The sequence below is a fragment of the Chrysemys picta genome, chromosome 7, assembly GCF_011386835.1.
Source record: "Chrysemys picta bellii isolate R12L10 chromosome 7, ASM1138683v2, whole genome shotgun sequence".
In the NCBI taxonomy this organism is placed as follows: domain Eukaryota; kingdom Metazoa; phylum Chordata; order Testudines; family Emydidae; genus Chrysemys; species Chrysemys picta.
In genome coordinates this window covers 94,152,875-94,665,432 of record NC_088797.1, presented here as the reverse complement: position 1 = coordinate 94,665,432, position 512,558 = coordinate 94,152,875, and the positions used below count along the sequence as shown (strand labels likewise).

The 512,558-nt window shown below is 41.4% G+C and overlaps 8 protein-coding genes, 2 long non-coding RNA genes, 1 other non-coding gene and 1 pseudogene across 27 annotated transcripts; 3 read left to right on the top strand and 9 right to left on the bottom strand.

Moving 5' to 3' along the window:
• Positions 1 to 19,310: 19,310 nt before the first annotated feature.
• Positions 19,311 to 51,417, top strand: ANKRD22 (ankyrin repeat domain 22). Of its 2 annotated transcripts, none has more exons than XM_005292506.4 (7): positions 19,311 to 19,467; positions 21,076 to 21,291; positions 30,519 to 30,710; positions 31,930 to 32,037; positions 33,401 to 33,478; positions 34,456 to 34,554; positions 35,647 to 36,163. In XM_005292506.4, exons 2-7 carry the CDS (start codon positions 21,271 to 21,273, stop codon positions 35,722 to 35,724), a joined length of 576 nt encoding a protein of 191 aa, XP_005292563.1. In that variant the 5' UTR covers positions 19,311 to 19,467; positions 21,076 to 21,270; the 3' UTR covers positions 35,725 to 36,163. The 2 variants fall into 2 exon arrangements, with proteins under 2 accessions (XP_005292563.1, XP_065408119.1); XM_065552047.1 differs by lacking the exons at positions 19,311 to 19,467; positions 35,647 to 36,163 and adding exons at positions 41,613 to 41,682; positions 51,291 to 51,417 and having other exon boundaries at positions 21,125 to 21,291.
• Positions 38,239 to 74,162, bottom strand: LOC101948768 (lipase member M-like). 2 transcript variants are annotated; one of them, XM_024107276.3, is made up of 10 exons: positions 73,997 to 74,162; positions 62,433 to 62,574; positions 59,061 to 59,175; positions 55,013 to 55,211; positions 54,123 to 54,232; positions 51,768 to 51,904; positions 48,023 to 48,163; positions 45,294 to 45,365; positions 41,338 to 41,409; positions 38,239 to 39,700 (listed from the first exon to the last, which is right to left on the bottom strand). In XM_024107276.3, coding segments are annotated over exons 1-10 (1,224 nt in total). In that variant the 5' UTR covers positions 73,999 to 74,162; the 3' UTR covers positions 38,239 to 39,466. The 2 variants fall into 2 exon arrangements, with proteins under 2 accessions (XP_023963044.2, XP_005292611.2); XM_005292554.4 differs by having other exon boundaries at positions 62,433 to 62,530; positions 73,997 to 74,159.
• A 4,680-nt stretch (positions 74,163 to 78,842) lies between these two features.
• Positions 78,843 to 97,535, bottom strand: LOC101936343 (lipase member M-like). 2 transcript variants are annotated; one of them, XM_024107275.3, is made up of 11 exons: positions 97,398 to 97,535; positions 97,211 to 97,296; positions 93,640 to 93,754; positions 89,055 to 89,172; positions 87,963 to 88,161; positions 87,023 to 87,132; positions 85,838 to 85,974; positions 84,965 to 85,111; positions 83,763 to 83,834; positions 80,411 to 80,482; positions 78,843 to 80,199 (listed from the first exon to the last, which is right to left on the bottom strand). In XM_024107275.3, the coding sequence occupies exons 3-11, from the start codon at positions 93,745 to 93,747 to the stop codon at positions 79,966 to 79,968; spliced, it is 1,197 nt and encodes a 398-aa protein (XP_023963043.1). In that variant the 5' UTR covers positions 93,748 to 93,754; positions 97,211 to 97,296; positions 97,398 to 97,535; the 3' UTR covers positions 78,843 to 79,965. The 2 variants fall into 2 exon arrangements, with proteins under 2 accessions (XP_023963043.1, XP_005292562.1); XM_005292505.4 differs by lacking the exons at positions 97,211 to 97,296; positions 97,398 to 97,535 and having other exon boundaries at positions 93,640 to 93,903.
• Positions 97,536 to 113,754: 16,219 nt separating this feature from the next.
• LOC101948484 (lipase member M-like) lies at positions 113,755 to 129,628 on the bottom strand. The gene is made up of 11 exons (XM_005292553.3): positions 129,536 to 129,628; positions 128,316 to 128,450; positions 128,066 to 128,177; positions 125,123 to 125,240; positions 124,235 to 124,433; positions 122,624 to 122,733; positions 120,145 to 120,281; positions 119,312 to 119,458; positions 117,554 to 117,625; positions 116,187 to 116,252; positions 113,755 to 115,247 (listed from the first exon to the last, which is right to left on the bottom strand). Exons 3-11 carry the CDS (start codon positions 128,168 to 128,170, stop codon positions 115,014 to 115,016), a joined length of 1,188 nt encoding a protein of 395 aa, XP_005292610.2. The 5' UTR covers positions 128,171 to 128,177; positions 128,316 to 128,450; positions 129,536 to 129,628; the 3' UTR covers positions 113,755 to 115,013.
• Positions 129,629 to 135,437: 5,809 nt separating this feature from the next.
• Positions 135,438 to 169,662, bottom strand: LOC101948201 (lipase member M-like; annotated as a pseudogene).
• On the bottom strand, positions 150,796 to 150,877 carry TRNAS-UGA (transfer RNA serine (anticodon UGA)). The gene has a single exon. It is a non-coding gene; the product is annotated as a tRNA-Ser (tRNA).
• Positions 169,663 to 175,276: 5,614 nt separating the features above from the next.
• Positions 175,277 to 197,562, bottom strand: LOC101947934 (lipase member M-like). Its single transcript, XM_005292551.5, has 10 exons — positions 197,294 to 197,562; positions 190,438 to 190,543; positions 188,059 to 188,176; positions 186,457 to 186,655; positions 184,770 to 184,879; positions 183,778 to 183,914; positions 181,885 to 182,034; positions 179,301 to 179,372; positions 177,413 to 177,478; positions 175,277 to 175,616 (listed from the first exon to the last, which is right to left on the bottom strand). The coding sequence occupies exons 1-10, from the start codon at positions 197,395 to 197,397 to the stop codon at positions 175,383 to 175,385; spliced, it is 1,296 nt and encodes a 431-aa protein (XP_005292608.3). The 5' UTR covers positions 197,398 to 197,562; the 3' UTR covers positions 175,277 to 175,382.
• A 12,057-nt stretch (positions 197,563 to 209,619) lies between these two features.
• LOC101936083 (lysosomal acid lipase/cholesteryl ester hydrolase-like) lies at positions 209,620 to 224,738 on the bottom strand. The gene is given in 10 exon segments (XM_008170572.4): positions 209,620 to 210,558; positions 212,264 to 212,332; positions 213,519 to 213,590; positions 213,734 to 213,880; positions 214,967 to 215,103; positions 215,745 to 215,854; positions 216,534 to 216,732; positions 220,069 to 220,186; positions 220,466 to 220,581; positions 223,783 to 224,738. Coding segments are annotated over 9 exon segments (1,191 nt in total). The 5' UTR covers positions 220,571 to 220,581; positions 223,783 to 224,738; the 3' UTR covers positions 209,620 to 210,324.
• A 139-nt stretch (positions 224,739 to 224,877) lies between these two features.
• LOC101935814 (lysosomal acid lipase/cholesteryl ester hydrolase) lies at positions 224,878 to 276,976 on the bottom strand. Of its 6 annotated transcripts, none has more exons than XM_065553515.1 (11): positions 276,854 to 276,976; positions 261,232 to 261,284; positions 243,392 to 243,502; positions 243,013 to 243,130; positions 233,470 to 233,668; positions 232,648 to 232,757; positions 231,343 to 231,479; positions 229,923 to 230,069; positions 229,674 to 229,745; positions 227,408 to 227,476; positions 224,878 to 226,086 (listed from the first exon to the last, which is right to left on the bottom strand). In XM_065553515.1, the coding sequence occupies exons 3-11, from the start codon at positions 243,491 to 243,493 to the stop codon at positions 225,853 to 225,855; spliced, it is 1,188 nt and encodes a 395-aa protein (XP_065409587.1). In that variant the 5' UTR covers positions 243,494 to 243,502; positions 261,232 to 261,284; positions 276,854 to 276,976; the 3' UTR covers positions 224,878 to 225,852. The 6 variants fall into 6 exon arrangements, with proteins under 6 accessions (XP_065409587.1, XP_042712775.1, XP_065409586.1 ...); XM_042856841.2 differs by lacking the exon at positions 276,854 to 276,976 and adding an exon at positions 267,849 to 267,980; XM_065553514.1 differs by lacking the exon at positions 276,854 to 276,976 and adding an exon at positions 267,627 to 267,802.
• On the top strand, positions 267,983 to 409,208 carry RNLS (renalase, FAD dependent amine oxidase). 7 transcript variants are annotated; one of them, XM_024107271.3, is made up of 8 exons: positions 267,983 to 268,276; positions 268,883 to 268,988; positions 273,296 to 273,438; positions 275,135 to 275,296; positions 366,829 to 367,002; positions 388,670 to 388,845; positions 405,607 to 405,707; positions 407,642 to 409,208. In XM_024107271.3, exons 1-8 carry the CDS (start codon positions 268,156 to 268,158, stop codon positions 407,799 to 407,801), a joined length of 1,143 nt encoding a protein of 380 aa, XP_023963039.1. In that variant the 5' UTR covers positions 267,983 to 268,155; the 3' UTR covers positions 407,802 to 409,208. The 7 variants fall into 7 exon arrangements, with proteins under 7 accessions (XP_023963039.1, XP_005292558.1, XP_005292556.1 ...); XM_005292501.4 differs by having other exon boundaries at positions 405,607 to 405,666; positions 407,642 to 407,777; XM_065553517.1 differs by having other exon boundaries at positions 268,143 to 268,276; positions 275,138 to 275,296; positions 405,607 to 405,666.
• Positions 277,444 to 295,682, top strand: LOC122174341 (uncharacterized). 2 transcript variants are annotated; one of them, XR_006176028.2, is made up of 2 exons: positions 277,444 to 283,027; positions 285,734 to 295,682. It is a non-coding gene; the product is annotated as an uncharacterized LOC122174341 (long non-coding RNA). The 2 variants fall into 2 exon arrangements; XR_010589501.1 differs by lacking the exon at positions 277,444 to 283,027 and adding an exon at positions 283,034 to 284,733.
• A 25,851-nt stretch (positions 409,209 to 435,059) lies between the features above and the next one.
• LOC135972945 (uncharacterized) lies at positions 435,060 to 456,701 on the bottom strand. Of its 2 annotated transcripts, none has more exons than XR_010589557.1 (3): positions 456,461 to 456,701; positions 442,401 to 442,500; positions 435,060 to 435,151 (listed from the first exon to the last, which is right to left on the bottom strand). It is a non-coding gene; the product is annotated as an uncharacterized LOC135972945 (long non-coding RNA). The 2 variants fall into 2 exon arrangements; XR_010589556.1 differs by lacking the exon at positions 435,060 to 435,151 and adding an exon at positions 439,887 to 440,516 and having other exon boundaries at positions 456,461 to 456,700.
• Positions 456,702 to 512,558: the final 55,857 nt, after the last annotated feature.

Here is a 512,558-nt window from a genome sequence, read left to right as displayed (position 1 = left end):
AGCTCGCACCGAGTTCCCATCTCGTTGCCTGGCCACATCCTACCAAACCTTTTGTGGATGGACCGTCCTGATAAGAGCCTGATAAGCCTGCAGACGCTTGCACTGTGAATAACTGCGCCCAGGAGGGGTTCAGTGGGGGGACGGGGGACTCTCCTGATCAGAAGAAAAATTCAGGTTTGCAAGTATTTGCAGGATCAGAGCCCAAGGCAGGCTGGTGGGGGGCACCGGCCCTAGATAGTGTGTCTCATATGTTCCATTCGCCACCTCTGGGTTCATTGTGCTAATTCAATTAGCCAAAGATTTAATAAAATGTATTTATGGGCTGGTATGGTATGTGTTTTGTCTGCAAAATACAATGTTTTTTAAAAGGACACTATATGAACTAAAGAAATAACATGTTGAGAAATGCGTTAGGAGAAAAGGCAACACCTAGGAGGCAGTTTAATGAAAATAAACATATCCGTGTATGAATCCAGCCAGCAAGAAGATTAGCTTCAGAGGAATGAGAAAGGAAGGGACTTTGCACTCTCTCTCTGGTAATAAATTTTAAGAACCCAGATTAGACACATTGGGTAGCTGATAAAGTGCAGGTGTCCTGTGCTGTCACAGTAGCCCTAGTGTAATGTTCTCTCAATTTTTCTGGTTTACACTCGTGGCACATACTCCTCAATGTGCAGCAGCAGTCAAAAAAGCTAACAATGTTAGGAACCAGTAGGAAAGGGATAGATGAAACAGAAAAGATTATAATGCCACTATATAAATCAATAGTACCACCCACACCTTGAATACTGCAGGCAGTTCTGATCACCCCCCTCACAAAATACAGAATTGGAAAAGGCCTACAAAGGAGGGCAACACACATGATTAAGGATATGAAACAGCTTCCATATGAGGAGAAATTAACAAGACTTGGACCTTTCAGCTGGAAAAAAAAGATGACTAAGAGGAGATTATGATAGAGGTCTATAAAATTGTGATTGGTGTGGAGAAAATGAATAAGGAAGTGTTATTTACTCCTTCACATAACACAAGAAGCAGGAGTCACCCAATGAAATTGATAGGTAGCATGTTTAAAACAAAAGGAAGTATTCACACAATGCACAGTCAACCTGTAGAACTTGTTGCCAGGGGATATTGTGAAGGGTTTAAAAAAGCTAGATAAATTCATGGAGGGTAGGTCCATCAATGGCAATTAGCTAAGATGGTCAGGGATGCAACCCCATGCTCTGGGTGTCTCTAGCCTCTGACTGCCAGAAGCTGGGAATGGGTGATGGGATAAATCAGTAACTGAGTGCCTGTTCTGTTCATTCCCTCTGTAGCACCTTGCATTTGCCACTATTGGAAGACAGGATAGGGGGCTAGATATTCCATTGGTCTGACCAAGTATGGCCATTCTTATGTACTGTATTAACAAGTATGCTGTCCTCAGAAAGCCTCGGTGTCTGCCATGCTAACAGTAAAACAGAGCAGCTTATTATAATAATATCTCACCTTGATATTATTATTTAGTTAATTCCCAATATGTGCAAAGTGCTTTGCTGATGTATCAGCTGACTATAGAGTTTTCAATCTAAGGACCTGATCCTGCAAAAATTTATATGTGTGCTTAAAACCTTATGCACTATGAACAGACCTGTTGAAGTCAATGGGGCACACACCATATTTGTAACTAAGGTAGATACAAAGGGTCCAGTTGTGGCTATGTTCCTAAATTCTAATGGCTGGTGCAAAAATATGTAGAAAGGATATCATTTCCTATTACGTTCTCTAGGCGTTTCCCATAGGGGCATGAGGGTAAAGAGAAGTGCCATAGACTGGAAGAGCTCTTCCACCCTGTCTAACATAGCTCAGAAAAGTGGTGGTTCTGTCATGTCAACATTACTTTAAAAGCAGCCCAAAGAAGTTTCCCTGCCTTCTGAGGATCCATTTTTTGTGCAAACAAGTGCCATTGCAATATATTTTTTAAAGACTTTTTAATCCTATGTACTACGGAAAAATGGTTTTGATTCAGTCACTGATTTATGAGTCCATAATATTGCTTTATTTTAATTATATTTATGTTTGGATCTGGAAGCAGTATGTATATTCAATTGTGCTCTGGTGAAACATTTATCTCGTGTCCTGGGGAAAGAATGCAATGATTCCTTCAGTGGGGGAAAAAATCGGGGTTAACATCACATATAATAAATGTGGGCAAACTGGGTAATATACACAGAAAAGGAAAGGTTGGATAGTGACTGTTTTAACTAAAACTTACACAAGAGAATCAATAACCAGCAATGAATTAAAAAAAAATTATTCAGGCTTTAAAATTCTTGATAAAAAAAATATGTAATATAGCAAAGACGACAATTGCTACATTACTTATTTGAACAAAGTGTGCAAAGTACATATTACATCAGAATACCACACCTGCCAACTAGCTAGCTACAGTTTTAAAAGTGATTTCTTGGTTTGCTCTTAGAATATCAGGGTTGGAAGGGACCTCAGGTGGTCATCTAGTCCAACCCCCTGCTCAAAGCAGGACCAATCCCAAAGCAGATTTTTGCCTCAGATCCCTAAATGGCCCTCTCAAGGATTGAACTCACAACCCTGGGTTTAGGAGGCCAATGCTCAAACCACTGAGCTATCCCTGTGGAATATCATATCAAAAGCTTTGCTGAAGTCAAGATATATCACATCTACTGCTTTCCCCATATCCACAGAGCCAGTTATCTCATCATAGAAGGCAATCAGTTTGGTCAGGCATGACTTGCCCTTGGTGAATCTATATTGACTGTTCCTCATCACCTTCCTCTCCTCCAAGTGCTTCAAAATGGATTCCTTGAGGACCTGCTCCATGATTTTTCCAGGGACTGAGGTGAGGCTTGCCGTTCTGTAGTTCCCCGGATTCTCCTTCTTCTCTTTTTTTAAAGATGGGACACTATATTTGCCATTTTCCAATCATCCGGGACCTTCCCCGATTGCCACGAGTTTTCAAAGATAATGGCCAATGGCTCTGCAATCACATCAGCCAACTCCCTCAGCACACTCAGATGCATTAGATCTGGATCCATGGACTTGTACATGTCCAGCTTTTCTAAATAGTCCTTAACCTGTTCTTTCACCACAGAGGGCTCACCATCTCCCTAAAAGCCAAGATATACCACGTCTACTGCTTCCCCCTATCCACAAGGCTTGCTACCCTCTCAGAGAAAGCTATCTTCTTCTAACTTAAGAGAAAGAAATTAAAAACAAAAAAGGTTAGACCCATTGTAACTGCTATTCCATCCTTCTGCAGAGTGCATATCACAGAGCCAAATAAGATACCCATAAAATGCCACATAAACCTCTAATTGGCCAAGGCTAAGAGGAAAACGTGTTGCAACAATGAAAACTGTGTATTGACAAGAACATTAAATTACTGCATCCTGGCAAGTGAGCCAGCCAGACGCCTCCATTTGGCAGTCTCTATTGGGTTGCCTAAATATGGATTCAGGAACCTACATTTAGGCACCCAGGGTGGAAAAAATTGACCTTAGAAAATGGCTTGCCTTAAAACCTGTACTACACAGCGGTAGCTTTGTTTAGAACACACAGGAAAACAGAAGCACTTATTTCTAACTATTATATTGACTCTTCTGAAGTCAGAATTCAGGTTACACTATGACAGCTGGCTTGCAAACAGCTAATGTCCAGCATCCTACATAAGGATCAAACAACAACTACACAACTTCAACAGCTAACACTTATAGTACAGGGTGTGACAGTACCTCCCATAAGGCTTTATGGGAATACGACATAACTGGAATATGTTTTGTGCTGCCTGTGCCATGTAACATATCTCTGTAAAGGTTATGGTCTACTATATCTATTCATCCTATTTGTACATATATATCATTTTGTACTTGAGGTTAAGAATATTGGCTGTATAGTTGCTTGATTTCTAAGTAAGCTTTGTGAGACATTTGGTCAGCTTCTTTAGGAAGGAATTCACAAGGTTAAGTACCCGATTAGGAAGCACTTGGGGAACAATGCATCTTGGAATGCTCCAATCCACATAAGCAGTCTTCCTAGAGACGTACAAGATACCATGTGAACAGTGGGTTCTGCCTGTAAAGACTGTGAGTCATGCATGGACATGTGACTTGCCCAGGTGACTCCAGAACTCCATCTTGGAGCTGGACTTTGCATAGGAGTGAGGAGGGGGGTCTCCACCCACAAGAGAAAGTCTATTTAAATCCCTGGGAGACCCCTCCATTTTGTCTTCAGCTGGCTAAAGAAGGAGCCTCTCCACCCCCCAGGATACTTGGAAGAAACTGGAACAAAGGGGTGTGAGTGATTGCTGGACCCAGGCTAAAAGGAGATTAGTCTGTAAAAGGGAGCATTCTGGAACTGGTGAGGATCTTATCTGTATTCAGTTTGATTAGACATAGATTTGCACATTTTATTTTATTTTGCTTGGTGACTTACTTTGTTCCAAGTAGTAACAGACAGAACCACTTAAATCCTACTTTCTGTATCTAATAAAATCACTTTTTACTTATTCATTAACTCAGAGTATGTATTAATACCTGGGGGAGCAAACAACTGTGCATCTCTCTCTATCAGTGTTATAGAGGGCAAACAATTTATGAGTTTACCCTGTACAAGCTTTATACAGGGTAAAACGGATTTATTTGCGTTTAGACCCATTGGGAGTTGGGCAGCTGAGTGCCAAAGACAAGCACACTCCTGTGAGCTGTTTTCAGGGAAATCTGCAGCTTTGGGGCAAGTAATTCAGACCCTTGGTCTTTGTTGGAGCAGACAGGAGCGTCTGGCTCAGCAAAATAGGGTGCTGGAGTCCTGAGCTGGCAGGGGAAACAGGCGCAGAGGTAGTCTTGGCACATCAGGTGGCAGATCCCAGTTTCTGTGATCTAACCCACCACACAGGGCTGTTCTAATTTTGCAATAGCAGATAAACCAAGGTAAGACGCTGCCCTTTACATGATATTTTTCTACTACCATTAAATGGCTTAAAGAAGTTGGCAGTTTTAAAACCTTTACTCTTCAGTAGCAGCAACACTATCCTAATCAATAGCTTTCAAAAGAATTTCATGGCAAATGCATGCTGCACTCGGAACTCCAGTTCTTCTGCCTTCAAAATGAGAGAGGGCAGCCCACAAAGCACAGAGGGAGACCCATTGCCTAAGTCTATGTGGGACACACTGGTTCTTTTGCCACGACAGCTCACAGACTCCTTTCTTCACTCCATACAGCGTTCTGCAGCTAGAGGACTCCAGGCGCACTATGTCACACGTGTGCACATACACATGCCAATGGGCCCCCCAAAACGGCATGAAGTTCCACCTCATCCCCACTTACTGTTCTGCACAGCTCTGCCTGCCTATATCCCATCCCTCCCTCTGCCCACTGTTCTCCTGCTCCTCTACCCACATTCACCTCTGTGCTTTGTACATGCTGATCCCTAGGTCTTGAACAACCCCCCTTTGCCCATACTCCTAGGCTCCACACTCTTCTCCCCAATTCCGCCTTGCCCCATTAGAGCATGCCGCCCTCATCCCACCTTAAACGGCAGCTCTTCAAATATCAGAATTCAGGAGCATTTTTTACAGTATAATGCAGCCAATGCTACCTTTGCTTGTTCCAACTCTTGTGTTCCCCCCCTCTCCTCCATACCCTCCTCCACCACTACCTGTTGTTGATTTCCTGTGTCTCTGACACAGACTGCAAGATCTGCAGCGCTAGCATCACATCTCATTTTCTTTCTCTCCCTCCCTCTCTAAAGCCCTGCAAGGAGATGGCACTAGAGAAGCACTTTTCCTCCCATTCTGAGCTCTCCATTTATAAATTACATACCTCATTAAGGCTTGGACCCCAAGAACAGCCACAGAGAATGGGATGTACTGGAGAGGCCAGGTCCCAGAATCCTTAGTGTGGCTGCGCCTAGCTAAAGACAATGAACATGACACAGGAGGTAAGTATTGGAGTCACCACACCAATGACCAGACAAGTGCGGATATCATGCTGTAGTTTTAATTATGGTAGTTAGGAAACTGTACACTATTTATGGTTTTGTGGTAAAATCTGGTAAGGAAAAAATCTTCTGATGCCCATATATGTGTTATTTTTCATCTTTCACAGCTGCTGGTCTCACTTTACGGCATCAGGGACCAGTCTGACTAGAGCATATCCACACAATTGGCCTGATCCTACAGCCTTTACTCATATGAATAATCCCATTGACTTCAGTGAGACTACTAATGTGGACAAGGGCACCAGGAGTGGGCTCATTCTTAGTTCACATTTTAAAAAGTGGTAGGGCTAGATTCAGTCTGGCCTTGTGTAATTACAGTATTGCCATTTCTTAACATTCCAGAATCATAAGTCAGGGTCCAAATTATGAGACTGTCTTACAAATCATGAGATTTAAAATATTACAATTGGGTTCTTTTTATTTACCTTCTGGTTTTTGAGCCTCTTAGTACATGTCTACACTGCAGTGGGAAGTGAGTTTCCCAGCACGGTAGACAGACTTGTGCTAGCGCTAAAAATAACAGCATGGATGTTGCAGTCAGGCTTGATAACCCGAGCTCTGTCGTGAGCCGGAATGGCCACACTGCTATTTTCAGAGTGCTAGCATGAACCCCACTAACATCAGTCTGTCTGCTCAGGCAGGGAGGCTCACACCCAGCTGCAATGTAGACATCCCCTTAGGGCAGAGGTTGTCACAACAAATGTTTTGTGGCCTCAGAGTGTGGCCACCGGCAAGAGCTCTTGCTGGTGGCCGCTCTGACAATTTTTCCTAAAATTGTCAATTAATTAACTTTAGGAAAAACTATATGTGCACATATACATGTCCAAATCAATAGAATTTATTTATGTTGGTGGGGGTTTTCTGATTTTTGGAAACTCAGTCATAAAAATAATGTACAGTTGTTTCTATTCCTACTGGACCTAAAAAGAATAGAAACAAAAATAAGGTACTTGGTATGTTCTTGTCTTTTATTGTTGTTGGTTCTTTGCTTTTTTGGTTGCTTTTATTTTTTTAAACTTGCTATCTAGTAAATCTGCTACTGTGCAAAGTGATATTTGTTTGTTTGCTAATGTTTTGCAGAGAAGCAGACTTGCTAACTAGCTGGGAGGCAATGAAAAGCCATATTAACAGCAGCGGGGGCCAAGGGTGATGTAGGGAGTGGTAAGCCTGGGACAGGAGCCTGCCACCGTGTGGCTGGAGCCCAAAGTCCCATGGCCAGAGCTTGCCACCCACCACCCTAGGGTTGAAGCCTGAACCCCACTGCCCCCAGGAAGATGGGGAACTCACACTGATTGCCTGCTCCTCCAGCCGCCTGCGTTTCTGGCTCCTGAGGGGGCAGGGCCCAACCCCTGCTGATGGTCCTGGGGAAGGGGCCACTGCTCTCCCGCCCTCATTGCCCAGGTGGCTATGGCTTCAAGAAAAGCCCATGTGGCCATTGTGAGAAACACTGCCTTAGGGTCACATTTTCAAGCTTTTCTCCACAACCAGGGGGGCTAGAAATTTACTTTTTTATTTTAAGTGAAAGATGAGATCATCATATTATCACACGATTATGGGAGGTGGGGCTTTAATAAAAACCAATAACTATAATGAGAGTTGGCAACAGTGAACTTAAACAAGTGTGGGAAGAGGGTGCAAGGAACCTTCCTCCGCCATTACATCCATGAGAAGGGACCAGGCATGCTCCTACTTTTTGTGGTTAGAGAACACAGAACCTAGTTAGTGCCTAGATTGGCACTAGAAAGGAGACTGGGCAATGACCTGCCCCTCCACTCTAGCCAGCGAAACTGTTCTCACGCATAGGGTATCATAGGGGCTGTGCACCAAAGACAATGTTCTTGGAGCAAGCACAGTGCCTCCAGGAAATCCTGCTGGAGTGGTGTGCCTTCCTACTGCCCTCTACTATGGGCTATGGCATAAAGACACAGGTGTAGTAAGATGAGGCCTGAAACATAAACCCTTGGTATCAGAGGCCTGCTATGAGGCCTGAACCAAAGGAATGGTCAAGACTTTGCTAACATAAAGCAAAGTTAAGCTGTGAGCCAAAGGCAGGCCCTGCTCACAAAAGTTGGCAAGAAGAAGGCTGCTAATTGGACGTATACATATATCTAAAGGGTAACAAGCAGTAATGGGATAAACATGGACCAGGATGGCACTGGAACAGTCCAGTACAAACATATTCCACAGAAATAATGAGGAACAGGCTGACCCATCCTAAAAGACAGGGTCAAAAGGATAATATGATGGATAGACTTGTTTGTTCAAACCAACATGTACCCGGAGAGAGGCAGCACCCCAACACACAGAGAGGTTGTACCTTGATACATCAGGAGTGATGTGTAACTTGTTTGTACCTGTGTATAAAAGTGCATCCCTGAGGGGATGTTTTTGTCTGGCCTATGGGACAGTGGTAACTCCCACCACTCACTGAGTCGGTCCATTGTCAGGGGGCACATATGTACTAGCAGAACTGTAGACATTTGATCCGGGGAGCTAGAGACTGTGTTTCGTTTGGCAATAAACCTGGCCAGGTGTCTTTGTACCTTATCGGAGTCTGTGGTCATAGGGGGTTCTCTCAGGTCTGCTGTGTCAGCTATCTGCACAGAGCCAGGGTAACACACAGAGGGAGCACACGCACGCAGCCGACTGTTATCAACATTGAACAAGAGCAGAGTACCACACCAGTGACGTCTGACAACAACAGGTAAGCCTTCAAGCATAACTTTGTAAAGATCAGTAAAATATCACCTAAAAGAGTCCCCTCTTTCCGGCATGGTTAGAAGAAAGAAGATTTCAGTGCTGGTACAATGAAGTGAAGATGCAGAAGGCTACTCTAAAGCATCTCTGACTATTGTATGGCCTCGGGGCACAGATGGGGAATCCTGCCAATGGGCATGGGTGTGGAACCGCATGTACGAAACTGTTGAGCAAAATCGTAGTTGGAAGCACATTTTCTGCAACTTGTTTGCTCAATAAAGCAGTTTGCTCTCATCGGGCCATTAAGTCTCATTGACCCATGTGAGCTGGGCCCAATCCTATTAATCTTCTATCCACCGGGCTGTAGAAAGACTACCTTCTTTCTAAGTAGAAGGATAAAAAATGCAAAACGCATCACATTGTCCAAGTGAAAACAGCTCTGCTAGATAGCACTGATGAACACAATTTAGCCAGGCACACTGTGACGCTGGCTAACCAGGTGCCAGCCCTTGCAAAGGCTTTTGGCCTCAGCTGAGCATTGACAAATTCATTGCTGGAAACCAGTCTTTTCCACCTGTGTGTTAGTATGGTTAAGACGAGTATTGGATTTATAACAATGTGTTTAGACTTTATTAAATGCTCGTCAATTGCTACTAGCATTAATCTCTCATAGTATCTTTAGCACGTGCTATAAGGGAATATTTAAGTTTTTGCTTTAGAACTTTAAAAAAATGTTTGCACTGAAACTGTGAACCCATCAAAAAGGCCAGTTAACACTAAATGGGTCATTGTGGGACATCACAATACAAAGAATTTAACTGTCCCCTCACACTAATGAAGAGATTAATAATTACATGCAAAAGGGCTCGTCCTATCAGCTTGAATTCTGGAAGAAGGAAATTAAAAAAAAAAATAGCTGACAAGAACATTTTTCATCTTTTGCGGTTTTGATTCTCATAGGGCTGGAGCTACAAAACAGAAGTGGAGATCCCCAGGTCAACCTGGGTTAGCCCTAAAAGACATTCAAAGCTGACCGATCACAACAACTCTGTCACTTTTTGAAACCATAGACTAACACATTTATGTATGTATGTTTGCCGGCTTTAACCCTGTAATAACGCTTTTTGTTCAGTTAATAAATCCTTAGTTTACTATAAGATCACCTGCAAGTGTTTTTGGTGTGAGATCTAAGGTACAAATTGATCTTGGGCGAATGCTTAGTCTTGTGGGACTAGGAGCAACCTGAATATGTTGTGATCTTTGCTATATAGCAACCAACTATCACTAAGTCCAGCTTGACTGGGTGGCAAGATAGACTGGAATGCCCAAGAGGATTGTCTGCAACTCCATGGTAGGACTGCTATAGTGCTTTAGGAGTTCACACTTGTTTCTGGGTTGGTGAAATCTAATTATAGAACATACAATCAGTTTGGAGACTCTACCCTCCTTCATGATAGTCTTCCCTGAGGTTGGCACTCACAGTTGTGAGCCACTCCAAACAGTGTGACACACAGTTATTTAACTCTATAAATATATATTGATAATGTGCTTATTATTTCTCCATTATCCTCACTGCCCTTAAATCAGCTTTCAAAGGTCTAAAATATATATATATTACCAAAAGAGGAATTTGTTTTTTAAATTATGGAATTTAGAGTAAGAAAGAATTTAACAGCCAAAGCTTAAAAAGCAGCCACTGATTGTGTGCTTCAGTTTTTGGACATCCAGCTGGAGACAAATAAAGTTTGATTGTCAAGGTCTGCTTGTACAGATCCTCTTTGCATGATCATCACTATATATTGTATGCAAAATCCCCTCTCTTTATTTCCCAATAATAAATTAAGAGATGCTTATGCAAAATTGAGATTCAGTGATATCCAGGTTTGCAGAGTGTGAGAGATTTTTGTGTGTCCTATGAGAAGACGAATGCTTACCTTCTGCTGAGTCAGGATATGCAACAGTGCTTATGGAAGTGTCTTGAGTTCAAAATTTGGCATAGCCCATCTTTTGGAGATTTGACAGACATCTTCACCTGTTACAAATCTTGTAACTTTTTTTTTTAAACCAGACTGAACTACACTATTTGTTATCTGTGGTTATTGTACATTTAATTACATAGCAAGGGCCAAATCTTCTAAACATATATCAGGGTAACTTTATTCACACGAGATAGCAAAGGGACTACTCACATGAGTAAAGCGTGGGTAAGTATTTTCAGGATTGGGCCTTTTGGAGTGCAAGTGAAAAGGGGGAAAAGGAACACTTAAAATATATAGTTACACACATACAGGAGTAAACTGAACAATAAATTACAACACACAATTGTGTTATGTAATATGTATTTTTCTCACCCATGTTTTCTCAAAAAGTAATTGATGGGATTCCATCTATTTTTTTTAAAATAAATAAATACCATTTCAAATGTGGCTCTCAAAAGTATGGCAGATAACCAAAGTTTGATATTTAATTGGGAAGAATCCTTCCCGTGGTGCAGAAATATATATTATGGGCGCTGTGATTTCAGTTCTCCTTTTTGTGTTCATTTACTTGCTCTTTAGTTCTTGTTAATTTCAATGTTATTGAATCAATCTTTAATGTTAATACGGTCTTCATGAATTTTTGTGTAGAACATAGTATTTCCTCCAAATTAATGTGTTAATTTGGCAGCATAGAAGAATAAAGAAAACATCTTGATCTACTTGACACGGCCATCACTAATCAAAGTCTGATAGTTTAGCCTTCTGCATTTTGACAGCTGTCCACGCTGCCTTATGTAGTTGTCAGTAAGAAAACTGGGTGATGAATACTGTTCTATGTAACATGTGAGACTTGTCCATCTTTTGATTTAGGCCCAGAGCCTCAAAGGTATTTAAACCCCTAATTCCAATTGATTTCAATGGGAGCTAGGCACCTAACTACCTTTGAGGATCTGGGCCTTTGCCATACTAGAAGTTGCACAATTATAGAAATAGGTTATGGAACTGGATAGAAAGAACTACAAGTGAAAATTTATAATTGGAATTGATTAGATAAAGAACAGTAATTAATTAAATAATGCAGTCAATTACTTTTGCCATTACTTGTCAAATACATTGTTTGAGAAACAGCAGTTGATTAGCTATAGAGAAAGGCAAATAAAACAAAAAAATACCAGTTTAAAATGTATTCAGTGAGTAATGAAAAATTCACTGAGCATATTATTTGATTAACTATACTAACTATATGACAATTTAGGCTCTCAGTCCTGCTCCCATTGACTACACTGGAAACAGAATAGGACTCTAAGTTTAAAGATACGATTTTGTAACCAGATGTTTCAGGAGTAGTAACCAAATGATAAACTTTTGCAAGAAATTCCTAATGTGTATGTATCTGAAAGACTGACTTTTTATGGATATCAATTTTATTTTGCAACTCTTGAAAAGTAATCAAGTGGCCACATTTTCAAAAGGGTGGCTTATTTTTTTGTGGGTAGTTTATACCTGCAAATCAGGGCTTGGCTACACTTGTGAATTAGTGCGCAATAAAGGAGCTCCGGGCGCACTAGCTCACTCCCCGTCCATACTGGCAAGGTACGTAGAGCGCTCTGACTCTGCAGCTACAGCGCTGCTGGTACTCCACCTCGGCAAGTGGAATAATGTTTGATGCACCCCCGCTGGAGCGCTGCAGCGCCAATGTGGACAACCTGTCCTATTAATGCACTCTGATCAGCCAGAAGTGTCCCACAATGCCTGTTCTAGCCACTCTGGTCATCACTTTGAACTCTACATCACTTCGCCCTTAAGTGATCAACTGTCAGACCCACCCTTTAAATTCTCTGGGAATTTTGAAAATCCCCTTCCTGTTTGCTCAGCCAGGCGTGGAGTGCTCTCAGCGAATCTTTCCAGGTGACCATGCCTCCACGCACCAGGCGATCCCCAGTATGGAGCAATGGCGAGGTGCTGGACCTCATCAGTGTTTGGGGGGAGGAAGCTGTCCAGTCCCAGCTGCACTCTAGTTGTAGGAATTAAGATTCCTTCGGGCAGATATCAAGGGACATGATGGAAAGAGGCCATGACTGGGACGCACTGCAGTGCAGGATTAAAGTGAAGGAGCTGCAGAATACCTACCTCAAAGCCCACGAGGCAAACAACTGCTCTGGTGCTGCCCCCGTGACCTGCCATTTCTACAAAGAGCTGGACGCGATACTTGGGGGTGACCCCACCCCCACTCCGAGTACCACCATGGACACATCAGAGCTCAGTTCAACAAGGCAGGAGGAAAGTGGGAGCGAGGGTGCTGAGGAGGAGGAAGACACCCCAGAATCCCTAGATGCATGCAGCTAGGAGCTTTTCTCAAGCCAGGAAGAAGGTAGCCAGTCATGGCAACCGGTGCTTGGGGAAGGACAAACACCAGAGGAGGTTCCCGGTAAGCGGCTTTTATTTTGGGAAGGAAGTTATTTGGTGCGGGCTCTTGGGGCGAGGAGGATTAGGACTGCATGCATGCCTAGATAGGGCGTTTATGTGCTCTCTTACATCACGGTAATCGGCCTCAGTGATCTCTTCAAAGGTCTCATCCAGAACTTGGGCAATGCGCTTGCGCAGATTTCTCAGGAGAACCTCTGTAGTCCTTGTCCCAGTAAGGCTAACTTGTCCGCGCCACTGTGCCGTGAGGGGCGGGGGGGACCATTGCTGGACACAGGCAAGCTGCATATGGGCCAGGGTGGAAGCCACATTGTAGTAGAAGACCCTCCCTTGCTTCCCAGGTCACCCTCACCAGCGAGATATCTTCCAGGACGATCTCCTGTGGAAAATGTAGGGACAGTCTTCAGTATAGGGACCCCCTGCTGCTGTTGGCTCTCCCCAAGGCACAGAAACCCAGAGGACAGTACAGCAGTGAAACAGTCAGTCACGCTTGACCCTGTGCTTACTCACCATTTTGGGGCTCCCATGGGTTTATGTGCGCTCGCTTTGGGACGGGCAAATTATGCTATTGTGTAGACTGTGCTTGCCCTTAAGTACGGGGGAATCATTGCTCTGTCTGGTGTGAACAATGCTGCCTCTGTTAAGTGTTGCATTTTGCCTTTATAGATGCAACCTTGAGATCTCAGCCGTCTGTGTTAACACCAGCCGAAAGACTCCAAAGACTCAGGAAGAGGCCACGTAGCAGCAAGGAAGACATGTTGCATGAAGTAATGCAGCATTCATGTAATGAAAATCAAAAAGTGCAGGAGTGGCAGAAGAGTGAAAGATGGATCCATCAGCAGAATGAGGAGCGCTGGCACAAAAGCACGGTGCTCCGGCAGAAAAGCACGGATCGGCTGATAAGCATAATGGAGCGGACTCTATCCAGGTGCTCATAGCCAGGCAGGTGGAGCACTAACGCGCCCGCCTGCCCCCCCGCAGCCTTTGCACCAAAACGCTTTCTCTTGTGCCCCCATTTCACCTCAAACCCACTTTCCCCAACATCTGGGTTCTTACCGCCACCAGCTGCCTCCATCACCTGTAGCTTCACCACCCAACCCTGGAAACCACGACTCTTACCCACTGCACTCAACCCCCATCACCATGTAGTATAGCCATCCTGAAGTGCAGCACTCATTGCACAGCACTCCGACAAGACATACGCAAATCTGTGATTGTACCGTTCCCCACCCTAACCCCTTGCCCTTTCTGTTTCCCAAGCAGTTGTGTTTCATTTCAATAAATGAATTTTTTGGCTTTGAAAAAACATTCTTTTATTGCATAAAGTAAAAGATATCTTAGCCCAAGAAAGAAACAGGCACTGCAAGTCAGCATAGCAAACACAGATTCCTGCTAACATTGGAACCACTGCACTTCACTCCCGTGCAGGGCACCAGACATTACTAGTGGCTTTCAGCCTCAAATTGCTCCCTCAAGGCATCCCTAATCCTTGCAGTCCCATGCTGGGCCCCTCTAATAGCCCTGCTCTCTGGCTGTTCAAATTCAGCCTCCAGGTGTTGAATCTCCGTGTTCGATGCCTGAGTGAATCTTTCACCCTTCCCTTCACAAATGTTATGGAGGGCACAGCACGCGGATATAACTGCGGGGATGCTGTCATTGGCCAGGTCCAGCTTCCCATACAGAGAGCGCCAGCGGCCCTTTAAACGGCCAAAAGCAAACTCCACAGACATTCTGCACTAGCTCAGCTTGTTGAACTGCTCCTTGCTGCTGTCAAGGCTCCCTGTATAGGGTTTCATGAGCCATAGCATTAAAGAGTAAGTGGGGTCTCCAAGGATCACAATGGGCATTTTGACTTTCCCTACGGTGATCTTCTGGTCTGGGGAAAAAGTCCCGGCTTGTAGCTTCCTGAACAGGCCAGTGTTCCGAAATGTGTGTGTGTCATGCACCTTTCCGGGCCAGCTTGCGTTAATGTCAGTGAAACGCCCATGGTGATCCACAATCGCTTGGAGAACCATTGAGAAATACGCCTTCCAATTAACGTACTCAGAGGCTAGGTGGGCTGGTTCCAGAATTGGAGTATGCGTCCCATCTATCGCCCCTCCACAGTTTGGGTAATGTGCAGGACATTGTGGCTGGCTTTGCACAAATGGGTTTCCCCGAGTCACAGTTCTTCTGATCAGGATGCGATTAATGGCCCTGCAAACTTGCATCAACACGATTCCAACGGTTGACTTTCCCACTCCAAACTGGTTAGTGACTGATCGGTAGCTGTCTGGAGTTGCCAGCTTCCAGATTGCAATAGCCACTCGCTTCTCCTCTGTCAGGGCAGCTCTCAATCTCGTGTTCTTGCGCCGCAGGGTGGGGGCGAGTTCCTCACACAGTTCCATGAAAGTGGTTTTTTTCATCCGAAAGTTCTGCAGCCACTGTTCATCATCCCAGTCTTTCATGGCGATGTGATCCCACCATTCAGTGCTTGTTTCCCAAGCCCAAAAATGGCATTCCACGGTGGTGAACATGTCCGTGAATGCCACAAGCAAACTCGTGTCATATGCATTACTTGAGTCGATATCATTGTCTGAGCCCTCACTGTCACTTTGGATCCTAAGGAATAACTTGACTGACAAACGTGACGTGCTGGTGAGACTCGTCAGCATACTCCTCAGCAATCTGGGCTCCATTCCCGCAGACCGAAAGGGAAGACAGAGCGTGCAGTACAAAAAACGTTGAAAGATGGCACCAATTGTGGACGGAAGCACAGGGAATGCTGGGATGTGAACCGATGCATCATGGGGCGTTGGGACAGGACCCAGAATGCCCTGCACCTCCCGCCCCCTTCCGACAAGCCACAGCACCAGAAGGGAAGAGGTGCTCTGTGGGATAGCTACCCATAATGCACCGCTCCCAATGCCACTGCAAGTGCCTCAAACGTGGCCAGGCCAGTGCGCAAGCAGCTGTCAGCGTGGACAGACTGCAGCGCTTTTCCTACTGAGTTCTCTGAAGGCGGGTTTAACTCACAGTGCTCTACATCTGCAAGTGTAGCCATGCCCTCAGAGTTCCTGCCCCTCTAAGTTCCTGGTTAACAGCACAATTCAGGCAGTCTTAGGTACAAGGACTAAATTTGAGGCCATGAATTGCATGTGCAAAAAAAGGGAGGCTGGACTTCAGCTATTTGAACATATACCCTTCAACATACAGCCCATTTTGAAAAGTTAAGCATTTACAGCTGAAACTTGATATATGGATCACCATAAAATTTTTATTCTTTTCGCAGATTATTGCCTTTAACAGGTTTGTGTTTAAACAGGTTCTACACTCAAAAAACAACTTTGACTTCTTGCATCCTTTACTAACTTGACATGCCTGCTCAGGGAATCCTTTATAAGCTTTCCATTCATACTTCAAAATGTACACATACCACTTTGTCATTTTTAAGACTGGTGCACTTTTACAAACATCTCATTTTTGTTCCCAAACTGCGCACCAGGTGGTGCTGTTCATTTCTGTTCAACAGGATAATTAGCCAAAGGAACACTCAAGCAGAGCCAAAGACTTGAAGTTGAAACAGAAATACTAATGACAACGGAGCTGTTATCAGTTCAGTTTGGAGACAGCATCCACAGCTTCTCTTAGGAACTGAAAGCCAAACGCTGAACTAATTAAAGTAAAAAGTCCCCCCTGCCTCTCCTAGCCCCAGCCACTATGGTTGTTTTCCTTTTCATTTCTTTCTGAGAAATTACTGAAGACTTCTGCAATCTGGAAATGACTGGTGCAGAAAGGGGGCCATTTTATTAGATTTTTAAGACCAGAAGGGACCATTATGGTTCTCTAGTCTTATCTCCTGCATAACACATGCCACAGAATTTCATCAAGTGATTCCTGCATCAAGCCCGTCTTCTAGCTCAGCTATATCATATCTTTTAGAAAGACATCTAATTTTGATTTCAACACTTCAAGTAATGGAGAATCCATCACATCCCTAGATGTTTTTCAATGGTTAATTACCCTCACAGTTAAAAAGTTGCAACATATTGCCAATATGAATTTGTCATCTTCAGTTTCTGTCATTGATATGCCTTTGTTTCCTAGATTAAAAGGCTGTTTACTATCAAATCTTCCCATGTCAGTCCTTATGGACCATGATCAACTTATCCAACCTTTTTTTGGATAAACTAAAGGAGTTCAGTCTCTTATTAGAAAGGCAAGTTTTCCAGACCGCAAATTATTCTTTTAGCTTTTTCCTTGTAATTTTTCAGCATCCTGTTTAAAGTTTGGACACTAGAATTGAACACAATATTCCAGTAATGATCTCACTAATTGTGTATGCAGAGGTAATACTAACTCCCTACTTCTACTCCATATTCCTCTCTTTATATATCCAAAGATTATGTTAGCTCTCTTAGCCATCACATTGCACTGGGACCTAATACGTCTGTTAGTCTATAAGGTGCCACAGGACTCTTTGTTGCTTTTTACAGATCCAGACTAACATGGCTACCCCTCTGATACTTAATGTTCATATAGTTATCCACCATGACCATTAGGTATTTTTCAGAGTTTCTGCTTTTCAGAATAAAGTGCTCTGTTCTCTAAGTCTGATCTACATTCTTTGGCCCAGATCATCAAAAGCTTTTTAGTTTTCTCCTAACTTCTATTGATTTCAATACCAAATACCTCTGAGGATCTCGGTTTTTGCTCCTAGATGTATCACCTTGCAGTTGACTGTTTAAAACATATGTTGTTTGAATCATCGCAACTTACTGAATGATCTAGATTGCTCTGTATAACTGATTTATCATTATTCAACATTAGGCTAATTTTTGTGTCATCTGCAAATTTTACTAGAGACGATTTCATATTTTCTTCTAGATCATTGGTAAAGATATTGAATAGCATTGTGCCAAATACAGACCCCTGCAAAACCTCACCACAAACATCTGATTGCATAGTGCTAATTTTTTAATCAGAATGTCATGCATTAAGTCAAATACCTTACAGAAGGCTGTGTATACTATATCAACACAATTACATTTAACCAATTAAACTTGTAATTTCATAAAAATATATATATATCAAGTTTGTTAGACAAGACCTACTGTCTATGAAGCCATGTTGATGGGAATTAATATTTTACTGATTGCATATTATATCAGCCTTTCCATGATTTTGCCCAGGACTGATGGCAGACTAACTGGCCTATAAGTACCCGAGTCATCCTTTTTAAATATTGGCACAACATTAGCTTTCTTCCAGTCCTCCGGAGTTTTCCCAGTACTCTAAAATTTGTTAAAAATGAACATTAATAGTTCTGAGACATCTCCCCAGCCAATTCTTTTAAAACTATGGGAGAGTTGAATTTTAAAGCAGTTACTTATCTCAGTAGTAGTTGATCATAGATAATGGGCCTGATTTTCTTAATTGTTATGGCAAGCCTGGTTGGATCCACACAGGGTTATAATGACTAGGTTACATTTGGCGAGGGGGACCCTTCCATCTCACACAGGTACACAGTCCTTCCCAGAGAGTTAAAAATCTAGGAGCTTGTTCTCAAGCTCTTTGGCAGTGGAACAATCTGTTACATTGCATAATTTAAAGAAAGGTGGGTGTTGTTCACGGTCTGAAGGTCAAGAAACAGAATGTTTACACAGATTGATATAGATGTGACTAGTGAAACATGAACACACACGGTCATCCTACAACTCCACCCTATTTTCATGCCCCCCTCCCATATTAACACCTACACAGTGTGTCATTGCTCCAAAAGATTTACAGCAGTATGTAAAAAGGGTGAGCAACAGCCCCATATAGCAAAAAAGAGAAGTAATTCTTTCAAGGAAACAGTTATTTTAAGCTTTTAAAATAAATGGTGATTCATATTAATCTCATGGGTTCATATATTCATCTATACCTTGCACTGGAGGGGAGAACTGGGCCAGGAACTGGAGTAGGGAGGGGCACAGGGGAGTGCAACAGTAGAGGAAGAAATCAAGTATTTATTTTATTGATTTAGTTACTCATTAATTATGCCTTTTCAAACTCTAGGTGCAGTATGAAATTTACGTAACGTGTACACAAATTCTAACCACAATCTGCATTGACGCACGATATCCACTTTCCCTTTCCTAGCACATTAAAAAAAAAAAAATCAGAGAGAATTGTGCCTTCTTTTAACATGGTCAGCATCACCCATTGTTCTTATTCTCAATGGGAGTGAAGCCACAAGCTGCCCTTAGCAAAGATGGCCAGTATCTCCCATTGTTCCTAAAGGGACTGAAGCCAGGCTGCTCTCAGAGAAGATGGTGGCATCCTTTGCTGTCAAGAGGCACAGAAAAGCACTGTTTGTTTGTGGATTAGGTGAGTGTCTCATTTTATCCTGGGCATATAGAAGGGTAGATAATTTTTCAGTTTTCCTTGTTCCTGCACCAAAAATCACTGTGGCTGCTCAGTGACTAAATTTCACACCCGGGAATATAAAAAAGTTTGCAGAGATATGGGATACTTAAATTGTGAAGAATCTGGTAACTGTGAAGGACAGCGATCATTTTATTGTAAGTTCCCCAGGGCAGATTCTTTGCCTTCCCTAGTTATTGCAAAGCACTACATACAACATCATCAGTTTATAAGTGATAGTTATTGTACTGCAACCTGAAGTCCTTTTCCAGCCTTTGCTGAATGTGTGCACCTAGGTGTCATCTCTAGTCACTACTTGAGTCTTCAGCATCGCTTTTTGTATTGCAGTTTGAATTTATACTGCATTGGACAACAAATGATTTTGCTTTTCTCACCTTTTCCCCTAGAAATCTTTGTTCTGGAATACCACACGTGTTCTTTACTAGGTGTGTCACATTGTTTTATTCATGTTAAAAATATTAAGGAATGATTCAGAAAAGCAAATGGTTTGTATTGATACTAACTTATGTGCTTGTATTTTTTTATATGAAACACAAGATTCAATGCAGGCAATACGATTAGGTGATATAAAAACAATCCTGCAAACAAATACAATTATGAATGGTCCAATTGTGGTCAACAGGACTATTCATGTGTCAAGTTGCTCCCATTCATATGTTTTTTCAAGATGGGACCCAGAGGGTGCTTGGAAGTAGATTTCATATCCAAAATGATTGGAATGGGACATATTCCAGATATGAAGATTTTTTAGCTAAGTGTTTGTAATTATTCATAAACTGAGCTGTTATTAATGTCCATCAGGAAAGAACACCAGCATGAACAAATGCAAAGATTTTACAAAGAGGACAAAAACATTTCAATATTTCTTAGGGGGAAAAAAATCACTTATAATGTACAAGGTAGGCAATAATAGAATGCTTCACTGAGCCAAGCGCAGACTGTCACATATGCAATGTTCAGCAGGATGTAACAGTGGATCACTGTTTTCCCTAGAAGCATCCAGCCCAGATGACAGAATAGGCCCTTGGGGAGTTGGACCATATTAAAACTAGAAATGTAGCTTAAACTAGAAAAAAAAAAAAAAGGTACTACAGGGAAATCCCATTTTAGCAGTGGATAGACTAGGTTCATGGTTTCTGATTTCTGTGATTGTGTACTAATGGAAGCGTATTTATCTGATAAAGCAAATCTGCACTTTCCTTTCAATGGGTATGTTAACACCACTCTTGATAGCTTTAATCTCATTTTCTGCAGTCACAGCTGTTATGTTCTAGGGTCCCATTTTTTACTATTTGGGTGATAATCTCACACCTAGTTCTGCAAATTCTTGTTTTAGAAGTCTCACGTTTCTTCATTCATTTTCTTGTGCAATTTGTCTTCTCCCCTGTGGCTAGTTTAACCTTTTCCTTTTAGGGAACCTGCTATTGCAAAATACTTCTAGCTGTTGTAACTTGTACTACTTGTGTCAGCCTTGCAGTAAACCCACACTCTCACGTTTACCTCACTGGGTTGGGCTTTTGAAAACGGCATCATTTCATACTCCCTGATTAGGAAAGCACTTACAACCAGCGAAGTTTTGGAAAAGATCAGATACCTACATTGTTCATGGCTCAAATCACTCCGCCAAAAGACTCTTGAGATTAAATTTTAATCCACTTTAAACAAACTCAAGAGCAACTGAAAGTCAAGAAAATCTGCGGGTCAAGTGAGCTACAAAGGACTTCAGGCAAGCTCCAAAGAACAGACATGGGGATACTTTATTCAGAGGTATGTGGTCATTTCTTATGAGGTATGTGAAACTGTAGAAGATCTATATTCAAGAGATTTAGGTTTCCTTGACAGGCTCATATTAGGAATTGAAAACCCCATCTTGTCTAAAGTACAATACTTTACATGTGGCTAAGGGTACTTTTTGTACAAATACATACATTACATGGGTTGTTTCATTTTCAGAGAAGAAGGTGTTAGCTATGTTAAAGTATGCTACAGCTCTGCATTCAGAGCAAAGCAGTTTGGGGTTCTGTTTGACATGTTAGGCAATGCGACTGAGTGGCCACTTTGGCTTAGTTCTAACACAGTTGGTAAACTCTTGCCTTAAGGGCCAAATCCAGTGGCCATTTCTCTTTACTGAATGGAAGAGAGTGCTCTCCTCACACCCACACTTTAGCGTCGGTAATGGGAGACAGCAGGGGGGAGGGTGCCTTGATTTTAGCAAGAGTGCTGAACAACATATATGGTCAAATGCTTTCCATAGTTACAGACAAGGAGCTGAATTTCTCCTTTGCTCCCTAAACTCTGATTACAATGGATTGGCTTCTCCCGCTGGATATAGCATAGAATGTACATGCCTCTCAAAAACTAAATTTACATGTGGAAAAGCAATAAAGTTTTCATTTAAAAAAGTAAAGCACTATTTCAAATGAAAGGGAATGAGGCACTTGAATGTATATATAGTTCAGTTCCACATGTTCATAACCCAACTAACCGGTTCGACTTCATTCCACTTCAAAGGTGTAGAAGACAGACATTTACAACATCTTCCTTTTAAAGTCTTTACTACTCTGACAGAACTTTCTCATGCTTTTTACATCAAAAACTGAACGTTTAAGATGTTTAATTAGAGCAGAGTCAGTGTAATTATTTCTTTCATAAACAACTCTAAATTCATTAGTCATTTTTTCCAGTAGAATGTGTTTTTAGAGAGTAATTTTCTTTGCAAAGTAGGGCTCCTACATGACGAATATAAATGAACAGTGATGTAAATGAGTGACAAGTTATAGTTTCAGGACAGTTGGGATGCTGCCAGATTTTTCAGAAATGGTGTAAATAATTGGTTTTTTTTCCAATTATTCTCTTCAACATTGATTCTCACCTAATTTGTAGAATAGGCATGTCAACTTGAGTTAGATTTAATGCAATGGAGTTTCTGGAACACAGTATCTATGCTTTGTGGGAAGTGACTCCATTTTATAAGAGCAAATGGAAATTATGAAATACTTTTACAAATCCCATGCAACTTTGAGAGACTAGTTATCTGTACTCTGCGTCACAGTTACAAGACTAGCTGCACTGCTGTCCCCACTCTGAGTACAGGCCTCATACCCTTTCAAGCCTCATGCCCTTTCCTCAGGTGTCAGGCCCTTTCCAGCCCAGGGGAAGTATTCTCGAGTTCTCTCACTCTTAGATGAGACTCTGGGATACAGCACCCTGTGCGTCAACTGTGCTTACCCAGCAAGTCCAACTGAGCTCAGCACCTGTGACTTTTCCCTTCAGGAGTCCATGACTAGTGGTATATACAGTCATCAGATCAACCTTCTTAAATCAATGTACTTATTGATCACAGTAGGAACAAAGAATAAGGCGGGGGGAGGGAGGGGGATAATTTAAAATAAACATATCTACAGGCACATTGTTCTTACCCTTGATGGTAACCTGTACAGTACTAGCCTTCTTCAAACACCCCTGGAAGGTACATGCACACATATGGGTTGCCAGAACACCTGCCCTTTCGGAGACAGTCCATTTTTAAACGGATGAGAGATCTAAAGGACTATAGTTCCAGGCCTGTTTCTTTTAATGATATTGTCTCAGAATAACCCCCAAGTGTTTGCCAAGGGGTGGCTTATCTGCAGCCATTTTTTTGCTTCCTGCTTGTTTTTACCTGACAGCACCCTATTAGGCTAAGCCGATACATTCATGCAGTAAACATCCCAATAACCAGATCAAGATCCAGAATTCATAAGTTAGAGATCAGCTCCAGGACCACCACATTCTGATTTAACCAAATGCTTTAAGACTGATGAGCAAAATCTGTCATACTGTCATCAGTATTTTTGGTTAGAGAAGTTCAATTTGTTGAGAGCTTGATGCAATACCCAGTAAGTCCATGGACGGACTCCCGCTGACTTCAATGGCCTTTGGATCAAGCTCTTGAGGATCCATGCTCCCCTTTTTAGATTATTCCAGTTACTGTGGCAGGATCTGTGCTGACCGTTGTCTGCCTCAGCACTACCCTTACAGGTTTCCGCAACAAATGGAAGGAAGTCATACAAGTCACTGAAGACATCATAGAATCAAGGGCAGGCAGCATTCTACAGAGTGGCCTGTTCCCCACAACACACAGGCACCCCTCCCAGACATGCATCTGGATCAAATACCATGTCCTTGTGTAAGGACTTCTGCTATTTTAGAGAAAAGCATTTTCTCCTTTCTTGCCTCTCTTAGATGCAAGGGTCAGTCAACATCAGTTCTGTGGTGTACCCCTTTCAGTTCTGTGACTTTTTAGAGTGGATGAAGACCTATAGAAGGCAGAAGTAGGTGTTGGGAGAGAGGACTATGGTCCCAGAGGACTAGTTAAGGCTTGGGGGAAATCCAGGCTACTGCTTCTTTAAGGGCCTGGGACCAGGAGCCTTGTAGAGTGTCTACTCGGCGCTTCTTGGTGTGTCTCTTGAATTCATTAATGGAGCATCTCTTGTCACTGTCCAGCAATAGTCTGCAAGCATTGATGGGCTCCATTTGCCCTGATGGCGTTTCTCCACTGTTGCAATGTCCTGGTGAAATCACTCGCCGTGCTCGTCGCTCAGTGCTCCGCAGTTCGATGGAAAAAAAAATCTAGATGAGAGTGCAAAAAATGTATCTTTAGTGACATGTTGCAACCAAGGCTTTTGTATGCCTTGAGGAGGTTTTCCACCAACAACCTGTAGTTGTCTGCTTGTTGTTTCCGAGAAAATTTATTGCCACTAACTGGAAGGCTTTCCATGCTGTCTTTTCCTTGTCACGCAGTGCATGGTCAAATGCATCATCTCGAAGAAGTTCACGAATCTGAGGACCAACAAAGACACCTTCCTTTATCTTAGCTTCACTTAACCTTGGAAATTTTCCACGGAGGTCCTTGAAAGCTGCTTGTGTTTTGTCAATGGCCTTGACAAAGTTCTTCATCAGACCCAGCTTGATGTGTAAAGGTGGTAACAAAATCTTCCTTGATTCAACAAGTGGTGGATGCTGAACACTTTTCCTCCCAGGCTCCAATGACTGTCGGAGTGGCCAATCTTTCCTGATGTAGTGGGAATCTCTTGCACGACTATCCCATTCGCAGAGAAAACAGCAGTACTTGTGTATCCGGTCTGCAGACCAAGCAAGAGAGCAACAACCTTCAAATCGCCACAAAGCTGCCACGGATGTTGGTCCTAGTTTATGCACCGCAAAAGTTGTTTCATCTTGTCATAGGTTTCCTTCATATGGACTGCATGACCAACTGGAATTTGTGGCAAAACATTGCCATTATGCAGTAAAACAGCTTTAAGACTCGTCTTCAATGAATCAATGAACAGTCTCCACTCATCTGGATCGTGAACGATGTTAAGGGCTGCCATCACACCATCGATGTTGTTGCAGGCTACAAGATCACCTTCCATGAAGAAGAATGGGACAAGATCCTTTTGACGGTCACAGAACATGGAAACCCTAACATCACCTGCCAGGAGATTCCACTGCTGTAGTCTGGAGCCCAACAGCTCTGCCTTACTCTTGGGTAATTCCAAATCCCTGACAAGGTCATTCAGTTCACCTTGTGTTATGAGGTGTGGATCAGAGGAGGAGGATGGGAGAAAATGTGGGTCCTGTGACATTGATGGTTCAGGACCAGAAGTTTCATCCTCTTCCTCGTCTGACTCAAGTGAGAATGATTCTGGTGCATCAGGAACCGGCAGTCCTTCTCCGTGGGGTACTGGGCGTGTAGCTGATGGAATGTTTGGATAATGCACAGTCCACTTTTTCTTCTTTGACCTTTCCCAACTGGAGGCACCATGCAAAAGTAACAATTGCTGGTATGATCTGTTGGCTCTCTCCAAATCATTGGCACTGCAAAAGGCATAGATTTCCTTTTCCTGTTCAACCACTGGTGAAGATTTGTTGCACAAGTGTTGCAGCATATGTGTGGGGCCCACCTTGTCCTGATCTCCAATTTTGCAGCCAAAATAAAGGTGATAGACTTTCTTAACCATAGTGGTTATACTGCGCTTTTGTGATGCAAAAGTCACTTCACCACAAACACAGCAGAAGTTATCTGCACTGTTCACACAAGTACGAGGCATCTCTGCTCACTTTGGCTAAACAGAAATGTGTCCCTTTGCAAAATCAAACACTGACAAATAAGAGAGCACGACACTGTATGATTTCTAGAGCTGATATAGGGCAATTTGTTCAGCAGAGTGATGTAAGCTTCGTTATGATTGCATCATCCATGACTTCTAGGAATAACATGATGCAATTCATATCATGTATGACGCAATACCAGCTTCAGATTGCATCATTCATTGTTTTGCCTAAACAGCAAGTACTGTCCAAACCCAGTCATAGATTTATTCATAGATCCAGTCAAAGATGTATTTTAGTCATTTCTGGTTTAAATTGAGATCCCTTCCCTTTATAACTCACTTATCCTCCGCCATTCCCAAGTCAAGGGTTGTATATACTGACCCAATAGCAAATCTTGAAAACTAGAGCCAATCAACAATTTTAAGCATCATTTTCGTTCTCAGCGACCCAGAATTAGTAAAGTTTGACTACATTTATTTCAGAAGCATTTTGGCTGTAGAGCAGTGTTACCTTCTGGGCCATATTCTTCTGGGTTGCTTACTTTTCCACCTTCACCAAAGTGGCTTGTAGTTCCTCTTTCAATCGGTCAGTTGTCTTTTGAATTCTGTGATCAGAACCTGCAACTCAGCACTCTGGTCATGCAGATCGGTGCAGTTTTCCTAAAGCTTCCTGAAATTATCCCCAACACCAGCCACTGCTCTTCTTTGCAAAACAGACAGGCGTTCTCCCAGAGCTGGGATTGTGGCCTTGTGCCTGTATAGGTTCATCTTAATTTAGTACAGCTGAGAGTCGTCATACCAAGAACCCAGGAAACTGAAGTCATTTCTCCAGAGCAGCAGTAATACAAGGTTCATCATACTGTTCAACTTGTGTGCCTCAATCCGAAGGCAGATTACTCTTCTAGGTGTAAGAGGATGAAACTCTCTGCTAAGTCCCTAGCTTTTCCTCTAAGACTAATACCTGTCGTTAACTGTTATTAGTCTTGAACAGCTTGCAATTATCCCTGCTCTTTGATTTTTTCCCCCCGTTAACAGAGGACAAGATACAACCTTAAGATCAGTCACTTGCATGTCTCCAAGAGAGGTGATGGCCAGGGAGCATTCTCAGAAATTGCATCTCTCCCCCGTCTGCCTGGGATATCTCCAGGTTGAACAGTTCCCTTCCTTTACCGTGTTGTTCTCAGCAAGAGACTCTGCCCAAGCAGGCTTGTGAACTCTCTCTTCAAAGTGTTAAGTGTAACTGCTCGTTACCACATACACTTCCTATGCAAGCCTATTTTATTCTTAAGGTAAAAGCACTACAGAGAAAAACAATAAACAAAACTATACTCATGCAAATAAGCTTACCAGAGATCACCTCAACCCTAACATGGGCTCTGACAGGAGCTGTCTTTCAAAACCTCACAAAAGTGGTTTCTTTATGGTTTCAAGTTTATCACAGCTTCTGTTCAAAACAAGAACAGTGTTTTATGTGCCTTCAGTAGGCTCAGTCCCTCCAACCCTTCCCTAACAATTGGGACCCTCCTTGGAGGTCCTGTCCATTTGCTGGATCAGGAAGAAAGCCCTGAGGCTGTTTAAAACCAGGCTAATGATGCACAAATCCTTGGTTCATTGGTCCCTGGAGACTCCAGTTTGAACTAGTATATAGAATCCTCTCCAGGGGGTGGCTTCAAAGGGATGATAACCAGAGTTAGCATACCCGACATTACATACAATAACACAAACAAACAATTGCCTTTTTAATACGGTGGACCCCAAAACCATTGAATTAACTTCAGTAATGCTAATCTTAATGCCATAAGATTTGTTCAGGATATTGTCATATCTGTCACAGCACAGACCTCCCTACGCTAGGGAAATTACTTCCTTGTGGTGTTCACCTTATCTAGGGCACTCTCCATTCTTTTTCTGGAAACAGCCACAGCTGAAATTTACAAGATCCGAGACAATGTAGAAGTGGACCTTAAATAAGCCTGAAGTGTTTTATGTAGCAACATTGTAAAGCAAGAGTACCAGGAATATGTCCTGACCCTCAGAGCCTGCACTCTAACCCAGCCAGCCCCTTTTTTTGGTTTAAGTCCCTGCTCCAGTCATACCTTATTTGTCACTTTTATCTTATTTGTCCTCTTCTAAATGAGAGACTTCAACAACCCAGTTTTAAACTAGTCAAATAGCACAACAGGACAGTGTCTGAAAAAATAATTTCTCTATGATAAGTGATGATTTTTTAGGACAGCTGGCTCTCGAGCATTCAAGAGGAAAGTGTAGTCTTGAGTAAGTCTTAAACAACACACAGGAGCTAATTCAAGAAGTGACTGCAGTTAAACCACAAAATTATAGTGGCCAGGACACAATTGGGTTCAACATCTCAGAGGAGGTAGGGTACCGAAAAGTGACAACTTTAGAAAGGAAGATTTCACTAAAAGGAGAATTTTAGTCAAAGAAGTCATAAAATTAAAAGTAAAGGAAGTAAAATGCCTAGAGGTGGCATGGGTGCTGCTTATGAAAACAATAATAGAGTCTTAGAAGGCACATTGAACTGCCAAACAAAACAAACAAACAAAAAGAACAAGGCAGGCAAGGAATAAAACATTATGGCTAAATGCCCAGGTTTGAAAGGCTATTCAAGCCAAACTGAAATCTTTCTAAATTTGGAAATCTGACCCCAGTGAAGGCAATAAACAGTAGCATAAACTAGGGCAGGCAATATTAGTAGGGAAATTAGAAGGGCCTAAATGGATTTTGAAGAGTAAACAGCAAAAGGGGTAAAACAAACATATGAGATTCTTTAAGTATATCAGAAGGAAGAAAGTTGTGAAAGAACTTTAGGTCCACTGGATCACTTGATTAAAGGGAGCAGTTAAGGAAGACAAGGACATTGCTGAGAAACTAAATGACCTTTCTACATAAGTCTTCACTGTTAAGGATGTTAGGAGGATTCCTACCTAGGACCTGCTCTTTTCTGGACTACAAAAAATGAGGTACTCTCAGGGCAAGTCTACACAGAGCAGCAATGCATGCTGCAGGGATATGATTTCTGAAACACACTAATCTATTGCACACTAATAGACCTGCTGGAGCACACTAAAAGTTCCCTAGTGCACTTTAACATAGTGCCATTTCAATACCAGCATTCAGGTCTATTCATTGTATTGGGATTGCTAAAAGAAAAAAGTCCAATATATTCTGACAAGAAATTGTGTTACTTATATTTAAGCTTCTTGACCAATATTTACAGAAGTGAAGTGATCCTTTCTTGTTTTCTTTTTTTAAAAGTTTCTATTTTAACCTGAAGTGTGGTTCTATTCTGAAAAGTTACTATGTAAAAACTGTACCTTCTTACTCAGCAGTTCTGATCAATGGGATTACTCACTGTATGTGAAAGTAAGCACCTGCTTAGCTGGGTTAGTGGATTGGGGTGCAGCATTTTTCAGGATTGAACTCTTAGTGTTTACTATGGTAATTAGCTCCAATGAAGTCAATGGGCTCTTTGCATGGCTAAAGTAGTCTGTGTTTTTTTTTTTATTAAACCGGAGAAACAAAATGTCTGACATAAACAGAAGCAAAACCACCAAGAAGGGGAATTTAGAAATTGCTGAATTACAGCGATAGTTTTCAGTTCCTCCTGGAGCATCACCTTCCAGCTACATGTATAGCAATTACTAGCTCGGTTTATTACAGTATTGCCAAACCTGATGCGTTCCTCTTCTGGTCCATTAGAGCTTTACATTGAAATAGGCATATTTGCACTGTGATTTATCTCCTGGCACCATCTGGTGGAATGTAGCTATCACTGCAACATCCATCTGAATTCCTGTATAGTCTAAAGCACTACCAAGGTAGTCCATGTCTACAATACAGACCCGTAGCTATGCTGGCATAACCCTGTAGTGTGGACTCAGTTTACAGATGTGGAAGGGGTTTTTCTATCACTTCAGGAACACCACCTCCCTGCATGACAGCATGAAAGCATTCTTCTGCCAACATAGCTGCAGCTAGACCGGGGCAGGGATTAGGTTGACGTAGCTACAGTGCTCATACAAGTGTGGATTTTTCACACCCCAGAATGCCATGGCTATGCCAACCTAAGTTCTAAATGTATACCAGGCCTTAGAAATTAACCAACCCTTTTAATCTTTCTTTCTGTTCTCACTCCTGGAGAAGAAGGAGACCACCAACATACTCCCATAATGAACCAGCCAAAATTAGAGAAACCATTTAAACTAACCTCACGTGATCTCCTGGAATGCTAGCAACTTAAATGATCCTATAAAATGGCCTAATGTCCTTCAAGATGCTAAAAAGCATGGTAGTCACAGTGTGTGTGTGTGTGTGTGTGTACGTGTACGTACATACACTTAAATAAGCAATTGTACTATAGGGTCTGTTGAGGAATTTTAACCCTTTTTTTCCTGATGCAAGAGTTTACAGTGTTGATTTGCAATATTATACATTATTTCCTACTCTTTTAAATCCTGACCTCCCACTGATATGCATCTACATTAGGGGAGTGATCCAACTCCCATTGCAGCCCCTGGGAATCTTGACGCTTTCCATTCTAGGAGAGTTGAACTCGGCCCAAACTTAGTTCTCTTTCTGAATTTGTGTGTGTAAGATTTCTCCAACTATTTGTACATAAGGTTCGAGGCCATGCCATATGCATCTTAGTATCTACACTCTCTTGTTTATCAGTTAGACCTTAATCTTTCTTTCTTTTCATAGGGCCTGAGCTTGTGAGGTGCCAAGCGCTTCCCAGAAGGTGGGAATTGAGGGACCTCACATCTGCTTCAATGGGAGCTAGCAGGACTCTCATTTCACCTAGTGGGAAGTACTTGGCTCCTGGTAGGCTGAGGCCTATAATGCCTGGGTCACTAACATTTCCTCCCCTCCTTGCCTCAGCCCATTTGCCAGGCAGCTTATGATAATGACTTCAATCAAGTTCAACTGCTGCTGGAAGAGGATAGCAATTATTTAAACATTCAAGACAGCTTTGGTGGAGACACACCCCTAATCTGTGCCTGCAGACAGGGACACAACAGAATAGTCAGTTACCTTTTGAAATGGAACGCTGATGTGAACATCAGAAACAAGGTGAGTGGCAAAAAGAACAGGAGTACTTGTGGCACCTTAGAGACTAACAAATTTAGGTGAGTGGCAATAGCCAAGGGTCCCAGGAATTCCCTCTTTTCATTAGTGAGATCTGATTACAGTTTGCAATTAGGAATGGAGGAAAATGTTTGCAGTATTGCCAACCCCAAAAGTTAAAAAAAAAAAAAAAAAAACAAATCACAAGTCAGACCTAAAAAAGTGTCATGAGATTGGCCCCAAAATTGTGAGTTTTAATGTTTTTTTTTAAGCTGTCTCCTGAGTTTTGAACTCACTCACCCCCAGAGCATGTGGGACAACAAATGAGAGAAATTGGATTTTTGGTCATTGCAGCCTCATAGCAATTAATGCTGTGACCCAGCCTGCACATCAACTCCATCCACACCACAGTTCTGCACCCGCCTTGCTCCTCCTGCAGCTTTGGAGGCTCTTCACGCCCTCCCAGGCCTGGCAGGAGGGCAAGTCCAGGGGATGTTCGTGTGTATGTCTGTCTGTGTCTCTCTCCCCCCCAGGCCAGGAGGATGGCAATTCCAAGGGAGCTCTCTTCTCTCCCTTCCCAGGCCTGCTGTTGCAGCATTACAGAGGAGGAGCAGACCAATACATTTTTCACAGTCGAGGAAGAGGGAGCAGAGCTGCCAGGCTCTTACTGCTCTCCCCCACCCCATCCAGAAGCTTCTCTGCCTCCTGAGGGCCTGGGGAGCGCTCCCTGCCTCTGCAGCAGCTCTGTTTGGCTGCTTATTCCAACCCCCTCCTACCCTCACCTTCACAGCCTCACTCCACATCTGCCCCATTACCCTCGTGACTAGGGGCGAGCCAATGGGATCGCTAATGACACAGATTAAGAATTAATGGCACACTTAACAGTGGGGGCTATTCTTGCTGTTCTGCCCCCACAGGCTATAGTAACAGCCACATGGGAACTGCAGTGCACTCTTCCCCCCTACTCCCCTTAACCTGGCCCAGGACTGGAGAGGTCAATTTCAGACCCTAATCCCATGCACACTGCGTCCCTGTGAAGCTCAGGGACTGTGGCTTTGTGCAGTTGAAGTGTATTTCACTCAGTTGAGCAAGATACCCATGTCCTTGTTTCAACATTAATGAAAAAGAAATGTTCCAGATATATAACCAGTCAAAAAGTTGTGAAATACACAAGGGGAATAATTGTGCATCTAATGCTAATAACAGATATTTCTTCTCTGTTTAGAAAGATCGCACGTGTTTGCATTATGCTGTGAGAAAACGGTTTAGTTTCCTTGACTACCTGCTCATTATCATTCTAATGCCTGTTCTGCTTATTGGCTATCTTATCATGGTGAGTACAAACTAAACTAGAAAGACTTACCTTACATTTTTCCCTCCTGAGACCCACTGTAGGTACACTGACTTCCTTGCAGAGGCATAGCATCTATATATGCAAGGCATACATCACATGTCCCTAGGGTGATAGACAGCAAGTGTGAAAAATCAGGACAGTGGGTGGGGGGGTAATAGGAGCCTATATAAGAAAAATACCCCAAAATCAGGACTGTCCTTATAAAATTGGGATATCTGGTCACTCTACATGTCCTAGAAGTCACAAAAACCATGGCCTAACTGGCAGCCTGCAGGCCAATTCCATTTAGCATCCCACTGCACATTGTAGAACAAAAAAGCATCCTTTGTACAGTGTGACTTCACGTGCCCCATACATGCAAGGCCAAGCCACATGAAGGAAGCCATTTTGGACCATCTTAGGCATGCAAATGTAGAGTTACATGCCTTACTAAAAGCATCACAACCTACCACTGCTACCTGGGCTAGCTGCTGTTTCACTGTCTCCTTCTTAGACTCTCCTATAACTTTGGCATAGGCCTTCACATGTCAAGTAATATTCCTTCTTGGGATCTGGGTTTATTAATAAACTTCACAAGGAAACACAGGACCTCCCACTCTGCCTTCCTATCTGGTTTATCTTTGGTACAGGATCCTTAGTTCTGCTCCTGCTGAGGACATCCTATAGGCAGACCGACTCCCCAGCCTCCCTACATGGCTTATAGGCTTACCTCAGGCTCTCTGTTGAGAGTAAGAGGGGAGAAGGAATCTCTCTCTCTCTCTCTCTTTACTTCTCCTTGGGTTTCTATCAAGTAACAATTCCGAGGTCTATTTTCCTAGAGTCTCCCAGACCACTCCACTCTTGATTGACTTCTCTGATCGTTTGTAAGCCTCCCATGACCCTTCCCCAGCTGGATCTAATAATTGAACAGGGCCATCTGATCCCTAGCCAGTCAGGGTCAGCTGAGAGGGTAGTTGATCATCACAGGCAAGGCTGGGCTTGTCTCCCCTTAAAGGGCCAGCCAGCCTGTGACACCTACCTATCACGAATTAGCTATTGCAGGCAGGACCCTGTACTGTAGCTCATCCAGAGTTATGAATATACACAAGATAATCCTGGGTTGTGATTTTCAAATTAAGGACTGAGTAAGAACTGTAAAAATGTATAAGGACCTCAGGATTTGGCTCTGAATGTAACTGATATACTGCTGAGATAGTAGTGTCACATGTAAGTGTACTGCACAAATAGGGCATTTCCATTGTTTTGAGTAGAATGCTCATAGCTAGCCCAAATCTGCTTAGTAACATGTGTTACGTGAATTAACTTTCCAACTGGGTTGAACTTGTTTCTATGTGTTTAACAGGTATCAAAAACTAAGCAGAATGAAAACCTAATCAAGATGTTACTTCGAGCTGGCACAGATGTTAATGCTACAGACTACGTAAGTGGGTTTGTACAGCCACAGAGGTCACTCATTGGTGTGGAGTATGCAACATTCATTTAGTTAATTTAGAAAAAGTAGCTTTCAGAAGCTACTAGAAATAGTGTGATGCTTCAGGGGAAGATCAACCCGTGAAAGGTTGTTTTGATATGTTAAGCTTGTCTGGCATTGTGGCTCACTGTTGTCCCTTAGCAAATTTCACCCTAAAATTAAAAGTACACAATTTTCACCGTGTTGGCAGCTCAGCTTGGCTCTTATTCAACTCAGTTATTCTTCTTGCCTCTAGATTTTTAATTACTACTGCTCCAAACACAGCATCTAAAACAAATGTGAAATGTTAGACACACTCCCCTTATCCTGGTGTGTTACATTTGACTGTTAGCCTCTTTATTGCTGTGGTAGAGTCTTTGTCAAATGCTGGGGAACAATGAAGTGTCACATTGCCACAACACCCTTAAAGGAGTGCAAACTGCAAAGGAAACATACCTGAGTTCAGTCACCAATCAGCATTCAGTGGTGTGAACATGCTCTAATTCAGCGGAGGTGATGGAAGGATTGTGTGTGTGTAGAACTGGGACTATCAACATTGTCAGTAGGTGTGGACTGCACCAGAAAGGAGCTGACTCCCTAGGTTGGGGGTGGTTAGACTTGTGACTATTCTGAGTGATGTTGTGGTATTAGAAACTGTATGAACAGCTGGGCTAGAACCCTTTATCCATCCAAAGTCAGGGTGGGTTCAGGTTCTAGTCCTACACGTGAACCATCAACCTGGCTTCACAAACATCCATGGACTTGGTCTGGTGCAGTTTATCACATATGGCTACATATCGTCCTTTTTCAAGAAACAGACAAAACAACTTCCAACATACAAATACCATTGGCAGGTGGACTGATGAAATGACAGATGAATGTGTGTCTAAAATTTCTGCTTAAAGTGTGGTAAAAGTAAACTGTACCTGGATTCTGTTTACTTTCAGTCTGGTAGCACAGCCCTTCACTATGCCTGTGAAATGAAAAATCAGTCAGTTGTTCCTCTACTACTTGAAGCCCATGCAGACCCTTCTATAAAGAATAAGGTAAGGAGATAATAGGTGTGTCTGTGAGCACTACCCTGCTAAGCTCCCAGAAATCAGGTGGCTGGCACATGAAAATTCAGAGTGCATTGCTACCCAAGAGTGGATTCACTTCTAGGGAAGGACAAAGAAATATTTGCCCCACTGCTTTCCTGGGGAGAGAGCAGCTTTAAACTGTAAATAGTGCATGTTGGAGCTATGCAAGCTGCTTGGGGGATTTATTGAATCAATGCATCTCCTAGGGGTCTTGGCCATGCCCCTGCCAGTCCAGCACTGCTCACTTCCAGTTATGATGGCTGGTTGCAGGCCCCCTGGTGGAATGCGATATGTGGGTACCCTCCCCAGGGCTGCTGGGAGCCTTGCACACTAGGTTATGCCAGTGTAAGGAGCTGAATCAGCAACTTCCGTTCCCAAAGGAGGCTCATCCATCACTAATCAAATGTCAAAAGGAAAGAACTGATTTCTCACCACATATCAGAGACATGTAAGTATCTTGGCAACACTGCAGTCCCTTCCTTTACTATTGCTTCAACACTGAGTTCTGACATCAGCCACGTTGAATAACAGAATGGATTTTGATGTGATTGAAAGAAAGGCCCTGACCCACTGACTGATGGGGAGCAGGATCAGACTCAATTTATTTTGAGACATCTATAAGTGCTGGGGATTGTTATCAGTGTGGATCAGACAATACAAACCATATAGGTGAACACAAACTGGCTGATCTGTCCAGTGAGGCTCTCAGAGTATGTCTGTAATGTTTCAGAGGTGTGATTGAAGCCCATGTAGACATACCCAAGCTGGCTTTAATCTAGTTAGTGGGAGTACCAATAGCAACAGAGCTACGGCAGTACAGACTTCAGCATGGGCTGTACCAGCCTGCTGTGGACCCTGGGTACTTAGAGAACTAACCTGTACTGAAGTATGTGCTGATCAGCTTCACTACTACTGGGATTGGTGCTAAGTAGGTTAACGCTACCTCAGGTGTTTCTACACATGCTGCACTCCCACCTCTGATTGCAATATAGACATACTCACACTCAAGTACCTGCTTCCATGACTATCATCACGGCATGTTTTGTCTATTTCTTTCAGAATGGGGAATCTCCACTGGATATAGCGAGAAGATTAAAGTTCACCAACATTGAATATGTGTTAAAGAAGGCATCCTAGTCCTTAATGGGATGATGTTAAGGGTGTTAGGCATGGGGGAAAAAAAAAACCCTACTTATCTGGGCACTCCCTGTTGTACAGTATCAAGAATGCCATGGAGACGTTGTGGTTTTTTTTTTTAAGATTTGATGTTTTCTGCAGACATGTACTGTGTTATATCTACTGGTATGCAGTCAGTACGTACAGCATATAAAATACATAGCCCTGTGGTGTGCCTGGAAGGAGTTGTCTTATTTTTATTCTGTTGATTTATGATAATTTTCATGTATTTTCCCCAATGTATCCCCTTACTTACACTAGCAGGGAATTTTACAAAGTAAAAAAAAATTATTTGAAATTTGAGGACTATAGAAGACATGATTCACGACAGATTCAGAAAAATTTTTTATTTAAATTTCATATTGTTTTTTAATAAATTGCTGGATATATCTAACCATGAGACAGTTGTCACCAGTTGTCTGCAAGCCCAATATATTACATTTGTAGCTTTTCCTTTCTAAATTTTCATGACTAATGATGGCAGACAAAGCGTGATTCTTCAGGCATTCTGTCATGGGGAGCAAAGCTGCCACTTCAGGACACACCTCTTATGGCTAGATGTAATGATGCAGCAACTCTACCTCAGTCTCCCCCACTATCCTTTGGCCCAGTCTAGCTGTAAGAGTGACCTGGCCCTCTGGCCAGTCCACTTTGGAGTCCAGCCCGTTTCAGGGCTTCAGTCTTTTTTCAAAGTCTAACCAAAGATAAGAAAATAATCCAACCTTCAGCCTGGCTGGGGTCAGCAGGCTACCTCTCCCTCATATGTATGCCTCAGTTACTATAGTCTTTCTCCAATGACCCCTCTGTCCCGGGGCTGGCACATTCCTCCCCTCACTCAGAGGTTCAGACAGGCTGCTGCTCATCTGGTCTTCTACCTCCAGTTCTCCTGGGCAATAGCCTGTCTTCTCAGGTGAGAACCTGTCGATTTCTCAGCCTTCTTTCAGGCTGAATCCCAGAGAGGAGAATCTCCTCTCCTCTGGGGCTCCCTTTCAGTTGTGCTCATCCAGCTCTATACAGAAATCCCCAGCTCTCCCCCAATAAATAAGTTTTGCCACCTGATCTCCCTTTGATCAGAATCAGCTGTTGGGGGGCGGGGGCAGGAGTAGCTGATCCATCTCACAACAAAACTTTAACCCCCCCGCCCTCCCCCGACATGCGACAACATGGAACTCTCATTTTTGTCCCTTTGGTGCTTTTTGAAGGAGAAAATGGACAAGTAAAATCTAATCCTCCCAAGTAAAGAAATAAAGGGACAGCCTATCTCCTGTGCCAGTGAGACACAGTGCAGGAGGAGCAGAGTGGCAGCGGGGAGCTGCTTACGGCTTCCTGGTTCTCAGGTCTGGGTCAGTGCCAGTGATGCTTAAAGCTACTCCTCGGGCAGCTCCAAATTTCACCAGCCTAGGGTCCTTAATGGAAAATCAATGGAGAATTGCTTTGGCAGACTGGAGTTCTTCCACATCCCTTTCCTCCACTGCCATACCCCTTATACCTTCAGGTGAGGGCATGGAAGCATATTTTGTTTGACATATATTTGAGAAAAAGGACATTCTTGAAAGACGAGGTGGTAGTGGGAGGGGAGACCATAATGGGAGTGAATACTGGCATTACTGGGGGCCTAGAGAGGGGAATGTGATATGCGGTAAGGTTAGAAATGCAGGCCAGAGCAAGGGGGGTTAGGGCCTTACTACATGAGCAGAGGCTCTAAATACAGGTTTTGTCCATATCTGCCTGATAGGATTACCATCTGGAAGACTTAAGAGACGCAACTTCCATAGAGCAGCCTAGACGCCTCAGCTAAGAAATGTAAAAGAAAGGAAAATGTTTGCCAGCCTAACATGTTTGCATGAGAGCTGACAGGTGTGGGGCTGAGCTAGAAAAGAAGGTGGCCAAAAGGCAGACAGATACCATTTCTAATAAAGAAAGAAAAGCAGGTGATATTTGCAATTATTTTGGAAGTCCAGTGAAAATTCAAGAAAACGTGTGGATGTAATTTTCTGGCTTGTGACTATTTTCTTTTATGTTTGCAATACATGTGGAGGGCTTAATATTACTTCTGGCTGCTGCATCTGCTGTGTGTCTCCCCCTCACTCATCTTTGGTAAAAACAACCAACCAACAAAAATCTTAAAATGAAAAATCTGTCCCTTTCCATCAATTATTTCATTTAAAATCACACTTATGGAATGATGTTTTCACTATTGCCACCTCTGCATGTTCAAAAATCTCAAGTTAGACACCTGAAGGGGCATGAGATTGGCTTCAAAACCATGGGGATAAAATGTTTAATGTCATAACAGTAATCAAGGCTTTTTTAAACACCTAACTCTTGTTGAGGCTCAGATACCCCTATTGATAGAACATCCCTCCTCATCCCCACTAGTCCAGAAACTATTGGATATGCAGTAAGAGAACTTGCATTCTTATATTAGATCGAACAATTAATACTGACACAGCTAACCCAGGGACATCACCAGGAGATGATTGAGTTTTTTATTTATTAATAACAACGTCTTAAATCACAAATCATAACTCAAAGAATAAGTACACACAATGTATTGCCTTGATTATGTACCTGTTGCATGTTTTCCAAGTTAATCATACCATAACCTCCCAGTTTCTTGCTGTTAATAATATAAAAAGCCCCACCGTCTCCCTACAATGTTTTTAAGACAAGAATATATCCCAGCAGGAACAGATTTAATTTTTCAGCATCTTAAACCCACTGAAAGAATCACCTAAGGCAACAAAACAGAAGTATATGAAATTTTTAACGGAAAGAACTGAAAACAGAACCAATAACTTCACTCACTTGAAAGCACCAAACAGCTGAGTCTGCTCACAGCTTGCTTGCAGCTGCATTACTGACTAAAGGAACTCACCCCTGGTAGTTAGCCAAGCCTAAACAGTAACACATATTTCAGTTTGTGCCTATTGGTTAGTAATTACCACATCGAAACTGCTCATGGAAATAGAGTATCTGAATTTTTAGCATGACTCTTGCTATAGTGTGGATTGGCTGGAAAAGTTTATGAATACCCGGAAAGCTGAAATAAATCTTTCAATATGAGCTAATAAAACTTAGCACTTATGATCTTTTGATCCCTAAACATTACAAACATTAACAAATTAATTCTCACTACATCCCTACAAGGTAAGCTATTATTCCCATTTTGCAAATAGGAAACTTGAAAGAGAAGTTGAGTGAGGTCACCAGAGGCTATGAAGGGAATCATTCTCAAGCGCCAAAGTTAATTTTTTTTGACCTAAGAACTTTGACAATCTCTTTAAAAGCTTTCCACTAAAAAACATGTGTTTTTAAAGCGATGAAAGAAATGCTATTGTCTGGAACTGGATGATTGTCATGAATCACCCACTGATAGACTATATGACAGAGATTAAAACATTTCAAAGAAAGCGATCCCCTGCAGTATTACATGGGGTATATACATGACTGCTTTTGTAGCTTCAAAACAGATTCCTCTTGGAAATGTATCTCAGCTTCCTGAGGTAGTTCCCTATTTATTGAAATTCACCAGCAGGTTGGAAAATACAGTAGAGTTACAAATGTAGTAAAATACAAGCCAGTCACCATAAAGCCTTTATTAATCCCATGATTAATAACTTTAAGGAAAGAAAACCATCCCTATATTGCTGAGCACAAGAGAAGGATAAAATCATTCAACCTCAGGAACCACTGTGTGGCTTCAGGGATGCTTCTTCATCAGCTCAATGATTTTCACATACATGCGCTTAGCTGCATCAAGACCCCAGGTAAAATCTAGATGTTCCCATTCAGGAAAATGCTTGTGGTAAATGAGATTAGTAATTCGACCGAGTAATGCGGCCACGTCCTTTGGGTCTGCAAACAAGTCACGTCCACCACTCCAAATAGCAATGGGCATTTTCAGTTCTTCTATCTTGTATATAGGAGGGGTAGTCTGGCAAAAAGGGAAATGGATTAGAAATGAAAACCTGTAAAGCTACGTCAATTTTTTAACAAACAAATTCTGGAGAGACAGAGGCCTATTTTCTTGCTTTCACAATCTGCTAAAATAAAAATAGTAATAATAAAACCTGCTTTCTTGGTCCCTTTTTCATCCCATTAATTGCAACAACCCTATTCCTGGATTTTTGCATAATACAGGAATGAAAATTCTCCAGCAATTTGATATCTGGATTAGGGATAAACCTTAAAATTAGAGTGATCAGTTTCAAAAGATTAATAACCATGCTTATCATACAGGTGTTAAAGTACATTGGTTCATGTTATACATTTTGTAAGAAAATATAGTTGTATCATCTTAATATATCCTAACATTCTATTCACATCTTGTAGGACTGCGATGCATTGAGAAAAATACAAACCATTTTATTTCTTATGCTCCATTTGCCCATAAACCAGACTGTTGCAGCTTATTGCTAATTAAAATGGGACATTTTAGACCACTTTTTTTTAATCCATAGGCTTTTCTTTGGTACAATCACAGTACCTCACAAACCTTAATGAATTCATCTTCACAGCAATCCTATAAAGAAGTATTCTTATTAATCTCAATTTACCAATGGGAAACTGGAGCAGAGGGAGACATTAAGTGCATTGCTCAAGATCATACAGGAAATCTGTGAATTTGGGTCTCCTTAGTCTGAATCAATTGCCTTAACCACAGGATTGTCTTTCCTTCCTGTAGTTACACACACACACACACACGCACAACTCTTTTAAATTTACCTTTGGTAGCAAAGGATGTGTGCTTTACATTGCTTTGGTTTTAAATGGTATATTTAGGAAGTATCATTGCCACAGCCAAAATGGATTCTTCACTTTCTGTTAAAAGATGCAGTATGCAAGGATAGCATCAAAAGACACTTCTATCTGGCAGGGTATTACCATCTTAGAGGATGAACCTCCTCACACAACTCAGGGCATGTGATTTCTGGGGATTTCCTTCAACTGAAAGACAATTCTGTCTTATTTGTTAACAATCAAAGCAAGTCTATTACATTTATTAAAGAATTGCCAAATCAGATGGGTGTTTTGTGAGTGAATGTAGTATGTCTGAGTGTTGCTGTATGCATACTTGATGCACTAGTTTCTCCATAACAATAATCCTCTCATCTCCGGGATTTTGTTTTGTTTTTTGAACCATCCTCTAATTTTGCCTTTCCCAATGAGACACTGCCAATAGTCTAGCAGCTACTACCAGGTCAGAGATTCATTCCTTTGCCTGTGACTATTCCCACTGGAAAATCCCAGGAGAATTATCAAAGGATCATTTGGTAATAAATCTCCATCCATTTGTAATATTTGGTTATGTATCTTAACCTTTAATAATTGGACATGTCCACATATATTCATAAAATCACCTTTCTCCACAGTTTCACCCACAACTATCCAAACACAATCTATTTATATATACTTTTTAACCTCACTGATGTAAGGTACCATTGACACATCTTATAGAAATTTTCCTTTATAGTACTAAAAATTGAGGTTTCCAGTCCTCAATTTTTTTTATTTTTCTTCAAAGCTCACAGCATTTTTCAACAAGTATGTTAGTAAAGTATGTTAACCTACCTGATTGTATTTCTCCATGTTCTTTTCCTTAGAGCCATAGTCATAAGCTTGCAATTGCTTTGAATACAATACCTATTAATTATATAATATAAAGAGTTATAACTATAGTGAACGTCTGGATAGCTCAGGGGATAGAGAGCAGAATACAGCATCTTTCATCCTGTTAAAACTTTGAGCCAAATGTTGCTCTCACGTTGTTCTGGTGGATAACTACCCTCATTTTTAGAAATGTGTAGTTTACTTCTAACCCAAGTGTATCTCTCTTCAATTTCCAGCCATTGGATCATATTACACCTCTGTCCACTAGATTAAAGAGCCAACTGCTATCAGAATTCTCCTTCCCATGTAAGTATTTATAGATACTGAAGGACTTTAAGGAACCAAACAGTAGGCCAGATTGCTCCTTTGTGTGACTCCAATGACTTCAGTTGTTATACCTGAGAGAAATTTGAACCATTGATGTAAATATGGAGTAACTCCACTGACTTCAGTTACTCCAGATTTACACCTAGTGTAAGTGAGATCAGAATCAGGCCCATTGTATTTACCAGTCTTGGCTATTTTCAGTTAGTTAGATAGATATGTATGCAATCGGTATATTAACATTTATATTGCAGTAGTGCCTAGAGGCTAGCCAGGTCAGAGGCCCTTGGCGCTAAGCATTGTATAAGCATGTAGGAAGTTACAGCTGCAGTCTCCCGCAGAGGGGCATATTTTGCATCTTAATCTAGAAAGAATGCAGGAAAACAATTTTTATCCTAAGGGTGGTGAACCAGCCATTTGTGATAATTGCTTGACTATTCTGGGCTCAGTTGAAATCAAGGAGACTACTCACATAGTAAGGTACTACGACCCAATGAAATAAGGGTGGCAGAATCATGGCCTCTTTGATTAGGCAAAGTCACTAACAGTTTGTATTTCTATTTGGGAGACAAGATATGTAACACGATTTTATCAAAATTCCTTGTACTGACCCATTCAAATTCTTACTGACCTTATGGAGATTGTTTTAAAAGATTTTGCCATTTTTAAGAGAAAATTCAAGAAATTATCAGTTTGATCCTACAGCAACCTTGTTACCTCTTCCTTTTAGGTTTAAGGTTTAAATTCTGGTAATGTATATTAATGGCATTCCAGCTGACGTCAATTTTTAATGAAAACCCAAAGATCACATAAGGAGCACTGTACATTACATCTGAATTCTATTATTTGTAATAGAGGAAAACAAGGATATTTATTTGCAGTTTCAGATCAAAATCTTTAGAATGTGCCAGCTTTGTTCTATGCATAATGGGCTGGATCCTTCACCATTGATTTCCAACTGGTACACGATCAATCCCAGTCAGGTAATGGTGAGAGCAGGGGTAAAAATTTTTAAAGCACCTAAGTGACTTAGGAACCCCAAATCTCATTTTCACAAGTGATTTGGGGCCAGATTTTTACAGATATTTGAAATCAGTGGGAATTCGACACCTAGGACCTTAACACCTTCAAATTACATGGAATATGCTCTATTTCACTTATACAGCTTTCAAAAAAAAATGTTTTCAACTATAAAAAAACTAAGCGTGCAAGCTCCTGACTCTAATGTCCAATTCCTAAATGCATAATGTGTCATGAAGAAATCTCAGGGGTTAAGGCTTTTGTAAAAATTGTTGTGATAAACAACACTCTGTCTAGCAAAGTAAATGATAATTTGTGATAAGACAAGTTGGGCAAGTCTCTAAGGCCTGGATCCACAAAGAAACTTGGGTGATGTAATGCCTAACTGTTAAGTTCCTAGAAAATCACTTGGCCAACACCATGAACCACGTAGCCTGAGTTACGTGTCTTCTGCTCCTATGCAAGGAATGTGAGGAGCAGGCTTCTAAGAATGTGATCTACAAAAGCCAGTACATTAGCCAGGGAGCCGCCTAAGTTAGCCAATGGAAGATGCTGATGGAAGAAATATGTTCTAAGCCGGGCTCCTCTCTCAGAGATAGACACCTAAATCCAGCCTATCTCTGCCTGCGATTCACAGCTGGGAAGCTACTGCCTGGAATCAGGTAGCTTAGGTGCCTAAGTCATTTCTTGTGAGAATGTTAGATGCCTGCTTTGTTCCACACCAAACCTAGCAGGTGGTGGTGCCCACTGTATAACTTTGGATAGGCGACTCACTTGCAATGTGGGAGCCCCAGGTTCAGTTCCCCACTCTGCCTGTGGGGGCAGGAGACTTTCAATGGGGTCTCCTACCTCTCAGGAGGGTTCTCTAACCTCTGAGTTATAGGATATCTAATGGGGGCTCCCTCAGTCTCTCCTGTTGAAGCTGTTCCACTATGGATAACTACTTAAAGACAGAGAGAGTCCTGTGGCACCTTTAAGATTAACAGATGTAGTGGAGCATAAGCTTTCATGGGTGAATACCCACTTCGTCAGACGCATGTAATGGAAATTTCCAGAGGCAGGTATAAATATGCAGGCAAGAATCAGTCTGGAGATAACGAGGTTAGTTCAATCAACCCACCAACCTTAAGCATATTCTCACCAGCAACCACACACCGCACCATAATAACTCTAACTCAGGAACCAATCCATGCAACAAACCTCGATGCCAACTCTGCCCATACATCTACACCAGCAATACCATCACAGGACCTAACCAGATCAGCTACAACATCACCGGTTCATTCACCTGCACGTCCACTAATGTTATATATGCCATCATGTGCCAGGAATGCCCCTCTGCTATGTACATTGGCCAAACTGGACAGTCACTACGTAAAAGGATAAATGGACACAAGTCAGATATCAGGAATGGCAATATACAAAAACCTGTAGGAGAACACTTCAACCTCCCTGGACACACAATAGCAGATGTAAAGGTAGCCATCTTACAGCAAAAAAACTTCAGGACCAGACTCCAAAGAGAAACTGCTGAGCTTCAGTTCATTTGCAAATTTGACACCATCAGATCAGGATTAAACAAAGACTGTGAATGGCTAGCCAACTACAAAAGCAGTTTCTCCTCCCTTGGTGTTCACACCTCAACTGCTAGCAGAAGATCTTACCCTTCCTGATTGAACTAACCTCGTTATCTCCAGACTGATTCTTGCCTGCATATTTATACCTTCCTCTGGAAATTTCCATTACATTGCGTCTGACGAAGTGGGTATTCACCCACGAAAGCTTATGCTCCAATACATCTGTTAGTCTTAAAGGTGCCACAGGACTCTCTGTTGCTTTTTAAAGATCCAGACTAACATGGCTACCCCTCTGATACTTAAAGACAGGCACAAAGAGAGTGAGAATAACTCTGTAGCCTGCTGGTTAGAGCAAGCAGCTGTGGGGTGGGAGACCGAGGATCCACTCCTCCTGCTCCAATGACTTTCATGGGAAGAACTTCAACAGGAGAGATTGAGAGAGACCCACATCAGACTATCCCATTGCCCAGCTGTTACAGCACTCTTCTGTTTAAAACCTTTCCCCCCCGATCAGGCCTGAGTGAATGTTCCAACCACTGAATTAGAAGGTGGGCTCTACCTCTTCACCCAGTTTTGGAACAGAATCTGATCCAACAGGCAGCCTCTGAGCTTGTCCACTGGATCAGGCCCTGCAGGCAAGACAGGTAGGTGAACATCTTCCCCATTTGTGGCTCACTCTGGAGCTTATATGGGAGATAGGCATCCGGGACCTAGAATGAGGAAGCTGCACGCATACCCAGAGACAGCAACATACGTACACAGGGAACTTTCACACTGAAGACTTAGGTGCTGAGTGAGTTTAGACACCTACAGAGTCAGGCAGCAGCTAAGCAGGCATTCTGTGGATCACAGAGGAGCCTAACATTGGGTCTTAGGCACCTACATACCTTTATGGATCTAGGCCTAGCACAGTAGCCCTGACTTTGTTTCAGAGTATCAAGTACACTTATACTACATACAATACACAGCAGTTACAAGTGAAAAGCTGAGAAATACCTGGCGCCAATGTAAGATATTCTGTACAGATGTCCCAGCAGGCGAATGTCCAACGTACATAGCTAACCGACTCTGAAAAGAAAACATTTACTAAACATTTACTACTTCTTGCATCTGAAGAAGTGAGGTTCTTACCCACGAAAGCTTATGCTCCCAATACTTCTGTTAGTCTCAAAGGTGCCACAGGACCCTCTGTTGCTTTTTACAGATTCAGACTAACATGGCTACCCCTCTGATACCATTTACTAATTGTTATCAATGTGGGATCCATTTGGTTAGACTCAGACTCATAGACTTTAAGGCCAAAAGGGACCATCATGATCATCTCGTCTGACCTCCTGCATGTTATTGGCTACAGAACCTCACCCACCCCACTCCTGTAATAGACCCAGAACCTCTGGCTCAGTTTCTGAAGTCCTCAAATCAGGGTTTAAAGACTTCAAGTTACAAGAGAATCCACCCACATTTACTCTAAGGGTTTGTCTATACTACCCGCCGGATCGGCAGGCAGCGATTGACCCAGCAGGGGTCGATTTATCGCGTCTAGACTAGACACAATAAATCAACCCGCGAGCACTCTCCCATTGACTCCTGTACTCCACCAGCGTGAGAGGCGCAGGCAGAGTCGACGGGGGAGTGGCAGCAGTCGACTCACCGCAGTGAAGACACCGCGGTGAGTAGATCTAAGTACGTCGATTTCAGCTACATTATTCCCGTAGCTGAAGTTGCATAACTTAGATTGATCCCTCTCCCCCTACCCCCAGGGTGTAGACCAGGGCTAATTTATACCAGCAAGTGACCCATGCCACATGCTGCATTAAGAAGTCAAACCCCCACTCCCAGGTTTCTAAAGCTAGAAAGCACCAGTTTCACCACTGAATGAAAAAAGATGAGAACACGTTACCCTTAAAATATAAAAACAGGGAACTTATGAACAAGTCTACAAAATAATTGACTTAATGCTAAGAATTTACAGGTGGCATTTTGGCCACTAGAGGGAATCCCTGTTATGTGAAGTCACTATTACTGAATAAACACAAACAACAAGGAGTCTGGTGGCACCTTAAAGACTAACAGATTTATTTGGGCATAAGCTTTCGTGAGTAAAAACCTCACTTCTTCGGATGCATAGAGTGAAAGTTACAGATGCAGGCATTATATACTGACACATGGAGAGCAGGGAGTTACTTCACTTGTGTCAGTATATAATGCCTGCATCTGTAACTTTCACTCTATGCATCCGAAGAAGTGAGGTTTTTACTCACGAAAGCTTATGCCCAAATAAATCTGTTAGTCTTTAAGGTGCCACCAGACTCCTTGTTGTTTTTGTAGATACAGACTAACACGGCTACCCCCTGATACTTGAATAAACACAGTTTCTGTGATACAAATAATTTTAAATGAATATAAAAACTAGAGTTTTCAAAACAGGTACATGCCCGACCTCATAAAAAATCCCATATACATATATATTTAATAACAAAGACTTAATTAACTATGTGTTTTCCTTTTTCCACGAATAAGGAAGAAAAATAATTTTATGTATATATATATATTTTCTAGCTATATTAGTATACTCAAAGACAATTACTTACTATTGTGAGACAATAACTTATATTTTCCATCAAATTTGGTTCTGGATTGAGAGTCACATTACTGACATACCCAATGTCAGAAAAAGAATTAATTGTTTAACTTCACCATTTAGAAAGGCTAGCCCTTTCCTGATATGGCTGTTTTAAATCGCTATAACATCTTTCTGTGGTTAATTTTTTACATTGAACTTATGAAATGTTTTAGGTCAGAGACAGACCTTGGTAGGGTTTATTTTATAATTTTGGCTTTAAGACACTACCGTGATTCTAATTATTAGCCTTATGGCGAGAGAAAATTGTTCCATTCTTTACATGAGTTTAGTTACAGTAAACTTTGGAGAGGCTCAGTTTCTTCCTGCTTCCTTCAGAGCACAGTACATTTGCCCTCTCCCTGCCCCCATACAGCTCAGCTGGCTGGTATATGCAGGGATGGAGCATGGAACTATGGTTCCACCCACTCCGCACACTTCCTTAACTTCTAGCTCACGAAGGGAAGAAAGCATTGGGCATGCAGGCCCAGACACCTTCTTCTTACCCTTGTACCTTACACACATGATCCAGGCAAGACTAAGATGCCACACGAGCAGAAGGGGATGGAGTGCTTCTTCCCCCCTCCTCCTCCTGCATGGCCACGTAGCCTGAGGGCAAGAATGAGCCCACGGATAGACAGGATAACGGTAAAATGAATCTTAGATTAAGAAAAGAGAGCAAGTATTATGGACATGTCATTTACAGGTTAAAATTAGAGAATGGCCCAGTTGCCAAATTGGCTCTGGATCTTTAACCTTTGCAGTTGGGTAAGTGGTGTTCAGACCCAGGGGCTTGTATCAACCAGATAGGGACATTTGTGAAATCTGGATCCAGGATTGGATTCAGACTCTCACCCCAACTTGCTTTGGTAGGTTTGAACCTAGTGTTCTGGTTGATCCCATCACTAGTTAAAAGCCACCTTGGCATTGGCCAAAGTCACCAAGAAGTTCTTATTCCCTCAGAACATCACTGAGTTAGGCCAAGTACTAGGAATATATTTCCCACATGAAAGTAGCTATGTGCCATACACACAGGGCACAAACACTATTTAACTCAGAAATTATTTGAGCATTATTTGTTTTAAATAGTCTGGTCCATACTTACCATATTTAAGTTTTGCTCATTATGCCCAGCCACAAAAGAAAGGAAACATGCACAAAACTTATCCAGCTTGGTACACAATAGGGTAAAAGACTTTTTCAGATGTTCATTCTGACGAAAGAATCCTTTAGTTCCTAATACAGTCTGAAAAGAAAATTATTCAGTAGCTGTCTCATTACAGTTCCATTTCATACAGATGTGTTGCCACCTTACTCTCGAATATGAGCTAAGTATTCAGAGCTTGATGAAACCCTCTGCCATTCTGTAATACTTCAGCCCTAATCCTGACCTTTCTTAGTTTACAGAGTGATAATCATGAAGGAAATTCTCTATCCATTCCCAAGTCAATGACCTCTGTTTCAGAATATATTTCAGTTGGTTGTAAGCCTGATTACAGAATATAGCAGTCTTCTTCATTGCCACTAACACTCACCATATACAAGCAAGCAAAGTATTACTCTGTATTCTCTCATTGCTCTAGTTCTAAAGGAGCATGTGAGACAGAGAGCCCTGGAGTCTGATGTTCTTTAGCCTCAGAACAGATACAGCACAAACCGTATACAAGCTTCTCTACTCTGCCCTAACCATATCATTAATCAGATAGAATTCCCAGAAAAAAATTATACTAAACTGGAGTTAAGGCTGAGAGCAATAATTTAAAAGTAAAAACATTTCAGAGATATCATAATTATCTCCCAAACAAGATTTTCAAGTCTAGGAAATTCAGAATTCAGGCTACACTTTAGAGAAATCCAAACATGTTAAGGTATAGCAATGCAAATGTAAGGCACACAAAGTGCTCTGCCATGTAGTGATGCCACGCAATAACTATGTACACCTCTACCCCGATATAACGAGACCTGATATAACACGAATTTGGATATAACAAATATAACGGTAAAGCAGTGCTCCGGGGGGGCGGGGCTGTGCAGTCCGGCAGATCAAAGCAAGTTCAATGTAACACGGTTTCACCTATAACGCGGTAAGATTTTTTGGCTCCCAAGGACAAAGTTATATCGGGGTAGAGGTGTATTTATAGTTTGTCCATAATAGTGTTTGTTTTCCCAGATTAGATTATATTGATTTTTAAGACACATTGTACAATTTTTGGGGTGGAGAGGTGGAGGGAATGGGATTTATAGTTTGTAAAGCTTGTTTATGGGATAATTACAGTATCCTTATAATGTTTTTACCTTAAGCTACTGATATGTCCTCTCAACATAGCTCCAGTTTAACAAGTTTTTATCTAGGAATTTCCTTTGTTTTTTAAGTTGTTAAATATTTCACACATAAACACACAGAGAAGAAAACCAAAGAAAATGTTATGATGTACATTTCTACCAATTTGAAGAATGAAGTATCAACCATAAATCTTTATTTTAACATTTAGGGCCAGATTCATTGATAGCCTCTAACTGCTTTTTCTCTGGAGCAGCAGAAAGCAGCCAGGGCATAATGGCCATTGTCATCCACACTGAGTTATCTACGTTCCTCTGTATGCACACACCCACACTATTTCCCCTCCTCCTTTTGCTCCTCCTTCCCCCCCCCCCCCCATTCCTCTGCACACATACATCCCAGCTTCGTGTCATGATGTGAAGTAGAAAATTAGTCAGCCTCTGCTAAAGGAGAAACTTTCAGTTAGGATGAATTATGGCAAAAAATGACTGATTATCCTAAAAAAAGGTCTTCAAATGTAGCCAGTGTAGGGGATTTCAATAATTTTAACTATATGAGAAGTCTGAAGAGTTTGCATTATTCTGTTATTAAGATCATTTGGAAGAAAAGCAACCTGATTCAAATGCTACATTTCTTAAAGGACCACACAACCCCTTTTGATCCAAGTGGTTAGCAAAAATTTGGGAGGAGAAATTTATGATACAGTCGAGGAACTTTGATGCAATCTAGTTTATTTACAAAGAATATGAAAAGTTCTGTTTCTCTGAACACAAGAGAACCAAAACAGCAGGAGATAGTCTCCTTGCTCACAGCTGCAAGCCCCTCTTTGCCCATCACCCTCTCCAAAAACTCTTTCTAGACTTCTCTTGGGGCCACATGCTAGGCTGTGTCTGGAGCTTCCTTCTCTATTTGTTTCTATGTGCGTCTCTGCTTCTCTCTCTCTCACAGACACATACACAAATTCAGACAATATCTGGCAACTTCAAATTCCTGAGTGGCTTTGGGTGTGTTTTGGGTAGAGCTCACTATTACTTCACAACAGAACTTAACTGTTTCTATCATCTTAAATGATGCGGGGGACAGGGGACACTGTAGCCACCAGCTTCAATGAGGTTATGAGATTTCAGTGATTTTTTAACTATCTGGGAAGTCTGAAGTGTCTGCATTATTCTATTAAGAACATTTGGGACAAAAAAATTAATTTTAAACTCAAAATTAAAGGATTTACTTTTAAATTCTCAGAAAATTCATACTGTACTCAAAAAATAAGAGCTGTCATTTTGAGGATGATACTCTGCAGTCGTCATCTGTAGCAAAGTGGTTGAATTCCAGCTTTAAATTTAAATCTCAACTCAGTCTTAACTACAGAACCACAACCAGTATTTCCATGATAGTCTTCAAGCCCACACCAGCGTTGTGATAGTGATTCCTTTGAAATCACTTCCAATCTGATAATTCTCAGGTTTGCTTTAAAAATATAGAACACTAGTATCCATTGAGTTAATATGTATGTACATGCTGGCCAAAGGGGGCAGTTCTCATGGGGCCCCAGGAAAAGCCGTTCCTGTGTAACTTTTACCTCCCCCCATAAACAGAGAAATAGAATTCTAAATTGTCATGGCTGTAGGACTAGCTGCACCTCTGTCCCATGTCTGGTCTCTCTGGGTGCACCTTTCAGGTTTCAGGCCTCATGACTTTTTTCTGTTATGGGACATAATTTTATAATTCTCCCACTCTTAGACTTGGCCCTGGGCTACAGTCCTCTGCATCTCAAACATGGGTCTCCAGTGGTTCTGACTGGATTTGGGCACCTGCAATTCTTCCCTTCAGGAGTCTGTGATTAGTGATGTACAGTGACCAGCCTTCTTAGACAGAAGGATTTATTTATTTTGCAGTAGGAACAAGGCTTTTAGAGAAAAAATGATTTTAAAACCATCTATAAGCATATCTATCTTACGTATAGACTTGCCATCCTGCGATGATAAGTAGGCAGGCCAGTGTCCCAGGGTCCTGTGTCCCAGGGTCCCAGTAAGGTCCTTGTTCCCCTACCACTTCTCTCTTTAAAACTATTATAGTTCTTTTGTTCTTCTAGGCTCAGAAGGTGATCGAAGTAAAATCCTCAGAGGCAATAGGATTGCAACTGTCTCCTAACAACTCTTGAGTATTTGTTGAGGCGTGAATTGTCTTGAGCCATTCTTTTCTTTCCTGCCTGTTTTTCCACACAGACTCTTGTTGAGTTAAACCAATATAGTCATTCAGAAAACACCCCAATAAACAGGACAACATGCAATATTCATAAATCATTGTAGAGCAGCTCCAAGTCCATCATAGAAATATTTGAATAATCAAATATTCAGGGCCAGATTTTCAGCTGTGCTGAGTTTACTTCCCAGTTCCACCTAACTCTTCTAGCCCCTGACATGTCCCCCAGTAGAAAGGGAGCACGGGGTACACAGCTGTGCACCACCCAAGGATTCCCGGAGGAATTCTTGGCTATTCTTTTCAGGCAGAGCAGATCAGGTGGAGTTGAAGCCAACAATCTGTCCCTATAGGTGGAGGAATGACATACCTTGAGAAGTGTTTCAGGAAGACAGGCAAACTTTATCGCAGGGCTTTTGGCAAATGTAATTGTGGCTACCGGCCCCAAAGCAAAGAACATTTTTATTCTTTGAGCCAAGTCTGGCCTAATGGAAAATGCTACAAAACCTGAGAAAATACAAATTATTTTGTATTACTGCAAAGCTATCATCCATAATTAAAATAAACCGTTACCATGCAGCAAACTGAAGGTTAAAAATTATAAGTAGCCTTTTATCTATTCAAATGCCATATAATCATTCTCCAGGCCCACTGAAGTAGGACAAAAAGTAACGGGCTGAATCTGAAGCAATGGAGATTTAGGTTTGATATTAGGAAAAACTTCCTAACTATAAGGGTTGTTGAGCTCTGGAATAGGGTTCCTAGGGAGCTTGTGGAATATCTCCATCATTGGAAGTTCATAAGAACTGGTTGAACAAATACCTGTCAGGGATGATCTAGGTTTACTTGGTTCTGCCTCAGTGTAGGGGGCTGGACTTGATGACTTCTCGAGGTCCCTTACAGCCCTGTGATTCTAGATTATCACAGCAAAATGTTCATCCTAAATCTCCATTTAGTCTTCATTGGGAAAAATTAAGTTTTGGGATATTGTTCAGATGGATTCAGGTGGCCATGAGTCAGGTTATAGTTTCAACTCATTTTGATGTAGAACCAAATTTTCTATTAACCAGATTTCTTGATGATTCCAGAATCTTTCCTATCAAGTTTCCAAAATTCCCATAAAATATTTTCTGAGTTTTATGATGCTCGGTTTCTAAAGCACTATGCATAGGGTTGTAAATTTACAATAGTACTGTAATATAATTCTCAGGAGGTTTGGATTTGCATTTGATTTCTTTTACATTTAACCCTTAGAGCAGAGACCCTACCTATATAACATATAACTTGCCTATTATTTAATTGTTCACAAACAAAACTATCTTTAAAAGACTATTAAAACTGTGACTTAAATTCACAAGGGCAGGCAAATGTTCAGATAAAAAAGAAACACACTATACTGTGAGTACTCAAACAATTCCACAGTGTTTTAAAGAGCAATTAAAATGGCCTTAACAATGCCTATGTATAGAAGATGTATAATACCATTTGTATTCTAAGGCTGGGATTTTCAAAGGTGCCTAGAATCATACAATATCAGGGTTGGAAGGGACCTCAGGAGGTCATCTAGTCCAACCCCCCTGCTCAAAGCAGGATCAATCCCCAAATTTTTATCCCTGTTCCCTAAACAGCCCCCTCAAGGACTGAATTCACAACCCTGGGTTTAGCAAGCCAATGCTCAAACCACTGAGCTATCCTTCTGCCTAGGGAAGTTAAGCACCCAACTCCTGTTTATGCCATTGAAAATCCCAGCCTAAATGTATGTTTTATCATTTTTGTCTTAAGATCCTAAGAATGTTCTTACTGGAGGAGGAAAAGGGGAAAGGGATATTATGCAAAGAAGTGGTAACACACTTCCTACTCCCAACCACCATTTTTTTTTGTCTTTTCCCCAACTATTTTCCTTTTTTCAAATGGCAATGGTGCAACATGGCATACAAGCCTATATCCCCCATCCCACTGTCACCAATAGATCCTATGGGTAAACCAGGAACCCTCAAGCGACTGTAAATGAATCAAGTCCCTCATTGCATTCATACACTAGGGACTGAGTTGACTTTCTGTACTGATGGTATGCACAGTAAACAATTTGTAAATATTGATATAGTGGCTATAGTACCAGCAATTTCTTTTTAAATAGCAGACCAAGCACACAAAATCCTGCATCAGGCCCCACTAAAATAAAAAGATTGGCTTGAAATTAAATAATGTTTAGGTTCTTTTTATTTGCCTTCTGTTGTTTGAGCCGCAAGAGGTTGTGTTTTTGATCCTTTCTCCAAAACATGCGGGTTAGAAAAGTACTTATTTTTTTTTAAATCATGAAATCTGAGCTTCTCGTGTAATAGCATTGACTCCAGGAGCTGGCAACAAATATTGTGAGACTAGTGATAAATTCGCAGGAGCTGGCAAAATTAGAATAAGCAAAGACACCAGGCAAGCTTTCACAGTGACCACCTGCTAAATAATACGTTTTGATATCAACAAACCTTACCAAGGAAGTCTAAAAGGATGTCAGGAACCAATTTGTTTGCTTAGTTCAGACAAACAAAAATTGTTCTGAGAAAAGTTATCCAAACATTGACAATTTCAGTTTAGAAAATATTTCTACCTTTAACTTTTAAGCTAGGGAGAAAGGAAGTTAATAACCGAAGTCCACATCCTGCTTTCACTATCCTGTGGGGATGTAAATAGGATGCTATGGTACACCAGCTTGCATTCCTTCACGTACCTAACGTTGTGCCTTCTGAATGGCCAACATAGTACAGCTCCTTTTGTCCTGTTTTATTCATGGCAAAGTAGAGAACTGCTGGAATGTCATATTTACCCATCTCATCAAAACTACAGAGAGGAAATACAAAAGGCTTACATGCATTAATTACAATAGTCCCAACTACATTAGAATGCGCATTAGTAAATCTCAAGTTTTGTTAGCTAAGTAAAACAGGAACTGTTCAATTATTAAGTCAAACCATTTAGAAGTTTGGGTTCTTTGCCTCACTTCAGAAAGTAAGGCAGCTCTGTCTCCAGAGATCAAGGCAGAAGCATGTCTGCTCAGGAGACCTAAGATTAGTGGGATGTGCCACAGCACAAAGCCCTGGGCCTTTCCCCATGGCCATGAGGAGCTACAGACAGGAAAACCCTTCAGTCTCATAGCAGTTCTGATACTTGGACTCTGAATAGGTGTTTTTTCCCCTCATTTGCTGCATTGCCATTGGTTGCCCATGCCACTTTATCCTGACTCTCTCCTATCACTGCAGCCCTTCAGCTGCCCAATCTCACTATCACTGTCCAGTATGCTTATCTTCCTTTTCGTCCTCCTCCCCTAACTCACTTCAGTATCCACCTCCCTTTAACCACACCCTTCCCTTACTCCTTCAATCCCTCCCCACCATTTGTCTCCCACACTTCAGCCCCTGGGCATTTTTATCATCTTGTCCACCCTGCTTATCATTGTAGGCCACCTCCCACCCCTTGGGTCACTACCAATCTGGGCTAGGTATGAACTAATAATGTGAAATGGAAAGACATTCCTATCTCATTATCTAACCCCCCCAGCCCAGCCAGTCTCCAAGGAACCAGCCAGTTCCATTTTTGGTAGTTCTCAATAATTCACTCTACCTGAACTCCCAGAACTTCTGTTGGTCAGGTTTAAGTGTCTTGTGTTTTATAGACCAAGTGTTCCCTCTGCTGTTTCCCATCCAAACATCAAAGCCAGCATCTGCTAGCACGAAGCCCAGGCTGTTGTTGTCCAGGTTTGAAATCCAGTGGGTAGCATCTCCTAGGAGTGGATGTTGCAAAAACACTACTGGCTTTTGCCCTGAAAAGGAAGAACATTTTATTAGGGCACGGCAGTAGCTACACAGAGGTGAAGGTTGTGTTACAGCGTTTGCTTTAACAGGTTGTTAAAGTCTCATTGAAATGGCAAAAACCAAAACATAGACTAGAAATGGAGCATGACTGGGTTTTTCATGCTGTTTTGATGAAAAGTGAATCGATAGAGAAAGAATAAGAGCTCAACATCACCTCTTTTGGCAATTCCCCACTGGACTGTGCCTCTTTTTATACCCCTTTTGCAAGAAATCTAAAGCCCTGGGATCTGCTCTTTGCCCACATTGTTACTCCTCATGTGCTCCAAGAATAGGAGTTATACATCAGTACTTTCTGTCTATGGATATTTTAGAGCTTTTGAATCAGAATGGCAATGTGTGTGTTTGAGTGACTTACAGAGAGGCAACAAAACAAATGCAAGAGCCTCTCCCCAAATATACCTGTATATCTAGGGGAAAGGTCCTTGAGCGGGGCAAGAGGAGACCTGGGGTTCAAATCTCATCTATTCATAGTAATGTAGAACTGGAAGGGACCTTGAAAGGTCATTGAGTCCAGTCCCCTGCCTTCACAGCAAGACCAAGTACCATCCCTGGCAGATTATTTTGCCCCAGATCCCTAAATGGCCCCCTCAAGGATTGAACTCACTACCCTGGGTTTAGCAGGCTAATGCTCAAACCACTGAGCTATTCCTCCTCCCCCCAAGTGTGGGCAAAATTCCTGTGTGTCACTGGGTGGCTGGCTCCTATAAATGAGCTATGCTGGAACTTCTGGTTCAGAGCAATTTCATGTTGTTTGTGTAACAAACCAGCTCCCAGGAGGTGCTATTGAGGCAAGAGAGCCTGTCATGGAGCTCTTGGGGTATCTGAAAGGAGAAACTGAGGCAGGCTGACCTGGATTGCTGCAGGGCACACGAAGTAGGGCTGCCCTTTCACACTATGCCACAAATCCCAAATTAGAAGACTGTTAGGAAGGAGTCTAGAGATCTAGAACCCAGATCTCTAATTAACGTGACAAACCCAACTACATCACACTGTCACTCAGAGTGACTAAACCAGTTTGGATTATCTTTTCGCCAACTTCTGTAAACCACAGACCTTTTCCCAAAGCCAGGGATAGAACACAGGAGGCTACGGCTGACTAGTAAATAGTTATGTAAATCATTGGGAAAGTGTGTGTCAAGTCCTCCTCCACTGGCTGGTCTCCAAAAGGTGGGGCAGTTACTGCTGGAGCTCAACAGTAAAGGTGTAAAATAGGGATTGGAAGGCCTAGCCCTTCAGACCCTGCTGCTGATCTATGTGGGAGGATGGCATTGTTGCATGTAAATCACACAGCGAAAAGATCTCTTTAAAATAGATCTTTGTACTGGGAAATGTGAGTAATCTGTAAATTAAAGCGTGACTCACCAACTGAAATGTGTATGTTGTCACATACTTTGCTTGTGCAACCCATTGCTCAGAGTGTCCTCTGTGACTCTCTGGACCCAATCCATAGAGCAGTGGTCACCAATCTGTCGATTGTGATCTCCGACGGCACAGCGGGGCTACCACTAAGGCAAGCTCTATGCCTGCCCGGGCCCCACACTGCTCCTGGAAGCAGCCAGCACGGACCTGGGGGCATGGGTCTCCCTCCGCGCGCTGCTCCTGCCTGCAAGCATCGCTCCCGCAGCTCCCATTGGCCACGAACGAGGAGCTGTGGCCAATGGGAGCTGGGGGGGGCAGTGCTTGCAAAGAGGGGCAGCATGTGGAGTCAGGTGCTGCCCGCACCCAGCCCCCCCGAGGGCCGCAGGGGCGCGTTGGCCCCTTCCGGGAGTGGCATGGGGCTGGCGTAGGCCGGGAGCCTGCCTTAGCAGCAGTCATGCTGCACCACCAACCAGGAGCCACAGAGGTAAGTGCTGCCCAGCAGGAGGCTGCACCCCAAGCCCCAGCCCTGAGCTTCCTCTCCAGAGCCAGCACCCTGAACCCTCTCCTGCACTCCAAGCCCCAGCCCTGAGCCCCCTCCCCAGAGCCAATACCCCATACCCCCCCTGAATCCCAAACCCTCTCCAGCACCCCAAGCCCCAGCCCTGAACCCCCTCCCAGACCCAGCACCCCACCCCCTCCGGCACCCCAACACTCTGCCCCAGCCTGGAGCCCCCTTCTGCACCCAAACTTCTTTCCAGAGCTTGCACCCCTCACCCCCTCCTGCATCCCAACCCTCTGCCTGAGGCTCTGCCCAAAGCTCCCTCTCACACTGTGAACCCCTTGGCCCCAGCCCAAAGCCCATACACCCTACCCCAGCCTGGTGAAAGTGAGTGAGGGTGGGGGAAAGTGAGTGATGGCGGGTGGGGGATGGAGTGAGTGGGGCAGGACTTTGGGGAAAGGACAGAGTAGATCCTAGGTTGCCTTTAAATTGAAAAAGTAATCTCGGGCATAAAAAGGTTGGAGACCACTGCCATAGAGAATGCAAGTCTGTGCTAGCTCTCAGCTTTACTCTTTAGTACAAGCTAAAGACTCATGCTTTTAGGCCATCAGTTCTATCGCAAGTGCTGGTCAAGATGGTGTCTATATCCCTTTTTAGCATGTTTGAAGGTTGAAAAATATGCTTTGTGGTGGCAAAGAAATGAGCAGACCCGCTGCTGCAGCTACTTGTGGCTGTGTCCAATTTCCGGAAGTCCAAGAGAGATTATGGAGTATTTTGGGAATTGAGTGATGAGAGACTTCTTCACTGAGGCTCCTTCCAGCTGACAGGTTATTTCATCACTGCTAAACATGGAGGCTTATTCTTGGTGTACTTATGCTGAGTGACCTTGGCAGCATTCAGGCAGAATAACTTTCCAGTTGCATGGAATGTGTGACTGAACTGCTGATATAAAAGCACACGAGATGACCATTAAGATTTTGTGCTTGAGGAAGCTGGGGGATGTTGTAATTTTTGGAATCTGTTGGAGAAGGAAGTGAAAGCCTCATGGAGTGCTGGAGTCTGTTACACACATGGTAGGCAATAGGAAGGTGAAAAGCAATGTATGTGCATTTCCCTTCCTATTTCCATTCTTGAGAAGTTTTCGGTCGAAGGAGTGTGTTCTACTGCAACCTTAACTGCCACTAAACAGAATTTTTGTTTGCAAATTTAACTAGAGCTTAAGTAACCTTAACTGCCACTAAACAGAATTTTAACTAGTGCAAATTTAACTAGAGCTTAAGTAACATGGCAGGTGTTACCTGGTGATGCTGACTCTTGGCTAGACATGCAGTGTTGTTTTTAGTTTTGGTTATGTATAATTTTTGTGTCGCAAGTAGAGCTAGTCAAAAACCGGAATTTCCATTCCGTGCAAAATTCTGAACAAATTTCATTCTATTTCAGAACGAAAAAACAGAATTTCCAAATCTTCTGAAAGTAAATCTGAAAAAAAAATGTTTTAAAATAATCCAGATATTTTTGAAAGAAATTGAGCTTGCAAGCCCAATCTCCAAGACTCTTGGCTCAGCCATGGCTCTCAGGGCTTCTAGGCTCCCTAGTACTCCCTAGTCTTGCTTGGGCTTCCACGCTCCCAACTCCACAGCAGAGAACCTGAAAGATCTGAGAGCCTCCACCTCCATGGCAAGGAACCAGGGCTCCCAAGTTTCCAATTATGTGGCAGGGAGCCTGAAAGCCCTGGGATATTCCACATAGCCAGAATGACCCAGAGCCATGGAACCTGGACAACCAGGCTCTCCAGAAGCTCACCACATGAATCCAGTACAGTTTGCCGTAATTGAAAACCATGAAACATGCAGCTGCATATACTCGAGTGCAAATTAGGGGACTGTTTTTAGAAACTTGGCCCACCAACCCTTCCTTACTTCATACAAGTAAATCATACCTGTGTTCCCACGGTTCTTCCCACCAGGAATTCTGTTAAGGCTAAGGATATATCCATCTTCTGTTGTAACCTCATATTCCTCACTGGGGTATCCATGGTACCTGATAATTTCAGTCTGCAGGGAGCCAAATAAAGGCTTGTTTATATATATATCCATTTTTCACATCGTGTGCACTGAGGTCTCTTGGAGGAAACATTGGTCCCAATCCACATGTCCACTCGAGCTGTTGCTCAACACAGAAGGGACAGGGAGAAAGTGCCACCTTTTTGCTCTTCCAGTTCTCAGGGCTGCTGGGGACTAGTTAATTTCCCCAGGGTTCTAATTATGCTAGCTGGTAACGGCCCAAAAACGATCACTGAAGCACAGCAAAGCTTGGAGCCCTCCCTTTAACCGTGGGGGAAAGAGATGGCAAGGAAGGGCTGTTGATGCAATATGCCGTAACACCACAATAGAAGGGCACCTGTGATTCACCTGGGTAGTGCAGCCTCTACATCAGTGGTCACCAACCGATCGATCGCAATCGACTGGTCGATCCTAGAGGATCTCCCAGTCGATCACGATCTCCAGTGGTACAGCAGGGCTGCTGCTAAAGCAGACTCCCTGTCTGTTCCGGCCCCACACTGATCCTGGAAGTGGCCAGAGTGGCCCTACAGCCCCGGGGACAGGGTGGTGGGGGCAGGAGTCTCCCTCCGTGCGCTGCTCCTGCCTGCAAGCATTGCCCCCCACAGCTCCCATTGGCTGGAAACGGGGAGCTGTGGCCAATGGGAGCTGGGGGGGGGTGTCAGTGCTTGCAGAGAGGGGCAGCGTGCAGAGCCACATGCCACCCGCCCCGTCCCCCCGGGGCCACAGGGATGCATTGGCCCCTTCTGGGAGCGGCATGGGACCGGGGTAGGCAGGGAGCCTGCCTTAGCAGCAGCCACGCTGCACCACCAACCGGGAGCCACCAGAGGTAAGTGCTGCCTGGCAGGAGGCCGCATCCAAACCCCCAGCCCTGAGCCCCCTCCCTGAGCACCCCAAACCCCCTCCTGCAACCCAAGCCCCAGCCCTGAGCCCCCTCCTGGAGCCAGGACTCTGTACCCCCTCCTGCACCCCAACACTCTGCCCCAGCCCAGAGCCCCCTCCTGCACCCAAACTCCTTCCCAGAGCTGCACCCCTCACCCCCTCTTGCACCTAAACCCCCTGCCCCAGGCTCAGCCCAGAGCCCCCTCCCATACTGCAAACCCATCAGCCACAGCCCAGAGCCCACACCCCCTCCCAAACCCCAAACCCCTACCCCAGCCCGGTGAAAGTGAGTGGTGGGGAGGAGAGCGAGTGACGGAGAGAGGGGGGGATGGAGTGGGTGGGGCGGGGCTTTGGGGAAGGGGGGACCTCAGGGAAGAGGCGGGGTAGATCCTGGCTTGCCCTTAAATTCAAAAAGTGATCTTGGGCGTAAAAAATTGGAGACCACTGCTCTAGACTACATAGAGTCAGATTTCAATGCTGCATCCCTAAAAATTACGAAGAATTACAATCCGTTCTACACTTAATATCTAGGATTAGACCATCAGTTAAATTCAAACATTGAAATCAAGAAAATATTGATTATATGTATCTACTGTATTTTAGATTTTTCAGGAGTAGTCATCACCGTAGCGCTGGTATCTAAGTACTAAATGGATTAGGGAGTTGGCTAAGGATTAAACGATACAGCTGGTTGAATCGAATTGGATTAATATGTTCTTTTCTGATTAATTTCACCCTTTTGGACATCTGAATAGTTGAATCCTTTTTGTGGTATTTGCTCAGCGCCAGAGATGGTCCAATACTAGTCTCTAATATATTTCGATTATTTTTGAAATTGGTCAAGTGATATATTCACCAGATACTTTTTTCTACTATTTGCTGAATATTCAATAGATACAGTCAATCTATTAGCTGAAATGCTTTTCAGTACCGGGCTTATTTTCAAACAATGCCATGTTAGCTGGATTTGGAAAAGAGCCAAGAAAATGTATAGTAAAAAAAAGTGAATAGGGCAATAGCCTGACTCGTAGACAATTCATTCCCTCTTCATTCATAACCCTCTTGAAAAATGAGAGAAGATCAGTTTCCCTGGATGCTGGGAAGCAACATCCTACTTTTAAAATGAGACAAGCAGCACAACATGGATATATTTGTCTTTTATACAAGCTTTCTATATAGCTTTAGGAGCTTAGTGTTAAAGACGCTCCCTTAATGCTACAGTGCATAATAATACTTTTGCAAGAAATGCATGGGCTTTTAACTTGAAAAATAATGTAACAACTTACTCATAAAACTGTTCCCTTTAACCTGGAACAATTTAAAAATGATCCAGACAGCAGGTTTGTAGTTGAAGGTAGCCTGTATTGTCAGAACCCAGTTTTTGAGGGAAGATATTTAACTTCCTAGATGCTGTAGTGAGCATCCATGTTGTTACAGGGGAAGGGTTTAATTTATTTTAGATTGGAAAATAGTCTTCACTGGGGATCTGGCTGTCTGGCAGTCAAAATCCCCAAGGCCAAGTATGGAGGTCCTGAAATTCCTTTCCTGTCCCAGTGTACCAGGCATCTCCTCTCATTCAAATCCCTTCTCAGCCCCCTGCAATTCCCACAAATACCAACCCTTGTCAGAGGAAGCTATCATCACCACCAGGACCGGCTTTAGGACCTGTGGGGCCCGATTTGAATACCAGGCGGCAGTCCGGGTCTTCGGCAGCACTTCGGCGGTGGAGGTTCCTTCACTCGGCTCCAGGTCTTCTGTGGCACTGAAGGACCCCCAGCTGCTGAAATGCCACTGAAGACCCGGAGCGGACCGCTGCCGGGTGAGTAAAAAAAAATTAAAAAGGCACCTAAGGCGCGGGGCACTCTTAGGCGCAGGTGTGGGGCCCTCTTAGGTGCGGGGCCCGATTCCAGGGAATCGGCCTAAAGCCAGCTCTGATCACCACAGTATTAACACCCTCTAAATAACTCTGACGGTGGCTTACAGCAGCATATATTTGTTCATATACATGGAGAGACTCCCAGTGATTTCAGTAGGAACTGGATCAGGCCTTAAGCGCACTGCTCATAGACAATGTGAATCAGTGGCAGAGCTGGGTACAGAATTCAGGAGTCTTGACTCCCAGTGCCCTAAAGCAACTACTTACCTGTCTTTTCAGCCAAAGGTGAGGTGGTAGCAGCACCAATCTAACATGCTGTCTTATTATGTGATTTTATGCAAGGTACATCTACTGGACACATGACCATAGTTTGTATTCATTGTGAACTGGACTCGAATAAAATTAATTTGGCACGCAGACCATTATCAGTGATGTTGTATTATAGTAATAATGCAATCCATACTTTAAATAGAGAGAAAATTACATAACTTACAACATTCATAAAGCATTCTGGATCCACAGTAATCTTCTTTAGCATTTCTTCTCCATGTTTAATATTCCATCTTATGAGTTCTTCTGAATATCTAATTCCTTGGAACAAATATGCCAACATAATAAAGAGCTGCATCTTAGACCTGTGTGAAACAATTCATTTATCGATTAATAGGAATTCTATGAACATACTGTATCTCTCTGCTTTAAAAAAATGGTACTATTTACTTTTATAGCAAGAAAAAAGCCAAGAGTCTGATCTAGAAGTAAATACCCGAGCCCTAACCCAACTTCCTGCCCTGCCCAGTGCAGAATTTGAACAAGTGAAAAAACCTAATTGCCCACTGCTTACCTGTGGGAATGCTCTGAAGGGCTCTGGCCCAGGTAGACAGGGATCCATGCCTCCTGGCCATCTATTGCTCAGCCTCTACCGCCCAGTCCCGCTTAGCTGGCCCTGGCCCTGAGGACAGGACAGTATAGGGTGCCTGTTGCCACAAGTGATCCAGCCCTCCCTGCAGCACACGGACTGACTGCACACATAGCATAAGGTTGGCTGGCCTACCTGCGTCTTTGTCTAGCCCTCCCACCTCCTACTTTGAAAAGGGATGATGGAGTGGGGCCCTGCTCCCCCCCCTTCTGGCAACTTGCTCTAGCATCACACAGTGGGAGGAGGAGTTGTCTAATAAAGTCCCAAACTGAAATTCTCCTGTGATCCAGGAGGAGTGCATACTGCATGAATGAAGCATAAAGGTTTTGGAATGGTAAAAAACACTTTGCAAAATCGCACTTCTAAGCACTTTCCATCTGATGACCTCAAAGAACCTAACCAAAACCAATGAATTTATACAAACTCCCGTGAGGCAGGCAAGTATTATTATCCCCGTTTTTCGGATGGAGAAACTGAGGCATGTGATAATTAAGTCCCCATCCGCTGTCTTTTTAAATCAATGGAAAGACTCCCCTTGAGATGAAGTCTTAAATGATGGGTGCAATGTCATATTGCAAGTCTGTGACAGGGAGGCCATTAATAGAACCCCAAATCTTCACATTTCTAGCTCTGCTTTCAACACCAAGCCATGCTCTTCCCTTAAATTTTACTTTCCATTTCTTTCATCTGGAAAACAAATGAGTCTCTTTGAAGGGACTCTTAATTGATTACTGAACAGGCTGTGCATGTAGGTAGTTGTATTTGTGGTACAGTAGAGTTCATAGAGGAATCATCCAACAACTCTGATTTCAATGTGATTCCTTGTTTCACACAGAAATTATGTGTGATGAGTTCTATATGACTTGTATCCTTTTAGAGAGACAAGGTGGTTCCCCCTGGACTATTATACCTGCCACCCATGAAGGTGGGTGAGGCAACAATATCTTTTATTGGATCAACTTCTGTTGGTGAGAGAGGCAAGCTTTCCAAAAGCCCACCCTCTTTTAAAAGTGATCTGCCCTCGCCCCCAGTTCCGGCGCCTTAGCTGAGTTGCTCCAGCATCAGCACAGCAGGAGGAATCCCACAGCTAGGCTAGCCAGTGAAAACCAGAACCACTTTTCAAACTGATGGGGCCCTTCACCTCCCACACCCTCCTATTGTATAATGCAAAGCACAAAAAGCATCAACATGTTAAACTGAGCAACAGGGGTAGGGCAAGCGAGGGAGGGGGAATGTGGATGAAACTGGAGAGCAGTGAGGGGGAGGGCTGAGTGAATGGGGAGCGGGGGACTGTAATGAGTGAATGGCAGGAGGCCAAACACGAGCAGGAAGAGGAGAGGAGGAGGAACCCGGGGAGCAGGTGGGCAGGGGGGATGAGGAGGAAACCCCACACAGAGCAAGCAGGAGGGAGGCTGAGCAGAGACAGGGGGATTCACTGGCTGGGGCCAACCGAGCAGGGAGAGGGCGGCGGAGGAGGAGGAGCAGCGGGGAAGGAGAGGGAAGGAGGAAGCCTACTTAGCCTACCCAAGGAGCAGGGAGGGGGTCTAGATGGGGTGAGGGGCCAAGCAAGGAGGGAGCCGAGTGGGCAGAAGGGGAAGGAACCCCAAAGCAAGCAGCAGCACAGCAAGCTGGGATCTCTGGAGAGGAGGGTTGGTGGCATTGGTGGTGTGCTGGAGAAAACTGCAGCAGCGGGGAAAGCATGAGTGACTGAAATTTGAGCTCATATATGTTCCATGCAGGTTCAGGGGCAGCTGAGCAGGCTATCTGCTACTCAGCCTGCTCAGCTGTCCCAGAACCTGCGTGAACCATAATAAAGAAAAACATGGTAGCGTGGAAGGCAGGGAGGGGAAGAGGCAGGGCCACCAGGGCCCCAGCATTCGGCGACACGTCTGGGGCACCTGTGTGGGAAGGCGATGCCTTCCCGTGCCTATTATATGCTCTGCCCATGTGTGAAAGTGAAGAAAGCACTATTTAAAAATGCCAGTAATTATGACTGGTTTCAGAGTAGCAGCCGTGTTAGTCTGTATCTGCAAAAAGAAGAGGCATACTTGTGGCACCTTAGAGACTAACAAATTTGTTTGAGCATAAGCTTTCCTGGGCTACAGCCCACTTCATCGGATGCAACCAATGAAGTGGGCTGTAGCCCACAAAAGCTTATGCTCAAATAAATTTGTTAGTATCTAAGGTGCAACAAGTACTCCATTTCTTTTTGAGTAATTATGACTGTGCCCTTCACAGGGGGCAAGTGACCTCTGATTGTCAAGGTGGTGAGCAGTGACTCCCATTGAAATACTTCTAAATACCCAAGCAGTAGCAATGACCATAAACACCTTTTTCTATCTTCATATAGGCATAGGACTGTGTCCCTTCTTCTCAGGCTAGGTCTACACTACCCGCCTGAATCGGCGGGTAGAAATCGACCTCTCGGGGATCGATTTATCGCGTCCTGTCGGGACGCGACAATCGATCCCCGAATCGACGCTCTTACTCCACCAGCGGAGGTGGGAGTAAGCGCCGTCGACAGGAAGCCGCAGAAGTCGATTTTGCCGCGGTCCTCACAGCGGGGTAAGTCGGCTGCGATACGTTGATTTCAGCTACGCTATTCACATAGCTGAATTTGCGTATCTTAAATCGACTCCCCCCTGTAGTGTAGATGTACCCTCAGAAATGGACTTTCCCCATAGTAATCCATGCCTTTGTCAACTAGAGATTAGACTACTGCAGTGTGCTCTACCCTGGGTTGACTGTGAAGGCCACAGAGAAGCTTTTCTCCTTGTAAGTGGCACAAAGCAATAAGAGCATACAACACCAAGGCTCTGGTCCCCATGCTGCTCCACATACAATAACTGATTCATTTCACGGTTCTAGTCTTCATCATCAAAGAATCCATTGGGCTAGGGCCTAGTTATCTGCAGGAATCCTGAATGCTTCCAATATTGGGATCAACAATGACGCTTCGGCTGAAAACACCTGGTGAAGTTTGGGGACTTAGACCAGGATTTGCTTGTTAGAGGGCTTCTGGACTTGGTAATCCCTGACTGCAGACCAGAGTGAATAAAAGTATTGTATAATTCAGTTCACAACATAAGACTCAGTGCTTTGCAGAGTTTTCCTGACTAAATGTAGCTACCAAATGTCCTGATAGCCCTTCTCTCTTTCCTACATAAAGAAGGTCAGAAAATAACTTTATAGAAAATGTGATTTGTCAGTGGGACCAAGGACCCGGACATAACTAAACAGCCATTGTGTTTCTAGTACTTTTTGTATCTGATGCCAACATCAGATGACTGATGACTGGCACATCGAAGTGATTGGAAGAGTAAGACATAATAAAAAAAGAAAAGAGCAGCATTTTTTCAGCTGAATAAAGTTTGCAGGCGAAGACATACATAAAATATAATCCTATATGCAATACAATGATACATCAATCATTACAAACTCCTCTCATCAAGGCTTGTTGTGTGTTTCCAGGTTGTTCAGGTCCCCTTTACTGCTTCCCAAAACACTCATTAAAGGCTGGATTGTGGCTTGTATTACATTTTTTTTAAGTGTTACGAAATTTTTCATAAAAAAATTAAAAGAAAACTCAAGATAAGTTTTTGTGTGAACATTTGTGTTTTTGTCCAAAAAATTTATTTTCCATTGAAAGAAGTGTCAACCTGCTCTTGATTCATGTTTTCAAGCTTTTCTCCACAACCATGAAGGGTAGAAAATTCCCTTTTTTACACCAAAGATGGGATTCTTATGCAATCTTTTGATTCAAGAAGCAAAACACCAAATATTGCAATACTCATGAGAGTTGGGAACACTTGACAAAGCCACTCCCAGTGGGAAGTCAGTCTAGTAAGATATGGAGTGGGCTTGGGGAGGAGATGTGCAACACAGTTTCCACATAAGCTAATCTTTAAAAGACACTCTCAGGTGTATCAGGATAACTTTCCGAATGTGCTGAGGCAGCAATATCTTCCTGAGCCACCAAGCAGCTGGACTGGAATAAAAGAGCTGTAAAACAGCAACGGCCCAACCCTTGGCACCAGCAAATATCCCAAGCTGCCATGTGAGTTCCTCCAAGATTGGAAAGGAATCTCATGTAGACCACTGTTCTATGAGCAAAGAATACACAAGTGCTATCTCAACCCTGCAGCCCCACTCCTTCTGCTTACTTCAGAGACAACATTGGGCAATTTAAATAAATAAATAAAAACCCTTACTAATCCATGACTATATTATTTCTTTGGATTTATACACGCCTAGTGCAGGGTGTCTATATATGCAGTTGGGGGCACTTTCGACTTCAAGATGTATAACAGGAAACAGCTCCACCATCATATTTATTATATAATCAATAAAGTGTGTCAGAAAAAATAATTCTGATTTGCAAAAAAAAAAAAAAAAAAAAGAGGTTTCAGAATTTGTTTTCATTCCACATTGGAATAATAAAAAAAAAAAAAAAAAAAAAAAAGAGAGAGAGAGAGACCTGAAACTTTTTGCTAAAAAACAGAGGGAAAGAGACACACCTTAGACAGCCAATATCCCAGTGGTTTGGGTGATTCCCTGGTCAAAAAGGGACACTGGTGGCTCCAGTCAGCACTGCTGACCGGGATGTTAAAAGTCTGCTTTGCGGCGCAGTGGGTCTAGCAGGCTCCCTGCCCAGCTATGCACAGCTCTCGGGAAGGAGCCAGCATATCCCTCCAGCTCCTAGGTCCCTTCAATATTGCTCCTAGGTGGAGGGGCGGCCGTGGGGGCTCCACACTGAGCGCTGGCCCTGCAGCTCCCATTGGCCGGGAACCATGGCCAATGGGAGTTGCAGGGGTGGCACCTGCGGGGGTGGGAAGCACGCAGACCCCCAGGCCACCCCTCTGCCTAGGAGCAGAGGGACATGTCTCCGCTTCCCAGGAACCGCCTGAGGTCAGCGCCACCCAGATCCTACAGCCTGAACTCCCTCACACACCCCAAACCCCTTCCCCAGTTTGGAATCTCCTTCTGCACCCAAACTCCCTCCTGGAACCTGCACTCTGCACCCCCTCCTACGCCCCAAGCCCATGCCACAGCCCTGAGCCCTCTTCCACACTCCAAACCCCTTGTCCCCAGCCCCAAGCCTCCTCCTGCACCCCAAACTCCTCATGCCCAGCTCCACCCCAAAACCCAGACCCCCAGCCAGAGCCCTCACCTCCTCCCACACCCCAACCACCTGCCCCAGCCCTGAGCCCCCTCTCGGACTCCAAATCCCTGCCCCATCCTGGTGAAAATGAGTGAGCATGGTTGGGAGAAAGTGAGCGATGGAGGGAGGGGGGATGAAGTGAGCGGGGGCAGGGCCTTGGAGAAGGGATGGGGTAGGGATGGGGCCTCAGGGAACGGGAAAGGCAATTAGAAAGTTGGCAATCCTATTAGGAAACAGTTTCAAGTCCCTGTTCTGAATCAGGCAGCAATGTCTCCTACAGCTGAAATGAGTGTCCAAACCACCAGGCTATTCGCTATTCTGGGGTCTCTCTCTTGACGTGACAAAGTTTCAGACAAAAATATTTAATCAAAAAATTCCCAATCAGCTCTAATAATCACTCCACACTAGCATAACCAGCAAAGATATAATAGCAGAATTCTGTAATGGGGGCTCATACTGTTAACTCTTCAGTGCTCTTTTAGCTTATTTATACAGTGATTTCTGAGGGGCAAACCCTGTTTCCTTCTCTATGGGAGTGGAGTGTCCTCCGGTAGCAGAACTTGTGAGGTTCTGCTGATTTCCAAGCTTGTTTCTGCCTAGCTGGAGAGACTGAGGAGGCTGAATTACTCCTTCCCCACAGGCAGAGATTTTCCTTAATGCTCATCCTATCACTGTTTGGCTTTGCTAACTTGCTGAAATCCTCAATACACTTGTCTTGATTGCCTTTTAAATCAGATACACAGTATTGAAGGGACTAACCTGCCATTGTCCTGCCAGTTGCAGGAACAAAGACTCAACAATATGAGTCTGGAAGCTCACATGAATGAATGAATCAATCAATCAATCAATCAAGGTGGCCTCCTTACAACACCCTACTACTAATGCCCTCATTAAATGAAATAATTCTATCTGGGTCTGGCTCTGCCATTCGCCTGGTTCATATTTTGCTAAAAGTTGATAGAAATTATAATTACATTTGCACAATAATAATGTAAACTGATATTACTTGGGCCCTTGGCATATAGCAGAGATTTCTTTAACCAAGCACACACAGGATCAGCAAGAATCACCTTAATAATCCAACAAGAACACCCAGAATTTTATTTGTAAGGCACACAGGGCATTGACTGAAACAAGTTATATTAAAAATCAAACAAAAGACCACCAGCTCTGCACAGCTCTCGGGAAGCAGCTAGCATATCCCTCCAGCTCCAGGGAGAGACCACACAGGGAGAGACCACTCCTAAAGTTTGGAAATAAAACCCACCATATGGCCAGCCTTGGGACAGCTCTCCTCCATCTTCTGGGTAAAACCTAGAAGGTGCTTTCTAGGAACTCGTAAGACAGTCCAGTCAAGATAGGGTGTGCATACATGTACTCAGTGAGAACACCAACCAGCACACTAGTACCGGCTCAGCGAATAAAGCTGTGAAGAACCCCATAAAATCTGTTTACACACCAGCAAAACTGTAAGTGTTAGTCCTAATCCAGAGGCAAAAGGAATGGGCACATTCTGAAATAAACTAAATTGTGGCTGAGCATCCCATGTCCTGCAAGGTGGATGGAAATAGGGTGGTTGGGAAACAAGATTCCATTTTGTGAAAAAATCTGAGGTTTTGAAATTTGTTTCCATTACAACAAGGAATGAAACCAAGACCTTTCTTGATACCTTAAATAACTGCTTCTTGGAGCAGCTAGTCCTGGAATCCACAAGAGGAGAAGCAATTCTTGATTTAGTCCTAAGTGGAGCACAGGATCTGGTCCAATAAGTGATTATAACTGGACTGCTTGGTAATAATGACCATAATATAATTAAATTTAACATCTCTGTGGTGGGGAAAACACCACAGCAGCCCAACACTGTAGCATTTAATTTCAAAAAGGGGGAATACACAAAAATGAGGAAGTTAGTTAAACAGAAATTAAAAGGTACAGTACCAAAAGTGAAATCCCCATCCCTGTATGGAAACTTTTTAAAGACACCATAATAGAGGTTCAATTTAATTGTATACCCCAAATTAAAGAACATTGTAAGAAAACCGAAAAAGTGCCACCGTGGCTAAACAATAAAGTAAAAGAAGCAGTGAGAGGCAAAAAGGCATCCTTTAAAAAGTGGAAGTTAAACCCTACTAAGGAATATAGAAAGGAGCATAAACTCTAGCAAATGAAGGGTAAAATATAATTAGGAAAACCAAAAAAGTACGTCAGAAGTAGGAAGCCTACTAAACAACCAGTGGGGCCACTGGACGATTGAAATGCTAAAGGAGCACTCAAGGATGATAAGGCCATTGTGGAGAAACTGGATGAATTCTTTGCATCGGTCTTCAAGGCTGAGGATGTGAGGGAGATTCCCAAATCTGAGCCATTCTTTCTAGGTGACAAATCTGAGGAACTGTACCAGATTAAGGTGTCATTACAGGAGGTTTTGGAACAAATTGATAAACTAAACAGTAATAAGTCACCAGGACAAGAAGGTATTCACCCAAGAGTTCTGAAGAAACACAAATGTGAAATTGCAGAACTACTAACTGTAGTCTGTAACCTATCATTTAAATCAGCTTCTGTAGCTAATGAAGGATAGCTAATGTGATGTCAATTTTAAAAAGGGCTCCAGAGGTGATCCTGGCAATTACAGGCCGGTAAGCCTGACTTCAGTACCGGGAAACTGGTTGAAACTATAGTAAGAACAAAATTGCCAGATACATAGATGGACATAATTTGTTGGGGAAGAGTCAACATGTTTTCTGTAAAGGGAAATCATGCCTCACCAATCTACTAGAATTCTTTGAGGGGATGAACAAGCATGTGCACAAGGGGGATCCAGTGGATCTAGTGTACTTAGATTTTCAGAAAGCCTTTGACAAGGTCCCTCACCAAAGACTCTTTAGCAAAGTAAGCTGTCATGGGATAAGAGGAAAGGTCCTCTCACGGATTGGTAACGGATTAAAAGATAGGAAACAAAGGGTAGGAATAAATGGTAAATTGTCAGAATGGACAGGGGTAACTAGTGGTGTTTCCCAAGGGTCAGTCCTAGGACCAATCCTATTCAACTTATTCATAAATGATCTGGAGAAAGGGGTAAACAGTGAGGTGGCAAAGTTTGCAGATGATACTAAACTGCTCAAGATAGTGAAGACCAAAGCAGACTGTGAAGAACTTAAAAAAACTCTCTAAAAACTAAGTGATTGGGCAACAAAATGGCAAATGAAATTTAATGTGGATAAATGTAAAGTAATGCACACTGGAAAAAAATAACCCCAACTATACATACAATATGATGGGGGCTAATTTAGCTACAACTAATCAGGAAAGAAATCTTGGTGTCATCGTGGATAGTTCCCTGAAGATGTCCACGCAGTGTGCAGCGGCAGTCAAAAAAGCAAACAGGATGTTTGGAATCATTAAAAATGGGATAGAGAATAAGACAGAGAATATCTTATTGCCCTTATATAAATCCATGGTACGCCCACCTCTTGAATACTGTGTACAGGTATGGTCTCCTCATCTCAAAAAAGATATACTGGCATTAGAAAAGGTTCAGAGAAGGACAACTAAAATGATTAGGGGTTTGGAACGGGTCCCATATGAGGAGAGATTAAAGATACTAGGACTTTTCAACTTGGAAAAGAAGAGACTAAGGGGGCATATGATAGAGTATATAAAATCATGAGTGGTGTGGAGAAAGTGAATAAGAAAAAGATATTATGGGAACAAGTAAATAAAAGAACGAGGGGCCACCAAATGAAATTAATGGGCAGCAGGTTTAAAACAAATAAAAGGAAGTTCTTCACACAGCACGCAGTCAACCTGTGGAACTCCTTGCCTGAGGAGGTTGTGAAGGCTAGGACTATAATAGGATTTAAAAGAGAACTAGATAAATTCATGGAGGTTAAGTCCATTAATGGCTATTAGCCAGGATGGGTAAGGAATGGTGTCCCTAGTCTCTGTTTGTCAGAGTGTGGAGATGGATGGCAGGAGAGAGATCACTTGATCATTACCTGTTAGGTTCACTCCCTCTGGGACATCTGGCATTGGTCACTATCAGTAGACAGAACACTGGGCTGGACTGACCTTTGGTATGGCCATTCTTAATGTGCAGTGGCAGTCAAAAAAGCAAACAGAATGTTGGGAATCATTAAGAAAGGGATAGATAATAAGACAGAAAATATCACATTGCCTCTATATAAATCCATGGTACACCCACATCTTGAATACTGCATGTAGATGTGGTCACCCCATCTCAAAAAAGATATATTGGAATTGGAAAAGATTCAGAAAAGACCAACGAAAATGATTAGGTGTATGGAATGGCTTCCGTATGAGGAGAGATTGATAAGACAGACTTTTCAGCTTGAAAAAGAGACAAGAGGAGATCTGATTGAGGTCTGTAAAATCATGACTGGTGTGGAGGAAGTAAGTAAGTAAGTAAGTGTTATTTACTCCTTCTCATTACACATGAACTAGGGGTCACCAAATTAAATTAATAGTCAGCAGTTTTAAAACAAACAAAAGGAAGTATTTTTTCACACAATGCAGAGTCAGTCTGTGGAACTCCTTGCCAGAGGATGTTGTGAAGGCCAAGACTATAACAGGGTTCAAAAAAGAACTAGGTAAGTTCATGGAGGATAGGTCCATCAATGGCTTTTAGCCAGGATGGGTAGGGATGGTGTCCTTAGCCTCTGTTTACCAGAAGCTGGGAACGGGTGACAGGGGATGGATCACTTGATGATTACCTGTTCTGTTCATTCCCTCTGGGGCACCTGACATTGGCCACTGTCAGTAGACAGGATACTAGGCTAGGTGGACCTTTGGTCTGACCCAGTATGGCCATTCTTATGTATGTTCTTATGATCTGTTGATTTTTTTTTTTTTTTTTTTTTTTGCGTGGGAAAAAACAGAATACCTTGTGCTTAGGGCATTAACCTGGGATGTAGGAGATCTGGATTCAATTGTCTGGCCTGAATCAGGGAGATCAGGGAATTGAACCTCAGTCACTCACACTCCCATTACACTATTTTGGGGTGGGGAGTGTAGAGCTGCCTGCGCAGCAATTCCATCCTGGACATGAAAAAACTCCTGCTCAAAAAAGGTACATTTCTGCAGAAAGTTTTGGTGTTGATGAATTGGCATTTTCTGACAAAGAAAAAGTTACTTCAAAAATTCCCAAGCAACTCTAAGTGAAGCACCAGAGCTACTCCTTCATTCTACAGGAGGTGATGGGTCAGTGAGTATCTAAGCAGAACCAGTTCTGGGCCCATGCCACCACTTACCTAGTTCTGAGAGATGCATGCACTATCCGGGTGACTGACTGACAGAATCATTAAGGTTCTTAGCTCCATTCACAAGCGGAACTGTCATTACTCAGCCATTAAAACCCATGCTGTAGGGATCTAAAAGACCCTTACTATCCAGGCTACACGAGTATTTCTTAATAAGAGCCCCCCCAAAGAAAATTGCAGAAGAAGCCTGAAGCAAGGCATTTTCTACAGATTACTGACCAAATCTCCCATCCTATAATCTCTTTATATGGTAAGGTTCCCAAAAAACCCACCACAAAAAAAAGACACAAAAGCCATTAGACTGCTTGCATAGTCACAAAAACTGGACATGCTGACCCTCTTTACAGTACATCTTCCACTTGTTACCACAAAAGCACCTTTACCAATGTTAAATTGTGTGTCCAATTTTTGCCAGTTTAGCTGCACCCTGAGAGATCAGGGATTTGCACTTCTTAATCCTCAGGGTTTAAAAAGAAAAAAAAAAGTAAAGGAAGATGAAATTTTTGATCTCTCTGACCGCTTTCAAGCAGGAGAAGCAGCAATTCACACACACACACATATCCCCTCTGCCGGTATCACCAAGCAGAGAGCTCTTATTACACACTCACAATAAGCATCAGAAACAAAGACACTATGCATTCCCTGCAGATTATTCTTATTCATAAATAGGTGACAAAGCAAAGAAACCACAAACTCACATATACAAGAAACTTAGCTTTGCTTCAGTTCTCTCAGTCCTTCCTTCTGTCTCTAGCTCTCAGGCTGACTCCACATCAACTGATTCATTGCGGGAAGCATACAACAGTTACAGGTAATCAAAATGCACTCATTACTTAAGAGCAGCGATTACAATTGCTGTGTGTTGTCAGCACACGTAGCAGGGTGTGTTTAAGGCAGGGGCGGGCAAACTTTTTGGCCTGAGGGCTGCATCGGGTTTTGAAAATTGTATGGAGGGCCGGTTAGGGGAGAGGGTCGTGGCCCGCCCCCCCTCATCCGCTCCCCCCTGGGACCCCGCCCCATCCACCACCACCCCGTTCCCTATCCCCTGACTGCCCCCGGAACCCCTGACTGTCCCCCACTGCCCATCCAACACCTCCTCTCATTCCTGACTGCCCCCCCCCCGGGATCCCTGCTCCCATTCAACCCCCCTGTTCCCCGCCCTCTGACCGCCCTGACCCCTATCCACACCCCCGCCTCCTGACCACCACCCTGAACTCCCCTGCCCTCTATCCACCCCCCCCCCCCCCGCTCCCTGCCCCCTTACCGCGCTGCCTGGAGCACTGGTGGCTGGCGGTGCTACAGCCGTGCTGCCCGGCTGGAGCCAGCCACACCATTGCCACCGCGCAGCACAGAGACTGGGTCAGGCCGGGCTCTGCAGCTGCGCTGCCCCAGGAGCTCGCAGCCCCACCGCCCAGAGCATTGTGCCGGCGACGCAGTGAGCTGAGGCTGCAGGGGAGGGGGAACAAAGGGGAAAGGGTCAGGGCGAGCCTCCCGAGCCAGGAGCTCAGGGGCCAGGCAGGAGGGTCCTGCGGGCCGGATGTGGCCCGTGAGCTGTAGTTTGCCCACCTGTGGTTTAAGGTCATATTAGATAGTAATGTAAAAGTAAAAACAAAATGATAATGAAATTTGTTTTTCCTTCAGCTCATTGGGAGTGTGGAGAGGGGAATACAGTCTGTCCTCTCTTAGCTCCGATTCTTATCAGGCTGACTGCATCAATCTGTTGGGATTTCATATTGTATATTTTCATATACACCTCGACCCCGAAATAACGCTGTCCCCGGGAGACAAAAAATCTTACCGTGTTATAGGTGAAACCGCGTTATATAGAACTTGATTTGATCTGCCGGACTGTGCAGCCCCGCCCCCCCCGGAGCACTGCTTGACCATGTTATATCCAAATTCGTGTTATATCAGGTCTCGTTATATTGGGGTAGAGGTGTACATAGTTATTGCGTGGCATCACTACATGGGAGAGCAGTTTGTGTGCCTTACATTTGCATTGCTATACCTTAACATGTTTGGATTACTCTAAAGTGTAGCCTGAATTCTGAATTTCCTAGACTTGAAAATCTTGTTTGGGGGATAATTACGACATCTCTGAAATGTTTTTACCTTTAAATTATTGCTCTCAGCCTTAACTCCAGTTTAGTATAATTTTTTTCTGGGAATTCTATCTGATTAATTATATGGTTAGGGCAGAGTAGAGAAGCTTGTATACGGTTTGTGCTGTATCTGTTCTGAGGCTAAAGAACATCAGACTCCAGGGCTCTCTGTCTCACATGCTCCTTTAGAACTAGAGCAATGAGAGGATACAGAGTAATACTTTGCTTGCTTGTATATGGTGAGTGTTAGTGGCAATGAAGAAGACTGCTATATTCTGTAATCAGGCTTACAACCAACTGAAATATATTCTGAAACAGAGGTCATTGACTTGGGAATGGATAGAGAATTTCCTTCATGATTATCACTCCATAAACTAAGAAAGGTCAGGATTAGGGCTGAAGTATTACAGAATGGCAGAGGGTTTCATCAAGCTCTGAATACGCATTATATCGGGGTAGAGGTGTACTGACTTTTGTGATTATTTAAAAAAAACCTTTTCTGATTATTTTTTATGGATTTTACAAAACATTCACTAAGAAATTATGATGTAATTAAAACAATGAAAATGTGATATGGTCTCAGAAGCAAACTTTTTCAAATTATGATTTTGAAAGTAGCATACAGAGATAAGTGATAAAATATGTAATTATAGAGCGATATAAAATTATTCCATAAAAAGATACAGGGTATGAAATTGTGGCTCTGTCTATTAAAAGCAATTGCAAAATGCCTATTGACTTCAGTGGAGCCAGGATTCCATACATGGTATTAGGATAATGATATACAGCAACAATTTCTGAGGCGGCCAGGTAGCATTATAATGATTATTTTGATTCCTTTGGGTAGTAAGAATGTGCCATATTTTAATTAACCAAGTATTCATAGAAGGAGCATAGGAATTATGATCCTGAACAGCATTGGAATGTCTTGCAGCTATCAGAAAAAAACAGAGAAGATGAACTACCTCCTCTTAGGAATGACATTGTCAACAAGACCATGGATATTTTTAGTTGTATGGGAAAATCCATCCGCATATTTGCTCACTTTTTACCAAATTTGTATGGAACTACAATCTCACAATATTTTTAAAGGATCTATTAGCAGACTTACAGGAACGGTGTCTCTCTGATTCAGTTCAGCTCAGTCATGTAATGTAGGTGGAGGCAAGTAGGTTCTCTGAGTAATGGCTTGCATTTGGTGTTCACGTGGTTAGTACATAAAGATGATTTAGAATTGTCTTGAGATGTTTCCTCAGGATTTAAAATTAAATTCACCAAGGATATTAATATCCAATTCCTGAATATCTATATTGCCTTCATGCTGGGGGTTCTGAGCTTTCAAAAGAGTTGTGTAGATCTTAGAAGAGCTACTACTATCATTAGCTATATTAACTGGTATTATGTCAAAGCCTGCTAGGCACCTGATCATTAATCAATTGTTGACCTGTAAAAATATGAAAGTTTGGAAGCATGGAAATAAAGGTGTATCTCTGAAATTCTATTGTGTCCTTAAATTGGCCAAATAAATTATATTTGACATTCTATCAAGAAGTCTAGTAAAACCACCAAGATCCCAACCTTCATACAAGGATTCACAGTCTCCCAAGAATATCAAGGAGGTTATTGAATAAGGGGGACAAGACGACTCTCCCTTGAGGGTCCCAGAGCCCGGGCTCCAGCCTGAGCCTGAACATCTGCATTGCAACTTTATAGCCCCACAGCCTGAGCCTGAGACGGCTGACATGGGTCAGCTGAGTGTGTTTTATTGCAATATAGACATACCCTTGGGCAAGGCCTAAAGAAAGAGCCTCTGTCTTAGAGTAATTAATTCTAAAACCAGATAATTTCCTGAAGAGTCTACACTGCTTCAATGTATTGGGAAAGGATGTTCTGAGGTTCATGGAGAAAAGAAATGTATTAACTTATCACCCGATCTATCTTCAACTTCTCACAGTACAAAGCTGTGGTGAGAAAGAACATGCTGCCAAGGTCTGTCATATGGAGAAAAAGAATGCACTGAGAAGTCATCATTCATGTTTACAGAATAGACAATTTCCCTGTATCTTAACAAGCTAACCCACTATAACTGAGAATCTTCCAGTTCCCAGTAACCTCAAAAAATGAGCCCTGGAGGAAGAGGGGAAAGGAAGCAACTCAGCCAATTCTCCAAGGTCCTTTACTGCCATCATAAGCTACCATGAATCATGTGCTGGATTCAGTGGGAAAATTAACAATAAAAATGTGTTATTAATAGATTCTTTTTGACTTTCTACATCTGCTTTCAGTGAAATCCTAGTTAACAAGGTCAAACTTTTTAGTTTTGTTTTTCTGCACTTGTGCTACTCAATTTAAAAAAAATAACAACCAACCCCCCTCTTCCCTCCCCCCCAAAAAACTTCACACACACACACACACACACACACACACACACACATGATAGGAAACAAGCATCAGCAAAATGGTTTGGGTTGAGCATATCATCCTTCTAACAGATCCCTAAAAACCAATGATTCCCCCCACTTCCCCTCGATTCCTTAAGGTGATTAACCTGTAGACAAGCAGTTACAATGCTTATTGTGCAAGTCTTGCTTAAACCTAACTTCTTATGTAATCTAAAATGATTAATCAAAACCTATATTTAAATGGTTGCTGTTCCAACATGTTTTTTGGAGATGCCTTCACACATTCTTTACAACACACTAATGAAATATTGCTTCTGGGGGAAAACTCTGATGCAAATCATTATCAAAATGACACATTCATCACAGAAATAATACTCGCCTGCAAAACAAAGATGCATACTCTTGGATAGACAAAGAGTTCAGTTTCTTAAGCGAGGTGAGTTGGATCTGGACAAACATCTCAAGTGTCCCATATTGTCATTCACAGTCTCCCTGGGCAGCCAGGGCATTTACATATAACAGCCTCTGTGCTCTCTGTTCCATCTACTATCCACATCATAAAAGTCAGTAGCTGTACATGTACAGAACTCACATTTGTCAACTTAACAGCATGTTCACCAGCAGCAATAAAATTCAGCACTTTCTGTTTCAATAAACACAGACTGCTTTCAACAAAGCTAGAGGAGAATCTCCCTTGTCTGTAAGAATTATATCTCCCTAAACTAGCTGCTAGATGGCAAACAATCTAAAATGTTTGAATATTCCTGAGTAGAGCTGCTGGAGCATCATTCCTCCTGGAAATCCGTCACCTGATTTTCAGAGATGCTGAGCATCTAATTTCAACTGGAGATGTGGGCACTCAGCATCTCTGAAAATCAGCAACAAAAATCTTATTCATCATAGGAAACAGCCTAAAAAAGAGAGAAATAGACTTCTGATCCCTTAATGATATTGTTGTCCCTTTTCAACCCTGAGCAGCTAGTCAAGCTTTGGGCCCCAGGGATGTCCCAGTTAGAAGTAGTAATTGATGGAGTCTAGTATTTGCTTTGATGCAGTTCTTTTTTATTTACAATGTATGTACAAAGTTCTGTGTCTCTGAGCGCAGGGGGAATCAAATAGCAGGAAACCGCTTCTTTTGCTCACCACACCAAAAGCACTCTTAGCCGTTAGCCCAGACACCTCTTCCCAGGGTTCTTCCAGGACCAGCCACCATGTTTTCAGCTGTCTTGTCAAGCTGTGTTCCCCTTTCCATCTGTTCTTGACTGGTCTCTCTTACACTCAAACACACATACAGAAACAGAAACACACAAAAAATACTCATCCAAAATCTCCCAGGCAGGTTCACAAATCCCTTTTGTCTTCGGTGGGGCTTATGCTTATAGTTATGTTAACTGAAGGGTGAGTTCATAGCTATTAATCTCAATGAGGTTTTACCTCAGTCCAAAATATAATTGATTTTTCCTAATGTACACAGAGCACACCTATGTACCTCAGTAATGAGCAATTTAGAAATGCTGATTCTATTGGGAGTTAGGGGCCTAAATGCCAGTGTGGATCTAGGCCAAAGAGATTAGATTGAATATAATTATATATTCAATCAATGCAGCAAAAAGACACAAACCCGTGCAAAACAAAGGGTGGCCTGGGAGTAGGGTCTGGGGAACAGACATATCCTGCAGAGGAGCCAGGTGGTAGAAAATCAGTACTTTTAAAAATACACTCAAGACCAGTGTAAGCAGTGAAGAGCTAGCATTGTTTCATCCCAATGATAGCTGGGTGTGAAAGCAGGAGCGCTTCTGCTATTTCTGAACAACGGATAGATAGGGTACTGCTCAGCACTTCTACACACACACACACACACACACACACACTCGGCACTGGACTCTCTTCTGCCTTCCATAGCAGGAGAGACGTTAAAGTGATTCTTCGAGAAATGTAGCTTTGTTTCCTGAGGTGATACTGTAGTTACTGAAAATCACCAGCAGGATAGAAAATATGACAACAACAAATGTAGTGAAAATACAGCCAATCATAGTAAATAATGGAGTCAGTAGAGGGTTAACTTTTTTATAAAAAGGAAAATAGGCCTCTTTCCATACACAGAGAAAACAGGCTTCATCAGAGAATCCATTATTAACCTAAAGCATGGCTACTTTGTGTGGTTTATGGATGCTTCTCCATTAGGTCAACGATTTCATTGTACATGCGCAGCGGTGCATCCAGCCCCCAGATGAAATCCAGATGTGCCCATTCAGGAATGTTTTTGTAATGAACAAGATTAATAATTTGCGGGCGTAAAACATTAGCATCCTTTAAGTCTGCAAGCAAGTCTTGTCCACCAGTCCATATTGCAGTTGGCACTGTCATATCTTTTATCTTGTATAAAGGAGGGGTGGCCTGGAAAACAGTGAATAGTGTAGAAATGAAAACCTGTGAAGTCACAGCAAATTTTACACACATCCATTCAGTAAACGATGAGAGAAGCTGCTCTTCAATCAAAACCAGGAAGAAAAATGCCCCTTACTACCCCCACTCTTGGGCTCTCTTCCCAATTGTTTTATTTTTCCAAAGATGATGGCACTGTTACACAAAAAAATCATAATCCTACCTGACCAAATTTCGCCATATTCTTGGTTTGACTGCGCCAGTTATAAGCTTGGAATTCCCCTGAATTAAGTATCTTATATGAAAAGCAAGAGAGAGAAAAAGTTACAATTGTAATATACAAATCAGTTGATCAGGGGATAAAAAGTAAGTCATGGAATCTTTCACCTCAAAGCCTTTGGTTGGATTCCACCTTACACTATGCTGACAGCAATTAAACTTAATCCCATTTCAAGGCTATGTGGAAGCCTACACTAAATTAGTTAGGGGTCTCAGAGACAAGTGGATAGGTGTCTCTGTCAGCGTCCAAGAAATTACCAATAGTCGGTAACCTTGTCAGCACAATGGGGTCCTGGTCCGCGAGTAGGGCTCCTAGGCACTTTGGTAATACAAATAATAAATAGTAATTAGGACTAACTGGGCTTGGGAGACCAAATTACAGCACCTTCATATTTGCCAACTGGTAGACAGACACTAGTATAGAATGAAATCATTTGCAGTGTTCCCCATTTCATTTTTTCCCCCTTGAGCCTCTATAAAAGATTAAAATATATGCTCTAGTTCAAAAGGAATTATTTGGGGAAATTCTATGGCCTATGTTATTCAGGAGGTCAGACTAGATGACCACAATGGATCCTCTGGCTTTGGAAGGTCTGAATCTGTATTTATTTCTTTACAGATACAGGTCACACACATAAAAAGTAGGGCTGTCAAGCAATTAAAAAAATGAATCACTATTAATTGTGCTGTTAAACAATAATAGAATACCATTTATTTAAATATTTTTGGATGTTTTCTACATTTTCAAATATATTATTTCAGTTACAATACAGAATACAAAGTGTACAGTGCTCACCTGATATTTATTTCTGATTACAAATATCTGCACTGTAAAAAACTAAAGAAATAGTATTTTTCAATTCACCTAATACAAGTACAGTAGTGCAATCTCGTTATCATGAAAGTTGAATTTACAAATGTAGATTTATGTACAAAATATAACTGAATTCAAAAATAAAACAATGTAAAACTTTAGAGCCTACAAGTCCATTCACTCCTACTTCTTGTTAACCAATTCTGTAGACAAACAAGTTTGTTTACATTTGCAGGAGATAATGCTGCCTGCTTCTTATTTACAATGTCACCTGAAAGTGAGAACAGGCATTCTTATGGCACTGTTGTAGCCAGCATTGCAAGATATTTATGTGCCAGATGCACTAAAGATTCATATGTCCCTTCATGCTTCAACCACTGTTCCAGAGGACATGTGTCCGTGCTGACGACAGGTTCTGCTCAGTAACGGTCCAAACCAGTGTGGACCAATTGCACTAGTTGTATGAGGTGAATTGAAAAATACTATTTCTTTTATCATTTTTACAGTACAAATATTTGTCATCAAAAATAATAATGTAAAGTGAGCACTGTACACTTCGTATTCTGTGTTGTACTTGAAATAGATATATTTGAAAATGTAGAAAAACATCCAAAATATTTAATGAATTTCAATTGATATTCTATTAACAGTGCGATTGAAACTGCGATTAATCATGACTTTTTTAGTCACAATTAATATTTTTGAGTTAATCACATGAGTTAACTGTGATTCATCGACAGCCCTAATAAAAAGTATAATCAGGACAAATTTCCCAAATGCTTACACATCCAAAATATGTATTTTGCCACCCCTTTGTAACTTTGCAGTCTGCTTTGGATTTAACTATCTTGAGTAATTTTGTATCTGCAAACTTTTCTACCTCACTGTTTACCTCTTTTTCCAAATCATTTATGAATATATTGAACAGCACTTATCCCAGTATAGATCCTTGGGGGACCCTGCTATTTACTTCTCTCCATTGTGAAAACTGACAATTTATTCTTACCATTTGTTTCTGTCTTTTAACCAGTTACTGATTCATGAAAGGACCTTCCTTCTTATCCCATGACTGCCTACTTTGCTTAAGACTTTTGGTGTGAGACTCTGTCAAAGGCTTTCTGAAAGTCCAAGTACACTATATCCACTGGATCACCCTTGTCCACTTGCTTGTTGACACACTGAAAGAATTCTAATAGATTGGTGAGGCATGATTTCCCTTTACAAAAACCTTGTTGACTCTTCCCCTACAAATCATGTTTATCTATGTGTCTGATAATTCTGTTATATATTATAGTTTCAACCAATTTGCCTGGTACTGAATTTAGGTTCACTGGCCTGTAATTGCCAGGATTGCCTCTGGAGCCTTTTTTAAAAAATGGAACTATATTAGTTATCCTCCAGTCATCTGGTACAGAGGCTGATTTAAGCAATAGGTTACATACCACAGTTAGTAGATGTGCAATTTCATATTTGAATTCCTTCCGAACTCTTGGGTGAATACCATCTGGTCCTGGTAATTATTAATTTATCAGTTTTTAATTTTATCACCTCAATCTGTGATAGTTCCTCAGATTTGTCACCTAAAAAAATGACTGGTGTGGGAAGCTCTCTGACATCTTCTGCAGTGAAGACTGATTGAAAGATTTTATTTAGCTTCTCTGCAATGGCCTTGTCTTCTTTGAGTACTCCTTTAGCAACTTAATCATTCAGTGGCCCCACTGATTGTTTGGCAGGGATTTCACTCTTGTGACTGTTCCCTTTAATTTCTGTTTAATTAGCCTCCTCATTTTTGTGTGGTTCCTCTTTTTGAAGTGCTGCTGTGGTGCGTTTCTTTGGTATTTTCCCTCCTGTTCAAGTGTTTGTGGTTGCAACGGCCATATATGCATATTTGCAAGTGCACTGTACTTGGAAGTGTTTCCTTCTCTGTCCCCCATCCTGCAGTATTGGCAGAGTAGAGTACTTATCTTAGTATAAGAATGTCTTATCTTATTCTGACCACAAAAACAAAAATTCAGCAACCCTGTCATACAAGATTTCCTTTTCCTAGAATATGCTATCACACAAGAAAAGATAGTAAACCTACTGACTAGAAGAATTATTGTCTGTAGTTCTAATACTGCCTCTGAATTGATAGGTTGTATAGAAAAAAGGATGTAATAAGAGCTGTTATAAGGAGTAATTAATTAAAGTAAGGGCCTGAGCCTTTTCGTTTGCTGTACTGTATATATATTAGTAAGACTACTTGCCGCATTACCCTTCCCTTTGATTTCCAAATGTGCTTGTCTTTCCTGGAGGAATTTCAATACCTGTTGTTAAATGTCAATAAAAAGTACTGGTTTTGTTGAGATTTCAGTTGTAAACCACAAATTAGGTGAGTTCCCAACCCATTATGTGTAACTTCACTTGAGAATATTAAATGCACCCAATTGGTATGACGTACAGTGGCTAGCACCGACTTTGCAACCCAAAAGCTGAACAGTACCTGGCTCCAGTGGATTACATTTTGTACAGATGTTCCTGCTGGGGCTCGGGCTACGTATACGTTAACACGACTCTGAAAGAAAACATTCCGTGAGGGACCAGTTCCACCCCTTTTCTCACAGAGTAGTACCTTTTCACTAGCGTACTTCTGGTAATGGTAGTGGAACTACTCATGGAGTAAGGTACTCCATATGAGTAAAGGTGGCAGGATCAGCCCTTACCAAGTACTTCAAATGTGGCCATGCATTGGATACAGAAAAAAATTATGCAGAATTTTTAACGGAGTTATAGTCTCAAAGGATATGAAGTCAACCATTTTGATAAGTCGGGAGATTTATCGAAGAGACAACAGAGTGTTTATTTAGTTCACACTTGTAGGGATTAATAGGTAGGATTTGGGATATGAGGGGGAGCCCTTAATGGTCCAGGAACGTGCTAACTACCACAAACATATACAGCTAAATCCTGAGTCACGTCCTTAAGAAGCTGTTACACAGTCCATGATTCAACAAGTCTAATTCAAAAATCAAAGGGGATTTTGCTTGAAAAAAGTGCAAGTAAAAACTTGAGGGGCAGACTATTTTGCCTAAAATTGAATGAAAAAGGGATCCTCAAGTGTCAATCTCCCTGTTCATTCATGTCTTTCATTCTTGGACCCATGGAGAGACCTCTGCAGTGTTGAGGATCCACGTGATAGGAGGAGTTAGATGAGGGGGGTGGGTTTGCTACCAAGCATTGTTCCTCTCTCCCTTCCGACCTTAGAGGGAATCTGCTGAAAATGGGATACAGCCTGAGGCTTAATAACCTTTTCTGTGGAGCCCCAGTGCACTGTGAAAGCTCAATTATAAACAACAGTTCCATCGGCAGCAGCATAAGCTTTTTCACCATGGGCGTGAGAGAGAACTCCAGCATATTTTCCTAAACCCTTGTGAGTCTTGGGACATCTGTGGATTCTGGGGACTGAACTGCCTGCATTTCTGACAGGTGGAGCAAAGTTCTCCTCCAACACGGTCATATAGCCCTCTGAGAGCTTTCCTCTCTCTCAAACCATGCCTGTGGACTTTTCCAGGGAAGGACATGATTTGGCCCTGACTAAGGACTTCAAGATTCAAATCACAGAGTTTCAAGTTAAAAATGAATACAACTTGAATACAGGGGCTAGAAATCTCCCCACAGAACTATAGATAGCTGTGCTGTACATACCATATTTATGTTATTCACATTGTAGCCTCCCAGAATGAAGAAGACATTTCCACAAAGCTTAGCAAAAATGCTGCGGCCACAAAAGGAAACAATGAGCTTTCTCAGCCATTCACTTTGGTGAAATAATTCCCTTCTGCCAAGCAAGACCTGGAAAAACACAAAGGTATTGCTCACTTACTGAATTGTTCTATGCATTTTTCTTTTTTCAACACCACCCTCTTTATACTCTATTTCCCCCCCTTCCTTAATGATTACACCCCTATTTTTCCTCCTCCCACTAACCTGCTGGCTACATACTGCTTGAGGAGGGGGGGCATGTGGGAAAGAAGTCGTTTGTTTATCCATCAAACAGGCGTAGCACAGGCATTGCCCAATCAATGTGGTTGTGCTTCAGATTTTTTTGCTTGTTTAATGATAGACTCACTTTCAAGTTAACTCCAGTTCTGCTTTTGCTCCTGCACCTGCAAATACTTATGCACATGAGCAGTTTTGCACAAATAAGTAGCCCCATTGACATCAATGGGATTACTTACACTTGCGTAACACTTATGCATGTGATTTAGTGTCTGTAAGACTGGAGCCACAGCGATTCTTCTGGAGTTACTGTAAATATAGGTAAGTATGTTTTTTAAGTCATGAACTTAACTTTGTGGAATGCAATATTCTCCTTTTGTATTTCTGGACATAAGTACGAGAAAAACGTAAGTAGGTCAATTAATTCTTCCAGTGTTGTGGGCAGAGCTGAACATCTTTAACCACAGACATGAACAGACCCATAAATTTCTAGTTAAATATATGGTTTTCAGTTCGTCCATTCTAAAAGTCAAATAAATATTTAGACAATCAAATATTTTAAGTAGAAGTATCACATACCCTGAGAAACTTTTCAGGAAGATACAGGAGTTTTACTGCAGGGCTTCTGGCATATTTAACTGTAGTTACAGGGGCTAAGGCAAAATACAGTTTGATTCTTTTAGCCAGCTGGGGCATTGTTGAAAATGTAATGAAAGCTGAGAAAATTCAAGAGAGAAATTAACTAGAGCAACTTTCATAAACTAAAATATCAGTATTTACCATACTCCATCCTTCAGTTTCAAACTTGCAGGCAATCCTATAGCTAGTCAAATAGTGATTTATTACTGAAGTAAGTGTTCTTCCTAGATTTCATTTGAAACTCCCTGTCCTACATGCTTGCAAATTATTATATTACATTCTCCTCCTACACTAATACTCCATCCCACGTATATATGCTATTTAGTTCTGAAGAGACATGCATTGCTGTCCCAAACAACTGCCTCATCATATTGCCTTTGTTTTTATCCTCCACTCCACCCAACCCCTCTGTCTGCGGCCATCTCCACATTTTGCTTGTCTTAACATAAGCCCTGATCCCCCAGTTAGATCCAAAACCCCTTAACCCATGAACCCAATGCAACTATTGGGCCATATTAAACTCCAATGTAAGTCCAAATCATTGGAGTTACAGCAGGAATACATTTGGCCCATTTTGTTTTGTTATCTTTCATATAAATAAAAATTGGCTTCATTAAAGTTTCCTGCATTTTACAACTGTCAGTTTAGGAAGTGTTTTTACATCTGAATTTTAAGACACTCATAAAAGGTGATAGAGAGATCCAAACACAGTTTTCACTACTGTATAGCGGTGCAGACATGATTCCATAACTAGGGCCCTACCAAATTCATGGTCCATTTTGGTCAATTTCACGGTCATAGGATTTTAAAAATAATAAATTTCATGATATCAGCTGAAATTTCACAGTGTTGTAATTGTAGGGGTCCTGACCCAAAAAGGAGCAGAAGTAAGGGTGGCAATACTATGACCCCCCTAAAATAACTTTGTGACCCCCTTTGTGACCCCCTGCAACTCCCTTTTGGGTCAGGACCCCCAATGTGAGAAATGCTGGTCTCCCCTGTGAAATCTGTATAGTAGAGGGTAAAAGCGCACAAAAGACCAGATTTCATGGGGGGAGATGAGATTTCCTGAGATAGGGCCCTATCCATAACACATCAGTCTGCATTCCTTGTAACATTGCATACCTATAGTGGCACCCTGTGAATAGCCAACATAGTACAACCGCTCTTGTCCAGTTTTCCGCATAATGAAGTTTAGCACTGCTGGAAGGTCAAACTTAGCCATCTCATCAAAACTGCCAAGAGAAAGGATGAAAAACATGCATGCATAAATTAAATCCCAGATGAGTTAGCATTGGATAAGGGAAATCTAGGTTTGTCAGATAAGAAAAAACAAACTGTTCTGTGAATAATTCTACTATTTTGAGTCCTAGGTCTTTGTGGCACCTGGTGTCAAAGAGACTGTTCACTAATTTCCGAGGTGCTTTCTGCTCATACCTTAGGGATTGATTCAGACCCCATTGAAGTCAATGGACAGACTCCTTTTAATTAGCGTGGCTTTAGGATCAAACCATGAGTGCCTAATCTTCCTATGTAGAAGGAACAATTAATTACACAGTAATGGAACCACTTTCATGGAGACACAGGATCATATAATGTACCACTACAGTCTAGTCTTCAAACATTCATTAAAATAAAAGTGCACTGGAAGCCCTAGTGATTGAAGTTTTCTGTTTGCCTTCAGGCAACTGCAATCTTCCCTACAAGCACTGCAATCTTCCCTGAGTCACCCTGTTGTTGAAACTCAGCAGTGTCTAATAAGCCAATGAGGACTCCAATTAGTGCCAGCTATGGTAATATTTTTACAGTGTGGACAGACCACAGCCAGCTCATTATCCAGCACCAGCTTCTAAGCCATCAGATGTCAACAATTTTCACTCATTGTCAACCTGCATTGAGTTTAAACCAATGATCCAGATGCACTCTGACACCAGAGTGATGGGTGCTTTATAAAAATCTAGATAGATGAGCAGATAGATACAAATGAAAGATTTCAATATCCCATTAACAATAACCCAAGTCCCTCCAAATGCTATTTCCAACAGTGCTCAATAATTCAGTCTACCTGAAAGACCAGAACTCATCTTGCTCAACAGAAAGATTGAGGTGTCTTCTAGACCAGGTGTTCCCTCTGCTGTTTCCCATCCAAACGTCATAGCCAGCATCTGCTAGTATGAAGCCCAGGCTATTGTTGGCCAAGTTTGTGACCCAGTTGCTAGCATCTCCTAGTAATCCATGTTGGAGAAACACAGCAGGCTTTACGACTGAAAGAAAAAAACCACTTTACTGAGCTGCTGGATTAATATGGTAATACAATGATACTCCTGTCCAGTACTCAAAACTGTGATTCCCAGTCCTGTGCTGGATTAAAGGCAGACTCCTATGGATTTTTTTTAATGTGTGTATCCCTTTTTCAATTTGTTATGCGATAGAATGAATGCCTGGACTTTTAAAAAGTTGATTTCCTGTTTATCTTAGGAATACCAGAATGTAAAGTCTAGTCTCGCTGGTTTTACTGAAGAAGTTCTGGCGGAACTGAGAGATGAGCTTCTAAATACCTTAATTTAAGTAGTAAAGGCATGGAATATTGAATAAAGGCTTTCTTTATTCAAAATGTTAATTCATCACTGAGATTAAACAGGTGTGAACAAAAGCAACCACAACACAAACCGTGAGATCCAAGGAAGAAACTGGGCTTTCCTGAAAGTGGGTGTTTGGGGTAGATTGCAGACTTCAAGCTTTTTTTTTTTTTTTTAAACTTCTACTTATCAAATGCTACATCCCTCATGATCAGTGTACAAGCTTCGGTTCATTCAAGGCCAGATTTTCAAAACCAGACCATTAGAACATGGGTGCTGGAACTACGGGTGCAAGAGCACCCCCTGCTTGAGGTGGTTTCCATCATATACAAGGTTTACAGTTTTGTTCAATGGCTTTCAACACCCCCTCTATACAAATGGTTCCAATGCCACTGATTTAGCACCAAATTCTGCTCACCTTACTCACAAAAACATTTCCATCAACTTCAGTGTGACTACTCACATAAGGCAAGCAGGACTTGAGTCCAAACATATGCAGATTGGCAAAACAATTTAGACACCTGTTTTTCAAAATGTGTCCTGTTAAGTCTTTGTTGCTTTACAGAAATAAATCATACCTGTATTCCCCTGATTTTCTATTCCATAAGGGATTCTGTTAATGCTAAGGATATAGCCATCTTCTGTCACCACTTCATACTCCTCACTGGGGTACCCTCTATAGGTAATGAGCTCGCTCTGCAAGAGAAAACACAAATGCTTTTGCTTCAGATGGCTTATGGGTGTCCATTTTCTACACAGCATGTATATGGAAGGATCTCTGTGATGAGAAAACATTGTGGACTAGATCCAGCTGAGGATCGGTCCCTTAGTTATTAAGTATCCAGAATAAAAAGAAAATATATTTTAATGACACATCCCTCAAAACTACCCCTCTTTTCTTTCATACTGCACAATACATTCTGGAACGTTTTAGCAGGAATGTTGTAAGCAAGACATGAAAAGTAATTCGTCCACTCTACTCAGCACTGATAAGGTCTCAGTTGGAGTACTGTGTCCAGTTCTGGGTATCACACTCTGGGAAAGAGGTGGACAAATTAGAGAAAGTCCAGAAGAGAGCAACCAAAATTATTAAAAGTCTAGAAAACATGACCTACATGGAAAGATAGACAAAAATGTGTTTGTTTAGTCTAGAGGAGAGAAGACTGAGTCTTAAAGTACGTAAAAAGTTGTTATAAAAAGGAGGGTGATACATTGTTCTCCTTATCCACTGTGGACGGGACAAGAAGCAGTGGGATAAAATTGCAGCCTGGGAGATTTAGGTTAGACATTAGGAAGAACTTCCTAACTGTAAGAGTAGTTAAGCACTGGAACAAATTACTGTACCTAGGGAGGTTGTGGAAACTCCATTATTGGAGGTTTTTAAGAACTGGTTAGACAAACACCTGTGAGGAATGACCTAGATAATACTAAGTCCTGCCTCCATGCAGGGGACTGGACTAGATGATTTATTGAGGTCCCTTACAGCCCTACACTTCTACGATTCTATGTTTTAAACCTCAGCTCTAGAATTCTGCCACCTAGTCAAACGAAGACAGAAATCTCGAAAAGACTTAAAATATGGAGATTAAAAGAGAAGGATTAATCATTGAGAAACCTATTAGTAGCTAGACATTTCAGTAAGAGTCTATTTTGAAGGATGCCAAGTTAGCTTGTGTAATTCACATATTGTACAAATGTATATTGAAGGAGATGAATGGTGTTACGTGTATATGTATGAAGTTTATGAAGGAGAAGTGACAGTCTGTCTGAGTTAAGGTTGGACCCAGAGTTACATTTTAAAGCTACTCCAACTGCAACAATAACATTGATCACATTCTCAAAAGATTCCCTGAAAGTTAACCTTTTAGAAGATCAGAGAACTTTTCCAGGAAATTGAAAAGAAATTGAGTAAGTTATTTTTGTGATTAAAACCCCTTAAAGTCGGCTCCTTTTTGATATGTTTGCCAGTTACATAACCCTCCTTTGTCTCCAGTGAAATCAACTAACACTACAAAATTTGAAACATAGGTAGATATTGACATTCACTCATGCAAGGAGCACTTTTCAAGGGCAGGAACAGTAAAATGATTATGAGTTTAAGATGTAAAATGCTGACATTTTTTAGAGTGCAAAATGTGGTGGGATGGAGAAGACTTAGGTCTATGGGCTCTGTGTGGTGGCTTGGTGAGATGATGAATCATTGGTTCCTATGCAGCAGCTAGGGCGTGCCAGAGAAGACAGAGCATGTGAAATATGTTGGAAATGTAAGCTGGGGGTAGAAGGGAATAGGGGAAAAGGAGTGATCTCAGGTAGTGTTAAAGTCAGTTTTTGAACTTTTCTGATACTGAATTTCCAGCTTTTTAGAATGGAAATATTATGAAACCACCTTAACTTTCAGTTAAAAACTGCCTCTGAACTACGCAAGCCTCACAACAGCCCCATAATATAATGTTATCTCCATTTTATAGCGGGCTACGTGATGGCTCAGAAAGGTTAAGTGACTAAATATACCCCTGTATTCACATCCTACAAATTGTTGTAATAATCTTTGTACAAAGTATGCCTTGTAAGGTATCATTTGAAAACTCAATTTGCTGATCATTGTTGTCCTGGTAAAATGTGATGGCAACATTGTATGTGAAGTTATAAGATTTTCCTATATGATGTTATTAACACATACAATCATAGAACTGGAAGGGACCTTGAGAGGTCATCTAGTCCAGTCTCCTGCTCTAGTGGCAGGACTAATTATCTAGACCATTCATGACAGGTGTTTGCCTAACCTGCTCTTAAAAATCTCCAATGATGGAGATTCCACAACCTCCCTAGGCAATTTATTCCAGTGCTTAACCATCCTCACAGTTAGGAACTTTTTCCTAATGTCCAAGCTAAATCCCCCTTGTTGCAATTTAAGCCTTGCTTCTTGTCCTGTCCTCAGAGGTTAAGAAAAACAAATTTTCTTCCTCCTCCTTGTAACAACCTTTTACATACTTGAAAACTGTTATCATGTCCTCTCTCAGTCTTCTCTTTTCCAGACTAAACAATCCCAATTTTTTCAATCTTCCCTTATAGGTCATGTTTTCTAGACCTTTAATAATTTTTGTTACTCTTCTCTGAACTCTCTCCAATTTGTCCACATCATTCCTGAAATGTGGCGCCCAGAACTGTGCACAATACTCCAGTTGAGGCCTAATCAGAGCGGAGTAGAGTCGAAGAATTACTTCTCGTGTCTTGCTTACAACACTCCTGCTAATACATCCCAGAATGATATTCACTTTTTTTGCAACAGTGTTAAACTGTTTAATCATATTTAGCTTGTGGTCCACTATGGCCCCCAGATCCCTTTCTGCAGTACTCCTTCCTAGTCCCAGTCATTTCCCATTTTGTATATGGGCAACTCGTTCTTCCTTCCTAAATGGAGTACTTTGCATTTGTCCTTATTGAATTTCATCCTATTTACTTCAGACCATTTCTCCAGTTTGTCCAGATCATTTTGAATTTTAATCCTATCCTCTAAAGCACTTGGAACCCCTCCCACGTTGGTATCATCTGCAAACTGTATAAGTGTATTCTCTATGCCATTATCTAAATCATTGATTAAGATATTGAACAGAACCGGACCCAGAACTGATCCCTGCGGGACCCCATTCATTATGCCCTTCCAGCATTTTCCAAAACCCACAGCTCTGCCCAAACTGAGGTTGGCAAACAGGTCTGTCCTAAACAAAGGAATGTGTGCTCTGCTTAATTTGCATGTAAGCAGTAAACAGAGGCATCAAGCAGGAAGTGAAAGAAAGGAAGCTGAATCAGGTGAGAAAAAGGCAGCAGGGTACATCCTTCCACATAGACTTTTTGTCTCTTGGTGCCCATCTGAAAATGTTGAATCTGAACCAGAGAAGGGGTCTGGACCTACAGGGTTTGGTCAGAAAGACTGCTGAAAATACATGGTGAGAAACTGCTTGAATCTGATATAGTTTGTTAAGTTAGGTATTAGTAAATGTTTTATCTTTATTTTTCCTGTAATCATGTCTGACTTATGCTTCATTACTTGTGCTCACTTAAAACCTCCCTCTTCGTAGTTAGTACACTTGTTTTATTGATTGATCTAATCCAGTGTGTCTAAATTGAAGTGTCTGGTAAACTCCATTTGGGATGCACATATTATTTATTTTAAAGAAATAACGGACCTAATATAACTTGTGTTGTCCAGAAGAGGGCTGGGCTGTATGGGACATACATTTCTGGGAGAAAATCTAAGACTGGGGGTGTGTTGGGGTCACCCGGCAGTATAACCGAGGCTGGTGAGAGCCAGCGTGTAATCCAAGTGTGGCTGGCAGAGTCAGTCACACACAAACACTCAGGGTGTGGCTTGCATGCTGGAAGGCTGTTTGTGAGCTGCCCAGGTGGGAGCTACTTCAGCAAGACATTGTATGGCACCCAAGGTTTCATGGCAAGGGTGACACAGCTGTTCATGAGCCGGGATTGGACCCTGGTATGTCACAGTGACTTGTCCAGGGTCACACAGGAAGTGAGCAGAGCCAGCTCATTGCTCTGAAACCACCACTGTCCCAGAGCTTTAAGGTTCCACATTTGCTGCTGGAAGGCAGGGTCGTTTTACAGATACTCAGCATTCTTTAGTGGCCTTTACACTGCAGGGCAGTAGGATCAAGATTTTTTTAAAGAAACTAGTGATTTAAAGGGGCTTGATTTTCAGGGAGTGGGCGCTCAGCACTTTTTGAAAATCAGCCCCTTTACTATGTCTGATGCTGAGTGCCACCCCAAAATGGAGACATCCAAAAATCACAAATTACTTCCAAAAATATCGGCAGAGGAAGTCTGTAGTTCCAGAACCTTCATTGATTGCCTTTTTCAGCTGGAAGGCTGGTGCAACAATCCAGTATTCAAAGGGGAAATTTTACTATGCCACTTTAGTAAAGAAAAATACAACTTGTTGTAGTTTCTACCCCTCAGAAGCTGGACTCCGATACATGTAGATAGGAAGGAACATCTGGCAAAACAGAATGACAGTAAGTGCTTGAGAAGAGGTGAAATGTTCGCTAAGTGCATTTCACCTGCACCTGTTAACGCAGACAATTGTAAACAATTCTGTGCTTTCAGCAATGCATTCCATTCATTTTACATTAAGTCCAATAAATAACTTACAATGTTCATATGTGCTTCAGGATCCACATGATTTCTCTTCATTCTTATGAGTTTCTCTGAAGATACAGTTCCTTGGAACAAATATGCCACTGTAATGAATAGCCACATCTTGGTTCTGTGTAAAACAGTACATTCATCTGTTAACAACATTGCTCTCTCTGCACGTACAATACAATGCAGACATGGCACTATGAGAGGTGAATTGCTGAAAGATGAAGTTGTGCCTGGTACCGCAGTGAGCCACCTGGCACAGCCCCTGATTGCTTATGCAGTGGAAGCAGCAAAAACTGGAAGCAAAAAGCAAAGGGAGCTTGGCAGCAGCCTGGATTCTCTGTTAAGTTCATCCAATACTGGATGAAGCCATCAGTAAACACCAGGAGGGGAGCAGTACTTGGAGAAAGGGCCCTCCAAGTATAAGTGTAAGTATTCTCACACTTCTTATCAAACTGTCTGTACTGAGCTATCTTGAATATCACTTCAAAAGTTTTTTTTCTATTATTTAATTGGCCTCTCAGAGTTGGTAAGACAACTCCCGCCTGTTCATGCTATCTGTATGTGTGTATATATATCTCCTCAATATATGTTTCACTCTTTATGCATCCGAAGAAGTGGGCTGTAGCCCACGAAAGTTGATGCTCTAATAAATTTGTTAGTCTCTAAGGTGCCACAAGTACTCCTGTTCTTTTTGCGGATACAGACTAACATGGCTGCTACTCTGAAACCTGTCATAGTTTTGCATGTTCGTTGTAGGTTACTTATGTCAAATTAGCAGCTGCCTCTGCTTGGTTATGCTAAGGGAAGGGGTGACGGGGTCCATTTCTTTGTAATGCACCCACCCAAGAGTCAGGCACATTACTAACTCAGGACTCCCTTGCCCTCCTGTCTTGCAGAAGCTGAGCAAGTGTGTGATACTTTTTTTTCCAAAAGCAGGAGTAAGGAGAATTGTATGGCATGCTGTCCCTTGGCCCCTCAGGTTACTGGGGCATTCTGCCTGCCTCTACCTCACAGAGGTAGAATGCCTCAAAGCATCTCTGCTCAGAAGCTGCATCTTTATATGCTCACACACACACACATATACACACACACACACTCATGGGGACTGGCTTCAGAGAGGAACAAGGCAACAATTTAGTTCGCAGACTCGAAAAGGTTTTGACAGATCTGTGGAAATAACAAGGATACAGTTGCAGTAATATTTTAAAATTTGACAATACTAGTATTAAGACGTGGAAAGGCAGGAAGGGCACATGCAAAGTGACATGTATTGTATGATTGACACTGTTGAAGATTTCAGTCTGCTTTTTATCAACATGTTTCATTCTGAAAGTGTAAGAAACTGAATTCTCTGAAGGACTGAAATGAAACCCGGGGCCTGACTGTCCAAGCCTGGCACCTTGTGTCCTTATCTGTACCCTGTGCAAAGTGAACGCAAAGCCCTACTGTATGGTTTTGTCCCCACCTTGCACAGGTGTGCATGACTACACAAAGGTACAAGGCAGTGAGGGGTCAGGCCCAATGGACTTACTCAGAAGAATAAAGGGACTATTAGATTTATAGAATTGGGCTCTAAATAAAGACTAGATTGACCTCAACACTAATTTTAGTGAGCAAAAACAACGAGGAGTCCTTGTGGCACCTTAGAGACTAACAAATTTATTGACTCCTCGTTGTTTTTGCTGATACAGATTAACACGGCTACCACTCTGAATTTTAATTAGGTTACTCTAAAACTTTTTTTGTTATTTATTTTAAAAATGTCCATGGCACACATGGCATATCTCAGGGGAAAATTATTCATACCTGTACATAGCTCTCCAATGAGAATGAGGCAGAGAAAAAACCTAGTTCAGAGAGCTATTAAAATTGAATTAATTAGCCCTAGTAAACCTCCATAACAAAGGCACTAGACATTTGGTGGCAGGGGACTAATTTCAGGATCAACATAAGCAATGTCATTGTCACCTGTATAAACAATACTGATTCTTGGCATATCTGAATTAACTGAGTCCCTGGACCCAGCTTCATATAATATTTTTGTGTTTTTATCTTTTGTGTTCCACCCGGCTGCCTGGGAATGGGTGTTAGGCGCTGTCTAATTAAACAGACAAAGAAGAGGCGAGCCAGAAACCAAAACTGTTCAGAGAAAGAGTTGGTTTCCACAAACCTCCCCATCTGAAAAAAATTAGAAGAAAAAGTTTTGGGTTTTGGTTCAACTTTTCTTTGGTTCTGAAATGTTAGTTCATTTATACTTAAATAAAGGTTAAAAAATGTTAAAAGGTCAAAATGCCTAAAGTGACCCAAACCCATTTTTTTCTAGGTCATCGGTTCTCAAAAATGTTCAAAATTTTTTGTTCCAATTCAAGATGGAAACAATTTTCAATATCGCAAAAATTCTTGCAGAATGGGAAAACCATTTCCCATGTAGCTCTAATAATGATCGTCCATTCAGTCTCTGATTCCTTACATGTAACTCTTTTTCCTCTTTGGTACCCAGCCTAAAAGATTAAGGGGACCAGGAATAGGTAGCTAGAAGATTAAATTAATGATGAGGTTTTAGTTCCCTCACTACCTGATCCTATTGCTTAATCTCTTAGGATGGATATCAAAGAATTACACATAAGGAGTCAGCAAAAGCTCTGATTGGGTAATCAGTATGCTATGCAATAGGGACGACTATCAACAGAAGCAAGAATTGCACAGCTGCTGTGTAGTAAGCACTTCTGAAAATCAGGTGACTTATGTAGCAACCAACTAAAGACTTCAGATCCTAAATGTAGGCACCCATTTTTTTTAAATCTTGGCCAGAATTTGTAATTTATACAAGCTACCTAAATGTCAAAGTTCCTCTACTTAACGGGGTATGGAGGTGGGCCTTGACAAATTCAGTTGAGTGCAGCAAAGTCCAGCTGCACCATGGGAAGAAGAATGTACGTGGATGAGGACAGGACAAAGGTGAGAGGGTATTTATGAAATGTGTCTTTGGTCTGTGAATATCTCTGAATCGTTTTGTAGATTTCAGAGAACCAGTAATGTACATCTAAGCTCAGCAGATTTCATTGGCAAACACACTGCAGTTGCTGCTCCTCAGGCCAATAAGCATCTGTGGTAGTCTTTTCAGAAAAGTTGACATAAATAAAGGGTTTATTTTTCCTCTTAGAACAAAAGTTACACATATAGATACACAAAGATATACACACTGTATACACAAGGTCCCTTTTTAAACAATATTAGCTGTTTAGAAAAGTTCACTTATTTTATAATGAAAAGGATAAATGCATTTTAAAGTACTTTCAGATCAACTCATCCTCCCTACTCATTCTCTCACCTCTCTTCCGCTACTGAAAAGATTTACAGACCAGAACAGAATGAGTTGTACAGTCACCCTTTATCGGAAGGCACCTTTCAGCAAGCAGCAATTCTTTTGTCCATGTAATTTTAAACAACAAGAACAAGCCTTGGAAAGGTTACTTCTCAACAGCACATGCTAAACCATTATTTAGTTTTGTCTCTTGCAACCCCAAGAAAACCATCACACAATTCTGGGTCAGAGTGAAGTGAAAGTATTACCAACCTTGTGCTCGAGTTTGCTTGTTCCACTCAAAGATTCCGATGCAGGAGTGATGGCAGCTCTGATGGCCCCAGTGTTTAACAGCAGCACTAGGTAAAGGAGATAAACAATGTGACATAAATAGCACAATTTTTTCCCAATAATAATGGCAATGAGCACTGATTTCTCTCCACTTCCTTCTTCCTTTTACCTGGCAAGTTAGCAGCACTTCAAGTTATTCATATTAAAGGGAGTGCACTGCTCTAGTGCTACTTATAGGAGCTGACTGCTTTGACTCTCACAGAATGCCGTAGTTTTAAAGGGAATACTGAGCCCCTTGAAGTGGAACAGCCTCGTCAGGAATTTCAAATACAAACACATTCACAGAGGTGTCATGCCAATAAAACCCGGAAGATTTCCCCTTTTTACTGCTAGCCTGCCAGGCCAGTTATATTCTTATTCTATGGAGGGGATGGAAGGTAACCTCATTCGTTGATGCCGTGATAAATATGAATTTTACAGCACAAAAATGTTTTTATCCTCTTTTATGCACATGCTACCATTCCATATTGCTAAAGTGATGCAGAAGCAGCTAAGGGGATTTCCCTATTCTGATTACACATGCATACTCTCAGTGTGAATTCCATGCATACAATAATGAATATACAATCCCCTTCGGTGTGCAATTATAACTATCAAGGTATTATGTAATATAACAGTCAGTGTGGAAGCAAGCCCTAAAAAGCATTACTTGCTTAAATGACTTGTGGTGAACTGTCCATCACATTCTCAAAAAGAACAGGAGTACTTGTGGCACCACATTCTCAGTGTCCTCAACTGCAGTGGGAGCTGTTGGGCCCAGCCTCTGGCAGACGTGGACCCAAGTATAGATTTATGACATAGTGGCATAACATTGGGCATACCGTTCAGTGACATACCATTCAGGTAACGTGCACTGTTCTTTATGTCCCAGATTAGAAATTGTAAAAAGCTAAAGCAGACTATCACAGCTGTTAAAAAATGGTGTTTGTATTCAAGCTTAACCTGAAATAAATACTAAACAGCTTCAAAATTCAAAAGGATTTTCCCCAGCATAGTTGGGGCTGAACTGGTTCCAAAGCTGTTTATTTGCTTCCCAGAGCAAATATAGATTGGAAGCTTTTTGGAAGAACCATCCCTTTGGTCTGGGTTTGTACAGCACCTAACACAGTGGGACCCTGATCCATGATAGGGGCTCCGAGGAACACCCAGACTACAAATTATAAATAGTTATAAGAAATGTGGTCAAAGCTAATTTCTTTATAATGTGAGTATAGCAACAGCTACTGTTCTTTATACTATGTCCACTTCAATTTGGTATTTTTAAATCTTGAAATGAATCATTCCTCATTAGAGAGTTTGGTTTTATGGCATTTAAGTTTCTTATCAGACACTGTTCTCCTGGACAAGACTAAAAATAAGTCAACTGACTCAAAGCTTTGTCTGTATGTTTGGCTGAATCTCTTTCAAGGTTTTGAATAATTCTATTTATTTTTATTATTAATTCATGCAACTCCCCCCCGGCAGGTCTGATTAGGACCAGATGTATTTGAAATACTATAAGAAAGATTTGGTTCTGGTTAGGACCAGATTTATTTGAAATACCATAAGAAAGATTGTTCTTCTGGTATTTCCATCCCAGGCAGAAATTAGAAGGAAAGTTTTAGGAGAGAGTCTGATCCCATGAGATTTGCTGTCACAGAGCCCTGAACTCAGGTCCTGGCTGGAAAGTAAAAGAGGAAATAATTAACAAATATCTCGTGTTAAAAATGTACTTATAAATGTTATGTCTATCCCTGGATTTTGGCTGGGATTTTAAGCCTTTTTTGGGTATTTGTTCATAAAGAATTTCAGCTTGCCTCTAAGAAAACCATATTTCCTCCTTTCAGCATGAGCTCCAAGTCCCTTTATCTTTGAAGAACAACATGAATTTCCAGAATGGACTGTTCAAGTATGTGCTTATCTTTGAATGCCTCACATCATTCAAATTCATTAAGGTGTGGTGTTAACTGGTTCTGAAGAAAGCCTGATTCATTCTTCTGGGGAAAGATCTTATGGAAAAATATGGAATTCACAACAAAATGACATGATTGGTAGAATCAAACAACTCCATAAATGTCAACGTATTGGCTTACTGACTATTGCGGGGCATAGTCCCTTGAGCTCAATGGGACTACAGATGTAGTAAATGCTTGGTTTAGTAGTAACTAATTCGTGGTGCCCTAACTACCCAAACCATAATCCTAGCCCTGGGGAGTCCTACCCTTCACAGCCCTAAACCTACTTTTGGGGAGCCCTCCCCTACAGCACCTTAACTGCTGGCTGGGAAGTCCTACCTTGCACAACCCTAATCCTAACCCAAATTGCTCTCCCCATCCCACTCCCAACGGTAGCTTGGGAACCCTACCCCCCACAATCCTAGCTCATGGAGCCCATACCACCCCAGCTGTAGCCCCATGGAGCCCTAGCCTCCATTACCCTAAACCTGTAAAGCCCAATCACTACCCTAATCCTAACCCCAGGGAGCCCTCTGAGCCCCAACCTGAAATCCTAACTCCAGGTGAACTTCTGTAGAAACTTTTTAGCTAAAAACAAAACACAGGCTCTGCAGGAGGCAGGATCAAAGATAAGATCAACCTCTAATGGAAACTGTAAACTAGGTCGTAGTCGGAGCTGCTATTCTGGCCAATGCCAATCAGGAATAGCTTCTTATTGTTAAAGGTTCTACACAACTACCCATGTGTAACTTTACAGCTAATAGCCTCAAATAAATACATTGATAGCTAATGCCAAAATCCACCCTTACGTTTTTAAAGACGTGATACTGTAATTGTAACAAGATTTTTTTTTAAGTAAGCTGAACAAGTTAACCGTGAAGAAGCACAGCAAGGCATCACCCTGCAGTTTGACAGCTATTTCTTCATCAGGTGAAGGATTGTACTCTAAACATGCAGAGATGCTTTGAGTCCCCACATGAAATCCAGATGGTTCCAATCAGGATTATGCTTGTGCTAAATGCGATTTCTTATTTTAGGATGCAACATGGCAACATCCTTTGGGACAGCAAGCCAGTTATGTCCACCACTCCAAATCACAATTGGCACCTTCATAACGGTGTCATTGTACACTGCAGGAGTGCTCTGCAAAAAGGGCGACCTTCACAAAAGAAACCGTGCCTAGAAAGCAAACCAGAAATAATTCTTTAAGTAAATCTTCAAATTGTAGAAGGAATATCTTGAGCAAATAAATGTTGGATGAATTAGTCCTAGAAAGAAGACATCTTACAAATATGGGTTTTTTTGTTACTTCTGTGAATAATCAGAATTGACCTGTTTAAATTACTACTTTGACAAGCAAGATTTCAAACAAGATAGACCAGTGGTTTGATCCATTTCTGATGCGGTAAAGAACTATTTTAATGAATGGTCTGAGAAATCACACAAACCTTATTTAAAAAAAAACGCCTTTCACTATCCTTATTAGCTACAGTAGAAAACTGCTGCATAATACCTATCATTCTATACTTCTACATTTGTACGAGACAGAAGATGACTTGTAAGCCTGTTGAGACAGGTCTTCACATAAGTTTTAGTTTGGGTGTCTTGATTCACACCTCATTCTTTGACTCTCTTTTGGCCCTTTTCATGATGGAGCACTGGACTGGAATTCAGGACACTTGGTTTCTAGCCCCACTCTGCCACTGGCAGAAGCAGTCACTTGCCTTCCTGTGAATAAATGCTTCTAGTGCTGTCTGTCAGGCACTTCACTTCAGCTCTGAATTCATTAGAGAACACTTTGCCAGTAAAGTAAGGGTATGTCTATAGGTACAGTGCTGCAGTGGCTGCTGCAGTGGGTCTAGCGAAGATGCTCTATGCCAACGGGAGAGCATGCCCCCTCCATAAGTGGCAGAAGCTATGTCGTCAGGAGCTTCTTCTGCGGCCATAGCGCTGTGCACATGAATGCTTATGTAACTTATGGCACTCAGAGGATGGAATATTCACACCCCTGAGTGACATAAGTTTTGCCAACATAGTGTAGACATAGCCTGAGACCTGACATAAAGCAGCTATCTTCCTCAGAACTGCTGCTGTCATTAGAACTGATTTTTATTTATTTTTTATGTTTACAGAAGTTAAAGAGCACCCAATGACAGACTGTAAGCTTTTGATAAGTTATTCGTGTTTAATGGCAAAGAATCAGGAGATTCTGAAATGGTCACTCTGGCCATGGATTTAATCACACGTCCAGGTAAAGCCCTATCATACTGCATCTCCAAAGCTTACCCAGCTAAGGGATCTTTGATTTTGAACTTTAATATTAACACTATTTTCTCTTTGCTTGCACTTTAGTGACAAGATTTCCTTCAAATTTGAAATCTGCTACTAATTATCCTGAATTTGCTGAGTTTCATGAGCTATAAAGCAAAAACCCAGGTGAATACTGTTATGGCAACAGATTATAATGTCCCTCACTTGCTTGATAAAATTCTAGTGGTAATTAGATAAAAGGTTCTATAAGAGATGGCTGAAATTTCTCAAAGTATGTATCATTTCAAATTGAGAAACAGGAGAAAATTCATAAATGAATTAAAAATGTGACCTATAAAAGTCTTTCTAGTTTTTGTCAATTAAATTTTCCAGGACACATTTTTTAGTTTTAAGTATCAAATAGATTAAAGGCCTGAAGACTACTTGCTCTGGAGTCAAAGACAAAACTCCCATTTCTGTTATGTGTGTAAGGGAGCCAGCCTGCCTTATACTGACTACTCTTAAACATCTGATTTTACTGGCTGAATCCCACTTTGCCTATAAAGAGCGTTATTTATAAATGGCAAAGTGCTTCCTTTTTCTTTGTATGCGGTGTTGTAGCCATGCCGGTCCCAGGATGTTAGAGAGACAAGATGGGTGAGGTAATATCTTTTATTGGACCAACTTCTGTTGGTGAGAGAGACAATCTTTTGAGCCTCCTTTTTCCTTTGTGCTTTTTGAGCTAGAGCCTCAGCTGATGTAAACTATCACAGCTGTATTAAATTCAATGCCGCTCTGATGATTTACACCAGCTGAAAATCTTGTCATTTGTCTTTGAAATACTGTAATAGTTTCCTTTAAGTGTAGATTACCTGATTGTAGTGAACTATATTCTTTGGCAAGCTTGGTGTTTCCCAGATTAACTGCCTACCATAAAAATAGAAATAAAGTTATAAAATCAGAGAAAAACCTAAATAGTAATAAATAGTTTGCCTTTAAGCAATAGCAAGGTATTTATTCCGGCAAGTAAAATCAGAAATCTAGAAATGTTTGCTATCTTAACTACAGAAATATCAAAAATTACACTGAAAATGAAGTTACATAGCAAATTCAGTTCATGATTTAGTTGGAAACTTTCTTTTATACAGAGCAAAAGCTATTGCTAACCAGCTACGAGCTCTTCAAAGTGAAACAACTTCAAGACCAAGTAAATTGTCTTTACAGCACATTCTTTCCTATCTTTGTCTAAGTACTCCATTCCAAATTTGTTTATTTTGCTACATAAAAAATGGTCCACCACCCGGGAGATTCTAATGCTCTGATTTAATACTACCACAAAGTCTCACAATATCATAGAAAAATAGACCAATATGCAAATTGCTGAACTCTAATAAACATTGCCTCATGGAACAGTAGCCAGTGGACACTAAATCCTGCCATGAGACACGTAGGGTTACTAAAGGTTCTACCTATCTTGTAAGACAACAAAGGTACGTCTCCTACTAACACTCAGGTATGCCACTGATCTTTTATTTCTATTTGGATTATCTTTTTCCATGGAAAAACCTCAGGGAAGGGCCTTAAAGGAAGAAGCCTTTGATGACTCCTTTGCAGAGGTTTTTCACGCTGGGGAAAAAGGTGTAGAGCCCACCTGAAGTATGGCAGATTCCCCAGGGAGCCACAGGAAGCTAGATCTGGCCCTGCACATGGAGGCCCTGAGCTTCCACTCCAGCTCCTGGCAGCATAGCTCACTGTGAGAAGAGAAATACTCAGTTTTCTTCTTTGCAAAGAATACCAATAGTCAGAATTTAACACTGCCTTGCTGAAGGGAAGATAAATTCTCTAAAGTGGCAACACTGTAACTTGAATTTTAAGTTTATTCTGATCAGGTCAAAAGTATGCCTTCTGAAGTTTACTACTAGTGTTCTAGATTGTTTCTGGAGTATCTTTTTTATAAAGGACTGTACAATGGGATAAATGAAATGAGTTTCTAGCCATTGACCCTAGCATCATTTTCAAAGGTAGAATACAATTATTTTGAGTAATTCAGGCACTTTTGATTTTAGAAACTCTGCCCGACTCCTGTGGATAATATTTTGTACAGAAGTTCTAGCTAGTGCATGTAGTGTGGATGCATCTACTTGACCCAGAGAAAACATTTATATTTCATAGCACAGATCTATTCAGGAAGTACAAACGAGTTATCCTCATTACAGTTTGTAAAACTCAGTCTGGAACAATTTCAAATGCAGGTCGGCCAAAATCAGAGAACCATTTATCCACGATCTCTTGAATTTTGTGTGTTTAGTTAAAATGGAACCCAGTTCCGAATCACCTGTGGTTTTGCTCCTCTTCAGCTTGAAGAATGGAGCCAAGGCAACATATAGTTTAACTCTCTTAGCCACCTTTGGCATAGTTAAAAATATAATCAAAGCCAAGAACAAGAGATAAGTTATGAGGACAATCTTGATTAAAGAGCTAAAATGAACCAAAGTTTAATATACTGTTATTTATAAACCACTTCAAAACTTACTATTAATCTTGAATTTTTAAAAAAAAAATTTGGCTTAAAAAGTAATAATGCTCATCTTGAATTTCTATTTTTATTCAGTTAAAGCCTATCTGATCTATTACATATAAACTAAAGGTAATGGCAAACTTGATTTTTTTTTTCATTTTTTATTCAACATTCCCCAATAGACCTATTGTGATAGTAATTACTAGGAAATCATCAAAATCAATATCTGCAGCAGGATTTCTTGCCTCTTACTTTGAATGATCTGGTACTCGACACTGTTAAAAACAGGAGACAGGACTAGATGGACAATTTTGTCACTGGGTCTGGCAATTTCTATGTTCTTAAAGTTTGTTCTTTGCTGAAAACTCTTCATTTCAGCTCAGCTTAAATTCTGGCAATCAGGACCCTTGTTGTCATTTGTGTAATGAGGCAAAGAATATTCATCAAATATACACGTTAGGGAATTAAGTCACTTGCATAACATGTCCAGATTTCTGGAACACACTTGCCAGATTTGGGTTGTCAGCAAAGATTTCTGCCTCTCGGAAAGAATCTGCAGGAACATTAAAGAGGCTTGGATATGCAAAGGTTTCCTTTCTGTCTCGTTTTCACAGATCTTTTGTAGCCCTATTTATTAACATGCACACACTTTATTAGCTTCAAGTGACAGCTGAATAGGGTGACCAGACGTCCCGATTTTATCGGGACCGTCCCGATATTTCCTTGTTTGTCCCGCGTCCCGACTGACATGCGGTCGGGACAACCGGACAAACAAGGAAATGCCCCGAGCCTCGAGCCCGGAAGTGCTCGCGCCCCCCCCCCCCCGCCCCGACTCCGCCCCCTCCTCCCCCGATTGGCTCCCTCCCCGAATCCCCGCCTCTTCCCCGGGCTCACCATTCCCCCTCCCTCCGCAAGTGCTGGAGGGAGGCCCGGGAGACGCAGGGGAAGCGCGGGGCCGGGGTGAGTAAGAGTCCGGCCTGGCCCAGTGCAGGCAGGACTCGGGTGGTTGGGAGAGGAGGGGGGCGACCCGCGGGGCCAGGCGACGGGGGAGGAAGCGGCCATGGCGCTCGGCGGCTCTGGCGCCCCCGAACCCCCCGAGCCGGGGCCTGTAGCAGCACGTACGCTGGGCCCAGCCCCTGGCTAGGCACGTCTGGGCTGCCCAGCTGGTGCTATCCCGCGGCGGCCCCGGGGTGGAGGCATCGGCCGCCCAGCCCCGTTCGTTCCCCTGCGGGACGGGGGGGCTGGGGCCTGCTGCCCCCGCTCTGGGGCCGCCGCGGGATAGCACCAGCTGGGCAGCAGCCCAGACGCGCCTGGCCAGGGGCTGGGCCCAGCGTACGCGCTGCTGGGTCCCCGCAGCAGGCCCCGGCTCGGGGGGTTCGGGGGCGCCAGAGCCGCAGCCGCCGAGCGCCATGGCCGCTTCCTCCCCCGCGGCAGTGGGAGCTGCAGCAGCGGCTGCTCCCGAGTCCCGCTGCCCGGGGGTGAGAACAGCCGCCGCCTGGCCCCGCGGGCCGCCCCCCTCCTCGCCCTACCGCCCAACTGAGTCCTGCCTGCAAGGGACCAGGCCGGACTGTTACTCACCCCGGCCCCGTGCTTCCCCTGAGTCTCCCGGGCCTCCCTCCAGCACTTGCGGAGGAAGTTTTTTTTTTTTTTTTGGCCCCGCCCCCCCCACACGTCACCCTCCCCCCCCCGCGTCCCGATATTTGTCTTTGGTGATCTGGTCACCCTACAGCTGAAATTGGGCTGGAGATGGCAATGTCTTCCTACTCATAGCAGCATGAAAGTACAATCTCAGCCTTAATTACAGCTGTTCTGATGGTGTGCTATTTTCAGGCCCATAACTTTCTAAAAAAGTAACTTGTACAAAAGTAGGATTTTAGTGATGGTTTATCACAGATTGAGATGTGTTAGAGAGTTTTATGCAAGATCACATCTCTTTTCTTGTTTTTTTCCTTCCGGTTGAGCACACATGCAAGCAGGGGTGCTGGAACAATCTGTATAGTGGGGGTGTTGAGAGCCATTGAATCAAACTGCAAACCCTGTATATGATGGAAACCACTTCAAGCCAGGGAATGTAGTAGCACCCCCAGCACCCCTACTTCCAGCACCTATGTGTGAAGCCATCAAATTCAACTAAAGTCCAGATTGTGAACTCCCTACTCCCAGTAGTGAGCAATTACTCACCCTGGGACAGCTTGAATGAGTAACTTAACTAATAAGAGTAAGACATTCACGACAGGGAACTAAACCTTTTTCTTTACTTTTGTTAAAATCCTACATGACAAGACTCTTGAGATGAGCTCCATTGTAACCATGTAGGATGGGAGCATCAGTGTTCCGGTGTATTTTGCTTCAGAGTGAACCATCTTTGCATTAGCTATAACCACCAAAAAGAAGTAGTCCTTTGCCAAATGCACTGCTAGCTGGTCACAGGACCACAGTCAGAATCTGGTAAATCTCTGTGTGAGGTGAGCGAGACATTAAGCCTCAGTAAGAGAACTGCATGTACCAAGCAATAGTGGAGAAGCTGGTAGTGTTGGTTTTGAATTCAGTAAGAAAGTTTGTTACCATCATCTCAACAGAGCAGTGACCAATGCAGAAAAGGGATCAAGTAACTCAGGAGCTACTATTGGAAAAGCTTGGGATGGGAACTGCACCTCTGGGAGTTTCCTGACATCCTGCATAATTTATAAGGACTTTAACCTGGTTCTGGAAACTACCCTGAGCTCTGAGCCCAGATAGGTTCATGATAAGCTGGTGAGCCTGGATGGTGGCCTTCTGACCCCCCCCCCCCCCTCCGAATCTAATATAGCCATCTGCAAACTTTTCCTGTAGTAGGAACTTAAGATGGATAGTCACATTTCAGGGAAGAGGGACATTCTGGGTCCTCCTTTATAGGTCACCAGCCTACTCCACTCAAAGCTGTGTTGTTCATTCACCATACGCTCAGAAACCTCTTCAGCTCTCATGGCTGGCTTGCCCCTGGGCGCCTGGAATAGAATATCCCTTTGAAATTCAGGAACCTCCAGAATGATGTCCACAAGACATGATGTTGAATGCCTGAAAGGAATGTGAAACCATATGTAATATACTATGGCAGGTGGCGCAAGTCTTCCTTCCCCAAAAATTGAAATGGTCTCCCATTTTTAAAAATATCATTTGTAAATTTCACCTTACCATTGTGTGTGAAGGCTTCATACTCTAACTTTCAGCTGCATCCAAGAAGCATCTGAGAACTTAACTGTAGCACTCAGCATGTACTGAAGCAGAGTTTTACAAAGCATCATGTTTTGGCCTTGAGATTGCGAAGGCCCTTCAGCTGATGTAGTGAATCCTGTAATTCTGGCAGGATAAGACTGATCCTATCAAAATAGTCCAAATAATTGTTTCCATGCATAAGGTTATGTTCTAAAGCAGTGGTTCTCAAACTTTTTTTTTCATGGGCCACTTGAAAATTTCTGAGTGTCTCAGCAGACCACTTAATGATCTTTCCAAATGTTTGTACCATTAGCTAACTATTGTAAAGCACTTTGGATAAAAGCGCTATATATAAAAACGATAATTATTTTTTTTGTTCTACAAACAAAGCACATGACTCATATTTTAATATCAGTAGTCTTACCTTTCTAATGCAATGGATGTGCCCTCTCTCCCCCACTGTGGCAGCCCCCGAGCTGGGGCTGGGAAGGAGGGGGTCTCTTCCCCCCACAGCAGCCACAGAGCTGAGGCTGGGAAGGAAGGCCATCTCTCCCCGGCAACTGCAGCCCTGGAGATGGTGAAAGTCACCTCTTTCTCTGGCCACCGCAGCCCTGCATGTCCCAAATTCCCCCCACCCCCTCTTCTCACCCCACTATCCCCTCCCACCTACCCCCTATTCCCCCCAAAGGCCACCACCTCACCTTACATGTGCGTCTTCTCCAGGTCCAGGCTCCTAATTAGAGGAGCCATGCCTATGTGGCTCTACTAATTAGGTGAGTGGCCCTTCATTTTTTCATGTGCGGCTGCCCAGGTGCGCACCTTAGAAGGAACTATCTAATGGATGTCCTGAATGAAACTCGCAGACCACAGTTTGAGAACCTCTGTTCTAAAGAATAAAGAACTGTGCAGCCACAAGTGGGAGTCATGTAACCTCTGTATTAAGTAGCGCTCCATCAAAATACTGACCGATGCATATTAGTCATCATTTAAATCATTTGTTGCAAAGCAAAAGGTGCATTGTTCATGTCCGAAGATTATAAATATGGTGATTAATGAAAAGGGGGAAACTAAAATGTTATGAGACAGTTTATCAGGCTGCTCTTGCTTTTATGCTGAGTGCAGCGTTGCCAACCCCAACCATTCAAAACTCATGAGTCAGGCCCCAAAAGACGAGACAGGCTTACAAATTACAATATTTATAAAGATAATACATTTGGGGTCTTTTTATTTGCCCTCTGGGTTTGAGCTTCTAGGATTCATGCTTTTCAACTTTTCCCCATAAATATAAGGGCTGCTAACTTAGATTTTGTTTTGTTTTGTTTTGTTAATGAAAGCTGAGATTCTCACATAATCACATGACGCCAGGAGCTTTTTTTTTTTAAGAGAAACTTCAACAACAGCAGACTTTCTATAAAAATCTCTGTTGTACTCTCTGTACTTAGGGAAGTTTACTGATATAATGGTCTGTTAATTGTTCTATGTCTTTTACTAGTTACTGAAGGAATATTTACAAATAGGGAGTATTATTGTGGACAATTAGAATTTGACATTAATCTTGAACTTCAGAATCCAGGATAAGTATTGCTTATCCAGTTCTTTAATGTAGTGCGGGTTAAAGTGATAATCTAATGGGAGCCAGTCATATTGACACCTACCACCAGAGAGATTTAGATTTACATGAACGCCATATATTTAAGCAGTAGTGTCTCACTTTGCAAATCCCTCTGGCCCTCCCAACCTGTTTACCTGGAATACATCGCCCATGATTTTCTGGACAGTTACTGAAGACAGAACTGTAGTGAAAAACACAACCTCAACAGGAGAAGGTGCTGTGCCACATTTTCCCTTCAAGTCCCCATAATCTGTCGCATTTTCCCTCCTTTTCCAGTATCCTACCTTTCACAGTTTCCTTCTCTACCCCTCCTTAGTCTCTTCTCCCCATCATTCTCTTCCTTCAGACCTTCAGCCTTCAGTGCCCCCTATTTCCTCTTGAACCTCTTCATTGCCCTACTGCACCAGACATTCCTGCCTCCTCATAATTCCTTGTATAGACCCTTAACGAATTTCACTTCAAATAATGGGAATTGGTGGCCAGCTTTACTATGGACAGCCTTACTTCCACATGTAAATACTGTTAGGAAATGATGGAGAATTTGGAGTTGGGGCGGTGTGGCATCAACCCCATTGAAAATAAGCCATTTCGAATAAGGGAATATTCATAAAATACAGTGTCCCTGGATGGGCAGGTAATATGAATAAGCAGAGGCAAAATGCTCAAAGAACCACAGTTAGGGATTGTCTACACTACGAAATTAGGGCAAATTTATTAAAGTTGACATGTAGCCTCCGATTTTACAAAATCGATGCTGTATGTCCCCACTATGCACATTCCTTCGGCGGAATGCATCCCCACTACCCTGGATAGCATCAACTCATGGAGCGATGCACTGTGGGCAACTATCCCATAGTTCCTTTTGCCAGTTGGAATTCTGGGTTAGGTTCCCAATGCCTGATGGGACAAAAACATTTTCATGAGGTGTTTTGGGTATATACCGTCAGCCTCCTATAATGCACTTGGTGCCCCTCCCTCCCTCCCTCCCTGAAAGCAACGACAAACAATAATTTTCATGCTTAAGCCTGGGTTACTCATGCAGACGCCATAGCACAGCAAGAATGTGATGCCATGCTGGAAGCCATGGAATGGAGCAATTCGCACATGCTGGCAGCAGTAGCCGGGCTTGTTGACACAGTGGAATGCCACCTCTGGGCCCGGGAAACAAACATAGACTAGTGGGATCGCATCATTATGCAGGTATGAGATGAGGAGCAGTGGCTGCATAACTTTCAAATGCGTAAAGTCACTTTCATGGAACTTTTTGAATTGCTTTCCCCAGCCCTGAAGCGCAGAAATACCAAATGAGGCCTGCTCTGACAATTGAGAAACGAGTGGCGATAGCTCTGTGGAAGCTTGTAACGCCAGATTGCTACCGGTCAGTTGGGAATCACTTTGGAGTGGGTAACTCTACCGTGGGGCTGCTGTGATCCAAGAAGCCGGGGCAATCAATTCACTTCTGCTAAGAAGGGTAGTGACTCTGGGAAACGTGCAGGACATAATGGATGGCTTTGCTGTGATGGGGTTCCGTAACTGTGGTGGGGCAATAGACAGAACGCACATCCCTATCTTGGTACCAGACCACCTGGAAGGGCTACTTCTCAATGGTGTTGCAAGCGCTAGTGGATCACAGGGGCCATTTCACCGACATCAACGTGGGATGGTCGGAAAAGGTACATGACATACATCTTTAGGAAATCCGATCCCTTCAGAAAGATGCAAGAAGGAACTTTCTTCCCAGACCGGAAAATTACCGTTGGTGACGTTGAAATGCCAATAGTTATCCTTGGGGACCCAGCCTACCCCTTGCTCCCATGGCTCATGAAGCTGTACACGGGCAGCCTGGACAGCAGTAAGGATCAGTTCAACCATAGGCTGAGCAAGTGCAGAATGATGACAGAGTATGCCTTTGGATGTCTAAAGGGGCGCTGTCATAGTTTACTGACTAGGTTAGACCTCAGCAAAAGCAATATTCCCATTGTTGTTGCTGCTTGCTGTGTTCTACATAATATATGTGAAAGTAATGTGGGCGGGGGGAGTTTCTGGCAGGGTGGAGGGGTGGGGCAGATCACCTGGCTGCCAATTATGAGCAGCCAGACACCAAGGCAATAAGAGGAGCACATCAAGGTGCACTGTGTCGCCGAGAGGCTTTGAAAACCAGTTTCATGAATGATCCAACACTGATGTGACAATTCTGTGCGTTGTTCCTTACCAACCTGCCCCCTTTTCTGCATGTACTGCCCTGTAAACTAAACCCCCACCAACCAGTGTGCACAGTGAATAAAGAGCCTCTTGTCCTCAATTCATGCATTTTTATTATGCTAACAAACACTGAACAGAGATAACAATGAATAGCAATGATAACCAGATCAGAGCCTGATAACACAGGGCGGGAGGGGCAAGAACACATAGCTTATTACAATTGCACTGTCTAGCAATCAAAGCCGTGGGAATGGGAACTTTCTGTTCTATGAATCATCCCCTGGAGTTGAGCTCAAGGGATAACAGAGTCCACCCCCCACATTCTAGGACATCTGGGAGAGGAGGATATGGAACTGGGTGAGGAGGGCAGCTGGTTCATCATTGGGTGCAGTGAGACTCTAAGGTCCAGCTTAGATTCCAAGCAGATTGCTAAAAGGTGGCTTTTCTGAAGACGATCGTTCTGATATTGGGGATATTGTGTGGATATGCAAGTGAAAGTATCTTACCTGGAATCAAATGCCACAAATAACACTACTCTACAGCCAAAATGCTTCTGAAATAAATGTAGTCAAACTTTACTAATTCTGGGTCACTGAGAACGAAAATGATGCTTAAAATTGTTGATTGTCTCTAGTTTTCAAGATATGCTATTGGGTCAGTAATACGACCCTTGACTTGGGAATGGCGGAGGATATGTGAGTTATAAAGGGAAGGGATCTCAATTTAAACCAGAAATGACTAAAATACATCTTTGACTGGATCTATGACTAAATCTATGACTGGGTTTGGACAGTACTTGCTTTTTAGGCAAAACAATGAATGATGTAATCTGAAACTGGTATTGCGTCATACATGATATGAATTGCATCATGCTATTCCTAGAAGTCATGGATGATGCAATCATAATGAAGCTTACATTACTCTGCTGAACAAATTGCCCTATATCAGCTCTAGAAATCATACAGTGTCATGCTCTCTTATTTATCACTGTCTGATTTTGCAAAGGGACACATTTCTGTTTAGCCAAAGTGACCAGAGATGCCTTGTACTTGTGTGAACAGTGCAGATAACTTCTGCTATGTTTGTCGTGAAGTGACTTTTGCATCACAAAAGCGCAGCATAACCACTATGGTTAAGAAAGCCTATCACCTTTATTTTGGCTGCAAAATTGGAGATCAGGACAAGAGGTGGGCCCCACACATATGCTGCAACACTTGTGCAACAAATCTTCGCCAGTGGTTGAGCAGGAAAAGGAAATCTATGCCTTTTGCAGTGCCAATGATTTGGAGAGAGTCAACAGATCATGCCAGCAATTGTTACTTCTGCATGGTGCCTCCAGTTGGGAAAGGTGTGTCAAAGAAGAAAAAGTGGACTGTGCATTATCCAAACATTCCATCAGCTATACGCCCAGTACCCCACAGAGAAGGACTGCCGGTTCCTGATGCACCAGAATCATTCTCACTTGAGTCAGACGAGGAAGAGGAAGAATATGAAACTTCTGGTCCTGAACCATCAATGTCACAGGACCCTCATTTTCTCCCATCCTCCTCCTCTGAACCACACCTCATAACACAAGGTGAACTGAATGACCTTGTCAGGGATTTGGAACTACCCAAGAGTAAGGCAAAGCTCTTGGGCTTCAGACTACAGCAGTGGAATCTCCTGGCAGGTGATGTTAGGGTTTCCATGTTCTGTGACCGTCAAAAGGATCTTGTCCCATTCTTCTTCATGGAAGGTGATCTTGTAGCCTGCAACAACATCGATGGTGTGATGGCAGCCCTCAACATCGTTCACGATCCAGATGAGTGGAGACTGTTCATTGATTCATCGAAGACGAGTCTTAAAGCTGTTTTACTGCATAATGGCAATGTTTTGCCATCAATTCCAGTTGGTCATGCAGTCCATATGAAGGAAACCTATGACAAGATGAAACAACTTTTGAGGTGCATAAACTATGACCAACATCAGTGGCAGCTTTGTGGCGATTTGAAGGTTGTTGCTCTCTTGCTTGGTCTGCAGACTGGATACACAAAGTACTGCTGTTTTCTCTGCGAATGGGATAGTCGTGCAAGAGATTCCCATTACATCAAGAAAGATTGGCCACTCCGACAGTCATTGGAGCCTGGGAGGAAAAGTGTTCAGCATCCACCACTTGTTGAATCAAGGAAGATTTTGTTACCACCCTTACACATCAAGCTGGGTCTGATGAAGAACTTTGTCAAGGCCATTGACAAAACACAAGCAGCTTTCAAGTACCTCCGTGGAAAATTTCCAAGGTTAAGTGAAGCTAAGATAAAGGAAGGTGTCTTTGTTGGTCCTCAGATTCGTGAACTTCTTCGAGATGATGCATTTGACCATGCACTGTGTGGCAAGGAAAAGACAGCATGGAAAGCCTTCCAGTTAGTGGCAATAAATGTTCTCGGAAACAACAAGGCAGACAACTACAGGTTGTTGGTGGAAAACCTCCTCGAGGCATACAAAAGCCTTGGTTGCAACATGTCACTAAAGATACATTTTTTGCACTCTCATCTAGATTTTTTTCCACCGAACTGCAGAGCAGTGAGCGACGAGCACGGCAAGTGATTTCACCAGGACATTGCAACAATGGAGAAACGCTATCAGGGCAAATGGAGCCCATCAATGCTTGCAGACTATTGCTGGACAGTGACAAGAGATGCTCCATTTAATGAATACAAGAGACAAGCCAAGAAGCACCGAGTAGACACTGAATAGGACTAAACTATGTAGATAATAGTTTTTTGCCTTTTGTTTCAGAATTAATTTTATTTATATAGCCCTTTTGCTGATTTTTAAAGTGTTACATAAGCAGGACAGGTGAAATATTATCATGTAAAGCAACCATAAACACATGAAAAGACCTAGGTTTACAATTTATGATTAAAACTCTACTATCTACACAATATACATAGACATAAAATGTAAAAACTTAAATATCTTAGAAACAGTAGCCAATCAGTTGTTTTAATTGTCATATTTGAATTCAGCACATCAAAATACATAATAAATAGCACATTTTATCTCTGAAGCAGACGACTTCTCAAAAATTGTAGACCAGAGTAATGGAACTAGTTGGGGGAAGAGCAGTACCTCAGTTAATCCATTTAATGCCCTTACTGAAATTAAGAACCTCTCACAATCGAAAGAACTAGATTGCATTAGCTATATTCTCTGTAACAAGGTTGTCACCATATGGATGATGGAATCCATATTGACCAATATCAGAAGACTGATTTCAGTGTAAAGGAGAAATAGCTGGTTATGTGGAGCTGATAGTCTGAGAGCTTTGTGACCTGGCAAAATGTTGGGAGGTGTGGGAGCAATTTTTGGAAGTAAAAAAATAATTTACATGAGAAAAGGGCATAAGGTTATATTTCTAATTGTATACAAATGTTTTAGATTCCAAACATTGATTTTCCCCCCCATTCATCTCTTCCTAGTGTGATTCTCTTTATCTTTTTTTACAAGCATTTCAATTCAAGGACATCCTTTGATGTGTGTATTTTTCCTGTCATGCTTTTGCTGTCTTATCATTATTATTGTATATATTCATGTGTATCTATACAAAATAAATGGTCAAAGTAAAACTAACATAGACTGTCTTAACTATATATGAAAGGCTGCATTTATTTTTAATATGTAACATGGGAAAGTTCTCTAGTATTTTAACTGGACCAGAGATATGTCCTCATTAGTTTAACATCTAATGATGTACTGTGCTGAAAGATTTAAGGCATGCACATGGATTCTGGCTCACAGCTGTAATGTGCATTATAGGATTTTAGTTTTGGTTTCAGAAGTGTTTCCTTTGAGAAATATAATTCAGTTTTCTGAGTAACAGAATCCTGGTTGCTGAATTTCAGCAGGAAGATGGGGAAAAATTGATACCATGACCAAAAGAAAAATAAAGTAAATATTAAATCCTTTCACAGTAACCCCCCCTTCCATTTACAAGCTCAAATTAACTAATTAATTCTCAAATAATGCTGTGTGGTTTTATGGATACTTTCCCATCAGTGCAATAATTTCACTGTATAAACGCTTGGCTGCATCAAGACCCCAGGTGAAATCCCAGTGGTTCCAGTCAGAAATATGCTTGTGGTAAACTAGGTTAGTAATGCGAGGGAGTAACATGTCAATATCCTCTGTGTCTACCATCCAGTCCTCTCCACCGGACCATACTGCAGTGGGCACAGTCATATCTTCTATCTTATAGAAGGGAGGGACAGACTGAAAGACAAAAATGCAAGTCTCAGATGCTGTCTTAATTTTTAAACAAAAATAATTGATTAACCATTTGACTGCTGTGCAAAATTGCCAGATTCATCTGAGATGATCAGTGTTTTGGGACTGTAGTTCTCAAACCGTGGTTGATAGTCTACACAGCACCTGCTGCTGCTCCATAAAGAGCTGCCTTCTACACGTGTCCCAATTCATGTTTGTAACATAGCGTCTGGGTGCCAGGATAAGCCTGCCTAGTTTCCTAGGGATCAGTGCTACATGGGAGTAGTAGGAGGAAAAGGAACTGTTCTCAGAGACTTGCTGCTGGAAAGGAGTTCCTGGTTTGAGAAGACCCAAGACCCATCCAGCTGGAGACAAACATCCAGCAGAGAAGGGAAACAGGCAGTATGCAGAGAAGATCAGAGGAGAAGGTGAACACATGGCAAAGAACCAGGATCAGGAGAACGTGCAAGAAGGGAACTGGAACATATACAAGAGAATGGGGAAGAAAGGAAGCTGGAGGCTGTGCAGCGAGAGAGGAAGACCTGGAAGCGGCAGAGCACGTGCAGGAGGAGACAGGGCCAAGTAACAATGACCTTGTGCATGGGAGGTGAGGACAAAGCAGCAGTGAACACAGGGCAGGAAAGTGAAGGAGAAGGCGACCGGATGGCAGATGAGCAGGTGCAGAGAAGCCTGGGGAAAGAGAGGAAATGAACAAATGATAGAGGAGATTACATGAGGAGCAAAAGGAGACAGTATGATTAAGTTTTTCAAATGGATGAAACCCATATTAAATACACCCCAAAAGTCCATAAACTAATGCTAATTTTCCTGTAGTCAAACGCTGTAACAGATTGGGGATGTGTTGTACTTGAGCGTGGGAAGACAGGAGATCATTCTTATTTTTAAAAGATAACTTAGTTTTCAATAAAAGTCATTTTTCCCTACCTGGTTGTACTTAGCCTGGTTCTCACTGCCATAGTCAAAATATTTGAATTCTCCTGATTTAACTGCCTAGCAAAATGAAGAAAAGAAAGTGTAAAATTAGACCGAATTGTCCACATGCCTTTGCATATCAGTGTGCTGTTCTGCCTTAAACTATCATGAAACAATGATATTATAGTATGCAGGACTTAAATTAGACATTTTGGATGAAATTTTGGCAAAACACACATTGACTTCAATAGGATCAGAATTTAGCCCTTTGCACCTACAACAGCATATTTTGAGCATAAAAAAAATAAAAAAATTACATGCACTTCTTCAAAATCACTTCTCACTTTTCATTGCTGGTGAGTAATTTTTAATCTGTATCTGCTAACAAACAAGTTTTTCTTTTTGTTAACTTCATCATTAACATTGTGCACCAGGGGTGCTTTTTGAGAACTTTGTATTGACAGATTTTGGTATTACATAGTCCATGATTTTTTCCATCTTTCTCTTTCTTGAGACAATAGTCTTAAAATACATCTCTACCCCGATATAACCAGACCCGATATAACACAAATTCGAATATAACATGGTAAAGCAGTGCTCTGGGGGCAGGGGGGGCTGCGCACTCCGGCAGATCAAAGCAAGTTCGATATAACGCGGTTTCACCTATAACGCGGTAAGATTTTTTGGCTCCCGAGGACAGCGTTATATCAGGGTAGAGGTGTATATAAACAATTAAAAGAATTATAATTTCCCTTTTCCTTTTCAGGACTGCTTTCTATACTGGTGTTCTTCACCGAGGGATTATAGGGTGACACAGGCAGCAATCCCTATAGTTAGATCATCTTTTCATTATAAGAGCCTGTTTTCAGTTTGCCAAACTTTAATAATTTAGGCTGAAATTTTTCAGCTTATCTCAGGCTAAATTCTTTTGGCAAATTTCAGTAAAACCAGTTCAGTCATTTGTTAGAAAATGTCTAGTTTCCCTGAGCCACGTCCATCCTGTGCACTGAATGAGGCAGGGCCCGGTGGAAAAAAATAGTGTGTGATCATGTAATTAAAGATTGTATCATAATACCTATGCACAAGGGGGCTTAATTAAGGTTGCATGAGCAAACTTTATTCTGGAATTTTCTAACTTTTGAGTGTGTAACTTTACAATCTTTATAGTCATAGCTTTCCTACATGCCCGTCCTTTCACACTGAAAACTCTCAGTAACCAATAACGTCAAAGATGGAACTCAAAGGATTATGTCACTATATTAAAATCTCGTTGATAAATAAATGCCTGTCTGTTCTGAATAAATCAGGTTTTAACTATAATCAGAGAGCGTAAGGGAGAGTATAAATAGCAGAATATTGAAAGATTTCAGAAGCTCTACCTGGGCCCAGTGCAGTATGTTTTTAATAGATGTTTCATCTGGAAAGCGGCCTGTGTACACATCCATTCGACTCTGCAAAAAAAAAAACATTTTTAGGATATCATTTGTTTTCTGAATGAAATGGGAGAAAGGCAGGATTCTACATAAACAAAACACCATTCAGTTCAGTAACTACAGCATTACAAATCATCCAAAATTGAGCAAGTTGGATAGCCAGAAAAACTGGAATATTTTCAGAAATCTAATTCCTCTCATATCTGTTAATTTTTAAATCAATTACTTAATGATAGTTCTGCCAAAAGTAGTAAGAAAACATCTAAAATATTAAGCTCTCCTTGAACCTATTGTAAGGTTTAATTTAATTCTGTCTGAGTTACAGTTCTGAGTGCTAGATAAAAACAGGCTTGCAATATTTGCCTAAACTACCTCATGCTTTTACCATGTGTAGATCCTGGGGGAAAGCTAGGTGGATACTATTGACTCATTGAGCTAGGTGGATTGTCAGACCATCTGAATATACAGGAAGTGGGAGTTGCTCTCTGTAAACAAAGGAGTCAGGGGTGTTGCTTAAGCAACCTCATGTAGGAACAGCCAAGTTTGAGTAGAAAGCTGGGCTGAACTTTGTTTCCTGTCGTTAATTTCTGTCCTAATAGAGCCAACCGCCGGCTCCCCGAAGGGTTCAAGTCTTTGACTCTATGTATTGCATGGGACTTTGTTTCAGAGCAGGTTGAGCAAGGTACCAGCTCACACGAGGCATAATTTCCTTTTCATTTTTTATTCAGAGAACTCCAGTTTGCCATGTAAATGACACCTCTGGCAAATGGACTCTCAACATTTCCCCCAGAGACGAGATTAAATATTCCTGACAACATATGTTTTCAAAGTGTGTCTGTGTGACAGTGGGTACCTTGCAGTGCTGCCAGGAGACATTACTTTAATCTTTGGCTGACTGGTGCCTGTTAAGCCGACAGACAATTTAATAATATTATTGATAAATATCAGTTGGCAACTGGTGCCTGTTAGTTCGGGAACTGCAGACTTTCCTTATCTGGGCTGCATTCTAGTGTAGGGGAGGTTAGGTTGAGGAATGGAATTCTCACACACCACCTCCTCAAATGGACAGATAGGCATTAGGACTATAGCATAACCCATCTATGGCCGCTAAGCCACTATACTGTGCTACAATATGTTCTTCTGAGTAATGTTCTGGGGGCAGTGGATTCAACAGCCTCTCTCCTGCCCACCTGTCCCACTGGAAACCAATGCAGATGGCCTACCCCAGCACTGAAAAGCGAGCATTGTGACTCTCCCTGCACAACTGCTCTGGACACAGCATGCACCTGCACCCACCCACCCTGGGACTTATGTGACACTGGTGTTGTGTAAGTCAGGGCCTGGGACTGCAGGCTGTAAACTCCAAATTTGACTGTGATATTTTAATGCCATGTTAAACATTTACACTGCTTTATTGAGAAAAAGACAGGTAACACATTAGCCAAACCACTAAGCCAACTGTAGGCTACAGAAATTCCCAGTTAAATTGCTTAGCACCACCTGCATTATTGAGGCATTTGCTTTCTGCATTCTCATCATGTTTGAAAGTCCCTAGCAAAACTCTACAACAATTAAAGCACCCTGATTTACTCATTCCAAATTAAATAATTGCACACTTGGCACAAATGCTGTTGAACTGAAAAAGTTAGCTTGATTTTAATCATCACTAAAAAAAATAGGGCTGATATAGATATACACACATACCATATTTATGTTTTTCTCATTGAATCCACCCGCAAAGAAAAATGCATTGGCACAAAGTCTATTAGGTAATTCATAGCAGCATATTTTGGCAACGATCTCTCTCATAGTATTACCCCACCAACGGAAGTCTTTTTTGCCAAGAAAATCCTGTGAAAATGCAAAGGGTATTACTTACAGTGAACGTTCAAAGTGTATTTTGTATAGTTCCCTTATCACACTACAGGCCTGATCCAGGTCATACCCTTAACTGACTTCCTTTAGGTTCTCATTTAGCTACTAGGACCACAACTGTGTTCCATCAACTGTGTATTCCACAGTTAATACATGCATACCTCATGGGATTTTCATTCATTCAAGGCAAGAAGGGGATTTCCCACCCTCTACCCTGACTTGTACAGATACCTCAAAGACATATGCATCAGAATGGTATCAATACGGTAAGCTGACCATGAAGTTGGAAAATTCACATTCAGATACCTTCTCCCCCCATTTTTTTTCAAAATTAATTAAAAAAAATACTTGAATACAGCATTAAAATGGTTAATTTAAACATACTGAAGCCAGGAATTCAACAGTTAAGACTCCGAACAGGGATGTTAATTCTGACACCTTGCACATACTGTGAGAGGCATATGTTTAACAAAACAAACAACCACAAACACTACGGAACATACATGCACTGTGACTGAATTAATATTTCAGTGGTGATCTAAACTGTTTACAGTATATTACCTCTTGTATTATCTGGTAGCATGGGACTCCTGCTCAGGGACAATGCCTCTTTTTAAAGACCAGTACTCAGTAGCGTAATAAAATACAGAGAAATCTCATACCTGCAATGCTCCTTCAGGCATTAACAACATTTTCACCAGAGGGCTTTTGGTGTGTCCAACGGTGACAGCAGGAGCCAAGGCAAAAAACATTTTGACTTTCTGTGCCAGCTGTGGCATGGAAGAAAATGCTATGAACGCTGAGAAAGTAGAAGAGAATAATTACGGAAATCTTGCAAAGAATAACTGAATACTTACAGGTTTCAGAGTGGTAGCCTTGTTAGTCTGTATCAGCAAAAAGAACGAGGAGTACTTGTGGCACCTTAGAGCAGTGTTTCTCAAACTTGGGCTGCTGCTTGTTCAGGGAAAGCCCCTGGCGGGCTGGGCCGGTTTGTTTACCTGCTGCGTCTGCAGGTTCAGCCAAATGGGGGCTGCAGGAAGCGGCGCAGGCCAAGGGATGTATATCTTCCTATTGTATTTTCCACTGCATGCATCCGATGAAGTGGGTTTTAGCCCATGAAAGCTTATGCCCAAATAAATTTGTTAGTCTCTAAGGTGCCACAAGTACTTCTCGTTCTTTTTGCTGAATACTTACAGGCATTTGTATGAAACTCCATCAGAGGGTTCATCAGGACCCAGCATGTAGATTTGGTTTAGAAGAAATCAGCTTTCATGCAGAATGAAGGAATTTGCATGAAGTTTAGGATGGTCCTTGACTATGAATCAAGACAGGCAATGACATAAAATAGTTTAGCCAGGGACTGACATAAGAGTGCTGTGGCTGTGCTGAATGATGCAACTTATCCCAGAATAAGAACAGGCAGAAATGGAAACTGTACCAAGGTCATCATAATTGCAGAGGAGTTAGCATGGATATTTGTTCATGACCTTTCTGTTTAACTTTTATATCACTTTCACAGCAGAAATGTTAAAAGGAGATTATTTCTTTATTTCTGTGGTCAAATATAGTCCTGATATGAACCTCTTTAGTGCCTATTGCCAAGAAGCAGATCTCTCGATTATCAGTTATTGAGACTAAAAGGATTGTATTTTGTCCCTATTACTAACAGAGAATATGATAACTTGATAAGCCTGAGTTGGAACAATAAGCTCATTTTCACACTTGGGCTAGACTATCCATTAGTATGGAAGAAGGGTGCACCATGCGTTTCACCTGAAAACAAAAGCCATTAATTTTTGTGCAGCATCCCTGGGTTAATTTTAGAGGGTATCCTTGTCCCTTCAGCAATGAAAGATTTTTCAGGCTGAAGTATAGTCAAAAATTCTATTTGTGACAGCAAGATGAAGTTTAGCAAGAGAGGAACCTTTGGTGGTCACCAAAACCTCTCTGGTTGTTCTAGGAATCTGTTGGCTGCCCCTGATTATATCACAGGCTCCATGGCTTCAGTGGGACTTTTACCTGAGCCAGCTCTGACTGAAAACTGAGAAAGGAATCCTGGACTTAGCTCTATATAAAGTACTGGCACAATGTTACACAAAAGTGGGAATTGTCTCTGCAATTTTCTGCTTATAAACATATGAAAGAGTGATCGGGCAACAAAATGGCAAATGAAATTTCATGTGGATAAATGTAAAGTAATGCACATTGGAAAAAATAACCCCAACTATACATACAATATGATGGGGGCTAATTTAGCTACAACAAGTCAGGAAAAAGATCTTGGAGTCATCGTGGATAGTTCTCTGAAAATGTCCACGCAGTGTGCAGAGGCGGTCAAAAAAGCAAACAGGATGTTAGGAATCATTAAAAAGGGGATAGAGAATAAGACTGAGAATATATTATTGCCCTTATATAAATCGATGGTACGCCCTCATCTCGAATACTGCATACAGATGTGGTCTCCTCATCTCAAAAAAGATATACTGGCACTAGAAAAGGTTCAGAAAAGGGCAACTAAAATTATTAAGGGTTTGGAACGGGTCCCATATGAGGAGAGATTAAAGAGGCTAGGACTCTTCAGCTTGGAAAAGTGGAGACTAAGAGGGGATATGATAGAGGTATATAAAATCATGAGTGATGTGGAGAAAGTGGATAAGGAAAAGTTATTTACTTATTCCCATAATACAAGAACTAGGGGTCATCAAATGAAATTAATAGGCAGCAGGTTTAAAACAAATAAAAGGAAGTTCTTCTTCACGCAGCGCACAGTCAACTTGTGGAACTCCATACCTGAGAAGGTTGTGAAGGCTAGGACTGTAACAGAGTTTAAAAGAGAACTGGATAAATTCATGGTGGTTAAGTCCATTAAGGGCAATTAGCCAGGACGGGTAAGGAATGGTGTCCCTAGCCTCTGTCTGTCAGAGGATGGAGATGGATGGCAGGAGAGAGATCACTTGATCATTGCCTGTTAGGTTCACTCCCTCTGGGGCACCTGGCATTGGCCACTGTTGGTAGACAGGATACTGGGCTAGATGGACCTTTGGTCTGACCCGGTACGGCCTTTCTAATAGCCCAGAGAAAGCCTTTCATACTTAGAGAGAGAAAAGTACAATGCAAATGCACCAAATTCTGCTAGCATACCCATAGTGCCGCCCTGAGAGTAGCCAACATAATACAGTTGCTTCTGTCCAGTTTTCTGCAGAATAAAGTTAATCATAGCTTGAAGGTCATATTTGCCCATTTCATGAAAACTGCAATATAAAAATATGAAGTTAGCCACATAATGAAGTTATAGGGCCAGATTCTCAAGTAAGTTATGGCTCCTATGCACCACTAAGGTGACATTAAGGGGCTGGAATTTGGGGATAAATTTCCAGGAGAAAATTCCCATTGTGTAGGGAAGCTCTCTGCTGAGTGCAACTGCATGGGACTTGGGGCTGTGCTTCTGGCTACTACCCCATCCTTCCCTCAACCACTTCACTGGTAAAGGGTCCATTAAAGACCCTATATGAGTGCTGCAGCTTTCAGCAGCTCAGCAGCATCTGAAAATTGGCAAGACTTGCTCTTAGAATCAGGGAGCTGTAACCAGCTTTGCAGGGAGCGGAGCTCTGGCTATGGAGAGAATCTGGCCGGCAAATCCTGCCCATATACATTTGAATGCAGCACTGATGAACTATGGGTCTATCAGATAACAGCTCAAACTCTTCAGGGATCCAGCCCAGCCTAAGTTTGCCAGCCTAGAGTTTGAGTCTTTGTCTCTCTACATAATACAGATGCTTTATTTATTTTTCAATATTGAGTGTATGTACAAGCCTAGGAAATATAATGCTCTGTTGGCCAAGACATGATGTGTGAATTAATGTTAGCCCAATGCTCTTTTAATTCTGCTTCTGTGCTAAAGGAAAATGGCAATGTGCTTTAGAGGGTATTCTAATAACTAGACCCAGTTCCAGTTAATCACTAACAAGCTTGTTAGAAATGGCTCAGCAATAGTTAAATAATGCCCAAAGGGGAGGCAGCAGCCAATTGGAAAGCTTGATAACATTGCCTGAAACCTGTATTCCATGCATTTTATGCCTGAGCTTCCCCATGTGAAAGAAAATGTGCAGCTGCACCTTTAGCATGGTGCTGCCTCCTCCCCATCGTTCACCTTGCCCACTCTGGACTGGTGCAAATGGAAGAGGGCAGGGCCTGTTCCATGCTCCTCCTTACCCTCTTTGGGGCAAACACTATGCCCAAGGTGAGAGCAATCCCCGTTCTGTTTTATGCTCAGGGACTGACTGCCCTTGGCCACTGGATAGGATTGCAGTGAGGGAAAGTTTCCTTGTGATATTTAATGAACTAAACCTATCTAACAGCACAATATATTTCTGTAGGTGAGTAATGGCCCTGACAATGACGCGTTTCAATGCAAAGGTTTCTACCACACAGAGGGTTCTGTTTAGCTCTGTGCTACATCTTTCAATCCTACTGCTACTGAAATCAGTGGCATTAATGATGTGAGTACGGGGTGCAGGAGGAGGTTCTCTGCTGATTTAAACTGATGGCCTCCCAAGGCCATGACAATGGAGCCAAATGGAAATTCATACAAAATTACAGGATCTAAATCCTATCTGATCACCATTGCTGTGCACAAACCACACAAATTGATGTTCACATGAATTAAGAGAAACATAGATCACTGCACATACAGAATTGCCAACATGCAAAACAGTTTGCCATTTTCACTAGTTTTTCTCCAGTTCAGCCTACCTGAAATCCCAAAATTCCTCTTGGGCAATTGAAAATTTCTGATGTCTTTGAGACCAGGTTGTCCCTCTGCTATTTCCTATCCAAACATCATAGCCAGCATCTGCTAGCATGAAGCCCAGGCTGTTGTTGGCCAAATTTTCGATCCAGTTGCTACCTTGACCAAACAATCCATGCTGGAGAAGCACAGCTGGCTTTGGACCTAAATAAATGGAATACTTTACCAAACATGTAGTTCTGTAACATGGCAAAGTGACATACTGTATTTCACTCATCCCAAACACATGCTGATAAAACCTTTATATCAGAGCACACCCACAAGTATGATACCCCATGGCAAATAATTAGCTATAGTTAAAAGCAAGTGTAAAGAGGGGTTTAGAATGGAAATGTTTAGGGAAGTTTAGCTATGGCTGTCATTAGTATTCTATACATATACACATATAATTAGCTTTAATGCTGCTAACAGCTGTAGTTAAGATTTCCTAAGTATTTCCATACTAAATCCCTGCTTTTGGTTGCTCATAACTAAGGCTGGTTGCTTGACATAACAACAACCAAACAGAACAAAATATACAGAAGTCACAAATTTATAAGAAAAAATCACGGTGCAACTCAGCCAACAGGCATCCAGCCTCTCCTGTTCTCAAATTTATGTTATTGCTAATGTCAAAAACCATAACCTAATCATTCTCAATTTTCCTCACCCTGTTTTTGTAAAGACTTGATTGATTGGTTTTCAGTCTGAAATTTGGGTTCAGGATTTTGCCACAGATATTAAACATGTCTCCAATATATCTTTTTTTACCTGGATTGGTGGGTTGGTTGTTTATTTTTATTTTGGATGAGTGTTATTTGGGGTTTTGTGCATCAAGCAAAATGGAGCCATACCTCTGTCTGTAGGTTTTTCTCTGCCATAAGGAATTCTGTTTATTTTCAAGTAATAGCCATCCTCTGTCAGAACTTCATACTCCTTACTGGGATATCCTTCATAGCAGATCAACTGACTCTGAGGGAATTAAAATAAATGTCTAAGATTGTTTACATGTATCAGATTTTTCATTATCTGTTGCAAGGAAGAGAGCATTTCCCACTAGGAAGTGTTAGTGTGAGTGTTTAAATTTTATGAGTTCCTGCACTTAACTGGTTTCAACAGGGATATGGAACAAAGCCTAAAATAGTGAGAGAATTGTATTCCTAACCTGTCCCAAACCAGAAAGTATTGAAAATATTCCCAGAGAGCCTGTTCTCCTGAGATTTCCAGCCCAATTACTTGAACAAGGAGGTGCCAAGAAGGCTGGATTAGCTGTGGAAAAGCTTAGAAAATTTCTCCACAAAGAATGTAAACATTTCCATGTTCTTCCTTCGCACATCCAAAAGTAATGGCATTAGTCAGAAGAGAATAAATATTCAGGAATCTATTATTTGAAAATAGTTTTCATTGGAATAGTCATTTCAAGAAATCCTCAATAAGTTAAGCATTTTAGATGCAAAAAAAGGGTCAATGATTAATAAATGAGAAAAATATAGTAAAAAGTAACTTTTGATCTGTGATGATTTGCGGAATTTGTCTAAGTACAATTTAAGAATTCTGGTTGATTTTATGAAATTGCTGAAATTGAATGTGTACAATTCACCATCAGCTGTCAGGATTGTCGCCTGTCTCTCTGATCAGGGACAACGGTAGGCCACTCAACTTTGATGAGCCTCCATTCAAATGGAGCACCTTTAGCAAAGAGATGATTGCTGCCCAGAGCAAACCAGTTTTTCACATCTGAACTCCAAGGAGGAGGTAACTAAACAATAGATCATGTGGTGGGACTCTGGTCACCTGATGAGCCTGATCACTGACGAAGAGGAACTCAAAGAATGACACAAAGGGCATTTGGCCAGGAAAGAGGAACAGAGGGACATGCTGTCATAGTAAAAGAGTTCTATTTAACTGCAGGACTGGCTGAGGAATAAGGAAACTGTGTGCAGAGAAGAGGAGAGACTCCATGATTTGGAGGGAAAGCCATGTACAGGAGATGGTATCCTGGACTCCTTAGTGTACTCTGCCCTAAGCTCAAAGAATGCTCAAGAGTGCTGAGGAAACTGAGACAGGAAAATGTGTACAGGTATCTTATAGTTTTGTCTAGTTCTGTCTTCCTTGTGCTAGCTAAAGTAAAGAGTGATTGGGTTTTGGAATCTTTTGAGAAATCCCTGCATCTGTTTCCTTCACTATAAACACAGAGTTCCCACAAACTAGGAGCTCAGGGATAGGGTGATCTTAAATTATGGGGGAATCTGGGTATTGGCACTGGTGGGGGCCTACCGTGGTGGGCCACGAGGCCCTATCTCAGTGACGGGGTAACAAACAAGGAGCCTGTGCCCAGGAAGCATGCCAGAGAGGCCAAGAAAAGAGACAGTGTTACAGACTACTCAGACTAGGGATGCTTAAAGCACGTGGGCCCAGTATATGAGGCCCAAACACAGCAGCTTAGTGAGTGTCCAGCTGGGGGAGCTTTGCCAGGACTGTGACATGAACCCAAACAGAAAGGTAATTAAGCACATGGAGGGGAGATAGGTCTGGGTCCCAGAGCCTCAGTATTTGATAATATAAACACTTCATCCTAGTATGTGAGAAGTAGGTTTGTGCAGAGCATTCTGGAAAATGCCAGCTTTAGGAACTCGTAAGAACCAGAAGATTATAAGCAATGGGGTCTGCTGACAGCTCAACTGAACATTGGTAGCAAAATTGACATGCTAAATCTTTCTCAGGGACAATTTACAACTGCAGATAGTGATCATAACATACCTGAGCCAAAACAAGGTAGGTGAACTCCATCTTGCCTAACCTGAAGGGCCAGCACTGCAGGAATCCTGCATGCTCTTGTGTAATTCTCTGACAGCTCTAGCTATTAAAATCCACTCCAATGGGGAGTTTCCATTAAACCAAACTTTAGACTATTTTAGATTTGCTTTGTCCTATAATAATTATGTATCTTTACATCTCAGAAAATAGTTGGCTCCATGATAGAAAGAACTTTATTATGAATCCTCTTATAAAAGTAAGGGTATAAACTACCCCAAATATAATACAATACCACAGAAACACGCCAAACACCAAGCATCCTTTCTGTGCTCATTTCACTCCCTCCTTGAAACCCACTCCCTCTGCAAAGTCTCCATCTATTCAGCTCCACATTTTCTTACAATTTATCTCCTGTAAAGATCCATCTTATGCTTCATACTTTAAATCATAATCATCGATTTAATAATCCCTTAATGTACATACATCAAGCAATTACTTCTCGAAGGGTTGTCAAAAAAGTGTTTGAGCATAACTATTATGTAGACGCATTATTGCTGGCTCAGATCCTCCCTCAAAATAGGGACCCATGACATATGAGAAGAGAAGAGAAGAGAGGTGTGAAGAATTTTCTGTCCGGGAACAAGGAAATGCATGGAACTGAATATAAGAGATCACTCCCATTTATAACTGACTTACTCATATGCACACTTATACTTCCCCTGATCTATCCTTAAATTGGAAGGCCCTTTTGGAAAAACAGTAAGTGTTGCTGTAGTGGGGGAAGGGAAAGAGTTAAAGAGAAAACTTGTTAATGAAACATTATCAATATTAAATATGGACCTAAACTTGGATCCAAAGTTTGCAATTAGGTGACTTGGTAGATGTCTTTAATGAGCTTTTCTAAATCCCAAAACAAGACACTCCCAAACGTTGTAGTTGAAAATTTGAAATGCAGCCCTCAACCTGAATCTGAATTTTCAGGCCTATGTCTAATTATTATGTTCCATTATAGTTAAGATTTTCACAAATACTTGACTTACAATATTCATAAACGTTTCAGGATTCAGGTTTCTTTTCTTCTTGATGAGTTCTTCTGAGCTTGTAATGGCTTGTATTAGACAGACTACTGCAATAAACCACCACATCTTGTTTCTGTGAAAAAAAATGTGTCTATTAATAATATTTCTACCAACATACATCTTGGCTTTGTAACGTTTATGCCAACTCTCTTCTATATCTAAAGAGTGTGAAATACACGCTGGAAAATGGAAAAAAAAATCACCAGCTTACCTGCCAATTCTTACTCACAAGCACAGTAATATTGAATTCAATCGGGGACAGGCCCTACTTCAGTCTCTGTCGTGATTCTGTTGTATTTATGGCCATATCCAACTCTTATTGAACTTACTGAAACACTCCCTTTGCCTGCAATAGAAGATGGATTAGGTCCTATGTGAAGCACTGTTATACCTTGAGCACTACAAAGCAGTTAAATTGCTTCATACCCAGGACCGGTGTTATGTAAGTTACTGTCTTACGTTTTGTTAAACACAGAAACACAATAAAAATAGGGATCAAAAATATGTCAAGGAATACATTCATGCCAGTCAGGTAATGGCCATGTCTAGACATTTGTTATTTTATTATTACTTAATAATATATTGTGGATCAGGAGTCTATTTTATTGGACGTTGACCAAACACATAGGAAGACATGGTCCCTGCTACAAAGAGTTTATAATCTAACGTACTGCTATAAACCATTCTTTCCAGGATTATAAATTTCTCAGACTATTTTTTTAAAATAAATTTGTCAAGAATACATCATAAAACCTCAATACTACTTGACCCATATAGTAATCACATATCCCAAGTAAAGACATATTTATAATATGACTGGAATGGCAATTGTGCTTAAAAAACATGACTTTAATATAGCCTGCAAGCACTCTCCCTGGTTCTGTGCAGTGATACCAATCCCTCACTTTGTTAAAATAAAATTGCTAGACCCAAGTCAGGAGACTGAAAGTTAGGTTTGATTGAAAACAGCACAAAAAGAACCCACTATTGAATGCTGTATTAAGAACACAAAAAATACTCGCCTATATCAATTTAAAGTATCATGCTCAATTCTGATGAATATTCTTTTGGGCCATGCACTTTTTGAAAAGTACTGTAAATAGTACATTTTACAATAACTTTTAAGTAATGTCTCAATCTCTGAAAAAGAACAGATCTACCCTTAGGAGACTTTCTGTCTATTGTCCCTCATTCCAACAATCTTTTCTCCCCACAAAATATATAGACCAGAGGAGTTGCAGTGTCAATTCTCCTCACTCCTTCTGAGAAATGTTACAAGCATTCACCATAACTCCATCTAAGGACCTGTCAAAAACCACATACAAATGTGACACAAACCAAGTGACTGAGGTACAGGTTATTAGTTATTTTACCCCCAAAAGAGCATCTAAAATGTAAACCTGAGTTCAGGAAGGAAAAGATATTACCAACCAGAGTCCACTCACGGCATCAGATGGGATTTGGAGGCTTGAATGACAGCAGTTCAGTCAACACCAGTGTTAAGAGAAGTACGAAGTGACAGACATGCAGTACTTATTATGTGACACAATTAAAGTAGGTGCATATTAGTAAACACCAGTGATGACTAAAACCATGTTTATTGTGCAATTAAATGCCTTCATTCCCCTCCACCTGCAGGCATGTGATGTCATTTCATGTATTTCCTCAGTTGTTCAGTAAGGCATGGATCCTCCACTCACTTATGCACGAGCTTAACTTTAGATTATTATATTATATGTTGGCTGGATACAAACTCATTTAAATTTAATCTTCTCTTATCACGTTCACACAAAGGAGCTGCTGATCTGCGTGAGTTGTGAAGAGTGTTAATCAGTGCCATATGTCCATATAAAATATATTAATTACAGGTGTATGTGTAGTAACCTGTAATTTTCTAACATCAGCAGTCACTGATAAAATACAACAGCACATGTGTGCATAGTCTTAGGGTACATCTACACTACAGCGGGGAGTCGATTTAAGATACGCAAATTCAGCTACGTGAATAGCGTAGCTGAATTTGACGTATTGCAGCCGACTTACCCCGTTGTGAGGACGGCGGCAAAATCGACTTCTGCCGCTTTTTGTCGGCGGCGCTTACTACCACCTCCGCTGGTGGAGTTAGAGCGCCGATTCGGGGATCGATTGTCGCGTCCCAATGGGACGCGATAAATCGATCCCCGAGAGGTCGATTTCTACCCACCGATTCAGGCGGGTAGTATAGACCAGACCTTAGTTACAAAGGATTTGGTTAGCTTCTTATCTAGTTCATTCAACTATCTCTTTGCCAAAGAGCTGATGAGGGCTTTTGTAAATCTATTCCCACTGTTGTGTTGACAAAAATCCCAACACATATAAAATAAACCAAGAACAAATATTTGTATATCGAAACTAAAATTTACTTTCCATGATCATTAGCACGACTACAACTGGATCATGCCAATGTCTGTATTAAACAAATTAAAAAAAGGGCCAAAGCTGAGCAGGGCAAAATCATATTCATGGTAGCATTATTTACAGAAAATGTTTCATGGTATGTGCCCAGTTCCAGTCATTAAAGCACCTAATTATTTTATGTCTAATATGGACTTTTTTCAAAAGAATTATTTATTGAATAAATGAGCATATCAGTAATTGTATCTAGTAGAGCATGTTTTTTGCCAAAAAATAAATGAGAGCAAAATTTAGCCCACAAACTCTTCACTACAGTTATTCTCAGGTTTCAAAAAACAAAATCATACTTCTGCACATGTATGAGTGCGGTATTCTATCAATAATAAAATGTTTTATCTCCATTTTACATTCTCCATTGAATGTGCATCAGAGCAAGATATAATCCTACAGAAAGCCAGAGCCCCCATAGCAAAAGTGTAATCGTTCAATCCTATCCTCTGTGATCTCTCTGCTCAAAAGAAGCCAAGCCACTCGTGGGTGACTCCTACTCTCTTCACACATCTCCAGCAACAAAGGTCCACAATTTCTCAGATAAGGGGGACAAAAATCATAAACTTCTCAAGCGATCAATCTAATATTTCGCTTTAGAGGATAAATCATTTATTCGCTCCTCCCTTATTGCTGAAAGGAGGAGCAAAATGAAAACTATCACAGAGGCTAATGACTCAACAAATATAATAGTGTTAATGGTTCCAAATATTAGCTGATCAGTCTGACAAAATCAAAGTGGCCACCTGATCTTCATCCATCACTAGCACAACATTAACCAACCCAACTAGTGCACTGTCCATATCATACTCAGGTCCGAACTCAGATTCATTATGGACACAGAAACACGAAGTATGCAGATATTATAGAATTGTCTCACCACAATCTTCTCAAAATGTATTCCCAGGAAGGGCCTTTATGGGAGCTGCTGGATGTTTGGCATCTTTAAGTACTTACATTCTGGTTTGTAAATGTTGACAAATTATTTTTCTTGTCTCTGTGTTAGTGTAAGCTTCCTGCATAGCATTAGTCTAACCCCCCTTCTGAGCCACCACCTGTTTTGATTAAATATCATCTGACATCTGTGATGATGGTCTGCAGGTCTTCCTTGGTCAGTTTAAATTGCCCTCTAAATGGCCCCAAAGCATTCGTTAGAGTGTGAAGTGTGCTTCCCCTATGGTCTCACCAGCTTCTCTAGCCATCAGCATTGATGTTGCTGTCATTGGGTCCTAATAACTGAAGTGTAAAGTAATTGTATGGTTCCCCCGCCCCCACACACACTTCTTAACCATCCTCAGAGGACTGGGAGCAGTTCAGGAGCATTTCTGAGCAATGAAGGTTGGAGTGATATTTAATGCCAATATTTAGAATCATAGACCCATAGGGTTAGAAGGGTCCACAAAGGTCATCTAGTCTAAGCCCCTGCCAAGATGCGGGATTTGTTGTGTCTAAACCATCCAAGACAGATGGTTATCCAGCCTCCTTTTGAAAACCTCCAGGGAAGAAGCTTCCACGCCTGCCCTAGGCAGTCTTACCGTTCACACAGTTAGAAAGTTTTCCCTGAGATTTCCATGGAAACCCCCTGCCCCCCTGCCACACTCCTGCCCTGCCTGCAACCTCCCCGCCCAGCCTACAGCACGAGGACTCCAGCAGGGGCTTCCCCGCTGGCTGGAGATGCATGTGCCCCAGTCCATTACCTCCTATTTGGGCAGTGGGTCCCCAGATACAGGCAGATTTGTGAGGCTGCAGCCAAAGAAGAAAGTGCTAAACCCAGGATGTGCTAAGCCCGGGCCACCAATACCAGGGCAGGACGAGCAGGGAGAGGTGAAAAGTTGTTGATAAGCGGCATGCCTGTTGCCAGTATCCAAATCTCATTAACATTAATGTCAATGGGATGGACTCGGCTCCTGACATAATGTCGCTATTAACCGAAAGTTGTTAATCTCTGGCTTGCTAGTAACTTCATCCGCTATAAGTATAAAGGGACTATTCATATCCCCTCCCAGTGTTTGTTAATAGGAGTAATCTCTCCCCTAAAACACCAGACTGGGATGTGATGTCTCCAAAAGTTATAATCATGCAAAGTTTGTGAAGAATTTAATAATTATATAAAATAGATTGTACTTTACAGACTGCATATATTATTTCCTATCACATTCATAGATTTGTTCATCATTCTACAATAATATATATTGATTAAGCTGATTAAACTGAAGGATAAATCTAGCTTGAGTTTAACATTATAGTTTGAGTGAACATAACTGGGAAATGGGGACTGATTGTTAATCCTATGATATTCCTTCCTGTGACTAGATCGCTGTGTGGGCCAAATTCTGCACTCATTTACAGCCATGCAGTGCCATGGAAGGCAATAGGGTAACTGGCAGAGAACACCACTTCTACTAAATATGTGCCCAGTGCTTTGACATTTGTTGATATGCTGGTGTATGCAATAAAATCATTCTTTTTTAAAACATGCAGTTTAAGCATAGAAGTGTTTGGCTTATTAATGGCTAGAGCTGGGGGCATACCATAAAGTGTTTTCTGCAACTAACGTACACTACAGATTCACTTTGGCCATGCTCTCTTGTCCACTTTTGTATTTGTTTAACATAGACACTGGAGTGAGCTAAAATTTACTCATGCAAAGTCCATTTTAAGTTTGTGTATTTACTTGTGGTTTAGCTATGCCACAGAAAAAGCCCTTACCAGCTCCCAGGCACAGTGGCAACTAACTGAGTTGGACAAGGATCTGACTAAACCCTTCATAGCTAAGTCTTCGTGTTTGTGCTGTTGGTTTATGTCAAAAACTGTGGTGATTACAGACCATTACACATAATGCAAGTAATATATTTTATATGGGTTGAGACACAGCTTAGCACCCTTTACAACTTGCACACTGCACACAGATCAGCAATTGCTTTGCATGAACATGACAAGAGAAAATTAAATTTAAATTAGTTTGCATCCAGCCAACATGTAACACAGTAGACAAAGTTAAGTACATGCATACGTGACTGAACAATTGATCATAGAAACATAGAAGATTAGGGCTGGAAGAGACCTCAGGAGGTCATCTAGTCCAACCCCCTGCTCAAAGCAGAACCAAGCTCAACTAAATCATCCCAGCCAGGGCTTTGTCAAGCCAGACCTTAAAAACCTCAGAGGATGGAGATTTCACCACTTCCCTAGGTAACCCATTCCAGTGCTTCACCACCCTTCTAGTGAAATAGTTTTTCCTAATATCCAACCTAGATCCCCCACACTGCAACTTGAGACCATTGCTCCTTGTTCTGTCATCTGCCACCACTGAGAACAGCCAAGCTCCATCCTCTTTGGAACCCCCCTTCAGGCAGTTGAAGGCTGCTATCAAATCCCCCCCTCATTCTTTTCTTCTGCAGACTAAATTAGCCTCTCCTCCTAAGTCATGTGCCCTAGCCCCCTAATGCCCCCCTGATCCCTTAGGTTGATACTGAATCACTGCAGAAATGCGTAAGAGATGGCATCCCATGTCTGAAGTAGAGTCATTTTCATTCTTTCTCTGGCCCAATGACTATTCAATAATTTCATACAAAGTGAAGCACTTCTACAGGAGAGACAGAGTGCTGCACTGACAGATATCCTCTAGCCCAGTAGTTAGGGCACTCACCTGGGAGGGGAGATACCTGGATTCAACTCTCTAATCCAAAGTGGGGATTAAAACTGGCCTCTCCTATATGCCCGATAAATACCTTAACCACCAGGCTGCAGGCAGCACACCACCACCCCCGTACCCCCATTTTGTGAATAGTTTCTAAATCCCTTTTTGAATCTAACCTGAAAAAATTCTTTTGACTAAAACTATTCAGCAGCTTTGTGTCAAATTTGCAAATAGTTTCAGGTTACTCAAACCAGCATTTTTCAGTGAATAATCTAGTCTGAAAACATCACACAGAGCTAAACCGTAGGGATAAAGACCGAGAAGGGGGGGATGAGAAAGGAAGTATTTGTATTCCCATTTTACAGTGGGGAATTGAGGCACTGAGAGATTAAGTCTTTGGCATAATAAGGGATTTGCAGGATTGGAGCTGGTAGTGATGTGATATAATATAGGGCCAGATTGATGTGGCCTTCACGTGAGTGCTTGAGGAGGATACAAGGAGACCATACAACTCAGTCTCTGAGCTCCCTGATCACAGGGACAATTCCCCTATCAACCCTGAGGGGTATACACTGATCACAAAGTTGTGAGGTGGAGGTGAGGTCAATTCCATCTCCCCCAATAGGAAGAAGGATCCCCCTTCATTCCAGGAAACTTGGGGAGGGGATTGTGCCTCCCTGAGCTCCCCTTGAGGAGGTGCATAGCCCCATCATCTCCAACGTTGGGCTGTGTCTAAATGGCACCATTTAGCAATGGCAACTTAGGAATTGCCCTGCCGGATCAAATGCAAGGTACAGCTAGCTCAGTGTCCCCATCTCCAACAGTGCCCAAAACCAGCAGCTTCAGAGGATGGTATAAGAACCTCACAGAAGCCAGATGTGGGATAACCCTTCACAGGCTTCCTGCTTCTGATATAGTTAAAGAATCTCAGGTTTGTTTTTTTCACCTTTTGCTGTTTTCTCCATTTTGGCCCTTCTAATTTCTCTCTAATTATTTAATGAATGAGTGAAGCATGCAAAGTGGTAAAACCCAATAAGTTAAATAAAATCTCTCCCCTCTAAGAAATGAAATTCAGATCCTTGAGGAGGTCCCCGAATTACCAGCAGGATAGAATATGATAATGACAAGTAGTGCAAATCCAAGGAATCATAGCAAATACCTTTGTAAACCCTACAATTAGTTCAGATACAAAGCTTATTTCAAAGGACTCCTTCTAAATCTTGCTTAATTCTAAAACACTAATATGCAATTCTATGGATGTTTCTTCATCAGATCAATGATTTCACTGTATACTCGCTCAGGAGCATCAAGACCCTAAAGGAAATTAAAATGGGCCCAATCAGGAATATACTTTTCATACTGTAGATTAGTGATTTGTGGGAGTAATATTTTTATATCCTCCAGGTCCACACGCCAGTCCTCTCCACCATACCACAATGCAGTTGGAACTTTCATATCTTCTAACCTATACAAGGGGGCTTCAGTCTGGAAAACAAATTGAACAGCTTTAAAAGTGAAAGCCTAGGAAGTAGTAAGTTTTAAACACAAAATATTCATCTGTGGCTTGATATCTGCCTGAACTTTTGGGTGCATCCAGAAAGAATGCAACTACTTCATTGTTAGATGTAGCGAGAACATCCTTAAGTTTCATGGATTTCACTGGAAACTCAATAGAATAACAGCTGGACAGGGACAGTGGACAGACAACAGAGAATTTGCAGTGGTGAAAATATTTTGAGCAGAGTATTAAATAATTCAAATAAATCAACTAAGATATTTCCACCACAATCAGACAGGAATCCAGATCTCCATGCAGCTAATATACTTTATTCCCTCATTAGAAATATTCTTGCTGTAGTATTCTGTTTATTTTTACTTTTAAGAGATCACGGCTTTTTCTTACCTGGTTGTATTTAACTTCATTTTCCTCACTGCCATAATCAAAATATCTGAATTCTCCTGTTTTAAATGTCTAAGAAAGAAAAAAATATACCTATTTTAATATCTTTTATTATTTGTTCTGTCCCAAAGTATCCTGAAATGATCAAAATGAATAGTGGCTTTTAAAAGAAACATTAGAAATTAATTAGACATTGTTTCTATTTAAAAAGGAAACAGTAGGCAGCTTTTCAGAATGGAGACTGATATCATAATCTTGTTAAAATACTTGCTTGCTTCATTGTCAAAATGTAATTCCAGACTGATAAGGCAACCAACCAGAAGGGCTTTTAAAAGCCATGCAGCCCTAAGCTTCAGTGAATCATTTCAGTACTCGTCCAGAGTTCGCATTCTATGTTCATTCTTACATTGATCAGAATTATATTCTTTCTGATATGCTATGCCCACTGATTTACTGGTGCCAGAAGGTGTTTGCACTAAAGCAAAGAACCAAATAATTCTTTAATATCATACAGGGAAATCCATTAGAATTTTGTCCATCGATTGACAGAATTTGAAAAACTACTCCACATCCATGAAACACAAAGGCTTACTTTCCACTCTATACAAAGTAATCACTGTAACTTACAGCAAATAACTATGTTCATGAAACGATAGAAAATTGACATAGGCATAGATACTAAAATTGAGAAATGGGCAAATATACGGGGTGATCTCCACTCCTCAATAAACACTTTATTAAAAGAAAATTACATTAAAATTCTTTATCAATTTTCTCACTCCCCTTAAAATTAAACATATTTATGGTACAGGGATAGAGCAAATGCCGAAGAGAATGGAATGAAGTAGGATGATTTCTCCATATATGGTGTAAGAGGCCAAAAATTAAAACATTTTGGAAAACTATAAGGGAGATCAGGACGTCAGCTGTCAGATAGCCCAAGTACTTTTATTAAGTTGTCCTGAAAACTGCATCTTATAAAAGCCATAAAAAAACCTGATCACTCATCTTCTAGTTGCCACTAGAATTACTATAGCAAGATGGTGGAAGAGGACAGACTGTCCTGAAACTACTGACTTGTATCAAAAAGTGTGGGGAATTCTGGTACTAGAAAAACTAACTCATCAGTCAGAGCTCTACAAGGGAGAAGATACAAAGATGGTTACTTAGAAATCTAATGGAACTTTTTGGAATATGCTGGAACAGGGTCATTCCCAGCCACCAAACCTGATAGTTTAAGAACTTAAAAAAATACTAAGGGGAGGAGAAACCCTTTCAACTATATCACAGAGTTTTGATACAACAGGTAAAACAGGTTACACATCTAAATGTAAGAAAAACAGAAGTTTGGACCTAAGTATATGGTAATGAAAGACTTTAACGGATATGGAAGACAAAGAGTAGAAAAGCATCAACCACAACATGTGATCAATACTACAAGCTGAAGAAAGCGATCAGTAGCAAATCTTGTTAATACAGTTTTAGGGACTTCCAAAGGTCAATTCATAATTGTGTATTTGTGTACATAATAAGTTTATTTAAGCTGTAAACAAGTTTTATAAGATTTCTGTTATAAAAGAATGGATGTGTTAATAATAAGGAAAGGAAAGGAAAGGAAAGGAAATTTAGTCCATTGGAATGAAATTACTGTTTTAATCTTATTATCTATATTCTATACATATATTTTGTTTTCATATTGTAACAGTGAGTGTGCATGGTATTTTGTTTTAACCAAATAATTTATTCCAGTATTTTGATAAATGTTTCTGTTAAAGTTTGTAATAACTTATTTTAGACCTTATTCTCCTCTCTCGCTGGTTTTCAGACTAATATGAAACCAGTTCATGCAACTCTGATTCATGTGTGAGGGCATCCTCCCTGTATGGCTCTCTCAAGGAAGATCCAGCCATCTCTATGTCACTGTTTCCCTTCCTCTCCCTATAGAGGCCCCTCCATGCGTTGTTTGTAGAGGATGCTGGAAGGACTGGGCAAAGGAGTGGGTAGCCCAGCACCAAGGTAAGATACATATCATCTCTCCTTCATTCCCAGGGAGTATCCTCTGAAAAAGTGATATAGGCACAGGCTGTATTCACTTTTTTGCAGAGTCATTCCCTGATATGGTCAATGTGAGTCCCTGAGAGCATGGTTATAATGAAGTCAAATTACAAAGGGGCTGAGGGGAAAGGGAAAGTGCTCTACTGGGCACTGGAGGCCAGAACACAGGATGGAGACAGGTTTGGGGGTGGCCAAGTAGCCTTTTCTGGGGAGCAGGGCAAGCCTTGACTCCTGCACCGATCCCCCTGCTTCTCCCCATGGGAGGATAGAGGAAGGATCTCCAGGAAAAATTCTTGCAGAGGTTTCATCCCCAAACAGCCAATGCTTTCAACAGTTCCAGCTCCCACCTCTCTATCTCCTTCTCTCAGACCCCAACTAAATGGCCTTTCATTCAGCTTCCTACAGTCAGTGGCTCTTCAAGGCAGCACAGCCGCTTCCCTGGGGCAGCTGACTGTAGAGGCTGGGCTAGGAAGGGAAGCACTCTTCTACCTTTGATAGACTGTTGCTATCACTCCTGTTCCAGAGAGACATCATAGGGAAGAAGCTGCTTTCCCCCCGCCCCCGCACAGGGCAGCTACAGCATTCAGTTGTGCAAGAGAAAACAGGTGTGATGCTTTGAGCAGCCTCCGGCTATAGGAAGCTGCATCAAAGCTCTTATGTCCATATCCTGACTGAAGAGGCTATGGCCCCAATTCAGCAAAGCACGTAAGTATGTGCTTAATTTTAAGCACATGAATAGTTCTACTGAAGTAAAGACACACCCACACCCACTTTTTAAAAATCATATTCTTTTACCAAGGACTGCCTTTCCTAGAGTAAAGATATGTTATGTAATTCACCAATCCATCACCCCTTCTCCTCATTCATATCTCAATGACTCACTCTGCCATGAAGTCTATGGAATGTGATCTGATTTGTGTACTAAAGTAAAACTTAAGGAGGAGTCCTGCTCACTAAGGTGACCACATTAACTAACTGAGGCTCCAATCCTACAAACAGTTATACAGGAATACGAGTCTCCACATGATTTAATTTATGTAACCTGGTCCAAATCCACCTGCTCCTTTTGTTTGTTATGTGATGTATAAACTGAAGATGGGAAATGTCTTGCAGCAGAGACCCATCTAGTTATCTGTTTGCAAGGTACCCACTTCACCTTCAGGTATGTTACAAGTAAGAAAAATAAGCCATACCATTGTGTAGAGCAGGTGGCTACTGGTGCACTTCTTGCATAGATGAAGGCATAAGGCTGAAGATCTCATGCTTCATAACATACCCAAGATGTGTAATCTACTGCACATGTGGCAACAAATTACTCATGCACATCCTGTTGTAGTTTCTTGCTATGTTAGTATCCTGTTCTGAGTCATACAGTTCTGCCCAGGCACTCTACTGGACAGAGGGTTTGGGGCTCATCCCTTGTGCTTGTGAAAATTCTATGGGAAACCTCATTGCGAGGCCCTGGGGTGAGGGGCAGGAGGGGGGAAGAAAGAGGGAGAGTAAAAGAAAATGTGCATGTAGGAAAAATAAAACAATCGAGTTCACTGTGTTCTCTAACAACTGTCATGAAGTATCAGTACCCCAAGATTGAAGAGTAGATAATTAATGTTCTTAGTCACTTAGTGCGGGTGGATCTAATTAAGCAGCAATCATCACAGGATCTTTTGCTGTTTCCCAGGTTACGTGTAAGGATGAATATTATTATGACCCAGTATAACATGATATTGCTGAATATATTTATTTTATTAATCTCATTTTAGTTTTCTTCTAACATTAAAAAGAGGCTACTTACAGAGACTGCAGTTTTTAAGGAGTAAAGATTGTTCAGAAGCTTAAGATGCTTCTAGGATATACTGAAGTGGCACCTTTAAAGAGTAAATTTACTTAAGACCTCCAGAACAGGTATCCTCTCATGTTCTTAGTCAATGTCTTCCATAGATGCATATTCATCAAGATACAATTCCAAAAAGTGGTCTTATTGACCTTTACACTCCAAGCCTGAGTGATCCCAGCAATTCTACTCTTAACCCTTACTCTAGCACGTAAACATTTCTTGTTTTACATAGTTTGGTTTCCTCTGGGCTCCCTACAAGCTCCAAAAATATCAAATGTCCTTTTGAGACACAAACAATGTCCAAGGCCAGAAGTCTCTTTATTGCTGTGTCTACACTAGCATTTTATGTCAAGTTACTCACCAGTGAAGCCACACAAGTGGTAGCCATGGTGGAAAATTTAGTATTTTGATCTTTGCACATTTTTTTTCAAATTCTAATGAAAGACAACATTAAGTTTAAGGGGGTGGTTTACATTGTGTATGATGATAGTGATTTATGATTATACGGCAATGATATCTGAACTCAGTGTCAGAGTTAATAAAATTGCACATTATTTTGCATGAATAAATCTCAACACCAGTGCCCGGGCAAAACAAAAGAAGGATCTGAGATGTAAAGTTTCAGATAGTTCTCACTCTTTCATGAATAAATCCAAATTCAAGTATGATCAGCCAGAATTGGTTGTATAATATTTAAATATAAGCAGTGAATTAAAGCCATTTTATATTTCAGAAACTCTACCTGGCCCCAATGGAGCATAGTTTTTACAGACGTTCAATCTGGAAAGTGTGACAGGTAGATATCAATGCGACTCAGAAAATAAATGTCTAAAATGTTTTCTTGCAAACAGAAATGGATGAAGTTAAATTTGTCTTAAACTAAATACCATTCAGTTCAATAACTACAGAAGGTGAAAATATCTGTTCTCTAGAAAGACTTACTGAAAGGGACTGGGAATACTGTCACTAACATACAAAAACTGGATTCATTTCCAAGAACCAAGCTAGCTTTTTTAAATGAACATTTTCAACTTAGTTCTACAAAAATGTAACTATATCCAACACTGTTCAGATATATGTAATGAACTCCACTATGACAGAAGTTTTGCAAACCATTTAGTGAGACTGACAATTTTCAAGTACATCTGAACCAAGTTATGGATCCATGTGGTTTTCTAACCAGAAAAAAACATAGTAACTTCAGCTCAGTTTTCCTCTGAGTAAGGTTGTTCCTTTATGTTTGTAACAACACTTTGACTTTCATGACAAAACCATGACTTAAGATTTCTATAACAAATCCTGGCCTTTGGAATCCTGGCCGACCTTCTGTTTAGCAATACTCTTCCATAATTTGTTACAAATTTTAGTCCAATTCTGCCCCATTTGCTCACACTGAGTAGACCCTTGCCCTGTGGGTAGTCTCATGAAGTACTCTGCAGTTAAAATAAGGGTGGCAGAATCTGGCTGTGTATGTTCAGTGCTGTGGAATATGGCAAGTGATCAGAGGGTTTTAGAGGGTTTAAAGTGCTCATTTTTACTGGCATACTTTGAATAACTTTTACTGCAAAATCAAGGACATTTTGCTTAAAATAATGTGATCCTGTGAGACTTCATTTTGTCTTTGTGACTTTTGCAGGGTTTTCCAGAGCCATTTCTTTTCCAAGCTTTTGCCATGCCATACAACCAATATTAACTTTTTCAACCTCATAATCCATATGAAATGAAAACCTCAGGTTCCAATTAGACCCATTTACCCAAACTCCAGTCATGCAAAGTATTTCAAACTGACAAGTCAGTAACACCTCTGTGAAACTGGTGATCAGGGCATTTCTAGAGATTTAGGTAAAGTACGGATTACAGATGGGTGACACTAAGTGTAGACTCTCATGTCTACACTAGAGAGCTTACAGAGGTGCTGCTGTAAGGTCTCCCCTATAGAGGCTCTATGCTGACAGGAGAGAGCTCTCCCGTCAACATAATTAAATCGCCCTGAACAAGCGGTGGTAGCTATATCTGCGGGAGAGTGTCTCCTACTAATACAGCACTGTCCACACCGGCGCGTCTGTCAGTGTAACTTATGTTGCTGTGGTGGGGTGGCTGCCCAACACAGGCAGAAGAAGGGTTAAGGCAGCCTTGGAGAGGCTCCGCAGAACCCCACCAATCAGGAAAGGGTTTATTGGGAGAGCCAATTGAGAGAAGGCTTTCTGGAGCAGCCCATAGATAAAGGGCTGCTCAGCAGAGCAAGGGGCAGTCTCTTCCTGAAGGGCAAAGGGGAAGGACTGTCTGCTGAGGTGCACCGGAGATACTGCAGTGCTGGGCGGGATAGCGGAGCAATAAGGGAGCTCTTGGCTGACCATGGCCAGACTGAGACCCAGAAGCAAGGGCAGGGAAGGTGCTAGAGCTATGGGGGAAGTGGCCTAGGGAAAGTAGGCAGCGGGAACAGGAGGAGGTGTACGGGGAGATTTTGGCAAACCAGTAAAGTGCCTAAAACCACTATGGCTTATTGTTGAAAAGCAACCTAGTCAGCAAGCTGTTAAAAGCAAGACTCAGCTTGACCAAGGCAGGGCGGGGGGTGGGGTGGTTTAGGGTGCCACAGAAAGGGCAGCTTGACCCTGCATCCTTCCTGATAAGAATTGTGTTGAAGTTGCTGATACATGCATTTTAAAAGAGCAGGATGTACCCTCAGGAATGTCTATTGGGGTCTCAAGGCTGCAGACTCTGGAAAAACCCACACCTGATTAATCAATCAGAAGGAGTCTCTTGCTTGCCCTTTGGACCTGTTTGTTGACAAGTTTTCTTTAAGGGACATGTCATTCTATTACTAATGTATAAATAAGGTGAAAAAGCTTGAGATGGGGGGACTCTTCGGGACTGGTCTCTCCCTCTGGATGCCTCTTGTGTTCCCCACTGGCAGATAGGCTGCCACTGGGCCACTCGAGAGCCCCACTCAGCTTTGGTAATTATCAAGGGTTGGGGGTGTTTTACTAATCTTGTTGCGGACGTGTGTAAGTGCTTGAGACTAAGTAAAGTGTAGCTTTAAGTGAAAGCACTCTTGTGTTGTTCTGTTTGTGCCAGCCATCTATCGGTCGGACGGCCGTGTCTCCCCTGATTTATTTCCTGGCACTTCCTTACACAGAGTAAAAGTTACCAAGAGCTTTGGGTTGAAAGAACCCCGGGTAACAGAGGGGCAGTAAGTCTCTCCACCCTTTACCCTACTTGCCAATGAAGAGAGTGGCCTAAATCCAGACTGCAGTTTGCCCCTGAAGCCATGGGCTAGACTAGAGACTGCAGTTGGCCATTGAGGCAAGTGGAAAGACTGAGGACCGCCTGTCCCCAGAAAGGGGGGAGACAGCGGGCTAGGGCACAGCCAGAGGGCCGTGTCCCAAAGAGGACATTGCAGTCCGGGAGTGCTGCGGGTCCAGATGGTGGAGATGGTGGAGGAAGTGGAAGTAACCGCGAGTGACACACTGCTAGTAAAAGATGCCTTGGTGGCCCAAGAAAGCTAATTCCCAGCACAACCAGCAGGAGGCACTGACGCGGTGGGTCTGCACTGCTACAGTCGCTCGGGGGGGGGGTGTTTTTTCACTCCTGAGTAACATAAGTTATACCGACAAAAGTGCTAGTGTAGACAGAGTTTGCAACTAGAACCTCTTAAACTATCACTTGGGTTCACGGAGCTTTTATGGGGGGATAGGGGGAGGGCAGATCTTATTAATATCACTTGTTTAGTAAGGGTGATTTAATTAAAACAAATAGTCTAGCTAAAGGGAAAAGGGCAGCTAGTGTTGTGTGTTAGAGAAGTATCTCATCTCAGCCTCTATGATACTCAAAGCTAGGGTAGCACAAGCTTGTGTCCTACCTACAGCTGCATTTTTCATCCACCTCATCACTGTTCTATCTAGGTATCCTATCAAGAGGAAAAAGCAATCATTCTGTTTGAAATGTCGCCAGTCAACATTCCTCCCTGGCTGACACTGCATTGGTAAGTGATAATTATACTTCAGTTTGTCTGTAGGAGAGGAAATGCTGGGCTCTTCTTCAGCCACATTTATTCCGGAAATACTTGTGCAAAGAGATTGGCTTTACACAGATGCCTCAGGTCTTCCCTACAACAGAGAGATTTGTACATGTTAACATGGGGTAATTTGTGGCATTAGTCATAACCCTGAGACAGGAATACTTCACCAGCTGCACTATCCCCACAGGCATTGTGATTTGGCGGCCTGGTCTACACTAGGGGGTGTATGTCGATGTAAGATACGCAACTTGAGCTACAGGAATACCGTAGCTGAAGTCGACATATCTTATTCCGACTTACCTCCTGTCCTCACAGCACTGGATTGACAGCCGCGGCTCCCCCATCGACTCAGCTACCGCCACTCGCTCCAGAGGAGTTCTGGAGTCGATGGGGAGCGCGTTCGGGGATCGATATATCACGTCTTAACGAGACACGATATATCGATCCCTGATAAATCGATCGCTATCCGCCGATACGATGGGTAGTCTGGACGTACCCGGAGACACAGCTCTCAGTCCTAATTCCTTCCCTGCTTCCTCTTTGCTCTTGGGGGTGGGGGAGGAGGGAAGAATGGGAGTTAGCTGCTAGCCTATATCATCATTAGAAATAGATAATTTTCATATCATAGAAAAGGCTTGTGAACTCTACTCTAACTCAGTGAGATTTGTAAAGATGTGAACTAGGACTTTGAAATAGACCTAGAATTAGACAGGAAGTCAGTGGAAGTTGCATCTACACTAGAATTTTTTGTATCTCTCGCCAGCTAGCAACATTAACGAGAATGGTAGCGTAGACAGGGTACTGGTATTTTTCCCCAATGAGTCTGCCAAACCTGTTCAAAGTAGGTCTAGATGACAGAACTAAAAATGCTTCAGTGAAATGCAACAGTTATGCTCACGTTCTTTTGCAGGTTGGCTGCTATGTACTATTGTGTGTGTTTGTTTTTAAAGAGCTATATGGCTATACATTGGGTGTACGTTGTACTTAGATTATTTTTTCTTTCCCCTCTCTATTTTTCCTGATGCCCTCGCAGTTGTTTTCAGCTGGAACGGGAACCCAATAATGTCAGAGTTCAAAAAGAACTTTCAAACCTATAAAGTTCAAGTGGTTTCAGAATAACAAAGCGATTCTGCCTACATTCAGTAAAAGATTTCTGACTGAGGATTATTGCATTATGTCCACACAGTGCATTTGAATTCAGAGACTAATACTTCAAGATATTAATGGCCTCATTTTCCACTGCCTTGTGCTTAGTGAAATCATTTATTCCTGCCTGAAGTGAGGGCAAACAAATGGACATAAATCTTAGGAGGCAGTGTCAACATGTTAGCCTACACAGGGATCCAACTGGTAATGAAAAGAGGCCAATTTTGTTGTTTAGAAATTAATTATCAATGCATATGTGGCCAAACAACACGTTAGTTCATTTAAGAATCACTAAACACATACTATATTTAGGTTCTTTTCATTAAAACCCCTGATGACAGAAAAGACCAAGGAACAAAGCTTCTGAAATACTCTGTAGTGGCACACCTGAACAGTAAATTTGCTCAGTATCTCTCCCTTCACAGAAAACTCTTTCTGGCCAAGTATAGTCCGTAAAAATGCAAAGACATTACTCACTGTGACGAAGTGTGTGTGTGTGGGGGGGGGGGTTCTTGTTTTTTTCAATAGTTTGCATGCAGTGGGGGTGGGATGCAGTTTCCCTGGGTGTTCCTGGTTTAAAGAGGTGATGGAAGATGGAGTTTGTTGTTACAGAGGACCTGCAATGGAACTTGGGATCCAGGCCAATGGGTTGGAGAATGGATATCGCAGTGACTGGTGACCAGGAGGCCCAGCTCAGGAGTCACAGCTGGTTCTGGCCAGTGGGAGGACAATGGGCTGTGAAGAGAGGACTCCAGTGACCTGACCAGCCGGTTCCAGCAAGAGGGGGATAGAGGAGGGTGGAGAGGAGAGAAGGCCCAGGCGACCCTGTTTACCTGGACAGAAGACAATGGACAGAGGCGAGGCGAGGCTTGGAGGAGGTGATATCAAATGCCCAGCTGGGAAGCAGGGGGGCTCGGGTCTGGAGAGAGGGAGAAGGCAGAGCCCACCTGGATGCAGGGGAGACTTAGATGTGCTGTGCTGAGGGAGGCAGTGAGTCTGTGACACTCACTATGGTTTATATACTCCTAGTACTCGTCTAAGGGGGGTGGGGGGGAGGGGATGCTCAGTGGTGTGGAGGAGCATGGCTTCATGTGCAGGAAAGCACAATGCTACAGATTCCAGGATTGTGGATTTTCCCCTTAGCTCCTTCCTCCCTGGCAGTTTACTAACAAAATACTCTGTCAGGAGTTGCAGCAGTAGGGGACTGATAAAATCCATGGAGTGGGAGGTAATGCTGAAGGGAATTTTTAAAAGGCATCAGCGATGGATGGAAATAAACAATTGTATTTCTTTCATACTCAGAGTACATAGATCTTTAAATCTCCTTTTGAGTCATCAATTTTAGTTAATTCATTTTAAAATACTCCAAGAGATTTCTCCTCTCTCGAGGCTCATCTCAAAAATGAAGTTATTCTATGAAGCCTCTAAGACCAACCCACCCTGACAGATGACAATGACAATGACAGCGTTGCATTCTTCTCACACTGAATAAGGAAGTTTATTAGAAATAAGGGAAATGGTATCATTCCTAAATCTTCTCTCTCCTGCTCTATATCCTTCACTGTAGAACCTCTGCTAAAATCTTTCCAAGCCCCCTCCTGCCCTGTTTCCTGTTACAGATTTAAAGAAACAGTACACGTCTTCCACAATCTATGATGAGTAAAATATAAAACAAAACAAAAAGTTCAAGATCTGCCAAAAATGATTAATTACGGCTTTTGTTTTCATACCTTCCTGGCATCTTTTGTTTCTACTTTGTCTACACAGAAGAAAGCTCCTCAGTGAAGAGACTTTGCTTTTGTAATTGTCTATAAAACAAACAAATACACGCTTGGTATTATATACATAAAATAATCAGGAGCATCATATAGCAGAATATCACACATTATTTATTCCTTCAGGTAAGAAGAACAGTTTTACCAGTGGGCTTTTGGAATGCTTAAGTGTGATTATAGGAGCTAATGCAAAAAATATTTTGATTTTTTGAGCCAGCTCTGGCATGGATGAAAATGCAACGAAATCTGAGAAAGCACAAGAAATAGACCAGAGCAATCTTGAAAAACAAACAAAAACAAACCTTGCTCTATACAACTTTAAAACAAATCCCCTGTTGCCAACTATTGCAATTTTAAAGTGTATCACAGTGTCTGGAGTTAAATATAAAGCTTCAGCTCCTTGACACAACTGATCATACGAGAATCTTAGATTTCATTTAAAAAGAGGAAGTTTCTAGCCTTCATTGTTATGGACAAGGATTTAAAAATGTGGCTAAGTGCACTGTAGAAGCTCAAAATCCAGATGGCAAATAAAAAGATCTCCCCTCCTCCCGAGCTGTTACTTTTTAAAAATCTTATAGTTGTTACACCAATTTCATGATCTTTGGGGGGCCTGATTCATGAGTTTTGAATGTTTGGGGTGAGGAATAATTCTGTATTGGTTCATACACTTAATCTGATGTAAGGATACGTTCATCCTGAACCATAATTTAGAGATTTTAGGCAAAATTCTTTCCTGGCATAACACCATTAACGTCACGTCAGTTTTGTCAGCAGAGAATTTGGGTTTTGTTTGTAAGAAATCTGATGTAAAACAGAAAGAAAGCTAAACATTAGCTAGATTGAGTACACACTCAGGATTGCACATATTGGCATTGGTATATGGCAGGAAGGCAATTCACATCTGCATCAAAATATACTGGAAATCAAAAACTTTCAAATCATACATTTCTGTGGGGCATGGAATTTTTCTTACACATTTCCAAATGTCCCAAAGAAAGGAATTAGGGCTACTAACGGCAGAAATCTTGTCAATATCAGTGCCCTTCTGCCTGCCTGCTCACTGGGACTAAGATGCCAGAGACTGGGTGGATGAGGGTTGGAATTATGACAGGCTCACCTGGATTAAGACTAGGTACGTGGGAAGCATTTTGGAACCAACGGAAGAGAATCATGGTCTTTATAAGAACTATCACCTCCCAATCCAGGTCAGAATGTCATTCCACTCTCATTCGTGGTGTATTTGCAGCCATGTTGGTTCTAGGATATGAGAGAGACAAGTTGGGTGAGGTAGTATCTTTTATTGGACCAATTTCTGCTGGTGAAAGAGGCAAGCTTGCAAGCTACAGAGAGCAAAAGATCTTCTTCAGGTCTGGGAAAGGTAACCTGACCTGACTTGAAGAAGAGCTCTGCATAGCTTCATTTGCACTTCAATGCACTTTCAACACAGCAGCCTTAATAATCAATTATAAAGAGAGAGGTGAAGATGTTCATTCTCTACCCTAAACAAGGATTATGGAAACTCGATGGTCATGACCTTGAATAAGTTATCATATTTTCATATTTGTTCTTGACTGAAAATGTGAGGATCATAGGTCCCCCGGGAAATTAAGAACCCTTAAGGGAATTCTCGTATTACTAGATACTTAAGTGCTAACTTGGTGTCACTAGCAATTAAAGCTTTACAAGCTAAAGTGCACACAAACACAGCGCTTCCCCCTTTCAAATCTTACCATGCCTCACCCACTGGTTGTGATACCCCTACAGAAAACTGCCATCTGCAAGGCAGATAACTAGTTGATATCATTGTTATTTATTAGTGCTAGTGCATCTAATTACATCTATGAATGGTACACAGAAGTAGGATAGCTAAAACGTTGTTGTCACCCGATTCTCTTTCCCTCATCACTTGTTTGTTTCATCCTCCTGTTACATCTTATCTTGTAAGTTAGAAGCTTTTGGGGAAGGAATTGTCACTTACTATATACAGCAGATAATACAGTAAGACTCTAATTTTGATGATAACAATTTGATATCTCTTACTGTACCTAAGGTGGTGCCCTGAGAATAGCCAATGTAATACAGTTGCACTTGCCCCGTTTTCTGCAGAATAAAGTTTATGATGGCAGGAAGGTCATGTATGGCATGTTGTGAAAACTGCAACATAAAATGAAATTGGATACATTATGAAGTTATAATTGCTGCCCATGGGTGCAGAATACAGCATTTTTGAATCACAGACACAGCAAATCTCACTGATCATTTCTGCCACCAGGGGATTTAAATCTCTGTCTCTTTATGTAGTAAAGACACCTTTTTATTTTTACTTTTAAAACTAACATATTTGGGCTTGTCTTCATTAAGAAAATATGGTGTGATCTTAGCAGGTGTTAAAATCATACTGAAGACAAGGCAGTTGTAGTTTTAACCTGTGTCATCAAGTCAAGGTAAGCCCTAGGCTTGAGTAATGCTTGGACATAAGGAGAGCTGGTTGGGAAGGAGTATGATGTTCACTGGGTTTAACAATTGGTTGGGGTGTTGCGTATGCTGTTTACAATGGCATTCTAGCAAGATTAGATTACTTTTGGAATTGGTTTGGGGGAGGATCCACAAAGGGACTGAAACATAACATTGCTCAGCATCACACCATCTAAGTTTTAGGCGCCTAAAAAAACACTGCAATTCACAAAGTCAAGTTAGGTATCAAGGCTCTCTATACAATGAATGGGGAGAGATATCTAAGAATGCAATCCACAACAACCAGCACGGTAGGTGGGGGGCCTGCCTCAGGTAGACAATGGGAGACACCACTGACAGGAGTGTGTGCTAAGCTCGGCTCCTCTCTTGGAGATAGGTGCATAAATCCAGGATGCAGGGAAGTGCCTCTCTCTGCTTAGTGAGCCACAAACTTTAATTCACTGCCTGGATTTAAATGGCTTAGGCGCCCAAGGCATTTCTTGAGGGAATGAAAAAGGATTCCTGCCTCACACCACAAAAAAACAGCCAGAAGAGAAGGTGATAGTGCTGTCCACATTATAATTTTTAGCCTAGTGGTTAGAACCTGGGATATGGTTAGGGTGAGGATCTGCTATTCATCTCCAATGTCTTTAGTATTTTAAGCTTAGTTTACTAGCAATTTAACAAATTTAACAAAACATGCAATCTGCTTTGAACTGTTTGCTATCCCTTATAATCACTTAAAATCTATCTTCTGTACTTAATAAACTCGTTTTTGCTTTATCTAAAACCAGTGTGTATTGGAGCCATAACTCGGGGCAGAGGGAGGGGGAGAATTTCATGAGTTTTGCTGTACAGTTCCCTGTGCAGCACAAGACAGTATAATTTTGGGCTTACACTCCTGAGGGGGGGTGCATGACTGTAGACCACCTGTAAAGGAAGAAGAGCTGAATGAGGTTCATACAAATCATACAAAACTCAGGATTTGGTGGTGATGGGGGACATCAGCTATCCAGGCATTGGTTGGGGAAAATAATACAGCAGGGTGCAGATTATCCAACAAGTTCTTGGAATGCACTGAAGACCACTTTTTTATTACAGAAGGTGGAGAAAGCAACTAGGGGAGAGGCTGCTCTAGATTTGATTCTGACAAACAGGGAAAAACTGGTTGAGAATTTGAAGATGGAAGACAGTTTGGGTGAAAGTGATCATAGAATCATAGACTATCTGGGTTGGAAGGGAACTCCGGAGATCATCTAGTCCAATCCCCTGCTCAAAGCAGGGCCAATCCCCAGTCAGATTTTTGCCCCAGATCCCTAAGTGGCCCCCTCAAGGATTGAACTCACAACCCTGAGTTTAGCAGGCCAATGCTCAAACCACTGAGCTATCCCTCCCCCCCAAGAAAATTTTGATCCCTTTGGTTTTACAACGAGCAGGGTTCAAACCTGCACAGGGAGACCCCATTGGATTTCAAGTCCAACACCTTAACCACTCGGCCACCACTGCTATGATGAGTTCATGATTCCAAGGAATGGTAGGAAGGAAAACAGCAGAATAAAGATTATGAACTTCAAGAAGGCAGATTGTAGCAAACTCAGAGAACTGGCAGGCAAGATCCGGTGGGAAGCAAATCTAAGGGGGGGGGGGAGGTCAGGAGTGTTGGCAGTTTTTAAAAAAGAAACATTATTACAGGCACAAAAGCAAAATTATGTCAATGTGCAGAAAAGATTACAATCATAGAACCATAGAATATTAGAGTTAGAAGAGACCTCAGGAGGTCATCTTGTCCAATCCCCTGTTCAAAGGAGGACCAACACAAACTAAATCCTCCCTTTTTAAGCCAGGCCTTAAAAACCTCTAAGGATGGAGATTCCAGCACCTCCCTAGGTAACCCATTCCAGTGCTTCCCCACCCTCTTGAGACCATTGCTTCTTTTTCTGTCATCTGCCACCACTGAGAAGAGCCGAGCTCCATCCTCTTTGGAACCCCCCCTTCTGGTAGTTGAAGGCTGCTATCAAATCCCCCCTCACTCTTCTCTTCTGCAGACTAAATAACCCCAGTTCCCTCAGCCTCTCCTCATAAATCATGTGCTTCAGCCCTCTAATCATTTTTGTTGCCCTCTGCTGGACTCTCTCCAATTTGTCCACATCACTTCTGTAGGGGGGGGGGACCAAAACTGGACACAATACTCCAGGTGTGGCCTCACCAGTGCCGAATAGAGGGGAATAATCCCTTCCCTCGATCTGCTTGCAGTGCTCCTACTAATACAGCCCAATATGCCATTGGCCTTCTTGGCAAGAAGGGCACACTGCTGACTCATATCCACTGTAATCCCCAGGTCCTTTTCTGCAGAATTGCTGCTTAGCCAGTTGGTCCCCAGCCTGTAGCAGTGCATGGGATTCTTCCTTCCTAAGTGCAGAACTCTGCACTTGTCCTTGGTGAACCTCATCAGATTTCTTTTGGCCAAATCCTCCAATTTGTCTAGGTCACTCTGGACCCTATTCCTACCCTCCAGTGTATCTATCTCTCCCCACAGCTTAGTGTCATCTGCGAACTTGCTGAGGATGCAATTTAATCCCATCATTCAGATCATTGATAAAGTTGTTGAACAAAACCAGCCCCAGGACCAGAACCATGGTAAGATCTCCATGGCTTAACCAGGAGATCTTCAGTGACCTGAAACTCTAGGAGTCCTACAAAAAGTGGAAACTAAGTCAAATGATAAAGAATGAATAAAATAAACCATCACAAGCATATAGGGACAAAATTAGAAAGACCAAGGCAAAAAATGAGATTAAAACTAGCTAGGGACATAAAAGGTAACAAGAAAACATTTTACAAATACATGAGAAGCAAGAAGACAACCAAAGACAGGGTAGGCCCATTACTCAGGGAGGAGGGAAAGACAATAAGAGAACGCAGCAATGACGGAAGTGTTAATGCCTTTTTTATTTCAGTTTTCACCAGAAAAAGTTAGCAGTGTTTGGACGACTAACATAGTGAACATCAGTGTAAATGGGATAGAATCTGAGGCTAAAATAGGAAAAGAACATGTTAAGAATTTCTTAGACAAATTAGATGTCTTCATGTTGGCAGGGCCTGATGAAATACATTCCTAGACTACTTCAGGAACTGGCTGAAGAGATCTTTAAACCATTAGCAATAATCTTTGAGAACTTGTGGATAACAGAAGACTGGAAAAGGGAAAATATAGTACATATCTATAAAAAGGACAACCCAGGCAATTATAGACCAGTCAGTTTAACTTCAGTACCAAGAAATGTAATGGAGCAAATAATCATACAATCAATTTGTAAGCACCTAGAAGATAATAAGATGATAAGCACCAGTCAACATGGATTTGTCAATAACAAATCATGTCAAACCAACCGAATATCTTTTTTTGACAGGGTAACAAGACTTGTGGATATGGGGAAACTGTAGATGAAATATGTCTTGACTGTATTAACTTTTTTTTTTTTTTTTAGAAAACTGTACTTGGAGAGTAGTTATCAATGGTTCAGAGTGAAGCTGAAAGGGCATTATGACATTACACTCCACATTCGTAATGGTAATATTATGATAATAGCATAATCATGATGCATTTTGTACATTGGAAAAGTTATGATTTACTGAATATAATTAACCTATTTGTATGCATGTATCATTTTTGTATCTGAAGTTATAAATATTGACTATGGATCTGCATTTCAAATGGGCTTACTCTGGCTCTTACCACAGCCAGCCTTTCAGGTACAACAATGAAGAAGCCAGATTGTTGATGAGCCATTAGCACTAAGACAATGGGCTGTGGAATAGCTTAACCTTCCTGTGGACATTTCAGCCAGCCTGTAAGTAATGGCGGCTATGACTCTGCAAGGGCATGTGACCAGGCCACATGACTCTGAACTCCATTTTGGGATGTCAGTATTTTTCCACAAACTGGTCTGGGAACCAAGTTTGAAACAAAGGGCTCCTGCCCTATGCAAAAGCTATATAAGACAGGAAGTAATATCATCCGTTGTTCTTGATTCCCCCACAACGCAACACCAGAGAAGCTCCGAAAGAAAAAGACTTGGAACGGGGAAAGGGATCCCAAGCTGCAAAGCAAATGCAGCTTGTCCCTTAAGAATCTGCAAGCCTGTTTGTATTATAATACATATAATATAATAATTATCAGCACCAGGGTGAGAATCTGCTAATTCAGATCTTATCTTTCTAGTATTTTAGGCTTAGTTTGTGGTTTTGTTTATTTACAAGGTAAACTGCTTTGATCTGTTTGCTATCACTTATAATCACTTAAAATCTATCTTTTTGTAGTTAAACTTATTTCATATTTTAACCTAAATCAGTGCAACTTTAAGTGAAGTGTCTGGGGAAAAATCTCAGCTTGGTTACCACAAGTGTGCATATTCCTCTCCACATAGAGGGAGGGGCAGACATATTAATGAGCTTACACTGTACAAATCCCTGTGCAATGCAAGATGATATAATTTGGGGTTTATACTCCAGAGAGGGGAGAGGGGATGTGCCTGGGAGCTGGGAAACTGGCTGGGGGTCTGCTGTTTGTACTTGGGTGGCTTAGGTAAAGCACTTTCAGGTAGCTCAGGTTGGGTGTGTGGCACCATCTGCTGTCGTGTTGGGTGATAACAGGGCCTCGGTAAGTCTGGCTGTGTCTCCAACCAAGGAAGCAGTGTGAGCAGGGCCAGTCCAACTGAGTGGTTAGAGAGGTGCAGCGGTTTCTTGTGGCTCCCAGACTGCACCCTAGGGGTGACAACCCATCACAGACATATCGAGTGAGGTCCTGCAGGGATCTGTCCTGGGTCCAGTTCTATTCAATCTGTGCATAAATTATTTGGATAACGGGCATCGAGAGTTCACTTATAAAGTTTGTGGAGGATACCAAGCTGCGAGAGGTTGCAAGCACTTTGGAGGACAGGAGTAGAATTCAAAATGATCTTGACAAACTAGAGAAATGATCTGAAATAAATAGGATTAAATTAAATAAAGACAAAGGCAAAGTACTACATTTTGGAAGAAATAATCAATTGCACAAAAGCAAAATGAGAAATGACTGCCTAGGAAGGAGCACTGCGGAAAGGGATCTGGGAGGGATAGTGGATCACAAACTAAATAACAGTTAACAATGTAATACTGTTGCAAAAACGGCAATCACCATTCTGAGATGTATTAGCAGGAGTGTTGTAAACAAGACATGAGAAATAATTCTTCCACTCTACTCGGCATCAACTGGAGTACTGTGTACAGTTCTGGGCAACAAAAATGATTTAAGAACAAGAAAACATGACCTAGGACAGAGTTGGGGAACCCTTTTTCTATCAAGGGCCATTGACCTACAGAAAAAAAATCAATTGCGGGCCACACACAGGTCTGCGGGGGCGGGAGGGGGGAAGGAGGGGAGATACTGAGGCTTGGGGCTTCTGGCCTGCAGCACCGAGACTTGCCATGGGCCAGGTGAAATTAAACAATGGGCCGGATCCGGCCTGCGGGTTCCCCACCCCTGAGCCAGGAGGAAAGATTGATAAAACTGGGTTTGTTTAGTCTGGAGAAGAGAAGACTAAAGGGGGACAGGACAACAGTCTTCAAGTATGTAAAGGGTTGTTATAAAGAGAAGGGCGATAAATTGTTCTCCTTAATCACTGAAAACAGGACAAGAAGCAATGGACTTGTATTACAGCAAGGGAGATTTAAGTTAGACATTAGAAAATCTTCCTAATTAGAAGAGTAGTTAGCACTGGAACATATTACCTGGGGAGTCTGTGGAATCTCCATCATTGGAGGCTTCTAAAAACAGGTTACACAAATATCTAACAGATAATACTTAGTCCTGCCTCAGTGCAGGGGACTGGATTAGAAGACCTATCAAGGTCCCTTCCAGTTCTACACTTCTGTGAGTCTAACCACTGGCCTACAGAGTCATTCCCACTCTCTCCTTCTCTGATCTAATGACTGTTCCACTGTGGATAAATTGTTAAACAGTCACTGGGCCCAAAAGAGATCAAGGGAGCCAGAATGGGAATGATTCTGTAGGACAGTTGTTAGTTCCAGTTCCAGTATCCCTGTTACAATTATTCTCGCATTATTTATCCACAGTGGAACAGTTTCAACAGGAGAAACTGAAAGCTCCCACATCAGAATATCCCATCATTCAGTGATTAGAGAATGTTCCCAGGAGGCTGGAGACCACTGTTCAAATCCTTTCTCCTCTAGCATCAAGGGAAAAACTGAACCTGGGTCTCTCACAACCCAGGAGAGTGCTCTAACCCCTGGGCTAAAAGCTATGACAAAGAGCAAAAGCTCCTCTTCTTGTGGGATTTTGAATGGGACCTGATATGGCAGGTGGCCTCTGAGCCCCCCTACAGGATTGGGCCCTGCACGTAACTTTGGCAGCCATATGCCTGAGGTGTTTCACTGGTTCATGAATCACTCTGGGGTGGGAGATAGGGTCTCTGGGCGCTTAGAGGGAGGCTGCAGTGTGCATGGCCAGAGGCAGAAACTTAGGTGCCGAGGGATATTTTACTCTGAAAAACGTTGGTGCTGAGTGAGTCTAGCCTTCAATGGGAGTTTTGAGGATCACAGGAGCCAAAACTGGGACTTAGGTGCCTAAGTACCTTTCTGGATCCCACACTTGAACACCAGCAAATGCGCGCAGTAGAGTAAATGGTTAATGTTAATTAAGTCTGAGTGGTATAAGCACGTCAGCCGATGTAAATTACTGACATACTGGTAGAGACCATCATCAGCCCATTACAATGCTTTTGTGACTATGTTATGTCATAAAGAGAGCAGTGCAAAGAAGCCGGAATGTATCAGTGAATCGGGCCCATTTGTTTATAAATATAAAAATCACTAAAATATAAAATAGTAAGATTTTAAAAGTTTCTCTGCCATTAATTTTAAGGTACCTGTTATCTGAAAATTCCTCCTGGTCAGCTGTAAGGTTGTAGTGTTTTCTTGCCCAGTAGTTATTCCCTCTGTTATTTCCAATCCAAACATCATAGCCAGAATCTGCTAGTATGAAGCCCAGGCTGCTGTTGGCCATATTTGCAACCCAGGTGGTTCCCTCTAAAACTAAGCCATGCTGCAGAAGAACAGGATTGAGGCCTGAGAAAGAAAGAGGGATTATTTTACAAAAGTAGAATCTCTTTAATAGGATAATAAAATAATACTTGACTCCTCTCCTTTGATTTCTTTCAAAATGGCACATATATTGGAGATTTGCTACTAGCAGTCCCATATTAGTTATATGTCATTGTAGACAGTCTCATCATACCATACTCTCCATAATCTTATCAAGCTGAATCTTGAAGTAAGTGAGGTTTTTTTGTCCCCACTGCTCCCCTTGGAATGCTGTTCCAAAACTTCCTAAACTTATTGATGGCCAGTTTATATCCATTTGTTCTTGTATCACCGTTGGTGCTTAACTTAAATAGGTCTTCCCCCTCCTTGATATTTATCCATCTAATGTATTTATAGAGAGCAATCATATAGAGTGACTAGATAGCAAGTGTGAAAAATCACGACAGCGGGTGGTGGGCAATAGGCGCCTATATAAGGCAAAACCCTGAATAATGGGACTGTCCCTATAAAATCAGGACATCTGGCCACCTTACAATTATATCTCCCATCAGCCTTCTTTTGGTTAGGATAAACAAGCCAAGCTCTTTTATCCTCTCATAAAGTAGGTTTTCCATTCCTCGGCTAATCCTAGTAGCCCTTCTCTGAACCTGTTCCAGTTTGAATTCATCTTCCTTAAACACAGGAGACCAGAATTGCACACAATATTCCAGATGAGGTCTCACCGGTGCATGTAAAATGGGACTAACACTTGCCTTTCTCCACTGGAAATACCGCACCTGATGTATCCTTGGACTGCATTAGCCTTTTTCACAGCCACATCACATTGGTAGCTCGTAGTCATCCTGTGATCAACCAATACACCCGGATCTTTCGCCTCCTCTATGGCTGCCAACTGATAAGTCCCCAGTTTATAGCAAAAATTCTTGTTGTTCATCTCTAAGTGCATGACCTTGCCCTTTGTACTATTAAATTTCATTCCATTTCTATTACTTCAGTTTTCAAGATCCTCCAGATCTTCTTGTATGATTTTCCGGTCCTCCTCTGTATTGGCAATACCTCCCAACTTTGTGTCAACCACAGATTTCATTAGCGCACTCCCACTTTTTGTGCCAAGGCATTAACAAAAATGTTAAATAAGATTGGTCCCAAGACTGATCCTTGAGGAACTCCACTAGTAACTTCCCTCTAGCCTGACAGTTCATCTTTCAACATGATCCATTGTAGTCTCCCCTTTAACCAGTTCCTTACCCACCTTTCAGTTCTCATATTAATCTCCATCTTCTCCACTTTAACTAATAATTTCCCATGTGGAAGTGTATCAAATGCCTTACTAAAATCCAGATAGATTAGATCTACTGCATTTACTTTGTCTAAAAAATCTGTTATCTTCTCAAAGAAGGAAATCAGGTAGGTCTGGCACAATTTATCTTTTGTAAAACCATGTTGTATTTTATCCCAGTTACTTTTTATTTCTATGTCCTTAACAACTTTCTCTTTCAAAATTTGTTCCAAGATTTTGCATACAATTGAGGTCAAACTAACAGGCCTGTAATTTCCCAGATCACTTTTTATTTCTTTCTTAAAAATAGGTACTCTATTAACAATTCTACAGCCAGAGGATACAATCTCCAAGTTTACAGATTCATTAAAAATCCTTGCTTTTGGTTTTGCACTTTCATGTGCCAGTTCCTGTAATATTCTTGGATGGAGATTATCTGGGGCCCCCGATTTAGTAAAATAGAGCCATACCTGAGTTCTTACCATTTCCTATGCCAAAGGGAATTCTGTTGATGCTAAGATAATAGGAATTGTCTGTCATAATTTCATACTCCTCACTAAGATATCCTCTATAGCGAATGATCTCACTCTGCAGGAAACAAAAAAGATGTTTTCTAGAATTGTTTGCACTTCTGAACTTTTGACATTATCTGGGGCAATTATCAGGGAGTCTCTCACATGGAAGTACACCTCTACCCCGATATAACGTGACCCGATATAACACGAATTCGGTTATAACGCGGTAAAGCAGTGCTCCGGGGGGGGGGGGAAGGGCTGCGCACTCTGGTGGATCAAAGCAAGTTTGATATAACGCGGTTTCACCTATAACACGGTAATATTTTTTGGCTCCAGAGGACAGCATTATATTGAGGTAGAGGTGTATCTAGAAAGACTTATTTCTGTTTAATTTTCATAATCTTCTAGTTTCCAGGTTTCAGACAAGCCAGTAAACAAATCGGTGTACATGCAACCTGTCCCTAACAAGGAAGTACTGAAACTAGGACAGCTCATTTTTCACTACTTGTCTTATACCATAGGAATATTTCCATTAAGACGGAATCAGGTTTTTTGGAAAGGTCTTGGCTAACCTTCAAAAAAATATGGAGGCAGAAGCTGATTTAAATAAATCTCTAAAGGATGAGAAGTGAAACATAGAAGAAAATAGAGGGATTGGCTCTGGGTTGCTGAATGCACTCCTCTTAGCAGACAAAGTTAAAAGGAATGAACTATTGCCCCATTCTCAGGCAGAGTGCATCTGGGGAGTCTAGAGGTATGCGGTCTCTGGACAGTAACAAGCAGTAGATTCATAGATTTTGAAATCTGTATAAGGAAAAGAAGGGGGACACAAGAAGATAAATGAGTAGGAGAGGCCACCACTTGCAGAACTCCTTGCCTGAAAGCTGTATTAGCGAAGGACAAGAGATCCACTTTATAATAATGTCTAGTGACTGTGGGTATGGTAGCACAGGGGGCAGCTCAGCTTTACAGAGTTCCTAATAAAATAATGTTTTGTTTTTTTACTGAGAGAAAAAAAATGACTTCAGTTTTCCAAAGGCACACATATAAACATTGGGACAGTTACTTGTCAAGTGCCCCCAAAATGTGAATGGCTACAGCAGATAACCATAATGCTAAGCCACCAATGTCATCATAAATTCAGAACAAATGAGGAGGCATGGGGTGGGATGAGGGAGGATGGAAGAATGAAAGGAAAAGTGAGTGAGTGATTGGGAGGGGATGATAACAAAAGTGGGGTATAGAATGATTAAGGCAAGAGTGAGTCTAAAGTCCTACCAAGTCAGAAAGGCAACAATTTACACCACTTCACAGAGGTATAAATTACAATGCAAGGTGCAAGGCAGCAGAGAAGCCATTCTGTTGGTTTGAATTGAGTTCTTTGCCTGAATTTGGTGCTTTAGTGCTTTGCCTATGAGGCCAAGAGGAAGAGAGCTCAGATGGCTCAGAATCTGAGGGGAAGGTATAGATGATTCAGACAAGAGTGAGGTAGGGGAGTGTTGAAAGCTGTGGTAGGAAGAAAATGACCAGGCAGCAAAGGATTCCCCTGGCTAACATGTGCAGATATAATATCATCTCAGGTATGAAACTGAGAAGTACTGAGTCACCCATAGAAGTGCCTGTTTTGGAGAAAGGGATAGAGGGGTAAGCTGCAACTTCCGATAGGTTCTGATGAAAGGAAGGGAGCCTGCACTGGTCTAAACTAGGGACGGTAGTCCAGGGAAACATCTGGCTGAATAGGGAGAGAACCTTCTGTTTCTCATTTTTGCTGCACTTAATGGTCTTGACCTTGACTTTTGTCTGCCACTGGAAAATGTTGCACAAGCAGGGAGGCATACACAGTATTAAGCTAAGCACTCTGGATCCCCACTGAAAAGATGCACTCACTAGGACAGATGGCTTGATCTGGACTGTTAAGTATCACTCAGGTCCAGAGTCTCAGCTCAGACAGGAGCTGAACAGGCTTAGCTGTGGAGGCAGCAGAAAGGAAGGACAAAAATAAATTAAAATAGAAATAGTAGTAAGAATAAAAAGGAATGTGAGGTTTTAAAGGAGCATTCATGGAAGGCTGCTATACAGAACTGACTGCATTCCCATTGGATGCTCTAGACTAGATCTCATGTCTGGGCTCACCCCTTTCCAGTTTACTCTATACTCAGCAGCAAAGTTCCATCATGCTATGTCTGTATTTTCTCAAAAGTGGGTGGGCCATCCCAGAGATCCTGAATCGCATCCACCAATCTGGATTCACCTGGGAATCTTCCCAAAGGGCTTGCTTTCCTAAGATTTCCAGCCAAACAAGATTCTAAAAAGGTCAAGCAAGCTATGGAAAAGCCTCAGACTACTTAGAAACCTGCCACATTGGATTTGCAAGCTCTTTTAGATACTGAAGGCACAAACCCAGGAATGAAGTTGCAAACTAATGCCAGAGTGGCCGTGTCAGAAGGAAATATGCATTTCAAAGTCTACTATTAATAACAATAATAATACCTAGCTCTTAGATAGCACTTTTCATCAAGCAAGCTTCACTTCAGTAAAATTTTAATGCGAAGAAATCTCTATTCCCTTAGCGGTTTAGATTCAGGAAAATAAATGCCAGTGAATAATACACAAGACAGACATAATAAAATAGGGATAGGGTGAGTTTTGAACCTGAACAAAAGGCAACTAAGTGGATGGAGGGGGAAATATGGCTCCCAAATATAAAACACTCCATTCCAGTGTGATCAGTAGGTCTGTCTAGTGCACTCTGGAGAGAGGTTGCTTTAGAAACTCTGAAGCGAATAAAGGCTTGCACAGAGCTTCTTAAAAGCAGAGTTAAATCAGATTGGCAAAGGCCAACTACTGCCTACATGAGCAGTAAACACTTGAGGTATTTGGAAAGCTTGAGCAGGGCTTTGCAGCACTGGAAGTTCGCAGAATGCCTCAGAGTACAGGAGAAGCACCTGCCAGAGTAGGAGCTACACTAACTTTTGAAAAGAGTTCAGCCTGAGTTAGTGGTTGGTGCTAAGCTCCCATGATTCTTCCACTACAGGAAACGCTCCTTCACGCTTTCTAAAGCCAGGACCCAGCCCTCCTCAACCATTGTGGAGTACTAGCTCAGAGCAGTGCTCACACTCAAGGAGAGCAGTGTGTGCAAGTGTAGCATCCTGTGTGGAGGCCCAAGGGAAGGGGATCTGTGAATAATTTCACTGGGTTTACCTGTTACTATTAAATTTACTTCGTGCAGTTCAGCCTTGGACATCATTGGGATAATTATTATTGTACTCTCATTTTGGTCTCCATTTCAATCCTCTTCCTTAGCCTCCTTAGAATGAGCAGGTAACCGGACAGAAAAGATGGCATGTGCTTCTGCCCGCCAAGTGCCTCCAAACCCCGTGCAGCAAGGAGATAGCAAGGGCTGACCCCACAAATCAGTCATCACAATCTTTTTTTTTTAAACTTCTCTTTCCTTTTCTGTGTTCTTTTGCTGTATGTCTGTGTCCCTCTACCCATGTACATTACCGTTCTTTGTGAATATGGCATTGAACGTGATCCAGGTGCCAATATGTTGTTTGTACATTTAATTCATTTTAGTTCATTCATTTAAAATTTACAAGAGGTCATTTCATATGGACCCAGCCCATACTCTGGACTCTTTACATACATTTCATTTCAGAATGGTGAGATATTCCTGTATCATGTAACGGACTGCTCATAATTAAGCCTCCAAAAGAAACTAAGAAAGGTACTTGTGAGTTAGTCTTTTGCCGGTAAAGAACTAAAACAAACATATAAAACATGCTCAGAAAGAAAACTTGCAATTTATATTAAGCTGGGATGTAATGGAGCATTGTGGAATGATAAATAACCAATATACCATATATGCTAAACTAGGCTGGATAATATATTCAGTTATTGCCTCAACTAAGAAACAGAATGTAGTAAACTTTAAAACTGTCTTGCTCTGGTTACTCAGATCTTTCTTCAAGCCAAATCTGTTCTCTTCGTATTAGAACACATGTAACCATAAGGGATAACAATGTCTCAGGATAATCGTAGGGAAGGAACAGTGGCTTCACCGAAATGTGGCTTCCCCCCTGCTCCCAGAGGATAGTAATCTACTGCTGGCCTATATCAGCAGTAAATTAATACACCTTCCACCTCATGCTACCTCTCCTGCGCTGTCCAGTGAGTAGGAGGTGATGTTAAGGCTCCAGTCCTCTCCTCTACCCTGCTTGCTCCAGGAAGGGAGTAAGCAGGTGAACAGCTCCATTTACTCCTGTATACCTGGACACAAAATGAAGGTAGCCTGTGTAAGGGGGAGTCTTATGCCCTTTTAGTCCCCTGCACAGACATATAACCCAAGTTACAATCCAGCCTTTAATACTCCCATGAAAATATTACATTTCTTTTTAAATTGACAGCTATTACTTTGATTAAAAAAACAACATAAATGCACCATTCACTTTACCTGCCTCTTCCACCAGTAGGACTATACCAAAAACAAAACGCTGCTCTCTCTAATAAAAACATAGCCAAGGTCTCACTTATTAGTCTAATATAGCCTTCAGCAAAGGAACACTCCAGGGGCCCATTTGAAAAAAAAAAAAAAAAAAAAAAAGTAGTGTGAGAAAATAATTGCTAGATTGGGAAAAGAAGTTGATTAAAAGGACACTCTGTTAATGAAGAAATTAGTTTGGATGTTATCAATTCGTAATACACATCCCTACTCCCAGCCTTTTCTCCAATAATAATATGCAACTCACAATACTCATGAATGCTTCAGGATTCACATCCATTCTCCTGAACTCTCAATTCCATGTGTCAAACTCGCTACCATAATAAACAGCCACATCTTGGTTCTGTGTAAAACAATGCACCTATTAATAACATGGATATAAACACATATCTTGGCTTTGAAAAATTGCAATACATAGATGCAGAAGATAGTATTATAGGTACTCAAAACAGGAAACAAATATTAGGGATAGTGTTTCAGTTGTTTGGCCTCATCCTTATATAAGGCCTTTCATTTAACACATCAAAGTGATCATGATCAGATGAGTAACAGCATTGCATTATTTTTAAATACTGAATCTTTCAGTTTGCCCAAGTTGTCCTTTTTCCCAGACAGATCTTTCCTTTGTGTGGGAAAACTAACAGACAAAGCAGGAAACTCCACTTAGTTCCACCCACACAGAATTTTCATCAGATTGGGGAAGATAATTTACTCACACATGTGCAGACTGGTTTTAAGAGACTATTCATTTGAACTAAGTTTCATGCAACACCAACCCTGATTCTCATTAGCCTAACTTTTGTTCACATCACAAGTTGAACACTCCAGTTTTCTGTTTATAATTTGGTTGGGACTACGGTTACTCATGAAAGTGGGTGTTTATTACTATGGCATAGAACCCAGCCAGAGAACCAGAAACATTTAAGCTCCTTTTAGAAAATTAAACCAAAACAATTAATCCAATATTCCAGTCATGAGATGCTATTGCATAGTGCTTGGTCAGCGTGCCAGAATCACATGCTTTGTGGCATGTTCCCTTGGCAAATTTCAATTTCTGAAATTTCATTGGTTTGGCACAATCCTGTAAAATTAAGATTTAGCAGAAGTAATCACAACCATAAATTAATCAGCTTAAATGCACTGCTTATATTAATATATTTAGGTGTAAAAAATTATGTTAAAGTTAGGAAATGTCAGTTTCCAGTATAACGTGAATTCATCCCCCCGTGTGTCCATGCACAAACAAGAAGGGAAATGGCCATTGTTAACAGTTTATATCTCAGCAAAAGATGAATGGAATTTCATGAGACAGAGGAAAAGCACTTCTGTAGTCTGAGGGCATTCCCCCTGCTGAATTCCTCCTGTGCATTTGAACTGATTTATGGTTATACATATGTTATAAACCCAAGATTGTGTCAATCACATTAAATATAAAACATTGCAATTGCAAAGGGAACATAATAAATCCTCTATTATCTGGCACCCCTGTTCTCAGGAGATTCATGAAGTATCCTCTGGATGGAGCTCAAAGTACCATGCATATCCTAATGTTCAGTTCAGTAGAATAAATCTTCTGAAAACCGCGGCTGGAGCATGCACCTTCTGAGAGCCACAAAGGAGTTAAATCTACTAGGTACTTACTGCGCTATCATGTTTTCTGATCTTTATGTCATTTTTCCATTAAGTAAAGATAGATGTATCCTCAGCAGACTCCCCCATCTCCCCCCCCCCCCAGTTCTCTCCTTCCCCATTAAAAACTAGTACAGACCTCCTCATTCCTTCAGAAGGAATCTGACAGGGAGCAACAACATCTCTATCTATGGAACTGTCAAAATGCTCTACAGATTTGTTCTGATGCAATAACCAAGAAATTCAGAGACAATTTATTAATCAGTCTATCTCCAGAAAGGTAACCAAAACACAGTTTTGATTCAGAGAAAAAGAAGAGATTACCAGAGATCACTTGCTGCACCAGACGGGAATCAGATGTCTTAATGGTTGCAGTGTTGCTGGCCCTAATTTAGATGAAGCAGGAGAGAGAAGAGAGAATAAATCACACAGAACTTTTCTCCCCTGCTAGTTATTACATCAGTATGTTATTATTAAAGAGTGTGCACAGCAGCATCTCTGTTGCCTTCCTTTATTATTAATAAGCATAATTTTGCAGGCTGTGATATGCTTTCTAAGGAAACACTCATACCTTGCAGCTGAAAGGCTGATTTATGGTTAGGAATTTCAGCTATGAATACATTCACCTATACATGCTCACACTTGAATGTTATGTTTAATGTGTTTTTTATTACCATATATTAACAAATCATTCCCCACTTACAGCAACAGCTATCAATACATGTTTGTTCCATGTCTGTATTTTTAATTAACTGAAAAGTCTAATCAAGATTTTCTGTTAATTTTATTTTACATTAAATTGTACCTTACAAATCTCATAGCAGATTATTAACTTTTAAAATTGAACTGCAATTTGGCCAGTAAAAACATTATCGGCAAATACTTTCCAACAACATCTGCATATTCTTATTAACAAGACCATTTGTAGACAGTTAAAAAGTAAATACTGTAACTCATTAAATTATTCTATAGTGTTAGCCAAAATTATTTAGCCAATATTAGGTAGTTCTAAAGGATTTATACTTATGGTAAAAGAACCAGTTTCCTAGCATGCTTTGTACTGAAAGATATTAAACTGATGCATATACTACTATAACTGTTGCAAAGTAAAGTAACTGGGTGCAGAATTCCAGTAGCCTGGACAGCAGGAGCAAAATGCTTGGGAAAGGAAAAATTAGAGTCCACCATTTGAGGAATTTCCAGCCTATGGTAACAGACTGATTAGGTAAATGTTAACCTCAAACCTCAGTGTATACTTTGTTTATAAGAAATCAGACCTGATGCAGAAAGAAAACTGAAGATCATTCAGGGTAAACACAAGTTAAGATCTGTGCCATTAGCTGGAACTACAGGTATCTGATAATAAATTAAGGGCAATCTTTGCTAACTATAGGGAATCTTTTCTCCATGTCTGCCTCAGAATATGCTGGATAAAAGCACTTTCCACAGTGTACATTTTGGAGGACTCTTGGATTTCTTTTCCACATCGCCAATTTTTTTTTAATAAAATGAAAACAAAAAATCCAGTTAATACTGTGTTCTCTCCCTGTTTATAAGGTCGTTTCAGTTACAAGTAGTGGAAAGAAGGTTTGAGATAACATGAGGGTCCCAAGAACATACTCAGAATTTAACCATAACAAGAGGAGGAGAACAGCCTTAACATGACTATTATTTGTGTATCCAGTTCCAGTACTGAGATCTATAATCTCAATTCCATCCAACTGCTTTTCTGTCCACTCAGCTCCCTACTCAAAATTTTGGTCTCCTCTCTATCTCCTTCCCAAGATTATGCGCTCTCATTCATGCACACCTGACTGGAAGTAGAGAGCAGCAATGCACTCATTTTGACCAACCTCTTGTTATAAATGTATGTGAATAATATTCACAGTGAAATTACAGGCCCAATCAAACCTTAACTATGAAATAGGAACAAAAAGACAAAACAGATTTAATCATCTTCTTCTGAACGTACCTATGGTCCAGAGAATACCCAATGTAATATAGGTTCTGTTGTCCAGTTTTCTGCAGAATGAAGTCTATCAATGCTGGAAGGTCATATAATGGCCATTTCATGAAAACTGCAACACAAAAAGAGAAAGTTGCTTGCATTACTGAGTTGTAATTCTTGCTCCTATGCAGCATTTAATAGCAATTACTGAACCACACATCTGTCCATTAATAAAAAATAAAGTAGTTTTGGATGTGAATTGTTTCTTTAGATATTTTTGTGTGTGTTTATTTTGTTCTGAGTTGTTAATTAAGAGAAAAATGAGTTTTTATATAAAGTGAGGCATAAGAGTCCTGGGCTGAGGTAGGTACAATGGAAGCTGGTTTCTTTCTGTTATTATTTTGTATATGTCTATTATATCCCCTCTTCTTTCTCCTCTCTAATCCAATAGTCTCAGTCTTTTCTGCTTTCTCTTCGTTGGGAAGTCTCCCCATGCATATAACCCGAGACCTCCATTTCTGCTATATCCTTTTTAAGATAGCATGACCATATTCAACACAGTATTCTAGGTATGGACATTGACTTGTATTGTTGCCCCTACTGTTCTCATCTCAGTCTTGCTCCTCTGCTGAACAATAGCATTCAAAGGTCTGGCAGTTTGGTTTCTGGTGCAAGAAAAATCAGTGACTGAATCCGGGTATATTTTAAGTGTAACTTGATTTATTTACATGTGTACACCAACCCTGACATGAGATGGTCAAACAGCATACGGCTCAATCCCTTCTTCCAGGAATTGCAGCTCAACATCAGAGGCTGGTGCTGAGAAAGTAACCTACCTATGCCTGACCCTAGTCAAAAGCTCAGGGCAGAGATCAAACACTTCTGTTCAGACTCCATCTCTCCCCAAGCTGCCTCTACACAAAACAGCCTTGCATAGCTAACACTAACAATAATACTGCATTTCTTTCCAAAAGCAAAAACTTTTTCTCATGCTAAGAAAAAGAACTTTGAAGACTCTGTGTAACAGTGCTTACGGGGGGATGGCTGCCATAATAATATATCAGTATATTTTCAGTATTTTTCATACCATTCATTATGCATCCTAACATTCTGGCTGCCTTTTTTTTTTTTTAAATAGTGCTGAAAATTGAGCAGAGGTTTTATCTGAGCTGCCCTTAGAACTCAGCAATGTGTCAGCATAATTCACATTATTCCTTCTTATCTGCATTAGCTAGCGTTTGTTATTCTCTATGCATTTTCCTCGCCTATCATGCAGATGCAGTGCAGTGAGACAGTGGTATAGCAGATTGGGCACCAGCTTGGGAGTCAGAAGATCTGGATTCTATTCCCAGCTTGGCCAATGACCTGCTGCGTGACATTATGCAAGTTAATTGACACCATTGTACTTGGTTTGCTCACCACTCTGTCTACCTTATATATTAGGTACTTAACTCTTCTAGTTACAGACTGTGTCTTACTATTAGAACTGGCTGAAAAGTTTTTCATTGGAAAATTTGCCAAAATAGATGTTCCAAGGGAATTTGACAAATTGTCAATTAGAAATATCCACTGTGAAAAGTCAAAATTTGGAATTTATCACAACATGAAATATTCAGAAATATTGTATAAAGTCATTGCAACACTGTGGCACCCACCTCTCATAAGGGCCCCCTTCTGGTCGGGTGTGTCTGCAGTTTTTAAACAGTCTCAGCCCTAGTATCCAGCCATAACCCTAGGGCTTCCTCCCTATCTGGACCCTTCTGGCCCCAGCTCTCCAACTGGGCCACTAAGTAGTTCAGCTCCCCTTCTGGGAGTATATTTCTGTCCAATTGCATACCACTTCTCCAATGGCCTATGGGGCGGGGTGGAGGAGGGCAGGCCCACTCACTACTCCAGGTCCCAACCCTAGGACCTTAAGGATAGCAGCCACGTGCTGTCATATCCCATTAACAACTGCTTTCGATTCCCCGGATTACTTCCCCATGGCCCCGCCTTCTCCAATGTTTCACCATTACTTCAAAGCTCTTCTAAGTTTAGGCCCAGCAGCCAGCCAGGAGCACGTTCTTGCTCCCACAGGCTAGGTCTACACTACCCGCCTGAATTGGCGGGTAGAAATCGACCTCTCGGGGATTGATTTATCGCGTCCCGTCGGGATGCAACAATCGATCCCCGAATCGACACTCTTACTCCACCAGCGAAGGTGGGAGTAAGCGCCGTCGACGGGAAGCCGCAGCGGTCAATTTTGCTACCGTCCCTACAGCGGGGTAAGTCGGCTGCAATACATCGAATTCAGCTACGCTATTCGCGTAGCTGAATTTGCGTATCTTAAATCGACACCCCCCCCCCCCCCCCCGCAGTGAAGACCTGCCCACAGTCTCTGTCAGCATTGAGCTGTCCATGGTGCTGCAGGTCCCTTTGACCAGCCAGGAGCACTAGCTGCACTCCTCTAGCTCCAGCAAGGAAATCACTGTCTCTGGCTTTGCAACTCCTTTTGTACTAGCCTGCAACCCTCTGACCGGCCCTTTAAGAAAGTTAAAAGGAAATGATTCAACTTTATTGGAACGAAGCTGACACATTCCTTTGGAATGTTTCAACTGTGTTCAATCAGTATTTCCTGATGGAAAACTGATCCATCAGATCCCCCCCCCCCCCCATCCCATGTACATTGGCCAAACCGGACAGTCTCTAGTGTCTCAGTGACAGACTTGAAGGTGGCAATTTTCAACAAAAAAGCTTCAAAAACAGACTCCAAAGAGAGACTGCTGAACTTGAATTAATATGCAAATTAGATACTAGTAACTTAGGTTTGAACAGAGACTGGGAATGGTTGGGTCATTACATTAATTGAATCTATTTCCCCATGTTAAGTATCCTCACACCTTCTATGGGCCTCCTTGATTATCACTTCAAATGTTTTTTTTCTCCTGATGATGATAGCTCATCTCAATTGATTGTCCTCTTACAGTTGGTATGGCTACTTCTATCTTTTCATGTTCTCTGTTTGTATAAATATCTTCTTGCTGTATGTTCCATTCTATGCATCCGAAGAAGTGGGCTGTAGCTCATGAAAGCTTATGCTCAAATAAATGTGTTTGTCTCTAAGGTGCCTCAAATACTCCTATTCTTTTTGCGGATACAGACTAATACGGCTGCTACTCTGAAATAAATAACGGTGAACACATTCCATTATTTCCAAACTTTCTCCAATAAGAAACTTACAATATTCATAAATGCCTCAGGATTCCCATGTCCTCTTCTTATGAGTTCTGAATCTGCAGTTGCTTGTGTCAGATATGTCACCAGAATGAACAGCCACATCTTGGCCCTGTACAAAATAATTTATCCATCAATAGTTTTGGTAGGAATGCATTCATAAAAATACACAAGCCAAAATATAGAAAATATAGAATGAAGAGATTAAAGAATATATAGTTAAGTTAAAAGTAGGGCTGTCAATTAATCGCACTCACATGATTAACTCAAAAAAATTAATTGCGATTAAAAAAATTAATTGTGATTAATCGCACAGTTAAACAATAGACTACCAACTGAAATTTATTAAATATTTTTGGAGGTTTTCTACATTTTCAAATATATCGATTTCAATTACAACATAGAATTCAAAGTGTACAGGGCTCACTTTATATTATTTTTATTACAAATATTTGCACTGTAAAAATCATAAACAAAATCATAGAATATCAGGGTTGAAAGGGACCAACTTTCCAACCCCCTGCTCAAAGCAGGACCAATCCCCAACTAAATGCCTGACCTTAAAAACCTCTAAGGAAGGAGATTCCACCCCCCGCCAGGTAACCCATTCCAGTGCTTCACCACCCCCCTAGTGAAAAAGTTTTTCCTAATATCCAACCTAAACCTCCACCACTGCAACTTGAGACCATTACTCCTTGTTCTGTCATCTGCTACCACTGAGAACAGTCTAGTTCCATCCTCTTTGGAACCCCCTTTCAGGTAGTTGAAAGCAGCTATCAAATCCCCCCTCATTCTTCTCTTCTGCAAATGAAACAATCCCAGTTCCCTCAGTCTCTCCTCATAAGTCATGTGCTCCAGCCCCCTAATCATTTTTGTTGCCCTCTGCTGGACTCTCCAATTTTTCCACCAAGCCCCAGGAACCTAGGTAAGCTCCTTCGGGGTTACACTAAAAAGAAAATGAAAAAAAATCATCTGAAGCTTTCTGAGAAAAACGATTGAAGTTGCTCCCAATATTATACATGGGCTGATAGCTCAAGTTCTTCAATACTTTCCATTTAAACACTATATTTTCAGTGGAGTATGGCTTTGCCAAACTGTCTCCAATTAAATTTACATGCTGAATTATTTTGGGAAGTATCATCTAAAAGTGTTCAGCTATTTTTGAGAATGAGATTAATGAAAAATTTATTGTTTTGTCCATATTCCATTTTTCGTGTGGAATAAAGTAAAGGTGTAATTAAAGACTGTATCATAATGCATACATGCTTGGGAACTGAATTAAGGTTGCACTGTCAACCAGAAGTCTGGCATTTACAAAATGTTGAATGCTTGGCTTGGCAACCTTATTTTTCTTATGTAGTTATTTGGAGGTAACATTTAATGTACTCAGAGATTGTTGTTCTAATCAGGTTTAGATGTGTGGCTTCAGCTAAAAAAGCTGTAAAATAAAAGCTGTGGCGAGAAAAAATCTGCAGTAGTTCATTTGTGATGGACAAGATGGCGAGAGAATTGGGAAGTGAGCTTTATATGAAGATGCGTTTTAAGTCCTAATGGAACACTTCCTTTGCTTGAAGTGTACACATCTTAAAAAACTTTATTCATTCTACCTGCTGAGGTCCCTAATTCACAGCCCTGCTGCAGATGCCTTGACATATCATTTTGTTTTCTGTCCTTCCCCACCGCATGCTCTGTACCAGGAGCTGCTGCAGAAGCAGTACAAGTAGGTCATATGACAACAATGAATCTGGCCCCCATCTCAAAAGTTTCAGCATCAACCCATAACATAGGATTTAGCTAGATGCTGAAATCTAGTCCTTAATGCGAAATGATTTATTATCCACTTTTGAAAACAATGAAAGGTGTAACCCGCCTTGTTCTGAACATAATTCTGGAGTTTCTGATGATTTTCAGGAAGCTCAACCTCAGTACACATCTCCAGTATACCCTCCTCCCTCAGAGAAAAAGCAACCAGAAATACCTCATTCCAAATACAAGCAAAGAGTTGATCCCTCCCAACCCCTTCTGAGGGAGTCTCACAGGCAGCAGCAATTCTGCCATCTATGGAAATGCAAAGTTATCTACAAATTTGTTTTGAGACACAAATCAAGTCACAGAGAGGAGAATGATCCCCCAGCCTGTCCCAGGAAAATCTGAGTCAGAGTTAAATGAAGAGAAGGAGTTACCCACCACAGTCCTGCTGCTGTACCAAGTGGATTCAGATGTCTGAGCAGTGGTAACTCTTATGGCATCAGTGTTAAAAAGCAACATGAGAGGACTGATACCAGCCATATCATTATTTCTCATACTTCTTGCTCTCCAATCAGGAGCAGCCTTGAAGTGTCACTTACCAATTCTACCCCTCCCCCTTCTCTCTTTGGACTGATTTTTAGCATTGGATATATTTACTTGGACTTATACTTCCCTTAGAGGAGCACCCATTCAAAGCTCTAGGCTCCCTGGAAAGTTAAAGGTACATATGACAAAGTAAACAAACAGACTCTGGCAATTATGTTAACAGTAAAGGAAATGCATGGCAATTATATCTCTGCTCTTTACTAACAGAGACATAATACTGACTGGTTGTGATCTGCTGTCTTAAAAAAAATCACTCTAAACTTGAAAGTAAAATGTAGACTTGGAATCAGGAATTGTCAGTAAATTCAGGTATGAAATATTCACCCAAATTCTGTATTCATCAATCACATAGAATCACTTAAATTGTTGGTAACAGGGGATTAGCCTATAACATTAATCCACAACTTGGCTCATTGTCAGTCCCTAAGGCCTGAACTGTAGAGGATTAGTTCACCCAAGAGTTTTTGTTTTTGTTACATAGGGATTAATCTTTCCTCATCACAGCCTTTACACATCAAGACGGTATAAAGAAAAACTGACTAAGCTCTTGTTTCAAACACCTTGAGTCTTTTGTTGCTGCCACATAGTCCTGCCAAGGTAGAAATCCCTGCTTGGAAACCCCTTTGATGCAGTTCCTTCCTGTGGCAGGAATCAGGCAATAGGCAAGGTTCATCAGTGTGCTCATGGTGCGGGTGGGTTATTTCCAGTGGCCCACTAAACCTCCACCCAGCTCCTACGCAGAAGGCATTGCCCTCTACATCCCAAGTGCACAGGATGAGCTGTGAGTCTAGAAGCTGTGGCGAGAGACCAGCAATCCGGGATGATAATAGCAATTTCTTGTATTCCTAACAGCCTCTGTATTGCATGGTGACACAGAGATACCCTTAGCTTGGGGGATGGACCAGAAAACAGGTGGATGCTGGCAACTGGATACTCCGATACATCACCTTGCAGCTAGTTATTTCATTTCTTAGTTGCCTTCGTCTTGGTCCAAACTCAGAAATTCTTTATTACTTGTTAAACGCCAGTGATGTCCTCAGAGAATTTGAATGGTTCACTAAGCCCCCAGTCTCACAATGAAGTAAACCTAGGCCATCCCTGATAGGTGTTTGTCCAACCTGCTCTTAAAAACCTCCAATGAATGGGATTCCACAATTTCCTTTGGCAGCGTATTCCAGAGTTTAACTACCCTTATAGTAAGAAGGTTTTTCCTAATTTTATATATATATATATATATGTACACTCAATCTCCCTTGCTGCAGATTAAGCCCATTACTTCTTGTCCTACCTTCAGTGGACATGGAGAACAATTGATCACCATCCTCTCCTCTTTATAAAGCCCTTAACATATCTGAAGTGTGTGATCAGGTTGTTCATCTTGAGCTTTCTTTTCCCAACTCTAAACATGCCCAGTTTTGTTAAACTTTCTTCAGAGGTCAGGTTGTCTAAAACTTTCATCATGTTTTGCTGCTCTCCTCCAGACTCTCTCCGATTTGTCCACATCTTTCTAAAGTGTTGGCTCAGTACTCCAGTTGAGACCTCATCGAGGCTGAGCAGAATGGGACAATTACCCCCATGTTTTACATATGACACTCCTGTTAGTGCACCCCTGAATGATATTAGTTTTTTTTGCAATTGCATTACATCATTGATTCTTATTCAATGAGAGTGGGGCCTGAAACTGGGAACGACTGATGAGACCAGTTCCATTCAATGTCTAAGTGACACACTGTGGCAAATTGCCTGCACTACTATAATGGATCCCACGCTTTCTCTTCTTGTGGGGGTGTTCAGGGCACCGTTTCTCGCCCCTGATCTGGGGTATTAACTGTCCCACTAATATGCCAGAGAAGGGGAGTGGAGAGGGAGGGACCCGGGCCCGCCCTCTACTCCGGGTCCCAGCCCAGGGGCCCTAGGGATAGCGGTGAACCACTTGAACTAGCGATTCCTTCTCCTGGGCTACTTCCCTCTCTGGCCCTTTAGCTTCGGGGGCTTCCTGCCCTCTCTCTGCTTGGGCAAGGTTTCTCCCAATCCCTTGTACCTGTGGAGTCCCTCTGCTCTGTACAAGCTGGGTTTCCCTTTACCTAGGGTCTTGGTCTTCTGACCTGCCACAGCACTTTTCCAAAGTGTCTTCTGTTTCCCTCCAAACTGCTCTCCTCCAAACTACTCTCTGCTCCAACACCAAACTATTCTGCTTCAACTCCTTCAACTGTCTGATTGAAGCAGGGGGGGTTGATCAGTTGACTGGCTTCAGGTGCTCTAATTGGCTTAATTGGCTTCTGGTGCTCTAATTAATATGTAGCAGCCTCTCTTCCCTCTACAGGGAATAAGGCTCTCATCACCCTGGGGCTTACATATCTCTCATCTATCACTCTCCTGCTGCCTTGTGGCCATGCTATATCACACACACAGAGACCAATTTTCTCTCAGTACCTGACTCCAAAATGCCCGAGAAGAACTGAACATCCACTATGCACTCCAAATAAAAGATCTGTGGAAACAGCTCTCTCCCCTCTCAGAATTATGTAGATTCGGGTTGAAAACAGCTCTTTTCCTTAATTAAATGTTCCGAGTGAAACTAACTGATAACTCACTCTGTAAATAACTGCTAATGATGCAGCCATAATGGAAGGCCAGGGTTACAGTTTCCTGTCTCCTGTCCCTTTAAGGGTTAGAAGAGATCAAGGGGGACACAGCTGGTAACAGGGTGTGGTCCGAGGAGAGTTCAGTGTGCTTCAGAGACACTCAGCAGCACTGGGGCTTGTATAAGGCTGCATTGATGAGAGCTAATTTTCTAATAAATCCTGTTTGTTCTTGCAGTTTAAGAAGTGAGAACTTTGACTGGAGGCCAAAGTGCTGAAACGAAGGGATTAGAAGCAAGCAGAGATTTATGGATTATGCATTGGAAACAAAGAGGATGAAATCCCAGCCCCATAAAGCTCCATAGCACAACTCCCATTGCCTTCAGTAGGGCCAGGATTTCACCCAGTAGTACAGGAAAAGCTGGTCAAATAACGAGGGTGGGAGCAATTATTCAATAAAAAATGCCAAACAAAGAAAGAAAACATTTGTAACAGAATGATTAATCAACACTAGTTGCAGAACAGGATTCTTTATCTTCTAATCCATTCCAGGCAGGGATTACCTCTATTTGTGGAGTAGCCAGCACAATATCAACTGGGGCCTTTTGGTGCTACCATAACACATATGTACTATAATGACCACTCCAGAATTGTTTATTGAGCGAATTTGTTCCATCTAAGAAATGTAGCTCAGCTTGCTGAGATGGTGGCCTACCCACTGAAACTCACCAGTAGGATGGAAAAATTGGTGCAGAGACAAAAAAGGCATAAAACCAAACCAGTCACATGAGGCCATTTTTATTTAGATGAGTGCAGTAGCACGCATGTCCACATACGAGACTCAAACATTTTTCATAAGTAGACCAAATCCTTAAGTGCTCTGTGGTTTTATGGATGCTTCTCCATCAATTCAAGGATTTCATCATACATACGCTGGGTTGCATCAAGACCCCAGATGAAATCAACATGGGTCCAATCAGGAAAATACTTATAGAAAACTAGATTTGTAAGTCGAGGGAGTAAGACTGCAGTCGCCTGTGGGCTTGTAACCAAGTCACGTCCACCATTCCATAATGCTGTTGGCACGGTCATATCTTCTACCTTATAAAATGGAGGGGTGGTCTGTGGGAGGGAGGAGGCAAATAAAAATAAATCGGACAAATGAAAGTCTGCAGCCTCAATGATTTTTAATCCAAATATGTGTTAGCCTTGCATTAACATAGGAGTTGCCATAGCAGTCCAGACCAGTGGTCTTTAATTATTAATTATTATTATTAGTCATTTGTATCACCATGGTATCTAGGAGCCCTAGTCATGGCCCAAGAGTGGTTTGTGCAGGCATACACAGGAAAAAAAAGATAATCTTTACCCCAAATCTATTGCTTTTAATCAACCCACAGTTACCCCATTATCAGGTAGGGCCCCGACAGTACATCAGACATAACCTTTCTAAGCAATGGTGGCAACAGGTGGCTTGGGAGTATATTTTGAATTGAAGGCACATTTCTTGGGAGATAAACTCCTCAGATTAGCATCCCCTAGTCTCTCTGGATCAGCTCTCGCATGACCCTCAGAATATCTGAGCCTAGAGATCCTTCTTGGTAACAACAGGATATCTAGTGGTCATGGGTGGTTTATCTTAAACTTTTACTGTTGGCGATTGTGGAGCTCCCCATCCTGTCCCTGTGAGTTCAAGAACAAACAGTGTGCCATCTGCTTATGGGCTGCCCACTTTATCATCATGATGGTGGATAAATGAGTTTGATGTCTCCAGACAATGCTCTGTGAGAGAGGCTACATCACTTACTCAACATCTAATTCATTATTTGGGCCATCAGAAGGCATATGCCAAAAGAAGAATGGTTGTAAAGAAGGTGCAAGGAGCCATACCTTGGATAACTATGAAAAACATGCTCACACTAGAAGTTTTGTCCTAACCCCACCACTGAGAGTTTGGCCTGTGCCCTTAAGGGAGAAAGTTGATGTCCCATCTAGTTTTTTGTTTTAATTTTCTCTGAGATAACTGGGATGTTGATGTCTGATCTTTAAACCTACTGAGACTTTGCACCAAGATTTTCAAAACCAGGAGCCAAAGTTTTGCTTGAAAATCCTGATTTAGGCTTCTATGTAAGTAGCCTGATTTTGGAAAGTGTCCAGCGCCCAACATCTCCCACTGACTTCAATCTGAACAGACCTAACTTAAATAATTATACAAAGGGAAGGAAAAGAGGGATTGTCATGATCCCCACAGGAAAAAAAGGAAACTGAGGCAGAAGCAGATTAAGTGACTTGTTCATGATCACATAGAAAGTCTGTGACAGAGCTGGGAGTTGAAGCCAGATCTCCTGATGGCCACTCCTATGCTTTAATGCAAGGCCACCTTTCCTTCTGTGCCTTCAGGCTCCCTTTTCTGCGTAGGCATATTCAGACCCCCCCTCTCCCTGACTCTATTACAGGATGCCTAAATAACCTCCAGGTACACTAAGGATTTTCTTCCTTACTTCTGACTCCGACTCTAGACTCTGAGGCACAAGCTTCCTCAGTTTTTGAAATCCTTATTTCTAAAGCTTAGTATCGCAGGGCTTGGTTTTGTTAAAATTCTTTTCCCCAGGGTGTTAAACTTAATTCTATTGTGGTCACTATTTCTTATTGGCTCACACACCGTTGTTTCTTGAATCAGCTCTTGTGTTTTGTTTAAGATTAAGTCACAAATAGCCTCTCAGTTGTGCAACCTATACCACCCGTTCCAAAAAAGAGGTCATTTAGGATGTTCAGTATGACAGCTCTGACCATAATCAGATTGGCACCCAGGTCACCAGAGATGAAAAAGCTAATGCACAAACCACTGTGCCATCTTGATCCCTGCAGGTACGTATTCTTAACTTCCAAAATAAAAAACATAAATCACTTTTCCCTACCTGATTATATTTATCTTTGTTCTTACAGCCATAATCAAAATATTTAAATTCTCCAGATTTAGATAACTAAAAAGAAAATACAAGGGTGTAAAATACAAAACACAACTGAATGATCTTAATTTGTTTTTCTGCTTTAAAGTGTCATAAAATGCCCAAACTAAAGAATAACACTAAGATGCAAAGTTCAACAGAGTTTCTATAAACAAGAATACATAGCTGTGCAATATAAAAGATAAGCTGATTTCATAACATTCTTTAAAATCATTCTCTCTATTTACTCTTAAAGAATATTTTCATTTAAAATTATATATTCAAGACTCAATAATACACAAATGTATTTTTTAAAAATATCAGGTATCAGGGAGAAATGAATAGGGGCAGGGACTCATTGCAGCTCGGGTACTGTGTATATAGAGAAATTCCCATACTACAGTGGGACAAATCCCCTCTTACACTTTGCTGAAGTATAGTTTGGAGCCCCAATCCAGTAAAAAAGCACATAAACCAGTACTAGTCTTTAAGTACATGAATAATCCCTTTGAAATTAATGGGACTACACATATTCTTAATGCTTTGCTGGACTGGGTGGGACCTTTTTGTGAGCTTCTTTGAAGAACTCACTCAATGTGGTCTTGCCTCAGTTGTAAAGATTTCACCTGTAACTAACTAGGCCTCCAGTCCCTTAGGTAAATTCCATGGGGTGTCCTGCAAATTATGAACTCTATTGCCCCAGGAACAGCAATTGCATCTGGAGGTAATGGACCTGCCAGTACTTGAAGGGGAAAAAATCAGTCAGCTGGAGTTACTGGCATGGGAGTATGTGATTATCTACCAGACGAGGGCATTTCTTTTGCCACACTTTTCAAGAGTATGTGCACTGAATTGAAGAAAATCTTTCCCCACAAATTATTCACCTTTCATCCTCTTCAAATAAATTTCAGCAACATCTGGATGATGTCAACATAGATCAGGAATTCCTTCGTAAAAATAATATGGAGGACTAAAGCTTGTTCTCCGAAGACATTTATAGAAACTCCCATTGGGTATAATATGTATCTTTGTGGGGAAAATGAAAACCTGGAAAGTATATCATGTAATACAGTATCTTAAAGACCCAATATGTTGCAGTGCTCACTCCACAACTTCCCCTGCAGAAATGCCTTGCAAGATCAGATTGTATGTGATTTGCCTAAATTAGACAGGAATTCTGTGGAGAACCCAGCTTTCCTGTCTCTCACATTTAACTATCCGTCCAGCATTGTTAACCACAAAATCAATCATATTAGCATCTTTGAGTGTATTAAAACATTGATCCAGAGAGGAATTGAGTACTTGCAACTTCTATTCACCTCAGGATCCAGTTCTGAGTCACTGAGGCCATGCATATACTAAGAAAAAATTGTCTGCTCAGCTCACTGAGGTTTTGAGAAATGTTTGTATAACTTAGTTAATTTTTCTCCGTCTTCCCTTCTCCTTCATTGAGGACATATAGCAGAAGGAGGATATTTATTATACTAGAAATATTTTTCCTCTCTGCTTGTATGGATAATTCTTTCCTTATTTTGGATCATCAGAATTCTTCTCTTTACTGAAAAATTTCTAAACTAAACTAAAATAAAACAAACAGATAATACCTAAACAGTGAGCAGATTCTGAATGACCCTGTTAAATGTAATACAAAACCACACTCTCTGCTACCAAAGAGAGATGATTATTTCATTGATAAATAGCTGATTTTCTCCTATACAAATTTTTAACTGAATAAGTGTGATACATAATACATAATGAAGTGTGAAAGGAAGAATTTTTAAACACCATCCATTAGCGCAGTATATTTATTTTTAAAGAAGACATGGTTAAACAGTGCAATAAATATCAGAAATCCTACCTGGCCCCAGTGGATTATATTTTTTACAGATGTATAATCTGGAAAACTTGCTAAATACACATCTGCCCGGCTCTGCAAGAAAAAAATATTGTTACACAATATTCATTTTCTAAGTGAAGTTATCACAGACAAAATTCTTCTTTCACTTAACATTCAACTTAGTTACACCTATTCAAGATCTAGGCACAGGACACAATTTAAAATAGAATTTTTTTCACAGTAAATCAAATAAACTTTACAAGAAACCCAGGGGAAAATGTGGAAGCCTAAAAACTGTACCCACTCCAAACACAGCCCCTTTCCCATCCCCTGCCCCTAGGAAAAGCCTGAGAGAACAGTTGGGGCTTACTTCAAGTCCGAAAAGTTGTAATTTCCAGGCATTAAAATAGGTTTTAACCAACTGCATGACTGTAACTCTACAAAAGGCAAGTGTAGTGGGAGCTAAGCCCACATTTTGTAGTGGATACGTCATTACACAGCAAAATTTCATGAGTTCAATTGGTTTGGAGCATATTTAAGTCATGCTCTGAGTGAACCAGAGATTTATGGTAGCTGAAGAAAATCACATGACACTCGGTCACACTGCATAGCTTCCACTCAAAGAGAGAGAAATGGGTGTTTTGACTGCTACTTACTGTGATGAGGTGTATCTACCCTAGACTGGCTCAGCTAGGATTGACCACATCCTGTGGGCTGAAGAGGCCAAGCCTCCTTACCCCCGTTAGACATGCTCTAACTGGAAGTAGGACATAAAATGGAGCAGCCCAGCTCAGTCTGGGTGACTGAGGAGGAAAGCAGACATACGCTGCCAGCTCCTGCCAGAGAGCTGCTGGAGCTCCAGACTGTTGAGTCCGAAGACGTGGAATCCAAGCTGGAACTCCCCTCAACCACAAAGGACAAGAGAGATGGGAGGTCACTATCCCCAATGGAACAGATGGAGCAGGAATCAAGAGTTGGAAATGAACCAAGAAATGTGAAGATTGAAATAGGAAACCAAGTCTGAATCCAGGACTACTGGTTTCACAGGCTCTGGATCAGGACCTGGTGGCGTAGGGTGGGCCCGGGTCCTCCTACCCCACCCTGCAGCTGCTGCTGGGTGAGGGCACCACCTGTAGGGTGGACACGACTGCCCAAGGGAAGCTCCAAGGATTCTGGCTGCTTGGCTGCGCTGCCCTGAGAGCAAGAGTGGCTCTAAGGACTCTGTCCGCTGGGTCCCAATATCTTAAAGACAGGGGATACCCTGGTGACTCTCACTGATTGAGCCATAGCTACCCCTTTCATTGTCTGCCTTGACCCAATACCTCACAATGCTTTGTATCTACCCTTTGACACTTACATTCAGTGTTTTGATTCATTCTAGTCTTACACTCAAAGATCCTCCCCATAGCCATGTGAAGGGAGAAACCAGCCAGAGACAGATGCTAGCAGGAGCAGTTGCAGAAACAGTTTAAGCAAGGATTGCTGTATTAGGCAGAAAAGAGGGTAAAATGAAGCCCACCCAATACCCAAAACTGTGCAGATGAGAATCCCCTCCACTTACCCCATTCCTATTACCATTCCTTTCACATTCAATTTGGGCTTGAAGAAAGAAACTTCAGGGAGGTCCAGCGAGACTGGAGCCAGCAGAGCAACTGAAGAAGCAGTTTAAGCAGGGACCGACTGACTGATAATTTAATTGTTTAATCTGATTGTTTAATCTAATCCCATTCCATTCCCTGCATCAGTCTCTGCATTTTAGAATCACTGTCCCTCCCACCTTCCTCCATTCCCGCTTCTCACCTGTTCTGTCCCCCTGATTGCTCCACCTTGCTTTTCTTTCCATTTAGCTAATGCTTTCCTAACAGAAATCATGTTTAAAAAATCCCTGAACTAACATGACAATTGATACTAGCACATTGTTCTCTCTGCTTATGTGTTCTATCCCTTTTCTTACCCTACTGTGTGTTTCTTGTCTATTTAGATTGTGAGGTCTTCCAGGCAAGACTGTCTACTATACTGTGTCTGTATAGTGCCTAGAACAATGGGGCCTGATCTTGACTGATGCTAGAAACTATCATAATAAGTAAGAGTCATAATTAGAAAAGCAAAACTTGCACACAAACCCATGTGAATGTAAACCAGCACTACTACTGATCCGAGTCACCCAAATTATTTTGGAAATCCATTGTATTCAAAATTCTTCTCATTGACATAGCAATAGGAAAGGGATGAGCACTGACATTTGCAGAAAGAAAAAAAACGCAATTTTTTTCTGAGATGGAGTAAAAAAAGAAAGAAGCGCTTCAGCAGCAAAGACGAGGAACAGATGAACCAAATGTAAAGGCCACCGTTAATTCTAGATACTTATGACACACACAAAAGCCTTCCCAAACTCTGCAACAGTCTAAAGACCTAGTTCTCTTATTGCAGGTTAGATATTCTACGTTTCTATAGCACCCAGCACTGTGGGACCGCAATCCCCACTGAGGATTTGGGGCACTAATATATACATTGTTGTATATGATGATGGCATGTTGCACAAACACTGTGGAACTCAGAAGCTGTTTTATGCAGATTAATTAACTAGGATTGTTACTATACGTACCACATTTAAGTTTTTCTCATTAAATCCACCTAAAATAAAAAAGAGGGTTTGGATGCAAAGTCGGTCTACTAGTGCAGTTCCGCACACCTTGGCAGTAAGTGATTTCAGTCTCGCGCTTAACAGACAGAATTCTTTCTTGCCAAATACAATCTGAGAAAATATAAAGATGTTGTTCACCATGACTCTTAAATGCATTGTTTACTATTGTTCTCTCTCAGAAAGACTGAGGTAAAGAGTTAAATTTGTAGGAACAGCTTTACCCAAGCCAAGAATTCTTCCATATAAAATTAGTGAATGACAGATGCACTTCAGTACTAGTAAAATGTCACAGCCTGTCCTCTTTTGTTCACCTAAGGAGAGGGATCACCATTCTTGGCCGAGCTGTGACAATCTCTCCATTTTCTCCTACTTTTCCTTCACAAAATACATGCACCCCTTGGAGAGACCATGGGTGAACTCATGATTCCATAGAAGCCAATGGAATCCCATGAGGCACCACGGTGGCTTGGCCACAGAGAAAAGGCCACATGGCATCATCTGGTCCATAAACATGGCTCATAGATGATGATAAGGGCATGGAGCAGTAGTTCCCAACCAGGGGTACGCGTTCCCTTTGGGATACTCAGAGGTCTTCCAGAGGGTATATCAACTCATCTAGATATTTACCTAGTTTTACAGCAGGCTACATAACAAGCACATGCCAAGTCAGTACAAACTAAAATGTCAAGCAGACAATGACTTGTTTATACTGGTCTATATATTATACACTGAAATGTAAGAACAATATTTATAGTCCAATTGATTTATTTTATAATTATATGATAAAAATAAGAAAGTAAGCATTTTTTCAGTAATAGCATACTGTGACACTTTTGTATTTTTATGTCTGATTTTGTAAGCAACTGTTTTTTAAGTGAGGTGTAACGTGGGGATACATAGGATAAATCAGACTCCTGAAAGGGGTACAGTAGTCCAGAAGGGTTGAGAGCCACTGGCATGGAGGACCCAGAGGTACAACTGCCAGAAGGGACCTGAGTGGCTCCAATAGAGGAAGAGATTATGGACCTGAAATGAAGCATTTCATTTTGATTTTTGTGACAGAAAAGTCATCCAAAAATTATCTTTCCTTGTAGAATATTTTGATTTCAACGAAAACCATTTTCTAACGGGAAACCAGGTTACTTAATTTTTTCAACGAGCGCTATAATTTTCGATGGTATTAATTAAATTCATCTAGATAATTTGATCTAACATCACACCTTTTAATCCTGGCCTAGATGAGACCTTTCTGTTTAAGGAGCAGTAGGATCTCTGAGCCAAAATTTCCCAATCTTTAAAGTGAGGGTCATGAGACAGACCTACTACTGAAAAAATATTTGCAGAGTGCTGTATACGTTTGAGAAAAGCTCAAGAATTGCTGGCTCTCCATTCCTATTTCTGGGGGAATCTCTCCTTCTTCTTTCCTCAAACTTTATGGTCCTTGAAAGAACATGCCATTTCTCATGCCTGACTCTTTGTCCAAAGTGGGGGCTTTTCAGGCTTTTGACTGTTTGTCTGTGAAAAGCTTTCAGGCTTGATATTTCCAGAAAAAATCAAAATTCAGACATGCATACATCAAGTGGAATAAGTTGGTGAAAAAGTTTTTAGTTTACACACACACACACAAAATCCCCAGTTTCCCCTAACCCTTGTCTCAATACATTTATCACACTATTGTTGCATGATGCATGATAAACTTATTTCTATACATAATGTTCTGCACTGCTGCATGGGAAATGTACATATAACACTCCAGTGTGCATACAGGCCACAGATCCTAAATTTCCATTTACAACTTTTTCATATAACAACATTTATTCATGAGAGTAATGAAATATGGAGGATTCTACATACCCTTAATAAATCAGTAGGAAGAAATATCAGTTGTGTCAGAGGGGCTTTGCTTTTGTTTAACATGTATGCAGGAGCCAAGGCAAAAAATATTTTGATTTTTTGAGCCAATTGAGGCATGGCTGAAAATGCAATAAAAGCTGAGAAAGCAAAAGAGATTAATTACAGCACTCTTAGAAACAAGTTACAACATACAACAAGCCAGTATAAACAGGCAGAGATGGATTTGATTAAGGTAAATGTTAATCTCCAACCTCAATGTATCTTTTGTTTGTAAAAAAAATCAGAGCTGATGCAGAAAAAAAAATTGAAGATATCGCAGGGTAAACACAAGCTAAGATCTGTGCCCATTAGCTGGAACTACAGGTATCTGATATTAAATTAAGGACAATCTTTGCTAACTATATAGGCATCTTTTCTCCGTGTCTGCCTCAGAATATGCTGGAGAACAACAATTTCAATAGTATACATTTTGGAGGACTCTTGGATTTCTCTTCTGCATCGCCAATTTTTTTTAAATAAAATGAAAACAAAAAAACTGTTAATACTGTGTTCCCTCCCTGTTTATAAGGCTGTTTCAGTTACAAGTTGTGGAAAGAAGGTTTGAGATAATATGAGGGTCCCAAGAACATACTCAGAATTTAACAACAAGAGGAGAACAGCCTTAACATGACTATCATTTGTGTCTCCCGTTCCAATAATGAGATCTATAATCTCAATTCCATCCATCTGCTTTTCTGTCCACTCAGCTCCCTACTCAAAATTTTGGTCTCCCCTCTATCTCCTTCCCAAGATTATGCATAGTTGGGAATTGCTCTCTCATTCATGCACATCTGAATGGAAGTAGACAGCAGCGATGCACTCATTTTGACCAGTCTCTTGTTATAAGAGCATGTGAATAATATTCACAGTGAAATTACAGTCCCAATCAAACCTTAACTATGAAATAGGGACAAAAAGACAAAACAAATTTAATGGTCTTCTTCTGAACATACCTATGGTACAGCCCTGAGAATACCCAATGTAATACAAGTTCTGTTGTCCAGTTTTCTGCAGAATGAAGTCTATCAATGCTGGAAGGTCATACATAGCCATTTCATGAAAACTGCAACACAAAAAGAGAAAGTTGCTTGTGTAACTGAGTTGTAATTCCTGCTCCTATATAGCATTTAAAAGCAATTATTGAACCACACATCTGTCCATTAATAAAAATAAAGTATAGTTTTGGATGTGAATTGTTTCTTTAGATATTTGTTTTGTGTTTATTTTGTTCTGGGTTGTTAATTAAGAGAAAAAGGAGGTTTTTTTATATAAAGTGAGGCATAAGAGTCGTAGGTTGACGTAAGTACTATGCAAGCAGGATTCTTTATATTATTATTTTGTGTATGTCTATCATATCCCCTCTTCTTTCTCATCTCTAAACCAATAGTCTCAGTCTTTTCTGCTTTCTCTTTGTAGGGAAGTCTCCCTACATATAACTCAAGACCTCTATTTCTGCTATTTGCTTTTCAAAGTAGCATGACCATAATCAAATGCAGTATTCCAGGTATGGACATTGATTTGTATTGTTGCCCCTACACCAATGCCTGTTCTCATTTCAGTCTTGCTCCTCTGCTGAATAGTAGAATTCAAGGGCCTGGCAGGGTCGTTTCCAGTGCAGAAGAAATCAGTGATGAATCTGGGTATATTTGAAGTGTAACTTGATTTATTTAACATGTGTATACCAGCCCTGACATGAGATGGCCAAAGAGCATGCGGCTTCTTCCAGGAATTTCAACTCAACAGTGGCTGGTGCTCAGAAAGCAAGCCCTAGCTACACCTAACCCAAGTCAAGAGCCCAGGTTCATATTCCATCTCCCCCAAAGCTGCCTCTACACAAAACAACCTGGCATAGCTAACACTAACAACAACACAGCATGTCTTTATTCTCATACTAAGAAAAAAGAACATTGAAGTTTGTGTATAAACAGTGCTATGTGTGGATGGCTGCCATAATAATACATCGGTATATTTTAAGTATTTTCCTTACCATTCATTATGCATCCTAACATTTTGTTTGCTTTTTTATGATTGTTGCTGAAAATTGAGCAGAGGTTTTATCTGACCCATCCACTATGAGACACAGTTCCCTTTACAACTTAGAACTCAGCAGTGTGTCAGCATAATTCACATGATTCCTTCTTATCTCCAGTAGCTAGCACTCCTCATTCTCTATGCACCTTCCTCACCTATCGTGCAGTTGCAGTGCAGTCAGAGAGGTAGCATGGTATTGCAGATTGGGCACCAGTTTGGGAATCAGAAAAATCAGGATTTTATTCCCATCTTGGCCAATGACCTGCTGCGTGACATTAAGCAAGTTCATTGATATCATTGTACTTGTTTTGCTGATCACTCTGTTTTATCTATTAGATGCTTAACTCCTTGGGTTACAGACTGTCTCTTACTGTTAGAACTGGCTGAAAATTTTCCACCAGGACAGTTTATATTAGAAAATTTTCCAAAATAGATGCCCTAAGGGAATTTGACAAAATGTCATTTAAAAAATCAGCAGTCAAACATTTATAAGTTGTAATATAAAATAAAAAAGTTGAAATCTAAAAAATTGGACTGACCTGAAACAAAAATAAAAACAACAACTTTATTTCTTGTCCACTTCAGTAGTTTCTCTCCAGTTCAGCCTACCTGAAATCCCAAAATTCCTCTTGGTCAATTGAAAGGTTCTGGTGTTTTCTAGACCAGGTGTTCCCTCTGCTATTTCCTATCCAAACATCATAGCCTGCATCTGCTAGTATGAAGCCCAGGCTATTATTGGGCAAATTGGCAACCCAGTTGCTACCGTCTAAAAGAAGGCCATGCAGAAGTAATGCAGCGAGCTTTGGGCCTGGAAAATAACAAAATGGAATATTTCACAAAAACAGAACTTCTATAACATGGTAATGATGTAACATGAACTTCTCTTCCAGCCCAGATCTAGAAGAGGAGGCAAATATTCACTGACTTTTTTATTACAGCAAACCATTGTAATACATTGTTTTAATATTCCATTATATAGGTCAGGGAACTGACTGAGAAAAGCAAAGTAACTTCCTTAACTTTACAAAGCCAGAATAACCTAAAACACCTCTTGATTCCCAATGCTATGCTTATTCCTGCAGGCCACACTGTCTTACTACCAGAGTTTCTGAACATCAAGGTCTCCCACTGATCCCAGTCCCATTCAATTGCAGTTGTCAATGTTTGGTAATTCTAATAACCAGGATCTAGGTGTCTCAAATTGGGCATCCAGAAAATGAGAACACAGTTAGTTGCGACATGTGAAAATTATGGTCTAATTGTCTTTCCCACAATCACATAGTAATATTTCTCTGTGGTGTAACTAGGGATAGAAACGAGCTCTTCTGGACAGTACAGAACTGCCTTACTCATTTGAGTACACAATCCAGCATCGTCCAAAAATTTTATTTCAGTCTTTCTAGATCTCTGTAGCATAAGTCTGAGTAGTGTTACGCTCAGACTGTACATCCCAGCAACAGCAATGTGCACAGAATAATTTTGGACCCTTCTCAGTTTACATCACAAGTTTGAGAATTACTCCTACACTGAGCTGATCATTAGGGCTCAGTTCTGGGCTCTGGACACAGAAATTCCTGCAGTAAATTCCTCTTCTTAGATTTGGCCATTTCCATTGCTGAAATGATTTACCTTGAAACAGATGATGTTTCCCAGAGTATTTGACTTGCTAAGAAACAAGAACTTACAGTTCATAATCAAGCTCAACCAACACGCACTTCTTTGCCATTGTGTTCTCCATCATCTGTCCCTCACAGGGAAAAGTTCCAACTCCCAGAGGATATGGGAGAGACCACAACTGCTTACCAAGAGCTCTTCAGTGAGCATTTCTTCTCAGGAATAAAGCATTTTCCCAATATGAGGAAGAGGAAAGTTTTACGTCACATCAAGAGACTGATTCATTCTCCACTGGAGAAGGGGGTGAGAATGCAACCTCCCTGAACCAACGGGACTGGCTTGACTATTAATGCATTTACTTTAAGCATGAAAAGGCAGGGTTTCACCATAGAAAAGCTTTTTTAATTGGCAACTGGGGTCCCTGGGAGCCCCACCAGAGCAGGCTGCCACTGAGATGAGAAGAACTAGCACATTCCCAGAAAGCCCTGGCTAGACCCTCTTCCTGCCATAGCACCTTTAAGGCAGATCTTCCACCAGCATCTCTCAGGACCAAAACAAGATGCAAGAACTTCTTAGTCTCTCTGAAAGGAGCCATACCTGTGTCCCTACGATTTCCTTTGCCATGAGGAATTCTGTTCATGCTAAGGTAATAGCCATCAGCTGTCAGCACTTCATACTCTTCACTCGGGTATCCTTTGTACAGGATCTTCTCACTCTATGGAATGAAAACAAAGGGTTTTGCCTAATTTTGTTTATGTATGTCCCTTTAATCCACTATCTCATGCAGCTATGAAGGAAATCAACAAATCAGTTTGATTTTGGTTTCATTTCCATGTGCTCCTGCATTTTCCTGATTTGTTCAAGTGATGTCAATCAAAGCCCAAATGCTGCAAGAGTTAGTCTCTTTCACTGTATTTCTAACGTGAACCAATCCAGGAAGCCCTGGAAATCTTCCCAGAGAGTATAAGCTGTTGGTTTCCATCTCAGTTCCCAGAACATGGAAGTTCAGAGAAGGCTGAATTCAAAATTCTAAACATTCAGATGCTTTTCTATCTTAATTTTATCCATAAAATATTTGCACATTCTCCCTTCACTTATCCATATACTAATCCCAATGAGGAAGCGTTAGTGAGAATAAACATTCAGAAATCTATTGGTGGAAGCAGCTTTTAGTGAAATTCTAAGGTCAAGAATAAGAAATGTGAACCATAAATTGAAAATAAGGAAATATTTAACTTTTGAGTCTAATCAAAAGAGGAAATAAGTTTGTTGAGTGGAAATAAGTCTGGGTGCCAATGTTTCACTTTTTCACAACACAAATACTCCAATCCAAAGCAATAAATTAGATGCTCGGATCTCTGATGAATACTGAGAAAAACCACCTTTCGAATCTCTGAAGAGCCCAGTGATAAGAAGCAGAGAAGACAGCTGACATCTGAAAGCTGTTATCAAACCTGCCAAATATAGGCTTGCTCAGGAGTCGTTTTAAAGAAACCAGGAAGATCTAACTGTACATGAGTCAATGTATGACACACATTGCCCAGCTGCCCTGGCCTTATGAGCCTCTACTGATAATCAGCAAAATGAGGCACTAGGAATGCTGAACCCGTCCCTCTACCACTTCCTACAGCCCCCTGTTACTACAGCCCTGACCAGCAGCTGCCTGCTATCCATTCTGAAGTGTAAACCATATAGTTCAAACATAATAATGTAACTTAATTACCCATAAAAATTATCCATCTAAACCATTTGGTGAATAGTTGGTCTAATTAATACATTTGAGGGATCAGGAACACCATGTGAGTGATTCACTAATGGAAAAAAGAGTTCTAAATTCATTAGAATATTTATTCGCTCATAAATAATCTAACCAGCTCTATTTTTACACACTTCAAGAGTACTAAGTCCTGTCAGACCACAGAAGGTCCAAAAAGCAGAGGAAAGACCAGGTCTCTTCCTCAGCTGGGAATGGTGTGGTGCAGGTTTGGGGTGAAGAAATAGAAATGCCTTACAGCTGGACTCTTCAGCATCCTCAACAGTGAGAAGTTGAGTTCTGTGAAACTCCCCACATTCAGTGCAACATGCCTCTCTCCCAGGGAATGCAGAAGGGTGTTTGTAGCCAGAGCCTTTCTACTTATCCAATCACAGGCCAGAAATAACCAGCTAACACTTGTAAAGTAAAATTAACTGTGCTGGGCTAGGGAGAGAGAGGGAGCAACTTTGATTCTGATCCTGCAAGTAGCTGAGCCCTGCACCTCATATGATCAGGCACTTTGTGGATTATTTTATATATGATCCACAGGCATTTTGTCTAGGTTAAAATGAAAAGGTACTAACTCATGATCAGTGGTTAAGCTGGATGTGAATTCTCATAGATGGGAATACCAGATTAGATCCTTAAACAGGAAACAAATACTTTTAGGAGAGAGTGAGCGTGAGTACCAGAACTCACCCTTTTAAGAACTTTTTATCAAGCTTACAAGATATAAAAGCATCCCTGATTCATTAATACTATTATGCAATATCAAGTTTATGTTTTTAATTAGCAGTATTAAATTAATCAAGCGGTGTAGCTTTGATAGTGAAATCACTATTTACTGTCTCCCAATTCAGTTCTTGTACTAGTGGGAGAAAAGCTCAGAAGGGAAGAGCACAAAAGTTGTTCTACTTTATGTTCGCTATATTTTTAATAAAACTGGACCCAATTCAGAGCAGTGGTGAAACTTCACAGGCCACAGATGAGTTCAGTATAACAGAAACCAGACCCAATAGCCAGTACCCCTCATGATCTCTGCTTTAGCCAAGGCAGATTAGATTGTACCCTTCTGGAAAAATGGAGAGTGCCAGTAGGTGCTGGAGACCTGGGAGGCATTTGTTTAAAGGACATATCTGTTAGTATAGAAATTATAAATAAATAACATAAGTAACAGTGAACACATTCCATTATTTCCAAACTTTCTCCAATAAGAAACTTACAATATTCATAAATGCCTCAGGATTTCCATGTCCTCTTCTTATGAGTTCTGAATCTGCAGTTGCTTGTGTCAGATATGTCATTAGAATGAACAGCCACATCTTGGACCTGTGCAAAATAATTTATCCATCAATAGTTTTGGTAGGAACATATTCATAAAAATGACACTGCTCAATGATGACACAAGTCAGGGTAAAAAAAAAAAGCAAGGAGTTTCTCAGGAAGACAATATTAAACATACAACTGCCAACTATCCTTATGTGAAGGAAAGATAGGAAGAATCATAAGCGGCAAATATGGAGTGGTATAATGACCTTAAAATCAAAAAGGAATCCTACAAAGAATGGAAATATCGATACATTGATAAAAAGTAGTAGAAAAGTTTAGCAGAAGCATGTAGGAACAAAATTAGAAAGGCTAAGGTACATACTGAGTTACACCTAGCAAGTGACATAAAAGATAATGAGGTTCTTTAAGTACATTAGGAGCAGGAGAAATATGAAGGAATGTGTAGATCCTCCACTTATCAGGGAAAGACAGCTAATAACACAGGATATGAAGAAGTCTGAGGTGTTTAATGCTTATTTTGCTTCAGTCTTCCTTAAAAGGAAGAATGGTGACCAGATACTCAACACAATTAATATTAACAATGGGGGAAGTGGGAGAGAAACAAGCCAAAAACAGGGAATAAACAGGTTAAAGAATATTTAGTTAAGTTAAATGCATTGAAAATGGCACGGCCTGACAAAGTTAATACTAGGGTACTTAAGTAATTAAGTGAGCAATCTTAATACCATTAGCAATTATCTTCAAGAACTCATGGAGAATGGGTGAGGTCCCAGAGGGCTGGAGAAGGGCAAACACAGTACAGTAAAAAGCTGCTTTATCTGGCACTTCACCAACTGGAAAGCTCTATAAGCTCTGATCTTCATTGAAATGCCAGTTTATAGTCTGGTTGGCATGGGGCCGGCAGGGGGTTGGGGTGTGGGAGGGGATAAGGAACGTGGGCTCTGGGAGGGAGTTTGGGTGCAGGGGTGGGGGCAGAGTGCCGGATCGGGGCCACTCACTTCAGGTGGCTCCCCATAAGTGGCGACCTGTCATTGGCTCCAGCTCCAGCTACTCCTAGACGGAGGCATGGCAGGCTTCTCTGTACTCTGCCTACCCCCGCCCCCACCAGGAGTGCCATCTGTGCAGCTCCCATTGGCTGGGAATCAAAGGGAATCCCATCACTGGAAGTTATTAAGAACAGGTTGGATAAAGACCTCTCAAGATGGTCAAGGTTTATTTTGTCCTGCCTCAGTGTAGGGGATATGATGATCTCTTGCCGTCCCTTGCAGTCCTACATTTCTAGGATTCTATGAAAAATGAACAAAGCTATGTGGCTTTAAACTTTTAACATCATTGATGCAGATGGTTGAATTCAAGATCTCTGTCATTATCTTTAAGGCCTTCATTGAAGAAGAAACCTAAAAGATCGCCTGAAGCTCTGGGATAAGATTTGTTGTTAACTCCACCCCTTGGGTACAATGGAGCTGTCCTCAGCAAAGGTAAAACTTGTTTGTGCAGGAGACAGAATTCTCTCTAAGGCAGTAGAATTAATTCCCACATGATCTAATAACTACTTCAGCCATTACCATTTTCCATTCGAAATACAAGATGAATGTCTTTGAGTTTGTCTTCAATAATGAACACACAAGCTGTCAGGTGACTGGGACTTGGGCAATATAGGCTAGTGGTCAAAGCAGGAATCATGCCTAGTGGTTGGAGCAGATGTCAGGAACCAAGTGTCGGAACCAGAGGCTAGAGTCAGAGTCAGTAGTCAGGAGCCAGAGGTCTGGATCAAACTGGAGGTCAAGATCTGGATACAAGAGCTGAGTGTCAAAGCCAGAGTCAGAAGCGGGAGTGAGGGTTGAACTGGAATTACCTGATACAGACAAGGTAACAGGCCAAGGAGGGGCTCAGCAGGGCTGAGACAAGGCTGAGCGCAAGACAGGAGCAGCAGGAAGAAGGCAACACAGGAGGAGTCACACTGACAGGTGTGAGCATTGAGAAGCTAGCAAGCTGCTGCGGGCTTAAGAGCCTACCTGGTGGCCTTTCCAGCCAATCAGGTGGTGTAGCCAGTCAGGCAACCTGCTTCGGGACAGCTGTGCTTCTTAAGTTGCCTAGAAACTAGCTCTGCTACAGGCTGTGATTCCTGACAGAGCAGGGGAGGCATGCAGTAAATAAATAAAAAATACCAAACCAAAAAAATTACTCATGAAATTTTCTCACTCAGGAGAAAAGAATCACACATAAGAGGTGCTAGTCACGGTGCTTAACACATTCCTGAGACACATGCAGATACTGAGGGTGGTATAAGAACCAGAACAGAAGAGAATAGAAAAGTCTGGAGGATCAATAAAATGTAAATAATATTAAATACTTGCCAACTGAATACTCTTACAGTACTCATCTTGTTGTTTACTGTTATTTAAGGGTATGCAGCAGGGCTGACCAGAAAACAAACAGTCCATTTTGTGATCAAATGAAATCTCAAAAAAAAAAAAAAAAAAAATTCTAGATAGAAACAGAACGGGGACCCTTTGAAACTGAATGAGAACACAAGGAAGATATTGGGCCAGAATAGTTAGTAGCCCAGAGGTTAGGGCACACACACCAAGGAGGTGAGAGACCCAGCTTCAGCTATCTATTCTGCCTGATTTTGGGATAAGAGGTCTCCATAAGACGGCCATATTGGTCCATTTAGTCCAGTATCCTGTCCTCTACACAGTGCCCAATGCCAGGTGCCCCAGAGGGAGTGAAGTGATTGATTCCGTCGCCTATTCCCAGCTCCTGGCAAACAGAGGCTCGGGACACCATCCTTGCCCATCCTGCCTAATAGCTAGGGCCCTACCAAATTCACAGCCATGAAAAACACATCACAGACCATGAAATCTGATCTCCCCCCCGCCCGTGAAATGTGGTCTTTTGTGTGCTTTTACCCTATACTATAGGGATTTCACAGGGGGAGACCAGCGTTTCTCAATTTGGGGGTCCTGACCCAAAAGACAGTTGCGGAAGGGTCACAAGGTTATTTTAGGAGGTGAAGGTATTACCACCCTTACTTCTGTGCTGACTTCAGAGCTGGGTGGCAGACCATACCATGCTACCCTTACTTCTGTACTGGTGCTGGCTGGTGGCTCTGCCTTCAGAGCTGGGCTCCCAGCCAGTAGTCGCCACTCTTCAGCTGCTTAGCTCCGAAGGCAGCACTACTGCCAGTGGCAGCACAGAAGTAAGAGTAGCAGTACCAATCTCCACCCCTATAATAACCTTGCCTGCCCCCCCCCACACAACTCCTTTATGGCTCAGGATCCCTGCAATTACAATACCATGAAATTTCAGATTTAATATCTGAAATCATGAAATTTACCCTTTTTTAAATCTTCTGACTGTGAAATTGACCAAAATGGACCATGAATTTGAAAGGGCCCTACCAATAGCCATTGATGGACTTATCTTCCATGAGTTTATCTAGTTCTATTTTGAACCCTGTTATAGTCTTAACCTTCCCAACATCCTTACTCTGCCTATTGAAATTCCATCCTGGACCCTGGAAACTGCCCTGATAAAATTTCCACACAACTGATATTTCTGCAAAATGTTTCATTTGTGACAAATTGGCATTTTCCTACGAAAAAACATTTTGTTGAAACATACCCATTCTAGAATAGCTAGATTCACTCGCTTAACAGTAGTTTCATTGAATGTCTTTTTCATCAACAACAGCTGCATATTCCACACACTGCTTAATTCATAATGAAAGAAGTGCCAGGGCTCAAGCAATTGGTTGCCAGAACACAAGCAATTTTTCTATTTTCATAACTGATGCATCAAGCCCAGAGGAGCCGGGGCTATGACTTGCCAAGCCTGGAGTTGCCAGGGCTCAGCTAGCACAAAGTAAGCACTGATTCCACATCTTTGTGTAGGTCTGTATTAATGCTGATATGTTGCAACTACATATTGGTTTTTGCAAGTAATAAAATAACTAAGAAGAAAAAAAAAATCAAGTGAACTTTTCAATTTACCCTAAACTTTGTCAATTGTTTATAAAAGCCTAGATAAGACAGTGAGGCGTAAATCAGGATTAATTTGGCACAAAGATGAAATGCAAATATTTTAAACCACTCCAATGTTCAGTCTCTCCAATCCTTTGCTCTAATCCAACCATATAGACTAAGATAGAAGGGAATGAAAATTTCAGGAAGGCACCGCCCTATCAAACGTCTTTTTTAAGATGGTCAAAGATACAATATTTAGAATCATCTGAAGCTTCCCAAGGAAAACAATTGAAGTTATTCCCAATATTATACATGGAGCTGATAATGCTGCCTGTAGCTAAAGTTCTCTGATACCTTCCATTTTAAGAGCTTGTTTTGAATTGTGTATGCCTTTGCCAAACTTTAAAAATAAAAACAACCCAGGTAACTACAGACCAGTTAGTTTAACTTCTGTGCCAGGGAAGATAATGGAGCAAGTAATTAAGGAAATCATCTGCAAACACTTGGAAGGTGGTAAGGTGATAGGGAACAGCCAGCATGGATTTGTGAAGAACAAATCATGTCAAACCAATCTGATAGCTTTCTTTGATAGGATAACGAGTCTTGTGGATAAGGGTGAAGCGGTGGATGTGGTATACCTAGACTTTAGTAAGGCATTTGATACGGTCTCGCATGATATTCTTATCGATAAACTAGGCAAATACAAATTAGATGGGGCTACTATAAGGTGGGTGCATAACTGGCTGGATAACCGTACTCAGAGAGTTGTTGTTAATGGTTCCCAATCCTGCTGGAAAGGCGTAACGAGTGGGGTACCGCAGGGGTCTGTTTTGGGACCGGCTCTGTTCAATATCTTCATCAACGACTTAGATATTGGCATAGAAAGTATGCTTATTAAGTTTGCGGATGATACCAAACTGGGAGGGCTTGCAACTACTTTGGAGGACAGGGTCATAATTCAAAATGATCTGGACAAATTGGAGAAATGGTCTGAGTTAAACAGGATGAAGTTTAACAAAGACAAATGCAAAGTGCTCCACTTAGGAAGGAAAAATCAATTTCACACATACAGAATGGGAAAAGACTGTCTAGGAAGGAGTACGGCAGAAAGGGATCTAGGGGTTATAGTGGACCACAAGCTAAATATGAGTCAACAGTGTGATGCTGTTGCAAAAAAAGCAAACATGATTCTGGGATGCATTAACAGGTGTGTTGTGAGCAAGACACGAGAAGTCATTCTTCCGCTCTACTCTGCTCTGGTTAGGCCTCAGCTGGAGTATTGTGTCCAGTTCTGGGCGCCGCATTTTAAAAAAGATGTGGAGAAATTGGAAAGGGTCCAAAGAAGAGCAACAAGAATGATTAAAGGTCTTGAGAACATGACCTATGAAAGAACTGGGTTTGTTTAGTTTGGAAAAGAGAAGACTGAGAGGGGACATGATAGCAGTTTTCAGGTATCTAAAAGGGTGTCATAAGGAGGAGGGAGAGAACTTATTCACCTTATCCTCTAAGGATAGAACCAGAAACAATGGGTTTAAACTGCAGCAAGGGAGGTCTAGGTTGGACATTAGGAAAAAGTTCCTAACTGTCAGGGTGGTTAAACACTGGAACAAATTGCCTAGGGAGGTTGTGGAATCTCCATCTCTGGAGATATTTAAGAGTAGGTTAGATAAATGTCTATCAGGGATGGTCTAGACAGTATTTGGTCCTGCCATGCGGGCAGGGGACTGGACTCGATGACCTCTCGAGGTCCCTTCCAGTCCTATAATCTATGAATCTATGAATCTATGAAAACTTTAACTGTCTCCAATTAAATTTACCATGCCACACATCTGCCTCATGTTGACATCTAAAACTGTCCAGCTATTCCTGAGAATGAGATTAAGGAAAAATAAATTGCTTTGTCCATATTCCACTTTTCTTGTGGAACAAATCACGTGAATGTGTAAATTATTGACTGTGTAATACATATATGCTATGGAGCTGAATTGAGGTTGCACAGGCAACCTGAAGTCTGGTATTTCCAAAGTTATAAATGCTTGACTTTGCAACCTTATTTTTTTATATAGTTATTTGGAGGTAACATTTAATGTGCTCAGAGATTGTAGTTCTAGTCAGTTTCAGAGATGTGGCTTCAGAGATTCTGCACAGCAATAAATGCAGTAAAACAATACTTGAGAGACCAGAGAAAAAATCGGCGGTATTTCATTTGTGTTAGAAACATGGCTAGAGAATTGTGAAGTGAACTTTATATGATGATTCATTTTAATTCCCAAAGAAACACTTCCTTCAAGTGTACACGTCTTAAGAACTTTATTTATTCTACCCGCTAAGGTCCCTAATTCACAGCCCTGCTGCAAATGCCTTTATGTATCCCTTTGTTTTCTGTCCTCCTGTTTCTGTCCCCATATAACAACAATGAATCTGGTTCCCATCTCAAAAGTTTCTGTATCACCCCATAACATGGGATCTGGCTTAATGCTGAAATATAGACCTTAATGTGAAATGATTTATTAGATACACTCCAGAAAGATTCTCCCCTAAGGCAGTTCAAAGTACCCGATCTGAATGGGTCTTCCAAGCAAATTAATATTCTATAAAAAGTCACTCCTGGACCATGCACTTTTGAAAACAATGAAAGGTTTAACCCACCTTGTACTGACCATAATTATGGATTTTCTGATGATTTTCAGGAAGCTTAACCTCAGTAGACATCTCCTGTATACCCTCCTCACTCAGAGAAAAAGCAACCAAAATACTTCATTACGAAAGTAGTTAAATGCAAATCTTAGTCAGAGTTAAATTAAGAAAAAGAGTTACTCACTGGAGTCCTTCTGCTGCACCAAGTGGATTCAGATCTCTGAACAGTGGCAACTCTGATGGCCCCAGTGTTAAAAAGCAGCGTGAGGGGGCAGATACTCGCCACATCAGAATATCTCATACTTCTTGCTCTCCAATCAGAAGTAGCCTTGAAGTGTCATTTACCAATTCCACCTCTCCCCCTTCTCTCTTTGGACTGATTTTTAGCATTGGATATATTTACTCAGACTTATACTTTCCTTAGAGGAGCACCCGTCCCAAGCTCTAGGTGTCCTGGAAAGTTAAACGTCCATATCACAAAGGAGATAGACTCTGGCAATTACGTTAACAGTAAAGGAAATGCATGGCAATTATATCTCTGCTCTTTACTAACACAGACATAATACTGACTGGTTGTGATCTGCTGTCTTAAAAAAAAGTCACCCTAAACTTGAAAGTAAAATGTAGACTTGAAGTCAGGAATTGTCAGCAAATTCAGTATGAAATATTCACCTAAATTCTGTATTCAATCAATCATATAGAATCACTTAAATTGTTGGTAACAGGGCATTAGCCTATAACATTAATACACAATATATTAGATAGCATGGTTTAATCCTTTGCTGGGTTGGTAATTTATTAGGCTATGATATTTTTCTTTGTTCTGCCTGTGTGTGCAGGTGATAGATAACATCTCAATAATATTTTTGCAGGGAGGCAGTAGAAATCTGAAAGTGCAATTCAATATTACTAATTGTCATTTTCATTCCCTATCAGCTTTGGTTGATAAATTAAACCCTTGCCATGCTGAACTATTCTTATCACCAGCAACATTGTCAGAATCACGGGTTCACAAAAAAGACACTTTGGGAGAGACTTCAGGTTCTCCTGGATGATGGCCTCTGATGTGTTATTCTCACTTTTACTCCCAACTAACATCCAAGGAATTTCTTTCAAACATTCCTCCTCACTCAACCCATCCATCAGAATACTGTGGTAAAGCTGCATCCTTGCAGAATTTGGTTGACTGCCCCACTGGACATTTGCTGGTGCAGGTACATTCCCAAATGCCAATATACTCATGAAAAAACCTGGAATGCATTTATGATCAGACAGTGTTTGGAAATTTCTTCCAAGATCATTTGGAAATAAGATGTTCACGGAAACCTTGATTGTACTCCACATTTTTGCCACTACAATTTTCGTACAGCTTGACAAAGAGAAGTCACATGGTATACATGGAGGACATTAAACCAGAAAAAAAATCTATGACTTTTCTGAATTAATTTTATATCCAGAAAAACCAACAGAGTCCTGTAGAGTCTGCAGAAGGGGATAGAGAGTTGGTGAGATGATAGGAACAGCACAATGCCATCAGCTTGAAGTGTGATTTCAACCTTCCAGTGGTGTCACCCCACCCCTGGGTTATTCTGGGTTAGCTGGTCCACAGATTCAGTTGCATAGGAAAACAATACAGATGATAGGTGGCACTTAAAGATGTTCCTTTTCTAAAAACAAAGCTGACTAAGTCAAAAGCTTTTGGTGTGTCAGATGAAAAACAAAGAACCCAAACCTCCAAATCAATTTGCAGAAATTGGCTAATTGTCAGACCCTAAGGCCTCAACTGCAGAGAATTAGTTCACTCAGGAGTTTTCATCTTTGCTACATAGGGATTAGTCTTTCCTCATCACAGCCTTTACATGCCAAGCAGGTATACATTTAAAAAAATGGTCACTTACCTTTTGTAACTGTTGTTCTTTAAGATGTGTTGCTCATGTCCATTCCAATGTAGGTGTGTGTGCCCATGTGTACAGTTGTTGGAGCTTTCTGCCTTAGCGGTATCTGTAGGGCCGGCTGTGGTGCCCTCTGGAGTGGTGCGCTCATGCAGCGGTATATCAGGTGCCGCCGCTCCACACCCTTTCAGTTCCTTCTTGCCAGCAACTCTAACAGAGGGGCAGGAGGGTGGGTAATGGAACGGACACAAGCAACACATCTAGAAGAACAACAGTTATGAAAAGGTAGGTAACCGTTTTTTCTTCTTTGAGTGCTTGCTCGTGTTGATTCTGTTTTAGGTGACTCATATCTAGGGAGGTGGGCTCAGAGTTCACAGCTTGCAGTACTGCCCTATGAAAGCCAGCATCGTTCCGGGCCTGCTGGGTAAATGCATAGCGGGACGTAAAGGTATGGACAGATGACCAAGTGGCCGCCCTACAGATGTCCTGGATAGGCACTTGGGCCAGAAAGGCAGCCGAAGAGGTCTGCGCCCTGGTAGAGTGGGCGGTGACAATCGCCAGGGGTGGCACCTTCGCTTGATCATAGCAGAAGTGAATGCAGGCTGTGATCCAAGAGGAAATCCTTTGAGCAGATACAGGACGATGTTTCATCCTGTCAGCCACAGTGACAAAGAACTGCGTGGACTTACGAAACAGCTTGGTCCTGTCAATGTAGAAGGCCAAAGCCCTCCTCCGATGCTCTCCCTCCGACTTATGCAGCTTTGGAAAGACCTGTGAGTAAATGTCTTGGCTCGAATGAAACTGAGAAAACTACTTTGGGGAGAAAGCCCAGGTGCAGTCTTAGCTGGACTTTTTCCCTGTAGAAGACCATGTAAGGCAGTTCCTAGGTGAGAGCCCAAATTTCAGACTCTTGGTGAGCCAACATCGCCACTACCAAGAGCGCGAACTTCCAGGAGAGGAGAAGGAGAGATCAGGAAGCCAGTGGCTCAAAGGGGGGACCTGTGAGCCATGACAGGCCTGGGATCCCTGACATGCGGATAGAGGCACTACAGGCTCTTAAGGAATCTGGCCATGATATTCTGAGCGAAAACTGACCTGTCACAGAATGGCAGGTGGAAAGCCAAGATGGCCACTAGATGGACCTTGATTGAAGAGAGGGACAAGCCCTGGAGATTGAGATGCAGGAGGTAATCTAAAATGAGCTACAATGAAGCTCCCTTGGGATGGACCCTCTTATTCGCAATCCAGCAGGTGAACCGCTTCCATTTAGCCATATAGTTCACTCTGGTGGAGGGCTTTCTACTACCCAACAGGACTCACTGAACCTCAGCCGAACACCACTGGTCCTGTGCGCTCAGTCACGCAGCAGCCAAGCTGTCAGATGTAATGCCACCAGGTTCGGGTGCAGAAGACTGCAATGGTTCTGGGACAACAGGTCCGACCTGTGCAGCCGCCGGAACGGGGTCGCCATCGAAAGGTGCAGCAGAGTGCTGAACCAGTGCTGGTGCAGCCAGGCCAGTGCTATGAAGATGACTTTCAGCATGTCCTGCTTGATCTTCATCAGGACCCTGAGCAACAACAGCACCAGAGGAAAGGCATACATCAGGCCCCCCCACCCCCCAACCATGGGAGCAGAAAGGAGTCCGACAGGGATCCTCTCGCCATGCCCCGAATCGAGCAGAAAACGTGACTTTTCTGTTCTGCCTGGAGGCAAACAGGTCCACCCCTGAAGTTCTCCACTTGTGGAAGATGAAGTTGACCACCCCGGATGAAGGGACCACTCATGGCGAGACGAGAATGTCCTACTGAGGCGATCCGCCAACGTGTTCTTGGTCCTTGGAAGGTGAGCAGCGACGAGGTGGATATCGTGCTGCAGACAGAAGTTCCAGAGCCAGAGGGCTTCCTGGAAGAGGGCAAACGACCTGGCTCTGCCCTGCCTGTTGATATAGAAGACTGTAGCCGTGTTGTCCGGCAGGACCTGAACCACCATGCCTTGTAAATGAGGTAGAAACTCTTGACAGGCTTGGTGAACTGCCCTGAGTTCCCTGATATTGATATGCAGGGAAAGATCATGATTGGACCAACCACCTTGAGTATTGAAATTGCCCAGGTGGGCTCCCCATCCCAGGTCCAAAGTGTAACCGACGAGACCGGGGCTGCGAAGAAAACTCATTCCAGCACTGATGCAGGATGCTGCCAGGTGAGTGATGACAGAGCATTGTCCGGAATCCTGACTACCTGGTGCATGCTGTGCTCAATGGGAACAAAGACCGATGCCAGCCACGCCTGTAGAGGCCTGAGGTGGAGCTGTGCATGCCTGACCACGTAAGTGCATGCCACCATGTGACCCAACAGTCTCAAGCACATATGGACGCTGGTGAGTGGGTGCTCTCACAGGCTCGAGATGAAGTCTCCCATGGCCTGGAACCAAGCCTCAAGGAGGAAGGCTCTGGCCCGATGAGTCAAGAACCGCTCCAATGAACTCTATGCATTGCGCTGGGGTCAGGGTTGACTTTTCCTCATTTATGATCAGCCCCAGCTCACAGCTGGTGGAACAGACCAGATCGAGATGCCTCCTCACCTGATCCAGGGACTGGCCCCATATCAACCAGTCATTGAGGTATAGGTAGATCTGACCTCCCCGGCATCGTAGGTAAGCGGCCACTGGCACTATACACTTTGTGAACACATTCTAGGCCAATGAAAGGTCAAAGGGCATTGCCGTGAACTGGAAGTGGCGCCGGCCCAACATAAAATGGAGGAAGCACTGGTGCCCAGGGAAAATGGAAATATATGTCTTTTAAATCAAGGGCAGCGTACCAGTCTCCCGTTCACTGCAGACACCACCAGTGATGCCACAGGGGGATGGGTATACAAATACTCAAAGTCCTTTGCAGGGACATAATATTTCTTTTCCATCTTCTTGGACATCAGCGGAATAGAAGAGGGAGTTTGCCATAAAGCCTTGACAATCTTGAGGACGCCCAGGTGGATGGACAATGCGACCCATGCTGGGGTAGTGGCCAATATGACATTGAAGAGGTCCTCAGTCTCCTCGGCGACCTCCTCAATTTGCAGGCCAAAGTTCTCAGCCACCCGTTTAAGGAGGGTCTGGTGCTTCTTAAAGTTGTCGGGGGGGGCTACTAGGATGGGATGGCCCAGCCACCGTCTCATCCGGGGATGATGATGAGGACTGCACCACCTGCAGAAGGGTGTCATCCCCTTCTTTGATGAAGGAGGGCTCCCTCGGTGCCAGGCTGCAGTGCACCACCTCGGCCTCACCTCCGGTACCGCGCGCTGATTGTGGTGCTGCAGCCGGCTTGTCCGATGCGGCCAGGGAGGGCTGGGAGTATTGAACTGGCATCACTGGTACCCCCCATGGGTTCCAGGGTGGCCAATGGGGGGGCTACTGACCCTGCTGCACCGGTACCATGGCCGGTGCCACCTTGGTCTCCCTTCTTGGCAGCAGACTGAAATCGCAGTCCGACCCCCAAACACTGTCCCTCCAGAGACCATTGCAGGCCATTGAGGCCTGGGTCTGTTTGCTAATCCTGGTCGTCGAGTGGTGGGGTGACAGGGAGTAGTGCCGCCTACCCGAGGAACAGTACTGGGGCAAACGAGACCAATGTAGAGATCCCGAACGACCCCTCCAGGATGGCAACCGGCATCTCGGTGACTGCCTGGGAGAAGGTGACTGGTGTCTCAGCAACCTGCAGTCAGACTACCAGCAGTATGGGGAACGGTGCCTCGAGTCCCATGCCTAGTAAGTGGGGATCTTGCTGGTGATCTAGGTTTCCTGGCCGGAGAGCTGGGGTGTGGTGCCAGGGTCCAAGGTTGCAGCAACAGGGACTGGCACCTGTGGTCCGGCGACCAGGGGAGTTCAGCCAGTCTATGCTATTGCCTCCCAGTGGGCATGCCCTTCGGTGACGGAGCCACTTCAGCCACCTGGCCTGGGACCTGTGGAGCCGGCCAGCTCTGCTCTTTAGCCACTGGGACTGCATCAGGCACTGAAGGCCCCACAATAGGCTGGGAGCCCCTGTCACTGCCCAGAGTGGAAGGTGGATCCCGAGCCAGCCTGGGAGGTCTGACCTCTGTGATACCCCCATGAAGCCCCGAAGCAGGTGCATGTCCTGACACGGGTCCTTTGCCCGTGGGCCCTCTGTCCTTCAGTACCAAGGGACTCCACTTCTTCTGCCGCTTCCTTGATACCAGCGAAAGGGAGCAGTGCCAGGCCAAGTCCGGTGTCGGCGGTGCACTGCACACCGAGGCTGATGTACACGGCATGGGTTCTGCGGTGGAGGGCTCCGACTCGGGATGAAGAGCAGCCTCCATCAGGAGGTCCCTCAAGGGAATATCTCGCTCCTTCTGAGTCTGAGGGAGAAAGTTTTTACAGATGTGGCACTGGTCTTTTCTGTGGCTTTCCCCCAGATACTTGAGACAATTGTCATACGGATCATTTATCGGCATCAGCCTGCTGCATGCCAAACACGACTTGAAACTGGGAGAGTGAGGCATGCCTCATTCAGGGCAAAATCCCAAACAGGACTCTATAACTAACTTAACACTATCAATTAACTAATCTGAACTATATACAACAACCAGCAGAATGAAGTCTATGAAGAAACTGCTAGTGGTCTTGCGAGACAAGGCAAGGTGCTTCAACCAACCGTCACAGGTGGTAAGAAGGAACTGAGAGGGCCTGGGGCTGGTGGCGCCTGATATTCCACCTCATGAGTGCGCTATTCCAGAGGGCACAAAAGCCGACCCTACGGATACTACTAAGACAAAAATCTCTGACAACTGTGCACCTGGGCGCACACACACCTAAAATGGAATTGACATGAGCAAGCACTCTAAGAAGAACTGACTAAGCTCTTGTTTCAAAAACCTTGAGTTCTTTATTGCTTCCACATAATCCTGCCAGGATAGAAATCCCTGCCTGGAAACCCCTTTGATGCAGTTCCTTCCTGTGGCAGGAATCAGGCAATAGGCAAGGTTCATGAGTGTGCTCATGGAGTGATCCCCACAGAGATGGGGTGTATTATTTCCAGTGGCCCAAGAAACTTACACCCAGCTCCTACACAGAAGGCATTGCCCTCTGCATCCCAAATGCACAGGATGAGCTGTGAGTCTAGGAGTTGTGGTGAGGGACCAGCAATCCAGGATGATAATAGCAGCTTCTTGTATTCCTAACAGCCTCTGCATTGCATAGCGACACAGAGGTACCCTTAGCTTGGGGGATGGGCCAGGAAACAGGTGGATGCTGGCAACTGGATACTCTGATACATCACATTGCAGCTAGTTATTTAATTTCTTAGTTGCTTTCTTCTTGGTCCAAACTCAGAAAGTCTATTATTTGTTAAGCACCAGTGATGTCCTCAGAGCATTTGAATATTTCACTAAGGCCCCAATCCCACAATGAGCTCCATGCAGGTGGGTTGAACTCAATGGGGCTCAGTGTGTGGGATGAACTCCATTCAGGATCATAGACTCAGAAATGTAGGGCTGGAAGGAACTTTGGGATGTCAAAGTCTACCCCACCTGTACTGAGGTAAGACAAACTAAACCTAGACCATCCCTGACAGACATTTGTCCAACCTGTTCCTAAAAATCTCCAATGGGGATTCCACAACTTCCTTTGGAAGCCTATTCCAGAGCTTAGCTACCCTTATAGTAAGGAGGTTTTTCCAATATCTCTCCTAAATCTCCCTTGCTTCAGATTAAGTCTGTTACATCTTCTCCTCCCTTCAGTGGGCATGAAGAACAATTGATCACCATCCTCTTTATAATAACCCTTAACATATCTGAAGAGTGTTATCAGCAGGGCCGGCACTTCCACTAGGCAACCCTAGGCGGTCACCTAGGGCGGCAAGATTTGGGGGGCAGCATTTTGCCATCCTTGGCGGAAATTTGGCACCGGGAGGTCCTTCCGCTCTAGGTCTTTGGCGGAAATTCGGCTGCGGGTCCTTCACTTGCTCCGGGACCCACCGCCAAAGTGCTCCGAAGACACGGAGCGGAAGGACCCCCGCCCCGAATGCTCAGAGGAGGAGCACTGCCGCCTAGGGCGGCAAAAACCCTGGCACCACTCCTGGTTATCAGGTCATCCACCCTCAGTTTTCTTTTCCCAAATTAAACATGCCCAGTTTTGTTAAACTTTCTTCAGAGGTCAGTTTATCTAAGACTTTCATCATGTTTTGTTGCTCTGCTCCAGACTCTCTCCAATTTGTCCACATCTTTCCTAAAGTGCGGTGCCCAGAACTGGAACAGTACTCCAGCACAGGCCTCACCAGGGCCGAGCAGACTGGCACAATTACCCCCCCCCCCATGTCTTACATATGACGTTCATGTTAATACACCCCTGAATGATATTAGCCTTATTCAGTGGGATTGGGGCCTGAAACGGCTGATGAAACCAGTTCCTTTCAAAGTATGTCAGTGACACACAGACAAATTTTCTCTCGGTATTTGACTCCAAACTGCCCAAGGAGAACTGAACATCCACTTTGCACCTCAAATAAAAGATTTTTTTAGGAACATCTCTTTCCCCTCTCAGAATTCCTTAGATTGGTCTGAAAACAGCTCTTTTGCTTAATTAAATGTTCCAAGTGAAACTAACAGATAACTCAGACTCACTTTGTAAATAACTGCTAATGTTGCAGTCATAACAGAACACTGGAGTTATAGTTACCTGTGTCCTGTCCCTTTAAGGAGGTCTGCTAAAGAGGCCAAGGGGGACACAGCTGGTAACAGGGTGTGGTCCTAGGAGAGGTTGGTGCTCCAGAGAGACTCAGCAGCACTGGGGCTTGTGCAAGCTGTGTTTGCTTGTTTCATAAACCCTTCAGGTTTAAAACCATGCCTGGTCTGTGAGTGTAACACTGACAGGCAGATACATGTGAAGGCTGCATTAATGAGAGCTAATTTTCTAATAAATCCTGTTTGTTCTTTCAGTTTAAAAAGTGAGAACTTTGACTGGAGGCCAAAGAGCTGAAACGAAGGGATTGGAAGTAAGCAGCGATTTATGGATTATGCATTGGGAAACAAAGGGGATGAAATCCCAGCCCCATAAAGCTCCATAGCACAACTCCCATTGATTTCAGTAGGGCATAATAAAATCTAGAAGTTTCTTGTCTGGGACCTTGAAGTACAATTTTGGGACTAATCCATAGTGCAAACTATTATATGCTGATGAAAGGTCAACTAAGATTTTTTTGTGCTTGAGTCACTCAATGGTTTTAAATTGAAAGTAAAATATGCTATCTATATCTATCTATATAGAGAGAGCATGATGTAGTCTTGAACAAGATCTAGCAATTTAGAAGACATGTCATGTATCACAAAAACAAAGTGAATAGTTCACTATAGATTGAAATTTGGCTGCACAAACTACTTGGTGAATAAATTAAACAAAAACTCAATTCATTGGATAATTAAATTACATGAAGAATTTGACCAGCTCAATTGGGAAGGCTTTGGGCAACTTTATTCATATCTGTATAATCCACTGAAATAAAGTTATTAACATGCATGAGTGCTGGCAGGATTGGAACCTTAACCTACATCAAACTGTATTCATCAACATACAGTAGAGGTGCCCTATGAATGGCCAACATGATACAATCACTCTTGTCCAGTTTTCTGCACAATAAAATTTATCCATGCTGGAAGGTCGTATTTAGCCATGTCATCAAAGCTATAAATGGAAAGTCATCTTTAACTGGATGTAAAATACAGTTATATTTCTATATTTAAATACATGTATTTGAATGTATCACGCTGAGGTCCAGAGTTAGCAGCTGAAATAACTGAAATACTTGGGTGATTAATTAAGTAGCTGTGATTTAGGGTCTTGTCTAACCACTGCTCAATTGCTTTAGACTGTGATATGTTGTTACTATCAACAATACTTTTATTTTTTTTGTTAACAGTTAAATTAATTTTTGGTATTTGTGAAAAGCACTGGATTGACATTGACACTGAATGTGGAGTCCTCTTGCTGCCCGCAAAACACGTATGTTATGTACCACAGTGCTATGACTTCTCCACATCTCACCAGTTCTGTTTTTGTCCCACTCACACTGATTCAGGAAAAGAGTTAAAGAATTGTATTAAACTGCTGTCTAAGCAATTCTAACAGACAGTTATTGGTTTAGTTGTAACTACGTTGAAAACGAGTTTCATCCCTGAATAATGCCTCTATCAATTATAATGTCCGGTGACAGCACAGAATTGTAACAAGTGTTGAATTATTTGTCCTTTTCACAAATTCACATAATGTAGTCAAATGTAAGTCATCTGATGTCAAATATATATCCCATAATATCTATATTTGTGTGTAAGTGCTCATAACTGTTTGACTCCAATTGTGTAGAAAATATGAGAAACATGCTAATTCTTTATTCTTGGTTCATCTTTTCACTGAGTGGGGGCAGTGATTTCACAGCCCCTACTCTGTAAGGGACCTGATTGGTTTGCTAATGATTAGGCAATTAAATACTTAATATTTTGAAAAAACCTTGAAGTCTGAAAAATTATGCAAATAGCAAATATACATAACGTGATATTCCTATTACTGCTACCCTCTGCTTTCCTTCTCTGCTCATCTACCCACCTGTTATGCCTTTTCTTTACTTAGCTAGTAAATTCTTTGAGGCAGGCACTGTCTTTTATTATGTCTGCACCCAGTACAATGGGGCCCCGATCCTGACTGGCATTCACAGAGCACTACAATAACAGAAATAAATAGTAATAATACCTGAAAACCCCGTGTTTTTCTTGGCTCACTGAAAGGGTCACATCTTCTAGATGATATTGTTCCTCTACTATCGAAACATCATAGCCAGCATCTGTTAGCAGCTAGAATGAAGTCCAGGCTGTTTGTGGCCAGATTAATGATCCAACTGGTACCATCTGTAAGAAAACAATGCTGCAGAAACCCAACAGGCTTGGTACCCGAGAGAGAGATGCATTGAATATATATATATAACAAAAACACATCTTTTGTGACTCTGGTAAAGTGACACCCATACAGTTAGACACTGTGTGTCTCAGACTTCCAGTCTAGCATCAAGTGCTAAAAATAATGAATTTGTATTGACAGTAGCCATTTACCGGTAACTGAGTTTTCAGAACCTAAAAAGAACTTCTCTTCCTCATCTCTTGTGTTAGTGTCTGTAATATAATAAGTAACAAATGTTTGTAGAATAACATTACTGAAATGCTATAAGCTCTCTATTTTGAAAGTTTCAAAGAAAATGTCTTACCATGTGTGTGGCTGAATACAAACCAGTATTACTCCTACTGCATTTGACATTTCTAAGGTGCAAATTATTAAGATGCAAATTATAAATACATGGAGAGATGTACATCAATTTACCAAGTGTCCTGCCAAATAGAGGCATCGAGGCATTCACTTTATCCTCCTCTACTTGACATTGGCCTTCTTGTGCAACAGCATTATGGACTTCCTGAATAGGCTTGTTATTTTCAGGATGTTCAGCTCATGTAGTTAGTAAGTGGTGGCATACAATCATTTGACAACAGAGAATTTTACAGAAAGGCATGAATGACCTGGCACATAAATAGAGATGGAGTAACAACTGATCACCAATCTCAGATCACTTCTAGGAGCTCCCTGTGCCCATTTCACGGACATACGCCTACACAGAGGGTTTAAACTTGGCCGCATTGTAGACAATGGAAAAACTGCCACTGACTTCAGTGAGGCCATAATTCCACCCACAGAGTCAAGATTGTCCTCGTTTCACTGACATACACCTACAAAGAGTGTCCAGTTTGTTGTATCTTGAAAGAATGAGTTTTTAAACACAAACTGCCTTCAGGAAAGTTTCTTTGTGATCTTATCAAAACCAAACTTAACTGGCCATTAGCCTCTGTGATAGGGTCCTCAGGGAGCTAGGTAGTGTAGTGGTTAGTGCACCTGTCCTCCGCTGTGTCTCTTTCTCTCTCAGAGGCAGATGGAGTTTCAGAAGTGGTGCCTGGTCCCTGACCCCAGATTGAGACTGTTAGGGCCTTCCTCCTGCATCTGGGCTTTTGCCCTAAAATGGGGTATGGTAAGGGGAACAATGCACTCCCACTCCACCAGCTCCCAGCCCAGGGCCCTGTGAAAAGTAATACTGGCAAGTTCCTCTCTGTAGAGAATGCAAGTCTGCCACCCTGGATTCCTGGGAGTTTAGTCTGAGAAATATGAACTCCAGAGTTAGAAAATGAAGAGTTAAGATTGAACTAATCAGCCCTACCACCACACTCTATGGACATATACCTAAAAATATAGGCCACATGTTAATATTCTAAATCTCTTTTCACATTGAATTAAGAATTAGATAGTAAAATCTTGTAACTGTCAGATTGTCTTTCCTATATCTACAAAAACGAGGAGTCCGGTGGCCACCAACTCCTCATTGTTTTTGTGGATACAGACTAACACGGCTACCCCTGATACTTTCCTATATCTGTATTTCCAGATTCATTGTATCAGATTCTTCCTTTTTGATCCTCTATTTAAAAAAAAAAGAACATATCTAGAATTTGAATACTTAAGCTCTATTTGTGTTGAATGCAAAGGTCTGTAAACAGAAATAACATACAACAGATATGGAGATTTGTTTCACATTTATTTATTTTGCATATGTAGAACAAGCCTCAAAATAACCCAACCTTTTCCCTGCATGCTCGTTCAACAAACATATGACACCTCTTTGTGGTCTGTATTAGTAATCATTAAGGTCAGTTCATGACCTCAGCCCTGTGACAGCAGTAAGGACTGACCCTGGTCAGATGATTGGGGTGATAAAATAAAATCTCTAGTCTAGATCATTGGCTGCATTAGGTCAGTATAGCTCCACTAATGTCAATGGAATGATGCACGTACTCAAAGTAAACCAAGTGTGAACTGGGACCATTGTGATGTCCTGTCTAGCCATATTTATCAGTTGTCTCCCATGCCCTCAATTAAATTTTATAGAAAAGGCATCTAGACACCAGCACAAAAAAATTATCTTGGAACCAGAACTTCATGCCTATCCATGATATGCTTTATTTCTAAAGCTTGACACGTTAGAAAAACAAAGGATTTACATTTTTATAGCATAGCATATGCATTGTATATTGCAACTCAATATTTCCCTTCTTTGGATACATTCATGCTGCTCCCCTAATACTGAAGTTCATTAAAGAGAATTTTATTAAAGTAAAGTAAATTCATCAAGTATAGATTGTTACATAAAGAGTTTTGTAATTCATTAAAAACCAAATAAGACAGGTATCAACAGAAATTAATATTATCCTTGATCCCAAAGCCACATTTTTATGTATTCTTCCTCATCAAGTCGAGGATTTCATTATACATGCGCTCAGGTGCATTGAGGCCCCAGATGAAATCCAGATGGTTCCAGTCAGGAATCACCTTGTGGTAAACCAGATTAGTGACTTGTGGGAGCAAAAGGTCAACATCGATAGGGTCAGCAAGCCAGTCATTTCCACCACTCCACATCGCAGTTGGGACTTGCATGTCTGTCACATTGTATATGGGCGGAGTATCCTTTAAAAAAATTTTTTTCACAAAAGAAAACAAGTTTGGATTGGAATGCAATGAACAATCAGTTACACATTACTAGAAGACTATTTTAAACAAAGAACTTTATAATGATTTACTGTAGTTCTTGAAAGAAGAGAAATTACTAATTCAAATTAAACATGAGGTAATAATTGTAACTTAAATATCACAATTTTGATGACAATATAGAGAACTCAAAATGAGTTCTCTCACACAAGTTTCATCAATTTTTGGCTCTGAAAGAATGCATTCTTCAATGTGTTACAGAATTTTAATGACCTCAGAAGTTACACCTAAACCTTACACTGAAACCTCCACTATCCCAGGCTACTGCCACATATAGAGGACATTTTCAAAGGCACAATCATACAGCAGATGAGAGACTTCAGGATACTCAGACAAGATAAAAACAAAACAAAAAACCCAAAACTACACAGAGCAATAATGCAGATGTTCACAGTGTGATTTCTAAAGTGTTGCTCATTAATTGGCCCATGTAAACCATGCAGGTGTGAACTAAAAGTTCCCTAGTGAACTGAGAACTTTTAGTTCACACCAGCAAGATCTACGTGGACCAATTAATCTGCTACTTGTTAGTGTGCTTTAGAAATCACACCTGTGTAGTCCACTTTACTGCTCCATGTAGACAAGCCTTCTTTACATTTTACCTGAACACCTCTTTTCCTCTCATCTTATGGTTGTAAAATGTTTGGAAGTAAGAATGAGATATTCAAGTAATATATATTTAGAGTATCTAGAGGGCTACATTGATTCATCACCACAATATTTTTCCATCAGATGAGTCTTCAGAGCACAACCGCTGAACTTCCAGGCAACGTCTCAACTGCATTTCTTCCAGTTAAAAACTCAGCTCTCTCTGAAGAGGTGCTATGCCTCTTGCTAGTGGAAGCCAAAGACTTGCTTTTGAATCTTATCATGCTTCAAATATCCTACTCCTCCACACAGCCCCCAGTGACCCAGCAGACAAAACTACAATTCCTCCAACGTACAGGTCTCCAGCCTTTTCTGACTGATACGCACCCAGTAGTTTTTTAGCAATAATATAAGGGTGTTAGCAATGACTTCATTTATATTTCTGTACTCTATCAGAACTAGAATTTACAACAAGATTGAGGACAATGAGAGTTGTGGACCACAAATTTCAACTTTCCAGATATTTTCATTTGAATTTTCAACCAGGAAATTGGGTGCATCATTTTTGTAACTGAGTTTCCTAGTTCTTTTAAAGAAGCCAACAGTAACTGATCAGACAAGAACACAACAGCTTTTATATTTGAGATTATAGATTCAAATTGGATGGAAAAGTAAGAAAATTCTAACTAGTTTTTTCTGCTTTGAAATAAATTAGACCTTATTTTAAAATACTCTCTATTCTAACCATAGGCACAGAGATACAAATGTATACTGGTGACTTACTACATAAATATTTTTAACGTGTGCTTTTTTTAAAATAGAGGACAATAAATTCAGTGGAATTTCTCTCGATTTATACTGGTATAAATGAGAACATAATTTGGCCCCTAATATGGAATTATTTTTAAACTATAGCTTTTGCTTGGCTACCATAGCTTTTGCTGTCAAATGGGATAGTATGATGCCCACTCTTTTTTTTTTACAGTTTTTTTTTAAGTAAAAATTCTGAAATGTTTTCACATCAGAATTACCTTACCTGATCATAGTGGACTTTGTTAGATGGTATTCCCCAGTCATAAGCTTTCAGTTTACCACTTTTAATCACCTAGAGTAAGAATTAAAATCAAACGTACATGTTTTAACTAAAACAAGGTAAAAATAATTACTGCATTTGCCCCTCCAAAGTTAGCCTTTGAAACTAGTCCCCGCAGAGATTTGCATAATCTAGTTCAAACTGGATTCTCCAGGGTCTAACAAAGAAAGGATTTTAGGATAAATAAGCTGGGATTAGACTGACTCGGGACATTCTCCCTGATCCAACAAATTAACAGGATCGCTGGCCTATGGAAGGCCCCAGTCCTTAGGGGAGGGTTGGAAGGACTTGGCCTATTGAGGTCTCGTAAGACTGAGTGTTTGTTCTAAGCTTAAACTGAGATGAATTTGTGACCACAAGGAATCTCCTGGGTGGGGCTGAAGGACTGCTTCTGCAGAATCCACATTAGGGTGATGTTTGGTAAGTTTATTAGCATGTGTGTAGGTTCTTTTATTGTTTTCTATGTAGTGTTTTTACCTTAAGACTAAAGTAGGCTTGCATAGGAAGTGCTATGTGGTACCTTATAACTGTAGCAATTACACCTGTTAATCGTTTCTGAAGAGAAAGCAAGCAGGTGTCTTTGGGCAGTCTACCTCTGCTGGGAATAACACAGTGAAGGCAGGGAACTGTGCAGCCTGGACATACCCAGGTCAGAAGGGAGTGACCATGTGGATTTCCACTCAAGAAAGCCAACGGCTGGTGAGCTGGAAACCTAAGAGTGGGTGCTCTTGCTGGACCACTGAGGGGGAATACAGGTGCTGCTACCCTGAACTGCGACAATGGCATGTCTACTCTACCATTCCTTTATAGAGACAAAAAAAGGATATTTTGTTGATTATATTTCCATGTATCCTGGGTGGGGACTGGCACCGAGTACTAACTTGCAAGCTAATTTGTACATTATGCATGGAAAAAAGAAACTAGCAGTGCTGCCCTGTGAGGTTGCTCTGTAATTAGCTATGTTCATGCCTCTGCCAAGTTCTCTGCTTGCAGAATATACTAAGCCAGGGTAGACACAAGCATGATTAAGGGAGGATTAGTTCTTTCAATGTGGCAATGCCAGCTTGATTGCTAAATTGTTGGCACTGAGAATAAATTAGGACAATAGAATAGGAGACTGGCCCTAAATCAATTTTCAAACATCACACACGATTGTTACATAATGATTACAGGGCACTTTATATTTCAGAAGTTCTACCTGTTTCCAGTGAATTATGTTTTGTACAGAGGTTCCAGCTGGGGCATGTGTAATATACACATATATTCGGCTCTAAAAGGAAACATTTATATTACATAACAAGTTTCATCTCACGAAATGGATCTACTTATTTATCATAAATCAATGCAGGCAATTTCAAGGATAAATCTGTTTTGCAAAAAATATCTGAGGAACAATTGTAGATTTAGACGTACCATATTTAAGTTCTTCTCATTAAATCCACACAGCTCAAACATGAGGTTGCCACAAAACTCTGATAACATGCCCTGGCTGCAAAATTCAGCAGCAAACAAGTCAGCAAAAAAATTCTGTCGTATGAATTCTTTTGTACCAACTACAGTCTGTAAAATTACAAAGATTCATATTTAATAAAATTACAGATATTGGAGATAAAACCTGCCCTCCCTTCCTTCTATCTGCCAATCAAATAATGTCTCCTACAGTATATTCGAGTTCTGTGTTCAATACACATTTAAATAAATCAGGTGATTAGGAAGGGGAAGACTATTCGCCATTCCAATTGTCCTTACAGTGAAGAATTTTTCCTTCAGATTTTCGAATCCTTAATTATTTCCTTCTACTTACACCTCTTGGATAGACTTAAGTAATTCCTCTCCCTCCTTGGTATTTACAACCTTCAGATACAGCTAAACTACCACACTCTCCCTCCATCTTTTGGCCTAGCTACAGGAACATAGGCATTACTATATCAGATCAGACCACTGGTTCAACCAGTACAATTACTGGACTCTGCAGTACCACATACTTCATAGGGAGATACTAGAATCCTTATAATAGAGAATCATGGAACAACATGCCAGTCAGGGAAGACACCTCCAATTCCTGGCAGCTCAAGGTTGTTTTATATCCTGAAGCAATAAGGCGAAAATCCCTTGTTTTGTACCTTACCTAGTATAGCTGGATGTACTCATTAACCATATAAATGCCTAATCCTCCTTTGAACCCTGCTAAGCTTTTTTCCTTTTAGAGTATTAGATTTGTTGCCCTTCAGTTTTACTGAACGCTACCCTTTTCTTGTATTAGGAGAAGGGGTAAGTGGCAGCTTTGTTACTACCACGACACCATTTTCTATTTTATAAACCTCTCATGTCTCCTTTTATTCTACTCTCTAAATAGTCCAAGATTTTTTCATTCCCCCATGACATTGAAGTCTGCCCATCCCTCTAATTGGTTTCCTAATTCTGCTATAACATACTTTATGGGTAAATTTTGGCACAGTGAACATAGATTATGGATTAAGGTATGTGACTAGCTTTAACATTTGTACAAATTGCAAAGTAAAATCTCTGGAAATTCTAGAATGTCTCACTTCATTTTAACTGTTCTGTCTTAATTGGTTTTAGAATCCCCACCAAAAAGTCCAACTAACTTTGGTTAACAGATATTCTCTCTAAAAAATCACATACCTTGATCACTGCATCGGGAAGTAATGCAAGCTTTGTCAACAGGCTTTGGGCATATTTAAGTGTGGCTACAGGAGCTAAAGCAAAATACATTTTGATTCTTTGAGCCAGCTGGGGCATGGTTGAAAATGTTATAAAAGCTGAAAATGAAGAGAGATGTACAAGTTACTATTGCAAGGAGATCAAGCACAATGTTTAGATTTTGTGAAAACTATTTTTTACTCATTAGCACTGCAGAAACCAAATAACTATTGTAACGCTGAGTGGGCTCCTACTGTGGTTCATGCATCAACAAAATTGTTAACTGAATTTCTATAAGGTTGTCTACCGTAGGATAAAATGGTTTATTTTACTACATGGCAGCTATGCAATTCTAAACCTAGAGAAGACAGGGCAATGGTATTTTAAAATGTAATCTGCTTGTGGACATGTTAGTTCACATGTTTTAACAATACACTTTCTTTCTAGTGTGGACAAGCCCAAGAGCACAATCTGCACTTCATGGTATACACCTTAATTTCACTTTAACCACACATTCCTGTTGAATCAGTGTTATTGGTGATGGTGATGTGCAAGTCAAAAAACAGAACATAGCGTTCAGATGACACAGCTACCAGAACATGATATTGCCCTAAAAAGTTCCCCTCTGGTCACATGTGATATCTCCAGCACAGCAGAAATTGGGATGTGTGTTGGGGGGGTGGAAGGGGAAGAGATCTAGACTTCAAAGGACAGATAGTTCCATTGTTAACAACAGACACTGCATTCCCCTCAAACTTACCTGTCGTGGTGCCTTCTGAATGTCCAACATAATACAGTTTCTCTTGTCCAGTTTTCTACACAATAAAATCTATCACTGCTGGATGGTCATATTTAGCCATTTCATCATAGCTACAAAAGGAAGGGTGGTCATCTTTATGTTAGCTGTGTAATGGTCTGCATTTGAACACCAAAAGCCTTAGAACTGAAAAACAGTCATAGCACTACAAGCTTCTCCATATTATTCTCCCAAGCACCTCAAATGTTTTTAGCCCCCTCTGCACTGGGCCAGGAACTGACATAAGGAACTATATTTAAACTCTGTTCCGGCTACACCAATCAATATAGATCATAGGCACTAACTGTGTTTAAAAATAAGAACACATTGTTTTAGATACAGGGCTACATAATTGTTGCAGGATTGTGCAGAACTGTTTTACTCCTTTGGTAAATCCACACAATACAGTCAACTATTTGATTTAACAATTTATCATGTACCATAATAATTTTAGTGTTCATCCCTAGAGAATTCCAAATACTGTATCGACAGAGAAAGACAATAAGACCAAATTTTTTGTGTGTCCACTAATTCTGGAGGCGCAGTCCGACATCTCAAGGCCTGATTTTTGTAGATGCTTAGCAACTACAACTCCAATTGACTTCAACTCTGAAAATCCAGCTATAAATTGTGAAATTAGAAATTAGTGTTTTGGCCTAATTCTTACTTTATTAGGACAATGGATTCCCAGCATCACTTTACAAAACAAAATAAACTGGTCGTGTCATAGTTTTCCCCAAAATTATAGTCTACCTGAAAGCCCAGAATTCCTCTTGGTGCACTGAAAGGTTTACGTGTCGTCTGGACCAAGTGTTCCCTCTACTATTTCCTATCCAAACATCATAGCCAGCATCTGCTAGAATGAAGCCCAGGCTGTTTGTGGCCAGATTAATGATCCAACTGGAACCATCTGCAAGTAAACCATGCTGCAGAAACACAACAGGCTTTGGACCTGAAAGAGAGATACACCGAATATTCCATACAAGCAAAACTTCTGTGACACTGATAATAAAACAGCACTCAGTCTTCATAGTCAAATTCCTAAATCCAGCATTAACTTCTGGAGAGAGATTTAGTTGAATTGCCAAGGACTGTATTTTAAAGGATTTTAATTGAAAAAGACAAAGTAGGAAGACTGTATAGAACCCTTCTTTCATTTTTTGTGCAAGTGGGTCTAAACCCAAGAAAAGTGTCAGGGGAAAATGGTGTTTCTCAAATGCATCACTACTAAATATAGAAATCTTTAGAGAAGATTTAAGGGAATGGCTTATTATTACCATAAGCTACATGCAAACAGAGAGTGTCTTTCAGTATTAGTCCTATTGTACTTGATTTTCAAATGACTTGATTTTGATATGTAGTTTAGGCTCCAAGCAGCACATGTCTGGTTGTATCTTAGGTTAGTGAGCATCAATCTGATTATTGGATCCAGGATTTCACTGTCTATTGGAGAGAATGCAAGCAATTGGGCTCAGTTTCCTCAGGTACTCCACACCTGTTCCCACAATATCTGTATCTCACTGAGTCAGTTTCTCTTGCTCTCCCACACACTCAGTGTCCACATTTATTCCCCATTCAGTAGCTTCTGATAACATTTGGTTTTAAATGTCATGTAGTGAGTGCCAGTGCACCTTATATCACTGTATTTCAGATCATTTCCTTTTCAGAGTCATTACTTTTCCCCACTCCCTGAACTCATATATATGCACAGTTCTGTGTAAATGACCGAGAATAAGTAAGTATCTTACGATCATCCCAGCTTGATCTCAGTTGTGAACACTTGTCCCAGAGAGCTGGTATTTGGAGTACACTAGTAGGTAAAGAAGGCTTCCTCTCCACATCAGGAAAGCAACTATCAGCTCAAGCCCGGAAGGGGAATCACTGCAGAGAAAGTGGTTCCAGGGACCAAGGGGGTTTGAATGGCTAGGAGGGGATGCCGCTACCAAAGAGCATTTCTAGTCTTCCCCAGAGTCTTGACTAAGTTGACCACCAAACTCTCAGTCCCCTTCCCCTCCAAACCAAACAACCACTCACTCCCGCTCTGAAACCTACCAGCCACAGTCTTCCCACCATTAGAGGCCCATCTCTCCCCCCTTCCTTTCCAAAAATTGCTGTGATAGAAACATTTCACCAGCCAGGGTACTTCAACAAGCAGTTTAAAAATGACAACATAGCTCATGTCCTTAGCATACATATGGTCTACTATATAAAATTAAAGCTCTGTAGATCTAACAGCCAAAAGGCCTATTTACAACTGAGGCTAGTTAAATGATTTCTTTACAAAATTAATACAGCTGGCACAGAAAGGTATTTCATTTTGCAGAGGATTTCACTATTTTGAAATATGGTTTCATTTCAATTTGGAACAAATCCTCAACATTTCAAATGTATCCACAAAAGGGAATAGAGTCCTGGCTTCAGAGCAGTCCACCTGGTAGGCTGCCCTGGAGCTGTGTGCCCTGGAAACCTGGGCTTCAGGGGAGCCAAGGTAGGCAAGGAGACAGGAAACTAAGCATGTGTCCATTGGAAACCTGGCTGGTTTCCAGAGGATCTCCATGGAACATTTAAATATCATTCAGTTGGCAAATTCTGACAAAAAAATTGCATCTGCAGTGATTCAAAATTAAGTGTGCAAAAAATAAATTGATAGAAGGAAAAGCTTTATATTATTTCAAAAGAAACTATCTCAGAAGAGCACTATGAAGAGGATGAACAGTGGATGCCAAGGAAGAGATCGGTTTTCACATTACGTAGGCAAACATTAAACTAAAACAGTAACCGAAATTTACACAGCATTCAGACAAACGTATGAAGCTTTTATATGAATGATGTTCATGTGTGTCTATAATACTACTGAGTGCTTAGTGGTTTATATTTGAAATTGATACAGAAAATTAGCAAAAACCTAACAGATTTTCCTTAATCCAAATTATGTATTTTCAGACTTATAAATGACAGTTAGGAGTTAATCAAAATCATCATAAATTTGGCAGACTGCACCAATAAAAATTGACATCAAACTCAATACCGGTCTCACTGGAGAGAACAGAAGTTTACAAAAACACAATATCAGCATGAACTGAATATACTTTATCTATTACTTCTACAGTTACTGTTCCCATACTATAAAGGTTCCCCCTTGAGCCCATGCTGAACAGCAACAAAGCCTACAGACTGATGGTCTCTGTTTTAGATTTGTGGCTCGTGCATCTTTTGGACAAGAGATAATGTTGCTCAAGGCAGAATAACTGACTTAGACCTCAACATTTAGATTGCAGCAGTGGCACTTCAGACATCCTAGACTCTTTTTCACACCCATAAAGGTTCATACCAGGATTCAGTTTTCCATCCACACAGGCAAAAGCCTTTCATCACATCAGCCTTCAGTTTGTCTCCCAATTTTGCTTACTCCCTCCTCTTTTCCTGCCGTCTATGTTGTACTCCCATGTTTCCTCTTGTCCTCCCTACCCACCCAGTACTCCTTCCCTTGTCCTCTGACTTTTAGGAGACCTTTACCTGCACCTTTATTCTCCCAGATTCTCATATACACTTCATGGTCCTCTAGCAGCTTTTAGAGTGTTTCTCTGCAGCATTTTCTGTCATACCATAAAGACAATTTGCATTGGTGATGTGTTCTCTATGGGGACTAAGAGGAAAGCAGAGTATGGACATGTTTGAGGGTCCTTGCAGGGACACTGTTTAACTCCTGCGAGGCTGAAGCTACAGATGGACTTTTCCACAGCTGGAGGCCAGGACAGGAATGTCACTGCAGAAAAACTAGCATTCAGGTAACTCGGGGAAACTCTTCTCCATTCTGTACAAAATTGTCACGCACATTCATGCAGAGCAGACAGAATGCCTGCTGAAATGCTTAGGAAGAACAGTAGTATAAGGGATGGGAATACAAGATGGTTCAGTTGATGTAGAAGGAACTTTTGTTCATTGTCACAGTCAGTAAACTGACATGAAATGAAGACTAGTATGTCTGTCAGCAAACACAATCGAAAACTTCTAGGTTTAATTTTTATAACCACAAATCCTTTCTTCCATGCATATTATAGAAATTAAAATATATATTATACACCACAAACATCCTCATAAAGTTAAAACTACAGAGAAAAATACTGACGCCCAGTAACAATCGTAGAACCCCATCTTTAGATTTGCAGAATTTGCTAAGATCCCTGTAAACCTCCTGTATGTATTGCTGTAATCTAGGTCATATTTAAGACAGGAAGGAATTTAAGGTTACAACAAGTTTCCTATTTAATACGGACATAAATTTTACCTGCGTTGTCAGCATTTACTTTCCCATGAGGAATTCTGTTAACACTGAGGATATAGCCGTCTGCTGTCACAACATCATACTCCTCACTGGGGTATCCTCTGTATTGAATTATTTCACTCTGCAGGAAGAAAAAAAATCAAAGGCTCTGATCTCAGACTGCCAACAGGTTTTCAATTTTTGAAGGCTTTCCTAGGCCATGTATTTGCTATTAGGGGGTTTTACTGGAAGTACTTTCTGGTGGGATATTTTCAAGGAATCTGAACTGTGGGGCATTATCTGTTATAGCCTCTGTTGGTTTATGCCACAAAATAAGGTGAATTAATAATGTATATTTCATTGTTTCTCAGAGATTCCCACCCCACCCCCAACCCAACTCTCTCTTTAACACATTACTTACAATATTCATATGCATTTCAGGATTGTCATTTGACCTGCTGTCAGAGAGTCCTTGCACCAAAATAATTCCATGGATCAAACATGTTACAGCTACAGAATGCCACATCTTGGGTCAGCCTAGAATAATACATGTTACATATTAGTGCTATCTGAATCATGCATAAGTCTTCCAAGCAGAAAGCTCCTCACCAGTTATGGCCAAGTAGCTTAATGATCCATATAGTCTGCATAAGAAAACAAGATATATTGGGCCTGCAAAACTCAGGAACTATGCTACGTATTCTTGAGCACCATCTTGTCCATTAACACATAACTTTTATAAGCTGAATAATGCAGGACTGAGTCCTGTTTTCCTGTTGCTTATTTTACTGGTTGTCATATACTATGTTGGGCACAAAATATTCAGCCCTGGCTATGTGAAGCTCTAGGCTGCATTGTTTATGCTGTATTTGGTCTCAGTTCTGTAAAACAGCAGCACCACACAGTGTCAGAGACTCAGTAGATGTGGTGTAAAGAGCCATAATTACTTTATACCTTAATATCCGGTTCATTACAGATACTAGAGATGGGTCTGCGATTTGAAGTTCAGATTCAAAATTAATCAAATATAATTAATGGCTCAACCATTAAGGAAATAGGAGTTAGGTGCAAAGCTTCGATCAATTTTTCCAGGGTAAGAAAGAAAAACATTTTCTATTCCCTTCTAATTAAGCCAGTTCCTTCAGCAAAGAAGAAAATAACCAACAATGCAATTTAGAAAGACAGTCCTCCACTGCAATCTCTTCTGTATTGTCCTGTCCATCTTTTTCCTCTTCTTCCTGGGGAGCAACCTGTCCCTCCAGTAGTTCTTTGTAAACCATCCACATCTTCATAGGAATCAAATAATTATCTGCCTTTTCTGGAGCATTAACGAATCTAGCTTTTTCACCATTTAGGATCTTTTTTTAGCTGGACACCATAGTGCAAAAAACTTTAATCTAGCATTGAGACTCCATTTCTACATCCGTAGCTGTAAGCTGTTTATCTTGAAATATTCTTACCAAATACAGTCCAAGTCTCTAGCAAGCCTCAGATCTTCCTATAGATGCTGGAGACAAAAAGTTCTCTTATAAATACTGGGGGCATGCTCTCAACAGGGTTTGAAGTGCAAACTGCGATGTGCCCTATCTCTAAATCAAATCCTGTATCTTCAATTGCAATGATATGCAAGTCAGAAGGAAGTCAACATGCTGTTCTCCTGGCTCCCTTTTAATGATTTTAGTCACTCCTTCATTTGATTCAAGTTCTGCCAGCAGGCAGTTGATTCACGATCTGCCAGTAGGCAGGCTTTCTTATCTTACACCAGTGGGCAGCATTTCAAATTCATTGTGCACTTTCGTGATCCTTCAGGATACCCATTCTCTGCTCCACTTCAGTGAGCCTCTCTTTAAAACCATCTAGGATAGTCTAAAGCAGTGGTCTACAAAGTGGGGTGCGCACGACGATCCTCTGGGGGCGTGGCAAGAGGAGTGCTGTTGGAGCAAAAGGGCGGCGTGGCAGGAGTACCATTAATAAACAAAATATTTTTTTTTAAATACTGTTTATTTCATCTTTATCTCAGCCTTTTTTAATTTCTATTTTGTGTATGCTTGATAATGTACATAATATATTAGTACAGTAGTACACGTATATAATCTATACATAAATAAATATACATATATTGGGGATGCATGCTCAAAAAAATTTTTACTGATAGGGGTGTGCGATCAAAAAAGTTTGGAGACCACTGGTCTAAAGGATTTGAGGGTGGCTGGTAAAGTTATGACATGTTCAAAGAGATATTTTTTATCACCACTTGCAGGGCCGGCTCTAGGTTTTTTGCTGCCCCAAGCAAAAAATTTTTTGGCTGCCTCCCACCCCAGTCCTGGGCTCTCTCCCTCCCAACTGCACCCTCCTGCTGCCCCAGCCCTGGGTCACTGGTAACTCGCTCCCAGGGCGGGTCATTCAGCAGGAATTTTGGATGTGCACAGAACACAGACAGGATTGGTTCCCATATGGTTACAGAACTGCAGTAAAGTGGAACAATTTTCAGCTTGTGTGACTGGAGGATATCTGGATGCACATTATAAGACTGTCCTACATAAATGAGGAAAAGTTGAGGTGCCTTTATTATTCTTTTGTTCAATTCTTTGTTTCTATGGGGAATGCACTATCACGGTCTTTCTTTTAAACAAATAAAACTAAAACTTAAAAAAAAAAAAGCAATGGCTGTTGAAAATAGCAATTCCAGTCCTAATAACCACTGGGAAGCATTTCTTGCTCAATTTATTCTACTTTTTCTACAGCAAGTTACAGTGGATCAGTATATTTGATTTGGGGGAAATGAAGTAACAGCTGTGCAAATTGAGCTTGAGCACTCCTGAATTTTGAGGGTGTTCAAATCTGTAAGGCAGGTGATAGATTCCCTTTCTGAATATTAGCTATATCTGGAGAGGAAAAGTCAATTTCTGCAATCCTCCTAAGTGTCTGGTACTGTATCTAAGGGCAGGTCTTCACTACGGGGGGGCGGGGGGGGAGTCAATTTAAGATACACAAATTCAGCTACGCGAATAGCGTAGCTGAATTCGACGTATCGCAGCGGGAGGTCCCGAGAGGTCGATTTCTACCCCGCCGATTCAGGCTCAAGCTGCCCAGGTGCAGAGCCTCCCCTCCCTTACTTTTCATTTTAAATTCTAGTGGGATCCACATACCTCCCTTGCTAGGCTTCAGATAGAGAAGTGCACCGTCCATTTAGTCCCCCCAATTCCTTCTTTGGGGGAGAGCCCAGGGCTGGGGCAGCAGGAGGTGCGGGTGGGGTGGGGGGGAGAAGAGCCCAGGGCTAAGGCGGCAGGGGGTGCGGGTGGGGGCCAGAGCTGGGGTGGCAGGGGTGCGGGGGGGGAGGGGAAGAGCCCAGGGCTGGGGGAGCAGGGGAGTGCAGGTGGGGGCCAGAGCTGGGGCTGCAGGGGGTGTGGGTGGGGGAGAGCCCAGGGCTGGGGCGGCAGGGGGTGCGGGTGGGGGCCAGAGCTGGGGCGGCCGGGATGGGGGGGGGGGGGAAAACAGCCCAGGGCTGGGGTGGCAGGGGGTGTGGGCGGGGGAGAGCCCAAGGCTGGAGCAGCAGGAGGGTGCAGGTGGGGACCAGAGCTGGGGTGGCAGGGGGTGTGGGCGGGGGGAGCCCAAGGCTGGAGCAGCAGGAGGGTGCAGGTGGGGGCCAGAGCTGGGGCGGCAGGGGGTGTGGGCGGGGGGAGCCCAGGATCGGAGGGGGGGGGCGGGCAAAAATCCTAGAGCTGGCTCTGTTCCTACCGTTCACAGCAAGCTGCAGATTTCAGTTCCATACTCCTTTCCCACACGCCTTCCTCTTGCTAGTGGCCAAGGGAATGCTGGGAAATGTAGTTCTTTCCCTGCTCCAGGGCTGGCTCTATAGGCAGGGAGCTAACCAAGGAACTACAACTCCCAGGGGCCCCGTTGGTTCTTAGCTCCCATGCTGGATTCTTGCGCCCCTTGCAAATCTGCCGCCCCAAGCAACTGCTTGCTTTGCTCCTGCCTAGAGCCGGCCCTGACCACTTGTACTCTTTGAAAAATGTGTTTTCAATTCCCACGCTTCATCTCTTCCATTCATTATTAGCTACAGAGTTTGCCAGCAGCAACACTGGAAACTAATTTAAAATTAAAAATTAATATTACAGCCATCCCTAAGATGCTTTTGATAGTGAAGAGTGTTTTTTCTATTTAAAAGTATTTTCTACTCTGAGACTTCACGTAAGCAGTAGTAAACAATATAACTAAGACTGAAATGTAGCTTCTAACCCTTGCTAACTCTGAGACACATTTGTTTTGTGCTAGAATTTGTTTTAGAATTCAGAAACACCATTTTTAGTTCTCTATGCATGTACATGGCAATAGGAGGAGAGAAATGCTCTCAGACTCCTATGCATGCACAAATGTGCTGATTGCTTTAAAAGGTGGACATAGTTTTGTTCAAATTTAGCAGGTCTCTTGGGTTTTAATAAACATGATTTAAGCCACTTATCTCTTTAAAACTACTGAAGAAGTTTTTGACTAATGAGAACCAGGATGCAGAGTCTCAAGAAGTTCACAGTTTAAACAATAATGAGCAGGATTCTCCTTTTGATTCTGCAGTCTGTTTGGGGTGTTGTGATAGAGTAAAAGAAACTTATGTCTTTGAATTAAGTTTTTGGCAAAAAAATAATATTGATTCAATGTTAATATCGGCTACATGTTAATAGTGTGTCTTTTCTCATTGAATTGAGCATTAGATATTAGAATCTTGTAACCGTCGCATTAGCTTGCTATTTATCATTCAAGATTGTTCTATCAGATTCTTCCTTTCTGCTCCTCTAATTATGAAACAAAAGAATACACTTCAGAATCAGAACATTTAAAGAACTTTACTTTTATTGAATTCAAAAGTTATGTAAATAGAGATAGAATACAATTATAGAGATTTATTTTTAGTTAATGGCATACATCCGCTCATACCAGGGCCAGCTCTAGGCACCAGCATTCCAAGCATGTGCTTAGAGTGGAACTTCTCAAGGGGCGACATTCCGGCCCTTTGGGGGTGGCTCTTTTCAAGGGGTGGCACTCTTTTTTTTTTTTTGCTTGGGGGGGCAAAAAAAACTGGAGCCGGCCCTGGCTCATACATATATAGAACAATCTCCTTATAATAGTCTTTTTCCACTACCTTCTTCTTCAAGGGGACAATAAAAAGACATGCCTATTGGATCTCTTCATGGTCTGTATTGATAATCACTGGGATTAGTGCAGAATGACTTTTGGTGATGTGACAGGAGTACTGATCCTGACCCTAGGTGGGTGACTGGGACCATAAAATAAAGTCTGGGCCAGATCCTCAACTGCATTAAAATCAGTGTAGTTCCAGTGACATCAAAGGAATTACATATTTAAAAGTAAGAAACAGCTTGGGTGCTTTTCTGAATTTGGGCATTGTGATTGCGTGTCTAGTCTAGCCACATGTATCAGTTGTGCCCTATGCATTCAATTCACCTTATAGAAAAGGTCATCCAGACATGAGCTAAGAAAAATCATCTTGGAAGCAGCTCTATCCTCCTATCCATGATGTATTTAATTTATGACACATACTTTAGAAAGCAGAAGACTTGTGTGTGGTGCTTTAAAAATGTACTTTGCTAGTTTAATTACTTTTTTGGATACATATGTGCTGCTGACCTAATATCATTAAAGAAAATCTTATTAAAGTAAATATAGTGAATATAGACCATTATGTGCAAATAGTTTTGTAGTTCACTAAAAATCAAGAAAAACAGATATAAACAGAAATTAATCAAATCCTTGATCCTACAGCCACATTATTTTTATGGATCATTATTTTCATGGGTTTTTCCTCATCAAGTCGAGGAGTTCATTATACATGCGCTTAGGTGCATCGAGGCCCCAGATGAAATCCAGATGGTTCCAATCAGGAATCGCCTTGTGGTAAACCAAATTAGTGACTTGTTGGCGCAAAAGGGCAACATCCCTAGGGTCAGCGAGCAAGTCATTTCCAGCACTCCACATTGCAGTTGGAACTTGCATGTTCTTCACATTGTATAAGGGAGGAGTATCCTTTAAAAAGGGGGTTTTATAAAAGAAAAAAAAGAGTTTCATGTCACTAGAGGATTATTTAAAACAAAGAACAACTTCATAATGATTTATTGTAGTTCTGGAAAGGATAGCAATGAGGACAAGGGAGTTGTGAATCAGAAGTTTTGGATTTCCTGACAGTTCGTATTTGAATTTTCAACCGGGAAATTCATTGCATCATTTTTGGAACTAAATTTTCCTAATTTCTTTAAAGAAACAGTAACAGATGATCCCTCACTCTCACAGATCTTGGGAGACAGACCTATCCTCGCTTACAGACAACCCCCCAACCTGAAGCAAATACTCACCAGCAACCACACATCACTGAACAAAAACACTGACCCAGGAACCTATCCTTGCAACAAAGCCCGATGCCAACTCTGCCCACATATCTATTCAAGTGATATCATCATAGGACCTAATCACATCAGCCATGCCATCAGGGGGTTGTTCACCTGCACATCTACCAATGTGATATATGCCATCATGTGCCAGCAATGCCCCTCTGCCATGTACATTGGCCAAACCGGACAGTCTCTACGCAAAAGAATTAATGGACACAAATCTGACATCAGGAATCATAACATTCAAAAACCAGTGGGAGAACACTTTAACCTGTCTGGTCACTCAATGACAGACCTGCGGGTGGCAATTTTGCAACAAAAAAGCTTCAAAAACAGACTCCAACGAGAAACTGCTGAGCTTGAATTGATATGCAAATTAGATACAATCAACATAGGCTTAAATAGAGACTGGGAATGGCTGAGCCATTACAAACATTGAATCTCTCTCTCCATGTAAGTACACTCACACTTCTTATCAAACTGTCTGTACTGGGCTATCTTGATTATCACTTCAAAAGGTTTTTTTCCCCCCCTCTTACTTAATTGGCCTCTCAGAGTTGGTAAGACAACTCCCACCTTTTCATGCTCTCTATACGTGTATATATATATCTCCTCAATATATGTTCCATTCTGTGCATCCGAAGAAGTGGGCTGTAGCCCACGAAAGCTTATGCTCAAATAAATTTGTTAGTTTCTAAGGTGCCACAAGTACTCCTGTTCTTTTCGCGGATACAGACTAACACGGCTGCTACTCTGAAACCGGTAACAGAACAGAAACATATGTTTTAATATGCAAGGTTAGACATTCCAACGGGAAGAAAAGACCAACTAACTGATTCTATTTTGAAATACATTTTGAATTTGGTTCCTAACCTTTGCGATCTCTCCCCCCCCCCCCCCTTTTTTTTTTTTTTTTTAATAAGAGAAAGACAAATATTTCCCCATTTGAAGAGGTTTACCTGATTATAGTGCAAACGGTTGAACTGGATTCCCCAGTCATAAGCTTTAAGTTCACCAGTTTCAATTGCCTAGAGTAAAAGATTAAAATCAAATTTATATATATATTAGTAAACATAATTGTGATCATTGTGAGAAAAAGATAGGTTCATTACTTCATACATTTGCAGATTTTTCACATGTAGAGGTTAATAATTCCCTCTGCCTTAAAACCTGAGGGAGTGAAATACAGACAGACAGCAGTTGAAGGAAAACTGGGTTGTCATATATACCCCAAGGCAACTGGAATGGATGTAGCAGAGCCAATCTGGTGCTTCTAAACAGATATATGGCCACAAGTGGAAAGTATTTAAAATATATGGTGACACCATGTTTACTCTGCTATATCTATCTATAATGTAAATAGCATGACAGAAAAAAATTGATATTTTGTTTACTGCAGTCTCATGTATTCTGGTGTGGGTTGGCAGTCAATATCAATTTGCAAGATAATTAACATTTTACTCAAGGGAAAAAAAACCTAAGGTTTTGTCTACACTACTGTGATAAGTCAACCTAAATTACGCTACTCTAGCTACGTGAATAACATAACTGGAGTCAACATAGCTTAGGTCGACTTACTGCAGTGTCTACACCACGCTGCATCGATGGGAGATACTCTCCCATTGACTTACCGTACTCTTCTCGTTCCAGTAGAGTTTTAAGTCGACCAGAGAGTGTTCTGTTGTTGATTTAGCGGGTCTTCAACAGACCTGCTAAATTGACCCCCGCTGCATCGATCACAGCAGCGTCGATCGCCAGTAAGTGTACATGGCCTTAATAGCAGTGCTGCCCTATAAGATTTCTATGCATTTAAGGTATTTTCATGACACTGCCAACGGTCTGTTTTGCAAAATATACTATGCTAGGCCATTAAGGGAGAGGCAATGCCATCTGGATTGATAATTTATTCAGAATGACAACATTTCCTGACAGAATAGTATGGGAGACTGGCCATAAATCAATTTTCAAATACAACGTATAATTGTTACTGTGACGTTGTGCAGTCTATATGGTTTTATAAAAACTTGATAATAAGAAGTCAATATAATGTAACTGAGATAGTTTTAGAGAAAATACGGTAATAAGTGAATGTAAGTAACTGGGATATGCCTCATGCAAAAGGTCTCTTGTAAGGTATCATTACAAAGCTTATAATCTACTGAGTGTGATCATCTGATCTGTATAAATGTACCACTCTTGTATCTAAAACTAGAAATATAAAATGTAACTCTGAGGGCCTATTGTAATTGTGTAAAGTGTGGACCATTAATGATGGTTTGGAATCTTGATGACTCCCATTGTCTGCAGATGGCTGTATTTACCTGTGAGTCTTCCTGTATATGTGTGTGCTGGCAAGTGAGTAATGAAGTCTTGCAGTGACATGTGATCATGTCACCTGAACTGGAATCCATCTTTAACCTGGTGCTTTTCCAGTGAGGGGGGGTGGAAACCCAGAGAGACAAAGAGTTCCCGCCTTATGCAAAAGATATATAAAGGGGGGGAAGAGAACAGAGAAAGGGGGAAGCCATCATGAAGAATCCCCTAGCTACCACCTGAGCTGCAACAAGAGCTGTACCAGGGGAAAGAATTGTGCCCAGGCCTGGAAGGTGTCCAGTCTGAGAAAAACTTACTGAAACATCTCTGAGGGTGAGATTATCTGTATTTAGTTTGATTAGGCATAGATTTGCGCATTTTATTTTATTTTGCTTGGTGACTTACTTTGTTCTGTCTGTTACTACTTTGAACCACTTAAATCCTACTGTCTGTATTTAATAAAATCACTTTTTATTTAGTAATTTACTCAGAGTATGTATTAATACCTGGGGGAGCAAACAACTGTGCATATCTCTCTATCAGTGTTATAGAGGGCGAACAATTTATGAGTTTGCCCTGCATAAGCTTTATGCAGGGTAAAACGGATTTATCTGGGTTTAGACCCCATTGGGAGTTGGGCATCTGAGTGCTAAAGACAAGCGCACTTCTGTAAGCTGTTTTTAGGTAACCTGCAGCTTTGGGACAGGAGATTCAGACCCTGGATCTGTGTCTGGAGCCAGACGGGAGTGTCTCGCTCAGCAAGACAGGGTGCTGGAGTCCTGAGCTGGCAGGGAAAGCAGAAGCAGGGGTAGTCTTTGCACATCGGGTGGCAGCTCCCAAGGGGGTTTCTGTGATCCAACCCGTCACAGTTACATTATGATTGAAGGGCACTTTAGGTTTCAGAAATTCTACCTGTTTCCAATGAATCATATTTTGTACAGATGTTCCTGCTGGGGCATGTGCTGTATACACATGTACTCGGCTCTGAAAAGAAACATTTAAATTTCACAAGAAGTTTCATTCAGAAAGTGGCTCCATTTATTTATTTATCACAAATCAATGAAGACAAATTTCAAGGATTAAATCAATCTTTCAAAAAACAAAACAAAAACAAAACAAAACAAAAAAAACCATGAGGAACGGCTGTAGATTTATACATACCATATTTAAGTTCTTCTCATTAAATCCACACAGCACAAACAGGATATTACCACAAATCTTTGATAATATCTCATGTCTGCAAAATTCAACAGCAACCACCTCACCAAAGTAAGTGTGGGGTAAGAAATCTTTATTCCCAAATAAAATCTGTAAAATTACAAAGATTTATATTTATTACAATTACAGATATTGGAGAGGAAATCTTCCCTTCCCTTCCCTCTATTAATGCTAGAACTCAGATGTAATATAGGGGACATTCTATGTTCAATGTATATTTAAATAACTCAGGTGAGGATGGTTCCACCACTTGGAAGACAACTCCCTATTCTAAAAATCTCACTTAAGAATTCTTCCTTTAGATCTCGATTACTATTTTCTAATCCTTAATTCTTCCTAGTTTTACTCTTTGGATAGTCCTAAATAAATCCTCTCCTTCTTTGGTATTTGCAACCTTCAGGGCCTACTAAGCTATCGCTTAGTCTTTTGGCAAAAGTAATTGGCATTACCATGCCAGATCAGGCTAGTGGTCCAACTAGTCCAGTTACTTCTCTCTGCAGTAACACATGCTTCAGAGGAAGATACTAAAATCCTTATAATGGAAAATCATGCCAGTTGGGGGGAAGTAACTTCCAAACTCATGGCAGTTCATGATTAGTTTATACCCTGAAGCAATAAGTTTGATATCCCTTATTTTGTATCCTACCTAGTATAGCTGAATATCCTCATTACCCATAAAAATATCTAACCCGCCTTTGAATCCTGCTAAGCTTCTTCCTTTTAGAGTTTTAGATTTGTTGCCCTTCAGTTTTACGGAATGCTACCCTTTTCTTGTATTAGGAAAAAGGGTAAGGTAGAGTGGCAATGCTTTGTTACCACCTCTACACCAGTTACTATTTTATACACCTCTCCTATCTCCCTTTAACTCATGCACTCTCTGAATAATCCAAGATTTTTTCCACTCTCCCATGAAACTGAAGTCTGCCCATGCCTCTAATCAGTTTTCTAATTCTGCTATACCATACTTTAAGGGTAAATTTTGGCACCATAAACACAGATTATGGACTAATGTATGTGACTAGCTTTAACACTGGTGCAGATTGCACACTAAAAAAAAAAAAAAAAAAAAATCACTGGATATTCTACAAAAAACAACAAGGAGTCTGGTGGCACCTTAAAGACTAACAGATTTATTTGGGCATAAGCTTTCGTGAGTAAAAACCTCAAAGTGAAAGCTTATGCCCAAATAAATCTGTTAGTCTTTAAGGTGCCACCAGACTCCTTGTTGTTTTTGTAAATACAGACTAACACGGCTACCCCCTGATACTGGATATTCTACAGTGTCTCAACTCATTTTAGAATCCCCACCCAAAGGTCCTACTAACTTTGGCCAATAGATATTCTGTGTGAAGAAATTGCATACCTTGATCATTGAATTGGAAAGTAATGCAAGCTTTGTCAATGGGGATTTGGCATATTTCACTGTGGCTACAGGAGCTAAGGCAAAGTACATTTTGATTCTCTGAGCCAGCTGGGGCATGGTTGAAAATGCTATGAAAGCTGAAAATGAAGAAAGAAGCGTACAAGTTACTATTGTGGAGTTCAGGCACAATGTTCAGTTTTTGTAAAAACTATTTTACAAACTGCAATGAGAACAGAAGAATTTTCAAAGGGTCAATTGTAAACAGAGGCTGTTTATAATGTAAACATTCTCTAGCTGCATTTGTGGCCCACACCTTGAAGTGCTGTTCTAGGTCGCAATTTTCAAAAGTCTCAAGTACTAGGAAGTTCCCATTGAAGTTTGAGGATGATATGATGACACTTGAAGTCTGAAACTTTCTTTCAGGTGAACTTAGCTGGAATGTAATTTAGTGCCTTTGCATTAGCTTAATGAAATGCTGTGTTAAAACAAGGTTTTGACTATTTGCAAGTAGAGTCCTGAGTGTGCACGTCAGATTTCCCATAAAGTGTGATTATAGTCAGAAAAACAACTGTCAGAATGGCACATTCCTACCCAGATGTCCTTCCTCTGTATTGCCAGGCTCAGATTTACTTATGTGAGCAAATGAAGTAAGTATTTATTACTCCTGTTAGCACTGCAGAACCCAAATAGCCATTGTAATGCTGAGTGGGCTCCTACCGTGGTTCATACATCAAAATAACTGTTAACTGAATTTCTCTGAGTCCACCCTAGTATAAAATGGTTTATTTTTCTATAAGGCGGCTATTATGCAATTCTAAACCCTAGAGAAAACAGGGCAATGGTGTTCTAAAAAGTTAGTTGGCCAAGGTGGGAACCACAGGTGTTCAAATACAATGTTCCTGCTCTCTGTTAGGATTTTATAATGTGCTAGTTGAAACATGTTGTTAACTCACATGTTCTAGCAATACACTTTCTTCCTAAAGTGGGCAAGCCCAAGATAAAAATCTGTACTTCATGGTGTGCACCTTAACTACACACTCCAGTTGCATCTGGGTTATGGAATGATTATGTGCAAGTCTGAAAAGAACAGAACATGACTTTCAGATGACAGAGCAACCAGGACATGACATTGTCCTAAAAATTCTCTTCTGGTTGCCTGTGGTATTTGCAGCAGAAACAAAGGGAAATGGAACAGGGTGCATGTGTGCATGGGAGGTGGGTGTGTAGCAAAGGATGGAAGAGATCTAGCTTATAATGGACCGTTATTTCCATAACTAACGATACACAGTATTCCCCTTAACTTACCTATAGTGGTGCCTTGTGAATGGCCAACATAATACAACTGCTGTTGTCCAGTTTTCTGCACAATAAAATCAATCACTGCTGGAAGGTCATATTTAGCCATTTCATCAAAGCTACAAAAGGAAAAAGTACCACCTTTAAGTGTAATAGAATTAGATATATACTTTTAAAAGCAAAATGTCTTTGAACCATAGAATAGGCATAGCACATGCACTGCAAGCCTCTCATACTGTTCCCCCAAAGTGCCTCAAATGTTTATAGCCCCATCCCCACTGGGCCAGAAACTGAGGTAAGGAATCATGTTTAAACCCTTTTCCACTATATCAGTCAGAATGATTCACTGGTCCAAACTGTGTTTGAGATACAGCTCTCTCATATCCCTGTTAGTTGCAACTATGTTTAAAGAGAGTCTCTAATGGCAATTTCTGACAATGACTGTCAGATACTGTAGCAAGGCTTTTGAACTTTTTTGTCCTTTGGTAAATTCATATTACAGTTAAAAGGCATTTGATTTCACTGAATTTATCCTGTACTCATAATAAATTTAGTAATTCCTAAAGAACTGCAAGCAGGATACAGAGAAATAGACAATAACAACACCTACATATTTAAATTTGTCCACTAATTCTGGGGGTGCAGGCTGAGAAATCGAGTGCCTGATTATCTGAGATGCTCATCATGGGCATTCAAAATTACTGGACGCATTTTAGTGTTTTAGCCTAATTCTTTATTAGTTTCTCACTGAATTAGTGAAAGCTTTCACACACCACTTTATAAAACAAAATAAATTGGTCACATCATTGTTTTTCCCAAATTATAGTCTACCTGAAAGCCCAGAATTTCGCTTGGTGCACTGAAAGGGTTTCATGTCGTCTAGACCAGGTGTTCCCTCTGCTGTTTCCTATCCAAACATCATAGCCTGCATCTGCCAGAATGAAGCCCAGGCTGTTTTTAGCCACATTGGTGAGCCAGGTGCTACCATCTGTAAGTAAACCATGCTGCAGAAACACAACAGGCTTTGGACCTGAAAGAGAGAGAAAGAGACACTGCATATTCCACACAACCAAAACTTCTGTGACATTGATAATAAAATGACACTCATGCCCCAACAGCCAAACTCCTGACTCCAACACCTAGTTCTAGCTGTAGCGGGATTAAGTTGAATTGCCAGAGACTAATGTGGAATTCCTTAAAGACACTTCTTACAACCGGAAAACTACATATAAGTATTCTCTCACTTGTACTACTGGGTGTTAGACAAAGAACAATTTTATGGAAAAATTATGTTTCTCAAATGCTATAAACACTAAATATGGAAAACTTCGGAGAAGATTTAAGGGAATGGCTTATAATTACCATGGCTAAATGCATACTGAAGGTGTACTTCAATATTAGTCCTATTATATTTGATTATCAGAAAATATATTTGTTGTGTAGTTCAGGCTCCAAGCAGTACATGCCTGGAAAGTTTCATCCTGAATACTGGATCTACACCCTCTCTCAGCCTCTTCACATAGTTCATACTAATTCCCATAATAACTGTATCTTGGTGCGGCAGTTTCTCATGATCTACTTCCACCATCATGTGGCTATGTTCAGACCCCTCCTAATCATTGCTACAATACTGTGATTCCAGAGTCGGTCCCTGGAGCCAGAACCAGCACACACTGGAACAGCGTTCCGTCTCTTTTGCCATGTGGAAGATGCCATTTTGTTCTCAAAATGGCATCCTCTGCAAAGTGTGACCTCTGACGCACTATGCATGCCGGGTCACGCTGGAGGGGGCGTTCCGGTAGTATCAGAAATGAAAAAGGTACAGGACACTTAGTAAGATGCCAAAGAGTTCCTTGGGGAAAAAAGTTTGGGAACCATTGCAATAATATTAACTGTTTTTTTAAAGTATCATGAAGTCAGTGCCATAGCACCTTATACCACTGCATTTCAGACCTTTTTCCTTAAAAAGCCCTGACATGAATCCCTTTCACTGCACTTACAACCATGGACACCATAATTAGCAGTTATTCCAGTTTGATCTATGCTGTGATAAGTTGACCTGGGGACCTGGTGTCCAGAGTACACTGCAGGTATAGGAGCCTTCCCTGTCCCCTCCTGAAAACAACTGGCAGCTCAAGCCCAGCAAGGAAATGTGTTTTACTGCACAGGAAGTGGTGCCAGAGAACACAGAGATTTGAACTGCTTGAAGGGGATGATGCTACCTAAGAGGTTTTTTTTGCCTTCACTGGGGTCTTGACCAAACTGGGACCAGCACCACTCACCTTCCTGCCTTTGAACCTATAAGTTGCCCACCTCTCCTTCTTCCCCCTCCCTAACACCATCGCAACAGTTTATGGAAACATTTAACCAACCCATGGAACTCCCACAAAGTAGTTAAAATAGACAACATAGCTCAAGTCCTTAACATAATTAGCTAAAACTAAAGATCTGAGATCTAAACAGCGAGGAAGTATATTAACAATTGACACTAGTTAAATGATTTCTTTGCAAATTAATGCAGTTATTCAAAATTAAGTATGCAAAAATGAAATTGATGGAAGGAGAGAAGTTTTATACAAAATTAAAAATACAGTAAACCATCAATCACCAGAACAGGCCAAAAAACAGATTTAAAACCTTTTTAAAAAATACTCTATTGTTCCCAGACACAATGTTGTTGTAGCCATGTTGGTTCCAGTATATTAGAGAGACAAGGAGAGTGAGGTAATATCTTTTATTGGACCAACTTCTATTGGTGAGAGAGACAAGCTTTCGAGCTACCCAGAGCTCTTCCCCAGGTCTGGGAAGTGTACTTAGAGTGTCACCGCTAAATACCAGATTGAACAGATAGTTTAGCGTAAGTAGGTAGCACATATTCCAAGTGGCTACTTCACCTTGAGTGTATCTGAAGTTATGAATATTGGCGATGTACTTGTATCTTATACATGTCTTGTATTCCTCAGTGTCACCCCCTCTAGATAAATTTAGTTCAGGGCTAGCTGATGTGTTGATCAGTGGTGCAAGTAAGCCAGTGTGATCAGGTACGCCATGCCATCAAGACATTTATTGTTGCCGGAAGAGCCCTGCAGTTCCACGGATACCAATTTCTAGCCGTGGACATAAATTTGTATCCATGCAGGGCTCTAGTCACGGAACATTTTTTGTGAGGGAGGGTTGGAGTCGGGGGGGGGGGGGGGGAAGATGCCATACTGGTAAGAGTTAAAAATCTACTTGCATCACTGGTGTTGATGGCCCATTAAGGACACTCAGCGTCCACAATGGGCCATTGAAGAAACTCATCCCACCCAGAAGGTCTTCCTGCAGATGCCTCAGACAGTAAGAAGCTGATGGCAAACCATGCAAGGACATGTGATATGCTCATGTGACCCTGGACTCCATCTTGGGCCAGTAACTTTCCATACAAAGGAGCATTGGGCTTTATTTGGGATAGTGAACTTCCATGCACATGGCAGAGGATATAAATTGCAGTTGGAACATCTCCATTCTGTCTTCATTTCCTGCTTCATTTCTCCAGACTGGATTTCTATCAAGGAAGCTTTTTTTTTTTTTTTTTTTTTTTGAACAAGGACTAATGACTCCCAATCTATTTGGGTGATTCCAGAGAGGCTTTTTACAAGTTAGCAGACTATTCCATCACTACTACAAACCTGACATAAGCACTTGGCAATCATTTATATGTATACGATCTATTAACCATTTTAACTCTAAAGACTTGTTGTTAAAAGAAAAGAAGTTAGTTTACTAAGGATTGGCTGACAGTGGGGTTTTCGGGTAAGATCTGAGATACAGATTGACCTGGGATAAGTGTCTGATCCCTTGGGAATAGAAGAACCTCACATATAGTGAAATGTGTTTTCAGTAACACCTCACTCTATTAGACCAATTTGTATGGATGGGAACCAAGGGCTGGAATGCCTAAAGGGGACTGTGTTTGACTTCTTGTTAACCAGTTTGGTGATACAGAAGTTCTTTGTTACTGGCTTGGTGAATATAATTATAGAATAAATCACCAGTGTTTGGAGGATTGTCTGCCCCATTTCTTGGTATCTGCCCTAAGCGTGGCATTCTGAGTGTGTTCCATCCCAGGCACCCAGTCATGATGGGTTTTCACATTACATAGGCAAGTGTTCAACTACAACAATAACCCAAACTTGCACTGAATTCAGACACTGGTATGAAGCTTTTATATGACTGATAGATTGTTGAAACCCATCATAGACTTTCTGTACTTCTTCCTCAACCCCTTATCATTGCCGATTATCACCTCAATAACAACCTCATTTTCAATCCAATAGCTCCCCCTGATGGATTCATTTAGCCATGCCATCACTCAGCATACAATGGAAAAAACAACAAAATCCTCAAAAATAAATATGCATTGGTAACATTCATTTATTTAGATTTTAAAATATAAAGAGATGTTCAGCCATGGCTCTAGATGCCCTATCATCATCATCAACAACAACATGACAAATAAATTTAGAGCAGTATTAAATAATCACTTTACACTAACGCAACAGACACCTACTAAGAATGCTTTAGAGTAGCAGCCGTGTTAGTCTGTATCCGCAAAAAGAAGAACAGGAGGACTTGTGGCACCTTAGAGACTAACAAATTTATTAGAGCATAAGCTTTCGTGGACTACAGCCCACTTCTTCGGATGCATATAGAATGGAACATATATTGAGGAGATATATATACACACAGACAGAGAGCATAAACAGGTGGGAGTTGTCTTACCACCTCTGAGAGGCCAATTAATTAAGAGAAAACAAACTTTTGAAGTGATAATCAAGCTAGCTCAGTACAGACAGTTAGATAACAAGTGTGAGAATACTTACAAGGAGAGATAGATTCAATGTTTGTAATGGCTCAGCCATTCCCAGTCTTTATTCAAACCGGAGTTGATTGTGTCTAGTTTGCATATCAATTCTAGCTCAGCAGTTTCTCGTTGGAGTCTGTTTTTGAAGTTTTTCTGTTGTAATATAGCCACCCGCAGGTCTGTCACTGAATGACCAGACAGGTTAAAGTGTTCTCCCACTGGTTTTTGAGTATTTTGATTCCTGATGTCAGATTTGTGTCCATTAATTCTTTTGCGTAGAGACTGTCCGGTTTGGCCAATGTACATGGCAGAGGGGCATTGCTGGCACATGATGGCATATATCACATTGGTAGATGTGCAGGTGAACGAGCCCCTGATGGTATGGCTGATGTGATTAGATCCTATGATGATGTCACTGGAATAGATATGTGGACAGAGTTGGCATCGGGGTTTGTTACAAGGATAGGTTCCTGGGTTAGTGGTTTTGTTCAGTGATGTGTGGTTGCTGGTGAGTATTTGCTTTAGGTTCGGGGGTTGTCTGTAAGCGAGGACAGGTCTGTCTCCCAAGATCTGTGAGAGTAAAGGATCATCTTTCAGGATAGGTTGTAGATCTCTGATGATGCGCTGGAGAGGTTTTAGTTGGGGGCTGAAGGTGACGGCTAGTGGTGTTCTGTTATTTTCTTTGTTGGGCCTGTCTTGTAGGAGGTGACTTCTGGGTACTCGTCTGGCTCTGTCAATCTGTTTTTTCACTTCAGCAGGTGGGTATTGTAGTTTTAAGAATGCTTGATAGAGATCTTGTAGGTGCTTGTCTCTATCCGAGGGATTGGAGCAAATGCGGTTATATCTTAGAGCTTGGCTGTAGACAATGGATCGTGTGGTGTGTCCTGGATGGAAGCTGGAGGCATGTAGGTAAGTGTAGCGGTCAGTAGGTTTCCGATATAGGGTGGTATTTATGTGACCATCGCTTATTAGCACAGTAGTGTCCAGGAAATGGACCGCTTGTGTGGATTGATCTAGGCTGAGGTTGATGGTGGGATGGAAATTATTGAAATCATGGTGAAATTCCTCAAGGGCTTCTTTTCCATGGGTCCAGATGATGAAGATGTCATCAATGTAGCGCAAGTAGAGTAGGGGCGTTAGGGGACGAGAGCTAAGGAAGCGTTGTTCTAAGTCAGCCATAAAAATGTTGGCATATTGTGGGGCCATGCGGGTACCCATAGCAGTGCCGCTGACTTGAAGGTATATATTGTCCCCAAATGTGAAATAGTTGTGGGTGAGGACAAAATCACAAAGTTCAGCCACCAGGTTAGCTGTGACATTATCAGGGATACTGTTCCTGATAGCTTGTAGTCCATCTTTGTGTGGAATATTGGTGTAGAGGGCTTCTACGTCCATAGTGGCCAGGATGGTGTCCTTTTGTCCCTCCAGACCCATGAATATGATACAGTTCTGCGGTGACCTAGAATCCTACTTTCGACGTCTCCGACTCAAAGAATATTTCCAACATACCTCTGAACAGCATACTAACCCACAGAATCCTCCCTACCAGCACTACAAAAAAAAGGATTCTGCGTGGACTCCTCCGGACGGTCGAAACAACAGACTGGATTTCTACATAGATTGCTTCCGTCGACGTGCAAAGGCTGAAATTGTGGAAAAGCAACATCACTTGCCACATAACCTCAGCCATGCAGAACACAACGCCATCTACAGCCTCAGAAACAACCCTGACATCATAATCAAAAAGGCTGACAAAGGAGGTGCTGTCGTCATCATGAATAAATTGGAATATGACCAGGAGGCTGCTAGACAGCTCTCTAACACCACATTCTACAGGCCATTATCCTCTGATCCCACTGAGGATTACCTAAAGAAACTACACCATCTGCTAAAAAAACTCCCTGACAAAGCACAGGAACAAATCTGTACAGACACATGCCTAGAACCCCGACCAGGGATATTCTATTTGCTACCCAAGATCCATAAACCTGGATATCCTGGACGCCCCATCATCTCAGGCATTGGCACCCTAACATCAGGCTTGTCTGGTTATGTAGACTCTCTCCTCAGACCCTACGCTACCAGCACTCCCAGCTATCTTCGAGACACCACTGACTTCCTGAGGAAACTACAATCCATCGGTGATCTTCCAGAAAACACCATCCTGGCCACTATGGACGTAGAAGCCCTCTACACCAATATTCCACACAAAGATGGACTACAAGCTATCAGGAACAGTATCCCTGATAATGTCACAGCTAACCTGGTGGCTGAACTTTGTGATTTTGTCCTCACCCACAACTATTTCACATTTGGGGACAATATATACCTTCAAGTCAGCGGCACTGCTATGGGTACCCGCATGGCCCCACAATATGCCAACATTTTTATGGCTGACTTAGAACAACGCTTCCTTAGCTCTCGTCCCCTAACGCCCCTACTCTACTTGCGCTACATTGATGACATCTTCATCATCTGGACCCATGGAAAAGAAGCCCTTGAGGAATTTCACCATGATTTCAATAATTTCCATCCCACCATCAACCTCAGCCTAGATCAATCCACACAAGCGGTCCATTTCCTGGACACTACTGTGCTAATAAGCGATGGTCACATAAATACCACCCTATATCGGAAACCTACTGACCGCTACACTTACCTACATGCCTCCAGCTTCCATCCAGGACACACCACACGATCCATTGTCTACAGCCAAGCTCTAAGATATAACCGCATTTGCTCCAATCCCTCGGATAGAGACAAGCACCTACAAGATCTCTATCAAGCATTCTTAAAACTACAATACCCACCTGCTGAAGTGAAAAAACAGATTGACAGAGCCAGACGAGTACCCAGAAGTCACCTCCTACAAGACAGGCCCAACAAAGAAAATAACAGAACACCACTAGCCGTCACCTTCAGCCCCCAACTAAAACCTCTCCAGCGCATCATCAGAGATCTACAACCTATCCTGAAAGATGATCCTTTACTCTCACAGATCTTGGGAGACAGACCTGTCCTCGCTTACAGACAACCCCCGAACCTAAAGCAAATACTCACCAGCAACCACACATCACTGAACAAAACCACTAACCCAGGAACCTATCCTTGTAACAAACCCCGATGCCAACTCTGTCCACATATCTATTCCAGTGACATCATCATAGGATCTAATCACATCAGCCATACCATCAGGGGCTCGTTCACCTGCACATCTACCAATGTGATATATGCCATCATGTGCCAGCAATGCCCCTCTGCCATGTACATTGGCCAAACCGGACAGTCTCTACGCAAAAGAATTAATGGACACAAATCTGACATCAGGAATCAAAATACTCAAAAACCAGTGGGAGAACACTTTAACCTGTCTGGTCATTCAGTGACAGACCTGCGGGTGGCTATATTACAACAGAAAAACTTCAAAAACAGACTCCAACGAGAAACTGCTGAGCTAGAATTGATATGCAAACTAGACACAATCAACTCCGGTTTGAATAAAGACTGGGAATGGCTGAGCCATTACAAACATTGAATCTATCTCTCCTTGTAAGTATTCTCACACTTGTTATCTAACTGTCTGTACTGAGCTAGCTTGATTATCACTTCAAAAGTTTGTTTTCTCTTAATTAATTGGCCTCTCAGAGGTGGTAAGACAACTCCCACCTGTTTATGCTCTCTGTCTGTGTGTATATATATCTCCTCAATATATGTTCCATTCTATATGCATCCGAAGAAGTGGGCTGTAGTCCACGAAAGCTTATGCTCTAATAAATTTGTTAGTCTCTAAGGTGCCACAAGTCCTCCTGTTCTTCTTTTTAAGAATGCTTTGCATCTCTTGATCATCTTAGCTGTGCGCCATACCCTTTTCCATTAGCCCTGCACAATGACACTTCCCAGGCTCTAAAGATTTTCCCTTAAGCACATGCTGAAAGGCAAAGCAAAAACAAAACAAAAAACTCCTCCAGACTTGTGGTCTCTGTTTTAGGTTTGTGACTGGTGATTCTTCTGGATAAGCAATAATGTTGCTCTCTGCAGGGCAACTGATTTAGATCTCAACATCTGGATTGCAGCAGTGGCACTCTAGTCATCCTGGCTTCTTCTTCATGCCCAACACGGTTTATACTAACAAGCGAAGTTTTCCATACCCACAGGCAGAAACCTTTCCTACCTTCAGTTTCTCTGTCAATTTTGTTTACTCCCTCCCCATCATCTCTCCATTCCCCATTATTTTGCTTGTATTTTTCCTCTTCCCTCCCACTTCCTCTCTCCTCACCTCCCACCCCACTCAGTACTCCTTCCCTTGTCCTCTCACTATGCTGAGATCCTCACCTGCATCTTTAGTTTCAGTTCCTCATACACACCTCACTGTCCTCTCATGACTTTTAAACTGCACTTTGCTGCAGAATTTTCTTCCCATTTTTATACAGACAGTTAGCACTGTTTAGCTATTCTAGGGATTAGCAGGGGAAAACAGACTACCTGTGCATTTGTACACTTTGCAAGGACAGTGCTTAACCCCTGCAAGGTTGCTTGCAGATGCAGAGTGGATAGGCTTAGTTTAGCATAAGATTCAAACATCACATATAAAGACTTTTCTCCTCTTGACCATTTTCATATTAATTTTTTTGAGCCATTGCATTTGGTTATTTGTCTTCAAAAAAACAACAGAGGAATCTCTTATTCCAAAAGAGTTCCCATTAGACAACCATACAGCCCACCTAGAGTCAAATGGCAATATAAATATTGATTTTCCCCATAACAAAAAAGTTTTGGTTTATAAATTTTAAAGAAACAAGTGATCACATACTTTCGGTGTTTCAATACTGAATTTATGCAAGAGATTAGAAACCTAACCATAGTAAATGAGATAACATTCAGTTATTTGTTGTATATGCTTTAGTTTATGCCATGGGATCACAGATAAAACAGATGACTAAGTGAGAGACCGGTTACCCATTTTAAGACTGACGAACAAAAAAAGCAGGAAATAAGCACTTCTCTAACAAGGGCCAAGACCACCCCTCTCTGCTCCTAGTATCATGGGGAAGGCTGAGATCCAGTGGCTCCCCTAGGGTACAAGCGCAGGGGTGGTGTTGTGACTATTCAGTAACACTCATCCCCCACTGTCAGTGCCCTGTAGAAGCTCCACTATAGAAGCTCTAGCAGAACTAGAACATAACTTTGTTCTCTGTGCAACCTACTACACAGGTACAGAAGGCCTCTGCCAATGGCAGTATGGCTTCTGCAGGACCAGTGCTGCCAGTTGGGGATCATGGGGGCTAGGAGTGGAGCAGAGCTGCAGGGTAGAGTAGGCTGTGGGAGGAAAACCCTTTCAGGGCACTACAGGGAAGGGCCTTCTCCATAAATCTCCCTTTATTGGATGAAAACTCCATAAAACCAAACTCATGGGATTTTCTGGGACCCCTGTAAGCCTCTTGAACATATGTCTATGTTCTAGGTTAAAGTCCTTCCTGACCTAATCATAAGGATACAGCAAGTGTCCTGTTTAATATGGACATCAATTTTACCTGTGTTGTCAGCATGTACTTTTCCATGGGGTATTCTGTTAACACTAAGTATATAGCCATCCACTGTCACAACATCATACTCTTCACTGGGGTATCCCCAGTAGGTGATGATCTCACTCTGTAGGAAGAAAAATCAAAGGCTTTGGTCTTAGACTGCCAACAGGTTTTCAATTTTTAAAGGCTTTCCTAGGCCATGTATGCACTCAGGATTTTAACTGGAAGGAGTTTCTAGTGGGATCATCGAGGAATACTGAACTTTTGGGCATTATCTATTGTAGGCTCTGAAAGTTTAATCCACAGACTTACATATTTAACTACTAGCAATGTACATTTCATTGTTTTACAGAGATTTCCCCCCACCCTTGGACACTGTACTTACAATATTCATAAATGTTTCAGGATTAAAAGGTGTGTTATCGCCAACAAGTCCTTGCGATACAGTTCCATGGATCAAACATGTCACAACTACAGCCAGCCACATCTTGGGTCACTTAGAAAAAAAATGTGTACTGTGTTAGTGCCATCAGAATCAAGGGTAACTTACACAAACCGTACTAGTTATGACTTAATGTAGTTTACTATTATTCATGTTTCTGCATTGTTATACTCTAGGAAAAATATTATAAAGTCCCGCTTTCTGCATGGTTATTATACTGGTCATTAATTGCTAAGACACTAACCTCAAACAAACAGCAACATCACTCACATAGTTCAAGACTCAGCAGATGCAGAAGCAAAGGGTAGATAACACTTGCACTATACATTGTTAATACATGGTCTACAATAACAACTAGAGATGGGCTTGAGCTGGAAAGCAACTAGAGCTGGGTCAAAACTTATCCAGCATTTGATTGCTTTGGATCCCCAGGTTTTGGTTTGTCCCCCGTGTCTAACAGCAATAACTGAGTCCAGCATTTCCTTACAGTTGATATCAAGCTGATTTAAAGCCTTCCCATCCATATACAAGGGCTGCATGATCAAGTGCTAATCTCTATGTTAAGCTAAGTGGAAAAGAGTTCCGGAAATAACTAGTAGCTAATGTAAGGACAATAATTCTCTATCAGTGCCCTGCACATATCATCTGAAATTGCAAAGTGTATTAAAATAAATTGACATATGCCTGATTTTTAATTTCTATTTTCATTGTATAATATATCTCAAGTCAAATTCCTTCTATCTGGTCATTAAGCCCAGAAAGTGCCCTGTGTTTCCAATCTATTGCTTAAGTAATACTGACCTGAGAGACGCCTCTTTGGACTAAACACTTGGTATTTGGCGGGGGGGGGGGGGAAAAATCAGATGCAAGGAAGATAGACTCATAGACTTTAAGGTCAGAAGGGACCATTATGATCATCTAGTCTGACCTCCTGCACAACGCAGGCCACAGAATCTCACCCACCCACTCCAGTAACAAGCCCCTAACCTATGTCTGAGTTATTGAAGTCCTCAAATCATGGTTTAAAAACCTCAAGGTGCAGAGAATCCTCTAGCAAGTGACCCGGGCCCCATGCTGCAGAGGAAGGCGAAAAACCTCCAGGGCCTCTGCCAATCTGCCCTGGAGGAAAATTCCTTCCCGACCCCAAATATGGTGATCAATTAAACCCTGAGCATGTGGGCAAGACTCACCAGCCAGCACCCAGGAAAGAATTCTCTGTAGTAACTCAGATCCCACCCCATCTAACATCCCATCACAGACAATTGGGCACATTTACCTGCTAATAATCAAAGATCAATTAATTGCCAAAATTAGGCTATCCCATCATACCATCCCCTCCATAAACTTATCAAGCTTAGTCTTGAAGCCAGATATGTCTTTTGCCCCCACTGCTCCCCTTGGAAGGCTGTTCCAGCACTTCACTCCTCTAATGGTTAGAAACCTTCGTCTAATTTCAAGTCTAAACTTCCTAATGTCCAGTTTATATCACTCTCAACAATATCTGTTGGATGAAAGATTTAAATGTCTTTGTAGACCACTCTAATAAGACAGACACCTGCTAATTTTCTTACAGGTTATGTATTACAATTTGGTGGCTACATGTATTTTTATTAGTAAATAAATCTAGGAGTTTACTCAGTTTGCTACATAGCCTAGCCATTAGGAGTTCCAGTCCTGCAAACGCTTACACTTGCAGTAGTCCCTTTGAAGCCAATGGTGCCATTAATGTGAGCAAGTCAAACAGGACTTGGCTTGTGATGTTGAACAATGCTAAATATTGGAGTGAATAACAGCATCCAGTGTAGGGTTACCATTCGTCCGGATTTACCCGGACATGTCCTCCTTTTTGTGCTAAAAATAGCGTCCGGGGGGAATTTGTAAAGCACTCACAATGTCCGGGATTTCCCCCCTCCCCCGGCAGAGCAGAGCGAGCGGCTGGGAGGGCTGCAGGAAAGTCCCGGGCTGGACTCCGGAGCAGCTGTAGAGGAGCCGGATCCGCCCTGCATTCTGAGCAAGTGTATCAGCACAAAGTGCAGCCCTCCCCTTTTACAACTGGGAGCGGTTTCTGCCATGCAGCGTAGCAAAACGGGAGCGAGAGCACTTTGTGCTGATACAAGGGCAGCTCTCCCCTGCAGCCCAGTCCGGCAGCACTGTGCATGGTTTACTGCACTTTGTGTCTCTCACTAGCCAGACCTTCCTAGTATTTTAACTGTGGCCAGGGAGGCAGGGAGAGAAAGAAAGAGAGATAACTCCTCCATCACACTGTTACACATGTAGGTTATCTGCCAGGGACCGGGTTTTGTTGTGCTGGGGAGCTTAGCCACGTGTCCGGCTCGCACAGAGCCCAACACCCTGTTCTGAGCAGCAGGGTAAGGGGGCCAGGGGGCAGGAGAAGGGGCAGGGAGGTTCTGGAGGGGGCAGTCAAGAAACGGGGGGGGGCTTTTTGGGGGAGTGGAGAAAGTTTTGGGCAGTCAGGGTACAGGTAGGGGGTAGGGTCCTGGGGGGCAGTTGGGGGGGTCTTAGGAGGGGGCAGTTAGGGGACAAGGAACAGGGAGTCTTAGGTAGGGGGTGGGGTTCTGGAGGGCAGTTAGGAGCAGGGGTCCCAGGAGGGGGCAGTCAGGGGACAAGGAGCGGGGGGGTGGGGGACTGGGAGTTCTGGGGGGGAGCTGTCAGGGGGCAGGAGTGGGGAGAGGGATCGGAGCAGTCAGGGGACAGGGAGCAGAGGGGTTTAGATGGGTTGGGAGTTCTGGGGGGGGCTGTCAGGGGGCAGGAGTGCGGAGAGGGATCGGAGCAGTCAGGGGACAGGGAGCAGAGGGGTTTAGATGGGTTGGGAGTTCTGGGGGGGGGCTGTCAGGGGGTGGGGAGTGGTTGGATGGGGTGTGGGAGTCCCAGGGGTCTGTCTGGGGGTGGGGGTGTGGATAAGGGTTGGGGCAGTCAGGGGACAAGAGGCAGGGAGGCTTAGATAGGGAGTGGAATCCTGGGGGGGCAGTTAGGGGCAGGGGTCCCAGGAGGGGGCAGTCAGGGGACAAGGAACGGGGGGAGGGTTGGGGGTTCTGTGGGGGGCGGGAAGTGGGAGGGGCAGGGGCGGGGCTCCTCCCGTCCTCTTTTTTGCTTGCTGAAATATGGTAACCCTAATCCAGTGCAGCCTGATGTGCCAGGATGGCCTACTTACCGCTGCACACAATCCAACAGCAGAGAAAGGGATATGCCACCTTTTTGTAGTTAGAGTGTGTCTGTGTTACATTTCTCTTGCACTAATCAGATCATAAAGTGGTCTGTCTCCCATCAATGCACAGAAGAGTAGGTGTACATTTTCCACTGGCATTAAGTGACAGAATAGCTCCCTTAAAGGTCAATCTGACCTGCCTCTTCCCCTCTCTAGATAGTACTGTTATGATAGTATGGAAGAGTATGTACTCATCCAAGGGGAAATTTTGCAGGCATCAGTATACTGTATGCACAAATATTTCCGTTAATACAGCTAAACAAATCTACCCAGCAGTTTGTCGTCCTTTTTGTCTCTATCGGATTCCAAACAATTCAATATACACGGTAAGAGCCCAAACAAAAGAAGTGCTTTATATCTAGGCTTGGAAGGCTTACATTTATATTGGTAACTGTCAATAAACATTACTTTCACCATAGACATACAAACAGACAAAATATTTCCATTGATAAAAGAAATTTATACATAGGCAAGAAAAACTGCTGTTTGAGAACTTATTAGGGGTGATTTAAGGATATTTAATTTTCATGTTCTGACATGTGATGTTGACAATTTGTGTTTTAATTGTTATAAAGTTTTAACATTTGAATCTCAACTTCTACTGTCATTAAGTATTGTCTGACTCCAACCCATAGTTTTCAACTGTGAAAATTTAAATAATTAAAAACTGAAAAAATGCATAAACCCCATAATTGTGCAACTGTGCAAAATTTAAATTGATAAAAAATTAAAAATCCTGTAAAATAAATGTTGACATTACCTGTCAAAATCACTTAAAAAAAAATTCTGCCAAGTCTATTTACTAAAAAAAAAAGGGAAAAGACATTGGTTAAAAGAGTTGCTTTGTCTATCTTAGGCTTTTCTATAGTGCTCATGATCATAGTGAAAGTGATTCAAGAATTTACTACAATAATTTATAATACATTATCTATAAATATAGATGTAAGCATAAATCACACCATAGTATACTGGATTAACACACCCTACAAAAGGTGTGTTGATCAGAACAAGTACCACACACACATTCTATTGTTTTGTGAACTGCCCATCTCTAAATTATTTTTCCCGGTACTAGACCTACCACCTAAAAAGCACAGGCTACCAGCTTCATGTAGATACAGGAGGAGGACAGCTTCTTTGGAGGGATTCAAAGACAGGATTCAGAGCACCTGTGATGGACACAGTGCTAAAACAATGTCAGGTTGCGGGATGTCAGAGGAGAAGGAACAGTGACCGTATATGGCACCAGGGAGACTAGACTTCACCCGCAACTAGCATGGTTTACTGCACTTTGTGTCTCTCACTAGCCAGACCTTCCTAGTATTTTAACTGTGGCCAGGGAGGCAGGGAGAGAAAGAAAGAGAGATAACTCCTCCATCACACTGTTACACATGTAGGTTATCTGCCACGCTAAAAATCTAGCTGAAGTCAGAATGCTGGCTCGAACAGGTTCTACTAAATTCTATTTTACCCTTCTGCAAATATTTATGAATGTTTTAACAGGATTTTCTTTAGTGAGATGCTTGATATTTTAACAGGCCCTAATTACATTGGCTTCCAGTTAGCTTATTTGTCAAGAACACTATCTTTGTTAGAGTCTCCATTTATTATAGGAGAAAGCAGTAACTTACTACAAAAGAAGTGTTCCACTCATGAATGCTTTTGAAAATCTTTAATAAAAGAAGATATAACTAGGAGTTAAATGGGTTTCCCACAAAATGGAGTAGAAACAAGAATGCTGGCCAAAACATATTAGTTGGGGAAAATCAATAATTAGGCCTTTTAGTCTGTATCTTTAACTGCAAACATACTTCTAGAGCCAAAAATCTATTTCTCCAGAGCAGTGAAGTGCTGGAAGGAGCTTTGGGACCATTCATTATAAAATATATACAGACACTGTGACAGCATATGAACATTATGCTTGAAATATCCTTTTCTTTTAAAATTACAGCACATGCAACAACATTAATAGATCTGTCTAACCTCACAGTTGTCATTAATAAAAGTCTAAGTACTAAAATACAGAGTTTTGGTGTAAGTTTTGTAGACTTTAAGGAAGACAGGTCTCATGTTTAAGGCACTGGGCTAGGATTCAGTACATGTAGATTTGTTACTGGCTCTACTATAGACATTCTGTGTGACCTTGGCCAAGCCACTCAGGCTACATTTTTCAGACGTGGGTAAGTGGGTGCAACCTGTGAGCCCTCAGGGGAACATGGGTGACATCCACAACTCTTAGCCCACTTTCCTTCAGTGCTTTCTGATAGAATGCCCACAGTGTGGAGTTGAGTGGTTCTGCCCATGGGCTAGATGATATAATCAGGTGCCCTCCTCACTATGGCATGCCAGAAGTCCTCAAGGCAGTAAACTGAGATATGGTAGCAGTTTTCCCTATAGACCTGTAGATGACCAGGCCAGTGTGCCCAGAGCAGCAGTGATCCTGAGAAGGGCAAAGCATACATGGCAATTTTGTGACCCTCTCCAGGTCCTCCCTCAGCTCACCTCTCAGATAGGATAACCCCAGATCACCACTGTGACCTGGGGTTATCCTGACTAAACCTGTTAAGGAAATATGCAAGTTGGCCGCCCTGATAATATCCAGCACTCCTGCTTTTTTATGCAATCCCCCTTTCAGCGCTGGCTGAGTAATTGTATGATATGTTAACAGGAGAGAGGTCACGCACAGTTTATGGACAGTTCCAACATTGCTGTTGCTTGGGCTCGTTTCACAGTGCCCTCTCCTTGTACTGGTGTGCTTAAAGAATAGAGCTACTTAGCTTGGCCTTCAGTGAGACAAGAAGGTGTTAAACACACTTAGGGCTAGTCTACACCAGAAGCACTACAATGGCACAGCTGTGCCAATGCAGCCATGCCGCTGTAGCGCATCTGGTGAAGACGCTCCATGACGATGGGAGAGAGCTCTCCAGTCAGCATAATAAAACCACCTCTGTGAGCAGTGGCAGCTATGTTGGCAGGAGACTGTCTTAGGTCAGTGCAACTTACATCACTCCGGAGGGTTGCTTATTTACACCTCTGAGAGACATAACTTATACCGACAGAACCTCTAGCGTAGAGGAACCCTAAAGCAGGGGGCTACCGCGCTTGAACTAAAAAATAATCCAAACTCACACAAACAAGTTAAAAACAATTACTATAAACTGTATAAACAACTAGAAGGCTTTGTGGCACCTTAGAGACAAACAAATTTATTTGGGCATAAGCTTTCATGGGCTAAAACCCACTTCATCAGATGCATGGAGTGGAAAATACAGTAGAGAGGTACAGTACAGAGTGCTAACGAGCCAATTCAATTAAGGTGGAAGTGGGCTATTCTCAACAGTTGACAAGAAGGGGTGGAAATCACTTTTGTAGTGCTAATGAGGCCAGTGTACCTTGTCAACTGTTGAGAATAGCCCACTTCCACCTTAATTGAATTGGCCCATTAGCACTGACCCCCCACTTGGTAAGACAACTCCCATCTTTTCATATGCTGTGTATTTATACCTCTCTACTGTATTTTCCACTCCATGCATCCGATAAAGTGGGTTTGAGCCCACGAAAGCTTATGCCCAAATAAATGTGTTAGTCTCTAAGGTGCCACACAGACTCCTCGTTGTTTTTGCTGATACAGACTAACATGGCTACCACTCTGAAACCTATAAACTACGTTACAATTTGATTAAAGACAAATATACAATCAATAAAAATATTAAATGATTGAAATGATTAGAGATATTAATAATGCTCTTTAATTACTAATGGCTATGCTGGCAAGTACACTAGGGCATCTGACCACACACTCCCTAATGTTCCTACCAAAAGTGTCTCCTCCTTCAGTCCCCCACATTTCAGGTACCCGTGTGGTACATGTGGAGGCATGCTGCAGGCCTGTAAGGAGATGCTCTTAGAAACACACTTTATTATACTGGGAATTGGTAGTGCAGATCTTCATGATCTAGGCAGATTAAAACCCTTTCACAGATAGAATGTGCCTTAGTGGTATAAGATTAAACCTTAACTACCTATCTAGCTGTAATACAGGATACTCACTCTGGGTTCCCTTTCTGGCTGAGCACTCAGAAGACTGGTGCAGGCATGCAGGTTCTTCCTGGGGATTACTGGAGAGGAACTAAAACATCCACACTCTTCTGGAACCGTGCCGACAGACTTTAAAGCTTGGAATCCGCAGGTTCAGATGCAAGCAGGTCAGGTCTCAGGATCCAAAATCCCAGATCCGGTATGGGCTGGCTGCAGGGCAAACAGGCTGCAGATGGTGGCAGGCAAGCAAGGCTGTCTCCTTCTGTTGCTGGCAGGTGGGGGCAGGAGAAGCAGATTGTACCCTCGTGAGGCTTTTCTGCTGGCTGAGGTTACAGATAGGTCAGTTGCTGGGCCTGGCAGTGCTATGCTGGCCGGCTACAGGGAGACCTTCTTTCTGCTTCACTCCCAGATAGTCTTGCCATGTGGAGGAAAGCAGGGCTATTCGTAGCCTCCCTCCTGCTTTCCCAGGCATCCGGGGCTGTGCCCAGGGTCAGAAACTGCTTGCAGTGCTGCGTGGCTGTCTTGTGCCCTCTAACTGGCAGCTGATGACTTCAGTTGTCTCTCCTCTTCCCATTGGAGGAGGGTTGCCAGGGTGATTGGGGGGGTGGGTGTTGTGTCCCCTTCCTCTTCCCTACTGCTGCCAAGGTGGACACTAATGCAGGACTCTGTTGTGGACCCCAAGCCCCCAAGGTGCATCTCTTCTCTTGGGACACAGCCCCCTTGCTAAAATCAACTTTAGCACCAAAATATGAATTAAAAAAAAAAAAAAAATCACAGAAACCTAGGGCTGGAAGGAACTATGGGAGATCATCTAGTCCTGCCCCCTGCACTGAGGCAGGACCAAGTAAACCTAGACCATTCCTGACAGGTGTTTGTCCAACCTGTTCTTAAAAACCTCCAGTGATGAGGATTCCACAAGCTCTGGTATAGGCTTCCAAGGAAGGTTAACTACCCTTAGTTGGCAAGTTTTTCCTAATATCTATCCTACATCTAGCTCCCTTGCTGCAGCTTAAACTCGTTATTTCTTGTCCTACCTTCAGTGGAGATGGAGAACAACTGATCACTATCCTCTTTATGACAGGTTTCAGAGTAGCAGCTGTGTTAGTCTGTATCCGCAAAAAGAACAGGAGTACTTGTGGCACCTTAGAGACTAACAAATTTATTTAAGGTGCCACAAGTACTCCTGTTCTTTATCCTCTTTATGACAGCCTTTGCATATTGGAAGACTTATCCGGTCCCACCTTGGTATTCTTTTTGCAAAACTAAACATGCCCAGTTTTTTTAACCTTTCCTTACAGGTTAGGTTTTCTAAACCTTTTATGATTCTTGCTACTCTCCTCTGGACTCCTTCTGATGGTGAATTTGTGGTCTCTCTAAACAGACATGCTAGTCACAAGCAGAGAGTATAAAAAAATAAATAAGGTTACCACATATCTACTCTGCCACTCCCTTACAGCAGTATGGTACAAAGACAAAAAAGGGACATTTAATTTACTATATTCTGATCAGGGCCGGCTCCAGGTTTTCTGCTGCCTCAAGCAGAAAAAAAAAAGCCGCGGCAGCGCAATCGCGCCGCTCCACTCTTCGGCGGCAATTTGGCGGCTGGTTCTTTGCTCCGAGAGGGACTGAGGGACCCGCCGCCAAATTGCCGCTGAAGACCCAGACGTGCTGCCCCAATAGCGGCCGGAGTGCCGTCCCTTAGTATTGGCCGCCCCAAGCACCTGCTTCTTTAGCTGGTGCCTGGAGCCGGCCCTGATTCTGATGTATCCTGAGTGTGGACTGGCATACAGTACTAACATGCAAGCTAAGTGGCACCTTATGTAGAGAGAGGAGAGAGAGAGAAAAGAGACTAGTAGTACTGCCCTATTAGTTTGCTGTGCACTTAAGATATTTTCATGCCACTGCACAAGCACGATTAAGGGAGGATTATTTCTTTCAATGTGGCAATGCCATTCAGATTGATAATTTATTCTGAATGCCAACATTTTAGGACAGAATAATATGGCAGACTGACCATAACTCACCCAGGTTTTTTTAGCCTTTCCTCAGGATAAAAAGTTTCGAAAACCTGCCCTATTTTTGTTCTTCCCCTCTGGACCCTCTCCAATTTGTCCACACCTGTCTTAAAGTGTGGCACCCAGAACTGGACACAATATTCCAGCTGAGGCCTCACAAATGCCAAGTAGAGCAGAATAATTACCTCCTGTCTTAACTCCTGTTAATACACCCCCTGAATGATATTAGCCTTTTTCACAACTGCATAATATGATTGACTGATTCAATTTGTGGTCCACTATAGTCTCCAGATCGTTTTCAGCTTTAGCCAGTTGTTCCCCATTTTGTAGTTGTGCGTTTGTAGTTTGTTGTGCATTTTGTAGTTCCAGCATTTAGTACTTTCCACTTGTTTTTATTGAATTTCATCTTGTTGATTTCTGACCCATTCTTTCATTTATCAATGTCATTTTGAATTCTAACCCTGTCCTCCAAAGTGCCACCTTGGTATCATCTGCAAATTTTATAAGCGTACTCTCCACTCCATCAATTGAGTTGTTAATGAAAATATTGAACAGTACCAGACCCAGGACAGACCTTTGCAGTACCTCACTAGATACATGTCGTCCCCCCCAGTTCGACAGTAAACTATTAGTAACTACCCTGAATGCAGTCTTTCAACCAATTGTGCATCCACCTTATAGTAATTTCATCTAGAACACATCTCCTTAGTTTACCTATGAGAATATCATGTGGGAATGTGTCAAAAGCCTTATAAAATCAAGATACATCACATCTATAGCTTTTTCCTATCCATTAGGCTAATATCGCTGTCAAAGAAGGAAATTAGGTTGGTTTGGCATTATTTGTTCTTGATAAATCCTTATAACCCTATTATCCTCCAGGTGTTTACAAACTGATTGTTTCATAATTTGTTCCAGTATCTTTCCAGGTATCAAAGTTAGGCTGATTGATCTATAATTCTCCAGGCCCTCTTTATTCTTGTTGAACGGTACTATGTTTGCCCTTCTCCAGTCCTTTGGGACCACACCGATCCTCCATGAGTGTCAGAAACCAGCTGAACATAGAGAGATTTTCCTTCTAATCTTTTGCTTCCAAACTCTCATTGATGTCTGTATTCACATTTAATAAACTCACCTTCTGTAAAAACATCAACAGGAACTCTAAATACCAGTCTTATTTTTTCTGAGATTTCACTTGTACTCATAGCTTTCTGACTGCTTTAGATGCCTACCTCTAAACCCAGAACCACTTTTTCCAGCTGACCCACTTCTACTTGATTTTAACTAGAATAGCTCACCAAGGAAAATCCACCAGTCCCAGGAGAACCAATCATGTTTCTCTATAAAATATACTGATGAATAGTAGGTATAGCACATTTACTAATCATACACCAAACTCTTTGGTAAAATAAACCACTCCCAAAACAAAAACAATTCAGTGACATGAAAAGTTATGATTCATAAAGGAAAAGGTATATCTAGCAATAGAACACTACTCAACTCATTGCAAAATTAACTTCTATGGGGCCTGAAAAGTCTTCCAGAAGACAACTGTAAAATGGGATTCAAAACAGAAAAGGAATCACTTTAAACTACATTGAGCCCCAGTCATTGTAATGCATGGAATGTCTGAACTGGAGATGTGAGAAAATGGTTACCACCTCTGTTACAAATAGAAGTGTTACTGGCCTGTTGCCATCTCAAGCTTGAGTTTTCTTGAATATGAGAATTCCAGCTAGTTAATGGAGGTATATAAGAAGCCTTTACATTTTTCTAAAATCAGATAATTATATTCAGAAGTAAAGCCATTATCTACCCCAGTTGAGAAAATAATCTAGATCTCTATAATTTGCCTCAAACTTAGTAATGAGCTCAGTTTCCAACTGATAAAAACATTTTCTACTGAAAATGTATGGGGTTTGAATAGCCCCCCATTTTAGCCTGATCACTTTTTATAGTATGATAGGTAGGATTTTGCCAGCAGCAAACACTAGAAATACTAGAGTGTTGCAGTCTACAAGGGACTGAGTTATGTCGACACTAGAGACCTTAGAGCAGCACAGCTGTACTGATGCAGCTGTGCACTGTAAGATCTCTCATGTACCAGCTCTATGCTGATGGAAGAGAGCTCTCCTGTCTACATAATTAAACCACCCCCAACAAGCAGCGGTTGCTATGTCAGTGGGAGAAGCTCTCCTGACAACATAGTGCTGTCCACACCACCACTTATGCCAGCTAAATTTATATTGCTCAGGGGTGTGTTTTTCACACCCCTGAGTGACATAAGTATTGCCAACATAAATGGTAGCGTAGACATGACCTTAGAAACAAGAAGTAGAACTGGAAGGACAGGGAGCCAGATGTGGCATGATTTGTAGTGCAGGGCCCTTTGGTTGGACTGGATATGGTCCACAGTGAGCTTTAATTCACCACTAGATATGATGTAAATCGTTGCATTAAGAATCACACAATTCATTTAAAAACAGCACAGTGCACTGTGAGATGTTTGGAACAAGGGCTGTCTCTTTTGGAATATCTGGAAGGCGTCCAGTTCATTGTAGATGTTATCAGGGCTCTGGCTCTGGCTTTTTGGCCGCCCCAAGCAAAAAAAAAAAAAAGCCGGGGCGCGGGTGCAGGGGAACCGACTAGAAGGAGGGAGCAGGCGGGGGAGAGAGAGAGAAAGGGGGGCGGCCAGGGCTACAGCGGGGCACTGCCACGCGGCCCCTCCCGCTGCGCTGCGCCGTGCCGCCTGCCGGGAGGGCTCCGCTCTGGTCGGCGGGGAGGGAAGGATGAGGACTGCCCTGCCGGGCTTGCTGCAGGGCATTCCTGTCCTCCGCACCGCCGCCCCCTACAGGGCGGCCGGAGCAGAAAAAAAAGACAGGACAACGTGGAAGATGTATACATTAAGGTGGACAAGCCATTAAGAATTCATGGTGGGATTGCAGGGGATGCAACTGATTTCATTTTCCTAAGGGTTTAGTTTACAGAAGTTTTGGAAACACTGTAAAGGAAAATGATAAATATGGTGACCACACTACGTATATTTTCAAAATACATGTTTTGGTATAATGCCCACAGATATAAAGACTCAAAAGGTTACATTTATTAAGCTAGTTAACAGCAGGTTGAACAGATTTTTCTATTCTGAATTCGACAACCCATTTATTAAAGGAGTTATAGGCAGCTGGGCAGGGAATGGAATAGTTTTGAGGTAATGTGTTGTCTCGTCCCTAGAAGAAGGATGAACTAAAAGAAAGACAAAGAATAGAACAAGTATACTAAAAATACCCACTACTTTAACAATGCTCAAAATCTTGGAGCCAGATAAAGATTACAAACTTCTCAAAAGTAACCCACGGGAGCTTCAAGTTCTTGGCATCTCTGAAAAAAATCAGGCTTTAAAGTCCAAATCCTCAAAAGTATTTAGTAGCCTAATACCTCATATTCCATCCTCTTACCAGACTCCTATAACCCCTGTAATAAATGGTATGTTGAAGTCAGAAGAGAAAAATCTATTCAACCTGCCGTTAACTAGCTTAATAAATCTAACCTTTAGAGTCTTCATAGCTGTGGACATTTAGAGCATTATGACTTTAGGAGCCTAAATAACTTGGGGATCTGACCCTAGGTGCCTCAGATTGGTACCCAGAAGCTGACACACCCAAAATAAATGGTTACTTCTGAAAATTCAGTATATCCTATGTCTCCTACTTTTATCTTCTGAGGTGCATGATCCTCAACTGAGGCCAGAATTTGGTCCTATGAGATACAGGTTATCAAATAAAACATTGAAATATATGTTGATAAAGGCTCTTTAGAATACCTACTGAATAAACTATTACAGCAAGAACACTGGAAACAGTGAAAGTTAACAGCATGAACTACAGGAAGTTTTCCACCTTGCCACACAGTGACTTTTTTTGTGGTGGTTGTTATTTCTAACCCACTTCCCAGTTTCTGCAACGGTTGGCATAACCGTTGACTGTCATTTCCTAATAAAACATCATATAGAAAAACTGAGATCTAACCTTAGACTTGGCCTTGGGTTTCCTATCTGCTGGCCTATGCCTGGTCACACATTACAGTGGTGTTTTGCTCACTCTTGATTAAAACCTAGACATTGCCATACAAGGTACCATGTACAAATAGCAAAAGAGGCATGTGCCCAGCCTCTGGACTGGAAGAAAGCCATAACTCTGTAGTTGCTATTAAAAAAAAAAAAGGAAGACTGCAATACTTTGTAGAGTCAAATAATTAAAACAGTAAAGGAAGAGAGACGTTCAGAGTTACAGGTTTCAGATGAGACTGGAATAAAGCTAGTCAGTAAGGAGGAGAAATATGGGGTGGGGAGGGAAATGAGAAAATTAAAGGGGAAGATACGGAACTGGCATGGTGGGGACCCTTGTCTATGGAGTGAGTCAGATGTGGAGAATCTGAAATGCTAGTCATAGGTTGATGCTTGCAGAAGGTACTGACATTATTCTCTAGAAAATGTCATTAATACTGTATTCAAAGTGCAGAATTCTTTGTGATGAAGCACTTCATTTTTTGTTTTAATCTAAATGCACAGCAAGGAAAAGTGTGTGATGGGGGAGGGTATGCTCCCTCCCCCTCCCCCCCGTTCAGTGTTTGTTCTCTCTCTTTTTTTGCCTCCAGTGAAAGAGGAAAATAAAATAAATCCCCTTTGCCTGTTTCTTATGCTAGTATTTAAAAGATTTACAAGAGTTAGAGGGTTCAGAGTTTAAAATGCTGCTGGCTGTTTAGGGGTTATGTTGCAATATGTGGTATAGCTTGAAAGTCCTTCCTGAAAGAATATGGGGAAGGACAGAAAGACAGTCTTTTCTTAAGTGCTTTAGATACAATTGAGTGTTTTTCTTACTCTGCTGTTCATAAGAACACAAAAAAAAATGGGATGAAAAAAAAGGGGGGGGGGGAATAGTGGAAAATCACAGACCCTCTGCCTCATTCAGATTCTGCTTCATCCAGAATAGGATGGATGGTATTCTTCAATATTTTGTTTTAGCCTCATTGTTCAGTGTGTGGCCCCAGGCCTTATTTACTGCATACTGTTCAAACCTTGCTTTTAATACAGAATTATTAATTTCCTCCCGGGTGCTTCTATGAGGTTCAACAGCATACTGTCAGAGTTCTTCACAAACATGAATATATTTATTTTCACAACATCCTTGTGAAGTGAGGTGGTGGTTGTGATGCTGGCAGTTTAGGTGCCAGTTCATGCCAAGGCCCATAGGTCTCACCGAACAATGACATAGCTGAAAATCAGTCTGGCTCACCTGTGTGTTAGTTTTGTTAAAATAGGTATTAGATTTATAGAGATGTGTTTAGACGTTATGAAATGCTTGAGAGTTGCTGCATTTATCAATATCACTTATAACATCTGTATCCAATGTTATAAAGTGATTGCTTTAACTATGAAAGTGTTTGCTACGAAACTGGAAACTCTCACAGTCAGGAAAGAAGTTTTACCAAGAGTGAAATACTAGTTTATTACAAGAGGTGTTATCTCCTGCCCAACAAAAGAAGGCATATAGACACCAGATGAACCATTGTGGAACATCAGTGAACAAAAGACTGTTGATTGCTCCCCCACACTCATGAAAAGGGGACATGCAAAAACCCCTCACGGTTTGAACTGTCTGTGACGTTATGAGTGTAATATAATATTTTATTGGAAGGTGACAGGGCCAGAAAGAGTTAATTAACTCAGACTGACTTGACACATGGGTAAACCTTAAGGACTGGTTAGGAAGATATGTAAATAAATAGAGCTTTAAAATGCAAGTCTGCATTGTTAAATATCTCATGGGTAAATGTATGCTCAGGTCTTGTGATGTAAGCAAACAAGTCTTGTCTATTGCTATAACTTTAATTCAAAGATCAAAAAAGAAATATTAACATTTATGATAATACTTGAGTGAAATAGTATTATTGTCTATATGTCTCTTTGAAGGTTGTGGTAACCTGTATCTGAACTGTTTAATGGATAAATTACCCTGTGCTAATTGCCAGGATGTTTGGAAGGAGAGTTAAGCCTATTGTTTTCTCAGGCCGAAAGGCTGCTGGAAATGTATAAGAACTCTAAAACATGATCCTACTTCATCTCAGATCTGCTCTGGGTTTCAAGAGGGGAAACCTTAAGCCACAAGAATTGAGATCCCCAGTCATTGACTGGAGCCACCCTGAATATGGACATTGGACTATAACCTATGGACTATATCTAAAAGAACTTTTGGCAACTACAAGCTCACCTCTGCTATGCATCTGAACCTCAAAAATTGAATTCAAGTCTGTATGTATATTAATCTTTTAACCAACATTCTCTCTCTTTTCTTTTTTAATAAATTTTAGTTTAGTTAATGAAAATTGGCTATAAGCGTGTATTTTGGGTAAAATCTAAGTTATAATTAAATCTGGGTATGTGGCTGATCCTTTGGGATTGGAAAAACCTTTTCTTTTATATGATGAGATAAGATTTTCAATCATCATCATCATCATATCTGACAGGTGTGTCTGGATGGAAGCCTGAGGCTGGGTACTTTAAGGGAACTGTGTTGTTTGGACTTCTAAGTAACCAGTGAAGTACTATAGAAGCTGTTTTGTGCTGGCTTGGTAAATCTGAGTATTGGAATATCCACCAGCTTTGGGGGTTTGTCTGCCCAGTTTGGTTTGCAGTTCAACCTAATTGGACAAATTGGAGAAATGGTCTGAGTTAAACGAAGTGATGAAGTTTAACGAAGACAAATGCAAAGTGCTCCACTTAGGGGAAAAAAATCAGTTTCACACATACAGAATGGGAAGAGACTGTCTAGGAAGGAGTACGGCAGAAAGGGATCTAGGGGTTATAGTGGACCACAAGCTAAATATGAGTCAACAGTGTGATGCTGTTGCAAAAAAAGCAAACATGATTCTGGGATGTATTAACAGGTGTGTTGTGAGCAAGACACGAGAAGTCATTCTTCCACTCTACTCTGCTCTGGTTAGGCCTCAACTGGAGTATTGTGTCCAGTTCTGGGCACCGCATTTCAAGAAAGATGTGGAGAAACTGGAAAGGGTCCAGAGAAGAGCAACAAGAATGATTTAAGGTCTTGAGAACATGACCTATGAAGGAAGGCTGAAAGAATTGGGTTTGTTTAGTTTTGAAAAGAGAAGACTGAGAGGGGACATGATAGCAGTTTTCAGGTATCTAAAAGGGTGTCATAAGGAGGAGGGAGAAAACTTGTTCACCTTAGCCTTTAAGGATAGAACAAGAAGCAATGGGCTTAAACTGCAGCAAGGGAGGTCTAGGTTGGACATTAGGAAAAAGTTCCTAACTGTCAGGGTGGTTAAACACTGGAATAAATTGCCTAGGGAGGTTGTGGAATCTCCATCTCTGGAGATATTTAAGAGTAGGTTAGATAAATGTCTATCAGGGATGGTCTAGACAGTATTTGGTCCTGCCATGTGGGGGACTGGACTCGATGACCTCTCAAGGTCCCTTCCAGTCCTAGAATCTATGAATCTATGAATAATTAAGTAACCTCAGCTGACTCCCATGGGCAGCACCGTCACACTGTCCCATTGAAGTTTGAACTCTGGGGGAAGGGGATAAACATCCCTGACCAGAAGGAATTCTATCATTATGCTGCTTGGAATTTGGAGAGGTCAATATTTCTTAAGCTTAAGCAAGGGATCCCAAAGCTGCTTAGTCTTAAAGTGCATACAGAGCTTGCATAATACAGCAGCTTCTGTTACCAACTATAACTCATTTGTGTGTGTATGTTTACCCGCTTTAACCTTGTAAATAACTTATTTCCTTTTCCTAGTTAATACATTTGTTTTCGCTTATAGCCAATCCTATATAAACTTTGTCTTTAGTGAAAGATCTAAGATGCAACTGACTTGGGGTAAGTGACTGGCCCTTTGGGACTGGGAGTAACCTAAATATTGTTATGATTTTTGGTATAAGGGACAATCTATCACAAAGGCAGGATTGCCTGGATAGCAAGATAGACCGGAGTGCCCAAGGGGACTCTCTGTGACTTCATGTTAAGGCTGTTATAGTGCTTGAGGAGTTCACATTTGATACTTGGTTGGTGAAATCTATTTACAGAGCACACAACCAATTTGGGGGTTGTATTCTGCTTTGTAGCAGTCTGCCCTGAGTTTAACACTCATGGTCATGAGCCACTCCAGACAGCTTGGCAGTGGTCTTATCCCTAGTTTGCAAATGGGCAACTAAAGCATAGAGGAAATAAAGGTCAAAAGTGACCATTAATTTGGGTGCCCAATTTGAATTGGCTAGGGCCTGATTTTTCATAGTACTTTATATGTTCAAAGAACCTCATTTGCAACTGTGAATGCTTAGCACTTCAGACATTAGGCTCCAGTGTCTGAAGTTGGACATTCAAAATTCCCATAGTTCTCTGCCTCATTTACTATACATTTTCCAACTTCTACAACAAATGAGGCAAGGTTGTACAGACAACGCCTCCCTCACTACATACCTTGATTCATCCTCAAAGCTGGTTCATCCTGGGCACTGAATGAGCCAGGGGTCCTGTGGAAAAATGTGTGATAATGCAATTAACAATTATATCACAATGCATATGCACAAGGGGACTTAATTAAGTTTGCATGGGTACCTTAATTCTAGCATTTCTTAACATGGCTGTTTTGTGTGTAATTTCCTAGATTTTTAAAAACGGAAACAGAAAAAACAGAAATTGCATCAGGTGGAATCATTTTGACACCCACATTCTTCATAAACAGGGTTGGAACCTTTAGATCCACTGCACAGATCTCTGTCACTAGAGCTAATGAGTAACTGATTGCAATAATAGGTAGTCATACTCTACATGGACCAGCACTAGAGAGGGATGAGACACACACTTTGCTTGTGGGTTTCACAACTATTTGCAGACAGCAAAGGAATGCTGAGACTTAGGAATCATGGGTTCCATTCTTTGTTCTGGAATGGAGTATACTCTAGTGGGAACAGACCTTTCTGCTCATTTCCCCCAAACCTGACACTTTCTTCTCCATCCCTCCAACCTGTTCTTTTCCCCAGTCTCAGTTTCCGCTTCCAGCTCCCCAGTCTTTCCTGCCACCCCAGCCTCTCATCTCAGTTCCTGTCTCTTTGTCCAGCCAATCCTAGTCTTCCCCCTCAGGGCTCCCCATCTGAGTCCCATTCTTCCCCTATCCCCCCTCACAGTCCCAGTCCTCTCCCAGGCTCCTTGACTCAGTCTGTTTGCCCAGCCAATCAAATCTCCCATTGCCTCCCTAAATACAGGATCCTCATTCAATCTGTTTTCCACCTCCCTCCAGCTTCTTATACCAGTTGCCTCACCTAGCCAGTCCCAGTTCCGACCCCTCATGCTCCCCATCCTAGTCCCATTCTTCTTGCTGAGGCAGTCTTAGTCTCGCATTGGGGTTCCCCATCCATGTTGCAGTCTTCCCTCCATGACCACTCCCAGTCTCCTGCCTGGCTCCTTTACCCAGTCCCTTTGCCCACCTAGTCTTAGTCCTCCATTTCTTTCCTACTCCCCCTGCTCTGGTTCCTGTCTTATCTGCATTTGACTCGACTCAGGCTGTTTCCTCCCTCTTTCACACTGCCTGGGTGCCAGTAGGGAGCACTGAGAGAAAGCCCAAGTGAGACTCTGAGTTCCAGTGCCCAGCATTACACAACCTCTAGTGACCAAGAGAAGGACCCCTCCCTTCCCCCCGGAAAGTCCTGCTCAGCTCTTAAAGCCTAAAGATGAAGCATGTTCAGTGCAGGGGGAATCTTCAGAGAATTTAGCTGCCAAATTCTAACAAATCTCTACTGAGCACATGAAAACAAGATTTTTCAAAGGCTTATAAATTGCCAAGTTTGGGCCTTTTCTTCTCCTTTCCTCTCCCCTCCCCGCCACCCCCCCAAACAGCAAAAGGCAAATTCACGAAACCAGGGCAATCTCTCTGCTAAAATTCAAGTCTCTGCTCCAAAGCATGGAGGAACAAGAGTTTCTCAATTAAAAGGTTGTAAGAATTTTTTTATCATGGGCAAAACCAACATATTTCTCTCTAAATCTCATTTTTGGAAACAACCAAATGATTTTTGCTGCAACCCTGCACCTGGCATGGCAAATTTCAGCGCAGTTACAATTTGACAATGGTATAAGTAACCAAAAACAGAGCTGTATAATAGGAAGCATCAGGCAACCTTAAATATAGACAGCACTACCAGCACAGCCTATAACAACTTTACCATTTATACTGTCCCAACTGGGAGTTAAAATTAATGTTTTTGGGGGGATTATTCAGACCTTTGCTGTCATTTAGATGTTAGCTCAGCCATGTAGAAAACTACAAATTACATTGTGAGTGTTATCAAAATGGAATAAGCCTGAAACATGATGGCTCAGATGGCTATAAAGGAGAGAGAGAGAGAGAGAAAAAGGCAGAATGCACTACATGCTTTCACCATTTTTTTTTTCAGAAGTGAATAGGAGAGCAGATCCCCAACCATTGCATGCACTGATAGCACCCATCACTGTGACTGGGGCATTTACTGTAGGGGTTATGTTGTCGACTGTTCAAGCATTCTGAAGCAAGAGTGTATTGTAAATTGTGCACACCTGGATATTTCAGTGGTTACAGTTTGTAATAAATAATATCATTTTGCTGTTGCAAATAGCTATACATTCTCATTTTTGGTCCTGTCTACACGCAGGTGGGGGACCTAGAGTTGACCATGATTAACCAGCATGTTTTAAAGGTGTGCACACTGCTAATTGATATTTAAAAACATAGCTATTGCCTGCTAACACTAAAAGGAGGGCATCTAAAACATGGCTGAGGCACAATCTGAAGCACTCATATGATGATACATTAGTGGAGATAATTGTCAGGAACAGTAGTGAGTACACAGTGGTTAGGATACTAGTGTGCAAGTTACATCATTGTGCAAAATTAATGGAGCTTAAACTGGGCCCCTTCACCCCGGCACAGTGAGCAGGTGTAGATGAGATAGAATGCAGAGACTAGATTCACAGTGTTCAACATCAGTCACTCCGGTCTCACCATCATTAGGGAGCCTTGTCTTGACTGGCAGAAACCCAGTTCTCTGTTATACGCTGTTAACAGCAAATTCAGTGGATAATAAAGTCACTACTATCCATGAATGAGGCCCCTGATTTTACTTGTATAACAAAATTGAATGGAAGACACCGCAAGATTATTATTAACCTAGATGGGTCTGGTCAGATATCAGCATGAGTTTTGTGATAATTGGGGAGTCTGTGGTCATGTATCTGATATCAAATTCAGACCTCTGTACCAAAACTAGCTGCACGTATGTATATAGAATACTGCATAGCCTGTTGTAGTCAGGGGAAGGCTTTCTGCATACTTCAGTGTTTATATTTAGTCGTCTTTAGTAATCCCTCTTATTCCTATAGAGCAGGGAAGGGCAAACTACGGCCCACGGGCCGGATCCTGTCCATCAGGGCTTTGGATCCGGCCTGCGGGATTGCCACCCCCATGGTACCGCGGGCCCCATGCCGCTCCCAGAAGCGGCCAGCACCATGTCCCTGTGGCCCCTGGGGAAAGGGGGGGGAGCAAGAGGACTCCATGTGCTGCCCTCGCCTGCAGGCACCGCCCCCCGCAGCTCCCATTGGCCGGAAACGTGAAACCACGGCCAATGGGAGCTTCGGGGGAGGTACCCACAGGTGGGGGCAGCACGTGGAACCTTCAGCTCCACGCCCTACCCCCCGGGGCCGCAGGGACGTGGTGCCGGCCTGTGACGTTACGAGTATAATATAATATCTCATTGAAAGGTGACAGGGCCAGAAATAGTTAATTAACTCACAGACTGCCCTGACCTATGGCTGAATTGTAGAAACTGGTTAGGAAGATATGTAAATGAATAGAGCTTTGAAATGTAAGTCTGCATTGTTAGAGGTAAAAGGGTAGATGTTTGCTCAGGGCTTGTGATGTAAGCAAACAAGTCTTGTCTATTGCTATAGTTTTAATTCAAAGATCAAAAAAGGAATATTAACATTTATAATGACACTTAAGTGAAATAGTATTAGTCTATATGTCTCTTTGAAGGTTGTGGTAACCTGTATCTGAACTGTTTAATGGATAAGTTACCCTGTGCTAATTGCCAGGCTGTTTGGAAGAAGGAGAGTTAGACCTATTGTTTTCTCAGGCCGAAAGGCTGCTGGAAATGTATAAGAACCCTAAAACATGATCCTACTTCATCTCAGATCTGCTTTGGGTTTCAAGAGGGGGGGAACCTTAAGCCACAAGGATTGAGATCCCCAGTCATTGACTGGAGCCACCCTGAATATGGACATTGGACTATAACCTATGGACTATTTCTAAAAGGACTTTTGGCAACTACAAGCTCACCTCTGCTATGCATCTGAACCTCAAGAATTGAATTCAAGTCTGTATGTCTATTGATCTTTTAACCAACATTCTCTCTCTTTTCTTTTTTTAATAAATTTTAGTTTAGTTAATAAAAATTGGCTATAAGCGTGTATTTTGGGTAAAATCTAAGTTATAATTAAACCTGGGTATGTGGCTGATCCTTTGGGATTGGAAGAACCTTTTATTTTATATGATGAGATAAGATTTTCAATCATCATCATCATCATCATCATATCTGACAGGTGTGTCTGGATGGAGGCCTGAGGCTGGGTACTTTAAGGGAACTGCGTTGTTTGGACTTCTAAGTAACCAGTGAGGTACTATAGAAGTTGTTTTGTGCTGGCTTGGTAAATCTAAGTATTGGAATATCCACCAGCTTTTGGGGTTTGTCTGCCCCGTTCTGTTTGCAGTTCAACCTAATTGAGTGACCTCAGCTGGCTCCTACGGGCAGCACCGTCACACGGCCACTTCCGGAAGCGGCACAGAGCCATGGCAGGCAGGGAGCCTGACCTGGGCCTGGTGGGCGCTGCTGCCACTCTGAAGCCACTCCGGGTAAGCAGTGCTGGGCCGGAGCCTGCACCCCTCCTAAACCCCAACTCCCTGATCTGACCCCCTTGCCGCACCCTGCCTGCACCCAACCCCCTGCCCTGAGCCCCCTGCCACACCCCGCACCCCAACCCCTTGCACTGAGCCCCTTCCTGCACACCGCACCCCAACCTCCTGCCCCAGCCCTACATTCATGGCCCTGCATGCAATTTCCCCACCCAGATGTGGCCCTCGGGCCAAAAAGTTTGGCCACCCCTGGTATAGAGAGTGTTAGGTTAAGCTAATAAAGGCAACTACAACCTCTTAAATCCATGAGGCTTACAGTGGTTCTGAGGAATCCCTAAATAATGATCTTTATATTGGACTTCTTGAAGGGAAGCTTGGCACGTAACACTCATGAAGATACAATTCAATATATCATATCCTAAGAAGCCATGTCAGATTGCATAAGACTGTAATTACAATAAGTCTTCATTTAATATTTGTAGGCTAAATAACATTACTTACCAATGTACTGTGTACAGCACAATCAGATGACATAATAATAAGTACACATAATATACAAATGACAAGTATTATAAATGGAAACAGCATGAGAAAGAATAATGTTGCGCTTGATGTTACTAATTCAAATAGAATTTTAATTAAAAATTTACACAGTTTTAGCAGTGGGGGTAAGAAGTTGAAATTTGGCTGGGAAAGGGTCCTTGTTGAGGAAAAGGACCTTCAAATGCTCTGGTGAAAACTGGTTTTGATTTGCCTGAGTTATATGTGATGGAACAGTGTACATTGTAAATCTGCAGTTCAATCTGTAGGATTATTTATGTATAGCTGCAGTGCTGAAAGCAAAGATTGGCTGTGTTGTAGGACTTACTCTCAGTGCTTCTTTTATGCGGTTCGTTAAGCCCTGCCTCATCCCTGTTCATCTTTTAAGAATTCAGCCTTGCAAAACAGATACGGATATTTACTTACATGTCTCTAATATAAAGGATTGATCATAATAAAATGGAAAGTTATTCTACATGCCTAAGAAAAGAATTCATCTGTCCAGGATCAAGTAAATATTGTGTGCAAGATACAAATTTCCATCTGTTGTGTACTGAATGAGGCGGAGCTCATAGCAGCCCACCTCATTTGTGGCATATCTTGTCAGGCATATCAAGCAGCCTGTGTGTACCTTGCAGTGCACAAATATTCAGACAAGCTCCCCTAGTAAGACGTATGAGACTGGATGCTCTCATGAGGTCTGACTTTTGTCTTTTTTCTAATTTATTTTTTTATATATAACAACATTTAAGGTTGCACAGTTAAGCACTCAAGTAAACACAGTTAACCCCATTTTGATCAGGCCCCAATCCAGCAAAGCATTTCAGCATGTGCATAATCTCAATCATGTGATTAGTTCCACTGAAATCAATTAGACTATATGTACACTAAAGGTTAAACACTTGCTGAAGTGCTTTGCCAGACTAAGGCCTCACTATATGTCACAAGATGTGACTTACAAGGTTGTATGAAACAATTGTATGATATTCTATAGTACACTTGCATTTCCTAACATTACTGTGCTTAATCATTCGACTTTAACAACATTTTAACATTATTTTAATAGTATAGAAATTAATTTGAGGAGAAATATTTTAAGGCAATTAAAAGGGTTCATTGAAATGTATATATAAATGGAGACAGTACTTTCCTGAGTTTATGCAATTCAAAAGAATTTTAGTATAATAATTATTGGTGGCCTTCTATTAAGGAAGAAATTAAATATCTGACCTTTTGTTGCTCTAAATTCTGAATTTCATTTAAATGTTGAAAATTATAGATTGCTGTTGGGAGTACCCAGTTAGATCCCAGTCCTGCAAGTGACCCCACATGGTTGGACCCATCCCTGCATGGGGAGTTTCTTCGTGCAGAATCACTTGCAGGATTCGGCATTTACCTGAGCTGTCGTTTGACTCCTGTACAGGGAGTGGAGCCGGGGGAGGAAGATATGTATGTGGCGTGTGTACGGATCGTGCTGGGAAGGGATTTGTTTATGTACGGCCTCGTGCGGGAGACATATGTGATTTGTGCGTGCCCCTGTCTCTCGTGTGCGCACGTGACAGACAGAGCTCTGTCATGGATACAAAGCAACCCCCCATTGTGAAAGCTCGTCCCCCACCTGAGCCCCGGCAGCCGGGAGAGGCGGCGCTACTGCGCGGCGCTCTGGGGGCCGGCTCCGACAGGGGGCGCCCGGTGCCGGGCTGTCACTGCGGGCCAGAGGCCCGGCTGCTCCCCCTGCAGGCGAGCGGGGCTGGGGCAGGCTCCGCCGGGCAAGGCGCTGGTTGGGCCCGCAGCAGCAGCGGGAGGAGCCCGGGGCCGCCGCCCGAGCGCAGGCTCACTGACGGTGTCCGGGGACAGGCTCTGTGGGAGAGCCGGTCTCCTAGCCACAGCTCCGTGTTCTTTCGTGTAAGCCAATCACCGCCGCCATGGCGCGGGTGCTGATCGTGGGCGCCGGGCCGACCGGCAGCCTGTGCGCTGCGCTGCTGCGGAGAGAGCTGCCCCAGCGCCCGCTGCGCATCGTGCTGTGGGACAAAGCCCGAGGAGCAGGTGAGGCCCTGCCGCGGGCACAGCGACCTCTGCCGGGACTTACAACACCCCCCGCCCCGCCCCAGCCCACGCACGGGGACCGGCCGGGGAGCGCGGGCAGCAGGGGTCAGCCCCGGGCACGGGCGCACAAGCACGGGGTCTGGGGAGGGGATGGCACCCCAGCTCGGAGCTAGGCATCAGCCCGGGTAAGCGCACGACCCGGGTGTTTGCATGCCGTAGGGGGGACGTGGGCAGTGCCCCACGGAGACACTGCACAGCACAGCCTTCCGGACGTGACGGGGAGCAACGCTGCCAGCAGGGCCTGACCACAGGAGCGGATAGAGGGATTTTCCTCCCCGGCCTAGTGAGCGGGGCTGGGGCGCCAGCATGTGCCGGAGCGAGAGCGAACAGCTGTGCAGGAAGGAGGCCAGCCGAGGGCTCTGGGGGCTTCGCCTGGAGGACTCGAGAACCGAGGCGCTGACCGCCCTCGGGCGCCAGAACCAGGCAAACAAACATCCCGATGGAAAGTCATTTTTGTAACCCCCACATGTTAGGCGCTAACTTTGCCCGGGGACAGTATATGTGGGAGAGCCTGGCCGTCTTTTAGTCTCATCTCCGTGTTCCCAGGAGGAAGAATGACTACAAGCAGGAGCCCACATAACCCTCGCTGTACAGCGGATCTGGGAGCACAGTACATAACGCTTAGACCCGCCTATGCCCTAAAGCATCAAAGGTGAGAAGGTGAATGAAAAGCTGTTGTAGTTGTAAAAGGATTAGAAAAAGGAACAGGCCAGCGCTATTTTTTTAATCATTCATGTTGCACTACCCAGCTTAGGATACAAATGGACAGGGTGATGACAAAGTGATCCTTTAAAAATAATTTTCAGCTGTCAAAGGGTGGTTATTATAGAGTTTTCTTACATATGTTACTAACAACAACCTGTTACTAAAGTGAAGAAATGACAAGACTCCTCATCTTTATGGGATTTGTTTATTTTCGGCAGTTTTCTCAGCTTGGACAATAAAAAGAATCTATGAGGTCAGTTTTGTTTGTGTTTTAGTAAGTTTCACTTTTAGGGTCTTTGCTCTTGAGATTTCAGACATCTGAGAGGAGGGTTTATTTGTCTTAAAACAGTTGTTCAAGAGGACTTTGTTTAGAAGTGGAAATATATAGATATAGATCAGGGGTAGGCAACCTATGGCACGTGGCATGCGAGCTGATTTTCAGTGGCACTCACACTGCCCGGGTACTGGCCACTGGTCTGGGGGGCTCTGCATTTTAATTTAATTTTAAATGAAGCTTCTTAAACGTTTTAAAAACCTTATTTACTTTACATACAACAGTAGTTTAGTTATATAATGTAGACTTAGAGAGACCTTATAAAAATGTTAAAATGCATGACTGGCACGCGAAACCTTAAATTAGAGTGAATAAATGAAGATTCGGCACACCACTTCTGAAAGGTTGCTGACCCCGATATAGATATATATATATTGGTTTAAAAAAATTGAATTCACAATATTTAAATTTCATGCTGCACATAAATTGACAGTGTACTTTTTATATTTGATATGATTTTAATATTACTGTTAAAGTAATTGTACTATTGAATTTAAGAGACAGTTTTAGCCATCATTTTTAGTGCATTCTGTAGGTAAGTGGAATGAAGATCAGACTCAAATTAAAATAATGAGACTGACATTTTTAAATTAGCAGATTTACAAGTATGTGGCATAGATATTGAGTTAGATATAGTAGCACTTGTCAGATGTGAACAGCCCATGCTAGTTTTTAAGTATCAAAATGTCATCAAATGAAAGCATGTGTGTTAGAGGCACAAATTTCTTAAATGGATCCAACAAGCTATAAGGACCAGGACCGTATTGTGATTGTCTTATTCACGCACATACACCTCTACCCCGATATAACGTGACCCGATATAACATGAATTTGGATATAACACAGTAAAGCAGTGCTCTGGGGGGGCATGGCTGCACACCCCCTATGGATCAAAGCAAGTTCGATATAACGTTTCACCTATAACGCAGTAAGATTTTTTGGCTCCCGAGGACAGCGTTATATCAGTGTAGAGGTGTAGTTGACATTAATAGGACCGCTTATGTTAAAGGCTGTTGTAGTTTGGCCTTGGGTAAGTAACAAATAATCAAACTGCCTGTGCTCCTCAGCAGTGTCCTCACTAGACAAAGATGCAAAACTGTAGTAAGAAAGCAGTTAATTTTCACGAAGCGTGTCCTTTTGCCTGCATACTGAACTCGTGGAATGCACAGCAAACTTCTGCCATTCTTACTCATGCTGAGTGGTAATTTACTAGTCTACCAGTATTTCTACCAATCTCAGTGAAAGTACTCAAGGAATGAGGTACCACTTGGTTTGAACAAGGGTGACAGAACTGGGCCTACCTAAGTAGTACAATTAAGGGAATAGTTTTGGACTAGGCAAAAAAGTCCCCCGCCCTCTCCACCCCCCCAGCGCAGCAGGGGAGGGCGGCGAGCCCGGCCCTGGGCCCGCAATCCCCGACCGGCCGGAGCGCCAGAGGGAGGGCGGCGAGCCCGGCCGGCCGGGGCTCTCCGCTCTCCCCGACCGGCCGGGGCTCTCCGCTCTCCCCGACCGGCCGGGGCGCCGGGGGGAGGGCGGCGAGCCCGGCCGGGGCTCTCCACGGCAGAGAGCCCCCAGTGGCCAGAGCGCCAGGAGGAGGGCGGAGAGCCCGGCCGGCCGGGGCTCTCCGCTCTCCCCGGCCGGCCGGGGCGAGGGCGGCGAGCCCGGCCGGGGCTCTCCGCTCTCCCCGGCCGGCTGGGAGGTGGAGGTGGCCAGCAGGAGCGAGGAGGAGACGAGCTGAACCGAGCAGGTGGGTTTGTTTTCCAACCAGATCTGGATCCGACATGTCTCCCATTGAGTTTGGCTCGGATTACAGGGTTCTAAGCCAAATTCTGCCTTCGGTTACTTTACATACTGTCTGTATCCTAATTGGAATCAGAGGCATTAAAGTGTGTGGGGGGGGGGGGCGGAAGAAATAAAAAAATGTTTGGAATTTGTCCAGTTTTCCTTCTAGGGCAGTGGTCTCCAAAGTGGGGTGTGCAAGAGGATCCTTCAGGGTGTGCAGGAGCAACGCTGCTTCTCCCCCCCCCTTTGGCAGTTCAGCTAGGAGTCAGAGCGGCTTTTTTTTTTTTTTTTTTGCTTTGATAGTTGCGTACTCAAGTTTTTTTACTGATGGGGTACACAATCAAAAGAGTTTGGAGACCACTGTTCTAGGGTACTGAAAATTAAAAACAAAACCTCAGAGTTAGAGGGTACTGTGCCATCAAACTAGCAGAATTTTTCAGTGAATAAGCTATTGCGGGTTTTATAAAATGTTACTTCCCATCTTTAAAATTTTTTTTTATCATGTCAGGTGTCTCATTAACATGGTTTTACACCGCTTTCCAAATGATAACTTAAATATATTAGACAAGCTATGTTTCTCTCTCATTTGGAGGTATTCATCTTATTGATTATCTTGGGGACCTGCTTGACTTGACACCTTGCCTAAGTCGCAAAGATATAAATTGTGAAAAATGCCTTTTCACTCTGTCCTCCCAGGTGAGGGTCTGGCCACAGAGATCCATCCAGGCTAACGTAACTCACTGTATCTGAAGATAGCAACGGTGCAGAGACACCAGCCTGGATAAAATACTGTAGTGTTTGCATTGTTAGTGGGCCAGACTGCCATGAGTACATCATCTCTCTGCCTGTGCTACCTCTGCTAACTCCTCATCTGCTTCCATTACCAATTCAAGGCCTTGGGTTTGATCTTTCTTGCTGTCAATGGTTCAAGGTCCAGGTTCTCTGTCCAAGACTTCCTTAACGACTGGAAAAAATGTAGCTCAGAAAGCTCAGGGCAAAGCAAGCATGTCACAACCAGATACAAATCATTTGCAAAGAGAGGGGTTCAGTTGTGGAGCAAGCTTCACAGAAGACCAGAAGAGGTCAGGCTAATCCAGAGTTTGACTGCTTTTAGCACACACTGCAAAGCCTCTTTAACAAGATCTTCCACCATGCCATATTTAGGGGTGAGAGGTGAAAGGGGAAAAACCACACACAAATGTCTATCCTAAAACAGAGCTGACTACCAGGCAGGGCGAAGAACAGAAGTCTCAGTCTACTAGGAACCTTTCCATGAAGACCTGACGTACCTGGGAAGTACTTAGATATTACAGTGATAGATGCTGTGGAAAACTAAGGCAGATAGAGGCTGGGTCCAGTTGGAAAGGTGGATTTCCACCTTCATTGATTTCCAGTGCGGGAAACTTATTTCTTGACTTATGGAACTGTGAAATATCAGACTTTAAAGATATGATGCCTTTACAGCTTAAAAAAAAAAGTTTTCATTGGGCTAGGGTAATATTTTGGAGAGGGGGAGGAAACATGCAATAACTTTTTTAAAATAGGGGTGACTGTTTGAAGCTGCTCATTGGTTTGGAATATTACAATAAATCCTTAGGAACTGGATTAGTGGGACGACAATCTAATGATAATTGATGATAAACTGTATAGGATATCTTTTGTAAATACCAGAGGAAGCAAAGTTGCACCTGTTAGAAGATACTCAAAGCCCAGCTGTGACATCATCTAGAACTTTCACAAGAGAAGAAAAGTGGTCAGTCAGTTAAATACTTTTAGCTCCAGACACCATCATTTATCTTCTTGCCATAGTAAGTCAGAATTTCCAGCCGATATGAACTTTCCAACAGGATTGCAATGGGGAGAGCTAGGTGGGTATATTGTCTTTCCCTTGTAAAAGACCAATCCTTATGACATAGTGAAAAAGTAAACAGAAGGTCATTTTTATTTATGTAATTATTAGGAATACATTAATACTAAACATATATAGTTCAGTTTCAAACTCCAGTTAAGTATGTTATGGAAGACAAAGGTTATATAATTTTTGTGTTATGCCAGTCTTTAATTGCTATGGGTAACAATTAATGCTGCTGTTACTGTTCTTGCAGATAGTTAGCATGTATATTTTGTTTGATTTTTAGCTTCTACGAGGACCTTTTGGCCCATGGTGTGTTGAAGCCATTGACTGCCCCTGTGGAAGGAATGGTGATGGAAGAAGGATCTCACAATTTTGTGACGCCTCAGGGAATCTCTTCAATTGTCAAGCATTATTTAACAGAGTCAGGTAGTCTTTAGACATCTTTTGCAATTAACAACTCTTTGATAATGATCCTTACTTTGATCAACAAGGAGTGGCTCAAGCTCCCACCCACCTCTTGAAACTACTGTCACTTGAAAGCGATAGGAAGTTTTCCTTTGTAGCCAGGCTCAGTATACCCTCTAGAAAAGGGTCTGAATGCAGTGACACTGCACTGCTCCCATGCCTTTTGGCCAAGGAAGTTTGGTAGCTGAGCGTAGGATTTGTTCATGTGAGACCTCGCATGATGGATTAGAAAGCATGCCTCAGAGATGGACTCCAGGAACTCAATTTGTTTAGCTTAACTGAGTGAAGATTAAGGGGTGACTTGATCAGTATAAGGACCTACATGGGGGACAAGTATTTGACAATGGGTTATTTATAACAAGAGCCAGCAGCTAGAAGTTGAAGCTAGACAAATTCAGATGGGAAACAAAGTAGCGAAGGTAACTAACCATTGGAACAGTGTCCAAGGTTTTGGTGGATTCTCTTATCACTGATCCAATTTTGACTTCAAAATTGCATGTTTTTTCTAAAAGATATGGTCTAGTTCAAACAGGGCTTATTTGGAGGGAGTTCTGTGGCCTGGGTTATGCAGACTAGATTATCACAGTTGTCCCTTCTGGCCTTAGAATCTATAAATCTGTCATGGAACACTATCATTTTGAATTGATATGGCTTGATACACTCTATTTGAAGCTGAAAAAGAATCTAGTCTTTTTCATAAAAATGTTTCATGCTGACATCTTGAAGTTGTTTAAATGGGTAACATGTCTAATTTGCAAAAATGTAAAAACCAAGGTCCTAGTCTTCTAAGCATTTGCTCACAAATAACTTCAGCTGAGTGAGCAATCCTGTTAACGTCAATGGGACTGCTGGCATGTGTATATTTATGCATATATTTAGGTGTTTGCAGGATCAGAGGCCAAAGTTATATTTGCACTCTCTGCTTTATAGTCCAGATCCTTTAGGATAATGATAATTTTGCCATTTAATTCTGCAGGACTAGGATCATACCTTGAGTGAATAGAGGTTTGGGGGAAATTTGAGTCACATAAATCTTGACTAACTGCATCTGACCAGAATTTGGCATTTTTAAACTAATATATAGTATTGGTTTAAACAGTGTTCATTTGATGATCCATCAACTGACTGGGAAGCATGGTGCTGAAAGGAAAGATTTATTAACCGTTACACAACATGTTCCTGTGATATAAAGCTGTACTATATTTAGAATTGTTTACAAAAGACTAAGGAGCAGATAACCAAGTGACAGATCAATGCTGCTATGACAGTTTCTGTTCTTCTTTGAAAAGCAGTGGAATTTGAGTGTTTTGTTACAGTATTTAGTGTTTATTCTACCTCTCCATGTTGAGATAGTTATTAATATTAACAACACTTTTGTATTTTTTCAACTGTTGATGTTGCAAATCTATTCTTGTGATTATAATTCATTAAGAATTTATGCCCCAGTCCTGCTAACACTTAGGCATGTATTTTAATCATGTGAGTAGTTCCACTGATGGAAATGGGACAGATTAGGTGCTTAAAGTTAAGCACATGCTTAACATGTTTGCAGGATCAGGACCTTAGTTTTGATTACTAATGGAAGTTATTCTGATATTATGCATGTTCTCTACTGTCTGATACAGAATTGTATGTATTAAACTATTCTTTTTTGAAGCAGGTGCAGATGTCTTCTATGAACACCATGTAACACAGATCTACCTCAGAGGAGGGAAATGGGAGGTCTGCAAGAAAACAGGATCCCCAGAACAGTTTGACATAGTTGTTCTCACAATACCTGTTCCACAGATTCTTCAACTTCAAGGTGACATTGTGAACAGTAAGTCTTCCTTCAATAAGTATTTAACACAGAATAATAATTTATAGTATGCTATAGCAAAGAACCTCTGAGTTTGTGACCAGTTCTCATTTGCAGAAAGGAGGAAATATTTTGTGGATGCTGTAAATCAAGTAGGTGTGCATTGTCCAATAAACATAAGATATTACTTGTATAAAACAATCTGAACTGAAATCCAATTTTCAGAAGAGAAAAATTGTTTTTTTATGGAAAATGAGAATTCTGATCTGTAATTTTTATATTCATAGTAAAAACAGGGCCAGATCTGTAATAACTAGAATTTTTTGTTTGGCCTGGGGGGGAAGGGGAGATTATTAGATCCCAAAATATAAATAGGCCCTCAGCAGTCCCTCAAGTGGCTGTTTACTGGCTTACTGCCTCCTTCAAGGCCTCTGGTTACAGGAGTAAATGAGCAGGCCTTCTAACTAATTGAGAAGCTTGTTGGGGAGAGCAATGAATACAATTTTAGTAACATCTGCAGTTTCAGGAAAAATTTATGCTGCAATTAAACAACTGCAGATGGCCCATGTCAGCTGACTCAGGCTAGGGCTATAGGGCTGTTTCATTGCAGGGTAGACATTCAGGTTCTGGGATCCTGCAAGCCCAAGACAGCTGACACCGGCTAGCCGTGGATGTTTAATTGCAGTGAAGACATACCCTCAGAGACTTGAAATCACAACCAATGGTGGCCTATTGATTGACCAGGACTAGCCACTGAGTCCTCAGTTGACTCCCTGTTCACTATTCTATGCTGATCTTTAATGTACATAGCTGATGAGGACCAGGCTACCTTAGAGTCTCCCTCTCCTTTCACTGCCTACAGAACAGTGAATATCAGAGACATAAGCTACCTGTCTCCAGGGTGAAACAGTAGGAGCAAAGGGTGCAGTTACTGTTAGGCTGTGGAATACAGCAGGGCAGAAATTTTTGGCAAATAGTAAATTTCCTGGGGGGCAGGAACCTTTTGCTGGTTTCATGTGTTGAATTCAATGAATAGCTTCAGCTGGAAAAAAAAAATCTGAAAACAAGAATTTCAGAAATGTTGAAACTGATCATTTAAAAACATGCATTTCTAAATGAGAAAGTCAAATCAATTCAACATTTGCAAAACCCCCAAAACCTGTTTCAGTAAGTAAACAGAACAACAACAACAACAACAAAAAAGTCAGTTTAGGTTTGAAGCCAACAACTATTTTTTGGTTTGGCCACCAAACCGAAATAAATCAACTATTTGCTCAGCTCTACTGTGCAATACCCTGTCAGAGAATATTAGCATGAGCTCTAGTCTGACTGTTTTCATAGTCCTACATAAAGCTTATCCACAATAACAGAAGCTAATGAACAAAGAGGAGAGGAATATAAGGAAAGAGTGAAGGACAAAATCTCAAGTATAAGCACCATGTCTAGAATAACAAAAGTAGAGTCGTTGTCTGATGACTGGAGGTAAAGGAAAAGATTTTCATTCCAGTCTAATTCCAAGTGCCATTCCTTTGCTATGGGACGAATAGTGCCTTAGTGACTATGGAAGAGTCTACTCACCATAAGAGTGTCCCTCGTAGCCAGGTGACATAAAAGCCTCTTCTTTGGTACCCCCTGCCAACAGCCACTCCAATACCGTAACAGAATGCCTCTTCCTTTGACTTGGCACTCCGGGCAGGTCACTTTTAATCCTAGCCCTTCTAGAGTAAACCAAGTCCAACACACCAATAGTCTGGCTGCATTGAACCAGAACTTTAGCACATTTTGGGATTTGTGGGCCATACAGCCCTTGGCTCCAGCAACTTCACACCACACCGTAGGGTGTGTCATTAGGGAACTCAGGCCCACCGTCTACTTTGGGTTCCAGCTCAGGGATCCTGTATGAAGCAAATAAGGTCTGTTTGCTCAGATCCTCTGCTGTATCCCTGGTCTGCTTTTTACTAGTCCTATCTCATTAGTCTCTTCTTCAGATCCCCAAAAAGGGGAACCAAACTAGTTATGATGTTCAAAAGGTCCAAGACCAGGCCTAGCTGCCCCAAAGAGGCATTGATCTTAGTCAGGCCTTCCTTCACAAGCCTAACTCAAGAAGTGCATTCCCTCTGCCAGTCACATTTTACTGAGCTGAGCCTTTCCTCTTTATCTCCTTCCTCCAGGCTTGATGCCTTACACAGGTGTAATGGGGTGGGGCTGATTGGGCTCACAGGCTCTCATTATTAACCCTTTTTGGTCAGTGTGAGGTCTGTGTACCCCATCTTAGTGCCCTTCTCTGCCATTCATGACTTTATATACTTTCTCATAATTCCTCTTACCATACATAATTCCCATTTACCATACTAAATAATCCCATTCTCCTTAACTCTCCTTATTTGGAAGAGATCACTTCTTATTGTTAACATAAACAACATCATACTTCTAATAATTTTTGTAGCCCACCTGTAGATCTCTTGTTTTATTAAATACAGTTGTTTTGTTTGAATATTTAGGTTTGAATGTGGTTTTTTTTTAATACAAGGGTATACTGATGGTAGTTAAAACAACAACAAAAAACCTGGCTAAGACTAATCACTAACCTAACCATGGACTTTAGGAGTTTACTGAAAAGAGTACAGTGATATTTTAATAATTTGGAGTAGATCAGTTAGAGGAAGAAGGACTTTGTCTATATAATAATATCACTATAGAGAAATACAATAAAGTGACTCTTTGTCTAGAGAGAAAGGAAAGGTGAGATATCAAAAATTTGGAGTAAATTGGTTGGGAGGCCAAAATTCCCAAGAGAATGCTCCATGTCATGGTATTTTCTGCGTAATTAAGAAGAAAGAGTTGTGGAAAGTGTGTGTGAAGATTGTCAGTCATCTGTAGTGGATGAACTGATATATGGCCAAAAACAGTTCTGCTGTCAAACTGCTGGCTGTATTTGGAAACAGTGTTTTCACAATAAGTCAAGTTATTTTTTTTTAACTGAAGGAATATCTCAGGTGGAGAGAAAAATAAGGGGAGCAGAAAGGGTGTGTAAGATAAACATGAACATCGCTAGTATATATTTATCAGGACTAGGCATGCAATCCAATACTGGTTTAACATTGGGTTTGAAGAGTGCTGGGTGATGAACCAGGGTTCATGGGCATTAAGTAGCATATAAGTGATAACTGCTATCTACTGGTTATAGTTGAAATGGTTTTTCAAAGTAAATTGAGCTGGTGTTCAATTTTACATGGACAGAATATCTGGTAAAAGAATATAAAAATAAAGAATCAAAGTCCATTTTCTGTACTAACACACAAGTCGTTTATGTAGACTCGTCTAACTGGATAGGACACTATACTCATATCTCTTAGTTGGATGAGTTGTAAATGTCCAATTCACAGTTTTTTGAGTATAAGTGAATGTGTGTTTGGGGTGGTTTCAACAATATGTTTAGTGACCTCAGCGTGACCTTGGTTTTCTGTCTAATCAGCAGAAGAAGGCACTTTGTACTTGTCCTTGCAGCAATTAGTTGAGCCAAACCAATGTCAGGGCAGCTATGGCTGCACCAAATCTGCCTGAGTAGCCGAAGAAAAGTAAAATCTAGCACCATCAACTGAAGCTGTCAGCTGGTTTGCTCTTGCAATGCTTATACTGCAGCAGCAGCAAATGTGCAGCTATAGGTGTCCTTGAGAGAGGCAGAAGTGAATGGAGGCCCACCTCACTCAAGGTTAGCAGTCTCTTTTGAGGCCACCTACTGGTTCACCGGCCATAACAATTAGTTTAGCTGTGGTGGTATGTGTGGCGGCATTGTGCTGAATTACCCATTTTTCCCTGCACAACTGTACGAATGAGGTGGGTTTTTTTGTTTTTGTTTTTTGGGGTGGGATGGGGTAGCAAGAGACATTATTTTGTCTTTGTCATTGAAGTGTAGTATCTGTTTGTTTAAAAAAGAAGAGAAAAAAATCTGAAAAAAACATATCAGTGCTCATAAAGCATATCAGATAGACACCGTAGGACACTGAAGATCCCTATTTATGTATAAAGCCATGCACCTCAACCCTATTTTGAAAGGATTACCATCTCTAGGTTTGGAAAGTGATCACTAACCAGGAACACAATTTTGTCAGGCCTTGATAAGTGGAATCTACTTTACCTTAGCAGACCATTTCACTTGCTCCTAAAGTATTGAGACTTCTGTCTGGCTGAGCTTCAGGTGGTTTTTTGTTGTTCTTATCATTGGTCTCTAAAGCCAGGATTACATTAGGATGTCTTCTGGCGCAGCAAGGTGTAGGGGTGACAGGGTGTGATCCCTGACTGACATAGCTGTGGTGGAAGAAGCCTAAAGTACAGCTTCACCTGTACCAGCAAAGCTGTACTTTTATGGGTATAACTTGTTCCACTTGTGGGGGGTGGTTTTGCTATACTTGAACAAAACAGCTTTGCCAGAATAGCTGCGTCCATAGTAGGAGTGCTGTTCTGGTATTGCACTGCACTCCGATTCTAATGCACTCCTAGTGTAGACATGGCTTAATCCTCTTTATCTTTGCAGGATTAACTTTATTAGAGAGAACTCTGTAAGGGGTTTTGTCTTCCCCTTTTCCTTGCTCCTTTTTAGAGCATTGTGTTGACTTATAAGTTAAACTTGTTTCATTGCCCACCTAACCCAGTGTTAAGCCAATAGGTAATTCCTCACTAATAGCTAATTTAAACCAACATTGCTCATTTCCTATCTCATGTATTCTCCTAGGACTTGTAACATTCATATTCTTCATTGTTCTACTGTTAGTCTTTCTAGTGTTTTATATACAGATGGGTGAAGAGACAGTATAGGGATGCTGAATTTAAGGGAAATTTTCAAAGGCACAAATGGGGGGTAGGTTCGCAACTCCCATTGACTTACAATGGGAGTTGGGCATCTGAAAGCATTTTGTGCCTTTGACAGTAAACCTCTTAATCAGTTGTGTGACTGGAAGTTCCAATTGGATTTTAAATTATGGGTGTGTCTGGTGACTTCATCGTCAAGGTTGTGTTGTATTTAAAACAGGACTAAAATCCCTAATTCACACTTCTCTGAACTTAGTCTCCACATTTGGTTCAATAATTCTTAATAGTACAAATGAATTTTCCAGTATGTTTTGTTTTTTTCAACAATCAATACACCTCTGCCCCGATATAACACTGTCCTCGGGAGCCAAAAAATCTTGCCGCATTATAGGTGAAACCACATTATATTGAACTTGCTTTGATCTGCTGGAGCGCAGAGCCCCGCCCCCCCGGAGCGCTGCTTTACTGCATTATATCTGAATTTGTGTTATATCGGGTCGCGTTACATCGGGGTAGAGGTGTATTTATTATTTCTAGTAACGCAGTGCCTAGGAGCTCTGGTCCAGGATCAGTACCCCATTGTGCTAAGTGATGTACAAACAGAACAAAAGACAGTCGCTGCCCCAAAGACATTGCAGTCTAAGTATCTGTTATTAGAACTGAGATTGCATGTTTTGCACAGAGTGGGGGCATGTGTGTGTCAGCAGTGGTTGTGGAAGAGGTAACAGAGGAAGTGAAATCATAGTTGTGAATTGCAAGAGAAGAGCTTAGGATGAACCTAGTGTGTTGCTGAGATATTTAGGGCTATGCTGGTGGTGTATGTACCCAAGTATTAACTGGTTTCAGTGAGGCTTTTTGTTTTAGTAGATTTAAGTTGTATAATTGTATAAGTGCGAGGCAGATGTTTTGAAGAAAAGGAATGGTTTAGAACTAAGGCTTGAGATGCCCTTAGTTTAATTGCTCACATCTCAGGACTTTGATACACCACAAGTCAGAAACTGAAGCAAAGAGACAAAGAGAAGGCTCAGTGGCATTGTAACGTTGTTACCATGATAAATATAGAACTACTTAAAGAAGAAATGTGTGATAACTGCAATGAGGGAAGGGGAGGTGTGGCATTAAAGGGAAATAAGTTACCTGTCCTCAAATCCACAGAGAGCCCTAATCATGCTGTTAGCCCCCACATTCAGCAATACATTCCTTTGCCTTCTGATGTATCATCATCCATCTTTTGACAAACTCTTAATGAAATTAAAATATATAGGCTCTAGACTGACTGCCCAGCTGCTGGCCTTTCACCAGGTGTAGTGTTCTCCCTCTCTGCTGTCACTCTGGCCTAGAGGTCCTCAGTTAGGTCCTCCCTGCACTGTGCTAGCAATGGTTTTCCTTTCTTGGCCAGAATGAACCAGGATTTTGTTCTGAAAACCTTTGCTCACAAACAGTGAGGCTCTAGCATTGCTGCAAGAATTCCTATCCATGCCAACTGTGTAAATTATGCTAGACCCAACTGTGTTTAAACATGTTTGTGGCTATCACCCTACTGAATGGCTTTTGATAAGATATTGTTTGTACAAACCTGTAGGTGAGGATTGTGAAATGAAAGTGGTGCTAGAGACCTTGGAGGTTTAGATCTGTTAGTGTGTGCCAGTGTTTACATCAAAAGTTAAGAAGCTATTAAAGTGTTCATTGATCTTGAAGGCAGCAAATTGCTAATCAGATGTATCTGACAAGTCATTCCTTTCAGCACTAATCTGACTTGTTCCTTCTGTCTCCTTTAATATGGAAATTCTCTGTTCTTACTGTACTTTTTCCCCAGCTTAGAATAACTAACTGCCTGAATATTGTACTTTAATTCCTTATTCCATATTATTTCTGACTGAAAACCACTAAACATATACACCTCTATCTCGATATAACTTGAACTGATATAACGTGGTAAAGCAGTGCTCCGGGAGGGCGGGGCTGCGCACTCCAGTGGATCAAAGCAAGTTCAATATAACGCGGTTTTCAACATTTTCACAGTTGTTTGTTTCTCTCAGGCTCCAACATCTATGTTTAGGTACCTGAATAAAAGTGGCCAGATTTTATTCAACATGACTAACACCTGCTGCTCCCAGTAACTTTGTTAGGGTTTGTGGATGCTCAGGACTTCTGTTAATCAGCCTTAATTTAAGTGCCTAAATATCAATTAAGAAGCCTAACTTTAGGCTTTGAAATGTTGACCTGTTTCCTTAGAGATAATTTTAGAGTTTAATTTGCAAGTTTGACAGATTAATAAAATCAGGCTGATCAATTAGAAAAGGGCCAGGAACTTCTCTTTTATGGGCTGACCCATTTGTTTATTTCCCCTCTCCCCTCCCCCCCCAACAGAAGTGAGGTGTCTGTCAGTTGGCCAGCTTGAAGCTCTTTGTTTTAAAACAATGTACATTTACTTACCAAATTTTCAGATTAAAACATCAGACTATACAACAGTGAGAGACATTTGAAAAAAAAAAAAGTTTAATTTGCCTGGGCAAAGGTTTTCATCTGAAAAACTTAAAGTTTAACAAAGTGAACTAATGAACCACGCTAAAGAGCTGTAAGACCTCTATTACACTGGCACATATTCTCTCTTTCTGGCCTCTGCCCTCTCAGTTGATATTTAATAACAATTCCAGGGATAGACTAAAGTGAGAATTTAGACCCCTTTGTGTGCATTTGGGGGGGGGGCATGCAAAGGAAGGAGATGGCCATAAATTAGCTGCTTCTTGGCTTCCATTCCAGAACTATTATTTGTGATGGTTGGTGTTATGGCTGTCTGCTCCAGAGTTGCTCCTCTTTTGGGGCCTGCTTCAAAGGTCATTCTAGACAATTAGCACTATTTCTATTTAGCTGTGTCCTTTCAGTGAGGCATTTTGTCATCTTTTCTTCCTTGAAGAGTCCAGAAGGAGAGGGTACGGAAGGGTATGTAACTGAACTTCTGTACTTGTTTTGTTGTAGTAGCTGAGGAAAAAAGGAATAATCAACACTAATGGATCCCATAAGATGTTGATCTCTATTATATTTTTAATAGTGTGAATGGAAAAGAAGTTCTTATGTAACCAATTATATTGATTTCTCTTGAAATTATCCTTCAGTGTCTTTGCTTTAGCTGGTATTCACAAATAAATTCTATGAATACAGTGTTTCCTTTCAGCTAGAGTGGAGTTACCAAAACAGTGACTAAAAATAGACTAATTTTTCTCGTTGAAAAGCCTTTGGCAGTTGAAGAGTTAGAAACTTTCTGAACCTGGAAGTATTCTGAATTCAGTACCGGAATTGTCTTGTGGCACATTAGGAAATTCTGTTTAGTTTGTTGCAACATCTTTAAAAGAACAGTAGGTGGCAGTGGTTAAATCTTTGTGACAGCTAAATCTGTAGGCCTAAACAATTTCAAGTAGGTTTGTGCATAGATTTTAACTGTAGCCTGTGATTGTATTTGGGCTTTGTATCTTTCATTAGCAATTCCTGAAATTCTGCAGAACAATATAAGGAAAATAATTGGCACTTTTCTGATTTTTACAAGGTCTCTCATAAGTGCAGAAAAATAAAAATAAAAATCAACAGGAATTGTAAATTAAAGGATTCAACTCTACAAAACATACATTATTTAATGAATATTTTAGAGATGCTAAGCAGCTGGAATCACTATTGAAATCAATATTTTTTGAAGAATTATAGATATGAGTATACATTTGTGAGTGGGATTATCAAGCAACTACTCTTATTTTTTGTATTTACAAATTTGATAAGCTTTTGTCTTTCAAGTCTGTTTTAGAGAATAAGCAATTTTTACATTGTAAATCTGAAACATTTAGTAAATGATTAATGCAACAAATTAGGGTAAGTTTCATTTGTTAAAATATTAAAGGAGTCATTTTGCTCCAAGGCAGAAGTTACACTTTTGAATTGAGTAATCTATTTTTTTTATTTTTATTTCCCCTTACATATTGATTTTTCACATGCTATATGAATATAATTAGTATAATTCAGCAAGGAGACATGGCAATATAAATCATAAGAGCAAAGATCATGTCTTTTCACCAGTCCCCAAGTCTGTCTAACATTATTGCATATATTTTTATAGAAAAATAGAATGTTTATATTTGATCATATTCCAGGAAGGCACAGCAGGGCTTGTCCAAACTTAAATTAAGAATCAGGTTCACTCACATTACATAACATGACTGAAGTGTACTGTAGGCAGGGACAATACTGTAGTTTCAGCTGTTTGTCAAGCACTGAGTGTTATGATATAATACCATTTGTGCTTTTTTAAAACTACATGCAAACATTTAAAGGTTATTAGCTTTAATGTGACAAATTTGATATCAATATGGCATTTTCAAAACATGAAATGTAAATGAATATTTCAGATAGAAGCATTCTGATAATAAATGTTTGATGTTTTGAGAATAAGCCACTTGAACTGATGTCACCAGAACCACATTTAGACTCTAATAGGGGTGACAAACATTTAGAGAGGGCCAAATTCCAATTTTAAGTGTGGTTGGTAGGCCAGGGTATAAATATAGATCTCTCAATTCAGAGCAAGACCCCTAGTGATGCCAAAGGGAGTTTTGCATGAAGATCAGGATTAACAGAATGTGTCTCTTGGTAATAATTAAAAGGTTAGTTATATTTTTTATTATCTGCTGAGTACCTAATTGTCATATTCAGCATTGCTCAGTGGGATAACAGGCTTTTCTTTAGGAACACTGATATTTCTGCCCTTTGTTTCTTTTACTTCCCATCCTTCTTTCTCTGTTTCTCTCCCTCTCCTTTTCTTTGTGTGTCACCTTTGTTCTTCCCTCTGCATTTCCTTTGCTGTAGCAACTCCTAATTTCCATCCTCTTCCCTGTTCTATTTGCTAAGATAGTCAGCAGTGAAGTACTTAATGTTGACATTTAGATGAATTTTAAAACTGACTTGCAGATTAGGTTAAGAGGGGGCAGTGGAGTTCACAACTCAGAGTAGTTGTTTCAGGCTCTCTGGGAGGGGTTTACCTTTGTTTCACATTTAGTTTTCTTCACCACCATGAGAGCTAGAAAGTTACTGCTTGTTGTGTTTAATAACTTAAATTCTGAACATTTGGAACATAATCATACAGGACACATACATCCAACAAGTAGGATGTATTTGGCTGGCAGACTGTTTGACCCTTCTGGATTTTTTTTTTTAAATGTCTGCTTACCTAGTATGCTTATTTTGGACCTGCTCCTATAGCTATTAATTAAGCACGTGAGAAGTCCTGTCAAAGTCATATGAGTAGTCACATTGACTTCAATGGGACTTTTCATATGAGTAAGGGCTAGAGGATCAAGCCAGCTGTGGGAGTGTATGTGTATACAAAATATCAGGAGAATAAAACAGGATACATGCAGGAAATTGGGTCCAGTTTGTATTTAGACCTAATACCAAATACTGCCTACCCTTGTCAGCTGAAAAACGGAGTCCCTGTCCTGATAGTTCAGAGTTTTTAGCCAGACTGAAACATTACAAGTAAAACACAAAGCTGGAAAATATAATAGTGTCTCACATGTACATATTTGGCTATATGGAGAAGTACAAGACTAGAGGCTTATTTGTGGGGGTTTCAAAGGGATCGATTCTCTCTCTGGTCCTTTTCAGCATCTACATACAACCACTAGCTGAACTGGTCAACCAAGACGGAGTCAAGTGCCACACAGAGCTCTACCTGTCCTTCATTACCTACAGACCACACCACTCCCACCCAGATGGCCCAGTGTTTGGATGAGATCAGATCATGGATGAAATACAGCTGGCTGAATCTGAGGAAACCCAAGGTGATGTTGGTGGGCAGAGGAAAGTATTTTGAGCTGTTTGCAGCCATGGTGCAGTCTCCTTTGCTTGAAGGTTCATGTCCACCATTAGCTAATTCAGTCCATACTCTTGGATTCCTCCCTCTAGGAGTACTTCTGGATTCCTCACTGATGCTGAGCTCTCACATTGCAATGGCCACAAGTAATGCTTTCTGCCATCTCCGGTTGACTAGAAGACTTCATCCCATCCTGTTGGACGAAGACCTGTCCCCAGTTATTCATGCCTTCATCATCTCTCAGCTGGATTGTTGCAATGCCATGTACTTGAGCAAGAAATTTTCTGCATTCAGGTATCTCTACCTAGCATAAAATGCTGCAGCAGCACATCTCCTGAGCAACACAGGCTGCTGTGACCACATCACATCTATCCTCTGCTGTCTACACTGGCCTCCCATACAATTTTGAACTAAGTTGAAGATAACGACTATCTTGAAAGCACTCTGGGACCTGGGTCCAGGATACCCAAAAGACCATCTAAAGCGCCAGGACAAAGACTGTGGTTAACAACTAAGCTCCTTTGGCATGAAGGAACTCTCAATGATAGGAGTGAAGTTCATCAGTGCAGGAGACAGAACCTTCTCCAGGTGTGGTCCGAGACTGTGGAATGAACTCCCCCAGGAACGATAGACCATCACAAACCTCATCACTTGCCACCCCAAGTGCAAGGCATATTTCTTTCATTTGCCTTTTCTAACAGAAGTACACAACAATATATTTAATAATAATACATAATAAACTACCAAAACAAGTCCACACAGATTTTTGTACCAGTTTAACTAAATCAGTTTAAAAATCACATCTGGCATTAACATGGTGCAACTTTTCTGTTTAGACAAGCACATCTTGCTTGGGGCCATTTTGGCAACCCAGAATTGCTGAAGCATAGACATGCTCCAGCCACACTCTACATTAAGTGCTGTGAAGGTTGGTGGAACAGAGTTTCTCCATGACCTGGGGATGCCCTTGATGCAGGATAACTCCCAGCTGGCCAGATCCATCTGTTTTTAAAGCCCCTTTGTGCTGTTGGAGTAGCAAAAAGGGGCCCTGTCAGAACAGAGACTGTGTTCAGGCCTGCTAAGCTTGGGTTCCATTTTTTCAGGTGATGTAGAAGATGATTTATTGGCAGACAATATCTGTATTCAAATATAGTATTTAAACATAGAAATATTAGCCTCAGTAGAGCAAAGCATACCAAATAAATGCTTTCAATTTTGCTCATCTCACTACTAAACAGATACATTTCCATTATCCCAGCAGTCTGTTCCCCCTTTCCCTTCCAAAAACAAACAATCTTTCTATACATCAGGTTTTGATTGATGCAGATGGGCCTTAGAGGCTTAACATTGGATTTAACATGTGTACCTTCCCAAAAAACGTAAAGCTGAATAATTCTGAAATTTGCTCCCTCTTGGGACAAATGTTTAGTGAGCAATATGCTTTCCATATAGCCTAGAAGGCTTGGAAGCAGTGATGGGTCTTTGTTTTACAGTAACTTCTAGATCATGGTGCTAAACTTGACCTTTCAGCCTCTGGATGCAGAAGTACCTTAATGTCTGACCTCAGAAATACCAATAATCTACATTTTAGCCTCCTTCCTACACCCCGTCCCCCATTGATAAAATTTGTCTTTACTAATTTTATATTATACCTTTTTGCTGAAGAATTGTAAAACTTCCTTGAAAAATGTTTTTCCCCACACAACTGAAGTATGTGCAGTTGACCATAGGATGAGTTGTGGGATTTTTTTTTATGTTGTGTTTTTTTAGACTTAGGCTGAAATAAAATGTAAGCTTAACTACATTCCTATGGTGAAATCACATTAATTCTATTGCTTTTAAAAGGATAGATTTGAAAACTTGCTTTAAAATTCTGATTCAGATTCACAAACACTGATCAAATTACTTTTAAAGATTTTACCAGCAATATCAGACAAGGGTCAAACATTTTATTTTATATGGCATGTATATGTTAAACTGGACCTTTAACTCAAACAGTTCTTGGTTAAAATTTTATATCCATCATTAAAAAGAAGTTAACTATACACAATGCTGTAACTGAAGTTTTCCTTGTATAGCTCATCTTCCATCACTATCCACTTTCCGAGAATAATTGTGTAAACTAAGAAAGGGAATTTGGGGTAAAGAAAGAAGGCAACATTTGCTTTAGATCTACAGTGAAATCCTGGCTCTATTGATGTCAAATGCAAAACTCCCATTGACTTCAGTAGGGACCGGGTTTCACTACGTATCATAACTTCTAAGAGTATATGGAATGTTAATCTTATTAAAATACAGGAATAACTCTCTCAAAGAATGGGTCTGAGGATACGCTCTGCAACACCTGTTCCAGTGCTACCAGATGGTATGGTGATACGTGGGCACATAAGAAATTACATAGCTAGACAGACACTAAGGCTAAAACAGGAAGCTAGAGACCTTCAGTATTTGCAAACGTGCTGCACTATCCATGGCTTTTTATATTAAGATGTTTAAAATTAATCAAGATAATGGAAAGCAGATTTGACATAAGTTTGCAAGGCAATATGGCAGCATAAAATGTCCCTGCAATTTACAGAGATGTCATATCCCAGAGTAAGGTTGTCATACGGGAGTTGGGATGCACCGGGCATATTACTTTTGTTTGGATGCTTCATTGTAAGAAGAAGAGTGACACCCTTGGTTCCAATTATTAATGTTTTACAAATGAGTTGACTGCCTCAATAACTTGCATGTTGATTAGGAGAACTTTAGCTCTTATCAGCTAGAAGAAATACCTATAATTATTGTAAAAATGCCAGAGTGAGGTTTGGTTTAATGTAGAAGAAGCTAAATTACTTGTTTGTATTTTTGAACATTGTTAAAAGTTAGGAATAAAACATACTTATTCTCTGAATGAGAACTAAAACCAAAATCGGTAAAGATTAACAAACAGGAAGGTATTCAAAGAACAGAATTAAGTGATCAGAAGAATTGATATTTAAGGAAAGACTTTAAAAAAATAGAAGTATTGAAAGCATCAATGACCTGATCCTGTTCTGACTGAAATGAATGGCTGAATTCCCATAGAAATCAACAGGAACACAATCAGGTCACGCAGAAGAAAATAAGTTATTTGGTTGCTATTAGGAGTAAGGGATTCACTGGAGGTAGGACAAGAACTAATTGGCTTAATCCACAGCAAGGGAGATTTAGGTTAGATAGTAGGAAAACCTTCTAACTAGAAGGATAGTTAAGCTCTGGAATAGGCTTCCAAGGAAGGTTGTGCAATTCTTATCATTGGAGAGTATTAAGAATAGGTTAGACAATGATAGAGACATTATTTTACAGAAATCACTTTAAGCACTGGGGGTCCTAAGGATTTTTACCTCTTTATTCTGTTGAACCGCAGTTTTTTTCTTGACTCTCCCCTTTTGAGATTGATGATCACAGCACCCTTCCTTTTGGTCACATATTCCTTTTTCACAGGAAGTAGCTTGGGAGGAGCAGAAGTGTGGCATAAGATTCATAAAACGGAAGCATAGTAAATTGATACTACGCAGACTGTTTTGTGTGGAAACCATGTTGTAGCAAACTACAGAGAGCACGGCTGAGAAAACTCTTTTGCAAGCTCCACAATTTATGGCTATCTTGTTGGGATGATGAATAGCACTCAGCTCTTATGCATGTGCCTGGACATGTTATAGCATGCTAGGACATTGGAAACTATGTAACAAGCATTTCCAGGCAACTTACCCAGGCCACATATCAAAACCATTTTAAAATTCCTCCCAAATCCTCTCTCAGGTTAAATATATATCACTAAGATGCACATGGCTACAAACTACAAGATACATGGTAATTTGGGTTTCTCTCTCATTTACCCCCATGCATCGGCAGATCATAAGTGCTGTTGTTTTGCTTTTGAGGGGCATTGGGATGATACCAATATTTTGTTGTAATTTGGTGTGGCGCCATGCCATGCCATGTATCAGATATTGTAGTATGTGGATTAGCTTTGAGATTTCTGAGGCTGAGTTGTAGCAGCTGTCTATGCTTTCCTTTACTCTGTGCAGCATACACCCATGGAAGCATATGGGGTTTTTAAAGCTGCTTATCATCATTTCATGAGGTCAAGTTTTTGCTGCTTATGATTTCATTTTATGTACATTAGAACCTTAGAGTTACAAACACCAAAGTTACGAACTGACCAGTCAACCACATACCTCATTTGGAACAGGAAGTACACAGTCAGGCAGCAGAAATGACAAAAAAAAAAAAAGAGCCAATACAGTACAGTACTGTGTCAAACATAAGCTATTAAAAAGCGGGGGCAGGGAGTTTAACAAAATTTGACAAGCTAAGGAAATTGTTTCTGTACTTATTTCATTTAAATTAAGATGGTTAAAAGCAGCATTTTTCTTCTGCATAGTAAAGTTTCAAAGCTGTATTAAGTTAATGACTTCAGTTGTAAACTTTTGAAAGAACAACCATAATGTTTTGTTCAGAGTTATGAACAACTCCCATTACTGAGGTGTTCGGAACTCTGAACTTCTACTGTAGTGAGCAGCTACCACATGTACCCTCAGGAAGAACATACCAAAGAGTAACTTTGTCTTTTGAGCAGCAATATTTGTTACAGCGTATTGACAGGAGGTGATGCTTGTTTCCATTCTGTCTGGTTCCTCTCATACTCTCATCTATTGGCAGGTCAGCAGCAAAGTATAAGTTTTAAGAATTCCTATGTCTGTAATGCTCTGACTCCTCCCAGACCTCTGTTCCAGTGCAGTATTTGTGGATTTCCTGATTCCAAGTATAGAGAGACACCGAGAACCAGATTTTCAGTCTAGGCACACAATTAAATGCCCAAAGTGTGTGTACAGTTTCAGGCCTAATTTGCACACACAGTTATTCAAATTGCCTATGAAAATTGGATAATTTTGTACACAGATGGCTACTTGAGTGTGATTACCTGATTAATATGCACAGTGACACTTGTATATGCAATGTGCATAAACAGTTGCATACCTAATCTCTTTGGAAAAATCTGGTTGGAGAGAGGTCACAGAAAGAGAGGCGTTACAAAATGAAGAATAAATACAAGGATGATAGGAGAGAGATCCCCAATATGTGATATTGTTGAGGCAATATGAAATCATTCACTAACTTCATGAGTTAAGTCTATTTTTTCCTCCTTAAAATAGATCTCTCAATCTGTGCTTTCCATTAATGGCTATATTTTACCTTGGACATATAGATATTTGAGATGGGGGCACACAACAGTGAATTCTCTGCTAGTATACTCACTTCACATTGCTATTTACATCTCTGGGTTAATTCTAGAGTGCCACTGAACTGTGGGGATACCGATCTTGGGAGCCCACACTACAAGAAGTACTGCTCATTGGGATCATCATTCGATACAAAACTTTTTGCATGCTATCAGTTAAAGAATAAAGAAATACTCTGGGGAAAGGATTTTTGGTTTTATCTGTCTTTTATGTTAACAGCAAGTGGTGTCATCTGAGCATAGCACTGGGAGGAAGAAACTCCTGAGTTGTAATTGTGGTTCTCACATAATCTTCTGTGGCTTTAGGGAAGGCACTTAACCTTTTTGCCTCAGCTTCTCAGTTGTTAAAAATGGGGATCATACCTACAACACAGGTATGCTATGAGAATAAATTGGTAGGACTTGATTATGAATGGACTAAAATTTCTGATTCTAATACTCTTCACCTCTCAGAATCATGTCCACCTCTCCATTTGTACAGTGCTAGGTAACTGAGAAGTATTAAGTAGTATACTATGACTGTAAAGAATACCTAACTCTGATATAGTGCTTTCCATCACTAGATCTCAAAAGTACTTCACAATGTTAAATATATTTGTTCTTACAAAATCTGTGAGGCTATATATAATTTGTTTTATTTTAGACTTATAATGTGAACTGACGTACTATAGTAATACACCCTGTAGAGGAGCAGACCCACCCCTGCGGCACCTCCTGCTGGTCATCCAGGGAATTAGCTCACCAGCCTCTGGAGCGCCCTCTGCAGGCCAGTGATCCGCCTTGTCCTCTGGCACCCATGTCCCTCCCAGGACCCAGTGCCCCTATTACTGGGATGCTGCCCCCCCAGCAGTACCCCACAGATCTGGGTCTCCCCTCCCTGGGGAAACCCCACCCACTATCCCCACCTTGCCTCAGCACTAGGCCACTGCCAGTCACCAACTAGCCCCCACTCCCTGGGGAAGACTGCAGTATAGGCCACTCATCACTGGCAAGGGTGGTTTGGACCTGCTGCCTTGGACTAGCCCTGGGCTGCCCTCTGCAACCCCCAGTACCCCTTAGCCTTCCACTAGGCCACAGCCTGGCACTATCCAGGCTGGAGCTCCCCAGCTCCTCAGCCTTTCCCCAGCTCTGCTCCACTACAGGTACCCAGTCTAGCTCCCTGCAGCCAAGTCCTTCTCCCTCTGAAAGTAGAGAGAGACTGCTGAGCTCCTGGCTCCCAGCCTTTTTATACAGGCCAGCAGAAGCCTGATTGGGGCGTGGCACAGCTGTGGCTACTTCCCCAATCAGCCCAGTAGCTTTTCCCTTTGCCCCAGCCCTCTGCCAGGGCTGTTTTAAACCCCTCAGGCAGGAGCAGGGTAACCACCCCGCTACACACCCCTTTCAGTATTGCCTACAATACACAGTGAACCGGTTTATCATTCCAATGCAGTCTTGCGGGCTCCTCAGCTTCTCTCCCTGACACCAACTAACTCACTTTCTTAATATAACTTTACCTTTGCTGCAGTAGCTGTGCTGTTCAAACAATACATGACAAAATTAGATTATATTGTATAAGGGCTTTGATTTATGGGGGAAAAAGTGACTTTTTTTTTAACTGATTTTTAAACTTGTCTTTTGAGTTGGGCATTGCAGAGGCAGATCTAACAGAAGGTAGAGTTGTGAAATGCAAGGAATTGTAGGGGTGATATATAGGTATATAGCCTGCACACACACAAAAAATCCACCCGAGGCCAGGGAATCTCCAGTGTTTGCTCAGAGAAGAGATCACCACATGTCCAGTACTGGAAATTACACATCCTTATTGAAAGAATTACTGGCACTTCTCGGCTGGTGCATTCCAGACCACCAAATAAAGTCATGACAGAGAACTGAGACATTTTAGCTTTCTTTTACGTCCTCCACATTAGTCTCTTTCCCTCGTTATCAAAGCATTTTTTAAAAGTAGAAAATAAGGAAAGAAAATATGGTTTCATTTAAAGGAAAGCTGATTTGTTACTCAACTGGCATTAAAGTGACGACTATTGTCACATGTCAGCAGCATGTTTTACAAACTATTTTATAAAAAAGTTTAGTAGTAATTCTGAGGAAGATTATGCTCCACATTAGTTAAATTTTTAATTTAAATGTAAAGTTGTGGAATTTTTCCATCCAAGTTAAATGAAATTGGTATTAACTCACATGGGTTGTTTTTAGTATACAAAGGACTCAATATCTGGTATACAGTGCCAAGGAATGGGCACCTCATAAGCCCTTAAACGGGTCAGCCAACTTAAAAAAGACAAACAACAGAAGGACCAGTACAAATGAGTATTTTACACCAATTCACTACTGTTAAACTCAGGAAGTTGGAGAGGAAAATGGTTTGTATAATAAATGTGAGCATGACGTGCTGTGCAGTTACTCTGGACATTGCTAGAGAAATTATTTTATTATTTAGCAATATAAACCATTTTTTTCACCACACCCCCACGAACATGATGCCGCTCAGTATATTCTCTCATGAAATATACCAAGAATGGGAGGAGCAAGCATTTCTTCTAGCAGCATAAAACTTTATTTAAAACTTTTCACAATAAAATGTCTAATTTATAAACAGGTGCTGACTTGTGTACCTATGCTTCCACACATACCAACCACTTATCTGTAGAGGACTACTCGGGCCTAATTTTAAAGGCCCATCCCAAACTTGACCTGGGCACATCCAACCTGAACCCATCTTTTTCAGACCCGGTCCAGACTTAACATTTCCCCCTGAACTGTATCATTGCCCCCATCTCATCCTTGGCACTAGGTCTGGTGGGGATTTCCTGTTTTTTATGCCTGCAATCCACCTCTGGCCGCTTTCTGCCCATGTGGTGGCAGCTGCATTTCCTGCTCCTGCCAGCTGTTTTTGCTTCACTGCGCAAGAGGTGCCACTGCTGCTCAAACCCCACAAGTAGGAGGTGGTGATCAGAGATGATCTGACCCAACCCAAGGTCAAGAGGGTCGGCTTGTTTTCGGACCTGACTCAAACCCAACCGTTGGAATAAAGTCCCATCAGGTTCAGGTTGGGTTTCAAGACTGTGCGCGCACACACACACCCCTCAGGTCTCCAGTTTGTGCGTGCATGTGATTGTATAGGTGTTTTTATAGGCACATGCAAAAAAAGTTCACTTGCACCTATGCACTCATAAGAATGAAAGTAGACATGGATTTGGGGCCTCATTTTCTGTATGGTCCATATGTTTTTGTTCACTCAGATGACAAACAATTTTAAATAAGATATTTTAAAATTATTTTTTCACCTGAAATTCTGTGTCTTTGTGCTAGAAAATAATTTCTCATGGCTTCCCTTATGCAGAATATTATTGTACTCTATCAGTAGCCTCATTGGGACTACTTGGGAAGTAAAGTGCTACCTACCATGAGAAAGGGTATCTGAATCTGGTCTAGAGAGAGATACTGAAATACTGATCTAGAGTGAAATACTGAAATAAAATGTGCTGTTTTCTGCTCAACCTCATAAGCGTCTAAGAATTTCCTGCAGTCTCCTTGCCTGACTGTATCCAAGCAATTCATCTAATCCCAACATACTTCTAAAACTACTTTTAAATCCTGTTTTGATTCTAGGGTCCTACAACTCCCACCCCGGGCCAGTTCCAGAATTTATGTGTATGGCTAAAAGAAGGAATTGTTTAATACAAACATTTCAAATATGGTTGCAGAGTCTTCTCTGAGATCAATACATGCATTTTGCTAACATTGTCCATGCTGATTGCAGTGCAAATCATACACTATCAGTTATGTTGATAATCAGTAGTGAAGGCATACACCCCATGTGTCAGAAAATTCTCTATTTTCATACTTAAATAGCGATACCAAAAAAAACCCTATGTATCATGAAAATTCCAACATGTTTGATCTTGGGCAAGTCACTTAACATCTCTGTATGTACTCCTCTGTAGAGTGGATTTAATACTTGCAGTCTCTCAGCAGACATGGTGAGACTTATGGCCTGATCTGTTCCCGTTGAAATCAATCACAAAACTCACATTAGCAAAACTGATAGGAAAAAATAAATTCCATTTACTAATGTATGAATACCTACTTAATTTTTTAAAAATGCATGTCATTTACTCAATTCTTGATCTTTTATGATTTATTATGACAGGTCATGCTTACATTCTTTGTGTGTTTTTTTCCATGTATATGATTAGTCAATACCATGGACCAAGTTTTCCATGGCTCCCATCTACAATCCATGGAATTTTGGCCTTATACCTCAGAATAGAACTGGCTACTTTCTGTGCAATATGTACTTTGAACCATACATAAAAGATACTTGGTAGAATTTCTAAGCTAAGACAAAAGCCTTTGTTTTGCTGAGTCACATCCTTGAAGAATAGATAGCTATCAGAAACTTTGGATTTTGTGTCCAACTCCCATTTACTTTGAATTGAAGTTCTTCCTTACATGTGCTTACTTTTTTTTTTTTTTTTTTTTTTAAGAAAAAAGAGAACTGTATGATTTAGCATATACAGCCTTGCACATTTTCTCTGAGCCCTATTATCTCAGTTCTCCCTTTTCTTTTGCAGTAATATTGTTAACCATCTGCAGCTTGCAGGGTTGCTCTACATTTCTTAAGAATATTCTGAGAAAAGGGACAGTAATCAAAATCTGCTCATATCAGTTTTCATAGGTTCAGAACATAACATGTTCAAAGAGGAACAGTAATAGTAGTTTGTACTTATAATTAGAAGTGAGGTGCCTAAATACAGAAGAACTGTTCATTCAACTCTTTTTAAAGTGCAATTGACATCTCATGGCAACATCTTTGAAAGACATACTGTTTTGCTGCTGGTATCCATGGTAGAATATTATTCCAGAGGAAACAATTATTCCTTATATCCTTGCATTTTTAAACAAGCAGCAGGAGAAAGAGCTTCCGTTGAATAGCTTTAACGTAGAGGAAAATGAAGAAGCATGTAGTGAAGTAAAAATCCAAATTAGGTCTTGTCTGAATATAGTCCAATTTGAGTGAAATTGATCAAAACTGCAAGTTAGTCCCATACCCTTATTCCCATAGGGAATCTTGAATGTTTTATTCATTACTGTTTGGAACCTTTGGCTATTTTATTTTATTTTTTTGTTACGATTAAGACTGTTAATGGCAACTATATGCCATAAATTGGCCAAATCTAAGAAAATATTAATATTGTTGTCCCAAGAGTTGTTTCTTTAGGTTCATTACAGAAATTTTTTAATGAGAATGATTTGCTTTGGAATAGTAACACAAACTGCTATGTTACTGCTCTTCTAAACCCTGAGAATTAAAAGAAAAAAAAAAAAAAAAGAGTGTCATGTAAAACCAATGGAGAAATAAGGTGTGCATGCATGTGAGAAGGGATTTTGAGCTTCTGCTTTCAATTTACCACTTCCATACCCTTTATAGCACGTACTTTACTGAAGAAATGCACCACTAAATTATGAAATTACTCCTTTATCTGTAATGTGGGTAGATGCCATTGGTTTTGGCCAAAACAATTTTTAAAAAAAGAAAAGAGACTATGTGCTGCATTCATTGATGAGAGAGGCTGTAAAGATCACATTGGTGAGAAAGGTCATTGCTGGAATAACCATGAGTTTGTGGTTTGAGGTGATTGAAGAGTGGGTTCAGAAAATGAGTGACAAGATTGAGGAACTGTCTGCAGAAAAAGAGGAATTGCAGCACATAATCTCTGACCTCAAGAATGAACAGAAGAAATGAGAAGTGGGCAGCAGAAGAAACTCCAGTTATAAAACTAACTGAAAAAGGCTGCAGATCTGGAAAAGCAGGGGCTTACCCGAGAGTGGAGGGGACAAGTATCTTGTCATGGTTTTTCAAAAAATGGGTCCTTGAAAAGGTGCAAATGGAAGTTGAAATTTACAGTTAAAACAGAACTGCCACAGATTCAGCAGCAACAAGGGCATTTATGTTGGGCTCCACAATTTTAAGGACTAAGGGTGAAATCCTGACCTATTTTAAGTTAATGGCAAAACTCCCATTTATTTTATTGGGGCCAAAATTTCACCCTAATAGTGCCCTTTGCAAGTATCAAGAGCCACCAGAGACCCTGAAGAACACAGTTGCCAGTTCTTTTTCCAGGACAAGTTGATGAGGAGCCAAAAGTGAAGACATGAATTTTCTAAGTAAGGAAATAACTCCATTCACCGCTGCTTGAGAATGTGAAGAGTATAAATAAATCTTTTGTAGAGGGGAAAATAAAAAGATGGTTTCTTTGGGGGGGGGAGGGAAAGTAAAAAATTAATAAATTACAGTTTAAAGACTGTTTTTGGTTTTGTTTGTGATCTGACTGAATAAATGTGGCTGAGATTTTCAAAGTGATCTAGGGGATTTAGACACCTCGTGTATTATGGAAGTTTGTGTCTAAACTCCCTAGGTAGTTTTGAAAATCTCTGCTGCATTTTGTAGCCAGAACAAACAAAATTAAAAATGAGACTGGGTATGATGCCTCATTTCCCAAGAATGAAGTTGTAATTTATGACGTACATTTGAATGAGACTCCTTGATTAGAAACATTAAGAAATGCATTCCTGCCTTACAGAAAGATAGGTTGCTATGCAGGGAGAACTATGTACAAATGAAACCCTTATTACGCTGGCTAACATTTATACGCTGCGCTTCACAAAAGAAGTTAGTGTGAAACACTCTGATATAGCGCAGACAATTGGAAATCTCATACAGAATAAAATATGGGTCGGGTATTTCAATAACTTTACTAGTATAAAAGATTACACCCCTTGACACAAGTAAACAAGAGCCCTAAACCAAAGTTATTTTAGAGGAGGGTTAGTCTGACCAGTCATACCTCCACTTCTGTGACAGGCATTTCGACTTCAGGTCTTATTACAATTGTAAATTAAATCAAATGCTGAATTGACTGCTTCTTGATGATTGCCCTACCTAGTTCTTCCTCCACCTCAATAAACATTATTGCCTTGTTGGATTGTGCTGATGGTCTTGGGAATTCTCTTTCAAGTGCATCTTGCTCACATTCTAACTGATCTCCACATTTGGGGTCAGGAAGAAATTTTCCCTCAGGTCAGATTGGTAGTGACTGTGTGGGTTTTTACCTTCCTCTGCAGCATGAGGTGGAGGTACACTTGCTAGGACCATCTGTGTATCTCTCACTTAATCAGTTCTCGTTGTTTCAGGGGCCTCGAGCAATGGTGCACCTTGGTCACTCCTGTTCTCAGCCTTTCACGTATTTACTAGTTTAGTCTCCCAAGAGCTGTAATACTGTGGTCTAATTCTGGTTGTTGGCATGATATGAGGATGGCTGGGTGTTGTTTAATAGCCTGTGATGTACAGAAGATCAGATTAGATGAACTGCTGGTCTCTTCTGGCCTTAAACACTATGATTCTATGCTGTCCCAACAGCGACTAACCTTAGAGATTTAATAATCACTTGCTAAGATAATTATCAAATCTCTAAGGTGATCACCACCCACTTCTGACTAAGAAATACCTGCACTGTTAATAGGACCTCGACAGAGGTATCTATTGGTGCAGTCTTATAACTGTTCTGAAAGGACAAACTCCTATGCAGAGAATAAGAAAAAAGCCATTTTAGCAACCCAGATGAAAGTAGCAAAAAATGCAGCACAATTGTAAATTGATTGCCATAACCTCTACCAAAACCAAAACACATTCACCAAAACTCAGGCTACTTACTAAAATCAGGGAATCTTTTAATACCTTAGTCACAATAAAATCCCAAATAACCTACTGTATATATGAAATATTACAAAAACTGTTATAAAAATAAGAATGTGCAGCAACTTTATAACAAGAGGTTTATTTTTAAATCAAATACTCCTATGGAGTCTCAGGTTCTTAGTCTAAAAGAATAAGTGAATTCAAGAAATTCTGCATTGACGTGTACAAATGATCCATTGTTGATCAGAATCCCGATAAATTATAAATATTTAATTAAAGACTATTTAGCAAATATCAAACTGCTGATAGTTGTGGATTCACTGAAGATTGAGGGATTTATCACAGAAGAGGAAATTGAGCAACCAATTGGAAAGTGTGGTACCTAGGACCTTAATTTCTCTAAAACTTATCAAGACATTTGATATTTTTAAGAAAGTACAAGGATGAAGAAAAACATAGTCATTTCTAGACCCTGGAAAAGTTTATAAATCTTTGCTTTCTACAGGGCAGTTTCCCTGATCAAATGACACAAAAATTCTGATACACATCTTTGTCTCCATACTAAATGAATTCCTTCTAAAACTCATTAACTCAAACCAAACCAACTTTATCCTAAACTACAAGTCATTGGTAATTTACAAAACATTTTGAATATGCTGATCACCTCCCTACAGATCACCTCTGTATATTGTGAGAAGTCCTTTGTGTAGAGTGGCCTCTTTTCGTCCCGATCATAGCTATCTTTGGGCCAGATGAACATTTTGATTCCTGGATAAAGACATGCCACGTGATTCCACAAACCATGCGGAGGTTTCCTCTCACTTTTTCAAGTCCTGTGGAATCCAAGAGTAGGGTGCTCTTCGTCCTAGTTATTATTTGACATTAGAGTAGATTCTTGGCAGAGGCAATTAGGAACTAGCCAATGTTTAAAAGTCTCCAAGTAGGCCAAAATGGCACTTTTTGCTCTGTGGTTTCTGTTACATAAGTTAAACAGGCAGTCTTCAAACATTTAACTACAATTGACAACTTTAGCCAATTAGGCTACAAACTAAATCTTACCAAAATGGAGACCCCAATATCATGATACAGTTTGCCATTACAATATCTCCTGGATCAGTGAAATACGTGTGTGAAGGTACCACTAACTTCAAGGACATAGTAGGGCTACACATCTCTATTACACCTCCACCGCCACAAGGAAAAAAAGAAAAGGAAAAAAAAAAGACGACATGGGCAGAAAAACAAACTTTCTCATAGCAATGGGAGGTACAAGAGCTCTGTTACAGATTAACACTTTTCCATGTTTGTTATACCAATTCTTGAGGTTCCCATATTATCTAAAAGCTTTGTTCTCTTGCCACAGTTGGCAAAAGTTAAAGAATGAGAGTTCCCTTTATGTCTGTGTGGGAACACAGAAGCCCATGAGGCCTTAATGTCTGAATTTAAAATTCTATTTCTGGGGGCAGCATAAATAGTATATCTAGTGGAATAAACATTTTCTATAAAAACTTACTTTTGTCAAAATTGCATTTGAAACTAAAATAACAGAGAGGCTCATGCAAGACTGAAACAGAATTGGTACAGATATCCAAGGATTTTGCTGAATTTTGTCGTGAATAACATAGCAAATAAGAGTACTTTTAAAAAAATGTTTTTTCCCCATATTATGTTTAGTCTGTTTGTAATAAAATGGAGCTCTGTGTACAGGTCAGCAGGTTTATGCACAATGAATTTAGAATGGTTTCCCAGATGTTCATGTTTAACTAACAACCATATTCCTGAAAGGAGTAATGCTTTCAAAGGTTATCTCTCTGATCAATGGCTTTCACTGTTCTCAGCTTAGTGATTTTATAGTCTGTCAGGAAAATTAACCATGTAGCCGCAGCTCGGTTCTTTGGCTCTTTAGATACAGGAGGGATGTATTGGTAGAGAAGATACAGTTGCCATCTTCATTTGAAATAAGATCCAGGCATTATTTGGTCTAACATGCTAACATTCATGTTGCTTGTCAGTAAGATCTGGAAAAAGGAGGGAGAAATGGGCAAGATTATGCTCAATGGACATCGTTTATGTTGTGTTTTGCTGTGGATTGCTCTGCATTTCATCGAGAGCCAGCCGATGTAGTGCTGGGGTTAAAGCACATCACTATAGAGCTCTAGTCTAGGAGGGTTTTGGATCTTTTCTCATGTTAGAAATTTAGTCTAATGTGGCTAAGTTTAAAAGTACTCTAAGGCATACAAATAGAAAACCTCTGCTACAAAATAAGCCATTGACAATGCCAATAACTTTTGTGGAGAGAAATGTAATGATCCTGCTATATACTCAAACACTGAGCCTACTCCACAGAAACAACCCAATGCTTGCTAAATTTTACAACTCTATCACATTACCCCACAAGATTCCACGTAATATTATATTTTTGTTTACCCTTCATTAAACCCACAAACTTCTCATCTCCCACGTGACAATCCACATGACAAGATCCTGCCATGCACCCCTACTGACAATCTACAGAACTCAGTACAGAAATGAGACATATTGGATCTCTGAAGATACACATGATCATACATGGGGACAGGGCAGGGAGAGGGGCTGAGACCCATTCCCAAGGGGCGGGGCCCTCCAGGTTGCCTCATATCACAACTGCGCCAAGCTTCTCCACCTAATCCCTCCACCAGTCAGTACAGCTACACGTAAGACAATGAATGCAGCGGGCATGCAGCTAATTATCAGTGGCTATTGCCAGCTCCAATGGGGCAGAGGTAATTGTTGAGATGTGCCATAACTATGTAGTTCATGGTTTTCAGAGATTTGAGTTTTGCTGAACTCGATCTTCTGGAAGGGTATGAGATACCACTGGGCAATCTTTAACTGTGTATTAGTGATTTTTTTCATCAGTGAATATACCGTAATTAACATGCCAATCAAACATACAATGTTTTATAGACAATTCTTGAAAACTGAAGACACCGTTCAGAGATTGTTTATCATGGTCATAGTGGAAAAAGCAGGTTGTTGGAAGTTTAGTCATTTTTCACTCTTTAAAAGCATATTTTAAGGTGGGACAGGGACTGACCAAGAAAATAAGGATGGAGGTAGACTTGAAGTAGAGCCCATTAATCAAAAATGTCTGCAGTAATTATTTAAAACTACTTTAAACACACATGAGCAGAAAGCAAAGTACAGAAGAACTTTTATGACATCATTTACTATGTCTTTACGGTGCCTAGCACAACGAGGTCTCAACCTTATTGAAGCCTGTAGGTGCTACTGCAAAATAAGGCCAACCTTATAGTGCAGGCTGCTCCCACAATTGTCAGCCAAATCCTAAGTAGTCCCTGTCCAATAGGCCCTGTGTGAAAAAGAAATGGGTAATACAGCACCCTTTGAGGAAGTAAAAGAGGGACAGGTTGAGCATCCCAGTGAGATCTATGAAGATCCCCAAAGTCCTTGGAATAATCTGCATTTGCTTGCTTGATGCAGCACTGGGTGAGCACTTGGCTCCCCAGTGCTGCTGGGGATGATGGTACTGTCTGTTAAGTTCTCTCTACTTATGCTTCAAAAAAATCAGGTTTCTATCCAGCATCCCTCTGTTGCAAGCAACAAAATTCAGGAACTCAAGGTGAAGGGAAAGAATTTTGAAATCTGGCAGTGGGAATGGGATAGAAGGATGGAATATTTGTCATAGAGGAGGACTGGGTATGGGTGGCACAGATGGTCTTCCAGTGCCCTCAAAGGTGGCTCTCGATGTGTATGCAGGTTTCACCTGTCTGTATTAAAGAACAGAGTAAGAAATTTTGTAACAAAGCAAAATGGTACTCCATACGTACAACAGAGGCAGTTTACTATATATATATATATATAGCCTAACAGTCCTTAATTTTGAACTTTTTTTTAATCAGCTGCACAATAATTAAATATTCATTATCTTTAGAAGTTTACATTGGACTATACTTCAAAAACTATCAGCACATCAACTTAAAATATACAACTTATCTTTTGAAAAAATATCTGATAGTTGTAATTCCTTTGAGATGCACTTCTTACAATTCGTTCATCGGTGCAGATGTTAGCTCACATGGGACAGCTAAAAATGTCTTTTCATAAAAGCTGATAAGAAAGTCAGCTGTAAATCATATGCTCGAAATAAAGGAGTCTGTATTTTCCTGCAGATAGCAGGGATTTCTCAAGACCAAGTCATTATAAAATGAAAGTTTTAATTCTCAGTTTAATATTATTCAAGTGTTTCTTTTATTGATTCTTTGTGCAGAAGAGTGGACACCTCCCCTTGGATTCTCATTAGTAAACTACCGACAGAAACAAATCTTTAGATGTGGATAAGTTTGTATTTTCTAAGATAGGGAATACTGCCAATCCATACACTTTCAGTTCGATTTAATATCTCATACCTTCAGGATCTTGACTGATGGCTAACAGTAAACATGCATAATTATTCTTTCATGCAACTTAGCCATTGGCAGTGATTTTGATGGCAGTAATTTCCCCTGCTGAGACTGCAAGTCACGATTCATCAGTTTTATTGGGATTATGAACCTTACCCAAGACTTTAAAAGCTTGTGGTTGATGATATTATTAACTCTTTAAGTATGTTCAGAATTAAGAAACACACACTGTATGGTCATCAGCAAGAGGCTGGAAACAAGTGCAAAATTAAATTTCTAGTTTGCAGTTTCTCAGCCATATGCTCATTTTTATGATCGTTTATAGTTGTGGTACATTTATGTCATCAAAGCATAATGTTTATATCAGATGACTGACGCCAGGTGCCACAGAAAAATGGAGAAAGGCTATTGAGATACATCATATCAGCACACAAAAGGGCTTTGCTAGTATCATCCTAGCCATTTTGGACATTCCTTGAGCCCCCTTAATGAGAATGATAAACTTCCCCACTGTGTGGGTAGAAAGGTGCTCCATGAAGCTTTTGCCTCGTGAGGTTTGCTGTTTATGCTGTTGGCAGCCAGGCAAACAGAGCATTAGTAGCAATGATTGCAGGATAGAAAAAAATGTTTAAGAGGGAACCCTGTGTTTCTCCTATAGCTCTGCCTTCCACAGAAAGTACTGTGAGTCAGCTGATTAGCAGAGCAGACTGTGCTGTTTCTTAAGTGCCAGGCCTGAACCCCAAAGACTGAGCGGGGAGTGTACTGAAGGAATGTGGTTGAACCCGGTTACTTTGGCCATACTTCAGGAGACTCTAAAGACCCCTTCTAGAGTACAAAATATTTGTTACCTTGAGCCATCCATTAATACCACCAAATATTGATGCTTGGCTCAGTGACATGGCTGATCTCGCAGCTAATGAATGACCGGCATTCCACAGAAAGGGAATGCCTGAAAAATTCAAAGCAATTAGGGCTGATGTTTTAGAGGTCTATGATTAACATAGACCCAGAAGATAGATAGATATGTCACTTCCCCTTCCCTTGTCCTAACCCTCTTACTTTACTTTGTGCATTATGATGAATCTTGTATTTTGATGTCACCTGGATCACTTGGTCTTCAGCTGTCATTAAGACTGCGCCGATCACAACATGTCCGCCATTCTTCTCACACTCTTGCCTTTCGATTTTGATGTATTTGGAAAAATTAACTAAAAATTATAAGTATAAAAATCTATGTCCAGAATAACCAAGTAATGGTGAATTTCTCAATGCTTGCCTACATGTTTGTCATATTCTGCGTTTATCCACTGTGACAAAGTTCCTCCTCTATCTTGGTGGGTCCTGCGCTTATTGGCGGATTTTCTTGCCTCAGAGATTCACCATATGGGTTGGGGAACAGCCCAGAGACCTTCCCCTCTGGAAGAACCCACAGTCCAGGTCAATTGGGAGGTTTGGGGGGAACCTGGGCCCGCCCTCTACTCCAGGTTCCAGCCCAGGGCCCTGTGGACTGCAGCTGTCTATAGTGCCTCCTGTAACAGCTGCATGACAGCTACAACTCCCTGGGCTACTTCCCCATGGCCTCCTCCAAACACCTTCCTTATTCTCACCACAGGACCTTCCTCCTGGTGTCTGATAACGCTTGTGCTCCTCAGTCCTCCAGCAGCACACCCTCTCACTCTCAGCTCCTTGCGCCTCTTGCTCCCAGCTCCTCACACTCTCAACACAAACTGAAGTGAGCTCCTTTTAAAACCCAGGTGCCCTGATTAGCCTGCCTTAATTGATTCTAGCAGCTTCTTCTTTATTGGCTCCAGGTGTCCTAATTAGCCTTCCTGCCTTAACTGGTTCTAGCAGGTTCCTGATTACTCTAGTGCAGCCCCTGCTCTTGTCACTCAGGGAACAGAAAACTACTCATCCAGTGACCAGTATATTTGCCCTCTACCAGACTCCTGTACCCCATTGGTCTGGGTCTGTCACATATCCCTCCCCCCTGCTCAACGCCAAGGGGTTGGGCAGCTTGGGACGCCAGACAGTGCACACGTGACAAACCATCAGCGTTGTCATGACGGCTCCCTGCTCTGTGTTGCACATGGAACTGGAAAGGTTGGAGGGATAAGAACCATCTGGTCACCCTTGTGTTCTTCTCCTTGTTCCGCTGCATCCATTGAAGAGGGGCATGGTCAGTGACGAGGACAAATCTGCGCCCGAGCAGGTAGTAGCACAATGTTTCCATGGCTCATTTTACAGCGAGGCATTCTCTCTCCACCACTGCATATTTTTGTTCCCTTGGAAGGAGTTTCCGACTGAGGTATAGAATTGGGTGTTCCTCCTCCCCGACCATCTGTAGGCCCCCAACCCTACTTCCGATGCATCCATTTGCAGGATAAACTCCTTGGTGAAATCAAGGGCTATCAGTACGGGGTTACTGCAGAGGGCAGTCCGTAGGTCTGTGAATGCTTCCTCTGCTGCGTCAGACCATTTCACCAGATCAGGTCCACAGGCTTTCACTAGGTCTGTCAGGGGGCTTGCCCCTGTGGCAGAGTGGGGGATAAATCGTCGGTACTACCCCACCACACCTAGGAACGCCCGGACTTGTTTCTTGCGACTTGGTCGGGGCCAATTTTGGATGGCCTCTAACTTGCTCACTTGGGGTTTTACCAGACCTTTTCCCACAATGTAGCCAAGATATTTGGCCTCTGTAAACCCTACAGCGCACTTGGCAGGGTTTGCTGTAAGTCCAGCTCGCCTGAAGGTATCGAGGACTGCCTCCACCTTCTCCAGGTGGGTTTCCCAGTCTAGGGTATGAATGACCACATCGTCCAAGTAGGCAGCAGCATAACTGTTATGCGGGCGTAATAGCTTGTCCATGAGGCTCTGGAAGGTAGCTGGGGCCCCATGTAGTCCAAAAGGGAGGACAGTATATTGAAAAAGACCCTCTGGTATAGAGAACGCAGTCTTTTCCTCTGCATCTTCTGCAAGGGGAATCTGCCAGTACCCCATTGTCAAATCTCGGGTAGTCAAGTACCGGGCATTACCCAGACGGTCCACTAGCTCATCTATGCGAGCTATGGGGTACACGTCGAACTGGGATACTTCATTTAGTCGCCGGAAGTCGTTGCAAAATCTTGTGGTGCCATCAGGTTTGGGCACCAGCACGATTGGGCTGGACCACTGACTGTGGGATTCTTCGATGATCCCCAACTCCAGCATTTTTTTTACTCTGCTTTTATTTCCTCCCTTTTTGCCGCTGGCACCCGATAGGGCCTCATTGTTACTCTGGCCCCAGGGTTCGTGACGATGTGGTGATGTGTCTTTGTTGTTCGACCCGGTTTTGTCGAGAACACATCTTGGTTCCGGAAGATCATCTCAGACACCTCATTCTTCTGGTCAGGTGTTAAATCGGGAGACACTCTCACCTGTCTGGAAGGCTTGTTTTCCTGGGTTAGGTCTTTTTGGACTGTTGTGCATGCCTCTTGTGCATGCCAGGGTTTCAGAAGGTTTACGTGATAAATCTGTTCTTGTTTTCTGCGTCCTGGCTGCCACACCTTGTAGGTTACTTTCCCCACGGGTTCAACCACCTCATAGGGCCCCTGCCATTGGGCCAGAAGCTTGCTTTCTGCCGTGGGTACCAACACCATAACCCGATCCCCTGGTTGGAACTGTCGCACTTTTGCCTGGCGATTGTAATGGGTTCGCCGGGCCTCCTGTGCCTTCTCCAAATGTTCCCGTACAATAGGGGTAATCCGGGCTATCCGGTCTCGCATCTGCATTACATGCTGTATTATATTTCTCCCCTCATTGGGTTCCTCTTCCCAGATCTCTTTGGCGATATCTAGTATGCCACGGGGGTGACGCCCGTATAATAACTCGAAGGGGGAAAACCCAGTTGAGGCCTGAGGTACCTCCAGGATAGCGAACATAAGGTAGGGTAGTAGGGTGTCCCAATCCTTCCCGTCCCAACTTACCACCTTCCTTATCATAGCCTTGAGGCTTCGGTTAAACCTTTCTACCAACCCATCAGTCTGCGGATGGTAGACCGAAGTTCTCAGGGTATGTATATGGAGCAGCGTACAGAGGTCCTTCATTAGCTTCGACATAAATGGGGTTCCTTGGTCGGTTAATATCTCCTTCGGTAGCCCCATTCGGGCAAAGATCCCCACCAGCTCTTTGGCTATAGTTTTAGAGGCCGTGTTCCGCAGGGGGACGACTTCTGGGTAGCGAGTAGCATAGTCCAAAACAACAAGTATATATTGGTGGCCCCAAGCCGTCTTCTCCAGGGGTCCCACTAGGTCCATGGCTATTCACTTGAAGGGGACCTCTATGATGGGAAGGGGTACTAAAGGTGCCCTCAAGTGGGGACGGGGACTGTGCAGCTGACACTCCAGGCAGGAGGCACAGTACCTCCGCACTTCTTCATATACTCCGGGCCAGAAGAACCGTCGTAGGATTCGTGCCAGGGTCTTCTCTACCCCAAATGCCCCCCAAAAAGATGACTATGAGCAAGACTTAATACAACGTTCTGGTGTTTTTGAGATACTAAGATCTGCTGTTCCTTCTGCCCCTGTACTGGTGCAACCTGGTATAAGAGATCCTTCTTCATTATGAAGTAGGGTCCTGGTCCCTGGGTTTTCCCTTCCATGGGGACCCTATCTATTTCAGTCACCTCCTTCCTAATGTTGTCATACCTTGGGTCTTCTGCCTGGTCCCGTCCAAAATTTCCTCTCCTGGGGCTAATCTGCCCAAGATCTAGGTTCCCAGTCTCTGTTGCCTCTACTGGTTCAGAAGCATTAGGGGGGGTCAGACTCAGGTGCTTCTCCCTCCTGCGTGGCCTCCTTTTCAGCTGCGCGGGTCTGCCTACCTACGAGAGCGACCCTCTGGCTTTGGGTCAGTATTCGGGTTCCCAAGGCGTTAGCTGCCCTTCTTTCCCTTTTTGTCTTTCTACCCTGTCTGGGAGTGGAGAACAAATCTGGGGATATTTCAGAGAAGATTGGGGGTTGACAGTCTGCTGTGAATGCCTCACCAATTTTAGGGTCCCCATCTTTCTCCAATCCCCCTACCGGGAGTAAGGTTTCCAAACCCTGGGAAGTCCCTCCCTATGAGCACCGGGTATGGGAGTTTAGGGACTACACCTGCTGCTACCTCAGTAGTGTTCCCTTGGATCTCGATTTTTACTGGGATGGTGGCTTAATAACTAACTGTCCCATGGACACATGTTATCCCTGTACGTTTAGCCTGCAGCAGCTGACTACGCTTCACGAGCTTCCCTGAGATAAGCGTGATAGCACTCCCCGAATCAACCAGTGCCGTGGTCCCTACCCCATTTAGTTTCACTGGTCTGGTATACATATGTGGGATTAGTGAGACCCCCATAAGGTGGATTAGGGAGCATGGGTCTGCCCAGTTCCCCAGGTTACACTGCATAGGCTCCTCAGCATTGGGACACTGTGCAGCTATGTGTCCCCACTCCCCGCAGGCATAACATCTGTATGGAGCCCTAGGTGTTCCCCGGTCTCTTGGTTTGGGCAGTCTAACATCACGATCCTCTTCTCTCTCAGTGCTCCGACTCTTTGTGGCCTCTGATGCGCCTTCAGCCTCTCTCTTTTTCCACCTGGGCCCTCCTGGTGGCCCAGTCACCCGAACTTTAGGGCTTGGTGCCGCTAGTTTAACCTGGGGTGCCTCTTCCTTAACTGGTTGGGTCAGCTCCCTCGCTGTCCTTCGCCTCTCTAGCAGGGCGACAACCTTGTCATAGGTGGAGGGTTCGTTCTGGCTTACCCAGGCACGAAGGTCTGGTGGTAGTCCCCTCATGTATCAGTCGATGACCAGAACCACTAGTATCTCTTCCGGACTCCGGGACTCTGTTTGCAACCACTTTCGTGCGAGATGGATGAGGTCATACAATTGGGACCACGGGGTTTTGTCTCCCTGGTACCTCCAACCGTGATACTGCTGGGCCCGCACTGCTGTTGTTACCCCAGATCTGGCCAGGATCTCTGCTTTCAGCTGGGGGTAGTCTCCCGCAGCCTCTTCAGGCAGATCATGGTAGCCTTCTGGGCCTCCCCACACAGGAATGGGGCAAGGATGCCAGACCACTGATCTCGAGGCCAGGCCTCTCGTAGGGCTGTCCTCTCAAACGCCAGAAGGTATGCCTCTATATCATCCTCCCATGCCATTTTCTGCAGCCAATGGCTAGCCCGTATGAGCCGCGTCCCATCATGGCCACGATTCAGCTCTGTAAGGGACTTTACCTGGTTTACCAGTTCCCGCAACATAGCTTGGTCTTGAGCAGCCTGGTCCATCAGCAGGCAATTAGTCTCTTGCTGCAGCCGCACTGCCTCCTGTTGGGCGGCTGCCTGGACACGGGTAGCCTCCTGCTGGGCCGCCGTAGCTTGTATCAGTGCCCTCACTACATCATCCATTGTGGTGAAAAAAATAAACCCTCTCCTTTTTTTTTTTTTTTAAATCACCCTCCTTCTTCCGCCACGCTGTGCACCCCAAGATCCCACACCTGACACCAGTGTGACAAAGTTCCTCCTCTATCTTGGTGGGTCCTGCGCTTATTGGTGGATTGTCTTGCCTCAGAGATTCACCATGTGGGTTGGGGAACAGCCCAGAGACCTTCCCCTCTGGAAGAACCCACAGTCCAGGTCAATTGGGAGGTTTGGGGGGAACCCGGGCCCGCCCTCTACTCCAGGTTCCAGCCCAGGGCCCTGTGGACTGCAGCTGTCTATAGTGCCTCCTGTAACAGCTGCATGACAGCTACAACTCCCTGGGCTACTTCCCCATGGCCTCCTCCAAACACCTTCCTTATTCTCACCACAGGACCTTCCTCCTGGTGTCTGATAACGCTTGTGCTCCTCAGTCCTCCAGCAGCACACCCTCTCACTCTCAGCTCCTTGCGCCTCTTGCTCCCAGCTCCTCACACTCTCAACACAAACTGAAGTGAGCTCCTTTTAAAACCCAGGTGCCCTGATTAGCCTGCCTTAATTGATTCTAGCAGCTTCTTCTTTATTGGCTCCAGGTGTCCTAATTAGCCTGCCTGCCTTAACTGGTTCTAGCAGGTTCCTGATTACTCTAGTGCAGCCCCTGCTCTGGTCACTCAGGGAACAGAAAACTACTCATCCAGTGACCAGTATATTTGCCCTCTATCAGACTCCTGTACCCCATTGGTCTGGGTCTGTCACACCACTAATCACACAGTGTTAGAATTTTGGATTCATAACTAAACTTTTTAATTGGAATCCTATCCTGAGAGCTCATAATAGTTCATTACTTCTTATAGGTTTCTGACTGGCCATCTTATACAACCATCATTTCTTCTCCCAATTCCTTATCTATGAAAATGTTAGCCATTGTGTTTCTAGTCTGCTTCAATCGATTCTACTCTATCTTTCACCTTTTCAGTGATTCTGCTGAGAGGAAAAAAGCAGGTGAACGTTGTCCAGGAAGGATTAAAGGACACCATTAAGAGCAGGGCACAATGGGAAATGTCTCCAGGATATAAAATAGAGAGTTATCAGGAAGAGTTTAACCTTGTGAAGGGACGATTAAAGCAACCTAGGCTCTAATCACAGCAGAAATCAAGGTCAGTTGGAACACTTTTTTTTTCTAATTTTTTTTTTAATGAAGTAGGATTATGTGGAACATTTTATAGTTAAGAGTTGGACTGTGCTGATCCAAATCCCAGAACTTATTTGAGGTGATTTCTTCCTTTGTTTAATATGTGGCCTGTTTATATCTTTTTTTGTGACTGTGGCTTTACATTTTTTTGCCTTCAAATAAAAGGAGTTGTTTTTGTTAAAATGCCTTTGAGTTGATTTTCTGTAATGCAGGTAAATTAGATATTGGATATTGCAACCCAGATCAAAATACCTAGGTAAAATCTTATCTAAAATCCACCTTCCATTACACTGGAGCAACCCTGGTGACCCCAGTTGGGGTAGCACAGAGCGAACAAAGGAAAGAATTTGACTCAGCAGTGTGCAGGTAATATTAGCTAGTGATTTCAGTTTGGGGTTGGGTTTTTATAGTTTTATTGTTATTTTACTTGAGTTGGTGAGTATGAATCCAAGTTAGAATGGAAATTAAATTTGATTACAGCAAGTTCTAACATGGCTAATTTTCAGTAGAGAGCCTGAGATTTTGGAGAGAATCCATTAGAACTGGGTGAACAATTCAGTGATCAGATCTCGTCAGGACAGAGAGAGGATAATCTCAGTTCAGAAAGAACAAACCACACTATATAGATTAGGATCAGATTCGTTCATGCAGCCTTGAAATATATTGTACTTGTTTGGGCAAGTAAAAAAACCCTTTTGACTGTCCTCTGGATTGTAAGTGTGCACCTCCTTACCAACTCAAACGCTGCCTGTGATGCATATGATCTTTCATATAAAACACTTCCAGTTTCACCGGATTAAAATGAATGTATTTTTTGTTTAAACTATACCAGAAGTTGAGGTACAGCCCTGACACATGAGAATAGAACCCTTAAACTTCATTTTCTGTTAGTTAAAATAGCATCAACTGTAGGCAAAGCACTGTTTGAAGAAGCCTGTGGGGGTATTTCAAGTAACCTGAATCAGTTTCCTAGTTCATAGTCAGTTTTTTTAACTTGTACAGTCCTGTTCAGTGTCTGTTCTGTGGAAACCACAAAATAGGTGTCTTAAATTGAGCCATTACAAAACCCTTGTTTCAGAAATCACAAAGAATTAGTCTGCTTTAAGAGCTATCTACCTGTTCATTTGCCAGAACTAAGTCTTCCTTTGGCTATAAGTTAACATAAGTACATAGGAAACAAAGAATTCTTTTTCTAGCCTCCTAAATGTAAAAATGACAACATTATTAAAATTGTGTCCAGACTGTCAACTGTTCAGCGAAATGTAAAGCCAGTACAATTTAAAACGGACCCTCAAAACTGAATATTTTATTAAACTCACAGATTTTTCAGTCTGGTTTGTCACTCGTATATTTTTTACAGGCTAACTTAAATATTCCCCTCTTTACGCGAAACTGGAAAAAAAAATCAAACTGCTTTGCTTAGAAAGCAGTCAAATAAGAGGGGATTTGGTAGAGACAGAGTCAATCAGCTGCTCCTAGTTACTTTTTCTCATAGTAAAAGAAAAATTGGGCATTCAGTTGTATTGAAAGACAAGAACATAACTGATAAAAATATTTTAACAGAACCTAAATAAGGTGTAGAACTCACTGCCACAAGACATCATTGAGGGTAGCAGCTCTGCTACATAGGCAGCTTCTCCCTCTGGTGAGCTTGGGGCTTGTCATAGGGAACACCCATTCAGATGAGCTTTAGCAGGCCTACCAGACTAGGACTCTTGCTGTAGAAACTAATGAGTCCTAAAGGGGTTTGGGGAGGGGGTAGTACTGGCACAGGCTTACCCAAATAAAGAAGTGTAGATACTACTTTTACAGCCAGTTCTCTAATATTGCAAGAAGAGTTGCTAAATTAAAGCTCAATGACTGAGTAAGATGATGTCTAAAAAGGAAACAGGCTAATAGTTTGTGATAAGGAGGTAGCCATCACTGGGATACCATAGTCCAGGGAAACAGGGGATGTGTCCAAGCCATATGTCTTAATAGTGGCAGTATATTGACTCTTTTCCATTTTATTGGTTGCCCTAGAGAATTTTCAGCACTTTAAAACTAGTAAAATTGTTTTTAGTGGATGATTTATAAAATTAACTAGTTTCTGTTTTCTCCTTTGGGAATTTATACATTTCATCTGAGAATTGGTAACCATAATGGTCATCCTTAAGAGCTCAGATTTATAGGTGTTGCTGCATGCTTTGTAGCCTTTTTCATTAAGAACATGCTCAAGTGTTTTGATGATTATATTGTATATTAGAAAGTATTTCTAATCTTGATATTTCTGGAAGCACAGAAAAGAAACTCACTATTTTCGCTGGATATGGGCCCAGGCATACATGTGAGTCATCCTATGCAAGGTATGAGTAAAAGTTGCAGGATTGGACCCTACATTAGCTGTTGCTTCATCCCTTTTCTTTCCCATCCCCTTGGGTTCTGCAAATGAAGAGGACATTATGCCTGGACCTTTCTCTTCCTTGGCAAGTTTGGGGAGAAGCAGCCTGTTTAGCATTCCCCCACTTCTAAATGCACCCTACCCCCAAAAAGAGTGATTTACAGGACCAGCAATTACACAGAAAGGAGGGAGTCAAATGGTGTGAGATGGGACCATGAGAAGAATGATGCTTTGTACATCATTCTTAGATACCACAAATGTGAATGTAGTATAAGTGCCGAGCCTGAGAAATCTTCCTTTGGCAACCAGCAGGGAATCCTCTTAAAAGTTCATCATCAACTTTTCAGTTTAGGCTATGCTAACTGTTGAACCCCTACCCTCTGGGGATGTTTCCAGGGTACCATTTCCTGGCAGAGAAGTTCCTTTGCAGCCAGGCTGCCAGAAACAGGATGGTGGGGGTCCCAGAGCTGGTTTGTAGGCACAGGGTTCAGGACCTCCAGTGTGATGCTGTGGCCAAAAGGACTAATGCAGTCCTGCGATGCATATAGGGAATCCGTGAGTAGGAGTAAAAAGGTTAAATAACCTATGTATTTGGCAATAATGTGACCACTGCTGGAATCCTGTCTCCAGTTCTGGTGTCCCCAATTCAAGAAGGATGTTGATAAATTGGAGAAGATTCAGAGAAGAATGATTAAAAGATTAGAAAATCATGCCTTACAGCAATGGTCTTCAAACTGCTTTGTGGAGGAACATTGTGGGCAGGCAGGACATGCGGTGTGGTCCAGGACAGCCCCCACGGGGAGTGGGGAGGGAGCGACACCAAGCCCCACTCTGCCCCCAGCCAGCTCTGGCCCCAGCCGCAGCTCTGCCCTCATTCCCTCTCCGCCCCCAGGGCCAGCTCCACCTCCAGCCCCTGCTCCTCCTCCAACCACAGTTCTGCCCCCAGCTCTGCCTTCAACCGAAGCACTTCTGCTGAGGAAGCCTGGGCAGTAATGGAGGAGGGAAGGGGGCGGACGGATTCTATTACTGGTAAGGGTGGGTACAACAATTTGGGCACCACTGCCTTATAGCGATATACTGAAGGACCTGAATTTATTTAGCTTAACAAAGAGAAGGTGAAGGGGTAATTGGATTACAGTCTGTAAAAACCTACATGGGGAAAACATTTGACAATGGTCTCTTCCGTCTAGCAGTGAATGATATAACACAATCCAATGGCTGGAGGTTAAAGCTAGACAAATTCAGACTGGAAATAAGGCATAAATTTTAAGAGAGAGTAATTAACCATTTGAACAATTTACCTAGGGTCATGGTGGATTCTCCATCACTGACAATATTGAAATCAAGTTTGGGTATTTTTCTACAGGATCTGCTCTGGGAATTATTTTGGGGAAGTTCTATGGCCTGTATTTTACAGGAGGTCAGACTAGATGATCACTGCAGTCCCTTCTTGCCTGGGAATCTGTGAATCATGTTATGAATCATCCTTTTTTTATTTTTCCTCCCCCCAGTGGGGAATTACTTGAGTTGGGACTTCTAATTTACTGAGAACTAGTGCAGATGAAATTTGGTGCGATCAAAATTCTTAAACCATAACTATATTACAAGAGTTGTGGAAACTTACCAACTGCAATATGATCCCGCCACAAAAAAGTCAGAATTTTTCTCAGTTCCTACTGTGCTTACCCAAATGAGGAGAAATTACTGTGAAAAAGAGGACATTGCAGTGAATTAATGCTTCTGATTTTACTTTGAAGTTCAAATGTATCTTGCGGGAGAAATGACTTGCATGTTTTGTTTTTAGTTCAGCTCTTTAACCTTAATAGTTTTTATGTTAAAAGGAAGTTTGTAGCTTATGGGAATCCCAGAATGAATGAGCAAAGAGTGGGAATTATCATATGATCTAAGAGCTGTGTGAGTCTTAAAGCTCAGATGCAGAAATATGCAAGAGACATCTTAGAGATAGGCATTTATTGCAGTTGCACTCTGTCAGGCTATTCCTCTGAAATCTTAAAAGTATGACTGGCATAGGATGTATGTTTTCTGTATGTTAAAAATAAATGCGACCTTTGAACTTTAAAGAATATTAAACAAGTATTTGCTGTACTATTGATCTGATCTCATTCAGTTTTTTATTGTTTGTTTGGCTGCTAATGTGCTTTTGTGTGGTCATTGTTCTTTCATGTTCATTTTAAAGGAGCTCTCACTCATTCTTATAAAGTTCCGATATTACCAAATTAAAATAATGTCTTCCTGTCCAAAATGTTGCAATACAAAATTTAATGTAATTATATGAGCAACTTTTGTAGTATGAGAATTGGCTGTTCAATATTTAACAAACAGATCTCCCTATCACCATTTAAAAAAAAAAGTGGGAGAATGCTGATTTTAAAACATTACAAAACATTTAATTTACTTTCAGAAAATGAAAAATTAAAGTTTTATTACAAATTGTAAAAAAATGGTATTACTCATCTTAAAACAATATATTTTAAGGACACTGAAATATACAGCTAAACATATTTTACACCTTTTTTTTTCCTGCAGGAGATCTGCGAAAACAGCCAAATATTCACACCCTCCATTCCTTTTTTTTTTTAATAAAATGAATAGTTTTACAAATGAATTTGCCCATTTCTCTTTTATACAATTTTCTGTTGAACTAACAGTTTTTCAGTTCAGTTAAACTTTTTTCCTCTCATTGAAGACATTCTTTTTGAGCAACCATACACAAAGAATTCGTTATCGGGAAGTCTTGGAGAGTTAGAAAGATACTCTCTTAGTTGATGATCCAATATTTGGACCCTCCTCAAAAAACGTGTGTGTCTGTATCAGAGGGATTTTTTTAGTTTTCCAAAATGAAGGTGCAAAAAAATCTAAAATCACCTCTGATGAACCAAACCCAGGAGTTTGTTGAGATCACAAACAGGTTGTAATGCTGGAGTAGTGTAAACGCTCTCCAACTATTTCCATTCTAATGAAGCTACAAGGTAAAATGTAACTTTAAATGCATGTTTCTCATCGATTTCAATCTACATCTCATTTTACTCATGAAAATGGAGTTGTCAGAGAGAAAGTGAAGCCTGTATTTTTTGTGTCACGTATGCTCTTATCTATGTCAGTAAACCCAGTACTTTGGATTTGTGTTTTATTCCAGACATCAGGTGGGCTTTCAGGGGATTTGCAGCCCTTGTTATGAAAAATGCTAATGTATTTCTTTTTATAATAGAGGAAATATGAAAATGAAACAAACATACTATATAGTGGGTGGAAGAAGGAGCCATCTTTAAAATGTCAAGCATGACAATAACTTTTTTAAGAGATTTATTTAAACATTTTATGATACATCTTTCAAAAATCTACCTTTGACTCCTTTACATGCCTGTTACCATGTGACCTGTGTTAATAGCATGAATTAACTACATTAAATATATTACAATGCATATTACATATATATTATATTTAAATTATATATATTAGCCTGCCCCCAGCAGGTGGCACAAACAGTCTCCTTGTACCATCCCAGCCAAACTTAATAAATAAGTATGATGTTCTGTTGTCACATTGTGGGTAGAAAGTAAGAAAACAGATTTTAAGAGAACATCAGCTGCATGGATTTTTACTTTATTTCCAATCCATAGTGTGTATATCCTGGGAATGCCAATAAATGTTAGCTGATCTGTGGCGTCATAGAACCGTAGAATTGTAGGGCTAGAAGGGACCTCAAGAGATCATGTAGTTCACACACCCATACCTCTCCTCATGCTGAGGCAGGATTAAGTATATCCAGATCATCTCTAACAGGTGTTTGTTCAACCTGTTCTTAAAATGACGGGGATTCCACAACCTCTCTAGGTAAGCTGTTGCAGTGCTTAACTATCCCTATGGTTAGAAAGTTTTTCCTAACATCTAATCTGAATTTCCCCTTGCTGCAAACTAACTTCTTGTCCTGTCCTCGGTGGATGTGGAGAACAATTGATCAAATATGTCAAGGTTGTTATAAAGAGGACAATGAAGACTTATATCCCCCTTCAGCTCTCCTGTATGTTAAACATAACAAATTCTTTCAGTCTTTCCTCATAGGTCATGTTTTCCAAACCCCTTATCATTCTTGTTGCTCTTCTCTGGACTCTATCCAATTTGTCCACATCTTTCCTAAAGCATGGCACCCAGAACTGGGCACAGTATTCCAGCTGAGGACTCACCAGTGCTGAGTAAAGCGGGACAATTACCTCCAGTGTCTTACAACACTCCTATTAACACACCACAGAATGATATTAGCATTTTTCGGTACTGAACACTGTTGGCTCATATTCAAGTTGCGATCCACTATAATCCCCAGATCCTTTTCAGCAGTAGTACTGCCTACCCAGTTATTCCCCATTTTGTATTTGGGCATTTGATTTTTTTTAATTGAATTTCATCTCGTTGATTTCAGTCCAATTCTCCCATTTATCAAGATCATTTTGAATTCTAATCCTGTCCTCCAAAGTGCTTGCAGCCCTTCCAAGCTTGGTATCATCTGCAAATTTTGTAAGCTTACTCTCCACTCCATCATCCATGTAGTTAATGAAAATATTGAATAGTACCAGACCTAGAACAGACTCTTCAGGACCCCACTTGATAAGTCCTTCAAGTTTGACACCAAACCCTTGATAACTACTCTTTGAAAATGGTCTTTCAACAAGTTATACATCTACCTTATAGATGAAATTACTAGACTATTGCCCTAGTTTGCTTATGAGAATACCATGTGGCCCGGCATCAAAAGCCTTATTGAAGTCCAGATATACCATGTCTACTTCTTTCCCTCTTATCCACAGTTACCCTGTCAAAGAAGGAGATTAGATTAGTTGTCAACCAATCTCAACCCACGCTCCTCTGGCACAATAAGAGGAAAGCTCATCTGTGTGAGAGACAGAACTTTCTGTGGGTGCCATCAGATTGTGAAATGAACTCATGCAAGAGCTAAGGGTCATTACATACCACACCACTTTTCTCTCCAATTGCAAGACATTTCTTTCACCTTGCTATGTGTTCGTTAGTAAAGGGAACAGGTATATTTATTTTAAAACAAAACAAAAAAACCCACCAAAACACAACTCTCCACTGCATATGCGTCCGTCCCTGGGGAGAGGATGCAGAAACAAAAGAAAAACATGCTACAGATGTATAGTCACATTGCTTAATGCACTACTGAAAGGCGCTCAAATACTACAGTGAGGAGCACTGTATAAGAATGTAGATAGAATAGACTAGAAATAGACATGATTTGTTCTTGACAAATCTGTGTTGGTTATTACTTATCACCTTATTCTCTAGGTTTGAACAAATCAATCATGGATAACAAAAAGAAGTTTCCCCTAAAGTAGACAAATCCTAAACCATATAGCCTATTTAGATTATAACTAACACTTTGAACTACTGAATGAAATCCTGAATGCTTCCCCCCGCCCCCTGAAGCCAGTGGGAGTTTTGCCACTAATTTCAATGGACCCAGGATTTCACCTACAGCACCTAACATTATTTCAAGAAACAAAATTTAAACTTTTAATAGAGTGATTCATGAATCTGTCAGTAGGTAAGGAAAATGGAATGAGAACTAGGCCATCATGATTTAGTTTACTAAATATCTGAGTTTTTCAGACAAAGTTCTGAGTACATTATACTTTTGGCTGAGTAATAGTCTTTACAGATGCTATGTCTGGAATAGGCTCACCCAAACAGGGAAAAAACCTTTAGATTTAGAGTAGGAGCTTACTAGATCTCATATCTTAACAGCTTGGGCATTGCAAATTGTATGTATGTATGTATGAATAAATGGAAAAAAATAGTGTTCTCTAGTGATAAACGTAAAATACCAAACACTAAAGCCAGGAAATTCCAGATTGCTCTAACAATACTATATAGGGATCACTTCATATACTACATTCTGTTCCTGTTTTTCGTATTAAATGTAAACTTTAAGGTATTGTTTATATTTCTGTGTCTCATGAAAACATAAGGTGTATAGCCTGGCTGTTAATTTTAGTGGAAAAACCTTAAATGTTGGAATTGTTGAGCTCTTGAGTACTTGGTCTTATAACTTGTTTAATTGCCAATATTTAATTTTGCATTAACCTCTTACTTACATAATATAAAGTAATAAAAGATGTGCATCATTTCATATTTCTGTTTTGCTGGAGAAAAGAGTGTAGAATTCAGCAATAATACTTTTCACTTTATGTGGTGCCTAAGCAGATAACGTCTTGGGGCTTTAAATATTACTTAAGTAAGCAACACTAAGAGTTCTGTGTGGCTTGAAAGCTTGTCTCTCTCACCCACAGAAGTTGGTCCTATAAAAGATATTACCTCATGCACTTTGTCTCTCTAATAGAGTGGAAACAGATGGTGAGTAACCTACAAGGATAGGATGTGCACACTTATTCGTATGAGTGTCTGGAAAAATGAAATGACATCTTTCATGTAGGCTCTCTTTCCTATATTGAAGGTGATCTCCCAAAGTGTTGAGTTGAGCAGGTATCAGGAACTGTGAACCATTTTGCATGCTATTGTGCTTGGCAGCAGCATAGTGGAAGGTAAAAAGTATGCAGTGTTTTATTTTTGGATGTTCCCCTTTTGAAATAGTGGAGTGTGAATGAAAATGCTAGTCTCGTTATTTACTTGACTAGTCAGTGGGAAGAAAGGATATTACATTATGAAGTGATTTCCAAGAATGAACTGGTGGCTTTAACATACTGTAAAATTAGGCCCACTTTTTAAGCACTTTACAGAAACCAAAGAATAGGTATAATTCAGACAGTAGAAATACAAGGTTCTCTGTGCTGTCCAGAAACCCTTGTCTAAAAGGGCCTGCTCTGTGTCCTTATAGTAATCTCCATGGCCCATTCAATCCTTGGCCTGTTTGTGGAGGCTGACAACAAGGGAATCAACTGTGATGATTACTTCTGCTTCGTGGAGAACTACATTATATACTGAGAATCAGAAAATGACAGTATGGTCACTTCCTAAAGCATGCCTGCCCATGTGGCATTGAAGGTACAACTCAGGACCCTCTGCTCCAAAAACACTGACCCCCGCACTCCCAAGTTGATCTGAAGAATAGTTTTTAGTTGTAGCAGTATGAAAAGTTTGCATCTTCTATGGGTCTGATAGAGGATGATAGTTATACATGTTTGAACTGGTCTGATTTTTTTAATACATATATTTAAATAATCAATACTTTGTAGATGATCCAAAGTTGCTGCTTAGATAGCTCTCTTTGAGCTGCAGGTTCAGTTCTAAGGTTTCTTTTGCTTTGTGTGGACATTAAAGTTTCCAGACCCATGTTTTGTAAAAGTAGCAGTTTGCGTTCATGGTTTAAAATTGCTGTCATTGATGTTAGCCACAGTTTAATCTCTTCTTCTTCATCTCTGTCTACTGTGCCATGGGTCACACAGTGGAATAAACAAATTATCTGATTCGGGGAACCTTATTTACTATTTTTGTTCAGAATGATGGGATGCAATGATGGGAATCCAGTGGTAAAAGAAACATTTAATTCAGAGGATGCCCAGTGTTCTTTGCAAAATCCATTTGTTGTGTAATGGCTGTACTGTAGTGGCGCCTACTTTAATTAAGGCTCTGACAGTATTTCCATTATAAACTATGTTTTAAGAGGTTTATTACTCAACTGTAAAAATGTGCTCCAGGCTGAGACTTGATCATAGAAAGTCTCAGCATAAAAGCATTTTCTTAAATTTTGAAAAATAAATTAGCTTTAAGTTACACAAGTACGGTTTCAAAGACCCTATTCTTCAGCTGTGCAACTAAAACAGCTTTTATTTATGAAAAGAAAAAAAAAAGTCTTCTACTCACTTTTGTAAACAAGAGGGGTGAATTTAAAAAGGCCAACATCAAATGTTTAATTAAGGACACAGTTGATAGTGAAATGTGCATTTTAAATTGTTACACAATTTCAATTTTAGTTTCAGTATTTAAAGTATCATTATTACTATTAAATATTTATATTATGGTAACACCAAAGGCCCCAGTGGAGTTTGGGGTCCCATTGCACTCCATGTGCTACAAACATAGAAAAGAGACAGTCCATGTGCTGGAGGGTTTATAATCTAACAGAAGGGAAAAGATAGGAATGTAACCCATAAGCTAATATGTATGGTGACACGCAAACAACTCTGTTGGTTACATATGGTGCAGATGGTGTTTTTCCGTTGCAGCAGAGGTAGGAAATTAAATTTTAGTGTGGAAGCAGGTTTATGCGTGAGCTGGTAAAAGGTAGAACATCTGTTAAGCTTTGTGACCTGTTTGTGCTTCATTTATTGGCCTTTTTTCTTTGGCGAGTTTTTTGGGGGGTTGGCCTCCTGGTTAGCTAGATGAGTTTCTATGCTATTTGATGAATTACTCTGCTGTAGGACAGACAATTTAAAGCCTAGTGTTGCAACTTCAATAAGAAAGGCTTACTTTCTCAACAGTGCTTTTGATGAAGATTGACAGAAAGCTGGAACTCCTTTCGGCAAGAAATTGGAATGTGTGCGTCTGGCCTTGGGAGTTCTCTAGTGCATTACTCAGTATTAGAATTCTAGGTGTGCTTTCATGAAAAACTGAATGTTCGCAAGGAAATTACTTTGTATTTCCTTTTCTTGTGTATAAAACGGCTCTACTGTTTCTCAGTAGCCAATGCAGATTGGTGGAAACTTGGTGCACACCCTAAGATTATATTTTTCTTTTTGACATCTTGTTTGAAAAACTTGTTTAAGGAAGGGATCTGTGTAGCCTTTAGGGGTCTTGGGTAAAAGAGGCAGAGTGGTCCAAGGTTACAACCAGGCTGCATTGGGTTTTTATTTCCTTAAGAGGTTTTTACTGTTACTGGGGAGTTCGTTTCAGTAGAAATGCATAACTATCCCAGCTATGTGTATTGTATACAATCGCCCAAACCTCCTTTAGCTGCTGATTATGGTATTAATTACCAGCACAGCTGTCCTGTTAACATAAATTAGTAATAGAGCAGAAGTATCAAGCTCCCCGTGCAGATGCAGATAATTTTTGAAACATTCATTCTGCACTAAGTGTCTAGTCATTATGGTTCAAAGTTACCCTTCCCGCTGTGACTGAACTATTCACCTCAAGGTAGTGTTAACTATGAAATCTAAAGTTACCATCTTAACAACCAAGTCTTCAAATAATTCAGCACACATTGGTAGTTATACAATTCAGTCCAGATAACTGTGTGCACAAAGGGGAAAGTAATCAAAGGGCTGAATTAACTATTATCCTAGAAATCCTTATGATCATCTTTTCCATCTGAGTGATACTGAATGGAACAATAACTCCACTATCCACAGGTTTGCTTGGACCATGTTTTATTCCCCAACTTCAAACAAACTTTCTGTTGTCATCAGTGGGATTTCCACTGTTGATGAAAGATGATTGATAGTCCTTACTTTATAGTGCCACCACTGAGCCATGCACCTAATTGAAAATGTAATTCTACCCTTTACAGTATGAGTTTAATTCTGTTGGTGTAGAGATGTTTGCTCTAATTCTGTATCATAAGTTCTGGATCAGTTTTTCCTCACATTCTTTTTCTGAGGGACTTAGGTCTGTCAGACAGCCTCATTGATGAAAACCATGAAGAGTATCAAAAGAAACATATCTGAGACCTTGTAAGAGATTTTTGAAGTGTCAGTGGTGCACTTTAAGTAGCTAGTCTATGAGATATATACAGGTTTTGTATACATGTATACAGTATATGTAATAGGGTTGCATCTACAGTGTGGTCATTTCACAGTTTACTGCAAGTCTCACAATACTTGGTGTTTTCTTAAAGCTCTAGTTTCTTGAGTTATGATTATCAGAGAATCTTACTTTTCATTTTTAAAAATGAAGTTTGTAGGCTGGATGGTTGTAGAGAGACGCTTTAAAACATGAAACTGTGAAGGCTCAAAAACTAGGAGGAAAAAAAAATTGGGTTCTTTTTATAAGTCATGATTTTTGGAGGCCTGACTCATGATTTTTGAATGGTTGGGTTTGGAAATACTATATTCATATAAAGTAGTTTTAAAAGTGGTTTGTCTTTCAGGACTGTTTCTGGCTCACTATTCATACAATATAATAGAAGCTGTAGAAACACTCTTCTCATTCTTTTCACTGCTGTTCCACTCTAGTGCACCAGGTGGCAGTGCTATCATCATTTCATGAACGGGCATGTCCCTCTGAACAAATCCGGACATCCTGTGTTTCAAATGCAAATGATGCCATCTCTGTGTGTTTTTATAGTCCCTTGAGCCTGTCATCCATGTAAACTTGGCTACAAGCTAGGAGAACCACCATGCAAATAGTTTCGGTTGGAAGGGAGGGAACACTACTTTTTTCAGGCTGAGCTGGCCACAGCAAAGCCCACTGAGGTGCAGGGGGAAGCTCACAGCAAACAGAGGCCAGTTTATGGTCACTTTGTCTCTTCACAGCCTGGGTTGACACCAAGAAACAACTTCCATATTCTGTTTTATTTTCTTCTTATTAGCTGCAAATCACTTTGGGATACTTTTTTAATTCTTCTGTAATTGATACTAATTCTTCTGTTTTTGGTCTTGTTTTTATGACCCCTTTGTCACTATGGCTCTGTTGCCAAAATGAGAGCCCTTCTTGAAACAGCTGTCCCTTAAAATGGATTATCCAATAAAACTATCTAGACAGTTGCTATCTTCAAACTGGGCACCTGCTTGTTACTGTCCTAGGCAGGAGCTTTATTTATGGGGGCTTGCTGCCAATCATTGATACAGTTTAGTCTTTTTTCTGATGTCAAGTCACACTCAGCATGAATAGCCAGAGTCCTCCTTCAGTCAAGAACATTATGATGCAAGAAATCATTAGTTTTTCAGATATATTTATATTTTGCCTGCAAAACGCAGGACAGAGGGCTGTATGACCCAGCACACGGGGAAAACAAAAGGCAGACTTGCTCTGTGTAACTCACTCTACTAATGCAGTAGGAACTATAGAGATTGGCCTAACCACTCCTGATCCACAGAGCTTGTTTCTCATGGTGCACCCTTAAAGCAACTTTAATGTGCTCAAGAGTCAGTGCAGCAAGACACCTCTGCATCGCCTCTGGCCCAAATTCATTAAATATGGATTCCCGCTGCTTGCAAAAAACAAACAAACAAAAAAACACACACAGGGTATATTTTAGCCAGTGTACCTAAAGTGGGTGTTTATAACCTCAACCTAATAAAATAATCCTTATGGAAGGAAGGAAGAGGTATGAATAAACCTCCCATGAGTTTCTTTCTTCCCTAGATAAGCGGAAAAGGAACATCTAGATAAACAGGGACCACAGATGTTCTTTTTCAGCTATCACTGAAATCTTTAGACTGCACAGTGGTATCAGAGTATTTATTCTGAAATTAGTTATTAAAATGTGCAGCATTCATGGAGTTTAAGGCAAGGCAGGACCATTAGGGCTTGTCCACACTAACATTTAATTCATGGCAAGCTGGTGTATAAATCTACCCTGTTCTAGCCTGCCATGCACTAAGTATCCCTGTAGACCCTGCTGACACGTGCTAACAGTTCTTTAGTGTGCTGTGAACTACCCCACTTTTGAAACAGGAGCTTGCCACAAACTAAATGATCATGTTGACAAGCTCTAAAATAATCTAATCTGACCTCCTACATATCATAGGCCATTAAATTCCATGTAGTTGTCCCTGTATTGAGCTGATAACTTGTGTCTGACTACAGCATAGCTTCTGTTTGCCTAACGCAGATCTTCCAGAAGGGCATCCAGTTTTAATGTGAAGACTTCCCTTGGTAGTCTTTTCCAACTGTTAATTATCTCCACTATTAAAAATGTATGTCTTATTTCCAATTTGAATTTGTCTGACTTCAGTTTCCAGCTATTGGTTCTTGTTATGCCTTTCTCTACAAGATTGAAGAGCCCAGCATGTTCTACCCATATCGTAGTTAAGCCATCTCTAACTCTTGGATAAGCTAAATACGCAGAGCTAAGTCTCTTTTCTTTGTAAGGCATTTTCTCCAGTTTTCAAATCAGTTTTGTAACTTTTATATGCACCGTCTCCAACATTCTTTTTTAAAATGTGGAAACTTAGGGTTACCATACGTCCGGTTTTTCCCGGACATGTCCGGCTTTTCGGCAATCAAACCCCCGTCCGGGGGGAATTGCCAAAAAGCTGAACATGTCCGGGAAAATGCCGGCCGGGCACTTCCCCTCCCGCGGCTGCTCTGCTCCCCCCCTGACCCTTTGCTCTGTTTAAGAGCCAAGCTGCCCGAGCGCTATGGGCTTCAGGCAGTCCCCTTGCCTCCGGACCCCAGCCGCCGGCCGGGCACTTCCCCTCCCAGGCTCCGGTGGCGCAGGGTCCGGAGGCATGGGAGCTGCCCGAAGCCGGTAGCGCTCGGGCAGCTCGGCTCTTAAACAGAGCCGAAGAGTCAGGGGAGGAGCAGAGCCTCCGGCTGCGGCAGCTCTGCTCCTCCCCTGACTCTTCGGCTCTGTTTAAGAGCCGAGCGCTACGAGCTTTGGGCAGCCCCCATGCCTCCGGACCCTGCGCCGCCGGAGCCCGGGAGGGGATGTGCCCGGCCGGGGGCGCAGGGTCTGGAGGCATAGGGGCTGCCCGAGCCCAAGCGCTACTGGCTTCATGGTTTGCCGGGCAGCCTCCAGACCCTGCGCCCCAGGCTGGGCGTTTCCCCGCCCGGGCTCCAGCTGCGCTGGGGAAGCACCAGCTAGGGGCACAGGTTCTGGGGGCTGCCTGGCAAACCGTGAAGCCGGTAGCGCTCGGGCAGCCCTTTTCGCGTGGCTGGGAGTGGGAGGGAGGAGGGGGTGGGGTTGGGGCAGGGAAGGGGTGGGGTTGGGGTGGGGCTGGGGTTGGGAAATGGGCGGGGCCAGGGCCCGTGGAGGGTCCTCTTTTGTTATTTGTTAAATATGGTAACCCTAGGAAACTAGAACTATATACAGCATCAGTCTCACCAACGCTGCATGCAGAGGTTAAATCACCTCCCTTCTACTCACTACTCCCCTTATTTATTCATTCATCAAAGGATCACATTAGCCTTTTTTGCCACATCATCTCACTGGGTACTCATGTTCAATTGCTTGTCCACTATGATCCCTAAATTCTTTGCAGAGTCAGTGCTTTCCAGGATATAGTCCCTTATTCTGAAGGTATAACCTGCATTCCTTGTTCCTAGATGTATAATTTTGCACTTGGCTATGTTAAAAATGCATTGTTTGAATGGACACAGCTTAAGAAGCACACCAGATTTGTCTATGTGGCTGCCCTGTCCTCATAATTATTTACCACTCCCATCTTCACGTCATCTGCAAATTTTATCAGCAGTGATTTTATACTTACTACCAGATAATTGATAAAACATTCTAGTATGCACCTAGTACTGATCCCTCAGAGCCTTACTAGAAGCACCTGCATTTGATGAGGATTCCCCATAGGCTATCTAGCCAGTTCTTAATCCCTTCATTGATATTGCATAGTGTTAATTTTTTAATCAGAATATTGTGGGGGGCTGCCTTAGAAAAGGAACTACCATATTTACTCATTCATAAGCCGAGTATTTTTGGTAAAAAAGTGATGCATCGAAGAGCGGGGGTCGGCTTATAAACAGGTCTACACCATAATCTGATATTTTAAACTCTATGGAGTCATTGAATTGACTATCTAATACATTGTCGTTTTGTTTACCTGGAGCATCTGCAGGCACGGAGCCCCTCCCTCGGCTCCATGTGGCTGCAGTTCGCTGTTCCTGCAGCCACAGGGAGCTGAGGGGCTCCATGCCTGCAGACGCTCCGAGTAAACAAAATATCCCAACCTGCCAGCGGCTTACCCTGACATGCCGGGAGCCAAAGTTTTCCAACCCCTGAAATATAGGGTTGGCTTATGAAAGGATCATACATTTTTTGCTATTTTTACCTATCCATTTTGGGGGGGGGTCGGCTTATAAACAAACAGGCTAATGAACAAGTATATACGGTATATTGCATCTGCAGTTATCTTTATCAATCAAACCTGTACTTTCATCAAAGAATAAAATCAGGTTTGTTTGATAAGACATTTTCCATAAGACATGTTGACTGGCATTATATTCCTATGCTTTAATTCTTTATCAGTTGAATCCTTTATCAGCTTTTCCACTATTTTGCTTGGGATTGATCTCAGGCTAGCCAGCCTATAGTTACCTGGATCACCCCACGTGCCCTTTTAGATTATCACAACACTAACACTCTTCCAGTCTTTTGGAATTTCCCCAGTATTCCAGGATTTATTAAAAATTATCAGCAGGCCAGATATTTTTTCAGCCAACTGTTTTAGGACTGTTGGATTCAATGTTATCTTGGCCTGCTGATTTTAAAATATTCATACCTCATAGATAATGTTTAACATCCTCCTTCATTATTAATAGACTCAAAAGTATGGATCAGGACCTTCTTTCCTGTCTGGGAGAAAACCTGTTTTCTCCCTTTGTCTTTAAAGCATACTATCAGTAATTATCCATAGTTGCTCTTATAGTGTTCATACATACATATCACAATGATATTAATCACCAGTGTGTCTTGTAAAAGACCTTACTCAATACAACAGTATTTTATAGTACAATAATAATATTGTATATAATCAGTTGATTCAATTGCTTATTCTTTGGAGTTCAAGCCCCTATTCTCTCCTGGGTGTCTGCACCCTAATTGTCACAAATGCAGACCAGAAATATTTATTAAACACTAGTGCCTTTTCTGCATCATCATTAAGTTTTACCATCTAAGTAATAGTGGGACTATGCCATTATGAGGATTTCTTTTGTTCCTAATGTACTTTTGAAAACTCCTTATTGTCCTTAGCCAAAGGTGCACAGAGTAGTGGTGATGATGCCACTGCTGTCGCTGTTCAGTACAGTGAACAGCAACAAATTGCTCTAGGTGGTTGAGAATTCTGCTTCTTGGCCTTGGTTCTGCAGTTTCCAATAAAAGTTTGCTTAATTTTATGCTCTCAGGAGAAAGGTAATTCTCAAGATTTTCACATGTTCGGTTACAATAGAAATCAGGGAATTTTGGTAAAATCTGCTGGGGATTTCCTAAAACCTGCAGAATTTCTGCAATAGTTTCATTCACACTTCCTACTCTGCCACTTTAATTTATTAATACCAGATATTTGGATATAAGCAGAGTCCTTTAATATCTTAACATGATACTAAAGTGAGATGTCTGTTACGCATAGTTTATGTTTCTCTAGAATACCCACAGTTCCACCACAGGAAGCCAGCACTTTGCAGAAGTTAAAACAATTACCACCACTGTAACCCTACATTTTAAAGGCCATAGCAAGTGTCAATCAGTTGAGTAACCCAGGCTGGACTTGTGACCTTGTGGTTAGCACACTGTGGGTGAAACCCTCCCGTGTGTTAGAGGGCCACTACACGGCCTATGACTAAAGTGCTGCATAGTCTTTGTCCTGGCCCTGTGCATTGGCATGAATTTCACCATGTGAAAGATGGGTTTGATTCCCAGCCCAGTCTCTCTCCCCCCTAGTCGACTGGGGTCTGAGTCATCACAATGTGAAACAAACTAGCAAGATGTGGGGAAAAAAGCCAAATCTCCATTCAAAGATGAGTAACAAGGAAAACAGACAAAATGTATATGACCATAGAAAACTTCCGACTTCAGTATTTTCAGTATGAAATGAGTGACACTTGTATTTAGCAATTAACCTTTTATACAAAAGATGCACATGCATGATTGGGCAGTCAGAGGTGAGAGGCTGGGAAATGAATTTATTTTCTCAAATAAGAATTGCAGTCAGCAGTAACTGTTTAAAAGAAGGAGGGCAGGGCTGTTTGCCAAACAAGCTTATGTTAAGTGCACTTGATGGAGTGCTTAATACAGCACTTCATTTCTTAGGGTTATGTGGAGTATATTGGAAACAGAGCTTGGTGTTTAAACAGAGTCATTTGCAGAAGTTGGGTGGAAGCTATGCTCTTGTAAGGGGGCTGTGGCATTCTTGTCTGAGAACCTTTCTAAAATACCTGCTCCTATTTGGTGCAATCGGATATATTCCAGTTATAAAACAATTGCTCTTTGGAAGTATCTTTAAAAGCTGGGGATATGTTAACAGTGTCCAAAGAAGACTGTTTACTACACCAAATGCCGAAAAATTTGCTTCATCCCCCATTTCCATTTTAATGCTTTCTAATATAGCATGAAGCCACAGTAGAAGGAAGAGCCTGTATCCCTGCCTGGAATAAGTCTAGGCTTGACGAAAATAAGCAGACCCTCAACTTGGCATTTGCCCTAAAACATAGAAAACGAGGACAGAGAAGGTGACAAAATTTTGAGACAAAATAATCCTACACAAAACTGTAGTCACACAGGCAACAATGGCCACTCTGGAGATATTAAAATTTGATCTAGGCTAACCCTAATTATTTAACCACAGCATCTAGATACCCAGCAATACTGCCATGACAAAATAATTCATCCCATCACCTCCCCATGGCTTACAGAGAAATGGGATGTCTGCCATGGAAATGCACAAAAGTATAGGAAGATAAATCTCTCTCTTTTGGCATCTCTAAATTATTCTGTTTCTTTCTTCCTTTTCCTCACCATCTCATTTTAGCCCCATATCTGTTATCATTTGTATTCCATTTTCTTTTCTGTCTAGGGTATCTCTAAGAATTCTGTCTCCTTTGTCTCATCCGTTAGTGTCTGCATCTCTTTTCCTTCCACTCTCTCTTTTAAAAATTATCATTCTGTATCCTGTTCCTAATTCCTTCCTCTTTACTGCCTCATATCTCTTGCTCCCCTACTGTTGTCTCTGTCCCCTTGTTTCTTCATTCTCATCTGTCCATATTCTGCCCCTCCCCCCCCCATGTTCTCCCCTCTGCAGTCCATTGTCAGTCCCAAATTGACCCCTCTCTCTAGTCCTTGCCCTCTTCCCTTACCACTCTGGATCAGATTATGTTATCTGTTATTATGATCAGATTATATTACCTTGTGTAAATCTGAAATAACTAAAGTCAGTGGAGGGGTAATTTTTCTTCTAATTCAGTGGCAGCAGCATGCACATAATTCAAAGATGCTCAATGGGAAAATAAGAGTATTAGTTTTCTTATATATTTTATAGACTGTCCGTTACAGTTCTCACCTCTGTGCTTCTTGAGGCAGCTAAGGGAAAATACCTTTGAGTATTGAGACTGTGCCTAATTCAACCACTTCAAAAAGGAAATCTAGCTGTATTCTAATTGATTACAGCATTTTTTCTTGCATGTTTCAGCCATTGAAAATATTGCTCTGAAAAACTTATGTAGTTCTGTGTGTGAACAAAAATGTTTGTCAAATGACATTTTCACTTCTCCCTGCCCAAAAATTATCTGTTTGCCCAGTGAACTAGTTGTGAAGTCTTCCTACTTCAAGCTTTTTGTAAGTATAAACAATATGTAATACAGAGGACTATTTTAGCCAGCTAGAGAGTAAAAGAAAGCTAACTATAAAAGAGATTTGAATCAGATTTCAAAGCCCTTAAAGGCTTCTCAAATAAAAACAAAGCTTTTTTTTTTAATAGTATGTACAGTACATTGTGAGGATGAATTTTCACCCAAGTCTGGACTTGTAAATTATACATTAGCTTTCTAACTGCTGAGAGCATCACCTCTATTATTTAATAGTGTGCCTCATCAATAAATTATAACATTTCAATATTATGCAAATTTATTTTATTTGTGTTCTTGAAACTACACACCCTAAACTCTTAAATTATACATTACAAAGTAGGTAGCTTCTACAAATAGATTGTATCACTGGACACTACAGATTATAACAGAGTTCCATAAAGTTCCATTTTTCTTTCTAGAAGAGTAAGTAAAATTTTTATGATTTTCATTTTTAGTTGGAAATCAAATTAAACAGTTAACAGTAACACAGGTGAACTGTGTGTTATTTTAAAAAGGCATTATGGGATATTACAGTGAAATGAATGTTTCAGAAAGATGTGCGAGTATGAATAGGAGTGTTCAATAGATATGTATGCAACCCTGTATCCAAAGTCTGGATCACTTTTTTTTCATATTTGTAAATAGTTTTTTTCCAGTAGTGCATATTGAAACAAGACTATAACAAAAAGAGTACTACAACAATAGCAGAAAGAAAATATGTTCCTTGTGAAACACAACCAGGCCTCAGAAATCTTTGGGTATTAATTAGGCAATACATAGAAAAGGAAGGCATTTAATCAATGAAGAAATACTTCTATAAATTGATACGTAGTGATTCCCCAAACAAAACAGTATAATATGTAGTATATTGTAAGAGTGACTCACCCCAACCACCCTCTCATGACTACACAGAGCATTGGAGGGCCTTCCCCTCGGTCACCTCTGTCAAACAGCTGTTTAGTCCTGCAGGTGGTCCACTTGTCCTTGTGATTTGGACCTCTGACAGGGTCACATAGTCCCATAACTTCCAGGGTAAACCAAGAGTCCAGCAAACCATGTTCCAATGCCTCACATTAGGTCTTCAGCCCGACTCTGGAGTCAGTAGTCTTTACCCCTTGTTTCAGTGGGGTTTCAACACCACCTTACTCACTGGGAATCCAAAACCTCCCTCTCCTTTGGGTTCCAGTGCAGGGACCCATTAATAAGCAGCCAAGGCTTGTCTGTACAGACCACTTCCTACCTACTCCAGTCTTGGCATTTTCCTGGTCTCCTCCAGGGCTCATTGTCCATTGGCATCTCTCTCCCTTGACCTCTTCCCCAGGTTCACTGGGAAGCCTCTTAGCACTTTCTGCCACCCAGCTGCTTCTGCTGCAGGAGAATTTCTTTATTGCCCTACCAGGGCAGTCCCTGACCTTGCAGGAGTCTTCCTGCTCCCTACAGGCCTCTCCACCAGCACAAAGAAACCTGGGCAGACCTACTTCCTCCAGCTTTCCTTCACAGCTGCCTTGGGCTCTCTGTTGCTGGCCTACCTTCCTTCAGGGAGATTATCTGCCTCCAGCTCAGTGAGATGCAGAAATCTGCTCTCCTTCCCATTGAGCCCCAAACTGAGCCAGCTTCAGACCTTTTAACAGCTTGAGGCCTACTGCAGGTGTAGTTGGGAGGGGCTGATTGATACAGGCACTTACTAACCCCTTCCGGCCCAGTGTGGGGTTTTTACACCCACATCACACATCGAAAAGTTTAAATAACCAACTTTCAATATTATTTGAATTCTAATAAAATTTAAAAACTTTAATGGAAACATTTTCATATTGCTTATTTGGGGCCAGAATTATTGCTATTGCCTATGTTAATACTGTTACTGAATTCAAAGCTATTCATATGGAAACTGTAGTAAGCTGGATAGCTCGTTTTCACTATCTAACACACTTTTGCCTTTATCTTTACTAATGAGCTATATGGAGAGGAAACCCTTAGCGTCATCAAAATAAAAATAAAATAAAAAATCCCATCACTACTAATGTAAAGTTTGGATGGAAATAAAACCCAGGCCATGAAACCCAAAGTCATATGTTGTTGTGTGTCCAGGAATTAGATAGTTTGGGGAGGAAATTATTAAAAATTTATCTTATGACAAAATACTGGGCTTCCTAGAGGTCTCCGATCTGCTTACTTAATGCTACAGTAAAGCACCTACACTTCTAAACAGACTGACAAATTAATTTTTTTTTTGTTAGCAGCTCGGCTTTGTCTTGCACATTTCCCTCTCCTCCTCTGGAAAAGTAAATATGGACTGTCTTTATAATGGAAAAGCTTTCATACCAAAGTATGTACATACACAAGAGAGCACCAAGACAAAGATAGGTATTTAAAAATTTGGTCACCCTTTCAAGGGTGAAGAGGAGGGCTCCCTAGTCAGCAAGCAGAAGCTTTAACCTGATCCCGAAGAAGTAATATACAATCTAATATGTTAATATTTTATTGTAATTTTCCCTTAATAAGGGCATTAATTCTTTTCTCTGGGGGTGGTGGGTTTTGATATGTCAAGGAATATGTGAACATTTTTAATTTTAAAAAATGCTACCTTTTCCTCCACACCAATTATGTTAACATTTCATGGGGAAAATGCAGTATGAAATAAAGTATAAGAGCATAGTAGGATTGGGCACATATGGATAATTACCTCAGGGCAGGGGTGGAAGGAACAAGAGTTTGAAGGATAAAATACTGGCATAAGCCAGTTTCCAAGTGAATGGATTACCAGAAACTTCTCCTATACACAGGTTATTCCATAACTGACCACTTCAGGGTTTCTTGCCCCTATCTGTGAAGCCTCTGGCCCATAGGTCAGTGCTTCCTCCCTTTCCCTCCTATAACTGCTGCTTTCCCAATCCTAAGAACTAGTTGAAGATTGAGTAACACTACCCACCCCTCAACAGCAGTGAGGCAGAGGAGGTATGTCCCTATGCCTAATTCAGGCCTGGTATAAGCAGGTGCAACTCCGGTGACTTCAATGTAGTTGCACAAGCTTATGCCAGGTCTGAATTTGGCCTATTGACTCTAAATTTGACATGCCCATAGTGGATCCTGCACCTGACATTGTTTACGCAGCAGTCTGAAATGGATGGAAAAAATTATTTTAACATTTTCTATTAAACTAAACATTAAGACCCTGAATTTTAGGGCAGCTTCAACTCAGCCTCATTTCTGATATCTGCAAATCATTCCAGATGTAATTTTGCTGGTGTCTTTTATGCATTTGGAAATCTAGCTGCCTCACTACACCAGCTCATCAACTAGACAGACATCGAAGTGTTAGAAAAATGTGACAGTAATTATCTGAAGGTGCAATATCTTAAACGCCTCCTGAGACTCAGTACCTAACTTATGAACATGCTCAACACTGAAATGAGGAAAGGTTGGGCAGGAAACACTGGGTTCTGAGTCTGTGTGGGTAAAAGGAGATATTGTGAGCCAAGGGAGGGAGCAGGTTCTGAACTTGGAAAGGTCAGGTGAGGGGAGAGGGTTGAGCTTTATGGGACCGCTGATGGGAGGAGGTCAAAGGAACTTGAGGAGTTCTGACTTGAGGGGCATAATGTTGTGTTGGCAGCGTGGACTGTTAATGGGCAGGGGGTGTACTGATGAATGTGAGGGTGGTGTACATTAGTGAGAGGACATGGGTGGAGGAGGTAGAAGGATAAGAGCTAAAATGAAGGTGGGGAGAGAAAGTGGCTGAGAATGAAGAGATGGGGGTGCGGGGAAAACAATGAAAGGGTCACAGACTAATACATATTGTTTTCTCTCTTCCTGCCAAATCCTTTACTGTAATGAAACTCTGGGACACAATCTGAAAGTAGGGTTACAGAAGAGTGAGCATCCTTTCCACAATCTCCCTCTTTTCCCACCAAAACCCTCCTCCATAACAAACCCGCACCAGCATCCAAAGTTTAGGCTGCGGATATGTGGTCAATCTGCGGAGGAAAGGTAGGAGGCAGGAGGAACTTTGTTACTTGCAGCGCCCACCTGTATCAGTCTGCTCACATTATTATTTCTTCTATTTCGTACACCAACACTGGGTTTTTCATGTATTGTCTACTGAAGCAATATTTTGTGGTGTGCTTCCTACCAAATATTTTACTATTGTACAACAATACTATACTGTTGTTTATTGCCCCAAAGCTAGGCATTTCTTCTGTTTATTATAGTGGATATATAAATTGTTATGTATTATTTGTTCTTTTATTATAATTTGAGGGGAAGATACTAGTTTCAGAAAGTAAAAGAATGTATGCTTTCATTAGATAACATTATTATACTATTTTATTATTGGGTTTAGGATGTTCAATTTCTATACACATTTAATGTTAATAAAGTGAATTTTTAAAAGAGTGAAACAATACACGTCAGTGCTGATAAGTTGTTACAAGCACTGAAATGCAAGAAATCAGCCAAAATGCATCCTATAACTTACATTATACAATATAATGAAATCAGTATTAATAAATCAATTCTAATAGTGGAGAGATTTAAGTAAAGTAGATAAAGTCTGTTTTATTAGTTAAGAAGCTTGGAGTTACTGTCACTAATTATTGTTATTCATTATTTATTTAGTCCCAATGTACTTGACACTGTCTAGTTAGTGTACAAAAATAAGGAGATCCTATCCCAAAGATCAAATAAAAAAAACTGGGAAATCCAGATAACTTAGGGGTTTTGTTTTCTTACTTTCCATTCCTAAGCATTTGCTCTCCACAATAACTGTGTGAATGTTCGTGTCTCTTTCTCCCTCTGCAGCCATTTATAGAGGGGAGATCAAGTTCCAGATTTTGTGTGAGTGTGTTAGAAGCAGGCATTTATTTTTTAGCTAGAAGTTAGGTAATATACTTAAGTTTTAAGGCTAACTGGCATTTTATTGAATGCCTGGGTAGTGCTTACACTTCAGAGCTGGCAATCTGTGTATACTAGTCATCAGGATTCCAAAATTGTATAAATGGCCTGAATACAGAGGGAGGAAGTCGGCTCCTGTTCTTTCTTAATTTTGGGGTCTGTCCTCCCTCAAAGTCTGGTCATAAATATCACCAGGTTCCAGACTGGCTTCTTTGGGAATTAAAGGCTTGCAAAGCTCCTTTGGGTTCATGGGCAATTCTCTCTGCTATGCTAAGATGGTGCATATAAAGATAATGCCTAGCTCTTGTTGACTCACACTGACGGTTGATTGTTTCCTGCTGGAATCAGGTGAGAAATTCTGAACCTCTTTACTTTATATTGTCTGCGCTTTTCTGACTATAGTTATTTCACACTTTCTATCTTACTCTCTTCCTGTCTATCTTTTGAAACTTCCATTGTTTCCTCACTACTTAGCATGTTGCTAGACTTATCTACAAAGTTAAGTGCAGCTTCTGATGCTTTTTCTTTGGAGGGATTGTCATAGGGCAAGGCTCCCCCCTCCCCCCAAGCACACACTGCCAGGCCCAGTTTCCTCTAAGGCAGCATATTTTCTTAAAACAGGCAAGTAAAGAAACAGAAAAACAGTCTTTTAACTCACTCCTTTGTCTCAGGCATCAGAAGAGTTATCTGAACCCCCTACTCCTGGCAGCTTCCCAATTTTAGCCCAGCTCCCTTTAATTTGCTGGATTGGGCTCCCTTGCTCTGACTCAGGGGAGCTGGGCCCAGCTCTGCTCATAGGGACCAGGTACCTTGTGATAGAGATATAAATGAAACAGTTTTCTAGGACATCTCTTTTGTCCTTCTGAAAGACATTAACTGTATCGGCTTTTAGCAGGAGTCTCAGGGAGCAGCTCCAAGGCAGAGGGCAGGAGCAGCACACTGCAGTTGAGGGAGGGACAGCTGAACTGCCGGCAATTGATAGCCTGCTGGTCAGCTGCTGCACAGGGAAATTAGGGGAGCGAGGAGCTCATAGGGGGGCTGCTGGTCTACCCAGGTTCCAAGCCCCCCGCCAGCTAGCTGCAACGGGCTGCTCTTCCTGCAAGCAGTGGCAGCCACCTGCTTTGTCCAAACAAAAGGGAGCATTGCACAACTTTAAATGAACATGTTCTCTAATTGATCAGCAACGTAACAATGAAACAACGTTAACCGGGACGACTAAGAGAGGAGTTACTGTATAATTCAGTGTGCCCTTGATGGCAAGAAGGCTAACGGCATGTTGGGCTGCATTAGTAGGAGCATTGCCAGCAGATTGAGGGAAGTGATTATTCCCCTCTATTTGGCACTGGTGAGGCCACAGCTGGAGTATTGTGTCCAGTTTGGAGGCCCCCACTACAGAAAGGATGTGGACAAATTGGTGAGAGTTCAGTGGAGGGTAACGAAAATGATTAGGAGGCTGGGGCACATGACTTACAAGGAAAGGCTGCGGAAACTGGGCTTATTTATTCTGCAGAAGAGAAGAGTGGGGGGAGATTTAATAGCAGCCTTCAACTACCTGAAGGGGGGTTCCCGAAGAGGATGGAGCTAGGCTGTTCTCAGTGGTGGGAGATGACAGAACAAGGAGCAATGGTCTCAAGTTGCAGTGTGGGAGGTCTAGGTTAGATATTAGGAAGATGGTGAAGCACTGGAATGGGTTACCTAGGGAGGTGGTGGAATCTCCATCCTTAGAGGTTTTTAAGGCCTGGCTTGACAGAGCCCTGGCTGGGATGATTTAGTTGGAGTTGGTCCTGCTTTGAGCAGGGGGCTGGACTAGATCCAACCTTAATCTTCCATGAAATACTCTACAGTACTGTGTTAAATGTAAAAACTACTAAAAAATAAAGGGAAAGTTTAAAAAAAAAAAGTTGACAAGGTAAGGAAATTGTTTCTGTTCTTGTTTCATTTAAATTAAGATGGTTAAAAGAAGCATTTTTCTTCTGCATAGTAAAGTTTCAAAGCTGTATTAAGTCAATGTTCCATTGTAAACTTTCAAAAGAACAGCCATAACATTTTGTATGAACATTTCAGAGTTACGAACAATCTCCATTCCCAAGGTGTTCATAACTAAGGTTCTATTGTATTTGGTTATAAACCCAAATCTTGGTCTGTGGGTAGAACTCACCATAGTCTTTTTTCCCCAGTGGTGAGAGCAAAACTAGGTAAATAGGTTAAAACAAACATTAAGGGTCTGATTTAACATAAAAGCAGTGACGTTAAAGATAAAACATGCGGGTATGGGTAATCTCACATACATTATGCAGTATGGTTCAGGGCCTAATTCTCAACACGAAGGTATGAGTGAAGCATGGAGTGTCAGCATTCAGTCTGCATTGTCCTTACTTCTGTACCTTCTGACCCTTTTAACATTTCAACATTTACCTCAAGCTTTGTGGGTTTGGTTGAATGTTATTGATAGACTCTCTTGAACTTAAAAAACAAAACAAAAAACCCACATTGAGACATTCTTCATTATTTATTGGCAGGATTAAAAGCATGTGAAACTTTTCTCAATGCCTCAATATTCACTAACAAGTTAAAATATATTAATGAACTGTTAATTTTTCCCTGAAATGAAAGTTCAGAATCAAGCATGAAAAACCAAGCCAGTTTCCCTTCAGTTCTTGCTCTTCTCTCCCATCCCAAGTTTTCAGAAATGTAGTATTAATTATGGTTATTCACTTCTGCAGCAGTATTGTGACATACAGAGCAACATGTAGGAGTATTTTTGTTCCTGCAATAAGGAACAATGAAGTCCAAAGCAATACTGTGCAGTAAAAGATAAAGCAGATTGCTTAAAGTTCAAGCAAATTTTTTATGTATTTTCTTCTGATTGAGTGAACTTTTGCAAATAGAGTGAGGAAATATAAATCATCTTTGAGTAGTGTCCCTATTGATGTTCCTTTCTAGGTGTGCTTGCGTCCCTGTACTACTGATTGGAGAACTTCAGTAGCAGTGTCCATTAGGCCCACACATGCACTGTCTCTCCTCATGCTGTGCCACAAGGCTAGCCAGCACGCGCTGGCTAACCCCCTCAGTTCCTTCTCAACCACCCCTAGCCAGAGACAGAGCTCCTCGCAGTCCATTAGGATCATCACTCTATTCACAGTTAGATACTTAGTTGTCCTCTTAACTTAGTGTAGTTGTAGTTTATTCTTTATCCCTTTTTTCTTTCTCCTAGAAAAAAAAATTCTTTTTTCCTGCTTCTTCTTCCTCATTGGGGACCCTCTCCCCCCAAAGAGGTATGCCCAGTTCACCGGGGTTCAAGGAGTGCTTCACTTGCAAGGAGGCAATCCCGATTGCAGACAAGCACTCCCACTGCACTTGCTGCCTTGGGGCAGGCCGCATCCAACAAAAGTGTGAATCTCGTAAGGACAGAGAGCTCCAACAGAAGATCATCTTCATAGAGGCAGCTTTGAGATCCTCCCAGGACCTGCGCCACCAGTCACCTGGCAGACATGAGTCTTCAATCCACAGTCCTTAAATATAGAGGGCCTTGGGGAAGAAACCAATTGCTGACTCCTCTCACAAGTCATCTAAGAAGAGAGCGTGAAATCCTCATAGTGAGCCCCAAGATACCCGTAAGCAGTCTCCATCTCACTTGGTATCTTTGGCACAGAGACAATCTAGGTCCGACATCCATGGCTCATGGAGACCCAGAGCAGCCGGTATCACTGACATACCCACGGGTCCGATGGAGATGGGCACCAAGTCATCTACACCAAGAGACAAGAGGAAGCACTCCACTTAGGTGCTGCTGCTGTGCAAGTCTGCATCGGTACTGTCACCGACGCCTTATCCAGCACCAGAGTGACTGGTACGGGCAAGATCCCCGTTCTCCCTGGCACTGACACTGGGACGATCGGTACCAGCAGAATCCCACCATGTCAGGGACTTCCGTACATCAGACATACCAGAGTCCCTGTGCTGGCTAGCCTCATGGCGCAGCACGAGGAGAGACAGCACATGTGCAGGCCCTATCTGACACTGCTATCGAAGTTCTCCGATCAGCAGCGCACCTACAGTGGAGTACCCACAGGGGCACACATCATTACTGCACAAGGTGAGTAACTTGTTGCCTACCATTAAGGTGTAAATACTGAACATGCTGATCACAGGGCCTTCATTCTGGGAGCACTAGGACAATGTCTTGGGTACTGATCTTTATTTTTCTGCCACAGTTGCTAACAGCATCTGGTCCTGTGCTTCTCTCTGCCCTGACTTCTCACAGATATTTGCTAACATGTCAATATTGCAATTACATGTTCTCAGTGCCGTTCCCTCACTTATCACAGATAGCTTTCTTATTATCAAAATTTGACTTTGCTTTCACATTTAAAGTAAGGTTTGTTGTATATTCTTCTTTGTAGGTGTTGGAAAGTATGGTATGTTATGTGATGATATATAATCTCTATCTCATGGGAGTCTCAGATAATCTGACAGATCATAAGGCCATGTTGCCTGACAAAATTTGTCGAACTGGGAAGCCAATTGCTTGAGACTCATCTCTCTCTCTTGCCCCTTGTGTCTTTATGACCGGGCTAGCCAGCCAGTGTCCAACCTTGGAGTTCGTATCACTCCTGTTTGACTCTACTGGGGTTGGCACCACTCTGCTTCTCTCTTTTCTCCTGGTCCCAGCTCCCCATGGTACAAGCAGTGAAAGCTTGTCATGCTAGCTTCCTTCCCCACTGCAGAGTGAGTTATTCTTTGTATATTAACCACACTACACACTAAAACCATATTCATAGTTATGTAGTTATAACTATACAACTAGCCCTGTAAGTATGTGACCTAAATATTTTGTAGTAAGTAGTTGCCATATCTACTTAGGGTATTGTAAAAGCCATAAACGCAATATGGTTCACGTTTTTCAATAAATAGTTCACACAGTCTTTATGACTTCAGCTGTGACTTGTCATATGCTGAGTGATTAACTGTAACAGTGTCAGTGTTCTCTCTCAGTCCAGTTCAACAAAATTAGCATCCAAGGAAGTATATGGCGGATCGTCATGCCAAGAATGTATTAGTCTTGTCTTCGGTGCTAATAAATAGAGCCAAGTTTACTGCAGCATAAGAGATTTAGAAAAAGTGGTTCTAATAAATGGTACAGCAAGAGTGAGACAATGTAGAGTCAGACTCAGTCAAAACTAAACTAGAGGAACAGTGAAACAAAGCTCTTTACGTACATCATTGTACCATGCAATTTAATTCTACCCAAAACGTTAAGAAAAAAATGACCTATTCTTCTTAGATGGCTAAAGCAACCTACTAATATTCCTATTATTATGCAGTGAACCAGCATCCATTTAACATGATTTCACCTCATGACTAAAATATAGATATAATTTACAGCTGTTTTACTACATGAACAAAGGAAGGTGGAAACCTCTCCCTGACTAGGTCCTCTGCTTTAATGTTCTAGGAGTTGTTGACCGTACCTGTGACCTCTTTAATAAAAAAGACCTACAGTAACTCCCCACTTAATGTCCTCTCGCTTAACGTTGTTTCGATCCTGTTCAATTAAAGAACATGCTCCATTTAAAGTTGTGCAATGCTTCGCTATAACATCGTTTGGCTGCCTGCTTTGTCCACAGCTGGCAGCCCCACTACCAGTTCCCTATGCCCCCCCAGTACCTCCCACCTGCAGACCCCGCGAATCAGCGCCTTCCCCCTCCTCCCCCCACCTGCGGCCCGTGGCAATCAGCTGGCTTGCGGCATTCAGGAGGGAGGGGGGAGGAACAAGGACTCAGCGCACAGACTCCTCCTCCCTCCCCAGCCGATTGCTGCGGGCAGGCGGGGAAGGAGGAGGGAGCCTGCGCGCCGAGTCCTCACTCCTCCTCCCTTCCTCCTGCCCTCTGAATGTCACAAGCCAGCTGATTGCCGTGGGCAGGAGAGGGAGGGGAGAGGAGCGAGGACGCGGCGTGCAGAGTAAAGGGGGAGGAGGAAAGGGGTAAGATGAGGCGGGTTAAGGGTGGGGGCTTGAGGGAAGGGGTGGAATGGGCGGGCCGAGGGTTGAGGCTCCTGCGCCTAGTGCTTGCAGAGTAGGGGAAGCTGCCACTGCGCAATGTGCTTCTCCTAGCCTACAGCACCTTCAGCCTCCTTGCCTGCCTCATTGTCTCCAGTGCCAGTGGTTTATGCCTGTGTGGGGTAAGACAGGGACATCTCCCAACTCGGCCTTCTGGCTAAGAGAGGTGAAAACATTATCTACTGTCTGTACTATATGGCAAAAAAAATTTCCCTGGAACCTAACTCTCCCCCCCCCCCCATTTGCATTCATTCTTATGGGGAAATTGGATTCGCTTAACATTGTTTCACATTGTTTCATAGCCAATGTTGGCATCAGAAAGAACTAGCTTGTGCCAGTTATAAACAGAATAAAAATGAATACTTAGGCAATAAAGTCAGATAAAGGCTCCAAAATAAAATGTCATTTAATACTTCCATCTGATCCCAGATATTTCCCTTGCCTAATGCCAGTTATTCCATCAGACTGTAATGGTTTCAACTCAACACCGTGGCACCTCCTGCTGGTCGTTCTGGGAATTAGCTCAGTCTTTTCACAGGGCACCCCCCTCCAGTGGTGTCTCACCACCGTCACTTCTGCTCCGGACCCACGTCACCTCAACGATCACGGCATCCTTTCAAGACACAGCCCTCCAGCCATGCCCCATTCTGGTCTCCCCCACTTCCAGGGGGAACAGCAGTCCTCTGTCCAGCCACTCACCTCCATGGCCAACTGCAGCCTCAACGGCAAACTGCAGACCTTCACTGGGCACTCCCTTCAATGGCAAGTGGGGATGAGGGGCAAGGAGACTCCAAGTCCTGACCAAGGGACCCTCTAGGTGCTAGCCATGCGCTGCATCTCCTTCAACCCCTGCCATCTGTTTCCTAGCACCTCTGCTCCTGTGTCAGGGCTTCAGTCTTCCAGCCAGTCAGGCTGGACTCCCTCTTGCTCCCCTGACCCAGCCCAGCACTGCTCTGTCCAGGGTGCTGGTGGTTCCCTCAGCCCTTCAGGGACCCAGTCCTTTCTCCCTTAGCTCCCAAGAGAGAACTGCCACCTCTGTCCTGCAGCTCTCTTTATATATGGGCTTGCTCTGCTCTGATTGGCTGCTGATTGCAGCCCCTCTCTGATTAGCTGTCTTCTGTGCAGCCTCCTGAGGGCTGCTTTTAACCCTTTCTCCACCAGTGTGGGGCAGACGCCCCATCACATAGACCTATACTGGATAGCTTGCTTTACCAATCAAAGTGTGTGTGTGGGAGGGACAGATTTCATTTCCCAAGGACTGCCCTCTTGGCCATTAGGGGCTTGTCTACACAGGGGTCTTAAACCAGATTAAATCAAATTAATCCTGTTTGATAACATTTGCATACACTCATTACCGTGCACTAACACTGCATTTATCAGGAACTCTGGAATCTTGTTGCAAAGTCGACTAGGTTTGCTTTCAATTGAATTAGTTTGGTCGTTGGCTCATGTGCACACAATTGCTGTCCCCCACTATTTGCATACTTCCGACAGCTATCTCACAGTGCTCTGCAGGTTGACTGTTACTGACCTGTCCATTTAGTTTATGCCCTCCTTGCTCTGGTATCAAGTTTCCAGGATAGCTCTTCTCCCTGTTTAAAAGGTGGCACAGAACCAGGTCTTGCCCATTTGCTCCTGGATCCCAGTCTATCATTATTCTGGCAGTACAACAACAATTGCAATCCAGAAGCCCCCCCAACATACCTTCTGCTGCTATATGGAGCCATGTCAAAACCCTGGATCTCATCGCCATCTGGGGAGAAGTGTTGGTATAAGAAGGTCTTGTGGCAAGCCACAGGAATAAGGACCCTTTAGTGGACTTTGCCATGGGGTCATCACCAGGATGCTGACCAGTGCGAGATAAAGAGCAAGCAGCTCAGGAGAAAGTACATTGAAATGAGGGATAAAAGGAAACAAGCCGGTAGTGGACATGGGGTCTTTCCATTTTTTTGATTAACTGGACATGATTCTTCACAATTACAGTACAACCCATCCCAGACAGCGTCGAAGCATGCTGCCTATAGTCTCTCGCCCACTGAAGATCAGCTAGACCCATCCGAGGATGATCAGGAGGATGCTGGAAAGGAGCTGTCCCACAAGAGACAGAATCTTTTTGGGACTCAGGAACCTGACCACAACCAAGCTGCAAAGCCAGCCCCAGTCCTGCCCTGATACAGTAGACCCCTATTCCTACTCTACATCGGCTGAGCCTGACTCCCAGCCAGAAACCCAAGCCAGGACCAAAGAGTCAGATCCTCTGGAGAGAACTTTGACATGTAAGTACCTATGTTCATAATTTATTATCTATTATGATTGAAGGTGGATGTGAGCTAGGAGCTCCCGCCTCCCTCCCACTCACCCTTTTTGCTATTTCAAAATGGCACTGCTAACATGGCGCAGTCACAGTCAGTGCCCCACCTGACCCCTCCCCAGCAGATTCTAATAATGAAAGCATTCATCTGTGCAAAATTCAACTGTTAATTGAGACAGTGCTTACAGGAAACGAAATTTGATTAGTTTTCGTAGTTTACATGAGGTATACATGTACATTCCATGCCAGTCAAGACCACACACAATACTGCTTGATTTAGTCTTAAATGGGGCACAGGATCAGGTCCAAGAAGTGAATATAGATTAACAACTCTGCAATAGTGACCATAATCTAATTAAATGTAACATCATTGTAAGGAGAAAAATGCCAAAGGAACACACCATAGTAGCATTTAATTTCAAAAATGGGAACTGCACAAAAATGAGGCGGCTAGTTAAATGGAAATTAAAAGGAACAGTCACAAGGGTGAAATGCCTGCAAACTGCATGGAAGCTGTTTAAAACACCATAATAGAGGCTCAAACTAAATGTATACCCCAAGTATAAAAAACCAGCCATAAGAAGACCAAAAAAAAAATGCCTCCATTGCTAAACAACAGAGTAAAAGAGGTGGTTAAAGAAAAAAAATAAAACATCCTTTAGAAAACTGGAAGTCAAATCCTATTGAAGAAACTAGAAAGGAGCATAAACTATGGCAAATCAAGTGTAAAAGTATAATAAGGCAGGCCAAGAAAGAATTCAAAGAACAACTACATAAAGACACAAAAATTGACAGCAATTTTTAAAAAAATACTTCAGAAGCAGGAAGCCTGCCAAACAGTCAGTGGAGCCACTGGATGATAAAGGTGCTAAAGGAGCACTCAAGGAAGACACGGCCATTGCAGAGAAGCTAAATGAATTCTTAGCATCAGGTTTCACTGCAGAGCTTATGGGGGAGATCCCCACATCTGAGTCATTCTTTTTAGGTGGCAGATCTGAGGAAAAAAGAACAGGAGAACTTGTGGCACCTTAGAGACTAACAAATTTATTTGAACATAAGCTTTCTTGGGCTACAGCCCACTTCATCGGATCTGAGGAAATGTCTCAGATTCAGGTGTCAATAGAGGAGCTTTTGGAACAAATTGATAAATTTAATAATAATAAGTCACGAGGACCAGATGGTATTCACCCAAGAGTTCTGTGGGAATTCAGATATATACCACAGTTAGCAGTTCTGCAATTTCATAACTTATTGCTTAAATCAGCCTCTGTACCAGATGACTGGAGGATACTTAATGTAACACCTATTTTGAAAAAAGGCTTCAGAGGCAATCCTGGCAAATACATCTCAGTAACCCTAACTTCAGCACCAGGTAAATTGATTGAAACTATAGTAAAGATCAAAGTATTCAGGCACATATATATAAACACAAGATGTTGGGGAAGAGTCAACATGGCTTTTGTAAAGGGAAATCATGTTTCACCAACTCATTAGAATCCTTTGAGGGAATCAACAAGTATGTGGACAAGGGTGATCCAGTCAATAGTGTACTTGTACTTTTGACAAGGTCACTCACCAGAGGCTCTTAAGCAAAGTAAGGAGTCATGGAATAAGAGGAACAGTCCTGTCATGGATTGGTAATTGGTTAAAAGATAGGAAGGGTAGGAATAAAGGGTAGGAATAAACGGTCAGTTTTCACAATGGAGAGAGGTAAATAGCAGGGTCCCCCAAGAATCTGTACTGGGACCTATGCTGTTCAGCATATTTATAAATGACCTGGAAAAGGGGGTGAACAGTGAGATGACAACACTTGCAGACAATACAAAATTACTCAAGATAGTTAAGTCCAAAGCTGACTATGAAAAGTTACAAAGGGATCTCACTAAACTGGTTGACTGGGTGACAAAATGGCAGATGAAATTAAATGCTGATAAATGCAAAATAATCCAGCTATACATACAAAATGATGGGGTCAAAATTAGCTGTTACCATTCAAGAAAGATCTTGGAGTCATTATGGGTAGTTTCCTGAAAACATCCACTGAACATGCAGCGGCAGTCAAAAAAGCTAATAGAATGTTAGGAACCATTAGGAAAGGGACAGAGAATAAGACAGAAAATATCATAATGCCACTATCCTTAGTGTGCCCTCAACTTGAATACTGCAAGCAGTTCTGGTCACCTCATCTCAGAAAAGATATATTAGAATTGGAAAATGTACAGAGAAGGGCAACAAAAATGATTAGTATCAGAGGGGTAGCCGTGTTAGTCTGAATCTGTAAAAAGCAACAGAGGGTCCTGTGGCACCTTTGAGACTAACAGAAGTACTGGGAGCATAAGCTTTCGTGGGTAAGAACCTCACTTCTTCAGATGCATCTGAAGAAGTGAGGTTCTTACCCACGAAAGCTTATGCTCCCAGTACTTCTGTTAGTCTCAAAGGTGCCACAGGACCCTCTGTTGCTTTTTAAAAATGATTAGGGATATGAAACAGCTTTCATACGAGGAGAGATTAAACAGCCTGGGATTGTTCAATTTAGAAGAGAGACAAGTAAGGGGTGATATGATAGGGGTCTATAAAATCATGAATGGTATGGAGGAAGTGAATAAGAAAGCATTATTTATCCCTTTCACATAACACAAGAACTAGGTTCTTCACCCAGTGAAGTTAAAAGGCAGTAGGTTTAAAACAAATATAAGGCAGTTCTTCACACAACACACAGTCAACCTGGGAACTCGTTGCCATGGAATGTTGTGAAGGCCAAAACAGGTTAAAAAAACTAGGTTCAAAAAAGAGTTAGAGAAATTCATGGAGGATAGGTCCATCAGTAGCTGTTAGCCAAAATGATTAGGAATGCAACCTCTTGCTCCAGGTATTCCTAATCTCCAACTGCCAAAAACTGGGACTGGACTACAGGGGATGGATCACTCAACATTGCCCTGTTCTGTTCATTGTCTCTGAAGCATCTGATGCTTCGCGCTGTCAGAAACAGGGAGGTAAAGTATACCTATACATACTAAAAAAAAAAAAAACCCACATACTATCTGGGATATGAACAAACAAACAACATTTTCCCTCTACTCCCACAGTACCTACAACAGCCAGACCTTCAAGGACATGGCCTCTATATACTTCTGACAGGCTGGCCAACGTGAGGGCGGGAGAAAAAGGGAGACTCATGATAAGATGTTTGCAGAACTCATGGCAGAGTCACAGAGGAGAACCAGACTCGCTGAGAGGTGGAGGCTGTACATGAAGACCCAAGGGATAAAGAAATGCAGCTCTCCCAGGAGATAGTGACAGTGGCTAAGGACAGTGTCACAGTGGCCAGGGAAAGCATAGTTGTGGCCAAGGACAGCATCACCATTCAAAGGGGAGTATGGAAAAAGATAGAGGGATGCAGAGGCAATTCATGGATGCTATCCTGAGCCAGAATGCCCTCTTGCTAAACATGTTCCTGTTATGCCAGCAAACTCTGCATTCCCATAATTTGGGACCCAGCCATGTCCTTCAGCTCCTGCACAACACTAGCTATTGGGACCAGCAGCAACTCATAATTTATGCATCCCTGCAGCACTGCTCCCAGTGGTTCCTATTCATCTGTCAGATCCAGGCCGAGATGCAAGAACATTTGCACCTGGGAGTCTTAGCTCTTTTGAACCTTGCAACACCCAAGAACCCACGCAGGCAAGAAGATCCAGAGGAAAGATGGATACTTGCCTTTAATTTAATGCACCTGCCCCATCCTAAATTGTTCTATTTGAAGTATTTTACTGTTGCATTTTGAGTTTTGTTTGCTCTGTTGCAGAAATTAAAAGGTTTGTGTTGGTTACTTAAGAAGATTGGTTAGTTATATGCATTTCCAGATACAAAGGTATTATTTTCCAGTAGTTTCATTTAAAACTTTATCATTGTTTTTTACTGTCCTTACATAATAAAACCATTTACAATAAATGTGATGATGACTCATAATAGATGTAACACAAACTCCTGTGGACAAAGCTGAAATAATTGATAGAGTTTTACAAAAAGCACATAAGGAATGTTAAACTTCAACCACCCACACACACTAGACAATGCTTGCAATGACTGCATCCCAAGACACACTCCACAAGCTAACATGTTCAGGCAGGAGACTCAAAATATGAACAATAAACACCCCGACAGCATTCCCGAGTGTTTGTGTTTTCTATAGGATGCCTTGTTGGCTGGTTGAAACTCCGAGCAAGTCTCTGCACCTCAGCCTCTCATCCATCAGTAAGGCTTTCCTGCTTGTTCTCACAAATGTTGTGTAAAGCACAGCATAGAGCTATAATGGTTGGGACTTTTTTTCTGCTATTTCAGAAGCAGATCTATCTGAACCATTGTTGTCCAAGGTCATTCATGCCTGTACAGCCTAGGAGGCCATAGTTTTATAAGTAATTTCATATATCGGTGCTTTACCCCATTAGACTAACTATTTAGGTGGATCTGCTATCCCAGGGACTGTGCTAGGAACAGAATCCAGTGAGTCCTGAATTTAGTCACATGGCTGGCTGAATGGAAAATACTGAGAAACATAAGAAACTCTAAATAAGTTCTTTGTACCTTTGTGGTATTTATATTGTCATCCATACCCCTTTATTTTCTTCTCTTCTGTCTATATCCTATGAGTCCTATAAAAAGGCATTTTCTGTGATCGATCCATCCATCCTCTCCTAATTTGCATATGTACTCTCTACAGTAGTTATTTGTTTAATCTGACATTTTTATAGTGCTAGTTACAGCTCAATCTGAAGGTTATAATTCCATGGTGTCACAGGGTAGCACTGGCCCTTTAAGAGGGAAGAAGCCAGTGAACCTGTGACTCATCAGCAGCTTCCTAATTGGGCCATATAAATGACATACTTGGTGAGTTGGAGTCAGTCAAAAAAAGGGAAGCGAGAGCTCCCTGGGTTAGTTAGGAAAAGGGCAGATGACATCTGCCTGGGAATGAGATATTGGCAGGTCAGAAGTGCCAGAGGCAAGAAGACTAGAGGAGGTCCCTGAAGGAAGCTGTAGGAGGTTCCTCGGTGAAGACTGAAGGCAAGAGCAGCTAGAGGGATTTGCTGGCTGATCACTGCAAGCCAGAGAGTCAGGGCCAGAGGCCAAAGAGCACCAAAGGGAGTTGCCTGCTGCCTTCAAAGCCAGAGAGCCAAGGGCCAGAGAGGGCTGAAAGCAGGGGAGCAGTGGAGGGACTTGCCCTCTGACATCTCCATGCTGGATAACTGGAACCAGAGGGCTGAGAGCCAGAGAGAGTGAGGAATGCTCCTCTGATGAAGATGAACTCCCAGCAGAGAAGCTGTGGTGGCGGGGGTGGGGCGGGGGTGGGGAGGGTGCCTGCTGGCAGGAATGGGATTGCACTCCAGCTGGAAGGTGGTTGTCTTGGTAAAAGGACAGATGCGGGCTGAAGAAAAGCCCATGTGTGGCAGCAGGCCCTGGAGCATGGTATGTGCTATGTCAACAGATTAGAGCATGTGGGACTTTAAGGACTAGATACACTGGTGGTGAGAAATAGACTATGTTTGGGTACTTTTGTTATGGCTTCTTTGAATTATGTTTTTGTAATAAACTGTCCCCAAGGGGGGAGGGGTATTACTGAGTCAAGAGAAAGCCTGGATGGAGTTACTGGGGACCAGAAGAAAGGGAAACTGAGGCAGGTGCACCTGTTCTGCTACAGGATGGAATTCTAGGCAAGGTTCCCCATGACACGGGCATATGTTACTAGCACTGTAGTATGACGTGCAATATACCAAGTTGTTGTTAACAATAAAAAAAGCTTGGGAAGATCTTATTCTGAAGAGAGAACCTATGGGCAGGCCTCCAAGTGGCCCATCTTCTACACTGTACCTTCAGGTGCCTCGATCACAACAACCAGTGAGGATTTGCAACTCATAAATCAGGATTATCAGTAATATCTTATCAGAGACAAAAAAGTGCCCGATAAGCCAACATTTTTCTATTTCTGGCTTTGAAAGGCTGTCAGGGCCATTTCTACTGGCGTCACGTCATGCCTGAAAAAAACTCATTTTGTTGTTTGGCTTGAGTCACGCTACAGTAGATGTAAAAGTAATTTGCTAAGCATTTTATAATTAAGATTATATAAGTAATGTGCTTTCACATCTTAGCATGAACGGTGAAAAGATTCAGACCTAGAGCTGTCCACTTTGAGATAGGAAATAAAAGTGGCCCAAGTTGATACAAAAAGTGCATAGTATGAATTGGGAGTAATTAATATGTCCATGGAGGGAAAAGGTGACATTATTATTATTAATCAACATTTCCAAACCTAAATGCCTACAGTTAGGCTCTTAAGTCCACATTTAGGCACCAAGGGCTGGTCTACACTGTGGGGGGTGGGGGGAAGATCGACCCAAGATACGCAACTTCAGCTACGCGAATAGAGAAGTGGTCTGGCTTTCAAAGGTGCTGAGCACTTGCAGCTCCCATTTATTTCAATGGGAACTAAGGTTATAAATTATAAACAAGTGAAAACAGGGTTTTATGATGGAAAGGGTAAGGCAACCTTAACTACAGGTGTCATTACACGCCGTGCCTACAGTAAGATAATAACCATACAAAGTAATCAGAGTTATGAAAAGCAAGTCTTGTATGTTGCCTGTCATTTACAAAATTATATATGAAGTATCCTCAGCTGGCCTTTTACCTAGCATTGATTAGTCAGCCAGTTTCTTGGGGCTCTGTGTATCTCTCTACCCTCCATGGCCTGAGAGCTACTGAAAACCCCTTTAGATCTGAGGAATCAGCGGGATTGGTGAGTCCTACTCCTGTCTGCTCTGCAAGGAAACAAGCCTCCCACAACCCAGAAAATCTGATGGAAACTACCATGTTAAATCACCCCTCCATGTTTTTTTCCTCCCCTGTGTAGATGATGATGCAACCGTAAGGAAATGTTTGCAGTGGCCCTTGCAAAGTGGATCATATAGCCTGCTTCTTCAGATTTATAAACTTCAGATTCCATTGATCCAATGGGCCTGCTTCTCTGTGAACTCCCATTCTAAACTAAGATTTACTTAATTTTGAACGATAGTGATTTCCAAAAAGAGCTTAAACCTGCAGATATGCTAAACTACAGGAAAATTCTCATTCAGAGTATGGTACATTACAGTGTACCTAACACACACAAAATATAGTGTACCTAAAATGGTGTAGAAGGCTCTGGCACAGATCCTTAGCTCTTAACTATTATAGCTCCATTGACTAATGGAACTATGGACAGTTGACATGACCCAAGGATCTCCTCCTTTGTGCAGGGGTCAGCAATACCATAGTAAAAATTTTGAGGTCTGTGGTAATTTTTCAAAAAACGTTGAACAACTGAATGACATAACCCCCCCAATGTTCGTCACTAAGTACGGTAATTTTGTCAAGTGTCCATCGCGCAACATGATGGTGCCGACTCCAGCTTTGTCTCAGAGCCCTTTGCACTGGACTGAATTTCACCCATAAAGCAGTAATCCACAGTGAGTGTGCCAGTCATAGCGTGGTTCTATTCCTTTTGGGTTTTCAGCACCTATAGAACACAGTATGACTCTCAGCTGGTTTAGATTCATTTAAAATATACAGATACCAATTAACCTGACTAAATATTACAATGTTAATTCAAATATCATCCGGCCATATTTTTATTACGATTTAACAAAGGTGAGTTAAGTCTTTAAATAAAACCCTGCCTTTAAATATGAAATCTAATACCTAAAGTCCTTGTTTCAGTTCCTCAATAACATGCCAAGAATTAAAATAATTTCCACTGAACAGCATTAGGCTACATGCTGATTTATGCAGCATATATTAAAGCCAAATACTGCAAATTATATTCAGTTTTTATTAAAGAAAAAAATTGTTGTTAGACATTTTAACATTATAGAATGGATTAAAGGATTTAGGATATACACAAGGGAAGGGTTCAATTATGTGAATGAGCAGACTTTTTATGAAAATCTTTAAAAAAGAAACTCTTAAAGGCTTTTTTTAATGAGACATAAACCAAATTTGAAATCAGGGTATAACATTATATTGCATGGCTGCTAAAAAACACTTTCAAGTTAGCCAAGGACACGATTGTTCTCACCTAAACGAGTACCAGATTTCTGTATCTAATATAAGTGTAGACAATAGCCCTACAAAGATTAAATATTGGCTATATACCCAGACTGAAGAGACTGGAATGGTGTCTCTCAACTTTGCATCACACAGAATGCAACTCTAAAATACTGTTTTGAAATTTTGTAGGTGTTTGTGAAATTCAAACCAAAAAAAATCTCCAAATATGTTATTTCTTTAAAAAGACAGAAAAGCTGAAGACATATTCATCTCATTATTGGAGAAAGTAAGTGCTATATATTTCCCTGTATGGTGTGACAGGGAGCAGCAATTCTTTGTTAGCTTTACAATTGGGGTGGGGCAGAGAATGGGAGAAAAAAGTAGTGTGCTTCCCCACTCTCATAGCTCCCAGCTGCCTCTCTGTAACAACAACAACAAAAAATGTGAGCAGAGCTCCAGCTGAATTTTGGGGGAGGAGTGGGGAGGACCTGGCCTAGAGAGTGGAGTCTCGGAGGCACATGCTCCAACAGAAACCCATTGTCACTTAGTGGGAAACAGCTGCTTACGTTTCTATTAGCAGGGTCAACATTAACTTGCTCTACAGCTTCATCCTCCATCGGATGGGACAGAATTGTATAAAAGCCACCAGAAGGGCTACTAGCAGCATAGGAACTGAGCAAACTATATTGCTCAGTGTTGGGAAATGGTATGGGGAGCACTTTCTGTGTAAGGCAAAGATCCATTAGATTCAGACCATACTTCCCCAAGGATTTCCAGCCTATGGGATTGACAGACCATCTTCCGATCTCTTCCACACTATCACCTGCCCTTCCTCCAGGAGGAGGCAGTATGGCATATTTTCAGTCTGCAGAGTTTTCAGTGTAAGGTTTCCCTTTCTGCCAAACAGAAACAAAACAGTTTTAAAAGTGTAGCAGTTTCATCTCCTTTACAGTAAAGATTGATTATAGCAGATCATGTTATGTTGTAGCCAGGTAATGTACATTCTTTTATGAAAAAGTACTGGAGTGTCTTATAGTAACAGAGTGAACATGTATTACATTTGTCAATAGGATGTATGGAATGTGTATACAAACCTAGTACCTTTCAAAACCCACTAGGAACATCATAAAACTCATTGTATTGGCATTCTTTTTAATATCTTTTCCCCCTATTTGAGTATATAACTTAATAAATACGCCTTTTTCAAATCTTTCACGTATCGCAAACTTTAGGTAATAAAGTTTATAGCAAACGATTCTGGGCTGCAGTGATTTAGAAATTGCACTCACTAATAGTAAATTGTCATCCTGTATCTAAATATTATGTTGCAGTCTTAAATATATTACCCAAATGGAAACTCTGCATATTAAAAATATGCCTATATTAGGGCATATAATATTTTAAATGGCCATTACTTTGGAAACGTTAATGCAGCTACATTTAACTACAGTGCTGCCTTTCAAACCCTGAAGACATTTGATAAGGAAATATAACTAGCAAATGATGTCTTTCTCATAACCTTTGCTACCACCTACGCAAGTAGAGAAACAGTAAAACAGTCTGCAGCTTGAAATGGTCAGTGCAGTGGCAGGAGGCCAGCATCATTTCGCAGCGTCAGCTTAAAAAATCTTAATGATTAACAAATGGGTTGTTGCCTGAAGAGTCTGTCCTTTATGACCACCAAACTGGTGGTCTCTTAAAAACTAGCTTTTAATTGTTCTGTAGAGAAACATAAAATGCCTGTAAAAATTCACAAAGGAAGAAATTGTTGTCATCCAAGCTGACTTCATTGTATGGATGTTGCAATAATGTGCCATTTTGAATAACTGATGTCCCAAATAAAGGTACAGTAGCATTTGGTGAGGAAATGTAAGACTATATATGGCATGTCCAAGTACTAAGCAGAGCTGCATATACCACTGGTTCTGTTTTGTTCAAATCTGTTAACCATGTTAACATGATCCTCATGCTAAAAATACCTATGTTACCGTTTAACCACAGTTTCCTTTTGAAATTAAAATAGCAATCAGCAGCAGCTTAAAAATATTGCCGCTAGGCCAGGCAATTTGTGTCTAATTGACTAGTTTAGATTCATTGCCACTGTACAGTTAAGTCAGACACTGCAAATAAAATCTTCTTAAACCAATCTGTTGAAGAAAAACAAAAAATCTGCATGTTTTGTTGGCTGAATAAGCATCAGGAAAGTATACAGCTTCAGAAATAAAACGTTACATATGAGTTCTCATTCGTTCAAACCTGTGCTCCTTAATGGGATGTCCCAATCCAGTCTTTGGGAACTCTAATTGGCACCAAGGCACATCAATTACTTTTTTACATTCCTGATTAGCCCATCCAAGTGCAGGACATGCAACATCACATTAAAATCAGTTAAAAACTGGACACATTTTCCTAAACCCAGGTCTATAACAGCATTTCCCAAATGCCCCTCAGGGGTTAGTTGTGAAGGACTAGCTGGGGGGTGGGGGCAGCACAGAACAGTGGCAGTGCAAGTTTGCTCCCGCTGCCCTGCTAACGTGGTGGGATCAAAGATGAGCATGATTGGTTTCATTTTCCTGAAGGAGGAGCCGAGGAGTCAAAAAATTAGAAAACGCTGCTCTGTTATTTGACAAAAGGACATCAGATTGTTCTCTGGCTCGGGGTGGCCCGTGCTGTCCCATTTCCTCCTTCAGAATAAATTCATCTCCAAACAGCTTTGCTCAGTTTCCAACTGAGCCTTCTAAGAGATAACAGTTTCAGTTTCTTTTCTGAATAGTTTGAGGTAGGAATTAATACAGACATACTAAAGAAGCCACATTAGAAATCATGGACAAATTCTCAGCTGCATCAGAATTCTGCTGATTGCAGCTTGGGGGATCATTGGAGCTGTCAGGGATTGGCTCATCCCCAATATAAATTAGAGCAGCCCTCGGGATGCTCTAACTTCATCTACTTGTAACAGCCCCTGGGGCTGCTATGCTGACCAGCGACCACCAGAGCACACTCTGGCCATGTCTCCAACATACTTATGCAACATCAGCAAGGAAGGGGTGGCTTAGAACTGGCATAGTACCATCTAGGCCTTCACCCCATGCTAGGAGAATCCGCAGCTGTTCCATTGGGGTAGTTTTGGCACTGCCAAAGCAGCACCAAGGGTCCCAAGCAAGGCCAGTATCTAACAGCACTCCCATCAGAATTAAATCAGATAGTCATTGAGTGCAAAGCATCCAGTAGAACAGATACAAATCGAGAAGAGTGATATTTTCATAACAAAACCCCCTAGATATAAAAAAAAAACCCAATATCCTAACACTATATCACTACTCAAAATTGTCGTTTTGAACTATAACTTAGACTCAACGTGTCGGTCAGGCTCAATGCCTTCCATCCCAGCCCTGGCTCTGCCCCCCCAGAAACCTTGCGTACAAGGGCTCACTCCTGGTTTCTGCCCTAGCCCCAGTGAGTCTAACACCAGCCTTGCAGGTTATATAGCTCCATAGCCTACTGGATATAAAGGAACTATTTCAGTGGGTGCAGAACAAGTTACACAGCACAGAGGAAATTGTTGTAAGCGTAAACAATAAATATCAGAGATGGATAACTTTTTAATTTGACCATCAGCTTCAAAACAACAAAGCCCACAGAGCAATGATACCAAACTTCCTTCAAGTTCAACCATTGAAAGGGCTGAAGAACACCAAGAAGGTGATGTGAGTAAGGAACAAAGCCCTTATTAACCTATCAAAATTTTGGAAATATGAAGACAGCTATTTGAATTTTGGCTTTATTTGTTCTGGAAGTGGAGATATACCTCAAATGCAGTGTGTAATTTGTGCACAAGTACTGTCCAATGAAACCCTCCAAATTACAGAGACATTCAGTTACAAGCATGAAATCTATAAGGATAAGCACCATTTATTTTTTTGAGTGAAAGGCCAAGGAACTGCTTGGTACTAAAGCAGTAATGAAATCCACAACTCCTGCCGATAAAAAGTTTTTGAGTTCATCCTACATAGTGGCACAGAAAATTGCTAAAACAAAAAAATTGCATACCATTGCTGAGACTTTATAATGGCGTGTGCTATTGAAATAACAAAGGAAGTGTTTGGAGAGGAGAAGGCCAAGGTACTGACAAAAATACTGATATCAAATGACACTGTCACACGACGGATCACTTCTATGTCAGAAGACATAGTTTCAGAGTGTATTGATCGGCTGCATGACAATGATTTTGCTATACAACTAGATGAATCCACAGACATTTTGAAAATGTCCCATTTACTTGCCTAAGTTTGGTATGTGTGGAATAAGGAAATAAAGGAAGAGTTTTTGTTTTTCAGAGAGCTCAAGACAACAACAAAGTCACGACATTTTCAAACTGTTAGATGATTTTAGGATTTCAGAAGAAATCAGCTGGACTAATTGCATCGGGGTCTGCACTGCTGGAGCTGCAGCAGTGACTGGAAAGCATTCTGGTGTGCAAAAAATAAAAGATGTTGCACCTCGCACTATTTGGACGCACTGCTTTTTACACCAAGAGGGCTTGCTGCAAAAGATATTGAACCAGGTCTTTACAGTGTTCTGAACACAGTGGTAACATTTGTTAATTTTATTAAATCCAGAGCAACAAACTCCAGGTGTTTTGCTGCACCTTGTGAGGAAGTTGGTGCAGAGCACCATTTCTTGTTCATGCATACAAAGGTGAGATGGCTATCTCGAGGCAGAATGCTTGCCCATACATTTCATCTCAAGGAAGAGTTCCGTACTTTCTTAGCTGATAAGAAACCTGAACTTGCCGAAGTGCTGAAAGATGATGTGTGGTTGACAAAACTCACAGACATATTCAGGTAAATGAATAAGGTGAATAAAACTGTGCAAAGTGGGAACACTAATTTTATTGCCCAGCATGAAAGAATTGTGGCATTCAAAAGAAAACTACAGCTCTGGAAAGTTCTGAGGGGGCACTACTGATATATTTGAGCTCTTACATTCTTTCATTCAGGAATGAAACATTGACTTTGACATAATTAAACCTCAGCTAGCAGCGCATCTGTGTGGTCTGCTTAACAAATTTAATAGTTATTTTCCCAAACTCTTAACAGAACGAGCTGCTACACACATGTGGACTACAAACCCCTTTAGTGAGAAAATTGAAGCTAAATGAACACCCAATGTCCCATCAAAACTGTTAGAAGGGCTCATTGACATTCATCAGACAGATCCCTCAGAATCAGGTTCAGCTGGAGACATTTTGGTGTGAGTGTTCAAATGAATACATCACTGCTTCTTCTGCAGCACTGAAAGTTTTGATCCCCTTTAGTACCACCTACTTATGCGAAGCCGGATTTTCAGCCATGACATCACTGAAAACAAAGTGCTGAACCAGGATGAACACTGACCATGACATGCACATGTGCTTGTCAAACATACCCCCATATCTTGACAGAATTGTTGATCAGCACCAGCAACAAGTTTCACACTGAGTAAAAAAAAAAGAAAAAAATCAGGTTTTTTATATTTGTATCTATATTGTCCTTTATTAATATATTTTGTGTGTGTGTGTTTAACTGTGTAACTATCCATTTAATACAACTTTTAATCTACTGGATATGCAAAAAAAACTGTCTTAAATGAGCTATCTTGATTATCACTACAAAAGTTTTTTTCTCCTGCTGACAACAGTTCATCTTAATTAATTAGCCTCTTAGAGTTGGTAGGGCAACTCCCACCTTTTCATGTTCTCTGTGTGTATATATATCTCCTCACTATATGTTCCATTCTATGCGTCCGATGAAGTGGACTGTAGCCCATGAAAGCTTATGCTCAAATAAATTTGTTAGTCTCTAAGGTGCCACAAGTACTCCTGTTCTTTTTGCGGATACAGACCAACACGGCTGCTACTCTGAAACCAGAAAAACAGTTGTGGCACAAGTGGGCCATGGAGTTTTTATAGCATTTTGTGGGGGAGGAGGTCTCAGAAAGAAAAAAGGTTGAGAACCCCTGATCTAGTCTAATCCTCTGCCAAGATGCAGGATTTGTTGTGTCTAAACCAGGGGTTTGCAACCTTCAGCACTCGGCCCATCAGGGCAATCCACTGGCGGGCCGCGAGACATTTTGTTTACGTTAACCATCTGCAGGCACGGCCCACTGCTTCTCCTTTTCCCCCTTTTAAAGCTGAGCACTACATTAGCCCTCTTTAGTCTTCTGGAACCTCTGAGATTTCTTCAGCTAATTCCATCAGTGCCCTCAGGTGAATAGTATCCAGTCCCGCTGATTTGAGTTCATTCAAATTGGTCAGAAGATCTCTGACATGTTCTTTACTTATCCCAGTCTGCATCCCTTCCCCTTTATTTCTGTGGTAACTTTGCTAGTTGTCTGGTCACACGTTATTTTTTGTGAGAAGACTGAAGCAAAGTAAGCATTGAGCAGCTCTGCTTTCCTATCATCTTCCATTACCAGTTCACCTTCTCCATTGAGCAGTGGATCCACACCATCCTTGATTTTTCTTGTTTTTCTGACGTATTTGAAGAACCCCTTTTTGTCTCTAATATGCCTTGCCGGCTGTGACTCATCTTAAAACAGCGCTGCAATTTATTTGTTCTTTTAATAGGTAAATAGTAAATGGCTTTTAGATTCTAAATTATCATGGTTTATAGAAAAGATTTTCAAAATTATACAGTAACTCCTCATTTACTGTCCTCCTGCTTAACGTTGTTTCAAAGTTACGTCGGTGCTCCATTAGGGAACATACTCGTTTAAAGTTGTGCAATGCTCCCTTATAATGTCATTTGGCTGACTTTACAAGGGAGCACTGCAAAAGTTCCTCTTCTCTGCCTCCTCCTCCTCCCTTCCCTCCACCCTCCCAGGACTTCCCCCGCCACCAAACAGCTGTTTGACGGCGCTTAGGACTTTCTGGGAGGGAGGGAGGGAGGGAGGGAGGGAGCGAGGAAGCTGCCCCCCCCCCCCGCCACCCGGGCCGCAGGGGCTTTTGGGACTGGGCTAAGGGGGCCCCGGGGCCCTGGCCTGCAGCTCTAAAGCCCCTTTCAGAATGCGGCTCTGTGAGCACAGGCCAGAGAACTCAGGAGTAGCAGGGGCAGCCGCGCAGCCAGCGGCCAGAGAGAAGTGGTGCTTTCCCCTTCAAAGCCAGCCAGAGAGAAGCCACCTCCCCACCACAGTACAGTACTGTACTGTACAGTATATAATGCCTTTTGTCTGCCCCAAAAAAATGTCCTTGGAACCTAACCCCCCGCATTTACATTAAATCTTATGGGAAAATTGGATTCGTTTAACATCGTTTCACTTAAAGTTGCATTTTTCAGGAACTTAACTACAACGTTAAGTGAGGAGTTACTGTACAGCAATTGTCACTGTAATTATAACACAAACTATAATATTTACATATCAGAGTTAAGGCTTTTACTCTGTATTTAACTTATCCAATTTAACATAGCTATTGCAAGGATCTCATAAGAGTGTCTGATTTTATATCTCATAGAGTATGTTCTTTTATATTGAGGACAACAGATTGAACTAAGGACAGGGTAAGCTTTGAATTTCCTTACTTATATTGGTTTAAATCAGAACCGGATTGTTGTTTTAATGTTGTTTCTGAACCATAACATAACTAATAATTTTCACATTCTAACAAAATGGTTAAGATGATTTTAATAACATTTTGAAAAAAAAAACTCACACCCTTGCTTTCAGACCATGACCTTGTACCGGGTACAAGATTCAGCTTCTAGAGATTTTTTTTAAAGCAACTTTTATTAAGTCCTGGAAATCAAGATTTGCAATGGAAAATACTACAAGACCTTAACTACAGCAACACTAGTGGATGCCATTATAATCAATATACTCTACTAATTAAATTACATCAAAGCAAGGAAGTATGTGCACTCCATTTGTTTCTTCATCAGACCCTGACAGAGGACTGGTTTATTACTTATTTATAACATTCAATAAATACATGGGCTTTTTATTTGCTGTTCCAATGCTGTAATGTTCATCTCATTCCCTTTGTGGCGTTGGGGGTGGGGACAAGAATCTAGGGATCCCACCAGGGCCAAAAGAAAAGCAGGAAAGCCAAGTGTCTAGCTGTCAGTCAAGGATCTCAGGAGTGAGTCCAGTTACCATCTTAGAAATCAGGGAAGCAAAAAGGGAGGCCAAGAGTCAGTCTGGAAGTTTAGCTTCTGTCCAAAGAGACAGGGAGGCCAGAATCCCAGCCACAGGCTATAGAGATTACCTGGAACCTCAGCTGCCCATAAGCAGGAGCCAGGAAGCTGTGCAGCTCAGCCGTCAGCCCGGCACAGAGTTCAGGGGCTGTGGCAGGATGGAGTAGGATTTGCAATTTTGAGTGTGTGGAGAAGTAAAGAGGTCCCTCTGAAATTGTATGTGGAACCCATCTGCTATACTGTTCTGTAGCACATTTTTAAAAGAGACACAGAGAAGGGATACATTCTGCCTGTCTGAGGGGCCAGCGACAGAAATATTACTTGAACACAAGAGGTTCAAGGGATCTTAGCTGTTCTTCAGTCTGACTGGGACTAAGAACATTGCTGAGAACAACTTCACTTTCCAGAAAGGATTGAGCAGACAGCACCTCTGTTGTGGATACTACAGTGTTGCATAAGAATATTCAGCTAAGTAATAGTGAAATAAAAAAAATGCTAATGGTGTACTAGGCAGTTAGAAGAAAGGACTGGAATGGTGCAAAGGCTGGACTAGAAATCTCCAAAATGACAGGATGGGTAAAAGACACAAGACCCCATACAGACCGTCCTACTATCAAAATTTCTGCCACAGTGTAATATGAGCCTCCTTATACACCATTTTGTAAATCTACAAGTATTGGTCAGGGCTAGGGGAAGTAAGAGACGACCATGTTTAGAAAGCAAGGAAAAAAGGTGCTGAGATAAAATAGTACTTTTTGTGGAAAGTTTTGTGGCCCCTAATTTTGCACTTGTAAAAATTGTGTGAATTCCTGTCTGCATAGCAAATCTGCACACAATCTACCCAGTCTGTGTGTGCAAATGCAGTTCTTTCCATGTACCGAAAAATATATGGGCAAATTTGTGTGTAGATGTTGATCTGAGATCATTTGAAAATTTGTCCCTTTCCAGGGGTGAGTGGGAAAGTATTACAGTTTTGTTTGACTATCATGTGTGAGAGTCAGGTGTTTTCCAAGTTGTTGGGCATAATATCTCTAGCACTGACTTTAATGGAATTGTATTTAGATTTAAAAATTAGAGTGAGGATAACAGAGATACAATTAATGAATGGCACAAAGAAGGTGAATTGGACTCATTTCCCCTTTATCATAATACAAGAAAAAGAAGACATTCAATTAAACTGAAAGGCAACAAATTTAAAAATGATAAAAGGAAATATTTTTCAACAATGCACAGTTAGAACACATTGCCACTACATCAGTAGCATTCAAAATAGGATTGAACATTTATATGGATATTGAGGACATCCACAGTTGTGTTAGATAGGATTAAAACAATTGGGAGGAACCTATACCCTTATGCTTCAGGACATCTGCCAACCTCTCACATCCAGGGCTAAGGAAGAAACTTCCCTTATGAGAGTATCACAGTTATCAGGCTAACTACACCACTGATCCCTCCTGGTCTTTGCTAGACAAAGAGAGCTTTATGTGGGTGAAGCACCTGGGTGTGGAGGGGACACAAAGAATAGTCATGGGAAAACCAGCAATTAATAAATTAACAAATTCTGTGTGTTAAGACTTCCAGCCTTAGGGTGTCTTCACAGTAGTTCCAGCCTCAGACTTCCACCTGCATTTCTGAATAGCTAATGCATTCTAGCCACTTTCCTCCTTCCTAGTTCCCCACTCACAGTTTGTTGTTCTGGGCCAGAGACATCCCAGGATTCTGGCAGGTCAGTGCTGCCTGGACTGCTCTGGGCTGATGCCTCACCCAGCTAAAGTGATTTCAGCTTCAGTTGCTGGCTAGGGAGGTCCACACCATGGATAGGCTGCTGATATTTCTGCAGTTTCAGCTCATGTATCATCTTAAAGCCATCTCAACTCTGTGTCTTTCACTATTTTGTAGCTGTTCCAACTCAGCTCTTTAGAGAGTGCTTAGAGGTATCCAGAACCCTTCACAAAATTCTTCCTGTCAGAGAAAAACTCCCAGCAGAAAATCAGTGTCTCTTACCACTTCAAAAGTTATTTTTCCTCCCTTGGTATCCTGCTGTTAAGTGAATTGTCTCCTTAGACTGACCTCAGACTTGGTAAGGCAACTCCCATCCTTTCATGTATTTATACCTGCTCCTGTATTTTCCACTTCATGCATCTGATGAAGTGGGTTCTAGCCCACGAAAGCTTATGCCCAAATAAATTTGTTAATCTCTAAGGTGCCATAAGGACTCCTCGTTGTTTTTCCCTTCCTAGTCACTGTTTACAGGGGTTCAGGGTCCCATAACCAACTGTGCCTGACTGTAGTGTCGGTCATGGTAGTCACAGGCACAGTTAGTGTCAGGGTTTTTTTTCATTTCCCAACAGAGTCAATAGCATTTTATTGCCCCCAAGCTCAAAACTTAACCAGAATACCCCAAACTGTTGCTTAACCAAAATGCAAATGAGGCCCAGCCCATTCAGTCATTTCCCCCTGTTCACCAGCAGATGCCAGCAGAGAGCTCACATCTGGAGTTCTCAAGCAGCTGTGAGCCGAAGTCCTGTTTCACCAACAGGCGTCAGTAGTAACCATTGTACAGTCTAGGGCATCAGGCCACAGGGCTCATAACATTATTATTCATAGGGTTTCTTTATATTACTGCCTAGGGACCAGCCAAGAATGGAACCCTATTGTGTTAAGCTCAGTACAAAGAGAGAGAATGGCTTCACATGCAGTTGAGAGGGGGATGAGATTCCCAGCTCTTGTAGACATACTCATGCTAGCTTCATTGAGCTAACGTACTAAAAATAGTAGCATAGCCAGGGTAGCACAGGCAATGGTGGCATAAATTAGCTATGCTGAGTCCAAGCCCGTGGCTATATACTCAGTACAGCAAGTCCATGCCACTGCTCGCCGTTGCCTGGATCCACTACAATTTTTAATGCGCTAATTCAGTTAGAGCTATCATACATATGTCAATGTAAGCTGGGAATAACACTCCTGATTGCAAGTGTAGACTACTTCCAGAGTGGTAGAAAGTCCCTGCTCTGAGGAGTGATAGAATACACAAGCAGAGTGAACAATGTGATGGTAGCAAATGTCATGTTAGTTCCGTGAGCTTGTTTTTGTTAGGAGAGGATTAGCTAAATGGAAAGACAAAGGAAGGGAGAGCAATGAGAGGGCCAAAGCAGGTGAGAAGTGGAAGGGGAGGAAGGAGGAATAAGAAGGGAAGCTGTGAAATGTGTCTGAGGTGAATAGATTGGAAGGGAGTGGGAGGAAGAGGTTGGAGCTAACAGTGAATCTACACTGGTCAGAAAATGTCCAGTTAAAAAAAATGTAGAAAATACTCTGAGGACATCAGCAGCATCTGTTGGTCCCTGTATAAGCTGATTCTGCAGCTGCTTCTGCCAGCTTTGGTCTCTGACTGGCTCCTCCTCACTGTTTCTTTCCCCAAGGCCACAGGGTGGTATTGGGAGGGTAGACACTGCCTGGATCCCAGCTTTGGGTCCTGAGGGTGCTTGAGTAGGGGTATCTCTTTCATTGTAAAGACTAACAACAATGGTAATGCTGGACAAGTGCAATCTCTTTTTGCTCTGGAGTGAGCATTTAGCAGAAGCTGCTCTATCTTTGTTCCAACCAGGTGCTGCACGAACAGCTACTAGAAATTGTACTGGTAACAATGGTTTCTGAAAACATTGATACTTATTGCAAGCAGGTTTGTACAGGCTGCTTACCCTACAGAGATCACACAAATTGCAGTGGTTTTAAGCATAGTGGTTTGTGGGGATAACTCCCAACTGTCTCTTTAGAGAAGAAATGATATCTTATATTGATGTCTGCTTTGCCTACCTTTATCTTTTGAGCCTAGAAAGAAAAGGTACTTGACACAACTATCTTAAAAATTCCCAGACTTACTACTACTATATTATAAATTATAAATTATTAATTATTATTATTATTATTTGTATAATGGTAGCACCACAAGGTTCCAGTCAGTATCCAAGGTCCCAGTGGGTTTGGTGCTATACAAACACATAAAGTTCTAAAAGATAGCCCTTGCCCCAAAGAGTTATAACCGAATTACAGAGTGGACAGGCGAGAGGGAGAAGAAGATGAGGGTAACAGTAATGGAAACACACGGTAACATGGACTGGTAGTGTGCATAATTTGCAGGTTTCGGGTTTATTTAGTAAGAATTGTACACATTGGGAATTGTTGCACATAGATGGGAGAAGTGATCAACCAAGCTGAGCAAGTTTAGAATGTGCATCAGCTTCTGAAATTCTGTCCTGACATTACTGGATTCCAGCTCCTGACAGACATTGCCTGATTCAAGAGTTCCTGAATGAAATCACCAGATTCACAAATCCTGATTTATAATCCTGGATCCTACAGTTGTTGCCTCATCCCAATAAAGTGTCAGTTCATAGAGAGAGAATATGTGATGGTCTGGTGTGTTATAAATTTTGTATTGCTAGGAGTTTGGGACAGCACCATTACTCACAAGTGGCAGGGCCAGCCACATCATCATTTTTCCATTTGATGTATGTTAATTACTACAGGAGGAAGATTGCTTTGGTAGGAGTATGACACTAACAAGAACAGAATGAAATCAATCTTTTCCCTCTTGCTGAAATGTCACTAATTATCCAGTTGCTTTGCTGCTGCTTAGGTATGTGTTATACTATAAGAACTATACTTGGATACAAGTATTCAGTATGCCTAATAATTCCTTAATAAAAATTGCTAATCATTTTGCTTTTGATGTAATTCAGTGTAAAGTTAGGTGTTTTGAGAGTTGGTCTTTTGTCTCTCCTAGACTTGTTTCTTGTCTCTTTTATGATATTGAGTCTGTAAAACATGATAATGGAAGGAGAAACTTCACATATGACAGGAGACTTCTGATATCCTATAATTGTACTTCATCTTTATTATCTACTAACTTCAGGTCTCAAAGACCTTGTTGACCATGTACTTTAGTGGTACAAAAATCTGTACCCTGCCTTTGTCACAGAAAATAGTGTAACTGTTGCTGTTTGCTCAGATGAAACAGTAAGTTTTGAAGTTTGTCATCTGCTGCTACAAAAATTGTCTCCATTTTATAAAGATTACAAAATTATGAAAATCAATCAAAATTAATAAAGATGAAAAAAGAGAAGAGTTGGTAAGGAAAAATTGATTTAGAATTGGTCTAAAAGCTTCCAAATAAGCTTAAAATACACGCAGCTAAAAGAATTACATTTTATTTTCAATTCCTTCAGATATTTTTCTTGGCAGTAGCTTAAATCTTGACTTTTGCACAAAGTACACTTACTGCTAAATAGTAAAAAACTATTTCAGTTGTTTCTCTTTATTCTCCCTTGCTCATCAAGTTGTTTATCATTGTATGCTTGAATAGAGCTCAAGATTATAATAAAGAGTTAAAATAGGACAAGGACAGAAGACACTGAACTAGATGGATTAAGAGCAATTCCTTTGTTTTAGGGTTTGCAGTTCTTCCTATTGCTCACCATGAATTGTGCTTGAGTGTGCTTTGGTGTCCCTAGCCTCTGTTTATCAGAGGGTGGAGATGGATGGCAGGAGAGAGATCACTTGATCATTACCTGTTAGGTTCACTCCCTCTGGGACATCTGGCATTGGCCACTGTCGGTAGATACTGGGCTCGATGGACCTTTGGTCTGATCCAGTACAGCCGTTCTTATGCACTTGGAAGAGATAAAGCATTCGCAGCCATGAGCACCAGGCACTGACAAAAATGCTTCCCATTGTTCCCCTAAAACATAATCTTCCTCAGCCAGTGAAGATCAGTGCTTCATGCTGGGTGCTGGACCCAGTGTTCTTGCAGGCCCATCACCTGGCAGTAGCCATTCTTCCCAGTTTATTTCACCTTATGGGTCATAAGTAACAAAGCACCATGCTCAGTTGCTCTATCAGTGTTTCAGTGCACTTTTCATCTACCCCCTTTAAGACTGAGCCCTAAAGCCTAATTCAGTAAAGCACTTAAGCACATGCTTAATTTTAAGTGTATGCTTTAAATCCCATTGAAGTCAGTAATAATTAACACTGATATCAGTAGGATGTAAGCCAATCCCTAAAATTAATCCTAAACTTAATTTCTTTATTGAAATGGGATAGACTGCAGAATCAGGACCTAAATCGCTATTTTTTTCAAAGTTTCAAGGGTTCCTAGATAAAGAGTTTGTTAATATGCACAACCATTTTGTTTAGGCAATCACATAACCAATAGTGTATTGACTACTTTAATTTTCTCACATGAGCAGTCCCACTGAGTACACCAGGACTAAGGGCTCCACAATCAGGCTCCTCTCATAAAAGCTTTAAATCAGTGTCTGCTACTGAATAAATAGGATATAAACCACTAACAAAAAGTGAGTGTATCTAGGATGCACTTAATACCGTACCTCTAAAATGTTTGGATAAATCACGCAGAAAGTAATAAGAAGCTTTTAATATTAAATGATAAACAGACTTTGAGCATCCCAGTCCTGTTTTAGGAAAAAATTAATCAGCTTAGCTATCGTATTCACAAGTTTAATGCTCTGAGAGAAAAGTGATTGTCTAATTTTTTTTTCCACAGTAATTAAGGAAAGTCAAAAGCAGCAACTGGAATCTGTGAGCTACTCCTCTCGTTACGCTCTGGGACTCTTTTATGAAGCTGGCACATGGATTGATGTTCCCTGGGCTGCACAGTACATCACCAATAATCCCTGCATACGCTTCATCTCCATCGATAATAAGAAGCGCAATATAGGTCAGTGCTCCTATTATTTCCCTTAAATAGTAACAATAGAGGGTGTAGATCATGAAAAATGCTGTTTAATTGAGTGTTGCTATTCTGAACAGAGCAAGTATTTAACTCCAAGCCACAGGGGATAAAATTTAATGTCACATTTGGGCTGCAATAAAAATGCACTATGAAACCAGGGAAGTTTTCAGAAAATTATCACCCAGCACATGGTTTGTATTACTGAGTTTATGAAAACAGTGTCAGAGGATTTAAAACATCAAAATGTTACTATTCCAAGAAATAGTCTTCATTCTATTATTTAAACATTAATTCATGCACATGCCAGTTTATCTACCATCATCTATTATTTTACAACTCTTGATCTTTCCATTGAGAATGCTTGGAACTGTTAATGAATTATATAATCAAGCCTGATCAGTCTAATTCAGTGTTAACTAGTTTGTTATTTCATCATGGAAAATCTTTGATATTACAGTATGTACAGTATTACTTCACCAGACTACTTTGCAGAGTGCTGCTTAAGAGCTTAGCAAGCATTCTGTGAGGCTTACACTTCTCATCTCTTCGTTGAAGATGTCATAAAAACAGATAGTATACTGTACTTATTAACCATCGTTAGCAAGAATCCCATGGGAAAACTACAACTCTTGAATCATGTTAAAAGTAACTATGGGCAACTTTCTAATGTGAATTTTTTGTGAACCATTAATCTTTTTTGGGGGGGAAGGGGAGTGCTGGGTTTGGTTTTTGTTTTGTTTTTTTATTGGTGGGGAGGGCAGAATGTGAATCCTATATTGCTGAAATTCTTGGAAAATAAAAATTGGCATAAATTTGTTATCACTAAATTGTAGTGAAGTGAGGTTCTATCTACCTTGGTTAAATCTCTTGCACTTATATTTGATGGCGTTTCTTAGAACATCCCAACTACACAACTATTTCAAAAATCTAACTGGGACATCCATAGTCTAGTAGATTAAGCATGGGGCTAGGATTAAGGAGATCTGAATTTCTCTTACCAGCTCTGCCACTGGCTCACTGTGATCTTGACAAGTCAGTTAACTTCTGTTACTTCATCTGTGAAATGGGAATAATAATCTATCCATTTTTGCAAAACACATGGAGATTTGTGCTAAAATGTGCTGTGAACTACTGAACAACATGAGCGAGTAAGGATTTTCAGAATTAGGCTCTATATAAATACAAGGTAGTATTAATTAACTAAACTGAAGCATGGTTTTATATGCAAGCAATGAACCTAGAAATATTTCTTTTTAATTTATCTTGTTCAGTCTGGACTGATTGAGTTTAAATTCATACTTCGTATATGCACTGATCAGCATCTATCTATGAAAGTACTCAGGTGTGCCCATCACTAGGGTTTCCCAAACATCAGCAAAATTATATAAAGCAATCATATTGGAAAGACTGAATTCATTTTTACTTGTATTATGCCAAATACATGGAATTTTAAAACTATTACTATATTAGTTACCATCTTTAGGAAGTAAGGCAAGCCATTATTTAACATTATTATTGTGGGAAAGCTGTGGCAATGAGATGATCTCATATTTCCCTCAGGCAGCAAGAAAACCTGAGGTTGTTCTACTTACTGGTGTAAGGGTACAGCTATGGGCCAGCTGCCTGGAACGGCTTGCCTCCTGCTTATATAGTTTTCACCCTGTTTTCTAACTCCAGCATCCCCAAATAATACAGCTGTCAAGTAGGTCTCAGAGAGAGAGAGGCCATTCCTGAGATATCCCAGGGGCAGCTCATGTGAGGTTATTAAAGATCACCATCTGGACCTTGACCTGAATCCAGTAATGAACAAGGAGCCAGTGTAACATAACAAGTTACAAAGTGATATGCTTATGTCTTGCTGTGCTGCTGTTGCATGCTCAAACTTCCTGCTTTTCTCTTCCATCCTCACATTTACAGTAGCTAATTGTGGTAGTCAGGCTTGGAGATGAGAAACTTCTGTATTGATGTGGCCAGGTCCCCACTTGGCCACTGGGGATGATCACAGGCATTTCTTGTTACTGTTGCATCACCTTGATGATCAGAGGGTGCATGTCCCCAAACTGAGGGTGATGATGTAGTTTGGGCCATCATTTCTAAGTATTTCACTTTTCCAACCAAAATCACCTGGCGTCTGTTTCAGGTTTTATTTTAGCTAGTGACTCATACTGCCCAGGCATACTGACTGATGGTGCTGTTTATTGATGGCACAATTAACGAGCTGCGTAGCAAGTGTTTTGGACATATTAATATGTTACTAAAGATTATGAAAATGTATATATTCAAGATGACACACACTTCCCACCTAATAGTGTAGGCTCCAAAATATCATGATGATAAATTCTCTAGGAAAGTGCAATTTCTCAAGAGGAATGAACTGCCTAGCAGTTGCAGGGTTTGAACAAGTTGAGGACCAGCAATTGCAGATGAACTGCCTCCCACAAGGCCTCATTACAACATATAAACAGCCAGCCAGCCTTCTCCTTTGTACTCTGTTCCTTGTTAACTTGAATTTTAGACATTTCAACTTTGTTCCAAGAAAACTAGTAGTGGAGTGGGAGAATAATGCATGTTAGCAAGGAAAGAGAAATATTTCTGATGGTGGGAGCTCGTGCATAGCATGGGAGGTTTGAAAGACGTGCCCTTGCTCTGTTTATTAAGTATATTTTAATAAATAAAAATATAAATATCTGAATAGCGCACATAAATTGTCAAGGAGAGATTCTCGTTTCTTTATACACAACTCCTAATGTTACGGGAACATGTATAATTATACACACACACGTAGCATTCAATGTGTAGTTTACTTATATTAACGGTATAGTAACTGAAACACTGTTTTACAAAGTTTTCTTTGATTTGTTTTAGTGTATATATATAAATAGTTTACACTTTCATTTTTCTCTTATTGCACCCTTGATAGGTGTACATTGTGTTTAAGAAAGAAATAGTTGCTTATGCACACAAGCACACAGAAGGTGGCAAATATTAAGATACAAACAAAACATGGTGGGGGGAACAGTGCCCCACTACTTTTATGTACGATAATGTATACATAATAAGGTAAGCAAAGATTTTATATTATCTGGGTTTTACACTGCTGATGAAAACTTATTGGCAAACAACATGGAACTGCAGCCTTGAAGAGCACTACAGCCTTCTGTTATGGGAAGCTCAGTTATTTTTCAAAGTAATAGATGTTTCTAAAATAGATATATGCATACACTGTCTGCACAAAGACAAGATTATTTATAGCTGTTAAATTCTATTGCTCTTTACAGAAGTACCAACTTTTTTTGTTGTTTACACAAGACTTGGTAATTATCACTTTGACTCATTTAGCAAATGACAGAAGATAAGGAACAAGAAATAAATAGCACTTTATAGTGGTGGTTTGACTTTTTATTGGTGAAATTTACAAATAAAAGTGAACAATTTACTGTTACTAAAATCATGATAGGATGCAGTTTGTTATCAAAGTTGTCTCAGATTGGCAGATGAGAGGTAAGCCAAGAAATAATACAGGAATAGTAATTTTGTTCATTTTAAGGAATATGATGTTCGCTTACCGCATTACTGTGCTTTCACATAGGCATTGCTTACCACTCTCTATTGATCAGGTAAACAATTTTTTTATGTTGTATTTACTGTACAGAAGTTGCAAGCCATTAAAGTGTATCATTGCTAGGAGACCCACTAGCTGTATAAAACAATGTACAGTATCCTTATAACTACACCTTGATATCCTGAGAGGTGCTGCTCAAGAGTCCCCACTCTGAGTTACATTATAAGACTTGATCCTGCAAAGGGATCTGCATAGCTAACCCTTGACTTCACTGTGTGCTGGGGATCTTCACAGGGGACAAGTGGGGAAGGAATCCTCCACTGGAGCAGCTCTGAAGCTGCTATAGTGGCCCAGAGGTAATAAACTCAATGGCTAGTGTATTCCCTCTCTGCAAAGGAGAGCTGCTCTTGCTTTGGTTCCCCAAATCCCTATTCCTAAAGGGTAGGGGGAATCTGCTAACAAAGAGGAGGGAGCAGAGTCTGTCCCATCACACTTATAGTATGTCATTGAGAGAGAAATTCCAACCATTGCCCTCAAGGAAAACATTCCCTATGAATCTACTACACACAGCCACTATAGACCAAACTCTCACAGCCATGCAACTTTGTTGGCATCAGTTGGTTGTGCAAGTACATAGGTGAGGGCAGAACTTGGCTGTGTAAATAGAGACTAACTGATACAGTTTGAATACTCCGATTCAGGAGCAAAATGAAAGGCTCTGGATTTCTGTGATGGTAAATTATTCTGTGCAGGTTTCAGTGTTGGCCTAGAGGAACCCTGTGGCCTAGTAATAGCAAGTCTGCTCTGATGGAGGATACATCAACACAAGCTGACTCCAACTCCTACTCTGGTGGGTCAGAAGATGGCAAGCACAACCCACAGTGGGCTGAGTCAGACAGGGAGTGGGTAGGCCATGGCATCCAGGTGGTGCACTGATTCTGTGGTTTCCATGGGCAGCCTCCACCATAAAGGCCCTAGGGACTCAGAGGTTGCAAACTAAATCCTGTGGCGCCTGCAGGGCTGTACCAAGCCCTGCATTTGTAAAATCTGTACAGGGTTTTAAAATTCAACTGTTATATATCCTCACTCTCATCTGAGGATTCTAGCTCCTGAACAACCACAGTATCAGTTACTTCAGCTGTCTCACCTTCCTGATTTATATTATAAAACAGAAAAATCAATAGTAAAGATTATTCATTGATTGCGCCATTCCCAGTATCTACATGGAGTATGCTCAGCCAGTAACCTCAATGGAGTCACACCTATATACACCAGCTGAGGAGCTGACCCACTGTTTTTTAATGAGGCTTGCATCTGCAGATGTAGTGTTCTTGAACATTGCATCATGAAAAGATCCTACTTCTATTGTATATTAACTTCTCTGCATAGTATGTATGCATATTAAAGAGTTAGACAATAGGCTGTTTTAAAAATCCCATCAGTATTTATAAAGGACAGTGGGAATTCTTCAGCAAAATTATTCCAAAAATCATATTTGTAAGACTGCAGAATCTTGACATTCTATAAGAATAAACACAGATGACATACAAAAAGGTAGCAAGTTCCCTTCTCTTATTTATTCTCTTATCCTCGGCTATGCCATTATATAATTTAAAAGCAAGAGAAGACACATTTTCATGTTTTCAGACTCAGCATAATTCTTAAGTATCCTTTTTACATTGTAAAGGGAAGACTCCTTTATCCCTCAGTACTGATGGAGCAGTTTTAGGAATAGGCAACAGCTAAAGCTTTGTCTCATGGAAGAGTCTACATCTTGTTACATGTGGATTTCCTTGATAATCTCATGCCTAGTCTCCTGCTGATTATGAAACCAATCAGAAACTATCCATGAGAATAAAGAAATACTAGATCAAAAATCTAATACTGCTCATACTCCCCTTAAATGAGTTCTTCTAAAACATAGTACATACATTACAGTGATACCATGCAGAATAAAAGAACCTCTGCAAACCATGGGAATTTTTAAGAGACATTCAAGATCAGTCTGTTCTTTTACCAACCAATAAAATAGATTCCATTAACACTGACATTTTGGAGGAAATTCTATGTATTTTTTCTGTTTCTTTCTAGGGTCTAGAATTTTATTAGTTATTTTTAGTTCAGATGTAATTTTATTAAATCTAGATCCTGACCTCTCTTCTAGTCTGAGGAATTGGACTGTTCTTCCCTTCTTGCAAATAGTGAGGCAGCTCAGCCTTATCCACAAGGTTTCAGGAACAAGTGAGGCCATTCCCCTTTAGCCCCAGATTCTCTGCTGCTATTGGTGCAGAGCGGCATTTATGCTCTCCTTTGTCAGTTGCCTGCCTAGTTTTAATAGCTTATTTTGCCTAACAGAAAGCAAAATCCCGCCCCCAACTCTTCACAATCAAATTGGATTTTTTGGATAATGTAAGAAAGTACCCCATGCCTCACATTAACTGCCATCCAAATCTACCCACCAGGAAACAATATCTTTCCTTTTTAAATCTCTCTCTTCTAATTCCAGGTTTTGTGACACTGGTATCCTCCACTTCTCAGGAACATGAGGGGGGAAAAAAACTGGTAGATTTTCCTCTGTGAAAGATGACACTGGTCTTGTGGCAGCCTTATAAATAAATAAGTTCCATTTGCAAATTGAGTTGCAAACTGAGGTTTATAAGTCCCTTTAGCTACTGATGTGAGGGAGAGACTTACCAAAAAATTCACAGCAACCCCTGTTAATAATGGTGGGATTCCCAATATATAGTTCTCTGGTGACCAGAACAGTTTTTGCCACTGATTTACTAAACCTGCTGGGAAGCAGATACTGTATAACCAAACAAGTGGTGAAAATGGGCCTCACTTCCCAGGCTGCAGTGTTGTTCCTTCTAGTTGTAGTATTATTCAGCTGAACCAGTGGGACTATTTTTCTGGACTTTCGTATTGTTGGACACCTTTAGTAATTACATGGAAGTAATTTCTCCTGTTTTGCTAAAGCCAGAAGCTAGGGTGTGGCTATTAGTTGTTTCAGAGTTCACAGTGGCTTTTGTTTTGTTGAAAGTTACTGAGTCTTCTCTCTAAACCACAAAGCAGATATAGCAAACACAGGCTGTTGTACAAGTTTTCTCACACTCCCCACAAACGTGCTTCAGTCAGGAGCCAGCGCAACCACTTCTAAGAGTGAGGATGTTCATTCTCTGTACATTCAGTCCTTGGCGCCTCTGTAGAGGCAGAACAAGGGTGTTAATGTGGTAATGTTTTGTCGGTGTCGGATCTTTTTAGCATAGGAACTGAATAGTGATCACCAGTTTAGGCCAAGCACATAACATTCTCTCAGGGCGTATAATTATCTTTGGACAAATACATCTGGCTTTTATTTTATTTTTTCAGAAACTTTGGCCTCTTCTCTGTGAGGACTGCCCAATACTCATTTCAAGAGCTGTTTGAAACGACCATAGGGTCCTTCACACAGGGCCAAATCCTGACCTTGTCTTACAGAGGACTAAAGAGTACAGATGTTCCTTATTCTTTTGCATGGAAACTCAGCACTAACCTGATCAAGTTTCAGAATAGAGAGGAAAGGGATGCAAGATGTTCACCAAATAGTCTCTTGTATAATTAAAACAGCTCACAAACTAGAATATCTCACTGTTTTTAGGCCTTTGTCTTCTGAACCTGCTGCTGTTTTTTAAATCTACCATTTTCTATTTCTTCCTTCTCTTCATAAAGGTATAGTTTTCAGCTTCACTGATCCCAAGACTTAGGGATGCCAGGCATCCCAGAATCAGAGGTAAATTCTCAGGTCACAAAATATATAGAGACTGACCCTGAGCCAAGCAACGTTGTAACGTAGTCAGATTATTTACCATCTGCCAATGGAGCACTAAACTTTGAATATTCCTGAACTCAGCTTTTTAGCTGAGCTAACGATACAGTTTGCCAGAAGCGTCTCATTGTTTACATCAATTACACAGAAGTTTTCGGGCACATCTGGTAACAAACATCACCACACTGATCACAGATTGCTGCTATGTTGAAAGCTCTAAATTTTCTTCTAAATTGAATGGTTACACAGCCTGACTTGATAGAATTTCTGGACCAATATTCTTTGTTTTATTTTTAAAGATAACTGAAGCTTTTACAATCTACAAGAGAGAAAATTCTTATGAACAAATGAACCACTGTATGCTCTGCATGAGAGCCTGTGTGGTTCAGTTTGATCCATTCAAAGTCTCCTTCCCCCTTTCAAACTAGTGGAGATGACTAAGCAAACAAAACCTCACTTTTTGCCTCCTCTTTAGTGGAAGCGGAGATTTCATTATTTTATATGCAGAGCCACTAATGAGCCTTGCAAAGCTATATACTTGACTAATAGAAGTGATGGAGTTTTTAAGCTGTTAATATTGTGTGCTATATTATACCAAAGTTTCTTTAAAACCTTAAGGGCTATATCTTGACACCTTTTCCTCGGTTTGAGTAGTACCTTATTCTGTAAGTAGCCTCACTGAAATCAGTAGCAGTACTTGAAGAGTAAAGTATTACTCAACATGAAGAGTTGTCAGAATACAGCACGAAAACAAATTGAAAAATGAAAGAACTTAATTCTCCAAGCTCTGCTAGGATGCTGGGTGGAGGCAATATTGAGCCAGTTGCAGCTCCCTAATCATGTGCCAGTTAGCCCTTACAGAAGTTGGAGCAGTTAAGAGCCTGCTCTAACTTATGCCAGTGGAAGATAGGTGTAGGGAAGCTCTGCTCTGATACAACCGCTTCCTGATCTTAGCATGCCTCATTCCTTCCCCTTCACCAAAAGTTAGGGGGTGGCTGCCACAGCATCTGCCTTTGCCATCCACACCCCTGCAAAGATTTCCTCTGCACAAAGGGAATTCTCTGCTGACCAGCTCCAGCCAGGATCTATTCACTTTGTGCCTGTTCAGTAGCGCAAAGCAAAGAGAACAGAACTGACACAAAGAGCCCAAAATATTTTTCCAGATTTTATTCACTATTTAAACACAGAAGTCATTTTTCAGCTAAGACTCTGGTGCTAGAGACTTGATGAGTTGCTTCATCATGGATATGGTATTGTATCTTTAATTAAGATTCTTTTGAGCTAGAAGTTTAAAATATACCTGTCAAACTTGAGTGAATAAAACTGAGTTTCCTAGAAGAAAGGCTTATAGAAAAGTCAGGAATTTCTGAAGGGCATTAAAAAGGAGTGAACAATAATAATTTGCTTAAGTGCTTTAAACCACAAAATTAATGAAAGTGAATGCTATCCAAGCCAAATACAAATAAGCACATTTCATGAAGCTCTCCCATTCAGAATCTCATAATCTCCTTTCCTGATTCTCTTCCCTGCCAAATTGTGTGTTTTGCAAGATATAAATATATGAAAAGACCACTTTCCTTTTCTGCTTCTTTACAGGTTTTGGAAAAGAATCCATTGAGATAATACTCCAAACACAACATAATATATTATTATTTTCTGTATACCTGAAAGTAAAATGAATCCTCAAAGGGATGGATTTAATCTCTGAATTTTTCACCTCTAATCAAGTATTGCCTTTTGTCAATATTTTGTGACATGGTAAACAAGAAAAACAACTCAATTTATGACTATGTCCTTCATAATTCATAAGAAACTCAGTGTATGAACTTATATGAAGTTAGTTTTCTGCCTTTGCAGTATATGGTGGTGTTATTGAAAATAAAGACATTGGTCATCTGGAGAAAAACACCTGTTTCAGATATGCCTTTTAGTGAATTCTTGTTAACACAGATGTCTGTCAATAGGTCCAATATTTTTCAAGGATCATTTCTCTCTTGTCCCTTGTGATCTGAACAGCCAGATGCTAAACTGAATTATTGGCATTGAGCCAGTGGGTTTGAGAGGAGTTACCAGTGTCAGGAGCTTGATAAAGATGCCCAGAGGCTAAAGGACAGAATCCACCTTTAAAAAAGTATATTTGCTGTAGATCCTGAAGTCAAAGGAGGCTGAAACATCAAGAAAAAAAATGCAGGAAGAAGTTACTTCCCTTGCACTTGTCACAGTTAAATTATCTAAAAGAAGGTCAGGAGACTGAGGCCTTCTTATGTGGGTTAAATAGCTATGGATATGTCTACACAGCAGTGTAAATCCAGCTCTGTGGGACTCGAGCCCACAAGCATGGTGTTTATAAGCCCAGGTTTGAGCATCCACACTGAATATTAACCCTGGGTTTAGAATTTCTGGACCCACGTCTCACACCCACGCTCATGCATCTATACTGCACTATGCAGAGCTGAGCCAAACCAGACTTTCCCAGGCTTCCTAGCATCCTCCCCAGCTGTAGCATCTCTAGTCCTTAGTTTGTGGTACACTATGGGAAAACTTGACTGTTCATCCAATGGCACTTTACAGGAACTTGTTGCAGCCTGCCAGCCCTTCCTGCCGAGCGGTCTTTTGGGGCTACATGCTCCTGGCAACAGCAGTCTGAAACATGGAGGAGTTACCATTTGAAGATGCCTTGCTTGCAATTTCACACCTGTGTCAGGAAATGGGCAGAGCAGCTGGTGGACATTTCAGTGGCATTTTCTGATCTACCAAAGGCACTTTTGGAAGAGGACGACAACGATACAGACATGGCAGACTCAAGCTGGCTGATGCTGCTCACAATGCTCAGTGTAGTTGCTGATGCTATGTAGTGTAGATTGGTGCTTCTAGAGCAGGACCACAAGCACAGACTGGTGGGATCACATAGCCATGCAGAGCTGGGAAGACCAGCAATGGCTGCAGAACTTTTGCATGAAGAAAGCTGCATTTCTGGAGATTTGCAAGCAGCTTGCTCCAACCCTCCACCATCAATGCACATGCATGAGGGCTGCCATCCCTGCCAAGAAGCAGGTTGCTATAATCATCTGGAAGCTGGCTACCTCAGCCTGCTACAGGTCCATTGCTGAACAGTTTGGTGTTGGAAAGTCATCTGTGGGGGCTGTTGTGGCAGAACTTTTTGAGGCAATCAGGCATGTGATTTACCCACAGGCAGTTGGCTTAAACAATGTCCCTGCAGTAACTGCTCGGTTGAGAGAACAGGGTTTCCAAACTGTGCCAGGGCCATTGATAGGACTCATTCGCCCATAGTTTGCCCTTCTCAGGGAGCAGGAGAGTACATAAACTGCAAGGGGTAGTACTTCACTGTTTTGCAGGCTCTTGTCAACCACAGAGGCTGATTTGTGGATGCCAATGTGGGCTGCATAGGAAAAGTTCAGGATGCCTGGGTTTGCACCAATAAGGAGTCTGTCTACCTTCCTGGACAGACCAAGATGCTATTCCTACCAAATGACATTGTCATAAATAGAGTTACTCTCCACTGTTATTCTCTGGAGGACCCTACATACTCCCTTTTGCCTTAGGCTATAAAACTGTGTGTTTAATTACACTTTCAGTAGTTGTAGGATGGTGGTTGAATGTGCGTTTGGCAGATGGTAAACAGCACCAGCAGGATTTCAGACTGTGGCAGGACCCACTTGCTCCTGCCTCTGCTTAAGTCCACAAACAGCTGAGAGACCTTTTTGCTGGTAAAACACCCTGTGCAATTGATTTACAGTATTAGTTTCTACCACCCTTATATTCTATCTTGCCTCAGTCCTAGGGAGCCTTTAGTTCCTGAGGCAAGCAGGAAAGAGAAATCTCTTTCTCCCTGTCTCTTTCTGCTTCCCCCTTTCCCACTTCCTTCCTGTGCCTTTTGTATCACCTGCCTAAAGGCCTAATTAGCCTCTTAAGTTCTCCTCAGACCATCAGTTAGGCACAGCTCTTCTTAATGAGGTCTGCTCTGGAGTAATTAATTAGAGTTGCAGTGACCAGAGTGCTGACTAAAGTGCTGTTACCCAGCACTCTGTCACCCAGCCTTGTTTGGATTCCAGTGTCATCTGCTCTCAGCATTATTGTGGCTTGCTGCTGTGCTCGTCACAATCTTTGTAATCAAAGGTGAGCCATTTGCCTGAGTGGACCTGTAACAGCAATGAATTGCTGAACAGGTGCACTCAGCAAGAAAGTGCACCTGTCACAGGTGCACATGGGCAACAGAAATCAGAGATGCTTTGTGCACCCACATTGTGCTTACATGGACCAATGGAAGAGGGGGAATAGTTTGTTTATGCATGTATTTGTAAAGCAATGTTAACTGTAAATAAAGTACTGTCGCTGTACTCTAACAATGGGATGGGGGATGTGAGTGTCATGAATTTCTATTTAATGATGAGAAGACTCCTTATACAAAGTGAGGGTAGGAACAGTGGTTGTGTGAGACAGGAACTGTGGCTTTTCATTATGGACTGATCTGAAAAGATGTATTGAGAAATTGTATTTGGATACAACTTTCTAGTTGTGCGTTCTTCAAAATCACTCATTATATGATGTGATGCCGTGATGGTAATAAACTTCCTTAAGGAAATAAAAGCCTCTATTTGTTAACATGGCTATATTACAAAAATACCACAATAGTTCAGAATTGTCAGGCAAGCCAGCTGCCATTTATTAAAACACCAAAACCAGTCATAAAATGAAGTGCATAACGCAAATGTTGAACAGTGCAAAATGATGAAATCAGTGCAAATAAATAAATCCCCTACTTCTGCCTGTCCCCTTTCCTCCTGTTCTCCTTTCCCTTTCTAGTGTGGTTAGCACACACATGGCACTGCTGCATGGAAGTGGAGGACTAGAGGACTGCAGGGAGTACATTTGTCCTGTGCAACTAGGGTTCAGTCCCATTCCATAGGCCACCCAGCCATATTATTGTCCAGTGCATTCCTGGTCTGCAGGACTTACTACTATGAATGGGACTCGGGACATGGTGCAGTTGGAACCTGAGCCTGAACTTTCATGGCCATTAGCCCAAGAAGCCTCTCAAACAAACCTTTCTGCTGCAGTTAGTTTTCCTCCTTCAAGCGACATTGCTTCTCCAGAAACTGCACTGCAAGTCTATCCGCTCATGCTGCAATTCTCTCCTTATGCTTTGCAGCCTGTCTGTGCCTTCCCACTTGCCATGGATTTTTCCCTTTGGTATTGTACCTGCTTGTTGGCTCTGACCAGGATGTTCTTCATAAGTTCGTCACTGACACATTTCCTCTTTGAGCACTCCATGACAGTTTGAAATCCCGGGTTTCTGCTGTACTGTGGCTAGGCTACAGAGGTGGGAGGGCCTGAAAACAGCTATCAAACAGTACATTATTGTCTCAGTATTTCAAAAAGGATCAGCGCATCCTCAGACAAACGTGCCTCTGGAATCGCAAGGCCAAAACTGATACTTTGTAAAACTCACCTTTGCTGTATTCTCAGAAGAACATTTAAGTTCCCAGATGCTCTGTGGACACAGAATTAATCAGAGTGAAAGGTCTGCATTCAGAATGTTAAGGTGAAATGTACAGTGCCGTATGTTTAAAAATTGCAGATGATAGTGGCCTTGAGGAGTGGGGTGCCGTGGTTTACTACAATCCTTACAAGCTTTCCACATTCTGGAGGACATAACAATGCTGGAGGTTCCTGAATGGCAAAGGGACATTCTGTTCCAAGCTACTGGTGGCAAACCAGCTGCGTATACCTCATAGGTTTCCAAGCTTATGGTGACTAAGCAATATATCTAAGCAAATTGAGAGAGGTAACTGCAAGTATTACTTCCATGACAACTGAGCTGTCACTCATACCCCCTTGCAACAGCGTTAAGGTAGTTAGGTGTGGTGGCTGAGCTATTCCTCCCCACCACCCTCTGGAGCGTTTGGGAAAATCTCTTTAGAACTATTCTCTTGGCCAGTACTTCTGTGGAGTAAAGGCTTGAGGCTAAACTGGATCCTTACAGTTTGCATATTTCAAAACTACTTTACTCTGACTCAATGGACTCTGGAAAATCTCCAAACTGAGCAGTATGGAGGAGGAATTAAAAACTCAACTGACTGTTTTCTGAAGTTTGGTATGTACATGCTATAGAGGAGATGAGAGATTTTAAAGAACCAGCTCCGATCTCGAAATCTCTGGCTACTAAGCACAGCAACAAGTCACAGCAGGTTAGGAATATTTATTTCATTAAAATATTTAGTGATCTTTCAGCTAAGCCCCCTCTCTGTATGCATGTGCAAGAACTTGTAAAGATATGATACATGCAACAACAAAACCCAAAGTAACAAAAATATTCTTCCACTTTAAAAAAAGAATCTTCTAATAGTTCCCCCCACCCCAAGCAAAAGTCAGCTTGTGAATGGCTACTGTGCTGATGGGGAAAGCAAAAGGAGTCTTTCCCCTTTGTGCCTCTGGTGCAGGGACAGTGCACTGTTTGTGTCTCAACATGCATGATCAACCCCAAAGTGAGGAGGACATGCTAGGCCCTGACTCCTTACTGGCCAGCAGAGATAGTTGATGTGCAGAGGGGAGCATGCTGCATCCTCCTAAATGTTGGTGAAATGGGTGTAGCGCACCCAGGAGCTTTGTGGGGAGTGGTATTAAGCCATAACTGAGCCCTAAGAAAACAGGCAAACTCCAAAGGTTGACAAATTAAGGCTCTGTCAAATCAAGAGGAAAAGCCATTGACAAAACCCTGTCCCTAGTCCCCCAGACATTTTGAGTCTGGTCACTGTGAGCAAAAGCTATATGGCTAACCTCAGCTCAAGCTCAGGGGAAAAGGTGGTCTTTTAGTTACCTGGTTCCCAAGTCATATCAAGCATTCTAGATCAAAATCAACAACTTGAATTGCAATAGAGAGCAAACTGGAAGCTACTGTCAACTTTAGAAATATAGTAGGATCTCAAAGTTATGAAAACCAGAGTTACAAACTGACTGGTCAACCACACACCTCATTTAGAACCAAAAGTATGCAATCAGGCAAAAAAAAGCAAATACTGTAAAGCAGAGTACTGTATTAAACGTAAACTACTAAAAAAAGGGAAAGTTTAAAAAAAAGATTTAACAAGGTAAGGATATTTTCTGTGCTTGTTTCATTTAAATTAAGATGGTTAAAAGCAGCATTTTTCTTCTGCATAGTAAAGTTTCAAAGCTGTTCAGTTCAGTTGTAAACTTTTGAAAGAATCATAACATTTTGTTCAAAGTTATGAACATGTCAAACTTATGAACAACCTCCATTCCCGAGGTCTTCATAACTCCGAGGTTCTACTACAGGGGTAATATGCTGTCAAACAGTAGTACTTCTCATCTAACTGGCAGCCATAATTCTGCACTAGCTCAACGGTGGCTTGGTCCACATCTGAGAAAAAAGATTACAAGCATTAACCAGACAGATGACTAGGTGCTGACACGATGCAAGAATCCAGATGTGACCAAGAATCTCAAGTACTATCTGTGAACTGCTTTGAGAGAAACTTTTTCATTAATGCAAATAGACACTTACCCTGCCACTCACTCTAAGACCATGTCTGCACTACAAACTTTGGTCAACACAAGTTACCTCAGCGCACAGCCAACAAAGTTTGCATAGTGCTCAGGCGCATGCATGCTTGGCTGTTTGCATCAGCATTGCATGTACTCACCAGGAGTTCTTGTGTCGATGCAAAGTGTGGCCCACCAAGAGTAGGTATCCCAGTGTGCTATGCATGACTGTCCAGGGAAATGCCTTTGGGGAATTTTTGCAATGTGTTATGGGATAGAAGTGAGTCACTCAGGGATCTCTGGAAGTTAAGGGTCAAGTTCCCAGAATGCAGCTTTCTCCATGCCATAATGCCATCCCTATCCCATAATTTTCATGTTTTTTTAAATCCCACAAGCCCACATGACACTTTTCAACATCTGCCATCTCTGACAGAAGTATCGAGCCCAAAGAGCTCTGCACTATTCTCATGAACATTGCAAATACAGGATGCACAATTCTCCTGTATTTGCAGACCTGGTTTCTTTCCCAACCAGTGGATTACCACTGGCAATATTGAAATGTCAGTAATGATTCTGGGGGACCCAGCCTATCCCTTGTCCCCCTAGCTCAGCCCAAAGTAAAGATTCAACTACCAGCTCTGCACGTGCAGAATGACAGCAGAGTGTGCTTTTGGTAGATTGATGGGACACTGGTGGTGTTTACTCACCGGATTGGATCTTAGTGAGAAAAATATCCCAATAGTTATAGCTGCCTCGTGTGCCCTGCATAATATCTGTGAGGTAAAGGGGGCAAAGCTGCCGCCAAGGTGGAGGTGGAGCAGCTGTCTGCTGGCACTGTACAGCCAGGCACAAGGGCCGTTGCAAGAGCTCAGCATGGAGTTATGTGGTTGAGAGAGGCTTTGAAAGAGCACCCCAAAAGTCAGCCACAGTAGTGCTCTGTGTTGGAGTGTTTTCTGGGGGCCTAGAGCTTTGAGAGTTGTTAGGAATTGTGTAGTGCTTGCTGAATATTTATAAATATGAGACTTTTCCTGAACCTATGAGTTCTGTAGTGCTGTACATTTATAAGCACTGGATTCTTTGAGTACGGCTATGATGCCTGCAATATATTTTGTGAAATAGTAAATATATTTTATTTTCAAAAATATAGAAATTTATTGAGTGACAAAAACAGTGCAGAAAATCAGTGTGCAAAAAGCTAGGCAATGCAATAGAAACTTTTAATATAGATTAAAAGTTAAAATTGGAAAGACACTAAACATTTCTGTCCATTTCTTTGTAGTCCATTGCGGCTACACATACACCAGCTGTGGTTTTCCTTGCTGTCCTCTGGCATGGAATGGCAAGGGTAAGGATGTGGCATGTGATGCCACATAGTACTTGGGGGACATAGAGAGTTGCTACAATGGAGTTCTCTAAGGACTGCAGAGAGTGGGGAGTCCAGAATTTTTGGACCTTAGGTCAACCAGGATCTGCACTATCTGGATCTGCTACCTCTCTCTCTCATTTTCCTGCTGTGACTTTCTCCTCTTCACTGGGTAGGTCTACACTTACTTCCTGGTTCGGCGCAGGCAATCGATCTTCTGGGATCGATTTACCGCATCTTGTCTAGACGTGATAAATCGATCCCGGATCGATCCCGGAAGTGCTCGCCGTTGACGCTGGTACTCCAGCTCGGCGAGAGGAGTACGCGGCATCGACGGGGGAGCCTGCCTGCCGCGTCTAGACCCGCGGTAAGTTCGGACTAAGATACTTCGAATTCAGCTACGTTATTAATGTAGCTGAATTTGCGTACCTTAGTCCGAAGTGGAGGGTTGGTGTGGACCAACTCTTTCCTTCTACATGTCCATGGCAATTTCTTTAGACTTATCAGCAGTTTACAGTATCATTGATCATGAGCTTTTGGTGGCTCAGGTGTGGACCTGGGTTTGGGCAGACTAGTTCACATTTTATTCGTTCTGTTTTTTCAGGACAGGAGAATCCAAGGGGTGCCCCGAAGGTTCTCTTGTCTGATTCTACAAGGCTGTATGCTAATGCCACTTCTGTTCAACATGTATGTAAAAAGCCACTGGGGGAGATAGTGAGATGGTAAGTGCAATGGACTGTGTTGTGCTGCCATCAGCATGTGGATGGCACACACTTCTAAGGCCTTGGCTACACTTACCCGCTAGTTCGGCGGCTGGCAATCGAACTTCTGGGTTCGACTTATCGCGTCTAGTCTGGACGCGATAAGTCGAACCCGGAAGTGCTCGCCGTCGACTGCGGTACTCCAGCTCGGCGAGAGGAGTACCGCGGCGTCGACGGGGGAGCCTGCCTGCCGAGTGTGGACCAAGGTAAGTTGGAACTAAGGTACTTCGACTTCAGCTACGTTATTCACGTAGCTGAAGTTGCGTACCTTAGTTTGAATTAGGGGGGTAGTGTAGACCAAGCCTAAGTCTTTTCATCTGAATTGGATGGCTCAGTCTAATATGCCATTTTATAGATGGGACAGGGGATGGGATGGATGGAAGTGAGCTGGCTGAGACTCAATCCAAACAAGAGAGAGGTGATACTGCTTGTTAAGAACATGCATTTTATAAGAGATTAATTCCCAGGCAGGAGTGCTTTATCTCACTAACTACATCTGCTTTTTGTATCATTATTATTATTAAAGCAAAGAGAATGTAAGTATTTTCTTTATTCCAGCACTTCAACTATGCAAATAATTTTTGGATGCCAAGTATATGGTCAGTCAAAACTATGACGATCAATTGGATTATTCCAATGATAATTTAATAAAACCAAAACAAACAAAAAAACAGGTTTTGGTCTGAAATTTATATTTACCTTAAAATTAATTTTCTGAGTCTTCCTAATCTTATCATGATAATTCAAGTCTCATATTGCTCCAGAGGCTGTTCTTTTGGAGCAACCTGAAATATGATTGCTGTGTGCCATGAACAATTTTCTGTTGTTTATGAAGGATTATTTCTTGTATGTACTTAAACCTACATGTGTCTATGATTAATTTTTATAGAAAACCCTGTGCCACTCCTTGAACTTTTACATTGGTTCTGATTTCGTTGGTAGACATGTTTGCAATTTCTGTGTTTGTTTTCTCTTTATGTCTTGGGACATGACATATATTAATTTGCATTGCAAGATGTATAGGAGGAAAGATAGGTTATAATAAAACTAAACCTGCAGCTGACACATCCCATCGCAAGATGGAGTTTCACACCCTTGGTTAGCAGTTCATAACAGTAAAGGAGCTGCTGTTGAAATGAAATGCCTGCTGACAGAAAGGTATTTTGCACAATCACACATGCAGCCTAGATGAGTGACATCTCCCCCAGTCTCTGTGCACATCGAACAGCAGGTGCAGGCTGTGTGCTTCCCTGGAAGGCCATGGCACTTCTCTCCCACCCAGCCACAAGCAGCACTTCCCTTTCCCTTCACTTGCCAGCAGCTCCTACACCTCTCCATCCTTTGCCAAGTAACAGCAGCTCCTTCCCAGTCCCCCTTTCTCTGACTCACTACCCACTGCTGGACATGGGAAGGGGAAAAGGGCAATGGGTGAAATGAAGGGAGAGGAAGGCAAACCAGAGAAGAAAATAGTCCATGGTAGAAACAGGAAGAGGAAAGAGAACATCATGAAAGGAAGAGAGAGAGAGTTGTATGAGAAAAGGAAAGTAAAATGTTATGAGAGAATGAAAAAGATGGACTAAAAAGAAAAAAAAAGTCAATTTTAAGGTTTGTAGGCTGTGTTTTTAAATGCACCGGGGGGAATATAAATTGACAGAATTCATATATATTTATATAAACATGTAAGCAAATTAGTTATGATCCTCAGGCTCTTAGAACACTTGGTAGTACATCACATCACCATGCAGTTCTTCAACAGTCCAGATCTGAAAGAGGAAGTGCTTCCCCCTCTTGACTCATACTTTCATACTCTAGCTGTCATGGGTGTGGCTGCTTGTCTGGGTCAGTTTTGGATGTTATTTGTTCAATTTACACTTGGCATTTGCTTCTGTGTTTCAGAGAGTTCTAAAAGGATGAAAGCAGCAATAGGAGGAGTCCTGGTTGTTGACAGATAATCACAATCCCCTTGAGCTACAATAGGCCAGTGTGTTTTACATTTTACTATGACCTGCCCTCCAGAACATTAGAATAGTCATACAGAAGAAAAGTGGAGTCATGCCAAATGGTTGGCACTTGTTTATATTTTGGCAGCAGAGTGGAGCTAGAACGTAGGCAAATTTGAATTTCATAATGAAAAATGAATTGTGTGATTGCAATCAGCTAAAGTTAACTTGAGCAAAAAAGCAGCACTAAATCCAACACATACTGGAAGAGCTGTAACAGACAAACTTATCTGATAGTATAATTTTACTTTTGTGAGCTAACATGCTCTACCACACTACTGTGTTTACAGAACTACAATGAAGTTGGCCAAGATCTTGGCCATTTTTTAAGACTCTGATTTGCTCTGTTTGTGTTTTTGAACTTTAGCATCCAAGAATAACCCTTAATTTTAAAAAACGCCCTTCATCCAATAACCACTGTTTTAAGTTCATAGCTGTTTAAGTTTCAGCCAAAATTACAGGAAGTTCTGCTGTTCCCAACAATAACACATCTCTTGATTGCTGTTCCTCATTGCTTTGTGATATGGTGACATGCTGAGTCTTCTCACTTTAGCTAATAGGAGCCTTTCCCTTTTTACTGTTCTCCTTTTCTGCCTGGGAAGCGTCATGATTTATTCTTTGTATTTGGTGGCCAGTGTAAACACATAGATCGCTGGAAGTAGGCTGCCTCAAAGCCCATGCCACTTAACTCTTAGCACCTAAGGTGAGTATATTTACTATGCTGTGCTGAGGATGCGTATGCTTCTCAGGCAACTTGCTTCCCACGTCCCCAAAATGTGGCATGCTCTCCTTTATAGCACAGTTCCATCCCTTTTCGTTCCCTCTATACAATAAATCCTCCTCTAGCTTCCCAGCTTCTGCTTTTAAAGTCTTATGAAAAGGGCTGTCCTCCCACAAATATGCTCCATACAAGGAAGTCACTGTGACAGTTAGGGAATATATCTGTGTTCTGAAAGAATCCTGTCTGATTTCCTTCTAGTTTGTCCGCATGGCTTCATGGCAGCCTGCCTGCCAGACGGCCTCTGAGCTGGGGATCCCATAGCTTCCAGGGTCTATGGCTCTGGGGCAGCCCGCCAAGCAGCCCACCTCTGAGGCAGGGACCCCAGGGCCCGCAGCTCAGGGGCAGCACTGCCTCCTTGGATTGGAACCAAACCCAGGGATTCACAAAAGGGGGGGAGGGGGAGGAGACTGGGGGAGGAGCAGTGCATTCAAGAGATTTGTTTTGTTTTATGTAGATCTGTAATGTTCTTGTGCTTTTCAAGAGTAAAGTAAGTGTGTGTGTGTGTGTGTGTGTGTGTGTGTGTGTGTGTGTGTGTGTGTGTGTGTGTAAAAATTCATTTGCTAAGCCTATGTTTCCTTGCTTTACTGCCACATGGACCCTGAAGGCTGTAACTAGGGGAACCAGAACTCTCCAGTCATGGGGTCTCTGAAGGGATGTGTCCAAGCAACTGGGGGCCTCAGGAGGTCTGTGACACTGATTCTGTGGACTAGGCAGACTGTAGCCAAGAGCGATGTCAGACATGGTTCTGCACCTGGGGGAATGCACCTGTGAGACCCAGATCTCAACAGGCTGGTATCTGTCAAGGGAGCAGGACTGCAGCAGGTTGTTACAGTCCCCACCATCAACTTCTATTGTAGACACTTGCTGCCTCCCTCCTATTATTTCTTAGGCTGAAATAGAATTAGACCCAGCATCAGGGGAAAGCTGATCTCAATGAGTAGTCTTGCAAGGGAGAGGGGTATTACTGGGCAGGGGAGTTGGACTCAGTCAAGATTCACTGCATGTAGGATTCCTGACCCACTCCTCCCTCCCAATGGGCTCACGTCCTCCTTCCTCCCCACAACAGCAATCCCTAAGGGACCCGATCAAATCCCTGGAAATTAGCCAGTCCCAAATTACATCCACTAGGGAATGTGATAGGTTCCCCATGAGCTTCACATTCTCCTGTAGGACAAAACATCCAACTTCTTATTTACTCAAATCCATTTTTTATTTTCATTTTCTGATACACATTTGTGCATAATTCAGAACGAGCTGCAAATAACTTGACATCTCTGCAGAGATGAGAACCCAGGCTCAAACTGTATATCTATCAAACTAAGTCATGGTGTTAAACCCTAATAAAGAAGAACATTCTGCACTAACTAGTGAAGTTGTTAGTATTGCTGTCCTGATTTAGTTCATGGTCCGCTTAACTTAAAGACCTCCGTTTCAGTTCCCTCTGTAGTAAATGGATATCTACATCATAAATGGTACCTTACCTACATATATCTGCTCAATAAAGGCACAAAATCTTGGGGGAGAGGTTGTCACAAAAAACCTTGGGTGAACAAGAGTGTGCATCCAATAACTTGAGGGAACAACTGAAGCCACTTTGAAAATGTAGCCTTAAGTGTCTAAGTCTCTCCTAAAGATATATTGAGTAACTTTTAGTAGTAAGGATGGTGACTGGTACCTGCAAGGTATTCTGTTTAGTTTCATTTAAGGCAGACTGACGTCCGTGACATCCACTATCAATTTCCACAACTAAGTTTTTAGATTTAGGAGCAGTGTAAGCAATCCTTAGTTCAGTTGATTCAGTGAAAGTTTTGGGGTTATTTTTGAAAGCAGTTGTCTTTCCTTCTATGTCACCCACACAGAGTCTTCCGAATTTGGGCCATCTGTTGTTGTGCACACCAGTGTACCATTTGGAACTGCACATCTAGAATGGGATAAGGAAAAGGTGCAGCCGATAATCCTGGATCATCTGGAAAATATTATGCCAGGTCTGCCTAAACCAACTAGCATCAAGTGCCAGAAGTGGAGATACTCTCAGGTAATTATCTATCAAAAAAGAATGATGTGTGAGTAATAGAGAGGCCATCATATTACAGCTTACTCTGAAGAAAATGGTGTAATAATATTGAGCTCTTGTATATCTGTACAATCAATTTGTAGAATGCTTTACAATCAATCAGTCTGGATGAAAGCTACTATATGGATATATAGGCAGTGCCATTTTACCTGCATACTATATCCAAGGTATGCAGGACACTTAAAGCTAAGTGTATTATCAACTATCCACAGGTTTACAGAGAATAAGTAGGTGAAAATCTGATTATGAAGGATAATCAGTATCCATAATGCATTCATCCATAGTTAAACTTCTACATAAAGAATACAGCAAAATAATTTTCACTAGCTGTGTGTGGGGAGTGAACTATTGAACATTTTTAGCATTTTTTTATCCCTTTTGTACAAAGAATAAAGTTACCCAGATTTCACTATACCTGAAAGTAGGACATGTTGTAAGGAGTACAGCAAGGAAATAATTCAGCAGCCCTTTTCTCATGGACCCATGTCTTTCAACGAGATTTTTGCTGTATTATTTCATATAGTAACTCAACCTGCCTTTTCCAGGTGTTGGTGAATAGGTGATAGTATTAGCAAAATTCCCAACCTATTGCTGAGAAGCAAACACTCCCATACTAATTGTTCTCAGTGTATTTGGCCCAGTTCTGTTTGCCAGTACATGAAAATTAAACTTAAAGTAAGTTACCTATGGGGAAATCACAGCAAAATTTGGATATTTTAAATGTCTCAAAAAAATCAAAGGAAATGGTTAGTAATAGGGTTACCATATTTTGTGCCTCCTAATGGAGGACACTCCCGGGGGCCCCGCCCCCAGCCCCGCCCCAACTCCGCCCCCTCCCAAAGTCTCCGCCCCCTCCCCTGCTTCCCGCGAACATTTAATTCGCGGGAAGCCTGAAGCAGGTAAGGGGGGGGAGGAGGCGCGGCCCCGGCCGACCCCGGCCCGGCTCCCCGGCCCCGGCTCCCCGAGCCCGGCTCCCAGCCCCGCGGGCCCGGCTCCCCGACCCCGGCCCGGCTCCCAGCCCCGCGGGCCCGGCTCCCCGACCCCGGCCCGGCTCCCAGCCCCGCGGGCCCGGCTCCCCGACCCCGGCCCGGCTCCCGGCCCCGCGGGACCGGACCGGCCCCGCGGGACCGGCCCGGCACTGCGACCCTGGCCCGGCCTGGCCCCCGGCCCGGCACCGCGCGCCCGGCCCGGCACCATGCCTCCGGCCCCGCGACCCCGGCCCCGCACAAAGAGGCCCCGGCCGAGCCTCCCGATTTTCCCGGACATGCCCGGCTTTTGGGGATTTCCCCCCGGACGGGGATTTGAGCCCCCAAAAGCCGGACATGTCCGGGAAAATCCGGACGTATGGTAACCCTAGTTAGTAATTTCCTAAAGCATTGAAATATATGTCGATGTTTACTCAGAACCTCTTAAGTTAAATTACATTGGCAAAATTAAACATGGACATTCATGCAAAATGTTTACTTAAAGTAGTTAGTCACGTCAAAGATTTTTATTTTTTATGAAATCTGCAAAAGTGATTGTAAAGTACTGGTTGTAAATTCTGTTCATGATACATTGGCTTACAACCAAGTTTAAGAATCTGGCCTAGTTGGTAAAGTCTTTTCATTTGCTATAAACTATATATACATATACATATTTTCCAAGTCAGCTCCCTGTTCACAATATTTTTAAAAATAAATTGTGTAACTAGGAACTTAACATAGTTTCATATTTTACTTGAAAATCATTTGTTACTTTTATTTAGAAACGTCGTGTTTTATTTCTTTTTGTTTGCTTTTTTGTGTTAATAAAAATCTCTCAATATTTTTAAAATAAAAACATTCAGGATATCCAAACCCTAGGACAAATCTTTGTTATATGGATTCAAATTCCTGAAAAACCATTTACACTGAAAATACGCATGTAGTTCTCTGATTAGTAATAATTTAATATTATTTTATTAATTCCCATAGAGCCTGTCATTATGGCAGCTAAGTAATTTAATTACAAGATAACACCATGTTTATTCTTATCATTGATTATTCCTATTACAATAACACCAAACATGCCAATTGCATGCTACATGCTTTAAGTCAGAAGCAGGATCCCTGTCCCAGAGAGTGCAGAGAGACCTTGATTGTGCAGTAAGCGCTGTGCAGGCTTCTGGATCCTGCTTACATGAATCCCACTACAGAATCAAGACCAGAAGAGATAGTGCCTGGACAAAGGCGCTAAAAACAGGGGTTGAGGACTGACTTTAGCACACATGTTGTTAATAGATTCATAGATTTTTAAGACAGAAGGGACTATTAGAGCATCTAGTCTGACCTCTTGTATAACATGGGCCATTCACCAAGCATTTTCAAAACTACGATACCCGCATGAGGAAATAAGGAAACAGATCAACAGAGCCAGACGTGTACCCAGAAGCCTCCTACTGCAAGACAAGCCCAAGAAAGAAACCAACAGAACCCCACAGGCCATCACATGCAGTCCCCAGCTAAAACCTCTCCAATGTATCATCAGTGATCTACAATCCATCCTGGACAACGATCCCTCACTTTCACAGGCCTTGGGTGGCAGGCCAGTCCTCACCCACAGACAACCCACCAACCTGAAGCATATTCTCACCAGTAGCTACATACCGTACCATAGTAACTCTAACTCAGGAACCAATCCATGCAACAAACCTCGATGCCAACTCTGCCCACATATCTACTTAGTCCCCAGCTAAAACCTCTCCAATGTATCAACAGTGATCTACAATCCATCCTGGACAACGATCCCTCACTTTCACAGGCCTTGGGTGGCAGGCCAGTCCTCACCCACAGACAACCCACCAACCTGAAGCATATTCTCACCAGCAGCTACACACCGTACCATAGTAACTCTAACTCAGGAACCAATCCATGCAACAAACCTCAATGCCAACTCTGCCCACATATCTACACCAGCGACACCATCACAGGACCTAACCAGATCAGCCACACCATCACCGGTTCATTCACCTGTACGTCCACCAATGTAATATACTTCATCATATGCCAGCAATGCCCCTTTGCTATGTACATCGGCCAAACTGGACAGTCCCTACGTAAAAGGATAAATGGACACAAATCAGATATTAGGAATGGCAATATACAAAAACCTGTAAGAGAACACTTCAACCTCCCTGGACACACAATAGCAGATTTAAAAGTAGCCATCCTGCAACAAAAAAACTTCAGGACCAGACTTCAAAGAGAAACTGCTGAGCTTCAGTTCATCTGCAAATTTGACACCATCAGCTCAGGATTAAACAAAGACTGTGAATGGCTAGCCAACTACAAAAGCAGTTTCTCCTCCCTTGGTGTTCACACCTCAATTGCTAGAAGAGGGCTTCATCCTCCCTGACTGAACTAACCTCATTATCTCTAGCCTGACTCACTCTTGCTTGCATATTTATACCTGCCTCTGGAAATTTCCACTACATGCATCCGAAGAAGTGGGTATTCACCCACAAAAGCTCATGCTCCAATACATCTGTTAGTCTATACGGCGCCACAGGACTCTCATGGGCCATTCAGTTTCACTCCTTTGCCCCTGCATTGAGTCCAGTAACTTCTGTTTGACTAACTCCAGAAAGGCATCCAGTCTTGATTTGAAAACATCAAGACATGGAGAATCTACCACTTCTCTTGGTACTTTTGTCCAATGGTTAGTCACCCTCACAGTTAAAATGTATGCCTTATTTCTCAGGCTTTAATGTCCAGCCACTGGTTCTTGTTCAGCCTTTCTCTGCTAGATTAAATAGCTTTTACTGCCTGGTATTTTCTCCCTGTGAAGATACTCATAGATTTTAATTGTTCCCTTTCAGTCTTCTTTTTGATAAAGATTAAGCTCTTTAAGTCTCTCTCTGTAAGGCATTTTCTCCAGCCCTAGAATCATTTTTTCTGGCTCTTTTCTTCACTCTCTCCAGTTTTTCAACATCTTTTTTAAAATGTAGACACAAGAACTGGGTACAGTATTCCAGTATCGGTCTCACAAATGCTGTATACAAAGGTAAAATCATCTCCATACTCCTGTGTCCTCCTCTCCTGTTTATACATCCTCATTAGCCTTTTCCCCACAGCATCACACTGGGAGCTCACGTTGAGTTGCTTGTCCGCTATAATCCTTAATATAATTAATAATTTATTTTAGATAAGTATAATAAATTAGATAACACTTTAATAATCTAATTTTATTTAGAATCTTCTCTTCTACATTATCTGATGTCTATCTAGTTCACACTTCGAGTGGAGGGGTATGGTTTGGGGGCTATTTAGATTAGGTGTGCTTTAAAGAGAGGCAGGTGGAGACCTGGTGACTGGATCAAGGAAGAGCTCACAAAACAAAACCAGCTGTTGAGCTAAACAAAATAAGTCCATCTTCCATTGCATTATTACAATAGAATGCTATTGGAGCATATTTTGCAAACTTCATTTAATTGTGTTCATACATCACAGTGCTCTTAATTGTAACATTCAATTTAACTGCTATATGATGGAGTTTTATCATGGGGCTGTTGGTGGTATAGATCCATATGTATTGTATATGGTATAATTCTGGTTTATTTCACCATGAGAATGTATATTAAGTAAAGGACTTTTAAAAGGCAGTTAATTTCATGGTACTGAATAGAATTAACCAAGTACATTCTCCAAGATAATTTATACCTTGTGAACCCTTGCAAAATGAGTTTTCCCTGATGGTCAGACTTTTTTTTTTTTTTTGGTAAATCCATACAAATTGCTAAATATTTTAAATAGAATGAAACAATAACAATTACTTTATAATAATGGACCTTATTTTGCATAATGGTTCTTTTTTTCATCTTTCTAAAATACTGTATTTTGCCATTATCTTTACGATGTCCTGGAATTTGTCCATTTTTCAGTAATTACAAAATTAAAGCGCAACATAAATGCTATTGGATGCTCTGCCCATTTTTTAGAAGTTGCTAGATTCTAAGATACCAAGTCCCTAAACAATTTACAGCTCAACCCACTCCCCTCTCAACATCCAGTGACAGATGGTTTCACTCACTAGCCACAGCCTTCTCTCCGATCACCAATGATTTCAGCCGTTCCCTTTCTCATTTTATATAGTTCAATCATTTTTGTATTGTTTCCCTGTAAATTTAATAGATATAACAAGAACTCTGATATTCTCACGACTTCTCTTTTAGCTTTCTAGAATAGTTAAGTTTGCCTAGGTCAGCCTAAGTCATTCTTAGGCTGAAATTGGAGTCTAGTGTTTCTGGTATCAAATTTTTTTTTAAATACATGTTTTGTTCTTGTAAATGCTGCAGAGTGACACAGAATTTTTTTTAAAAAAATGAAAAAAGGCTCACTGGGTTGGATTTTCTGGATGAGACAAGCGTTTTAATCTTCTATAAAACAAAAGGTGTGTCATTAAAACTAAGGGACTATATCAAGCATACCCACTTTCAGGCATGTTTTTGACCTTGGCAACTGAAATACTCAACATAAGTTTCAGAGAAGATATAAACAGGACCAGTACCAAACAAACTCATTTATTTCAACAGCCATTCCACAGGAAAAATTATCATGAGACTTTAACATACTAGGAGAATGTAGAGAACTCTCTGATTTGAAAATAATGTTGTCATAAAACTGAGTTATTATCTTGATAAAACTCCATACCTATATCAGAAGGAGGGCCCCGTACAAATAAGAACTACCCAAATTAAATACCTGAGTACAGAACTCACTAATTCCCTTAAAATTATCTTTATTTTAAATTATGATAAGCTGTTGGCACTGAAGCAAAAGGAAATAGAAAGATGTATGGGTCTTCCCCCTGACTCTTTTAGGCAGGATTTGTCCTGCTTGTTAATTAAATACAGCAGTTATGTCTTTCATATGGGCCAAATACAATCCAGGATTAAAATGAAGACATTACAATTACCCGTAGAGGATGAGGGATTAGTGCTTCCAAACTTTGACTGATACTACTTAGCAGCACAGCTGCACTTCTGTATCCCATGGTTTAATTATGATAAGACTATATTAGCATCTAGAATCAAAGACTTCCCTACCCAGGATGTCTCATTGATCGAGTTGCTTTATATGATGGGTGCGGGGGTGGGGAGAATAGCCTACGCCAGTGGTTCCCAAACTTGTTCCGCCGCTTCAGCAGGGAAAGCCCCTGGCGAGCCAGGATGGTTTGTGTACCTGCCGCATCCGCAGGTTCGGCCAATCGTGGGTCCCAGCTTCCAGCAACTCCAGCTTAGCCCGCACCACTTCCAGCAACTCCCATTGGCCTGGAGCAGCGAACCGCGGCCACTGGGAGCCACGATACGAACCTGCGGACGCAGCAGGTACACAAACCGGCCTGGCCCACCAGGGGCTTTCCCTGCACAAGCGGCGGAACAAGTTTGGGAACCACTGGCCTAGGCAATATGGCTAGAGGATGGCTTTGATGACTACTTTCTGGGCAGTATCTTTTAAAAAAGGCCAGAAATGTCCAGTATTGACTCCCCATTGTTACATGCAGAATGGGGTGGCTTACAAATATGGACCTCAAATACACTGTTTTGATTAAAATATACAGATTCAAACATGATCACCTTGTCTCATTCGATCAGTGCAAAGACATATTTAAGGTTGACTGCTCACCATTCTCTCATCATTTACAAATTGGAAACAATTAAAAAAAATTCAGAAGGGGAAAATGAAAGATTGAATGAGCAACATACAAAGACTGTTCCCCTACTAGCCCTTCCGCCATTGTTTATGCTTGATAACATTGACCAATTATAAAAACTTAGAAATAAATTGTCTACTGACCTGAATAGAAACGTGATCTCTGGCAGGATATACAGTACACCGATAGACTAAATTATTTCTCGTGTTTAATATTAGATGATGGATTATAATTTGCTGCAAATTCCCCTCAAAGAGTTGCCTCCTGAAAGGAAGGTGCATTTCTAACCTGCTAATAATGTAAAACACAAAAGGATGGGGTTTTCTTTTGTAGTTGGTCCAGACTGGAAAATACTGGAGGTATTCTATGCCATAAGGTGTTTAGATAACAGTGTTGGATGGATGCATTATAAATGCAGCCCATACCCATCATCATATTCTTTTCGGTGTCTATGAATAATTGATCTTGTTAGTGCTTTTTTAAATGCCTCCTAATTGGTTGCAATGGGGGGAAAAAAGTTACCCAATAGTGAGATATTCTTTACTTTTTTAATTGTTTAGATATTTTACTTTTATATTCTTTTTGCATTAAGAGCATGTTAATACTGTTGACTATATTACTTAATATTGTTGGTCTTTTGTCCCCAGTAAGCCCATGATTTGGTCATCCAACTTTGATCCTTAATTTGACCCCATACCATTCTACATAGGCGTGATTACTATGTACATTTTCTCTCCCCTTCCCCTTTTTCTATTTGCTCAGTTAAGACATGTCCAATGAGAATTATTTTCTGCAGAGTATTCATTTCTCTTTCTGTTAATTACTGAGCTAGTATATGTGACCTTCTGTTGTCAGTGGCAAATAAAAAAACATAAGGGGTGAAGTTCTGGTCACACTGAAGTCAAAGAGCAAAGATCCCATTGATTTCAGTGGGGCCAGGATTTCACCAATAGACTGGAATTTACAATTGTACTCCAAGGTAACCTGGATCAACCAAAACACATTTTTGATCTAAGAGAATCTAGACAGTCAAGGAATGATGGAGGGGAAAATTGCATTTTCCACTTTTTTTCTCCTTAATCTCCAACATTGTTTTCCTCATTTCTACCCTGTTCTCTCCCAAACCTCTGTTGTTCTTTGTTTTTCTTTTATTTGTCTCTCTCTGGATTATTTTCTTTTTCAAGTTCTCCCGTCTTATTTTTCCTTCCCTCCCTCCTTCCTCCGGCTACTTTTTTTCCCACGCTCCTCCTCTGTCTGTTTCTGTCATCAACTTCCAACACAGTTCTTATCTTCTTTATCCCCTCTCCCTTCTCTTCCGGCTTGATTTCACTTATTTTAAGTCCACGCTGCCACTCCTGCATTAGCTTTTACAGTGCTGAATAACTGCTATCAGCTGCTTTGAGAAGTAATGATTTCATACAATACGGACATTCAATCTTGTTACATACAATAGAAATGTGTTAGAACAAGGTGTGAAAATGTGAAGCATGGTAAAAAAAAACCATCATAGTCTTTTACTATATTGTTTATACCATTAGTCAAGTTTTCCTGGCATAAAATACATTACCAAAAATAAACCCTCACCCCCCATGAATTCCAAGTACCTTGAAATTAATAGACACCGACTAAATGAAATTTTAAAAACATTTTATTTAAGTGTTGGCATCATCTGGATTCTCCCATTGACATGTTCATTTTAAATTGGATTTTCCCTGCAAGGTTGCCAATTTTAAACTCCCCCAAAATTCTATTGAGTTATTTTTTTAACAGTTGGTATATTATATAGGATTGGGTCAAGAGGTTTATGGGTTTCTATTTCTGGGATACTGAGGAGAAGCTGCACAGATATGATATTATCAGTGGAGGAAACTGGGCAATGATTGAACCAATGCTCTGCAGCTATACCCTATTTGGTGTTTCAATGTTACAGACATTTCCTGTTTCACAAGCTTTGCCATCTGAACTCTTAAATGTTATAGTACGTTTATGTGAAGACTGATTAAGTCATTTTTTAGTTAACGCTTTTTGTGGCACATCTCCCATCATGCACCGCATCTCATCTTTTGAAGGGATTTCCCCTTGTCTTCTACAGTAAAGCCTTGGGAGAAGTAAACGGATGTTTAGATGCCTATGGGTACTAACTATAGTCTATACGGAATGGGAATTGGACACCTACCTGCCCTTTGTGCCTTTGAAATTTTCCCCCAAAGATATTTTGTGGTATCACTGACATCATTTAAACATTTGTGCTATTGGAACCTTTTTAAAAGCTGAGAGTATTGGCTATGCATGGGATTTTTTTTTTAAAACTGCTCCCTTGAATATACTCTACTGCATCTCAGTGAATAGTTATATCTTCTTCCTTGTGTTTTCATTATAGAGGAAACTAAGATGCCTACTCTTCTCTCCATGTACTAGAATTTCCACTAGAATTAACTGGAGTAACCTGTGTATGTAAGGGCAGAATTGGACCCTACAATTTCTAGCCTTTCATACATGGGCATGGTGGTATGCCGAGACACTGAAATCAAAGGGAGTTGTAGTTCTGCACATACAGGTAGAATTGGGGCTTTAGTGAGAAACGTATTAGATGATTTTTTTACCAAAGCATTCACTTCTGCAATTTTGTGCTCTTTTAATCATGTTCTGATAGTTAAATGACAGAAGTACCGTAATACACGTTTAGAAAAAAGTAGCCATCCCAGTGTTAAAGAAGGCAGATGTGTTTTGCTATAAAAGGATGCTTTAAAAAGAAGAAACAAGCAACCCAATCTAGATTTAAAGACTGCAGGTTGAGTATGCAAAATTTGGTACTTAGAAAAAAACATCTTTTTATTTGATCTGCAAGTCACTGAGACACAATGAATCTGCGATCTCATAATGCCATTTTTATAGTCACTTTTCAGAGTAGAACCACAATTTCCACTAGCTAAGCTATATTTATTTCATGGACAGTAAACTAAGGGGCTGAAATTGTGGCTTTTCAAATAAAGCTTTCAGAAGCCCTTTTGTGTCAGAGTTTTCCCTCCCCACTTTGATAACTGTACCAAGACACACTATACCAGCATAAACACCTTTATGCTGATATACCTGCCTTCACGAGGAGGTTGCACCTATTTCACAAATTCAAGTATTTTACTGATTTCGTTAAATCAATGCAAAAACTATATGGATCCTTTGTATGGACAGTTATTTGCCCTTCAAAGCAGTTGCTAATCAAAATAAATTGTAAGCCACTTCTATATGGCTAGGAATGATCAGCGTGGCTTGGTGACTAGAGGATTAGACTGGGACTAAGGTGATCTGAGTTCTATTCCTAGTGCTGTTGAGTGACTACGGGCAAGTCACATCACCTTGGGTTGCCTCTGTTTTCCCATCTATAAAATGGGATAATGAAACTGAACTCCTTTGTAAAGGTCTTTGAGACCTACCGATGAAAAGTGCTGCATAAGAGCTACATATTATTATATTTATTACCTATAAATTCTGTGTCAGTTTCCTTGACCTCTTCACTCCTTATATTGTTCTTTTCCTTCAGTACCTCCCAACTAGAGAAAGTTACCATATGATCCAGTGATAGATGGTTACCATATATATAAATATATTCTGGTATTTATATTCTATTTTGGATTTCTGCTTTGTGAGAGAAGACAGGTTATTGGGACATAGATGATATCTTATCCTTCTTTGTTTGCATAACTTGGCATGATGCTTGTCTTAAAGCATTTCATTGTGCTGCAGTAGTTTGTGGTTTGTTTTGCCTTATGGTATTTGTTGAAGTTTACATTTTTATTAATTTTTAATTAAAAACAATATATAGTACCAGAACTGTCAATCATGAGTCCCCAATGTGATGAATACAGTATAGTGACAGATGGTGAAGATTGTTGCAGGCACTCTATAGGGATAGTGGAAAATCTGCATCTAATATCTCTACCTAGAGTGGACTTCCAACAGATTGGAGCCCATCGTGTGGGTTATAAATATATAATTAACAATATCTCTTTCTTGCTCCTCTTTCCGCAATGACAGTTAACCGAACCTGCTCAGTGAAAATAACAGTTCAGCTTATTTTAGTTTAATATTTGGCTAGTGAAAGACTGAGCAGGTTCATTAATCTACTTTTTGTAAGAAGATATTGATGAGTACAGAAAGCTTTAGAAACAGTTCTATAATGCCAACAGAAACTACTATATGCAGAAATGCTCCAATAGAATGACAAGCATGGAGCCATCTTATTGGTGTGGGGTGATACAGTGAGCTGCAATTTAGGAAACCTAGGTTCAAGAATATGCTTGGGCTCCGAGATTGTAGGCAGCAGAGATGAAAGTTCATAGAAGTGTCTCATTTGATTTGCAGTGTACTGCTCTGGGGAATGAGAAGGGCAATTCGGATATATTCTAGAGCACATGACAAAAACATACACTGGATATTTATTAAGGATCTGCCTTCTAAACCTCAGGCACTAAAGAATTAAGGCTGCCACGCTGTCCATAATCTGCTGTACTGGGCTATATATTAAAGAGATTGCAAGCAAGTCATTTTTCCTGAATAATATGCCTATCAGACATCCAGCTGTGTGTGAGTGACCCTTCTTGATAATGTAAGAAGCCATGCCTAGCCCTCTCCCACGAGAGGATTGGTTATTGTAATGCACAGTTTCTGAGGGAGGGACTAAAAACGAGGAAGGACTGAACAGAGAAAGGAGAGATTCTGTGGGAACAAGAGTGGTTCCTAGGAGTCCAGCTCCCATCTTTGCTCTCAGGGGACAGCAAACAAACCTGACTCAGCCCATTTGGGTAGATGCCATCCTATTAATAATGGCAACAAGAAGGATTTTATAATACCTCCCAGGTAGGGCCCCAGGCCATAGTTCTGAATTGAAAGTATTACATATATGAGCACAAAATCATAATTTTCTTTCTCAAAATGGTGACGGATTCTAGCCACTCATGGGATACATAAAGCAGGGCCTATAAAGAAGAGACTGGGTGAGCCCACCCTATCTTCACATTCCTTAAATCCCACACCTTGCATTGTCGGAGCCTGGACTAAGGGAGAAAATGTTGATGCATTGATTGGTGGAGGCAACCCAAAAAGGTACAGGTGAGGCAGGCTTTCTGCGCTGACTGGTGGTCTGGGCACAGACTTTTTATTTACTTAATCCTGGCAATATGCTCAGCACTGAACAAGGCACAAAGCTAAAGACTGTTGCTGTCCTGGTATGCTGTGCATCTGAAATACAAACACTAGGAAGGAAAGATGCACTGGGCAGACCAGAGAAGGGAATAACTTAGCTTGGTGATTATTATTATGGGAGTACAACACACAGCACCTTGTGTGCAGTCCCCAGCATCCCTGGGAACATTCTGCCTCTCTGCCTGCAGAGACTGCAGTGCTCCTCTGCATACCCCTTGAGCAGCTGTGGCTTTAAAATCAACAATCTGGCCTTACATTACGGTTCAGGGCAAAGCAAATTTTTTCAGCCAAGTTCGCCCATCAGTATGGGGTTTTTTAACAGTCTTACAGATCCCTAACTACACTGGCAATAGCAGATGTCACTATAATACAGTGCATGATTCATTATCTACTGTATTCTTTGCCATCCAGAGAGGCTGCTTTTATATGGGCTTGCTTTTCGTAGGTTGGGGGGGGAGGGGTTAAGGGATGGAATGGAGTGAAATCAACTGGCTATAGGATGTTGTGTCTTAAAATAGTTTCATAAAAGCAGATTCCTTCCATTATTACAAAGCTAAAGCTGCTGCATGGCCCATATTCTGTAAGTGATTTGTAGCGTACTGTACACCATGGTTTGTTTGAACCATAGCCCATGAAAGGAAAATAACCCATACTAATGCAGAGGAAAGCCCTACTGAGAATTCACCAATTTACCACATCACCAGTTCTCAGCTGTGGGTCATCATTAAAGGTGGATTACTAGAGTCTGGCAAGGGATTTCAGTCAAAATTCTCACATTTAAAACAAATGTCAGGCTGCTTCATATTATGCTGAGAGACATGGAATGTGAAAAATCACTCCCTCCTCCTACTGCTGCTCTCATCGCTCCTCCCAACCCATGCCATGAGGAGAAAAGCAGGCTGCAGGTACCATTTAAGGATAGTACAGGCTGCCTGGGCACCAAAGAAGCTGACGCACATAACAATCAGTTGGCTCCACACCATCCTTAAATAGTGCCACCTCTCCAACCAGAACACAGGGAGAGAGATTAGTACTCCTGTATGCAGCACCCATTAGCACCTCAACCCAGCTTTTCTTACAGCCACCCCCTATTATCTCTGATCGATCCAATCAATCACTCCTCTGTAAGTATTTCACTGTCCTACACATGTAGGAGACAAATACTATTATAGAGTTTGAGCCAAATCCCATTGAAAGATTCCCATAGATTTCAATGGGCTTTGACTCAGGCCTACAGACTTCAGTCATTTTCACAGCAAATAAGTATTACCAATACTTTGTGTCCATGTGCCTATACTGCAAATGATCATTTCCCCCCATACCAATTTTATAATAAAAAATATGTAAAGGTAATGAAACACTACAGAGAGAGAGCACTGTGTAGACAAAAAAGAACAACATTCACTGACTATCACAAGACATTGAACATTTAGAATCCTGTGCAGGATTGTAATATCACAATTTTACAAATTATGATGATTGAGGAGAGCGCAAACAAAAAGAGAAGGAATGTGGGTGATGGGAATTGAGAGCAAATTCTATAAAACAGGTAAAAGCAATGCCATATGTTAACATTATTTTGAAGTATTATAAATTATAGTAAAATATATACAGTGTGATAGAGAGATCTATATAATGTAAAATTTATTCAGTTTTTTGTCACTGATGCATTCCATTTAATATGCAAAACTATTGCTCTCTAATTTTGCCAGAAAGTGTATATAGAAGTGTCATTCTTAAATTAGAATTACATTGCTGTTTCAGACATGCAAATATCAGATGGATCATTATGAAGGAATGTGCCATCTCTCTCATGGATAGCGTTGATCAGAAAATTGTGATGAAAAATAAATTTCAGTGAAAACTTGAAACAAAAATTTTCATAGTCAGAAAATAGGGGGAGAACGGAATCTATCTGTACTCATGGCATTCCCCTCCCCCACTGCTTCATCCCCAGTATTTTCCAATGTGTGACACTTCAGTTGTGCATCATTTTTACATTTATGATACAAATGCTGGTATTAATTCTTTGTTAATCTGTCATATTATATACATTTTTACAAAAATAAAAAGTGTAAAGTTTTTTATGTTTGCCAGTCTTTGTGATAAGAAAATATAAAATAATGCAGCATCACAAGTAATAAGTAGTATCTTCATCTGTAACTGATGTTAAGAAAAATGTGTCCTATGAGATCTGTGTGTTTTCCCAACAGCATCCTTGTCTGGTATCCCATTTTTCACCTGTTGCCAGAATAGCAGTTGGTTTACATTATGTACAGTACAACTTCGTGGTTGTTTGAAGCTGCTGTCATTTATAAGTGACACCTCTGCTTACCTCAGGGATGGTTTTGTATACTCCAGAGAGAGTTTGCATCCAACTCTCCTCAGTTAGAAAAGAGTTTAGTCCAATGCAGATGAGGGAAGTAAAAAAGTTGAAAGTGCCATGGAGATCCTCATGTATATTATTATTTATTGCTCAGTACCATAAAAATGCACAACACTTTATGATGCAGATGAAGAAAGATTGTACATAAGCATGTTTAAGGTTTCTGAGGCAGAAAAAGTCAACTAGTTGGACATGAGAAAGTGAGATGAAGATGCCCTTTTAATAATTCAGTGTTTTCTTTTATCTGTGCTGGAAGTTTGTTAAATGCTAGACAGAATGTTTGAACTGTTGACATAGATCTGTGGTTCTAGCCTTTTCAAGAGACTGGACAAATTCCATATCTATAAACATGTAAACAGTTATTACCATTTGCATCAGTGTTTGTGCCGGTCTCTGCTCTGTTTGTTTATATTACTCTGTGTTTCTGTAAACAGGCCTATAGATGCTAAAATAAGTACCTTGGGAATTCCATAGAGCAGCCTTTTCCCAAAAAAGAACACACAATGAACAAGTTAGAAACACATGTGAGCCACATTCCACCCTAGGTTACATGCACATGACTCCTCACTATTTACAAAGTTCTCAGGTCCATCCTGACTTGCCCAGGTCAAAGCACAACTATAGAACCAATTTTTTATCTCGGATACACATGGGGAGTTAAAGGGAGATTCATGCACGTCTCTGACATAGAGTATTTTGCCCATTTATGTCAAATTGGTAGATTCTGGGTTGGCAGTGTGTAAAGAAGCCTACATCAGCCCCGGTGCTGAAATGGCTTATACCACAAACATTCGTTCATACCAAAGGTCTTAGAAATGTGACTAGACTCTTTGACATGCTATACCGATAGCAAAAAAGATGCTTTAATTCTTTTGTGTTCTTTTAGAGCTATGAACAAATCATTTTTTTTAAATATAGAAGATTACAGATACAAAACTCGCTGTCACACTCCAGCTGCTTTGCACTGATTTAGTAAGGTGAAGCAGCTGTAAACTGAGCTTAACTGACCAGTTATGTGAGGCTTATGGCTGCTTTGCATTGCTGGAGCAGGGGAAAGCAGCCAGAACAAACCAGTGAGCCTGGCCCAGTATGTGTATTTCCTATTGAATTAAAAAGGACAATGAAAGACTGGGAAGTCAATGAAGCAAAGTAACTTTAAATAGTTTTTTTTATTAAAACTTTTCTTCCTTGTTTATTTAAAAATAACGTGCTCGGCCTCAAATTAAGCACACATCTAACTAATTGTCTAGTATTCTCTTTGCAGTTTTCAGAAAATTAGTCTGTACATTCTATTGCAGATCCAAAAAGTCTTCCTTTTCTCTTGAATTGATTTTACAATTCTTTGAAGAGTGAGATATTTGTATTCTTGATACTTAGTGCAGTTCTATCTTTGAAGACCACACACACACACACACACACACACACACACACACACACACACACACACACACACACACACACACCCTCCTAAGTGTAGTATTTATTTGGCTGAAAGTACATTGGCATTTTCTAAATAAAGGGCTTGTATGGAATTATAGCAGTACCTGCTCATGCCCAGGACACAAAAGTCCAGAGGATGTCTTGGTTACAAATTTCTATTTGTAGTGGTGTTAGTAAGTGGCCATGAAAATTTGCTGCAGGTAGGAAACTAGCATGCAAGGATTCAGCCTAACTAGGGCAGAATTGTTTATGGGTTTTGAAATATACAGTTTACTTTCTTTCTTTCTTTTTTTTTTTTTAAGAGAAGCCTATAAGAATCTCTTACTTTAAAAAAATTAAGTGAATGTTCATGCATTTTGGAGTCATATTACAGAATAATCTTTAGCATATTTACCCATTAGTCTACAAATCATAGCTCTTGTGTTTCACTTGTAGATCTCAAAGCGCTTTACAAAGGCATGGTCAATTTTTGTAGTTGAAGAGAAAATGTAGTTTGTTTCTCACAATCAATTATTTGTCTTTTTCATGCATGATACAACCTCCATGGATCATTCACAAGGCCTCTAGCCTGTCCATATTTAAATCCCTCTTGTAGACCCACTTCAGCTGCACTTACTAACAGTGAATCAGGTTGACATCTATGTAAATTGCTCACTGTCATAACCCTAATTTGTGTCTAATTGTCTCTGTCCTTTGAGCTCCTCTGAGCCAGGACCATCCCTCTTGATTATTTGGAAACCCCATAGCACATAATAAGCATAACCATAAATCATAAATATTATAATAATGTGGGGAGGTGTATGTGAATTATCTAAGGTCATAGCTAAGTGCTTCCTAAGGGCCAAGCGGTCAGTGGCACTACTTATGAGAATAAGGTGATCTTATAGTTTGGCTATATTTTCATGAGCAAAATCAAAATGTCAACATTTTATGTGATATTTTGGCCCTTATTGCCAGAATCAGATACAGCATGCAGAGTAATAAATATTTGCTTATCCTTCTTCCCATATATTTTTCTTTTGCAGGTTACAAAAGCCATCCCCAGTTGTCCAGGACAAATGACTCTTCACATCAAACCTCTCCTGGTGTGTGGGGGCGATGGATTTACTCATTCCAACTTTGACGGGTGCATAGATTCTGCCATATGTATTGTCGAGGCTTTAAAGACTAATTTATAAAGCGGTCTACATATAGTTTTAGTTCTATGGTGAAATTTATGGCCTACATTTTACATTAGAAAAAAACATCAAAAATTGCTTATATCTGTTTGAATGGAAATAAATGTGGGGACCCTGGTACGTATTTTGCTATTCTACTATAAAGGAAACTCTTCTGATGGCCTGATTCCACTATCTTTTTGCCCATTGATTTCATCTGGTATTACAAGCTGAAAGGGTAAAAGATGCTTTTGAAATGTCATATGGGGCAATGCAGTACCTTTAAAAAGGCCCCTAGGTATGTCTGAAAATTTTACCCTAGGAATACACACTATTGTCAGCTCTTGATCTTTGCCCAAAACTCTCAATGAGATCCATCGGCATAGATGCTGGAACTGGGGGTGCTGCAACAACTCCTGGCGTGACATGGTTTCCATTATAAACAGGGATTACAGTTTGGTTCAATGGCTCTCAGCACCCCCACTATACAAATTGTTCCAGCATCTCTCTTAGTGGGAACCCAGCACACAGAACCAGTATAACAAGTGGCTGTAACAGTTACAAGTACACTTTTCAGATGTGGTTGCCAAAAGTTGGCCTGCTAAATCCATAGTTAGGTATCTAAATAAGTGTCCTTTTTTCCCCAGAGGTACTGAGTACCCAGCAGCCCCCAGTGAAGGCAGCAAGACTCCTGGGTGCTCAGTATTTTTGAAAAATCAGGCCATTTATTAAAATTGATTATTAAAATCTGATTATAAAAACTGATTATTAAAATCAGTGCCTAAGCTGACTTGGGAGCCTAACTTTAGACACCCATGTTTGAAAATCTTGGCCTACATCAAGAAGTTCTTCAGGAGCTATATAGTACATATTCAGAATAAAATCCTGTCCTTACTCTCTGAAGTCATGGAGGTGACAGAGTAGAATAATATCACCACCTAGTATGTCCCCCAGATTAACCAATGTGAACCAGGCCCCCTCTCCCACATCTCAGAGGGACCCTACTACCATCAGGGGAGGGAGGGAACACACACACCCTACAACAACTACAAACCATCCAGCACCAAGAAGGGGGTGGGGCATTACATGGGCATGATCCTGCCTGCATGCTGTGGCAAGAGCCAACACGTTAGATTGGGACCCAGGCCAGCCTGCAGGACAGGAGTTGCTGTGGGGTGAACATGGAGGAGGCTCACTCTCCAACACCTCCCAGGGGCAGGACCTGACATTCCACACCCCACTGGGGGAACACACACAGCTCCAGTTGCCATACTGCATAGGGCCCCAAAGTTCTTTCACCCAGCACTGCCCCCAACCATCCAACGTACATTTGATAGGTCCTTCTGGTGCAGAGTGGAATGGGTAAGGTTGATCATTGGGGCTCTGGAGAACATGGGGTGGGCCACATCTTACTGCTCTTCTAAAAAGAAGCAGAATGTACTCACTGCCTAGAGCCAGCTGCATTACCCACTGGGCTAGTCAAGGTTCTGACTGTGTTTCCAAGACAAAAGATCAGGTCTGTGGGGCTATAGTGTGCCAGCCAGGGTAGTTACTGCCTGCACGTCCCCATCACTGTTCCCGTCCCTGTCCCCCACACTGTCTTACGTTGCAGTCCTACCATGCAAGCAAACAGTGGCTCCCTCTCCCCTCACTACCACACTTGTGCAGCACAGGGTTGGGCCCAAATGTAATAGAAAATCCAATATCCACTGCAAGATGACTGGTAACATTATTTACTTAATTAGATCATAATCTGTGCTCTGGGGTAATCTGTTTTTTGTATTTCTTAGGTGGTATATTTAGCTTTATTTATTACTAGTCAAGTAACGCTGGCTTTAAATTCAGAAGATGTTACTGACAGCTTTCTGCAAGCTCAGAGAAGGATTTATTTCTTTACTTCTAGAGATGAAGTACCAATAAAATGTGCTGCCTATCCTAAAAGTGGTGCAACCAGAAATAAACAGCCTGTACCTGTGAAAGGAAGAAAGAAGAGAGTGCTAGAAAGAATACAGGTGGACATACAAATGTATATATCTCATGTCACTAGATTTGTTATCTCATAGTATTTTCTAATATGTACTTTTGCATCTGGGCTGTAACACTAAGTTGTAACACTAAGTTAACGTCAGTGAATTTAACTAACACACCCACCCCATTACTGGACCAGAAAATAGATGCACTTAAAATAGTTCAATATTTGCCAGATTAGTGGTTCAGCGAATAATGCATCATCCCTCAGTTCTTTGACCCTTTGCTGCCTGAAGAGAAATTGATCCTTCGCCTCTTAAACAGAGTGCACTCTAGCGACTATAGAAAAGGTACAGGAGAATCAACTATAGAAGAATGTGCCATTGCTTGAGTGGATAACAAATGCAAAGAAAAAGTGTATAAAAGGACTTCACATGAGCATAATTACATAACTGTGTAATAACAGGAATAAAACTGGTGATGGCTTTCCAGGTTCAGAGTTACAGTAGCTACACTAAAAACATTAAAACTAGGGCTGTCAAGCGATTAAAAAAATTAGTGTGTGATTAATCACATGATTAAAAAATTAATCATGCGATTAATCACACGTTTAAACAATAATAGAATTCCATTTAAATATTTTTGGATATTTTCTACATTTTCAAATATATTGATTTCAATTACAACACAGAATACAAAGTGTACAGTGCTCACTTTATATTTATTTTTGATTACAAGTATTTGAACTGTAAAAAATCAAAAGAAATTGTATTTTTCAATTCACCTAATACTGTAGTGCAATCTCTTTATCATGAAAGTTGAACTTACAAATGTAGAATTATGTACAAAAAAACCTGCATTCAAAAATAAAACAATGTAACATTTTAGAGCAGAGGTGGGCAAACTACGGCCCACTATTTTTCATTTTTACAGTGAAAATATTTGTAATAAAAAATAATATACTTTGATTTAAATTACAACACAGAATACAATATAACTGGTGGACAAAATAAGGAGGAGATGGGAGATTCCACCCACCACTCCCTTTTGGGGTCCTTAAAAACAAGGAAGAAAAAAAGAGATATGGGGGCGGGGGCAAAAATATGAAAGTACAGTTGGAGACTACTGGAGAAACTTTGCCGTCATGGCTGCTATCCCCACCGTCTCCTGGGACCCAGGATCAGGATAATGAAAGCCTAAAAGGTGTCTTGACTAGACTGAGCCAGAGAAATGGACCCAGATGACATCTCCACCTCTACCAGCTACAGCTGAATCCCAACCACCAGCTGGGATGAAATAGGATTGGGCTTTACAAAAGCAGCAGCAACTAACTTTTTCTCATGATAGTTTATTACCATCAAAGAGACTGTCAAACCAGGATGTTTTTCCTTCCAAAACTTTCTCCAGCTAAACGAAAAGAGAACAAGGGATGCTGTTAAAATGAAAGCCTTATTCAATGTTTTATTTTCCAAATATTTTTCCTTCTTTTATCATTAATAAAAGATTAAAATAATGTATCAATGGTGCCTTTTCCATGGTGATAAGTAGGCTGAGGTCTCTGTATGCCAAACCCCACACCTTGTTTAGCACTGTTTAATGCTGGACAGTGATAGGATCACGTTAACACCTTTGGCCCATATATTAAATCTACATTAATACAACAGACATTCCCTACTGAATTTAGACACCTATTTTAAAATTTTATTTTAATTAGCCCCTCTACTAAGGCTATGTCTACACTACACTTGCGTCGGTAAAACTTTTATCGGTCAAGGGTGTGAAAAAAACCACAGCCCTGACCAACAAAAGTTTTACCGATGAAAAACACCAGTGTGGACAGCACTTTGTCAGCGGGAGACACTGTCCTGCTGACAAAGCTACCGTCCCTCGGTGGGAGTGGTTTGGGAGTGGTCTCTCCTGCCAACAAAGAGCGGCTACACTGCATACCTTACAGTGGTGCATAAGTCATATTTAGCAATTTGGAAGTATTAGGTATTCTTCTGGCTTGCAGCCAGGAAAAAAATGTCACTCTGAGAGCAGACAAGGTGGGTGAGGTAATATCGTTTATTGCACCAACTTCTGTTGGTGATACAGACAAGCTTTTGAGCCACATAGAGCTCTTCTCCAAGTCTAGGAAAGGCACTCCGAGTGTCACGGCAAGGTGGAATAGATTGTTTAGCATATTGTAAGGGATCATTCAAGATAGAGTGGCCTTTTAACACCTCTGCAGTCATAGGACAGTTGGTGGGTGGAGACTCCACATCTATATATAAGTAGTTAGTATATATTCTAAGAGGCCACTCTTCTTACTGTTATTACCTCACCCATCTTGTCTCTCAAATATCCTGGGCCCGACACCACTACAATTGCACTGCATACTCTCAAGCCAAGCCTATACTATAAACTTACATCGGTATAATGACGTTGCTCAGGGGTGTGAAAACTCCACATCGCTGAGTGACACTGTTATACCGACCTAAACCCAGGTGTAGACAGTGCTATGTCGACAGGAGGTCTTCTCCCGTTGACCTAGCTACTGCCTCTCAGGGAGGTGGATTAACTACACCGACGGGAGAAGCTCTCCCATCAGCATAGTAGTGTCTACACTGAAGCACTACACCAGCACTGGCACAGCTGTGCCACTGCTGTGTTTTAAGTGTAGACCTGCCCTCAGATATTACATATCTCACATATTAGCCATGTGTCCAAGAAGTTACTACCACTCAGACTGCTTTTTCTTAATAAAACCCTGCATCTTTTGGGGGTATCTGAAAGCTCTGACAAGAAGCCAAAATCTAATACTCACAACAGTGTCCATTATTAATGTTACATTTTAAGTTACACTAAACAAACATTTTCTTAAACTTTAGGTTTTATGAAGTACCTAAATATGCTTCATAGCACTTCTGCTTTTAATGTCAAATTCTTTCTATTAGGTATATCTATTTAAACAAACAAAAACCTGTACATGTGCAGCGCTGTACAAATCACAAAGGAAGCCAGACTTCAAATGGTCCATGTTGTTTAAAAGACCATTGAGACCAAGCTATGGAACTGTCTCATGAAACCCGTTGCCAGGAATAGTGGAAAGTGTTATAAATGTGCCCATGTCACTCTTGGAGGAGCAATGCATGGACACAATACTTCCAATTCCAAACAAGAACTTAAAAAAAAATAATCAGAGCAGCTGCAAAACACTGATCACGTTTGAAATAAATGTATTCAAGTGAGAAATGGATTTAGTTGTTGCTTGATTTAATACATACTGGCTAGTAAGCACTGTCTTAGTTGAAATGAACCTTTGTGATGCAGCATTGAAGAAGCTTTATTAATAAACTGTCTCCTCACAGGTCCTGCTCAGGGGCAGAGGATGATAAATTATAATAATTGAGCAGTATTTTTTACCTTTGATATTTCTGAAGGGAGAAAAGTCTTGGAAAAAATAGGAAGAGTTTTACCAATGTATTGTGTCTATTGAAAAATAGTACATCATTGAGATCCTTATTCTGATACCTCAGTGTAAATCCAGATTAACTTCACTAAATGCAATGGAGAATATCAAAATCAATTAAATTACTCAAGATTTACACTCATGTCACTCGTATCAGAATCTGTCCTGCTGTCTCTTATGTACCGTGCAGCCAGGCTTCACATTCTGTCTGTTGGAGTTAGTGGTAGACTTTCAACTTAAACAGCTGCCTCCTGTCAAAATAAGAGCTGCAATTCAACAGCCATGGATTCAGTGAATCAGAAAAAGATACACAAAAATCAGTATTCTTACTTCATTCATCCATGCTCCTCGTATTGACTTCTGAGAATTCACAAACTTAATGGGGTGTCTTTCTGCAGACTTGCCTGGAGCAAAGTCTCTCAGAGCTGTGATTCAGATTTCTGTAATTTACACCCTTCCAGTTCTTTTGTCCTTCTCATGGGGCAAATACTGTGACAAGCAACTATGCCCTGCAGGGCAATGAAACCAGCCTGGAAATACTGTTCTGTGATTCAGTCAGGGTACATTCTCTCTTCAGAACAGGAATTCCTTAGAATTTATTTTCTCCATTAGACTATGATATCACCAGAAATCAAGAGCAATATAACATGGTTGTTAAAATTGACTTTGATTGAAATATACGAATGGCTTATTTGAAGTCCAATTTCTTTAAAAGCTGAGAGATTTTGTATTGGATGGTTTTAACTGGGGAAGAAAATCACTATCTCAAGAAGGAATATAAATCCATTCACCTTTCACTTTTTTTTTAAACATAATTTGTCATATCAACTTTAATTACCAAAGCCATTTGTTTTAACGAGGGCTTTTCTCCCTCACAGCCCATCTACTTTTTCATCCTGTATTGAAGCCACATAATGCTGAATTTGTGACCTGTCAATAGTTTCCTCTGCAACAGACCATGGAGTCATAAACACAAGATAATGACTTCACTGCAGATTCAAGCAGAAAGAGAAACTGGCCTGCAAGGGGAAATGCCCTAATTAGGAAGCACATCTTTCATAGTAGTAAAGGGAATGCAGGAAAAGTAAGTGCCCCACTCTGAGTTCCTTGAGCACCCAGATCTCCAGTTGAATTTATAAGGAGCTTGGGTGAGCAAAGAATCCAGGATGCCTCATGTACCAGTAAGCTTGTTCTCACTCAACTATGCTGTCCTTTCAATTTTGCTTTATGCAAGCCCCTTTTTAAAGGAATCTTTGTGAAGAATGTTATGGAGTGAATGCAGTTACTCAGAATTTGATTGAGTAAACCGCCTACATTTATATATTTAGAACCAGTTGTGTCATTAAATCTCCAATAAGGAAATTTAAATACCAAAATCAAGGCCCTGCTGCTTGGAAGAAAGAGAGAGAGAGCTATATTTATATTGTATCACCATAAAATAATTTAGGTATTTTCCCTTCCGTTATAAAATTGTTTGCCCTAGAATTCTTGTGAGAGTCAGCAGACATTTCTGACTAGGATCAGCTGTACGTGTATCAGTTACATGTAGCTGGCAAGCAAAAATTTTGCACTGTTGAAGGAAGATGGTTGCTGTATAAAGCTGTTCTTAGAAATTAAGCAACAGAGAAAGTGCTGAGAACAGGAATATCCTCAGACAACAGTATTGTGTGGAATTGCCAGGTAAGCAATGACGCATGACGAGGACTGGGTTGAAATCTGATAACTGCATACCTCTGGTGTGTTGTATGACAAGGCCACATACCTCCGGGACTTGGTAAAGTGTAGTTGTCATAGTTTAGGAGAGGGGGGAAAGTCTATTTTGGTGGGGAAAGGTATTTTTTATTATTATGTATAAACAAAAAGAAACAAAGTAATTGTATCTATAGGTCAGGGGTAGGCAACCTATGGCACATATGCCGAAGGCGGCACGCGAGCTGATTTTCAGTGGCACTCGCACTGCCCAGGTCCTGGCCACCAGTCCAGGGGGTTCTGCATTTTAATTTAATTTTAAATGAAGCTTCTTAAACATTTTAAAAACATTATTTACTTTACATACAACAATAGTTTAGTTATATATCATAGACTTATAGAAAGAGACCTTCTAAAAACGTTAAAATGTATTACTGGCACGCGAAACCTTAAATTAGAGTGAATAAATGAAGACTCGGCACATCACTTCTGTAAGGTTGCCAACTTCTGCAAGATTGCCGACCCCTGCTATAGGTAATTGTCATTAACGGTAGTGTTCATTCTAGTCAGTTTAGTTAATGAAATTTAAAGTCTTTGGCCCATCTAAGATCCTAAAGCTCAGGTAGCTTTTATCACAATGTGTAAATCAAAGTAAGACCTCAATCATGCAGAGATTTATATACATGCTTAACTTTACATGTGTGTAGACGTCAGTGAATCTACTCACGCGTACAGGTCTTCGCAGGACTGTGACCTATGTTACCACTCAGGCTGTTCAAGTAGTCTGTGTTGCAGCATCTGCTTAGTGGTGTCTCAAATTACATGATCATACCACATTGCAGTAAGATGGTAGCTCTTACCAAGAGCCACCAACATGTACTGTTACAGGCATATTGAAAACCACAACAACCTGAAAACAGTCCTGAACATGAATTTTGAATATACAGCATGTCTTTGAATCTTGTACTCCTCTGCACGTGTAAAACTGAGGAAGCACAGAGCCACAGAACTGCTCTTCCCTTTCTGAGTCATTGTTTTGGCCTCTTTGGGAGACAGGGCCAGTGCCAAAGCAGAACAGCCAGGCATCATGAGAGGTACTTCTAATAGAAGGCTGAGATTGGCAGGAACATCAGGGGCAATTCAGACAGCTGGACCTGTCTGCACTTCCCTCCTCTCCAGAGCCTACACTGACTGCACTGAATTCTCATTTCTTGTCTCTGCTACATAGCCATTGGTTGACCATGCCTTCTTACATGGTAAGTTTTACTGCTGCCTGTAGGGAAAATACCATGTAAAGTCACATGTTGCAAGAGACACCTCTACCTTGTCTCTTGCAATGTACCCACAACAATGCAGCTATTGTGTAGAGACCACAAAGAGTAAGTGTGGCTATACTATAGAGGAAGGATACTACCACATAGTTGTCTTTCCCCTCTTTGTAACCCTTAGCCCCTTTCTGATGTCTGCTTCCATCCCCTCTGTGCAATGGAGAGGAGCAGATGGCTATCATTTAGTAAATACATTTTTAAGAAGCTAAAAACCAAATTCTGATGTCATACAGCCATTCACAACTCCTGTTGACTTCAGTGACTCAAAGGTATGAGTGGCTTTTCAATAAAATATTTTCAATAAAATTGAAAATCCTGAAATTCAACATTTTTGCATGTTGTTAAGAACTGTAAAACAGGCTAATTTTTGTGGGAAATTTTGCTATGATAGGCACATTTCTTAGCAAAAAGGGAAGTGTTTCCTGGTGCAAATGGTACCCTTTGTCCAAGTGAGGATGGATTTGAAGAGACAGGCTTTTTAACATTTGCTTTTTCACTTATTTTTTATTGGAAAAGAGCCATCTCATTGAAACTGCAACTAAAGCCAAATCTGAAACTGTTAAATGCAGAACATTTTGTACAAAATCCTGGAAACCAGAAACTGAGAAGATAATACAGCTCTGACTGCAACTATTGTGGTTTTTCCTTTGTGAGAGTGAGACCTAGTATTTTGAAAATCTCAACTATAAAGAGTAAATCTAAAAGCTTCTCCACATCAAATAATTAAGATTAAGATTGCTAATTGTGGTAGCAATGCCTTGTATCAGAGACAGACTAGAATACCACAAGCCAAAGACAGATAAGAGGAAATGAGTATGACCCCATCCTTCCAGCAATCCAATGACTATGGTCATTATTAGACCTCAAAACATCTGATAATATAAAAGACAGATTTTTTTAAGGCCAGAAGGGATTATTCTAATGGGCTAGTCTGACCTTCCGTCATGACTGGTCCCATGTTCTGACTTGCAATCTCATGACTGTTCACCAGTTAGCTTACAAATTGACAAATGCCCACTCTAGAACTAGAATAAATCCATCTTTTTTTACAAAAAATAAAGCCACGGGAATGGGAAAATGGACAAAATATTTAATATATCTTTTAAATATTTTAACTCATTATTCCTTGAGATAAAAGGTCCCATAAAAGATATTATCTCACCCACCTTGTCTCTCAAATAAACCAAACACCAAGACTCAGTCTCCTTTGAGCAATTTAACCATTAAGTTTAGGGGAAATTGGAAACCTTTCTGAAGGGTTTTTCTTTTTAATTTGCTCCCTAGATTGTAACTGAGAGGGACATGACAGACGTTCTAGGGGATTTGAATCCTCAATATTTTGTACTCTAGTCTCACATCATTATTATCCTCACTCTACAGAGGAGAAAAAACGAGTCACAAAGAGATTGACTTCCCCACAGGAAGGCCAGTACTTGGTGCTGATACTTCAGAGGCCACTAGCTGTAGTTGAAAGGAGAGTGGCAGGATCTTTCAAGGGTGCTGAAGAGACGAGTCAGATAAATTTCCTGCACTTTTGCCTGGTTAGGCATAACCTTCAGTTTATGAGACAGGTAAGTCAGGTATAACCTGTATCTCCTGGCTCCCAGTATGGTACCTCAAGGCTACCCTTCCTCACTAAATGCAGCAGTTAAGATGCAGCCTTTGCATCTTTCCCTCCCCCCAACATATACCTCCAATGCAGAAACTCCATAGGACTTAGAGACTTAAGGAACAGATACTACTCAGTATTGTTAGCACAAGATCATGGCATTCAGAGTGGGCCTAGCAGGCCATTTGGTTAGATAGCTGTGTGAGCTCAGGAGCTGGATTGGGTGACGTCACACTTGCCTGATGGGCAGGTACTATTTCCTGGAGTCTGCCATTTTGTGCTCCAGAATATAATCTTTCACTTTAAAGGTCCTTATGCTTGCAAAGAAAATCTTCAAAAGAAGTGATGTCTGCCTAGTCTGCAGACACCCTGAAATGATAGCACAGAGACGAGTGTACTGACCCATTTAACCTCACAGCATGTTGACTCTGGAACCCAATGGTGCTGATTTAAATATTGACATTGTTAGGAGGATGATCACATTATGAACATCTTCACAATCTACTCTGAGTAGTGTCTCTTTTTGGCATCACAGATAGAACGTGGGTAAGTAGGTCAAGGGCCTAGTCCCTCTGTAGCACCCCCTCAGGTCATGGCAGGGCCATGGACTTACTCAGGCTACAGCGACCCAGGTTTGGGCAGTTAGCATTATCAGCCCAAGATCAGAAACCCAGCTCTCCAGATGAGTTTCTTGGGGGTTTACCTTTTCCAGAGTTGAGAGGTAACAACAACAAAAAGTCTTAAAGAAGCTTTCACTTTTCCTTCCGGGGAGCCAGGGCAAGCCACATTCCAGCTTAACATTCTCTCATCAAGCATCAGGGAGCACCTGGTGGTAGTTGTTTATAGTGCAGCTCACCTTCCTCTGAGGGAGCTCAGACAGTCCGTAGGCATGGCAGCAGACTCTACCCTCTCTCCATGCCCTCCCTTATGAGCTGGAATGATCAGAAATTTACCATCCTCCCAGAGCTACCTACTGTGGGTTGGGCATCTCCCCGCTTTGAACTCTTCCTCCAGTCCTGACATGCTTGCAGGTGTGGTAGGGCAGGCCCACTCAAGCCCATAGCAACTCTTTAACCCTTTAACCCTTTCCTGCCTGCTGCAGGATTATACTCCACTTATTTCTTTCTGATCACTGTGTGCACCAGTATCAGGGCATCCTGTTCAGGATCCTGTGGATGCTGAAAGGTTCCTAGTCTGAGTTGTAAATAAAACCTTGTGACCAGCTGATAAGACAGGCAAAAGTACAGGCTACAAAGCAGACAAGCTTATGTTCCCTCTGAGAATTCCCCATCCTCCTCTCGGCTACAGCCACCTACTTTGACAGTGAATAGCCACTTCCTCTTTGAAGTATCAGCACCCCCAACCCAATGACAACAATCTCTACCAGTCTCCCCACATAGGAAGAGCAGCACAACCAACACTCACACTGAGCTCTCAAGAACAGCATTTAAGGCATGAGAAAGATGGCTCGGCATCAGGGCACGGGCTGGGAAACCAGGAGATGTGGGTTCAGCTGCTGGTTCTACCTCAGACTAGCTGTGTGACCTGAGATAAGTCACTTAATCTATCTGTACCTCAGCACCCGCTGCTTAATTGGGAATAATACTCTCTCAGCATAAACTCTCTGGTGTTTGTGAGTTGCTCAGATTCTAGGTGATGGTGCCACGTAAGTACTGTACATAGACAGATGGGGACAATGGGGTGGGTGTCTACCTGCACTGGCTAGAGTAGAAGGAAAGAAGTTTGGTTGCCTGCCAGAAGTGGGGTCAGACATCTTCCTTGTAGAGGTGAATGGTTTGAGGCCATGATGGGGGGGAGGGAGGAATTTGGAGAGGAGGGTGGTTAGGAGTTTTCACCGGGGAGTGACATGTGATTGTAACTTAGCACCAAGGCATGAACTCAATCAGTCTGCTCCTAGTCCATATACACCATGTAAATTTGTTGAAGATCATATCATCTGGTAGATCTTGGAGGTTAATTCCTACATCTTACAATCCCCACTAACTACACCAGGGGTGGGCAAACCACAGCCCACAGACCGCGTCCAGCCCCTCAGACCTTTTAATCTGGCCCCTGAGGAGTGGGGCCGGGGGCTTGCCCCGCTCCAGTGCTCCCATGTGTTCAGGACCTGCATGAGGGCATGCATGTTACTGCGGCTGCACAACCCAAATATGCCTCACGCGCCATGAGAGCCTGGAACGTGCAAACTCACATGCCTGCTACTTGTTGGCTTAGGTGACTCTGCTGTTTTAGTAGTGTTAATTTTCCATTGTTGAGGATAAATCAAAGAGTAGTTGGCCAAGGAGTGCCAGCTGCATTGGTCACATTAATCAAAGAGGGTGTGGAAAGGGGGTAAGTTTGGTTTAATTATTGTAATATGTTATGTATGTATATTTGTATGTATATTTATAATAGTAAGTAAGGTTTAATGTTTATTTCCACTAAAATGTATCTTTAAAAAAATAATTTGAATATCTCTGAATTGTTAATTTTGTGAACATTCATGGCCCGCCATACAATTTCCATACCCAGATGTGTCCCTCAGGCCAAAAACTTTGCCCATCCCTGCATTACACTCATTGTCTGCTTGTAAAATTTCAGCAACATGGTCTTGTGCATGCTTTCTCACTTTACTTAAAAAAAACTAAGACCAAACCCCAGACTGAGTTGAGTCGCTGTTCAGTGGACAGGTAGCATTTCTGAAATTTATAGGCTGCACAATTTTTCTATTAAAGGCTAAATAAATCATAATGTTTTCAGATGGGTTTAAAAAACACACCTTAGGTCTTTAGAGTAATGCTTATAAATTTTGTATCAGCATTGCATCAACATGTCACCATAAATCTGCTCATCCATAAGAAATGTTCAGGGATCGGGGAGAGGGGTGCGGAGGGGGAAGAAGCAAAAACTGGCAAGGAGGAGAGCAGGGAAGAAGGGGAAAAAAGACCAGACTTTAAACTACAGGTCTCGAGTATGTCATTGATGATAAAATAAAAGCAAAAAGGAGACAAATCATATTTTTCTTTGTGAGAACTCTAACTCCTGTTCTATAAGCCTGGTTGAAAGAAAATAATTTCACCACTTTAAAAAGAAACAAAATTAGAGAGCGGAACCCCGGGACTTCTGTGTGCATCCATCATGCTGTGCTAACCAGGAGGAGGAAAAGGCCTTAATTTTGCCAGGAAAGCAGAAGAGGTATTTTTGGAGACAGCACTTAATGGCCCACGCACTGGAAAGTGTGCTCCTTCCTTTAATATCCGTCTTTCACACTTAATTTTTCTCTGTCTTCTCCCACAGCCCCCTTCCATACTGGTCAGCTGCTACGATGGCATTTGCTTTCAGCAGGCAGGACATATGACCTTGTCAAAATAAGGAACCTTATTCTGATCTCATTCACACCAATGCAAATCTGGTATAGCGCTGCTGAAGTCAGCCAAGTTCCACCAGTGATCTCAGAACCAAACACAAAATCAGTGTCAACACCTCTCTATGGCCTAGCCTATAGGATCTAGCACTATATTTATATATATATAAAATCAGTGCTAGAGCTGAAAAGTCAATTGCTTGCTGCCGTGAACGTGCCAGTGTAACACCGACAGACCCCAGTTGTTGGCTGGCAGGATCGAACATGGAACCCCTGGATCTAAATGCACGAGCCTCTGCTGCATGAGGTAAAAGCACCACACCAAGCAGGTATGGGTTATACCAGGTTCCCACAAATTCAGAGGGGAGCGGCAACTGATTAACCTGATTCTTTTTAATCACATTGTAGAGAACTCCCCCCGCACCATTCCTTCAGAAGGCCCAAATCACTGTAGTCTCCTTGACAGCAAGTTAGGGTATGCTGGTGCTCATCTCATTCTGGGCAAAGGGGAGCATAGTGGCCACTGCCCAGCATCAAAGGGGTTAAAGGATGAACTGATAGACAGGACTGGCTCCAGGTTTTCTGCCGCCCCAAGCGGCGGGGGGGAAGGGGTGGGGGGAAAGCCGATCAGCGGCAGCTCAATCACGCCGCTCCATTCTTCAGCGGCAGTTTGGCAGCGGGTCCTTCACTCCCTCTCTTCCTCTTTGGCGGCACTTCGGTGGCAGCTCAAAGAGGAAGAAAGGGACTGAGGGACCCACTGCCCCAATAGCGGACAGAGTGCCGCCCCTTTGTATTGGCCGCCCCAAGCACCTGCTTCCTTTCATGCTTACGCCCATTCCTAATAAGGAACTTTTCACCATCACAACTAGTTCTTTCATGGGCTTGAGCTCCTGAGAGACTGCGCAGCACTCTTCCCCCTAGGAGGTTCCTCTCCAGCTCTGTGCTGTGCCACACTGGTTGTGTGTGAGGGATGTCTGCAGTAGTGCTGCTTGTGCTGTCCCTGGCTCTGGCATTTGATATGGGCATTGTTAGCAGATTGCTGTGCTTGTCCAAAATCTCATTCAAATAAACAAAGAATTTAGATGTGTTGTTTTTTTAAAATTTAAAATGAAGCTTAATAATTTAGGCCTATAGGATTTCATCAGAGCCACAATGCCTGTCTCCAAAATGTGGCTTTAATTATGTGTTTAAAGAGCTCACAGCTTCTTCTACACCCACTTGAAGACCTGCAGCTCCAAAAGGACAGATCTGCATGTCTACTTAGTGTGAGCTGGCAGATCCTCCCAACTCCCCCAAGAAGGGGATGTGGTTTGAGCAGACAGCACTAAATACTAATCACAGTCAAAAAGAGGCAGTTCTGGGGAGAAAATGTTCAGTTCAACTTAATGTCAACCTTATCTGAAATAACTTGCACTCTTCGGCATCTACATCTGTGTAGTCACTAGTGGACTGCTTGGTTACAAGTGTATTTACACATCCGTCAGCTGAGTCAGTGACCCAGTGCAAAGTGTAGCACTCAGAAACATTATGTGGATTTGTTATGCTCCCTGGAGGGCTATGGATTCATAAACTAAGATATCAACCAGACAGAGACATAGGAATTCGGTTAATATTAATTTTGCTACAATAGTACTCAGTTTATGCAAAGGAAAACTCTGCCTATTCTGCTGAGATCAGCACAGTGACATGGCAAAGCTTAAATGTGCCTTATTACACAAACATCCCAGAGATGATCACAGATCAAAAGGACCTGCCCCTATCTCCAGCTGTCTCATCTATGCCTCTCAGGGCCCACCCATTTATTTTACTCCTGCCTCAGACCTTCTTTCCAGTGTCCCCAGGCCTAGCCCAGAGATTGAGTCAGTGGTGTCTTCCTGAGTCTGAGGACAGCCTAGAGCAATGAGTCTGAGTGGCATGAACTGCTCCGTCTATCTCAGGACTTGTCTACATACAGTATTTCTTAGAATTGAACTATATTTCTAAACCCATTTACTGAGCTAAACAAGCTACACTGATCTAAGCACTTGTCTATCAAACTGTGTCCACACTAGGGGGTTGCACCAATTCAATCATGTTGGTTTAGAATACAGTTATGTACACCAGTGGTTAATGGGCTGTTAACTCCGAGACCGGTTGCTCTCTGAGGATACCCCAACAAACAGCACCACAGAGGACTCTGTGGGAAAGATCCTTGCTGATGCCACTCTATCATGGAGTAGTGTCAGCAGAAGTCTCCCAAACATAGAACCCTGTGTCCGGTGGGAGAGGTTTTCTAGGCTAGACCCCACCCCAAAGGAAGGCAGGGAGCAATGTTGTGAAGAAAGGGGAGTCCTTAGCCTACCCAAACAGGAGTGGCAGGGCAGCCCATGACGGAGACTCCCCAGAAAGCATCAGACATTTATATGGATAACAATAACATCCAGAGTTACAATAGTAAGGACTGAAAATACAAGAGTTTTGGAAGAGATATAAACACTCCGGCTTCAGGGTTTAAGACTCCAATTAATGTGCGGTAGAAAAAACTTCCCTGAGGGCAAATTATTCTATAAATGCCTTCAGCAGAGCTTCTTGCACCTTCCTCTGAAGAATCTCTTACTTGTTTCAGCTGGCAGCTCTTGTGGACAGTGTGACAGGTTGAACCCCTTAAGGTGCCACCTGATGTGCTGAGATACCACTGAGCTCGCCTGTTCTGCCATCCACGGCACCTTTTTTTACCTGTCTTGCTGAGCCAGGCTATTAAGCCTCCTCCAACACATACACAGGCAGGGCCACAGCCAACTGCAGAACAACACAGACACTGAGATTAGCTCTGGGAAGCCTCCGTTTAAGGGACTTGCCCCAGCACTCAGGTGACCACCTCCCTTGGAGTGCAGACCCAAAGGTATATTATGAAATCCGCCTCCTCCCTCAATGTAGAGGAAGGTATGCACAGCCTCTTTACCCCCAACTCCCAAGTATGAATTGCACAAATGGGGTTATATTATAAATAAGAAATAAATTTAACAACTACAAAAGGTGAATTTTAAGTGGTTAAAGGGGTAGCAAACAGAACAAAGCAGATTACTAAGCAAATAAAACAAAACACGCAAACTAAGCTTGTTTCACTAAAGAAATTGGTTACAAATAATACTTTCTCACCCTAAATCACAGGTCGATTACAGAAAGTCTTGAAAGGCAGCTGCACTGGCCTGCAGCTTGAGACTCCAGGTATTTCCACTCTCAGGCTGGATGCCCTCCCTTTGGGCGGGGGGGGGGGCAGAGGAGAACCATGGTGATGTCACTCCCCTGCCTTATATAGCTCTTGTGTAAGGCAGGAACCCTTTGTCTCCCAGTGGAAGAACACTGACATTCCAAAAGGTGGGGCCAGGACTAGGTGATGCAGACCCATGTCTCTGCCGGGCTGGGACAGCCATTATTCGTAGGCTGTCTGGAACGTCCACAGGAGGACCAACCTCTTTCAGTCCATTGTCTTTGCTAATGGGCCATTAGCCCTGTCTGGATTTTCCACTGTTGTACCTAAAGGACTAGTTGGGGGTGACACCCAAAGTAACACATTTGAAATACAGATAAGTAGTTAATATTCCTAACTTCAGATACAGAAATGGTACAGGCATACAGATTGGATAATCACATTCAGTAAATCATAACCTTTCCAATGATATCTTACATGAGCCATCTTGCATAAAGCATATCGCCATTATGTCATATCCATATCATAAGCATATTTTCATAAAGAATATGGAGTGAAATGTCACAAGGGGGACCTGTCACCTCCAACCCAAGCAGAGGCAGGGCCATAGTGCAGTGTGAGGCCACAGTGCTGGAGCAGTACCACACAGGTTTCCATGTGAGGTATGCCTAGAGATCTGGATTACTTTGACCTGGCCTTGTCTGTCTGTTTGAAATATCTCTCACATAGCTGGTAGGTATTTCTAATTGCCCTGGGCTGGGAGACTTGAACATAGCTGGTTTTGGTTCACAGCAGCTCACCCACTCAGGAGGCATGTAGCCACACACTGTGCCTGTTGGAGCTTCTAGCTCACCTTACAGCAGACAAGTGAAAGGTGACCAAGGTGAAAGTGACTTTTACAGAACCTGCATTAGACAAGAATGACGACAGGTACTATGGACCTCTACTACTATTTGAATCAAGGAGCAGCAGTGAATCCAATGGGACTCATTATTGTAAAAGCTGGACATATACTTCAGCTGAGGGGCAGACACAGCCTTTGGGCATTCCTTTACCTGTCCCACCCTGCCAATCAGATTCATTTCCTTCTTAATCAGATTGAATCTAAGCTATTTTAAAAAAGAAACAACAACAAAACTCTACGAAGGAAGAACAGTCTCTGGCTAGGGAAGGAGGAGGAGGATCCAGGGAACTACAGGCCAGTCAGCCTCACCTCAGTCCCTGGAAAAATCATGGAGCAGGTCCTCAAGGAATCAATTTTGAAGCACTTTGAGGAGAGGAAAGTGATCAGGAACAGTCAGCATGGATTCACAAAGGGTAAGTCTTGCCTGACTAACCTAACTGCCTTCTATGATGAGATAACTGGCTCTGTGGATGAGGGGAAAGCAGTGGACGTGTTATTCCTTGACCTTAGTAAAGCTTTTGATACGGTCTCGCACAGTATTCTTGCCAGCAAGTTAAAGAAGTATGGGCTGGATGAATGGTGGATAGAAGGTGGATAGAAAGCTGGCTATGTCATCGGGCTCAACGGGTGCTGATCAATGGCTCCAGTGTCCCTTTGGGCGGGGAGGCAGTTGGCAGCTGGTATCAAGAGGCATGCCCCAAGGGTCAGTCCTGGGGCCGGTTTTGTTCAATATCTTCATTAATGATCTGGACGATGGCATGGATTGTACCCTCAGCAAGTTGGCAGATGACACTAAACTGGGAGGAGTGGCAGATACTCTGGAGGATAGGGATAGGATACAGAGGGACCTAGACAAATTAGAGGATTGGGCCAAAAGAAATCTGATGAGGTTCAACAAGGACAAGTGCAGAGTCCTGCACTTAGGCCGGAAGAATCCAATGCACTGCTACAGACTAGGGACCGAGTGGCTAGGCAGCAGTTCTGCAGAAAAGGACCTACGGGTTACAGTGGACGAGAAGCTGGATATGAGTCAACAGTGTGCCCTTGTTGCCAAGAAAGGCTAACAGCATTTGGGGCTGTATAAGTAGGAGCATTGCCAGCAAATTGAGGGACATGATCATTCCCCTCTATTCAGCATTGATGAGGCCTCATCTTGAGTACTGTGTCCAATTTTGGGCCTCATAATACAAGAAGGATGTTGAAAAAATTGGAAAGAGTCCAGCAGAAGGCAACAAAAATGGTTAGGGGGCTGGAGCACATGATTATGAGGAGAGGCTGGGGGAACTGGGATTATTTATTCTTCAGAAGAGTGAGGGGGTATTTGATAGCAGCTCCAACTACCTGAAGGGGGGTTCCAAAGAGGATGGAGCTAGGCTCTCAGTGGTGGCAGATGACAGTACAAGGAGCAATGGTTTCAGGTTGCAGTGGGGGAAATTTAGGTTGGATATTAGGAAAAACTTTTTCACTAGGTGAAGCACTGGAATGGGTTACCTAGGGAGGTGGTGGAATCTCCTTCTTTAGAGGTTTTTATGGTCAGGCTTGACAAATCCCTGGCTGGGATGATTTAGTTGGGGATTAGTCCTGCTTCGAGCAGGAGGTCGGACTAGATGACCTCCTGAGGTCCCTTCCAACTCTGATATTCTATAATTCTAAACATGCTTGCTTCCCAGTCTATGTTCCCTTTAGCTTCCTAGAGTTGGATTGAAATTAAATATTGCTTGGATCAAACATCTGGGGCCCAATATTAGGAGAGGAGGGTGTTCAGCACCTCTTAGGACCAGTTCCTATGTCAACTATATCAGCATCTGTATTCCCTAGAATGGAATAACTTTGGATTTTATTAAAGAACGTCTCTACTCTTTGTCTAGTTGCCTTTTCTATTAACTGTTTCCATATGTATTCTAGTTGCTTTACAAAATCTCTCCATAATTGTACTCTCCCATTTATTCTAATGGTGCTAGTTACATATCATATATGTTACAAGAAGCCCTGTGGTGAAGACCTAAAACATCCTGGAGGGCATTCAACCCCCTGATTTTCCTCCCCCATCTTTCTTCACTAATGGCTTTCCTCATTAATGAGCAAAAATTCTCTGCCCTCATAATTCCTAAGATCAGTTTTAGAGCTGCATTTCAGTGATTCTATGGGTTTGATTCCCTGTAGAAAGACAATTCTGTGATGAAAACCACAAATGTCAGTTCAGTGGGCCAAACTGTTAAGTCTGTCTTTTTCCAGTGTGTGGATCTGCTGCATCAGCTGAGAGAGAGAGAGAGAAATTATACCTCCATACTTCTGTTATACAATGATAGAGCAACAGTTTGAAGACACACACACATTTCTGAACAGTTGCACCAAAATTGCAAATCATTGTGACTGACAAGTTCCTGTTTGAAAAATGCAGAAATAGTAGCTGAATCGACATAGCATGAACTGTGCAATTATTTTTAAGCATCACATCACGGAGCAACATTTTTTTTTCAGGATTTAACTTATGCTAAATGACTTTGAAGTGAAATAATGAGCTGTGAGGCTCATAACATGTTATTAAGAGTTTGAGATTGGGTTTGGCAATTGGGATTGGGTTTGGCAATTCAAATGATCTCTAAGGGAAGAAGGGATATTTCTGAGCTGTTGCACTCTGAATATTTTGAGCTACTGAGAAGATATTTATGAGAAGTGAGGGCTGTTTTTGTCTTTAATCCAGGTTCTGACTCTGATGTGCAGTTTGTAAGCTGCTTTGCACTGCAGAGTTGAAATCCTGAAATATCAATGATGTCACCTTCTGCTGCTGTTCTGTATATGCTACTGCACAGACTCAGTATCAGTTTGTTAATTCTATCATTTGGGTTACAGTTTCAGCCAAAGCAACATGGATCAGAGATGATACAACTGCACCATTCTGAAACATGCCTGAAGCTTCCTGAGACTGAGGTGTTTTGAAAAATGCACAGCACTAAAAACAAGACGTCAGTGTCAATTTTCAGGAAAATGGATCAATAAAGTGGAGCTCTCGGCATGGCTCTTTATAGGAGGATTGGTGCGGTCTGTCTTATGCCTTTTGTAAAATATTTCAGTGAAACCTTCAAATGATGTGCTTTTTTGGTCTTGACTTCATTTCTGAATTTTTTGAACTATATTTATCATCTAAAAATGTAAAGAGAGTGTTAACAACGTCCCATTTGATACACTGTTCAGTGATCTCACTAAGTTAGAAATGAAGTCTATTTAATCATAAAAGAGAACTGAAGTGTATTAAAACTACTTACCCACCCCAGCACAGGAAGAATTAGTGGTAAAAGCTATTTCTGCCATCACAGATGACGCTTTAACCCTTTGAGTTCAACACCTCATGCTAAGCCTTTTAATGCTGTCCTGTTTCCACTGAGATACAGCGTAGGTCAGTCAAAAGCCAAATGATTGACCCATTGAGGAGTGTTAAATGTCTAGGGAGCACAGATCATTAAGGGACAAGAAAGTGAATATCTCTGAGTTCTGTGGGACCTTTCTTTTTCTCTGAGCCCAGCTTTGTGGCAGAAAGGAGAGCATTTAAAGCTCTTGTGCCTTACTGCTCTATGGGAGTGTGCACAGAATGAACGTACTAAAAGGCTGTATATGGTTATAAAATAATAGAATGAGAGAAAGGGTTACGCCAATGAAATTAAAAACAGCGTTTTTCAACAGGTCTGTTGAGGTATAAGTCACAAGGGTGAGAAAAAAATTCTAAGCTTTTCTGCAGCCAAGATCTGAAATGTAAAAATGATTTCCTCCTTTATGCAAGGGTTTGTGTGAGTGTGTCTCTACTGTGGGAAAATGAACTTTTTTCAGTCACCCCTGACATCTGACCGCTCAGCTGATCACGAGAACATTGTGGTAAACCACAGCTCAACTTGAAATTATCTTTTTTAGAACACAGTTCCTGTCGAATTGGATGGCACCTCCTGCATCACCTGCTCTTCAGCTGAAAAGCCCTTCCTTTCTTATCTCAATCTTTTGCTCAAATCTGTATTAGATTGTGCATTTCAAAATCTTTAAAAGCAAAATGCATCAATCTTTAAGGGCCAAATTCTACAGCCCACTGGGACTACCTGTGTGATTAAGCGCAATTCAGCATGAGTAAGGGTGCCAGAATTTTGCCCAAAATAGGCAAAAGACATTTAAAGAATGTTCAAAAAAGGTACACATGGCACCCATTTTGCAATTTGAGCTTGATTTTAAAATGTGATGTATGGAAGCATTAAGGAACCCGCAAGCCAAAACAAACACATCTTTTGAATGTTCCCCAGAAGAGAGATCAAGCAAGGCTGTGTATATACAATATTCCTGCTGTTGTAACACCCTTTGACAGTTATGATATCTTACTTTATGCCTAAGTAAGGGCAGACAGATGTACTTAAAGTGAAAATCTGGGAGGAAACCATTGTAAGTACAGTAGAACCTCGTAGTTACGAACACCAGAGTTACAAACTGACCAGTCAACCACAGACCTCATTTGGAACCAAAAGTATGCAATCAGGCAGCAGCAGAGAGGGAGAAAAATAGCTAATACAGTATAATATTGTGTTAAACGTAAACTACTTAAAAAATAAAGTGAAAAGAACATTTTTTCTTCTGCATAATGAAGTTTCAATGCTGTATTAAGTAAATGTTCAGTTGTTAACTTTTGAAAGAACTATAATGTTTTGTTCAGAGTTATGAACATTTCAGAGTTACAAACAACCTCTGTTCCCAAGGTCTTTGTAACTCTGAGTTTCTACTGTAAACAAACGCCATCTTGTTTCTTACCTTCCTTTTTTTAGGGAATGTATATACGCTGTGGCTGTGTTTTAGCCATGGGATTCTAGCCCTCTTGTGAGCTGCCTTACAGCATTGCCCTGGTAGTGCGTCACACAACCCGCTCGAGAGTGCTGAAATGTTGGACACCTAGAGGCCCAGTGCACAGAGCTGGCTGTACTCCTCAATTTCCAGTCTGGCTGGAAAGGGTTCTGGCCAATAATGCCCTGCTCAATTCTAGTGCATGTCACTGGAATATAGGTCAGCTTTTACTGGCCTCTACTCCAAGCAAGCATGGGTCACTTGGGTCATAGCCTATTCCCAGCACATTTTTTTAGCTCCAAGAGAGAGACAAATAAAAAGGAGAAAGGGACAGATTAGGAAGGGAAAACAATAAGATGGAAGAAGGAGAGAGGATCGTTCTTCGTCATTTTCTGTCTAGCACATTTAATTTAAATTCCCAAACTTTCTTGACCTTTTTCCTCAGTCACCAAGCTAAATAAAATGTCTCAGTCCTGCAGCCAGGCCAGCAGGCTGAAGGTCAGCATGCGAGGCAGAACACAGCTGCCAATTATTTTTGCTATAGGCAATGACTTTTCCTTAACACTTGATTCCACTACTGAAGTGAGCGGATAATGTGTGTAGCTGTCTCAGATCGTTGGAGAAAACAAATGACTTTCAATTACTGAACAGTTCAGATACAAAGAGATGGACCTGCAGATGTTCTTTTTCCAGCAGGTTAGTGATGTGTCACCATAATAGCTACTAGCCTTGTGAAATTATTACCTCTTTATTGGGACACTGTGTGGCAGTTTAAGTCCAAAACTCAGGTTTTCAGTATTGCCAACTTTTGCCATTTTCTATGTAGCTCTTTCTTTAAAGTCCCAGTTCCTGGAGTCATGTTGTTATGTGCAAATCTCAGCTTTCTTTTTTTTTTTTTTTAAAGAAAATTTTCAGTCCTCATAATTTGGGAGAAAGGTTTGAAACATGCACCCTACAGGCTCAAAAACCAGAAGGCAAATAAAAAGAATCACAAATTTATTACATTTTTAATCTCTTGATTTTTAAGCCAATCTCTCAGCTTTGGGAGGCCTGAGTCAGGATTTTTTTAATACCTGCTCTTGGCAGCACCGTGTTTTGCAAAAGTTAAATAAGCCTGATTTCCTTCCCCCCCCCCCAAAAAAGGGGGGGTTATAAAACATAATAGGAATGGAAATATTTTCAGGGTATTTTGTTAGTCAAAATCATTTGTTTTCTTTAAATATTCCCCCATGGTGTTTCTAACCCCACCCTGGCAAGGCTTGGGTAGTTAGTTGGAACCAGGAAGTGAAACAGAAAATGAAACTGACCAGCCTGTGGCACTCACACTGTCCTGGCCACCGATCTGGGGGGGCTCTGCATTTTAATTTAATTTTAAATGACGCTTCTTAAACATTTAAAAAATCTTATTTACTTTACATACAACAATAGTTTAGTTATATATTATAGACTTATAGAAAGAGACCTTCTAAAAACATTAAAAAAATGTATGACTGGCATGCAAAACCTTAAATTAGAGTGAATAAATGAAGACTCAGCATACCTCTTCTGAAAGGTTGCCGACCCCTGAGCTAGTGTGTCCTATAACAACAATGAATTGTGTTTTGTTTTTAAGTTTTAATTGGAAAGGGTAGGACTAACTACTGTGCTTCAGACCCCTGCTGTGGATTTCCTAGATAACCATGTACAAGTTTCCTTGCATTTGCCCAGCTCTGTCTTCTTTCCTCAGTGGGAGGAGCCAAATACACAGTATTTCATTCCATGCACATTAGGGCACTTCTATGGTCCTTTCTCGTGAAAAACAACTACCACTTGTCCCAAACTGGGCTTCATGCAGCCCTGGGATGTCACAAATTCCACTAGTATAACCCATAGCTGAGAGCCCTGGTAGCAGAAATTACACATAGAAATGATTTTCAGTAGCTTAATGTCTCCTTTGGAGAGTTGGTTGTGAATGGCTGGTGCTGGCTGGGAATAAGGCATAGCCTGAGCATCTGAGTGATGCACTCATTATCTGCCCACCATTGGACAGCAGCCATTGGAAAGACACCTGTGCCTTGTTACCCTTTAAAGCTACTCTCCCAAGGAGAACACTCAAGGATGGGAGCAGTGCAAATATCCACCTGTCTGCCCCTATGAAATTAATTCCCCCATCCACCACACACACAGAAGGTAGGGATTGTCCACCTCCCTCTCGCTGGTCTGGGGCCAGCTGAGAGTCAATCCACTCCCTAGAGAGCAGCCACAGGGCTGTTCTAAACTGGATTTTGCTGATTTGGCCCCAAAGGCAACAGTCCACTGCAAGAGATAGCCAGAATGCAGAGGTGTTCTAGTCATGCCCCTTCTCCATGGCCATGCCCCCGACACACTTCCTACACTGGAGCCAGTTGCCTTCAGGCTGACTATACCAGCTGTATGCCAGCCAAGGATTCTCCTATGCCACAGGGCTCCCCCTGTAGCCAGTGGAGAACGTTTTAATAATTTACCTTTATGTTGCTCAAACAGTACACTCCCTGACATCTAGTTGCACACATTTACTGACATGTTACTTACAAGCTGGCATTACTTGCACATTAGTAAGTGGGTGCAGGTCGATGTCAGGGAGTGTAACACATATTGCCATATCCATCACCTCTGAAGTTTGCCCTAGGTGTACAGGTTAACTACATAAAACGTGCTGCCTATAAATAAATTATTTTCTGCACAGGTGTATGAACAAATTGTTCTTTTGCATTGCAGCAAACTGGAGTCTTTTTCCCACACAGGTTTACACTTGGAGTTTATAATGTGCTCTGGGTATTCTTCAGTGTGGTGGGGAAACATGGAAAGTAGAAGAGCTGTTTTTCCTTCTGCAGAGGAAAAGGGGGAATAGTCATCTCTCTCCGGTGAAAGCTTTGCCTTCATTGTCCTTGCAATGGAAGAAGCAGTCCAATCCCTGTCTAAAGAAGAGGGAGCAAATCTGGCTATAAATGGAGTGCATCAGCAGTACAGTGAATTGCTCAGAAAGTGGTGGGAATTCGCAGAAAACTAATGCTCTAACTAGAATGAGACAACTTTCCAGACATCATGAAAACAACAAGAATAGCAAGCAATAATTGCGAGGGCTCAGAGAAGGGATGACATCACTCAACTGCAGTTGGAGTAATGCACGCAGGAGCAGAGTGTACTGCCGAGATGTCTGCTCTACAGCTGCAATTTTAGGAGCTGCTTCAGATCTGCTGTGATTCTGCTGCAGTGTTTAACTAAAGTCTACATTTTATTCAGTTTAGAATAGAAGTACAGATTTATGAAAACAGCCAGGGAAAAGAAAGACGAGACTAGACCCCTTTATTAGTCAGAAGAGATTGCCTGCTGCTTCAGTGACAGTGACAGTATCCACTGTAGGGCAGAAAATTTTTCTCAAGTGACTTGAAAAGATTTTAGCTCTACTGTGGTTAACCCATCAGAGGCCTCTTCCTGTAGCTCAGAGGACAGCAAGATTCAACATGTGCTGGCCATTTGGGGAACAGATTCATAATGAACAGATATAAGATTTCAGGAGGCCACAGAGACTTAAAAAAAGTATCCTTCTGACACTAATTTAGCAATTTTTTCCCCTTCTCGTTTTATACATGGCAAAAGTATTTTATACCAAATATTAATGAGCTTGGAGAGCTCTTACGTCTCACTGATTTGATTTTAAAATGCTTTATGTCAAAGTAGTAATTTATCTAGTTGATTTGTAAGATCCTTAGAGAGCAGCTCTATGCTGAAAAAGGGCTATATAAAAATGGCACCTTCTTACTCAATAGATCTCTTCATGGTGTATTCAGGATCATATCTGCTTACTTTAGTGACAAAAGTACGTTGTTGCTTCTTTTTACTCCAGTTAGCACTACAGACCCAAATAGCTCTGGAAGAGTGAGCTGGAGTCCTTTCTGGCTCTCACACTGTTGACAAACTTGTACGATAAGTTCCAGGGCCAGCTTTACCTACAAACAAGGACTTTTCACAAGTATAACTGAGGACAGAGTTGGACATCTAGATTTGTTATGACACCTTTATTATGATGCATGAGCACACTCCACAGACTATCACACCCCATAATGAGCCCTTATTCTCTATTCCTGCCAAGCTACAGTCAGCAAAGGAATGGAATGCAGGTAGAAGCTGGATTTACTTTGCCCCTCTTTATATTGTGGGGCCATTCTGGGTTCTGTCTCGCCCCTGGCATAAGTTAATACAGCCTAAGGACTGGCACTGGTCTGTAGGGGCTGTTGCAGTAGCCACCCCTCAGATGCCCCTTTCCCCACAGCCATGCCTTGATATGCCTCTTATTCTAGTGGTTACAAGGTGTTTAGCGTAGAGCCAAGGATGCTAGCTTCACATGCTCCAAGGAAGTGCCTACATTAGAGGTATTGTTTCAGCCCTTTTACATTACTGGAGCAGCATAAAGGAGAAATGGAGACTCAGGCCCAACATCCTGAAATTCACTTTGGTAGTCACTGAGGGAAATAAAGATACTCATGAGACCATTTCCAGACCCTTTACAGAGCAGGGCCATACTCTAAGGAGAAGAAGCTCCTCAGCCAAGCCAACCAGAAAGAGACTGTATGCAGGGCTGTCTGGTGTGTGTGTGGGGGGGGCAAGTGGGGCAATTTGCCCCAGGCCCCGCGAGCCCTGGCCCGGCGGCGGTCTGGGTCTTCGGCGGCGGGGGGCCCTTCAGTCGCTCCTGGTCTTCAGCAGCATTTCAGCGGCGGGTCCTTCAGTGCTGCCGAAGACGCGGAGCAACTGAAGGGCCCCCGCCGCCGAAATGCCACCGAAGACCCGGACCGCTGCCGGGTGAGTACAAGCGCTGCAGCTCCCCCGCTTTGCCCCAGGCTCCCTGAATCCTCTGGGCGGCCCTGACTGTCTGTGACTTATTACAAGTACTTGACAGCCAACTGGCTCTTTTCTTACATGTAAAAGGTCAACAAAGAGAATCTCACAATATTATTTATAAGACATTAAAAACTGTCTACAGCTATTGTACATTTTGTTAAACCTTTTATACAGCTGGCAACCTGTATTCGCCTAAATCTATATTCTCTGGTGCTCTGAAGCTCTCCTGTTTTCCATTACATGTGTCTGACGAAGTGGGTATTCACGAAAGGTTATGCTCCAATACATCTGTTAGTCTTCAAGGTGCCACAGGACTCTCTGTTGCTTTTTACAGATCCAGACTAACACGGCTACCCCTCTGATATCTGTTTTGCTATTACTGCTGACATTTTCTTGACTCAAACTGTTCTGGAACCCACGGGGTAGCTCTTGGAACACCCCCCACTTCAGGAGTTACCTACTAACACTCTGAATAAAGTTGAATATGTACCTCTTAATACTTAAGTAATAATGCTCCCAGCAGGCCTTTTAACTGTGGATGCCCCAAACATTAATAAATTAAAGCTCACAGCATCCTTGTGAGGTAGGTATTATTATTCTCTTTTGGCAGATGGGGAAATAGAAGCAGAGATATTAACAAAATTACACAACAAGCCTATGGCAGACCCAGGAATATAGCTCAGTATAGTCTGTCTCCCTAATCTCTGCTTTAATTGCCCATTTTGTAGTTATAGTAGTAGTATTTAACGTGTATATTGCTGTAGCATCTAAGGGCTGCAACCAGGTTAGAGCCCCATCACAGTAGACTATGCACACACACATAATAAATGGCAGTCTCAGCTCCTTCCTCTCTTGAAGACTTTAAACAAAAATCACCGAGTGATGAAATTCTAGAGCCAAATACTATTCTCGGCTGGATGTCTTCATGGGCCTGATGCACACATACAAGAATGTGAGCTCTCAGTGACTGTCTTTTTGTTCTGTTTCTACAGCACCTAGTACAATGGGACCCTAGGTGCTACAGTAATACAAATAATAGCAAAATGTGCCCTTTTCTGTGTATGGGGTCATAGCCTGCTCTCCTTTGGATACCGGTACCACTCATCTTTTCTTTTTGATTCTGATGCTTAGACTACTCAAGAAATTGCTTCTGCCTGCTAAGATGTCTGTATTTAGAGCTAAGCCAACCTTCTGAATTACACTAGGCACAATTTTTTAAATTCAAAGTTAGGATATTTTGACAAATTCTGAACCATTTCACCCACAATGTAAAATCAAGCAAAGGGAATTTAGTCCCAATTCATACTGTTAAAAAACTGGGAGGCATTAAAGTCCAGCTCATAGCTTTTTAGCCCCAGCTGGCACCAGAGGGATAAGCTGGAGGCATGCTGCAACAGGAGCCCCAGGAAGGATTCCTGCTGCTGACTCAGTCAGAATTCCTCCCAAGGGAGCATGCCACCCTTCCGTGATTTTATTTGCTTTTGGAAATGGTCCCATGTGTACTCCCTACCATACCAGGCAAACTCAGTCAGGGGCTATGGAGGAGGAATGAGATCATAGCCCAACTGTTGCTCCATCTCTCTTTCCTTCTTCTCAAAAGTTTAACTTAACACTGCCAGCAGGCCTAGTCAAGAGCAGAGCATGCATTCCCCCGTGGGATGGTTTCTAGGCACTGTGCATAGTGGGAAAAGGGCAGTAGTCTACCTTGCATCCTCTCAACCACCCATGGAAGGCCAAACACAAACTACCCATAAGCTAAGAACCTTAACTTGTCTTGGGGAGCATTTCTAATCCCCTTTGGAGCTCTTTTGCCACCTTTCCCATATAGCCTCTACTTCACTATACTCTCAACTGCTGCATTGCCCTCCTAGTATAGGATGACAATATAGTCCAGTCAGGCTCTAAGGCTGAGTCTCAAAGGTATTTAGGTGCTTAACCCCCTCTGAAAGCAAGCGGACTGAAGTAGTGACTAAAATACCTTTGAGTGTGTGGGCCTAAGTCCCTACAAGTTATGCAGGTCTTTGAGACTGAAGTTTGTAAGACCAATTTCACTAAAGTTTTGTTCTTTATATTGAAAATAAACCTTATTGAAACTTTTACTTAAGCAATATTGTAGGGCATGTGAGAAAGAAACATTAGCAACACTCACACGGTGAAGTCTTGGCCTCATTGAGATCAACAGGAGTTTTGTCATTGACTTCAATAGAACAGGCATTTCACCCAGAATATTTTATATTTTTCCTGTAACAGAAATAAAGCATAGTTCATGGAGGGTGGGTGGTGTTTTATTCTCCATAAGAATGTTAGGTGTGGAGTATATTTTTTGCATGGCTCTAATTGATTGATGAAGTGCACAAAGTAACAGAGATTGTTGAAGGGAGAAGAGGTTGAAAAAACAAGGAGTAGATTTTCCAGAACCATTGGCTTTTACTTTTGAATACTGTTATGTTCAACACCCTTTTGGTCCATCCTCGTGTTTCAGGCCTGTAAAGGAAGCTCAGGCACCATGGAGTTGAATGAGTAAGTATTGTATGCAAAGGTCCACCAACCAAAGCTTCTTTATAGTCACAAACTTGGACTATGTATAAATTCAAACCCTGAGTTTTCTCTGAGGCATCTACTCAATATCATCTAAAAGCAACTAGGAAAAGGAGCTTTCTCATAGGATTTATCCATCCATTCCTCCCTTGTTCTTCTGCAAGTGGTGGTTCCCGCTTAGTCCACAGAGGGAGAAAAAAGCCAATGAACTTTTTATATTCTGTTGCATGCTGTATGTTCTAGAGAGCTGGATTTCTTTGGTGTTAATTGTTTACAGACAAAAACCCGAAGTGGCATTCATTGATTTATTGTCAACTCAAAGGACTCCATTTTAGCCAGCCAAGTTTGTGCCTAGTAAAAGTAGTAATTTTAGAAAGGGACATCTGTTTAAAATGAATGTCTATACCTATCACAAAAGCTGGAGAGCAATACTGTGTATTACACCCATGCAGCTTTCTTGCATGGCCATATGCACACAACACTGTTTCTTCTAATGAAAATAGTACACATTTAAATACCAAGAGGACAAAAAGAAATCCCCACAAGGAATGCTCAGAGAGGGTTAATTTTATCCCCAGCCCCCTTTTTTTCTTTTTTTTTAAATAATGAAATTAGTTGTTCCATAGTCACTTGAAGGGCCAACCTCGGTCTTCTTACAGAACAATACATGCTGTGCTCTCTATGTGAATGCACTTATGGTGAACTTTGAGCTACACATCTGCTACAGAGAAGTAACTCTGATTCCCAATTGGCCATTACTAGCAGAAGACGCAGGGTTCATCCATGCTTTAGCATATTTTTATTAGATATACTTCAGCCTTACAGGCATAATAGATTGGTAGTTACTATTTATACACCTCATTAAAATGCACCCTCAAGTTTTATTATTTCCATTTGGTGAATGAAAGCAGAAGCTCTCTATTACAAAAGGTAGTGACTATTTGACTAATATATAGCGTATTAACAGCATAATCCTCTTTTTATTTTTCAACTCCTAACTCACAGCCACAGAAGTGTAAATGAGACTGAACTAGGAATTTCCTCGGGCGATTTTTCTTTTCTGTGTGAATTAACATGAAAGGTCTGGGTGAAGTGATTGCTGAAAATTATTGATCACAATCCATCTTTAGGGAATAGCTTTTCCCTTCTGAGCTCTGATTTTTCTGGCTTCTTTCAAATGTTATCCCTTGAACTTTGATTAAATGAAATGATGGAGAGGGAGAAGAGAGGGTTAAGCACAAGAGTTTGAATGAGATAGTGCCGCTTATCTGCAAACAGCACTTCTCTCTCTCTCAAACTGATTTACACATACTCTGAGCTGATTGTAAGTGATTTATAGAAAAACTGATTCCATGGCCTGTGTTCAAAAGATCAGAGGTTAAATTCATATTTGATGGGTTCTGTAAAACCCTCTCTAACTGGCAGCAAAAATGCCTCAGCTCATTACGTTGACTTTGTAAACAAGATGTTTGCCTTAGCGGACTGTCTGGTAAAATATTTTAGATAAATATTACTCCGTGCTTTTATCACATTGACCTTCGTCTTCTGGCACCATGAGTTACAATCTCAGGTATAGATTTAACCTCATGATAAGGTTTAGGGTTGCTGATCTATTCCTCATTAGCTCTCTTAAGTCCCCAAATTTCTGGAGCCGGTGGTTGAGTGGGATGGGAGTGAGCATATTCAGAGTCTGGTCATCTACCAGATATAACTCCATCCCACTGCTGAATGAAATTAACAAATAGCACCCACAGCAAAACACTTTGTAGGTCTAAGAATACCTACAGGAGTCGGTAAATGTTACAGAGTAGACATTAAGGGTCTGTCTGATCCTTGCAATGCTTACTCCTATGGGTAGTACTTAATTATGCAAACAGTCCCAAGAATTCAATGGCACTAATTTTGTAAGGAAGGATTTCAGGATCAGTGCCTATACAAGGTAAAGGCAATGAGTATATATCTAGTTGTAGAGAGATATGTACTAGATAAATTAGGCTTTTTTCAGTTTTTGCCCATAATGAAATGCATTTGATATTTTCAGAAACATTAGAACGTGTTTATCACAGCATAAAATCAGGAACAAATATACCTCTACCCCAATATAACGCTGTCCTCGGGAGCCAAAAAAAAATCGTATTGCGTTATAGGTGAAACCGCGTTGTATTGAACATGCTTTGATCTGCTGGAGCACGCAGCCTCCCCCCCCCCCCCCCCCCCCAGCGCTGCTTTACCGCGTTATATCCAAATTCGTGTTATATCGGGTTGCGTTATATCGGGGTAGAAATGTATCGACATTTGTTACTTTAAAAACTTTTGGTGGCTCACATAATTGAAAAAAATTATGAAATTAAATTACCACAGTATTACTATACAATGGTACTAATACGATAGTTATTTACACAGCAGAAGTGAGGGCTCTTTGGGTCACAGCCAGCAATATAAACTGAAAAGGCACTAGATGACTGAATAATGTCTGTTACTTAGACTAAACCCAGTATCTGCTAGGACAATGGAGGCACAACACTTGGCACTGCAAGCAGATGAAGGATCTCAGAGAGACCCAAGAGCTCTCCAGATTGGGCACAGAAAATGTATCTGGGGCCCTTCTATTATTTTAAACAGATTTTATTACAAGTAGCAGTATGATGACAGATGGTTACACAGACTGCTATAACAAAACCACGTGAGCAGTGTTGTTATGCTGATGATCACCTCTTAGACACTACTGAGTCTTCAGATGCTACACATTTTGCTATGTATGTGCTGTGGTTAAAAAACAAAGGAAATTAACATACACAAAACCATATTTGATTACACCTGGGAGCAACAAAACCTACCCAAAGCCATGAAACTCCTAACAGGAGCGGACACACGGATTGCTGTGCAGCTAGGTCTATGGGTCGCCTGTGGCTTTGCAAAGCATTTTTAAGGCAATTGCAGGATTTTTCAAAGCAGCTACAGAGAGTTATTTTTTGGCTGTTTTTGTAAGCTACTTCTCTCAACTCAGAAGTCCTAGAAGTTTAAAAATTGTTTAGTCAAGAACGTTTCTGGGGCCTACAGGGTAAAATGAGGGAAAAGGACCTAGCTGTGAAAGCCAGTGGTGGTACTCATTTACTTTAAGAAATCCTATTAGTTATCCTAGTTCCTGTCTAGATACTAGGTCATTTTTCAGCTGTTTTAAGGTAATTTTGGATGTTTCATCTGAAAACACTATACATATCTTATTAATTTTGGCCATGACATCAAAGGGTTTCCATATCAGTGGGGACATGTATATTATCTGTAACATGCATAGGGAATGTATGCATTATATATAGTGTATGTTTGCGTACTGAGATGAATGAAGGGTACTAGGACCCATATTTGATGTAACTGTTTCTTTATTTAGTATCTATAATTTTTTATCCTGGAAATAGCTTCAGTGTTTCCCCCTGCCCCCTGGAAAATGAAATGCCAACAACCCAGCAGTCAGGAGTAAGACTATACAATAGCACACCAGTATGCTATCCAGATGGAAAGGGGGGATAGACAGGGAAAGGGGAGATTTTAAATTATACACCAAAAATCCATTGTCTTTGTAATCTTAAAGATTTTTTTCTACCTGTATTTGTTATCAGTATGTCAAGAGCTAGTTTTCTATTTGTACAAAGGGCTGCCCCGGGGGGGCAAGTGGGGCAATTTGTCCCAGGCGCTGGGCCCCACTGGGGCCCCCACGAGAATATAGTATTCTATAGTATTGCAACTTTTTTTATGGAAGGGGGCCCCGAAATTGCTTTGCCCCAGACCCCCTTAATCCTCTGGGCGGCCCTGTTTGTACATACTATAAATATATGTTACTCACATTATTTATGTAAGGCTATTTTGTGCCATTAGATTTCATGCATGTCCTCTGGGTAATGCCCAAGTAAAGGGATTTTGGGAGGGGAAACATCACTGACATGGAGAAACGGAATCCTTTTCTCCAACCCAGACAGGGCCTGGGGCATATGTGCAGCAGCAACAAATTTGTTGCCACAGTAGTCATGGGCTTTTGGTCTACATTCTCCACTCCTCCCTCCCAGCCTCTCATGCTCTTCAGGCAGTTACAGGGTTTGTGGTAAATGGACCTGTGCAGCTTTTTCATTAGGAGCCTGATCCAAATCCCACTAAAGTCAATAGAAAGTCTCCTATGTGGTTTGATGGGCTCTGATCAGGCCCTTACCAGCTGGCAGTTGAGTGCTGTGTGGGAATGACATTTTTCCTTTTCCTCAGATGTCCTCTCTGTACTTGTTCACCCATATGATTGTCATGGACAGACAGGATCAACAGATTGCTTATATCTCACAGCATTATATCTCTGACCCTTAGACTGACTTTCAAAGGCATCAGTGAGCAGCAGGGTTTTAGTGTCATGAGCTAGCTAAACTGTGCTCAAATTATGTGAGCATCTGCAAGAGAACCTGGGATGAAATTCAAAGTTGGTGTTTCACAAAATTTAAATCAAACTTTTACCATTCTATTTGACAGGATTTGCTCCTCCAACTCCCAACCCTACTCCCCAAATTTTCCATTTTGTGAAATATTAGTAAAATGGCAGTTTTTACAATAAAATATGCAGCAAAAATATATTTCTACTTGTATTGTATAGTCACTTTTGATGAGATTATCCCCTTTTCACCTTAACATGGACCATGGAATTTGTCTGGCTTCAACTTCCATCCATTGGTTCTTATTACAGCTCTCTCTGCTAGATGAAGCACTATTTTCTCCCCATAAAGGTACATATACACTGTAATTGAGTTCTCTCTCAAACTTCTTTTTGATAAAGTAAACAGACTGACAGTCCAGTTCTGTTTATCCTGGAAGACGTGAGGGTGGAAGCCAGACACTTCTTTGCAGTAGCAGAATGTTGCATTGAGGATTTTTATATTCTTCTGATTTGTACATTATGGGCTATCTTCTGCTCTCAGTTACACCAGTGTCTATCTTCAGTATCTACATTGAAGTCAATGGAGTTTTTCCAGATTCACACCAATGTAACAAAGCAGACTTTGTCCCCAAGCATCTCTGGCACTGGTTAGTTCTGCTTCTACAGGATAAACATCAGGAACTGTTTAAAAAAAACTTTATGGGATTAACTCAGCACACTACACATTATAGTATCAGTGGTTTGGTTCCCTAGTGTAATGAGCCTGCCAAACCTAGAAGGGGAACAATTCCACCTGGAAAACAGATGAAACTGTTTTAATACCTTATCCTTATTTAGGAATAGTGAAGTTAGGTACAGTGTATTTGGGAGAAAAGCTGTTTTGGCTCATTACAATGGCATTTGATTACTCTGTGTATAATCTAATGATGTTCTGAAACACACAAGACATAGAAGAGAACATCATTTTAAAGGCTTAAATTAGTAACTAAGTACAACACCACCACAAGTGAAAAAGAGTATAAGCCACTGGTTCCCATCCTATCATATAAAAGCCACTGATGCTTGCTACATTAGCAGAGTTTAGTCTTTGATAGCAAAAATGGTTTGAAGCTGAGAGAAATAGAAGCTGCAGTATCATTAAATACAGAAATGCTTCTTTCCCTATTGACTAATATTTGGGGTGTTTTTTTTTTATTAGGCTCAAACCTGGGTCTAGTCTAAGAGCCACACACAGCACTGATTCCCTGCTCTCATCTATGCTGCTCTAACAGCATATTTCTCTTACACACACAAGGGAACTAGGGCTCTGAAGGTCACATTGATGGTTTGTAAATAATTGTTTCCATATGTGGTAGGCCATATTTCTCTGATATGTATAAGGAGCATAAAGGAAACTTTACAGTAAAATGAAAGGGACATGCTTCCAAAATCCAGAAAGCATGCTATTTGTGGGAGTCACACAACATCAAGCTAGATCCTCGTGCCACCTAAAGTCAGTGCTGATCTGGGGTTCTCACTGGAAAACAAATAGAATATTACAATTGTTCTATTATGATGTGTGTGTTTACAGCTGTGCCAGCCTGAGGGGGAGGGACAGAATAGCCAGCCAGTTTGCAAGTACTGAAAGGTCAAAGTGGTATGGCCAGCTGCCATAATTCTTAGAGTATATCCGGAATTAAAAGTTCTAGTGACTTGGCCCAATGATTACTTACATATAGTTTAGATTAGAACATTGAACTGAGACATAGAATCTATATCTTAATAGTGATTATAATAAAGTGAAAATAGCACTTCTCACTCTTTGACCCCAAGGTAATTCATTATAATTATTTTTATTGATTAGTTATAAAATATAATATCAGTTATGAACAAAAGAGCCTGTTCCTCCCCTTCCCCCACTAACTTACACAATGTGCAGTTATTTACCCCTGAATTGAAAATGCTAATTGATGAGAATTCTTTACTCACTTTTGTACTTACTTTGTACATATCTAAATCACCCATGATGCAAAGCAGCGGAGAACAAAGCACAACACTTTTCTGGGAGAAGAAGTTAGAGTTAATCAGCTTTTGGAAAAGCTGTGTTTTAAGGAGAGACTTGAAAGAAGAAAAGGTAGAGTCACCGCATATTGGTTCAATGAGGGGTTCCAAGCATTGGAGGCTGCATTGAAGAAATCCCACAGAAGAAAGTAATAAAATCCTTGGCAATGTGAAAACAGGTTGAGATCAAATTGAAAATGATTTAAGCCTTTTCCCAAAATTCCAGTCAAACCCCAAACCTGGAACTCTCAACTGTTTTTGCCTCTGCATTTCCTGGTGCCCCATAAGAGGGACTGTTCCTGTTGGTTTTGGTCCAGATGAAACCAGGAAGGGATGGAAATCTTACATGAGGGCCCAGATTTCCAGACAATGAAAGTTAGATAAGGTTGGACAAGTATTCAAACTTTGTACTCATAGAAGCCAAAGGGCAATTTATTGAAAATATTTTTCTTGCAGAATTGTAACTGTACAGTCATAACTATCTAATGTGTATGTCAGACTCACCTTAAACATCAGCTATGGCTTCCACATACTCTGTTGCAATGTTTCACATGTACACTCTGTGGCTTCTAGATGCACTTAAGATGGCCCATTCTAAGTATATCTGAAAAGCAGAAGAGAAAGTCATGTGAATGTAAAGGATAGGACAGGTCTGTTAAAATCAGAGCAATGTTATGAACTACGGGTCAGATCAAGGTTCTGACATGTCTGCACATAGTGCAAGTCGGGTGTATTTGACAAGTGGTGTAATGCTCACCTATGCACTTCCCAGTTCCTGCTGCACTGGGTTACAGCAGTTTGAGGTACATAGGCAGGAATAGGTTTTGGGGAGAAGTAGCCTGGCCACACCCCACCAGCAATGATAAGCTTAAGAGACCCTCTGCCCCCTCAGCAGCACCTGAAGTTTATCCCAGTGCCAGGGTTATCTGCCCTGGGCCAGTTACGCCAGCTTTAGGGGCTGTTTACATTGATGGTGCTCATTCTGTGTGTTCAGCGGGGAGACTCATTAGTTATACCCTTATCCAAATTTTAAAAAATGCCCCTGATAATTACATGTAGCCCCTTTCTGGGGCACCCCTTTCTGGCCTCCGTGCATGGTAGATTCCTCCCTCCTAAATGGTTCTGTGGCCCACCAAAAGACCAGTGGGTCCTGGCCATCCTTCCATCTGCAGCAATAAAGGGCCCACTTCTCCTATGGCTGGAACAAGGTCCCTGCAGCTGAGTCACTCCCCCCAAACACTGTGCAGGTCTATGTTCTGTGTACATGAGTGGGAAGTCCCAGCCACAGGCAAGCTCTCCCGGGCCTGCATGGCAGTTGATTGCCATCCTATGTTAACCAGATTCCTGACCTAGTAACTACTTCTCCCACACCCAGGCCTGGCCCCCAGAGGCTCTCAGCACTTAGGTTAGACAGACATTGGTGTTCATAAGGGTTCTTCTCCTAATAGGCTCCCTGATAAGTGCTGCCAAACATGTTCCTCGGCCATTTATTCCAGCTGCTGCTTCCAAGGAGCTGTGGGAGCCGGTTCCCTTAGGCCCCCAAAATAGCAGGAGGAGGAAGGGGAAGAGCTTCTGCAAAATCTGCTGGTTTAAATTCACTCAAATTTCTGCAAAACCTTCTCAGCATATTCCCTTTTCACTCACAAGGAAGTTCACTCTAAATCTGGGTTTGCTCTAAACCTGGAGCACAGAAATGACATGAAGCAAATCCAATTCAATGGATCATTTTGCTGCTGTCTCCCTCCAACCAGCCCTTCTCTTCTAAAAGTAACCAAATAAAAACAGGCCAGCTCCCCACTAGCCTTCAGTTGCCTTCTGGAAGACATAGGACTTGTTTGCATTCTACACCTTCTGCCCTCCAGGATCTTTAGGGTTAACAGCCTGCCCCCCTACTTCCTCTCCATCAGCTCTTCACAAACCAGCCATTTGACTCACTTCCCTCAACCTTCTTCCTCACATGGAGAAAGAAAGCTGCCTCCCTCCTTAAATCTTCATGGGAGACAGCCACAAAAGCTTTTCCAATCCTGCTGCTCCCTGCTACACTGCTATCTATAAAACGGTGTGACTGCAAAGCCGCCAATAGGCTACTGGGGAAACCACACTCTCAGGGATTCCAGGTTTCCTTATCTGCCTAGGTATTTCTACCACATGCATCACTCTAAGAGTGAGATTTTAAGGTATTTAGGCATCAAAACATGCAGATAGGTACCTTATGGAATTTTCAAACGTGCTTAGCTGTCTAGCTCCCATTACTGTGTCCCTTTGAAAAAAGGCCACTTGGCTCTTATCTGCATCGTTAGGCACCTAAATATGTTCAAAAATCTGTCCCTAAGTGTCTTCCAGAGATTGCATAAGTAAATAAGCAGATCCTTGAAATTTTTGCACAGCTCTACAGCCACTGAGACATAGCAAATACTTAAAAATGATCATGTTGGTACAAGAAAGCAAAATATAAAATATTAATTGAACATAAAGGGTTAGGAAATAAACAATCCTGAACTCCTATATTTTGTTACCACTAACCACAGCACACATCCAAGGGTTTTTCCAGGCTATCTTTTTCATAGCAGGTAATGGTTCACATCAAAAAGACACAATAAAGGAACACAAAGGTTTTACATGTAGATGACGTGCCCTTTGAAGATATCAGAATATGTTCCTGAAATGGGGAAAACCTCGTCAGCAGAATGCAAAGTCATGTGGATTAAATAAATCATGGTTTGTCTTTAGTGAGTGTGGTCTGGGTTTCCGTTGAGCCCAGAAGGAAAGATCAACACAAATCTCAAAAGTAACATGAACTTTACTTGGTCTCTGCTCAGCCATAGCTAATACCAGTAATGGTACCCAGACTGTGCAGTCATTCCATTATTCAATAACTAATTTAAAGGTAACCAGGAACACCCAAGTAAAAACTCTAAGCCAGAAATATAGTTGGTAGATATTTTAGTAAAACATTGTCTTCCAGCCAACAAGTGCTCAAGCCAGAAAGTTTGTATCCAGATCTAACTTCCTAAAGGAATGGGGACTTTGGACCCATTCCTAATATTCAGGATTAAGGATTCCATGAAAAGAAAGTCCTTTGGGTCCCCAATGACCTCCCCAAAAATGTGTGTCTACAACTAGCTTAACTATTGGTACCTCTCTGATTAAATTCCCCAGAAGATGCATCATTCTCTGAACATGAAAATCGCACCGGCTCTGGCAGGATTGTGACTTTTCATCAGTCACTGAAAGAGATCATTCTGACATTGTCAGATGTGAAAAGCTTCCCTTGATTTATATGCACATGTATATGTATTTTTCTATTGCAGATTCTGTATATTTTCTTTTAAAAATAAAAAATTAAAGTGATTCTACAAAATATATAATTTTCCTGCTGTTTCTCAGGCAATTTACATTAAGTGTAGGATACTAATATACTGAAATTAAACATTGTGCTGAGTCGAGACATTTGTAGCAAAGTGAGTAAAGTAAAGCAAAGCACAGAATCTGCCCCATTATCCATACCCAGTGCTGTGAATTGGCTCTGAATGTAACTGTATGTCATTTTTAGATCGCGCTAGCCTCTTTCTCTCGTTACAAATGAAATTTTAGTAACTGTTTTTATTTTAAAACCTGGCTCAGATTGGGCCAGTAGGTCTCTAAAATTGCTGTCTTCTTTACTAGAATCTCAACTTTTTTTTTTTTAATTAAGTCTCTAGAGAAGAAACTTGCATCACATTTTTTGATGTTAAAGTGACTGCCTGAGTCTGGAACAATAACTCAAGAGGTGTAAACTGCCCTATATATATACATAGCACAGCTGAGGGGTAACTCAGATGCCCAGTGATGATCATTTAAATGTCAACATTGTTAATTATTTCATTCTTCACATATGAAAGCAGCAGGAGGGTGGCAGATTTGTAGTTTTCAGTGAGTGGTGTCTCATTTTGCTGTCACTGGTCAGTAGCAGTTATTCACAAGAAAGGGTCAGTTTCTACAAGATATTTGGTTTAAAAAGTGTTTGGAATTTTTTTAAATGGTTGAAATGTTCCGTTTTGACATTTTCTACATGAAAAATTCTGGGTCCCCCTCCCGCAATTTGGAAATGGGTTTGCTTTAAAATGTAAGCAAATTATAGTAAAATAATAAACAAACAAATAAATAAAAAGGTCAAAATGAAAAAAATGTTTCAAAACATTGAAATGACACATTTTGTTTGTTTGAACTGAAATTTCTTTTTTGACTGTTGGTTCTTGAATATTTTCAGTTTTTGACCAAATTCAGAATGGGAAAAAAGTTTTCAAAAAAAATCTCAAAACGTTTCCTGAAATAAGATAACGGTTTCTTGCCTACCTCTCGAAGATACTGATACTTAGTTTTGTTAGTCAAGGCAATCCTAATTCCAGGAGCCGAGGGGAGTCCCAGGCGTATTTGAGTCCCACCCAGGGAAGCTAAGCTCCAGGCAGCAGCATTTCCCTTTCACATGGGCAGAGTTTATTTTAGGGCTGGGACTTGAAAGAATATCACTTTTTTTCATTCCAATTCAACCCATTTTGGAAGCATGCTCTGCCCCCCTTTCACGATACTCTGACTTCTCTCTCTTGCTGGCTGATGTCAAGTGTGCATTTGTGAGCACTGCAGCAGAAAGCTCTACAAAGCTTCTATTAAAAACACGTAGGACCATTAATGTGGTTTCAGTGGGTCTACATCTTTTCTGTACTAGTCTACTCAGTTTCTATACTGCACACATCACCATGCTATCTGAATGCCTTTCAGCAGTGGATAAAACAATATGAGTATCTTGTGTTAGGTCAGAATTTGATCCTTATTGTCAAAACCATGACCCAAGTTTTCTTGTCTAGCACTGAAGAGGATTCTGACATGATGTTACATTTGGCTTAATTCATTTAAGAGACACTGATGAGCGAAGCATTGAGAAGACAACGAATTCCTGCATTTTGAGGACTCTGAGTGCAGCCCTATTGACAGGTTTCAGTAGGATGGCTAAAGTGTAAGTGAGAGACAATATGACCCATTCAGCTTGGCTAATTTAGAATATGAAATTTTAGGGCTCAATTCTCCCCAGATCAAACTTTCAGCAAGTGGTGTTGGAAGATAATCCCTTCCCTCCCAAAGCTTGGCTCCCACTGAGCCTACTCCTAATTCCAAAGGCAGAATTGCCCCTTGGCTATACCATGTCTACCGAATATCATCTCTAGGCTATTCCTTCTTCTCCTTTATTGCCTAGACTGATCCTCTGCTTCCTCCTGCCCCAATAATCTCAGGAGAATAAAGCTGTGCAAACAAATGCCTGCCGCATATAAAAATTGGTTGGGGGAGGGGGAAAAGAGATTTAAAAAAACTCAACCTTTCGCCACTTTTACTAAAGCACAAATCCTGTCTCCAGCTTCCAGCACAATCCACTGGATGTTGGGAAATTCTGCACCCTTCCTGCAGGCGTTGGAATGGCAGCAGGCCATTCAATGTCTATTACACCAGGCTAAGGTTAGAGTAGCTTCCAGAGTGGGGAAGGGATCAGATGATCCTCAGAAGAGGAGCTCCTCCTGCACTGCCTCTCCGCATGTCTGCCTCACCACAGGTGGCAGAACAAGAAGCCTTTGCAAGACAGGACTCCACACTGGAAGGCATCTCCTGCCCTGATGTCCCCAATCTATTTCCCTTTATGAAAAGTCCTGCACTGGATTTGCACATATATACACCAAACATATTACAATTGCACTCCCAGCTTGGATCTTATTCCACAAAAAATATATTGGCTTTCACTCCACTAGACCAGAGATTCATAGACAAGGTAGAATCCAAAAAAGGCTTTTCCAACTTAGCTTTTGTGCACCTAGGCCTGAACTATTAAGCCTCATCTCAGTGTAGTTTTTGCTTTTCTAGCTGACAAACAGAATGAAGTTGGTTGGAATGTCAACATTTTAACCATGCAATTAATGGTTATTTTTATTACCATTGTGCCTAAGAGCACCAGTCATGAATCAGAACGCCATTATGCTAGGCTCTGTACAAACAGAACAAAAAAGTTGTTCCCTGCTACTGAAACGGTATGTGTGCGGGGCGGGGGGAGGGGGGAGAGAATCGTGTGACAGTCAATGAAAATTGCACTTCACACACTGGTAAAAAATTGTGAAATGCAAAAATTAGGACTTTCATCAAATGGCGGGAGAACACTTCAAAGTCTTCTATCTGTTGGTCAGGCAGAAAGTTAAAACAGCACCGATGGTTACAAAAGCAAACTGCAACCAAGGATTGTTGAATTAGAACAGAGGAGAGATTTCATTGTCCCACGCTTGGATAATGCCAAGGATTTTGTTAGTTTGTTTTTAAGGAGTGTTTTGCAGTCATCTAGACAAGGACATATGCTCAGCTGGGAAGCCTTTGGTTCAGCCTCCAAAATTTCATTATGCTGGAACATAGAACCAATTCTTTCCCCCCCATTAATTCTCCAACCCACTCATGGTTGTCCACATATCTCACTTACAGAACTGGGTGAAAGCGGTCCTAAAACGTAGAGACAAACTGGCTGCTGCTCAGCTTGATGGGGAGCAGAAGCCAGGACCACAACCTTCTGTGGGTTTACACAATTCACTGGACAAAAGACTTTTGTGGTTAACAGAACCCAGAACAGTTATAAAATAATTGCAGTTATGAATAAGATAGTGTTAATGACTAGATCTGTGGCTGCCTTTATATGTTTATAATAGGCAGTGTCTTTATCTTTTAATCTCTGTTGTAAAACTTCCAGTTTTTTGTGGGGGAGGGAGAGGTTTGTTTTTTTAAACACACTTTTGGACTGAAATTATTTCTCTTTTTAAGAGTTCACTGGAATTTTTCAATGTTGTCTATTGACGTCATTCAGAAAATGGGTCAGATTTGAGAAACTTTCATAGTTTAATCTAATTCTATTCCAGTTCTTTGGAATATAAATACAGTGGGATTAAGTTTTAATGATCATCTTCTTTCATTTCTCTATATGGACCAAATATTAGGCTCCAATCTTGCATTGCAAATCACCTGATCAGATCACTGTACCTCTATGGAGCCCAGATGATTTCTCAATCCAGGGTTGTAGTCTGGCTTTCTTAAAGCTATTTTCCTTTTGTGCTGATGTATTTGCCCACTCATTCACAGTGAGGATTTGGGCCCCATCTTGCAAAGATTTACATCATGAATAACTTTCAACACAAGAAATCCCATCTAACTCAACAGGACTACTTGTTCTTAAAGGATAACACATGCATAAGTCTTTGCAGCATTGGGATCTTGGTTTTATTGTCTAAATCAGAAGTGCATCATCAACCTTTCAGAATCCCATTTGGTTTTAAAGAATACATTATATGGATGAATGCTAATTACTGTCCATTATAATTTGATTTATTGGCTATGGCACTACAATTTCTCGATGATCTCATTTTGTCCTGGCACAATAAAAATTTTGCTCCTTTTCTTAAGAAATTTATAGAATCATAGAAACGTAGGGCTGGAAGGGACCTCAAGAGGTCACGTATTCCAGATGAGGCAGGACCAAGTCAACCTAAAATGTCCCTGGCAGGTATTTGTCCAACCTGTTCTTAAAAAGCTCAAATGATGGGATTCCACAACCTCCCTTGGAAGCCTAATCCAGTACTTACTACCCTTACAGTTAGAAAGGGTTTCTTTGTTTTGTGGCTCTTCATAAAATGATCATCTGCCTAGAATGATCAAAATGGGGGTTCTACACACGGATCCTGGGAATATGATTCCAGTGCATTAGTAAAGCCAAAACAATCATAGCAAGTTAAAACTGAGACAGTGGTTCTGATTGTGCAATTCAGTCCAGGCTCTTTATGCAATTCAAGTGGTATAAATGGTCCAAAACCCAGGCAGCTCTCCCCAGCAGGGAATTCCTATGGTACAAAGCAGTTCCCATGGTAGACTGCAACAGCCTTATGCCACACCCTGCTGTGGGAATATGTTGGGGTAGGGCTGAGGGCAGTTCGGAATCCAGCCCAACGCTCTTTCTCACAATGCTGATACTGTGTTACTTAACCATGAATAAACTGATGGACTAACTTGCAAACTTCATTATTTTTGCTTGAAATCTTGGAAAACCATGGGGCCAGCTTGTCAGAAGTGCTCAGCTCCCATTTCAGCAACAAAATAAGTGGCCAGATTTTCAAGAGTGTCCACAATTGGCAGCTTCCATTGAGTCAATGCTGGAAGCAGAGCATTTTGAAACTCAGGATACTTTGTTTCAGTGCCTGCCCAGGAGCTGGGCTCTTCTGAAAGTCTAGCCCATTATTTACATTCCTAAATGGGAGCTGTTGGTTGCTGAGCTCAGTTGAAAGTCTGACCCATAACATACACTTAAATCAGGAGGGAAGAAATGTGTTTTAAGTTAACTTTACATATAATTTTATATGGCTAACATTACTTTTCCTAATTTTCTGATTCCATAACCTTTGGGTAGAGATGCTTTAATCCAATTCTTATCTACACGTAAGGTAAATGCAGGAACACTTTCACAAGAGACAATCATTTCCACATTGACATCAGTTTTTAGTGCGACTGCCAGTTTCACTAGCTTTGGATCTGACTGTGTTTCTCTCATGTCCTTGAATATTTCTGGATGAAGTTAGTGTTAAGTCTCTCCAGAAATGTACTTTCCTGTTGTCAATGGAAACTAAGTTCAAAATAATCATTGCTGAGCCTGTAGTTATAACTCTATACCTGTTTATATTTGTAGTAACTTGAGTTAATAAAAAATATCTTCAGCGGGGGGAAATGGTAACTGGTTGAGAAGTGAACAAAAGCAGGACTTGAGTCATCCCAGCACTAAGAACTCAAAGAGGAAGTGAGGTTCCTCAAACATCCAGGGGATATTGAGAGAAAACACTCCCTTGCAATGTCTTCTCTTCATATATTGATGTGAAAAGAGCAACTTCCAGCAAAGATAAGTTTAGCACAACTTCATTACCTTGGCTCACTTAGGTGAGCTGTTGCTTTAGTTGCTGCTTGCGCTGACTATGAGGTTCCAGGTAGGAGTTTCAGCTGAAGTAACACACAAGACATACTCACATACTCCAAGGGCACCTACACTGGCATTTTTACCCACTGTGTTTGTCTGGCACCAGCAGAATGGTGAAAAAAAATTCTAGTGTGGACTCCAGCCTTGAGATGGAGATGGAGGTTGTGATGGGTTTGGTCACAGAGACCCCCTTCGAATTGTCACCTGACATGCTGGAATTACCTCTGAGCCCATTTTCCCTGCCAGCTTGGGACTCCAGAACTCTGCCTTGTTGAGCCAGACATGCCAGCCTGCTTCAACACAGACCCAGGTCTGGTCCACGCCCCCAAAACTGCAGACTTTAGCATCCGAAGAAGTGGGCTGTAGTCCACGAAAGTTTATGCTCTAATAAATTGGTTAGTCTCTAAGGTGCCACAAGTACTCCTGTTCTTTTTGTGGATACAGACTAACACGGCTGCTACTCTGAAACCTAGCTCTTTTCAGTTTACAGGTTACCTCTCCAGCACCCAGACACTCAATTCCCAATGGGATCCAAACCCCAAATAAATCTGTTTTATTTAATTTAATTTATTTTATTGTTATAAGCTTTATACAGGGTAAACTCAAATTGTCCACCCTCTATAACACAGAGAAATATGCACAGCTGTTTGCTCCCCCAGTATTAATCACTTACTCTGGATTCATTAATAAACAAAAGTGAGTTTATAAAGTATAAAAAGTAGGATTTAAGTAGTTTCAAGTAATAACAGACCAAACAAAGTACATCACCAAGCAAAATAAAGAAAAAAACACGCAAGTCTAAGCCTAACATGTTAAGACTTGTATAAGTAGGGGCATTGCCAGCAGATTGAGGGATGTGATCATTCCCCTCTATTTGGCATTGGTGAGGCCTCATCTGGAGCACTGTGTCCAGTTTTGGGCCCCACACTACAAGGAGGATGCGGAAAAATTGGAAAGAGTCCAGCGGAGGGCAACAAAAATTATTAGGGGGATGGAGCACATGACTTATGAGGAGAGGCTGAGGGAAACTGGGATTGTTTAGTCTGCAGAAGAGAAGAATGAGGGGGAATTTGATAGCTGCTTTCAACTACCTGAAAGGGGGTTCCAAAGAGGATGGATCTAGACTGTTCTCAGAGGTACCAGATGACAGAACAAGGAATAATGGTCTCAAGCTGCAGTGGGGGAGGTTTAGGTTGGATATTAGGAAAAACTTTTTCACTAGGAGGGTGGTGAAGCACTGGACTGGGTTACCTAGGGAGGTGGTGGAATCTCTTTCCTTAGAGGTTTTTAAGGTTAGACTTGACAAAGCCCTGGCTGGGATGATTTAGTTGGGGATTGGTCCTTCTTTGAGCAGGGAGTTGGACTAGATGACCTCCTGAGGTCCCTTCCAACCCTGATATTTTATTGAACTGATTACAGGTAACATCTCACCCTCAGAGATGTTCCAATAAGCTTCTTTCACAGACTAGACTCCTTCTTAGTCTGGACCCTCCAATCCTTTCCCCTGGTACAGTCCTTGTTTGTTCCAGCAGCCATCTTAGCTGGTAAGCAGGGGTTTTCTCATGACTGGAAGCCCTCTCTGGCCTGCTCCACTCCCTTTGATAGCTTTGGCACAAAGTGGGAATATTTTGTCTCTCTGGGTCCCCATCTCTCCTTCTGAATGGAAAAGTACCAGATTTAAGATGGATTTCATTAGCAGGTGACATGGTCACATGTCCCCTGAGACCTCATTCTTCATTACCCACGGGCTGGCCCACATGTACACAGGAAGGCTTTCAGGTAAATAAACCATTTACAACCAATTGTCCTAGTCAATGGGAGCCATCAAGATTCTAAACCACCGTTAATGGCCCACACTTTGCATAATTACAATAGGACCTCAGAGTTATATTTCAGTTACAAGAATGATACATGCATACAAATAGGATGAACACACTCAGTAGATTATAAGCTTTATAATGATACCTTACATGAGACCTTTTGCATAAAGCATATTCCAGTTACATTATATTCACATTCATAAGCATATTTTCATAAAGCACATGGAGTGCAATGTCACAGAGGGAATCCACTAATAAGTTAAGCAAACAGGAGACCAAGTGGCATAAAGGATGCTTAACAAAAGCTGGCCAGGTCTAAGATTCAACAGGCTTGGAAAATGAAGACTGGACCTTCTCCTCAGCTACTAACAACATTGCAGAGCTCCTGGAATAAAGTAACCCTTTGATCTTTGTAAGCAGATTGAATTGGAGAGCAGCTCAGTCCTGAGCCATCTCTGTAGCTTCACTCATCCAAGCCCATGGCAGTTCCCCCTCCCCTTCTGAAGCAGGCAGGCCAGGCTGCTCCTTCTTCCCCAGCACACTCCCACATCAGCCTCAGGGGCAGGTCAGAGTGCCATGCGTGCGTAGAGTAGTTCAGGAAAGGCTTAGTAGGTATATGGTGTGTGTGTGTTGTGGTGTTGGAGAAGCAGGAGTCAGAGAATGAAAGGCAAGGGAGAGAGGTCAGAAAGGAAAAGTAAGGATAGAAGGAAGAAATGGATTGATCTGTAGGGGAGAAAAATGAATAGGGAAAAGAGAGAAGGCAGGGGACAGAAAACAGCCATCCAGGTAGCAAATGTAAATGATGAGGAAGCAAACTCAGGCCTCCTGCAAGGCAGTGCAGAGCTCTACTACTAGTTTTCTGGAGTAGCCCATTTTGTAAGCCTTCTAAAGCATGAATTCTCTCCAGGAATCTGGTTCAGATAATAAGCCAACCTACTCGATTTACTAGCCCGTGATTAACATCCCTCCTTCCATCTTCCTGGCCATCTGCTAAGATGCCCTAACTGTGTGAATTAGCTTCTGTCTGGGAGCTGACCTGGGATATATTTTATGTATTTTACAAAACTCTTCCTTGTCCTTGCAGATGTCACTGAATCTTTGATGTGCAGCACAGTGCACGCTGGGTTCTCTGCACATCATCAGGGTGCCTAGGAGCCCCACTCATGGCCCAATTCCTGTAGGAGTCAAATGTAAACAATTTTTTAAAATCCCAAAATATTCTGAGGAAGGGACTTCCTCAATAAGAGTTAGGTGCCTAAATACCTCTGAGGAGCTGGGCCTGGGGCTTTCAAGATAGTGGTGCTAGGCAGAAAAAAAAACCCCAATAATTTGCCTGGCTGTCTAATTATTTCCTTTAGAAATATTTTAGGTGTATGGTGTTCTCTCTTGAGTTCTAATTTCAGCAAAAGCATTGTATTTATGGATGAGGAAATGCAATTTTCAGAATAAACGGAACATTCACATTGAAGTGTTCAATAGCACACAAAGCTAGTTTCCAATCAGAGCAGCTACAGATGTCACAGGCTCATAAAAATAATGATTAGAAAGAGTAAAAATGTACAGTGGAACAAATCTCTATACAGTTAGAGCTACTGGATACATTAACTTTTTTCCCTTTGAATAGGTGAAACTTTGAGAGGGGAACAGTAGCTTAGCATAGTATTATGGCCCTGATTGCTCAAACACAGTAGAGAGTAGCAGTGCAGGGATCCGTTTCTGATCCCTCATTCAGGGCTGCCTGAGCCTGGTACAAGTTAATAGCATAGGTGAGGGATGCCCCTGTGCAGCCCTGTCATAAGGTCCCCTAGAGATTTAACTTAGCTCTGCGCCACATCCCCTCACCTCCCTATCCCACCCACACCCCAGTTCTAGAACACTCCCAACATACCCCACTCCTTACGCTTACACCCTGGAGTGGGGAAGCAGGTGGCTCTGGCAAAACATACAAGAGAAATTCTCTACTGGCTCTCACCAGAAGCTTTAAGGCCACTTTAAGCTACTTCAGTGATACAGAGTGGCCCTAGTTGATTGGAGAATGCAGCCCTATATATTTACATTGGCAGCAATAAAAACCCAGTTAAAACTTTAAAGTACAGTGCAGAAACTATTTTTGTTGTGTATTAGCAATGTGTGAACATGTTTGGATAAAATAAAATCTAGCACAAAACTTGAACCAAACCTTAACTTTTGAGGTTTGAAAAGGTTTTCAGCTTTCATTTTTAAAACGTCATACATCTCTGTACTCTCTGGGTTCAGCAGGGACAGGCAGCAGCCATAGTCTCTTGCATGATATTTGAGTATCACCACAAGATTTACAACTATTTCTAGACAAATAGGTTTGGATGTTATCTCTGCACTGGAGCTGGACAGGCTATTTTCAGTAAGCAATTTATTCAACAAACAGACTCCTTTTCTGTTAGAGAATTATCAGCAGATAGGTCGTGATTTACACATTTGTTCAGTATTCAGAATTATTTAACACATTTTTATGTGAGCAAATTTCAGCTTGTAGATTACTACTGTTTCAACTGTTTGCTATTTGGGCTGTCACCTCAGGTTTTTCAGCTCAGTGATTGGAAAAAAATATTTGTGAATATGTTATTTATTCAAGCCCTTCTCCTGTTTACAAGAGTTTCACTTATCCAGTTTTTAACCTGTCCCACTCTGAATTTTGAGTTTCATCAATAGTATTATAGTGAAACAGTTTAAAACAAGTAGGGCTTGTAGATGGGCTACAGAAGCCTAGTTTCATCATTGAACATTTTTTCTTTTTCCCCTCCAGGCTAATGTTTGGCTCTCTCTTTTTGAAGGTTACCTGAAAACACAAAAGCTTAAGAAGCATGTTCTTAGAGAGCAAAATCCTATCCCCATTGAAATCAGTGGGAGTTTTGCCATTGACTTTAAATGAGCCAAGATGTCCGCTTTATTTTTATTAATGGCCAAATGTTAAAATGACTTCTTACTAGAACAATTTGTTCGGCTGCTGAAATTGAAGGGTTTAAACTATTACATAAAATAATTACAACATTGTAATCTTTGGGGGGCAGAGTTTGTCTTTCTATTATGTTTGTAGAGTGTTTAGCAGAACGTAGTCCTGCCACGGTAAGCTTCTAAGTGCTACCACAGTACCATAAATTGTTCGGGGTAGTCAGGTTGGGGACAAATATGTAAGTTGAGTGCCTAAAATGGGAAGTGGGTACTGAGCTCTTGAGTATCTGGCCCCTGAACTCCAAAGTGCTTACATTAGTGACTTTTCTTCAGGATGTCAGGCAAGATCCATATGCACAGGCTTTGGCTTGTTTCCTAAACCTTCATAAAGAAATATAGCATATGACTCAGTGAGGTAGGTTTTTTTTTATTTGTAAAACCTACAAATGGTCTCTGACCTACCATCACCATCTTGGAACACTTCCTCATGCATACAGTGGCCCTGTAATGCAGCCCACCTTCAGTTCCCTGTCTCAGGGCTCCTCACAAATATTTCTCCAACACTCTCATAGGCTAATAACATCCATAGCACAGAGATACTTATTAATATGGATACTTCAAATCACAAGCATTAAATACCATAACTCAAAAGGTTCTAGCTCCACCACCTTCTGTGAGTGCAGCTTCCCCATTAGTCTCAATCTTCCCTCAGATTGGAGCACTCTCAAGCTTCCCTCCACAGTCCCCTACTAGACTTAAAAACTCAAAAGAAGCAACAACATAAACAATAGCCAGCCACCTACCCTAGGCTTAATAAGAGTCTCAGAGGCCTCCTGAGTTCCTGCCAGCTCCCTGCCACTTACTCAGGACAGGGATCATAAGGGTACGCCTACAGGCCTTCCTCTGGATCCAGCATTCCCACTTCCAGCTAGTCAGACCTATGTCCCGTCCCGTCCCATCCCATCTGAGGAAGGAGCTACAGAACTTTACACAGTTTTGCTCTAACAACCCAGGGCTCTTCCTTTTAAGCCTCTCCCTGGAAGCTTACCACCAGCTCCAGGTGTCTCAGTTTGGGCTGAGTAACATTCCTCCTTCCTGATTCCCAAGCTTCATTATCTCCTGAATCCAGGTGTTACCCCATCCCTAACAGAGTGCACCTGTTCAGTCACAGGAGCTCTGAGACCTTCTGCCTTAAAGGGGCTCTTTCAGCCCCATCAGCATAATATCTGAGCACCTCACCAACAGTAATTAAGTTAGCCTTCCAGCAGCCCCTAAAGTGGAAGAATCAGTATTGCCAAGTCCAAGAATTCAAAAATCATGAGTCAGACCTCCAAAAATAATGAGATTTTTAAAATAATAAATTGGTGACTCTTTTTTGTTTATCTTCTGGTTTCTGAGCCTGCAGATTCATGTTTGCTGCTCTGCAACTGTGAGGGTTAGACATTCACTTTAGAAAAACCCCTGAGATTCTCACACACTCACCTGATTCCAGGATCTGGGCCTTAGGGACAAAGCACCAAGAACTGTGAGACACACGATACAGTCAGAGCTGGCAATGCTGAATGCTCATATTATAGATGGGGAACCTGCTGCACTAATGGATCTGGACATTGACCAGCATGTACTGATTCTGGTTTGGTTTAAGCCACCAGCCACAAAAAAGTGCATGGGTTTTGTGTTTGCATCACACAAGATCTGAGCTATGATTTCTCATTTCCTAAAGCCCCAATCCCACAATTGAATCTACCAGTTCAGAGCCCTGTCCTTCTGAAGAGCCCCGCTGAAGTCATTAGGACAGTGCCTGGCCTGAGGGGTCCACTCTAGCAGATATGATTGCAGGATCACAGCCCTATTTACTAACACCTCATTCCTGCAGCATTCAGCTTGCAACTGTAGCGGCCACACTGCAAGTCAAAATAGGGCAGATTTTTTTAAATGGTAACTAGCGTATGATTTTAAAAGAAGCCCTCTAGTTTTACTTCACCATAAATGTTGAAACTAAAGGTGAAATCCTGGCCATACAGAAGTCAATGGGGCCAGGATTTTACCTTAAGTCTTTAAAATATGGGAACAAATTAAAACCTACATATGGTTCAGTGTCCCTGCTTAGTACAATAACTATATATATTACGCTCATAAACACAGTTTAGACAGCCTCCTATAAAGGACTGATGAGACTACAAAATTGAGGATACATCAATTCAATGAGATTGGGCCCATATTGTACAGCTCATATTGCAATGTGGATGTGTTTTAGAATCAATTAATGGACTGCAATATTTACACTATATTACATTGGTTTAGAAGCTCTGTTATTGTGCTTCTTGGAAGATCGCCTGGGAGTATGCTGTAGTACTGCAAACAGAAACTGTAATCATGGGGCTTTTTATTTATTAGCAGCTCTACATTTTCTGTCATTTTCCACTGGTAACTGTTTAATTGCAATTGGGAAGCACTAAAGTCTTGTGCTGCATTTCTGGAAGAGCATCTTGAGATATATCCTGATAATAATAAATCTTATCTATTTCCACCACTTCATGCTTAATCAAGGACAATTTAATTTAATTTTCCAATAGTCTTCTTTAATTCCCAGGCAAAGAAAGTCCTTTTGAAAAAAATAGGAGAAGCTGTCCATTTTTAGTAAGGGCAAAAATTATGAGCGATCCCAACTTTCCCTGCTATCATGAATGGTTTGAACAAATGCACACCTAAAATGATGAGATTAAATAAATAAAACAAACGCTGGCATCTCTGTTGATAGATTTATAGGCAACATGGCTTCCTGGATGAAGAAAACCAGAGTTCCAATCCTGGCCCTATGTCACGGACGCACAGATCGAGCCCACTCTTGGCCCCGTGCAGTCCGTGGGGGGTGCCCCTTTCAGTGAGACAGCCCTTCTCCTGGGGGTCCACTCTCTCTCGGGATTAACCCCTCCACCTCCTGGAGCTGCTCCTCTCTAAGCATTAGCACACCTGTTTCTCGCCGTGGGCCCCCTCAGGGAGTCCACTCGCTCTGGACCCCCGGGGTCTCCATCCCCCGAAGGGGATGATGCAACCCTGTTCTCTAGACCAGAGTGACTCTCAGCCAGCATAAAACAGGGGGATTTATTGACCATTGAACACAGCACAGGAAACTCTCAGGGCTTCAGGCCTGGCCTCCCTCAGCACAGCACATCCAAGTCTCCCTTGCATCCAGGCGGGCTCTGCCTGCTCCGCCCTCCAGTCCCAAGCCCCCCTGCTTCCCAGCTGGGCATCTGATATCACCGGCCCCAAGCCCCGCCTCTGTCCATTGTCTTCTCCAGGTAAACAGGGTCACCTGGGCCTCCTCTCCTCTCTTTGTAGCCCATTGTCCTCCCACTGGCCTGAACTGGCTGCGATTCCTGAGCTGGACCTCCGGGTCACCAGTCACTGGGGTCTCCATTCTCCAAACCAGTGGTTGGGGTCCCAAGTTCCCTTGCCGGTCCTCTGTAATAACAACCTCCCTTTCCCATCACCTTGTTAAACCCGTAGCACCTAGGGAAACTGAGTCCTACCCCCTCTGCATGCAAACCATAGGAAAACCAAGAAAATCCCCCATAGGAAACAAAGAAAAACAAGAAACTCCCCCACTTCATCACACCTATCATTAACTTGCTCTGTGGCTTTGTCTCTGCCTCAGTTTCCCTATCCATAAAATGTAGAAAATGACCCCAATTACACCTGTGCAGCACTTCAGTGGGTTTGTTCAGGTGTAACTGAGGGCAAAATTTTGCCCAACAATTTGTACTTACTTACCTCAAAGGGCTATTGTGAGGATTAGCTAATTAACATTGGTGTGGCTCTTCAAAATATAAAACAACATACAAATGCCAAGAATATTCCTCCTTTACCATCAGCTGGTTTGCAGAAGATATTGTTTCTTTGCATGTTTGACCATACAGACTGGGTTAATAATTTGGCATCAGAAATTTTTAAAGTTTCTTTTACCTTTCACTGAAGGCAGATTTAAGGATCACTTCTATATTCACCCTGCCATAGATGAGAAAGAGCCTGGTCGTAGCTATAGTAATATGCTTAGCATCTCAACGGGCAAAACCAAAGCCTGAGTCTCTTTAAAACCCAGCCCCCTTGGAACACTAGAACATGACGCCAATAGCCCTTCTCTCACAGATCTCCTTGGGATACGAATTGGCTAGTGTATCTTAGGTCATCCTGCTATTGTCAACAGGCCAGTGCAGTACAGACGGCTGGATGGCAGCCTTCTCATGAGGCAGAAGGTACCTGAAATGGAATGTAGTAGCAGTAGCCTCTGAACAGGGTAGGAGATTGCTGTTGACAAAGATCACTGGATGCCCTATGAAGATATAGGCCTCAATTTTCAGAAGAACCCATTAATTCTGGGTTCCTCTGTTTTTTGGGTGCCCAACAAGATCTCTTGGTATTTATAAGTCTAAGTTTGACTATACACAACTTTAATTACACCAGGTCATCTTAGTCTGCCAAGCAAATGAGATCTAACATGGCCCACTACCAGAGCAAGCCTATCAAATCAGTACATTTTCTCAAGCCTGGGAGCTTCAAATCTACACAACAATCCAAAAAAGGTATTTAGGCACCTAACCACTGAGCCTAACGTAGTGTGGGGCTTCCCCAGTCTCTACAGTTGAAGATGCTCCACTGTGGCTAACTAAGAAAAGAACAATGGGAGCAGAGGAACTGTCTCCTGGGTCTCCCATTTCCCAGGGAGGCACCCTAACCACAAGGCTACAGAGTCATTTGCATGCTTGTTCTCTCTGGCCCAATGACTATTTAAGTATTTCTCCATGGTGGATTAGTCACTGGGCCAGAGAGAGAGAGAGAGAACAAATGAATGAATTGCTCTATAGCCTGGTGGATTGGTCCCCCTGCTCTAATCACTCTTTCATTATTTATCCACTGTGGAACTGCTTTAACAGGAGAGAGTAAGGAACCCCCTCCTCCCCTCTCAAACTAGCCCTTTTGCTCAGTGGTTGGAGCACACTACTAAGAGGTAGGATTTGAACAGGGATCCTCTTTCTCCCCCTCAAGCAGAGACATGGGGAGCTCGACATGGATCTTCCACATCCTAGGAGAGTGTGCTAACCAGTGGGATAAAAGTTACAAGATGGGCACTGACTCCTCTGGCCACTTTGTGTGGAGTGAGGCAGGAGCCTAATTCATTCCTGCAAAAAACAAAGTTGGTGCCTAAGCCGCCTGACGTCAAGAGGCAGGTTCCCATATGTGGATCACTCAACAGAGACAGGCACCTCCCTAAAGCCCAGACTTAGGCACTCAGGCCTGAGAAGGGGTGGGGCTTATAATCCACTCCTCTCATTGGCATCTCCCATTGGCTAGCTTAGGCAACACCCCACCTAGCATGCTGGCTTTTGTGGATCCCATTCTAAGGCACCTACCTCTCTCCATTCATTGTGCAGGTGCCTTACTCAGGCTTTGTGGATACCAGTGTTGTTCCTATGATTTTCTAGCACCTAATAGTGCAATGCTGTGATGCTGAGTATTGCAATGCCTAAGTCCTTTTGTAGATCCAGACCCCTAGTGTCCTTCTGCCAACTAATTCCACCAACAGCTTGGATCCAGCCCAGCAGTGACATCTGTTGCCAACCCTTCCTCACACCCAGGGCTGTTTTAGCTGCTGTAATTTTTATTCCTTCCTTTAACTCAAATCACGCAGGGCTAGATTCATAAAGGGAATGAGGTTCAGCATTGCAAGGCCTAACTTTAGGCATCTCGAACCTGAGTTAGGCACACAGACTCCTTATACAATGCAGGCTGAGAGCTAGAGGCCTAAGAATGGGATCCCAGGTGAACTCACTAAACGCTAGACTAGAGAGCCACTCACTCTCTCTTGCTGGCCCAGTGAATATTTAAGTACACAAAATAGCAGTTTCTACAGGAGAGATTGAGAGGACCTCACCTCAGAATACCACGTAGCCCAGTGGTTAGGGCACTTATCTGGGAAGTGGGAGACCTGGCTTCAAGTCACTGCTTTAATCAGGCAGAGCAGGGAGTCAAACAAAAACCACAAGGAGTCCGGTGGCACCTTAAAGACTAACAGATTTATTTGGGCATAAGCTTTCGTGGGTAAAAAACCTCACTTCTTCAAATGTTGCAGGTTTTTTACCCACGAAAGCTTATGCTCAAATAAATCTGCTAGTCTTTAAGGTGCCACCGGACTCCTTGTTGTTTTTGTGGATACAGTCTAACACGGCTACCCCCTGATACTAGGGACTCAAATGTCTGTTTCCTATATGCTAGGTGAGTGTTCAAACCAGTAGCATAAAGGAATGGTACCACCCTCCATTTTAGGCAGCCTCTGAGAACACCTAGTGCATCAGGCAAGATAGGAAGGGGAATGCCTAGCTGGAAGATACCACAGGCATTTAGGTTTAGAGCGGTTTGGTGGTATCAGAATTTAGGCAGCTTTGGGCGTGCCCACTGGGAGAAATTTAGGTACCTTGTGAATTTAAGTAACTGCAGGATTAGGCAGCAGCTAAGTGGGCGAGGGGAGGGGGAATTGAGAAGCTAAATTTTTAATGTCACTTTGTCACTTTGAATGTCATATGTCACTTTTAGAAGTAAAACACCAGAGGGGATAATTGTGTTAATTCTATACATGTTGTAAATTAAATGGATTTTTATCCTTCTGTGAGGCAGTTCACAGCATAGCATGCTGTCATTTATCTCCACCAATGCCTAGCTATCAGGTTCACCTGACAGATCAGTAGTGAGAGGAATTTGTCTGGCTGGGTCTTGAAATGAACCTTCCGGAATCCTTAAGCAACTGCTCTAGTAATGGCCTGCCATTGCCCTGCTCTTCAGTGCTTAATTTGTAATGAAAGAGGTGCTGAGGCTCAAGCATTTAGGTGCCATGGCGCAAGCAATTTTTTTTACTTTCATAACTGACACAGCAAGCCCAGAGGTCCCAGGGCTCAATGAACTGCCAAGTCTTAAGGGGCCAGGGCTCAATCCTGGGAAACCGTGACACAAATTAAGCACTGCTGCCTTTAAAGGAAGAGAATGAAGGAGATTTTGACCTTCCTCTCCTCAAAGCTCTATGTTTAGATCTTTGGTGTCATAATTATTTTCATTTTATTTTTGTCAGCAATGATTGGGCCATCCAATTAGCTGTGTGATTATAAATGGGTAAATCCTGCTGGTGTATAGCAAAGTATTCTTTAGGCAGTCAATATTGCTAACTCTCTTTCCCTCCCCTCCCCTCCCCCCCCATCCCACCACCAAAAAGTCTATAATATTGGCTAAAAAACCATGAGATTTTAAAAAAAAATAAGTACCTTTTTATTTGCCTTCTTGGTTTTGAGCCATTAGGCGGTCGCATTTTCAAGCTTCTCTATACAACCACGAGGGCCAGAAACTTACTCTGATTTAAATGTAAGTAGAGATTCTCAAGTAATCACATGACTAGGAGCTGGGGATTTCAAAATAACACCAAATATTGTGAGAGTTTGGAGCACTTGTTGTGAGCTTCTGCCAGACAATGCTTTTATGCCTTATTCCTTTTCTACTATTTTCAGAGAATTCATCATTATATAAAAACAGTTAGATACAGTCAAATATTTTACTTCTAAGATTTCTAAAGGAGGAGAGCACTAAGTGGAGCTTATTGGTCTGTCTCCTACCTCTCCCTAATTCCCCATTTGCTTTTGCTATTCGCAGTGCTACTGTTTTGGTGGGGAAAAAAAAACCCTATCTGCTTCATCCTTGCTAAAGATTTATCACAGCCTACCTGAGGCAATACTACCTCCATTTCAGGCCCTTCAGTCATACTCACTTATAACAACACCTAGCTCCTATATAGCTCTTTATATTAGTCTTTCACAAGCTTTAACATATTTATCAACACAAATGCCCCTGTGAAACAGGGAAATATTATTATCCCATTTTACTAATGGGAATGGAGGCACAGAGACTTATCTGAGCTAAAGCAAGCTTTAATAACTATTAACATTGATTTTTTCAGAAGAATGGATGGTAAGATAAATTTGCTATATGATGGTGAAAATGAAAAATCTCTTACTAGAGTTCTTACAAAGCGACTGTTTGAGGCCACCCCAAAACAGAAACTCTGTAGAAACATTATTCAATCATGCAATGTTGGTATATTAGGCTTGCCAGAAAGTGTTGACAACCCTGACTCATTTAGGCCCTGGTTCTGCTGCCCTTGTTCATATTCAGCAGCATGTCACCATATGAGTACTGCCATGGAAGGGATTAGTCAATAAGGCCCTCAGGTCTGCACAGAGCCTGTAGCCATGCAAAGGCCTAGTGGCCTTAAATTTAAATTTTGTGATTAAAAATGCATATTTTCCCAGTGCTGCAAAGTCTTCTAAACTAAGACAAATTATATCTAGTTTAACTTTCAGATTATGCAGTTTTTAGTTATCCAGGTGCTACCAAAAAAAAAAAAACCACCCAAACCACAGAATGGAGATATTGTAGAGGTTTCTAATGAGTCACTTTCATATTCTCTTTCTGCTTCATTGGGCTTCTTGGATATTATCTCTGGTGGTGTTTAAGATGTCAATGTTATATTATTCAGACTGAATAAAGATAATATATATGTTTTTGATGATTCATCCTCAGATTCTGGTCAAGCTTTTTTGGATATGATGTGTGGTATTGTCTTTGTTGTTCTTCCCTGAGATAACATTTAAACTTCCTTCCTTTTCATATTAACGCATATCAAGATTGAATTCTTTGTACGCTGTCGGAAGTGATTTGTGGGTTTCATGTTCGTCAGCCCCAACCCGGCAAGCATATGTGACAGGTGCTTAAAAATAAGCATGTGCTTAAGTGCTTTGCTGGATTTGGGCCTATGTCAATAAGTTTCTTCTGAAGTAAACAACTTTGAACACATAAATTAGTCTTGTACTAAAAACTGTCAGTCTTAGTTAATGCATTTGCCCTTTCCTTATTTTCCATTCCTGTTAAAATACTGTACCATATACAGAGGATCCCATAACATACATCATGCAACAATGAATTTTATTAAGGTACAATGCTTGCAGATTCACCTACACGGAGTGTTGTGGTTATCAGGTACATGCTTTGTTATTTGAAATACATATAATAAAGCCAGACAAACATCTACAATGCTATATTGTTTAAAAAACACTTTGATCATTCCCTTTCTGAAATGTCTCCTGTGGCAAGTATATTTTGTGTCAATCAGAGAATATCCCTATTTGTTAATGCCTGTTTGTCTTTCCATTTAGCTCATATACCTGTGTATACTCTGGATTTAGAAAGCATAGAGGATAATATATAGGGGACCTTGGGGCTTTACCCCAATCATCTGAAAATACATAGTCCTAAACCTGTTCCCCTGGAACCTGTTGGGTTATTAGAAGGGTATTTTACCTTACCAACCTGCCTGTGAGAAAGGAAAGAGTTAGCACAGTTCTTCCAATGTTTGCCCAGACCTCAAAGATCCTTCAGCTGTTCTCCTTCCTTGTTCCAGGGGAAATGAAACTTGAACACCCATTGAAATAGTGTACAAATTTCAAAAATGTACCATTAACTATAGGGTCCAACAAGCAGCCCTGTATACTTAGTAGGCCTTAGTAGAACTTACGGGTTCTCGTTTGAGCCTAGCTGTGCACGTGTACAGGGGAGTAAGGCAATAAGGCGTCCCTTTACTCCCCTGTGTGGATTACCTGCATTACCAGACTTGGTGCGGTAGGGAACTCAGTCATTGGGCTGCTACTTCCCAATCTGCACCAGTGGGAAGCAAGAGTAGGTAGCGGGCTCTGCCCCATCCCCCTCCTTCAGTGTCCCAGCTATTACAGCTGAGCCAGAATGGAGGAGCTATGTGAGCTTTGCAAGGAAGAAGGATGGTGCAAGTTACCTCTCATATGGAGGAAGCAGGGATCAGAGTCACTAGCTCTGCCTTGATACTTGGACAGCACTGCCACAGGCTGCCCCATACTTAGACTGAATTGCAGGGTGTCAACCCAGTTCCTGTGACTAAAGACAACAACATTAAACCCATGGGGCCATACACATGTTGCCCATGGTGTGCATGTAGATCAAGTCTAGTTTATAGCTCACAATCAATATTCTGCTATTTATTTCCTGAGGAAAGGACATGAGTATTCCAAAAAGAGGAGAATAAGGGATTTTTTTTTAGTTGATTGTTTATAGAGGAGCTAATTTTTTCTCATTGAATATGAATTTTGTTACTGACTTCAGAAGGTGTCTAACGCATTTTACTGCCATTTGCTTTGATTTTCACAATAAATGAAATAGCTATTTCTTATTTAGCTGCTTCAGAATTCAAAATTGTTCTAGTGATTAGAATGACTATATTTCTATAATACCTCACAATTAAATTTTGGAATCCTGACTCTTTGGTTGTGATGTCATAATTTACATTTGTAGCAATGCATGTCATTAAGATATGACCTCATTTGTGAAGATGTGCTAGGACTGACATTAGTGAAGGTGTCAGACTTAGCAGATTTGAAAAGAGAATCTCTGTTATTAGTATAGACAAATGTTTTCAAAGACACAGTATGAGGGCTGAATTTTATAATAAAAGGTAAAGAACAAAATTTGCTGAAGATGAAGCTGATTTTTGGGGGGAAAAGGCCATAAGTGAGTGAAACTTACCTAAGATTAAATAAGAAATCTTTCTTTAGCTTCTATGCTGCAGCTTCCAAGCTTGTAAACTCTTATTTGGAAGCCAGACTGAAATTTAAAAAATCTGCAACCCTACAGAGTTACATAAAAGACATAGCAGAGACTTTAGAGAGTAACAGAAGCGGCAGTAAAAAGTGCAATCTTCTACTTTCAGTTACTGCACAGGACAGTTCTGCCCAGTTGTAAAACAGGGTCCACGCTACAGCTGCCATGTATAGAGGGAATCAAATAACCAGGACCAAATTCAGCCTTCCATTGCAACACATCAAAGTGCTTAGCATGGTAGTCATATAAATGATTGAAGATCTGGCAGCAACTTCTTTACTTAACTTACAACCTATCTTCCAAAGAGTGCTGATTTCCAGACTAACCCATGTCTGCAACCTGCCTTCTCCTGCCCCCAAAACATCATCTCCCTGAAAAATGACACACTTCATTTCCTGTGTCCGGGTTACCTTTGGGCTGATAGATACGCTGTTTGCATGTAGACATAAACCAACATTTTTAAGTGTCCACTAATTTTGAGTGTTTCTGTTATTGGGTGGCCAACTTCAGACACTTCTGGCCTCATTTCAGAAGTGCTGAGCATCCACAACTCTAGTGGATTTCAGTGGGAGCAGTAAGAGATGAGAACCTCTGAAAATCCATCCCTACGTCTCTCTCATACAGGACTGCAGGTGTGAGGAAGCAAACGAAACACCCAAAAGATTCTCATTGTACATGAGAAGTTTAACATTTCCAGGATGTACCTTTGTGATAATAAGCCCTGTCATAGTGTGAGCTGCTGTGTAAACAGGGCAAAGGAGCATGGTAGCTCTTTCTCACCACACTGTGGCATGAGGCAGGTTCCTGCCAGAGATCTGGAGAGATTTGTCATAGGTGTTCAGAAACTTGCAGGGCTGACAATTGAATGCACCCCACATACCTACAGTGCATGCACTGCCTCTGCTGAGAAGAGGAGCAAAACGTGTTGTATAACATGTAGCACTGATTGGCTCTGCACAATCCTTCCCTTCAATGGCAGGATTCCTAGGCCACACCTTTGAGCTGCCTTCCTGTCTTAGCAAGAGAAATTTAGTGTTGTCTTTTTGCACACATTTGCATACATTTGCACACATTTGCATACATATGAAATATACCTTCATGTGTACGTACTAAACAAGACACAACATTAATATTGACACAGATGACAACAGTTGTACTCCTCCATTTTTGTAAAGATTAATTTCAGGAGCTGTTTAGCATATTCTGTACAAAAGTATAACTCCAACAGACATAAGGAGTGCTTCACACTAGTAATATACACTGGGCTAAAATGTGTATCTTCTTATCATCTGCTTGGCCTATCTAATTTCTTAAACTCATGAGTCAGTTCAGCTCTTTCAGTGTGGTAGATCTATTTTTTTTTTCCACTGCTATAGCAGGTACCTTCCCTGAGGATAGGTTTTGTACAGCAAATACTTTTGAAGTATGAATGGTGTTAAAAAATTTTAAAAAGATTGTATCAAATTTCACTGAGGTACAACTCCACAACCCCTTTTTTAGGCCCAGGAAAAGTTCTTGTTTATTTTAATATGATGGCCTAAGGTTTATAAGCACTACCAGAACACTTCTAATAAATAATAATAATAAAATAATAAGTTTTCAACTCCACAGATGTTCACGTCTGGCCTTGTCAAATAACAGACTACAGAACCACTTATCCATGACAAATCTGAGCCAAGGAAGCACATAAAATATTCTGGCCCAGATGCTCACCTGCTGTAAATTGGAATAGGTCTTCAATGAGTTATGCTGATTTACACCAGCTGATGATCTGGCCCTCACCATGTAAATGTTTTAAAAATTAGCACAACAAAATCAACATTATAAGAATAGGAAATAACAAAAGACATTTTCTACTCCAGTGAATTTCAGTGTCACTATTTACAGTGTCACATTTCATTGGGGCAGAGACAGAAAGGGTTATTGCAGAACTGTACATCTTGAATTCCATGGTTAGATTCTTCTGCCACTGTGTTCTCACATTTCATCAGCTGACTTTCTTGGAAGACTTTGCAGTTAGTTTCTTATCTCCTGTGTTCTTTGTATGATTTGCACTATGTCTATGTTAAAGATGGAGAATTGAGCAATACTTTCCAGAAGTTTTATGAGCTGTTTCCTAGAAATGTTAACCACCTCTCTGTAAGAAAATGTTTTGCTGATAAAACTGATTAACAAGATCAGGGTAATAAAATAGCAGATATATTTTGTGAATGATTTTGTGTGTTATCTGAGTATAAGAGCAGGGTTCCCCAAAACTGTGACTTTACCTCCAAGGCAGCTGGTTACAGAAGAATACTGGTGTGTCATGGAAAATTACGCAAAAACTGTTAAATTTAGCCAACAAAATCATTTGATAAAATTTTAAATGACAAATAAATGGAAACACAACCTAAGCCTAGTCATGGTGTGTCATTTTTGTTGACTAAATGCCCTTGCTAGTGGTTCACAAGGATGATGATCTACTTTCCTTTCCATTAGCAATGAACATCTATTCGAAATAACCTCTTTGAATAGCATATGCTGGGCCTGCTGATTAAATCAATAAAGAATTAAAGGATAGATATATAATTAAATGCCAGTCAATGTGGTTTTATGGAAAATAGGTCTTTTTAGAAAAAACTAACTTTATTATTTGATGAGATTACAAATTTGGCTGATAAAGGTAATGCCTAGATGTAACATACTTAGGGCTTGTCTATACAGACATTTAGATTGCAGCAAGCTGGGTGTGTATCTACCCCACACTAGCCTGCTAGGGACTGTCTCTGCGGACTCTGCTGACACACATTCACAGTGCCTCAATGTGCTTTGATCTAATCCTCTTTGAAATGGGACTAGATCAAAGCGCATTAACGAAGTGGCTGACGTGCAGTAGGTTCACATCCCAGCTTGCTAGGAACTAATTGTTCATATAGACAAGCCCTTAGATTTTTGTAAGACATTTGACTTAGAACTGTACACTATTCTGATTTTTAAAATAGCATGATACCACCTTAATAAAGCACATATTAAATGGATCAAGACCTGGCTAGCTGACAGATCTCCAAAAGTAGTTGTCAATATGGATCATCATTAAATGAACATGTTTCTAGTGGGGTTTCACAGGGATCAGTTCTAGGCCCGATACTATTCAATATTTGTATCAATGATCTGGAAGTAAAAATAAAATCTTTGCTGATAAAATTAAAGGATGATGAGACAGACTGACATTGTGGGAAATAATGTTAAGGACAGAGCAGTCATACAGAGCAATCTGGATTGCTTGATAGGCTGGGCCCATTCAAACAAAACATGTTATGGTATGGCCAAATATAAGGTCAGACATCTAGGAAAAAAGAATGCAGGCCATACTTACAAAATGGGGAATTGTACCCTAGAAAACAGTGATTCTGACAGGGATTTAAAAATCATAGCGGCAAGAAAGGGTAATGTGATTCTTGGATGTATAAATAGGGCCTTAATAAATAGGATCAGGGAGGTGATTTTTACCTCTATATATGGCTTTTGGCTTTTGCATATAGTTCTGGTGTCCACATTTGTAAAAGGACATTCAAAAACTGAAGAGGGTGCAAGGAAGAGCCACAAAAATAATTTAAGAGCTAGAAAATGCATCTCCCAGTGAGAGATTTAAGGGGCTCAATCTGTTTAATTTATCAAAAAGATCAAGAGGTGCCTTGATTACAATGTATAAGTACCTTCACAGGGAGAAAATCCCAGCTATCAAAAAGCTGTTCAATCTAGCAGAGAAAGGCATAGCAAGAACCAATGGCTAGGATTTTAAAACAGAAAAATTCAAATTAGAAATAAGGCACAAATTTTTAAGAATGAGAGTGGATTCTCCATCTCTTGATGTCTTCAGATCAAGACTGGATGCCATTCTGGAAAGCATATTTTAGTCAAACAAGTTATTGGGCTCAATACATGAGTAACTGGGTGAGATTCTCTGGCCTGCGTTATACAGGAGGCCAGAGTAGATGATCTAATGGGACCTTCTGTCCTTAAAATCTATTAATGTAGGCTAGTGAAGAATGTGAGTGTATTCAGCATGCATTCGACTAGAATGTCTGCAAATAAAATAGCATTGTGTGTGTGCGCACACATCTGGATTTACCTGGTTATATATAACAGTAGAAACTCAATTAAAGCACATTGTTACATGCAACATAAAACATGACAAAATAAGATGTCATGGACCTGGAACCCTGGTCTGGTGGCTGTAACTGTAAAAGCCTAAGGGCACTGGGATGTGTCCCATGACTACAAACATTGTTCAGTTTTTAAGTTCAGTTCTGGTCGGGGCGGTGGGAAAGATTTCATGAAAAGGATAGTGACAAGCTGTTACAATGACAGTTCAGAGAGAAAAAAGAAATTGTGGAAATAGGATGACAAATGACACATGGTTTTAAATTGATTTGGAACAATGTGATCTGAAGTGCCGACAACTGAGAATACCCCCTTTTGAAAGGTGCTACAACATTTGGAAACCAAATTTCAGCTCACTGAAAAACAAACCTGGGGACTGGGGGAGGGAGCCGGGGGGCTTGAAGATTTTAATATCCACAAGGCTTGATTACTCAGGCTTCCAGTGTCAACATAAATGCTCTTCAGCATCTTACTTGAAATTTTTACCAATCACATACATGAATGAGGTGCACATCCTTACAGAAAAATCTCCCCTTTCCCTGCACAGAAAACATCATTCAAAAAGCTAGAGGAGCCAGAAGCAGCTTCCAAAATGAAAACACTGCCTGTCAACTAAAAGTCTCATTGCCATGCAAGTGACAGGGCTGAGGCTGTCTGACAGCAACTCTCCTTTTAGAGATCTCTAAATAAATTGAAAATAATATCAAGGAAACTTGCCCTTGGCCTAATATAATCAAATACAAATATACCTGAATGTGATTCATACCTTTCCTAATTTAAGTGAAGCCACGTCACTGCAATCTGACTTCACTCTGTCATGTAGTGTTCTTTATAATGGCATAGATCAGCCAATCCAGCTGAAGAGAGCTTATTGCAAAACTCGATTGTGGGGTATAGATGCCTTTAATCCACCTTTGTGATCCTTTGATCCTGAAGCCAGTGTGTGCACGCCTAGACTCCACCACACATTAAAGTAACTGAGGGCTGCTCTAACTTGTATCACCTGCCCCATGGAGCAATTCCAGCCAGATTCCTGGCTTCAGTTCAGCTATTTTGCACCACTCCATTGGTACAAAGCATCTCTACAGCTGGTTTAACCTGCTCCTTAAGGATTCCCACTGTGTTGTAGAATCCTTAGTTGGCTTAGCCATACCCCAGTCATATCTCCTTTGTCAGAGGCTGGGAAGGGAGAGCATAGGAGCGTGGCTGTATGCCAGCTGAGGAATCCACAACACAGTGGGAATCTTCAAAGCACTGGAGCAGTGCAAAAGAGTTGAAGTGAAACTAGAAATCTAGCCCGATATTCCTGTGTTAACTTTGCCCCTATACTAAATTTCACATGCTGAAAAAGTTAATGTTTTTCCAATAAAATACTAGCAAAGCTTTTTTTATTTACAAATTATTATAAACAGAGCAATCAGCTGCATAAATGGAACAGAGCTTATGTGACTCCTGTATGTAGGCTCTCACTTTGACAGTTTACTCTAAGTTCCAACTGTGTGTTTTCACTAAGAACACATTGTATACAAAAGTCTTCCTGAGTTTATTTCAGCTGGTCCAATTCATAAAAATCATTTGACTTATTTCCATGTGATTCTTCCGTACTTTACTGAAGGAAATGTGTTTTTCGTCAGCAATTACTCTTGTTTTATGGTCATGAAATCCCAGATTCTCTTTTGTATGTGGCATCCTCACTGACATATAAGAGGCTTGTGGTTAGAACATCCAGAAGATATCATTTAATTCTAGAGGGGTCCTGAGTTCAGTCTATCAAAGGCAATTTCTTAATGCATCAGACATCCCTTTTGGACACATCCTGGACTGAAACTATATTTATATTTATGGAAAACAAGATAAGGTGAAGTTTCCTGAATGCCAGAACAAGTAATGTGACAAGAAGCTTAAAGAATATCCGGGAAAAAAGGCAACAACACCAGTTGCATAAGTGAATAAAGTTGAGGAAAGAGAACATTGACACTGGAGATCAATGAACGCATGTGCCAACAATGAAAATAGGAAGGCTTTAGACTCATGGGGCTTTGGGATGCTTTCTGAGAGATACAAACTATTTAGATTGAAGCTACCAGAACTTGCAAGGCATTTTTTTAAACTAGGCAATACAGAAGTGCTGTGATGAACAAAGGCAAAAACTGAAGGTGAATCATTTATAGACCTGCAGGACTATAGGAAGTTGGAAATGGAAAAAAAAAAGGCCTCTCAGGAAGAAGGGGTATGGTTAGGTTTGGAGTAGACAGGATGTGTTAGCTCACCGGTGCCTGCTGATCCTAATTCTTGATCAATTATTGAGGAGTTTGAAACAGTGGGCTATTCTAGTCACAACAGACTTTACCCAGTGACACAAACTATACAGGTCAATATTGGTTAATGAAATACATAAATTACTGGGCCGAATCCAAACCCTATTGAAGACAATGGCAAGCATCCCATTAACTTCAGTGGACAGGAGACCAGGCCCATGGAGAAGAACTGTATAATCCAAAAGGAAGATAATCCAACCAAAATAAAAATCCATCTATTTGCTGAACAACTGAGTCAAAGGATATTTTGAAAGGTGGCCAGCCTTCCCGAGGAACTTGTTGGGATGTCAAAGGCATTCTAGGTGAGGTCTCACCACCTTCCACTTCTGCAGTGATGCAGAGCTATTAAACAGCTGCCACTGAAAAAAATCCCTACATCAGCAACAGATTCTGTACTGACATACCTACCCATAGCATTTCCAGTGTGGGAGTGCAAGACTGAACCCAACCTCACATTTAGAGGCTCCACAAGGCAGTGAATTGTACTGCCACTATTTGGTTTATAGAATACTTTAACCTAACCCTTCCTTCCCCAGACAAAGCAAAGAGTGTATAATTGGTAGGATTTTATTTCTTATCATATGGCTATATAACAGTAGAGCTTCTAAAGCTAATCACAAGCTCCCATATCTCACCAAAAGTATTCTGTTTTTTGATCTATATATCTTTCTTCCACATGCAGCTGAATTAGATATTGACATCCACTGTGTTTCAGAAGACAGGAATTCATCTTCTCTTTTGTTTAACTGATGTTAATACAGTAGTATCTTTATCCACATTTTAGGCCCAGTTTTGCAGTTTCTATTCAGGCAGAAGTCCCAGTGAAATAAAGGAGAGTATTAAGAGCATAAGGCCTACAGAATCTTCAGTCTGCATTTGTTCTGGAAATACCTTGGGCATGGGAGGGATTATTTAACATGCACAAACTACATCCGGCTAATATCCTCATACTTAGAATGTTTTCCATCTCTCTTATTTTGTCACCAAAATTATGTTCTGTATCTTTCACTACAATCCCTACAGCTAGTGCAGAAATTTCTGATATTATGTGCACATCTTGGCATTTGCATAAGTATCTTGGCATACCCCCTCTCCCCAGGCACAGTAAATTTAACTCTGTGTAGTAGTGACGTTGATAGAGCTGGTTACATGTTTTAGTTGTCAGCCTCAGTCTTTATTCTTCTATGAGTTTTTGTGAGAATTGCACTGAAGCGCCTTTTAATAAGTTGAACTTTAATGTTTTGCTCTTATAGAATGAAGTGATTGCCTCATATGGTCAAGAAAAAGAGAATCCACATGCCCATGTTTAAATACTGCATATAATTTCTGCTCGCTATAACTCTGTCCAGATGCTGGTACTCTGTGTGCCCATGGAAATTAGACAGTTTTCTTTCTTTTCAGTCTCTCCAAGAATCTCTGCTCTGGCTCACACAGAAAAAAGAATGGAAGGAATGTGAGGCAACTGCATACAGTACATAGTATTTTGTGAGTACAGGATCTATTGAAATGGAAATCAGAGCCTTGACACTTCAAACAGTAAGATATTGAAAGTTGCTGAAATTTTATTTCTCAGTTAACAAATTTTAGGCTTAGCTGGCCCTCCCTCTGAGAAGACAGATGCCTCTTCATTAATTTCTGGTTCAGGTTTTATATCTCCTTATATAGAAAAAAGATTGGTTAGTTTTCTCAAACTTGCTGCTACGACTCTTTGCCAAGGGAATATTATTTTGACATCAAAGGTAACACCTCTTTGCAGAGCCTACAGCAATTCCATTTTATCTCTGTACAAGGACCTGATCCTGTACTCTTTTGAAAGCCACAGGCTAGAAAAATCCTATGAATAGTCATAAGCCCCAACTCTACTCCGCATCCTAATGTTAAAGCCATATTCACAGATGTGTATCTGCTTGATGTGGGGAGGGATGGCTCCGCATAAAAAGGGCTTGAGCACTTCTTCTGTAATGTGATCTGTTCAATGTACCACTCGCAACCCCAAATTGGGTAGGGCTAAACATGCACGCAGGGCGATATCTAAATGTTGTTGTTGTCTGGGTTTAGATGTTAAGTTGTGTTCTCTTACTCCAGCATTTGGTTACCAAATAATAAATAATAATAATAATAATAATTAATAATACCCAAATGCTGGAAAGTACACCTGCAACACACGTCAGCTAAACTCCAAACCCCATAGAATGAATTCAAAACCCTATGCTGCAGGGCTGCTTGGGACAAGCTGCCAAGTTTGCAGCTGTAATGAATACATGAAGGCCCTGTTTTCTGTTTGCTCCTAGAGCCCACTGGTTTTAATCTAAAACTTGGATATTTTGTCAAATATCATTTGTTCAGAAGAGCAATCTTCTTGTGTGGGAGAGATCACAGATCCAAACAGTGATCATTTTGCCAAATTAAAGTAAAAATAAGGCTGGAACGGAAAACTTCTTTAAACCACAAGCTTCCATGGATTTGGGTGAGTGGCAATTGCCAGGACTGCAAGCCACATGTAACGTGCGACATTTTCTTACCAGAACAGATGCGTGAAAGGCATGTTGGGATTAATAGTGGCCAGAAGAAATCTATTTCAAGCAACAATGGCTTTTTGTAGGCCATCCTATCTCAAGCTCTATATTCCAAGTTTATTGCTCCCCACAGGTGTACTGAAGAAGCAACAAAGACACAGCGAAATGGGTTCACAAACATTTAGCATCCATTGAAGAAAACTCCTCTCACAGCAAAACACTGACCTATTGCTGGGAACTCAAGTTAAGAAATTTGAGAACCAACTCCATACCTGCAGGGGGCAGGTGCTCTGTACAAAGCTCTTAGCCCTCATGCTTGTATGGAATAAAACTGAACCCTTAAGAGAACCATAATTATTTACACAAAATGCTATTGTATCAGTGAGTAAATTGAGCTACAGCTGGATAATCTAGAGCTCCATTTATAGTGTCTTTCTCAGATATCAAGAAAGGATTCTGAGGGCAACGAGGTTAAAAAAACAGGACATACTATGGGAGGGTAAGAAAAGATGTGTTTTTCTGGACTTTGATTCCAGCCACGAAAAAGAGTGGAAAGGAATTTCTACCCAGGAAAGCAGCGGTTGGATGAAGGGATGGAGGCATTTTTATTGCTCCTTTCCAATTATGGGCCTTTTATGCCTTTTTCTTGGGGGGGGGGGCATTAATTCAATTAACCAGATATTTTGGAGGTTAAGGTAGAAGAATAAAGCTGCTAATACCAGGGAGGAGGGTGAATTTGATGAAGATCCAGAGGCGATCTGAAACTGAATCCCTTCAGCTCTGCATTGATAACCAAGCAATATTAGTGATATATTAGAACAATGGCCATTTTTCCACATTTGAATTTATAATGATGCTTTCCTTTCTTTCATAACCTTGCTTGAAAATGCTACCACTATCTCTTGAGAGTTAGCAACCTGTGACCATCTGCAATTGCTCTCGGATCCTTTTCTCCCAACCCAAATGAGGGCCATACTGTATTTAATGATGAGATTGAACATATGGCTGCTTAAAGGCTTAAGACCATATCAATTCCTCCTGGTTAAAACCTGTGGGAAGAGTTTTTTGGAAGGAAGAATCTCAAGTTGATTCCCCACAAGGCTTGTTACCCTGTCAAAGAAAGCTATCAGGTTGGTTTGACACGATTTGTTCTTGACAAATCCATTCTGACTATTATTTATCATCTCATTATCATCTAAAGATGTTTGCAAATTGATTGCTTAATTGTTTGCTCCATTATCTTTCAGGGTACAGAAGTTAAGGTGACTCGTCTTTAATTCCCTGGGTTGTCCTTATTTTGCTTTTTATAGATGGGCACTATATTTGCCTTTTTCCAGTCTTCTGGAATGTCTCCCTCCTTTCATGACTTTTCAAAGATCATTGCTAATGGCTCAGATATCTCCTCAGTCAGCTCCTTGAGTATCCTAGGATGCATTTCATCAGGCCCTGCTGATTTGAAGACATTTAACTTGTCTATGTAATTTTTGATTTGCTCTTTCTCTATTTTAGACACCTCATTTTCGCTGGCATTGACTATTTTAGATGGCCCATCGCTACCAACTTTCTTGGTGAAAACCGAAACAAAGAAGTCACTAAGCACCTCTGCTATTTCCGCATTTTATCTAATTGTCTTTTCCCCCTCATTGAGTAATGGGCCTACTCTGTCCTTGTTCTTCCTCTTGCTTCTAATCTATTTGTAGAATGTTTTCTTGTTTCCTTTTATGTCCCTAGCTAGTTTGATCTCGTTTTGTGCCTTGGCTTTTCTAATTTTGTCCCTACATACTTGTGTTATTTGTTTATATTCATCCTTTGTAGTTTGACTGAGTTTCCACTTTTTGTAAGACTCTTTTTTGAATTTTAGATCATTGAAGATCTCCTGGCTAAGCCAGGGTGATCTCTTGCCATACTTCCTATCTTTTCTATGCAGTGGGATAGGTTGTTCTTGTGCCCTTAATAATGTCTCTTTGAAAAACTGTCAACTGTCTTCAATTGTTTTTCCCCTTAGACTTGCTTCCCATGGGATTTTACCTACCAACTCCCTGAGTTTGCTAAAGTCTGTCACCTTGAAATCCATTGTCTTTATTGTGCTGTTCTCCCTCCTACCATTCCTTAGAATCGTGAACTCTACCATTTCACGATCACTTTCACCCAAGTTACCTTCCACTTTCAAATTCTCAACTAGTTCTTCCCTATTTGTCAAAATCAAACCTAGAACAGCCTCCCCTCTAGTAGCTTTGTCCACCTTCTGAAATAAAAAACTGTCTCCAATACATTCCAAGAACTTGTTGGATAACCTGTGCCCTGCTATGTTATTTTCCCAACAGATGTCTGGGTAGTTGATGTCCCCCGTCACTACCAAGTCTTGTGCTTTGGAGGATTTTGTTAGCTCTTTAAAAAAAACCTCATCCACCTCTTCTTCCTGGTTTGGTGGTCTGTAGTCTCCCATGACATTACCCTTGTTTTTTACCCCTTTTATCCTTACTCAGAGACTTTCAACAAGTCTGTCTCTTATTTCTATCTAAACCTCAGTCCAAGTGTACACATTTTTAATATATAAGGCAAGACCTCCTCCCTTTTTTTCCTGCCTGTCCTTCCTGAGCAAGTTGTACCCTTTTATACCAATATTCCAGTCTTATCCCACCAAGTCTCCGTGATGCCAACTATGTCATTGTTGTGTTTATTTACTAGAATTTCAAGTTCTTCCTGCTTATTCCCCATACTTCTCGCATTAGTATATAGACATCAAAGATACTGATTTGATTTCCCCCCCTCCATTTCAGTCTTGTCTCTCCCTTATTTCTGCTATAACAGCCCATGCTCCCCTCAGATTCCAACCCTTCTCCTGTGGGCTTTGGTCACCTGCCCCCGTCAAACCTAGTTTAAAGCTTTGGTCACCTGCCCCCGTCGAACCTAGTTTAACGCCCTCCTCATTAGGTTAGCAAGTCTGTAGCCAAATATGTCTTCCCCTTCCTTGATAGGTGGACCCCATCTCTGTTTAGCAGTCCTTCATAAATCCATCATAGTCCATCATAACGGACTATAAGTAGCAGAGAAATCAAGGAGCAAATGAACATAGAGATTAAGCTATCTTCTGCCCCTGAGAGGTCATCTGTCCACAACAGGTGTAAAAGAAATTGGTGGAATAGTGCGGGGAGGCTGGTATTGAGGCAACCGGTGCATTCTTTATCCTGTGACAGAAAGCTCATCTTCCAGGCTGCACTCAGCACTATTCAGGAGAACTAAACACGCTATTAAAAAAAATTAAAATAAAGCATGCAACAATTCTTTTCAAGCAAATGAAGAAACCACAGGCCTATATTCTTTGCCGAGACATTTATGAATAGTTTAGCATCCGTGAACCTGCAGTGTACTAAGCTTTTGTTGATAAAAGCACTGTGAATGTGAGAGTATCTTTTTGTTAGACATGTCCCATGCTGATAACAGTCAAACAAAAATGCTCTAGGCAGGCAGCAGAGAGATTACAGAAGCAAGCAGAGTAGAAAAGATGTGCTTTTACTAAGCTCCCTTTGGGTTGTGGGAGGGGGTGGATTCTTAGTGCTTTATTTTGAGTCTGCATTTTAATAAAGAAATAATCTTAGAGTCAAGTATATTGTTCAGAGGCAAACAGGGGAAAAAACTAAACAGGATAGCCATGATTTATTCATGGTAAATGGAGCCCATTGAAGTTCCTGGCTACAGCCTCCATATCAGAAGTAGGCTGACAGGTTATTACCTCTGCCCTATCTAGAACCATAGTCAAAGTAACTATTTACTAATGGGCAAATTTCATTTTTAACAGTGGTAACCTCTTTGGAGTTATAACCCTTAGTTATAAACATTGAGAATCAGGCCATGTGCATCAGAAAGGAACAAACAGAATTCCAAGATGGATCAGCTGCCCAAGAAGCAAATAAGGATCTATCCTATTGTCTGAAGAGACTAGGAAATGGGACGATTAGGATTCCTTTTGGGTTTCTGGACAGAGAAGATCTTTTTGATCTTGACATGCTTCCTCCACTGACTTTATGGGGAGTTATAAACTTATCTAAAAGCAAAATATGTCCCTAATGAAAAGGTTTTAAAACTCCACCTGTGCTAAAATAGGGTAATAGATCTGGGTTAAGCCCAGCAAAGACAAGTGTGCCATACTACAGGCTGAAGTTCAGTACTTCCCTCACTCAATACAGGTAGATACAATTTATATAGTTCTTTGTCACCTCAAAAATTAATGGGTGACCTTGCAAACACTGCCCATATGCACTCCTAATGTAAACACAACAAAGACAGTGGAATTACACCAAGGATTAATTTGGCCAAATGAGTCTTTAATACAGCAAAAAGTCAGTGGATGGTTTGCCTGACTGGGCTCCATGACAACTTTTATATTGAGGGTAAAAAGAGGGAGTTAGAACACGGTTTCATTGGTAATTTGGGTGAGTTTGTCCCCAGGACCTTTGGAATGGTATTTAGTACTTTTCTGTGCTTTTAACACTATTAACAATGGGCTTCTTTGCTGGAATCTTTGACATTTCCAAAGGCTTTGTTCCAATATGGTGTTTTATTGCATGATTAGAACTATGTAACACTTTTTGTGAACTTTCCTACAGGCACTGACAAGTTGTAAGCCACGGTTGAATTGTGTTTGTTTTACAATTATACATTTCAAAGCAAAGTAGGAGAAATGTCCTTGCATTTTGGAAAACAGTACTATTAAGTCATAAATTTGTTTTCACAGCCTTTTTCAATACCAAAATATTTCCCCCTTTCCTTCATCCATATCCAATGTCTACTCATGTTTTCTATTCAGTCTTCTATGCACTCGCTCTCATTTTCAAGTATGTTTTCATAACTATAAGAGCATAAAGAAAATGTGCTTATTAAAAGGGTATCTTAAGTGCAGCTCTTTAAGGAATTAGATATTCAAACATTATTGTAAATAAGGGCTACATATCTAGGTCCTATCCACACAAAGGAAATTCATGCTAGTGTAGCTACATTGATGTAGTTATACCAGTGAAAATCTTTAATGTAGGCCTGCTGCCCCAGTGCCAAGTAGGGCGTATACTGGTGCGGTTTATTTCTGTATGTAACCAGATTAACAGATCAATGTAATTATACAAGGTTGTGCCAATTTTCTTAACGTAGACAGGACCCAAGTTCTCCATGCAGCTGGCTGAAATGTACTCCAAAATTACACAGCATGTACCAGCAGTAAAGAAATGTTACAAAATTATTGCAAAAACTACAGCATGAAGTGTTCCTGTAACGTCATCTGTTTTCTGTGGTTCTGACTAGCAGGGATGTTAAGCAATTACTAATCTCTATATGGAAGCAGAAGTGCTGAATGAAATCTAAAAGGAACTACAAAATGCAACATATTTTGAGATGAGACAGCTGAGACTTGGAGCTACAGCCCAAGAAATGTTTCAGAGTCGCAGCCATGTTAGTCTGTACCCGCAAAAAGAACAGGAGTACTTTTGCTCTACGCAAAAGAATAAATGGACACAAATCTGACATCAGGAATCATAACATTCAAAAACCAGTAGGAGAACACTTCACCCTCTCTGGCCACTCAGTAACAGATTTAAAGGTGGCAATTGTGGAATAGAAAAGCTTCAAAAACAGACTCCAATGAGAAACTGCTGGACTTGAATTAATATGCAAACTAGATACTATCAATTTAGGCTTAAATAGAGACTGGGAATGGCTGAACCATTACCCACATTGAATCTATTTCCCCATGGTAAGTATCCTCACACCTTCTTGTCAAACTGTCTTAAATGGGCTATCTTGATTATCACTACAAAAGTGTTTTTTCTCCTGCTGATAATAGCTCATCTTAATTAATTAGCCTCTTAGAGTTGGTAGGAGAACTCCCACCTTTTCATGTTCTCTGTATGTATATATATCTCCTCACTATATGTTCCATTCTATGCATCCGATGAAGTGGGCTGTAGCCCATGAAAGCTTATGCTCAAATAAATTTGTTAGTATGTAAGGTGCCACAAGTACTCCAAGCCCAAGAAATGAAGCACTAGTTCTGATATGACTATAAAAATAAAAATGAACTATACTTACCTTCTCTTTACTAACACTGGAAATACAGTGTAAGGTATAATACCAAGACTTGGATTTCTACATTGTCAGTGAATATGGCTGTTAAATTCTTTACATGTGCATTGATTTGTCAAGCTCTGGCTGCTAAAGGAAACATCTGGCTTCCAACCTTCAGCCATAACTTTCAGTCCATAAACATCCCAATATACGATAAAACACATTTTAAAATGCAGCGTTTGGGGTTTTCTTTTTCTTGTTTGTTTAATAATAATTTACTGAAGAAATAGGCTACGTGTATCCTTTAGCATCCATTTCCCATCCAACAATGAGCTCACCACAGCCAGACTCCTACACCTCCATGAAACTCCACTGACATCAATAGGACTCCCCACAGTACGTGAATGGCAGTTTGCAGGATCAGGGCTTGCGTCTCCTGAAACAAACTTCCACAGCAGCAGTGTCTGTCCAGAGATGCTGCAACAATAGATACAAAGAGTGAAATCCTGGCCCCATTGAGGTCAGTGGGAGTTTTGCCATTGACTTCAATTGAGCCAGACTTTAATCCCAACGTCTTTCTGCTATTGTATTTTTCCTGCTTATTTTAGCATGCTTGGTGACTCTCTTAGTTCAAGATCCCCAATTCGGGTTAAATCAGTGAATGACACAGAATCAGCCTATCCTCTTTCAAATGGCACTTTTTACTCATTGTCTGCCTTCGACTGGTATAACGTGCATGTAATGTTCTGTAGCTTTGGGGCGTGTTTAACTGGCAAATCCATCACTTTCTCAAGTCAAATTAAGTGGTTCTTTTTACAGAAAAACTTTGGGGGTTTAGGATGTATTAGTAGTTTACAACTAGTTTGTGTGACTAGTGGCAAAAATCAATAGTTACCCACAAACTAAGTGACAGAGGCTGAATGCCAGACTAGCTTGTGTATCCACAGAAAGAAACATTTAGTAGTGTGGGTGTAAAGTAAAAACCTCCTTTACAACAAAAGACACTGTAGCATTGTTGACTTTATTGCATGTAGGTACATGTGAAAGCATGTCCAGGAGAAAGTCTGCAATTATATACATAGGCATAAATCCAGAGGTACTCCAGGAGAGCAGGATTTGACCCAGTAACTCTAGCACAGAAGATCTTGTTGCAATTATATGGTTATGCTAGGCTGGAACTCTCAGCCATAGAAAAATCACTGGTCCTCCTGTATGAAAACTTCATCAGGCCTTTAGAAACAGTACAACAGAAATCCAGATCGATAGGCTTGAAGCTGCCATTGAACATATGGATATCATATTTACAAAGCTACCACGACCACCATGAACATAGTATTTCTGCTTTGACTCTATTGTTTCCTAGGGTTAAAAAATGCTGGCCATTCAAGGCAATGATGTCCAAAGAATCTGCTAGACAATTACACGGGAATTGAGGGAGGCGGAAAAGCAGAGTGCTCTACATCAGTGGTTGCCCCTAATACTACGTTTAAATACCATCAAATCACAACATGACAGAGCATAGGCCTTTTAACAAAGCTCTTAACCACCAGGCCCCCCGTCTCTCCAGATATATTGCTCTTGGCGCAAATACTGTTCTCATTGTCCTGCAGCACTGTACGTGCAGAATGTGGGTTTTCCACAAAGAACTTAATCAGAACAAGCCCATGCACATAAAGGGCATGTCTACACTGCAGTTAAAAACCCACTGACCAGGGCTCAGGCTAAGGAGCTGTTTAATTGCAGTGTAGACTTTTGGGCTCAGGCTGGAGGAGGTTGGGGGGATCAAGCCCAAGTCAGCTGGCACAGACCAGCCACGGGTGCTTGATTGCATTGTAGACATACTCAAAGGTAGCAAAGCCCACTGCAGGACTTGATGCAGACACAAGTGAATAGTTTAAGTTTAGATGATTTTCACACTGTCAGATTATTCTCTACTGGCTTGAAGAGGGACCAGAAACAAAACATAGTCACAGACGCACCAACAGAGTTTGATCCTCACTTAAAGGGGAACCCCTAAGGAGCCAGGTGTGGATCCCTGATCCTGTAGCAAATTCCACGCCAGCCCCAACCCCAGTCCTGATGTGTTTTAGTACAGAGTATAGGGTAACACACACACACTCTCCCCACCAAAGGGATGTTTGCCAGTTGGGTGTTGCCAGACAACAGCACACTCCAGCACTCCCTGCCTGCAATAGATCCCCCCGTGTAGCAGAATCTCCAGTAAATTAAATCCATCTACTTTCTGGCCCCTTTGCACTACCAGAACAGTGCAAACAGGGTGGCTCACAGCTCAGGAGTTGGCCCACAGTTAAGCACTAAATTGCAATAGCAGGCAACATGAGGGGTGTGCCAGATAGATTCTATTCTGTATGATCAGAATGAGATTTCAAACCAGACGGGCATTATTATCCATAGTATTATTTAATCAGATTTTTATCTGAGTTTGAAGTAAATTATTACATAGTCTGAGTTCTGACTCATTCTCAGACTGAAAGTGGCCATGACATTTTACATCATTGTCCCAAACCCTTTGTGAGGGTCAGGAGCATGCCAGGGCAGGATGGTGCATAGTAAAAGTGTTCTGCATTTAAGGTCCTGAGGCTGCTCTAAATTACATTTGTCACCAAACTGACCTCAAGGATTGGGGGAATGCAAATATGGCTCAGTCACTTTTCTCACCCTCTTGCTGTGCTGAGTAGAGCTCTGTGGCAATTTAGGATCTGGCTCAAGATTTTCTGAATAATGCATAGGTTGGTGTTGATGGATATTTTAGACTGGTGCCCAACTCCCAAAGAAAGTCTGTGGGAGCTGGTGCCTAACTCCCTTAGGCCCCAGGAAAATCCCAACCATGCTTATTTCTTTTTTAATTTTGTCCTGGACTTGCATTGCATGTCTGCTTCTGGGTAGTCTCCCTCAGTCACTAGGGCTCTCCAGACTGTGGCACAGCAACACAAACAATATAGTCCACTCCATTCTATATGGAATAGGTGCTCCTTGGGCCTAAGCTGGAGTATTGTGTCCTGTTCTGTAGGGCACATTTGAGGAAAGATGTGGACAAGTTGGAGAAAGTCCAGAGAAGAGCAACAAAAATGATTAGAGGTCTAGAAAACATGAGCTATGAGAGAAGATTGAAAAAATTGGGTTTGTTTAGTCTGGAGAAGAGAAGACTGAGTGGGGACATGATAACAGTTTTCAAGTACATAAAAGGTTGTTACAAGGAGGAGGGAGAAAATTGTTCTTCTTAACCTCTGAGGATAGGACAAGAAGCAATGGGTTTAAATTGTAGCAAGGGCAGTTTAGGTTGGACATTAGGAAAAACTTCCTAACTGTCAGAGTGGTTAAGCACTGGAATAAATTGCCTAGGGAGGTGGTGGAATCTCCATCAGTGGGCATTTTTAAGAGCAGGTTGGACAAACACCTGTCAGGAATCGTCTAGATAATACTTAGTCCTGCCTTGAGTGCAGGGGATTGGACTAGATGACCTCTCAAGGTTCCTTCCAGTTCTATGATTCTATGATTATGGATTTTCTAATGTAGATACTTGTTCTCTAGGAATTGTTCAGCAATGTCCAATTCACCACATACAAGGCATCAAACGGCCATTGGATAGTAATGGCTTTTGGTTACTGCTTCCCTTGGTTGGATTAAAAAATGGCGACCTAGAGGCACAGGTCTTGTATCCTTGTATCTTGTAGCCACTTCCCTCAGACTCTATTTCTCACTTCCCTTCTCAAGTCTGAAATCTCTTTAAAATGTTCTTTGAGCTTTGTAGTATAGACAACAGAGCATTAGATGCTGGTTGTGGTCAAGGGGGTTAAAATCACAAGATCTACTGAACCCGCTGCTGCACTTGCCATTTCTATCTCATAACTCTAACAGGGTCTGATCCAAAGCCCCTTGGAGTCATTGAGAGTCTTTCCATTGACTTTAATGCATTGGGCTCAGGCCCGTACTTTCTATTATTTGGATTAGAGATGGACCAGAGCTACAAAGTTCAGATCCAAACATTCACAGTTCCAGGGGTTTTAGTTGGGCCCATTACAGAACAGGGATAAGTGCAAATCTTGGATCTAGGTTTGGATTTGAGCTTTGCTTAAATTCTGGGATCTTCACAGGCTGGATGTCAGTTCAGGCCCATCTTTGCTTTGCTTCAACCTTCTGGAATTGGCAACTCTCATTCCAGAGCAATATACATGATGAATAGCCCTAAATATTTTGGAAACAAAAGAATACAACCGTATTAATCTACCCTATCTTAAGGGCAAATCATCATAACATTGGTGAATTTCCTGGATGAAGCCATAGGAAATACTTGCATTGAAGCATGAAAACTTTATTTCCTGAACAGTTCATAAAGACTAACAAACATGGGTTAGTTTGTGATTTTGTGTTAAATACAAATTCTCAGTTTCAACAATGTTATGAGGTGAAACTTCACAGTTTCATCTTAGTTTTGTTTTGAATTACTGGCTCATTTGAACCCAAAACTCAGGAGGAAAATGAAGTAAACATTTTTATCAATCGCTGCATAATGGGAAAAGTGCTTTATTAGGTTGGGTAAATACACACACACACACGCCTCTATCCAAACTATATATAAGTGGCTGGGGCCTCTCCTAGCAAAACCAGAATGTTTAGTCTTTTAGACCTATAGTACAGCTAAAATGTATCAGAGGTCAACATCACAGAATGATCAATAATTAAAACAACTTAATATAGTAGCTTGAGTAAGCAGGAATTCATATATAACTAGCACCTCCGTTAGGGAAGGATCAATTGTTCTGCAACTGAAATGGAAACATAGAGAATGTCTAGTGTTGCTCACTGTGTGGTGTAAGGATATTTTTTCATACAGTTGAAGAATCAGGAAGCTATTTTAAACTTACAGTAGGTAAGTTAGAATTTTCATAGAGGAAGCATATATAATACCAGCAAACACTTGAGGCCTGATCATCCTCTCGCTTACCAGTGCCAATCAGGAGTAACTCCAAGGCAGTGTAAGACTGGTGTGGGCAGAACCACATTCCTTCTTTCCTCTTTCTTTCTCCAGAGTAATAGGCACAAATAGCTCAATTATAGCTGCTTGGATTTTATAATTCATTCTCACTCTCATAACTAAATAACGTGTTGGTTTCTCTATCTTCCAATGACTAAAGTTACAGATTTATATTGGTGTGAGATAAGCAGCAGATCTTCAGCTGGTGTAAATCAGCATAGCCCTGTTGACTTCAACGTAGCTATGTCAGTTTACAGCAGCTGAGGATTTTGCCCACACTTTCTTAATGATCAGAGCAAATAAGCTGAAAGTCAGTGTGAAATAAACAGAGAAAAGATATTATTCACCGAAGGATGGTTGAGGAAGAGTCTGAATGAATGACAGCAAGAGAGGATGATACATAGAGAGACAAATGATACATTGCTGCTGGACCTACAATGTAACCTTCTATAAATGAACGTTTCCATTAAGGGCAAAATTTAGCTCCAAGATGCACATTATGGATAGTTGTTTTATCATCTCATTCCTCATGTGGAATTCTTGTTAATACCAACAGAGGATTTGTGTGGGAAGTAGAGAGTATCAACAGAAAACTGCACATCAAATAAGAAATGCACAATGAATATCCAAGAGCAGAATTTTGCTCTAGAAAAGAAAAAGTGAAATGAAAAAAATCAGCACAATGTTCTTCCTATATTGTTTAAGGGAAAGAAAATAATAAAGAGCCCGATTCTGAAAGGTGCTGAGCACTATAAATGCACCGATGTGAGAAGCACCACTCTGGAGCAGGGCTATCTAATGTGCATATGAATATAAAGCAGTGGAAATGTCTTTGTAACATGAACTTGTGGACCCCAGTCATCTTTCACACAAGCAGTGCAAGAAGATAAACGATACAGTACTGTACTAGTGCATATAGCATCAAGCAAGCTTTAAAAAATGAGCATGACCATCACAGAAGATGAAACAAATCATTTCTGTTTATTAAAGATTTCAAAGGAAAAACAACGGAGAGAGACAGCCTTCGAATTTCAGAAGTTAATCCAAACACCAGATGAGCTTTTCTGTTTGTTTTGCCGGGTTGCATTTAACGCTGGTTTACTGAAGTGGCGTCTGCTGTATACATAGTTTGAGTCCATAAGCAGTAATAATCATAAAAAGTGTACTCAGAAAAGCCTTTGAATATAGTCCAAGTATGATTTACTCCAAACTCCTCATGCATCACTTGTAACCCTTCAGTATACACTCCTGCAAGGAAAAGTAAATATATATATTTTCTGAACCAAAAATGGAAAGAATGATAATATTTTATTCTAAACTTATGTTACTGCTTCATCTATAGTATGTTGCCCCTATTAACTGGCTATATGCTAGGAAATAATGCAGCTGTCCTCTGCTCTTATTTATAGTATATCATTATAGGTTCATTTCTGTCTTTCTTGGATTATGTACTTATTTCACTGTAGCACTTTTCATGTCAGCATAAATGCTATTCTACAGACTACATGTAGGTTAAAATTCTAACTCTCTGTTTTTAGTCGTTCATAACTTTCTGAAATATTCACTATTCAGGCTGAAATTTTTGCACCTTGGTCTCTGACCAAATGTTCTGTATTCATTTTTTAAGATTAATCAAAAATGGGTCAGCTTTTTGGGAGTATAATAAGGAAAGTGAAAAAAAATCCGCACTTTAAAGAGTTGGGACGTATTACAGTATTTTATTTAAACAGTTCTACACACTCATTCAATCACTGAAAGTTAAAATTTGGCATGGAAATAAAAGTGCCTTGGAGTGTTCTGGTGAAGTTTGGTGTTGACTGAAATGACTTATGAGCCTTTGGAAATCACATACCAAGCACCCGGAGTACATTTTGTACAAGATTTTTGATAGACTCATAAAGCAATCTGCTAGGAAAGGCTGCAGCACACATGTCTGGCCAACTTAGCTGCATACTGAGAAGTTTAGGGCAAGCAAATATGGGCCGAGGCATGGGCTCCTGGGGCTCTTTGTAAACATCTGTGCAAGGAATATTGTTCACAATGTTTTTGGACAGGGGAAGTGCGGTAAATATGTATTCACACAACTATTTGCACCAGAAGTTCTTGCACAGACATCCTGAAGCCTCCTTATGGGTTTTAGAGCCATACAACAGGGAGCAGAAATATTATGTGAACTAGCAACAGTTATGGCAAATAGTTTCCAGGCAACACAGAGGTTTTCATAAACTATTTCTTAAATACTTTCTGACAATGAACAAATTTATTTTTAAAATGCCTGTTTACAGTTAATTCATGAATAGAAATAGGACCCCATTCATCAAATCATTTGTTCAGTGTATATAATTCACCCAGATCTATTCACAACTCAACCCCTTGTGTGCTTCATTTTACAATTAAGTCATAAGTGTGGGTTATTTATGACATCACAGTCTCTTTCCATAGGTCACAAAGTCAGCATTCTGACTTCACTCCACAATCGAGCAATGGAAAAGATCTTTTGGGAGAAAGCCATTATTTCACCAATAAATTCCTTTGATCGTTGATAAAATAGCACAAAAAGACTAGGAAAAATGCATTCAAAAGTGAGTGTTTTTAAATCTAATATATGCCACTACTGTGAAATGGAAAACAACTTTCCCCATATGGGAGTTCATTACTAAAGAAATAAAACTTGGCTTTGACATTAACTTTTGCTTCTGCACAATATAAGAGGAGAGTGATTGTCCATCAAAAGAAATACATAGTTCTGCCAAAACATACACCTTGTTACAGATCCCCAGCTGCAGCTGAGAGGGGAGGGGACAAAGGTAGCTTTTAAGTCACCTTTGCAGCTCCCTGTACCTGTAAGGAAGCGTCTACATTGTGTCCAGCTGCCTATGACTCCACGAGGCCATTCCAGCAGCTGAGATCACCAAGGTGCAGCAACGCTCTGGCCACTGCCCCGTTCCCTGGCTACGCTGAGGGGGTGACAAAGAACCTCTGTGGTGGCTTTATGCCACCAGGGGATTCCATCTCATTTGTGGGGAATGCCCAGGAGGTCAGATCCACCACGTTTCTGGCTGCTTTTGTACAGAAATTACACAGAACATTTTTAACTCAAAGTTCAGTTTTAAAAAGTGAACTTCATTCAAAATTCTAGCCTTTTGCTTCCTGCTACTTTGAACATAAGAAAACCACAGAAAACAGATTATCAAAAGATAAATATTGGTATAATGAGTGAATAAATTTAAACCTCTTCCAGCCATGACTGCTGACCTTGCTGAAACTAACTAGTCCCATTGATTTCAGAGTGGTAGCCATGTTAGTTTGTATCAGCAAAAAAAACAAGGAGTACTTAAAATAAATAAATATATATAGGTATATCTCCATATATAGGTATATCTCATAGAACTGGAAGGGACCCTGAAAGGTCATTTAGTCCAGCTCGCTGCCTTCACTAGCAGGACCAAGTACTGATTTTGCCCCAGATCCCTAGGTGGCCCTCTTAAGGATTGGACTCATAACCGTGAGTTTAGCAGGCCAATGCTCAAACCACTGAGCTGTCCCTCCCCCACTTGTAGGTAAGGGTTACAGGATGAGGACTAGAATTTGAAATAATGTTGTCAGAGTGATCTTTAGTGCAATTTCTTGCCCCCGCCTACCATATGGTAGATTATGGAAGATAAGTAAAAACTGGCATTGGGGACAAAATTCACATCATCCTTGACTGGTTTGCTACATGTAAATCATAGGAACTTGACTGGTCAAAACAGATTGTACATTATCATTAGTATGAATTCAAGTTGCTTCATGGTTCCTCTGCTAGTTGGAACATATTTTTAATCCCAATCTCAAAACCTGTCAGAATTAGTTTTGTTAAAGCTAACAGAACGATACAGGTCAGATCAATTATGAAAAATTTAATTAAGACAGACCCATATGAAGCACTATAAAAAGAATGCAGCTGCAGATATGCCTACAAAGAAATGAAAGCACTTAACTGTATGAACATCCATGACATCATAATGTCCTTTAGTCCTTCATCTCTTTGCATGTGGGCTACACTGAAGGGAGGAAAAATCTGCCTCCTCTTGTCCTCTTTAGAAAACGGTGATATTTTTTCATACATTTTTCCTAAGTACACAAATTATCCCCCAACATAAAACTTTCCAGGAGAGTTTAGAATTACTTTCAGAAGCTACAACAAACACTATCACTGATATGCTTAGTGCTCATAAAACACTTTTTTTCTTAAATTCGGAGAATATTTCCACTAGTTAAGTTATATTTGCCAACATAGGATGCTACAAACAAATTTTCCACAATTTCAGCAACTTCCGTATTTCAGCAAAGTCATTTTTTTTATTTGTTCATCATGCTTTTGAAAATACTAAAATTTAAAAGAAGATAAATGTATAAAAGACAAATTTGCAATAATGAGTTAAGTTCACAAACATCTTCACTAGAGGGACACAACTTGAATCTTTTAAAACTAATCCTTTTGGGAAAAAAACAAACCTCTGATAGACTCTATTTTTAAAAGCATGTCCTGACATTCCAATTTAAATTCCATTTCTTTAAAATAAGAGAATTTTCTGCTTTCTTGTTTATGCTCCAGGCCCCAGCTCTGCAAATTCTTATGCATGTGCTTAACTCTCTCCACAGGAGTAGTGCCATAGACGAGGAGTGAAGAAGTGGTTTGGTGAGGTACCATGAGATTACTCACATAAGTAAAGTCAAACACATCCGAGTGTTTGCAGGATCAGGAACTTTGAGGGTCCTTTCAACAAGCAAGAGGGAGCCAAGCTGAGGTACTCCTATAAACATGTTTGGGCCTGCTCCTCTCAGCAAACTTCTGCCAGCCTCAGCAGCAGCTACACTGCGGTAAAGCCTCCTAGCCTCCCAACTCCTGTCTGAAACTTGCAGAGGAATCTTATGGAATGCAGAACTCCCCCTGAGCTCCCTTTGGGTCATAGCCCTATGGAGGGATCTGAGAAGGGATCCCAGGTGTCTGTTGCTCCCTGGCTTGATGCACTTGGGGAGTGAAGAAGGGAGCTCCCATTTTTACCCCCAAACACTTGGCTCCCATTGCTCTCAGTCTCGCACTGAGGCGCAAAGAAGTGGTTTGATGGAGCAATAGACCACTCTTTCGTCTCCTGTCATGCCCCAATTTCATGCAGAGGCCAAAAAGAACAAATAATTTCTGCCCCCAACCTCAGAAACAGCAGCAACTCTGCTGCCAGCATTAATGGTAAAAATACATAGGCTGCCAGGCCTAAAGGAGAGCATGCATGAGACAGGAAGTGTAACTAACAATCAACAAAACAGCGAAACCAACAAGACATAAACTGCTATCAAAGTCACCAAGGAAACAAATGGAAAAAGAAAAAAAAAGCCTTTTCTCATGCACTCCTTTCTGTCACGGTGATAGTCATAACAAAAGGTCAGACATTTTTAGACATAAATGCTGTTCACATGTAAAAGTGCCCTTTGCCACTACTACAAAACAGGAAGGAAATGATCATTACCGTAAAGTGAAATATTCCAGGTAGCTCATATTAATTGAGCTAGGCAACTAGTGGAGTCGAAACATTAAGAAGTATGTCTGATCTATTGCATTTGCTGGCATAGAATCTTTCAAATGTATACATAATGCCAAAAGCATAAATCCAGTGACCAACATGTAAATGTGTGTCAAAGGGTGCATTTATATTCTTTTAGTAGAAATATATTTTATAACTCAAATGCCCATACCCTATACATATGGAAATGAATGTCAATTTCAGAGTGGTCCCCTTTTTACTAATTTTTTTAAGTTGTCTGCTGGAGGCACAAGGAAACCAAATGATTTCTCCAGTGTGAGCTAGTCAAAATGTTTCTAAGTTTCTAAATTTTCTGATAAAAAGGAAACATTTTGTTACAAAAATCCCCCCACCCCATCCTAATTTTTAACCAGTTGCACTTAGAGAATGATTTAGCTGGAATTTAAATTAAAATCCTTATGGGTCCACGTGCTTTACTGTAACCACTAGATCATATTGTCTCCTTTTTTTTTTTAAAGAACATTTTCACTAAGTCCAGGTGAACTTTCATGTATTTGCTATCTCCCATCTTCAGTATTTGCAATAAAATGGGATTGTCTTTGGGAGTTTGTAAATCATAAACTTATTTCTTACACCAAATTTAGCATTTAAAAAAAAATAGGATCTCTCACTAATCCCAATTTTTTTTCTTGATCTAAAACTTTGTTAAAATGATTAGACACCCTATTTCAGCAAACCACAACCGATTTTTCAAGACCTATCCCACTATGGTACCAAATGACTTCAATAAGATTACTCAATTGTTTAAGAATTTGGCTAGATCAAAGCATAGGATAAAGATCCTTTACCAGTGTTTTGAAAGACATGGGCATGTCTACACTATGGGTGCTACAGTGATGCACTGAAGCTATACTGCTGTAGCATCATAACATAGACGCTTCCGACATCGACAGAAGGGGTTTTTCCACTGACTTAGGTAATCCACCTCCCTGGGTCAATGGAAGAATTCCACGCCTACACTAGGGATTAGATTGGTTTAACTACAGCAGTCAAGGATGTGAGTTTTTCACATCCCTGAGCAACTCAGCTAGCTCAATCTAAATTTTAAGCATAGACTAGTGTGACCATAGTGTCTGGAGGGGCCTCACTGAGATTGCTCAGTCAGGGCAAACTGCAAAGAATGGGGCAGACAATCACCAAAACTGGTGGTTATTCCAATAATTAGATTCACCAAGCCAGCAACAAAACAGCTTCTACAATACTGTACTAGTTATCAAGAAGCTAAAATATAGCTCCCCTAAACAATCCCCTGGGCTCCCATCCAGACAGCCAAGTCAAATATGGTGAGGATTATTTAAAATCTTATTCGCAGTATATAAAATTCTATCAATGCCAAGAGATTGGACACATTACCCACCAGGTCAATAAATATTTCAGACAGGCAACTATAATTAGTATTTACTTATAATTCTCTACAATACAGGTTTGCATTTTAAACACTCTGGCCTATCTATCATGGCCTTGATAACTATCTATAAGAAATGGCCTTGTTCAACATTTCAATTCTTCTCTAATATTTTTTTTAAGGTTGATCTTGGGTTACTTATCCTGCTGGTTGCTTAACCCTTTCTGGCTCAGTGTCACAACCAGCATTAAGCATTCATCTGGTTGCTTTCCCAAATTCCTCCCCACATTTCAAATGATGGGCCCAGACAAGCAATTCTTACATCTCCCACAGCAACTGAAACCTCTGCCAGTGTTTCTTGTTCTGTTATGAATTATGATGCCGGGAACTATGCCTCCATAAAGGCCAAATTAGAACAATTCATCAAGATGTTACTGGACAGGCATTACATCAGCTAAGCTTTCAGGTGGAGATGGAAGGGCAGCCAGACAATGCAAGTTCTAAGTATGATACATTTTGATCTCTATCTATCAGCACTAAGAATTTTTGTATTAATCTTATGTAATGCTGAATATCCCCAGCTCCCACTGAAGTCAACAGTTGAGAGACAGAGGTCCGTACATAAACTTATCTTCTCTCCTGCTTTGGTGGAACTGCTTTTCCTACCTTGTAAAAAAAAAAAAAAGGGGGGGGGGAGAGAATAAATGTAACCACTTGGTTTATAAAAGACTGTCCATTCCAGAGCTGACAGGAAATATGTTTCCAATGTCCAAAGGGAAGAGTGTACAAAAGAAACTGGAACAAACAACGGCATTCCAACAAAGGTGAGTATGTTCACTAGTCCTGAAAATATAACCCCCCCTTTCCACACTTTGGGGTTCATATTAAAGAGCATTAATATAGCCCTCTGTAATACACCCCAGTTAATCAAACAGAAGACACTAAGCAGTACCTCAAAAATCAAAACGCTTTTTTTTTCATTACTTCTTTTCAAACATTGCATGACCTGCAGTGGCATTTAAAACTAAAACAGACCTTCCTTTGGCTGAATTAATTTGGCTGACCTGTGCAGCAGAATGAGTCATGAGAAGAACGCAATGTGCTATCTAACCCTAATAGCAAATGCAAAGGGAATATTGCTCAAATTCTGCTTCTCTTTACCTGCCTCAATGGAACCCAGCAAGAAGAAATATTTACCTCATATGGATCGTATAGTTGAATTATAATATTTTAGGGCCATGAACTCGCATTGTCTTTCTTTGTCTTAGGTTTTCCAAAGAAGCCTATCTCTTTGGTATCTAAGTGCTAAGAATACAAGTAAATTGTACATGACACACCAGAATTCGTAACCCGGTGTTGCCAACTCTCACAATTTTATCACAAGTCTTGTGATAGTTGATGTTTTACTTGAGGTCCCAGCTTCTGGAAACAACTGGCTATGTAAGAAGTTCAATTTTCATTGTTTTAAAAAGTACATTTCTAGCCCTTCTGGTTGCAGAGAAAAGCTTGAAAACATGATATAAGTGAATCTTAAAGCAGGGTTGACTGATCTAAATTTAAGTGATTTAAATTACTGATTTTAATCATGATTTAAATCAGCAAGCAGGAAATCTTGATTTAAATCATCATTTTTAATTTTGATTGCATTTGTACTTGAGTTATTTTCCTAAAGAAAGGTTGATTCTCATTAGGTGGTTACAATCAAAACATGTTGATTTACAACTAGATATACAATGATTCAGTGCTTCTTTCTGCTAATCAGGAAGCTAAACTATACCTATACACATTTATTTAGGTAATTATATCGCTTAACTTACATTTATTCAGATTCTTAAATTTTACATTTTTATTTATGTTAGAATATAGTGAATGATGAATTTCTTATTTACTAGATAGTGATTAATTTTATATGTATGATTTGTGTCAAGCTCCATTTGGATGGAAATTAAAATTCAATTTTAGATGCAAAAAACAGCATTTCAAAAAAATAATTAGTTAAATAAAACTAATTTAAATGTGTTGGATATATAATAAAAATATATCAAAAGTTTATCAAAATGTGTTTTATTTTTAAAACTAAGTGATTTATTAAACATAGGAAGTGTTATCTATAGCTGAATTCAAGTAATTGTTCCTGGTCACTATGGCCTTCAAGATTTTAAAATCAGTAGATCTCATCCTCTCGCACCTAGTTTTTATTCATAGATTGGAAGAGGAAAACAAGATTTCTTGCTTTTTCAAATCCCAATTGTTTTCTTAACTTTGAAAGAACTAGTCATGAACTGAATGAGGTGAATAAATTAAAATGAAGAAAATATTTTCTCTGCACTAACAGAAAAGGCTACCACTGTCAACACGCTCTGGTTCTATGTGCTTAACCAGTGACTTCCACACTTCAGTGGTGAGGCTTTCTTTAAAACTTGGAAGCAAATGTACTGCTTAATATTTTTAAATTAATTTAAATTATTTTAATAGGATTATAAAACTTTAAGCCTTAACATAGGTTGTCAATTTCAAATTTACATAAGAACATAAGAATGGCCATACTGGGTCACACGAAAGGTCCATCAAGCCCAGTATCCTGTCCTCTGACAGTGGCCAATGGCAGGTCCCCCAAAGGGAATGAACAGACAGGTTATCATCAAGTGATCCATGCCTTGTCACCCAATCCCAGCTTCTGGCAAACAGAGGCTAGGAACACCATTCCTGCCCATCCTGGCTAATAGCCATTGATGGACCTATCTTCCATGGATCTATCTAGCTCCCTTTTAAACCCCATTATAGTATTGGCCTTCACAATACCCTCTGGCAAGGAGTTCCAGAAGTTGACATTGCGTTGCATGAAAAAATACTTTCTTGTGCTTGTTTTAAACCTGCTACCTATTAATTTCATTTGGTGACCCCTTGTTCTTGTATTATGAGAAGGAGTAAATAACACTTCCTTATTTACTTTCCCTATACCACTCATGATTTTATAGACCTCTATCATATCACCCCTTAGCTGCCTCTTTTCCAAGCTGAAAAGTCCTAGTCTTATTAATCTCTCCTCATGCAGAAGCCATTCTATACCTCTAATCATTTTTCAGAGTGGTAGTCGTGTTGGTCTGTATCAGCAAAAAGAACGAGGAGTACTTGTGAAACCTTAGAGACTAACAAATTTATTTGAGCATAAGCTTTCGTGGGCTAAAACCCACTTCATCAGATGCATGCAGTGGAAAATACAGTAGGAAGATATATATACACAGAGGACATGAAAAATGGGTGTTGCCATACTAACTATAACGAGAGTAATCAGTTAAGGTGGGCTATTATCAGCAGGATTAAAAAAAACTTTTGTAGTGATAATCAGGATGGCCCATTTCCAACAGTTGACAAGAAGGTGTGAGTAACTGTAGGGGGAAAAAATTTGCATGGGGAAATCCACTCCCAGTCTTTATTCAAGCCTAATTTAATGGTGTCCAGTTTTCTGCTCAGAAGGTCCAGCAAGGATAAGCCCCGCCCCCACCTCAGAGTCACCTGCCATGGGAGTTTTTTTGTTGGAGTATTGCGACTTTGAGATCTGTAATTGAGAGACCAGCGAGATGCCATCATGTGCCAGCAATGCCCCTCTGCCATGTACATTGGCCAAAACGGACAGTCTCTACGCAAAAGAGTAAATGGACACAAATCAGATGTCAAGAATTATAACATTCAAAAACGAGTCAGAGAACACTTCAACCTCCCTGGTCACTCGATTACAGACCTCAAAGTCACAATACTCCAACAAAAAAACTTAATAAACAGGCTCTAACGAGAAACTGCAGAATTGAAATTAATTTGCAGACTGGTGCCACAAGTACTCCTCATTCTTTTTGCTAATCATTTTTGTTGCCCTTTTCTGAACCTTTTCGAATTCCAATATATCTTTTTTGAGATGTAGCGACCACATCTGCATGCAGTATTCAAGGTGTGTGCGTACCATGGATTTATATAGAGGCAATATGATATTTTCTGTCTTATTATCTATCCCTTTCTTGATGATTCCCAAAATTCTGTTCGTTTTTTTGACTGCTGCTGCACATTGAATGGATGATTTCAGAGAACTATCCTCAATGACTCCAAGATCTCTTTCTTGAGTGGTAACCTCTAATTTATACATCATTGTATATGTACAGTTAGGATTATGTTTTCCAAGGTGCATTACTTTGCATTTATCAACATTATATTTCATCTGCCATTTTGTTGCCCAGTCACCCAGTTTTGTGAGATCCTTTTGTAGCTCTTCACAATCTGCCTGGGACTTAACTATCCTGAGTAGTTTTGTATCATCTGCAAATTTTGCCATCTCACTATTTACCCGTTTTCCAGATCGTTTATGAATATGTTAAATAGGACTGGTCCCAGTACAGATCCCTGGGGACCACACTATTTACTTCTCTCCATTCTGAAAACTGACCATTTATTCCCACCCTTTGTTTCCTATCTTTTAACCAGTTACCAATCCATGAGAGAACCTTCCCTCTTATCCCATGACTGCTTATTTTGCTTAATAGCCTTTGGTGAGGGACCTTGTCAAAGGCTTTCTGAAAATCTAAATACACTATATCCTCTGGATCTCCTTTGTCCACATGCTTGTTCACCCCCTCAGAGAATTCTAGTAGATTGGTGAGGCATGATTTCCCTTTACAAAAACCATGTTGACTATTTCCCAACAAATTATGTTCATCTATGTGTCTGACAATTTTGTTCTTTATGATCGTTTCTACCAATTTGCCCGGTACTGAAGTGAGGCTTACAGGCTTGTAGTTGCCAGGGTCACCTCTGGAGCCCTTTTTAAAAATTAGCTATCCTCCAGTCATTTGGTACAGAAGCTGATTTAAATGATAGGTTACAGATGACAGTTAGTAGTCCTGCAATTTCACATTTGAGTATTTAGTTTATCAATTTGTTCCAAAACCTTCTCTAATGCCACCTCAATTTGGAACAGTTCCTCAGATCTGTCACCCAAAAAAAATGGCTCAGGTTGGGGAAACTCTTTCACATCCTCAACAGTGAAGAAAGCATTTAGTTTCTCCGCAAGGACCTTATCATCTTTGAGTGCTCCTTTAGCATCTCAATCGTCCAGTGGCCCCCACTGGTTGCTTAACAGGCTTTCTGCTTCTGATGTATTTAAAAAAGAATGCTGTTACTTTTGGAGTCTTTGGCTAGCTCTTCTTCAAATTCTTTTTTGGTCTTTCTAATTATATTTTTACACTTCATTTGCCAGAGTTTATCTTCCACTTTTTAAAGGATGCCTTTTTGCCTCTCACTGCTTCTTTTACATTGTTGTTTAACCATGATGGCTCTTTTTTGGTTCTCTTACTATGTTTTTTAAATTGGGATATACATTTAAGTTGAGCCTGTATTATGGTGTCTTTAAAACATTTCCACGCAGCTTGCAGGGATTTTACTTTTTGCGCTGTACCTTCTAATTTCTGTTTCACTAACCTCCTCATTTTTGTGTAGTCCCCCTTTCTGAAATTAAATGCTACAGTGTTGGGCCACTGTGGAGTTTTCCCCGCCACTGGGATGTTAAATTTAATTATATTATGGTCACTATTACCAAGCGGTCCAGCTATATTCACCTCTTGGACCTGATCCTGTGCTCCACTTAGGAGTAAATCAAGAATTGCCTCTCCTCTTGTGGGTTCCAGGACTAGCTGCTCCAAGAAGCAGTCATTTAAGGTGTCAAGAAACTTTATCTCAGCATCCTGTCCTGAGGTGACATGCTGCATTGGGTGCAGTAAACTGGTTAGCTCCCACTCTGTTGCTGGACTTCTGCCTGCATTCTCTTTTTACTCCCAAAGCTTGTTCCCTTGATGGTGCTTTGTTTTTAATCAAGCAGTGTTTTGACCTTTAAGTGCAAAGAATATTAGGTGTATCTAGCCCCTGCTCACACTCCCCCTGTAAACTCCCTCGCCAAATTCCCCTGTTAGCCATTCTGGTCACTTAGGAGCAGCTTTTTAAAGCCCTGCTCTGCCTGAGTAGCCCCACTCTCTGGTTAAGGGTTGATTGGATGCCTCGTCAAGAAGCTCCTAGCTCTCAGCCTTGCCTAGCAGGCCGCTAGGCTCAGCACACACACAGTCGGCACACGGTCCCCTAAACAAACAGACCACACGGTATATTTCAGTCAAGCAGCAAGCACACCACAAACACAAACACTACAGACAACAAACTTACCCCAACGGTCCCGCAATCGCTCCTCCTTCACCTGGAGAAGTCCCTCGCCAAACTCCCCTGTTAGCTGCTCCTGTTCGCTAGCTCCGTTTAAATGTTTATTTTAAAAAAAAATAAAGCTGTATTTGTATTAAATCAAAAATACAATTTAAATAAAAAATATGATCTTGGTATTTTAAAAAAATCATTGTTTTTTTTAATCCATCCTGCCTGCAAGACCCAAAAAGCCAAAAGGCAAATAAATACTCAACTTTTTTTAAAAAAATCTCATTAATTTAAAGCCAATCTCAATTTTTTGGCTTGACTAATGATTTTTAAACACTTGCAATTGCTAATACTGGGTAATAAGTATGATATACTGAATTAATAGGACAAACTGGCAGCCAGCCTTCAAGGAAACAAGTCACATGAGACCACATGAAACTGAAATAATACATATTGAAGTTGCATATGTGATCCATTAGATGATAGAGTGAAATGAATGAGGAATCGATATCTGTGCCTCTTTCAAACATGAATTATGTCTATTCCTACTCTTGCTCTGTATAAATTTCAAATAATTATTCTACTTAAGGAAGGTTTATCCATTTTACAACCATAGGATTAAATTAAACAAGATTAAAGGAAAACATTCCAATATTATTGATGATTGATATAGCAGTGGAGTAGGTTTACCACCCAACCCATGGGCTGTAGGCTAATCCATATTTCAGCAGAACTCTGGCTTTCAGCATATGGAAGAATCATACATTTGAATAGCATTTATTATTATTATTGATCGATTTTAACATACTTTGAGCAGAGAAAGAAATAAGTAAGCATAAGAATAAGTAATACAGTACATTTTAAAGGAAAAAATATATCACGGTCCTTATTCTGCCTCTATTTACTCCCCACATATCTTCCTCTTTGTGTAACTGGAATGAGGAAAGTGTCTTTCTTGTTTTATTCCACAAAACTGGTTTCCTGCCTTGTTACAGGTCCCATACAGCTCGGGCTACGTCCAAGAATGGAGTTCGGGATCCAACAAAAGGCAGACTCTCTAGAACTTGCTCAAACAGGCAACTTTCAAATACAGTCTTTTCCCATAGCTTAAAAAGTGTTGCCAAAAAAACTCCAGATATGCAAATTAGATTCAAAATTCAAGAATGGGGATTAAATGCGTTTTTTATTAAACCAAGCCAAGTTAATTACTCATATTTAAAGTCGGTCCAAGCCACCAAAATCAAATCTAGATTTCAAACCCAAAAGAGGAACGTGCAAAGCATTTAATCCAAAGGAATCTAGAACTATAATGAAATGTCTTTCCACCGCTACGTTTATCATGTAGTCAGCATGGAGACACTGTATTAGTGCATGTTGTTCCTCACTAAATTTAGGTAGGTCCATTTACTTCATTTTCAAGCAACAATCTTGATATTTTTTCAATTTTGGAATTCAAAGGCTATTCAAGATTTTGTTCAGACAAATCAATTGTATTCAAGCATGTTCAGATTTAGAAGTCGACATTTGAATGTGAAATTAGCTATTTGTTAAATGCTCAAGAAATGTGTTATGCCGGGGTAGTGGACTGGCATAGAAAAAAATTGCAAATATTGTGAAATGTTGTGATTAGGAGGAGTAGGCGGGGGTAGGGGAAGTCATTTTCTCTTTCCATTAGTTATAGGAATGAGTTGGAACTAGATACCTGCGTAGATCATTTATACAATTCTCATTCTGGGCCATATCACATGTTTCAGGGCTTGAGTACTAAAGCAAAAAGAAAACCATAGTAACTTACAGAAGCACCTGCCTCCAAAGGCCAGGTCTGAGTCAAAACATCACACTAGGTGTGATGCCAACTTCTACCAATAACACAGAAGTAGTCAACTGAAGACAAACCTGAAAACATGGACAGGAAACACAACTGAAGATGTGGCCTATTGCAAGAGTCACACAACAGATAAATTAATTATGATACCCTGGAAGAATAATATCTATAGGGGAAAAAAGTATGTTTTTTTATTGCCCTGGGCAGCAATAGTTTTCTATCATCTTATTGTTAGATGTTGTTTTTCCTCATCTAATTTGTTTTTCTTCCATTATGGGTGGGATACAGATTTTGTTATGGTAGGATTACTCATTAATGCTGGACAATTAGAGTGCATAGACTGAATTATTCATTTTTAGAAAAACAATCTTGGAGCATTGATTCTTGGGTGGGAAAAGACCCTCCATAATTTATGAACTTTTCAAATAGGTTAGAAAATGAGTAGCTCAGTTTTTTAACCTATTAACCCTGAATGGGGGAATCCCTGTAAAAATCCTTAGCTGGTGATTTCAGCAACGGTAATGTATTATTTCACAGATTTACATTGCCCTAAGTTTATCAAAAAATTTTAAAGACTTCTCACTATACATCGGAAAGAATTCTGTTATCAATAGACTAGAACTGATCCAACAATAATGAGAAAACTGACCTATATACCCTACTTGGGAATCCCAGAGGAAACGTAGCCTGGCGACTTAAAATCCATGAGATGAAATCTTGGTTCTATTGAAGTCAATTGGAGTTTTGCCATTGACTTCAAAAGAGCCTAGGTCCAAAATCATGAGACTCTTGAAGAATCTAGTAAATGCAGATGGATGTAGTGTTTAACAGTAAGAGTTACAGAAGCATATTCTTTCTACCTCCATCTGCATGGTAGAAAGTTTTCCCAAAAAGTTCATATGGCTGGTGTGATATATTGCCTTGATGACTGTGTGGTGGAAAAATCAATGGTAATCATCTGTAAAAAGATTGCTTTCAGTTGGAGCACAGTTTTACCCTAGCAATACCTAACATGTAAGGTCACAAGACCCAGTATTCAAACAGTAATTCACTATTGCCTGGTGTAAAAGACATCAAGATTATGCCATGAAACAATTATGTCAAATTAAGAGGTCAAATTTTCCTCGCTTAGGACAAAGTTCTAAGGGTAAAATACCTGAGTAATTTACCAATATGCACTATTTTAAATACAAGAATAATAGTAGGTCTTTCTTGCTAGATTTGGACACCATAGATCAGTCACTTTAGTCTAGTACATGGAGTCATGAAAACATGAGCAGTATTCAGTCTGCATCACTGCAAGTGATCAGTTCAAGGGCAGATAGACTCTACCCTTCATATCATCACTGGTGCAATCTAAACAACTCCAGCCACCAACTTTCCAGCCCTGGCTGCCATAGCTCCTCCAGCGGTTAGGCATGAATGCAGGGCCCTGGCTTCATTATTGCAAGCAGGCAACTATCAAAACAGCTTACTTCACAATTTCATCTCAAAGCCACATCAAAAATGCTGGGTAAATAAGATGCCCCTTTTCTGAAATAGTTGTGTCTCAGCCAGCACATCACACACAACCTATCTAAGGAACAATGCAACACGTGGCACAGGATGACAGGACTATATTTTGGATTGATGATGCATTACTTGGAAGATAGACAACTCAGATTTGCATCCCTTAGTCTCTTAGGATCAGTTGTCACATGCCCCTCAGAACACCCATATGAACGGAAAGATCCTTCTTCATTCATTGTGGTCATGGGGGTATAACTTACATCTTTACTGTTGGGAATTCTTGAGATCCCTGTCCCGCCCCTGTGAAGCTCAAGGACAAACAGTGCCATCTTATTATGGACTTCCCTCTCTATCATCTTAAAGTATGTGGATGTATTTGGCATCTCGGGATGATGCTGCCATGATAGAGTGGCTACATCACTTACAAACAATGAATTAGACATTGGGTATCATCAGAAGCCATACACCAGAAGACTGCAAATGTATCCCTGCTGTATAATTCCACAGAAGCCAGTTGTGAATTTCTCCCTTTGTTTACAGTATTTTGATAAATATATTTTGCATAAATATATTTGTATACATTGCTCAAGGAAAATCATGGAGCTCATTTTCACACCATAAGAACAGCTCTTTGAAAGTGCTTCATTAAGTCCCTTTGTCCCACGAATTGATCATCTCAAGTGCACAGGTTGCTGAAAACATTCATCATCTTTATGCATAAAATACACAGTCATTTTGAGAAAAAGAAAAGAAAATAGTTCCTATCACATGTCAGAACTGACAAAGCCACAACCTACATGCACATGTTGGCCAAGTACTTATAGCGCTAATAAACAGTTACCTTATTAAAGTAACTCACAGACAGCACTTAAAGTACTTCTAAAATGCAGGGACAACCAGAAACACACTAGTATGCAATGGGACATACAACATGTTGTAATTAGACTTGTGTCTGAACCAAAACCCTGCAGCCCCAAACTTTGGGGAAGTTCACAGTTAGACATGATGGTTGGCTCCTTTCTATGTTAACAGCCAAACTCAAACACTGTATACAAACACATCTGAATTTAAAAAACATCTGGTATGTAAAGGTAAATGGCTGGCCTTGTAGCCAATATTCTGTTTAGTAGTTTTCTATCAAACCCTTTTGGGCTGTTTTGAGTCCAGAATGGAAAGTGGCATGAGAAAAGCCCATACCCTGTCTGAAAAGTGTCAAAACAAAGCATTGGGGAGAAATTACTCAGGAAAACCTTTTTCACTAGGAGGGTGGTGAAGCACTGGAATGGGTTTTTAAGGTCAGGCTTGACAAAGCCCTGGCTGGGATGATTTAGCTGGGAATTGGTCCTGCTTTGAGCAGGGGGTTGGACTAGATGACCTCCTGAGGTCCCTTCCAACCCTGATATTTTATGATTCTATGATACCAGGTGTGATACCTAGAAGACAACACATGACATCCTAGAAGGGAGAATTCAGACACTGAATTGGTAAAAATGGTTTGAATAAAGAATAATTTCCTAGGGAGATGCCACCGTGAGCAATTTGTAGAGCTCTATTGCTTCAAATATTTAAAAGACATGTTGAACAAAGCATATATGACTACTTGATAGGTACAATCCCACTCATTGCAGGGAGTGAATTAAATGCCTTATTCACTTCTTATATTATTCTATTAGTTTATTTAACAAAATAAGTAAGAAATTGCATAAATCCCAGAAAACTGACTTTATCTCCTCATGGTAGATAGTAAGGCATGGCTCCATGTCTATATTCTTTCTCTCTCTTATCTACTTAGACCCCAGTTTAGTAAGGTAACTAAGCACATGCTTAAGGTTAGATATGTGATTCAAAACCTAGCTGAATCAGGGTTTTAGTCCCTGCCATATCTTCATGTGCATCTATTATTTTAAATGACATGTTTAACCCATATACTTTGCAAGCACATCTTTGAAATAAATCCTTCCAAATAAATAAGCAAATATGTAAATTTAATGCTATAGGGACAAAATTTGTTCCTGTGTTATAAAAAAATTGAGGACAGTTCAAAATTACTTAAGTTTGTAGTGGAATGTTTGTCCTGCTATCTAAACTTTCACAGCTAAGGGAAGTACAGGGTTCTCTACAAAATATTATATATGTAATCTTTCTGCCTGGTGTTGTCAGGAGCAAAAAAGGTCAGGTTCAAATAATTACCCTCTTAAAACTAAAATACCTCCAGCTGGAGCTCAATCCCAGAATTTCTGGAATCATTAAATGCCTTCCCCCTAGGTAACCTTCATAGGCAATACTTTTCCATTTGCAAGCACTGAGTCTGTGTATGAAACAAGGATAACTTTATTAGGGGGAAAGGGGAACACAAAATCAGCTAAGGAGAATGTAGCAACAATTTAGCTAAATGAGTGATAAACTTTGGCAGTACTCCATTAATTGGTTCCCTGCTACCCCACTCGTAAACATACAATAGGCAAATGTCCCTTTACCACATCACTGCTCCCTTTGCCATCAGCTAAACTCCACTCACAGTTTGGCGTCAGTGGGCAGCGCAGTCACAGAGTCCTGAAGTGCTCTCTAGCAGGCTGTCCAGGCCCTTTGAGAAGCACTATCTGGTGCTGTCTTGAGGCTCCTCCACCTAATCCAACTACAGTGATTTCAGCTTGTATGTTTGGGTTGGAGAGGCCTCACCAGCATTCGCTTGGGTCTGCTGATATCCTCCATGGCATCAGCAAAGTGTCTTGTCTGCATTGCACCCCATCCAGGAGCTGCCTCTGTATCATCTCTTGTCGTGAAGTCCTCAGTCTGTCTTCTCTTATCACAAAGTCCTCTCAACAGTGAAGGATCCTCAGTGTATGTGAACCAGTAATTTATGGGACTCATGAGCAGAAACCTTGCCATAAGGTAGGAATTCTTTCCCCCCCATACTTTTCTCTCAGTTCCACTACCAACCAATTCAGAGTTTGTGTACCATTACGGTGGCTTCCAAAGTATCACTGGAGGAATTCTGCGTAGAAAGCCCATGCAGATGATGCTCTTGCAGTAGCTATACGTCTTCCTGTTCACTGACATATCGTGGAGGAGGGAAGGCAGAGAGCTCCTTCCCTTCTGGAATTTCTGTCCATCTGAATTTCTGGGTAAATAGCTTATGCAGATGAAGCAGCTCTGTGGCTATTCTTCCCCCTCACCAGCAGAGAGCTTCCCTATCCTTCTATAGCTTCAGGCCACAGGGCTTACAAAAATATAAACTTATTAGGTTTTCTCATTTCATAGAATTATGGAAACGAAGGCCTGGGAGAGACCTCAAGAGGTCATGTAGTCCAGCCCCCTGTGCAGAGGCAGAACCAAATATACCTAGACCATCCCTGACAGTTGTTTGTCCAATCTGTTCTTAAAAACTTCCAGTGGTGGAAATTCCACAATCTCCCTTGGAAGCCTATTCCAGAGATTAACTATCCATATAGTTAGAAAGTTTTCCCTAATATCTAACCTAAATCTCCCTTGCTGCAATTTAAGATGGATTACTTGCCATCCTACCTTCAGTGGATATGGAGAACAATTGATCACAGTCCTCTTTATAATGGCCCTTAACATATTTGAAGACTGTTATTTAATATGCAACTGAAAGCAATATTCTGTCTCAAAATTATATACTCAGATAAGACTTTGATACGCTGTGATCTCTGTATGGGTAATATTGAGATATATTTCTTTTCATGGTGAAGTACATGATATTCATGACAAGTCTGTAACAGGAAGTAGTGGAGCAATGACCTAACAGTAATTATCTTAATATCTCAGTAACCTCATGTGGGGAAAATAGCCTTCAAATGAGAACTTTTCTACCCACAGATAAAAGTTCCAACCAGCATAAGATCAGTAGATTGTTTACACGTCTTTCAGAGCGACCCATACAATTACATTTGAGTTTTAGAACATTAGTATTCTACACATTTACAATATTCTCCTGATGCTGACATTATGGAGTCTGGGCCTGAAAACCTTCAGAGCGTGGAACTCCAGTCATAGGAGCGTTGCACACAGATGACTTGCAGAATGAGGTCCTTTCTCCCCTTAAATTACTACAATAACAGTTTTGCTTGGACGTTAACAATGTAGAAAGGAAAAATCAGTAACACATGCTACAAGATACTCATTAAAAATGGAAAAGGAACAATGGCATCAAACTTTTACAACATGTTTTTGTACTCTTTGCATTCTGTTAGCTACTTCCACAACACAAGAAACCTTTATGAACGGATATTTATTGGAGCCAGATTATACACAGACTGCCAGATTATTAATCTAAATTGAAATAATATGGATTGAATTAACTCTTTCCTATTTTCAATTCTTAAACTGAAACAGTAAATGAAATCCCAGTCAAATTGTAAGTGTTTATAGAATGCCAATCACCACTGTAGCAAGGCTTTAAACAAAGCAAGAGGACAGAAGAATCAAACAGAAGTGGACTGTTTTTTTCCCCCTTGTTCTCATTATATGCTAAGTTCAGCACACTGTACAGTCAATGTCCATGCTGTACAGGCAATTTTTCAAGGCTTCTATGACCTATCAGAGAAGGAGTGTTTTTGCTCCCTTTGTCCTGTAATTACGAGTTCCTATAACTATAAACCTGCATATATACACTCCATTCTTATACTGGAGGCAGTGAAATACATATCTACAAAAGGCAAAATGGAACCTAATGGAACCACTAAGCACAGACAGTTTCATAACTGCAACTTTTGTAATTTGCAGTGTGTGTGTGTGTGTGTGTGTGTGAGAGAGAGAGAGAGAGAGAGAGAGAGAGAGAGAAGTTGGGAGGAGGGCCCCACAAAGTTAGTTAGCCAGCACTGCCAGTATAGTCTGGGAGTAAGTGGATTTGAAACTGTCTATATAAGACCAGCCATCCAGATCTCTGAACCCATCACTGTCATCTCCTTTTGGAACTTTTCCCACATGGTTGCAGTGGCCCTATAGTCCAAAAGGTACGAGTTCTCACTTTATGATTCCCTGAGTTTGGTGGCAACAGGAACAGAAGAGAGAGACTTAGATGTTTAAAGAGGATTTCCTTTGATTGATTTTAAATGTGGAGCCTGTAATTCTAAGTTCCCTTTTGCATTTGAACTGAAAGAAAAGGCAAACAGGAGCATCCAAGATGACCTCTTCTATGCATTTCAGAGAGATTTTTCATACCACCCTCATTTCACCTGTTTCTCATTCCCATCTCAAACTCAGCAGTGCTGCTTCCTTATATATGCCCCATGCCTCCAATATTTTTCATTGTCCTTCTGTAGGCCTTCTCTATTTCTGTCATCTCTTCTAGTGACAATGTAATTCATTCTGAATGGAGTATTCAAGGTGATAATAGAATACCACTGATTTATAATAAGGCATACATGTTTTCCATGGGTTTTTTTCTTCTCAATATAGCCTCTGATTATATTATATAGACACACTTCTACCCCGATATAACACGACCCGATATAACACAAATTCGGATATAACCTGGTAAAGCAGTGCTCTGGCGGGGGGACAGGGATGTGCACTCCGGCGGATCAAAGCAAGTTCGATATAACGCGGTTTCACGTATAACACAGTAAGATTTTTTGGCTCCAGAGGACAGTGTTATATCGAGGTAGAGGTGTAGTATCTTATGCCATTTGTTAACTATTGGTTTGCATTGAGCAGGCCTCTTCAATAAGCTATCCAAAATGCACCCTAACCATAATAATAAATAATTCACCTTTTTATCAGATTAGAGAATTAATATTGCAATTAACACTGCACGTAGTACATACTCCACTCTTCCTTCTGCATGCTGGAATATTGGCCAGTGTACATTCCTATTTTTTGTTTCCTACCCATTAGCTAGTTTTTAATCCATAACAAGAGTTTACCTCCCCAAAGTTCCCTCAAGCGCAACTAGTTTTAGAGGGAAATTATCAAACGCATTTTGAATGAAATAGCAAGTCTCTTTGAAAATGTCTTTGGACTGTTTAACTCCTTTCCTTCATCAAATCTGGGTAAAAAACTGACAGATCTTCATGACCAAAATGTCCTCAACAAACATTGCAGCATCTTCAGATTGGAAACAAAATTAAAAGTTCGGGAGCAATCTTCCAAAAGTAATCTTGATAAATACAGACTGGGTATTTCCTCTGACCCAGCAACCCACAAGGACCAAAACAACCAATTCTCTTTCCTAGCCTGAGCTCCTGCCAAGTATAAAGGCAAAAATATAATAAACTAAAGCAGAAACTTTCCTTTGTGCCAGGAAGCAAGTCAGACCACTGGAGACAGGCCCCAGAAACAAATATACCCCACCCAGAAAGCCAGTCCTTTGGCAATAGAAAGCATTTGAGAGAAACTCAGAATTGGCTGCCTACAGCATTAATAATAGTAAAGTTTAGTATTTATTTAGCACTTGTCACCTGAGAATCTCAAAGGACTTTACAAAGGTGGGTTTTATCTCATTTTACAGATAGGGAAATTAACACAGCCAGGTTGTGACTTTTCCCTGGGATGACTACAGGCAAAAGTCAGTGGCAAGAATCAGACCTCTGGATTCTTAAGCATGCTAAATATGATTTTGCCCTTAGCATTTCAACACCAGATGCTAAGTCACATTTAACATCAGTGAAGTGTGTTAGTTAACAGATTTTCAAACATGCTACTTTTCCCCAGTGTAGAGATGGCCATTGAATTTTTGCTCAGTCCTAAGCCAACTCCCAGCAGCTGTCTATTTTTTTTTTGTATTTGTAAAGTTTTCCCTGATCTTTCTATTCATATCATGTTATGACTTTGTCCATTCTTTTTTTATTACACTCCAGCCCATCAAGAATACCACCATAAAACACCACCTTTCAGAAGTGATAAGACTGGATACATTTATGTCATAGCATTACTTGGCAGCACATAGCATGAAACAAAACAGAATGCTGTAGCAACACATTTCTAAAGTTTGCTGACACAGGACAGCAATTGTAACGATCACTTTGTATCTGTGGGTTGTGGTGGTGAAAGTTCTGCCCTTAATTTTCTTTCCCTGTATCTGCTCTAACTTCAGACCAAGACATTAAGACCAGTAATAGATGTCAAATACTGGCATATAATTTTCTAAGAGTAGCATTTGGTTGACCTCTTCTCTGGCCTGTTGTTCGGCTTCACGGATGGCCATTATGGTAGCTGTAGAACTACCAACAGGTCTTCAGCAGGATTAGCCAGACACTGGATGGTTTTGCCCTTCTGGATTTAATTTTCTCTTTACTTACATTCAACATGTTATTTACATGTAAATGTTGTGAAGCATTTTTATCTTTCCTTCCAAAATAGAGTCACTTGCCAACATGATTGTAATCATAGTTTGAAAGTAGGAACAAATTGCTGATTTGAACACATTTGAACTAAAATTCCCAGCAGCAGATGCTCTGGTTTCATTTGCAATGAGTGAAGCTGAATGCGGGTTAAGTTGAACAAGTGGAACTTTATTAAATGTTGGGCACTGCTCTGTCCACAAGGCTGGGTTGTTTTCAGCCTAGCTCCCAGCATTCCTGGTTTTTTTGGTGTTCAGGCAATAACAATCCCTCCAGGGAACATGGGCCCTCTGACTCCACTGCTACTGATTGTGATACAATATAGAAGACTTGCAAATATTGTGCAACATTGAGCTAAATGTTTAGACAAAAACTGTCACTTAAAAAGAATGTTTCCTCTGTCATGGGACAAAGGGCCAGTAGTTTACAGTATGGGGAGAGTTCAGAAACATTAAGAGCACGACAGAGATGGGCTAGAAATCACATCTCCACAGCAGTGCAGAAATGTGGGAAGCACAGATATCCAGTACCTACTCTGCTTGACTAGAGACTTGTTCCAAAAGTAAGTGGGGATGATCCTAGCCCTTTGAGTGTTTGACTAATTGTAAAGCATGGCTTTTTGCCAGTCCTCACACTTCAGAGACTAAGCAAGACAAAGTGATCTAGCAGACTGAGCAATGAATGAGGAGCTCCTGAATTCTAACCCCAGTTTTACCTCCTAACTCACTGTGCGGCCTTGGGCAAGTCATTAAACTTACTGTGCCCCCTCCTGTAAGAAATAGGGAGAGAGAGAGAAATACCTATTGATGTAACTTCACAGAGTGTTTTACAAATTAGTTAATAATTGCACAGTGCTGCAGGAATGTAATGCACTACAAGCATCTCTGCCCAAACCAGAAAGTGAAGAAACACAAATAGTTAGTGTCACAGTTTTGGGATAACTGCACCAGTATTCCCCTTCTGTTGTTCCTTGAGGGTACCCGCTATAAATGTCCAGCTCCGAGTCGTAACCTTTCTTGTGTGAAGACTTGCACCTCTGTCCCGCCTTATCAGGGTTTTAAAGATGTATAGCTCCCTGCCTTACACTGCAATATCCCCAAGCAAACCAGACTGCCTAATAAGGCCAGCACCTGTACTTTGCTTTCTCTCCAGTGACTATGACCAGTATATTGCCAGCAGTTACAAATTACCACATAGCTCCTTCTCAGCAAACACATTTATTCTTAAGGTAAAAGCATTACAGAGAAAACAATAAACCAATAAAACACACACTAAACATAACAGGAGTCACCCATCAGTCTTATGGGACTCTACTAGTCCAAAGTTTTTCCAACACTTCCTCAAGGATTGGGGAATACTGGACAGAAGGTCCTGTCTATTTGCATGAGAAAGATGGCCCTGCATCAATCCATGCTCACCTTTTTATACCAAATGCCCTTTCTTTATCTCCTAGTCTCTGGAAAACAAGGCTTGAACCAGTATATGCACACTACTCCAGCAGGTTAATACCTCTCTAGCATGGATTAGTCTCAGTGACGTGCCTTCATACCCTCCCCACCACCACCACCACCACCACTGTTTTTAGTTCTTGTCGGAGCTGTGGTAACCCTCCCACATGAGGTTGCATACAATCCCTGGCACACCGTGATACATAGACTTAAAATATGGTCCCCAAAGATATTGCCTATGGTTGTAATAACTTTTTTCTAATTGTAATAGATATTACCTTGAAACCTTTCAAACCTAAAAAAAAAAAAAAAAAAGTTAAATTTGAGCTAAATTTGTGTTTTGGTTTAAAGTTCAGACAATTATAGACCATGTGGCTACAACCCCACCCTTAATTCTCACTAAAAGCAGGATTCAAAGTGGGAATATAGTTCTCATTCTTGTGGCAGATGGAAATAATTTTTTGCAGCCTTGTGGATGGTAGTGGTTCAGATATTCCGAAACTGGCCTCATTTCATGGTAATATAATCTGAACCAGTTAATCCACCCCACTTCATGAGTATTTACATAAAGTAGAATAAGGGCCTGCTGTTCCTCTTCCTTATACCTTGTGCCATTTACCCACTCTGAACTGGTAGCATTTCACACTCATAGGTCCCCATAGTAAATACCCAAGACTGCCAGGCCATGGAGAATCAGGCCCTATTTTTTTTTCCTCTTCTCTTCTTGATAGTGAAGCGTTCTCAAACGTCATTGCACCATGACCCCCTTCTGACAACAAAAATTACTACATGACCACAGGAGGAGGGATCGAGGCCTGAGCCTGCCCAAGCCTCACCGCCCTGAGCAGGGGAAACAAAGCCAAAGCCTGAACCCCATTGCTCTGGGTGGGGAGGGCCAAGCCAAAGCCCAAGGGCTTCAGCCTGAAGCGGGGGGCCTGTAACCTGAGTCCCGTCACTCA

Bases quoted from the DNA above. Each gene is read 5' to 3' on its own strand.
- LOC101935814 (XM_065553515.1), bottom strand. From the start codon at position 243,493: ATGTGGCTGGCTGTAGTTGTGACATGTTTGATCCATGGAACTGTATCG. The intron at 233,669-243,012 runs GTAAAATTGATG...TCTCTCTTTCAG, and splicing joins AGTACATGCTGACAACACAG to GTCCAAAGCCTGTTGTGTTT. The intron at 227,477-229,673 runs GTAGAATTTCTG...CTTTTACTCTAG, and splicing joins ATATGATTCATTGGAAACAG to GCAATTGAAACTGGTGAACT.
- RNLS (XM_024107271.3), top strand. From the start codon at position 268,156: ATGGCGCGGGTGCTGATCGTGGGCGCCGGGCCGACCGGCAGCCTGTGC. The intron at 275,297-366,828 runs GTAAGTCTTCCT...TTTTTTCCACAG, and splicing joins TCAAGGTGACATTGTGAACA to TAATTAAGGAAAGTCAAAAG. The intron at 367,003-388,669 runs GTCAGTGCTCCT...TCACCCACACAG, and splicing joins TAATAAGAAGCGCAATATAG to AGTCTTCCGAATTTGGGCCA.
- LOC101936343 (XM_005292505.4), bottom strand. From the start codon at position 93,789: ATGTTGTTAACAGATGAATGTACTGTTTTACACAGAACCAAGATGTGG. The intron at 89,173-93,639 runs GTAAGTTATTTA...TTTCTCTTGCAG, and splicing joins CTGAAGCACATATGAACATT to AGCGAGCTCATTACCTATAG. The intron at 87,133-87,962 runs GTAGACTGAATT...TTCTCTTGGCAG, and splicing joins GATGAGTTCTGGTCTTTCAG to TTTTGATGAGATGGCTAAGT.
- LOC101948768 (XM_024107276.3), bottom strand. The intron at 59,176-62,432 runs GTAAGTTATGTA...GGCTCCCTGCAG, and splicing joins CAGAATGCTTTATGAATGTT to ACTGAAATTATCAGGTACCA. The intron at 48,164-51,767 runs GTATGTCATTCC...TTTTCTTTTCAG, and splicing joins TTCCTGAAACACTTCTCAAG to ACTGTATTAGGAACTAAAGG.
- ANKRD22 (XM_065552047.1), top strand. From the start codon at position 21,271: ATGGGGATACTTTATTCAGAG. The intron at 34,555-41,612 runs GTAAGGAGATAA...TTCAATTTCCAG, and splicing joins ACCCTTCTATAAAGAATAAG to CCATTGGATCATATTACACC. The intron at 41,683-51,290 runs GTAAGTATTTAT...TTGTTCTTCTAG, and splicing joins ATCAGAATTCTCCTTCCCAT to GCTCAGAAGGTGATCGAAGT.
- LOC101948484 (XM_005292553.3), bottom strand. From the start codon at position 128,170: ATGTGGTGGTTTATTGCAGTAGTCTGTCTAATACAAGCCATTACAAGC. The intron at 125,241-128,065 runs GTAAGTCAAGTA...TAATTCCCTCAG, and splicing joins CTGAAACGTTTATGAATATT to AGTCAGTTGATCTGCTATGA. The intron at 116,253-117,553 runs GTAGAGCTTCTG...TCATTTTGCTAG, and splicing joins ACATACTGCACTGGGCCCAG to GCAGTTAAATCAGGAGAATT.
- LOC101947934 (XM_005292551.5), bottom strand. From the start codon at position 197,397: ATGTGGCGAGTATCTGCCCCCTCACGCTGCTTTTTAACACTGGGGCCA. The intron at 182,035-183,777 runs GTATGTAGAATC...ATATTTTCTCAG, and splicing joins TTCCTACTGATTTATTAAGG to ATTGTATTTGGCAAGAAAGA. The intron at 179,373-181,884 runs GTACGTATAGTA...TTTTTCTTGCAG, and splicing joins ATGAGAAAAACTTAAATGTG to AGCCGGGCAGATGTGTATTT.